This window comes from Chiloscyllium punctatum, chromosome 1 (assembly GCF_047496795.1).
Source record: "Chiloscyllium punctatum isolate Juve2018m chromosome 1, sChiPun1.3, whole genome shotgun sequence".
NCBI classification, from domain to species: domain Eukaryota; kingdom Metazoa; phylum Chordata; class Chondrichthyes; order Orectolobiformes; family Hemiscylliidae; genus Chiloscyllium; species Chiloscyllium punctatum.
In genome coordinates, this window is record NC_092739.1 from 133009731 (window position 1) to 133586446 (window position 576716).

At 41.5% G+C, this 576716-nt stretch overlaps 4 protein-coding genes, 1 non-coding gene and 1 pseudogene across 12 annotated transcripts; 3 read left to right on the forward strand and 3 right to left on the reverse strand.

Moving 5' to 3' along the window:
- Positions 1–50092: 50092 nt before the first annotated feature.
- ska1 (spindle and kinetochore associated complex subunit 1) lies at positions 50093–91722 on the reverse strand. Of its 5 annotated transcripts, XM_072574350.1 has the most exons (9): positions 91586–91722; positions 85175–85271; positions 84457–84545; positions 80320–80409; positions 73526–73650; positions 68583–68677; positions 62555–62689; positions 55460–55629; positions 50093–52624 (listed from the first exon to the last, which is right to left on the reverse strand). In XM_072574350.1, the coding sequence occupies exons 4-9, from the start codon at positions 80405–80407 to the stop codon at positions 52476–52478; spliced, it is 762 nt and encodes a 253-aa protein (XP_072430451.1). In that variant the 5' UTR covers positions 80408–80409; positions 84457–84545; positions 85175–85271; positions 91586–91722; the 3' UTR covers positions 50093–52475. The 5 variants fall into 5 exon arrangements, with proteins under 5 accessions (XP_072430451.1, XP_072430460.1, XP_072430443.1 ...); XM_072574359.1 differs by lacking the exon at positions 85175–85271; XM_072574342.1 differs by lacking the exons at positions 84457–84545; positions 85175–85271.
- Positions 91723–91791: 69 nt separating this feature from the next.
- Positions 91792–137597, forward strand: cfap53 (cilia and flagella associated protein 53). The gene is made up of 8 exons (XM_072574318.1): positions 91792–92103; positions 102007–102233; positions 109601–109774; positions 119907–120210; positions 127224–127442; positions 128504–128720; positions 131308–131410; positions 137230–137597. The coding sequence occupies exons 1-8, from the start codon at positions 92029–92031 to the stop codon at positions 137468–137470; spliced, it is 1560 nt and encodes a 519-aa protein (XP_072430419.1). The 5' UTR covers positions 91792–92028; the 3' UTR covers positions 137471–137597.
- Positions 137598–176273: 38676 nt separating this feature from the next.
- Positions 176274–444644, forward strand: myo5b (myosin VB). 4 transcript variants are annotated; one of them, XM_072574380.1, is made up of 41 exons: positions 176274–176737; positions 256341–256451; positions 259575–259746; positions 262624–262768; positions 281654–281810; positions 285331–285474; positions 289138–289219; positions 302835–302942; positions 305256–305365; positions 320857–321122; positions 322978–323059; positions 323280–323420; positions 325010–325132; positions 331304–331387; positions 348923–349069; positions 350670–350767; positions 363450–363536; positions 365625–365736; positions 367022–367233; positions 370077–370233; positions 373648–373887; positions 376924–377160; positions 385922–386015; positions 386596–386744; positions 388712–388831; positions 391220–391354; positions 391943–392008; positions 393001–393045; positions 398485–398724; positions 399855–399952; positions 405171–405248; positions 406436–406634; positions 411729–411822; positions 413073–413210; positions 414738–414889; positions 415435–415524; positions 421236–421386; positions 431957–432242; positions 433984–434158; positions 435343–435423; positions 442185–444644. In XM_072574380.1, the coding sequence occupies exons 1-41, from the start codon at positions 176711–176713 to the stop codon at positions 442335–442337; spliced, it is 5586 nt and encodes a 1861-aa protein (XP_072430481.1). In that variant the 5' UTR covers positions 176274–176710; the 3' UTR covers positions 442338–444644. The 4 variants fall into 4 exon arrangements, with proteins under 4 accessions (XP_072430481.1, XP_072430500.1, XP_072430491.1 ...); XM_072574399.1 differs by lacking the exon at positions 405171–405248; XM_072574390.1 differs by lacking the exon at positions 393001–393045.
- LOC140483045 (U4 spliceosomal RNA) lies at positions 264494–264625 on the reverse strand (annotated as a pseudogene).
- A 37978-nt stretch (positions 444645–482622) lies between the features above and the next one.
- On the reverse strand, positions 482623–482709 carry LOC140483108 (small Cajal body-specific RNA 18). Its single transcript, XR_011961896.1, has one exon.
- Positions 482710–483513: 804 nt separating this feature from the next.
- On the forward strand, positions 483514–547571 carry acaa2 (acetyl-CoA acyltransferase 2). The gene is made up of 10 exons (XM_072574464.1): positions 483514–483614; positions 508124–508290; positions 510911–511039; positions 521393–521509; positions 524261–524408; positions 527442–527617; positions 532619–532748; positions 534534–534604; positions 535442–535596; positions 542996–547571. Exons 1-10 carry the CDS (start codon positions 483599–483601, stop codon positions 543078–543080), a joined length of 1194 nt encoding a protein of 397 aa, XP_072430565.1. The 5' UTR covers positions 483514–483598; the 3' UTR covers positions 543081–547571.
- The last annotated feature ends 29145 nt before the right edge of the window (positions 547572–576716 follow it).

The window sequence follows — 576716 nt, forward strand, 5'->3', positions numbered from 1 at the left end:
ATCTCACCAAGTATTCTATTAGCTTTCCTATTAATTACTGTACCATCATACCTTCTGTAATTCATACACTCGGACATCGAGATCTCTTTGCAGCCCAGTGCTCCGCAACCTGTCACTATTTAGATAATATGCTTCCTTCCCCCATTACATTATAATTGCCAGATCTTTGCGCAGTCAGTTAATGTATCTATATCCAATTGTATGCTCCTTATGTTCTCCTCACAACTTAATTTCCTCCTTACTTGTGTGTCATCAGAAAATTTAGCTTTTAGCACCTTCTTAAAAATCATTTATATACATTGTAAACAGTTGAAGCTTCAGCATTGATCCCTGGGCACACAGCACATGACATTGTGCCAGCCTGAAAAAGAACCATTTATTCCTGCTCTGCTTCTGTTATCCAGTCAATCTTCTATCCATGCAGATACGTTTCCCCAATATTATGAACTTTCATTTTGTACAATCTTTGACTTCTTATCAAATGCCTCTGGAAATCTAAGTGCAATACACCCACTAGTTTCCCCATTATTTACAGCTGAAGTTACTTCTTCAACGGACTCCAATAAATCAGATAAGTAATGATTTCCTTTGACAAAAACCATGTTGGCTCTGCTTTGATTACCTTGAATTTATTCAAATTCCCTATCATAATATCTTTATTAATAGTTTCTAACATTTTTCCATGACAGATGTTAAGCTAACTGGCCTGTAATTCCCTGTTTTCTGCTTCCCTCCCTTTTTGGGTTGAGTTACTTAGCCACTTTGCAATCTAAGTGAACCTTCCCTGAATCAAATATGTTATAAAATTAAAACCAATGCATTTTCTATCCCACTAAATATCTTTTAAGACTCTAGGATGAAATCCTTCAGGAGCTGGAGACTTGCCAACTGGAAGTACTCAGTATTATTTCCCTGGTAATTGTAATTTTCTTGAGTTCCTCCCTCCCTTTCAATTCCTGACTTTTAACTTTTTCCAGGATGCCTCTTTCTGGTGAAGTGCAAGCAAAATATCTGTTCAATTTATTCCCCATCACAAACCTCCCAGACTTATTCCCTATAGCACTGACATTTACTTGGCTGAATCTTTTCTTTTTTAAATATCTGGAGAAACATTTCTTATCCGTTTTTATATTTTTGGCTTCCTTTCTCTGGTATTTATATGTTATCTCTTTATGCATCCAATAAAACTTATATCATGCAGTGTTCTCTTTAACTGTGTCCAATTGGCGCAGAAATTACTTTTACAAAATATGAATTAATGACGGCAACATTAAATCAGCTCAAAGGTAGGGCTGTGTATAATCTAAAGAACGTCATACTGTTCCTTTTTTTGGAATATGAGGAGAAACTTCCTTACTCAGAGAATTAAAAACCAAAAGAACTGAGTTTGCTGTAAATCAGAGACAAACATAAAAATTGCTAGAAAAGTTCAGCAGGTCTGGCAGCATCTGTGGAAAGAAAAAAAGTTAATATTTCAGGTCGAGTGACCCTTCTTTAGAACTGATAGAAGTGAGGAAAATGTATAAACTGACAGATGCTGCTGGACCTGCTTAGCTTTTCCAGCATTTCTATGTTTGTTATGTACTCAGAGTATTGTTAGGATTTGAAATGAACTGCCTGGGAGAGTGGTGGAAGCAGAATCCTTAAGAGGTTTCAAAAGGGAGCTGGATATATATTTGAAAGGGAGGAAATTAAAGGACAACCGAAATAAGGTTGGAGAATGGGATGAGCTGGATAACTCTTTCAGGACCCACTACAGACACAATGTGTTAAACAACCTCCTACTGTACTCTAAAATTCTATGCTTCTATATAAATTGAATTGGAAATTGGATACTGTTATGTAGGTGAAATGCCAGAAGACTTCTGCAACTTGAAAAATCAAGTTTTTTAAAAAAAAATCATTCATGAGATGTGGATATCACTGACTGGTCCAGCATTAATTGCCTATCCCTGTTTGCCCTTCAGAAGATGGTACTGAGTTGCCTTCTTAAACTGCTGCACTCTACCTGGTGCGGTAGACCCACAATCCAAAGGGAATTGCAGAATTTTAGCCTAGGGACACTGAAGGAACGGTAATACATTTCCAAGCCTGAATGGTGTGTGTCTTTGAGGGAAACTTGCAGTTTATCATGATGCCATGTATCTGCTACCCTTGCCCTTCTAGATGGTAGCGGCTGTGGGTTTGGAAGGTACTGTTTAGGGTGAATATCTTTAGATGGCACTCGCAGCTGGTACTGAGTATCAAAAATGAAGGGAGTGGATGCTTGTGGATCTAGTGCCAATCAAATGAGCTATTTTCTCCAGGGTAGTATAAAGCTTGTAGAGTGTTGTGAGAGTTGCACTCATCCAGGCAAGTGGGGAATATTCTTCCACACCAGTGACTGTGCCTTCCAAATGGTGAACAAGCTTGGAGGAGTTAGGAGTTGAGTTATTCACTGCAAGATTCCTAGCCTCTGACCTGCTCTTGTAGTTACTGTATTTATATAGCTAGTCCAGTTTAGTTTCTGATCAGTGGTGACCCCCCTGAACATTGGTGGTGGAGGATACAGCAATAATATGCCATTGAATGTCAAAGGATGATAGTTAGAATTTATATTGTTGTCTCACTCTTGTGTAGTGTAAATGTTACTTGCCAATTGACAGCCCAAACCAGATATTGTCCAGATTTTGCTGCATTTGGACATGAATGCTTCGATATCTGAGGAGTCACAGATGGTGCAGTCAACAGTGAACATCCTCACTTTTGACCTTATGATGCAAGGAAGGTCATTGATGAAGCAGCTGAAGATGGTTGGATCTAGGACATTTCCCTGAGGAACCCCTGCACAGATGTCCTGGAGCTGAGATGACTGACCTCCAATAACCACAACCATCTGCCTTTGTGCCAGATATGACTCCAAACAGCAGCGAGTTTGCCCACTGACACTAGTTTTTCGAGGGCTGCTTGATGCCACACTTGGTCAAATGTGGCCTAATCTAAAAGGTTGAGCGACCCTTCCTCAGAATTGATGGTAGCTAGGAAAATGCATAAACTGACTGCTGGGGCTGCCCTGCTGGTGGGACAGGTGATGCTGGTGTCTGGGACATTATCTGTAAGGTATGATTTAGTGAATATGACCATGTCAGGCTGATGCTTCAGCAGTTTGTGAGATAGCTCTCCAAACTTTAGCACCTTCCCCACAAATTAGTAAAGAGGACTTTGCAGAGTTGACAAGCCTGTATTTGCCATGGTCAATTCCAATGCCTTAGTTGATGCCAGGTGGTCTGTCCAGATTTGTTCCTTTTTTTGAGATTTTTTAATAGGTTTGATACAATTGAATAGCTTGCTAGATCATTTCAGAGGGCAGTTAGGAGTCATTGCTATTGGTCTGGAGTCACATGTAGATCAGAGTAGGTAAAAGCAGCTTTTGTTCCCAAAGAGCTAGAGGGGTGGAAGAGTTGGGGCACAGTGCCTGTGTAGATGCTGAAGAGGGATTGTTTGACATAGCTGACAAAGAGGCAGGAGTAGCTGGGGCTCATCTAGGTGCCCATGGCTACCCCCTGGATTAGGATGAAATGGGAGGAGTTGAAGGAAACGTTGTGGAGGGTGCAAACTAGTTTGGCGAGGTGTAGGAGGATATTGGTGGAGGGGGACTGTGCCCCAACTCTTCCACCCAGTCATCCTCCACCATACCCTACTCCACCCAGTATCCCATTCCCCCTATTTCTATGCCACATCTGCTTGGATGAGGAGACATTCCACTCCCGAGCATTCCAGGTGTCCACCTAATTTGAACAACATGCTTTTCCTCCCCCATCAGCCAGACAGCCCTCCATCGCACCACCTCCATTTCCCATTCCACTGCCCTCCCCATGCAATAAAAAGAGAGTCCCTCTTGTCCTCAGCTACCACCCCACCAGTCTCAGCATCCAACACATCATCCTTAAACACCTGCCAACTCCAACTAGACCCCACCACCAAGAACATCTTCCCCTCCCCAGCCCTCTCTGCCTTCCGCAAAGACCATTCCCTTCACCAGTCCTCAGTTTGCACTACTCTCCCCACCAACCCCTACCCCCACACCCCATCGAACCCCCCCAGATATCTTCCTCTGCAACCAGAAAAGATGCAAAAGCTGCCAGTACACCACCCCCCTCACCTCCATCCAGGGCCCCAAACAGTCCTTCCAGGTGAGACAGAGGTTCACCTGCCTCTCTTCCAACCTAGTTTACTGCATCAGGTACTCCTGATGAGGTCTTCTCTACTTAGGGAAATATTCACTGACCATCTCAGCCAGGCCCGCAGGGGCCGACCGGACCACCCAGTCACCACCCATTTCAATTCCCCTTCCCACTCCCTTTCCGAGATGACCGTCCTTGGCTTCCTCCATTGCCACAACCATCCAAACTGCAAATTGGAGGAACAACACCTCAGCTTCTGCCTGGGTAGCCGACAGCATGAAGGACTCAATATTGAGTTCTCCAATTTCAAATAACCTCCCTTCTCATCCCCCAATTCCTTTCCCAGCCACTCCCCTTCTCTTCCACTCCTCCCTGCCACCAACCGGATTCATTCCTCCCATTGACCAACCAGGTTGTACCCTCCATTTGTCTTCACCTATCCCCACTTTAGCACCCTGTTCTTGCCTCTCCCTTTATCTGCAGCTCCCCCTACACCCACCACCAATCCTGAAGAAGGGTTACATCCAAAGCATTGACTTCTCTACCTCCTGATGCTGCCTGGCTTGCTGTGTTCTTCCAGCCTCCTGCCTATCTACTTTCTTCCCATTCATTAATGAATGAGATGGGCTTTTCCGAAAATCAACAATAGTTCCACGGCCATCTTTAAACTTTTGTTGAAATCTGGCTGTTCCAGATTTTGTTGAATTAAATTTCTATCATTTGCCCTGGTGGTATTGAACATGCGTCCCCAGGGCTGTATCCCTGGATTACTTGCTCAGCAATAATAACACTACAGTGAATCATTAGGAATGAGCACCACACAGTCCTTTAGGAGACAAAATCCCATCTTCAAACTGCAGATATGTATCATCGTGTTGTGTGGCATTATCACTGTGATAAATGGAATGGACTTCAAACACATCTAGCAACTTGAGATGCTTGATTCTCTGTCGCTGTTGGAGAACTAGAATTGTTACATCATGAGTCAATGCAGAATACAGAGGTTTTTGAATTAAGGAAAATCTGGTTGACAGCAGCCCTTGGATTGGCCAAGCTGCAGTTTGCTACAGACTGGGGAGAGCAGTGAGACCACAACTATCCAAGCACGAAACATCTTTCGTGTGTGTGTGTGTGTGTGTGTGTTTGTGTGTGTGTCAAACCATCTGTCTTTGTCTGCCTGATTCATGAATGATGTGTGTGTGTGTCAAACCATCTTTGTCTGCTTTATTTGTGAATGGTGTGTGCGTGTGTGTGTGCGTGTGTGTATATATATATATATATATATTTGGAGTTTAAAGGGGTATAATTTAAGTCACATAGTAGTATATGCCTAATCTTTTCTTTTCTCTGCCATTTCTTCAGGAATTATTGTGTTGACAATAAATAATGTTATTTTTCTGTACATGTGGGAAATGGTAGAACAGTGGTAATGGCATTTGGCCAATGATTTACACGCTCCAGGCTATTGCTCTGGAGGACATCGGTTCACTTGAGCCCCTGATGGAATGTAAATTCAATTAATAAATCTAGGGTGTGAGAACTAGATTAATTGGAGCTAGTTGAAATTAGTTTTTGCTCTGCTGCAGAGAAAGGAGCTAGCTGTTTGATGAGTCTCTCGTAAATGGCTAATGTATTTTTATTTTTAAATTTTAACATGGCATAAAAATTTGTGATAAAGTTAATTGTATAAGGAAATATAAGTAAGTGAATTTAAATAAGTGAAACTCATTAAGACTTGCTAATTTGTATTCCATTTTAGAAAAACTAGTGGGTGACTTTAACTTAGGGGATTGTAGTCAGGCCCAAGTACATGGCACCATGGGTGACTCCACAGCTGTACAGGATGACTATATAGGGGAACAAAAAGAAGGATGGAACCAAAGTAGTTATAGGGGATTCCATAATCAGGGGTCCGTCAGGTGTTTTGTTGAATTAAGCGTGACTCCAGGTTGGTGTGTTCTTTCTTTGCTCCCAGGGTCAATGATGTCAAAGTCGAAAAGTGTGGTGCTGGAAAAGCACAGCAGGTTAGGCAGCATCTGTGGAGTAGGACTGTCAACATTTTGGGCATAAGCCCTTCATCAGGAATGTCCAAAACGTCGGCTCTCCTGCTCCTTGGATGCTGCCTGACCTGCTGTACTTTTCCAGCGCCACACGTTTTGACTCTGATCTCCAGCATCTGCAGTCCCCACTTTCCCCTCAAAGATGTCAAAGACAGGCTGTTGGACCTCCTTCTGAGGGTGGTCGTCAGCCAGAACTCAGAGTCTACATTAGTATTGATAATATTGATAGGAAGATATGGATATGGATTGGGGCAGATTGCAGGCAGTTAGGAAAGAAACGGAAATGTAGGATCTCAAAAGCGCTAATCTCAGGATTACCCCATTGCCTGGCGATGGTGAGCAAAAGAACAGGAGGATTCATTGAATATGTACCTAGAGAAATGGCATAAGAGGAAAAGCATCAGATATTTGAGAAATTGGGACTGGTTCTGGAGGAGGTGGGATCTGTACAAACTGAATGGGTTACAACATGACGGGATTGGGATTAATATCTGAACAGGGAAATTGACTAATGCTTTTAAGGTGGGTTTCCTCCAGATTCTCCGGTTTCCTCTCACAGATCAAAGACGTGCAGATTAGGTGGATTGGCCATGCTAAATTGCCAATAGAATGCAGGTTAGGCAGGTTAACTATGGGAAATAAAGGGTTACTAGGATAGGAGGGTGGCGTGGAATTCTCTCCAGAGGGTGAGTGCAGACTCGATGGGCTGAATGGCCTCTAGCTGTACTGTTGGGATTCTATGATTCTATGATATTAGAAAACAGGAGAAACAAAGCTGAGAATAGAGGATGCTTCAAAAGCAGAATGATGTCAAAAATAAAAAGTTAAGGGCACTCTGCAGAATTTGCAACAATGTGGATAATCTGAATTATAAAGGTAAATGGGTATGATTTAATTGCCATTACAGACACTTGGCCTCATGGTGGCCAGGTCTGGGAACAGAATATTAATGGATATTTGACATTTCGGAAGGGCAGTCGAGAAGGAAAAGGAGGTGGAGCTGCACTCATGCTAAATGATGGAATCAGCTTATGAAGAAAGCAGGATCTCAGTTTGGAAAACAATGTGTGGAATTTGTTTGTGTGGAGCTAAGGAACTGCAAGGGGCAGCAGACATTTATTGGAGTTACATAGAGGCCACCAGATAGCAGTTAGCAGTGGTGTGTGGCATGATATCAATCAAGAGATGAGAGAATCTTGTAGAATAGGCGAAACTATTATTACATTCGAGGTGCTGGAAATGCACAGCAGGTCAGGCAGCATCTGAGGAGCAAGAGAATTAATGTTTCGGGCATAAGCCCTTCATCAGAAATCTGTTTGGTTTAGGGAGATTGAGAAAATCCATGGGTAGACATGATTATACATAGAAATGTCTGTCAATTGTGGCTAACAAAGGAGGTTCAATATTGTAGAAGATTAAAAGTAAAGGTCTGCAAAGTTGACCTAAAATCTGAGATTTGGAGATTTTTTAAAAAAAACAACAAAGAAGGACTAAGAAACTAATAAGGAAGAGGACAACAGAATATGAATGTAATTAAAAATGGATTGTTAAAGCTTCAATAGGCGCAAAAAAAGGCAATGTTTCACAAAAACGAATGTAAATCCATTTCAGGCAGGGTTAGGAGAATTTATAATGGGGAATAGAGAAATGAGGAAGCTGCAAAAAATCCCCCAGAACTAGATCAAGTTGTGAAGGAGAATGAGGGGTGTTGAAGGAAGTTATTATTAGTAAGAAGATTGCACAGGAGAAATCAATGGAACCAAAAGTTGATAATATCCCAGGACTTGATTGCTTTCATCCCAGAGTGTTGAAGATATCTGGTCGGCATGGATGGGTTGGACTGAAGGGTCTGTTTCCATACTGTCTGTACATCTCTATGACTAAGTACAGAAATGTCATGGGGTTGTGGAGCTGGAGGAGATTACAGAGGTAGGGAGGAGTAAGGCCACAGAGATTTTTGAAAACTAAAATGATCATTTTAAAATCAAGCCATTGCTGGTCTGGGAATCCATGTAGGTCAAAATGTAGCCAAAATCTTTGCAAACTTTCAGATAAACAATATCATGGCTTCCACCATCTGTTGAATCCTCGAGGGGATTTTAACAGGCTGTTATCTAAGTTATTTATATACAGATAAATCTCCAGCATGTCCCTTAGAATAATCTTCTTTTACCATTCACAATGTGAAATGGATTTATATGCATACATAATTCACCAACAGGTTTATTGCTTTGTTCAGAACTTCATTTGCGTCAGGATTTCAACAAATTACTTAAAAAATAACCATTGTTGCACAGACCATTTAATCAAGCAGGTCAAAATCTATTTTTTCACTTAGTTGTTTCTGGGCAAAGGATGGCTGATGGACTTTGACTGTTTATCATAGAATCCCTCCAGTGCAGAAACAGGCCATTTGGCCCAACAAGTCCACATTGACTCTCCAAAGAGTAACCCATCCATTCCCCTACATTTACCCCTTACTAATACACCTAACCGACATATCCCTGAACACTATCAATAATTTAGCATGGCCTGTTCACCTAACCTGCACATCTTTGGACTTTGGGAGGAAAGGGAACACCCGGAAGAAACCCACACAGACACAGGAGAATATGCAAACTCTACACAGACAGTCGCCTGAGACTGAAATCAAACCTGGGTCCTTGGTAATAGTGATAACCACTGAGCCACCATGCCACTCACATGTTTAGTGTGCTGAATAGGGAAAAGAGAATAAAGGGAAATTATTCATGACTGGTGCAGCATTAGTAACTCCTTGGACTCAAAGGCAGAAGGTAAATTGAATAAAGGACCATTTTCCTCAGAAACAGGAAATGACTGCACACAGTGCTTACCAGTTGTCACAGCATCTATTCTTGGAGGTTCATATGGGCAGGGGGAATTACTAATGAACACAATAGACATTCATGTTGTAGCGGAATCTTCAAGGTAGCTTAATATGCTATTCTGTTTTTCACATGATTCACTGCATCCCATGTTACAAAACCTCCAACTTATCCAGTTTCTACCAGCTCAGCTAATTCCTTTTGGACTCTCACAATTGAGTTCACACTCGTCCCTTTCAAACTGAGTTACTGAATTATTACGTTTAATTAACAGTATTTTTTAACAGATAAAGGTACATATAGAACAGCGCATTTCTTTGGAAAAACTCACTACCCTACTGATAGACTTTAGAAAGATGAGCTTTGCTCAAGTAGCAGTAACAGGTATTTTGTAATTTAAATACTAAGTCTATCTTTCAGTCTAATGCAAAGTTTCAATATTTTCTGGGATGCTGCCCATCTTTACATTATTTTTCCAGCTGCCCCTAAGATGATGCTGAAGGTCATATTTCAAATGAATGTTACACAAGTGAGTTACATTGTAAGATAAATTGTGTTTGACTAATTTGCTCGAGTTCTTTGAAGATGTAATAAACAATATGGATACTGGGTGTCCTGTTGACGTAGAGTATCTGGACTTCCAGAAGACATTTGATAAGGTGCCACACCAAAGGTTAATACACAAGGTAAAATCACACAGGGTTAGGTTGAAAAGAGGATTGGCTAAGCAACAGAAAGCAGAGAGATGAAATAAATGGGTCTTTTTCTGGTTCACAAGCTGTTACTAATGGAGTGTCATAGGATTCAGTCCTCAGTCTCCATGTATTTTCAATCTATATTAATGACTTAGAGTCAGAGAGATGTACAGCACGGAAAGAGACCCTTTGGTCCGTCTCGTTCATGCTGACCAGATATCCTAACCTAATCTAGTCCCACTTGCCAGTGCCTGGACCATATCCCTCCAAGCCTTCTTATTCATATACCATCCAGATGCCTTTTAAATGTTGCAATTGTACCAGCCTCCACCACTTCCTCTGGCAGCTCATTCCACACACGTGCCACCCACTGTGTGAAAACGTAGCCCCTTAGGTCTCTTTTATATCTTTTCCCTCTTATCCTAAACCTATGCCCTCTAGTTCTGGACTCCTCCACCAGACTTTGTCTATTTATTCTATCCGTGCCCCTCATAATTTTGCAAACCTCTATAAACCCCTCAGCCTTCTATGCTCCAGGGAAAATAGCCCCAGCCTGTTCAACCTCTCCCTAAAGCTCCAATCCTGCAAACCTGGCAATATCTCTAATTCCAGCCACTGATTTTAATCATTCAATCTTTGCTGGTTATACCTTCAGTTGTTTGAGTCCTAAGTCCCAAAATACACTTTCTTCACCTCTCTTTCCTTCTTTAAGATACTTCTTAAAATCTACCTCTTTGACCAAGTCTTTGATCAACTAAACCAATATTGCCTTATGTGGCTCATGTTAAATTTTGGTTTAGAATGCTCTTGTAAAGAGCTTGAGATGTTTTATTCCAATAAAAATACTCCATAAATAAATGTTGTCATTACAGCTTTAATATAAAGAACTTCTAATCAAACTAAACTCCAGGGCAGGATTTTATGGCTACAAATCAGCTGAGCTATTATCCTGCAAGAACACAAGAGTTCAAAAAACAAAGAACTGCAGATACTGGAAATCTGAAACCAAAGCAGAAATTGCTGGGGAAACCCAGCAGGTCTGGCAGCAACTAAGGAAACAGAAACAGATTTAATGTCTCAGATCCAGTGACGCTTTTTTATGACTTGTGGCCTAGTCTTGAATACAATGCAAGAGGATTTAGTGCTTGAATGACTTAGCTAGGTCTGGAGAGTGAGCAATGTTCCTGATTCACCTACATCCTCTAATACAATGCAAGATGGCGCCAGATACGGTCGACTCCTTGCGAGCTCCTGCGTGCAGATCTAAGTTTCCTATTTCCTACAATCGTTTTACACTCTTTCAACTTAATAGCATACTTTAAAAAATTACCTGTGTTTTGGCTTTTGCCACTGTTTACCTATTATTTACTTATCTATGCTATTTAACAATGTGATCTGCCTGTATTGCTTGCAGGACAAAGCTTTCCTCCCACAGTCCAAAGATTTAGGGCGAGAGGGGAAAGCTGTAAAAGGGACCTGAGGGGCAACTTTTTCATGAAAAGGGTGGTGCGTGTTTAGAATAGGCTGCCAGAGGAAGTGGTGGAGGCTGGTACAATTGCAACATTTAAAAGGCATCTGGATGGGTATATGAATAGGAAGGATTTGGAGATATACGGGCCAGGTGTTGCTAGGTCGGACTAGTTTAGGTTGGGATATTTGATCGGTATGGACAAGTTGGACCAAAGGGTCTGTTTCCGTGCTGTATATCTCTATGATTATTAGAGATAACATTTTCTAAAGATTACAGTAAATGTCAGGTGGAAATTGATACATCAGGAAGGAGTCGAGGTGCATGGAAAATGAAAGATAGGTGCTGCAAAACTTAGGTAGGTGTGCAAAGTGATGTGATGAAATACACTTGGCAACTCAGATTGAGAGAGAGGGTTGAATTGAATTGAATTGACTGGAATTTATTGTCACGTGTACCGAGACACAGTGAAAAGATTACTTTAGATTACTTACAGTGTGGAAACAGGCCCTTCGGCCCAACAAGTCCACTCCAGCCCGCCGAAGCGTAACCCACCCATACCCCTACATCTACCCCTTACCTAACACTACGGGCAATTTAGCATGGCCAATTCACCTGACCTGCACATCTTTGGACTGTGGGAGGAAACCGGATTTTATAAACCTCTATAAGGTCACTCCTCAGCCTCCGACGTTCCAGGGAAAACAGCCCCAGCTTATTCAAGCCCTCCCTGTAGCTCAAATCCTCCAACCCTGGCAACATTCTTGTAAATCTTTTCTGAACCCTTTCAAGTTTCACAACATCTTTCCAATAGGAAGGAGACCAGAACTGCACACAACATTCCAAAAGTGGCCTAACCAATGTCCTGTACAACTGCAACATGACCTCCCAACTCCTGTACTCAATGTTCTGACCAATAAAGGAAAGCATTTCAAACGCCTTCTTCACTATCCTATCTACCTGTGACTCTCCTTTCAAGGAGCTATGAACTTGCACTCCAAGGTCTCTTTGTTCAGCAACCCTCCCTAAGATCTTACCATTAAGTGTATAAGTCCTGCTAAGATTGCTTTCCCAAAATGCAGCACCTCGGATTTATCTAAATTAAACTCCATCTGCCACTCCGCATCTGATCAATATCCCATTGTTATTCGAGGTAACCTTTTTCACTGTCCACTACACCTCCAATTTTGGCTTCATCTGCAAACTTACTAACTATATCTCTTATACTCACATCCAAATCATTTATATAAATGACGAAAAGTAGTGGACCCAGTACCGATCACAGGCCTCCAGTCTGAAAAACAACCCTTCACCACCACCCTCTGTCTTCTACCTTTGAGTCTGTTCTGTATCCAAATGGCTAGTTCTCCCTGTATTCCATGAGATCCATCCTTGCTAACCAGTCTCCTGGGAACCTTGTCGAATGCCTTACTGAAGTCCATATAGATCACATCTACTGCTCTGCCCTCATCAATCTTATTTGTTACTTGTTCAAAAAACTCAATCAAGTTTGTGAGACATGATTTCCCACACACAAAGCCATGTTGACTATCCCTAATCAGTACTTACCTTTCCAAATACATCCTGTCCCTCAGGATTCCCTCCAACAACTTACCCACCACCAATGTCAGGCTCACTAGTCTATAGTTCCCTGATTGTCCTTACCACCTTTCTTAAGTAGTGGCACCACGTTTGCCAACCTCCAGTCTTCCGGCACTTCACCTGCGACTATCGATGATACAAATATCTCAGCAAGAGGCCCAGCAATCACTTCTCTAGCTTCCCACAGAATTCTAGGGTACACCTGATCAGGTCCTGGGGATTTATCCACTTTTATGCATTTCAAGATATCCAGCACTTCCTCCTCTGTAATATGGATACTTTTTAAGATGTCACCATCTATTTTCCACCATTCTATATCTTCCATGTCCTTTTCCACAGTAAACACCAATGCAAAATACTCATCTTGTATCTTCCCCATCACTTGCAGCTCCCACAAAGGCCACCTTGCTGATTTTTGAGGGGCCCTATTCTCTCCCTAGTTCGCCTTTTGTCCTTAATCTATTTGTAAAAACCCTTTGGATACTCCTCAATTCTGTTTACCAAAGCTGCCTTATGTCCCCTTTTTGCCCTCCTGATTTCTCTTAAGTATACTCCTAATTCCTTTATACTCTTCTAAGGATTTACTCATCTATCTTGTCTACATCTGACATATGCTTCCTTCTTTTTCTTGACCAAACCCTTAATTTCTTTAGTTATCCAGCATTCCCTACACCTACCAGCCTTTCCTTTCACCCTGACAGGAATATGCTGTCTCTGGTCTCTCGTTACCTCATTTTTGAAGGTTTCCCATTTTCCATCCGTCCCTTTACCTGTGAACATCTGCCCCCAATCAACTTTTGAAGGTTCTTGCCTAATACCATCAAAATTGGCCTTTCTCCAATTTCAAACTTCAACTTTTAGATGTAGTCTATCCTTTTCATCACTATTTTAAAACGAATAGAATTATGATCACAGGCCCCAAAGTGCTTCAGAATGATATCTCAATCACCTGCCCTGACTTATTTCCCAAGAGTAGGTCAAGTTTTGCACCTTCTCTAGTAGGTACATCCACAAACTCGATCAGAAAAATTTCTTGTACGTTCTTAACAAATTCCTTTCCATCCAAATCCTGAACACTCTAGTCCCAATCTATGTTCAGAAAGTTTAAAGCCCCTACCATTATTCTTACAGATAACTGAGATCTCCTCACAAATTTATTTCTCGATTTCCTGCTGACTATTAGGGGTCTTTACTACAATCCCAATAAGGTGATCATCCCTTTCTTATTTCTCAGTTCCACCCAAATAACTTCCCTGGGTGTATTTCTGGGAATATCCTCCCTCAGTACAGCTATAATGCTATCCCTTATCAAAAACGCCACTCCCCCTCCTCTCTTGCCTCCCTTTCTGTCCTTGCTGTAGCATTTGTACCTTGGAACATTAAGCTGCCAGTCCTGTCCAACCCTGAGCCATGTTTCTGTAATTGCTATGATATCCCAGTCCCATGTTCCTAACCATGCCCTGAATTCATCTGCCTTCCCTGTTAGGCTTCTTGCTTTGAAATAAATGCAGTTTAATTTATTAGTCCTACCTTGTCCCTGCCTGCCCTGACTGTTTGACTCACTTCTGTTCTCAACTGTACCATTCTCAGATAGTTCTCTTTCCTCACTACCCCCCTGGGTCCCACACCCCCACCTTATTAGGTTAGAACCTCCCGAGCAGCTCTAGCAAATCTCCCTGCCAGTATATTAGTCCCCTTCCAACTTAGGTGAAATCCGTCCTTCTTGTACAGGTCACTTCTATCCCAGAAGAGATCCCAATAATCCAAAAATGTGAATCCTTCTCCCATACACCAGCTCCTCAGCCATGCATTCATCTGCTCTATCCTCCTATTCCTACCCTCACTAGCTCATAGCACTGGGAGTAATCCAGATATTACTACTCTCAAGGACCTCCTTTTTAAATTCCTGCCTAACTCTCTGTAATTTCCCTTCAGAATCTTGTCCTTTTCCCTTCCTATGTTGCTGGTTCCAATGTGTACAATGGTCTCCTGCTGGGCCCTCTCCCCCTTCAGAACATTCTGCACCCTCTCTGAGACATCCTTGATCCTGGCACCAGTGAAGGAACACAACATTTTTTGCTGCTGGCAGCAAAAATGTCTGTCTGTACCTCAGGCTAGAGAATCCCCAGCACAATCAATCTCTTGGAACCCTTTGTACCCTTCATTGCACTAGAGTCAGTCTCAATACCAGATACGTGGCTGTTCGTGCTACATTCCCCTGAATCCATCACCCCCTACTTGTTTGAAATGGGGATAGCCACAGAAGACTCCTGCACTGCCTGCTTACCTCTCTTACCTTTCCTAGAGTTAACCCATCTACGTGACTGTATCTGTGATTTTTTTCCCCTTCCAATAACTGCCTTCCATCACACCCCCTCACTCTTGTAAATTCTTCATTGTCTCCAACTATCGCTCCAACTGATCCATTTGATCTGATAGGATTCACAAGATTAGTTTTTCACCAATTTTTAAGTTTCTGATTTTAGTGGTCTGATTAATAAGCTTGCAGATGACTTGAAAATTGTACTGTTGTAGTTAGTGAGGAATGTTATCAAAGGAAAGTTGGGCAGAGAAATGGCATTTATTGCAGGTATAATCCTCAGTCACACGTAAACTCTCCCTGAACTCCCACATCCGACAAGAAGAGCATAACATGCTACTCAAGGCCACTTTTGCTTCTTCCAAACTGCAGACCCAGAAAATAGCACTGTCTCATTCTGCTACAAAACACTGTTCTAGGCTAACTTAATACTTATGGCTTATATTTTTAAGTTTAATCAAGAGACATTTCTTAATAAAACATATAATCAAGAGAGCACCCATTCTACTCACTGCTGCAGAATTACAGCAGGGCCTCACTTAAAAATGTTTAATTACCTGTTTCTGTACTGAGACCTCTCCCAAACAAGTTCCTCCAAGATTAGTTGTGAATTTCACTGTTTGTTAATTTTCCCAGACATACTCCGATGTCCAGCGATGCATGAATTCACCAGCAAAGGCAGTAACTTAGAACATTACAGCGCAGTACAGGCCCTTCGGCCCTCGATGTTGAACCGACCTATAACTGTGCAGGTTCACTGCTGTGTCAGTTAGCAGTGTGGGTTTCTTTCTCTCTCTCTCTCTCTCTTGCACAGACCATGTATTGCCTCTGTCCGTTCCTCTCCCTTTTAAAAGTGCCGTTGTTCTATCTGACAGTCACTCTCCTCACTGCATCCATTGTGAAAGTTCAGTCATTTGCATATGTTCTTTAAACCCTTGTAGAGTGCAAGAGAGAAATTAAAGACTGGAGGTTGTCTGCCACAAACATTGCAGTGGACTAATGCAAAGGATGCTGTGAAAATATGAAGTGCATCTGCCTCCCTCTCAGTCAGGTGTCTAGTGACAAAATTTAAATGTATTTTAGACATTATTTCATTCATGCCTCATTAAACTGCATGACTGAGTATATTGATTAACAATATTGTTAACCTGGCAGGTCTAATTAACATAGCATTCTTTTAACTTCCAGGAAGAAGACTCTGCAAAAATGGATGACAATTCTACAGGAAACCTCATTCCGCCTTTGATTGCACTGTCACAGGACTTACAGAAATGTACCAATGCAAGTATTTATACTTCAGTGAATCCTGTTTCATAATCATTTGGAGTTTTACTTGGTGATTCACAACTTCATTTGTGTCCACCTCTAATCTTCTTTAGCATGATGTCGCCAAAGTTCAGCACTTCATGGGCCATTCCATTCTAACTATATACCCATGTATATAGTTAATTCTGTTTCACCGGGTGGGGAAAGAAATACTCAGAGATGGTGATGGTGGTACCTAGTATAAAGTAATTTTCAGTGCAAATGAATATGTTGTCTATTGTTTGTCTAGTTTGTGGCATAGCGAACCGCTTTTGGAAGTTTTTCACCAATTTTTAAGTTTCTGATTTTAGTGGTCTGATTAATAAGCTTGTAGATGACTTGAAAATTGTACTGTTGTAGATAGTGAGGAATGTTATCAAAGGAAAGTTGGGCAGGGAAATGGCAGATTAAGTTAAATCTGGACAAGTGTGAGGTAATGTATTTTTGGAGGTGAAAGGCAAGAGGAAATTATATAGTAAATGGCAGGACCATTAACAGCATTGACATACAGAGGGAACTTGCAAGTTCATAGCTCCATGAAAGTGGCCACACAAGTAGATAAGGTGATAAAGAAGGCAGTCAGCATGTTTATCTTCATCAGTCAGGGCACTAACTATAAAATTCTATACTTTTATCTATCATCTTGCAGCTGTAGTCTTAGTTGGACCACATTTGAAGTATTGTATGCAGTTCTGGTCACTACATTGTAGGTAGGATGTGGAGACTTTGGAGAGGGTGCAAAAGAGGTTTACCAGGATGTTGCCTGGATTGGAGTGCATTAGTTATAAGGAGAGGTTGGACAAACTTGGATTGTTTCCATTAGAGCATCAAAAGCTGAGGAGCAATCTGATTTAAATATATAAAATTATGGAAAAAGCAGATGGTCGGAGTCTTCTTCACAAGATAGAAATAATAAATACTAAGGAGCATAGGTTTAAGGTGAGAGGGTGAACGTTGAAAGGAGATGTGTGAGGCAGACCAAAGGTAGGTGCCTGGAACACACTGCCAAGGAAGGTGGAAGAGGCAGAGACAATAGCAATGATTAAGAGGCATTTAGACAAACACATGAACAGGTAGGGAATAGAGGAATATGAATGATGTGTAGGCAGATGAGCTGAGTTGAGAATAGCATTGTGGTTGGCGCAGACATGGTGGGTTGAAGGGCCTGTTCTTGTGCTGTACTGTTTGATGTCCTTGATGAGGATCGACTTTACAGAATTGTCTGGGCAGGTGTCTATGTCAGTTTTCGTTGTAAATTGATGTCAGGTAGTTCAGCTGGTTTTATGTTTATTTGCATTTTCTGTATTGATTTGATATACTTGACTGACTAGCTAGAGCATTCTAGAATGTAGTTAAATATCATCCTCCAGGTCTGGAGCTGCATCTGTAGATGCCTTGCTCAAGAAGGCACAACAACGCTTCTTCTTCCTCTGACAGTTCAGGAAATTTTGCATGTCCATAAGGTCCCTCACCAACTTTTACAGTTCCAATGTACTGTCTGGGTGCATAATAGCCTGGTATGGAACTGCTCTGCACAGGACTGTAAGAAAGTACAGAAGGTGTGTACACCATCCATGAACTCCATTTACACCTCTCGTTGACACAGAAGGGCTGCCAACATGTTTAAAGACCCATCCCACACCGATAATGCTCCCTTACAACATCTTCCATCAAGCAGAAGATATAGAAGCTTGAACACACACACACACACACACTCCAACAGGTTCAAGAACAGCTTCTTTTCTGCCATTATTAGTCTGCTAAATGGACTGTGTAACTTCAAATAATGTTGATCTTATTAATGTTGATCTTGCCATGCTCACATCTGGTGCAACCTCTGTACCTTACTTTGTCTAAGTCCTTTTCACCCTATGATCTGTATGTTCTTGCTTAATATGATCTACCTGTACTGCTTGCAAACAAAACTTTTCACTGTACTTAGGTACACGTGGCAATAAATCAATTCAAACCAAATGTAGAACAGACCAGGATTTCCTTCACTTAAAGGAGATTCGGCAACTGAACAGATTTTTACAGTACAGTAGTCCCCCTGTACCTATGGAGGATATGTTCCAAGACCTACCACAGAAGCCTGAAACTGCGGATAGGAGCGAACCCATTCATTTAAATGGTAAATTTACCTTCCCAGAAACCTCCTGGTCCCTGGTTCCGGAAGGTTCCCTGTAATATGTTTGGGCCGCAGTAAACTGTGGGTAACTGAAAATGCGGAAAACAATTCTGCATATACAAGGATCGCCCTGTACTTGGTAACTTCATAAACATAATTGATTAGTTTAATTTAAATTCTTGGTCCCATTACTCTGGGTTTCTGGATTACTAATCCAGTAACATCACTATTACTATACAGTTTCCATCCTCTAAATTCACAAACCTCCAAACTGAAAGCATGAGATTGCAAGACCTGAGGAATTATAGGTGTTTTCTATCACAGAGGAAGTCAGTGTCTAAGCAGAGGCAACCACTTACATTCTCACCTAGAACAGGGCTCGCTGAGGAGCTTACCTGGTAAACGTTTAGTGAGAGTTAGGTTGTGTGAACAGATGGTGAGCCTCTTTGGACAGGTCTTGAAAGGAGCTTTAAAACTACAAAGTCTTGAATGAATGAGAGAATGAGGAACAGGTAGCTTTAAAATTTCTGCACATTTTATTTGAGGTCTTTATTTTATTTCAGTGTGCAGGCGTTTTGAGAACCCAACTTTCAGAATGCACTGCAATGTTTTACAATACTGCATCTTTGCAGCCGAGGAGTGAGATTTATTGAAAGGATTTTCTGGCACGAGGTATACATTGAATTTTTTTGTTACATTATAAATGTAAAATTCTAATATTGACTAAGGATTAAGTGCATCCATTAATATAATTGCCCACTCTGCAAGGAAGGAAAAGGGAACAATGGAATTGAATGTTAAGCTCACATAGCTCTTGCCAAGTGGGATAGTACAATTATGTGCTCTGATTTAATCATCTTGAAAAGTATATCTGATTACGTCATTTTTGTATTTTATTTCTTACCTTGCATTAAAAGAAAATGCCAATATGTTCTTTCTATGAAATAATTATGTAAAAAAAGGACATTGCTTTCATACATTTTATTTTGTGACTTGAAACGAATGTAATTCTAGCAGAATACTGAATAATGTGCATTTATATTTTAAAAATCCTGAGATGCTGCATGAGAGAGATAAAGATCAAAATATAACTCTGAGCCATAAAAGCAGATATTAAAGCAGATGAGCAAAAGATTGGACAAAAGTGCAGACTTTAATGAGTGTCTTAACTGAGAAAGCCAAAGAGGAGAGGCAGAGAGAAGACAGGAGGGTTTTACAGAGCTCAGGTGCAAAGCAGCCTTAGTTAAAACCAGGGATACTTAAGAGGCCAGAATTTGATGAATGCCGATATTTTTGAGGGATGGGATTTGGAGCTGGTTGTAGAGACAGGTAGGAGTGAGGCCATGCAGATATTTGAATACAAGTGTCAGAAGTTTGAAATCATGACATTGCTCCATTGGTCAGGAAGACTTGCAACAAGTTTTGAATGACCTCACTTCTGTGGAATTCTGTTGAATAGCCTCTAATACACAAAAGAAAGAAATTATGACAGGTGAGCACAGTGCAGACTCAGGACATCTCAAAGCACTTTCCAGACGTCTGAAGTACAGTCAAGCTTACAACGTAGTAATTAATTTAAGCACAGCAAGGTCCCAGATTCTTACTTAAAATGGTGTATTCATTTTGAAAAATAAATGAGTACATGGTCCATTTCAACATCCTTTAATTCTGAAGGCTCATATATGACTCATAGAGTCATACTGCACAGATCCTTCAGTTCAACTAGTCCACACTGACAATGTTCCCAAACCAAACTAGTCCTGTATCCCTCCAAAACTTTCCTATTCATGTACCTATCCAAATGTCTCTTAAATGTTGTAACTGTACCAGCATCCATCACTTTTTAAGCAGTTCATTCCACATGTTAACACTGTGTAAAAATGTTGTCCCTTGTTGTCTAGAGGAATTAAGGGCTATGGGGAGAACGTTGGTAAGTGGAGCTGAAATGCGCATCAGCCATGATTGAATGGCGGAGTGGACTCGATGGGCCGAATGGCCTTACTTCCACTCCTATGTCTTATGGTCTTATGGTCTTATGTGCTTTCTAAATATTTCTCCTCTCACGTTAAAAGTATGCCCCTAGTTTTGAACTCCCCTCCCCCCCCAACTAGGGAAAAGATCCTTGCTCTACACCGTATCTATGCCCCTCATGATTTTATAAACGTCAATAAGGTCAGCCCTCAACCTCCTACATTCCAGTGAAAAAAATCCCTGCCTCTCCTTACAACTCAAACCCTCCATTCCCAGGTAACATCTTGGTAAATATTTTCTGAACCCTCTGCAATGTAATAATATCCTTCCTATAGCAGGGTGACCAGAACTATATACAGTACCCCAGAAGAGGCCTCATCAATGTTCTGTACAATCTCAACATTACAACCAAACTCCTATGCTCAAAAATCTGAGCAATGAAGGAAAGTATGCTAAATGTCTTCTTAACCACCTTGTCTACAATTCTGAAAGTATCATGTACCTGAACCCCTAGCTCTCTGTTTTACAACATTACCCAGGGCCGTACTATTAACTGTATAAGTCCTGCCCTTTTTTGCCTTACCAAAATGCAATAGTTCACATTTTCCAAAATTAAACTTCATTTGCCACTCCTCAGCCTGTTGATCTAATGGATCAATATCTCTTTGTAATCTAAGATAACCTTCACTGACCAATGTACCACCAATTTTGGTTTCATCCACTAATTACTATCCATACTATGTTCATAACCAAATTGTTTACACAAATAACAAAAAGTGGACTCAGCACCAAACCCTGTGGAACACCACTGGTCACAGACCTCTAGTCCAAAAAGCAACCTTCCACCACCATCTTCTGTCTCCTACCATCAAGCCTATTTTGTATCCGAGTTGGCAAGTTCTCCCTAAATCTCATGTGATCCAACTTTATTAATTAGTCTACCATGTGGAACCTTGTCAAAAGCTTTATTAAATTCCATGTAGATACGTCTACGACTCTGCCTTCATCAATCTTTTTGGTTACTTCCTCAAAAAAAGGGCAATAGTAATTGTAGGGATTTTAACTTTCCTAACATCATCTGGGACTGCCGTTGTGTTAAGGGCTAGATGGAGAGAAATCTTTTAAGTGTGTTTAGGAAGAATTTCTCATGTAGTACGTTGATAGCCCTATGAGAGAAGAAGCAGAACTTGACCTCCTCTTGGGCAATAAAGCAGAGTAAGTGACTGAAGTGTTAGTGGGGAAGCATTTTGGGACCAGTGACCATAATTCCATTTGTTTTAAAATAGCTGTAGAAAAGGATAGGTCTGGTCCATAATTTAAAAGTTCTGAATTGGGGCAAGACCAATTTTGATGGTAGTAACTGCCAAAAGTTGATTGGGCAAGCAAAGGGACGTCTGGTAATTGGGAAGCTTTCAAAAGTGAATTAATGAGGATTCAGGGGGTTCCTGTGGGATAATGGATAAGGCTGGCAGCAGTAGGGAACACTGGATTACTAGAGTTATTGAGGCTTTGACCAGAAAAAAAGTAGGCATATGTCATGTATAGGCACCTGGGGATCAAGTGAATTTTTTGAGGAGCATAGTGGGTTTATGAGTATACTTAAGAGAGATATCAGAAGGATTAAAGGGATCACGAGATGGCTTTCATAAATAAGGTAAAGGTGAATCCAAAGAGGTTTTATATAAGTACATGAAGGACAAAAGGGTAACCAGGGAGAGAATAGGACCTCTTAAAGATCAACAAGGTAATCTACGTGCAGAGCCTCAAGAGATGGGTGAGATTCTAAATGAATATTTCTCATCAGTATTGACCATCGATAAAGGCAGGGATGCCAGCGAACTTGAGGAAACAAATAGGAATATCTTGAAGCAAGTCTACATTACAGAAGAGGAAGTGGTGGAAGTCTCAAAATGCATTAAAGTAGATAAATCCCTGGGACCTGATGAAGTGTATCCCAGGACTTTGTGGGAGGCTAGGGAGGAAATTGTAGGACCCCTGGCAAGATGATTGTATCATCAACATTGTTAAGTCCCGAAGATTGGAAGGTGGCTAATTTAAGAATTTAAGTTACTTAAGAAAGGCTGCAGGGAAATGCTTAGGAATTACAGACCAGTGAGCCTAATGTCTGTGATGGGTAAGTTTGTTAGAGGCAAGGAGTCATTTGGGTTAGTCAGAATGACTTTGTGTATGGGAAATCGTGTCTCACGAATTTGTTTGAATTTTTTGAAGGGGTGACGAAGAAATTAGATGAGGACAGTCCAGTCAGCGTGTCTACATGGACTTTAGGAAGGCCATTGACAAGGTAAGGTTAAATCTCACAGGATCAAGGGAGGGCTAGCTAATTAGATACAAAATTGTCTTGACCGTAGAAGACAGAGGGCGTGGTAAAGAGTTGTTTTTCAGACTGGAGGTCTTCGACCAGCAGTGTGCCACTGTGATCAGTGCTGGATCCACTGTTATTCATCATTTATCTATGATTTGGATGAAAATTTAGGAAATATGGTTAGTAAGTTTGTGGATGACACAAAGATTGGTGGTAAAGTGGACAGTGAAGAAGGTTATCTAGGAATGCTGTGAGAGCTTGATCAACTGGGCAGTGAGTTGAGCAATGGCAGATGGAGCCTAATTTAGATAAATGCAAAGTGTTGTATTTTGGTATGTCAGCCCAAGGCAGGACTTACACAGTCAACGCGAGGGCCCTGGTTATAGAACAAACAGATTGAGGGGTACAGGTTGATTGCTGCTTGGAAGTGGAGTCACAGGTAGACAGGGTGGTGAAGAAGGTTTTTGGCATGCTTGCTTTCATCAGTTAGAGCATTGAATATAGGAGTTGGGGGATCTTGTTGCAGCTGTACAAGCTGTTGGGTGAGGCCAAATTTGGAGTATTGCATGCAGTTCTGTTGGCCTTAATATACAAATGATGTTATTAAATGAGATGGAGGGTCAAGTGATGCATTGTTTCTGCATGATATGGAAGTTGGTGGACCCCATTGTGGTTCCCAGTGACCATGCCTGTAGTAAATTATAGTTGCTCGAGGAACTTGGCACAGAGTCGATGAGTTGGAGTCTGAGCTTCAAACATTGTGACACATCAGGTTGGGGGAAGAGGTACTTGGAAGCTGTGTTTCAGGAGACAGTCACACCCTTAGACTAACTAACTCAAATTCAGCTTGTGGTCAGGGACAGGAGGGTATAGTTTTGAGTGAGGCAGTAGAGGGATCCAGGAGATGGATTTGCCAAAGCCTCAGCCCCTGTCCTTGTCAAACAGATTCAAGAGTTTTGCTCCCTGTGTGGACAGGAATGGGGACTGCAGGGAGGATGAGCCGACTGACCATCGCACTGTAGTGCAGGGAACCATTCAAATGGGGGGAGAGAAGAGAAATGCCATTGTAATTGTGGATAGTATAGTTAGAGGCACAGACACTGTCCTCTGTGACCAGGATTGAGAATCCCGAGGGTTATGCTGCCTGCCTGGTGCTCAGGTTCGGGATATCTCATCTGGGCTGCAGAGGAACTTGGAGTGGGAGGGTAGGTACCAATGACATAGATAAAACTAGGGCAGAGGTTCTGTTAAGGGAGTATGAACAGCTCAGAGCTAAATTAAAAAGCAGAATCAAATTGGTAATAGTCTCTGGATTACTGCCTGAGCCACAAGCTGATTGGCACAGGGTCAATAAGATTAAGTAGGTAAACACATGGCTCAAAGATTCATGGGTCATTGGCAATCGTTTTGGGGTAGAAGGTAGAAGAGACCTGTTCCAATGGGATGGTCTTCATCTGAATGATGCTGAGACCAGAGTCCTAGCAAATCGCATATCTAGGGCTATAGATGGGGCTTTAAACTAAATGAGTGGTGTGTGTGTGTGTGTGTGTGTGTGTGCGTGTGTCTGTCTGTGTGTGTGTGTGTAGATGGGGAAGTATCAATTACAAGGGAAATTAGAAAACCCAAATTAAAGGAGGTGGTAAGAATACAGGTTCGTGATGTGGAGGATGGTTACTGGACAATAAAGGTGAGGGACAGAATAGGTGAATATCTTTATGCATCAAGGAATTATAAAAAAAGTAGGGAAATTTACCAGTGGAACATATTTAAAAGTGTTGTATCTAAATGCATGAAGCATTAGAAATAAAATGGATGAACTAATTGTGCAGATAGATGTAAATAGGTACAATATAAGTGGGATTACCGAGACATGGCTACAGGGTGACCAGGGATGGGAACTGAATGTCTCAGGGTAATCAGTATGGTGTATTTAGGAAGGACAGACAAAAAGAAAAAGTGATGGAGTGGCATTGCTGGTTAAAAAGGAAATTAGCACGATAGTGAGAAATGATATTAGCTCTGATAATGTAGAGTCTGTATGGGTTGAGTTGAAAAATACCAAGGGGCAAAAAAAAAATTAGTGGGTGTTCTACATAGACCCCCAAATTGCAGTTGTGATGTTGGGAATGGCATTGAACTAGGAATTAGAGATGCATGTGAATATCGATGATCATGGGTGAATTTAATCTGCACATAGATTTGGCAAATCAAATCAGCCACGATATTGTAGAGAAGTTCTTAGAGTGTTAACGGGATGGTTTTCTTGAGCAATGTGTGAGGAACCAGTGTCAGAGCAGGCCATCTTAGACTGGGTACAATATAATGAGGAGGGAATCATTGCCAATCTAGCTGTGCGAGATCCCTTGAGGATGAGTGACCATAACATGATAGATTTTTTTTATCAAGATGGAGAGTCAGGTTGTTGATTCTGAGACTAGGGTGCTGAATCTTAATAATGGAAACTATGAGGATATGAGGCATGAGTTGGCCTTGATAGATTGTGGAGAGTTACTTAACGGGATGACAGTGAATAGGCAATGACAAACATTCAAGGAACACATGGGTGAACTACAACAACTGTTTATTCCAGGCCAGCACAAAAGCAAAATGGGTAAGAGAGCCAATCCATGGATTACAAAGGAAATTAGAGATAGTATCCAATCCAAGGAAGAAGCATACAGATTGGCCAAGAAAAATAATTGGTCTGAGTGTTGGGAGCAGTTTACAATTCATCGAAGGACAAAGGGATTGATTAAGAAGGGGAAATATGGTATGAAAGTAAACTTGCAGGGAATATAAAGACTGACACTAAGACTTCTATATGTATGTGAAGAAAAAAGAGATTAGTGAAGACAAATCCCCTACAGACAGAAATGGGGGAATGTATAATAATGGACAAAGAAATGACTGAGCAACTGAATACATACTTTGGTTCTGTCTTCACAAAACAGGACACAAATTTGATACTAGAAATGTTGAAGAATGCAAGAGTTAGTGCGAGGGAAGAACTGAGGGAGACCAATATTAGTTGAGAAATGGTGCTAGGAAGATTGAGGGGATTGAAGGTGGATAAATCCCCAGGGTCTGATAATCTACATCCCAGAGTACTTAAGGAAGTGGCTCTATAAGTAGTGGATGCATTGGTGGTAATCTTCCAGGATTCTATAGACCCTGGTACAGTCCCTGCATATTGGCGGGTAGTTAGTATTACTCCAATATTCAAAAAGGGAGGTGAAGAGAAAACGTGGAATTATAGACCAGTAGGCCTAACATCAGTAGTGGGGACAATTCTCCGATCCATTACCAAGGACTTTATAGTGGAGCATTTAGAAAGCAGTGGCAGGATCAGACAGAGTCAGCATGGATTTATGAAGGGGAAATCATGCTTGACAAATCTGTTGGAATTCTATGAAGATGACAAGTAGTGAAGTTGACAAGGGGGATCCAGTTGATGTGGTACACTTGGACTTTCAGAAAACGTTTGACAAAGTCCTGCATAAGAGATTATTGTGCAAGATTAAAGTGCATGGAACTGGGGTAAGTGTATTAAGATGGATAGAAAACTGGTTGGCAGAGAGGAAACGAAGAGTGGGAATTAATGGATCCTTTTCAAATTGACAGACAATAACTGGTGGGGTGCCACAGGGCGATGGTGGGAGAATCCAGAACGAGGGATCACAGTCTCAGGATTCAGGGTGGAGCATTTTAGGACAGAGATGAGGAAACGTTGCTTCATCCAAAGAGTGGTGAGCCTGTGGAATTCATTACCGCAGAAAGTATTTGATGCTAAAATATTGAATGCATTCAAGAAGCAGCTAGATGCAGATAATAGTCGGAGGAGGCAGGGGATCAACTCCAGTACTGTCTGGAACTGGGTGATTGGGCCATGTTCAAACAGTCCGCAGGTTCCTTGGACGAGTACGCCACCCCTGTCACAGACTTTATCAGCAAGTGTGTGGAGGACTGCATACCGAGGAAGTCAATCTGGATGTTCCCCAACAGGAAACCCTGGATGAATCAGGACATATAGAACCTACTAAAACCGGAAGCCTTCAGATCAGGAGACCCACTCAGATATAAGGAATCCAAGGCTGACATTCACAGATTCATTAAGACAGCCAAGGGCCAATACCAATCCAAACTAGAGACCTCGACAGACACCCGGCGACTATGGCAAGGACTGAATGACATCACAGGTTCTAAAAAGAGACAGTGCAAGATCGCAGACAATGACACATCCCTCCCAGATCGTCTCAATGTCTTCTATGCTCACTTTGAATGGAGAGATAGCGCCTATTCCGACAAGTCCTGACGAACCTATCTCAACAGTCACTGCATCAGAGGTCAGATCAGTTTTCCTTCATGTGAATCCAAGGAAAGCGATGGGACCAGATGGAGTACCAGGCCGTGCAGTCAGAGCATGCACAGATCAACTGGCAGAGGTCTTCTCGGACATCTTCAACCTCTCCCTGCAGCAGGCCACTGTCCCAGCCTGTTTCAAGAGGACCAACATCATCCCTGTGGCTAAGAAAGCTCATGCAGCATGTCTCAATGACGACCGCCCAGTGGCCCTAACTTCGGTGGTCATGAGTGCTTTGACAGGTTGGTCATGGCATTAATCAACTCCAGCCTCCCCACTACTCTTGATCCACTCCAATTTGCCTATCGGACCAACAGATCCACATCAGATGCCATACACTTGCCCTTTACTCCTCCCTAGAACATCTTGACACCAAGAACAGCTATGTAAGAATCCTACACATTGACTATAGTTCAGCGTTCAACACTATTATCCCCTCCAGACAGATTACTAAACTTAGTGATCTCGAACTAAGCCCCACTCTCTGCAACTGGATCCTCAGTTTCCTGACCCACAGGCCACAATCAGTGAAGACTGGGGACAATATTTCATCCTCACTAACACTCAACACTGGAGCCCTCCCAGGTGTGTATACTCAGCCCCCTATTGTACTTACTGTATACCCATGACTGCATCGCCAAATACCAGACTAATGCCATTTACAAGTTCACTAATGACACCACCACAGACAGTTGAATCTCAGATAGCGACGAAACAGACTAGAGATAGGAGGTGAAAGAGCTGGAAAAATGGTGCACTGAGAACAACCTATCTCTCAATGCCAGTAAAATCAAGGAACGTATTATTGACTTTTGGTGGAATGTGACTCATGCCCTCCCTACACATTAACAGCACAGAGATGGAACAAGTGGAGAGTGTCAAGCTCCTGGGAGTGGTCATCCACAACAAGCTTTCTTGGACTCTTCATGTAGATGCACTGATTACAAAGGCCCAACAACATCTCTTCTTCCTCAGGCAGCTGAGGAAATTTGGCATGTTGGCGAATACCCTTGCCAACGTTTATAGGTGCGCCATCGAGAACATTCTGTCTGGATGTATGACTACCTGGTATGGCAACTGTACCATTCAAGATTGGAGACGGTTACAGAGAGTGGTGAACTCAGCCTGGACAATCACAAAGGCAAACCTCCCAAGTATAGAATCCATCTTCCAGGCCCACTGTCAAGAAAAGGCCACCAGCATTCTCGAAGATTCATTCCACCTTGGCAATGTTTTTCTACAACTCTACCCTCGGAGAGAAGGTACAGAAGCCTGAACACACACACCAGCCGGTTTCGAAACGTTTATATCCTACTGTTGTTAGAATATGGAATGGACTCACAAACCCTTAACATTCACCTGTACCTGTGTTTTTGTTTTTGCCGCTATTTACCTATTACTTACTTATTCTATGCTACTTAACTATGTGATCTGCCTGCATTGCTTGCAAGACAAACCTTTTCACTGTGCCTCGGTACGTGACAATAAATTCAATTCACTTGGAGCAAATGGGATTGTGATGAGTGATGGAGCAGGCTGCAAGGAGAGGTTGGATAGGCTGGGACCTTTTTCCCTGGAGCATAGGAGACTGAAGGGTGTCCTCGTAGCGGTCTATAAAATCATGAAAGGTATAGATAAGGTATAGATAAGCCAACAGCTTATTCCCATGGTAGGGGAGTCTAAAACTAGACAACATAAGTTTAAGTTGAGCGGGGAGAGATAGAAAAGAGTCCAGAGGGATATTTTGTTTGACACAGGCTGCCAGAGATAGTGGTGGAAGCGAGTACAATTTAATTATTTGAGAAACATTTGGATAGGTACATGGATAGGATTGATATGCAGGGACTTAGATCAAACGCAGGCAAATGTTTAACTTTGAGAACTGGGTGACATAAGCAATTTGGGACAAAGGCCTGTTTCCATGCTGTAGACCGCAATGACTCTTTAAAAAAAAATTCAATCAAGTTTGAGAGACATGATTTCCCTCACACAAAGTCATGCTGACTATCCTTAATCAATCCCTGCCTCTCCAAGTGCATGTGAATCCTACCTTTCAGAATCTCCTCCAACAACCTACCCACCAACAATATCAGATTCACAGGTGTGCAGTTCTCAGGCTTCTCCTTACATCCTTTCTTAGATAAAGGCACATTAGCCACTCTCCAGTCCTCCATCCCCTTACTCGTGGTTATAGATGGTACAAATATCTCTGCTAGGGACTCAAAACTCTACTTCTCTTCTTCCACAGATGCTGGCAGACCAGTTGACAATTTCCAGCTATTTCTAACATAAAAACAATCCTGAGAAGATATCGAAACTCAAATTACTGTAGTCCTGTGAGAATCAGTTTGCCTCAAATTAAGCCCTGAATAATTGAATTAATGCACTAATTCATTCTCTTGAAATTCCTTACCCCACAGTTGTCATCTGCATCTTCCCATCTACAAATAATGAGCAGACAAACAATTCACTTCAGAGTGGTGTCTTCATATATCATCTTTTAGCTTTAAGATACTAAATGGAATTGGCAAAGTAGACACAAGGGAGGATATTTCTTTTTATGGGGCTATCTAGAATGAGAGGTCATTGTTTTAGGACGTGGTAATAGATTTAAATCAGAGATGAAGAACATAGAACAATACAGTGCAGAACAGGCCCTTTGGCCCTTGATGTTGAACTGACCTGTGAACTAATCTAAGCCCATCCCCACAATCCCATCATCATCCATATGCTTATCCAAGGATTGTTTAAATGGCCCTAAAGTGGCTGAGTTAGTTACATTGGCAGGTTCACGCCCTTACCACTCTCTGAGTAAAGAACCTGCCGCTGACATCTGTCTTAAATCTATCACCCCTCAATTTGTAGCTATGCCCCTCGTGCAAACTGACATTATTATTCTAGGAAAAAGAAGACTTTCACTGTCTACCCTATCTAATCCTCTGATCATCTTGTATGTCTCTATCAAATCCCCTCTTAGCCTTCTTCTTTCCAAAGAGAACAGACCCAAGTCTCTCAGCCTTTCCTCATAAGACCTTCCCTCCATACCAGGCAACATCCTAGTAAGTCTCCTCTGCACCTTTTCCAATACTTCCACATCCTTCCTGAAATATGGGGACCGGAACTGTACACAATATTCCAAGTGTGGCCGTGGTAACATTTTGCATAGTTGCAGCATGACATTATGGCTCTGGAACTCAATCCCTCTACCAATAAAACCTAACACACAGTGTGCCTTCTAAACAGCACTATCAACCTGGGTGGCAACTTTCAGAGATCTATTAACACGGACTCCAAGATCCCTCTGCACATCCACACTACCAAGAATCTTTCTATTGACCCGGTACTCTGCCTTCCTGTTATTCTTCCCAAAGCAAATCACCTCACATTTAGCTGCATTGAACTCCATTTGCCACCTCTCAGCCCAATTCTGCAATTTATCCAAGTCCCCCTGCAACCTACAACATTCTTCCACACTGTCCACCACTCCACCGACTTTAGTACCATCTGCAAACTTACTAACCCATCCACCTATGTCTGCATCCAATCCATTTATAAAAATGACAAACAGCAGTAGTCCTAAAACTGATCCTTGTGACACACCACTAGTAACTGGACTCCAGGCTGAATATTTTCCATCAAGCACCATTCACTTTCTTACAGAAAGCCAGTTTCTAATCCAAACTGCTAGATCACCCTCAATCCCATGCCTCTGCATTTTCTTAAACAGCCTACCATGTAGACCTTATTAAAGGCTTTACTAAAGTCAATGTACACCACGTCAACTGCCCCACCCTCATCCACATGCTTGGTCACCTTCTCAAAAACCTCAATGAGAATTGAGAGACATGACCTGCCCTTGACGAAACCATGTTGACTATCTGCAATCAAATTGTTGCTTGCTAGATGATTATAAATCCTATCTCTTATAATCCTTTCCAAAACTTTTCCCACAACAGACATAAGGCTCACTGGTCTATAATTACCCGGGTCATCTCTACAACCCTTCTTGAACAAGTGCACAACAATTGCAAACTTCCAGTCCTCTGGTACTAAATCTGTAGACAATGACAACTCAAAGATCAAGGCCAAAGGCTCCAACATCTCTTTAGCTTCCCGGAGAATCCTTTGATAAATCCCGTCTGGCCCAGGGGACTGGTCTACTTTCACTCCTAGAATTAATAACACCACCTTACTCAGCTTGATCCTTTCTAGCCTAATATCCTGTATCTCATTCTACAATATTATCCTTTTCCTGAGTGAAAACTGACATGAAATATTAGTTTAGCATCTCTCTGATCTCCTCAGGGTCCGTACACAACTTCCAACTTCTGTCTTTGAGTGGCCCTAAGAGAAATTATTTCTCTCAAAGGGTTGTGAATGGGTGGAGTTCACTACCCTAGAGTGCATTGAATGCTAGGGCATTGAGAGAGGAGGTACAAATTTTTAAATTAGTATTGGTTGAAAAGTTATGAGAAGGCAGGAAATTGGAATTAATGCTGAGGCACACAATTGAATGTCAGAGCATGCTGAATTGCATCCTCCCACCCCTAGTTTATGTTACCACCCCTTAAACTCAAATACCAATTCACTTTCACTAGTTGTGCCTTCAAGCGCTCAACTGCCTTTTTTAAAATCAGTGTCAGTGTGCTCTTTCCCCCTCAAACTACACTTACAAGTCAATTACATTATAAAGATGGTTGCCCAGGGCACATTCATGAGCTTATTAATTAGTTCTCTCATTGGTCAATATCAGGTCTCGTAAAGCCTACTTTTTCATTAGTGTCCAGTTTACTTTGTTCCAAGAAACTATCCCAAAACCATTTTATGAATTCCTCAACTAAACTATTTTGCCCATCTGAGTTTCTCAACCTACACATAGATTAAAATCTGTGATTATTATCGTACTCTAACAACTTCCCACTATTTGTTAATACTGAGATGTAGGAGCAGAAATAGGCCATTCGACCCATCCTCAAAACATGTTAATGAATTAGGCAGGCATGATTTCCCCTAAAGTTGATTTTTCTGGATTCCATTGTTTGGACTAGGCCAGGCCACTCAAAACATTCCTAAGCAGGCAGCCCAGACCATAACTTTACAAGTTGTTTCATTAGGTGTACAGTGAAAGTTACCTGGAGTGAGGTAGTCAAGTTGACTACCAGGTTTTAAAACAGACAAAAAAAAAACTTATTCACAAGATTATACAATGAAACATGAAGAACACAATAAAGAACTCCTACAGAACTCAGTCTATCCAAACTAGACTTAATTATGCTGTTCCGAATGTACACAACAGTCCCAATAAACAAACCGCCTTTAACACACTGTACAAAAAAGGGTTGGTTGCTTACAGGTTAAAGTTAGAAGAGTGAGAGTGAGTTTCCACACAGCTCATTGTTAAACTCTTAACCAGTACTGTACTGAACTAAACTGCTCAGCCAGAGCTGACCACTCCCCTTTCATTCTACAGGCCATTTTAAAAACATGACCACTTTGGCCTGAAGTCTGTTTACATATAAAAAAAAGGCCTCAAAATCCTTTTCATCTCTGTACCAAATCAGTCTGATCGGAGCCAGGCCTAGTGTATTACATAGAACATAGAACATTACAGCGCAGTACAGGCCCTTCGGCCCTCGATGTTGCGCCGAACAAAGCACCCCTAACCTACACTAAGCCACTATCCTGCATATACCTATCCAATGCCCGCTTAAATACCCATAAAGAGGGAGAGTCCACGACTGCTACTGGCAGGGCATTCCATGAACTTACGACTCGCTGAGTGAAGAACCTACCCCTAACATCAGTCCTATATCTACCCCCCCTTAATTTAAAGCTATGCCCCCTTGTAATAGCTGACTCCATACGTGGAAAAAGGTTCTCACTGTCAACCCGATCTAACCCCCTAATCATCTTGTACACCTCTATCAAGTCACCCCTAAACCTTCTTTTCTCCAATGAAAACAACCCCAAGTGCCTCAGCCTTTCCTCATAGGATCTTCCTACCATACCAGGCAACATCCTGGTAAACTTCCTCTGCACCCGTTCCAGTGCCTCCACATCCTTCCTATAGTATGGCGACCAAAACTGCACACAATATTCCAGATGCGGCCGCACCAGAGTCTTATACAACTGCAGCATGACCTCAGGACTCCGGAACTCAATTCCTCTACCAATAAAAGCCAGTACGCCATATGCCTTCTTCACTGCACTATTTACCTGGGTGGCAACTTTCAGAGATCTGTGTACATGGACACCAAGATCCCTCTGCTCTTCCACACTACCAAGTAGTCTACCATTAGCCCAGTAATCCATCTTTTTATTACTCTTACCAAAGTGAATCACTTCACACTTAGCTACATTGAACTCCATTTGCCACCTTTCTGCCCAGCTCTGCAGCTTCTCTATATCCCGCTGTAACCTGCCATATCCTTCCTCACTGTCTACAACTCCTCTGACTTTCGTATCATCCGCAAACTTGCTCACCCAACCTTCTAACCCTTCCTCCAGGTCATTTATAAAAATGACAAACAGCAATGGTCCCAAAACAGATCCTTGCGGAACACCGCTAGTGACGGCACTCCAAGATGAACCTTTGCCATCAACTACCACCCTCTGTCTTCTTCCAGAGAGCCAATTCCTAATCCAAACCTCCAACTCACCTTCAATGCCATATCTCTGTATTTTCTGCAGTAGCCTACCATGGGGGACCTTATCAAACGCCTTACTAAAATCCATATATACCACATCTACCGCTTTCCCCTCATCTACCTCCTTAGTCACCTTCTCAAAGAATTCAATAAGGTTTGTGAGGCACGACCTGCCCTTCACAAAACCATGCTGACTATCCTTGATCACATCACTCTTATCCAGATGTGCATAAATCCTATCCCTTACAATTCTCTCTAAGACTTTGCCCACAACAGAAGTGAGACTCACTGGCCTATAGTTACTAGGATTATCCCAACTCCCCTTCTTGAACAAGGGAACCACGTTTGCTAGCCTCCAGTCCTCTGGCACTACTCCTGTCGACAAAGAGGACACAAAAATCAAGGCCAATGGCTCTGCAATCTCCTCCCTTGCTTCCCAGAGAATCCTAGGATAAATACCATCAGGCCCAGGGGACTTATCTATTTTCACCCTTGCCAGAATTTCCAACACCTCTTCTCTACCTATCTCAAAGCTATCCATTCTACTTATTCGTGCCTCAGTATTTATATCGACAACAATGTCCTGTTCCTGAGTGAATACTGACGAAAAGTATTCATTCAGCGCCTCCCCAATCTCTTCAGCCTCCACACGCAACTTCCCATTACTATCCTTGATTGGACCTATTCCTTCCCTAGTTATTCTTTTATTCCTAACATACCTATAGAAAGCCTTAGGGTTTTCCCTAATCCTACCAACTAAGGACCTTTCATGTCCCCTCCTTGCTGCTCTTAGCTCTCTCTTCAGGTCCTTCCGGGCTACCTTATAACTCTCAATTGCCCCTATTGAACCTTCACGCCTCATCTTTACAAAGGCCGCCCTCTTCCATTTAACAAGGGATTCCAATTCCTTATTAAACCACGGCTCCCTCACACGACCCTTTCCTCCCTGCCTGATAGGTACGTACTTATCAAGGACACTCAATAGTTGCTCCTTGAACAAGTTCCACATATCAATTACGCCTCTGAAAAAAATAATCAAGGCCTTTACCCTTGAGCCAAGGAACAGCTTTTAGAAAAAAAGGACCAGCTTTGTGACACCATTATGTATTTCTAAATGCTTTACTTTTAGATACTTTATAATAGCATAATATTTTCCTAATAACATATGTTAAGCTAACTGGCATAACGAACTAACCAGTTTTATCGTCTTCTCTTTTTGAGTAAGTGTTATATTGACAGTTTTGCTAATCCTTTAGATCTTTTCCAGAATCCATGGACTCTTGGACTATCACTACCAGTACATCCACTATCTTTGTAATTACCTGTCTTTTGGTAACCCTGAAAGGCTTATGCCCGAAATGTCAATTCTCCTGCTCCTAGGATGCTGCCTGACCTGCTGTGCTTTTCCAGCAACACATTTTTCAGCTTTTGGTAACCCTGCCTACCACCTACTGTTAGTTGGTTTGTCTACCACTTGCATCAGTGACTTCTTGCCTTTATCACTTCACATACTGATTTTCTGAACTTAGGTCAAAAAAGGCATTCCTCAATTTTCTAGCTTATTGTCCTTCCATTATGTCACATACCCTTTAATATTCAAGTCCCAGTCTATATCATTCTGCAGTTATGTCTCTGTCATGGCTCTTAAATTATACAGGTTTACATCAGTTCACACTTTTGTATTGATTGCAGTGTGCTTTCAGATGTTGTCTCTTTTTTTGTAATGTCTGGAATTACAATTAATTGTCATGTATTTTAACAATAAAAATACAATGAAAAGTGTTCTAAGTTGCCCTATCATGGCATCCAAAATGACTGTTATGGAAATTAAATCTACTCGACTCAACTGCTAGCAAGAGCAAAGAAAAAGCTTTATTTTTAAAACTGCAGGCAGTGCCGGTACACTTCGCAAAAATACCTTGTGTAAGGACAATGAGTATAATTCACATACTCTTCTTATACCATTCTTATCTTGCTCTCAAGGGCAAGGACTGGGAAGACTTGAGTTGTTATTTTCTCATTCCCTTGCCGTAGACATAAATGTCCTTATGTTTTCTCTTAGCTTTTCGCTGAATTTGACTGCTCGCAAGGTCAGGTTGAATGTTTACAAAGTTCAACAAAGACAAGCTGTCTCCTCAACTGCAGAACTCAGCAAAGTGTTTGCAAAGTTCAGCAAAGTATTAAATTTTGCAAAGCATTCTCTTTCAGATTTCACAGTAAATATTAAATTTGTTAACTTTCCATTACATTTTCTCCCTATTGGTCATTTTATGACAACCACCAAAAACAAAATACAGAATAGCGATACATCAAAATGCTTAGGGAACACCAGGCCTTTCCTCAGACACCACCCACCTGTAACACAGCTTTGTGGTGGTATCGTCACTTGCTCTGGTGTGCCCTGTACACAGCCCATGTTCACACGTCACACTCGTCAACGTCACAGTAGGGTGGGGTCCACGCAATTGGATCTTCCTGCACTGGGGTCACTGATAGTTTTATCATTTGGTATCCTACTGCACTCATAAGCAAGCAGCGTAGGCAAGTACACAAACAGGGTCCTATACAAAGCACTATGAGTAAGAGCAGTCCTACAACTAGTAGAATGTGTAGGATCCAATACCCCCATCCTCCCCAAAGGGAGGTGAGCCATCAGAACCAGGAGTCATCTGCTGGGGGAGATGGTCGTATCGCTGCCTTCATATGATTTATTACACTAGTGATACTTTGGGACTCATCAGGAATATTAAAACAGCATGAGGTACCTAACATTTTACAGACGCCCCCTCTCTCGGCAGTCAGTATGTCTAGTACTAGTCGATTTTGCATCACAGCTTCCCTAACCTCCGTTAACTCAGTGTTAATGAGTGCTAGGCATTCCTCAGTCTCATTTACTAACAGTAATACATTATATGTTAGGCCATTAATCTTGTTTATTGCCACCGTTGTCCCTGCTCTGAGAATGGACCATCCAATGTTCGCTCCTGGTGTAGTCCAGGGGTCAGCGAGTGCGTATCCATTCCAATGCTGTGGGGTGTCCCTTCGGGTGCGTCCATTACCTTCTCTTGGGACAAACACTGTTGTTCCAGTGGACAGTATTGCAGGGTAGCAGCACCCCTTCCATCCCAGGGGAAGGTGGTGGTACCCTTTCTCTCCACAGACCTATATTACAGTGGAAACTCGATTATCCGAACGAGATAGGTGGGCAGTATTTCGTTTGGAAAACTGATTATTTGGAAAATTGATTAAATGCCTTTTCTCTGGAGCTCAGAGTTTTAAAGTTTGCTCCCTGCTCAGGAGACTGCAGCAGCACACAACGAGCGAGCTCCGCCCCAACACTGCGCCCCCACCCACCTACCCCCGTCCAACAACACCCCCTGCTACACCCCCCATCCAACCCCACCCCCCCCAGCACAAATTGCGTGAGCCCCTGCCCCCAACACAGCACCCCCCCCGCCACCGTCCACCTCCGCCCCCTCTCTGGGGCAGCTGGACTACACATCAACAACACTGCTGCTGCTGCAGCTGCCTTTGTGGGTAAGTCTATAAATAGTGTGCACGCACACAGACACACACACACAACCTTTAACTGCAAATTTTTGACAGGTTCCACATTTGCCCTGCACAGGACAATGTTGGAGAGATTATTCCTTAGAAGCAGTGCTGGTGGTGATGGTTGGGTAAAGGTACACCCCTCTGTAGAACTCCAGGGAAAGTGTAGGGGAGGGGAAAAGAGAGAGGGAGGGATGTTAGTCATTTGGAGACGGTGCCGGTTTAATCACTGTAAACAAAAGACACGATCACTGTTGGAAACACGTCGTTAATGTAATGTTTCTATCGGGACCTAGAGATCTCCTTTGGATAATCTGATTTTCGGAAAATTGGTATTCGGATAATCGAGGTTCTCCTGTATACCCGCCATCATGGTCTGATTATTGATAAGGGAACAAGCAATGTTTATGATTGTACCATTTGCAATAGGTTGCTGAGCAAGAGTCATTGTCCAAGTACAGCGTCGTAGTACACTGGGAGATCCCCAAGTGGAGTCTGCCCCGATTAGTGCAAGTACATGTTTCTCCCCTCCCATTTGCTATGTGGAAGGCTGTGGTCGGGAGTGTGTCAGCCTTGGGACTGCAATTAGTGTGAAGTTGAGGGGGGTGGCGCGAGATTTGCCTTAATTGCTCCCTATCTTCTGTAGGGCTCCTTCATCGCTCTTCTGAGTCTTGGATATTATCACCTGTGCCCTGGCACCTCCTACCTTGATCACAGAATATCTATTTCCCATGTCAGGTGTCCCTCTGACCGTGGTGTCTACTACTAAGCGCCAGTCACCAGCACCGCAAGGATCCCTGCATAAATATTTATTATCCCATTTATAGTTGTCCTGGTTTCTAAACAGCCATGGGTCGCATGTGAAGGTCCCCTTAGCACCCTCAGTTAAGATTACCATATGCGGCTGTATTTCAAATGCCCCTGCCCTTATGAAAAGTCCTACCAGGATGCTTGCTGACAGTGTGAGCTGGGGCAGCCCCATATTCATATGAGGCTGCTAATAACTACTTGCGCCTAATTGGTTCCGGTGCTGTCCGATGTCTCCTCAGGCCCAGCTACACGCTTGCAATAGCGGGCGTGTATCCATGTGGTTCTTTTGGCGATTTTAACAGCTGTCTGTGTTGTGAGGAGCACTTGAAACGGTCCCAGCCAGCTCTTCGCTTTCCAGTTTATCCTCCTGAAGTCTTTCACCACTATCCAGTCTCCAGGTTCTAGATCGTGCAGCTTCCCTTCTGCTAATTGGGGTAGGGCTGCTTTCACTTAATTCTGTATTTGAGACAAAAGTGCAGAGAGTTTTATACAGTAACACATTTGGAAAACATGTCAACTATTACCAGACAATACCTTTTCCCTTTGCTGGGTGTTAGTTCAACAAAATCCATCTGTAAATGTTCAAAAGGTTTTTGGGGTTGGGGGTGTGCTGCCTGACTCATCTGTATTCCCCTCACCACATTATTAGTGGCACAGATAACACAACATTCACAATATTTCTGGGAATAGTGAGTAAATAGTGTACCAGTGTGCCGAAATACTATCATACATCCCTTTTGACATATGATGCTTACCGTGAGTCAGTTTGGCATAGAATGGAAATAATGATCGTGGTAAACAGGGTTTACCATTGGGGCCACACCATACTCCTTCCCTCACAATGCATCCTGTTTTTGTCCACTCACGCTTTTCTTCTGGCGTGGCCTATGACTGTAACTCCCATACGTCTGCTGTTGGGGTACAAATTTTTGTCATACACATGTCAATCTGACCACTTGGCAACTGCTGGGCTGCTGTTCTTGCAGTTGAGTCTGTCCTCGCATTGCCTTGAGAAATAGAATTTTTATTTTTCATGTTTACACACAGCGATTAAGTTGGGCAATAGGACCGCTTCCAGAAAGTTAGAAATCAGGCCATGGTGTGTGATGGGTTTTTCAGTGATGGTTAAGAAGCCCCTGTGTTTTCACAGGGTTCCAAAATTATGTACAACCTCGAATGCATATCTGCTATCGGTGTAAATATTCACTGTCCTTCCCTTAACCAATTTACATGCCTCAGTCAAGGCAATCAGCTCCTCTGCTTGCGCTGACAAATGAGAAGGGAGTGATCCCACTGTGACTATCTCATGGGTAGTCATTATAGCATACCCAAAACAATTCTGGCCTGTCTTCTTGATCCTGAATGCTGACCCATCCACAAAAAAACTCCATATCTGGATTCTGAAGTGGTGAATCCTACAAATCTGGTCTAGGGCTGCAAATTTCATTAGTTTCAGCGACACAATCATATGAATCTCCATCTCCTTCTGTGGGGAGAAGGCTGGCAGGGCTAAGGACATTACATCGCTTTATTGTAATGTTAGGCATCTCCAATGACACAGTATTATATCTGAGCCAACGTGCTGCCGACATGTGTGCAGTCTTTTTCTCGGAAAGCAGTAAGGATACTGCGTGTGGGACCAGTAGGGTTAATTCACCATCACTGACTATATCCCTGGATGCTACAACAGCCTTTTCAGCTGCAGCCACTGCTCGCAGGTACTTATGCAATCCTGCCGCTACGGGGTCTAGTTTAGCCGAAAAATATGCTACTGGCCTCAATTTTCCCCCATGATCCTGTAACAGCACAGATGTCATGTAGCCACGCTTCTCATTTACCGTTTGTACAAAAGGCTTGTTTGGGTTTGCAATCCCCAGTGTAGGTGTAGGTGTAGGTGTAGTTTGGAGCGCATTTTTCAAATCAAAGGCACTGTCGGCCTCTGGGGTCCACTGCAACGGACTCTGGTTCTTGTGGTTCTGTTCGCCGAGCTGGGAATTTGTCTTGCAAACATTTCACCCCCTGTCTTAGGTGACATCCTCAGTGCTTGGGAGCCTCCTGTGAAACGCTTCTGTGCTGTTTCTTCCGGCATTTATAGTGGCCTGTCTCTGCCGCTTCCGGTTGTCAGTTCGAGCTGTCCGCTGCAGTGGCCGGTATATTGGGTCCAAGTCGATGTGTTTGTTGATAGAGTCTATGGATGAGTGCCATGCCTCGAAGAATTCCCTGGCTGTTCTCTGTTTGGCTTGCCCTATAATGGTGGTGTTGTCCCAGTCGAATTCATGTTGCTTGTCGTCTGTGTGTGTGGCTACTAAGGATAGCTGGTCGTGTCGTTTCGTGGCTAGTTGGTGTTCGTGTATACGGATCGTTAACTGTCTTCCTGTTTGTCCGATGTAGTGTTTTGTGCAGTCCTTGCATGGGATTTTGTACACTACATTGGTTTTGCTCATGTTGGGTATCGGGTCCTTTGTTCTGGTGAGTTGTTGTCTGAGAGTGGCTGTTGGTTTGTGTGCTGTTATGAGTCCTAGTGGTCGCAGTAGTCTGGCTGTCAGTTCAGAAATGCTCCTGATGTATGGTAGTGTGGCTAGTCCTTTGGGTTGCGACATGTCCTCGTTCCGTTGTCTCTCCCTTAGGCATCTGTTGATGAAATTGCGAGGGTATCCGTTTTTGGCAAATACTTTGTATAGGTGTTCCTCTTCCTCTTTTTGTAGTTCTGGTGTGCTGCAGTGTGTTGTGGCCCTTTTGAATAGTGTCCTGATGCAACTTCGTTTGTGTGTGTTGGGGTGGTTGCTTTCATAGTTTAGGACTTGGTCTGTGTGTGTGGCTTTCCTGTAAACCTTTGTGGTGAATTCTCCGTTCGGTGTTCTCTGTACCATCACGTCTAGGAATGGGAGTTGGTTGTCCTTTTCTTCCTCTCTTGTGAATTGGATTCCTGTGAGTGTGGCGTTGATGATCTGGTGTGTGTTCTCTTTTTCAGTGTTTTTAATTATTACAAAGGTGTCATCCACGCATCTGACCCAGAGTTTGGGTTGAATTTGTGGCAAGACTGTTTGTTCTAACCTTTGCATTACTGCTTCTGCTATGAGTCCAGAGATGGGTGAGCCCATGGGTGTTCTGTTGATTTGTTCGTATATTTGGTTGTTGAATGTGAAGTGTGTTGTGAGGCACAAGTCCAGTAGTTTAAGTATGCAGTCTTTGTTGATAGGTTCAACGGCCTGTTGTCTGTTATGTCTGTCCAGCAGGTTGGCTATTGTTTCTTTGGCTAGTGTTTTGTCGATGGAGGTGAACAGTTCCATTACATCGAATGAGACCATAGTTTCTTCCTTGTCTATGTGTATATTTCTGATGATGTCCAAGAATTCCTGTGTCGATTGTATAGATTGTCTGGATCCGCTGATCAGGTGTTTCAGTTTCTGCTGTAGTTCTTTGGCCAGTTTGTGTGATGGTGTCCCTGGTAGTGATACTATGGGTCTGAGTGGGATGTCTGGTTTGTGCACTTTGGGTAGTCCATAGAATCTGGTTCTGAACCCTTTGCCATGGGCTGTGTCACTTAGGAGCATCTCAAGGGTTGCGTAATGTGGGATAAACATTCTACGCAGGAGCACATGCCCAAAAAGGATAGCAATTGTTTCTTCGTGTGAGGCTTTGGAATTTGCTAGATTGCTTGAACTCCATCTTGACCAATGACCTTCCCTTGTGCAGATATTAAGTGACCTAAGAACTTCACCTGTTGTTGCACAAATTGTAGCTTTGTGAGACTGGCTTTGTGCCCTTCCCTCACTAGATGGCAGAGCAACACAAGGGTATCCTTCTCACATTGTTCCTCTGTCGGTGCTGCTATCAAGCAGTTGTCTACATACTGCAGAAGCGCTGACCCTGGGGTTCGAACAAGAGTCTCCAGACTCCTGCGTAGAGCCTCGTTATATATGGTGGGGGACTCACAGTAACCATGACAAAGTCGTATGAAGGTATACAATTTCCTTTTGAATGAAAAAGCGAACCAGAATTGACTATCTGGGTGCACCAGTCCACTAAAAAAGGCATTTGCTAAATCCACAACAGAGAACCATTTACTGTCTGGTGGAATTTGAGCCAATATAGTATAGGGGTTGGGAACATTTGGGGCGCGTGGGACAATGGCATCATTGACTGCCTGTAGGTCTTGAACAAACCTCCATTTCTCCGGTTCACCGGGAATGTTTGCCTTTTTGACCAGAAAAATGGGGGTTCTCACCGGTGAGTTTTCACAGGGGATGATCACTACAGCCTTTAGGAGGGATTCAAAGACTGGAGTAATTCCTTCGATGGCCTCTGATTTTAATGGGTATTGTGCTCTGCAAGGACGACACTCAGACTTCGGGGTTATTCCTATGGGTTCACAGCCCCGTATGAGCCCCACATCATGTCTGCCCTTTGCCCACAACTCAGTAGGGACCGTTTTTAACTTTGGGTCAGAGACTTCTATCTTAGGGAAATGCCAGGCTACCCTCCTAGGCTTTTCAGAGCTAGCAGGGTTTACCTGAACAATCCTACCTGCCCGAGTTAGCCAATTTAGTCTCTTCCTATAGGTCTTCATATCTGCAATGAACCAGATACCTACATCGTCCTTGAAGATCCAATTTTTTGTTCTTTGTGCCTTTAGCACCCATGGTCCCAAATCCTGCCACCGGACACCTTCACCAGTGACACGTGTGGAGTGGAGATAAGGTCTACTTGTGGTTACAGGTAAGTTCACACTGACTGCATATCTGTGATCACTCCAATAAAATTCACACAACAACAACAGATCTGGTTTAAATCAATCAATCTCCTGAACCACTCCTTCTCATATGGTTAGTCAGGGCCATCGCAGTGTACGTGTGCTGTGCAGTGCAGCATGTCCCCAGCAAGAAAATCAGTGTTAATAGGATTAACATGGTTGCTTGCTTTCAAGGTGAGTGAATTGCTCACTGAACTTATTGCTCTCTGGCTTAATCAACATTAATAGATATACATCAGGGGTCGTGAATCGTATTTTACAGCCTGCCCTGGTAAATCTTCCCTTTGAATTACCTGCAAGCCTGGAGTACTGAGCAAATCCAATACCAGTCTCCCTATGAGATCCCGACCCATCAGATTTAAAGGACAGAATTCCGATAACAAGAATGGGAATTGGAATGTTTCCCCATTACTAGTTTTGCACATTAGGGGTGCGGAAAATCTCTCTCGCACCATGACTCCTGGTGCACCCACTGTGTTCAGGAACCTTCTACTCATTTCATTGTCTAAACTGGCTTAAAGGACTGAGTATGTTGCCTCTGTATTTACCAAAAAGGTAACTGGTGCACCTTCCAAATATAACATACATCGATTTAGACACATCATTGTTACATTGAACATATTGTCCACACTTCGCAATCTCAGAACTCAGTATAGAGGTGGGACATGTCTCAGTGCCCATAAGGTTAGTAGAAGAGACTAGCATAAGCGAGTCTTCGTTGCCAAGCATAAAGGAAAGAGGCTTACCTGTAACTTGTGGGCTGCCCACTTCCACCTCAGCCTTCCCCTGTCAGTCACCCTACTGTTCAGCCTCCAGGGCCGATTGTGGTTGTCTGTGCGGGCACTGTCTCGCCAAGTGGTCCATTGCTCTGCAAACAAAGCACCAGCCAAATCTACCTCTGCTCGCGCCTCTTCCGCGACCCCCTTCCTCTTCAGTGACCTCCACCTCTGCCTCTCTCTTTTCCTGCAGCACCTCCCTCCAACAGCTGGGTGACCATTTGCATCACGGTAAGCTGAGCTTTCTGTGCTTGCTGTCCCATCTTTAGTTTCCACTTATCCTTCTCTTGGGTAAGCAATTTTTCAGCATGTATCGCATGCGGTGCTATCAAATTCAGCCTTCCCATGTCCCAGGTTGTACATGTGTCTTTTCCTTTTTTGCTATTTCATTCTTTATTCCATCGATGGGGCTGTTCCTCAGCTGTGCTTCATATGCTGGTGATTTCTGCCGCTGTTATGTCGTCAGGTGGTCTCAGTCCACTATGGGCGTTATGGACTTCAATGAGGCGTGTAAGGTTTTTGGGACACTGTCTCTCCTTCTCGTTGTTTACACATTGCAATTTTGGTCATATCCATTCACATTGGGAATGCCTGCCTACAAAAGCATTAAAAGTCTCCGATCCCTTCTGCTTGTGGGTCGGTTGATTTGGCATGGATGTTTATGGCTGGCCAGTTATACTTGATTTTGGCGACATCGGCATCCAGTTTTCATCCCAGGAGAAGTCTCATCCCATGTGGCGTGGGACGGAACTCGGTACAGATCTTTGTCACTTCTTCAGCAAACTTATTACCTCCAACCTCACATGGGTCAGGCAGCTGCCCATAGGCACTTTCCAAATCCTTCATGGTCCATGGTTGGTGGACCTGCACTGGGCACCCTTCTGGACCTGCAATTTCAACCATTGGAGCTTGCAGAACTACCTGGTTAGATGATCGTACACCAATACTCTCACTATCTAACTCATCATCCATCATGGGGAGATCACGAGCAGGCCATGAATGCCTTCCCGTCTTGGAATGGCCGTCGTCATTTTGGGGTTCTTGCTTCAATTGGTTGTGGGTACAACTTGCTGTCGGTGATTCAGCAGACTCCGAGGCAGCAGTCACTGACTTGGAATCTCTACCAGGCAGATCTCGTGTGGAGGGGCTGTAGGTCCCAGAGGGCAGTCATCAAGGTCGGGATCTGGAACAGATTTAAGACACTGTACAGCTTCGTTAGGTTGTTTGCTGCACGCGTCTGCATGTGCGCTAGTGTTTGTACGCATATTTGATCTACCTTTTACTTGAGATTTCCTTTCTCAAATACTGAACCCTCTTCCTGCTGTATTTATTCTCTTATAATGAGTCTCTACATAGGATTTCTTAAGTCATGACACTTACCCTGACCCTATTCAATTCGAACCCCAGTGCTGGGGCGATCCACAGATTCCCAGTCCTCTCACACAAAGGGGTCAATTCAGCGCTCGAGATGAAGTGAAAGACCATCAAGGCGCTGGTGCCTGCGACTCCAGGGAATCTTCAGAATCTCACCCAGTCGCGGGATCCCTGATGAGCCCCCAAGTTTACTGTTGTGGAAATTAAACTGACTCGATTCAACTGCTAGCAAGAGCAAAGAAAAAGCTTGGGTTTAGAATTTGCATGCAGTGCCAGTACACTTCGCAAAAATCTCTTGTGTAAGGGAATGAGCATAATTCACATACTCTTCTTATACCATTCTTATCTTGCTCTCAAGGGCAAGGACTGGGAAGATTCGAGTTGTTATTTTCTCATTCCCTTGCCGTGGACATAAATGTCCTTATGTTTTCTCTTAGCTTTTCGCTGAATTCGACTGCTTGCAAGGTCAGGTTGAACGCTTACAAAATTCAACAAAGACAAGCTTAACATGTGGCTGCTTCATATGGGAGGGCTTCAGCTGTGTAGATAATTGGGATGCCTTCTGGGGAAGGTGGGACCTGTCCATGAAGGATGGGTTGCACCTGAACTGGAAGGGGACCAATGTGCTGGGTGGAAGGTTTGCTCGAGTGGTTCAGGAAGGTTTAAACTAGTATGGCAGAGGGGTGGGAACCTGAGCTATATACCAGTGATGAGAGTTGATGGAGATGAGGCAATAGCAAGTGGTAGCGCAGCCAGTGGGAAGGAATTTCAAGGGATTGGTTAAAGTGTGTTTGCTTTAATGCAAGGAGTATCAGGAATAAAAGTGATGAGCTTAGAGCATGGATCAGTACCTGGTGCTATGATGTTGTGGCCATAACAAAGACATGGGTTTCTCAGGGGCAGGAATGGTTGCTGGATGGTCCAGGGTTTAGAACATTTAAAAGGAATTGGGGGGGGGGGGGGGAGGGAGGGAAAAGAGGAGGGGGTGGGGGGAGGGAGGGAAAAGAGGAGGGGGTGTAGCACTGCTAATCAGAGAGGGTATCACAGCTACAGAAGTTACCATTGTCGGGGAGGGTCTGCCTACTGAGTTAGTATGGGTGGAAATTAGGAACACTAAGGGAGAAGTCACCTCATTAGGGGTTTACTACAGGCCCCCCAATAGCAGCAGGGAGATTGAAGAAAGCATAGGTCGGCAGATTTTGGAAAAAAGTTTGAATGTAATAGGGTTGTTGTAATGGGTAACTTTAACTTTCCCAATATTGATTGGAACATCCTTCAAGGAGATGGTTTGGAAGGAGCTGTTTTTGTATGGTGTGTTCAGGAGGGTTTCCTAACTCAGTACATTGACAGGCCGATGAGGGGAGAGGCCATTTTGGATTTGGTGCTCAACAATGAGCCAGGGCAGGTGTCAGATCTTGCGGTGGGAGAGCATTTTGGTGATAGTAACCACAACTGTCTCACATTCTACATAGCTATGGAGAAGGAGAGAAGCAGGCACAATGGGAGGATATTTAATTGGGGAAAAGGAAACTATGATGCTATCAGATGTTAGTTGGGAAGCATAGACTGGGAGCAATTGTTCCATGGAAAGGACATTATAGACATGTGGAGACTGTTTAAGGAACAGTTGTTGTGAGTGATGCATAAATGTGTTCCTCCAAGACAGGCAAGAAGGGGTAAGATAAAGGAACCTTGGATGACGAGAGCAAAGGAGCTTCTCATCAAAAGAAAGAAGGCAGCTTATGTAAGGTGGAGGAAGCAAGGGTCTTGCTCAGCTCTAGTGGATTACAGGCAGGCAAGGAAAGAGCTCAAAAATAGTCTGAGGAGAGCCAGGAGGGGGCATGAAAAAGGCTTGGCAGGAAGGATTAAGGAGATTCCAAAGGCATTTTACACGTATGGGAGGAATAAGAGAATGATCAAAGAAAGAGTAGGGCCAATCAGGGATAGCATTGGGAACTTGTGTATAGGGTCTGAGGAGGTAGGGGAAGCCCTAAATGAGTTTTTTGCTTCTGCCTTTACTAAAGAAAAGGACCTTGTAGTGAATGAAACCATTGAGGAGCAGGTAAGCATGCTGGAACGATAGAGATTGAGGAAGTGGATGTGCTGAAAATTTTGACAAACATTAAGATTGACAAGTTGCCAGGGCCAGACCAGATTTGTCCTTGGCTGCTTTGGGAAGCGAGAAATGTGATTGCTTCGCCGCTTGCGAAGATCTTTGCATCCTCGCTCCCCACCGAGGTCATACCGGAGGACTGGAGGGAGGCAAATGTAATTCCTCTCTTCAAGAAAAGGAAAACCCCCAGCAATTACAGACCAGTCAGTCTCACATCCGTCATCTGCAAGGTTTTTTAGATTAGATTAGATTACTTACAGTGTGGAAACAGGCCCTTCGGCCCAACAAATCCACACCGACCTGCCGAAGCGCAACCCACCCATACCCCTACATTTACCCCTTACCTAACACTACGGGCAATTGAGCATGGCCAATTCACCTGACCTGCACATCTTTGAACTGTGGGAGGAAACTGGAGGAAACCCACGCAGACACGGGGAGAACGTGCAAACTCCACACAATCGCCTGAGGCGGGAATTGAACCCGGGTCTCTGGCGCTGTGGTGTTAGAATTCTGAGGGATAGGATTTATGACCATCTGGAAGAACATGGCTTGATTAAATGCAGTCAGCATGGCTTTGTGAGGGGCAGGTCATGCCTCACAATCTTATAGAGTTCTTTGAGGATGTTACTAGACAAGTTGATGAGGGTCAAGCGGTGGATATGGTGTAAATGGACTTCAGCAAGGCATTTGATAAGGTTCCCCATGGTAGGCTCGTTCAGAAGGTCAGGAGGAATGGGATACAGGGAAATTTAGCTGTCTGGATACAGAATTGGCTGGTCAACAGAAGACAGCGAGTGGTAGTGGAAGGAAAGTATTCTGTCTGGAAATCAGTGGTGAGTGGTGTTCCACAGGGCTGCGTTCTTGGGCCTCTACTGTTTGTAATTTTTAATTAATGACTTGGATGAAGAGATTGAAGGATGGGTCAGCAAGTTTGCAGATGACACAAAGATTGGAGGTGTCATTGACAGTATAGAGGGCTGTTGTAGGATGCAGTTGACATTGACAGGATGCAGAGATGGACTGAGAGGTGATAGATGGAGTTCAACCTGGATAAATGCGAAGTGATGCATTTTGGAAGATCGAACTTGAAAGTTGAGTACAGGATTAAAGACAGGATTCTTGGCAGTGTGGAGGAACAATGGGATCTTGGTGTGTAGGTACATAGATCCCTTAACAACCCTGTCCACTTGGGTGGCAATTTTAAGAAAGCATATGGTGTTTTGGCTTTCATTAACAGGGGGATTAAGTTGAAGAGTCATGAGATCTTGTTGCAGCTCAACAAAAAAACTTTGGTTAGACCGCACTTGGAATACTGTGTCCAGTTCTGGTCACCCTATTATAGGAAAGATGTGGATGCTTTGGAGAGGATTCAGAGGAGGTTTACCAGGGTGCTGCCTGAAATGGAGAGCTTATTTTACGAAGAGAGGTTGACTAAGCTCGGACTTTTTTCATTTGGAAAAAAGGAGGAAGAAAGGGGACCTAATGGAGATGTACAAGATAATGAGAGGCATAGATAGAGTTGATAACCAGAGACTTTTTCACAGGACAGAAATTGTTAACGAGGGATCATAGCTGTTTGGCGGAAAGTATAGAGGGGATGTCAGAGGCGGGTTCTTTACACAGAGTTGAGAGAACATGGAATGCATTACCAGCAGCAGTTGTGGAAGTGAGGTCATTGTGGATATTTAAGAGACTGCTGGACAGGCATATGGTCACAAATTTGAGGGTTCGTACATTAGGTTTACCTTACGTGAGGATCAATGGTCGGCACAACATAGTGGGCTGAAGGGCCTGTTCTGTGCTGTACTGTTCTATGTTCTAAGCTGTCTCCTCGACTGCAGAGCCCAGCAAAAACAGTTTGTAAAGCTCAGCAAAAGTATTAAATTTAGCAAAGCATTATCTTTCAGATTTCACAATAAATGTTAAATTTGTTAATTTGCCATTACAATGACAGAAGTCATGATAAAAACACAAATTTCAAAATTAAGTAAAAAACTTAAGTTAATATGAGACAAAAGTTCAACAAAGTCCATTTAGAGGCTCCTGGTCTCGAAGAAAGCAGATCCATGATGAGAATGACATGAAGGGACAAAAGCCGAAACACTCGGACACCACATCACTAGATCAAAAACCTCTGAAGAAATACTGCCGCCAAGAACACCAGAAAAAAAAATGCTGGGCCATCGGATCGAGAAGTTGGACAGAGGAAGGAAGTTGCAGTCTGGGGTGAAGCTCAATCTTCATTCAGAGGGAGGAGCAGCAGCAGCTGCTCCAGAAGCTCATGGTCTAGTCTGTACAGTAATTGTAACGAAGTCAGCCAGATGGACGTCATCCCCAGCTGACAATATCACTGATGGACCTGTTGATCTAACACTCAGAGCTGACTGTGAAGAGGCTGTACGAAAGTCAAGAGCAGTTCATGTGTAAATAAAGAAAAAGTGATGAGATAACAACCTCTGGAATTATTTCAGTCTGAAATGCTGATTTACTTAGATCTGTACTTTCTGCTCCTTCTTGTTCTGGTCGGTTTAACATTTTCTATACTGACATTTCCTTTTATTGCCTAATCACTAAACTTCAATTTACCACATCTTGCCAAATTTGATTCCTCGCCCCAACTATTTTGTTTAAAACCCTCTATACTTGGTAGGGCCAAGCATCCGCTTGGGCCCTCATACATAAAAACAGAAGTTAACAGAATAATTACTTCAGAATGGCACATCTATTAAAATAACAGAAAGTAAGATTTCAGAAGAATGAATGTAGCATTGGCACACAGTTACGCCTTGAAGCCATAAACAGAGGATTGAAAACACCAGGTAGTAATGTTAAATAATGCACACTGCAATTTTATTTGCTTTTTTTTTCATAAAGCTTCACAGACCACAGATTATTAATTAACTGAAATAAGGCGTGGAAAATATTTTGACAACCATAGCTTCAGTAATGTAAGTTATCTAGCAAGAAGCAAAGGAAAACGTAAACATTTACTTGACATCTACAGTGTATTAGCCAGAACCTCAATACCTTGTCCATCTTACTACACCATGGTCTACCAGCACAGTGCATTGCAACAATACCATTTTGTCAAATTTTTATAAAATGGAGGTTGATCTCAATGCTCAAAATGAGAAAATAAATAGGTTGATAACAGCAGTAATGAAAAAACAATGACATGAAAATCAGCAAGGGCAATTTATAAAATATATTCATAGAATAGAAATCCTAAAGTGTGGGTTGAATGGCCTGCTTCCACCAAGTCTATACCAACCATCCAAAAGAGCATCCTACCCAGACCCAACCCCTCTACCCTATCTCCGTAACCCCACATTTACCATGGCTAACCCACCCAGCCTGCACATCCCTGGATATTGTAGGCAATTTAGCATGGCCAATCCACCTAACCTACACATCTTTGAACTGAGGGAGGAAACTCACACAGACACACTGAGAATGTGCAAGCTCCACACAGTGACCAGAGTGTGGAATCAAACCCAGATCCCTGGTGCTGAGAGGCAGAAGTGCTAACCACTCAACCACCAATGGATCATCAATTATTGCTACGAATTACTAAAATTTTAATAGCTAAATTAGGTAAGAAACCTAATTGCATTAATATTTGTAGATAGGAAAATTTATTTCAAATAAAGAGCATTATTAAAACTTGAAAGTTTAATTTGCATGAGCTGTCAATTTCAAAATCATAATTTTTACAAGAGCCAAGTTGAAAGCTATTATACTCATCCAGTTGCAGTGATTAAAATAACACATTGGATTACTTGAATGCTTTGCATAAAAGCCAATTGACAGGGAGGACTCGATAGCAGTAATAAAGTTGCTAATTGATTGGAGATGATGATGATGATGTCAGACAAAAAAAAAATCAGCATGTCTATTACAGGCATAAAATTTTCCCTCAACAAATAGGTAATCGGTGCATCCAATGGCAATTATTAGGAAAATCTTCCCATTAATGATGGCAAATCGTTACACATCACTATCCTTTCCTGAAGTAAAGAACCCAGCTGGGAGAGCACTGTTGCTTTGCATCAGCTTCATTTGGTTATACTTGCCTGAAACTTACTTTTTTGCATGACCCTGAGCTGTGAGCTAATCACCATTCATGTCCAAAACTGGCTTTTGGTCACCCACCCAAATCTTTCCTTTGTAGCATTGCATCCACCACTTGATTTTGTTTTTTTTTCCCCATCTAGTCTGAAGCACTTGTGATATGCACTTTATGATATTTTCCATGTTGAAAGTCATATGTAAACAACTGCATTGTCCTGCATTAGGATTTTTAGAAGTTGCTGCTGATGGATTGACAGGGAGTTATTTTCAGAGATCAGCTAGTCGAAATACATCAAGAATTTAGTGAATTAGTAGATTGGGCAGTATAACAGCTGAAAAAACAAGTTACAAAATGTTAAGAGTAAAAAAAATTATATTACTGAACACAAATTTTAAGCACAGTAGACCAAAAGACATTTTAGACAGGACTAATTTAGAAAATCATGTCAAATACTATTGATTTTGCTGAAATCTTCGAATAACATTAAACAGCACAGATCCACCAAAAGTACACACAATAATTCAATAGACTTCCACAATTGAGCTGTGTGCTAGACTTGGGTCAAAATGCAGAGGATCAAACATCTGATTACCCTTAGAGTACGAATTCATTCAAAAGTCGTCATTTTAAACATGGTGATATATATTCAAATATCTGCACAGTGATATCAGGAGACGGTTCATGCGTGATTCAGTCGGACATTTTCTTGTTCCTTCTCTTGCTCCTTCTCACCCAGCCCAAAAGGAGGTTTAGGATTTACATCATTTGCAGATTGTATCAAGTGATTCAGAGTACTTTAAAATGAGCAGAATTAAATTTTAAAAAGTGCTGAGATAACATGATTTCAACAGTTCCTAGACTCTCTCCCAGTACATATCTAACTGCAAAGAATAAAGGTGTGAATTTGTGATGTCACAGGCATGTAGTAGCAGAAAAATATACTTTAAAAAATGTAAATATTATAGTATTAATCTCAAAAGGTTACCAATCCTCAGATGAAGACCATATTATGATAATAGGAGAGAGAGTAAATAAGGCATATATAATTCCCTTTTGTAAAAGTAACTAGCACAGTTATCTTTGAGACATTAGGATTTATGTGGCTTAAGAATACCGAAACAATTTACAATTGCCTTAAAGTAACAAGTAGCGCACATGATGACTCCCACGGACTTCCCGCAATCGGTGGCAATGTCGCAGAATATTTAAGATTACGTGAAATTTCTTGTCAACCTTAAGGTGTGAGAAATCCTTTATATCAGCTTCTACAAAGAAATATTGACCTGCAGAAGATAAACAGAGAGAAATTATATATTTATAGATAATTGCTCTGGCTCCAGAGAGAGTGTACAGAAAGCTATAATTGACATAGATAATTAATCCATCATAAGCAGGCACTTGAAAACGTAGCCTCAACGATAATTATCTTTTCCTAGAACAACTTGGAAATTAGATAGCTTGCTTGCATTTGTACAGCCAGTTTAAAAGTTTAGCTCAGGATAGCCCAAATAGATTTCAAACTTAATTTCAGTTTTTGAAAAAAGACAAACTTTTGCATGTGTCTGCTTAGCTTAACTGTTTGGCTGAGAGGATTAAGTTCAAGCCTCAGTTCAAGACTTCAGCATGATCTGGTGTATTTCATCATGCGTTTCCACACTGAATTCCATTTGCAGCTACTCTGTGCACCTGATCAGCCCTTTGACAGTCACCTGAAGTTTATGGCAGTCATCGACACGGTTTATCATCTTACCAATCTTTGCATCATCCTTCTTTCCATTCATCATAGCTCCTACATTCGAGTCCAAAGCATTAAGTATACGCCTCAAAAGCAGAGACCCAAGCATCAAGCCCTGCAGAACCCCACTGGAAACAGATCTTCAGTAAAAAGAAATATCCCTCTACAATCACCCTCTGCTGGATGCCTCTTAACCAAAATGGGACCTAACATGCCACTCTGCTTTAAATTCCATGGGTTCTTACTTTCTTGAACAGTCTGCCAAGAGGGATCACATCAAAATTCTTCTGTTATCTTCTCAAAGAATTCAAATGAAATTTGACAAACGTGACAGTCACTTAACAAATCTATGCTGACTATGCCAGAATAATCTGTCTCTCCAAGTGGAGATTTATTCTGTCCATCAGAAAGCTTAGACTGACTGCCCTATGGTTTCTTGGTTTGTCCCTTACTCCCTTTATTTTTGAAAATAATGTGGCACCTAGCAACCTTCCAGTTGTTTGGCACCTCACTGGGTGGTCATGGAAAATTTTTTGCTCGGCCCTCTGATAGCTCCTTCCTGCCTCCCTCTACAGCCTGCAATACTTCCTATTTGGACCTGCAGATTTATCTGCTTTTAAAGTTACTAAACACAAAATTATATTTTTTTTCTCCCCCCAATATTTGAGTTTTCCACACTGACATCTATATTTGGAACATCCTTTTCTATTGTAATACTCAAAGTATTAATTCATCCCTGTTTTCATATTTTCTAGGTCCATACATAAATTCTCTCTATAGCTCCTAATGGGTCCTACTGTTTCCCTACTTATTCTCTTGTACTTCTATATTGAAAAAAAAAAGCACTTTGGCTTTTCCTTTATTCTATGTGCAAATACTCTCATGCACACACTCTGCCTTCCTAATTTTCTTGTAAAAACACACCCTGCTCTTTTAAAATACTCATCTCCATATTGAGCTTTTATTGAGCCCTTTGGTACCTACTACTGACGGATCTTTTCTTTATCCTAACCTTTGTGTTCCTTGATCCTAGGCTTCTCTGGTCTTGTCCCAAACTTCATCCATACATTAGTAAACACATTTGCCCTGCATTCTTATTACTTCCTCCTTGAATAACTCCCACTGCTCTGACAGTTGTATCTGCAAATCACTGCTCCCAGTCCACTTGGGCCAAATCGTAACTTATTTTAGTACAATTAGTCTTTCCCCAGTTTATTCTTGGCCCATCCTTCTCTTATTCCATAACTACTCCAAACCTTCAGTGAGTAATTGCTACAGTTAAGAGTTCTTTGAGCAGAGGGGTATCTGGTTCTCACAATATTCAAAGTTACTACACTAAAGAAACAATGGGTGTTGGAAATGAGAAATAATCCAACACATCTGGCAACACCTGTGGAAAGTCTGATATGACTTGTCTTCAGACTTGTCTTTCTATTCTGATTTTTTTTAAAAAAGAAACTTGTGCAATGTCACTGAGCTGGTGACATCTTAAACAGCCCTCATTGCTCGTACAATCAGTTCTTCTATATGGTAATGGTTGCATTCTTGTAATTGCATTACAGCCAACACATGTTTTAAAATTTTGCACTTTACAAATAGCGTCCCCAATTCATCAATCATGTTAGTGAATTTGCATTGAAGAAACATGCGTTATAGGAGAACAACCTGTAGTATAAAGCCATAAAGTGATGAAAAATCAACACAGCAAATGTGACAGCGTTTGTGGAAACAGAGTTTCGAAGACATGTCAGATCAGACTCAAGATTCTATTCTCTTTCCACATATGCTGCCAAACTTGCTATATTATTTCACTAATCTGCCACCTTACTTGATCTAGCCTACATGTGGCTCCAGGTCCTCAACAATGTGGTTGACTTTCAACGGTCCTCTAAAATGGCCTAGCAAGTTACATGGTCTAAGCACAATTAGAGATGGGCAATAAAATCTGGTCTTGGTAGTGATGTTCATATCTTATGAATGAATAAAAAACAAACAAGGCCAGGATGGACGACTAAACATGGATACACTGTGCACTTTCTTTCTACTAGCCAAATAAAGTTACTTAAACACTCCCAACTATTGTTCATTGTGAAGAATTATCATCATAATGGATTAGGAACAAGAATGCAGTGTTAGCTGACACTTCAGTTCAAATGCTCACATTAAGATGGAAATGGTTTATATTTCGATTGCCTGAAATGAATATCTCTGGAAGCTCAGCTGAGACTAACGCTCATTTACATTATAACCTTCATTGAAGAGATGGTTCTCTTTCACATTTTTAAAAAAAAAAGAATGGTAGTGATGTAAGACACGACACAAATTAAAAAGTTTAAAGAACATATTGATTCATCTTGATTTTGTGTCTTATTCTTATTTGTACCTTTGGTTTCCTTGGTTTCTTGTTCTTTAAAAGCATGATATTGGTTACGAGTAGTATTCGACATTGATTTCATTGGCTGGTTTAGGATCTTGTACTTGGCTTTCACAGTAGCATTAATCTCCTTAATCACAGCATTGATCTGATCATAGGTCATTCGCCCTTTCATATATCTAGAATGCCAATAAAGTCACTGTCAAATGGGAACTGAGGTGATAAAATACATGTTCCAAAATGATTAAATGACGAATAAAATAGGAATTTCTAAAGATTACAAGATGTAAACGATAACAAGACATTCTTTAGGAATTGCAAATCAAAAGCAGAAACATACAAAACATACTACTGTGAATGATGTTCCAAACAGATCCAAATTTTTCTCCAAGATCCAAGGGAGAACAAATCAGTACATTGATCTTAGCCTCTAATCAATGCTGCTCAGAATGTGCCTAGAATGATAATATTTTGAGATCTTTTAACGAAAGCTTAAAAATATAGGCTTCCAATGCAACTAAAAACATCATAATTTTAAATCTATATCAGGATTTAGGACCAGCATGTTCCTGCCAGGATGAAAGATTCAAGATAGCAAGATTCAGGAACCCAGGATGACAAGAGATATTGCAAGTTTAAGCAAAAAAAGGGAAAAAAAAAAAAGAGGCAAACTTAAAAGTTTAGGAAATGGAAATCAGACAGTCCTGAACTAGGAGGGCTAAATTGGGGCATGGAATGTCCTTGGCAAGTAAGATTAAGGAGATTCCCAAGGCATTGTGTGTGTATATTGGAGTAAGAGGGTAGCTGGAGAAAGGGTAACTCCATCCAAGGACAAGAGAACAAATTTATGCATGGAGCCAGAGGAACTGCATGAGATCCTTAATGAACACTTCACATTAGTATTCACTAAGGAGGACATGGATGGTCATAAAATTTGGGAAGGCCATGTTGATTTCTAGGGCATGTTGCTATTGAAGAGGAGGTGGTGTTGGGGGTCTTAAAACATTAAGTTAAGTACTCAGGGCATGATGGGATTGGTTCCTGGATACTGAAGGAAGCAAAGGAAGAGAGATTGCTGGGATGTTGGAAGAGATCTTTAGAGAATTGTATAATTTTACATTAGAGAAGGAGGAGGCCACTCAACCCATGTGTCTGTATTTGATCCTGAAAAGAGATCTACCCAGTTAGTCCCACTCTCCAAAATGTGTGGTGCTGGAAAAGCACAGCACATCAGACAGCATCTGAGGAGCAGGAGAGTTAACATTTCCAGCATGAGCTCTTCATCACTTTCCTGATGAAGAGCCCATGCTCAAAACATCGACTCTTCAGCTCCTTGGATGCTGCTTAACCAGCTGTGCTTTTCCAGCACCACACTTTTTGACTCCGATCTCCAGCATTTGCAGTCCTCACTTTCTCCTTGTCCCACTCTCCAGCCCTATTTCCACAGTCCTCTAACTTCATCACTTTCAAATATATATCTATCGAGTTCACTTTTCAAACCTCCTATGAAATCCACCTCCACCACTCACCCAGGCACATTCCAAATCCTAACTATGCAAATCATCTCAATCCTAGCTCTCTCACTGACAATTTTGAATTGGGGACCCCTAGGTACTGACATACTGAAACAAAATATCTTTCTTTACCCTGTCAAAATTGTTCATAATTTTAAAATACCTCAAAAAGTTAGTTATTCTCCTTGGAGCAACGAAAGTTAAGAAGTCTAATACCCCTAATCGTTGCTTGTATTGAAAGGAAGTTCTGTTTAAAAAAAAACATTTATCTGTTTTTGTGATAGAGCAGGTCATAGAAGACTGGAAAATAGCCAAATGTTGTTCCTTCATTTAGGGACAACAGGGATGATCCAGGAAATTATAGGCCAATGAGCCTTACATCAGGTTGGGAAATTAGAGAAGATTCTTGGGGACAAGACTTACTCACATTTGGCAAAGAATTAACTTATTAGGAACAGTCAGCATGGTTTTGTACAGGGATCTTGTTTCACAAATTTGATTTGAGTTTTTTGAGGAAGTGACGAAGATAATGGAGGAGGGTAATGCAATTTATGTGGTCCATATGGACTTAAATTTAAGAGGCATTTGGACTGACACATGAATAGGCAGGGAAATAGAGATCATGTGTGGGTAGATGCAATTATTTTAGAATGCAATCATAGAATAATGGGTTCCAGAAGAAGCCATTCTGCATTCAACAAAGTACCTATTGGTAGACTGACCCAGAAGCTGAGATTTGGATGAAAGTGTAAATGGCCTGATTAGTAAACTTTCAAGTAACTCAATAATTGGTAGAGGTGGTTAGTGAGGAAAGTTGTGAGGAAAGATACAACAGGATATCAATCAGTTGGAAAGGTGGAGAAATGGCAGATCAAGTTTAATCTGGACAAGTGATGCCAAAAGAAAGAAGAAAACATACAGTAAACAGGACCTTTAAAAACATTGATATACGAAGGGATCATGGGGTGAAAGTCCATAGCTTCTTGGACTTGGTAATATAAGTGGATAAGGTGGTAAAGAAGCCGCACATCATGCTTACCTTCATTGGTCAGGACATAGAGTACAAAAGTTGACAAGTCATGCTGCATGTGCATAAAACTTTAGTTGGGCTACAAATGGAATACTGTGTGCAATTCTGGTCGCCACACTATAGGCAGGATCTGGAGGCTTTGGAGTAAAATAAGCTTATCGAGATGCTGTGTGGATTGGACTGTATCAGTTATAAAGGAGAGGTTGGACAAACCTGGACTGTTTTCACTACAGCGTCAAAGGCTGAAGGACATCCTGATAGAAGTATACACGATTATGAAGTGGATAGCCAGAGTCTCTTTCCCAAGGTGAAAATATCAAATACTAGGGAGTATAGGTTTAAGGTGATAAGGGAGACGTTTAAAAGAGGAGGAATTGTGCAAGGCAAATCTTTTTTAAATATTGGTATGCTTTCCTTTATTGGTCAGAGTATTGAGTACAGGAGTTTGGAGGTATTGTTGCGGCTGTACAGGACATTGGTTTGGCCACTATTGGGATATTGCGTGCAATTCTGGTCTCCTTCCTATTGGAAAGATGTTGTGAAACCTTGAAAGGGTTCAGAAAAGATTTACAAGGATGTTGCCAGGTTTGGAGGATCTGAGCTACAGGGAGAGGCTGAACAAGCTGGGGCTGTTTTCCCTGGACTGTCGGAGGCTGAGGGGTGACCTTATAGAGGTTTACAAAATTTGAGGGGCATGGATAGTATAAATAGACAAAGTCTTTTCCCTGGGGTCAGGGAGTCCAGAATTAGATAAGTGGATAAGGGCAAGAGGGGAAAGATATAAAAGAGACCCAAGGGGCAACTTTTTCACGCAGAGGGTGGTAAGTGTATGGAATGAGCTGCCAGAGGATGTGGTGGAGGCTGGTGCAATTGCAACAATTAAGAGGCATTTGGATGAGTATATGAATAGGAAGGGTTTGGAGGGATATGGGCCAGGTGTTGGCAGGTGGGACTAGATTGGGTTAGGATATCTGGTCAGCATGGACAAGTTGGACAGAAAAGTCAGTTTCCATGCTGTACATCTCTATGACTCTATCATGTGCGGGCAAATAGGATTAGTTCAGAATGGCATCATAGAAGAATGGCGCCAAGGGGAAGCCACTCTGCCCACTGATTGTACATCTGTGCTCTGTAGAACAATACTGCAAGTTCCTTTCTCCCAATCTATATCCAATGTCAACAATCACTAAATAAAGCAAAGTTAATCTTGAGTCCAACTTGACTTCTATTCACTAAAATGTGTGCCAAGGTTTAGCAAAGTCAGAGAAATGGATTGTCAAGTGGAGTCTGATTGCTAGAGGCATTGGCATAGAGAATGTACTTACTAATGATGATTGGCAGTGAACAATCATGGCTCATTGTCTTGAAATATGAATTAGTGAATGGCTGTCACCTATTTTGTCAAGTTCTGCAAATTAATATGGAGTAGAGAGGGGTCTCTGAATGCAATTCTATGCAGCTTATAAATTTAAAAACTCCAACATATGAATACTTCCACGCACTTAAGAATAGCTAAGTAATTTTTGCATGCAATGTTCCAACTTACGTACAAATCCATGCAGTGTACTTGGACTTTCCAGACTAACTAACGCGGAAGCTAAAACTCAGGGTAAGGGAAAACATGGTACAGATAGAACATTGGCCAGCTAACAGAAGCAGAAGGTAGATCTCTATCAGGTCGCCCTTCAGCTTCCACCTTTCCAGTGAAAACAAATTTCAGTTTATCCAACCTCTCCTCAAAACTAAAACCCTCCAGATCAGACAACATTCTGGTAAACTTTCTCTGTACCCTCTCCAAAACGTCTGGTATTGTGGAGACCAGAAACGCATGCAAGATTCCAAATGTGGGCTAATTAAAGGTTTGTAAAGCTGTAACAAAACTTGCCACCTTTTAGATTTGATGCCTGGTCGATGAAGAGAAGCATCCTGTATCCACCTGTGTTGTTACATTTAGGGGCTTTCATTATCAAAATGCAATTCAAATTTATGTCTCTACTTATTGTAGTCTGAGAGGATGAGTCATTTCCAAACTGTTAATACAAAAGACTCTAGCAATACATCACTCAATTTGTAGGGGAAAGATTAAAAAAAAAGGGCTGAGGGGTAACTTTTTCATGCAGAGGGTAGTGAGAGTATGGAACAAGTTGCCAGAGGAAGTGCTGGAGGTGGGTACGATTAGAATATTTAAAAGTATCTGGACGGCTGTATCAATAAGGAGGTTTAAAAGGAATATGGATCAAATGCTGGCAAACGGGACTAAGTCAGATTGGGATGCTGGTCAGCTCAGACAAAGTTGGACTGAAGGGCCTGTTTGCGTCCTGGATGACTATGTCCACCTGTGATAGTACATACCAATAAGATTCGCTAGTAAACTAACACTGTCAAACACAGATATAATCCAAGATTAACATGATGTAGCAATCTCTCATTGATCATGAAAATATTTTGAACCTTGATGTTGCAATACACTTGTCAGAGGAACCTGCTACACAAGTTCAGGAAACAATCCAAAAAATTGGAAGCTTTCGTTTCAAGAAAATTTAAGTTCAAGAATAATGAAGTCTTACAATAGTTGCACATAGTTTGGTGACACTACATAGACATGATTCTGTACAATTTTCATCTGCCTTGACACCTCTTGTCAAATACTGCAGTCAGGACAGTAGGAGAACCATCCTTCAGACTAATTTCATACATTTTATTGATAATTTTTTTCATTTTTACTTCACAGCTAAAGTGGAAAAAGTCATTTCTGCACGCATGGAAATATGTAACTGAACACAACAATAAATACAAAAACGAGAGAAATCTTAGGACACTGGTGAAGAAAAATCTGTAAGAGCAAAGGCCAGTAAAGCATTGAAAATGTAAACAAAGCACAGGGACATAGAATTCAAAATTCATGAAGTTATAATAAACCTGTTTAGGATCCTGCTTGGACCATACTCAAGAGCAATGTGCTTTGGTCTAGTTGTCTCCAATTACAAGAAAAAGACAGAAATACAAGAGAAAGTTTTTAAAAAAAAAAAAGATGGAAAGTAAAGAGCAAATAATTTGGACAATTTCTTCCGATAAATGAAGACTTAGAAAGAGCCTCATACGGATCTTTAAAATTATCAGTGTTGAACAGGGTCAACATATGGTGAGAATTTTTCACGTGGTTAGTTTTCACATATTCAAGATAGTTTCAAATAATCCAGTAGGTTAAAAAGTATGACATTTCTTTACTCAATGATTAGAATCTAGAACTCAGTAACATGGAAAATAGTTAAGTTGAGCAGTTTTCTGGAGTGGTATTCACTGGAAAAACAGTAACGCCGAGTTAGGATATTAGAAAATTTTAAACAGACTATGCATAGAATTTAAAATATACATACAAATAATTACAATTTATTTTCTTAAAAAGGTATTAAAATAAAAAGATAGACATCAGTAACAAGTATATTCCTGCTTGTCAATTTTCACTCACTATTTCCTTCTTCTGAACTCTAGATGAGAGAGAGAGAGCTCAGGAGAGGAACAGTGAGCGGGACAAAGCTTCTGGCAGAGTAAGATGTGCTGCAGGTGGAGGGTTCGCAAAGAAAAGGATAATTGGGAGTGGAGGGGCTCAGCAAACAGGCTGCAGTAAAGAGGTCTTTGGCTTAAACATGTTTAACAGCATATGATGTCAGTGCTTACAGGTCAGATTGAACAGCTCCAGAATTGATCAAGAGTAGTATTCATCTGACTTCTGTTTAACAGCTGAGTTCTTAGGGTTCTTGTGATGCCGTGATAGTGTCCCTCTCTCTGAACAAAGTGGCCTAGGTACAAGTTACAACTGCTCCAGAGATGAGTCATAGTACATTTGAACAGGTTGATTATAAATATACAAAAAACAAACAAGAGCTGGGTCAGTTGTGGCTCAGTGGATCGTATTCTTGCCCTGACCATGAATGTTCAGTGCTTGCTTCATCAGAACAGACACTAAAATTGTAAAGATACAGAGAATAACAAGAATATTTTCAAATTCGTAAAGCACCTGGCGTCTTCCCCAGCGAAGAGTTGGCCCGTGGACGAGGAAAGGTCCAGAAACGTAGAAACTGATGTTTGTGCTAATCTATAGATTTACAATAAAACTAGAGTACCTTTGAAAGTCTTTTGCTGCCTAATTCCACATAAGTATATTAAAACAAGAAAAAAAAAGAGAGGGACAAAGATGTGCTAAAAATGGTCAAGGGGAGATGGCTGGAATCGAAGCAGCCTCATTGTATCAACACTAACATGGACCAGACCAATCAGATCTAAAAGCTTGTTCTGTATTGCATATTTTATCCAACTTTCAGTTTAAGGGAAAAGTAATCTTAAGAAAAGATCAACAAAAAATTTATTTCAAACAAAAACAGAAATTGCTGGAGGAGTGGGAACAGTGAGAACTGTTCTAAAGAAGGGTCATTAGATTTGAAATATCAGCTCTGCTTTCTTCCCACAGATGTTTCCAAACCTGCTGAGTTCCTCCAGCAATTTAGATTTGTTCCAGTTCTTTGTTCTATTTTAGAATTAAACTGTTGTTATGAAACTTACCCAGGTACCTGATTAAATTCCTCCATTAACAGGTATTCAATTTCACGAACAAAATGTTTGTTCTTCGCAGAATTCTTTTCAGGTTCAGGATGAGCAGTTACTTCTTGGACTTTCAGATCTTTTGCAGGTACTGTGCTGAAAATTAAACAAAAATTCTCAGTGTTAAGTTATAAATCACATCAGAATAAACATTGGTGCTAAGGTCTATATAAAAGATACAAATTTTCAAGGACCTTTCAAACATAATTTAGGATTAATTGGTGCCTTGGAGAGCTTTAAATAAATTAGGATGTGCAAAGCATCAGATCATAGATAAATTAAGTTACTAAATACAACAATTAATTATTTAGTTGAATTGATTGAACAAGTGCTTCCATGAGCTGGCTTCCTAATGCAGGTACAAAGCGAAAGAGAATGCGAGAGACCATTGTAGCCAAAATAAAAGGATCTGTGACAAAGAGCTTGATGTCATACGCAGATTCCAAGTCCTGTCCTTTTACAGGTGAATGAGGTAAGCAGCATTAGGAAGTTGCAAAAGGCAGTTCATTGCAGGTAGTAAAGATACAGGAAGGTGAATCTATATAATCATTTCTTGAGCACCAAACACAATATTTACAAATGTTACTCATTTTTCCATGCATTTTCCTTGGGCATTCTTTGAATGAACTTTTCTTCATTCCAAGCAAAAAAGTACATGCTGTATGCGTTTATATTCCTCTACAAGAGTTGCATTCAGAAAACCTGTAATTTTTACTGGCCAATGCAAATACTTAATGGAATGATGAGACCACTTTGATGATTAAATAATTTAGGTCATTCTATTGATCTTATTAAAAAGATAACATCGTACTAATTCTTCCCCAGATAACTACAGCATAAATCCAAGAGCCAGAAAGATGGAAAGAAAAGTTTTCAGAAAACAGTATAGAATGAATCCAATGCGAAGGCAACATCTGTAGCTTGTAGGAAAGATTCCATTTATAATTGAGGCTATGACAACTTGAGGACACTGCAAACCCCTTCATATGCAACAAAAGGAGCCCTGAAAATGTAGTTGTCACTGAATGACAGATTAAAGAATCTTAAATATGTCCAGCAAGATAACATGAACAGCAGTGACAAAATAACCTGTTTGACCAATATTGAGGGAGGGATACATGCTATTTGCAGAGTAGAACTCAACAACTCTTCCTCAAATAATGATTGAGGGGTCTGTCAGACAGCAGACCGACTCTACTTAAAAGTTCATCCAGAGGACTACATTTCTAATAAGGCAATACTGAGGTGTCAGGCTGGAATATGCCCTGAGAGATGGGATTTGAATTCCCATCCTTTCTGACTCAAAGGCAAGAGTGCTACATTTGAGCCACCATTACACTAGATGGTGTCACTTGTCCTATCTTTAGCTGCTCAGATGTGTTGTCATTTCTCCTCCGGCCTCTGCAGTCCTGCTTGGTGACAACAGAGGAACATGCTTGCAGTTAGGAAGCTGTCAGTATTCCCACAATATTGTTGCACTGGTTCTTTTTGTTAATAGAGATTATGTGTGGGGTAACCGTTTAAAGTAAGCTTGGTAAGTTATATTGCATCCTCTAGTTCATACTGAGGATAGTCAGATGTATTCATAATGGTAACAAGTCAATTACAGGGACTCAGGAAAGCAAACTATTGTTTGTAGTCTCTTTGGGCTGGTGTGTTGTTACCTCTTCATGTATGTCATTTCAATCAAATGGATTTGAGGAATCAAAGTGATCTCACAATATTCATCCTTTGACCTAGTTCTGCAAATATGTTGATATTACTGTTGTAGTTAGGCCTCTGGTCAGTGATCTTATAAAGGTATAAATGCTAGAAAGCGGAGTTAGTGTTATGACCAAAGCTTCTACTTGCTTATATCATTGCTTACATGACTGGGTTGTGACCTGCAACTTATCAGTCAAAGACTAAATGCTATTCCAGTCTTGCTGATGAGGCTGGCATTGGCTTCCAGCATTGAATAACCTACTTCTCTTCTGTGTTCCTCAATGTGACCATGGCTGATAAAATGTTTCAATGCTTTTTATCCACCTCAACCACCTTATATGCCACAGTAATCAGAAATCTATCAAATCCATCAATCCCTACCTTAAAAATATACCCAAAAATGGAACTGTCATAGCCCTCTGGGGTCGAAAATTCAAAACAATTCATAGCTGTCCCAGTAAACAAAAAATTCTCTTCATCGCAGACCCAACTGAGACCCAAACAGATTTTTAAAATCTGAACGATCTCTGGTTCTAGACTTCCCACTAGAAAAATCTTACTTGCATCTGGCAAGTCTACCCCTTCAAGTGCTTTGCGAGTTTCAGTTAAATCACCTCTTATTCTTGCATTGCTTAATCTCTCTTCAAAAGAGAAGTCCCACCATCCCATGAATAAATTTGTTGAAGCATCATTGCACTCCTCTGCGGCAATAATCTTTTTCCTGAGACAAAAAGAGACCAAAACTGCATACAATACTCCAGTATGATCCAATGAACCTCTGGAACAATTGAAGCAAGACTTCACCATTCCTGTACCCCAACCCTCTTGCAATAAAGGCTACATTCCATTAACCTTCCTAATACTTGCTACACCTACAGGTTAGCCTTCAGTGACTTGTTAACAAGGACAGCCAAAACCCTTCACACATCTATCTCTTACCATTCAAGTATACATCTGTTTCTCCTCCCAAAGTAAAGAACTTGACATTTCCAAATCCTCCTGAAGGAGCTTTAAATCCTCTTCCACACCCTGTGTTTTCAACCACTTCATGTACTCCTGGGAAATTATCAAATTTTAGTCCCATCCTTATTGATGCTAATTCCCTTTAACTCTGCATTCTCCCTAACCGCTTGAATTTCTAATTCTGGGAGATTTCTTGAATCTTCCTCAGTAAAAAAAACACAAAGTAGCCATTTTGCCTATCTGCCATTTCTCTCTTCTCCATTATAAAATCTGACTGCCTGAAATGGACCCACATTTATTTTAGCCAAACATTTCCTTTTATGTATAGAAACTTGTGAATTTTAGGAGTCCGATTTTATGAGTTTTGCTAGATTGCATTCTTATTCTCTTTCCTATTTCTTTATCAGTTTTCTCATCCTCGTTTATATGATCAAATTTGTACAGCATGGAAACAGGCCCTTCAGTCTAACTTGTCCATACCGACCAGATATCCTAAATTAATCTAGTCCGATTTGACAGCAATTGGCCCAAATCCCTCCTGTTCATACAACATTTAAAAGGCATCTGGATGTGTGTAATTGTACCAGTCTCCATCACTTCTTCTGACAGATCATTCCATACACACACACCACCCTGCGTGAAAAAGTTGCACCTTCGGTTCCTTTTAAATCTTTCCCCCTCACCCTAAACCTATGTCCTCTAGTTCTGGACTCCCCCACCCCAGGGAAAATACCTTGTCTATTCACCCTATCCATGCTCTTCATGATGTTATAGACCTCTATAAGGTCACTTCTCAGTCTGATGCTCCAGGGAAAACAGGTCCAGCCTATTCAGACTCTTCCTATAGCTCAAATCCTCCAACCTTGGCAACACCCTTGTAAATCGTTTTGGAACCCTTTCAAGTTTGACAACACCATTCCTATAGGAGGGAGACCAGAATTGCATGCAATATTCCAAAAGTGGCCAACCAATATCCTGTACAGCCACAACATGACTCCCAACTCCTATACTCAATGTGCTGACCAACAAAGACAAGCACACCAAATGCCTTCTTTACTTTTCTGTCTACCTGGGACTCCACTTTCAAGGAACTATGAAGCTGCATTCCAAGGTCTTTGTTCAGCAACACTCTTACCATTAAGTGTACATGTCCTGCCCTGCTCTGCCTTTCCAAAATGCAGCACCTCATTTATCTGAATTAAACTCCTGTGTTATATTCCAATAACTTCCCAATTCTCAAAATTATTGATATTTCTGGCAATTATTTAAGTTGTTTTCTTTTAATCTTATAGAATCCTGGACCACCTTGGTTATTCACAGCTCACTGTTTCAAAAAAAAACTTCCAAAAATCAATGTAAAGTTGCTGTAGCCATGTAAAATATTGTATTTCACCTTCGCACAATCATGCACTTTCACTGATTTTTGGACTGAGAAAATATATCAATTTGTGCCTCATGCCATCATAATTTGCCTTATTTAAATGTAACACCCTCGCTTCAGAAAAGGACTTGCTCACTTTCAACAGAATGTAAGATTGTATACTGTAGTCACTCATCACTTAAAAAAAGAGGTTTTTTCACAATTCATTAGTAATTAGATAATTTTCATGACAGAGTTATATGAAGTACAGCACGGAAACAGACCCTTTGGCTCAACTCATCCATGCCAACCAGACATCCTAAATAATCTAGTCCTATTTGCCAGCACTTGGGCCATATCCCTCAAAACCCTTCCTGTTCATAAACCCATCTAGATGCCTTTTAAACAATATCATTCTATCAGCCTCCACCACTTCTTCTGGCAGCTCATTCCATTAACATAATACCAGATCTAAAATAGCCCGATGTCAAGGTTGTCTACTGCTCTAACGAACCATGCCTGACACTTACTAGAAATTCATCTTCAGTGCTCCATTGGTTTACCCAGCCTGCTTCACTCATGCTACATGTTTTCTCATCTCCTGACTAATACTACACTCTGCACTATCATTACTATTTGAGGTCTACAAATAACTCCAGCCAATGTCAGCTACTCCTTTGCATTTCAGACATTTGCAAATAGATTGGATGCCTGACATGGTTTTCAGCTTCCATCACAAGGTTACAATATGAACTGCCTAGCCTCAGCAGAGCTCCTATTACTGTGGCCTCCTTCACTGTATCACTGACATTTGTGCTGGGGCAAAATTAAAGATTTTATAACTTTCTATAACTTGCTGACTTCAACAAATCTCAAGTAATAAAAACTGGGCCCATGTTTTTTTCCCACCAATTATGATGCTGTCAAAACCATTTACCATTCAAGAAACATTGTTTCACTAAATTGCCCCAATAAGCTCCAGATAGACTTTAAAGGGAATAAACTTACAGGATTAAGGGGACAGAGTGGAGTATAAGACTGAATGAATTGCTTAGAGAGCCACTATAGATTCTTGGGCCAACATGGGACTTTAATATTTCGTTACCTTTAAATCAACAACCATTCGTTAAGTCAGTTTTATCCCCTCTTATCATGATACTACTTCTCCTGGTTTTGTACTTGCTTATGGACTCCTAACACCTCTAAATTTCACCCAGTTCTGACAAATAATTTGACCTGAAGTGCTGGTTTTATTCCTCTCTAACAGATTCTCTGTGATCTAAATATTTCCAGCATGGTCATAAGCTTGCAATAGGGACTTCACAATTTCAACCAGTTCTTAGAACAAATGGACACAACATTTATCTTCAAACTTATGAAAAAAAAATGCTTGACTACCTCCCATGATATTGTACACAGTGAGTCGATAAAGTGTGGCATTGGAGAAAGCACAGCAGGTCAGGCAGCATGAGGAACAGGAGAGTGGATGTTTCAGGCAGGACCCTTCATTAGGATCCTGCCCTAAACACCCACTTTCCTGTCCTCAGATGCTGCCTGACCTGCTGTGCTTTTCCAGCACCACACTTTATTAACTGACTCTCCAGCATCCGCAGTCCTCACTATCGCCTAAATTGTACATGGAGAGTCAAGATCATGTGCAGTCTTCAGCTGCAGAAATTATATTTAAAAAAAAGGCAGATGTGATCAAAATAAAAAATTTGGAAATTTTATTTTTTTCCCCACTTATATTTCCTTTGTCAATAATAACAACAAGCTTTTTTTCTTGTTCACTAATAAAAGTATCAATGGCAAGTTGTGTATCCTCAATTGCTCTCGAGAAGCTAGTTAACAATGTCTTGAACTGCTGTCCAGTCCAGTGAGAGTATTCAATTCTTAGGAGCCATAACATGAAATCAGAAGGGGCAAAAAAAACACCCTTTGGTTAAGGTCAGCTTCACCTACCTAGTTTCAGCAGCTTTCTTGGGTAGATGAGTTGGTATATTTTCTAGCAAATGATGTGCTTTTTCAGAATTTCTTTGGACTGCATTTTTCAGTTCCTATACAAATAATCAAAAGTCAAAGCTAGACTTAAAGCATTTGCCAAAATTGTACTTATTCCTGGCTATTAAGCATGTCCAAAACTTTCAAAAGCAATGCAATAATGAAACATTTAACAAAAAAGTTCAAAGATAAAATCATAACTGACCAGATGAAAATCAATGTTATACTGGTGAGATTTAAAAAAAGCTGGATTTGGTAAATCAAAATTTAATTCACATCAATTGACAGTTTTAAAAGGTGTTACATAACAGTCACGTGTTTTACATAAACAGAAATAGCATCAATAGCTGTTTGGTAATTCTTTTAGGTGAATTCAAACTCTTTCAAATTTGACAAAGATTAAGATCTCAAGTGTGTTCTAGCTACTGTCTCAATAGCATTCAGAGACATTTGCTATTTTTACCTATCATTAATTAGATTAGATTAGATTACTTACAGTGTGGAAACAGGCCCTTCGGCCCAACTAGTCCATACCAACCTGCCAAAGTGCAACCCACCCAGACCCATTCCCCTACATTTACCCCTTCACCTAACACTACAGGCAATTTACCATGGCCAATTTACCTAACCTGCACATTTTTGGACTGTGGGAGGAAACCACAGCACCAGAGGAAACCCACACAGACACGGGGAGAATGTGCAAACTCCACATTGACAGTCGCCTGAAGCGGGAATTGAACCCGGGTCTCTGGTGCCGTGAGGCAGCATAAGACCATAAGACCATAAGACATAGGAGTGGAAGTAAGGCCATTCGGCCCATCGAGTCCACTCCGCCATTCAATCATGGCTGATGCGCATTTCAGCTCCACTTGCCAGCGTTCTCCCCGTAGCCCTTAATTCCTCTAGACAACAAGAACCTATCAATCTCGGCCTTGAAGACATTTAGCGTCCCGGCTTCCACTGCACTCCGTGGCAATGAATTCCACAGGCCCACCACTCTCTGGCTGAAGAAATGTCTCCGCATTTCCGTTCTGAAATGACCCCCTCTAATTCTAAGGCTGTGTCCACGGGTCCTAGTCTCCTCGCCTAACAGAAACAATTTTCTAGCATCCACCTTTTCAAAGCCATGTATTATTTTGTACGTCTCTATTAGATCTCCCCTTAATCTTCTAAACTCCAACGAATACAATCCCAGTATCCTCAGCCGTTCCTCATATGCTAGACCTGTCATTCCAGGGATCATCCGTGTGAATCTCCGCTGGACACGTTCCAGTGCCAGTATGTCCTTCCTGAGGTGTGGGGACCAAAACTGGACACAGTACTCCAAATGGGGCCTAACCAGAGCTTTATAAAGTCTTAGTAGTACATCTCTGCTTTTATATTCCAACCCTCTTGAGATAAGAGACAACATTGCATTCGCTTTCCTAATCACAGACTCAACCTGCATGTTTACCTTTAGAGAATCCTCGACTAGCACTCCCAGATCCCTTTGTGCTTTGGCTTTATTAAGTTTCTCACCATTTAGAAAGTAGTCCATTCCTATATTCTTTTTGCCAAAGTGCAAGACCTCGCACTTGCTCACGTTAAATTCCATCAGCCATTTCCTGGACCACTCTCCCAACCTGTCTAGATCCTTCTGTAGCCTCCCCACTTCCTCAGTACTACCTGCCTGTCTACCTAACTTTGTATCATCGGCAAACTTCGCTAGAATGCCCCCGGTTCCCTCATCCAAATCATTAATATATAATGCGAACAGCTGTGGCCCCAGCACCGAACCCTGCGGGACACCGCTCGTCACCGGCTGCCATTCTGAAAAAGAACCTTTTATCCCAACTCTCTGCCTTCTGTTAGATAGCCAATCCTCAATCCATCCCAGCAGCTCACCTCGAACACCATGGGCCCTCACCTTGCTCAGCAGTCTCCCGTGTGGCACCTTATCAAAGGCCTTTTGAAAGTCCAGATAGACCACATCCACTGGGTTCCCCTGGTCTAACCTACTTGTTACCTCTTCAAAAAATTCCAACAGGTTTGTCAGGCATGACCTCCCTTTACTAAATCCATGTTGACTTGTTCTAATCAGACTCTGCTCTTCCAAGAATTTAGAAACCTCATCCTTAATGATGGATTCTAGAATTTTACCAACAACCGAGGTTAAGCTGATTGGCCTATAATTTTCCATCCACTGTGCCACCGTGCCGCCCATAAATTAATATTAAATTCCTTTACAATGGAATACAGGAATTTTGCTGATCCTTCAGTCTGTCATAGATTGAGCCTTTACATCTACCCCTGATTCGTACAGAGTTGGCTAATTCCTACCTACATGGTAGTAAGAGCAGAAAGCTTTCTTTTAAATCCAGAAGAATTGCAAGCAAAGAAGAAAAAAGGTTAAAATCAAAAGTTCTTCATTGTTAGTCAATTATCTTCTCAAAAACTACAATAAATGGTTTTGTTGATATTTTCTGAAACAAAACACTCACTGCTAACACCAAAACAAATGTTAATCAGTGCAGTTTATCATGAGCAACTGATTATATTCTGTCAGGAGTACAAACTTGAAGAAAAGGAAGAAAGAAAATTTGGCAAAGTCGAATAGGATCTCGTGGAATGTTGTGACAGCCCCAGCAGAATGGAGGAACAATCTAAATGAATAGAGACTTAGATTATTTCCTTTGATGTGTCAAGTAATTAATATTGCTAGTCAACTTAGATAGGTACATTGAATACACGGCTGGAAGCAGGGGAAAGGGAGGTCAAGGAAAAGAATGTGCAAAATGCTCCTTCTCATACACCTAGTGTTCCTGAAAAGCTTGGATTCGGAAACCATGTAAAAATTCCTATCCTTGAAAGGATGCTGCCAACTACCTTCTTTTCTGCTCATCGCATGCTATACCTAGTGTATTGCGCTACTGCAAACAACAAAAAAAAGTGTGATACGTGAACTGACACAATAGAACAGGAAGCTGCCAGAAATCTTCCTCATTTGGCAGGAAAGCTTAAAAGGAACGAGTGTTGTTTTGGCAACAGTCCATAACGAGTCATGGAGCATTTTTCAAGTTAGGTAGCCAGACATCTGGCTACTGAAAGGCATGGAGTGAGGCCTGGTAATGGAAACCAGGCTTGAGCAGTTGCCCTGAATAGCTACACTGTGGGCTTTTCTAGTCACTGTCACTGTCATTCACATCTACTTCGATCACATGAACAAACTGAACCATGGGTGTCTGCTGAGCAGAGACTCTGTAGATGGTGATCTGATTGAACAAGCTGGAGACCAGCAAGAGAGTAACACCCAGCTGTAATGTCATCAGATAGCTGTCACTCTATCTGGCCCAGCTACTACAGGCCAGGATAAATCAGCCTCTCTGCTTCCTGTTCTACAATTTTGGATTAGTGGTGCTGGAAGAGCACAGCAGTTCAGGCTGTTCCTTGGATGCTGCCTGAACTCCTGTGGTCTTCCAGCACCACTAATCCAGAATCTGGTTTCCAGCATCTGCAGTCATTGTCTTTACCTTCCTATTCTACAATCCAAGGCATTTACAATTCTCCAATTCTGGCTTCATGTGCATCCCTAAATTTTAATTATTGTCCTTTCGGTGGCCATGATTTCCTCTACCTCAATCCCAAGCTCTGGAATTCCTTTCCTAAGCTTACATCCACCTGTTTTGCCACCTTATCCAGCTAAGGGCCAATTTTATTTTTTAACACTCCTGTCAATTGCTTTGGGAGTTTATGATCTTAAAATTTTTATACAAGTACAAATCATTTTGTTTAAACAGTGTACTTAAAATGCACAAATTTTTACTTAAAAAGACAATTACTAAGTCGTGAGGGATCATAATGTATGCCATTTCATGTATTGGCTTTCTGCATGGAAACAATCTTTTTGGGAGAATTTTGAATTTGGGTTTGAAGCATACACAGAAGGGATATGCTTTATTATTTAGCAGGTCTAAACTTTGCCATAAAACTGATTTACAAGGAAAACACAAGAATTACATGCCACCACGATACTTCTCTTCTCACCTGTGCAACCTCAAGAGGAGTTCCAATTAGGTCTGTAGATCAGGAACGCAAAACATGCAGTTTTACAGTTGTGAACCCATATTCGTATAACCCATGGAATTTCATTTTAAAAATATTGATTCAGAATTGTTTGCAATGCTTAGTTTCAGGAGATAAATTACTTACTAAAAATCACTCAACTCCTAAGAAATGGTAAATAAAAGTATATATAAATATACAGGTCGACTGCCATATCCACGGAATCTGCTTCTGTGGTTTCAGTTATCCGCGGTCTGAAAATATTACATGGAACATTCCAGAACCAGGAACTGGGGGCTTCCAGGGAGGTAAGTTTCCCACTTAAATGAATGGGTTTGCTGCTATCTGCAGTTTCGGGCATTCACTTTAGTTTTGAAAGGTATCCCGACAGATGGGGGACTACTATATTCCTAATTTGCAATAATGTTAGGTTCTTTTATTCTTGAGATTCTTACACACTTGCTGCAACAGCAACACACCAACTTGTGTGAACAAGCGACCAAATTTATTAAGCACAGTACAAGCTATTTGGAGGAACCTTTAACACAGCTTGCAGAGCTTACGGGGTTGTCTTGAGCAGCATGTAATTATGAGGGGTTGGCCAGAGCATCTGTAGGCATTCCAACTGACTTGTATAAAGGTGATATGTTTTCCTTGTTAAGTGCCTCACTTTGACCAGACTTTGCATGCCTGTGAATAGGGTCAAAGGGAGTCACCTAGCTTGTACTGTACTTAATAAATTTAGTTGTTCGTTCAGACGTTGGTGTTGTTGTGCAGTTGCATCAAGTGTGTAAGAACCTCAAGAGTAGGAGAACCTAACAATAGAACCTAATCCTTTTGCAAATGGAACAAAATGGCTTTACCTGGAGTGATCTCAGTTCAGTTTGCTGTTGCTGTATCTGCATTTGAAAAATATCCAATATACCCCGAATGCTAGACAACTCTAGGCCAATCTTCTGCAGAATGTTTGTAAGTGAAGGGTCATTACCTAATAAAAAAAAATTTCAAACTTGCATTAAAACAGGCCTGAGAAGGAGAAATGGGAGCAATAAACAAAATAGCAAAAAACAGAAAATTTGAAGATCAAACAAATAAAAATCATATCTAGTAAAAAGACAGAGGCAAAAAAATAAAAGTACCATTCTAAACCAATGCCATCTGCTTGCAAATGGTTTATAAACAAGTCATTGCTGCAGTTAATAAGAAACACAGGTATCAAAAAAAAGGCTAAAATCCAGAAGCTATCTGATAAGAGACAAAATCTGATACATAAACATTGTAAATGCTAAAAGGTCATAGCAATGTGCGAGTGATTCAATACCAAAACTTTCCTCAGGTCTTCATTTCTCTGCAGTGTATTGAGAGAATAATGAAAAAAAGAGAGCAGCATGTCTTTTTTAAAAATTCATGCAGGTGATGTGGACGTTACTGACTAGGCCAGCATTTTATTGCCCATCTCTAATTGCCCAGAGATCAGCCACAAGTCAGCCACACTTCAGTAGTTCCAGAGTTAGATGTAGGCCAGACCAGGCAAGAACGATGACAATTCCTTCCTCTAAAAGGATAATCAATCAGCATAAGAGCTGGAGAGCTCCTAAACATACCACAAGCTTGACATCAGCATCCCAAACTGCCAGAAGCTGTTGGTGTAGTAGAGTCTGTCAGCTTCTGGATGCTCAAGACCTAATCCTTTGGGGGTTTAATGGAGAGGCTTTTCCTAAAATAATTACCTAGGCATGAAAACAGTATAGCACAGTAACACAGCATTTGGTCTACCGTGTCTGTGCCAGCCATGAGGCCATTCTAAATGAATTCCATTTCCTGTGCATGGTCCATACCCCTCTATCATCTTATTCACTTTTGTTGCCAGTTTCAAGTAGTTATGGACTTTCACCCAAAGATCCCTCTGTATATCAATGCTTTTAAGGGTCCTGCCATTTACTACATACTTTCCTCTTACATTTGACCTCCCAAAGTCCATCACATCACAGCTGTCTGGATTAAATTTAGTTATATGGCATGAGAAGAGAACCTTTGGTCCAATTAGTGCATGTGACCATGGTCCCAAACTAAACTAGCCCCAATTGCCTACATTTAGTCCAAATCCTGCCAAGCCTTTCCTATTCATGTGCTTATCCAAATGTCTTTTAAATATTGTGACTGTACCTGCATCCACCATTTCCACTGGTAGTTCATTCAACAAAACATACCACTAAAAATATTGCCCCCATGTCTTTTTTTTTTTAAAAGCCTCTCCTTAAAAATATACCCCCTTTGTTTTGAACTCCTCCACCATAGGGAAAAGTCACTTTACTAATGCCTATCATGATTTTAAAAATCTCTATGTTCACCTCTCAATATCCTACACTCCAGTGAAAAAAAGTGCTAACCTATTTTTATAGCTTGTACCTTCCATTCCCGACAACATCCTGGTAAATCTTTTCTGAACCCTCTCCAATTTAATGATATTCTTCCGATAGCAGGATGACCAGAACAGTATCGAGTACTCCAGAATAAGCCTCACCAACGTCCTGTCCAACGTCAACAACACATCCCAACTCCTATACTTAAAAAAGGAGTGACTAACAAAGGCAAGCTTGCTAAACTTCTTCTTAACCACACTGTGATGCAAATTTCAAAAGAACTATGTACCTGGACCCCTAGGACTCTATTTACAATACTGTCCAGGGCCCTACCAGTAATTGCACAAGTCCTGCTCTTGTTTGGTTTTACCAAAATGCAATATTTTCGTCCAAATCTACTATATATTTTTACAATGAATAGGAGGCCCTAGTACTGATCCTTGCAAATATAATTAGTCACAGACCCAAAGTAAGGAAAACATTTCTACAACCTCTGTCTGCTATGACTAAGCCAATTTTGCATCCAACTTATAAATTCACCATAGATCCCATGTGACTTAATCTTTTGGACCAGCTTAACATGAGGGTCTTATGAAATGCTTTAGTAAAGCTTATGCAGACAGTATCCACCCTCAAATCATTTCAGGAGATAGAGATGGTTTTCAGAGGCCACCTCAGTCCTCCCCATGTCCTGATTGCCCCTGATTAGGGCAACTTGAGGGTTCCCTCAATCCTTCAGGCAAGTCACTATTCTTTCCCATAAATAGAGGTATGAGTATGAAAACAGAGCTAACATTTACAGACCTTTGGTTAGGTCACAATTAGTGTTACTTCCAGTCTGAACACCACACTTGGAGGATAGAGAAACCAGAATGATTCCAGGCGGAGAATGCCAACTACAAACTTAGGTCAGAGAAAGAGCACGCGAGAGAAAGAAAGAAAGAGAGAGAGCGGCGAGCGCACGCGAGAGAAAGGGAGAGCGTGAGCGCGCGCGAGAGAAGCTCGCGTGAGAGTTGCAGTTGTTGCGCATATGTTTGCTGAGCTGGGAAGTTAGTTTGCAGATGTTTCACCCCCTTACTAGGTGACATCCCAGTGTTGTGAAGCCTTTTGCACGGTGTTGATTGGAATTTATTTGGTTTCATTCCCAATGCTTTGGTTGCTGTTTCCAGTTATTCTTTGCAATGGTCGGTATATTGGGTCGAGGTCAATGTGTTTATTGATGGAGTCTAGAAATTCGCTGTGTGTCCTCTATTTGGCTTGTCCTATTATTATGGTTGCATTGTCCCAGTAAAATTTATTGTCCTTCTTGTTTATGTGTACAGATACTAAGGATAGCTGGTCATGGTATTTAGTGGCTAGCTGATGGCCATGAGTGCGAATGGCCTGCTGTCCAACCAAGGAGGAGGACGAGGACGAGGACGACTCTACAAAATCTTTGCCAAGACCAGACATCCCCACAACTTCATCCACAGATGCCTGGTAGACAAACAACATGACAAAGACATGCTACGACTTAACATACTAACTATTCTACCTTATACAAGAAAGATTTCAGAACTGACAGCCAGACTCCTCCGACCACTTGGATTTATGACAGCATATAAACAGACAGTCACGCTCAGACCCAATACCCATAATATGCACGACAAACATTGTGTACAAGATTCCATGCAGAGACTGCACAGAACACCATACAGGACAAACAGGCAGACAACTAGCCATCAGCATTAATGAACATCAAGTAGCCACAAAATGCCACAGCTATACAAGGTTTGCGTAAAGATTTGTAGCTTGGGTGCCAGTTGCTGTAGTTGTGGGTATGATCACGGAGTTGTGAAGTTGATTTGCAGACATTTCATCCAGTCTAAGTGACATCTTCAGTGCCTAGGAGCCTCCTATGAAGCGCTGCGTACTGTCTCTTCTAGAAATTATTTGGTTCCGTTCCTGCTGCTTCCAATAGTTGGTTGTAGTGGTCAGTATGTTGGATCTAGGTCAAAGTGTTTGTTGATGAGTCCATGGATGGGTGCCATGCTTCTGGCTGCTCTCTGTTTAGCTTGTCCTATGATTGTTGTCCCAGTCAAACTTGTGGTCCTTGTCATCTGTGTGTATGACTATTAGGGACAGCTGGTTGTGATATTTAGTGGCTAGTTGGTGTTCATGGATGCAGATTGCTAGTTGTCCGCCCCATAGTATTTTGTGCTGTCTTTGCATGGAATCTTGTAAAATATGTTAGTCTTGCACATTATGGGTATTGTTCTAGTGAGATGTCATCAGAGCATGCTGTTGGAAACATCTGCAAACCAAATTCCTAGCTCGGCAATATACCCACAACAGCTGCAAATCTTTACACATAGATTCTATTGTCCATAGGTGCTCAAAGACAATGAAATAAGAATCCTGTGCCAACCACCTAAGCGCTACCTATGAACAACTCCAATGCCTACATGAACGCTGAAGCAATCAAATACTACCACCTTGTGTCAGGTACAGACCACCAAATTAACAACTCACTAGCCAGAGAAACAAAGTTAGCCTCAAAATGATCCAGATTAAGATTATGGTTGCACACAGCCTACACAGGTATGGACAAGAAATCACACCATAAATTTCAAAAGCAACCAGAAGTGGACCATAACAATTGGACAGTACAGAACCATAAACAAGTAAAAAGGGAATGCCACTACAAGACAAAATGACTAAATAACCAAATAAAGCAGAGAAAACAACATGACAGAAACCTGGATAAGAAATCTTTCTAACAGACAGCTCACAGGCATAGAAAAATCAGTACTAGGGACTAAACCACAGCCACTGGGATGCAGAAAAGAAAAACAGACTTCGTAGCTGCATTATAAAGTATGCTCAGAACCAGTGGACTAGCTGAATAAACACAGCAAATGGCCAGACAAACCACTGTACCCCCACTAACAAAGAAAACAAAATGAACAACCTTAAACAAAATAGAAAAAAAAGAGAGAGAAGCCATAAAAACACTCAAAAGGGCAAAAAACCCACACATTCATTAGTAGCAGCAGCAGATAAAGGCAGAAAGACAGTAATCATGAACAAAACAGACTACATACAAAAAGCAGAGGAACTACTTGCAGATACCGACACTTACTTACACAGAGGGAGTGTGACCCCACACCACAGTCAACCAATAACCAACTCTAAAGAAAAATGGACTGATAACCAAGACAGACCTATAAAAGACAAAAAAATAAAGAGAAGGAACCAACACCCCACAATTTTACAGATTATCTAAAAAGGTGCACAAACCAGACATACCTCTTCCAGGAACTGGATCACAAACCGGCAAAAGAACTTCAATAAAAACTCAAACATCTAACCAGCAGATTCAAACACTCCATACAATCATCACAGGAATTCCCAGACAGTATAGAGAACTTAAACATAGACAAGGACCAAGTGACGGTCTCAGTTAATGAAACATCTCTGTTTGGCTAAGACTTTGTCAGTTGAGTAAACAGACAATAGCCAACCTCCTGGACAAACAGATGACATAACAGGGGAACCAAATCAACCAACAAGGACAGCATACTTAAAACTACTGGGTGTGCTTGACAACGCATTTCACTTTTAACACTGGAGTTATGTGAATAAAATCAATGGGGCACCTATGGGCTCCCCCATCTCTGGGTTCATAGCAGAAACAGTAAAGCAAAGACTGGAACAAACGGCCTTCCCACAAATCAGACTCAAAAATTTGCATCAGATTCACTGACACTTTTGTAAAAATTAAAAGAACAGGGATTGAAAGCACACACCATATTATCAACTCCATGCTCACAGGGATCAAATTTACATGAAGAGGAGATTAACAACCAACTCCACTCCTGGAAGGGACCATAGAAAAAACACAATGGGGAAAGCACAACAAAATTATCCAGAAAAACCACACATGGTGGACCAGATCCTGAATTATAACAGCAACCACCGAAATTCACGCAAGAGAAACTGCATTAGGACCCTGTTCAAAAGGGCTACAACACACTGCAACACTTCCACCCTGCTAAGAGAAGAACATCACCTCTATAAATCTTTGCCAAGAATGGATATCCCCTCAACTTCAGATATTCCCACGACTTCATCCACAGATGTCACATTGTTTGTCTGTCAGACAAGGACAAAAACATTAACTACTCTACCTTATATAAAAAAAACCTCGGAATTGAAAGCCAAACTCCTCAAACCACTCAGATTTAATGACAGCATATAAACCAACAGCCACACTCTGACAATTCACGAGAACAAAATGACTAATTCTCATCACGTGTACGACAAACGTGATGTGCAAGATTCCATGCAGAGATTGCACAAAATACTATATACGACAAACAGCTAGACAGCAAGCCATTTGCGTTCATTATCAACTAGCAATTGAACACCACAACCAATTATCCTTAGTACCTGTACATACAGATGACATGGACAACACAATAATAATAGGACAAGCCAAACAGAGGACAGCTAGAGAATTCCTTGAAGTTTGGGACTCACCCATGGACTCCTTCAATCCATACACTGAACTAAACTCAATATACCGACCACTGCAATGAACGACCGGAACCAGCAACTGAAGCAGCGCGAATGAAATGAAATAAATTCCAACCAACAGTACGGCAGTACTTCACAGGAGGTTTCGCAGCACTGAGGATGTAACCTAGTAAAGAGACAAAACATTTGCAAACCAAATTCCCAGCTCGGCAAACATAAACACTTCTATCAAATGCCGTTGTTGTGAGTAAGATTATGACACATTTAGACAGTGGAAATAGTGGAATAACTATTCACGTTTATGGCAAGGATTAGGGAACTTAGTTTTGGGTAGGAGTTGCAGGGAGAACGCAACAAAATACTGTTTTAAAAAAAAAGGTGAATGGCAGTGACCTGAAATTTGCTGCCAGAGGAGTGCTGGAAATAGAGACGATCAATGATTTTAAAAAAGGAACTGAATGGGCATTTCAGGAAAGTGTACTTGTAGGGAAGAGGATTGAATGGAATGGAATTGATTGCTATAGAGAGCCAACATAGACTTGATAAGTACATTGAAGGAAGCCATTTGATCTATCTCTTACCAATGTTTGAGGCTTTATTTCAAAGATACCTGTATTGAATTTCACACCACATATAATCATATGGACAGACAATACTAGTACATTCCCCCAAACAAATTCACATTTGGAGAACTTGTTGAAATTTTACAAAAGGTTCTTTCATTAAAGCTTTGTCAAAAATGAATAGTAGACAACTGAAAGTCATACTCAACATACACATGTTCTTCAGCTGCATAGACCTTTTGATAGACGATATCTTGTTGTTCAGTTGAGTTGATACATCTTGTAAGTCAACAGATGCCATTTCTACAAAGTCAAAATGAAAATTGATGTTATCTAATGAAGCACTAAGAGTGCAGCTTGTCCCAACGTGTAGCTAGACAGAAGGTGCAAACTTGGGAGGCAGGGGGTGGTGGTGGTGGCAGGGAAGGCTTCAAGGATTAAAATCACTAAAATATAGTTTGAACAAGAATAATTTAGTTTCAAGAATGCATGCTAAATTCCATTTAATCATAGTCAGGGATAAACCAGCAACCAGTTAGTGAGGCAAGTACAGTTGGTAAGTAGCTGGCTCCTCTAGCTAATGGTGTTGAATCATGTCTGTAGAACTTCAGTTAGTATATAACCTTGCTCAATGCACAAAATGAGCCAGGGTGGGGGAAAAGAGTGTGAAGAAAGCATGGTAAGTGGAATTGGTGGAGGCTGGAGGGAAGATGTGGAATGGGGGATGGGAAGTATAATTTCAGAGATCAGAAACAGGCAATGAGTTGGTGAATTTTAGGCTGCTTTCTCTTCAACAAAAAAAAGATTTAAATTTAAGCCTGCGTCTTAGCTAGTTAAACTACTTGAGACAACTACAGACTATTATTTAGCATTATTCCTAAACAGTAATTAAAACAAAAGATTGGTGTCTGCAGGTGATATGTTGCAGCTGAAGCATTTGGAAGTTGATGGACACAAATGTAACTTGAGAAACGTGGCATAGAGGCCAAACCATAGGCAATACTATTATGCATCAAGGAAGGGGAAATCTACATGGACATTTTGTTCCATTTGGTAGTCACACACCTTCTGATCTGGTCAATGGTCAGGTACAGGAGAAGAGTTAACTGGAAGTAAAGTAGGAAAGGGAACCAAGAAGGTAGGACAGAGCAAAGCTTATCTGGTTGTGATCTTAATTGCATTTTCTTCTGTTCCCCCATAGCCCATAACCCAAAATGTAGAAGTGGAAGAGACTCAACACTTTGAATTGCCCAACAGGTTAAAGCTTCTTGCGATTTGTATCAGTAAGAGCAGGTAGTGCAATGAGTATGAGCAAACTGACCATAGCATCTTGGTACTGGAAGCTGAAGTAGTAAATCGGAATTCAGTGGTAGCAGGTTACAGTAAATCATGGAGATAGACAGTTCTGTAAGAATGTGTCCAGAGGCTATTGGTGCCATGCTCAGCGCATCTATTCTGGACTGGAGGGGAAACTTGCATTAGGAAGATGACGATTAAATTGTCATGATACACATGTATACCAATAACAAAGATAGGAAACAAGGTCATAGTACAGGGTAACAGTTTGGATAATGTTAACCAAACTGAAATTACCAGAGTATAAGCAGAGCATAAAGACCAGAGAAACAGCAGAAGATCAGATTAGACTACTTACAGTGTGGAAACAGGCCCTTCGGCCCAACAGGTCCACACCGACCTTCCGAACAGCAAACCATCCAGACCCATTCCCCTACATTTACCCCTTCACTTAACACTACAGGCAATTTAGCATGGCCAATTCACCTAACCTACACATTTTTGGACTGTGGGAGGAAACCCACGCCGACACGGGAAGAATGTGCAAACTCCACACAGTTAGTTGCTCGAAGGAATTGAATCCGGGTCTCTGGCACTGAGGCAGCAGTGCTAACCACCGAGCCACCCTGAAAGCAATCACCAACCCTGATACGGCACTACAAACATTGCTGGCTCGCCCAGCTCAGCACTACATTTGGTCAGTGTGGGGACTGAACCTATGACCTTGGCGTTATTAGCACCACGCTCTAACCATCAGAGCTAACCAACCAATGAAATAACCCTTCATCCAATATTGTCCCGTTCCCACCTCAGTCAAAGCAAGACCCTCAGGGACACAGTATGGCTTTACCTCCTTAATTCCAGGCTCTGGAGGGAGAAAGGATGATCACCCACATGCACAGAGACATGAGTTCTCTGCCTTCTCCCAAACACTATTTCTTAATAAATCATCTAGTCATTTTAAAAAGGAAGGAGCATCCAGATAAAGCAACATACATCTTAATTGGGTGACAGTTACAATCAGCAAGTGTCAATAGTAAAGATTAAGCCTTCTGCTGTTACACAATGAATGCTCTTAACCTTGTTAACTGCCTTCACATAATGGGTACTGTTCCTCTTGTTAACTGACCTTATGCTTCCAATATGTTTAAATGGCTCTACACAATGAATGCTTTTCCACCTTGTTAACCCATTACCCTTGCCTCCTGTACCCCATTGTTAAGTGCAAGTTCTTATCAAATAAGAGAGTTATGCTCAGCTGAACCTCTTGTTTCACAAACCTCAGAACTTAACTCTTGCCCTGCCTGGTTATACCCTATACAAATTCTCACATGAAGCACTCATTAAAAAAAAGATGAATTGTTGGTACAGGTAGAAAAAAAATGTATGACCTGATAGCCATAACAGAAGCATGGTTGCAGGGTAACTAACCAGGGTTGGGACCTAAATATTGAAAAGTATTTGAGATGTTAAAAAGACAAGGTGATAGGATCTATTAAATTGAGGATGTCATTAGTGCAAAGTTAAAAATCATATCAGCAGGTTACAGTCCAACAGGTTTATTTGGAAATATTAGCTTTCAAAGCACTGTTCCTTTGTCAGTTTCCAGCAGCACTCTGAGAGCTAGTACTTCCAAATAAACTTGTCAGACCAAAACCTGGTGTTGCAGGATTTTTAACTTTGTCCACCCCAGTCCAACACCAGCACTTCCACACCATTGGTGTAGAGATTATAGATAGGCTTAGTTCAGAAGTGTTAGATGTAGAATCAGTCTGGGTAGATATAAGAAATAAAAAGTCATTTGTCAGAGTAGTGCAACAATATTCATGGCAGGACATTATACAGGAAGAAATAAGTGAAGCACGCAAGATACCACAATAATCATGAACTATTTAGGTGCAATGATAGACAATAGACAATAGATGCAGGAGTAGGCCATTCTGCCCTTCGAGCCTGCACCGCCATACAATATGATCATGGCTGATCATTCCTAATTAGTATCCTGTTCCAGCCTTATCTCCATACCCCTTGACTCCACTATCTTTAAGAGCTCTATCCAATTCTTTCTTAAAAGAATCCAGAGACTGGGCCTCCACTGCCCTCTGGGGCAGAGCATTCCACACAGCCACCACTCTCTGTGTGAAGTAGTTTCTCCTCATCTCTGTCCTAAATGGTCTACCCAGTATTTTTAAGTTGTGTCCTCTGGTTCGGCACTCCCCCATCAACGGAAATATGTTCCCTCCTGCCAGAGTGTCCAGTCCTTTCATAAGCCTATACGTTTCAATCAGATCCCCTCTCAGTCTTCTAAACTCAAGGGTATACAAGCCCAGTCGCTTCAGTCTTTCCGTGTAAGGCAATCCTGCCATTCCAGGAATTGACCTCGTGAACCTACGCTGCACTCCCTCAATAGCCAGAATGTCTTTCCTCAAATTTGGAGACCAGAACTGTACACAGTACTCCAGGTGTGGTCTCACCAGGGCCCTGTACAGCTGCAGAAGCACCTCTTTGCTTCTATACTCAATCCCTCTTGTTATGAAGGCCAGCATGCTATTAGCCTTCTTCACGACCTGCTGTACCTGCATGCTTGCCTTCATTGACTGGTGGACAAGAACACCCAGATCTCTCTGAACAGCCCCTTTACCTAATTTGATACCATTGAGGTAGTAATCTGCCTTCCTGTTCTTGCCACCAAAGTGGATAACCAGACATTTATCCACATTAAACTGCATCTGCCATGCATCTGCCCACTCACCTAACTTGTCCAGGTCACCCTGTAATCCCCTAACATCCTCATCACATTTCACCCTACCACCTAGCTTTGTGTCATCAGCAAATTTGCTAATGTTATTGCTGATACCATCTTCTATATCATTTACATATATTGTAAAAAGCTGCGGTCCCAGCACGGATCCCTGCGGTACCCCACTGGTCACTGCCTGCCATTTCGAAATGGAGCCGTTAATCACTACCCTTTGTTTCCTGTTAGCCAACCAATTCTCTATCCAATCTAGTACTTTGCCCCCAATCCCGTGCGCCCTAATTTTACTCACTAACCTCTTGTGTGGGACTTTATCAAAAGCTTTCTGAAAGTCCAGGTACACTACATCCACTGGATCTCCCTCGTCCATCTTCCGAGTTACATCCTCAAAAAATTCAAGAAGATTAGTCAAGCATGATTTCCCCTTCATAAATCCATGCTGACTCTGTCCTATCCTGTTACTATTGTGCCGTAATTTCATCCTTTATAATAGACTCCAGCATCTTTCCCACCACTGAGGTCAGACTAACTGGTCTATAATTTCCTGCTTTCTCCCGCCCACCCTTCTTAAAAAGTGGCACAACATTAGCCGCCCTCCAATCCTCAGGAACCAACCCCGATTCTATTGAACTCTGGAAAATAATCACCAGCGCATCCACGATTTCCCGAGCCACCTCCTTCAGTACCCTGGGATGCAGGCCATCAGGTCCCGGAGACTTATCAACCTTCAGACCTAACAGTCTCTCCAACACCAAATCCTGGCAAATAGAAATTCCCTTAAGTTCAGGTCCTTCAGCCACTGTTACCTCAGGGAGATTGCTTGTGTCTTCCCCAGTGAACACAGATCTGAAGTACCCATTTAATTCCTCTGCCATTTCTTCGTTCCCAGTAATATATTCCCCTGCTTCTGTCTTCAAGGGCCCAATTTTTGTCCTAACCATTTTTTTGCCTTGGACATACCTAAAAAAGCTTTTACTATCCTCCTTTATATTCTTGGCCAGTTTACCTTCGTACCTCATTTTTTCTCTGCGTATTTCCTTCTTACTAATCCTCTGTTGTTCTTTAAAAGCTTGGATGATTGGATTGGATGAATCAGACTGATGAAGGTAGCCTGGGAATAGAATTCATGGAGTGCATTCAGAACAACTTTTCAGTTGTACATTCTGGAGCAGAAATGGCCCACTAGGTGACAACTAACAAACATGATAGCTCAGTTTGGGAGATGGTGAACTATAGGTCTCAGAGTTATGTTTTGAGCCTGAATGTGGGCAATTGTAACGACATGATAAGGCAGGAGTTAGCTAAAGTTAACTGGGGAAATTAGGTTAAATGGTAGAACAGAAGTTGGAGTGACAAAGATTTTAAAAAGATATTAAATAACGCTCAGAAAAGATGTATCCAGTGAGGAAGAAAGCCTTTGGAAGGATGCATCATCTGAAGCTAAATCAGAATCTTAAAATGATCATAGCAAACCAGAAGAAAGTCTGTACTAGTGAGCACAATCAGTAAATAATTACACAAAAGAGAGAGCATGAAAGAAAGCCAGCAAGAAATGCAGAAAACAGAGCTCTTACTACTATTCAAAGTATTTGAATAGGAAATGAGTAATAAATCAAGCACAGTGCATCCTGGTATAACGTGACAGTTGTGTTCCTCTGCAGCCTTGCACTATAGCAAATTGTGCTATGATAAACCACTACAGAAAATCACATTGTAGAAAACCCCAAAGAAAATTGCAAAACCTATCCAGTATAAAGTTAGTGTTATCCAAACAGAGTCCACAATTCGTTAATTGTGTTATAGCCAATTCATGTTGATGAATAATGCGTTATACCAGAACAACCAGCATTAGTCTCTGGAGTATGATAATGGAAAACAAAGAAACAGATATTATATGTTTTTGTGACAAGGACTTCTGAAAACATGAAAACAAAAAAAGTTAAAATTGTCATAAGGTGCATGACAAGGAAGTAACTTGAAATAATCACCATCACCAGGAGAAAAAAATGGTCCTGCGATAACTAATGGACTTAAAGTCTGACAAGACCCCAGTACCTGATGGACTGTATATTTGCATTCTAGAAGATATGATTGCAGAGATAGTGAATACACTGGTTATAATTTTTCAAAATTTGTTGGATTCTGGAACAACCTTATAAGACTGAAAAATAGCAAATCTAACACTTTCATTCAACAAAGGAGAAAAAGCAAGAGTACGAGAAAGCATGAAAGAGAGCGAGATATGTCATAGAAAAAGCCCTATAATTCATAATTAATAAAAATGCAATTAATAAAAGTCAAGGAAGTAAAGATATTTGTTTTCAGCATGGCAGAAAACAAGCAATGGACAGGCTAACTTGGTTTTTGAATATTACCAAACTGCTACAAAACAGAGGTTTCTAGATTACACAAGCTGGTTACTTATTACATTATTGGACACCCTCATTTGAGCACTTGTCACGAGCAGAGTCTAATACACAATATCTAATGTTGCAAGTTTTTGCAAATAATTGGGAAAGCATTTGACTTTTATAGCTACATCAGCATAATGATAGGGATATTACAAGCGGTTTTCAAGATCCTTCCTTTTCCACACACCAAGTCAATTATGGTCAAATTTAATTGCGCAGCAAGTTGAAATAAATGCATTGCACATTCATTGTGCAAGTATTATACCGAGTGATTAAAAGCAGATACTGGAGATTTCAAACAAAAACTGATAGCCTGGTATGACTCTTCTTATGTTCAGATTTAAAAAGTAAAAACTTTTGTTTCTCTTTCTATATATGCTTGCCAAACCTGCTGAGTTTCACCAGCACTTTGTTTTTAATTATGATACATAAAATTTTGCAATGTGCATAGTACTGTGAAGTGGCCTAAACTTTTATTGCATTTAAAGTTAAAAAAATGGCTTTACACAGGAAGCCCAATACCACTATCTGAATTAGGTGGGCAAAAGCATCTAGCAGGAGTTCTAGTTACATGAATGCATTACTAGTAGGTCACAACAATACATATGCACTATTGAAAATGTAAAAATCTAAATTGTAAGTATGCATATACAAATGTTTTCTAACATTACAAATCCATTACCTTGGACGCAATATCATCATCAACAGTCCAAGTAACAACATTATCATTACCCCACAAGTATTCATCCTTGCCATGATGGAACACTTGATATTCAACATTAAAAAAAATTTTAAACTATTTTGGGATTAGGCTCATTTCACAGAGTCAGATGCACAGCACAGAAACAGACCCTTCGGTCCAACCCGTCCATGCCAACCAGATATCCCAACCCAATCTAGTCCCACCTGCCAGCACCCGGCCCATATCTCTCCAAACTTTTTCCTATTCATATACCCATCCAAATGCCTCTTAATTGTTGCAATTGTACCAGCCTCCACCACATCCTCTGGCAACTCATTCCATACACTTACCACTCTCTGAATGAAAACGTTGCCCCTTACGTCTCTTTTATATCTTTCCCCTCTCACCCTAAACCTATGCCCTCTAATTCTGGACTCCCCGACCCCAGGGAAAAGACTTTGTCTATTTATCCTATCTATGCCCCTCAATTTTGTAAACCTCTACAAGGTCACCCCTCAGCCTCCGACGCTCCAGGGAAAACAGCCCCAGCCTATTCAGCCTCTCCCTATAGCTCAGATCCTCCAACCTTGGCAACATCCTTGTAAATTTTTTTCTGAACCCTTTCAAGTTTCACAACATCTTTCCAATAGGAAGAGACCAGAATTACAGGCAATATTCCAACAGTGGCCTATAACTTCCAAATATATAACAGCTGAAGGTGCTTACACATTCCTACTTTTCAGAAAATGCTATACCACCTTCCACTTGTCCATGATCATTTAGATGTTGCCTTTGGAAGGTTTACTTATACAGTATTCACCTCCAAAGACTACCACCCCAAATGGCAAGTAAGGCTTTGGAATCCTTAATGAGGAAAACAAAGCATGACTGGGAAAAGATTCAAATTAAAACTCAAGTGCACGTTAAGGAGACAATGGTGGATTGTGAAGACAGGTTATATTTGCCTAATTAAAACTGATTTTTTTTTAAAATGAAGTAACAGAACGGATGAAGGCAATTCAGTTGATATGGTGTCTACAGATTTTAAGCAAATTTGTCAAACAAACAGCTGGTTCAATAAGTTTAAGGCCTATTGAATTGGAGGGATAGTGTGCAATTGGAACTTTATTAAAAAAAAGCTTAATAACAGATGACAGCAACTTCTGGTCAAAAAACTATAGATGCCGAAAATCAGAAACAAACAAATTGTGGGGAAAATTCAGCAAATCTGGCAGCATCTGTGAAGACAAAGCAGTTAACTTTTTTGGATTCTGTTTTTTTTTTCATAGTCCTTCAGACACTGATCCAGCTCCCTCAGAGCAAACAGGATGTTTAACTCTCCTGTTCATTTTTCTTTTCTTGGTTTTAAAGAAAAGATTTTCTCCCACACTACCGCCTAACTGCAGTAGTGCTTATTTTTCCCCAGCACTTGTGTCATGTGTGTGCAAGTGTCAGATACCATGAAGAACAACAAGTGTATACATTTTTATTTATATCCCACCACCAGGAAGAAAGGAAATACCCGAGTGGCCAGTGACAAGCAGTGCCCTTCTCAACAAAGGGCAATGCTACGTGATCAAAAAGTGAAGGGAAGGGAAGGGTAGGGATTATCAGGTTCAGTTATTCTTGGGGGTGGATAGGAAGTAAACAATAGGTAGAGATGAAGCTTAGATACAGAAAACAACAGTTTGACGGGTAAAACTCAGGCTGGGGGAAATCAACAGCTGCTAATTGAGACCATTAGTAGCTGACAATGGAATGGTTGTGGTACAGAAGATCAAGTACTGAAAACTGGGTTTAGAAGTGTGATGTTTGATGACTGGCATTGATATAATGGGCCAAAGGGACTGTCTCATTGCTGTTAAAAACTTAGAATGGTTGTGGTAATCTATGTGATGATAAGGTCTGACGTGTGGAGATTCGGTAAGGACATGGGAAGTGGTGTTCAGGCCCTAAAATCAATTACCTCATTATGGAATCCCAAAGGCTGCAGAGTCTAAGCAGAAAATTAGATGCTGTTCTTCCAACTTGTGCTGCGCTTTACTGGAGCACTGGAAAAAGCCAAGGCAGAGATGTTGCTCAGGGAACATGGTGGTGTGTAGAACTGCTGACATCAGGAAATTCAGGGTCATTTTTGCAGAAGAAACATAGTTGCGCTGCACAGTAGTCATCCAGTTTGCATTTCATCTCCCCAGTGTAGACAGCAAATACTGTAAATTAGATTGAGTGAAGTGCAGGTAAATCACTGCTACATCTGGAAAATGTACTTGGGCCTTAGATAGTGAGGAAGGAGGAAGTAAACAAGAAGGTACCATGGGAGGTGGAAGGTATTGGGAGTGGAAGAGGAGTGACCAAGGTGTCATGGAGGGAATGGGGTCTCTGCAGAAGACAGAAGGGAGGGAACGGAACCGTGTCCAGTGGTGGCAATCTGCTGGAGGTGGCAGAAATAGCTGCTAATGATCCTTTGGACATGGATGTTGTAGGGTATTAAGTGAGGACCAGGAGGTCCCTAATGCTGTTGCAGGAGGGAAGAGAAAGTAGGAGGGTGGAATTGCGGGAGATCATAGTTCTTGGACACTGCCAAGAGTCATTTCAACTATGGTACTGGGAAATCCTTGGTTAAGGGAGGTGGTGGACATTTTGGAGGCCTTTGTAGAAACTGCCATTGTGAATACAGATAAAAGGAGATGGAAAACCAAGAACAGAATAGAGTTTTTACCGGAAACTGGGTGAGAGGATATATAGTCAGGTTAACTGTGGGAGCCAGTGCATTTGTAGTGGAAATTAGTGGCCATCCTATTCCCAGAAATGGAAACAGTGATGTCTAGAAAGGGAAGGAAAGAGTTGGCAATGGACCAGGTGAAGGAGAGGGTGGGATAGAAATCAGAAGCAAAACTGAAAAACCTTTCCAATTCCGGGAAGGGGAAAGCAGCATCTAATGGAAGCAAATTCTGGTAGTTGGCTGTTCTTCACACTGGAGGGTAGGAGACACTGTTCCCCAAGGGTCAGTGCTAAATTGCTTTTTTTTTAAATGCATAAAAATCACAATCTTAAAGTACAGAGAAAAATTTCAAAATTTGCCAATGAAACATGCAGCTTCAAAGGTGGCAGCAGCATAGGATGCTCTGGTCGGAGCTCCTCTGTTCACCAGTCCTTTTTCCTTTTTTTCCCCTTTCTACCTCCCCTGGGATCTTAAGATCTTATAGTCACTTGTTATTATTTTGGACTTTTTCACTATTTCATGCTAATTTTTTTTCTCTAACAATACTATATTTTTCTTTAATCTGCAAGATTTGTACCTCGGTCCATTAAAGGTAGCCATTGTAAAAAAATTTCACTGTACTTCTGTACTGGAGTACATATGTCAATAAAAGGATATTCTATACTGTGGACAAGAGAGGCAAACAGTGAGAATGACATGAAGTAACTATCACAGGACATAGAGAAAATAGCAGAATGGCTGATAAGTAGCAGATGAAATGAGGTCTATCATGGCTCACATTACCTCCAGTCTACAAAATTGTCTAGATCCTTTGCAATTGCTCTGACACAAGAGGTCCACGGCAGATGCCAGCTGCCTGACCCCTACACTCATTCCTGAAAAATGTGGGTAACAAGGATACTTACATTAGGTTCCCACTTATTAACTACAGCTCTACATTCAACACCATAATTCTAACAAAATCAAACTCCAAGACCTAGGTCTCAGCTTCCTCTTTCTTACTGGATCCTCGACTTCCTGACCCACAGAGTACAAATCAGTAAGAATAGGAGACAACGCCTCCAGCATAATCCTCAACACCAGTGTTCCCTCCTCCAGAGGAGGAAGGGGGGGGGGGGGAAAGAGAGAGAGAGAGAGAGAGATATCCACCTAATGACTACACCTATACTTCCCACGGTCTCAGGAAAGCAGGCAACATAACACAAGGTGCCGCCCATCCCCAATATTCTCTCTTCCATTCTCTTCACCAAGGCAGAAGGTAAAAGGTCGTTCTGCTATAACGTACATTTCATTAATATGAATTCGCTGTAACAACATTGACCAACTGGGGCTATTTCTAAAGGTTGAACTTTTCGAACATGCGATTACATCACCAACACTTCAAACGTTGTTTCTAGAGCATAATTTTTTTTCCATAATGTAGAGTTGTACAAGAACGCAACCATCATGTAATAGAAGAACCTGTATAAAAGTTTGAACGCACGTTTCTTCTGTGGCTGTAACATTATTACAGTACTCTTCTGTTACCCTGTTGCACTTTGAATGGTACGCTCTGTCTGTACAACATGCAAAACATAAATAATAAACAAGCAAAACAGCATCAACATTACCTGTTCGCGTATTTATAGTTCGCCGGTGATTCTTGCCTTCAAGGAGAAAATAACTACTTCGTAAACAATTGCTTTAAAGGAACATCCGTTAACGGCTCCTCCTGTTTGAAATTCCCGCCCATCCGGGAGATATCTCGCAGCCCTACGCTAATAATATCCGCGTCGATAAAGAAATTGTCTTAAAAGTATGTTTCCGTAGTTCATGCTCGAATTAATCACAAAATATCGGAAAATTGCTGTTTATTAAAAAACTGTAATTTAAATACAATTTATCCGTTGCTATGGCGAAGATACGTCATCTCTTTGGTAATGCACATGGCCCGGACCGGTGTTTGGTGGTCGCTATGGTGACGGTCCCGGCGGAAGTCGATGCTGAAAGGGTCTGAGAATCCTTCACCTTACTCTGTCTGATAGCGCAGAGGAGATTCGAGTGGGAGAAACAGATGATGGCGGCTAAATGTCGAGAAAAGCCTTGCGGCAGGGAGGTGAAAGGCCCAACTCCCTGCTCTGTGGGTTTGGTAAGTTCAATTCTAAAGAAGGACCCCCAAAGTTAACTCTGCTGTCTGTTCACAGATGTTGCCAGACCTGCTGAGTTTTTCCAGTAATTTCTGAACTTGTGGTAAATGGCACTTTCAGGTAACTCATAAGAGAGAAAGAGGGACTATTCCATACTGTCAGAGTTAATTAAATAATAAATAAATATGTGTTTTGGGGTTTGATGCAGGAGGATGGAAGGAGGATTGTGGTGTAAGTTCGTTGAGTATGTTTCTCTGTTGTATGTTCCATGAAAATGGAACCTACTGGTCATTCTCTGGAAGTGTGTTTGATGCCATTTGTATGTTTTCTATTCATTCATGGGATGTGTTTGCCGTCAGCTAAGTGGCCATTTGTTGCTATCTCTACTGCAAACCCAAACCTGTCACTCCTGCAAAATTCAGAAATTGGGAGAGCTTTCCCACAGAATGGTCAAGCAACGACCTGACGCATGGAATCATACTGGGAGAAAGTGAGGACTGCAGATGCTGGAGATCAGAGTCGAAGACTGTGGTGCTGAAAAAGCACAGCTGGTCAGCCGACATCCAAGGAGCAGGAGAATCGATGTTTCAAGCATAAACTCGTCATCAGGAATGAGACTGAGTCAAAGGAGCTGAGAGATAACTGGGAGGGTGTGTGGGTCTGGAGGAAGGTAGCTGGGAATGTGATAGGGAGATGAAGGTGGGGGTGAAGGTGGTAGATCAGAGAGGAGGGCAGAGCGGATAGGTGGGAAGAGTTGGATAGTAGGACAGTTCAAGAGGCCAGTGCCAAGTTAGAAGGTTGGATCTGGGATAAGGGGTGGGGGGGGAGGGGAAATGGAAAAACTGGTGAAATCCACATTGATGCCGTGTGGTTGGAAGGTCCCAAAGCAGAAGATGAGGCATTCTTCTTCCAGGTGTCATGTGGTTGGAGTTTGGCGATGGAGGAAGCCCAGGACTTGCATGTCCTTGGTGGAGTGGGAATGGGAGTTAAAGCTTTTGGCCATAGGGTGTTTTGGTGCATGTGTCCCAGAGATGTTCTCTAAAATGTACTGCAGATTGACATCCTGCCTTTCCAATGTAGAGGAGACCACATTGAGAGCAGTGGACGCAGTGGAGGGCCTAAAGGCCTCCACATTCAACAGAGATTTACCTGTACTTCCATACACATCATCTACTGTGTATATTGCTCTCTATGTAGTCTCTTCTATATTGGGAAGACAGGAAACCAACTTGCAGAACATTTCAGAGAACACTCCTGGGACACACACACACTAAACAACCCTACCGCCCTGTGGCCAATCACTTTAGCTCCCCCTCCTACTCTGCCAAGGATGTGCAAGGTACTGGGCCTCCTCAACCACCAAACTCTAACCACCCAACGCCTGGAGGAAGAACGCTTCCTCTTCCATTTTGGGACCCTACAACCACATGGGGTCAATGTGGATTTCACCAGTTTCCTAATTTCCCCTCCCCCACTCTATCCCAGCACCACCCTGTTGAACTGTCCTACCTGTTAGCGATTTTTGAGAAGATTTGTAGCTCAGGTTGAGGTTTTGGATGTACATTTGCTTGCAGAGCTGGAAAGTTCATTTTCAGACATTTTGTTACCAAACTAGGTAAAGACATCAGTGGTTCTCCCATGAAGCACTGGTGTTATGGTCTGCTTGCGATTTATGTGTTTAGATTTCTTGGGTTGGTGATGTCATTTCCTGTGGTGATGTCATTTCCAGTTATTTTTCCCACAGGGAAGTAGATGGGATCTAAATCAATGTGTTTGTTGATAGAGTTCCAGTTGGAATGCCACGCTTCTAGGAATTCTCAAGCATGTCTCTGTTTGGCTTGTCCTAGGATGGATGTGTTGTCTAGTCACAGTGGTGTCCGACCTGTCCATCTTCCTTCCCACCTATGTTGCCCCACCCTCCTCTCTGACCTACCACCTTCACTCCCACCTTCATCCAACTATCACATTCCCAGCTACCTTCCCCCCTCAGCCCCATTAGACCACATGCCTCATTTCTGATGAAGAGCTGATGCTGGAAATGTTGATTCTCCTGCTCCTCGGATGTTGCCTGACCGGCTGTGCTTTTCTATCACCACACTCTTTGACATGGAATCATACCTCATACACATTGTTGCTCACACCAACATCCTTGGGACAGGCCCACCAGAGGTGGTGGCACAGTAGTATACGGTTGGGAGGGTGTTGCCTTGGAATCCTCAGTGTTGATTCTGGATCCCCTTAAGTCCTGTGGCAACAATATATGCAACAAAACCTCCTATTGATTACTACCTACTACTCCGTGCACCCCACCATACCCAACCTCTGCTGATGAAACAGTACTCCTCCATATTGACCACCAATGATAAGGGTGCAGAATGCATCGAGAGTGGCATGGCGATGTCAGGAGTTTTTTTGACAGTCTGCTGAAATAGATTTTAGCTGTATAGGATACCATGTTACTCATTTCAGGCCTAACATTGAGGGGAGCTGTTGAAACCTTGCATTTATAAAGTGGCCAGAGGATGTCCTGAATAAATCATGATTCGAGCGTTTTTTGTTAATTTTCTGTAAATGAAAACAGATCCTACAGTATTATTTTGTTGATGTTGAAAATGGGGGATTTAATAATGATAATGCTATCTCACTTCCGCCAAGGGAATTGGTTATGGGCATCTGCCTAGGCCCCAGTTATGCCTGCTTGTTTATGGGGTATGTGGAACATTGGCCCCTTTCTACAACTCTTTCTGGTACATCGACGAATGTTTTGGTGTTGCTGCATGCTCCCACCTTGAAAGATTTGTTCATTTATCTCCAATTTCCACCTCTCTTTTCACTTCCACTTGGTCTATCTCTGATATCTCCCTCCTCTTTCTTGACCTCTCTGCCTCCATTTCAGGGAATAAACTGTCCTCTGTAATCCACAACAAAGCCATTGACTCCCATAGCTACTTTCACTACAGCTTGTCACACCCCACACCTTGTAAGGATTCCATCCCATCCTCCCAGTTCTTTTGCCAACATCGTAAAGTTTGGATGATGCCTTCTTCTAAACCAGTGCTGCTGACATGATTTCCTTCTTCCATAATCGTGGTTTCCCATCCACCGTTGTTGACAGGGCCCTCAACCTCATCTGACCTATCAAGCATGCTTCTGCCTTTGGCCTGTCCCATCACTCACAACAGTGTGATCGGTTTCCCCCTTTGCCCTCACATTTCATCCCACCAGCCTTTGTACTCAAAAGATTATTCTCAGACATTTCAGACAACTCCAGCAGAACACCACCACCAATCACATCTTACTCTCACTCTCCTGTCTGCATTTCGCAAGGACCATTCCCTCCAAGATACCCTGGTATGTTCCTTGATGTCCACAACACCAGCCCCCCTTCCATGGCACCTGCCCATGTAACTACAAAAGGTGCAACACCTGCCTCTTCACCATCTCCTTGCTCACCATCCAAGGGCCTTAACTGTCTTTCCAAGTGAAGCAGCATTTCACCTGCTCCAATCTTGTGTATTGCTTTTGCTGGACCCAATGTGGCCCACTCGACAATGGAGAAACCAAACAGATTGATTTACCACATTGCATGTGCAAGCATGACTCTGACCTTCCTGTAGCTCGTCATTTTAATACAGTGTCCTGCTTGCATGCCCATTTATTTGTTCTTGGCATGCTGCAATGCTGTAGTGAATCTCAGTGCAAACCAGAGGAACAACATCGCATTTTCAGACTAGGCACTTCACAACCTTCTGGACTTAATATTGAGTTCAACATCTTTAGATTGTGAACTCATTCGCATTCCTTCTTTGCTTTTATCTTTACTTGTTACTTTCTCTGTCACCATGTCCTCTCTTCCCTCCACTCCAGTGGGACTGTCTGGTCTTTCCAATCTGGCATTTAGACACACCATTGTTCTGCCATTCTCACATTCCCATCACTTATTCTGCACCGTCAACACCCTTTCTCGCCTGTACTACACACCCCCACAGTGCATAAATGTTGCCCCCTCCACACTTCACGTCCGCTCTGATGAAGAGTCATCTAAACTCGGATTATTAGCTTGTTCTCTCTCTCTATGGATGCTGCCTGAGCCGCTGTGATTTCCAGCATTTTTTGTTTTCATCAAGAGGGAATGGTTAGATCCTCTCTTATTTGAGGTGGTCATTGCCAGACACTTATGTGCCTCAATGTTAGTTGTCACGTTTCAGTCCAGACCTGAATGCTGAATGGGTTTTGCAGCATATGGCCGCTGACTGCTTCAATATCTGAGGAGTTTAATATGTATTAATTTGTGAACGTTTTGCCTTTCTAACCTTATGATGGAGAGAAGATCATTAATAAGAACATAGAACATAGAACATAGAAGAATACAGCGCAGTACAGGCCCTTCAGCCCTCGATGTTGCGCCGATCAAAGCCCACCTAACCTACACTAACCCACTATCCTCCATATACCTATCCAATGCCCGCTTAAATACCCATAAAGAGGGAGAGTCCACTACTGCTACTGGCAGGGCATTCCATGAACTTACGACTCGCTGAGTGAAGAACCTACCCCTAACATCAGTCCTATATCTACCCCCCCTTAATTTAAAGCTATGCCCCCTTGTAATAGCTGACTCCATACGTGGGAAAAGGTTCTCACTGTCAACCCTATCTAACCCCCTAATCATCTTGTACACCTCTATCAAATCACCCCTAAACCTTCTTTTCTCCAATGAAAACAACCCCAAGTGCCTCAGCCTTTCCTCATAGGATTTTCCTACCATACCAGGCAACATCCTGGTAAACTTCCTCTGCACCCGTTCCAGTGCCTCCACATCCTTCCTATAGTATGGCGACCAAAACTGCACACAATATTCCAGATGCGGCCGCACCAGAGTCTTATACAACTGCAGCATGACCTCAGGACTCCGGAACTCAATTCCTCTACCAATAAAAGCCAGTACGCCATATGCCTTCTTCACTGCACTATTTACCTGGGTGGCAACTTTCAGAGATCTGTGTACATGGACACCAAGATCCCTCTGCTCTTCCACACTACCAAGTAGTCTACCATTAGCACAGTAATCCATCTTTTTATTACTCTTACCAAAGTGAATCACTTCACACTTAGCTACATTGAACTCCATTTGCCACCTTTCTGCCCAGCTCTGCAGCTTCTCTATATCCCGCTGTAACCTGCCATATCCTTCCTCACTGTCTACAACTCCTCCGACTTTCGTATCATCCGCAAACTTGCTCACCCAACCTTCTAACCCTTCCTCCAGGTCATTTATAAAAATGACAAACAGCAATGGTCCCAAAACAGATCCTTGCGGAACACCGCTAGTGACTGCACTCCAAGATGAACCTTTGCCATCAACTACTACCCTCTGTCTTCTTCCAAAGAGCCAATTCCTAATCCAAACCTCCAACTCACCCTCAATGCCATATCTCTGTAAAGAACTATTTCCTGCAGTGATTGCTGTGGGGCTAAGTCATTTGATCTCCAAGAATCGCAACCATATTCCCTTGTGCTCTGGATTCCCAAAGATCTCAATATGGTTAGAGATCCTTCATGATAAAATGCTGTAACGAGAGCCACTTTCACAATATATTTTGAAATCAGTTTTTTGGACAAATGCTAGAAGGAAGTCTGTTGCTGACTGGCCATGTATAACCTATTTTTGACTTTGGTGAGCAGTTTATTGCTGGATAAGTACCACCTAATTGACTGTCAATGACACCTTGCATTGCTTTGTTGTTGATCAATAGAAAATTGATGGAATGGTAATTGGTTAGCATGGATTTGTCCTGCCTTTTGAAGACCAATCATACCTGGGTAATTTTCCACAACTTGCCATATTTTAAAGGGCATGCACTGTAAATCCACAGTTGCTTGGTAATGTTCCTGATACTTGCCCTGGATTTGGCAGAAATGGAGAAATTGTGCCCAACTTTGAGGGCAGTGACCTGGAGGTCCTGCTTGATCAGATGGTCCTGTTGATGGATGGGGTGTTGTTGACTCAGGGTTCCTTCTTCCCACAGGATCAGCAGTGGAGGTTCAACATCAGACCGTACTGCACCTTATCTGAGATTGCCTCTTGGGTCAGAGCAGTCTCAGGTATTTTGAAGATTGCTCAGTAGTGTAAGAAGAAAGTTAATGTCCTTCTGTACTCCATCAATCTATCTTTTTTATTCATTTGTGGAACGTGGCCGTCACTGGCTGTCAAGCAGTGATAGCCGATCCTTATTTGCCCTTGAGAAGGAGGTGGTGAGCTGTCTTCTTGAATTGCTGCAGTTCACTTGATGTGGATTGACCAACAATGCCAGTAGGGAGGGAATTCCAGGACTTTATATATATTTTGTATATCCCATTATCTTCTCTCTGACATCCTACAATTACACTATCTGCTCCTGTGCCCTTCCCATCAAAGTTCATACTTTGCCACTCTCATTATTGCAACATCTTCCCACTCTTCCTGTGCTGAAAAGCACAAAATGTCTTTGTCCTCTGCACTGCCTACTCACGTCTCTTTCCCAGCTGCACCAACAGTGACAGCTGTGCCACCCACTTTCATCCCCAGCAGTATATGCCTTCTCTGGATGGTGTTTAGCAAGTATATAATCTTCTTTTATACCTTTGTTAGGTTAGCACGTAAGTTTTAGAAACATTTTTTCGTTCTGGTGTACTCTTTCACATTCCACGTTTACCTAAGGGTGATACCCTGTTTGGATATTAATGATAGAGTGAGGGATATCTAGGCTGTGAAATTACAAGTTATGCTTGAGTTTTGATGATGTCCCACTTGGCCTGAAGGATGCCCAGTTTTGAGCTGCAAGGTGTGTACAGTATCAGTTCAATTTAGCATGATGGTGGTGATGTGATGTAATAAAATGGAAGGTGTCTTCATTGTGAAACAATATTTCGTCTCCACATGGAGCACAATTTGTAACTGTTACCAATACAAATGCATCTGGGTTGATGAGGATGATGTCAAGTAGATTTTTTTTCAATTATCATCTACTATAGACCCAGAAAGCAAATCGGTTAATATTGATGATTCTGTTTTCGTGATTGACATTGAGATCCTCCATCCAGGGTTCCTTCTGTTCCTATGTTACCCTCTGTTTCTACAAACATCAATCAATATTGATTTATTGTCAAAAAGAGATGGTAGAAAGTAATCAGAAGGAAGTTTTCTTGCCCATGTTGATCTAATGCCATGAGACTTCATAGGTAATAAAGTAAGTATTAAGGACTCTCAGCACAACTCCTTTCTGACTGTAAACTACATCTACTGTGTCACCAATCTGTCCTGCCAGTGATGGATGAGCATGAAGGTTTAGCTGATTCTTTGCATATAAATATTCTGTGGACCAACTTTCTTAAGTTTTGCATAAGTCCCCAAATGTAAGTTGGGGAAGGAATTTCATCTGGGGATGAGAAATAGAAATCAGGGCCTTTAGTGGTTCACAAACCCACTCCATGGGGACCAATCACTGGTCCTACTTTTTATTGGTTCCTCATTAATTGACCCGAACATAGGATTGCCATCCAATTAAGGAAAGTGAGTATGCTTTTGAAGTTTGTGAACCAATCAGAGGCCTTAGAAATCAGAAACATTGAAACAAAAAAGGTAGGAAGAGGAGTCTGCCTTTTGAGCCTGCTCTGCTATTCAGTATGATCATAGGTGATCACCTTATGCAGTACCCTCCTCCCCAGTCATCCCAAGCCCTTTAATCCCTTTAGTCCTATGAACTCTGTCTACCTCATACCTGAAAGCATAAAATGTTTTGTCCTCAATCATTTTCTGTGGCAGCAAATTCCACAAGCTCATCACTCTCTGAGTGAAAATATTTTTCCTCGTCTCAGTGCTAATGGCCTACTATATATCCTTAGACTGTGACCTGTGGTTCAGGACATTCCAGTCATTGGGAACACCCTTCCTGCATTTACAGGCTAGTCCTGTTAGAATGTTATAGAATGAGATTCTCCTACCACACGTCATTCTTCTGAACTCTCATGAATATAGTCCTAACTGATCCAATCCCTCTTCATTCATCAATCCTGCCATCATCCCAAGAGTTAATCCAGTAAACTTTTGTTGGGCCCTCTCCATAAGTAAAACATCACACAATATTCTGGTATAGTTTCGCTAAGGTCTTGTACAACTTCAGTAAGACATCCCTGTTCCTGTACTCGAATATTCTCGCTATGAAGACCAACATACCATTTGCCTTCTTCACTGCCTGGTTCACCTGCAAAACATATTTTAAAAAAAATAAGTATTCAGCCAGCCTGCCAATTTGCTGTGTGTGGGGTGGACCAGTGGTTCTTCCTGCATTCAGGAAAGATGGGAAGATCACCAGAACTGCTAATAGCTGTGACCCCCCCATATTCTGCCACCTTCAGACATCTAAACTAACCTCGTGGCATGCAGGGTTCCAGTGCTTGTCTGCTAAATCCCAGATGGACTCCCTTAATTGTCATCAATAGATTTTTACCAAGTTGTGACAGCTACTTGTCTAGTGCAGGTGGGTATCCTTGCATCATCTTTAATAGCCTAAGTGAAGGATGGAGCTGGAAACTGACAGGCTGGCTTTCATCTCTACTCTCTTCAGTTCCTTGCTGTTGTGGTTTGTCGAAAAGTGTGGCACTGCAAAGGCACTCTCTTCAGTTCCCTGCTGTTGTGGTTTTCAAACTCCTGTCTAAGAACTTTACATGCTATACCACACCCTATGGTGTTTGTCAAAAAGTGTGGCACTGCAAAAGCACAGCAGGTCAGGCAAATGGAAAGTCAACGCTTCATCAGGATTGTTGAGGGGGGAGAGCGGGGAAGGTAGCTGGGAAGGTGATAGGTGGCTGCAGGTGGGGTGGGGGGGAGGAAACAGGGAGGTATAGTGATAGGTTGGAGATAAGGGTGGAACGGAGAGGTGGGAAAGAAGATGGACAGGTAGGACAGTTCAACCTGTCCATCTTCTTCGAGCCCCGACCTGCATTTACCTATCGCCTTCCGAGCTACCTTCCCCACACCCCCACCCTCTTATTTACCTCTCAGCCCCCTTCTCCCACCACCACCACATTCCTGATGAAGGGCTTTGCCCAAAACGTTAACTCTCCTGCTCCTCGGATGCTTCCTGACCTGCTGTGCTTTTCCAGAGCCACACTTTTTGACTCTGATCTCCAGCATTTACAGTCCTGTCTGTCTCCTGTGTGTCTTTGTCATGTCTGATGCCTGGGTTAATGTCAGGCATGCCTGGCATTGTTCTTACTTTAGCCTTGTCTAGAAGATTGATATAACTGAATGGTTTGCTATTTCAGAGGGCAATGAAGAATCAGCAATACCGTTCAAAGTATTTAATCTCATGTCAGTTGGACATGGCAAAGATGATTGATTTCCTTCTCTAAAGCTAGTGAACCAAATGGGTAGTTTGACAGTTTCATGGGCAGTGTTACTGAGACTAGCTCTTTATTTCAACAAGTAAATTAAAACTCCCCAGTTCCTTCACGGAATTTGGTTTTGACTCGAGATCATCTGTCTAGGCCGTTAGATTGTTGGTGCCAAAATCATTGTGCTGTCATACTAGTTGTCATCCCTGTATTACACGTAGTAAAGGTAGCTTTCATCTGGGATAGCAAACAGTATCTCATTTAAATTGCCGTAGTATGCTCCTTAGATGCTGCCTGAACTGCTGTGCTCTTCCAGCGCCACTAATCCAGAATCTGGTTTCCAGCATCTGCAGTCATTGTTTTTACCTCGTAGTCTGTCTAATATTATACCAGCAATATGCAGAAATAAGCAGACAGAATAAATTCAAAAGCATGCCTCAGTTATAATTTTGTTTTCTTTTGATGGTTTGCAGTAATGAAAAGTAACCCTGTGATATATTTTTAAATGGCCTTATAATTTTTTTTTGCAGCTAGCAAAATCTGCAGGTAACTTCGCAAATGCAGATCTGGTGAAGGAGCTTGAACAGGATTTACGTGCTGAAACTTATGCAAATTTTGTGAGGGTCCACAAAGAGTACGAAACCCAGAATCGTGTTATACTAGAACAAGAACAAATGCAATTGAAGGGCAACATCAGGTATAGGGTTCAAAGGGCCATGGAGTTTTACGAAAATGGCATAGAACAAAGGAGAATAAAGTAAGTAAGTTTATGGCAGTGCTGAATGGTTTTTGAAGTTAAAATTAAACTATGGAGTTACAAGTACAATTTTTATTTGTATATATGAGAGGCAGACATGGATAAATTATGAACTGTCGTGAACCTGAAAAATGGTGTTGCAGAGTGAAAGGTGAGTAAATGTACCCTGACTAACCTTGATTTGGAGATGCAGGTGTTGGACAGGGGTGTACAAAATTAACAATCACACAACACCAGGTTATAGTCCAACAGGTTTAATTGGAAGCACACTAGCTTTCGGAGCGACGCTCCTTCATCAGGTGATAGTGGAGGGTTCAATCCTAACACAGAATTTATAGCAAAGATTTACAGTGTGATGTAACTGAAATTACACATTGAAAAATTGATTGTCTAGCCTTTCATCTGTTCGAATACAGTGATAGTTTCACTTCTTTCATGTGTAAATCACAAAACCTTTTTTTTAAAAAAGTTGCATTCTCGGGTTAGCTGTTAACAATGGCAATAGCTAGACAATATGTTGAAGGTAAATCCAGTATATGTTGAAGGTGTTAGCCCCCTGTGTTCTCTGTCTATGCCCTGATGTTTAGATTGATTCTAATCTAAAAAGTGAGATAACGGAGTTTTACATAAATTCATGCAGTCTTTGATTTCGGTTTTGTATAATTTCAGTTACATCACACTAAATTTTTGCTACAAATTCTGTGTTAGGATTGAGCCCTTCACTATCATCTGATGAAGGAACGTTGCTCCAAAAGCTAGTGTGCTTCCAATTAAACCTGTTGGACTATAACCTGGTGTTGTGTGATTTTTAACTGACTAACCTTGACCAGTTTGCAGTAACGCGTTTTACGCAGTAAGAGAAGCAAAGGGGATAAGAGTCAAGGGATCGTTCAACACAACCTTATTAAATATTTTATCAAGGAAAAATAATGTCTATCAAAATCAATCATTCTCTTCACAGGACTTTTCAGTAAACAATCTTAAATCTCTAATTGAATAGTCTCAAATCTACACTAGCTATCTACTGCAGTTATGAATATTCATTACATCCTATCCACAGGTGCCTATCCTTGTATTTGATCTGTTTGTTTGAAAAGACCGGTAATACCAACTCAGTAGGGATGAGACAGGCTGTTCCTTGGTCTTTGAGGGTTGGCTGATGTTTCGGGATCTCTCGTTTAGGGCTGCTTCTTGTCTTTATGTCATCTCACCCAAGTGGTCTTCTCGGTCTGGTCAGTCTGATGTTCGCCACAAGGTATGAGGAACTAGAAATGCTGTGCCAGTGGAAGGTTCTATCTGGAGATGCCATTGAAGAAGGTGCAAAAGAAAAGCCAGCTGGGAATCAAGGTTGCCCCTTTTTATTCTCCTCTTCACACCGTTCTTGAAGATTCTGTGGCCTGTGTCCAATACTAGCATCAGGTGGGGGCATGAAGATCCAATGAGGTGACTAATTTCCATATTTGGAGTTTTCAGAAAATGGTTTTGAACCTTCAATTGTCAAATATTTCCTTGTTATGCTCTGCCTCTGTCCTCCTACTGAGCTTGGTGGCATCAAATCCATATATTCTTCTAACGAAGCAGGTTCACTGAATGTGTAAATCACATTTTATTCTGAAACAATGCGGCCATTAGCACCAGGCCAGGCAGTTCCAGGCCTGTCAGGTTTTGATGGGAAGTTACATATTCAAGGTTTGGCTGCGTGAATACTGTCTGTTCCAGCTCTACAGTTTGCAAATTGCAAAGCCTGGCTAGGTTTAAACTTGGCTTCCACATTTTGAGCTTTTATCCATGCTCATGGGAGACAATGTCACTGTATGTGTAATAATCCAGGAGGTCATGGATCACCTGACCAAAATGATATCAGAACTGCTGAGTTTAGAATCCCTACAGCGTAGGAGCAGACTATTTGGCCCATCAATCCTCCAGAGGTATCCCATCCAGACCCATCCCTCTACCCTATTACCGTGCATTTCCCGTTGCTAATTCAGCTAGACTGCACATCCTTGAGAAGACACTTCAGGGCAATTTAGCTTGACCAAGACACCTAAGCTACAACATCTTTGCACTAGGGAAGGAAAGCAGAGCATCCTTGGGGAAACCCACGCAGACACAAGGAGAATGTGCAAACTGCACACAGACAGCTGCTGAAGGTTGGAATTGAACCCAGGACCCTGGCACAATGAGGCAGCATTGCAACCGCTGAGCCACCATGTTACCCATGTATTTCTGCAGCCCTGAAGAAGGGTTACACCCGAAACATTGACTTCTCCACCTCCTAATACTGCCTGGCTTGCTATGTTCTTCCAACCTCCTGCCTATCTACCAATGTATTTCTAGCATTTTCTATTTTACTTCAGATTTCCAACATGTACAGTATTTTGGTTCTTTACAGGAATTTACATCATTTTATAAAAATAATCTCCTTAAAATATGAATCTGTAGCCAAAACATTTTAAAGTAGTACTTTATTATATGAGAGTTTGGACCATATTGGAAAAATAGTGATCACTTACAAAATTCTCTTCTCAACCATTTTAATTTAAGTAGAGATATACATACCCATATTTCACAGCATGAAGTGAGCGATAAAGAAATGTACTAGGAGGACATTTCTATCTGGAATGCCCTTCCTAATTGCAGTTCAGGTGCCCCTGAAATCTAAGAACTACAGCAGTTCAACAAAACAGCTCACTACCGTCTTCTCCAGCGAATTTAGGGTTGGCCAACAGATGCTAGTGTAGCCAGACACACGCTTATTAATGAATGAATAAAAATAAAGTTGATCCTTTTCACATAATGATAGAAATTGCAATTAGTTGAAGAATAAGCAGTTTGGTGCCTAATAGCTTCCTATTCTATGAACAATAGATTCTATGAACATAGCTCTTCCGTATTCTAATGCAGTGCATTTGGTTGGTAAATCTAATCCCTTGTATGATATGGACACTTTTAGGCCAGAATTTGTGGGGCAGAGTACTTTGTGATATGTCTTATGAATTGCAATTTTCATCCCCCTTCAGTTTGAAAAATATTTGAGCCACAGATTTCTGGCTATGCAAGCTGATTGCAAGGTCCGTGGGGCAAATGAACCTCGGTGAATGTGGGGACCAACACTTCATAAGACTAAGAAAGAAATAGAACAATGGAGAATGAAATAGGGTGAATTAAATGTCATCTGAATACTGTACTTGGAGAGACATGGATTAAGGAATAGTAAACCAGGATCTGTTAAGGGAAGTTAATTTGACAATTATGATCAAAGTTTTGGTAATCAGGAAGGTTTGTGAGAATATGCATTTGATGTGATCAACATGGACAATATTGATTAGGTCTTTATTGCAGACTGATCAAAAACGTAAGAGCCCATGTGGTCCAAAGCAAAATGTATAATTGGATCCAAAAGTGGTTGAGAGGCAGGAAACAGAGGGTGATGTTAGAGAATGTTTCTGTGACTGGAGGTCTGTTTTACATAGGCATCTGCAGGGCTTGGTGCTGGGGCCCTTGCTGGTTATACCATTTATACATTTATTGATTTGCACTGAAATGTAGGGTGTTTGATCAAGATATTCACAGAAGACACTAAAATTGATAGGTTGGTACATGGTGAGGAGGAGAGTGGTAATCTATAGGAATATATCACTGAAATGGTGTGCTGGGCAGAGCACTGACAAATGGAATTCAACCGGAAAAAATAGGAGGGAATGCACTTTGCAAGGAATAACAGGGAAAGAAATTACTCTGTGAGAGGTAGAGGAAACTTCTGGAAACGGCAAATCAAAGCAAATTTGGTGTTCGTTGCCATAGGTTCCTGCAGTTACCATAGGATACTTGGGTAGCTGAGGCACAGAGTACAAGAGCGAGGAAGTTATGCTAAAATTATATGAAATGCTGGTTGGGCCACAACTGGGTGCAATTCTAGTCACCACACTATAGGAAGCTTATAATTGCATAATGTTTGGTGCAGAGGAGATTTACTAGAATGTTGCCTGGACAATCTGAGCTATGAGGAATGATTGGATAGGCTGGGCTTGTTTTCCATGGAGCAGTTGAGAGGAGACCTGATGGAGATGTGAAGATTATGAAGGGATAGATAGGGTGGATAATGTAATGATTGGAATTATGTCAGCCAGGTGGATCTCTTAGTTCCTTGATTGGAACTGTTAACCTTGTTAATCAGGGAGTCCTGGCTGTCAGATATAAATAAGCATGTTGGGCCATGCTCACTCTTGGAGCTGGCTCTGTGCCAGCTGGGCCAGTCATGTTCTTTGCATGCATAAATAAAGAGTGTCTTGGTGACAGGATACTGGCTTTCATGGATTTATTTCAGATAAGAAGGTACTTCTAATAGTAGGGTGGTCAATAATCTGGAGGCATAGATTTAAGGTAAGAGGTGGAAAGTAAGAGGAGAGTGAGGAGATTGTTCAGTTATGTTGCCATGGCTTCCAGGGCTATGAGCCAAGAACTGGGAAATGGAATCCGTGTGGTCAGTTCTTTGTTGGCCAGAGCAGACATGATCGGCCAAATGGCCCCCTTCTGTGTAACAAAGGTCTATGAACCTATTACCAACATCTACTGTCAAAAAAACAGGAGCTGTTGTTCAACTCAATAGAACAGCCATCACTTGGTTCTACTTATCCATCCATCCCTAACCAAAGCATTCCAATATTGTTTTCCTTTACTATTACCTCTATCACTATTAGCACAAGGGTCTATCTTAGACTCCCTTTTTTAAATTGAATCAGATACAAACATGGGATTAGGTTCCACATGTATGCCAAAAACACCCAGTTCTACCTGTTATTTCTCTTCTCAATTCCACTTCCTCTGTGTTTTCAGATTGCTTGCTTAACAGCCAGTCATAAATGAGCTATACTTTTCTTTAACTGGACACCAAAATTCCCACTGATTCCATCCTTCCACTGTGCCATTGTCTCATATTGAGCTGAATTTATTACAGTCTTGAAATTCTGTTCACTCTGAAGCTAAGCATCCGATCATATCCTCTTCATCTAAAGCTCATCCACTTCACCTCACAGTTAAAAATCACACAACACCAGGTTATAGTCCACAGGTTTATTTAGAAGTATAAGCTTTTGAAGTGCTTCTTCATCTTCAGACTAGCTACCTGATGAAGGAGCAGCACTGTGAAAGCTTGTACTTTGCCTCAGCTCATTTCCCGCAGAAAGACTCACACATGTCTTTGTCAACCCGAGACTCCCATGCTCTCTGGTCAATCACCAATATTTCATTGTCTGTAAACTGTGACCCATCCAAAACTGTACTGCTCATATCCTATTCTCCTCTTCCATACGTATCACCCCTGTCCTTGCTGACTTAATGTGATTCCTCGTTCCAAATGTTTCCAACATAAAATTCACATCCCTGATTTAACCCAGGCCCTGTTCATCTCTAACTTTGTAATATTTCTATGACTGTCCCTACCATCTTCCCTGTCTTTCCATTCCTCCTCTTCCAATCTTAGTGTCATAAAGTCATACATAGAGATGTACAGCATAGAAACAGACCCTTCAGTCCAATCCATCCATGCCATTCATTTAACCATCCAAACGCCTTTTAAATGTTGCAATTATATGAGCCTCCACCACTTCCTCTGGCAGCTCATTCTATACAAGTACCACCCTCTGAATGAAAAAGGTGCCCCAGGTCTCTTTTGTATCTTTCCCCTCTCACCCTAAGCCTATGCCTTCTAGTTCTAGACTCCCCCACCCCAGGGAAAAGACTTTGGCTATTTAGCCTGTCCATGCCCCTCATGATTTTGTAAACTCTATATAAGGTCACCCCTCAGCCTCCAATGCTCCAGGGAAAACAGCCCCAGCCTGTTCAGCCTTTTCAGATAGCTCAAATCCACCAACATTGGCTTTTGAACCCTTTGAAGTTTCACAACGTGATTGAGTTTTTTGAAGAAGTAACAAAGAAGATTGATGAGGGCAGAGCAGTAGATGTGATCTAAATGGACTTCAGTAAGGCATTTGACAAGGTTCCCCATGGGAGACTGATTAACAAGGTTAGACCTCATGGAATACAGGGCGAATTAGCCATTTGGATACAGAACTAGCTCAAAGGTAGAAGACAGAGGGTGGTGGTGGAGGGTTGTTATTCAGACTGGAGGCCTGTGACCAGTGGAGTGCCACAAGGATCGGTGCTGGGCCCTCTACTTTTTGTCATTTACATAAATGATTTGGATGCGAGCATAAGAGGTACAGTTAGTAAGTTTGTAGATGACACCAAAATAGGAGGTGTAGTGGACAGCGAAGAGGGTTACCTCAGGTTACAACAGGATCTGATGGGCCAATGGGCTGAGAAGTGGCAGATGGAGTTTAGTTCAGATAGATGCGAGGTGCTGCATTTTGGGAAAGCAAATCTTAGCAGGACTTATACTCTTAATGGTAAGGTCCTAGGGAGTGTTGCTGAACAAAGAGACCTTGGAGTGCAGGTTCATAGCTCCTTGAAAGTGGAGTCGCAGGTAGATGGCATAGTGAAGAAGGCATTTGGTGTGCTTTCCTTTATTGGTTAGAGCATTGAGTACAGGAGTTGGGAGGTCATGTTGCAGCTGTACAGGACATTGGTTAGGCCACTGTTGGAATATTGCATGCAATTCTGGTCGTCTTCCTATCGGAAAGATGTTGTGAAACTTGAAAGGGTTCAGAAAAGATTTACAAGGATGTTGCCAGGGTTGGACGATCTGAGCTATGGGAAGAGGCTGAACAGGCTGGGGCTGTTTTCCCTGGAGCGTCGGAGGCTGAGGGGTGACCTTGTAGAGGTTTACAAAATTATGAGGGGCATGGATAGGATAAATAGACAAAGTCTTTTCCCTGGGGTCGGGGAGTCCAGAACTAGAGGGCATAGGTTTAGGGTGAGAGGGGAAAGATATAAAAGAGACCTAAGGGGCAATGTTTTCACGCAGAGAGTGGTGAGTGTATGGAATAAGCTGCCAGAGGATGTGGTGGACCTTACCATTAAGTGTATGAGTCCTGCAAAAATTTGCTTTCCCAAAATGCAGCACCTCGTATTTATCTTTTTCTCTTTGAGCTCCAAATGCCTGTAATTCAGGGGCATTAGAATTGTCTTCCTAATCTCCATCAGCTCATCACTTTGAAAATTCTCAGTTTGACCCATGATTTTGATGAGTTTTGAATCATTTTCTTTGATTTAGTCAAAATTATTTAAGTGAAGGTTAAGTTACATAGATCAAACTGCTTCAAATTATCATTGGCATACTGTATGTGGTGTAAAGCTCTTCTACAATGGATACAAATTTCTATTCATGAAACCTGTTTTTAATAACATTTGGAAAGGCCAATAAGCCCTTTAAAGTCCTTTAAATGTTAGTTTTTTGATCATTTCAGGCTACGAGATCTTCTGGAAGCTGAAGAAAAGGATTACATGAATCAACTGTCCCTTTTGGGAGAAACACCTTTGGAGCGACAGGCAAAAATGAGACAGCATGTAAAAGACTTGAAGATAAAACGGGAGCAAGAACGACAAAAGTTGGTTGCAGAAAAACTTGATCAACAGTTCAGGTAACTTTTTATATTGGTCTAAACTCTGGAATTGAGCAATTTATCCATGATTTTTATCAGGAAATCCAGCTTTTGTGCAAACTTGAAAATCCACTTAAAACACAATGAAATGAAGAGAATGGGATAAATGAGGATGCTAAAATTCAGTATAAATCATGGAGTTCATTAGTATTATTAATGCAACTGAGAGTTTCTCATGATGGGACACTGCAGTGACACATCTAATCTCTCCTTTAGAACATAGAAAGTATGATTAGGCAGTCAGCAGATGACACCAAAATTGGAGGTGTCCTGGACAGCGAAGAGGGTGACCTCAGAGTACAACAGAACCTTGATCAGATGGGTGAATGGGCCAAGGAGTGGCAGATGGAGTTTAATTTAAAGAAATGTGAGATGCTCCATTTGGAAAGACAAATTAAGGCAGGATTTATACACTTACTGGCAAGGTCTTTGGGAGGTTTGCTGAACAAAGAGACCTTGGAGTGCAGGTTTCTTGGAGTCAGAGGTAAACAGGATAGTGAAGAAGGCATTTGGTATGCTTTCCTTTGTTGGTCAGTATGTTGAGTATAGGAGTTGGCAGATCATGTTGCAGCTGCACGGGACATTGGTTAGACCATTTAGAGTCACAGCGTCATTAGAGATATATCACATGAAAACAGACCTTTCAGTCCAACTCGTCCATACCGACCAGATATTCTAAACTAATCTAGTCCTATTTGCCAGCACTTGGCCCATATCCCTCTAAACCCTTCCTATTCATATACCCACTCAGATGCCTTTCAAATGCCTCTGGCAGCTCATTCCATACACACACCAATCTCTGTGTGAAAATAATGTCCCTCAGGTCTCTTATAAAAAATTACTCTCTCATCCTAACCTATCCCCTCTAGTTTTGGGCTCCCTCTTCCCAGGGAAAAGGACTTATCTATTTACCCTATCCATGCCCCTCACATTTTTATGAACCTCTGTAAGGTCACCCCTCAGCCTCCGATGATTCAGCCTATTCGGCCTGACCCTATAACTCAAATCCTCCAACCCTTGGCAACATCCTTGTAAATCTTTTATGAACCCTCTCAAGTTTCACAACATCCTTCTGATAGGAGGGAGACCAGAATTACACACAATATTCCAAAAGTGGCCTAACCAATGTTCTGCACAGCTGCAACATGACTTCCCAACCCCTACACTCAGTGCTCTGGCCAATACTCCCCAGGACCATGCCATTAAGTGTATAAGTCCTTCGGAAATACTGCATTCAATTCTGGTCTCCCTGCTACAGGACGAATGTTGTGAAACTTGAAAGGGTTCAGAAAAGATTTAGAAGGATGTTGCCATAGTTGGAGGGTTTGAGCTATAGGGAGAGGCTGAATGGGCTATGGCTATTTTCCAGAGCATAGGAGGCTGAGGGGTAACCCTATAGAGGTTTATAAAATTATGAGGGGCATAAACAGGGTGAATAGCTCAGTTCTTTTCCTGAGGATAGGGGTGTCCAAAACTAGAGGGCATAGGTTTAGGGTGAGAGGTGGAAGGTTTAATAGGGACCTAAGCTGCAACTTTTTCATACAGAGGGTGGTGCAGGTATGGAATGAGTTGCCAGTGGATGTGGTTGGAGGCTGATACAATTACAACACTTAAAAGGCATCTGGGTGGGCATATGAATAGGAAGGGTTTAGAGGGATATGGACCAAGTGCTGAAAAATGGAACCAAATTAATTTAGGATATCCGGTCAGCGTGGAAGAGTTGGACTGAAGGATCTGTTTCCATGTAGGTCTATGATTCTCTGCTTTTAGATTCAATATTTTAAGCTATTTAACTAAAGATTTACATACTTAATTTTAATATGTGGCAGGTTACTTGTGTCTAGAGCACCAACATTCCTGTCAGTAATTGAGTGTATGCTGGATATTTTACTGGCCAAAGGAAGAGCTGCAAAGGCCAGGATTTTCACTTCTCAGTTGCGTAGCAGAAATTGGAAATTTCCCTGCTTGCTGTGTTGCATTGAGAGAAACTCTGCTAACTGGTGTGCGAGCAGATAAGGGTGTTGAATAGAGTTGGGCCTGCTGCCCCAAGACATCAGAAACAAGCATAGGGGCTGCCAAATTCCTTTTTTGGTCTGTTTATAAGGTGCACATCAGTTCTCTGGCACTTCATTCCAGGTATTTTGCTACATTTTTGTTAAATTAGGTCCCATCCCTCACCCTTCATACCATCTCTCACTCGCACCCACTTCTATGCCACAATAAGGTAACCAATACTGTGCACAGTACTCCAGATATTTCACCAATGCCCTGTATAAATCAAGGAAAACCTCCCTACTTTAGTATTCACTTTACCTCACTATAAATGAAAGCATTCCACAGACTTTCCTTATTACATGCTGTATCTATGTACTAATGTTTGTACACCAAGAATCCTCTGCATTTCAGAACTCTGTAATCTCTCACCATTTAGAATAATGTGTTTCTTTTTTATGTAAAAATGGGCATTTTTACACTTTCCCACAATATATTCCTTTTTCCACATTTTTATCACTCACTTAACATATCTGTGTCTTTTTGTCCCTTTGTTATATCCTCTTCACAATTTATCTGTCTTTGTGTCATCAGCAACCATACCTTCTGTTCCTTTAACCAAGGATGCTCCCCCAGACCATGAGCTTGTATTTTCCGCAGTAATCTTTGATATGGCACTTCATTACATTTTTTCTGGAAATGTAAATACATCCATTGGTTCCCCTTTATCAATAATACATTACCTCTTCAAAGAACTCCAATAAATTAGAGTCAGGGAGTCATAAAAATTTACAGCACAGAAACAGACGTTTCAGTCCAACTCATGCATGCTGACCAGATATCCGAACTAATGTAGTCCCTTTTGCCAGCATTTTACCCATATGCCTCTAAACCCTTCCTATTCATGTACCCATCCAGATGCCTTTTAAATGTTGTAATTGTACCAGCCTCCACCACCTCCTCTAGCAGCTTATTCCATACACACACACCACCCTTTGCGTGAAAAAGTTGCACCTGAAGTCTCTTTTAAATCTTCCCCCTCTCACCCTAAACCTATGTCCTCTCATTCCAGACTCCCACAACTCAGGGAAAATACCTTGTCTATCTACCCTATTCATGCCTGTCATGATTTTATAAACCTATAAGGTCACCCCTCAGCTTCTGACACTCCATGGAAAATAGGCCCAGCCTATTCAGCCTCTCCCTATAGCTCAAACCCTCCAACCTTGGCAACATCCTTCCTGTAGGAGGAAGACCAGAATTGTGCACACTATTCTAAAAGTAGCTTAACCAATGTCCTGTATGGCCGCACAGTGACCTCCGAACTCTTATACTAAACGCCTTCTTCGCTATCCTCTCCACCTGCGACTCTACTTTCAAGGAACTATGAACCTGGACTCCAAGGTCTCTTTGTTGAGCAGCACTCCCCAGGATCTTACCATTAAGTGTATAAGTTCTGCCCTGATTTGCCCTACCAAAATGCAGCACCTCACATTTCTGTAAATTAAGGTCCATCTGCCTCTCCTCACCCCATTGGCCAGTCTGATCAAGATCCCATTGTACTCTGAGGTAACCTTCTTCGCTGTCCACTATACCTCCAATTTTGGTGTCATCTGCATACTTACTATCTATGTTCACATCCAAGTCATTTATATAAATGACAAAAACCAGTTGACCCAGCACCGAGCCTTGTGGCACTCTACTGGTCACAGGCCTCCAGTCTGAAAAGCAAACCTCCACCACCACTCTCTGCCTTCTACATTTGAGCCAGTTCTGTATCAAAATGGCTATTTCTCCCTGTATTCCATGTGATCTAGCTTTGCTAACCAGTCGACCATGACATGTGCTTCCTTCTTTTCCTTGACCAAAACCTTAATTTCTCCAGTCATCCAGCATTTCCTATACCTACCAGCCTTGCGTTTTACTCTAACAGTAACATATTATTTCTGAACTCTCGTTATCTTGCTTTTGAAGGCTTCCCATTTTTCATCCGTCCTTTTACCTGCCAAAATCCACCCCCAATCAACTTTTGAAAGTTCTTGCCCAATACTGTCAAAATTGGCCTTCCTCCAATTTAGAACTTTAACTCTTAGATCCTGTCTATCCTTTTCCATCACTAATACAATATGGGCGCTGGCACGAAAGTGCTCTTCCATTGACACCTCAGTCACTTGCCCTGCCTTATTTCCCAAGAGTAGGTCAAGTCTTGCACCCTTTGTATATACTGAATCAGAAATTCTCTTGTACACACCTAACAAATTCCTCTCCATCTAAACCCTTAATACTATGGCAGTCCCAGTCTATGTTTGGAAAGTTGAAATCTCCTACCAATAACCACCCAATTATTCTTAGGATAACTGAGATCTCCCCACAAATTTGTTTCTCAATTTCCTGCTGACTACTGAGGTGTCTAGTATAATCCCAATAAGGTGATCATCCCTTTCTTATTTCTCAGTTCCACCCAAATAATTTCCCTGGATGTATTCTCAGGAAAATCCTCCCTACATATAGCCAAAATGTTATCCCTTTTAAAAAACGCCACTCCCCCTCCTCTTTTCCCCCCCCCCTTTCTTTCTATAGCGTTTGTATCCTGAATCATTTAAGCTACCAGTCCTGTCCATCCCTGAGCCAAGTCTCTGTAATAGCTACGATATCCCAGTCCCATGTTCCTAACCATGCCCTGAATTCATCTGCCTCCCCTGTTAGGCCTCTTGCATTGAAATAAATGCAGTTTAATTTATCAGTCCTACCTTGTTCTTTGCTTTGTTCCTGCCTGTCCTGACTGCTTGTCTTTCACCTTTTCCCCAATTGTACCAGTCTCAGAATGATCTCTTTCCTCACTATCCCCCTAGATCCCAGCGCGCCCATCTTACTAGTTTAAATCCTGCCTAGTAGCTCTCGCAAATCTCCATGGCCGTACATTAGTCCCCTTCCAATTCAGATGCAATCCATACTTCTTATACAAGTCATTTTTACACTAGATTCCAATGATCCAAAAATGTGAACCCTTCTCCCATGCACCAGTTTCTCAGCCATGCATTCATCTGCTCTATCCTCCTATTCCTACCTTCACTAGCTCGTAGCATCGGGAGTAATCCAGATATTACTACCATCAAGGACTTTCTTTTTGAATTCCTGCCTAACTTCCTATATTCTCCCTTCAGAATTTCATCCTTTTCCCTTCCTATGTCATTAGTTCCAATGTGTACAATGACCTCTCCCCTTTTGAGAATATTCTGCACACTCTGAGATATCCTTGATCCTGGCACCAGGGAAGAAACCCATCATTCTGATTTCTCCTGTCAGCCACAGAAAATGTGTCTCTAACAAAAGAATGCTCTTTCCTTTCACAAAACCAGTATCCGTGTCCTACAAACAAAAAGGCACAAAAAAGAAACCTAATGCCTTCCTGAGGTATCCTGTGCAGAATTAAGAGAAACATAAATTGCTGGAAAATCTTAACAGGTTTGGCACCACCTGCAGAGAGAAACAAGAGTTAACATTTTGGGTCCAGTGACCCTTCTTCAGTTCTGTTGAGATTTTTCAGCAATTTTTGTTTTCTTTTTCAGATTTCTAGCAGTTGCAGTTGTTTTGGTTTATTGTCTATGCAGAATTAAATTGCCTTTAAAATGAGGATGATGTGTAGCCAGACCAGTGATCCTTAGAAGAACTACTGGAGGATGCTACCAACAACTTTGCCGAATAGTCTTGACTGTACTGTTTGTAGACCTGAGGGGAGGCTGCTGCTGGTCACCACTGGTGTGGTATTAGAGTAATGTGCAGGTCAGGTCAGGATAATGGTTTCTTTCCATAGTTTGTCAAGAACATTACAGTGCAATACAAGTCCTTCGGCCCTCGATGTTGTGCCGACCTGTGGAACAAATCTGAAACCCATTTAACCAACACTATTCTATTTTCATTCATATGTTTATCTAATTTAAATGCCCTTAAAATTGGGAAGACTACTACTGTTGCAGGCAGTGTGTTCCACGCCCCTACTACTCTTTGAGGAAAGAAACTACCTCTGTCACCTGTCCTATATCTGTCACCCCTCAATTTAAAGCTATGTACCCTCGTGCCAGCTGTCACCATCCGAGGAAAAAGGCTCTCACTGTCCACCTATCTAACTCTCTGATTATCTTCTATGTCTTAATTAAGTCACCTCTCAATCTTCTGTCTAACGAAAACAGCCTCAAGTCCCTCAGCCTTTCCTCATAAGACCAGGACTCCATACCAGGTAACATTGATGCTATTCTTCCTATAATGCGGTGACGAGAACTATACGCAATACTCCAAGCGCATCAGAGTTTTGTACAGCTGCAGCATGACCTCATGGTTCCTATAATGCAGCAACCAGAACTTTACACAATACTCCAAGTGTGGCCTCATGGCTCCTAAACTGAATCCCTCCACTCGTAAAAGCTAACACGCCGTATGCCTCCTTAACAACCCTAACCACCTGGGTGGTAACTTTCAGGAATCAATGTACATGGACACCGAGATCTCTCTGCTCATCTACGCTACCAAGAATCTTACCATCTTACCTCCGCACTCTGCATTCCTATTACTCCTTCCAAAGTGAATCACCTCACACTTTTCTGCATTAAACTCCATTTGCCACCTCTCAGTGTAGCTCTGCACTTATCTATGTCCTTCTGTAACCTACAACATGCTTCGGCACTTTCAACAACTCTACCAACCTTCGTGTCATCCACAAATTTACTAACCCATCCTTCTATGTTCTCATCCAGGTCATTTATAAAAATGACAAACAGCAGTGGCCTCAAAACAGATATACCACTAGTAACTGAACTCCAGGATGAACATTTCCTATCAACTATCACCCTCTCTCTTCTTTCAGCTAGCCAATTTCTGATACAAAACACTAAATCACCCTCAATCCCATGCCTCGGCATTTTGTGCAATAGAGTCAAGATTAGAGTGGTACTGGAAAAGCACAACAGGTCTGGCAGCATCCGAGAAGCAGGAAAATCAACGTTTTGGGCAGGAGCCCTTGTGCAATAGCCTGCTATGGGGAACCTTAACAAATGGCTTACTAAAATCCACATACACCACATCAATCGCTTTACCCTCATCACCTTCTCAAAGAACTCCATAAGGTTTGTGAGGCACTAACTACCCTTCACAAAACCGTGTTGACTATCCCAAATCAACTTATTCCTTTCCAGATTATTATAAATCCTATTTCTTACAATCTTTTCCAACACCTTACCCACAACCATAGTAAGGCTCACTGGTCTATAATTACGAGGGTCTCTACTCCCCTTCATGAACAAGGAAACAACATTTGCTATCCTCCAGTCTTCTGGCACTATTCCTGTTGACAATGATGACATAAAGATCAAAGCCAAAGGCTCTGTAATCTCCTCCCTGGCTTCCCAGAAAATCCTAGGATAAATTCCATAAGGCCCAGGGGATTTATCTATTTTCACACTTTCCAGACTTGCTAACATCTCCTCCTCCTGTGAACCTCAATCCTGTCTAATTTAGTAGTAGTACAAAATGATTGCACTTTTTACTTTGAGTTGAACTATATATCAGGTCAGTTGGATAACAACAAATTTACATTACCACCCAAATAAAAATTCTACTTTGTAAGTTTTTTTATGACAAACCAGCAACTTCATTGTCACTCTTATTGATGCATGTCTAGATTTTTAAAACAAAATTGAATTCTTAGATTGACATAGAGGAACTTGAACTCATATAGCAGATTTTTCAGACATTACCTTGCCCTACCATCACAGATGTTGACGGGGAACACAGTACACTAATATGAACACTTTGTGAAGCATTCATGGCTGGAGACAGGGCTTCTGCATAAGATGGCTGGCAGTCAATCTAATTGGTTGATAGCTGTGTTGTTCCAGCAAACACAACAGGAACAGTGACCACTGCAGGACCAGAGATAGTCCCCAGACAATGAGTGTTACCAAAACCAGGTAACAGCAAGGGTCTTGCAGCAGGGACCTGAGGGATCACCCTTGGACAATACATGGGTGGTAAAAGTAATGGGGTCAGGTTGAAAAGGGCAGGGATGGGGAGAACATCTGAAGGAGGGTGGGAAGATTTGGGAGGGGATCTTAATCAGAAAGTGGGCTCATGAGGACCCTTTCATACCTGATCTTCTCCCAGACCCAATCCATGATGCCTCGGCACTGGCAGTAAAATTATGGCCAGGCAGGAAGATCCCCTTTTTTTTGCCAATTGGAGCAAGAGTGAAGGTGGGCTGGCCTACACACTCCTCCACAGAACAATTAAGACATTCCTGGGGCCAGTAGGTAGGCAGCAGGAAGGGGAGATTACATGTCCCCTGACTTGTATGCCCATACAATTCTGCCCATAGGCCCTGGATTATTAGTCTACACATCTGAATTAGAGAATATGCACTATTTTCCTTTTGTTCAGAATGCAAAAGTACACAAATCAACTAGAATGCTATAGTTTTTTAATTAAATATAAATAATATATATTTATTTGTGATAGATGTACAAAGGTATTAATTAAAAACTAAAATACTAGCTTCCTAGCAAGTGCAGCTCAAGACAAATAAATGATAAGATTGGTTGTTCTTGTGAGAACATGAAAGCTCAGCTGTCTTGTTTTGTGTTTGCTTATGGTTCTCCTGAATGCTCTCATGGAATGTGCTGTTCTTTATATTTTCTTCTGCACAATTCACAGTGTCATCATCACATGAAATAGGGTTGTTTTGGAACTCTGAACACCAAAAACTGATGAGATCTGCAGTCCTTGCTTTTTCTCTGCAGCCATTAACAGTGTTATTTCTTACTTGGGTTGGTTTTGCTGACACATCCCATCTTTTGATTTAGCAAAACTTGTTGTAAACATATGCATGATTCTCTGTAAGAATCAAAGCCTAATGGTATTATCGTTGGACTGTTAATTTGGAGACCCAGGTAATACTCTGATGATCCATATTCAAATCCTGCAACAGCAGATAGTGGCATTTGAATTCAATAAAAATAATCTGGAATTAAGAGTCTAATGCTGACCAGGAATCCACTGTCAGGAAAAATCCTGCCATAGCAGATAATGGAATTTGAATTCAATAAATATAGAGTCATAGAGATGTACAGCACGGAAACAGACTCTTCAGTTCAACTCATCCATGCCAACCAGATATCCCAACCCAATTTAGTCCCACCTGCCAGCACCTGGCCCATATTCCTCCAAACCCTTCCTACTCTTACACCCATCCAGTTGCCTTTTAAATGTTGCAATTGTACCAGACTCCACCACTTCCTCTGGCAACTGATTCCATACACGTACCACCCTCTGAATGAAAACGTTGCCCTTTAGGTCTCTTTTATATTTTTCCCCTCTCACCCTAAACCTATGCCCTCTAGTTCTGGACTCCCCCACCAGGGAAAAGACTTTGCCTATTTACCCTATCCATGCCCTTCATAATTTTGTAAACCTCTATAAGGTCACACCTCAGCCTCCGACGCTCCAGGGAAAACAGCCCCAGCCTGTTCAGCCTCTCCCTATAGCTCAAATCCTCCAAACCTGGCAACATCATTGTAAATCTTTTCTGAACCCTTTCAAGTTTCACAACATCTTTCTGATAGGAAGGATCTGGAGTTAGGAGTCTAATGATGACTGTGAATCCAGTGTTGATTGTCGGAAATACCCATCTGCTTCACTAATGTCCTTTAGGGAAGGAAACAGCTATCCTTACCTAATCTGGCCTACACGTGACTCCAGACCCACAATAATGTGGCTGACTCTTAACTGCCTTCTGGGCAATTAGGGATAGGTAATAAATGATGGCCTAGCCAGAAATGCCCTCATCTTGTGGATAAATACAAAAGAAATCAGCTCATTTTGCAAACTTCTGTTTTTTCTGAAGTTGGCCACACGAAGTAATTGGAGCTTCCGAGTCCATTCCATTCTTATAACAGTCTTTCAAAATATATATATTCATAATCTTTTCATTGGGAAGTCTGAAATCCTTCAATAGATTCAATAAGATAACCACTGCAATATCATATTCAAACCATTTTTCTCAGAAAGTTTAGATTGTGTCATTATAGTACTCTGCTATTTCACCCATGACTGATTTCTGTCTGTATTTTAGGGAACAGTGTGAAGAGCTGCAGACAAAGCTGTCTCATCAGCGAGTGCTAGAGTTGGCCAAGGATAGAAAGGCGCAAATAGAGTTCAACAAGAAACTGCAGGATCAGCAAAAGGAAGAGGAACAGATCTTTGAGGAGTTGTGGGAGAAGGACCGACTTGCCAAAGAGGAGAGGGCAGAGAAAGAAGTGAAAGAGCAACATGAGAAACAGCAAGAAGTCCTGGCTGGAGTATTGGAGCAAATGGCAGAAGCTAATGCTAAACGCATGGATCAGAAGCAGCTGATTAAAGAAGAGGCAAAGTTGATGGTAAGGAAAGAATATAAAATGACAGAGCAGTTTTATCTTCCTTCTTTGTCTTGTTCTTAGCTCCGTTATCTGAGATGCTAATTCTCTAATTTATTTTCTCATTCTCAAATTCTTTTGTTCTTCATGTCAATTTCTTTCTCTTCTTGCCCTGAAGGTGATGGCTTAGAAATTTGGTTTTGGCACATTAGGATTGTGGGTTACAGTCCTTACATTGAATTATAAAGCCCATATCTTGAAGGTCTTTGCTGCCAAATTTCGAGGCCAGTTGCTGTTTGCTGAATAAAATCACCAATACTGGGTGAACTTTGTTACCTCACCTTAGTAATTTTCATTCAAGACAATTTGACAATTTGAAATATCCATTCCACGTGCATGGATTTCTGGCTTGATAACATGCAGAAGTGGGATCCATGGCCGTGCCTTTCCTGACCTAATCCAGATTCAGTGAATATTATTCTACTACGGCCTTGCTCCAGTTAGCTAATTCAATACAGATCAGGAGCTGAACCTTGGATCTTCTGGATCTATCTGACATTTGTATTCAGGGTAGTCTTGTGTATCCTGTAAAAGGCATTTTAAAATATTTTTAATATCTTGAGCCTAAAAGGAAGAATTTTTGTTAGATTTGCTTTATATTTTTCTTTCTGAGCTTTCAACCATTAATAAAGGAAAATGATTCTGCTAAGTATAGGAAATTCACCAATAAGAAACATTTCCACCCTCTGTAAATCTGAAGAATTGTGCACAATTTACAGCACAGAAACAGACCAGTCAACTTTAAAAGTGAGTGTTGCTGTCCATAAACATTCTCATTAGTTGATGCTTGTTAAGCCATTGTAAAGTTCACACAAATATTATGAAAATGAGGTATATTTCAGTACTGAAAAGAGACTTCGTGGGGAGGGGGTTGCGCTTTGGCAGGTCGGTGTGGACTTGTTGGGCCGAAGGGTCTGTTTCCACACTGTAAGTAATCTAATCTAATCTAAAAATGGTTTGTGAAAAATATATAAATGATATAGAAGAAAATTTGTGGGGATGATAAGTAAGTTTGTCAATAATTTGAAGATTGGTCTTGTGAGTGAGGAAGAAAGTCTTACATTATAGGAAGATACAGATGGATTGGTCAAATGGGCAAATCTGTGACAGATGGAGTTTAACCCTGATGAAGGTGATACACTTTGAAAGAAGTAACAAGTCAACAGAGTACTTAATGAATGACTGATGTGGAAGCTCAGAGGAAAATAGGGATGGTGGGATGCTTGTCCACAGATCCTCAAAAGCAGGAGGTCATGTTAATAAGGATAGTGAAGAAAGCATACGGGACACTTGCCTTTACCACTCCTTGAACAGATTATAAGAGCAAGCAGGTTATGTTGGAGATGTACAGGATTTTGGTTAGACCACAGCTGGTGTAATGTGTGCAGTTCTGATCAATGTTTTACAGGAAGGATGTGATTGCATTGGACAGGGTGCAAAGGAGATGCACTAGTATGTTGCCTAGGATGAAGCTGTTTAGCCATGAAGAGAGGCTGGATAAGTTTGAATGGTTTTCTTTGGAACAGAGAAGACTGTGAGGGGACCTGATAGAGGTGTATAAAATTATGAAGGGCATAGACAGGGTGGATGGAAAGCAGCTGGTCCCCTTAGCTGAGGGCCAGTAACAAGGGGGCAGAATTTTAAAGTGAAAGGCTGGACATTGAGAATGGATTTCAGGAAAGAGTTTTTCACTGAAAGGGCAGTGGATTCTGGAATGCACTGCCTGGGATGGTAGTAGAGATGGGAAACTTCACAACCTTTAAAAAAAACTTCAATGAACACTTGAAACATCAAAACATTCATGGCTATGGGCCAAGTGCTGGATGTACTGTAGATTTAAAGACTCAATGGACTGAACACTCACTTCTGGACTGTATAATTCTATCATTCTATATTTTCTTAGAGGGTGCCAGATCCTGGGGTCTACCATGATGACTATATCCTTGACAGCTTTAATGTTCTTGCTGTGTTCAATGGGTCAAATGCCTTATAAGGATGGTTGCTGAGGCTGTGACCATGGCTGATGATTCTGTTACATAACCTAATGACTGAACAAAGTGGAGCATAATGACAATCATGCTCATTCTTCAATCAGGGCTATGGCAGAGCAGATGATAGGCTTATTTCATTCCTAATTCATCATTCCCGATGAAAGGCTTTTGCCCGAAACATCGATTCTCCTGCTCCTCGGATGCTGCCTGACCTGCTGTTCTTTTCCAGCACCACACTCTTGACGCTAATCTCAAACATCTCCAGTCCTCACTTTCGCCTAGAACAGATGATAGGCCTATTGAAGTTGAGATTCCACTGGGTTGTCAGCTCGTAGTAGGGTTTTGGGGAAGGTGGAGAGATGGAGAGGGGGTTAGATTACAGTTCAATTCAGACAAAGTGTGCTATATAATCCTGTGCTCTGCACAATAGAGTAAGCAAACAGAAGATTTGATGGAGGCTGATGAGCTGGGAGAATGGGAGTAGTTATCTGAGAAGGAGGAAGAGGAAAGCACTAAGCAGGAGGAACACCTTCTCCAAGATAGAATGCAGAAATGTCAGGTACTACAAGCCAGACACATGGTTCCAGTAAAGGACTGCTGGTGCAGTGATTATTCAGTAACTGTAAAATTGTTGGTGCTTGAAAGCTTCTATTTAGTTGACTTCTGTTCACTTTTAGGGTTGGTGAAGAAAAGCAAATGGTTTGTAGTATTGAAAGCTCTCCTGTACGTGATGGTTCTACATTCTGGGCTATAGTGAAATTGGGGCAGCAGTACTTTAGAGAGGATTGTAAGATGAGATGAGACAAAGAACTGGTAAGCCTTTGGTGAATGGGAGAATTGGATGAATGTGGTACCATAGGGATGTGGTACCCAGTTAATGCAGCAAAGCTTGCTAGGATCTTGCAAGAATTGATAAAAATGATAGTCAGTCAGTTTTTGTTAAGATTCAGCCGAGGAACTCATTTTCATTTTCAAGTGACACTTGCATTCAGACTTCCCTAGCTGTCAGAATGTAGCTGTCCTGTAGTTTGAAGAAGACAAAAACTTTCTACTAGATATTACTTTACTGAGGTTTATAAAATCATGAGGGCTGCGGATAGAGTGAATAGCCAAGGTCTTTTTCCCTGGGTAGAGGAGTCCAAAACTAGAGGGCATAGGTTCAAGGTGAAAGGAGAAAGATTTAAAAGGGACCTAAGGGGCAACTTTTTCACACAGAATGCAATGAGCTGCCAGAGGAACTGGTGTAAACTGGTACCATTACAACATTTAAAAGACATCTAGATTGGTATGTGAACAGGAAGGGCTTGGAGGGATATTCGCCAAATGATGGCAAATGGGGCTAGATTAATTTAGGGGATCTGTTCAGCATGCATGAGTTGGACCGAAGGATCTGTTTCTTTGCTGTCCAACTTTATGATTCTATGACACTCATTGTAGATTCTCTTTACACAGTTGCTGGTTCAAGCTGTAGTCGGTGGTTTGCAGGAGAGCTGTAGCCAAGGGTGTATATACATGGAGATTTAGCTGGTAACAACAGCTTATTGGCCTGTGGACTAGTGACCAGTTATTGATGACAAAGGCCTTCTGCCTGCAAACGCTTGTGTGGTTGGTTCTCAGGTAGCTGAACAGCTTTAGAGCTGTGAACAAGATAAGGAAATAGCATCAGATCATCACCAGCTCAGGACCTTTCTCTGTCCTCAAAAGCAGTTTAAGCCTAGTTTAGTTTTCCTTCAGTTGCTGTAAGCTATGACCTTGAGTTAATACTTCAGATCATTTTTGAAAATGTGAACAGGTCACTGTGCCTCCTGCAAACAAGTGAAAGCAGCTGCAGAAAGAAGATCAAGAAGCAACATTCTGATCAGCACAAGAGTTATCTTTGCAGAACCTGTGAACAAGGACCATTGGACTACTTTCCCAGTCTTGCCCTTCACCCAGTACGCCCTTGTTTACTCCCTGTCTACCTATGTGTATATGTAAGGGGGGTGGGGGGAGGGAAATTGGTTTAGCTCAGTTGGCTGGATTGTTGCTTTACAGACCAGTGTGATGCCAACAGGGTGGGTTCAATTCCCATTACTGTATATCTTCTTCTAAACATAGGACAACTCCCATTAACGATAGTAATAGTCATAGGTGGGGGAAACTGTGAACAGTTAGGGATAGCAATTGGCATATGGATTTAAAGAACAGTGGAAGAATATAAAAAATAGTTAAAGTGTTTAATAATGCGCCCTTTTCAAAACTTTCTGGATATTTATCAATGCTGAATGTCCAGTTCACAAGGTTGCAATTTATATTTGATATCTTACATGTCAGAGCAGCAAGGAATGGCTACCAAGTGTCTTACTCCCAAATTAATTTGTAAGGGTCACTTATGCATCATAGAACCCCTACTGTGTGGAAGCAGGCCATTCAGCCCTTGGTAGTCCACACTGACCCTCTGAAGAACATCACACCCAGACCCAACCCCTATCCTACCTCCATAAACTGAGGTCATGCTGCAGTTGTATAAGACTCTGGTGCGGCCGCATCTGGAATATTGTGTGCAGTTTTGGTCGCCATACTATAGGAAGGATGTGGAGGCACTGGAACGGGTGCAGAGGAAGTTTACCAGGATGTTGCCTGGTATGGTAGGAAGATCCTATGAGGAAAGGCTGAGGCACTTGGGGTTGTTTTCATTGGAGAAAAGAAGGTTTAGGGGTGATTTGATAGAGGTGTACAAGATGATTAGGGGGTTAGATAGGGTTGACAGTGAGAACCTTTTTCCACGTATGGAGTCAGCTATTACAAGGGGGCATAGCTTTAAATTAAGGGGGTGTAGATATAGGACTGATGTTAGGGGTAGGTTCTTCACTCAGCGAGTCGTAAGTTCATGGAATGCCCTGCCAGTAGCAGTAGTGGACTCTCCCTCTTTATGGGTATTTAAGCGGGCATTGGATAGGTATATGGAGGATAGTGGGTTAGTGTAGGTTAGGTGGGCTTTGATCGGCGCAACATCGAGGGCCGAAGGGCCTGTACTGCGCTGTATTCTTCTATGTTCTATGTTCTATGTTCTAACTCACATTTCCACTTAACCTACATATCCCTGGACATTATGAGCAATTCATCATGTTCAGTCCACCTAATCTGTGGGAGGAAACCAGAACACCTGTAGGAAACCCACGCAGTCACTGGGACAATATGCAAATTCTGCTAGTTTTTCTAATCTACACCACTGGAAATAAGTTACACTGTAAAACAATTAATAGTTTCAGCAAAATAGTCCCCTGCTGATCTTTGCTCTAGACTGCTTGATTTACTCTGGTTGAATAAGCAGCTATGTCAAGGTTCATCGATTTTTGGTAGTCCAATCAGACGATTTTCACAGGGTGAAACTGAGGTTAGTTTATTTGTCTCTCCAGATATTGTGGCATAAAAAACTTTTTTTAACAGAAGAATGAAAATAAAAGGTAATCTTCTCCTGTCACTGATTCTAGGAGGCTATAGTTTCAGCATATATTGTGATTGCTGGTGCATACCAGCTGGTATTTGTAAGGTTATTCCACAAATATACCACTCCAAAGTCCCATGAAGTTATCCCATCACCTCTACAAATGTAAAACATATCTTAAAAGACATTTTTTACCACTTAAAAGGTGCTCCCCTGGTCTGTGATGACCACTTCCACTCTTGGCATAATGACCTCCAAGCTTCTGTTGGGTCACTTATGCACGAGGCAAATGGGAACTCTTAATGTAGTGTTACGAGCTCGAACCTCTCTGGTAATTAAAACCAAACACCCAGAAAAGCTTGCCTCACCTCATAATCTGGTAAAAGTGTGTTTGAGTGAAAGAGAACTCCCAATTTCAACTATTTAAAGAAAAATAACAATGCATTTTTCTAACTCTATTTGTGAACCCTAAGAACTATTAACAAATCCAATCCCCCTTTTCTTAACTAATTACTATCTGACCCAACTCTATAAACATGCTGCTCCAATGACACAACTATTAAACATTACATTAACTTAATTTCTCAAAGGCCATGCAGTTGGTCTTCTCCTCTCCCTTCAGCCTTTTTTCCTCTTCTTCCTGACTCTGCTCCCTGGGTCACCTTTCTTTGTACTGCTTTTACAGGAAAAGGTACCTTTTGAGAGATGGTGCCTTCTGAAATTTCTTTGAGAGAAGATGTTAGGTGGGCAGTTAGCTCTCCGACTCTATGGTAGTTGCTCTGACCAACTCTCAAAATGCCTACGTTTTTTGTACCCCCAACGTTGTTCCCTCTCGTTGCTCCGATGTTGTCAACACAATAAATTTAAATTCAAATGGGTTTTAGTGAAGGGCTTTTGCCCGAAACGTTGATTTTCCTGCTCCTCGGATGCTGCCTGAACTGCTGTGCTTCTCCAGCTCCACTCAAATCTAGAATCTGGTTTCCAGCATCTGCAGTCATTGTTTTTACCTTTTAGTAACCTGGGCATTATTTAAATCAATTGGTTAAATTTGAATGGTTGTTAAAACAGCAGCCAAGACTCAGATAGACAATTGTTACATGTATCTGTTTTGGAACAGCCCGTCTCATAGCTGTTTTATTTTGGCAGCTTTGGCTGTCCTTTAAACTTACTTTAAAATTCAGAAAACGTTTTCTATCTTAAACTGAACATACACTCTTTCAACTTAATAACAGTAGGAAAACCTTGCTGTAACCCCATCCACTTTGATATGGCTGACCTAATAATAGGATGACAGAGGTTCTATTCCTTGCAAGGCTGACAAAATACCATGGTCAGAAAATGTTAAAATATTTTAGCAGTTCAGGCAGCACATGTAGAGGAAAGCAAGTTTGACATTTCAGATCAATATCCACTAATCATTGTGATCAGTTTTTTCTTACTGGATATTCACTGGAGCAGGTGAGGGAGTTTGCATTTAAGGTCTTCCTAAGGTTTTGAGGACCTTAAAAATGTCCATAAGCAAAAAAAAAACTCTTATTGGAGCTTTGTACTTATCATAGAAAGAAAGACAACGTCTTTCAAAGTTGGAAGATGAGCGATTGGCACAGGAGAAGGCTCAAAAGCAGAAAGAATTCCGTGACAGTTTGAACAGATCAATGGCACTGAAGAAAAAACGTTTAGCAAAGGAGAAGGAAGAGGAGCAGGCGCTTGATACAAAGATAAGAGAGCAGGCCCTGAAGGAAAGTGCTGATGATGCCCAGGAGCAATTGCAGAAAAAGGTGAGCTGATCCATCTTGTATCACAATATAGAGAAAGAAAATGTTTTATGTATATCATTTTTATCATGTTTAAAGTTTTCTTGGTAGAATCATAGAATCCCTACAGTGTGGGAGCAGGCCATTCAGTCTACACCAATCCTCCGAACAGCATCCCACCCAGATTCACACCCTATCTGTGTAACCCCACATGTTCCCTGGCTGATTCATCTAACCTGCACATCCCTGGACACTATGGGCGTTTTAACATGGCCAGTCCACCTAACCTACACATGTTTGGACTGTGGGAAGAAATAGGAGGAAACCTATGCAGACACAGGGAGAATGTGCAAACTCCACAAAGGTCCAAGGTTCTTGGCGCTGTGAGGCAGCAGTGCTGACCACTGAGCCACCGTGCCAAACCTTTATTCTTCTTTATTTTATCCTGTTTATTATTTACTTATTAAACAATTCTGAGTACTAGATACCTTGTACTACTTTGATATAATTTTGGTTCCATTCAAAATTAATATCTCCTTCTAGTTTATTTCATTCCTTTACATGTTTAACTTAAATATGAATGTACGAACATTCAGATTAAGAGTAGAAGTAGGCCACTTGACTTCCTGAACCTGTCCACTATTCATAGCTCATTGCTGATCTGATTACTCCACATTCCCTTCTACCACTACTTACCTTTCATCCAACGCTTCCTATGTTTCCTAATCCACCTATTCAGCGATGTCATTATATACCTCTGGAGCAGATGGGATTTGAACCTGTACCTCTTGGATTAGAGGTAGAGACTCTACCACTGTATCATAAAAGCCCTTACTGGTTGACTTGAAATGCTGTCTGTCACTGCAGCTGCAGTGCAACCTGATGTTCTCATCATTTAGGTGCTATCCAATGTCAAGCTTTATATGAGAAAGATATCTCACCATGACTTTAGTAAGATTCATCTACATCTAATGATATTGCACAAGTGCTATTGTCCTCTTGTTTGTGAAGCATCGGTGAACAAGGGGAAAGATTTAAATTTATTCACAATCCTGTTAATTTGAAAGGATCATTTCTTTCCTTAGCTGGATCTCCAGAGAGAAGTGCAAATCTATCGAAAATATTTGGCTCAGAAAGCAGATGATGAAAAACGTCAAGAAGAGGAAACAAACCGGCTAATTGAGAAGGATGTAGAGAAAACTTGGGCCAAACGCAATGAGCAGGTGCGTCTAAAGAAAGAGGCTCTAGATCGCCTCAAGAAGGAAGTAATGGAAACACGCAAGCTTCAGATTCAGGAACATTGTAAGTAATTTGTTTAGTCCTCCCCCAGTGATTTTGTTTTTGAAGTTCAGTTATTAAATTATAGTAATAATTTTCTTTTCTGTCAGGAAAACAAGCTGGGCAATCTAAAAAAAACTAACATCTAACAAATCCCTGTAATTTCTCTTCATCCCTTGATGCCTTCTTCCTAGTCAAATGATTACTGAAATCTTACGTGAAGAATGAATATCTGTGCTTGGTCTGGTGAGCATGTTGATTACCAATTGTGACATGATAAGGACAGGGAGGGCAGGGTAGTTTGCTGTAATCTGCACTGACCTTGTAGGATTGACTCCTCTTACTTTCTCTGCATAACACTGAGAACACATTATAGGCAGTGTTAAATATGAATCAGGAGAAAGCAAGGACTGCAGATGCTGGAGATCAGAGTCAAAAGTGTGGTTCTGGAAAAGCACAGCTGGTCAGGCAGCATCCGAGGAGCAGGAGAGTCAATGTTTCGACATTCCTGAGAAGAGCTTATGCTTGAAACATTGACTCTCTTGCTCTTGGATGCTGCCTGACCGGCTGTGCTTTTCCAGCACCATACTTTCTGCCTTAATTATGAATTAGACTGATATTTCCACTGTGGATGTCCAATTTACCTGTGTGAATGATGTGTTCCATCTTTTCAGATTGGGACACTTATGGTAGTATTGATTAGGGTAGTACTGAACATCTTTTAATTTTTAAGCTGTTCCCAGCCTGCTCTTAACTGTCATGAGGCTTAATATTGTGGCCAATAAACCATTATGTGACATTTTTGGGAAAGAGATCTTTATAAAATGTGGTGAATGGCCCTCTAATGGACATCTAAAATCAGAAACAAAAACTGGAAGAGCTCAGTACGTCTGGCAGCATCTGTGAAGATAAATCAGAGTTAATATTTCAGGTCCATTGACCCTTCCTCAGAATAATGGTAGCTAGGAAAATGTCAGTTTATATTCAGAATATAGGGTCAGGGGAGAGGGTAAGGAGTAAATGATAGGTGGGGATAGAGCCCAAAGAGAGAAAATAACAGTTGGAAAGACAAAGGAGTGGATAAAGAGGGTGCATAGCTGTTAATGGAGACTGTTAGTGACTAACAATAGATAGTGGGTACTGACAGACTATGTAATAACAACTTTCCCATGTCCTAGCCCCCTACCCCATAAACCAGGCCTTGTTATCACACAGTCTGCCATTACACAGTACCTATTGTTAGTCACTAACAGTCTCTGAACAGCTATTCACCCGCCTAGCCAGATTGTTCGTTTGGGAGTGTGGTCAGGATAGACTGGTTGGACTGAAGGGTCTTTTCCATGTATGACTGTACATTTCAGGAGAATGTGAAGATATGCGACAATAGAAAAGCTTCTTGTGAATGGTTCCAGGGATGAGGAAATTAAAGTAACTAGATTATTTTTGGAGAAGTTGGATGATTTCCCTTGGGAGATTTAATAGAACTTTTCAAAATCAAGAAGTATCTGGACAAAATAAATAGGAAGAACATGTTCCCACTGGTGGAAGGATTGAGAAAAAAAAGGCACAGATTCAAGAAATTGCCAAAGAAATAGCAAGAAGACATGCGGAAACAGCGGGTGATTAAGGTCTGGAATGCATTGCCTATGTTTGTGCTTCAAGTGAGATATTCAAGAGAGGATTGGATGTTTGTCTGAAGAGGAAGAATATGCAAAATTACACAGAGAAGTTGGGGAATGACATTAGCCTGTTTTGGAGATCTGGCAGACCACGATGGACTGAATTGTCTCCTTTTGTGCTGTAACAATTCTGTAGTTCTGAGATTCCATTCCTCTCTCTTTTTCAAAGGGTCCTAGCAAAGTATTTGTCTCATTCACCTCTGTCACTGATCATCCTGATAATGTGTTTGCTGGAAAGTACAAGTTCATAAGACCATGAGAAATAGGAACAGGAGTAGGCCATTCGGCCTATCGAGCCTGCTCTGCCATTATATAGGATCATTGCTGATCTGATGTTCCTCATGTCCCCTTTCCTACCCTTTCCCTGTAACCCATAATTCCCTTGTGGATCAAGAACCTATCTATCTCAGCCTTAAATATACACAAGGAATCAGACCCCATAGCTCTCTGTGGCAAGGAGTTCCAAATATTTTCCAACTTCTGAGAGGAGAAATTCCTCCTCATCTCAATCGTACATCGGTGCCTCTAATTCTGAGGTTATACCTTTTGGTCCGAGACTCTCCATGAAGGGAAACATCCTCTCAAAATTACCCTGTCTGGCAATTTAAGAATCCAATATGTTTCATGGGATAACCTGTCATTCTTCTAAATTCCAATAAGAAGAGTCCAAACGAGATAAATGTTCGCTCATTAGATAATCCTTCTATACTGGGGATCATCCTAGTAAACCTCCTCTGAACTGCCTCCATTAAAATAATATCTTTGCTTAACTGCTCACAACACGTCAGAGGGGGTGTCACCAGAACCTTGTATAATTGCAGTATTTCATTTTCCTAACATCTTTCCTATTTGTCTCAGCAAAACCATCACTGCCTCATGATTTCAAAATGATGGAAAATGTACGGTTACAAATGTTTGATTTCTATTTTCAGTGGAGAAAAATACAAAGACCCCGCAACAGATGGCAGAGGAAAGAGCCAAAATTATTCAAACCATTGAAGAGCAGAAAAAGGTGGAAGATGAAAAACTGGCCAGGTACACCGTTGCAGGATATAGATGGTGTGGATTATAAGAGAATATCAAAGTCATCTTGTTGCAATGTGAGTTGCAGTATATAATGCTTGTTAGTGGATAGTGGGCTCAGAAAAAGTCAAAGTTCACAAAGATTCTAATGAAATCTCAATTTAAAGCTCATAAAACATAGCTTCAACTGACTGTTGAAACCTATTATAATGTAGAAAATTGTCTCTTGATAGAAGCCATCTCAATGGTGTATCAATTATACAAAGCTGTTTGGATTCACTCAGCAGTCAGGTTGAATCTAACACAAGTTTGATCCTGAGTTGAGCTTCAAACCTCCCGTCTGCTCTGTTCAGAACTCTGTTCATTCCATCTCAATACATTTCTCACCTACATCTCTACTTCACATAAATCGCTACGGAAATCCCTTCAGCATAATTACACTAGAACTTTTTTCTTATTCATTCATGGAAAATATATGCCACTGGCTAACCCTAATTGCCCAGAAGACAGTTAAGAGTCAACCACATGACCTTGATTCCAGAATCGCATATCTGCCAGACCAGGTAAGGACAGCAGATTTTCTTCCTTTAGTGGGTTTTTACATGGTTAGCATAAAGCCAGTTCTTTAATTTCAGATTTTTATTAAATTCAAATTTTTGCATCACAAAATGAATGTTCCTAGGACCTCCTTTTGCTCTTAACCATCCCCAAGAATCCCTGGTCATGACGTTTTACTGTTGAATTTCCCTCCTGGCAAGTGACTATCAATCTTTGCCAGAAGTGAGCTCCCCTGTTCCCTCCCCACTTCCCTCCAAATACTGAGGCCCTCCATTCTGGTACCTTTATCTAAATTCCACTGATATGTCACATCTCTTCCCACCACTAAATGTTTCCTCATTATGTTTCACCATAACATAAACTCTTGTAAGTTCTCTGCCTTAGGGTTTGGTGCCATCTGATGTCCTGTAAAGAACCTCTGGATATTATTATGTGATGCAGTGCTCCTCCCAACTCCTCCAAAGCTGTCTCAGATGACAGAATTTAATGTAGGCGATAAAGGTCTCCACCATTGGCTGAAGAACAGGCAGGAGTTTACCAGAATTTTCTTTCCTGAATTTTGGATTCAAGGTGATGGAAATCCAACCCATTTAGAGCTACTGTTCAAGGTCAGAAGTTTCCATTTGGCTGCCGATCCACTGGGATTAGTGGCTACTGCCAGTAATACACCCAGTAACGGTTGAGGGATTTGGGCCAGAGATGAGTGAGGGTGGAATGGGGGTCAGAGAGAGATTCACTTACTAGTGAGCAGAGGGACTCAAAAGAAAAGATAAAGGGTTGGCTCCTAAGGACTCTCCAATCACAATGCTGGGTCACTTGATCAGGCATTTTGAATGAGAGATCCTCCCTCGAATCCTGATTGCATTTTGTCCGTGGGTTCCCACCCAGTGATTATGAAAAAACAAAGATGGTGGAAATGATCTTGATCTTGTGCAGCATGAGGATTTGCGAGAAAGCTGGGAAAATACAGTGAAAATAAAATAAAATCATAATGTTAAGGTTGAGAAAAAAATTCAAATTTTCCAGTTAATATTTAAACAATGACTCCCAAATCTCCCTAATGATCAGCTCCTACCTTAGTTCCATACAATTCCATCTCTATAATAGCCCAACTCCCCTAATTTCGATGCAGCTTCCAATTCTTCTATCCTTCCCCAAGAAACTAGATAGCTCCAATTTCCAGCGTGAAAGTCAGAATGGTGACCTGGAAGGAAAAGCTCATTGCTTGCTCCTCCAAGTCTTCATCCAACTCAGTTTTCATCACAATGTCCCTACTTGCCCTATAGACATTGTCCTCCTCCACCCTTCATCCACACAAATCGGTATCGACTAACCACCAGCCTGACTACATCATCATTTCTACTAGTGTGGTCCAACACACACACACCACTTCAGTCGTCCATACCCTCACTTTGGAGCTCATGGACACCTTCAACTCACATGTTTCTGCCAGGTCGCTTTACATGCATCTCATTCATATGCCCATGATGGATCTTAACACTCTATTTTTTTGTAGTATTCATTTTGTACTTACAAGGAGGCAGCTTGCGCCTGGAGATTGCATTTTTCTTAGTGCAGAGGGAGAGACAAGCAGCTTGTCATGGCTTGGAGCATTAAACAATCAAAGGTTTGGGCATGTCACTGTACTGTGCAATGCCAACGTCACATCTACAAAATGTGCCACCAGCCTGTGTGACAAACACACTGCATTTGCTTCAATCAAACAGCCACGGGTCAGGAGGTACTCCACTCAGCCAGGGGCTACCACCACTTTTAACCAAGGTACTTCCAGTCCAGGGGGTGGGCCATGGTCAGTCAGACAATTGTCCTGGAATCCATGCCTTTTCAGTGTACATGAGAAATGTATTGAGATGGAATGAACAGAGTTCTGAACAGAACAGATGGGAGGTTTGAAGCTCACCTCAGGATTAAACATTTGTTAGATTCAATCTGACTGCTGAGTGAATTCAACCAGCTTTGTATAATTGATACACCATTGAGATGGCTTCTATCAAGAAAAAGTTATTTTCTACATTATAATAGGTTTCAACAGCCAGTTGAAGCTATGTTTTATGAGCTTTAAATTGAGATTTCATGAGAATCTTTGTGAACTTTGATTTTTTCTGAGCCCACTATCCACTAACAAGCATTAGATACTGCAACTGACATTGAAACAAGGTCAAACAGATGACCTGTCCTACAGTTCATGCAGTCAGTCCTGGGATGTTGCTATAGGTTGGGGAGTTTAATGAGAATGATGAGAGATAGTTACGGCATGTCACTAGATGTCGTGTATGACTGATTACTCAGAGTGAATTGGAAGCTATGTTGGAGTGTTTGTAGCAGGTCAGGGTTGATTAAATGCATGCATAACTGAGACATAATCCAAACCAATAAAGGTGCACCAAAGGTTAGATAAACTGCTAAATGGAGAGAATGGAAAGTTCAACAAGTTTTTTAACTAGATTAATAATAATTTCCTGTAACAATTAAAAATAAGAGCAATGCATCTGAATGATCAGCAGATGGTGCTAAGTTACTTCTAATAAGGTGAAATCTCACTGACCGAGGAAGTGTTTCACTTATTTGCTTGAGGATCTACTGGACTCCTACAGTACTATGAAAGAACTCACCAGACTGTACAAGAGGGGCGACACGGTGGCTCAGTGGTTAGCATTGCTGCCTCACAGCACCAGGTTCTCTGGTGCAATTCCAGCCTTGGGCGACTATCTGTGTGGAGTTTGCACATTCTCCCCGTGTCTGCGTGGGTTTCCTCCAGGTACTCCGGTTTCCTCACATAGTCCAAAGATATGCAGGTTAGGTGAATTGGCCACGCTAAATTGCCCAAAGTGTGAGGTGCATTAGTCAGAGGGAAATGGGTCTGGGTGGGTTACTCTTTGGAGGGTCAGTGTGGACTTGTTGGGCTGAAGGGCCTGTTTCCACACTGTAGGGAATCTAATCTATCTAAACCCTGTTAATTTTGGTTATTGCAAATGGCATCATAAAGGGTTAGAACTTCTACCTGCTTTAAAAATGATGTTGACAGAGCATTCCACTGTTGAGAGCAATTGCTTGGTTAGAAGTAATAACTTCCCTGGTTCATCTATCTCAATTGACTCACTCAGTTTCCAGATGAGTACAAATGGGCTTCATTGAGGACATACTGAAGATCACTCCCAACCTCGCCATCACTCCCACCATCGCAACCTCACATCTTTAGGGCAAGGAGCACAGATTTTTCTGTAAATGCAAATGAAATGCCTGCTCACTGATCCTGCCAATTCAGGAAGCTATTGGTGATGGTTCGGGTCCCACTGCAGTGGGCCATGAATATGCTCAAGCAATCCTACTGTAACCACTGGATCTTCTGAGCATATTTTCTTAGAGTGTGGTACATGAAGATTGATCATAGAGTCATAAACATGGAAAGAGATCCTTTGTCCATCTCGTCTATGCCGACCATACTTCTCAGTTTATATGAGACCCACTTCCCTGCTTTTGGTCCATATCCCTCTAAAGTTTTCCTATTCATGTACCTTTTCAAATGCCTTTTAAATGTTGTAACTGTATCACTTCCTCTGGCAGTTTATTCCACATACTTACTGATCTTTGTGTGAAAATGTTGCCCCTCAGGTCCCTTTTAAACCTTTCTCCTCTCACCTTAAAAATATGCCTCCTACTTTTGAACCCCCTCCCCATCCTAGGGAAAAGATCTTTGCTATTCAGGATATCTATGCCCATCAAGATTTTATAAATCTCAAAAGGTCATCCCTCAACCTCCTCTGCTCCAGTGAACAAAGTCCCAGCTTATCCAGCCTCTCCTTATAACTCAAACCTTTCAATCATGGCAACTTCCGGGTAAATCTTTTCTGAACCCTCCAATTTAATAATATCCTCCGTATAGCAGGGTGACCAGAACTGTACAAAGTACTCCAAAAGTGGCTTCACCAACTTCCGATATAACTTCAACATGACTACCCAACTCCTATAGTCATTGGTCTGAGCAATGATGGCAAGTATTCTAAACACCTTGTAACCACTCTGTTTACTAACAATGTAACTTTCAAAGAATTATGTACCTGAAATCCTAGGTCTCTCTGTTTGACAACACTACCCAGGGCTCTACCATTAACTGTATAAGTCCTACCTTTGTTTGTTTTACCGAAATACACCACCTCACATTTATCCAAATTAATCTTGATCTGCCACTCCTCAGCCCATTGGCCCAATTGATCATATCAGACTCCAGATGACTTGGACTCACTTTTGTTCTTCACAGAATTGTTACAGTGTAGCCAGTTGTGTCTGCACCACTCTTCAAATGAGCATCATTACTGAGTGCCAATCTCCCGCTGATTCCTTATATCCTTGCATATTCCTTATATCCATGAGTGAATGTCTCAGTTGAGCCTGTTTCCAGCTCAGTTCCAAGCACTGCATTCCATATCCTATCTACTGGCTGTGTGAAAAAGAAAATGCTCATATCACATGTGTCCCTTTTGCAAAACACTTTAAATCTATGCCTTCTTGTTCTTGTTCTGTTTATGAGCAGGAATAATTTCCCTATCCACTCTATCCAGTACACTCACAATTTTGAAAATCGTTATTAGATCTCCTCATAGCTTTCTTCTCTCCAAAGGGAACACAGTATATATTTCTATAATTTTCTTTCATCCCTATTATGAGTTCTCCTGACTTTGCTTCCCTTTTTGCATATAACCTTGCTGGTTTGCTTGCATGCTTTACTTTCTCCCTCCTTTTCAGTGAGACCTAAGAAAGGGCTACCCGTCCAATTATACACCATGGAAACAGACCCAATAGTTCAAACAGTCTCTGCCGACCATAACCCCAAACTAAACTGGTCCCACCGCTTGTGCTTGGCCTTTATCCCTCCAAAACCTTTTGTGTTCATGAACTTATCCAAATGTCTTCAAAAGTTGTAACTGTACCCGTATCCACCACCTTCATAGTTCATTCCACTTGTGAACCATTCTCCCCTAGAAGGATCTATTAAACAGTATTCATAAAAGGACTGATTTAATACATAAATCTCAGATTTTCGTGGCCAGGCCTTCAGTCATCCAGGATACAAATCTGTTTTGAACCTATTCCCAGGTGTACCACATATTTGCTCCTCAGTTGGCTTTACTTCTCATTTCACCAGCTATTTCAAATGGTGCAGATTTTTATTACTCTTTACTATCTATCAGAAACAAACAATTAATGAATGGCTCTCTAATGGTAGCATACATGAATACTTTTCCTGCTCATAGAGATAAGCAAGCAAAGAAGATGCATCAGCAGGACGTACTGGCACAAATAAAGTACCAAAAGCATCAGGCTGAGAAAAAGAAGGCAGAAGAACAGCGTGAGGTGGAAGCAGGAAAGCTGGAAGAGGAAGCTTACCAGAAAAAGCTTCAGGATGCTCTTTCTCAACCTTATACCAGCAGTGATAAGATTCATCCCTGGAGGAGGGAAAATTGTCTAAACCCTAAGCTCAATGAAACATGTTAGGATTATTGTTGCTATCTGTGAACACATACTGTAGTTTTGTTTAATTTGTAATGACAATTTGAATTGTGCTTTGTGACGAAGCACTTAAGTGTATTGTATATTACTCAAGTTATTATTGTAATTTTAGGTAATTAAAATGTTGAACTAGAAAAATTTGCTTTTGTGTTTAGATTGATACCTTCTATACTAAAAAAGTGCACCACAGCATAGTGACACCTTAGCGAAAGTCTGCTCTGCCATTCGTCATTGCTGATAAGTTTCTCAACACCATTCTCCTGTTTTCTCCCTGTAACCCCTGATCCCCTTGATACTCAAGAACCTATCTATCTCAGTCTTGCAGTCTTACACAGTCATAAACCAGAGTACACTTTGAATGGGTGTCGACAATGACTAAGAACATTGAGCCCATGAAATGACCTGCATAGTTGATGTGTAATCGAGTCCAGGGTTTACTTGGAAATTCCCATGAATCTGGGGAAGCTGCTGGCGGTAATTCCTGTCCTTGTTGGCACTCTGGGCATTGCCCCACTAACGTGGCTAAGTCCTCATCCAATCCTGGTCACCACCATCTTCATTTTGGAGATCCCTGGGTAGCCTTGGTGGAGTTCAGCCAGTATCTGGTGGTGACTTTTGCTTGGGACAATCACTCTTGCTCCCTATAATAATATGCCATCCTTCACTGTGGTCTGATCTGTCCAGGTTAAAAAAAGGTTTCATTTTCAGTTAGGATGCCCCTTCAGTTTCCCCCATCACCACCCTTGTTTCTGTTTTGCCAGGACTGGATCTTTCTGTATCCTAGGTCTGATATTGTTAGCTGTGACTGTGACAGCAAGATTTAAAACCGTTAGTCTCTTCCAGTGGCCACAGTACCAGCGGGAGGTGGCTCAGTGCATCTGTGTTTGTTACTTGGCCTAGACAGTGTTCCAACATGTAATTAAACACACTTAGGATTTGAACCCACTGCTAAATTTGGTCTGAAGCTATGGGTGGCACTGCCTTGTCCTTAAGAAGACCTGGCAGGGATTTGTGGTCCGTTATTATTACAAATTTATATCCGTAAAGATAATGGTAGAACTCCCTGACTCAAAATATGACTGCCAAACTTACCTTCTCTATCTCAGGCGACTGTCTGTGTGGAGTTTGCACGTTCTCCCTGTATCTGCGTGGGTTTCCTCCGGGTGCTCCGGTGTCCTCCCACAGTCCAAAGATGTGCAGGTCAGGTGAATTGGCCATTCTAAATTGCCCGTAGTGTTAGGTAAGGGGTAAATGTAGGGGTATGGGTGGGTTGCGCTTCGGCGGGGCGGTATGGACGTGTTGGGCTGAAGGGCCTGTTTCCACACTGTAAGTAATCTAATCTAATCTGGGTGTATTTATGCTCTGCATTAGCCAAAGTCCTGGGTGTATACACTATTGGGTGTTTCTCCCCATTTGGGCCACACATGAGCTAATACGATGTACGAGGAGGCATCACAGGGCAATCACAGATTTCACTTGGGATCATAGTGTGCCAACACTTTACCGCATGATAGATATTGCTTCACTTTCCTGAAAGCTATGGCTTAGCTATATGACCATTTCCAAGGCTGATCCATTTTGAAGAGTTGATGCAAAGCTGCCAGAAACTTTCCATAATAATTCATGAATCCAAGGAAAGGCCTAAGCTCTGGTACAGGCATGGGAGCCTTTGATCGCCCTCACTTTATCTTCCAACAGGTATAACCCGATCTTGTTGACTCCGAGTAGGTCACTTGGGAACATTTGCCCTTCTAAAGCGTCTACCTGACTATGTCCAAGTTTTCAAAGTGCTCCTTATTTGTCTTCCCTGTTATTAGCATGTCATCTAGATAAATGACAACCTGGAGTAGACCTTGTAAAATGTTCTCCATTGTCCACTGAAAAATTACACAGGCTGATGATACCCCAGATGGCAGTCTCATATATTAATTGTAGCATATGAGTATTAATTGTAGCATACTTCTTGGAATCCTTATCTAACTGCAATTGAAAGTACACGTGGCTCGTGAGGGACAGCCCCCTACAAGTTTGTGTATAAATCCTCTATGCTAGAAATAAGATATTGATCCACCGATGAAAAGTGGTTTACCAATTAGTTAAAATCCCCACCAAGGAGAATTGACACATTGGGCTTCACAAGCGGTATAAACGAGATAAAAACAATGACTGCAGATGCTGGAAACCAGATTCTGGATTAGTGGTGCTGGAAGAGCACAGCAGTTCAGGCAGCATCCAAGGAGCAGCGAAATCGACGTTTCGGGCAAAAGCCCTTCATCAGGAATAAAGGCAGTGAGGCAGTGAGAGATAAGCTAGAGGAGGGTGGGGGTGGGAAGAAAGGAGCATAGAGTACAATGGGTGAGTGGGGGAGGGGATGAAAGTGATAGGTCAGGGAGGAGAGGGTGGAGTGGATAGGTGGAAAAGGAGATAGGCAGGTAGAACAAGTCCGGACAAGTCATGGGGACAGTGCTGAGCTGCAAGTTTGGAACTAGGGTGAGGTGGGGGAAGGGGAAATGAAGAAACTGTTGAAGTCCACATTGATGCCCTGGGGTTGAAGTGTTCCGAGGCAGAAGATGAGGCGTTCTTCCTCCAGGAGTCTGGTGGTGAGGGTGCGGCAGTGAAGGAGGCCCAGGACCTCCATGACCTCGGCAGAGTGGGAGGGGGAGTTGAAATGTTGGGCCAAGGGACGGTGTGGTTGATTGGTGTGGGTGTCCCGGAGATGTTCCCTAAAGCGCTCTGCTAGGAGGCGCGCAGTCTCCCCAATGTAGAGAAGACCGCATCGGGAGCAACGGATACAATAAATGATATTAGTGGATGTGCAAGTAAAACTTTGATGGATGTGGAAGGCACCTTTAGGGCCTTGGATAGAGGTGAGGGAGGAGGTGTGGGCGCAGGTTTTACAGTTCCTGCGGTGGCAGGGGAAAGTGCCAGGATTGGAGGGTGGGTTGTAGGGGGGCCTGGACCTGACCAGGTAATCACGGAGGGAACGGTCTTTGCAGAAGGCGGAAAGGGGTGGGGAGGGAAATATATCCCTGGTAGTGGGGTCTGTTTGGAGGTGGCGGAAATGTCGGCAGATGATTTGGTTTATGCAAAGGCTGGTAGGGTGGAAGGTGAGCACCAGGGGGGTTCTGTCCTTGTTGCGGTTGAAGGGGTGGGGTCTGAGGGCAGAGGTGTGGGATGTGGACGAGATGCATTGGAGGGCATCTTTAACCATGTGGGAAGGGAAATTGCGGTCTCTAAAGAAGGAGGCCATCTGGTGTGTTCTGTGGTGGAACTAGTCCTCCTGGGAGCAGATACGGTGGAGGCAGAGGAATTGGGAGTACGGGATGGCATTTTTGCAAGAGGGAGGGTGGGAAGAGGTGTAATCCAGGTAGCTGTGGGAGTCGGTGGGTTTGTAAAAAATATCAGGGTCAGGTTGGTCATTATTAATGGAGATGGAGAGGTCCAGGAAGGGGAGGGAGGTCTCAGAGATGGTCCAGGTAAATTTAAGGTCAGGGTGGAATGTGTTGGTGAAGTCGATGAATTGCTCAACCTCCTCGTGGGATCACGAGGTGGTGCCAATGCAGTCATCAATGTAGCGGAGGAAGAGGTGGGGAGTGGTGCCGGTGTAATTACGGAAGATCAACTGCTCTACATAGCCAACAAAGAGACAGGCATAGCTGGGGCCCATATGTGTGCCCATGGCTACCCCTTTGGTCTGGAGGAAGTGGGAGGATTCAAAGGAGAAATTGTTAAGGGTGAGGACCAGTTTGGCCAAAAGAATGAGAGTGTCGGTGGAAGGGTACTGTTGGGGACGTCGGGAGAGGAAAAAACGGAGGGCTTCGAGGCCCTGGTCATGGCGGATGGAGGTGTAGAGGGATTGGATATCCATGGTGAAGATGAGGCGTTGGGGGCCGGGGAAATGGAAGTCTTGAAGGAGGTGGAGGGCGTGCGTGGTGTCTCGAACATATGTGGGGAATTCCTGGACTGGGGGGGGAGGGCGATAGGACAGTGTCAAGGTAGGTAGAGATGAGTTCAGTGGGGCAGGAGCATGCTGAGACAATGGGTCGGCCAGGGTGGTCAGGCTTGTGGATCTTGGGGAGGAGCTAGAACCGGGCAGTGCAGGGTTTCGGGACTATGAGGTTGGAAGCTGTGGGTGGGAGATCTCCTGAGGTGATGAGGTTCTGTATGGTCTGGGAGATGATGGTTTGGTGATGGGGGGTGGGGTCATGGTTGAGGGGGCAGTAGGAAGAGGTGTCCTCGAGTTGACGTTTGGCTTCAGCGATGTAGAGGTCAGTGCGCCAGACTACCACTGCGCCCCCTTTATCCGCTGGCTTGATGGTGAGGTTGGGATTGGAGCAGAGGGATTGGGGGGCTGCGCGTTGTGAGGGTGAGAGGTTGGAGTGGGGGAGGGGGCTAGACAGGTTGAGGCGGTTAATGTCCCGGCGGCAGTTGGAGATGAAGCGGTCAAGGGCAGGTAATAGGCCAGCGCGGGGTGTCCAGGTGGATGCAGTGTGTTGGAGGTGGGCGAAGGGATCCTCGGAAGGTGAGTGGGAATCCTGATTGTGAAAGTAAGCTCGGAGGCGGAGGCAATGGAAGAATTGTTCGACGTCACGGCATGTATTAAATTCATTGATGCATGGATGGAGGGGGATGAAGGTGAGTCCTTTGCTGAGGACTGATCGTTTTTCCTCAGTGAGGGGGAGGTCTGGGGGGATGGTGAAAACTTGGCAGGGCTGGGAGCTGGGATCTGGTGGGTGTAAGAGCTGGGAGTGGGTGCGGGACCTGTAACTGGAGTGGGTGTGATGGTGGGGGGAATGGGGTGGAGTCATGAGCAAGGATAGTGTTCCCCTCGGGGTTCTGGGGGGTGGGGATAGTGACAGTGGGGTCTGTGGGGGGGCATGTCAGCAGAATGCAGGTGAGTGGCGCTGGTGGGGGCGGAAGTGGTGGTGACCACGGCAGTGGGGGTGGTGGAAGTCACTGAGCACGTGGCATCAGCGATGATGTGAGGGCCGGAAGTGATGTCACGTGTGATGCGTGAGGAATTGTGAGGAGTAGAAGTGGTTGTGGGAGTGGCCATGATGGGGGCGTAAGTGACATCATCATGACCAGTGCTACCCATTTCACAAATTGTTCTGGTTTGATGATTCCTTCACATTCCAGCCTTCTGCTTTCTGTCTCTACTTTTACCCATAAGGCAAATGGCACTGGTCGGGCCTTGCAGCATCATGGAATTGCTTCCTGGTCAACGTGCAAGGTGGCCTTGACTCCTTTGATAGTTCCTAGACCTTCCTGAAAAACATCTGGGCATTTAATTAGGACTTCACTCAGGCAGCTATTTTCTAACTGAAAAATGTTGAGCCTATCAAGGTAAATCTGTCTCAACCAATTTCACTCCATCATACATAGGCCCAAGCTTTTACTGCAATCAGTGGTAACTGAACCAGTTGCTTTTCATTAGAGACTGGAACTGAAGTCATACCTTTAATCTTTAAAGTTTCCCCGAAATTGGTTTTCAGTCTTGCTGAGGTGTTGCGCACATTAATCCTGGGTAGATTTTGGTAAAGACTAGTTCTGCAATCTAGTTCTGCTGGCTGGCTTGCTGTGTTCTTTCAGCCTCTTGCCTGTCTATTTTGGATTCCAGCAGCTGCAGTTTTTCTGTCCTCTGCAATCACTAAAACAGCCGTGACAGCATTGACCTCCAATGAAACCTGGTGACCATTTAACCAGATGTTTATTTTGACTGAGTCTGATTTGGATCTTGGGTTGATAAAGTGTGGCACTAGAAAAAGCACAGCAGGTCAGGCAGCATCTGAGGAGCAAGAAAGCCAACATTTCGGGCAGGAGCATTCTTAGGACTCAGTTTGGATTCTGATTTGGATTTTGCTAAGCAATTAAACAGTTCCACACCAGATGTAGGTGAATTTTCCAGGGTGTGCACTCTCCTGGATATTGGCCTATGAGTTCTTTTACTCAATTTAGGTCTAGTAGTACTCCTTTGCTGTCTTGAGTGTGCATACCAGCTGTAACTACAATGAGTTACTGGACCAGATCCTGAAGTAAACCTTAACCATTTGGCTGAGGCCTGGCTTTGTTGTGGGGTTTTGCTGTAGCCTGACTCGGATCTGTCTTTTCAGAATATGTCCTGAGTGTGGCTATGCAACTGCCTTCACTCAAGTGATGTTTCCCAAGGTCAGTCAGATTGGTGAGGGTGTCCGCTTCCATTGGAATATCCTGCAACTCACACGTTCCACTTGCCACATATCCCAATGATAAAGCCAATTTTAATGTCTGTTTGAAGTCCAGTTCGGTTTCAGCTAGTGGTGCTTTTGCATGGTTACAGCATTAATCCCACATCCCAAATGGTCTCGCAGCATCTCATTAAGGGTTAAACCAAAGTCACATGCTTCTGCCAGTCGTCTCGACTGAGTCAAACATCTCAATACAGGTTCCCCTGATTCTTTAATTGCTGAGTAAAACCAACAACCTCTCAGAATCAGAGGAGGCATGGAGTTGTAATAGTCTTTAACTAATTGTTGAAAAGTTTTAGTATCTGGTACCTCATGGAAAGCTAGACTCCTAATAACCTGGCCCAGAAGCTGCTGTGAGAATTACTCTTTGCTTTTCATCTGCCCCAAATGTCATTTGCCCAGAAAAAATAAAGTTTTATTTCCATATAGTGGGCCCAGTCTTTGACAGCAGGATTCAACGAGTTAAGCTTCCCAAATAACTGCATGCTGTCAGAAAGGCTTCCCCCCAACTCAAAGCTGATTGTTGTGAGCCAGTTTCTTCAAAGACATGCTTAATTCTCATCACCACTGAAATCACTCCACAGAGGCCAAAATCCGAATACCAAGACATCCTTTATTTATACTTGGAAAGTCTTTGACACTGGTCTAGCTCCCTCATACCCAGCTCTCAGAGTCAGAATTTCTGACATTGTTCTTTTTATCTGTCAGCCTGGGCTCTCTGATTGAAACAGACTAACAGCTCCAATCAGGGAACTCATATTCTGTGATGTCTACTAGGCTGACCATGTTACAATCACTACAAAAAGGAATTGGATAATTATTTGAAGAGAAAATACTTAAATTGTTATGAGGAAAAAACAGGGTGTTAAATCTAATTGCATTGCTCTGTGGGGACACAGCACAGACATCACGGGCCAAATGGCATCCTATGTATCTTTGATTCTATGAAATTCAAACATACAATATTGGTTTGTGATATGTGTTATTTTCTACAAATGATATTAGTTTGTAATCCAATTCCTGAAAAGTCCTGTTTTGTTATAATTGCTCTTGATTTGATATCTAGTTTTTAATTAATTTGATTAGCTGTTAAAGCCCAAATCAAGGACCTGAAATTATTTTCTGTCACCTTCCCAATTATGTGATAAAGCCAGTTTCCCTCGGTTTAAGACAGGAATTTGTTTTTCACAGGGGTGATTGGGTCTTTGGAACTGCCAAGATGGTAGAAGCAAAGTCTTTGAATATTTTAAAGGCAGATTTAGGTAGATTCTTGAGAAGCAAAGGACTGAAAGGCTATCAAGGACAGGTGGGCATGTAAAGTATTCAGATCAGCCATGACTTTAATGAATGGCAAAGCAGGCTCAGGAGGCTTATTCCTGCTGCTCAATCCTGTGTTCGTGTATAAGAAAAGGAATGGTAGTCCTGGCAAATAATTATCCCTCAATGAACATCACACATAAAATAAAATCTGGTCACATATATGTTACTGTTTATGGGGGCTTTGTTGGGAATTAGCTACCACATTTCCCACATGTCAAAATGGTCATGGTATTGTGGTAGTGTCACTGAACTTGTAATCAGAATGCTATGCCCATATTCTGGGGATGTAGTTCAAATCTCACCACATCAGAAGGTGAGATTGGTATTCATTGTACAAAGTCAAAGATGAAAAGCTTTAGCAGGCTGTTGCTGGGTATGGAAGGTTTTAATTACAAAGAAAGGCTGGGACATTTTTCACTCGAGCATAGGTTGAGAGGCGATCTTATAGAAGTTTATAAAATAATGAGGGGTATAAATCGAGTTAATGGTAGGTATCTTTTCCCATGATGGGGGATTTCAAGACAAGGGGCCGCATTTTTAACATGAGAGGAAAGAGATTTGAAAAAGACATGGGGGCAAATCTTTTACACAGAGGCTAGTTCACATGTGAAATAAACTTCCTGAGGAAGTGATGGATGTGGGTACAATTACAATGTTTAAAAGACATTTGGATAAGTAAATGAATAGGCAAGGTTTGGAGGGATATTGGCCAGGAGCAGGCAGGTGGACTTGTTTATTTTCCGATTACATTTGGTATGGACTGGTTTGGCCAAAGAGTCTGTTTCCTTGCTCTATGACTCTATGACCGCATTACTTTATGACAAATATATGGGATATCTGGTTGGCATGGACGGGTTGGACCGTAGGGACTGCTACCGTGCTGTACATCTCTATGACTCTATATCATTGGCATTTTAAAAAATTTCATTCACTTATGTCCTTTAGGGAGGGATATCTGCTAACTTAACTTGATCTGGTCAATGTGTGACTCCAGACCAACAACAATGTAGTTGAATCTTATCTGCACTCTGAACAATTAGGGATGGACAATAAATGTTGACCTCGACAATGATGCCCTCATCCACTGAATGAATTTTAAAAAGCACAAGAAGCTTGATGCTATCCTGAATAAAGCAGCCCACTTGGTTAGCACAGCATCCATAAATCCTCAATCATTGAGGCTCAGTAGTAGCAGTGAGTACTATCCACAAGATGCACTGCGGAAATTAACAAAGGTTCCTCAGACAGCACCTTCCAAATAGAGTCATAGAGATATACCGTATGGTCCTACTCATCCGTGCTGACCAGATATCCTAACCTAAACTAGTCCCATTTGCCAGCACTTGGCCCATATCCCTCTAAACCCTTCCTATTCATGCACCCATCCAGATGCCTTTTAAATGTTGTAATTGTACCAGCCTCCATCACTTCCTCTGGCAGCTCATTCCATACATGCACCACCCTCTGCATGAAAAAGCTGCCCCTTAGGTCCTTTTTATAACTTTCACCTTTCACCCTAAATCTATGCCCTCTAGCTCTGGATTCCACCACCCCAAAGAAAAGACTTTGTCGATTTATCCTATCCATGCCCCTCTAGAAGGACAAGGACAACAGATACAAGGGAATACCACCAACCACAAGTTCCCCTCTAATGTGTGTGTGTATGTGTGTAGCAATAGCAAATAGACTGCAGCAGTTCAAGAAAACAGCTCAATGACACTTTCTCAAGGCCAACTAGGGATGGGCAATTAATGCTGGCACACAAAGAAAAACAAAAAAAATACTGTCAGAGACTGTTCCGACACAAACCACGCTGTCAATGTTGTTTGCTACAGAACCATAAAAAAAACATTTTCTGCACATGTACTTGATTGAAACCCTAATTTTAAGGTGCATACAGTTCACCTCTCAATCTTCTCTTTGCTATTAAGAAGAGCCCCGATCTGTTTGATCTTTCCTGACAGTGATAGCGTCATGGCTCTGGTACAATTCTTGATAATCTTTACTGCGTGTTTGACAGTACTGACCTTTTTGCCAATATAAACAGGAAAATCTTTGGGGGCAAGTGGATTGAGATCTTTCAGGAAATTGACATTGTACTGGGTGGCATGGTGGCTCAGTGGTTAGCACTGCTGCCTCACACCACCAGGGTCCCAGGTTCGATTCCAGCCTTGGGCGACTGTCTGTTTGGAGTTTGCACATTCTCCCTGTGTCTGCGTGGGTTTCCCCTGGGTGCTCCGGTTTCCTCCCACAGTCAAAAGATGTGCAGGTCAGGCAGATTGGCCATGCTAAATTGCCCATAATGTTAGGTGCATTAGTCAGAGGGAAATGGGTCTGGGGATGTTACTCTTCGGAGGGTTGGTGTGGGCTTGTTGGGCCGAAGGGCCTGTTTCCACACTGTAGGGAATCTAATCAAGGTGATCTGCTCTGTCTACATGAGCAGATATGCACATTGAATCTCTTGGATATCCAGGAAGTGGAGGTGCCAGTGTTGAACTGGGGTGAATCAAAACCTGCCACCCATTCTAGGTGATTTAAGACTTAACAGCAATCTAGGTCTGCTTAATACATCAGTTGTATAACACTTTGATCTTTTACCTTAAAATCTGTGTTCTATGATCCTGTCCACTAGCTACCTGTCAAAGGGGCAGTGTTCCAAAAGCTTGTTCTTCCAAATAAACCTAATGGACTATAACCTGGTGTTGTGTGACTTTTACTCTCTTGGGTAAGTCATTAAGAAGTGGCTGATTTTGTTAAGAAGACAATCATATTGAATGGAAGAAATTCCATTCCAAAAAATAGAAATATATTTCCTAGCCTCATAATGACTATGCCAAATTCATGGTTCCATTTTTTTATCCTTTCCTCCAGATTTTCTATTATTTTCCTTTTTTATAGCTGTTATAGATTCAGTTTCTATCACCATTCTGGGAAGGCATAATCTATGTTATATATAATATATATATATATATATATATATATACATAACCCCTCGTGTTAAAATTCTCTTCATTCTACTATGTGTTTCTCCTGTGATAGCCCTTGAACCAAGCTTTCTATTTTCTGACATACCGTCCAGCACAGATAGTCTGTATCTCTGTTATCAATCCACAACTAGAGCTGAGATAATTAGATTCATCACAGCTTGGAGATTGAACCTGGGGCATTCCTGCTATGTATGGATTAATTATTCATTGGATAAAACCAGTTATTCATTGGCAGAACTAGTCAATACAATTGTCAAGTGATAACATTTTTGAGATAATGATATTTAGTGAAAACTTTGTGTTTCATTACCAAATGCCATCCACTGCAGGGGTTGGTTCAGGACCTGTCATTGTAAAGGAGCTGCATCAACAGCAAGCTGCATAAAATACATTTCAATCTCACATTAATTCACTTTCCTCCTGACACTCATTCTACCAAGGACACATTCCACATATATTAACATTATAATGAAAGTATATAAGTATATCTTTCCAGATGATTGGCTGCAGTTTAAAAAAAATGGCAGATAAAGAACCAACTTAAAGCAGGATATTATTCATTGTCCTTGAAACCACTAAATCAAGCAATCAAGGTGTTTCTGGAAATCATAAACCAAAGTTGGAAGGAAAAGAGGAAACATTCAGAAAGATTCTGAAGATTGGCAAGATTTAAACACGAGTGATACACAAGTGAAAACAAAGGGACGCAGTTAAAATAGGAGGTTGTGAGTTCAAGGAAAGTTTAGCACATGATTTGTATACACTGTGTAATATTGGAAAAACAATGGGCTGGATTTTCCAAAGAATAGCATTCTTATGCAGCTTGCCATTTGGTCCTTTTTCTCTGAAAGAAGGGAGCTCTGCAATACTGGGGACATTCATTCAGAGCTCCTGCAGAAATACAGAGCCATACTTCCATTCTGGCAGCTCTTCTGCCACACAGACCTGTCAGAACAAAGCAAACTGCACCCTGTCTTCACAGCAGGCAGCTGCCGTATCAGCTGAAATAGCTCCGCTGGGAGAGCATTGAACTGAAGATCTAATGGTCCCTGGTTCAATTGTGGGTCTTGGGGAGAACAAACATGGACTCTTGTGTTTCATTATTTCTCAGGAGTTCCTGCACATTAGTGCAGTGGTTAGCCCTGCTGCCTCACAGCACCAGGGACCTAGGTTTGATTCCAGCCTCTGGCAACTGTGGAGTTTGCGCATTCTTCCTGTGTCTGCATGTGTTTCCTCCAGGTGCTTCAGTTTCTTCCCATAGTCCAAAGATGTGAAGGCAAGGTGGATTAGCATTGGTAAAACATGGGATTTCAGGGATAGAGTGGGGTTGGTTCTGGTTGAGATGCTCTTCAAAGGATTGATACAGATTTGATGGGCCAAATTGCATCTTTCAGCACTGTAGGGATTCTAAATTCTGACATTGATAGGTTCTGACACCATGTTGATAGCTGTCGCCATACGGTATATACATACAGTCAGTATGACGTTAGGGTGCTGGGTAAGTTACCAGATGAGGAGAAGGTAGGATGCTAAGGAATTAGAATGCCAGCTGGGTTGGGAGTGGGGTGGGGCGGTGGGTAGGATGCCCAAAGATTAAAGAGGTAAGTAGGGTGCAGCTGTGAGGGCAAATGTATCAATTGGTTTTGGACTGCATGAGGTAATGGCATTAGGTGCAAAGTGTGTAGAGTGCCAGTGTGCAAGAAGATCAGGTAGGAGATGCAGTAGGTGGTGTTGTGGACGAGGCCACACCCCCTCAAAATATTTTAAGAAGGTACCTCAGGCCCTAATATTTTATTATCTTTTAGCCAGTTTAAAGTGGATATTCCAGGACTGATGCAGCTGGTCAAACCACTCAGCTTTAAGCAAAACAGAATTTATATAAACACTACGGATGAAACACGAACAAAAGAAAACAGAATTTAGAAGACCTTAACTTATTTGGTAACCCAACTGACACGATATTGCAATTTAACAAGCTGTTCCAATCCCTGCAGCATCCCATAAACACATCCCTTGGCAAAAGGTGATTTCAAACACAGGTTCTTACAGGCAGGAGAGGTTTGACAGAGAAAGTTCAGACAAGGCCTCTGTTGAAATATGGAACCCCTTTTCACTGTAGCTGCGTCTCTAGGTCCCCATCTAAAACTAAACCAAACTAGAAAAAAATCTGAACTGGAAGAACTGGCCACTCCCCTGCCATTGTTTCCAAGCAGATATTTCCAGACATATTGGAACCTCTGCCTTTACGATCCAGCTTGAAAAAAAAACCAAGGACAACATAACCTTGTTAAAGGGGCAGCATCGTCGCAGTAGGAATGGGTGCAAGAAATTGGGTCCAGTGGAGGGCGAGCCTGGAATGATCAGGTCTGGCAGTGGCAGTGGTGGAGGACGTTGGGTTGGCACCAGTGGCAGAAATTTAGATGGGTTTGGATGGTCAAATCCAGTCTGGTTCAGTAGCAGGAGCCTGTGGCCTGTTTGTGGTGGTGGAGGAGCGATGGTTCGTGTACAGAGTGGGAGAAGGGGAAAGCTTGTCAGACTGTGGGGGAGGAGGTGTTAAGTCAGATCTGGGGTGGAAAATGGGGAGAGGGAGTTTGGGAGTGGAGTAGGAAAAAGCGGAGTCAGATTCCAGGGTCGGGTCCAGTCAGAATCTGGAGGTTGTAACAGTTTAGGGGAGGTCCGTTTGAAGATGTGTGATGTAAATATGAAGTCTGTTGAAGGAGTTAGACCAGGTATTTAATAGACTAACATTTCCTGTGTAACTATTTACATAATTTCACTGTAAATCTCCAAATTTAAATGGAAATTTAAATTTAAATGCAAATTTTCAGAGGTTCAAGGCATAGAAGAATTACTGAGCAGAATCTTCCATTTGTCAGGCAATTCCCTCAGAGTCTGCGACAATTAGGATTCCATATGGTCTCCAGACACAACTCCTATCTATGTTGGAATAATAACTATCTGGTCATCAGAAAATCTGAATCTTTACAACTTATTAGAGAGAACTGATTGCTGGAACTGGAATAAATGATTCGCGGAGTAAAGTGAGAATATGGACATATGAAATTAAGATCTCTATCAAAAGGTGTGGGCTTGTTGGAAGCAACTGCTCTTTCAGGTTTCTAGAAATGATTCTCTTTGTCTGTGTATTGTCAATTCATCTGCTTTTGGCTGTATGAATCCAAATTTATAATACTAATGTTCCTATTGACTGTACGTCACTTAGATGAAGTGAGTTTAGGAGACATTACCTGTTTCAACTCAAGTTAGAAAGAAGAAGAAAGTTAAAAATTTTAGGAGGAAATTCCAGAGATTAGGCCTGAGGCAGATGAACACAACGGTGTCAGGAGAGGAGTGAGAAAATCAAGGATGCAGAAGAGGTAAGAATTACAGTCGTGTGAAGATCTTGGAGAGTTGCAAGTTTTGATTAGTTTACAGTGATGGGGAAGGAACAAAACCATGGGAAAGGTTTGAAAACAAGGATAGGAATATTAAACTGAAGCATTAAACCTAGAACCAATGTAAATAAGCAGTGACCGGTAACATGTGAATGAATCTTGGTATGAGTCAGGGCATGAGCAGCAGAGTTTTGGATGAACTCAAGTTTGTTGAAGGTACAAGTTGGAACGCCATCCAGGAGTGCTTTTAATAGATACAGCTCGCAGTAACAAAGACATGGCTGATAGTTTCATGAGTTGGGACAGTGACAGAGAATGGTTATGTGGCAGAGCTGGTAATCAAATGGAACAAAGGTTCAAAGCTTATCTCCAGTTAAAATAGAATGCTGCATTTGTATGCATTTGTTAAAAACTCAGATTGTTTAAATCTCAGATAGAGCCCTGCATAGGAAAGGTATTAAGGTCTTGGAGATTTCAAGGTACGGAGGGATTTTAATTATGAAGAGAGACTGAAGAAGCTAGGATTGTTCATCTGAGAGCAAAAATAAGGAGAGATATAATAGACATGTTCAAAATTATGAAGGATTTTGACAGATAAATGAGAGAAAACTTCCACTGTTAAGAGATTTAAAAATCAAAAGACAAAGGTTTAGCAACATTGGCTAAACAAAGCCAGAGAGGCGATGTGGTGATCTTTTACTCAGCATGCTCCGAATATCTGGAATGTATTTTCTGGAAGAGTGGTGGAAGTAAATTTGACAGAAATCCACAAAAGCAATCGCAAAAAAACCACAAACATTGGACTTAGGAGCAGGAGTACAGTAGGCCATTTAGCCCTTCATGCCTACTGCTCTATTTGATCAGATCATTGCTGACCTGACTGTGGTTTCAGCTCTTTACTTTTCGGTGCCCAGTCACTTCCTTGTCAATCAAGGGATCATATCCGTTGTCAACACTTATCATGGCCTTTAAAAATATCCAATGATTCTGCTACTTCTGCGGTCTTGGGTCGAAAATTCTACACACTAATGACTCTCAGAGAAAATAAATTCTCCTCATCTCCATATTAAATGTGTGGACTATGCTGAGTTGGTAGGGCAGTTTCTGCCATTGTCTTTTCTGGCGCCCAGGTCAATGCCAGGTGGTTCGCCTGGTTTTATTTCTTTGTTGAGACTTTGTAGTGATTGATACAACTGAATGGCCTGATCTGTCATTACAGGATAGTTAAAAGTCAACCACATTGCTGTCAGTCTAGTCACGTACATGCCAGACCAGGTGAGGATGGCTGATTTCCTTTTCTGAAGGACAACTGCAAAGTTTTACCAGAGTGAATGGGAAAATTACTGGGTCTGTTTCGTCAAACAGAAATAGAAATTGCAGGCAAAAAAACTGAAAGAACTGTGGATGCTAGAAATCTGAAACAAAAATAGAAAAGGGTCTGTTTCACATTGCCTTTCATTCCAACAGGTAGTGGGAGATGAAGGTTTGCAGCCTTTGTGTCTCACCCAATTAATCAGCTCTGGTCTGTTTCTTTTCTGCGGCTTTTAGAAGCTCTGAACATTCCTGTGTACTTCTGTTAGGAGCTGCACCTTGAAGCAGCTCTTCAACATTCAATCTCAGCTCCACTCAGAAACTGCATTACAAAGTTGACACCCAACATTTTGGCATGTACTGATTCTTAATTGTAAACAGGTGTCACAGTGGGGTTCACATGACTACGGCAAGTCAGGCAGCGCATTAATACATTTCCATTCCAAATAATTGCATTTATAGCTAGTGGTCTTTGAAAGTTATTGAACTACTTCAACCTAAGCAAAACAATAACATAGGAAGTAAAATGTTATTCTGTCTTTACAAAGCTGTGAAGTCCAAAGTTTGATCCCCAGTCTATACTGAGTTGATTGATCTTGGCTGGGAGGAGGCTTGAGTCTATATAATTGTTTCAGTATCTTTGGAGTAGAAAGGAGGAAATCAACCAAAGTTCTAGTGATCACCATACAGGGATTTCTGGTGGAATGTGGAAGCATGTGAATGCTAAATGCTAGTCAATTCTGGGTTTGCCACGTTGTCAAGCTGGGAATGTAAAATTCATGGAACTGATGGGGAGTGCCTTAATTTAAAACAAAATTGAAAAATGGCACCAGCTCATGTAAAAAAAAAATGTTCATATCTAAATTACATGGATGAGTGGAAAGGGAGCAGAGTAATCCAGTCATTTGTTCTTGAGAGGTGAGTCCAAACCAATGGCTAAATCAAAGTGAGAACTTTGAGATTCCAGCACTTAAATGCTCTGCTTTTGGGTCAAGAAGAGCAGAAATACTTCCTCTGAGCCTGTTAATCTAATCTGACACTATCTTCCCCCCTCCCCGGCCTTCACAGCAATCTCTTCTCCACCAGGTCTCTCCTCTATGAGTTCTTTGCCCACAATACGTTTCTACCCCTGGTTTCTCTTATGTGATCTCTCCCAACAGAGTCTTTTTACCCACAGTGATTTTCTGTGTCCTCCGAATAATGAAGATAATGATACTTTATTCTATGTGAACACGTGACTAGCTTAAAGTTATGGTTGGAATTAAAATGAGTAATGTGCCCAAGTGCCTTCCATCAGCCTCATGTAGTTTCTGTAAAATAAAATTCATCTTACTCACTTCATAAATTTAAATGTGAAAAATCAACATATGAATAAGCATCCATTACAATTAAACTTTATTGCCTGAGTCGTGACAATGAACCAAATATCATTGATGCAGAATGGAAAGTTTAAACATGCTGAAATAATAATGAAGCAGAACAACAGCAGCTTCCATCAGCCTGACTAACATGCAGGGCTGACCTGATAAGTGGGAGGTAACATTCACACAACTTGTAGCTAAAGAAGTACTTTTTGAAATGGAGTCACTGTTGTAGCCAATTTCTACATAGCTAAATCTGACAAGCAGCAAATAATGAGGCACACGATGGGTTTTTTCCAGTGGAATTGGTTAAGGATAGAAACTGGTTAAGGGTGCACCCTTACATTTCTTCAGTTAATATATACAACATGCAAACCGGGAACAGGGGAAAGTCATTCAGCCCATTGATCCTGCTCCACCATTTAATAAAATCATGGCTGATCAGATCATACTTTGGGATCTTTTATATCAACCATGGAGGTCAAATGGTTCTTGTCCAAACATGTCATTTAATAGAAAACATCTTTGACAGTGCAAGGATTCTGCACTCCTTTGACCCCACCCACCCCAATGATACTCTCTTCTACTTTCTTCTGTTGAGTAGAAGATATAAAAGTTTGAAAACATGTTCGAACAGATTCAAGAACAGCTTCTTCCACGCTGTTATCGGAATTTCAAGTGGACATCTTAAATGTTAACCTTGCTCTGTTTCTGCATCTTCTCAGCAGCTATAACACTATCCCACACTCTGTTCTGTTACCCTGATGCACTTGTATAGTATGATCTTTCTGAAAAGCACTTAAGACAACACTTTTCGCTATACCTCGGTACACAGTAATAAACCAAATTAATGAAGTGTTAAACTTGGTATATGCTTAAGTCTTTGAAATGGGGCTTCAACCTTTCTGAATGTGTGAGAGTGTTATTACTGAACCAGGGTTGCCATTCTGCAACAAGCAAGCTTGACACCATCCAGGACAAAGCAGCCGCCTGACTGGCACCACACCCAACAAATTCAGCTTTTATTCCTTTCACCACTAATGCACAGTTTGTGCCATCTACGAGTTTCCCTGTAAAAATTCATCGAGGCTCCTCTGGCAGCACCAGCCTAAGCTGTAACCTCTACCATCTAGACAGACCAAAGCAGCAGATGCTTGGGAACATCACTGTGTGTAAGTACCCCTCTATGTCTTGGGAAAGTTGGGCTGGACACACTCCCTCTGTTGAGGTTATGGTAGTCACTGCAATCAATAATCCCCCTCCAACAGCATCCCACATCCTCCCATGCATGACTGTATCTGCCCTCCTTATACAAGACAAGTTGAATTACGTGGTAGGTGAATTGTCAGAAGACTTCCTTAAGCTAGTGACTATACACCTTACCCAAAGTAAGGTGAAGTAGTTGAAGACACACCTGCAGTGAAGTAAAGTAAGGCACACTCCAAAGTGGCAGCATGTTCACACTAGTTCACCAGCTCCTTCCAAGATTTTTTAATGTTGTTGAAGGTCCAGCACAAGCACATTGAGGGCAAGTGGGGAAGATGCATTTCCACAGGTATAGCTCACTGCTGGTCTCTTATTGAAGCAGCAGAACAACCAGAGTAGTACTTTCTTAGACACAGTGGGCCGACTGTATCCTGGGACTTATTGGGTGTCACAGTGGCTCAGTGCTTAGAACTGGGTACTCTGGTTTCCTCACACAGTCCAAAGATGTGCAGCATAGCTGGATTGGCCATGGAAAATGCAGGGTTACAGGGATAGGATAGGGGGATGGGTCTGGGTGGGATGCTCTTCAATGTGGACTCGATGGACTGAATGGCCTGCTTCCATTCTTTGATTCTATTACCCAGGAAGGTGTTGGACAACAGTTAAAGCTAAGAAAAACCAAATGGAAACAGCTAGATTTGCTTCTGGGATCAAACAGGGATCATTTGTCTTTAGCACAACAACAATTTGACAGGTAATGAATGATGACTGCCTCCAACCCATGTCTAATGGAACTGAGTAGTCCTCCCTCACTTACTGTATCTGAATCTGTAATGCTCTCTCATGCTGAAGGTGAAGTTCCTCCTGGACAATGTCTTCAACTTCCTATTTCTTCCTAAGAAATTTTCTGCCACTCTCTCAGCTCTTCACCACCCATCACATCCCTTCTTTGCCTGCTCCAGATATGCAGTACACAGCTACACAAATTGTGCAGCACACTCTATCTGGAGTATACAATAAGGACCCCCCACTCCAAAGACCATGGGCACAGCGCCAACGAAACAGAAACAGAACTAGAGCCTTTTAATATTTTGTGTAGTCAGCATTCACATCACACACAAATGACTAGTTGATTTTGATAAGGAATATTTTCATTTCCACCCAAATTTCCTCACATTACCCCCAACCCCTGGCCTTACAGCTTAGCCATGCCAACCACCATGGAGCACTGTCTTTCAGTCAAAGCCAGGGTGGTCATGATCATCATTGACCCACTACCCCTACAGTGACCATAGAAGTCCTACACTGTGGAAGCAAGCCATTCAGCCCATTGAGTCCACACTGACCCTCTGAAGAACATTCCACCCAGACCTAATCCAGTAGCCTGTTCCTGTAACCCCACATCTGCCATGGCTCACCAATCTACCATGACATGCTTGGACACTAAGTGGAATTCAGCGTAGCCAATCCACCTAACCTGCACATATTTGGACAAGAACAAAGAAAACAAAAAACAAAGAGCAACACATCACAGGAACAGGTCCAGCAGCCCTCCAGGCCTGCACTGACACATTTTGTCCTTCCGTTCTAAAACTGTCTTCACTTACAGGATCGATATCCCTCTATTCCCTTCTTATTTATGTATTCATCCAAGTGCCTCTTGAATGCTGCTATTGTGTCTGTTCCCACCATCTCCTCTGGCAGCGCATTCCAGGCACTCACCATCCACCCTTTGTACTTGCCTCATACATCTTTTTTAAACATCCCCCCTTGCACCTTGAGATTGTGCTACCCAGTAATTCATCCCTCTACCCTGGGAAAAAGCCTCATATTTTCCACTCTGTCTATATTGTTCAGAATTTTATAAATATCTATCAAGTTGCCCTCTACCTCCTGCATTTCAATGAAAACAAACTAGTCCAGCCAACCTTTCATTATAGCTAAAAATTCCCCATACCAGGCAATATCCTGGTAAACCTTTTCTGCAAACTCTCCAAAGCATCCATGTGGTGACCAGAACTGTATGTAATATTCCAAGTGTGGCCTAACTGAAGTTCCATAAAGCTGCAGCATAACTTGTTCTTTCTTTATACTCAATGCCCCTTTCCAATGAAGGCAAGCATGCCATAGTCCTTTTTTAACCACCTTACCTACCTGCACTGACACTTTCAATGATCTGTGGGCTTGCACAACCAAATCCCTCTGCATATCAATATTCCTAAGGGTTTTGCTATTCACTGTAGAATTTCCACCTGTAATTGACCTTCCAAAATGCATCACCTCACATTTGTTCAGATTAAACTCCATGCCATGTTTCTGCCCATGCCTTCGATTGATCTACATCCTGCTGTACAAAGTTAAAAATCACACAACACCAGGTTATTGTCAATTAGGTTTATTTGGAAGCACTAGCTTTCAGAGTGCTGATCCTTTATCAGGAGGATGTGTAGTATAAGATCTTATAACCTGGTGGACTATAGTTGGACTATCACCTGGTGTTGTGTGATTTTTAATCTTTGTACTAATTAGACAGCTACTTTTTCCTCCAAATCATTTATCTCGATCACAAACAGCAGAGGTCCTGGCAGTAATCTCTGTGGCATACCACTAGTAACAACCCTCCATTCCAAAAAGCATCCTTCTGCTTCCTTCTGTTTCCTAAGCCAGTTCTGTATCTATCTTGCCAGCTCACCCCAATACCATGTGACTTCATCTTTTGTACTAGCCTACCATGAGGGACCATGTCAAAGGCTTTACTGAAGTCCATGTGGCATCAACCAGTCTTCCCTCATCAATCATCTTTATCACCACCTCAAAAAACTCAAGCAACTGAGTGAGGCACGACCTTCCCCATACAAAACTATTCTGTCTATTACTAATAAGCCCATTTGCTTTTAAATGTGTATAGATCTTGTCCCTGAGACTATTTTCCAATGATTTCCTAACACTGATGTGAGACTCACAGACCTGTAATTTCCAGGATTATCCCTGCTACCCTTCATAAACAATGGGACAAAATTGGCTATTCTCCAGTCCTCTGAGACCTCACCTGAGGCCAAACAGGATACAAAAATGTCTGTCAATGCTACAGCAATTTGTTCTCTTGCTTCCCCCAATATTCTGGGATAGATCCCATCAGGACCCGGGGACTTACCTACCATAGTATATTTTAAGACACATAACACTTCTTCCTTTTTAATAGCAACTTCGCTTGGAAATGTTTTACTCATTTCACTGAGATCATCCTCCACCAATTCCTTCTCTTTACTGAATACTGACACGAAGTATTTGCTTAGGACCTCAGTTACCTCTTCTGGCTCCAGACATAGATTCCCTCCTTTGCCCTTGAGTGGGCCAACCCTTTCCCTGGCTGCACCTTTGCCTTGGGATTCTCCTTAATTCTGTTTGCTAACAACTTTTCATGACCCATTTTAGGCCTTCTAAGTTTTATCCTACAACCTTTTATACTTCAAAGGCATTGTCAGTTCCATCCTCCTGGACCTTACGTATGCTTCCTTTTTCTTTTTGACCAAGGTCATAATATCCTTGGTCATCCAAAGTTCACACAACTTGCCATACCTATCCTAGATAAAGAAGAGAGTGGTCTAAAGGGAAGAGTACTAAACTGGGCCAAGGCCAATTATATCAAAATTAGGTAAGAGCTCAGAAATGTGGATTGGACACAGCTATTTGAAGGGAAGTCCACATTTGAGATGTGGGAGGCTTTCAAAGATAGGTTAAAGATAGTGCAGGATAGACATGTCCTGTTGAAGGCAAAGGATAGAAAGGGCAAGATTCGTGAACCATGGATGACAAGAGAAATTGTACAACTAGCCAAGAGGAAAAGGGAAGCGTACATAAGGTCTGGGCAGCTAAGAATAGAACACGCCCTGGAGGAATATCAGAAGAGTAGGACAAGTCTTAAACGAGGAATCAAGCGGGCTAAAAGGGGTCATGAAATAGCTTTTGTGAGCAGAATTAAGGAAAATGCCAAAGCAGTTTATTCGTATATAAGAAGCAAGCGGGTAACTAGAGAAAGGATTGGTCCACTAAAACATAACGAAGGAAGGCTGGGTGTCAAACCTAAGAAAATGGGTGAGATTCTCAATGATTACTTTGCATCAGTGTTCACTGAGGAGAGGAACATGATGAATGTTGAGATTAGAGATAAACGTTTGATTAGTCTGGATCATGTTGACATAAGTAGGGAAGATGTATTGGGTAGGCTAGAGGTTATTAAGGTGGACAAATCCCCAGGAACAGATGGGATCCATCCCAGGTTGCTGAGCAAGGCGAGAGAGGAAATAGCTGGGGTCCTGACAGATATATTTGTGGAATCCTTAAATACAGGTGAGGTGCTGGAGGACTGGAGAGTTGCTCATATTGTCCCCCTGTACAAGAAGGGTAGTAGGGATATTTCAGGTAACTACAGACCAGTGAGCCTGACATAAGTGGTGGGAAAGTTGCTGGAGAAGGTACTGAGGGATAGGATCTATTTATATTTAGAAAAGAATGGTCTTATTAGTGATAGGCAACATGGTTTTGTATGGGGGAGATCGTGCCTTACCAATTTAATAGAGTTCTTCGAGGAAGTGACCAAGTTAATAGATGAAGGAAGGGCTGTTGATGTCATATACATGGACTTTAGTAAGGCGTTTGATAAGGTCCCCCATGGTAGACTAATGGAGAAAGTGAAGTCACATGGTGTGCAAGGTGTTCTGGCTCAGTGGATAAAGACCTGGTTGAACAACAGGAGACAGAGAGTAGTAGTTGAAGGGAGTTTCTCAAAATGGAGAAAGATGACCAGTGGTATTCCGCAGAGGTCAGTGTTGGGACCATTGTTGGTTGTAATATACCTAAATGATCTGGAAGAGGGCACTGTTGGTATAATCAGCAAGTTTGTAGATGACACGAAGATTGGTGGAGTAGCAGAAAGCGTAAGGGACTGTCAGGGAATACAGGAGGATATACATAGACTGGAGAGTTGGACGGAAAAGTGGCAGATGGCTTTCAATCCAGACAAATGTGAGGTGATGCATTTAGGCAAGACTAATTCTAGAGCAAATTATACAATGAACGGAAGTGCCTTGGGTAAAGTTAATAGGCAGAGAGATCTGGGAGTAAGGTCCATTGTACCCTGAAGTTTGCTGCACAGGTGGATAGTGTGGTCAAGAAGGTATATAGTATGCTTGCCTCCATTGGACGGGGTATTGAGTATAAGAGCTGGAAAGTCATGTTAAAATTGTACAAGACATTGGTTCGGCCACATTTAGAATACTGTGTACAGTCCTGGTCATCACATTCCCAAAAGGATGTGGACGCTTTGGAGAGGGTGCAGAGAAGGTTTACGAGGATGTTGCCTGGTATGGAAGGTGCTAGTTATGAAGAGAGGTTGAGTAGATTAGGTTTATTTTCATTAGAAGAAAGGAGATTGAGGGGGGGACCTGATTGAAGTTTACAAAATCATGAAGGGTACAGACAGGGTGGATAGAGACAAACTTTTTCCCAGGGTGAAGAATTCAATAATGAGAGGTCACTCTTTCAAGGTGAGAGGTGGAAAGTTTAAGGATGATACATGCGGCAAGTACTTTACACAGAGGGTGGTGGGCATCTGGAATGCGTTGCCAGCTGAGGTGGTAGAGGTAGGCACTGTAGATTCATTTAAGATGTGTCTGGACAGATGCATGAGATGATGGGGAGCAGAGGGATATAGATGCTTAGGAATTGACTGACAGGTTTAGGCAGTTGATTTGGATCAGCTCAGGCTTGGAGGGCTGAAGGGCCTGTTCCTGGGCTGTAAATTTTCTTTGTTCTTTGTTCTTCATTCTCACAGGAATGTGCACTCCTGAACTCATCAACTGCCATTTGAAATACTCCCACATGTCCAAAGTGGATTTGCCTTCAAACTGTTGCCGCCAATCAACATTCTCCAGTTCCTGCCCAGTATTGTTATAGTTCGCCTTCTCCCAATTTAACACCTTCACCTGAGGACTGCTGTTAGCCCTGCCCATGAGTATCTTAAAACTCACATTATTAGAGTCACTGTGGGAGGAAACCCATGCAAACAGAGGGAAAATGTGCAAACTCCACACAGACAGTTGCCCAAAATTGGAATCGAACATGTGTCCCTGGCGCTGAGGCAGCAGTGCTAACCACTGAGCCATCTGGTCACCCTGGAGAACCATGTTCTCCAATACAGTATCATGTGGCATCATCTGCCACCATTGTACATTGAGTTGTTTCTCTTCACAATTATTCTGCCCTCTGCATCTCAGCACACTGCCTCTAATCTTAATAATTGACTTTCCCAACTTCTCTACCATAAGGGTGGCTTGACTTTAAGTAAGCAGACCCTCAGGACTGACTGCATCCCAACCCCCTTTCCCTCACCCCCCCACCTGGACTGCCTTGGAGGATCAGCCCTGACAGATGAGTGACCAGACTCCTGACTTATCTCTGTATGTTCTCTGACTGACTTATTGCTAATTCCTGGACTGGTTGCACTAGACTTGCAAGACTGACCATGGCCGATTTCCTGGACTGTTGTAATATAGAGCTCCTGATATTGAGTACCCCCAAGCAATCAGGCCCCTGGATTGAAATTGGATGTTTCCCCGACTGACTGTGGTGACACCCTTTGACTGATGACAGTCTCCTTCACTGGACTGAGGATCACCCCCTTAGACTTTGTGATGTGGTCATTTGGCTGAAACATATACAGTGTTTTTGACACAGAAGTTGTTATAACACACTGTAGGTGCAACATTGACATAACATCGTGCTATGTAATGATATGCCCAATCTATTGGCTAGCAACCACAACAAGTTGGCTGACTTTGTGTTTGTGCCAAATGGCAAGACAAGAGAGAAGTAATGTGAGCCTTTAAGTTCTGAATGAGGTGACAAAGTTTAAAAATGAAAAACAAGGCTCTGTGTATCCACTCACAAAGTAAGCGAGTGCTAAGCAAGTGAGTGAACAGCAGTGAGGTGTATCTAGGTCTGATAGATGAGGTGATTGTATGTTTATGAAGCTGTATTACATCAATGTTGAATTGAAAAGTGTTGGTTCACTCCGAATTACAGCACTGGAGTGAAGAACTGTATTGCAAGTGGGTTCAAGATGTGCCATGATGATATACTGAGGGTCGTGTGTGTCTGATGCCACCCTTTGGGGATGAGAGGCATAATTGAGGTTGCTAATCATGGAGTGTGCTGTGTGTTCAGGACGGAGGCCTGGCGGAGCAAGCCATGAACTGGAGTCACGAGGTAACTAGTCTGACTTTCACACCAACAACATATGAAGTTATTGCAACAGCTTCTAGTCTGCAAATTCAACCATTTGTTTCTTCAGAATTTTTGGTAGTTTTCGTTGGCTATTCTATCCAGTAGTTTATTTAATGTATTGACCACTCTTTATGTGGAAATGGATTGCTTGATGTATCTTGTCACTGGACTAGCAATCCGAAGGCCAAGGCTAATTGCTATGACTGACTGAGATAACATGATGGAAATAAAGCCTTGCTCTCCTTGAGTTGTCACAAAAGTTACAGATTTTAAAAAGTACACAAAATTCCCCCATCTACCAATCTTACAGATCCAGGTTGACAGAATTCATAGACCAAGTTTCCATACGTAACAAAAATGACTATTTATCGTAAATATACATATTATAATATAGATAAATATACATATCATAAATATACTAGCTATGGGGAAATAGTTATGAACTGTCTGTATATAACTCTGCCGATTAAAAACCTCAACCCTTGTAAATTCACATTTATGAACATACACAGACAGTAAAAAAAGTGGTGATGGATGAAAAATCTATGAAAGCTATTCAGTGATTCTTGTTCACAAGGGTTGTTAAAATGATTCTTATGATTCTTGTGCTGGTCAGAATGCTTTTTCTCAGTCATCCCTTTCTGGATATTTCCACTGATTAGCAAGAGACATGGAATGGTTGGATCACGAATGAAAGATCTCTGACTTATCAATCAAAAGTCATTGCTTGCAGTTATTGATGAACTGGTTTTCATCAGACTTTAAGTGGTTTACTTCAGAGAACACAGAGAGCTCCTGAGTTGGTTATTGTACAAAGGCTTCTCTGTTCTGGATTCTTGGTGCTGGAAGAGCACAGCAGTTCAAGCAGCATTCAAGGAGCAGCGAAATCGACGTTTCAGGCAAAGGCTTCTCTGTGTCTTGTTCACAAACCCAAGCTATTCAGCTACCTGAGAACCAATCACATGATTGTTGGCAGGCCGAAGACTTTTATTTTTTTTCTCCTAACCCCCACACTACCGCCTAACTGTGGTAGTGCTTATTTTTCCCCCAGCACCCATGGTGTGTGTGTGCAGGTGCGAGACACAGTGAAAGACACAAGGTGCACGAATCTTTATTCAATTTCCACCACTAGGAAGATAGGAAAACAGCCAAAGACTTTTATTTATTTTTAAATCTTTTTTTCTTTTTTCTTTTTTTTTCTTTTTATTTATTTTCTTCTTTTTATTTAACCCCCACACTACCGCCTAACTGCAATAGTGCTTATTTTTCCCAAGCACCCATGGTGTGTGTGTGTGTGTGTGTATAGATGTGAGACACAGTGAAGGACACAAAGTGCACAAATCTTTATTCAATTTCCACCACCAGGAAGATAGGAAAACAGCCAAAGACTTTTACCTTGATAACTGGTCATTCGGCCTCAAATTAATCCACGACTCATTGCCAACCAAAGCTAATGGAAGTAAACAGACAGGTGCGGCAAGCAATTAGGAGGGCAAGTGGGATATTGGCCTTCATTGAATGGGAATTTGAGTTCAGAAATAGGGATGTTTTAATGCAGTTATTCAGGACCTTGGTGAGATCACACATGGAGTATTGCATGGTTTTGGTCTCCCTCCTGAAGAAAGGATATACTTTCCATAGAGGGAGTACAGTGAAGGTTCTCTAGGCTGGAATGACAGGACTGACCTATGAGGAGAGATTGGTTCCACTGGGTCTGATTTAAATAGAGTTTAGAAGAACAAGAGGGAATCTAGTCAGAATGTATAAAATTCTAAAAGGCTGGCTAGATTAGGTGAAGGCAAGAGTTTTTTTTCTGTTGTGGAGTCTAGACTGCAGATGCTGGAGAGTCAGTGTCTAAAAGTATGACGAGGGAGATATGAGGGGACAGTGCATTATCCTCTGCCACTTCTGCCACCTACAATCAGATCTCACCACCAGAGACCCACCCCTATCTGCGTTCTGCAGAGACCACTGCCTCTGTGACTCCCTCGTTAGGTCCACATCCTCTGCCAATCCTCCACTCCTGGCATCTTCCCTGGCTGCTGGCGAGAGGTGTAAAACCCATGCCCGGACCTCCCCGCCCACCTCCATTTAAGGCCCTAAAGGATCTTTTCACATTCGGCAGAGATTTTCCTGCATGCACATCCACCTCATCTACTGTGTCCATTGCTCTCAATGTGGTCTCCTCTACACTGAGGAGGCAGGACGCCAACTCACAGAGGGAACATCTCTGGGATACACACACACCAGACAACCCCACCACCCTGTGGCCAACACTCCCTCCCACCCCGCCAAGGCCATGGAAGTTGTGGGCCTCCTCCACTGCCAAATCCAAGCCACCCGACGTCTAGAGGAAGAATGTCTCATCTTCCACCTTGGCAGCCTTAAACCACACAGCCTCAATGTTGACTTCACTAGTTTCAAAATTTCCCCTCCCCCCCACCTCATCCCAGGTCCAACCCTCCAACTCAGCACCGCTCTCTTGACTTGTCCCACCCATCCATCTTCCTTCCCATCTACCCATTCCACCCTCCCTTCTGACCTACCACAATCACCTCCACCTATCGCCTTCCCAGTTACCTTTCCCCCAGCCCCACCCCCACCCTCTTATTTATCTCTCAGCCCCCTTCCCCCCAACATTTCTGATGAATGGCTTATGTGCAAAACGTCAACTCTCCTGCTCCTCGGATGCTGCTTGTCCTGCTGTGCTTTTCCAGCACCATACGTTTTGACTCAGTATATGGGGTTGACCATTTAGGACTGAGATGAAGAAAACTGTTTTTACTCAATGTATAGTGGACCTGTGGAATTCTCTACCACACAAAGTTTTGGAGGCCAAGTCACTGAACATATTCAAGAAAAAAAAGATACATTTCTAGATCTTAAGTACATCAACGAGTACAGGGGGAAAGTGGGAATTTGGTATTGAGGTAGAGAATCAGTTATAGTCATATTGAATGATGAAACAGGCCACCCCCCACTTTCAATGGAGACAACTTTTCTACTCCAGTTTATCTGGAACAACTGCTGTAACCCACAGCTGTGCAGCGTTCACAATGAGTATCTAGTTGCTTGCTTTGAAGCCAAGCAGAAATCCTTGCAATCCCTGGTCTTTTCTGATTTCACACCACTTTTAAAAATACAGTGGTGACCTCAGAATCCGAACGCCCTATTGTTCGAACAACTTGGAATCCGAACAATTATTTTGAGAAAATTTTGCCCTATAATCCGAACACATTTTCAGAATCCGAACACCACGTACCGTTCAGGTCGCGCATTGTTTATTCAGTTTGTCCCGGGAAATAGTCATGAAAGCATCTCTCATGTGTCCATCACTAGTTTACCTCGTGTTTTCACCTTGACTTGTGCTGGGTTTTTTTAATTATCACCCTTGTGCATTCACCATGGCACCCAAGAAGAGCAGTGAAGCAAATAAATGCATTCACCATTAGCACTCCTCACTAAGGTAAATGAAGTTATTTTCATGTTAGTACATTTATTTCCTGCCTTTATTATTATTACTTGATATTTAGGTCATTTACTCATCTTATTTTACTTTAACCATGTGTATTTGCAGTTAAAAGTGTCTTGAAAATGTTTTTTTTGGGGTCCAGAAACGGATTAATTCACTTGCCATTATTTCTTATGGGGAAATAGTTTCAGAATCCGAACTTTTTGCAATCCGAACAGCCTCCTGGAATGAATTAAAGTCAGACTCTGAGGCACCACTGTATAGGAAAAAAGATATGGTTTTTACATTACACTCAGAGGACAAGTTTCGACTCCAACTCGGGCAGCTGATGGAATTTAAATTCCATTAATAAAATCTGGATTGAAAACTATTAGCAATGGTGACCATGGCAACAGAAAGGGTGGTGCTGGAAAAGCACAGCAGGTCAGGCAGCATCCGAGGAGCAGGAGAATCGACATTTCAGGAATAAGCCCTTCATCAAGAATGAGGCTCATCACAACTATCAACAACTGCCTTAAAAACTTAACTGGTTTATGATTGCCCTATAAGGATTGAAATCTGCCTTCTTTGCCTGGTCTAGTCTATATGTGCCTTCAGACTCACAACAATCTTTTCACTATTCTTTAAAATTTACTATAAGCCATTTTATTCCTGTACAATTAGGGATGTGCAATAGATGCTGGGCCTGTCATTGACATCCACTTTCCTTATTTAATTTACTCTTATAAGGTCCAAGATCTGTGTTTTTTTAATTAGTTGGCACTCTGCTGCCTTTCTACTGAAACCTTTTTGTTAATGTAACAAAAATAATTGTCCTATACTCTAAGGATTTCCAATGCTCATTTTTCTTAAACAAGCAAATAATTATATAGAAAATAATTTAACAAAAATGTAGTAACCAATTTACTAAACAAAAAAACACACACAAATAATGCAGAGGGAACTCAAAATTGTGAAATCAAACTAAATAACTGTATTGAAGTGAACCTCTTCTAACACAACACAACAACAACATTCAGGTCTGACTCTTACATTATGTAGGGAGAGCTATTTCTTAATATGGCCTCAGATCTGGTTAATCAATACTGTGCACACACTGCAGTTGATGGTGCAGTGCCAACTATTTCTGAGTATTCAGATAAGACAAGGAGCCATGCTGGCATCACTGTGGATTCATGTGGAGGACAATGTCTTGAAGACATAAAAAAACTCCACAAAATGCTCTTCATTAACCTAAGAGTGCAGTCAGTCAGCCAGATAGACAATCAGCCTTTTTAAATTGATTGAAATCTAAAAAGCAGCTTATGACTGCTAACTTTTGCTAAGTCCCTATGTGAATTAACAGAGTAAAGGGATCACCGTAATATGTGTAACTTTGAGTTTGAGCTTTGAAACTTAACTTTGTTGAAAATTGATTAGATATTAATTATATGAATGATATAATTATGATCAAAATAAATTATTTTAATGTGCCTCCACTGCTCGCCAAAACAATCAAGTTACTTTAGAAATCAGCCTCTGCACAGTGACTTTAATCTATTTGGCAGACTAGGCAATCAAACAGTTCAAATGGCTACGTGACCTCACCCTCCAATTCTGCTGTCATACTGTGGCTTGTAACTTTTGCTATCTCTGTTGGTCAGGCAAATATGATGCTACGCTTCTTCTCAAATATGAAGATCAGACACTTTATCACTTTATAGTAACTATCACTGAAGATTTGTATGAGGAGGTTGACATGGCTCCCTTCTCAAACCAAAATGAGGCCAGAAGAATCCAAGAAAGTAAGTTACGTTTGATTTTTTTTGGGGGGGGGGGGGCAAGTTGAGAAGGCGCGTCCCTTCAGATCACACAGTTAACTTCAGCATAACCTTGCCCCCGATATCTCTCACCCTCCAACTGTGATGGCCTCTTAACTAATGCATTCCCACTCACATAACATATCTGACGTCCAAAATCCATTCCTTTGTTTCTCTGGTAGTGGTGACTTGCTGCCCAAGATCTCATTCTTGCCTACTGGTCAGTTAATGATTTCCACACGTTCAGGCAATTGACTGTTAGGGCCCATGGAGATAAAGCCTAGGAGGTAAAAATTCCTGGTATCACATTGTACAGGATTGGATGGTTTTGTATCTCGACCAGACCTCAGCCCACAAAACTCTCACTAGGACTTCAGATGTTCAATAGACACAAATAAAGCTGTTTGCTCAAAATAAAAATACTGATTCCATCCCTGATGAAGGGCTTTTGCCCAAAACGTCGACTTTGCTGCTCCTCGGAAGCTGCCTGACCTGCAGTGCTTTTCCAGCACCACTCTAATCTAGACTCTGATCTCCAGCATCTGCAGTCCTCACTTTTGCCAAAATAAAACTACTGTTGGTTTCAGAATAAAAGAGGTATTTCACTGAGCCAGAACTTTACATTAAAGTAGGAGACAGTGAGGTCTGCAGATGCTGGAGAACAGAGTTGAGAGTGTGTTGCTGGAAAGGCACAGCAGGTCAGGCAGCATCCGAGGAGCAGGAAAATCGATGTTTCAGGCTGGAGCCCTTCATCATCAGATCCAATACAATCAGTCATTGGTTGCAGTAATCAGTTTTCAATAATCTGGCAGCTGTACAGTAAGAGGTATGTTCAGTTATCTGTTGGACCTGTCAGTCTAAATTGGTCAGGGCGGTAGTCACAGTCAGTCTCAGGTGTCTGTTCCCAGAAGGTGAAGGGTATTTATCAGGAGCCAAATCACTGATGGAGCTATTGGAGAAATCTGTGATAGGGTTTAGAAGCATCATGTTGAGATGCAAAGGGAATATTAATTGTAAAGGGGCAAGTTCAAATATGAGGATGGGAGATGATTGAATATTGGAGGGCACAGATTATTGTGGGTGAAGAAGTCATGAAGATGGTCAGCATGATAGCTGGCATAACTAAGCTGTAGGTCAGAGGCATAGGGGTAAAGTGGGGGATGACAGTAAAATAAATGAGTTTTGTGGGGAAATGTGGAAGTTCAAACCTGATGGGATTGACAGGGAAGGAAGTTTTCAGAGTTGGGGGAAGGAACTTGATTACCAGGCTGAAGCTGTTACTCACTCTGTGAAACACCATATGTATTACCTTCCATATTCATCGAATTGCAAAGCTGCAATGAAAATGAAAGCTGACTGCCATCACACCTGGCGTGGTCGGACCAAGTTATTTTTATCTACCTGAACAACCAGGTATTTGTGAAGGACGTGAGGCCCTAAAGGGACAATTGCATTAATCAGACCTTTAAATAATACAGGTTAAGGACATCTCCAATCACAGAATTCTGCATGTGAATCACATGCAGTGATTAATTACTATATGTCCTGATATAAGTCCTGACTGCAAGCAATCTTAATCATGTTGTTGGTCACCTTTGTGAAGCAAAAGTAATGACAGAAGACATTTAAAGTGTCACTTGTGCTAAACTTTGATGCAGCTGATAGCTTCCACCCATCTATGGGGACCTGTGTGGGACCTCACAGGCCTTGACCCACAGGTGTAGCAAGACTGTCATAGCAACTTGTGCAAGTTGAACCCACTGCATCTCATTTCCCCATGATGATGTCAGTGGTGTAGCAAGGCATTGCAGATATATTTGGCTTTCCCTAGGTGCAGGATGCTATAGATTGTACTCATGTCAAATTCCATTTCAAACCGCAGTTGATTTCATCAATAGAAATGGCCAATGTACAATTCATTTGGGGTCATTAGTCTCACATCTTGGAGATTTGCACCAAGTACTCTGATGCCTATCTCCTTAAGAAGTCTCGGTGTCCCGCTTCAGTTCAAGGGCTGGATGCTTTACAAGGAAGGTTGCTTGGAGATAGGGCTACCCTCTCTCTGCAACCAAGGCTGATGGCACAATTACACAAATCTGTCACTGAGGCTTCGTGTAGGTACAATGTAGCCCATTCTTCCACCAGCATTGGAGGTGCTTCATTCTTGTAGCAGCAACTACAATGACAGGCAGTCAATCAGATGAGAGATGATTTTTGGAGCAGTTACTACGCCTTCTGAAAATGAGATTCTGATGCTTCGATCAGGCTGGGAGGAGGGAAGGAGGTGTGTTTGCAGTACACTCCAGATAAAGTGTGCTGCATAATCTTTGCTGGAGTAGCCATGAGGAGTTTGTGATGGATGTTGGAGGACTGGCTTCAGGGTTCCAAGGAGGAAGATGAGGATAATGAATGGAAGGAACATCTCCTTCACTATTACTAAATAATTCATCATCAGGTTCAATAAGTCAGATAGGAGTTAATTGAAACCAACTTCCTTTCGAGTTGAATTTGGCGAAGTTATCTTTCATTGAGCTTGATCTGTTGTTGCTCAAAAGGCAAGCAGCTAATGTTTGCCCCAGAAGTAAATGTAATATTTTTGTTTGCTCTTTCTTCACTTATTCTGCTGTTTAATAAATGTCAACTTTAACAACTGTGTGAGAGTATTACAACGTATGATGTTTACATTTTCAGTAATGAACAGATAGTAAACTGTGTGAGGGTGAGATCAGTGGAGCTAGGGAGGAATAGCATCCGTAGCTTTATTCTTGTAGCTGCAACTATGATGACAGTCAGTCAGTCAATCAGATAGGTGATGATTTTAAGCCCAGTATATTCATGAATGTGATATTCCATTTACAATGATGTGTTACCTGTGCTACCTATGTGCCAGTTGAAGCTTTTCTTTTTCACTTTCCTCCTTTTATGTCTCCTGTGAAGGACCATTTCTGGCTGGCAGTGTTTGACCTGATGTATAGCTACAGTTTAAATGCCCAGACAATCCCTGCAATAACGAGGCATTTCCACCAGTGGTGGGGGTATGATCATGTACGTGTGGCACCATTGAAGCATGATGCAACATAGAGGTGAGCAGTGGAGCACTGTATGGAATAGGTGAAAGTGAGGACTGCAAATGTTGGAGATCAGTGTCAAGGTTAAAGTGGTGCTGGAAAAGCACAGCAGGTCAGGCAGCATCCGAGGAGCAGGAATGTCGACATTTCGGGCAAAAGCCCACTCGTTCCTGATGAAGGGCTTTTGCCCGAAACGTCTCTTTTTCTGCTCCTCGGATGCTGCCTGAGCTGTTGTGCTTTTCCAGCACCACTCTAATCTTGACATTGTATGGGATAACTAACTCATTAGAGAACACAGAGAGAAATCTTCTTTGAAGGTCTCTGAAATTGACAGTAAGGTGGATTTTCAGAAAACTCAGACCAGTAATTCTGTTTCTGCCTCTACTAATCGTCCTAGGACTGCAGAATTCCTCCAGAATTTTCTGTTCATACTTCTTCAGTGATTATACTGGGAGTAGGATTGCCAACTCTGATTGCCTGTATCCCTGGAGGTCACATCACATAACCTCATGACAACAGCAAACCCATTTGTTGTATACGAGTCTGAAAGGATCTGAATAGGTTCATTTTTGATTGAGTGAAATAAGCACTACTTGCTGTCAGGAGGAGAAAATAAGGATTTCTTGTGAGAGGATAGCAAAGGGCCATATATGAGATATACCTAAACTTAGCTTTTCACCAATTCTTTGTGGAAATGTGCAATCTATTCTTATAACCAGTAAATAATTTCAGAAATGTAATAAGCGATACTTAATTTACTCGACAAGACTTTTCTCATTATATCACAATATTGGAATGATAAGATCATAAGACATATCAGCAGGAATTAGGCCATTCAGCCCATTGAGTCTGCTCTGCCATTCAATCACAGCTAAGTGTCTCAATCCTATTCTCCCGCTTTCTCCCCATAACCTTTGATCTTCTTGACAATCAAGAACCTTTCTATCTCTGTCTTAAATATACTCAATGACCTGGCCTCCACAGCCTTCTGTGGCAATGAATTCCGTAGATTCACCACTGTCTGACTGAAGATATTTCTCTTATCCCAGCTCTAAAGGGTCTTCCCTTTACTCTAAAGCTGTGTCCTTGGGTCCTGGCCTCTCCTGCCAATGGAAACATCTTTCCAACGTCCACTCAGTCCAGGCTATTTCAGTATTCTGTAAATTTCAATTAGATCCCCCCCTCATCCATTGTTCCTTATTTGTTAACCTTTTCATTCCTGGGATCATTCTCGTGAACCTCCTCTGGGCTCCCTCCGGGACTAGTATAACCTGCCTAGAGTATGGTGTCCAAAATTGCTCATAATACTCAAAATGTGGTCTGACCAGAGCCTTAGAAAGCCTCAGAAGTACATCCCTGCTTTTATATTCTAGTTGTCTCAAAATAAATGCCAATACATTATTTGCCTTCCTAACTACCGACTCAACCTACAAGTTTACCTTAAGAGAATCCTGGATTGGGACTCCCAAGTCTCTTTGCACTTCAGATTTCTGAATTTTCTCCCCATTTAGAATACAGTCCATGCCCCTATTCTTCCTACCAAAGTGCATGACCTCACACTTTTCCACATTGTACTCCATCTGCTACTTCTTTGCCCATCTCCTAATCTGTTTAAATCCTTCTGCAGCCTTCTGCCTCAATACTACCTGGCCCGCCACCTATCTTTATATCATCTGCAAACATAGCCAGAATGCCCTCAGTTCCTTTATCTAGATCATTAATGTATAAAAAGGTGTGGTCCCAACATTGAGTCTTGTAGAACACCACTAGTCACTGGCTTCCATCCTGAGAAGGACCCTTTTATCCCCAATCTCTGCTTTCTGCCAGACAGCCAATCTTCAATCCATGCTAGTACCTTGTCTCAAACACCATAGGCCCTTATCTTACTCAGCAGCCTTCTGTGCAGCACCTTGTCAAAGGCCTTCTGGAAGTCCAAGTAGATAATGTCCATCACCTCTCCACCTACTCGTTATCTCCGCATAGAATTCTAACAGATTTGTTAGACATGACCTCCTCTTGATAAAACCATGCTGACTTGGTAATATTTTGCCATGAACTTCCAAGTATTCAGAAATCTCCTCCTTCACAATGGACTCCATAATGTTGCCAAAGACTGAGGGCAGGCTAATCGGCTTGTAATATCCCATCTTTTGCCTTACTCCATGATCATACAGACAAGATTGCATAAGCCATTAAAGAATCCACATGCTGGTAACTCTTCAAGAAAAAGTGATACTGCTTATTGCTGAGGACATGCGAACGCTGATCCCCCGAAAAGATCATCTTGTTGAATTGTACTTCAAAGTTACAGGCTGCATCATAAGGCAGTGGTCTGTGAAAGTGGTTCCTGAGTTTACACTCAGGTAGTTTGTGAACAGGCATTGGAGATTGCATGAGTCAAGACAAAAACAATTCTTAAAAGAGGAAAACTTTAAACAGCACAGTGATTCAAGCTGAAAGGCAAGAACAGAAAAAGTAAGTTGCTGCTCAGTTTGGGCATCACTACCTTTGAATGCGAATAACATGAGAGACAACAAAAAAAAAATAAAGTGGAATTAGCAGAGCCAAGAGAGAAATTTGCACAATCTTGGAGCCACGGAAGTTGTGAACATAATCACTTCAGCATTTGGCAGTTTAAGAAGTGAGCAATTCTGGCCTATCACAATTTTTCCAGAGTTTCCAACTGCAGAATTATCAGTGTAGCCCATCATGCCTGCACCACTTCGATTATCTAATGCCATTCTACTGCCTTTTCCTCACATCGCTGCACATCGTTACTATCTAAAAAGAAACTATCAATGCCATCTTGAATGCATCAAGTGAACCTGCCTGCATCACATTTCCAGGCAGTGCATTCCACACCTTAACCACTCACTATGTGAAAATGTTTTGTTCTCCCATCACCCTTGCTTCATTTGCATATCACTTACATCTATGCTCTCTCATTCTTGTTCCATATACAAATGGAAATAGCTTCACTCTATCTCCTCTCAAGGTTTTGAAAATCTCAATCAGGTTGCCTCTCAGCCTTCTCTTCAGGGAGAATTATCCCAACTTCATTCTATCCTTATAGCTGAAGGTTTCAGAGCTTTCTTATACTTGGAACCATTCTAGTAAATTGCTTCTGCACACTCTCCAGTCCATTTATATCTTTCCTATAATGTGCCACCCACAACTGCATGTAATACTCCAGCTGAGGTCTAAAAAGTGTCTTATGCAACTTCAACATATCCTTCCTGCTCTTGTACTCTATGCCCCTATTAATAAAGTCAAGAACACTGTATTTTAGTTACTGCTCTCTCTGCCTGTCCTTCAATGATCTGCGTTTAGGGTGAGAGGGGAAAGATATAAAAGGCACCTAAGGGGCAATTTCTTCACACAAATGATGGTACGTATATGGAATGAGCTGCCAGATGGAGTGGCTGAGGCTGATACAATTACAACATTTAAAAGGCATCTGGATGGGTACATGAATAGGAAGGTTTGGTAGGGTAAGGGCTGGGTGTTGGCAAGTGAGACTAGGGATTAGGTTGGGATACCTGGTTGGCATGGACAAGTTGGACCGAAGGGTTTGTTTCCGTGCTGTACATCTCTATGACTCTCTATACATTTAGGCCCTTCTGCTCCTGCACTCCCTTTAGAATTGTACCTTTTTTAAAATATTGTTCTTCAAACTGAAGTGCACCACTTCATACTTCCCTGTATTGAACCACATCTCCCACCCAGCCACCCACTCCACCAACTTGTCAATGTCCTTTTGGAGTTCCACACTGTCGTCCTCACAGTTTACAATTCTTCTAAGTTTAATATCATCTGCAAATGGAAATTGTCCATTGTGCACCAAGATCCAGATCATCAAAACATAACAGAAAAGTCAAGGGTCTCAATACAACTTCTAATGAACTCTACGACAAATTTTCTTCCCCCCAAAAAAATATTCATTGACCATTACTCTCTGTTTTCTATCATTTACCCAATTTTGTTCCCAATTTTGCAAGTGGTGCGCTCAAAACCAATAAACAGCTTGTGAGGCCTTGTTTTTTTAAAATGTGGAACAATAGAAGCAACCTGAATGGGTGGGGTCGAGCTCCTACAGAACCAAATCTTAGTTTTAACTTTCAGTTGCAGTTGCTGGGGTCTGGAAGCTGTTTTTTCCTTTCTCTGTTACAGCTAAATGCTGGGGTTCTCTTCCTATTTTTGGAATTGCATTTGAGACAGTCTGTTTTACTGACTTTGCCTTTTCCAGGAGTGTGCTTGAGGGATGGAACAATTAATGAGTAGTTTATTATTTTAAGCATTTCGATCAAGTTACAGTTAAGCCAATTATTTTCTTTCTATTTTGACCGTATGTTAACTGTAGTGTTTGATTAAAGTGTGTTTTGTTTCAAGTCTGGTAGTTTGACCAATCCAATTGCTTTCTGAATGTATTGCCTGGCACTTACCTTTAAAATAAGAAAAAAGTTAGGGTCTAGATGAACTCCTTCACATGTTTTGAGGGAGTTTGGTCTGGCCCATAACACATGACTTACTAGTCTGTTGTGAGCCACTGTATCAAATATCTTCTGAAAATCCATGAATATGTCATGAACCTTGCCCTCATCAGCCCATTCTATTACTTCTTCCAAAAACTCCAGCAAGCCAGTTAAACACAATTTCACCTTTAAAAATCCATGCTGACTGGACACTGGATTTGAAAATGTTAACTCTGGGCAGTCCGATCTGGTGAGAGCCAAACCTAAGGATAAATCCTCTCAACAGCCTTTGTCCTGTAGATCCTCTTGATATCACCTGCAATAGTTGCAGAAAAGCAATAATCTACATCTTGCTTGTTCTACAGATTCAATAAACCAGAAGATGGCTAGACCATGTAAATCTGTAAGAACCCACATGGAAAAGATATGGGCAGCAGCTAGACACTCAAGCCATTTATCACTGAGTCACATCCTTTGGATTGAGCGCCTTTCCCCAGTCCCCCTCTTGTTGGGAAAAAGACTTCACGTTGACAGTGGGAACACAACTTCTCCACTCCCCCCCCCCCCCCCCCCCCCAATCTCTTACTAAATTTTACATCTAACAAATAAAAGTGTGCGAAGTAGAGAAAGAAAAGCGTTGTTTTAAAGCCCTTTAAAAAAGTGGTAAATTACTTGCAGGATCTTTCATTCTGGAAACTGGGGGGGACAAAAATGAGAGTGGAGGCCAGGAGTCCACACTGGGTTTGACAGGGGAAGCAGCGCTCGCAAACAGCAGTCAGTGCCCTGGGGGAGAACGCCAGCACCAGAGACAGGTGTCGCAGTGCTGAAGCCGTCCCTGGCGAGGAGACACAAAACGCGGAAGTCACCAGCAGATGGCTCACCTTCAGCTGGCTCCCACAGCCTGTTGGGGAAAAGGCTGGGTTCAGTGACACCGGAGATTAGAGCACCTTGCGAAGCATTTCACAAACACACACGTATTTATTTTCCTCTCGAAAAGCCCACAGTGTACGTCTCGGGAGCCATTTACGCCGCTGCAACTTTTTGCATAATTGCCCTTTGCTCCGAATTAAAGAGAAAAAAAAACCCATTAGGTCGGGGAGCGGCTTAAAACCTGCGGGGCGGAGATCTTGACACCAATTTTACACCTGAGTGAAAAGTCGCTGGGGAAAGGCAGGAATCTCGCGGAAAATGGCGACTAATGGAGACATTGCTTCGCTAATGTCCAGTTTGGATAATAACTAAAGCAGCTGGGGGACGGCTCCACGTCCATCTGCCCATTGCTTCAGCAGCAGGACGAGGAAGGTGGACAAAGTACAGGGCGACATGTCAGCCTCGGAACTTTACAGCAAGGTGAGTGCTGGGGAGATTGTAACCATTCTAAATGTGTCCGCCTCCTGGATACCACTTTATTAAAAATAACAACCCCCTAGTGTTAAAATCTACAGCTCACTGCAGCACCGAGTCCAGGATAGTAATACTAGGGGGGGAAACAATACAATCCGAATCCTATCCTCATCTTTCACAAAAAATGTTTCATTTTAAAAATCAGTTTCTCCACCTTCCTTCCGTTCGCCCGTGTTTATTTGGAAGCTCCAGTAAACCTTTAAGTTTCCGCTGCCATTGAGATTAAAGTCAAGGCTGCGCGTTGGGTAAAGTTGTGGTAATTTTCATTGTGGCAGATTTTCTTTCTTTTTTGTTTCTTTATTTTGGAAAATAAACGTTTAATATCTCCTCGAAGCTGGTGGTGCGGAACAGGTGTTTAATGGTGCAGGGGAGATTGGGATCGTTTGTAGTTTAGCGATATCGGTAACAGGGCATAAAAATATCTACACCGTTTTGAATAGTTTTTATTTTTAAAAATGCAGTTCTACCTCCTGCACTTTGAGGTTTTGCTGTTGTCTCTTGATCCGGAAAGGCGAAAGGAATTCAATTTAAAAAAACGCATTGCTCTTTAAAAACTCAGATTTAGCAGCATCTGTGGGGAGAACCGATTTAAAGGACAAAGTGTGGGGACCCTCTTTTCGCACGTTTCTCTCCACCGATCCTGTCAGACCTGAGTTTCTCCAGCAATTTCTGTTTTTGTTTGTTTCAGATCTCTGGTATTTACAGTTTTCTGACTTTTAAAAAAAACGATGGATTTATGAAAATGCTGTCGGCCCCTTTTAGTGAAAGTTTGATTTCATTGGAGTGAATGCATCATAAATCTGTACACAGTGAGAATGTCTCTTCCTTGTACTCGATCCGGGGACTGTTTTGATTCCTTAGTCTTTGAATCGGTGATACTAAAGATCAAACTGTGCCTGGATACTTCCAGCAAGCAAAAGGCTTTTCTTTTAGAACACCACTCTGATTTCACAGTTAGTCATAGAGATATACAGCACGGAAACAGAGTCTTCGGTCCAACCCGTCCATGCCGACCAGATATCCCAACCCAATCTAGTCTCACTTGCCAGCACCCGGCCCATATCCCTCCAAACCCTTCCTATTCACATACTCCTCCAAGTGCCTCTTAAATGTTGCAATTGTACCAGCCTCTGGCAGCTCATTCCATACGTGTACTGCCCTCTGTGTGGAAAAAGTTGCCGCTTGGGTCTCTTTTATATCTTTCCCCTCTCACCCTAAACCTATGCCCTCTAGTTCTGGACTCCCTGATCCCTGGTAAAAGCTTTTGTCTATTTATCCGATCCATGCCCCTCATAATTTTGTAAACCTCTAGAAGGTCACCTCTCAGCCTCTGACGCTCCAGGGAAAACAGCCCCAGCCTGTTCAGCCTCTCCCTGTAGCTCAAATCCTCCAACCCTGGCAACATCCTTGTAAATCTTTTCTGAACCCTTTCAAGTCTCACAACATCTTTCCGATTGGAAGGAGACCAGAATTGCATGCAATATTCCAACATTGGCCTAACCAATGTCCTGTACAGCTGCAACACGACCTCCCAACTCCCTGTACTCAATACTATGACCAATAAAGGAAAGCATACCAAACATCACCTTCTCTATCCTATCTACCTGCAACACCACTTTCAAGGAGCTATGAACCTGCACTCCAAGGTCTCTTTGTTCAGCAACACTCTCTAGGACCTGACCATTAAGTGTATAAGTCCTGCTAAGATTTGCATTCCCAAAATGCAGCACCTCGCATTTATCTAAATTAAACTCCATCTGCCACTTCTGAGCCCATTGGCCCATCCTGTCAAGATCCTTTTGTAATCTGAGATAATCCCTTTTGCTGTTCACTACACCTCCAATTTTGGTGTCATCTGTGGGAATTGGTAACGCCGTCCTAAATATTATTGTACATGTAAGATTTTGGAAACGTGATCAAAGTTCACAAAGGCAGCAGGAGGAATTTAGATTAATTTTACTTTTCAAAAAAATTAGACCTGGTAGTGGTGAGTCTGATACAATCACATTTTAGAGAGAAAAAAAATCAGTAATGTCGAAGTGTCAGAAAATCTGGTGACTTTACCAAGTCTGATCAAATGTGATTTACAGCTTTGTGGTTATCTCTGAATTGTCCCCAGAAGTGACCTAGCTAGTGATTTAGATGCATCAAACTGCTGCAGGAAAGTCAAATACAAATAAAATGGGGTAGCTTCCATGCCATCCAGCTAAAACCTTGGATAAAACAAAGGCACAGCCTGCCTAGTCAAGCCTGAAAATACATTCTCAGTAACCATCTGCAGACTTGTGCCAATACAGGGGCTGTGCCACCCAGTCAGTTTCCCAGAAGTCTCCATTCCCATCCCTGGTTAAGTCCTATGCTAATGGCAGAACAGAATGTGCTGTCACCTTTGGTCAGTGGTATAAAATTGCCATAGTCCTTCTGGACCACAGAGCTGTTATGATTTGATTTGTTTTATTGTCACATGCACAGGCAGATCATAGTGAGCAGGGACATACAGGTTATATTGTGAAAGAAAAACTTGGACAGAGTATAACATACAGGCTACATCACACAGGATGTGCACTAGGCAAGATCAATGGGAACAGCATTATTTGAAGTTAGAGAGTCCATTCTTCAGTCTAAACAGTAGGGAGGAAGCTGTTCTTGAGCCTATTGATGTGTGTTTAGATCAGAGTAGTGCTGGAAAAGTACAGCAGGTCAAGCAGCATCCGAGGAGCAGGAAAATCAACGTTTCGGGCAAAAGCCCTACATTAGATGTGTGTTCAAGCTTCTGTACCTTCTGTCTGACAGAAGAGGTTGGAGGAGAGCATTACTGTGGTGCGGTCTTTGTTGATGTTGGCAGCCTTTCTGTGGAAACAAGAGGTATAACTTGAGACATGGATGGTAGGTTGGCTTTTGTGATGGTCTGGGCTGTGCACACAACCTTCTGTTGTTTCTTTATGGTTGTGGGCAGAGCAGTTGCCGTACCAGGCTGTTATGCACCCGGATAGTATGCTTTATATGGTGTATCTGTAGAAGTTGGTGAGGGTTCTTATGGACATACCAAATTTCCTGAGGTATTTGAGGAAGAAGAGGTGTTATTGTGTCACCTTGATCATCACATCCATGTGGGAAGTCCAGAACAGGTTGTTGGTTATCATCACTCCTAGGAACTTGACGCTGTCAAACCCCTCAACGTCTGCTCCATTGATGTAGATGGGGAGGGGGGGGGGGATGTTCTCCTCCTACCTTTCTGAAGGCAATGAGCGGTTCTTTAGTTTTGCTGACATTGAGAGAGAGGTTGTTCTCATTGAACCATGTCACCAAGCCCTTTATTTCCTTTTGTGTTCTGCCTTATTGTTCTCACTAGAGAGACGGGGAGAGAGAGAGAGAGAGAGAGAGAGAGAGAGACAGAGAGACAACTGGTGGTGGTTTAACAGGAGGGTTACTACCAGGTGAGGGGGAAGGTTGAGAAGGAGAGTCTTCATGGTAACCTAAATTGAACCATGCTGCATCGCACACCAGCTGGCTAGCACAATGATATAAAGTAAAAGTAAAGTCATCGTTGTCCCACAGGACCATACAATGATATGAAGTGGCCTTGGGTGACCTCAATATTGACTGTGGAACTCGTGCCTTGTGATTCAAGTCAGCAATGTGAAAGGAAACCTCTGGTTATCATCTAATGAATCAGTTCTCCTCTATATTGAATCCTGCTTTGAAAAGGCACAATGTATTCTTTGTAGAGGTTATCCATATCAACCATGAGGACCACCACAGACTGAGCTAACTGCATCCTGAAGGACATATCTGCCAGACTGGACCTACAGGAGACCAATGTCAAGAGAATCAATAGGTGCAATTTTCCATCAAAGTGTTTGTAGTAGTGACCTTTTCCAGTTCTTCTGGAGCAATGGTTCAATCTTCACACTGAGAATAGCCTGGACTCTACCCATGATATGTAAGCGTGTTAGCAAAATTCCACCAGCAATGCCTCCACTGCTTTTTCTGGATTTAATGGGAAGACTTCATTAATATGGAAGCATTAACTTTAATGATTGGGAAGGTCTTGTCAATCATTTAAAATGACAATAATATGTCTGTCAGGTTGCACCATGCTTAGACTCCACATATTTTATTGATCAGGGAATATAATTGCAGAGAAGGACAGAAAAGGAAACCAATCCTATACTCTGGACCTCACTACCCGATGGGACATCCTGTTCAATGTCCCAAAGATCTGGAGGTGAGAATTGGCCACCTTTGGGTGTCACATGTAGAACCAAGCAGAAACTTGTGACTGAGGAAACATCATCCTTGAATCAATGGACTGAGCTTTTTATTCAATAACACCATATGATATAGGATTAGAATTCGGCCACTTGGCCCATCTAGTCTTCTCCGTTATTCAGTCATTGGTGATATGTTTCCTAACCTCATTCCCCTGCACCTTCACTTACTCCTTGATTCCCATACTAATCAATTATCAAGTTGGCTCCAAGGTGATGTCACCAAAACATTGACAATTTCACTCAATGGCTGTATTTTATTTGAACTAAGGCAAGTTATTGGGATAGTGTGGAAAGAGACTTTTGAGGACCCAGAGTAATGAATGTGCTCTTGTATCCTCAGGTGATACTAGGAGAAAGTGAGGACTGCAGATGCTGGAGATCAGAGCTGAAAAATGTGTTGCTGGAAAAGCGCAGCAGGTCAGGCAGCATCCAAAGGAGCAGGAGAATTGACGTTTTGGGCATAAGCCCTTCTTCAACCCGAAATGTCGATTCTCATGCTCCTTTTGGATGCTGCCTGACCTGCTGCGCTTTTCCAGCAATGCATTTTTCAGCTCCTCAGGTGATACCTAAAGTGACTGGCCTGTTTACTATATACACTGAGAGAACTAACTAAATCAGTGGAGCTGACTCTCCTTTGTAAATATTTAATGAGTTTTCCCCTCCTGTGAGCTGTTAAGGCCAACATTGTAGAACACCACAAAAAGAGAAATTGCTGGAGAAACTCTGTTTATTTGGCAGTGCCTGTGAAGAGAGAAAGTCTTTGAAGCCTGTTCAGAGGAAGGGTCATTGGACTTTAATATTCACACTGCTTTCAGTCCACAGATGTGTCCAGACTTCCCAAGTTTCTCCAGCAATTTCTGTTTTCTGTTTTTGTTTGTTTACAATCTCCAGCACTGGCAGTTCTTTGTTTTGTTTTATTTTAGTGTAGAGCATCAGTAAGTTTGGAAAAAGTTTGGGTGAGCAGGCATGTTAAAGTGAGATACATTTAAATCCTAATTTTGTTCCTGTATGTAGGAAGAAGGAGGTAACAAATTTGACAGTTTTAAGGCCTAGAGAATTGAGAGTCAGTGTGGCAAAGGGCTGATATGCCTTGATTTTAAGTATTGACAATCTGGGTAAAGGTGTGCAGACATAGGATGATATTTTTAAAAAGCTGATTATTAAGACCATGTGATAAGAGTTCAAGTTGGCCATTTAGTTCATTGGGTCTGCTCTGCCATTTAATAATCCTCAACTCCACTTTCCTGCCCTTTTTTACATAACCCTTGATTTGTCCTACAGGTTAAAAAATCTATCTCCGTCTTTAAGATCTGTAAGCCACTTTTCTATGATAAAGAATTGTATAGATTCACTACCTTCTGAGAGAAGACATTTCTCATCATCTCATTTTTAAAGGGTGACCCTTACTCTGAGATTATGCCCTCTGAGAGAGAGTCTGGAATCAAGGAGAGATAACCTTTTGGCACGAGGCCTGTCAAATCGCTGTAGAATCTTTGTATGCTTCAATAAGTCACTTCTCATTCTTAACTCCAATTAGTTTGACTCCACCTCTCTTCAATACAGTAGTTTTAGCAAGATATCCCTTTTTAAATATACTGGATTCCCTTTGAAATAAAGGACAATATTCCATTTGCCTTCCCTCTTTCCTGCTAATGTTTGCATGTTAGCTTTTTGAGATTTATGCACAAGGACACTCAAATTCTTTTGTGCTGTAGCTTTCTGTGATCTTTCTCCATTTAAATAATAGTCAGCTCCTCCATTCTTCCTGCAAAAGTACATAACCTCACATTTTCCCACATGATATTCTGTCTGCCAAGTTTTTGCCCATTCGCTTAACCTTTGTCCACCTGCAGGCTCTGTGAGATAGCCAAATCTACTGGTGGCAAACCACTGAGCCACCATGCCACCCCCCTATAGGGGAGTCGTCAAATTCCAGCTGTAATGTTCTTATTGATTTCTGGATGAAAATGTAAATCCTCACTGGCAAGGAAATGGCTGCATCAACCTCCCACATTCCACCTATAAGACAAAGATCTAGGGCATTCAATTTCTTGCAGGTCAGTAGAGCAAATAACTCTTTAATATCTCAGGGATAGAGCAGAGTTAGCATTTTGAGTCCAGTGATTCTTCATCAGAACTCAATGCTCTTTAAGTAGACCAGCATGTGGCACATTGTCAAGTGCCTGTTGAAAATCCAAATGTATTACCTCCATTGTTCCTTTTTATCTAGCTTGCTTGTTACTCCCTCAAAGAATTCTAATAAATTTGTCAGATATGGTTTCCCCTTAATGAAGCCATTCTGATGCTGCTTGATCATATTATGTATTTTGAATTCTTAGTTGCATCTTTTGGTAGAGGGCATAGGTTTAAGGTGAGAGAGAAAAGATATAAAAGGGACCTAAGGGGCAAATTTTTCAGAGTGGTGCATGTATGGAATGAGCAGCCAGAGGAAGTGGTGGAGGCTGGTACAAAAACGGCATTCAAAAGGCATCTGGATGGGTACATGAAAAGGAAACGTTTAGAGGGATATGGGCCAAGTGCTGGCAAATGGGACTAAATTATGTAGGATAACTTTGGTTGGCATGGATGAGTTGGACTGAAGGGTCTGTTTCTGTGCTATACATCTCTATGACTCTAATAATTGACTAACATTTTCCCAATAACAGACATTATAATGGTATTAAAATAAAATACTGAACATATTATATTCACTAGCATAGCTTTAGACAAAAAGAATGTTGAACTATGATGACAAAGCTGAGTAAATTAGGATATGTATAGAAGTGGGACTCTTTGTCCCAATCATTCTCAGCTACTGAAGTGGTCCGTGCCCATATGGAGCAAGACCTGGACAACATTTTGGCTTGGGCTGATGTGTGATGCATATGTTACTTGCCATGTGTTAAGTGCTAGGCAGTGCTGTCCAACAAGAGAGAACCAGCCAATGCCCCTTGCTATTCAATGACACTATCATCTCTGGACCTCCACTATGAGCATCCTTGGGGGTTCCTGTTGATGGACCCTGAACTAGACACACACACACATTGGTGACAAGATCAGGCCAGGGGCTGAGAATTCTATGGCAGGTAACTTGCCTTCTGAATCTCCAGAGCCTATTCATAAGGTGCAAGATAGGAGCATGACGGAATATTCTCCGTTTGCTGGATGAATGCAATTCCAACAATGTTCAAGAAGCTCAAGGACAAGCAACCGGTTTGATTGGTACCCCATCCACCACTTCCATCATTTGCTCTCTTCACCACCTTCAACAGCATCTTCCAAACTGTTTCACCATGTAGATGGACAAGGACAGCAAGTGCATGGGAATATGATTAGCTGCAGGTTCCCCTCTAAGTGCAACACTACCCTGAACTAGAATTATATCATTTATCTTTCACTGCCCAGGCACAAAGTCCTGGACCTCCTGCTCTTATAGTATTGTGGTTGTACCAATCGCCAAGGACTGTAGCAGTCAAGAAGGCACCTGGCCACCATAACCTTTTTTATTGAGGGTAATTATGGATGAACAGTGGCCTAGCCAGTTGTGCTCATATCCTGTGATATAAATGTTAAAAAATGGCTTTGGCTCCAGTCCTCCCTTTTTTCTCTGTTAGATTGAAAAGTACTATCATGTGGTATGGAATATAGCAATGGAAAACCCATCTGTGTAAATTCAAACAATTTCAGAATTTTTGAAGACTTTTACAATTTCAAGGATAAAATCATATAATTATGCTCACTTCACACTTTTTAAAGCTAAATGTTATTTTCTGTAATTTGTATTTAAATGGCACCTTTTTAAAATGTAATAAAACAAGCACTTCTTCCTGTGAAGCAATAAATGTCATCACCACGTAAACGGGAATGCAAGAGATTTGTAGATGTAATAAATGTATGATATTGTCAATGTAACAAAGTAGAGTACACAACCAGCTTTTCAAAATAAAGCTAACAGAATAATCTTTCTGTGAAAGCAGATGAAGTATGGAAATTTTGTTCTGGTGAGATTCCAAAGTGCCTGCGACATTAAATCACTTTTGTAAAAAAAAACTGGTGAGCTGTAGTTCTGATGTTGGCAGTATCAATAATTAGTATTCAGAAGAATAAAACTAATGTCTGTTGCAGTTTTGGAATATTTGAAAATTAGAACTCCATCTTGTTGATCTTGCTGTGAGGAACATGGGATAATAAACGGTGTTCTTTATCCCCCATTTTACGTTAATTCCCTCTTTCACTTTTAAATGTATCTTGGAGGGAGTGACAAGAAAGAATAGGTTTTTATCGTGATAGAATGATTACAAGGTGAAGATCACATGATAAATTCCAATATCTTGTTTACTGGATTGATTCCTGGTGTGAGACCATTGTCCTCTGAAGAGAGGTTATGTAGAATGGGCCATTATTCCCTCCAGTTTTAGAACAAGAGGTATTTTATTTGGAACATTGGATAAGGAGAAGATTTCTTGGTGCAGATCCTGAGAGCTTGTTTCCCTGGCTGCTGAATGAGGAGACATCATTGGGATTGAGGCAGGGGTTGATCATCTGTGTCTGAAATGAGTAGTAATTTCTTCCCTGAGAACTGTTGAATTTTGCAAGTTCTGTAATGCAGAGAGCTCTGGACATTCAGTAACTCCATCAGTTGCTCAGTATTTCAAGTATGGAAATAACAAGGGAGTTCAGCAAGCAATTAAGATGACAAGTTGAATGTTGTCATTTATTGCAAAGGAAATGGAATATGAAAATTTTTTTTTGTTTTACTAGGCATTGATGGGACCAAACCTGGTGTGTTATGTACAATTTTGGTCTCTTTGTTTCAACACAATCATTTCTTAAATAATTTTGGATAATAATTTGACTGATTTCCGGTATGTGTTTATCTTTTTGAGAGAATCTTGAATGTATCCATTGAGGTTTAGAGATATGAGGCGTCATCTTATTGATGATCCTAAGGGGATTTGATTGGATGACTCACCTTGTGGGAGAGACCATACTCGGGAACACAGTTTAAAAATAGGGATTTTCTAATTTAAGATGTGTGGTGTCCCTGGAATACTCTTCCCCAGAGAGTAGTTGTGGCATTGTCATTGAATATTTTTAAGCAGTGGTAGATTAAATTCTTGACTAACAAGGGACTTGGATCATTGAAGGCAGATCAAATATTGAATTGTGACCACTGTCAAATCAGCGGTGATCTTTGTTGAATGGTGGAGCAGGCTTGAGGGACCAAATGGCCTATTCCTTTCATCTGTTCATGACTGAGATAGATGTTTGGGTTCTTGGGATCAAGGGAAATGGAAATCAGTGAGAAAATGAGATTAAGATCAAACTTGAATGTGACCTTATTGAACGATTGAGCATACTCGCTCTTGATGTGAAGGCGCCGGTGTTGGACTGGGGTGTACAAAGTTTAAAAATCTCGCAACACCGGTTTATAGTCCAACAGATTTATTTGGAAGCACTAGCTTTTGGAGTGCTGCTGCTTCATCAGGTAGTTGTGGAGTTACTCCACAACCATTTGATGAAGGAACAGTGCTCCGAAAGCTAAAGCTCCCAAATAAACCTGTTGGACTATAAACTGGTTTTGTGAGATTTTTAACTTTGTGCTTTTTCTTGTGTTCTAACCAATACTGGTATCCCCGTTGGAAATGTCACTCTGGATTGATAACTTGGAGTTCATTCGACTAATTGGAGAGTGCTATAAAATGGATTTTCCTTGAAATATAGAGGTGCAATAGATATCTTTTATCTTTTATATAGATTCTCATAATGTGTAATAAATCTTAATATCCAATAGCCTAACAGATTTGATTTGGAACTGTTACCCAACTCTATGTATTAACATTAGTTCTTGATGTATTTTGGAACCCACCCAGACCCATTCCCCTACATTTACCCCTTCACCTAACACTATGGGCAATTTAGCCTGGCCAATTCACCTAACCTGCACGTTTTTGGACTGTGGGAGGAAACCGGAGCACCCGGAGGAAACCCACGCAGACACGTGGAGAATGTGCAAACTCCACACAGACAGTCACCTGAGGCGGGAATTGAACCAGGGTCTCTGGCGCTGTGAGGCAGCAGTGCTAACCACCGTGCTGCCTACGATGATTGTATCTATTTTTATATAAGATGACAGGTTTGTCAAGCTTAATACAAGGGAACTGCTTGTATTATGTCCAGTTAACTTTGGTAAGATATGTGTTCCTCTAGAGCTTACGCTGTCTTTAAGCTGTTAATTTGCATTTTGAATGAACAACCCCAGTTTGTTCTTTTTAAAATATTGAAACTCTTAATTACACCTATTGTGACAAGTGAGTGAATGTTACACCTCCTTTACAAGTTGGTGCAAATTGGTTTCTGAGGGACAGACTGGCTGTGAAATGTTTGCTCTTTCTGTAAGAGTGGTGTCTAGTGCCTTTTGGCATCAAATGTAAGATCAGGAATTGAAAGAATTGTAGAGAGGAATGGTTTTAACCTGCATTCCACACTTTGGTGCAGTCTGTTAGAGCTGGGATGCATGGCACCAACCTAGAACTGAAAAGGGGAACTGAAAGTTTGGGAGTCAGGAGTCAAAGTTTCAAACAAATTACAGCTTTGAGGGGAAATTGGATTCTCTTGTAGGAGAAAGTAGGGTTTTTTTTTCTATTTTGTTTTGCATTGACTTTGACTTTGTTTTCATGCAGCTTTGATTTTGTGTGCTGCTGTCTTTTGAAATTTGATATTCAAATATGATTTTGTGTCACTACCTTTTTGTATGAAGTGATTTTCCTGTGTTAGCCTTCAGAACATTTTTCACTCCCATATTATCTCCTCCAAGCTTCTGTCTTACAATGAGGAGTCACCCTGGACTTGAAGCATTTAACTTTGTTTTTCACTCCGCAGATGCAGTCAGACTTGCTGAGTTTTCCCAGCACTTTTTTAAAAATACATATTACTTCAGGTTTCCAGCATCTGCAGGACTTTATCTATTCCCCTTTCTTTGCTATATTGCAAGGGCAAGAGCTATTAGTGAAATCCGGCAGAGAAGAAATGTTTACAAGCCATTCAGTTCAAGTGGTAAATAGGGATGGACAACAAATGCTGACACAGTAAGTTCTCTAACCACCCCACACCCCACCCCCACCCCACCCCACTCCACTTCCTCTGGCCAATCCCATAAACATTGTCTTTTATAAAAAGAGCTGATCTATGGAATATATTGTGCCCTGTAAATTCTAAGAAAGTGAGTGAGGACTGCAGATGCTGGAGATCAGAGCTGAAAATGTGTTGCTGGAAAAGCGCAGCAGGTGATGCTGCCTGACCTGCTGCGCTTTCCCTGTAAATTCTACTTGTGGGTGAATTTTTCTTTTGAGTGCAATGCTTACTGAGTAAAGCAATCCCCTCTTCCTCATACTTTGCCTCATTAGTATCTTGTCTTCAACCGCTCGGGTCATGTGCACTGGAATTCTTCCCCTAACTTAAACACATTTCTCTTCTCCATTTTAACACCACCTCTAAAGACCCACCTCTTCAATTAAACTACTATTATTTAATTTTTGCTTTAGTGCTCATTTCTGTCTGATTACATACTTCATTGAGTATCCTGGATATCTTTCTATGTCATTGTGCCTTTATAAGTGGGTGGAATTGTATAAAGTCTGCACACCACTGGAGAGAGGAATTCAAATGAGGTGGCAATGATGCAATTTCACTTTCTCCTAGTATGATCTCATTTCAAGTTCATTCTGATAGAAACCAATATCAAGCTGGTACCCAGTGTGAAAACATTAGCTAAATTTAAAATGACTAGTTGGCATGTTTGCAAGTACTGTTCAAACCTATTAACCAATGTATTATTATTGTAGTTTATTAATTTGGCTTCTGTCAGTTATGCGTGTGCACTCCTCTCTCCAACCAGCTTCTTCACTGTGCCTTTCATTACGTATGTGTGACTGTTTTGTATTTATTTAGGGATGTGGGCATTGCTGCTAAGGTCAGCATTTCCTTGGTTGTCCTTCAGTAGGTGATATTGAAGCACCTCCTTCACTGTAAAGAAGTGACTTACCTTTTCAGAGTGCTGTTAGAGTTAACCACATTGCTGTGCATGTGGACTTGCATATTGGTGGCAAAATGGAGATTTCCTTCCCTGATCTCAGTGAAATAGATTAGAACATAGAACATTACAACTCGGTACAGGCCCTTCGGTCCTCTGTTACACCGACCTGTCATATAATCTGAAGCCCATCTAACCTACACTATTCCATGTACGTCCATATGCTTGTCCAATAACGACTTAAAGTTGGCGAATCTACTACTGTTGCAGGCAAAACATTCCATACACTTACTACTCTCTGAGTAAAGAAACTACCTCTGACATCTGTCCTATTATCTATCACCCCTCAATTTAAAGCTATGCCTCCTCATGCTCACTGTCACCATATTTGGAAAAAGGCTCTCCCTGTCCACCCTATCTAACCCTCTGATTATCTTATATGTCTCTATTAAGTCACCTCTCAACCTTCTTCTCTCTAACGAAAACAGCCTCAAGTCCCTCAGCCTTTCCTCGTAAGACCTTCCCTCCATACCAGGCAACATCCTAGTAAAACTCCTCTGCAACTTTTCCAAAGCTTCCACATCCTCCTTATACTGCGGTGACCAGAACTGTGCGCAATACTCCAAGTGCGGCCGCACCAGAGTGTTGTACAGCTGTAGCATAACCTCCCGGTTCTGGAACTCTATCCCTCTGTTAATAAAAGCTAATACACTATGTATGCCTTCTTAACAACCCTGTCAACCTGGATGGCAACTTTCCAGGATCTGTGTACCTGGACACCGCGATCTCTCTGCTCATCTACACTACCAAGAATCTTACCATTAGCCCAGTAATTTGCATTCCGGTTACTCCGGCCGAAGTCTATCACTCCACACTTGTCCGCATTAAACTCCATTTGCCAGCTCTGCAGCTTATCTATGTCTCTCTGTAACCTACTACATCCTTCGTCACTATCCACAACTCCACCGACCGTAGTGTTGTCTGCAAATTTACTAACCCACCCTTCTACGCCCTCTTCCAAGTCGTTTAAAAAATGACGAATAGCAGTGGACCCAGCACCAACCCTTGCAGTACACCACTGGTAACTGAACTCCAGGATGAAAATTTCCCATCATCATCTACCACCCTCTGTCGTCTTTCTGCAAGCCAATTACTGATCCAAACAACAATCCAGTAGTTTCATAGTACCCACTTTTATTTCAAGTTTTTAATTAAATCAAACTTAAATTCCCAGTTGCCATGGTGTGATTTGAACTCATAAGTTGACCAACATAATCACCATGCTATTCTAATTGATAGTTAATCCCTATGCAACCTTTTTTTAAAAAAAATGAAAGGACATCATGAGATTTGGATCTTAGGAAAGAGGCAGCATATGCTGACCATCCGATTGAGCAATTCCACATTTCTGTTTGAGTTGCTTTTTCTCCGTCTGTAGGTTAGATTTGCTCTTTAAAATTAACTCCAGTCTAATTCATTACCCATTTCCTTCTGGTAGTGCTCATCCTTGACATTTATGTCATCACTTAATACATTATAAAATCCTGGCAGTGCTGATGTTGTAGCTATGGTTTTTTCCTTTTCTTCTCTTTTGCATGAACAAAAAGAAAAGGAGAATGAGGCTAGAATGGTAGTTGAGGTTCAAAGTGATGGTGATAATTCAGTAGTATGTGCGTCATGAAGGTCTTTGATCTGATTGAAGTCTTCAAGGTATTAACAAGAAAAGACAGGCTAGATGAAGATAAACTAAACTACTTCGCTGGTTGGAGACATTAGAAACAAGAAGCATGTTAGGCAATGCTTGCACATACAAAGGCTGGCTGAGAATCGGGACTCGTCACCACCCACAAACAGTAGTGAATATTGGATCAATTCTTAATTTTAAACCTGAGAAATTTTAGTTAAGCAAAGGTATTAATGGATATGGCCCAAAGGCAGGTATACAAAGTCACAGATGTCATTGAATGGTGGGAAAGGTTTGAGGGGCTGAATGTTCACCTGTCCCCATATAGTTAGCTAATAGAAAATGCAGGTGCAAAAGGATGATCAGGAAGACCAAGAGAATATTATAAACTCATAGTTCCCCAACTCTTAGACTGGGATCTGGGAAGGTAGAGGTTTAGGAGTGTGTCACCTCTGTGTTCTTTTCCTGCTTGTATAGAGGTTCTGGGTTGCTGTGCTACACAGGGTGCAATAAATGGTCTTCATTTCCTAAGCATTGTGGTTTAAACCCAATTATCACTATTCTGGATAATCAGTGCATGCACAAAAGAATGTTTATTCCCCTAGACTATTAGTGGTGGTGTTGCAAAATGAAGTGAGTGACCTTTCCACCTCATGGCAAGAGAAATGAAGTGATTGATGGTGAATAGTTCAAACACTTGACTGTCAAATGAGATGAAGGCATTGTATGTTTGAGACTTCCTTCGTGCAGTATATGGCAGGGATATGATGTTGAATGCTCCTACCATACCTTCCCTGGCCAAATCTTTGTTTCTACCAACACTGATTGCTGTAGGGGGAATGATGGAGTTTGTACTCACTCCCCAATTTGTGAGACGCCACCTGTGCCAGGTGCCATTCTCTTGCATTTGACTTCATGCAGTCCCGCTCTCACTGCTTTCAGATTGATTTGGGCCTTCCTGCAGACACGATCCGCGAGAGATTCTTTTGAGGAAGAAATTCTGTTGTGAATGTGAAACTATGCTGCCATTTCAAGTTCATCCAGGTCTTCAAATCTGGTAGTAAGAGGACTTTTCACACATTCTAACTGAATATTCATCACTGAGGGCTCGCCATCATAATTTATGCATAACTTCCTCCAAAACTGAGGGAAAGCTAGTCTACTTGTTGCAATGCAGAAGCGCTGACGTGTTAATCCAGTGATCCAGATAATGTTTGGGGATCTGGGTTCGAATCATGCCACAGCATTGAGTTCAATTTTTAAAAAAAACTGAAAATATGGATGCAGTGATGACCATAAAACCATTGTCAATTGTTGGAAAAAATCTGTCTAGTTTGCTAATGTCCTTCCGGGAAGGAAACTGTCCCTTATCTGGTCTGGCTTATGTGTGATTCCAGACCCACAGCAATGTGGTTCACTCTTAATGTCCTCTGGGATGGGCAATAACTGTTGGCCTAGCCAGTGAAGCCCTCATCCCATGATCGGTTTTTAAAAAAAATTCAATATTTCTGCTATTTATCTGCTCGGGTTTGTATGCTTGTTTTGATTATTATGTTTCTACAGTGATTGACATGAAAGTCTTTTTATTTTTAAATGGTCGCATCCATCACAATTGGTATCACCGCATACTAAAGACCATTTGGTTGATATTATTTCCATTTCTTTTTGTCCTGCCATCTTTGTTTATGCAATGTTTACCCTGTAGTATCTGTTAAAGGAGCTTAGTTGAGGTTGCATCAACCCTAGCGCAGTCTGCCTATTGATTTTAGTTTAAGATGGTGACTTGAAATGGACAGGAGTGCATTCAGAGGCAGCAACATTTGAAATAATAGGAGAACCTGGAAATCCCAAATAAAAACTGAAAGTTCTGGAATTCCAAAGAAAGTATTTTTAAAAGAAAAGAAGCAAAAATGCTGGGAGAATCTAAGTCAGGCAGCATCTATGGAGGGAGGAACAGAGTTAATGTTTCATTCTGATATGTGTTGCCAGACCTATTGAGTTCTCCTCCAGTGGTTTCTCTTTGAATTTAAAGAAGATTCGTCTGCATTGCATCTTAAATAGCACCTCCAGGTTACTGTTCTGCGTTCTGAAGAGCACGGCATGTGAAATGTTAACTCTGCTTTCTCAATACAGATGCTGCCAGACCTGCTGAGTTTCTCCAGCAATTTCTGCTTGTGTGAATGATGACATTGCAGTTTATTTATAGATTTTTATGTTGCTTTTATATTTTAAAAAAAGTCTCCAGATGCACTGGAAATTACACTGGCAGCAAGAAAGGTACAAGTAATGAAACTATTTAGATCTGAGATTTTATTTTGATCATGATGATAGGCAAATTTGTAGTGACAGGCAAAGAATATGTAAAGCTAAGTGATGAGACATTGTTAGCTTTATAAATCTTTCTTCCATATTTAACACTAGTGTGGTATGCATGTCTTGTGAACATGTTGGAATTACCACTGATTTCTGGTTTTGCCCTGCAATGTAAATTGCATGGATTTAGCACATTAGGAGTAATGCTGCATCACTGAGTGTGCACAGCAGATGATAAATAATTCTGCAGTACCTGACTCCAGCATTTGCGCTCTGTTTCTTTGCAGGACATTTCAATTTGGCAAGCAATTGCCTGATTGAATTCTTTGCTGAGAGATTTGAAGTACTATGTCATAAAGAAAGACATTTTAATTAAGGATTTGCTCAGCATACAGATGTGATCATCTTGCCCTTGTGATACAGTGATCAATTAGAATCATTGCTATAAAGCAGATGAAACAACCTTTCGAGGAGGGGACAAATATTTAGACTTGAACTACAACAGCAACAAATCTGAAAGCAAAACATGTGATATATGGACAATTGCAATAATTTCAATTATCTGAATCTGCTTTATTTGGGGGATTTTTGTTCAAACTGTATTTTGTAGCAGTTTAGGTGGGTGACTCTTTTTACTATAGCCAATATTATGCAATAGCAAAATTTTCATTTGCAATTAGTCATAGTCATAGAGATGTACAGCATGGAAACAGACCCTTCGGTCCAACCCGTCCATGCCGACCAGATGTCCCACCTGCCAGCACCCGGCCCATGTTAAGAACTTTTGCTTTATTATTTAAAAGTTCAAGCATATCATTTGAATGCATAGAAAACAGCATCAGGACCTATTAACATTCTAATATTGCCTTTTTACTGCGTGCAAATGATGTCCCTAGTTTATGAACATCCGACTCAGAAATGTTTGTACTTATGAATGTGATTCCATATAAATGTAATTTCAAAGATCTGAAATTAGTGTGTTTTCTGTACTTATTACAAATGGCTATTTCATTATTGTCCGAAGTTAAAAAATCACACACCAGATGAAGGAGCGTCGGTCCGAAAGCTAGTGTGCTTCCAATTAAACCTGTTGGACTATAACCTGGTGTTGTGTGATTTTTAACTTTGTAACCCCAGTCTAACACCGACATCTCCAAATCATCATTGTCCTGCATTGTGACTTCAGGGCAGAAGTTGTTCACAGCTGGAGGACTGCCTCTATATTTGCGCACAAGTGCCAAGCAGTGACCATCTCCAGAAGGCAAATCTAATTTTCCTTCTGGGATTCAATGGTATCCCATTGCTGAATACTCCCACCATCATTCTGGAACTTACTATTGACCATGCACTGAACTAGAGGAGCCATCCTTCTTGAGGAAGAAAAAGGAGGCATATAATCTGTACCAGAATAATAATAGATATCAAGAAGAGTGCCTCGAATGAAGAGAGAACCTAAAGCTGGAATAAAGAAAGCTGAGAGGGGGCAAGAGGAAAGCATGGCAGGCTGCTCTAAAACAAATAGTTAAATGTTCTTCAAGCGTATTATTAAAGATTACTGAAGCAAAAGGTATGGCAGAAGTGTGAAATGAATACTTTACTTTTTTCTAACCAAACTAGAAGATGGTGACAATAGCCTAGTTGAAATATGGGTGCTGAGCAACGAACAGTATTATGATAAATGAAGAGCCGTTTTCCCACCTGGTCCTCAGCCAGTCTTCCTTCTCAGATAACAACAATCCAATTCTCCCTTAAATGCTTTGATTGAATCTACCTTTGCCATCTGTCAGGCATTCCAGATCCTAACCATTTGGTGCTTTTTAAAAAAAACCTTGCATTTTTGCTGCAGCTTTTGACACTGAATCTGTGTTGGCCCATTTTTAGATCTATCTGCTATTGGGAACAGCTTCTTCCTAGTTACTCTGTCCTTCCAGCCCTCATGAGTTTGATTGCCTCTTAAATCTCCTCTCAATCTCACCTTTCAAACCAAACTTTTCCAATATATTTACTCCCTTTGTCTTCCTTCTGTTCTGATGAAAAGTCACAGAGCTGAAACATTTAGTGCACAGATGCTGCCTGATTCACTGAGAATTTCCATTTCTTTTGCTTTTTATTTCTCATTTGCAGCATCTGCATTATCATGCTTTGCTCTTGTCCAACATAATCAATAATGTATTATATTTTTATATTATACAATATTGTGACAACAGTAATATAAAAATCTTTATAATTGACATATGTTGATGTAACAGCTTAGACATTTGGAATAATAATGGACAAGCGCTCAACATATCTAGGTGACAATTTTTATTTGTGTACTAAGGCCACTGCAAAAGAGTTAGAAAGAAATGAAATTTAATTGTTAAGCATTTACCATTAATATTGGCAGCAGTGATTTTCTGGGTTCAATGTTTTCTGTTCTCATTAGCTGCTAAACAAATCTAGAAGAAAGATTTGTACATCGTGTCCTCCTGTCTGTGGTTTTAATGTATCTCAGCTCCCTGAAATCTGGAAAAAAGAATGACTTTATCAAGATTAGACTGCTTATTGTTGAATACCATTTCCCCCAGGCTACCCTCTCCTTACTCTACTCCTTTGTTCCTTTCCTGAAGGTGCTATCTCATATTAGAGTATCGTTCCTTTTGTAGTACTGTACTCTGGCACGTTGCATGAGTGCCCAGGCTTAATAAGGTTGTCAGGGTAAATTTATATTAATGATAGTTGTCATCTCAACTCAAGCAGACTCTCATGTCTCTCTACAATATGTCCCTGGAACTCAAGCCTGCTATTCTGGAGTTGACACACAAGATAAAGGTTTTATCAATGTTTTGTCAAAGTTTCCCAATGTACTTGTCTGTTTAGACCCAGGCAAGCAGAAAGCATGAAGCAGGTTTTTATACCTGACAAGAATTATTATTTATTACAAATAGGTGATTGTCTATCTATAGCTAGAATCTGAACTATTGACACACAACTTGATTAGTTAAAACTCTAACACCGTTAAGGCCCTCTATGGTGCAGTGGTAATGTTTCTACCCCAAGGCCAGGATGCCCAAGTTCAAGTCTCACCTGTTCCAGAGATGTGTAATAACTTCTCTGAACAGGTTGATTAGGAAAACAAATAGGTAAAATTTTGTTTTCACCCAGACAAACAAGAAACTGGTGTTATGAGTGGAGGGAAAACTGGAAAAACTAGTCTGTGCCTAGAAGGTTTGCTGAGATGATCCTTTTTTTGTTGTTTGGCAGGACTAGTTCTTCAATATCTCTTCTCCACATACAGTCTTCACACCCTTCCAGGAGGCACAGACTGATTCACAAATTATAAGGTCTATTGATTATTGGTTAAAAACCACAACTTCCAGCAACTGATGAGAAGGCAAAAACTGAGGATGATACAAAATGTTTACAGAGAGATGTAGACAGGTAAAGCGAGTGGGCAAAAATGTGGCAGATAGAATATATTGTGGAAAAATGTGAGGTTATGTGTTTTAGCAAGAAGCATAGGATAACTGATTATTATTTAAATAGATGCACAAAGACTGCAGAAACTACAGTCCAGAGGAATTTGAGTGTCCTAATATATAAATCACAAAAAGCTACCATGCAAGTGTCATAGAATAATGGGGAAGGCAAATAAAGTACTGGCCTTTATTTCAAAAGGGATGGATTATAAAATATGAAGGGAACACATCCAAAGAACTGCAAATGCTAGAAAACCAAATCAAAAACAGAAATTGCTGGAAAAATGCAGCAGATTTGGTACTCATTGGAGTTTAGAGGAATGAGAGGTGACTGTTTTGAAACATACAAGATTCTTAGATGAGTTGAAAGGATAGATGTGGAAAGGTTGGTTGTTTCCCTCTGTGAGAGAATCTTGGACCAGAAACCATCAACTCAGAAGAAGGTGCCACATAGACACAGATCAAGCAGATTTATTTTTTTGACAGGTTGTCCATCTGTGGAATTGTTCTTCACAGCAGGCTGTTGAGGTTGGATCATGAAGTATTTGAAGGATGTGTGACACAGCCTTTTAACCAGTGACAAAATTGAGAGCTATTGGGAATGGGTAGGAAATTGGAGTTGATTATCAGATCAGCCTGCTCAGGTTGGAACGGTAGAGCAAAATTGAATAGCCAATTTTTGCTCTTAGGTCTTATGATCTTGAGGGAAAATAAACTGAATAACTTCAGGTATTTTCTACTGTGGAGAGAGACCGACTAACTGACCACCTCCCTTTCTGGAGATCTGAAGGCTTCTGGTGATGTTGTTCATATACACCAGCCACTAAGGAGCCAATCATAAAGTTGGCTGGCAGATAGCTTTTGTCATCCACTGCTGGTCACAACTCTACAAACTGATCAGTTGCTTGTTGCTGGCTGAATATCACATTTTGTACAGACCCTGGTGCCAGTCTGTCTTGAATTTTATTGGTGCTGTACCATCCAGGCAAGTGGGGAGTATTCCAGCACACTCTTGATTTGTGCCTTGTAGATAGTGATCAGGCTTTGGGGTGTCAGAAGATGAGTTATTTGCACAGTATTCCTAGCTTCTAACCTATTTTTGTAACCACTTTTTGCTTATGTGGTAAGTCCTGTTGAGTTTCTTGTCCGTGGCAATGCCAAGGATTTGGTAGTTGAGGATTCAGTGAGGGTAATACCACAAAGTCAAGGCACAGTGTTTAGATTCTCTAACTGGAGATGGTCATTGTCTGTCTGCATTTGTGTGGCATAAATGTCACTTGCCATTTTTCAGCCCAAGCCTGGATATTGTCCAGATATTGTTACATTTGACCATGGATTGCTCTAGTCTCTGAGTTGTGAATGAGCAATCAACAACGAACATCCCCACTTCTGACATTATATGGAGGGAAGGTCTTTGAAGCAGCTCAAGGTCCATTTATTCCTGTTTTGCTCGGGATCTTTTGTACTACACTTGGTTAAATGCAGCATTGATATTAAGGGTGGCCATACTCACCCCTGGAATTCAGCTGTTTTATCCATGTTTGAACTAAGGCTGTAATAAGGTCAGGAGCCTTTGCAGAAAATCCAAACTGGCGTCACTGAGAAGGTTCTATGTGATAGAACCTTTGACGTCTTCCATCACTTTATTCTTGATTGAAAGCAGAATTATGGAGCAGTATTTGACTTATTTGCATTTGTCCTGCTTTTTGTATACAGGACATAGCTGGACAATGTTCCACATGGTGGGGTCGATGCCAGTGTAGTAACTGTACTGGAAGAGCTTGGCTAGAGGTGTGACTATTTCTGGAGCACAAGTCTTCAGTACTATTAGTGGACTGTTGTCAGGATCCATATCATTGAAGCATTTGTTGCCTCAACCATTTCTTGATATCATGTGCAGCGAATCAAACTGACTGAAGACTAGTATCTGTGATGATGAGGACTACTGGAGAAGACAGAGTTGGATCATCCTCTGGACATTTCTGACCAAAGTTTGTTGCAAATGCTTAAGCCTTATCTTTTGCACTGGTGTGCTGAGCTCTTCCATCATTCTGCCAACTAAATTGAAGTGGTTAGTAAAACAATCACTCAATCTACATTTGCTTTCCACAATATCGAGCAGATAGGGCACAGAAACTGGGACATGGTGAGAGGAGATGGATGAATATTATACCTCGACTATTTGCATCAGAAGGAGAGGGGCTTATCAATGTGGTGGAAGCACGATTGTATTAGATTCCCTACAGTGTGGAAACAGGCCCTTCGGCCCAACCAGTCCACACCAATCCTCCGAACAGTAACCCATTCAGACCCATTTTCCTCTAACTAATGCACCTAACACAATGGGCAATTTAGCATGGCCAATTCACCTGGCCTGCACATTTTTGAACTGCGAGGAAACCGCAGCACCTACAGGAAACCCATGCAGTCACTGGGAGAATGTCTGTCTGTGTGGAGTTTGCACAGTCTCCCAAGGCTGGAATCGAACCTGGGACGCTGATGCTGTGAGGCTGCAGTGCTAACCACTGTGCCACCCATCTTGTGAAAGAAGTGCTGACTTGTAAAGGAAGGGGAAAGTAATTTTGGTAGAATTGTACTGGAAATGATCTACGGATGGTAGGTGATCTTTCAAATGCAGAGGCCTGGTTTGGGTTCAGGGTTGTGGCAGAAAGAAATGAAGAGAAATTAGTGTCAACTGGACGGAATCGTGCAAGATTTGAGAGGAACAAGGTCAGAGGCACGAGAAATGGGATGAACTCATTTAAGGGAATTTCTCTAACACAAAGGCAATACAATCTTTCTGTCTCTGACCACGACTGTTGCAGAATAATTTAAAATTAATCATTTAGCAAATTAACAACTGCTCCCAACTATCAGTCCCATTCAACAATAAAAACATCCCTGGATTGTTCACCCACCCCACGACTAGTGCCTCCATATCCATGAGAAGTCATGCACTTTTCAGAAAAGTATGCCTGAATTATAGCTCTTCAAATATGTATGGCATGCTAGGAAAGCTAGTATCGAGAACTAGCATCTTGCCTGCCTTTTAAAAAATGTCACCTTTTTTTTAGAACATGTGAAACAGAAATGGAAAATTATGTCTTCCCCTTGAGATGGAATTTGGCGCTCTCAGGTGATCAATATGAAAAACATAAATGTGTTAGAATACAGTAGATTAATGAGTTGTTAGTCCCAACCAGGTGGAGCTGTTCTACTTTGCTGATTAGCAGATTATTGTAATAAGTTTGTATTTTATGGTTGTCATGTGTTTCCATTCCTATGGGAATGGAAGAAACTATGAAGTAAGACACAGTCGTTTGAAGGAAAGCATGATCTCCATGTGAAGATAATCACCAGGCACACAATGAATTAAGTTTTTAACCTCTTAGAAAATTAAAAAAAAATTAAGGGAAGTTTTCTTGGAAAATTCGTGTTTTTCATAGTCGAAGTATGTTGCGTAAGAGAGCTATGTTCTTGTAACATCAGCCATTTTAACAGCCAGAACTGGTGTTAACTTTTAAATTAATTTTTCCAGAAATTTCTGAAGAAGTTAACAGGTCTCAGTTTCTGTGAAAGCAGGTTGACGTTTTGAGTCCAGTGACCCCTGCCCCCACCCTGGCCACATCTTTTACCATCGCACACCCTCCCCACTGTGCCCCTCCTGAAATCTGCCCACGTGTGACTTAAACCATCGTATAGCACATGTGCCAGTGTCAGCAAATGCAACCAAAAATAAAACTCCAATTGACATCCCAAAGGACCTGTTCATCTGGAATTACTAGTTGTTGCTTATTCTGCACAACAATTTACTCTTTCTTAAAAAAAACTTGCCTACTTGAAAGCTAGTTGGCTTTTGAATAGTTGAAATTAATTTGCAATACCTTGCATTGTCTGAAATTAAAACCTTGATTATATCAGCGTTAAAAAAAGTTTTTGTGCTTACCTTCAAACCTTTCCTCTGTCTGCTATCTCTTCCAGCTCGCTTTCCCTTCCTTGCTATGTGGCCCTCTGATTCAGGCTTTGGATGTACGTTTCCGACAACGTCTCGCACTCGTGCCCTCCTGACTTTTGGTAGAACCCTCCGCTTGAAGTACCCTCCCTAAACCCACTGCCGCCACCACAACCAGTACTCACGGTGGCAGTGGGCGGCACGGTGGCATAGTGGTTAACACTGCTGCCTCACAGCGCTAGAGACCCGCGTTCAATTCCCACCTTAGGCGACTGACTGTGTGGAGTTTGCACATTCTCCCTGTGTCTGCATGGGTTTCCTCTGTGTGTTCCGGTTTCCTCCCACCGTCCAAAGATGTGCAGGTCAGGTGAATTGGCCATGGTTAGGTGAAGGGGTAAATGTAGGGGTATGGGTGGGTTGTGCTTTGGCGGGTCGGTGTGGACTTGTTGGCCCGAAGGGCCTGCTTCCACACTGTAAGTAATCTCCTCTCCCTCCCCCTCAGTTTCCCAGAGGAATTTTTTTGAATAGTCAGCCAAACTTTCAGTCTGTCTTCTTAAATATCTCTCCAGTACATTTTGGAATATATTCCATTTATTTATTATTCCCAAGGCAGTATTCCTTCCCCCCACTGCCACTTGCAGCACCTTGTGATTGTTCTGCATGAATACTGCATGAATATAAAATGTTGCAGCAATGCATATTATAATACTGCCATGAGCAACAGCAATAGAAATGGACATTGTGTGCTTCATGATATTGAAATTTGCTTGATTATTGCTTTGTAGCTTGAAAATCCTAAGTTAAAAAGCTTTTGTGGTCTTTTGAGATTCTAGGAAATTAGTAAATTAGAAATGAGCAATTATGCAATGAATCATAATCTCCACACCCTGAGAATGCATGGAGGCATAATGAGGGAGTAACTTGAGGTGGTAAATGGTCTGGTGTGAATTTGAGGAAGTTGTTTTGGAATGGGGTATGTTGTGGGTGGGGGGAGGGGGAGATAAAGCTACACTGGACAGAAGTGCCGAAAACAGTGATCAAGGAAGTGACCATTGAGTTTGTGAAGGCCTAACTATGACAAAGCAGTGTGCAGTAGGCACGTAAATTGCATTGTTCTCTGAACGGCTATTCGGTTTTTAGTAGCTAAAGTAAAACCTTCTCAAATGATTTGCCAATGTATTTTTTCTTTGCAAATGACGTAACTCCTATTCTAGAAATCCTTGATTATATCGCACTCCAGATGTCAAATTGATACTTGGCTGAATGTGGTTCTTTTTAATATTACTAATTATGGCACAATACCTTCCATGTGACTTCAAGGTGTGCCTGATCACAGCACTTTGTCCTGACTTTTAAGGGACCAGTCCAGCAACATACTCTGATGCAGATACGCAGTGGTATGTGTTTGACACAAATGATAAGGCTTCTGAAAGGAGTGTCAAATTTTAACATCTCCACTAATCTTGGAGGTTATCGAATTGCATAAAAGGAAGCTATTTGAAGTGGAAAAAGTATCTGTGGTGCATCTGGGTTGAAGGAAAGATACATGGGAAAGATGATGATCTGATATTTTTAGGTGGGTGTTCCAGCTGCTGTAAGTGAAATTTTTGTTTTTGGTTCAAGGAAAGTTTAAGTTCTCCTAAGAAAATAATAGGTGCATATTTATAGCTGCAGCATTTACACTGGTTTTCAATAGGCGGTGGACATCTCCAATTGATCTCTCAACTGAAAATGTAAGACCTGCTTAGAAAAGATTTAACATGCCTCTGCATAGTGTTCATTTGCCTAATTTTCTTCATGTGTTCTTCTGTGAACTGTGTCTCAGCTCTGTATTGTTTAGCCAATAATCTGCTCTTGCTGACTCAGAGTTGGTTCAGGCATACACAGGCTTAGCTGACCTGTATAATGTCTCTTTATGAAATTAGAGGACATCTAGTATGAAATTATGCCTCAATATCAAGTCAACACCTTTTTTAGCAGGTGGTCAAGAAGGGAAAAATGTTCCCAGATAAAGCATAGTCATAGAGATGTACGGCACAGAAACAGACTCTTTGGTCCAACTCTCCCATGCCGACCAAATATCCCAAACTAATCTAATCCCATTTGCCAGGACTTGGCCCATATCCCTCCAAACCCTTTTCATATACCCATCCTAATCATATACCCATCCAGATGTCTTTTAAATGTTGCAATTGTACCAGCCTCCTCCACTTCCTCTGGCAGCTCATTTTGTACACTCTCACCACCCTCTGCATTTAAAAAAAAGTTGCCCCTGAGGTCCCTTTTATATCTTTTCCCCTCTTCCCCCTAAACATATGCCCTCTAGTTCTAGACTCCACCCCCCCCCTCAAAAAGTCTCTTTATCCTATCCGTGCCCCTCATGATTTTATAAACCTCCTATAAGGTTATCCCTTGCCCTCTGACACTCCAGGGAAACAAGCCCTAGCCTAACCAACTTCTCCCTATAGCTCAAATCCTCCAACCTTGACAACCTCTTTGTAAATCTTTTCTGAACCTTTTTCAAGTTTCACAATATCCTTCTGATAGGAAGGAGACCTGAATTGCACAGGGAGGACTTAAAGCTTAGGGATGAAGACTTCTGAAACTTGAATATGAAAGAATCCATTAATGTTCCTACATTTCCCACACACTCCCACATGAACCCCACAAAGCTACAACTAAATCAGTGCTCATTTTATGCAAACAAGAAAATGGTTATCTGCTTATTCTCGGGATGAGATGACAAAATTGTGGAAGCTCCATTTTCTAGTCACGTGGCTATATGTGGAGATATTTAGAAACAGTGAGAAAAAGGAAGCCTACCTTCACCACTGTAAAGAGAATTAGTACTTGATCAAGCTGTAACTATTGTAAAGTTAAAGTCAAAATGGTAGAATGAAGATTTGAGTACGGTTTTAGATCTCTACCTAATTGAGCTGGGGGTGTGCAATCAATGAACTTTGTGTCAGAAAATTGGTCGGGGAGATTAATTTTCAGAAAGGGGAACTTATTGAAATAAAAACAAATTGTGGAAACACTCATGTCTGTAGAACAGAACGTTCTGAAGAAGGGTCATGGGACATGAAATGTTAACTCTACTTTGCTTCAACAGATGCTGGCAGATCTGCTGAGTTTGTCCAGCAATTTCTGTTTTTGTTTGATTTCCAGCATTCACAGTTCTTTGGGGAATGTATTGAGTCAGCAATGCATAAAAGGTTTATGTTCGTATTAATCATCTGTACTTTGACCAGAACTAGTTTATGGACTATTGATGAACCTTTTTGATTTATGTATCCTTGCAGTAATAAGTGATTAGTTCACATTGACTATTTTCAACTGAACATAGCACATCCAATTAACTGGTTTGGAACAATAATAGTGATTTTGTAACCCAGCGAAGAATGGATGCAATTTTATTTAAGTCAAAATTAAGAGCCAAGAAATAAGTTACCAGGGAAAGTCTTTGTATTGGACAGTGTTTGGTTTACAAGATTAGGGCTAAAACATTTTAGATTTTATATGGTGTCTTTTCACATGGCATAACTGTTCCTGAACTTCAGAAAGTGTGATGCCAGCTGTCAAAAGACTAAGCTACAGCAATCTTTCTTCAAAGAAGATAAATGCAAGTGTACTTTGTGCTAAGTAGAGACAATATATCCTAGCAATTTTGTAAGTTAAATCATAACTACTGGTAAGCACTGACTAATAAAATTTGACATAGAGTTGGGAACAAGTATTCACACACAATGATTAATGCTTCCAGTAGCTCTTCAGACTTCTGAACAGTGACTCCGAAATCAATTGAAGAGTACTCTTCAAAAACTTCAAGACATTCTGCAAATGTTTTTTTTCATAGTTTTCGCAGGCAAAAGAATCTGTGTTGTTATTGAATCTGAATGCCTGTAAATGTTTGCTTAGTGTTATAAAATGGAGTTCAAAGTGCAGTTCTAGAATTAATATGTATTCCAGAACAGATTTGAACTACCAGTATGAGAACACTCACTGAGGCAGTCCCAGACAACTTTTCTGTCCTCTATTGAGGTATTGAAGAGGGCACTGTTTCTGTTTAAATATTGTCCAATGTGGGAATTATTGGGAAATTTAAGAGACTTGGCATTTATTTCACACCATATTCCACATTTGATGTAGGTAGACCCCTCGTGCTATTAGGGAGGGAGAGCCAGAATTTTGATTCAGTAAAAGTGAAGAAATAATGTACAGATTCCTATACCTTGTCACCCATCTGTGGTCCCCTGAAGTAAATGCAATTGAGATTTGTTGCTTTTTGTGTATAATTTTTGTTGTCATTTTCGGAAGTGAAGTTGGAAAATGGGATAAAAGCAATTGAAATGCTAGAACCTCAGGCACACAGTTGTGCAGCTATGGGTGAGAAGATACTGAAATTTGAATCTGATAAAAGCTTCCCTAAATGTAATCATATAGGTTTAAATGCATGAAGCTGTGTATGATCTCTGTCAGCAATTTTTATTCAGGGCTGTTCTCCAGCTGCATGTTTTTTGATCTATGTCAGAATTTTATTTTGGAAGTTTTTTATTAGTATTTTCAAGTTCATTGACTTTGATATTTATCTTGAACCAAAAAGATCAGAATTTTGTTTTGAAAGAGCAGGGAACATTGAGGAATGTTGACAATACCATTTGGAGAAAGGGAGTTAAAATTGAAAACCCGGAACATATTTTGGTTTTAAAACAGGGTTTATAGGAAAGAATCTGTACAGGTATTTGATAAGGTCCATTTGTAGTTTTGGTGGATCGTGCCAAAGTGGAGTGGTGACTAAATGTTGGTTCAAAGTGTTTGATTTTATAGATGGAACTTTAAAGGTGGAAGGAACTAGAGAGGCCGACAGAAATAATTCTCAGAGTTTGGCACCCATAATTTAAACTGTGATCCGAATAGTAGGTTGAAAAATGTTGAGGAATCATTTTTTTCTTTCATGGGTTGTAGCTTTACTGGCTAGGGCAGCATTCATTGCCTATACAGAGTTACTCTTGAAGGTGGTGGTGTGCTGTCTTGTTGAGCTTCTGAAGTCTCTTTGGTGTCAGTAGATCCCCAGTGCTGATTCAGGATTTTGATTCAGGAGAAAGTGAGGAATTGGTGACATATTTTCAAGGATGGTGAGTAGCTTGGAGACTAACTTGTAGGTGAAAGAGTTCCCATTTATTTGCTTCCCTCCTTTTGATTGTATGTCTGGAAGATGCTGTCTAAGGAGGCTTGGTCAGTTCCTGAGTTTGTTTCCAATGTCTTCACAATTAATTAATCTGTGATATATGATACAACCGAGTAACAGTGATTTCTCTAGTTGTATATTTTGAACTTCAAAAGAACAGTGAATGTGTGACTGCCAGATCAAGATAAGAATTAGGATTAGCTTAATGTCACGTACTCCCATCAGTACAGTGAAAAGTTTACAAATCATCACTGCATTATCTCAGATACAAAGGAATGAAATGTTCAGAATTACAGTATTTCCACCCCAGTATGTGCCAGTCCCTAGCCTCCAGACTACAAAACGAATAAAAGAAGAAATAGTTTTATCTTCTGAACAAGGGTCAACAAACGGGGCTTTTGCAAGGTTCTGCAGCCAGAAGTCCTTGCTCTGGGCACGGCCTCTGCTGCAGCTGAGTCCATGTTTCTGGCATCACCACCACTAGCCTCAGACCAGAATCTGTGTTGCGGGTCAACCCCAGTTACGAATCCCCTTCTGAGCACCGCCATAGCTGACGATCCACTGAGTTCCCAAGTCTAGGCTCTGGGCCTACTGCAGGCCCACTCCAGGCACCAAGTATTGCAACAGCTGATGACTGAGTCCCCGGGTCCAGACTTTGGGCCTACCGCAGTCTGGAATCTTTGCTCTGGACACCTCCACTGCTGACACTGCTCCAGCTTCACCACAACATCAGAAAAGAAAGAAAAAATGTAAAAGCAGACAAGCTTTGGGCTTAGGAGCTTGCATGATGCCACATTTAGAAGCAATGTGTAATGATAACAGATTTATGCATTAGCACTGAGTTGACTTTGACTTCTGAACTTTTACAACCCTTTATCCCAGGAATGAGCAGCAATATTTGCATTCCTTGGTGATCGAATAGATCAGACTTTGGAGCTGATTTTGAATATGGGTGGGTTAATGGCTTTGGAAGCGTAGCTGCTTCTACTGGTTTCATGAATGCAACCCATTGATGTTGCGAAACCAAGTGCTTTGACACGCCGGTTTTTCCAATCTGTCATGCACTGGTTAAAACCAATTTGAGCCAAGCCTTATTATGACTCCTTTGATTTTGCAAACTTGGTGCCATTGGTTTTGTTCAGTATGCTGAATGATTCTAATACCAAGAGCACAAACTCAAAATGAGTAATTTTGTAGAAAGACTAGAAATCATGTGGAAATATCATGAGAAAACACCATACCAACTTGGCTCAATGAAACCACTTTTGGCTTTAAGCCAAAATCCTTTAAGCTGAAAGCTAAGTTTGAAAGCATGAACACACTTTGGATAATACTTCAGTGTAGAACTGTAAGGTGGCCTATCCTTTTGGGATAGATATTTACATCGCAACAGGGTCTTAGTTGCAACATCCCATGGCAATTTTAAGTAGGAGCAGGGAATTTTTCAGGTGTCCTTCAATTGTTCCGTTTATAGCTATTTGTGGCATTTCACTGTTGAATTTGTTTGAAATGTCATCCACCTTGTAACTTTAAAGTAATTGTGTCTAAAATTACATTATAAACTTGAGGATTATGCTCATTCTATGTGACTTTAAATCATTTTCCTTTTACCAGCATGGTAGGTGAAATGGATCATTTAGGTAGATTTAATGTGTTTCTGAAGAAAACTGAGCGATACTGAGGCTGGAAACCTGGAGCATGGACATAAAGGATTTCCCCGTTAACTTTTTAAAATGGTTCTTCTGAATAATGGACTCTGAATGCAGACACTTTCAATTGTACAGTTGTTGGGGAAAATGACATGGACAACACCCAATGATGTAAGAGACTTCAGCTGCAGAACAATTCGTCTTTGTAATTTTCTGTGACAGTGTTATGTAATTGGAGCTTAGGTAAAGATCATTGCCTTGTTCATCATCAATGAATTATTTATTTTTCTTCTACACCAAGTAGTATAATACAGTCATACAACACAGAAACAGACCCTTCGGCCCAGCTCACCCATGCCAGCTCAGCTTTCCTAAACTGAACAAGTTCCATTTTCTGCATCTGACCCGAATCTCTAAACCTTTCCTATCCATGTGCCCATTGAGATGCCTTTTTAAATGTTGTAATTGTACCCTGTTATACCATTTCCTCTGGCAGCTGTATCCATATACATACCACCTTCTGTGTGAAAAAGTTCCTCCTCCAGTCCCTTTTGTAAATCTTTGCCTTCTCACCTTGCATCTCTGCCATCTAGGTTTGGACTCCCCTAATGACCTAGGCCATTCACCTTTTATGCCCCTCGTGATTTTTTAAACCCCTTAAGGTCACCCCTCAGTTTACGATGTTTCAGGGAAATAAAATCTCAGGTTTTCATAGATTCTCACAAAAAGAAATGAAAAGATATTGACTTCATGCAGTTTGCTTACAAAACTAGTTTACTAGCTCTTTCTCCCAGTCCCAGCTCTTGCCAATGTTTTACTTTCTTAAAAAAAAGGATGTGATTTTTAAAAATACACTGCGCTGTTTTTCTTTGACACAACTTTGTAGCAAATGATACTCTAATTACTTCTCGTCTAGAGTCCTGGACATTCCAACTGCACCACAGGACCCCTTTCTTGATAAAGTGACGGTAATCTGAACAGAACTGCATTCTATTGTAGAAAGCTAGGAGATGAAGGATGGAATTGGCACTTGCACTTTACACACTTCGCCTGCCGTCTTCAGGCATGTAGATTATAAATATTATCTCCTGAATCTTGATTCCGGTTATTCTTTCTTGTAACTTTTAAAAATCAACCTGTTTGGGTGTGTTATAACACACTTCCCATACAAGAGCTTGGAACTTGACTCTGGTCCGGGGTATGGACACAACCACTGCCTTAAGACTTATCTCCTTCCCTCTTTTATAAAATTTTTTTCATTGACCCGATTAGAGATGTTACTACACACTTTTGGAGTCGGTACGATATGAAACCAGGCCTCCTCCACTGTGCCACAGAGACCCTTCTGGGGGGAATAAAAAGCCATTTGTCTTCTTTCCTTAGCTGTATAGTTGGTGGTGACATGAGAATTCCCCTGGGTCTCTAGATTAGTATAGTGATATGTTTAAGGGACATGGGTGAAAATCCCCCCATGGTAACTGATGGAATTTGAAATCCGTTAATAGATCTGGAATATAAAACCTCTATTATTAGTAGTGACTATGATAACTGTCATTGTTATAAAAATGCACCTGGTTCACGAACATCCTAAAGCAAAAAAAATCTGCCATCCTTACCTGGTCTGCCTTGCCAGACCCACAATGTGATTGCTACTTAAATGTGAAGATTATATTTCATTAGTTTTATGCTATATTCCATGTCACCATGACCTTTGCATTTTAATGGTGGACAAACTTTTGGGGAATCAGCAAGTAAGTTGCTTGCAGCAGAATTCCCAGCCTTTGACCTCCTGTTCTAACAACAATGTCCATATAGTTGTTCCAGTTCTGTGTCTGATAATTGGTAATTGAGGTCTCCTTTTTAAAGTCTGCTTATCACCTGCAAGGCACAAGCCAACTGTGATGGACTATATCTTGCACAGCTGGACAAGGTGGCTTCAACAATGTTCAACAATGCCATCCAAAGCAGTGCAGCCTGCTGCATTTTTGTATTGCAATTACCACCTTAAACATTTTACTCCATCGCCATGATGTATGTGGTAGACACTGCTGCTACTGTTTAAAAGGCATTGCAGCAATTTACTACGCCTCCTTTGTCAGCACTTTTTTACAAACTAACAATCTCACCCCAACCTTAAAGATGTGGTAATTCTTGATTGTTCTGTGGAAAACCATTCTTTCTGCAGATCCTAAAGTCTTTGCCCTTATACCTCTGGTAATAATAGAGTACACATTTGGATGTGGAAATTAAAGAGGGATGGGAAAAGTTGAGAAACAGCATGATTCAGTTGTATGGAGTAATTTGACCTTTCATTGTAAATACTTGAAAGTATCTTTTGGTTTAGGTACGATGCAAGGGTGTGTGTAGGAATGCAACCAGTGATAACTCTTTACATAGTTTTATGTGCAAGTAGTTTCACTTTGTGGTTATCAAGTACAGGAGCCATGGCGAAAGCTGGAGTTGAGCAGGATTGAATCCAGAAGAATCCAATAAAAAGGTGTGAATAATTTTTTTTATTAGATTGACAGTGTGGAAACAGGCCCTTCGGCTCCACACCAACGCGCCGAAGTGCAACCCACCCAGACCCATTAGCATGGTCAATTCACCTGGACTGTGGGAGGAAACCAGAGCACCTGGAGGAAACCCATGTAGACACTGGGAGAATGTGCAAATTCCCCACAGTCAGTCGCCTAAGGCGGGAATTGAACCCGGGGTCTGGCGCTGTGAGGCAGCAGTGCTAACCACTGTGCCACCATGCCGCTAGTTCCTAAAGTCAATCTTAGGCCTCTGTTTTTCTCTGGCTCCAGGTCCTATTTTAACCATCCCACTCCCTGTACCTGAACACCAACAATCAACACTTCACTATGCAAAGGGTCATTTCCTCTACTCCCACATGCTGCAGTTCCTCACATTGTTAACATTAGACACTTTCCACCTGTGGTTTGTTCCATTTATTGTTTGACAAAAACAATACCAGAACATTGCCAGAGTATCTGGACAGCTAAACACAGGAGGATTTTTTTTTAATTTGAAGGGTGTATAACTGACTGCAAGAATGAAAATCTTCAGAATAAGTGAAGAGAGAATTTCGAAAGCGTCAACTATTTGATTTTTTTTAAGTGAAGAGTCAAAAAAAATTTTCACTGATTAAACCAGGCACCAAAACATAATTTTAAATCTCCAAGTTTAATATTGGAGAAAGAATAGAGAAGAAAACAAATGTTGTGAATGTTCATAAGAGTCACAAAGATGTACAGCACGGAAACAGACCCTTCAGTCCAACTCCTCCATGCTGACCAGACATCCCAATCTGACCAAATCCCATTTGCCAGCAATTGGTCCATATCCCTCAAAACCTTTTCTATTCATACACCTGTCCAGAAGCCATTTTTAAATGTTGTAGTTGTACCAGCTTCCACCACTTCCTCTGGCAGTTCATTCCATAAGAGTACCCTTCCCTCACATGAAAATATTGCCCCTCCAGTCCCTTTTATATCTTTCTCCTCCTTATCGTAAAACTATGGCTTCTAGTTTTGGACTCCCCTACCTTAGGAAAAAGACCTAGGCTTTTCACTCAATCCATGCCCCTCATGATTTTATAAGCCTTTCAGTCTCCGATGTTCCAGAGAAAATAGCCACAGCTAATTCATTCTCTCCCTATAGCTCAAATCTTCCAGTCCCAGCAATATCCTTAAATCTTTTCCGAACCCTTTCAAGTTTCTCATCATCTTTCCCATAGCAGGGAGACCAAAATTGAATGGTGAGATCATTTTTAGAATACTGCAATGTCCTGAACAGCTGCAACATGACTTCCAGTTCCTTCTACTCAATGTTCTGACCAATCAAGACAACTGTGCCAAACGGCTTCTTCACCACCCTCTCTGGCTGTGACTCCACTTTCAAGGAACTATGCACCTGTACCCCTAGGTCTTTTTGTTTGGCAACACTTCCCAGGGTCCTTACCATTACCATTACATGTCTAAGTCTTGCCCAGGTATGCCCCACCAAAATGCAACACCTCACATTTATATAAACTCCCTCTGGCCTATCTGATCCAAGATATAAACCAAATCATCCGCCGACATTTCCACCATCTCCAAACAGACCCCACCACCAGGGATATATTTCCCTCCCCACACCTTTTCTGCCTTCCGCAAAGACTGTTCCCTCTGTGACTACCTGGTCAGGTGCATGCCTCCCTACAACCCACCTTCCCATCCTGGCACCTTCCCCTGCCACCGCAGGAATTGCAAAACTTGTGCCCACACCACCTATCTCACCTCCAAGGCCCTAAAGGAGCCTTCCACACCCATCAAGGTTTTACCTGCACATCCACCAATATCATTTATTGTATCCATTGCTCCCGATGTGGTCTCCTCTACATTGTTAGGAGGCGTCCAGTCTCCCCAAAGCGCTTTAGGGAACATCTCTGGGACACTCGCACCAATCAACCACACTGCCCTCTGGCCCAACATTTCAACTCCCCCTCCCACTCTGCCGAGGACATGGAGGTCCTGGGCCTCCTTCACCGCCGCTCCCTCACCACCAGACGCCTGGAGGAAGAACGCCTCATCTTCCGCCTCGGGACACTTCAACCCCAGGGCATCAGTGTGGACTTCAACAGTTTCTTCATTTCCCCTTCCCCCACCTCACCCCAGTACCAAACTTCCAGCTCAGCACTGTCCCCATGACTTGTCCTACCTGCCTATCTTTTCCACCTTTCCATTCTGCCCTCTCCTCCTCCTTGACCTATCACCTTCATCCCCTCCCCCATTCACCCATTGTACTCTATGCTACTTTCTCCCCACCCCCACCCTCCTCTAGCTTATCTCTCCACCCTTCAGGCTCTCTGCCTCTATTCCTGATGAAGGGCTTTTGCCCGAAACGTCGATTTTACTGCTCCTCGGATGCTGCCTGAACTGCTGTGCTTTTCTAGCACCATTCTAATCTAGACTCTGGTTTCCAGCATCTGCAGTCATTGTTTTTACCTATCTGATCCAAGGACCTGTTGTTCTGAGAGATTTTGATGTCATCTGCAAACTTAGTAACCATACCTCCTCTTCACATTCAAATAATTTATGAAAATGACAAAAAGCAGTGGACCCTGTGCTGATCCTTGTTGTATAATTATTTGAGAACTTGAGTTTTACAGTGGAAGATAATTGGATTTTAGTTTACAGTTCTGTGAAAATTTTGATTTTTTTAAAGAAAGCCAGAAAGGGTTTCTAAGAAGTCATAACTTATTATCATTGACCAAACCACAATGATTAATTATTAGAGGGCTGTTTTTCCCTGGAGTGTCGGAGATGAGGGATGACCTTTATAGAGATTTATAAAATCATGAGGGACATGGATTGGGTAAGTGGACAAGGTCTTTTCCCTGGGGTGAGGGGATAGGTTGAGAGTGAGAGGGGAAAGATATAAAAGGGATCTAAGGGACAATGATTTCATGCAGAGGATGGAATGAGCTGCCAGAGAAAGTGGTGGAAGCTGATAGGTTGACAACATTTACAAGGCATCTGGATGTGTCTGTGAATAGAAAGGGTTTAGAGGGATATGTGCCAAGTGCTGACTAATGTGACTATATTAATTTAGGATATCTGGTCAGCATGATAGGTCAAAGTGTCTGCTTCCTTGCTGTACATCTGTGACTCTATGCTTGCTGACTTGAGTGTTATGACTGGAGAAAGAAAGATGCTAGATACAGGTTCATTGATAGAGTTTGTAACAACCTAGGTTCTGTTATTGACAGTTGCCAAGCAATCAGGGCGGGGAGAACTCCTGAGTGACATGTAACATCTCATACTAGTGTAAATTAAATCTGCAAATGTGATTTTTCTTGATATCTGAATTGACTGGTCTCCATGTCTTTATATAACATAACTTCAGGAAATCAGTTTTATTTGTTCCACTTTGGTTTCCTGAACTTGCTTCGAGCTGTGGTCAAGTGATTGCAACCAGTCCATGCTTTTACCTTTTCAAAAAACTATGAAGCTCTTGGGTAGTCAAATCAAATGAGAGAAATTAAAAATTGTGTCCATAGTTTTGCTGTTCTGGTAAGATGGGAGAAGAACACATTAAAGACTGCCGATGCACCTCTTCCTTTTTGATGTATTTAGACAATAGACAATAGACAATAGATGCAGGAGTAGGCCATTCTGCCCTTCGAGCCTGCACCGCCATTCAATATGATCATGGCTGATCATTCCTAATCAGTATCCTGTTCCAGCCTTATCTCCATACCCCTTGACTCCACTATCTTTAAGAGCTCTATCCAATTCTTTCTTAAATGAATCCAGAGACTGGGCCTCCACTGCCCTCTGGGGCAGAGCATTCCACACAGCCACCACTCTCTGGGTGAAGTAGTTTCTCCTCATCTCTGTCCTAAATGGTCTACCCCGTATTTTTAAGTTGTGTCCTCTGGTTCGGCACTCCCCCATCAACGGAAATATGTTTCCTGCTGCCAGAGTGTCCAATCCTTTCATAATCTTATATGTCTCAATCAGATCCCCTCTCAGTCTTCTAAACTCAAGGGTATACAAGCCCAGTCGCTTCAGTCTTTCCGTGTAAGGCAATCCTGCCATTCCAGGAATAGACCTCGTGAACCTACGCTGCACTCCCTCAATAGCCAGAATGTCTTTCCTCAAATTTGGAGACCAGAACTGTACACAGTACTCCGGGTGTGGTCTCACCAGGGCCCTGTACAGCTGCAGAAGCACCTCTTTGCTTCTATACTCAATCCCTCTTGTTATGAAGGCCAGCATGCTATTAGCCTTCTTCACGACCTGCTGTACCTGCATGCTTGCCTTCATTGACTGGTGGACAAGAACACCCAGATCTCTCTGAACAGCCCCTTTACCTAATTTGATGTCTACACTCAAGTAGACACCCTGGATATATCACTCTTAATTGAAATCTCACATCTAGGATTTGTCCAGCGTTGACTGCTCTTCATTGCACGTGGTGGAGGAACAGGCAAATGTTGCATTATCTGTAATAATCAGTAGTAATTCAAACAGACCAGATGAACTAAACCATCTGATTTTTGCATGCAAACTAGTTTTGTAACATGCATATTTAGCAACTATTTGCACATATACATAATTGTAGGATGTTTGCAATTTACAGGGTCTAGAATGAATATAAAATATGATGAAAATGTACAGTCCTTGTGATATCAATCAGCTTCAGGTATGATGTTACATGCTGGACATTGCCAGGGCTGCAAGAAGTACATTTTTGTATATTGACACAAAATCATACTTGTTAAAATTTGCTTTAGGATTAAAAGGTATTTTTGACTTCTTGCTTAGTGATGTTCTTGTCAGGCACCACCCTTTTCCCTCTGTAGCTTCCACTCATTGGAACAGCTTACAACGAGATACTGACTCCCTTTGACAACTATATTTGCTTGGAAAACATGGTGGAATTTAACCCTGGATACAAATCTCTGTGGAAGTAGGTTAACCGTGAAATATATTGGTTTGATTTTTCTTCACAATGAAGTTGTATATTTGCCACTTCAATGCACAATGGCTCTTATGTTAGAATTCCTGGTTACATAAATCACATTTGATTTTTTTTTCCCTACAGGCATTATTTTGAAATCCAATTTAAAGGGAAGGAATATATGGACTCATGAAAAGTGACTTTGTTTCCCTGCTGCTTCTAGGCCTTTGTTCCCAATGACTTGGAACAAACATCTAATGCTGGTGGAAACCCACCTGTCCCCTTTCATCAAACAAAAAACAGTTCATCATGAAGATGGTGGGGAAGCCCATGTAGTAGCTGAATCAACTGGTTAGCTTTAAATACTGTACATTTTCACCTTAAATCATTACTTTGTATACTGCAAACCTTTTGTGAAAACTAGCTTTCACCAATGTTAGTTAAATCTCCTGTTAGCTTGCAGAATTCATGCATTGTCAAATCGGCACTTTTTCCAGTATATTGAAGTATATTGACTGCAATGGCAGCGACCATTAATGTACTTAAAATATTCTGACTCTCCTGATTTGTCAAATGGTGAAATTCAAAACCTTATCACAACACTACTAAATTTAAAGTACAGCCATCTTCGATCTTTGTTTGAACTTCCTCTCCTATTCTGGAAGCATCAACTCCACCCTTGGATGCAATTGCACAGGTACTGGCCATCTGCAGGTACCTCCTCCAATATTCACGCAACCAATGATATTTGTGCATGACCTCCACAGGTCTGATTTCAGCCCTTTTGCTAACTGCTGTCCAAGATTTAAGGGGTCACATTTCCACTGTTGCTGTGGGAAGTCACATGGAAAAAGATCTTCATGAATAATCTGCTCAAACTATTTTCCAGAAAATGTCATGAGTGAGCAATAATAAAGTCCATCTAATGCTAATTTAAATTAGCCAACTGAAAGTGAGGTTTGAGTTGGAAGCAAGCACCTTTGTATTCTGATGACCCAAATGAATAGTAAGATTAATCATCTAACAACAGGAAGGCAAGGAGCAGTAAACCTGTATTAATGCCAATCAAACTTAATTTTAAGGCATTTTAGAGGTATTTGCATGCTACTGCATGGCTTTGTAAGTGAGTGACGATCACAAATGATCAGATCCTGATCAATAGAGATATTAAAACAAGATGCCCTCTGATTAGGGAAGGTAGCAATTTTGCAGCTGCCTTCCACATGAGGACAGCAGAAGTTGGCATAGTTCTAGGCTGTGGTGCATAGATTGGAGTAGGGGAGGTGCCTCTCTAGAGGACGCTTGAAATTGAGGGACATCAATTACAGACACAGCTGAAATCAAACCCATGGGGATCGCACATCCAAGTATTGTTGGATGTATGAGCATTGAAGGAGTTGGAAAAGGAGCAAAGACAGCACATTACTGGAGAGGCAGGAGCAGCCAAAAGGCCTGCCCCACCATGTGATTAAGCAAAGCCTACTGCATCATTTTCCTTGATCTGCCTGCCCAGTGATTCCTGTACTTATGGTCAACTTGGTTATCTCACATGCCTCTCGCATTTCTAAACTTGCAATATAAAAGGCTGAACTAAACACTTCAAAGTTGCAACATTTATTTTGAGAATGTGCCTTTTTAAAAAATGAGTTAAAATGAGGATGTCATGTGACCTGACCTGAGTGAGTTTAAATTTGAGATTGAAGGAGGCCCAGTTTGCTTTATTGAAAAGAAGGTGTAAGGTTGTTTGTACTTGGAGAGAATGGCAGCATTTACATGTTTACAGTGGGAGGAACTGGGTCTCCAGAGCCCCAGAAACATGTTGAGAATGTATTTGTAAACAGTGCTGCTTTAAACTGACCATTTAGTTCCAAGATCGAGGTAGCTCACGCTCCAGGCCTGTTGCAGCCAGGGGTCCCTGCTCCACCATCGCTGCAGCCAATGCCCCACTGTCATTCCAGGAGTTCATGCATTGAGATTACAAATTCGGGAGTCTCAGTTGACACTGTTCTGGTCTCCCTGTGACATCAGGAAGATGAAGGAAAGAAAAACAAAAAAAAATGATGAAAAGCAGAGAGAAAAAGAATGCGGCCAGCCTGGAGCAGACGGATTCAGCTCGATCATTACCTGCTTCTCGCTCACTGGGAGACCCTAGACTGGGGTGGAGCAGTGTCTGGCTCATCCTGGTGTTGCTGCCACTGCTACCTTCACCCGCCACTCTCCAGACTATAAAGAAAAGAAAACTTAGAAAAAGAAGCAAAAATTAAAAGGAGAACAGGGGGAAAAGAAAAGCAGAAAGACTGTCAGGAGGTCTGCAAGCTTATCCAAAATGCAAGTTGCAGACCTATAACTCCAAGACACAGGATATGAGTGTGAATGGGCCTCATCCTCACCCCAACCATTTGGTGTGTTGTGGTACAACTAAACTAGTTCCAGCAGCTTGGCCCAAGTTATAATAAAGTGTGAGCAGCAACACACATCTATGAGCTATGAGCAAGATTTTATGTAACTGTTACTACATATAACTGCGAGATTGCTTTTCAGCACTTGTGTGGCTGAAAGAAACTAAAAAATGAATTGACTGAATAGCAGGTCCTTGGACTCCTCCACCGCCAGAGCAGGTCCTTGGACCCCTCCATCTCCAGACCATATCAACGCAACGGCTGGAGGAAGAGCGCCTCATCTTCCACCTAGGAACCCTCCAACCATAAGGGATGAACTCCGATTTCTCCACTTTCCTCATTTTCACCCCCCCCCCCCCCCCCCCAACCTTGTCTCAGTCCCAACCCTCGAACTCAGCACCACCTCCCTAACCTGCAATTTTCTTCCTGGCCTCTCCGGCCTATCACCCTCACCTTATCACCCTCACCTTAACCTCCTTCCACCTATCACATTTCCAACGTCCCTCCTCCCTACCTTTTATCTTAGCTTGCTTGGCGCACTCTCCTCATTCCTGAAGAAGTGCTCATGCCCAAAACGTCGATTCTCCTGCTCCTTTGATGCTGCCTGACCTGCTGTGCGTTTCCAGCAACACATTTTCAGCTCTGATCTCCAGCATCTGCAGTCCTCACTTTCTCCCTGACTGAATAGGGAGTCTTATGTGAGGCAGAAACTCTCCAACTTGGTAGTAGACGTTACCTTATTGGTGTCCCGGCATATAACATCAATTCACATTAATCCTGCGAGGTGTTGGTGTGGCAAACAGAAGGCTTCGGGATCCAGCCCATTGCCTTAATTGTGCCCAAGTGGAATATAGACAATCAAGTTTGTTAGCGTCGAAGTTGTACAAGTCATGGGGATGTTCTAATCAAACTTTACAGCATTCTCGTCCGACAGCACCTTGAGTGTTGCATCCATTTCTGTCATTGAAAACCTAAAGTGACATTCAGGCACTGGCAACAGGGTAGAGTAGAGCAATTCTGACATAGAGATGTACAGCACATACACTAACCCTTCAGTCTAACTTGTCCGTGTCGACCAGATTTCCCAACCCAATCTAGTCAGCACTTTAAGGTTTATAAGATTGGAGAGTGTTTTGTTGCTAGCCTTTTGAGATGAGGTCGATGATGCATGGTGTTTAAAAAGTATGTAAAGTAAGTAGTGTATAATATGAGGATAAACTGATGTATTGTTATCAATTAAGCTGTGGGACTAGGAGGATGACTACATGTTCAATGTAATAAAAGATAACTTTAGGACTGAGATCAGGAAGCCATCTCAGGAAGATCAATAATTTGAATGAATATCAAGGCAGATTGGTGAAAGCAGAAACCTTGATCATTTAAGAAATAATTACTCTGGATGGACTAAATGGCCTTACTCATTAGTAAATAACTTCAAAGAGAACACCAGCTAGCAGCCTCAGTTTGAGAACATGTGATTAAAGTTAAGTCATAGCAATTTAATTAATTTTGTACTAAGGTGCTGTAAAGCAAAAATAAAACTAAAATTTGAAGAACACAAATCCTTCAGTGGATTTAAAATCCATTTTGTTTTTGCGTGAACATTTCCCTCTGGAATGAATATTGAACCAGTCCAGCTTTTATTTCACACACTCTCTGAATATTTATTTGAAGTCTGAGAAGGTGAATTTTTAATCATTGACCACCTGGGTGGTTCCAGAGCACCTGCTGCCCTGTAGCATCTCAACTAAATGCTCATTACTTAATGGGAATCATTAAGGTTCATACTAACAGCGCTTTTGTGTGCGAGCATCACAGCCAGTCCTGATGTTTATAAAGGCAGTGTTTCTAGCAGGTATCAGCACAGAGTGAGCAGCTGCCAAAAAACTGTCTCAAGTGCATTGAGACTAATTATATTATCAGCAACTCGCCACCCCGTTCTTCCTGTTAAGAACAGAACTCATAAATCTGGAATCTAATCTGGTGGCCTAAATCTGGAGAAGACTCTCAGATCAATGGAGCCAGGCTGACGAATATCTAAACTTTTCACCAGTTCCCTCATTCTTCCCCCACCCCGCACTTTATTCCCAGATCTAATCTTCCAACTCTGCACCGCACTCACGTGAGTTTAACAGGTATAGTTCGTAAGTTTGCAGATGACACTAAAATTGGCAGTGTAGTGGACAGCAAAGAAGGTGACCTCTGATTACAACGGGATCTTGATCAGATGGGCCAATGGGCTGACAAGTGGCAGATGGAGTTTAATTTAGATAAATGTGAGGTGCTGCATTTTGGGAAAGCAAATCTCAGCAAGACTTACACACTTAATGGAAAGGTCCTTGGGAGTGTTACTGAACAAAGACACCTTGGAGTGCAGGATCATAGCTCCTTGGAAGTGGAGTCACAGGTAGATAGGATAGTGCAGGCGTTTGGTATGCTTTCCTTTTATTGGTCAGAGCATTGAGTATAGGAGTTGGGAGGTCATGTTGCGGCTGTACAGGATATTGGTTAGGCCACTTTTGTGTGCAATTCTGGTCTCTTTCCTGTCGGAAGGATGTTGTGAAACTTGAAAGGGTTCAGAAAAGATTTACAAGGATGTTGCCAAGGTTGGAGGATTTGAGCTATAGGGAGAGGCTGAATTGGCTGGGGCTGTTTTCCCTAGAATAACCTTTTTTGAGGTTTATAAAATCATGAGAAGCATGGACAGGCTAAATAGACAGAGTCTTTTCCCTGGGGCGGGGGAGTCCAGAACTAGAAGGCATAGGTTTAGGTTGAGAGGGGAAAGATACAAAAGAGGTCTAAGGGGCAACTTTTTCACACAGAGGGCGGTACATGTATGGAATGAGCTGCCAAAGGAAGTGTTGGAGGCTGGTACAATTGTAGTTTTTAAAAGGCGTCTGGATGGGTATATGAACAGGAAGGACTTAAAGGGATATGGGCCCAGTGCTGGCAAATGGGACGAGATTACATTAGGATATCTGGTCGGCATGGATGAGTTGGACCGAAGGATCTGTTTCTGTGCTGTACCTCTCTATGACTTAAGCACATAATCTAGTGTCAGCCCAGAGTATGATTTGCAAGACACGCCGACATGTCTTTGGATTTGATATCTCCCTAAGCAGGGAGCTGAAATCAGTTGTGAAATGATTATCACTGACTCTGCTTAAGAACAAATGGTTTGAAGATACAATTCAGAATAATCCTTGTCTGTATGGATCAGCTAGTCATTAAAGCAATTATCAGTTCGGGGCAAGCTTGTTTCAATCTGATTTCTTGGTTGGATAGCTGTCTCTTCTATTTTACAGAAACAAACTGATATGACAGATTTGCCTTTGCTGTGTGATTGTTCAATGAAAACATTGTGTGGAGAAGGAAAGAATATGGCTTCATAAGTTTTTAAATTGTATGCAGTTAGACTATTGAATAACTTAAAAAACTGATGTTACTTGGGGCTATTGGGAATTTGGTTCTGCGAACCAATTCTGGCATTGAAATGACCAATTCATGAAAAACCCAAACTGTGAATCTGCACTTAGGTTAAGGAAGCCAGATATATCCCTGTAAATTCAGGGAGCTGGTTTCCACATCTCCTGGAATCCAACCTGAACTTCCCATTTAGTCGCTTAATCTATTGCATTTCACTTTTCAAGTACTGATGATTTTAAAGGTCATGGGTCATTAATTGCATTTCCTATGTTTAGAATAAAGTTACTTTTAAAACCTCATCTTCATTACTTTTATGTCACAAATACATTTGCCATATTTTCCTCTGGATTGTCTTGACTTATGAGATTCATTGTGAGACTTGATTAATTTTATTGATGCTGTATTTTCAATAAATGACTATCTCCTATTTTGTCTCTTGTCAGCCAATCTTGCTGTTCCTGTACTAGAGTGTATTACTTTCTAACTAAAGGAGTTTTATAAATACATTTAAGGATAAAAAGGTAACTAGGGGGAGAATAAGACCCTTCATACATCAGGAAGGCAGCCAATGTGTGGAACCACAAGAGATACTAAATAAGTATTTTGCATCAGTGTTTACTGTGGAGAAGGACACGGAAGATGTAGAATGTGGGAAATAGTTGGTGACATACTGAAAAATGTCCATGTTACAGAGGAGGTGGTGCTGGATGCCTTAAAATGCAAAAAGGCGGATAAATCTCCAGGACCTGATCAGGTGTACGCAGAATTCTGTGGGAAGCAGGAGAAGTGATTGCTGGGCTCCTTGCTGAGATATTTGTATCATTGGTAGTCACAGGTGAGGTACAGGAAGACTGGCGGTTTAACGTGGTGCCACTATTTAAGAAAGGTGGTAAGGAAAAGCCAGGGAGCTGGAGACTGAGTATGACATCAGTGGTAGGCAAGTTGTTGGAGGGAATCTGAGAGACAGGATTTACATGTATTTGGAAGGGCAAGGACTGATTAGGGATAGTCAACATGGCTTTATGTATGGGCAGTCACATCTCACAAACTTGATAGCATTTTTGAAGAAGTAATGAAGAGGATTGATGAGGGCAGAGTGGTGAACATGATCTATATGGACTTCAGTAAGGTGTTCAACAAGGTTCCCCATGGGAGACTGGTTAGATCACATGGAATACAGGGAGAACTAGCCATTTAGAAAAAGAACTGGCTCGAAGGTAGAAGACAGGTGGTGGTGGTGGTGGTGGAGGGTTGCTTTTCAGACTGGAGGCCTGTGACCAGTTGTGTGTCACAAGGATCAGTGCAGTCATTTTATAAATGGCTAAAATTTATTAAATGTTTTGGATATGAATAGTTAGTAAGGTTGCAGATGACACCAAAATTGGAGGTGTAGTGGACAGCGAAGGTTACCTCTGATTACCATGGGATCTTGATCAGGTGGGCCAATGGGTTGAGGAGTGGCAGATGGAGTTTCATTTAGATTAATGTGAGGTGCTGCATTTTGGAAAGGCAAAACAGGGCAGAACTTATGCACTTAATGATACTGTGCTGGGGGAGGGTTGCTGAACAAAGACTCCTTGGAGTGCAGCTTCTCTATTGAAAATAGTTACAGGTAGATAGGATAGTGAATAAGGCACTTTCCTTTATTTGGTCAGAGCATTGACTATCAGAGTTGGGAGGTCATGTAATGGCTGTAGAGGGCATTGGTTAGGGCACGTTTGGAAATTTGTGTGCAATGCTGCCTCCTATCAGAAGGATGTTGTGAAACTTGAGAGGGTTCAGAAAGGATTTACAAGGATGTTGCCAGAGTTGGAGGATTTGAGCTACAGGGAGAGGCTGAATAGGCTAGGACTGTTTTCCCTGGAGCATTGGTGGCTGAGTAGTAATCTTGTAAGAGGTTTATAAAATCATGAATAGGGTAATTAGACAGATCTTTTTCCTGGGGTAGGGAAGTCCAGAACTAGAGAGCATAGGTTTAAGATGAGAAGAAAAGCTTTAAAAGAGACCTAAGGGGCAACCTTTTCACCCTGATCGTGGTATGTATGTGGAATGAGTTGCTAGAGGAAATGGTGAAAGCTAGTACAATTACAACATTTTAAAAGGTATCTGGATGGGTATATGAATAGGAAGGGTTTTGAGGGATATTGCCAAGTGTTCACAAATGGGACTAGATTAATTTGGGATAACTGGTCAGCATGAATGAGTTGGACCAAAGGGTATGTTTCTGAAGAAGGGTTATACCTGAAATGTTGACTTCTCCATCACCTGATGCTGTCTGGTTTGCTGTGTCCTTCTAGCTTCCTGCTTATCTACCTTATACACTTCTATAATTGTGCTGATTTGATTTTTCCCAGATCCTTTATGACTGCTTTGATCCTCAACTCCTGGAATATCCTGGGTTATCAGCAAATGTTCTTGTTGTATCCTCAAAATATTCTCCTACTTAAGTTCTCAAATCAATTGTGTCAGATCAAGGGGCAGTACAATGGCTCAGTGTTTTAGCACTGGTGCCTCACCGAGACCTGGGGTTTGAGTGGAGATTTGGGCCTGTGTGGAGTTTGCATATTTTCTCTATGTCTGCGTAGATTTCCTCCAGGTGCTCCAGTTTTCTCCCACAGTCCAAAGATTAGGTGGAGGTTATGTGCAGATTAGGTGGATTGCCTGTCAGGCCCAGGGTTGTGCAGATTCAGTAGATTAGCCAATCGAAATACAGGATTATGGGAATAGGGTGGGATGCTCTTTTTTGGAGAATTGGTGTGGACATTATGGGTTGAATGGCCTGCTTCTGCACTCTCATGATTCACTGATTCTATATCAATAAACCCTTTGTTCAAATGTACTTGGCACTAGCTATGTTTGCAAGCTGGCTTCCTTCACCTGCTGCACCCAGCCCACCACTTAATGCTCTGTTCCTTGGCTCTGGATGACTGGTGGATGCAGCTACCAATCTAGATGTTGCTGACCGATGGGATTTCTGCCCTTTAATTGCAGGGAATGCCTGTGCAAGCACTTAATTACCTTATTGATCCTCTTCAATGTTCATCAGAATTGATGAGGCCTGCTGCTACTTCAGCCATTTGGCTAACTACAAATTCCCAGTCTCACATGCTAAATTCCACCTTTTTTAATTTGCCCATCAATTGCTTTCCAACATTCTCAAACCACCATCCCCGGCCCATCTCAATTCCAAGTGGCACTATTTTATCCCCTCCTTTCATTTCAAGCTGGTAAACTTTGTCATCCATTCTATCCTTCCCTACCACAATTTCCCATCGGCAGTCATTATCGTCCTATTGCCTCAGTTAGTTATTCCCTCTTCCTCCCCATTTCTCTCTCTCTCTCTCTCTCTCTCTCTCTCTCTCTCTCTCTCTCTCTCTCTCTCTCTCTCTCTCTCTCTCTCTCTCTACACTGTGTGCTGATGCTGAGAACTCATGTCCTCTCATCACTTGTTGCACATTTTTAAAAAAAACTGCTATTAATGAGTGGGCTGAATTTTGTCATCAAGTGCTGATGTACAGATAATAAGGCCATTAGACATAGGTAGAGGTATAGGCTGTTCGGCCTTTCAAGCCCATTTCTCCATTTGATTGGATCATGGTTGATCTGACGTACCTTTATGTCTACTTTCCTGTGCTGTCCCCATAACACTGAGATTCTTCATCAGTAAGGGCAGCATCTGTCTCAGCCTGAAATATGTAAGGTGGCATGGTAGCTCAGTGGTTAGCATTGCTGCCTCAGCACCAGGGACCCGGGTTCAATTTTAGCCTCCGGCAACTGTCTGTGGAGTTTGCTCATTCTCCCCATGTCTGCGTGAGTTTCCTCCTACAGTGTGTGGGCTAGGTGGATTGGTCATGCTAAATTGCCTGTGGTGTCCAGGAATGTGCAGGCTATGTGGATTAGCCATGGGAAATGTGGAGTGACGGGGACAGAGCAGGGGAATAGGTGGGTCGGGATGGGATACTCTTTGGAGGGGCAGTGTAAACCCGATGGGCCAAATGGTCTGGTTCCACTTTGTAGGCATTCTATGATTCCAAGGCACTGTTCTGTGGAAAAGAGTTCTGTGGAAAAGAGTTCCAAGGACTGTCAACTATCAAAGAAATTCCTCCTCGTGTCAGTCTTAAATTGGCAGCCCTTTTATTCTGCTACTGTGTCTCTGGTCCCAGACTTTCCTGTAAGGGGAAATCTCCTCGGCGTTTACTCTGTAAAGCTGCTTATGAATTCTGTGTGTTTCAGTGAGATCACTTCTCATTTTGCTAAATACCAGTGAGTGGAATCCCAACCCTTTTTTTTTTAACCCTTTTCTCATAATACAGTTCCTCCATAACTGGGATCATCCTGGTGAACCTTCTTTGAACTGCCTCCAATGAAATGTCTTCCCTTAAGGGGACCAAAACTGCTTGCAGTATTCCCAGATGTGGTCTCATCAGCACCTTGTACAGCTTCAGTAAGTCTTCCCTACTCCAACCCTTTTGAAATAATGGCCAACATTCTAGACTTTAGTCTGGCATTTGACTTGTCCTTGGTTACCTGTTGCAGTTTGCAAAAGATTGGCTGATGGAATTTAATGTGGTAATATATGAGGTCATGCATTTTGCTCAGAAGAATTAAATTAAATGGAGAAAGACTCCAAAGAAGTGAAATTCAATGATTGTAATGCTCCGATCAAGGGATGATGGTTAGGTTCTCTCTTACTGTGTACTTTCTGGCATAGATATTACTTGTCACTTATTGCCTCAAGCCTGGATATTTGCTGCGTATCGACACCACCATCTGCATTATGAAGTCACAAATCGTGGCCGAATTATGTGCAGTCATCAAAGAATACTCCACTTTTGACCTTTATGATAGAGGAAAGGTAATTGAAGTAGATCAACGTGGTTACACCTAGGGTACTACCTTGAAGAAAGCCTGCAGTCATGTTCTTAAACTAAGATGAATAAACTCCAATAACTACAACAATCTTTCGGTTAGTTATGAGTCCAGACACTGGAGATTATTCCTCCATGATTCCGTTGTCTTTAGTTTTGTTGGGCCTCTTGATCTCAATAGCAATGTCTCTCATCTCTTCTCTGGAGTTCAATCTCTCTGTCCTTGTTCAGACTAAGGATGTAACAAGGTCAATAGTTGTTTGTCCTTGGCAGAACCCAAACGGAGTATCAGTGAGCAAGTTAATCTGTTTGCAAGTGCTGATGGATAGCATTGTAGGTGACCCTTCTGTCTCTGCCTGTAAGTTGTCTGGAGAAAGGAGATTAAGGGTGTGAGGAGAAAGTGAGTTTTAGCGTCTGGAGAATAGAGACTGCTTTTATCTTATTGTTGTTTTATTGCTAAAATTTCTTAAGGTTCTTGCAACAATAAATAGATTTCTTACCCTATAATCTGAACTGGACTTGAAGCCAACTTTCTCAAAAGTTTACATTTTTCTTTAAATGTCATCTACCCTCCACTGCTTTAAATACTACCTGTTTTTTGGCAGAAAATATAATGTAAGTATTTTGACACATGACTTGTGATTTATTTACATTTTAATATATGCAGCATTGCATTTTTTCCTTTCAATGAAAGACCATCACATTAAAATTTTAAAAAAGACTTTAGTCTGGCATTTGACTTGTCCTGTATTAATGCCGTGTGGGATCATAACAACAGTATCCAATTTTTCAGTAGGAATGGAGTTGATTTGAGGGAAAAGATTTCTGGAAGATTGATTTGATTCACATCTCTCTTGTACACAATCAGTTGAGACTCAAGTTTATAACAAGGCACTTCCGTGGTGGGTCAGGTTTGTGTTGTTTGCTGGTTTCACCTTACTTGTGGTAAAGTAGATACTGGATTTTGGAATGTGTTTTTTTTAATGAAATTGAGGATGGTTGGGTGGAGGCATTGACCTCTGTTTGCCATTGTGAACAGGGCATTCTTCCATGTATGACTAACATAGTGCAAACAGCACAGAACTGTCTCTGTCTCTGATTTGTAGTGCTGTGAATATGGCTATAACAAAAAAAATGGATTAATTAGGAATACCAGCTGGCATCTCACACTGAAATGCTCGCTGGAACAATGTTTGGTAATGAACTGAAGGTAATTATGCCCATGTTCTGAGCTATAACATCCTTGAGTTCAACATCCTAATATGGAGACCCTAGAAGGACACATTTTTAATTGTGCAGATGGTAATACTGCTTATGCTCGCAAAATAACAAATTAGAATTTTTTTGACATGAAGCAGGAAGGGATAAAGGATGGACATGAGCGGACCCTGGTGTGTTGTTTATGTTATAAAAGAGGTTTTTGTTTAATCTGCTTGTCTACTTGTCATCTCTATCACCACAAGTCATTTATGACTTAACCTCTTGTGTACTACAAAGTAAACAATCACTGCCAATAGATAAGTTATTTATTTTCTAATAGTTCCTTCAGTTGTTTATTCTTTCTACTATCTGAAAACTTTTTAAAAAACCCATAATTAACATTCTATATGTTCTGGATCCTTAGTGAACTCGCTTTCTCTCTTACTCATTTCAATCTTCACTATTCTGCTTAAAGGTATTGATCCTTCACCCAGAATGTCAATTTAAAAAGTTCAGGCTGGTTTTTCACTTCAAGATGTGGCCTTGCACCAAATAAAGAAACACTAGTCAGAACTTTGTTAATGAAGAGGCAATGGCCTAGTAGTATTATCGCGAATGTTCTAGGAACCTGGGTTCAAATCCCACCATGGCAGATGGTTGAATTTGAATTCAGTAAGGAACTTGGAATTAGGGGCTTAATGATTACCATGAAACAATTATCAATTGTCAGGAAAAATCCCATCTGCTTCACTAATGTCCTTTTATGGAAGGAAACTGCCATCCTTACCTGGTCTGACCTATATGACTGCGGGCCCACAGAATTGGTTGACTCTTAACTACCCTTTGGTCAGTTCAGAATGAGCATCTAATGCTGGCTTAGCCAGAAATGCACACATCCCATGAGTTAATTTAAAAAAATGTCTGCCCCTCTACACGTTTCTACGTTACTAATTGGAGACAGTCCACAGAAGGTTCACCTAGATTGATTCTGGATATGCAGAGATTTTCTTATGAGAAGAGATTAAGGAAGTCGAACTTGTATTCGTTGGTGTTTAGGAGAATGAGAAGAGATTCTATGAAAACCGACAATTCTTTCTTGGCTTAGGAGCGCAGATGTGGACAGATTATGGGACTGGAGGACATAATTGAGTGAGGAGTAACCCATTTTGAGACTGTGGTGAGGAATTTTGTCTCTCTGAGGGAAGTGAACCTGTGGAATTCTTTATTTTAGAGGGCTGTAGAGGCTATGTCATTAAAAATCTATTTCAGCCTTGAAAGTACTTTAATTGGTATGGAAATTAAAGGTTATTGTGAAAAGGCAGGAAAATGGAGTTGAGGATTAACACATCAGCCATCACCTTATTGAATAGTGGAGCAGACTCAGTGGATTGAATGGCCTACTTCTATTTGTACATCTACTTGGGGTTTCCATTAGTTTATGGGAAGTTGTCATTTCTAGCACATGTTTCTGTTGTCTATTTTAAAATTCTGGTATCTGCTGCGTGCTGGGTAATCTCATCTAGGGTGACAGTTGGCTTTGCCTCCCTCAATCAGGAGGAGAATAATATGTACTTTGGTTTAGTTGGTTTATATGATATTGGGTGGGTCCTTCATATGCAGAAAGAAAGTTCTTTGTCACATTCCTGGACTGTGTGCTAAATTGATTCATCCCATCTATTGTCAATGCTGAAACTGCCATGTTGGGTTTGATGCCTGGATAAGTGAGAATTGACGGTTATTAAATAGAGGTTGTACTATGAGAATTAGGCCATGCTTTGGGCAGGCAGTGGCCTAACAGTATTATTACTAAACTAATAATCCAGGGAACCAGGTAATGTTCTGGGGACCTGGGTTCGAATGTCACCATGTCAGATAGTGGAGCTTGAATTCAGTTTATAAAAATATGGAATTAAGAGTCTAATGATAATAATGAAACCATTGCTAATAGTTGGAAACACCTATCTGATTTACAGCAAGAAACTATTTTCCTTATCTGGTGTGGTCTACATGTGACTCCAGACCTACAGCAATGTGGCTGACTCTTAACAACCCTCTGGGCATTTAGGGATGGGCAATACATGCTGGCGAGCCAGTGATGTTCTTACCTGCCAATGAATTTTAAATAACAACTATTGCAACCATTCTGTGTTGTCATTCACCCTTCAAGGAAGCAAATATTTCCAATCCGGTTTGCAGATCGTGCTCTTGTTAGTTTCGGTCTCTTCTGACTGGGTCAGGCTCTGTATTAATTGCACACACGTTGAAATAAATTACTCATGGGCTGTTGTTCATATGAAGCTGTTGTTCATGTGAATGTGATTAATTGGGGGTGGTACAAGAGGACTGGCATTGTGGGTCACAGCAATGAGGGCCGGGTGATGCCTTGGGTCCAAATCATGGTCCACTAAGAAGAGAATCTATCTTTTAAGAAGCATGAATTTATGAAGTACACTGCAGAATGAGATAATAAAGTGATTTATATAATATTGGATGCAGTTTGGGCCTGTCTTGGTATTCGTGACATTATACAATGGGGACCTGATGGGAGGAGGACTTATTGGTAATTATTGACTAAAAGGGATCATCCTGGTGAAGTCAAAAGACACAACAATTGCAGTGAACGACCTCTTTCCTAATATGCTCTGACATAATGAGGTTGAATAACTAGTTCAATTAGTCTAGCTATTCAAGCACTTCTACCCCACCCTGTGTCACCATAACAACCTAAAGCAAACAATGCTGTTCTCTGCTGGTACCCAAATAAATTCTACCCATATCAAGCTCTTTAGGACACACTGAGATGTGACAGAATTTCCATTTACCTATTTTTGTTTTTTGCATCTCAGCAAAAAAAGAAAAGCAAAGTGAAATAATGTTCACCTCCCACTTTGTGGAAGAATTCCGAGTTCAGTAATCACCGCTGAGATCCCTTTCATTAGCTCTTTACTAACCTATAAAGGGACAGTACTTCCTGTTCGTTTGAATCAATGACTGAGATTTAATGCTGATCTAACGTCAATAAGGTATTTAAATTATTAACTGGTAATTTTTTTGTCCAATCAGCAATGTTGCTACTGTCGTGTCACCCTGCCTTGGTGACTAGCCAATCCATTCATTTCTTTTTTTATTATCGATTTCAGTGGATGTAGGCCAACATTTATTGCCCTCGAGAGCAATAAATGTTGGTGAGCTGCTGTGTTGAACTGCTGAGGTCCATATGCTGTAGATTGATCCCCAGTCCCATTAGAGAGGGAGTTCCAGGATTTGGACCCCACAACACCGAAGAAATGGTGATCTATTTCCAAGTCAGGATGATGAGTGATTTGGAGGGGAACTGGTACTGTTCCCATATATCTGCTGCCCTTGGCCTTCTAGATGGTCTTGGGTTTGGCTGATGCTGTCTAAGGAGCCTGGGTGAATATCTGCCATGTATCTTGTAGATGATGACAAAGAAACTGCAGGTGCTGGAATCTAAAATAGACAGGCAGGAGGCTGGAAGAACACAGCAAGCCAGGCAGCAACAGGAGGTCGAGAAGGTTATACCCAAAATGTTGACTTCACCACCTCCTGATGCTACCTGACTTGCTGTGTTTTGCCAGCCTCCTGCCTGTCTATTACGCATCTTGAAGATAGTATATACTGCTGTTACCAAGTATTGGTGGTGGAATGACTGAATAGTACAGCATCCACAAAGAGGCTGCTTTGTCCTGGATGGTGTAACGTTTGTTGTGGAATTGGAGCTGCAAGCAAGTATGAAGTAATCTATCATACTTCTGACTTATGCCTTGTAGATGTTAGAAAGCTGTAGGGAATCAGGAGATGGGTTGGTCACGGCAGGGTTCCTTGTCCTTCACCTGCTCTGTGAATCCAGTTGAGTTTCTGGTCACTGGTAACCCCAGGATATTGATGGGGTATAGGACATAGATTCTCTCTTACTGAAGATAGTACTTGCTTGATACTTGTGTGGTGCAAATATTAGATTAGATACCCTACAGTGTAGAATCAGGCCCTTTGGCCCAACCAGTCCACACCGACCCTCCGAAGAGTAATCCACCCAGACCCATTTCCCTCTGACTAATGCACCGAACACTCTATGTGGCAATTTAGCATGGCCAATTCACCTAACCTGCACATCTTTGGACTGTGGGAGGAAACTGGAGCACCCCGAGGAAACCCACGCAGACACTGGGAGAATGTGCAAACTCCACACAGACAGTCTCACCTGAGACTGGAATCAAACCTGGGTCCCTGACGCTGTGAGGCAGCAGTGCTAACCACTGAGCCACCATGCCACTTTTCCTCCTTAGCCTGGATATTGTCTTGTCTTGCCTTGCTGCATTTAGGTATGAATGCTTCAGTATCTAAAGAGTCATGAATGGTGCTGAACATTATTTGGGTATCATTGAACTTCTAACCTTGTGATGGAGGCAAGGTCAAGCCAAGTTTAAAGAAAGCAGGAAAACCACTCTGCTGTCCAAACATGAACAACAAAACCAAGGACATCAACCAGTGCAGAGCTTGTAATAAGCCTCAAGCGTAATGAGCTAGAGAATTGTCTATGACACATGGATGAACTGGAGAGTAGACCTCTTTACATGTGCGGGAGATGATTACCTTATCACTGTGTGACTATTCAGACTATTGGGAGGTAGATGAGGTGGAATTATCAGATGCCTAAAACACAACGTAGCCAATATGGTATTCTTGACATTTGTGAGGAACAACAATGGTCCTCAGTCACGATGACTGAGTGAAGACGATTGAGAAATGTAACATCCTACATCTCCACACTTTTTCCAGTCAAACAGGAAAGCTAAAGTAGTAATGAAAATTGTCAAAGGATTCAGAAAGAAATTGAGCAACTCCCACATAGATGTATGCAAGGTACTCTGAGTGGAGAAAAACATCAAAGGGAGGCATGAAGATTAGTCTGGTACAAAGACTAATGTCACACAGTACAATGTGCTACTCTTCCAATTGTAAATACTAAAGTCCGAAGTAGTAATGGGTGTGTGAGGCAAAGTGAAAGTGAAAAGACCTAGCCAAATTGCATTTTTACAAGGCTGCTAATCCATTGCCACTGAGAACATTGGCGAGTCAGAGTACAAACCTTCAATGCTTTCAATAAGAGTCAGCCCAAGTGGCAACTTTGACTTGCATAGAAAAGTTTTCACCTCCATCAGAAGAAGTGCCATCACACCCGGCTCATTCGCATGGCTGGAGAAACCGGTCCTCCAACCGCAGGTAGCTGATCACTAAGATGCAAACTAACAATCAACCCTGTCCACAGATAAATCATCAGGCCCAGATGTCCACAGAAACCTAACAGTGGCAACAAATAACATCGGAGTGACACTCTAAGAAGAAGTAATGTTACTTTGAATGTTTAGCAAACGACAATGTGTGCCTGAAAAGACCAGCAAGATTTGTAGACTCTGTCTATCTGTCTGTCTGTGTGTGCATAATGCAAATGCTGAGACAAATGAATGTACCAAACTGGCTAATGCATTGGAATAGTCATGTATATTGTGTAACTCAATATACATGAAACATGCAAATTTTTATTTTGTATAATGGTGGGATGTGTGGATTGAAAGTAAATATGTAAAAACGCCCTTCCATGACTGGCAAGATCTCATGATATCTACTTGGGGAAGGCAGTGACATCGTGATAATTTCAGGCGGACGTTCTGCTTCACAGTTTAGAATACAATTCCAGTTTAAACTAGAAAATTGCATGAAAGTGTGTCGCTTATCATGTTTATCAAAATCAATATTTTGATTTTCATCTATAGGCTGGGTTTAGGTAAAAGAATGAAACTTTACCTCTGAAAGCAGTGCTACTTTATAAAATAGCAATTATGGTTTTATATAGAGGGTTGTGTATAAGAGGATTTGCATTACATTATTCCATTTTAACAAAGTTAACTACTGTTCCATTCACAGTGACTTCCCTGTGAAACCATCCAATGATATTCTACTTGGTGGTTGATAAACTGAATAATGGCACATCCTCCATTAAATAAAAAAAACTGATAACCACAGCAGAATTGTATTACATCCTAGTGCATTGGAAAATTGGATTAAAGTTACGCTGAGATGAGGAAAATGTTTTTCAGAGAATATTAAATAACTAGTCACAGAGTCGTACTATTGTAGAGATGTACAGCATGGAAACAGACCCCTTAGTCCAACTTGTCCATGCAACCAGATATCCAACCCTAATCTAGTCTCATTTGCCAGCACTTGGTCTATATCCTTCAAAAGCGTTTCTATTCATATACCTATCCAGATGCCTTTTAAATGCTGTAATTCTACCAGCCTCCACCACTTTTCTCTGGCAGCTCATTCCATACATGCACCAACCTGTGCGAAAAAGTTGCCCCTTTTATATCTTTCCCCTCTCGCCCTAAATCTATGCCTTCTAGTTCTAGACTCCGCCACCCCAGGGAAAAGACTTTGTCTATTTACCCTATCCATCCCCCTCATGATTTTCTAAACCTCTGAAGTCACCACTCAGTCTCTGACACTCCAGGGAAAACAGGCCCAGCATATTTGGCCTTTTGCTGTAGCTCAACTCTGGCAACATCCTTTGTAAATCTTTTCTGAACCCTTTCAAGTTTCACAACATCCTTCTGATAGGAAGGAGACCAGAATGGCAGACGCTATTCCACAAGTGGCCCAACCAATGTCCTACAGCTGCAACATGACCTCCCAAATCCTGTACTCAATGCTCTGTCCAATAAAGGAAAGCATACCAAACACCACCTTCACTATCCTCTCTACCTGCGACTCTACTTTCAAGGAGCTATGAACCTGCACTCCAAGGTCTCTTTGTTCAACAACACTCCCTAGGACCTGACCATTAAGTGTATAAGTCCTGCTAAGGTTTGCTTTCCCAAAATGCAGCACCTCACATTTATCTGAATTAAACTCCATCTGCCACTCAGCCCATTGGCCCATCTGGTCAAGATCCTGTTGTAATCTGAGGTAACCTTCTTCGTTGTCCACTATATAAAGTCATAAAGTTATATCACTTTACAAATCACTTGAAGCATATTGACCACTGTCATTTTAAATTTATTTTGCCGCCTTCTTTCTCTTTCCTCCAAACCTGGTCTCATTTCCTATTAATGCTGTACTCAGTTTATCATTCTTTTGAACTAGAAATTGAGTTTTGGCGTGTTTTTGAAATATGGACACTACAACTGGGACCAAGCATTTCTTTCTCCTCTCACCTTGCACCTTTTGGCGGGAGATGCTCCTTAGTGATAAAGATTTAAGCTATTGTCGTTTGAACGTAGTTACTGCCATTACCTTTGGCCAGTGCATCAGAACTACTATGAGACTCTGAGGATGCTGTTAATAAGTAGATCAGTCTGGAGTGCTACAGAGCCTGGCTAATTTTTATTTGTTCATGAATGTAGAGTGGTAAGGCTATTCTAGCAGAAATCCACGTCAGTACCTGACTGAGCAATGCATTTACATTCAAAACCTTCAGGGGCACAAACACGCTGTAATTCAAAGCATTAAAGCTCTTCTGCAGGATAAATTTATCTTGTGTTCAAAAGTGCTTTTTTTTTGTCAAATTTGCTAGAGGCCGAACTTGTTTGAATTCTGAAAAACTGCATCATGTATCTTTAGAAGATTTTGTTCAGATGAAGAACTTTATCACATTGTACAACAGGGAAAAAGTTCATGGGCAATGAATATATCTATTACCTAAAGCTTTGTGTTTTTGTTTTTTTATATAATATTATGACCATTGTATTGAGCAGTAAGTGACGTCATTACCTTAATATAACCTCGGCAGATTTTAGTATGTCCCCATTCTCTTCATGTAATTCTGATGCTGGTCATCTTTCATATCTTTTTTTTACTTTACTCATGAATCTGTTATGTAATCTTGGGCCTGCTTTCTTGGTTTGATCTATCCCTCACATGCTCCAGCAGGCTTTTTTTCTCCCCCACACTCAGATTTGCACACTTTTTTTTTTGCTTGATCTGTTCAGATCATTTGGATATCACAGGCCGGACCAGCATTCTTTGGGCATTCCTTGATGCCCTTGAGACAATGGAGGTGAGCTACCATTTGTTAAACCACAACGATCCACTTGGTATAAGTATACCCATAATGCTATTAGGTAGGGTGTTACAGGTTTTGATCCAGTGTCACTGAAGGGACTGTAATTTGTTTGTCAGGATTGTGTGTGGCTTGGACGAGACTTGTAAGTAGTGTTCCTATGAATTTGCTGTAGTGTTCCTAGCCTCTGACCTGCTTTTGGAGCCATTGTCTTGATACAGATGAGTCTGGTTCAGTTTCTGGTCAGTGGTAATTTATGTAACTCCAGAGGCCTGTGTCCCGTCACCAAGTCACGCTTTAATTACACGTGGAAAGTCCTTGCCACTCATCCAGCTCTGAGTGAACCTCTGACGCTCCTATTTATATCTGTCAGCCAAGGCTCCCTGATTGGGCCAGCCTAGCAGCCTCGATCAGGGAACTTATATTCTTTGAAGTCCACCTGGCTGACCTTGTTACAATCACTAGATCCTGCTCCCTCTGAGTCTGAGGACATAGGGCTGTTCTTTATTTTGTAACTGCTCTTGGGACATTTTAGCTCTGCCTCTGAGACTGACTCCATATAACACACAGTGGCTCGCCTCTTGTGCACTGAGCATCTTGGAAGAAGTTCATTTTCTTCCTCAGATGACAAAGGTGTCAAGACATCGACATCCATCTCCGATTTCGATGTATCTTCTACATGTGATGGAGAGTGAGAGCCCATGGAGATGAGTTCTGGAACAGTTGAAAAGGTAGTTGAGCTGAGCATGTTTTGCTCCTGTACTTTTTTTTTTGAGCTTGCAGCTTTCATATGGACCAGGTGCTTGTTCGGGACCGTCGCACCTATTTTAACTTTTTCTTCATCACTGGGCCTGACCTCACGTCAACCATGTCTTTTACCAAGGCAAGGGTATTCCTGTGGTTCCTACACCAGACCTTGTCCCCTCAAGTAAACTGTCTCTCTCGCTTAGTGGAGTCTTGACATTTCTGATGCCAAGTCACCACTTCCCACCCTCCTGCCCCACCTGGGCAAATCAAATTTAACCTGATACGGCATCTTCTCCCCATTAGCAACTCTGGAGCTAACCCTGTCGCTGCGTCAGGAGTGAGCCTATCATCAAATAGAAACTGGGACAATTTGGTTTGGAGTGAATCTAAAGGCAATTTCTTGAAGCTTACCTTCCAAGTTTGGACTGCTGTTTCTGTCAGACCATTGAATGATGGATGATATGGTGCTGTCCTTTGTTGCATATCATTTGAATTTAGGAAATCCTTTGATTCCCTGCTGGTAAATGATGGCCTGTTATCTGTGACCAATGCTCCCAGATGTCTGTATATTGCAAAAGTTCTGCACAGTTTTGCTGTTATTGTCCCTGCGTTTGATGAATTAACTCTGCTTGTCCAGCCAATTTGAGTGGGCGTCCACGATGACTAAGAAAACTGGTCCATGAAATGACCAACATAGTCAACTTGTGGGGGAACTGCTGGTGGTAATTTTTGACCTTGTTGGCACTCAAGGCACTGCCCCACCAACATGGCTGTGTCTGCACCCAATCCTGGCCGCCAGACATAATTTCTCAACAGCATCTTCATTTTGGAAACCCGTGGTGGAGTTCAGCCAGTATCTGGCAGTGACCTTTGCTCCCCATAATGTCACTTCTAGTGTGATCTGCTCTGTCCGGTTACAAAAATGTTTCAGCTCTGCTTAGGGGAAACCAAAAGGATCATCATATCACCACCAGCTATTTCAGTTTTACCAGGATCAGATCTCTCTACGTCCAAAGTCTGTTGTTATCAGCTGTGATTGGAAGTGTGTCCAGAAAATTTAAACCATTGCAGACTCTTCCAGTGACCGTTCCACCATCCGTTGAAAAATTACACAGGCTGACAAACCCCAAATGGCAGTCTTGTTTATTGGCACAAACCCTTGTGGGTTTTAATTGTGGCATACATTTTAGAATCTTCACCGAACTGAAGTTGCAACTACCTGTGGCTTATGTCCAGCTTTGTGGAGGGCAGCATTTATATATGAATCATCTCTGCAAGAGATTGGGCATTTTTGGAACTGCAAAAATGCAATTTACCATTTGTTCAAAATCTCCACAAAAGTGAACCATCCAGCGGCCTTCATAGTTGGTATGACCGATGCTGCCCATTCTGTGAACTGGACTGGATTCTTTGCTAATTTCTGCCTCTACCTTTTCTGGGTGGGGCGTTGCAGAATCGTGGAATTGCTTCCTGGTCAACATGCAAAGTGGCCTTGGCTTTGATGATAGACCGTCCTGAAAAACTTACAGGTATTTAATTAGGACTTGACTCAGACAGCCATTTTCTAATCCAAAACATGTTTATCCAATCTAGGTCAATCTTTCCCAACCAATTTTGCCCCATCAAGCTTGAGCCCGAGCCTTGTACTACAATCAGTGGTAACTGAACCAGCTTCTTCTCCTAAGAGACCAGATAGGTTCTCTGTCTAGTCAAGGGTTTGGGGTCCAGAGCAAATTTTGTTAAATTCTGGTTCTGCAATCACAAACAGCCACATCTGTATTGGTCGCCATGAGAAATAGATGGTTCCATTCAGGTCTAGTGGGATTTTCTTGCTATCTCAACTCCTGCTTACTGGCAGGAAGTAAAGTGACTTGCCAGCCCAGATGCTGAAGTAAATTTTAACTGTTTGGCAGAGGCTTGACTTTGTTTTGGAGTTTTGCTGTGGGCTGCCTGGAGTCCCCGTGTTCAGGATATGTCCTGACTGAGACTATGCAATTGCCTTCACTCGAGTGGTGTTCTCCAGTTCAGAGACTAGCAATACCCTGAAACTCATAAGCTCCATTTGCCAATGATAAAGCCAGTTGCAGTGTCTGTTTGAAGTCCAGCTGAGCTTCAGTTAGTAGGTGCTTCTGCATAGTTACATCTTTAATCCCAAATACCAAATAGTCTCTCAATATCTCATTAAGGGTTAATGTAAAGGGACTTGCCTTTGCCAGTTGTCTTAGCCTTGTCAAAAATCCCGATATGGATTCCCCGGTTCATGAATTGCTGAGTAAAACCAGTAGCGCCTCAGGATTGGAGGAATCTTGGAGTCATAATATTCCTGAACTAAATCTGTCAATTCTTGAAAGCTTTTAGGATGTGGTGCCTCAGATTAAGTGAGGCTCATAATAAGTGAAAAAGCTGCGGATCCACAAGCTGTCAGGAGAATTGCACATTGCTTTTCATCTGCCCCAATGTCATTTGCCCAGAAGGAAAAAAAACACATTCTTTTCACATATTGGGCCCAGTCTTCAGGATCGAATGGGTCAAACTTCCCAAACAATGACATGGTGCTTACCCCAACTCAAAGACAACTGTTGCAAGTGAATTTCTCAAGGACTGTGCTTTTCTTTGTCATCGCTAAAATAACTTCAGAGGCCGCTATCCTGTCACTAAGTCACTCTTTTTATTTGCATGTGGAAAGTCCTTGAGCCTGATGCAGCTTTCTCAGACCTCAGCTGTCCAACTGAACAGAACCTCTGATGCTCGTGTTTAGATCTGTCAGCCTGGGCTCCCCAATTGGGCTGTAATCCCCTCCAATCAGGGAACTTGTTTTCTGTGAAGTCTACCTGGCTGACCTTGTTACAATCACTACAGTAATCACCAGGACTTTGACAGTGGGGATTTCAGTGACACTCTATCAAACGTCAAAGGGCGATTGTTAGATTTTCTTCTTTTAGAGTTGGTTATTGCCTGGCACTTGTGCAGTGTGAATGTTACTTGCCAGGTCTTGCTGAATTTTTAGACATGTTTCAGTATATGTAGAGTCGTAAATGGTGCTGAAAATTGTACAATCATGAGCAAATATCCACACTTAAGCACCTTATGATGGTCATTGTTGAATCAGTTGAATTTTCCACATTGTTAGGTAGATATCAGTGTTACAGCTGTACTAGAACAACATGACTAGAGTTTGGCATGTTCTGGACCACCATGTCTTCTGTACTACTCCCTTTGCAATAACCAGTGCCTCTAACCATTTCTTGAAACCATGTGAAGTGAATTGAATTGGCTGTGATGCTGCAGACCTTTTTGGAGGAAGCTGGAATGGATCACTCAAAGCATTTCTGACTGAAGCTTGCTGCGAATGCCTTATCTTTTACACTGTTGGGCTTCCACATCATTGAGGATACGGATATTTATGGATCTGCCGCCTCCAGTTTAATTGTCCACCACCTTTCACAACTGAATGTGGCAGGATTACAGAGTTTTGATTTGGTACATTGGTTGTTGAATCATTTAGCTCTGTCTAGCACTTACTGATTATGCAGTTTTGACGTGAAGTCGTCTTTTGTAACTTTAGATGGATGCCTAATTTTTTTTTTAAGGCATTTTTGGTGCTGTCCCCACTCCACTCTTCTTTCAACCAGACATCCCTTGGTTTGATGGTCATACAAAGTTAAAAATCACACAACACCAGGTTATAGTCCAACAGGTTTAATTGGAAGCACACTAGCTTTCGGAGCGACGCTCCTTTATCAGATGATAAAGCTAGTGTGCTTCCAATTAAACATGTTGGACTATAACCTGGTGTTGTGTGATTTTTAACTTTGTACACCCCAGTCCAACACCGGCATCTCCAAATCATTTGATGGTCATAGTTGAGTGGGAGCTATGCTGACTTATGAGGTTACAGATTGTGTTAGAGTACCATTCTGTTACTAATGACCCGCAGCACCTCAGATCTATGCCATTTAGCATGGTGATGGTGCCACTCAATGCAATGGAGGATATTCATGATGTGAAAACAGGACTTTGTCACCATAGGCACAATGCAGTGGTCACCCTTACCGATACTGTCATGGACAGATGCATCTGCAGCAGGCAGACTGGTGAAAATTACATTGTGTATTTTTTTTCCCCTCTTGTTTCCCTTACCACCTGATGCAAACCTAGTCTAGCAGCTACATCGCTAGCTTGATCAATACGGTACCGCTGAGCCACTCTAAGGATAGACATTGAAATCCCTCAGAGTACATTCTGTACCCTTGTGATCCTCAGGGCTTCCACCAAGTGGTATTCATCATGGAGTACTGACGCACCATCATGGGAGCATGGGAGAGAAAGGAGAGGAAGGAATCAAGGCATGTATTAATCAGGGGATTTCCTTGCCTTCATTTGGTCTGAACATTTGAGATTTCATGGAGTTTGGACTCAGTGCTGAAGATTCCTAGGGCATCTCCCTACTAAGTGTTGCACATCACTGTGCTCCCCCCTCTGCTGGTATGCCCTGTTTGGATTTGAACCCATGATCACAGATCATTTGCCCTGGGATTCGGAATTGATATAATAGGAATATTAAAGGATATTAACCCCCTGTATACCAAGTTAACCTCTGCTCCCTCCTGTGATTGAAGCCCAAGTAATGCAGTTGTGACCCTTTTTTGTGATAGTATCTCTGCTCCCAGTGACTCTGCATCCTGTCTTTGCAACTTTGCTAAGACTGGCACATTGCACCAAATGTAAACTAAGGGAACATTTTGCTGAGCATCTCGGCTGGGCCCGCAGGGGCCGACCGGACTTCCCAGTCACTGCCCATTTTAATTCCCCTTCCCACTCCCTTGCCACAGCAAATCAGATGGCAAATTGGAGGAACAGCACCTCTTCTTCTGCAAGGGCACCTTACAGCCTGGAGGACTCCACATTGAGTTCTCCAATTTCAAATAACCCCCCTTCCCATTCCTCGACTCCATTCCAGCCCCCTCCCTCCTTATCACCTGCCTCCCTCAACCCTTTCTTGTAGCCACCAAACAGATTCATTCCTCCCATTGACCAACCAGGTCATACCCTCTACCTGTCTTCACCTATCCCCACTTCATCACCCTGCCCCCTAACTCCCTTTATCTGCAGCTCCCCCTACACCCACCCCAATCCTGAAGAAGGGTTACACTCAAAACATTGACTTCTCCACTTCCTGACGCTGCCTGGCTTGCTGAGTTCTTCCAGCGTCCTGCTTGTCTGCATTGCTCTACTCCACACAGTTTTGTCTTCAGAAAGAATTGAAGAAAAACAGAAAAAATTGTCTCTGTTCTTGTAACTTATATTTCTGTGGGATACCACTAAAGACCACAAGTTTCTAGAAACAATTGATGGTTTTCATTGAAGCAGTTGACTTTCTGTTGGAGAGCTTAAGCTGACAGGAAACTAATCACACTGCATCATTAATATTGCTTCATACTTGATTAGTAATCTGTTGATACTGTAGTCCATGAACAACTCCTTCAGGCTTTGTATCTGTGTATTAGGCCCTGACTTAATTAGTGTTGGCTGATGTCAATAATTGAGTAATGCTAAGGGTGTGCTATAGTACTAATGATTTTGCAAAGTAACTGGCAGATAATTGGAACCCACAAGAGATACCAAGTATAAAATCCATGCCGTTCTACATTCTTGTTTATGCAGATGGATGAGGTGTCCATTTATTGGGCTTACTGTTGGAATATGATTTTGATGAAAGTAGGAGTCAGTTGTGGATTGAAGAGAAACTGTAGGTCAGCATTGAGCAATTTGCAGTTCGGAGGGGGGAGGCGGCATCAGCAGCAGGGGTATAGTGTGGAGGGGGTAAAGTGGAAGAAGGGTGAGAATGCCTGGTTTGTCTTGGAATATGTGCCTAGGCAGATGAAATCATAGTCCATCCTACTGACAGTATAATAAAATGAGCTGCACAGGTAAAGGACGTATAACACAACCTTCCATAGTCTAGGAATAAACTGCTAATGTGAGAGGCTGTTAAATTACTTAATTTGAGAATGGAAAAATATCAGTCCTGTCATGAATATATGTTGAAGATTTGTGGAAAACTTCATTGTTAGAGCAGAATCTGGATCTGTCATTAGGTTTTCCCCAATGTACGCTGTTCTAGGATCACTGCAAATTATTGCAATTCCTAAAATCTGTAAAATTTCCCCTAATGTAAAAATTGTCAGAATTGGAAGAGTGATCATGTAGATTTCACACATACAAACACAATACACCCATTTACTTAATTCAAACAATCCTACTTCCAACTTCCTCTGTTTTTAAATAAGATATCAGCTGTTGAGTTTTATTTTCAAACTTTTTGCTGTGATCAGCAAAGAAAGATGTTGGGGTTTCCATGGACAGAGATTTAGATCTATTGTGACAATACTTCCATTGCTTCCATTGGGTTGAGGTTTCACAGAGATTTAGTCAGATCCACATTTAATGTCCTGATTTATGTACATTGATTTCTAGGTTTGTTGCAAATAATTTTAACAGGCCACATTCAAAAGTATTGGTGAAAAGGACAAATTGTCAAAGTTTTTCCTCTTGTACTCATCAGGACATTTCACAAGAATACCAATTCAAGGGGAAAACCAACACTTGGATTGAAAGCAAAGTTGAAAAATGTGTTGCTGGAAAAGCGCAGCAGGTAGGCAGCATCCAAGGAGCAGGAGAATCGACGTTTTGGGCATAAGCCCTTCTTCAGGCACCGAAACGTCGATTCTCCTGCTCCTTGGATGCTGCCTGACCTGCTGCGCTTTTCCAGCAACACATTTTTCAGCTCTGATCTCCAGCATCTGCAGTCATCACTTTCTCTCCTAATTGAAAGCAGAGGGCTGACTATTGGAGTTGCCATGGAAATTGCACTCATTGATTCTAATTGACTGTTTTCAGTCAGGCTTTGTTTAACTTTAAATCAGGCAGGTTAGCACTGGTCAATGAAAGGGACCAGTGAAGGGCCGTCATTTATTGTGCTAAGTTAAAACAGGTGCAATATGTGTACATTTTCTTTCTGTCCTAGGAAGGACAGAACCCAACATACATGCAGTTCATGCAAATGCACTACACTGCAAACCTGGCTGACAATCCTAAATTAGTTCTCTGGGTAATTCCTTACATAACCAGGGCTATATCTGTCGAATTTTGTCCAAATGCAAAGTTACGTCTAATGTTAGACACTCTTGTGACAGCTGTCTGTCACTTAAATGAGTAATGTGATGTCTGAATTTCAGTATTGGTGTGGTTCCAGGTGTGCAGGCCAAACTGGGAGATTATATCCTACAACATATCCTTTCAGCTGTTTACAACAAGGTATTGACCTTACCCAATCAGCTGGCACTTGTAAAACAATGTCTATAATTAGATGTAATTCTACAGTCACTAATTTGCTGGTAACAAATTTAGGGTTATGGGTGCATTCTCATTTGCAGCATATCTACCAATTAGAGTTCACTTGCCAATTGATCAGCATTATCCTGTCATGAAGTATAAATGATAGATTCCCCCTTAAATTTACATTCTTGCAAAATGTCCTGTTTCTCAGGTGTAGATCTTGAGAAATGGTGGTTTGGGGCAGAATGCGCAGGTTCTGCCTTCACATTGATCGATCTATTTTTTGCAAGCAGGGGAAAGGAATGGGTATGATTTGGGAAACTGCAGGAAGCCTGAACTTAGAAGGCCCATTTGAACATTGTATTGAATTCAGACCAATGCCTTGTTTGAAGGAAGTTTGGCAACGTTGATTATCCAAAAATTAACCCGTTTCACAACATAAATTACTATTGGGCCTGTTCCACCATTTAAGATAACTATGATCAAACACTTTTTTAAAATTTTTCTCCATGCTGCACCCATGTCCCTCTCACTGGTAATCAGATCAATCTTAACTTTGAATACATTTAAAGACTGAGCTTTGGCATCAGTTTGTTGACTTTATGCAAATGGTTGTTTATTTAAGCTGGAGTTTTAAAAGGTAATTATCTCAGGAGCTTCTGAATACAGAGTTTGAGACCCTAAAAAGGCTACTAAATGGTTATCTATCTGTGACTGACTGACTGACTCCCAAATGAACAAATATTTTGTATCTAAGAAATGTAATACTTTGAAGCCAGATTGAAGTTATTTTTAAATGTGGGCATCCCTAGTTGGGCCAACACTTATTGCCTATCCCTTGAGAAGGTGGTGGTGAGTTGCCTTGTTGAACTGTTGCAGCCCATTTGGTGTAGGTACAGGATTTTGATCCAGTGAGATTGAAGGAGCAGTGATATATTTTCAGGTCGTGACGGAGAGTGGTTTGGAAGGGAATTTGCATGTTGGTAGTGTTTCCAGGTACACACTGCTCTATAATTACTACCTTCTAGATGATAGTAATTATAGAGTCATAGAGCATGGAAATGGACCCTTCAGTCTGACCAGTGCATGCTGATCATAATCCCAAACCAAACTAGTTTCACCTGCCTGTGCTTGACCCATATCCCTCCAAACATGTCTTAATGTACTTATCCAAACATCTTAAACTTTGTAACTGTACCCACATCCATCATTTCCTCTGGCAGTTCATTCCACACACAAACCTTTGGAAGATGCTACATTGGTGAATTTCTACACCATTCTGCTCGTTCAAAATCTTCCTTTAAACTTAGTTCTTTGAGCAATCATTTTGTCTGTCCTCCTTGTTTATCTTTTGACTTGGTGTCTTTTTCTTTTACTATGCTTTAAATGACAGAAATATATTTTTACAAGGTTTCATGTACTGGAAGAATGCTAGTTCTTTTTGTAACTGCTAATATTGCAACTGTGTGTGTGTGTGTGATATTTTCCATATTTTTTCATAGCCTAGTTAGTTACTCAATACCAGGTTTGCATCAACAAATACTCCCAAAATTTAGTTGACATTCTGTTCTATTTCACTGAGTGTTGGCCAACCTTTCTTGATTTGATTGAATTGTGCAAGGGTCATATCTTGTTATTCCTGATGAAGGGCTAATGCCCGAAATATCGATTCTTCTGCTCTTTGGATGCTGCCTTGACCACCTGTGCTTTTCCAGCACCAAACTTTTCGACTCCTATCTTGTTAGTCAACCTAGTGATTTCAGTTTGTTTGTTACTTTTTATTATTCTTCAGAATTTCAATCAGTAGTAATTTTCACCCATATTTCTGAATGTATTGTCAGTCAGTCTTTAGCTGCCTCAATTGTATTGGAGTTGCCTGAATTGGTCGAGTCAGCACCACTGCTTAAGACATTGGTACTTGTTATCATTTTCCTCAAAATAGCTGAGAGTTATGCACTGACAATTGCATATTACTTAAAATATCAGTGCATTTGACATTGTTGAAGTTTATATCATTCTGTAGCTGGAGTCTGCAGAAATATTTCACTTTTTGTGGGGGTGTTGCAATTTTCAACTTTTATTTGTATCTTATAATTTTCTAAGCTGTAAAGTAAGAAGCATAATTTTGAATGACTTTATTCACTTGTTAAATGTGTTCCTGTTTAGTACGCCTTCCAAATATTGGTTTGACAGCTTTTGCTCCCCACCTAACTGCAAACCTCTTTGCTGCAATAATAAAAAAATTCACAGGCAGCTTTGGAAATTAATAGAGTATTTGAGATTTTGTGGAGATGTGCACTGAGCAGTGGCCCATTAAGTGCCATGGTACACATTAATTGATATTTGCATGGGGGACTTTAAGTGAACTTTATGTTGTGAAACGGGTTAATTTTTGGATAATCAAAGTTGCCAAACTTCCTTCAAACAAGGCATTGGTCTCCAGAAATGGAAAAAATAGTCTCCTTATGCCCTTTCTCTTTTTAAGGGATGTCTGCACAAAAAGGAAGTCATCTAACTTCCGGTCCAAATCGTACAAAATGCCTCACAGGCTCATTGAAAATACCTGATCAGAAGCTGCAAAGTATTATTTGAATTTTCGGAAGCCCTTTATAATTTTATGGAATTGCGCTTACATCTTGCCACAGTTGCAGCAGTTTGGAAATGTCAATACCCTTCATGTTACAGCTTGTTTTTTCTTGCATAGGTATCCCTAATGTCTGAGTTGGTTGAGAGCATAAAGCCAGGTATTTGTTAATCATAACTAATTACTAAACTGAGTGACTTTCTCTCTGGTTACTTCCACACCCATAAAATTCCCCAGACTTAATTATCTTTTGTCATTCACCTTTTTAATATTGGATGGCATCAGTGAGCTAACTCCCAACATATAAACTATCAAACCCAGCTGCATCAACTAACAACAGATTTAGACGTATATTGTTGTTTCATGTGGCATGAAAAGAAAGAGCTATTCCTTCCTGTCCCACTAAACTAGCCAAACTGGATGAAAACAGACATGGAAATAAAAGTAAACTCTAGTAACATTTGCATAAATGTCAGAATCATTCCCCAGAAGTGACACAGATTGGAGTGTTTTGGATTTGGGCAGTGAGCACCCACCCATTTACCCAGAATTGTGTTGTGATGATCTGAACAATTATTGGCTGAATGCTGCAGGCTGATGATTGAATTGGGGCAGCACCTAGATCAGGTGATAGAAGTTGCCTACAGTATAATGACGTTATAAATTAGGCATTGGAAAAAGCAGACAGCTGACTCATTGTTCCTATGTAGGAGGCAACAAAGCTGCATGAGACTACTTCAGGTTACTCACAGCTTAGACACACCTTCAGTTTTTAAATACAAGACTTTCACTTTCTGCGTAGTGTTTTTTTTTAAGCACCGGATTGAGCAATTTAGAGTCAAGCAATGAAATAAAAATGTTTCTTATGGGACAGCAGTGGTGGTGTGCAGTTGGCTTAAAGGCTAAAGAGTAGATGGATATATTTTGAACTGGAGGATGGTGGACTGTTGTGTCCCAAGGTTAGTTTTAAAACCATTGCATTTTCTGCTGTATAAATGACTTGGATCTTGAAATATGGGGTAATATTCCAAACTTTGTCTGACCAAACTTGGAGAGGCAATTAGTACGTGAATTGTCTGCAACAGGATGAAAATAGATAAACAGAATAAGCAAGTAAATGATGGGTAGAATTTAATAAAGAAATGTCTGCACTTTGGCTGAAGGCATTGAGAAAAGCAATGTAGACTTATTGGAATAATTCGAAAGAGATTTACAGGAAGAAAAGGACCTTGGGGTGCTCATGCATTAATCTGTTGATTGTAGATAAGTCCCCAGGACCCCAACTGATCGATCCCAAGATTCTGAGGGAAGCAAGGGAGGAGATCAGTGGGGTCTTGACACAGATTTTTGAGTTGTCTTTAGCCACAAGCAAGGTCCCAGAAGCATGGAAAATAACCAATGTTGTTTCTTCTTGTAGAAAAGACAACAGGGACAATCGAGGAGGAGAAAGTGAGGACTGCAGGTGCTGGAGATCAGAGTTGAGAGTGTGGTGCTGGAAAAGCACAGCAGGTCAGGCAGCATTTGAAGAGCAGGAGAATCACCATTTCGGGCATCAACCCTTCATCTGTTCCTCAGATGCTGCCTGACCTGTGCTTTTCCAGCACCACACTCTCAACAGGGACAATATAGTATTTCATAGGCTGGTGACCCTGAGGTCAGTAGTAGGGAAATTTATTGAAACACGCACACAGGGATAGGACTTACTCATTTGGAAAAGAATGGACTTATTATGGATGGTCAAAATGGCTTTGTGCGGAGATGTTTTGTCTCTCAAATTTGATTGAGTTTTTCAAGGAAGTGACTAAGATGGTTGAGGATATGATATAAATGACTTGGATGAAAATGTAGGTGGGCTGATTAGTAAGTTTACAGATGACACAAAAATTAGATTTGTGGATAGTGAAGAAAGTTGTCAAAAGATACAGCAGGATGTATATCAGTTGGAAAGTTGAGTGGAGAAGTAGCAGATGGAGTTTAATCTGGACAAGAGTGAGGTGATGCATTTTGGGAGGTCAAGTGCAAGAGGAAAGTGTGCAGTAAATGGCAGGACCTATAGGAGCAGATAGATATGCAGAGGAATCTTGGGGTACAGGTCCATAATTCGCTGAAAGTGTAACACAAGTGGATAAAGTGGTAAAGAAGGCATGTGGCATGCTTACCTTCATTGGTCAGGGCATTGAGGACAAAAGTTGGCAAGTCACGTGCAGCTGTATAAGCTTTAGTTTGGAGTATTGTGTGCGGTTCCAATTGCCACACTATCGCAAGGATGTGGAGGCTTTGGCAAGGATGCAGAAGAGTCTAATAGCTGTAAGGAGAGGCTGGACAAACTTGGATTGTTTTCACTAGAGCTTTGGAAGCTAAGCAGCAATGAACTAAGTTGCCTTCCCACTTCCAGGATTGCCAACTATAGGCTGAAGTATTACGTCCCATGACTCTAATTTGGGAGTGTCTTGTGAATTTGAGAAGGGCACTCCTAAGTGCAGTAGTCATGCTTAACCAGCAATCTCAGAATGATCCATGTGTTGAGTCTGATCTTGATTGGGACTGTTGGTGAAGAAGGGGAAATACTCCAATGTTCTGACAAAGATGGCTGACTAACAGAAAGCAGAAAGTTGGGATGAATGGATTTTTTTTATGGTTGGCGAACGTAGCTAATGAGACGCAGTAGGGTTTGGTCCTCTGACTCTAACTATTTACAATTTGTATCAATGACTTTGAAGCAGGGATTAGAAATTACTGTAGCCAAATTCATAAGTGATGCTAAAATAAGTAAGTTGCAATAAAGAAATAAGAAATTTTCAAGTGGATATGGATAGTTTGGGCAAGAATTTGGCAGATGGTGTTTAATGTGGATAGGTTAGAGGTGTTCATGTTGCTTGGATGAACAGAAAGGCAACTTATTGTTGAAATGGAGAGAAACTTCAGTGCAGAATGACCTGAGTGTTTTTGTGCATAAATCACAGAAAACTAGTATATGGGTAAAAATGAAGGTAAATGGAATTTTGACATTACTTTTTATATTTATTCCTTTAGAAATTAGTGTTGTTTCAACTGCACAAAGCACTAGTAAAACTGTACCTGGAATACTACGTGTAGTTTTGGTCCCCTTGCTTGAGGAGGGATGTAGTTATATTGAAGTCCGTTCAGAGAAGGTTCAGTAGATTGATTCCAGAGATGAGGGGTTTGTCTTATCGAGAGAGTAAACAGTTTAGACCTATCCTGTCTCAAGTTTAGAAGAATTAGAGGAGATCTAATTGTTATATATTGTAAGATGCTAAATGGGATAGACAAAGTAGATGTAGAATGAATGTTTCTTCAAGGGATAGTCTACTATGAGATGACATAGTTTGTGGAACATGGGTATTGGATTTAAAACAGACAAGAAATTATTTCACTTAGAGTGAAGAGTCTGTGGAATTCACTACTCCTAAGTGTGGTGAATGCTGGGATATAGTAAACTTAAGGAGGAGATTGGCTTTTAATGGATATGAAGGGTTACGGAGAGCTGGCAGAGAAATGAAGTTGAGGCCGAAATACGATCAGCAATGATCATATTAAATGGCAGAGCAAGCTTGAGGGGCTGAATTGCCTTCTCCTACTCCTAGTTCTTCTGTTTGACCAGCAAGCAATGATTTGTCTGATAAAGGCTTTGTATTTACTTTGAGAGCTTGAGTTCTGAAGAATTGCAGAAAAATGGATTTATTTTAACTTCTGTATCTGGCTTTACTTTTTAAAGATTGATGGAAGGACACATTTAAACACTTTCTCTTAACAAGGCATTTCTTGGAAACTACAATATTTCAGTTTAATTTTACTTGTTTGGCTGTTTCTGTTGTATATTATAGTTGGTCTAAAAGTGTAGTGTTGGAAAAGCATGGCAGGTCAGGCAGCATCAGAGGAGCAGTAGAATCAACGTTTCGGATGTAAGCCCTTCATCAGGAATATCCCTCAAGACCTGTGCTTTTCCAACACCACACTTTTAGCCTTTGATGTCCAGCATTTGCAGTCTGCTCTTTCTCCTATTAGAGTTGGTGTATGTTATGTTGTGACAGTCCCCTTTTTAAGGGGCAAGTCACATGACTGTGCAGCCAGTGCTTATGGGCTTGTTCAGATTAAAAACTTCCCTGTTGGGCCAACTGGTTTGGATGTCCTTAATGCTGACTGGAGCCTGGTGTTTCCTGTCTGCAAAGGAGCTAGTGGTTTGTTTGAGTAATACTGTGCTGAAGGTGGAGGTTGTTTTGATTCAGGTGGGGGAGAAAGCTATTGAGGGACAGGCTGTTCATCTGTCTGCCTACCTCTCTCTGAATAACCATTATTCTGAATCTAATCAGAAACCTGACTGTGTTCCTGAAGAGTGTCAGGAACACTTCCTGAAGACATTGCAACTATGTATGTACCGATCAGGCAGGAAAGAAATGGTCGTGTGAGGGAGCCTTGGTTGACGAGGGAGGTTGAATGTCTAGTAAAGAGGAAGAAGGAGGCTTACATAAGGTTGAGGAAACAAGGTTCAGACAGAGCAGTGGAGGGATACAGGATAGCCAGAAGGGACCTGAAGAAAGGGATTAGGAGAGCTAAGAGAGGGCATGAAAAATCCCTGGCGGATAGGATCAAGGATAACCCCAAGGCATTCTATGCGTATGTGAGAAACCTGAGAATGACGAGAACGAGGGTAGGTCCGATCAAGGACAGTGGTGGGAGACTGTGTATTGAGTCGGAAGAGATAGGAGAGGTCTTGAACAAGTACTTCTCTTCAGTATTTACGAACGAGAGGGACTGTATTGTTGAAGAGGAGAGTGTGAAACGGACTGATAAGCTAGAAGAGATATCTGTTAGGAAGGAAGATGTGTTGGACATTTTGAACAACTTGAGGATAGACAAGTCCCCCGGGCCTGACGGGATATATCCTAGGATTATGTGGGAAGCAAGAGAGGAAATTGCAGTACCGTTGGCAATGATCTTCTCGTCTTCACTGGCAACGGGGGTGGTACCAGGGGACTGGAGAGTAGCGAATGTTGTGCCCCTGTTCAAAAAAGGGAATAGGGATAACCCCGGGAATTACAGGCCAGTTAGTCTTACTTCTGTGGTAGGCAAAGTAATGGAAAGGGTACTGAGGGATAGGATTTACGAGTATCTGGAACGGCACTGCTTGATTAGGGACAGCCAGCACGGATTTGTGAAGGGTAGGTCTTGCCTTACAAGTCTTATTGAATTCTTCGAGGAGGTGACCAAGCATGTGGATGAGGGTAGAGCAGTGGATGTAGTGTACATGGATTTTAGTAAGGCATTTGATAAGGTTCCCCATGGTAGGCTTATGCGGAAAGTCAGGAGGCATGGGATAGAGGGAAATTTGGCCAATTGGATAGAAAACTGGCTAACCGGTCGAAGTCAGAGAGTGGTAGTAGATGGTAAATATTCAGCATGGAGTCCAGTTACAAGTGGAGTTCCGCAGGGATCAGTTCTGGGTCCTCTGCTGTTTGTAATTTTTATTAATGACTTAGATGAGGGAGTCGAAGGGTGGGTCAGTAAATTTGCAGATGATACAAAGATAGGTGGAGTTGTGGACAGTGAGGAGGGCTGTTGTCGGCTGCAGAGGGACTTAGATATGATGCAGAGCTGGGCTGAGGAGTGGCAGATGGAGTTCAACCCTGCCAAGTGTGAAGTTGTCCATTTTGGAAGAACAAATAAGAATGCGGAATACAGGGTTAATGGTAGGGTTCTTGGTCAGGTGGAGGAACAGAGGGATCTTGGGGTCTATGTACATAGATCTTTGAAGGTTGCCACTCAGGTGGATAGAGTTTGTAAGAAGGCCTATGGAGTATTATCGTTCATTAGCAGAGGGATTGAATTCAAGAGTCGTGAGGTGATGTTGCAGCTGTACAGGACTTTGGTTAGGCCACATTTGGAGTACTGTGTGCAGTTCTGGTCGCCTCACTTTAGGAAAGATGTGGAAGCTTTGGAGAGGGTGCAGAGAAGATTTACCAGGATGTTGCCTGGAATGGAGAGTAGGTCGTACGAGGATAGGTTGAGAGTTCTCGGCCTTTTCTCGTTGGAACGGCGAAGGATGAGGGGTGACTTGATAGAGGTTTATAAGATGATCAGAGGAATAGATAGAGTAGACAGTCAGAAACTTTTTCCCCGGGTACAACAGAGTGTTACAAGGGGACATAAATTTAAGGTGAAGGGTGGAAGGTATAGGGGAGATGTCAGGGGTGGGTTCTTCACCCAGAGAGTGGTGGGGGCATGGAATGCGCTGCCCGTGGGAGTGGTAGAGTCAGATTCATTGGCGACCTTTAAGCGGCATTTGGATAGGTACATGGATGGGTGCTTAATCTAGGATAGAAGTTCGGCACAACATCGTGGGCCGAAGGGCCTGTTCTGTGCTGTATTGTTCTATGTTCTATGTTCTATGTCAAGACCCTGGAGATGACTGTGGGTGTCAGACTCTCAGATCAAAGGCAAACTGAACATTGCACACTTTGTCTTTTTTACCTTTTGAGAACTAACAATCTTAGCTAAAATTGTTTCCCCAAAGTAAAGCTCTGCTGGGAGAAATCTGGTTTTATTTCTCCCATTTTTTTTGTGTGTGTGTGTGTGTGTGCGCGCACGCGCGCAAGGCTAAACATTTAATACTTTTGTATTACAAGCTGTGTGTAAACTTATTCAATGAAGATGCAGAATTAGTTTTGTGCAATAAAAAATGAATTATTTTGAGGTTATTTCAAAGAAAAATCTGGTTATTTGATTCATTCTAACTGTAATATAGAGAAAGCTGTCCATATCATCAATAGATATTCAATTCGATACGATACAATAGATATTGAATACGATACAATATCTGTTCTGATTTGTGTAGTAGCGAGACTAGAGAGAACACACCCTCCTTCTTTCTTGGTTGTAAGACATGAATAGCGAATAGCAGTTTCTGTGCTTATTAACTTTGGTTCTTGTTAACCAAATGGCCATTTGCTGAAATTAGCAATAGTCTTTTATTGTGGTGACTTTGTGAGAAAACTGCTTGTCAGCATTCTATTTCATCTCTGCTGTAAATATTGGTCTTTGTTGGATGACTGAAGAATCATGGCATTGGCCTTCAATTCATCAATTCCAGGAACAAGTGGAAGAAATTGCAGCAATAATATGCAAATTTGAGTATGGAAATTATTAACTGTGTGTCTACGCACCATGTAATCTGTGACCCATACATTGGTCATTTGTTAAGATGCTCTGAGGTCCAATGATCTGTCTTTCAGTTTACCAAGTTTGGTTTTTGCACACCTAAATAAGCTTATAACGGTTGATCTCAAGTGAATTACTAAATAAATTGAGATACAGATTATCCGTGATCTAATTAAATGGTTGGATGGGCTGAGTGACTTTCCTCTTGGTCCTAACTACACTGTTTTCTACACAAGAGAAACTATGTACTAGGTATGCACAAAATATAGATTATGCAAGTTACTTGCTTTACAATCCAGTATTTGAGAGCCAAATCAATTATTGTTGTAGTTTGTATCAATAATACAAAGAATCTGCATAATTGGGTGGGGCAGAAGACAAGTATTTACTCCATTGTAGTCACTAAAGCATGAACAGAAGATTTATATTTCCAAGCAATAAAAAGTTTCGTGCCATGGTATGATTTTGCTGCTACTCTTTCCTTTTTATGGATTTTTGTTTTTGTCCAGTTCATAGCAGTGATGACTTTTATGTCCCCAGAATGGAATTTTTACTGACCTTTGCCTTTATGAAACATGTCAGGTACCAACTCCAAAGTTCAAAGTTGTAACATCTTCCAGTGTAATGTCACATAACACAGACGGTGTACTGCAGTTCTCTTTCCCCCCAGTGTAAAAATAATCATCTTTTCTGACTATGGAAGGGGTGAATTATATTCTATCTTAGGTGAACATTTGAGAAAGACCTTGTTTACAGTTTAGTTTTGGAATGCCAGCTTGATTTAATTAGGGTATTGTATTTGAAATTGATCACACGTTATTTTCATTCTCTGCTGATTTGACTGGTAATAGCAGGTGACTTGGGACCAATGCACCTTCTGGCTTGGGTGAAAATCCTCCTCAGAACAGACACTTCAGATTTTTACACATTCTGCTGCAGCAGAATTTGTAATAAAGTTGAGGCAAAATCATGCTGGATTGTGATAGTTGGTGTTAGGTCATGGGACATGAGGCACACCACCACCCATAATTGGGGCAGGGGTGTGGGTGGGAGTGTTCTGTTCTGCTCTTTGGGTGGGGCCTGGCTGTGCATTCAGTTCATGTCCCTGTCTGGTGTGAATAACTTGCTGTCCAATACTCATTGTCTGGAGGTTTACGTGGTCTCTTGGCAAGGTATTGGAATGTTACGAATGCATGTAATCTGCTAAATTGGACTAGCTTTAAGTAAAAGGTGTGATTTTTTTTTTCTTTTCCAAGCATACTCCTGCACTTCCCCCCCCCCCCCACCTCCCCGCCACACCCTCCATCCCACATTATGTCTAGAACATGGAAAAGTACAGTACAGTACAGGCCCTTGATGTTGTGCAGACCTTTTTATCCTACTATTATGGTCAAACTAATATCTGTACTAATAAGTTACATAGATATTGACTAATTTTTAAAATATCAGTTCTATGATGAGGCCAAGTAGGTTACATTCCATGTACTGTAAATGAAATGCTTAATAGGCAACTGGATCTCTGTGTAATTCATTTAGCATTGAAATTTGTAACATGGCCTTGCAGAGAGAACTTTCACCCACTCATCTGAAATCCTTAAGGATATGTTCAGTAAATATTTTAGCAGATAATTGTATCAATTCTGACACAATACAAATGCCAACCCATACGGGGAAAGGAATTTCTGCGTATTATATTCCTGCAATATTGGTTGACCCATAGAACTCAGCAAGCATTTGTAAATCCTAAAAATGATCTATTGCCTACTTTTATCAAGTTTGGTAGTGACCTTTGTATGACTTTAGTATTTGAAGATTTGTGCTCGCTCCAGTATGCCAGCAGGATTGAGTTCCATTCAATTTTGCATGTCACTTGTCGTCCAATATTGCTTTAGTGTATAACTGAAAGTTGTGTTATGTGACATCATAATACATTTCTCCTCCATCTAAGAGAGGGGGTGTCTAACAGGCTCACAGGATGTTTGATTGGATCGTGAAGGCAACTTTTTCTGTCTTAAACTCAGCTACTTTACAGATCACCACCATTTCATTGGAAAACCATCCTTAAGAATTTCAGGACAATTTCTTAATATATTGCTTTTGAGGTTTGTGATATCATCAGTACAGTTCAAGTACATTAGTAACATTAGTGAAAAAAAAATTTTTTTACCCCTGGAGGATAGTGGACTAGGCATTTTGGAAAAAGTAATTGATTAAATTAATCAACATTTTCTTTGGCCTTTTATCGAATTTCTTTTATTACTGTGGTGATTAGGCTTAGCAGTGATAATGACAGTTTAATTTATTTTCATGTTATTTATGAGGAGAAACTGGATATATCTTGGGAATTGACGGGCAGTATTCGTAGGTTGTATCTGCAGTTATTTTATTATACAGAACTAATCGTACACGAGCTCTGGGCAGAGCCAGCTTGATGAGCCAAGTGCTCATCTTGCTTTACAATATTTTCTCTTAACTGTAGAATAAATTTTTATTCTACAGTTACAGTAGCTAAGAAAGCAATTAAATGTGTGCTTCAGATAATGCACAAAGCTTTAATATTCCACAGATCATCTGAACTAGACTCCAGAATCCAAAATAATCCTTTTTCAGTGACTCTACCAATGTCATTTGAGGAGTAGAAAGTGACCTGAATTAGCTTCATACTCCTAAAAGGAGTGATTAAAGGATCAAGGATTTATGAACTGCAAAAACAAAATTTGCGAGAGAAACTTAGCAGGTCTGGCAGCAGCTGTGGAGAGGAAGTTGACTTAACGCTTCGAGTCCAGGGACCCTTCTGAAGGAATTATTTAAGTGTGTCTGTATATATCTTAACATCAGTTCGAAAAAAGTGTGACATTTTCAGTATTCATCGTAACAGCTTTTTGAAACTTTTTTTTAAGGAATTAAATAAATGATTGTGGAATATCGAATAGATTTAGCACATTTTGACTTTAAAAACTAAAATAAATTATTGACAAAGCATCTAGATTAAAAATGGAAAAGAATCTGTTTGGGTCAATGAGTTATGAAGTTCTCATTCTCTATTCTAACTCAGCATTTTCTTACTGATGACTGCTGCTGTACAATTCCTCAGTCGCACCACAGACTGGTTTTAGTTCCCACATTCCATACGTACTACCAATAAATCAAAGCTAACAATAACCACCTGGACTTGGCAAAGTCAGCTTGTTGCTTCCCTTTCACCTCTAATAAATATATTATTTAGTTATGTTGCCCTCAAACTTTTCAAATCATTTGAATTCCCAAGAACAGAAATGACCAAATTACCACATTCTGGACCATCAGGGACATGGCCTGCACATTCTACCTGCCCTCTTGTCCATGGAGACGCCCTTGCCTAAAACTCGTTAACCTGATGAATCCTTTGGTGAGAGGAAAATGGTTTTAGCCAATGGTGCACTGATCCCACAAACAGCCCATGGTATAAAGGTACTGGCTTAATGTGAACTGTTGTCAACAGTATGTCCTTCTAAGAATAAATTTTAAAGATCTATTGATAAGCATAAAATCAAATGGCTGGCTGACTGCTGTCCTAAGGGATGTTTTTCTCTGGTTGCTCTGAGGGTGGGTCGTCTTAAACAATGCAGCAGTTACCATGATTCTTGTATGTTAAAGTAAGATCAGACTGCTTCCTGCAGTGTGGTCCTAAAAACACGCCCTGTACCTTAATGCTTTCTATCCACTAATCATCTTGTATTTTCTTTGCAGTATACAAAGGTTTGGATCCCTGATCCAGAGGATGTTTGGAAATCAGCAGAAATCACCAAGGATTACAAAGATGGTGATGAGATCTTACATCTTAAACTGGAAGATGAAATGGTCAGTTTGTGTTTGGCTTTGGTGGAAAGTGACATGTGGAGAAGGCCTTCACGTGAATAGTCCTTTTTGGGGTTTGAAACTGTATTACACTTAGGGTGGCTCTTCTTTGAGTTAGCTTCTATCTTTCAAGATGAGCAATTTCTTCAGTGGATCAATGCCATCTGTAAGTGACAGGAGTCATGGACTGAGGCACAGCACAGTATACAAGACATTCCATATTTACATGATGAGGAATGGAGAGCAGTTTGTAGTATTTGGTTTGATAGTATATCCCATTGTGCAGATGTACCTTGTCCACTCTAGCCTTAGCAAAATGTGACTGATGATTTGAAAAGTGGTGTGGGATGAACATAGTCTTTTGCTTTACTATCAACTCAGAATTTGGCTGGTATAAGGTAGCGAGACTTCTAGTGAAGTGGTCTTTGTTGGTGAAGGCAGGGTACGGGAGGAGCGACATCTGAAACGATGTACACTGATTTCTGATAAATACAAATCCCAGAACTCTGACATTGCTCATCACAACGTGCTGGTTTGGACAACTGCTACCTTGCTTTCAGCTTTTTGGCTCATTTGGTAGTGTTATCTTGAATTCCTAAGTGTTCATGTCCTGTTCCACTTCTGCATTGCAAGAAGTTTCTTGTTTCATGTGACGTTTAAGTCAAAAGTCCATCTGTCTGCTCTGGCAGGTGTAATTGATGTCATTCTCAAAACTGAGTTAGGAAGATAGACTTCCCAGTATTCTGCATCTCCCCCTTTCAATTCTGCCAAAAATACAATACTCTGGTAATTCACTCTACTGAAGATTGCAGGGCCTTGCATGCAAATTACTAGCCCAATTTTCACTCCTTGTGTCTGAATTATTGTTCAAGATGAATTTTGAGATGATGAGGGGCACCACGTGAATGCAAATGATATATATTTTTACTCGAACAGTAATAGTGTGAAATGCAAAGGCGGACAAAAAGATGGACAAAAGAAAATGCTTTAAGAGCATTTATGTCTTGTGAAATCCTTGTTTCTCCCTAAGCTGTGTATGCTGAGTATTGGCTCTCTGAATTCACTTTGAAAGTGCAGCTTCTTCTCCATCTTTCTCCACTGTTTCAATGATGATCCTGGCTGCTGATGTTTAATCTGGGTGGTGTTTGGTACCCTCAAAAGCCTCTGTAACATTGAATTTACTGACAGAAAATATGGGTGAGACTTTTGACAGTGGTGATGGTGAAGCAAAGATGGAGGAGTGTAATATTGTCGTGTTAGGAATAGGTAATTTTGGTAAAGTATAAAATTTGGGATTTGAAGATCTGTGAATCAAGTGGGTGCAGCGATAGTGCATCTTTTAAGTGAACAGCCAAGGAAGGGAATAGACAGAATCTAGGAGTTGAAGATTTTGTCAGAAGCTGAAAAGGATGACTTTCATCTTGCCTAAACTACACGAGCTTCCAGTTTGTATCTCCAACTTGATTTTGGAGAAACCGTCATTCAGCATTATGTTGTGTGAGGTGTTAAGCATGGTAGTGGAGGAGTAGAATTAGAAGTCGAGAGACCAGAATATCGATTTCACTTAATAGATTTCCGCAATGCGCAATATACCAAGACTGTTAGTTACACTATTTTTTTTCTTTCCTGGAAAGCAACATGTATTAGAAAATGTGTTTTTCTGGGGAGAAAATAGTTGTCAAATGAGGCATCAAAAATCAACATTTTCAGGGAGAGGATACCTCAAGAACGCCTGGAAAATGCCCACATGTCACATGCATTGTATCTACTTTTAAACCACTACAACACAAATGATCACCTATACTGTTGTCATTCCCTGACAGTGGGTTTCCCGGAGGTCTAGGCCAACTGAAATGTTGTGGTACAAAAAATCTACTTGTGGAATCTGGGAGTCCCTGGCTGTCCAGCATTTATTGCCCATCCTGGTGAGGCTGATGGATTTCTTCTGACTATTGGCGATGGAATTAAGAATCTAAAACCAGTTTTTTTTAAACATTGTATTCAATTCCAGTTTCCTAGAACATTAACTGAGTCCCTGGGTTGATAGTCTAGTAATGACCTCACTAAGCCAATGCCTCCCTTCTCCTGCCATTGCATTCACTGTGTACTATTCTGCTGGCTGTGAAGTCTTTTTTTATTGAATGTGCATTTTATTCCTTTTTAATAATATTAATGATCTGGATGAAGGGATTGGGGGCATTCTAGTGAAGTTTGCCGATGATACGAAGTTAGGTGGACAGGCAGGTAGTACTGAGGAAGTGGGGAGGCTGCAGAAGGATATAGACAATTTGGGACAGTGGTCCAGGAAATGGCTGATGGAATTCCATGTGAGCAAATGCAAGGTCTTGCACTCTGGAAAAAAGAATGCAAGCATGGACTACTTTCTAAACGGTGAGAAAATTCGTAAAGCCAAAGTACAGAGGGATCTGGGAGTGCTAGTCGAGGATTCTCTAAAGGTAAACATGCAGGTTGAGTCCATGATTAAGAAAGCGAATGCAATGTTGTCAATTATCTCAAGTGGGCTGGAATATAAAAGCACCGTTGTGCTACTGAGACTTTATAAAGCTCTGGTTAGGCCCCATTTGGAGGACTGTGTCCAGTTTTGGTCCCCACACCTCAGGAAGGACATACTGGCACTGGAATGGTAGGTCTCACATACGAGGAGCGGCTGAGGATTCTGGGATTGTATTCATTTGGAGTTTAGAAGATTAAGGGGAGATCTAGTAGAAACTTACAAGATAATACATGGCTTGGAAAGGGTGGACGCTAGGAAATTGTTTCCGTTAGGTGAGGAGACTAGGACCCGTGGACACAGCCTTAGAATTAGAGGGGGTAAATTCAGAACAGAAATGCGGAGACATTTCTTCAGCCAGAGATTGGTGGGCCTGTAGAATTCATTGCCGCAGAGTGCAGTGGAGGCCGGGACACTAAATGTCTTCAAGGCAGAGATTGATAAGTTCTTGATGTCACAAGGAATTAAGGGCTTCGGGGAGAATGCGGGTAAGTGGAGTTGAAATGCTCATCAACCATGATTGAATGGCGGAGTGGACTCGACGGGCTGAATGGCCTTACTTCCACTCCTATGTCTTATGGTCTTTTTGATTTTCTGTTTTACTTCTTCTGCAGCCACTCGAGTATTCCATCAATTCCAATGCAGAGCAGTTACCTTTCCTGCGCAATCCGGATATACTGGTAGGTGAGAATGACCTGACTGCTCTCAGTTACCTTCATGAACCTGCAGTACTCCATAACCTAAAGGTCCGATTCCTGGAGTCCAATGCCATATACACGTATTGTGGTAAGTAGAAGAGCAGTGTTAGAATAAGAAGCAGGTTGACTCTCCTATTTGGACATGCATGTTTGGTGAGGGAGGGAGGGGCCATGGGCCGCTGCTTTGGGAAAGAGAAGTGAAATGTTTGTTCAAGATGTCACGTTGATGGGTGAATTTATTTGTTACTGTCTGAGGACAGGCAGAGGAGTTGTGTACAAGTCAGTTGTTTTTCACCACCCACAATGACTCCATAATGGCTTCATAATTAGTGGATTAATTAATCCACTAATTATGAACCATTGCTTACCAAAGTCTCAAATTTTTATCTGCTATCTGCTGAATCAGCTTACCTCCAAATGTGGTATCAGAACTTTGCTCTTGATCATTGATCTGAAATGGGAAACATGAATTGTATTTCGACTTGAATCAAATGATTTTAAGTAGGCTGGTATTGATTTGTAGGTTAGAGCACACCAGCTTTGTCCCTTCCACTACCTCGTTTCTATTCACTGTCGCTATTCATTATGGTTATTTTCCTGGGCTAGTAATCCATGCACTTGAATTGATAACATCTTTTTCCAGATTATTAAATTCCACAATGACAGTTTTAAGAACACAAATTCAGTTTTTGCGAATAAGTCGAGAATTTTTTTTTAAAAAGGCTATCAACCGTAAAACTGATCATGAAACTTCGATTTGTTGTGGAAGCCCAAATGTTTCCCTAATGTTCTTTTATAGGAACAAAGCATGCCATCCTTGCTGCTGAATCTTAGGAAGATAGAATACAGCACAGAACAGGCCCTTCAATCCTCAATGTTGCGCCGACCTGTCAGCTCATCTCCCTACACTATCACCGTCATCATCCATGTGCTTATCCAAGGATTGTTTAACTCTCCCTAATGTGGCTGAGTTAACTACATTGGCAGGTAGGGCATTCTACGCCCTTACCACTCTCTGTGTAAAGAACCTGCCTCTGACATCTGTCTTAACTTCAAATTGAGGGTGATAGATTTATGTCCCCTCCTACAAGCTGACGTCATCATCCTAGGTAAAAGACTTTCACTGTCTACCCTATCTAATCCTCTGATCATCTTGTATGTCCCTATGAAATCCCCTCTTAGCCGCCGCCTTTCCAATGAGAACAGACTCAGGTGTCTCAGCCTTTCCTCCTAAGACCACCTATCCATACCAGGCAACATCCTGGTAAATCTCCTCTGCACCTTTTTCAATGCTTCCACATCCTTCCCGAAATATGGTGACCAGAACTGTATGCAGTATTCCAAGTGCGGCTGCACTAGTGTTATTATAGTTGCAGCATGATATTGCGGCTCTGGAACTCAATCCCTCTACCACTGAAACCTATCACACCATAAGTCGTCTTAACAGCACTATCAACCTGGGTGGCAACTTTCGGGGATCTATGCACATGGACGCCAAGATCCCTCTGCACATCCACACCACCAAGAGTCTTTCCATTGACCCAGTACTCTGCCTTCCTGTTATTCTTCCTAATGTGCATCATCTCACGCTTAGCTGTGTTGAACTCCATTTGCCACCTCTCAGCCCAATTCTGCAGTTTATCCAAGTCCCCCACCATGTGTAACATTCTTCCACACTGTCCACTACTCTACTGACTTTAGTGTCCTCTGCAAATTTACTAATCCATCCACCTATGCCTCAATGTTTAAGTCATTTATAAAAATTAAAAACAACAGTGGTACCTAAACAGATCCTTGTGGCACACCACTAGTAACCGGATTCCAGGCTGAATATTTTCCATCAACCGTCTTTCAGAAAGCCAGTTTCTAATCCAAACTGCTAAATCACCCTCAATCCCACGCCTCTGTATTTTCTTCAATAGCCTACCATGTGGAAACTTATCAAAGGCTTTACTGAAGTCCAGGTCAACTGCCCTACCCTTATCTACATGCTTGGTCACCTTCTCAAAAAACTCAATGAGGTTTGTGAGACATGACCTGCCCTTGACGAAACCATGTTGACTATCTGCAATAAAATTGTTGCTTGCTAGATGATTACAAATCTCATCTCTTATAATCCTTTCCAAAACCTTTCCTACAACAGAAGTAAGGCTCATTTGTCTATAATTACCTGGGTCATCTCTACTGGCCATCTTAAACAAGGGCAAGTTTGCAATCCTCCAGTCCTCTGTTTTCGAATGTTGTTTTGATACCAGGAAAGTCAGTTGTGAGAAGCCAAATTCGTGCCTCTCTTGGTGTTGCATCTGAGCAAAAGGAATATGAAACCTTGTTTTCTGAGTGTTGGAGAACTCCTGCTCAGAAAGCGCTGTGGATGCAAACAAAACAGCTCAATGTAACAAGAGACACTATCTTTTCTCACATTCGTCATCATTAATCAATGACTAACCAGAATATACTTGGCAGCTCTTGGTGTTCAGTCAGAGATTTACTTTTTTTCTCTCATTTTGTGTAGAAGTCAGTTGACTGCTCATTTTAAAACAGATGTCCTCACTTGGGTGAACTAGCTTGATGTCATTGTGCCTTTTGATTCAGATGTGTGAACAAAATTAAAATGTATCTGAGCCAATGACATTAGATGGAGATTGCCATTGCTGTGCAATAATATTTAACAACAAACCTGGGAGTCTGTGCTTTAGAAGTAATTTATGAAATTTATAATCAATGCTATTTTTCTATTAGGAGAGAGAGAGATTAATTTAAATCATTTAGGAAATGGATGCCATCACTGGAAGTAAAACAATTATGTCTACTGCCTCCAACCTTTGTCGTCTTAAAACCTTCTAGCCACAGCCAGAGATGTTTGAGTTTGCACATTGGTCAAATTGAGGTTTGAATGCAGACTATAGAGTTGGAAATACAATACACTTGATATTTGGGTGTGTTATAGTGACCTTTGTATTTCCAGGTATTGTCCTGGTTGCTATTAATCCTTATGAACAGTTGCCAATTTATGGAGAAGATGTCATTCATGCATATAGTGGACAGAACATGGGGGACATGGATCCTCATATCTTCGCAGTTGCTGAAGAAGCATACAAACAGATGGCAAGGTGAGTGTATTTGTGCAAGTTGACCTTTCTTACAGCGTATTATAAGAAAGAGAATTTAGCTTGATTCCATTTTTTTTAATACGCATGTAAATGGCACGTAACATGAGCTGCTGTTTTGGATACGTGAGTTATGTTATCAAACTGCTCTTCTGCACATGTGATGCTGGTGATATGCAATCCAAAAAGTGAGTGCATTGTTGGAAATGAAGAGAACAAAATGGAAAGAAAATGAGACTTATCTTTCTGTCTGAAATGTTTGAATACTGGGGCAGTTTCCATTCCATTGAAAACACAAAGGGACTCATTTAAAATTATCACCCAGCTATGTTTTAGGTAGTCCCTTGGGATAAAGGATGACGATAAATCTGAAGGATGATCTATGGCCTCAGCAACATGGCAGCGTTTGAAAGGTCAAGTACATAAGTTGTTTGGAGGTCTGTCACTTTTTCTGATGCCTCAACTTTGCCTGTGCATTTTTCCAAGAAATGCTGTCAGTTTTTCCTGTCAAATGATTGAAGCCCTGATCTCCCATGAGTTAGGGGACATATGTGACATCTTCAGGATTGCTTTAAAGACGTCCATTGAGTATTTCTGCTGTCTTTCTGACTCACTCCCCTTGCTGCAGCTGAGTTTGATGTAAAGCTGTTAATTAAGCAAGCATAAGAACAACCTATCTTGGCCTTTGGAGCTTAGCAGCTGACTTAGCAGCTCAGTGCTAGGCATGATGGCTTGAGAGAGGACACTGTTGTTGGACTACCTTTCTTGCCTTTAACTTTGGAAGATCTTGAGAATACACTGCTGATTAGTACTTTACCAGTGCTTTTGAGGTGTCTGTTGCCATTGCCCAAGTCTCTGAAGTATATTTGAGAATGGTGTTCACAGCTGCCTAGTAATCCATGTCATGGGTTTGACACCCTGGTCCTCAAATACACTTTTACTCAGTTGGCCAAATTTAGTTGACTATGCATTTGTTGAGAGAAGGCTCCTCAAAATATAGATGATGGTCCACATTTTCCCAGGTATTATTATTTGTTGTAATAGATGAAAAAAATATTAAACTAGTTGTCACTCAGTTGTGCGCAGTAACAACCCTTTACTCTGGTAACAAGTGGAGTTTCATTGTGATGGTGGTTGGATAAAGCAGGAATAAGTGTGCTTCCTATTGTAGTTTTTATTATTTTTATTATATCTGCCATCCTGTGTGAGAAGATAAAAGCCAGCAGTAGAGAGGCCAGCATGTGGAGAGTGAACCCACGTGAGAAGGACAGTGGGTGGGAAATACAAGTGGCAGAGGGCCCCTTCAACCTGTTTCTACCTGTACCTGGGTGGCACAGTGGCTCAGTGGTTAGCACTGCTGCCTCACAGCACCAGGGTCCCAGGTTCAATTCCAACCTTGGGTGACTGACTGTGTGGAGTTTGTATGTTCTCCCTGTGTCTGCGTGGGTTTCCTCCGGGTGCTCCCGTTTCCTCCCACAGTCCAAAGCTGTGCAGATCAGGTGAATTGGCCATGCTAAATTGCCCATCATGTTAGGTGCATTAGTTAGAGGGAAATGAGTCTGGGTGGGTTACTCTTCGGAGGGTCGGTGTGGATTAGTTGGGCCAAAGGGCCTGTTTTCATACTGTAGGGAATCTAATTGAATAAGTACCACTTAACAGGAAAAAAGGTGATTTGAGTATTTCTTCGTCTCTCTCAATGTGTTAAATGATTTTAATCAGGAGACTTTATTACTACTGACGAGTAAAATTTAGCAATTCATTTTAAAAATATTTAACATCCAAGTTTTTTGGGGAAAATTTTTCAGTAAGCAATAATCGCACCTCGGTTAAACCTCATTGGCTACGATATCTCACTGGGGCCTCTTTGCAAGTGGGCGGCACGGTGACACAGTGGTTAGCACTGCTACCTCACAGCACCAGAGACCTGGGTTCAATTCCTGCCTCAGGCAACTAACTGTGTGGAGTTTGCACATGCTCCCCGTGTCTGCGTGGGTTTGCTCCGGTTTCCTCCCACAGTCCAAAAATGTGCAGATTAAGTGAATTGGCTATGCTAAATTGCCCATAGTGTTAGATGAAGGGGTAAATGTAGGGGAATGGGTCTAGGTGGATTGCACTTTGGTGGGTCAGTGTGGACTTATTGGGCTGAAGGGCCTGTTTCCACACTGTAAGTAATCTAATCTAAAAAAAAAGTTAATTAAATGGAATTCAGATGGTTGAATAGGTGATGTTTTGCAGCTTTAGTATGTAAAAGAGTTCATGAGCTGGAGTGTGAACTGCAGACAATGTGATGCATTAGAGAGGTAAAGAGTTCAGGCACACACCTTTTTCAGGAGACAGTCACCCTCCTTTGATGTAACTAATCTCAGTGGCCAGGATAGAAGGATGGACTGAGGGAGGCAAGTAAAGGAGTCCCGAATGTAGCTTTGGGGAGTGTCAGACAAACCTTTATCTGATAGGCACATGATTGTTGCTCCACATGGAGGCGGGGGCACGGACTGCAAGGGTACAAGCAAACTGACCACAGCATTATGGTCCAGATGTCATTCAAGTGCTGAGGGAGAAAAGTGACATGTACTGGAAATAGGGGAATAGTATAGTTAGGATAATAAACATTTATCTGTTTAACCAAGACGGGTATTCCTGAAGGTTTTAAGTTGTCTACCTCAAGCCTAGGCTAAATACCTCTTGTTTGGGCTGAAGAGCAACTTGGAATGGGAGGAGAAGGATCTAGTGTGTGGCTCACATAGGTTGTAATGACATAGGTAAGATGAGGAAAGAGTTTCTGCTGAGGGATTATGAGCAGCTTAAGACTGAATTAAAAAGCCAAATCACCTTCAAGGGATTTAAAGGAATTAGCTATTGAGTTAGTGGAGGTAATGGTTGCAATATTCCAGAACTCTTTGGATTATAGGAGGATTCTAGAGGATTGGAAAACCACTAATGTGACACCCCTATTTAAAAAGGAGTAAAGCAGAAAACCAGAAACCATCGACCAGTTAGTCTACTGGCAGTTGGGGAAAATGCTAGAGTTTGTTTTTAAGGAAGAAGTAGAACACTCAGAAATGCTTAGCACCAATCAGAGTCAGCATGGTTTTGTGAAATGGAATTCATATTTACCAAAAATACTGGAGTTCTTTGAGGATGTACCAGCGCAGTTGATAAAAGGACACCAGTAGATGTCATGTGTATGGATTTATGGATGGCATTCACTAGGGTGTTACATAAACCATTATTACACAAAATAGGAGCTTCGGTCATTGGCTATAATGATCAGAATGCATTGACGATTGACTCCTGTGTGTTAATCAATCAGAATTAATGGATCTTTTTCAGGTCGGAGAGATGTAACTGTGTGCCAAAGGGATCAGTCCTAGGGCCTCAATTAGTCACTATCTATTTTAATGGCTTGGAGGAGGGAGCAGTTGTAATGCATCCAAATATGCTGATACAAAAATAAGTGGGAGGTATATTGTGATGAGGATAAAAGAATATGCAAGGGGATATAAATTGAGTCGGTGGTAAAGTCTTGGCAGATGGTGTTTTACATGATGTTAGTGATGTGTGAGGTCATATCCTTTGTTAGGAAGCATCAAAAAGCAGACAATTATTCAAATTGAGAGAGAGAGAGAGAGAGACACCAAAAAAAAAATAGTGTCGAGCTATCAGAGTGCGTGAATTGCAAATGATTAGCACATCAATGCAGCAATGGGAGCAAATGGAATTTTGGCCTTTATTGCAGGAAATCTTTGGGAGAGTTGACTCTGGAGATTGGCCAGCATACTTGGATATTGCAGAACCTTGTTGGCAAAGCCTCTGGATCTGAAATTTGCTTGATCTAGTGAGCTCTTTTGCTCTTAGGGCAGGCAATTAATTGCCCCTGACATTGCCTGTCTCAGAACAAAGCACGCAGACAGTCATTCCCTTTACCACAGATACTCAGTAGCAGCAGTGCGTACCATCTACAAATTACACTGTAAAAATGCATCAAGGTGACTTAGTTAGCATTAATTCAAACGTATGATCCCTACTGGCTAGAAGGATGATCAGATAAGTGGGAATGCCACCACTCCCAAGTTTCTCACCAAATTATTCACCAACCTGACGGGAATATATCACTATTCCTTCACTATTGCTGGGTCAAAATCCTGCAGCTTCCTCCTTGACAGCATTGTGAGAGACCAAAATCAAAAAGACTGCATTGGTTCAAGAAGGCACTTCATTACCACCACCACCACCACCTCAAGGGCACCTTGGGATAGGTACTAACTGCTGGCACAGCCAATGATGCCCACATCCAAAAGAACAAAGAATGGCACTGGACAGGAACAGACTCTTGAGCATCAAGTTTGTGCTGATATGTGACACCTTTCTAAACAAAAAACCTCCCTTAAGCGATTCACATTTCTACCCTGGGAAAAGGACTCTAGCTATCCATTGTATCCATGTCCCTCATAATTTTGCAAATTTCTATGAAGTCACCCCTCAGCTGTTTCCATTGAAGTGAAAATCTGGTTTTTTAAAAAATTCTATCCTTGCCATTCTGTTTTGTCAATTTTCTGCCTCAATTATAAACTAATTTAAAAGTTGTCCTTGGTTATTAAAGTTCGAAGTTATTTTCCCCCTTTTTGCTGCAACTCATCAAATATAGATGTCACAAAGTAATAGTTCACTTCTGTTCTTTTTATATTAGAATTATTAGATTTCAAGGGAGAGCTCAGAAGGCTTGGCTCTTCAGTATAGCCTGTTTAATAGAGCTATATAATGAATTCATTTGAAGTTACTAGCTTTAAACAGATCAACTATAATGAGCTGCCACATCAATTTATTTCAGAACCTTCATTTTGTGGTAATTTTTACAGAGATCTCCAATTTCATTGCGGGCAGGATAGGAATGCCCAGATTGACTTGGAAAATGCACATGCATTTTGGGAAGAATACAAACTAAGAAAATAATATCAGATTCAATTAAGTTCTAGATGCTATAATTGGCCCTGACTTGGTATTTTTTTACTGCACCAATGAACATATGATTTATGCCTGGGAACATCAATTGTCGGAAAGCTGGAGGAGACTTTAAATGATTTAGCACAGCAGAATTTTTTTAATCCTCCTCTTTGTTTCTTCAGCTGAAAGCATTGCCATTGCTGTGATGTGGGTACGTGGCTAATTGCTCGTCTCCCTCTTGCTCTACAAGAGTGTTTATTCCAGCAAGGAGCAAGAAAGGTCACTGCTTGTAAACAAGAACTGGCTGTTACTTCTCTCCTTTTCTCCTTCTGTCTTTTTTGTTTCAGGATGCATTATTAAGGGTTAACTGTCAATGGTTAACCCTTTAAAAGTGAAAGTAGCTAGCTGACTGGCTGGCTGACTAGACATCTGATTTGTGGTGCAGGGTGAAGCCAGCAACATGGGCTCAAATCTCATTCCAGTGATGTCATTGTGAAGATTTTGCTTTCTCAATCTTGCCCCTCAACTGAAGAATGGTGACCCTCTGGTTATACTCACTACCAGTCATATCTCTCAAATGACAGAACAGTCCTTTTGGACCTGTGGCAACTTTCACTTTCATTTCTAACACTTTTGATGTCGAGGCATACCTCCGAATTCTGCGGATGCTATACCCATTTAAACATCCCACTGAGTCCTCGTTATGTTGTTAAGAACTTGCATGACTCATTCTTCAAATCACAGCAGTTGGTTACCACTGCATTGTGAACAAACAGCAGCATAAGAAAAATGTATGAGAAAGCTCCAACAGAATTCTGAAGAGGGGTCAAAACTTGGTTAACTCTGCTTTCAGATGTGAGTTTTTTCCAGCAACTTCTGTTTTTGTTTCTGATCTCTAGCATCCATAATTATAAAGTCATGTCCCATGGAAACAGATCATTCTGTCCAATCAGTCTGTGGCAATCATGTTTCCAAACTAAACTAATCTCACCTGCCTGCACTTGGCCCATATACCTCCAAACGTTTCCTAACTATGAACATATCCAAGTGTCTTTGAAATGTTGTAACTACCTGCATCCATAACTTTGTCTAGCAGTTTGTTCCATTTTTGAACCACTCTGTTTTTAATAAAAAGTTTCCCTTTTATGTCCCTTTTAAATCTTTGTCCTCTCATCTTAAAAATATAGCTGGAGTTTTCAACTCCCCATTTCCTGATGAAGAGCTTTTGCCCAAAACGTCAATTTTCTTACTCCTCGGATGCTGCCTGACTTGTTGTGCTTTTCCAGCACCACTCTAAACTTGACTTTTGAACTCCCACCTGAGGGAAAAGACCCATTTAGTCTGTGCCCCTCGTGATTTTATAAACCTCAGTAAGGTTACCCCTCAACCTCCCTCCTGTGCTCCATTGAAAAAAAACTCCCAGTCTTTCCAGTCTATATTTTCATATCCCAAACCTTCCATTCCCAGTAACGTTCTGGTAAATCGTTTCTGAACCCTCTTCAATTTAATAATATTCTTCCTATAACAGAGTGACTAGAACTTCACACAGTATTCCAAGAAAGGCCTCACCAATGTCCTATACAACCTCAATATGATGCCACAACTCCTATACTCAAAGGCTGAGCAATGAAGGCAAGTGTACTAAATGCCCTCTTAACCACCTGTGATACAAATTTCAATGAATTATGTACCTGACCACCTGGTTCCTCTATTCTACAACACTGCCCAGGGCCCTACCATTAATTGTATAAGCCCTGTCGTTTGTTTTACCAAAATGCAATACCTCGCATTTATCCAAATTTAACTCCATCTGCCACTTTTCAGCCCATTGACACCATTAATCAGGATCTTTGTGATCTCTGATAAACTTCTTCATTGTCCACTATGTCACCAATTTTGGTGTCCTCTGCAAATTTACTAACCATGCCTCCTGTATTCTCCTCCAAATCATTTATATACATGACAAACAAGTGGACCCAGTGTTGATCCCTGTGGAATGCAGCTGGTCACAGGTCTTCAGTTTGTAAAACAACCCTCCACAACTACGCTCTGTTTCCTAACATAAAACCAATTTTATATTCAATTGGCAAGTTCTCCCTTAATCCCATGTGATCTAACTTTTACTAAGCATTCTGCCATGTGGAACCTTGTCAAACGTTTTACTAAAGTCCAAGTAAGGAATGTCTAATGTTCCGCCCTCATCACTTTTTTTTTGACGACTTCATTTTTTTAGATTAGATTAGATTCTCTACAGTGTGGAAACAGGACCTTTGGCCCAACAAGTCCACACCGCCCCTCTGAAGAGAAACCCACCCAAACCCATTTCCCTACCCTATGTTTACCCCTGACAAACTCATCTAACACTGTGGCAATTTAGCACAGCCAATTCACCTGACCTGCACATCTTTGGATTGTGGGAGGAAACCCACGCAGACATGGGGAGAATGTGCAAACTCCACACAGACCGGTGGGAATTGAACCTAGGACCCTGGTGCTGTGAGGCTGCAGTGCTAACCACTGAGCCACCTTGCCACCATAAAAAAAAACTCCAATTTTATGAGACATGATTTTCCTTTTTTTTTTGTTTTCATGTCTGGCACACTGTTCAGAACTGTGGTCAATAAATATGCTTGTTCACTGTTGTGCACACACCCTGAGAATTTTCTCAAAGAATCATGACAAGCCCTGTAACTTCTAACTGACACTGGGTGTAGTCACTCCCATCAGATACCCTGTTCTTTAAAGCACACCTTAGGTGCCTCACCTTAGCCACAGAGTGAATAACTATGTGCTTACAAAGCAACTTACACAACATTGGAAACATCGACTAACCGTTTCTAAAACATTGCTGTCCAAAGAAAACCAGGAGCTGTCAAACCATTATGCAACTTAAAGATGGGCCTTAATAAAGGCTTTAAACCGTGATCATCGCTACAAGATAGCGAAATAAGATTGTTAACTTTTTTTTTAATTATTTGGGATTTTTGTCAGTATTTTCTGATCACATTTCACAATTCAGTTTGGTTTTCTGTGAAAATTGAAACCCCTAGTTGATAGCTTATTTAGTTTCAGGAGCTTTAAACTTCCTGAAGACAGAACAAAAGGCTTTTTATTCTAATGTGTCGCCATTGAGCTGTAAGAACTTTGCTCAGAAGCCAGTTCAAAGTTCCCCATCAGAAGTAGGCCACTTAGGAAGCAAGAGTAAACTGAACAAACTGTGTTGTCAGTACTCAGCATAATTCCTATTTTGTTGAAGGGGCCAATACTCTAATTGGATAAAACTTGGACAGTTTCACCTTCCCTTCTGCATTGATTATTTTATCTGTGTGTTTAACTCTTTCCACAAGCATTATCACTGCTGTTACATTACACAGGATTATGTAATAAGGACTTCTAAGGGAAAATATGAGTCATGTGCTCCCCCAAAACATATTGACAACTTGTAAAATAAGTAAAATGGAAGTTACTTTGGTTGGAAATGACTGGCTTCTGACAGCCAAAACCATCATCCATTGCATCATAAAAACATAGAACATTGGAGCAGGAGTAGGCCATTTGATCTCTCGAGCCACTAACAATAGAAGAAGCTACCTTCTTGTAAACACACAATATTTACACATTGCTCTTTGTGGTAGTGGATTCTGCACTCACCATACTCTGGGTGAAAACATTTCTCCTCATTTCAGTCTTATGAGGTTTACCCCTCTTCCTTAAATTATGAGCCCTGGTTCTGGACTCTCCCACCACCAGGAACATTCTTCCTGCATCTAACCTGTCTAGTCCTGTTAGAATTTTATAGGTTACTGAGATTCCCCCCACACCCCCCACCTCCAATTCTTTTACATTCCAAAGAATACAATCCCAACCAACTCAATCTCTCTAGTACATCAATCCCACCATCCTGGGAATTGATTTGGTAAACTTTTGCTGCATTCCCTTTACAGCAAGAAGATCCTTTCTTAGATAAGGAGACAAAACCACCCACAACATTCCAGGTGCTGTCTTCCCAAAGCACTGTATAATTGTAGCAAGACATCCTTGTTCCTGTACTTAAATACTCTCTCCGTATGAAGGCCAACAAACAGCCTGCCTTCTTTACTGCCTGCTGCATACAAATGCTTAATTTCAGCATCTACTGGAGGATTGCCTTGGTTTCTCCACAAGTTCAAGTTTAATCCCTGGGGAACGGTTGCTGACATTTCTGGAGAAAAAATATCTTGGGCTTTAAAGATCTCTGAATAGTTGTGGGGCCAGTGGAATTCATTGAGCATACTGTACTTTGGCTGAAGAAATTCCTCCTCAGTGACAGCCTGAGGGTGGCTCATCTGTGGAACTCATCGTGGTGGAAGGCAGTGAGAGGGACCAAGTCATTGAGTGCATTTGAGACAGTGAGAGGTTCTTGATTTGTGAGGGGATCCAGGATTATGGGAGAACAGGGTTGAGATGTGATAGGCTGAATGGCCTAATTCTGCTCCTAAGTGTTATAGCTGTATGGCCCTCCAACATTTTGGACTTTGTGTAAATCTCCTGCCTTTTCTCTATAGCCCTGCACATTGTTTCTATCCAAATAATCATTCAACACCCTCTTGAACGTCTCAATTGAACCTGCCTCCACCACACTTCTAGGTGATGCATTCTATACCCTGACTCCTTGTTATGTGTAAAAGTTATTTTATCTCACCTTGCTTTTGCCAAATGCTTCAAATCTATGCCCTCTGGTTCTCAATCCATTTGAGTGGGAATAGTTTCTCCCTGACTAGTATCTACTCTGACTAGACCCCTCGTAATTTCATCAAATCCTATCACTTAGCCTTCTCCTCCAATTAAAATATTTCCAATTTGTCTAATCTGTCGTCTTAGCTGAAGTTTCTCATTTTCATAAACTTATGTACTCTCTCCAATATATCACATCCTTCAAGTGTCAGAACTTCAGGACTGTACACAATACTGCAGGTGTAACTAGTGCCTTAAGTCCTTCATAACCTCCCTGCTCTTGTATTCTTTGCCCCTATTCATGAATCCTAGAATACTGTTTGCTTTATGAGCAGCTCTCTCTACATGTTCTGCCTTTAATGACTTGTGCATAGAAACATTGCTCCTGCACATGTTTTAGAATAGTATCCTTCACTTTGTATGGTCCCCTCATTTCCTTAGTACAAATGTATCACCACCTTACACTCCTCTGCAATGAACGTCATCTGATATCTATCTATCCATCCATTCCCCCAATATGTCCTTTTGAAGATTGACACTGTCCTCCTCATAGTTTACAATGCTCTCAAGTTTTAAATCATGTGCAAACTTTGCAGTTCCTTGATTATTTTTTTAAAAAGTTCATGGGATGTCAATGTTGCTCACCAAGCCAGCATTTATTGCCATTCCTAAAGAAATGGTCGTGTGAGGGAGCCTTGGTTGACGAGGGAGGTTGAATGTCTAGTAAAGAGGAAGAAGGATGCTTACATAAGGTTGAGGAAACAGGGTTCAGACAGAGCAATGGAGGGATACAGGATAGCCAGAAGGGACCTGAAGAAAGGGATTAGGAGAGCTAAGAGGGGGCATAAAAAATCCTTGACGGATAGGATCAAGGATAACCCCAAGGCATTTTATGCGTATGTGAGAAACCTGAGAATGACGAGAACGAGGGTAGGTCCGATCAAGGACAGTAGTGGGAGACTGTGTATTGAGTTGGAAGAGATAGGAGAGGTCTTGAACAAGTACTTCTCTTCAGTATTTACGAACGAGAGGGACCGTATTGTTGAAGAGGAGAGTGTGAAACGGACTGATAAGCTAGAAGAGATACTTGTTAGGAAGGAAGATGTGTTGGACATTTTGAACAACTTGAGGATAGACAAGTCCCCCGGGCCTGACTGGATATATCCTAGGATTATGTGGGAAGCAAGAGAGGAAATTGCAGTACCGTTGGCAATGATCTTCTCGTCTTCACTGGCAACAGGGTTGGTACCAGGGGACTGGAGAGTAGCGAATGTTGTGCCCCTGTTCAAAAAAGGGAATAGGGATAACCCTGGGAATTACAGGCCAGTTAGTCTAACTTCTGTGGCAGGCAAAGTAATGGAAAGGGTACTGAGGGATAGGATTTACGAGTATCTGGAAAGACACTGCTTGATTAGGGACAGCCAGCACGGATTTGTGAAGGGTCGGTCTTGCCTTACAAGTCTTATTGAATTCTTCGAGGAGGTGACCAAGCATGTGGATGAGGGTAGAGCAGTGGATGTAGTGTACATGGATTTTAGTAAGGCATTTGATAAGGTTCCCCATGGTAGGCTTATGCGGAAAGTAAGGAGGCATGGGATGGAGGGAAATTTGGCCAATTGGATAGAAAACTGGCTAACCGGTCGAAGTCAGAGAGTGGTGGTAGATGGTAAATATTCAGCCTGGAGCCCGGTTACAAATGGAGTTCCGCAGGGATCAGTTCTGGATCCTCTGCTGTTTGTAATTTTTATTAATGACTTAGATGAGGGAGTCGAAGGGTGGGTCAGTGAATTTGCAGATGATACGAAGATAGGTGGAGTTGTGGACAGTGAGGAGGGCATTTGTCGTTTGCAAAGGGACTTCGATATGTTGCAGAGCTGGGCTGAGGAGTGGCAGATGGAGTTCAACCCTGCCAAGTGTGAGGTTGTCCATTTTGGAAGAACAAATAAGAATGCGGAATACAGGGTTAATGGTAGGGTTCTTGGTCAGGTGGAGGAACAGAGGGATCTTGGGGTCTATGTACATAGATCTTTGAAGGTTGCCACTCAGGTGGATAGAGTTTGTAAGAAGGCCTATGGAGTATTATCGTTCATTAGCAGAGGGATTGAATTGAAGAGTCGTGAAGTGATGTTGCAGCTGTACAGGACTTTGGTTAGGCCACAGTTGGAGTACTGTGTGCAGTTCTGGTCGCCTCACTTTAGGAAAGATGTGGAAGCTTTGGAGAGGGTGCAGAGGAGATTTACCAGGATGTTGCCTGGAATGGAGAATAGGTCGTACGAGAATAGGTTGAGAGTTCTCGGCCTTTTCTCGTTGGAACGGCGAAGGATGAGGGGTGACTTGATAGAGGTTTATAAGATGATCAGAGGAATAGATAGAGTAGACAGTCAGAAACTTTTTCCCCGGGTACAACAGAATGTTACAAGGGGACATAAATTTAAGGTGAAGGGTGGAAGGTATAGGGGAGATGTCAGGGGTGGGTTCTTTACCCAGAGAGTGGTGGGGGCATGGAATGCGCTGCCCGTGGGAGTGGTAGAGTCAGAATCATTGGCGACCTTTAAGCGGCATTTGGATGGGTACATGGATGGGTGCTTAATCTAGGATAGAAGTTCGGCACAACATCGTGGGCCGAAGGGCCTGTTCTGTGCTGTATTGTTCTATGTTCTATGTTCCCTAGTGGACAATTAACAGTCAACCACATTGCTGTGGGTCTGGACTTCTACGCAGATCAGACAAGGATGCTAACATTTCCTTCCTTAAGGGTATTAGTGAGCCAGATGAGTTTTTATAACAATTTGATAGATGTAGACTTTTTTTTAATTAATCAAATCAATTTTCAGTCTGCATGGTGTGATTTGCATCTTGCATGTCCCCTTGAACATTAGCCTGGGGTTTTGGATTACTAACCCACTGTCTCCCCTGAGTCCCAATGTTGCACCATGGAGAACTTCGCTATGTTGCTTGCTCTAGTCTGAAGAATGTTCATTAACCATTGCTGTCTTTCCTATCACTAAGAACTTTGCATTCATGTTACTGTAGTCACTGAGTCTGTTAATTAAAAAATATTTGTCTTAATTGTTTGAAACACTTTTTTGTTAACTTATAAAATTCTAGGGAGAGGGGAAGAAGGTTGTATGAATCGTGATAGTCAGTCAATTATTCATTTTCTTCAGTTGGCATGAGGGGTTCTGTGGTGCTGGAAGAGCACAGCAGTTCAGGCAGCATCCAACGAGCAGCGAAATCAACGTTTCGGGCAAAAACATTGATTTCGCTGCTCATTGGATGCTGCCTGAACTGCTGTGCTCTTCCAGCACCACTAATCCAGTATTTGATTTTCAGCATCTGCAGTCATTGTTTTTGCCATGAGGGGTTCTGTGACAATATATCTGTGCTGCATTTGATGACAACGATGTGGCTGTATTTGGAGACAGTAGGACCATGTGAAAATATCTGTGGGATTTTATCCAACCAAAGTTTCTTTTTAATTGGTAATTTTTATTTTTCTTTTGGTTCTAGTTGGTTTGGGAACAGCACTGCAAGTGGTTTCAATTTAATGAATTGTAATAATGGCGTTTTGCTATTGAATTCATTAAATTGCTGTTATTACCTTTGAAACTGAATGAACCTTTGAGCCTTAATTTGTTTTATAATCTCTGGCTGACAATGCCTCTAGTTTCTGTGCTCCTTGGTTTATTAAAAATCTGCATTGTGCAAGCGTACCAAGGTAGCAGCTTTTGCTTAGTTGCAGTACTTTTGCCTCTAGGTCAGAAGCTCAAGCGTGCGTTATTACTTTTTCTCTATATCGCTTTATTACTAGAGAGGGTAATTGATAAGGATCAGGAGTAGCTAATCTGTTTGATTACTTTGTCATCCCATTGCTCTTGCACCCACAATGTCCTGGTGCTATTGAAGTTAATCCATGTCACTGTTCATGGGTGTCCTGTCAGGCCATTGGCTCAGTGTCTGCTGATGCTACATCCTGAAGTGTATTTGTCAGCAGTGTCTTGCCATTTCCTTCCAATCTCAAGGATAAGGTAAGGAGGCAGGTTCCAAATCTATTTTAACTCAAATGGGAAATAAACTTGCACTTGTTATTCTGAACCTAGAAGATACAAGAGCTATTTCACCCTTTGATCATAGCTGATACAGTTTGATTCTCTTGCCACCTTCTATAGCCCATGATTCCATTACCAATCAAGAGCCTATCCTATCTATCTCTGTCTTAAATACACCCAATGATTTAATCTCTACAGCCTTCTGAGACAGAGTTTCACAGATTAACTACCCTCTGGCTGAAGAAATTCCTCCTTGTCTCAGTTCAGAGACTTGGAACATTGGGACCTTTCTGAGGCAGGGGTGACTTGTACAAAAGTGTTGTATTGAAACTGCAGGGGAACCAATATCCTGTCAGGGAGGTTTGCTACTCCAGGAGGGTTTAAAATAGAGTGGCAGGAGGTGGGAACTAGACAGCAGGTCAGCAAATGGAGGGGTTGAGGGGAAGGTAGATGTTAGGACCAGTAAGTCAGAAAGGAAGGACAGGCAGAGACAGGTAAATGAACATCATGGTTCCATGGGTTAAAGTGTGTTTATTTCAATGCAAAGAGTATAATAGGCAAGGCAGATGAGCTTAGAGCCTGGATCAGTACATGGAACTATGATGATACAGCTATTTCAGAGACTTGGTTGAGAGAGAGGGATAGGACGAGGGAGCATAAGTTTAGGATGAGAGGGGAAAGATATAAAAGAGACTTAAGGGGCAACTTTTTCATGTAGAGGGTGCTGTGTGTATGGAATGAGCTAACAGAGGAAGTGGTGGAGGCTGGTACAATTTCAGCATTTAAAAGGCATCTGGATGGGTATATGAATAGGAAGGGTTTGGAGGGATATGGGCCAGGTGCTGGCAGGTGGGACTAGATTAGGTTGGGATATCTGGTTGGCATGGACGGGTTGGACCAAAGGGTCTGTTTCTGTGCTGTATTTCTCTGATTGTATGAATTTAAATATGAGGTGCTGCACTTTGGGAGATCAAATGTTAAAGGAAAGTATACAGTTAGTGGCAGGACCCTGAAAAGCATTAATGTACAAATGAATCTTGGGGTTTAAGTCCATAGCTCCCTTAAAGTGGCCTTACATGTAGATAGGATGGTAAAGAAGGCATATGGCATGCTTACCTTTATTGGTTGTGGAATTGAATACAAGAGTTGGGATGTCATGCTGCAGCTTTGAGACTTTGGTTAGACCATATTTGTAATGTAGTGACCAGATTTGAACACCGTATTCTAGGGAGGATGTGGAGGCTTTGGAGGGAGTGCAGAAGAGGATTACCAGGGTGCTGCCCGGATTAGAGCATATGAGTGATAAGGAGAGGCTTGAAAAACTTGGGTTGTTTTCTTTGAAGCTGAGGGGAGACTTGAAATTATGAGAAGCACAGATAGAGTTGATGGTCAGAATCTTTTTCCCAGAGTTGAAATGTGTAATTCAAAGATTGTGAGAAGATTTGTAGCTCTGGTGCTTGTTGTTGTGGTTCTGTTCGCCGAGCTGGGAATTTGTGTTGCAGACGTTTCGTCCCCTGTCTAGGTGACATCCTCAGTGCTTGGGAGCCTCCTGTGAAGCGCTTCTGTGATGTTTTCTCTGGCACTTATAGTGATTTGTATCTGCCGCTTCCGGTTGTCAGTTCCAGCTGTCTGCTGCAGGGTCGGTATATTGGGTCCAGGTCGATGTGCTTGTTGATTGAATCTGTGGATGAGTGCCATGCCTCTAGGAATTCCCTGGCTGTTCTCTGTTTGGCTTGGGGATATGCAAACATTGAAGTTGGTAGGGCGAGCTGAGAGGTCAGTTAAGAAAGCATTATGGATCCTGGATAAGTGGAAAGCCAAGAAGTTATGATTAACCTTTTTATAAAGTTCTTGTTTGGCCTAAACTGGATCCAGTTCTGACAGCACACTTTGGGGAGACATTATAGATGATGCAGAAAAGATCCACAGAATAGATCCGGGCACTGGGCATATTCACCTTGGATATGAGAAATTGAGAGGAAATTTGATCAAGGTGCTCAAAATCATGAGGCATTTAGGTGGCGATGATGGAAAGATTGATAACAAGTATATTTGGCAAAGAATGGTGATATGGCTAATGTATTTCAGTGATAAGTGGTCAAGATCTGAAATGCACTGTGAGTGCGGTGGAGGCAGATTTCGAATGTGGCTTTGAAAAGAGATCATTATGTGAAGCAATATAATTTGCAGGCCTGCAGGGAGAAGGTGGGGATGTGGGACTAAGCGTGTTGCTCTGGAGTGATTTTTGCAGACTCAGGAGTAAATGACCTCCTGCAGCGCTGTAAGCGCCTTGTGATTCTGAATCTTTTTAACCTTGCTGTTTTAGCACATGGTTGGGTAGGGGCAAGTGTATTTCTGCAGATCAGATTGTGCCAATATCTGCTTCCCTTTGAAAATGTATTGAGTAGGTTTGAGTTGTAATAAAGGAATGAATATTCAGCACATTGATAAGCTCTTTTGGAAAACTCTTACATATTGAACACTTTGAAAATATGAAATACAAGAAAATGCTAGAAATATGCAGCAGGTCTGTTACAAACAGAATGGGAAACATTTATACTCTTTATCCAAATGAATATCATAAATGTTGTGAAAAATCCCTACAATTGACCCTGTCTTTTGTAATCGCCTAAATGAACTTGAGAAATATTACTGTAAACGATAGCTCCTGTAGTGCAGTAATTTTAAATTCAGCTATCCAATCCTGTTAAAAGAGGTAATGATGAATTTTCTGGGTTCTGCGCAATTTACTGTGATTTTTCTAAACTTGTGTAAATGTAGAAGTTAAGTGATTATCATGCCAGTTCCTTTTGCTTTTCCGACATAACCTCTTGGTGATGTACAGCACAGCAACAGACCCTTCGGTTCAACTCATCCATTTCCTCTATAAATCTGGTCCTATTTTCTAGGATTTGGCCCATATCCCTCTTAAACCCTTCCTATTCATACACCCATTCAGATGCCTTGTCAATGTTGTAATTGTACCAGCCTCCACCACTTTCTCTGGCAGCTTATTCCATACACGCTACTTTCTTTTGTGACTGAGCCAATTAGTTAAGTGACTGTGACAGTAAAGCAACACAAAACAAGTCAGACAGAAGCATATGACTGAGTGCAATAAACAGGAAGCATGAAATATTTTAGTTATACAGGAAATCGAATAATGCAGATTGCACTTACCAATATACGATAAATAGCAATAGAAGAAGTGACCAATAAAACTGTTCTGGGGGTGCTGACAGAAAAAGAAGTACAACCCAGGATGTCTGTGAGAACACCCTTGCTCTCTTCAACCACAATATGACTTAGCCTTCACTATGGCAGATTCAGACCCCAGTTGTGACAAATGGATGTACAATATTTGCCAATTGCAGTGAGTAATGTTGGTCTTTGCATAGAATCTGAAATGTTTACCAGTTGTTTTGGGACCAACATTAGAGATTTACTTTAATGCATGTACCAGCCACAAGGAACACTAACTATTACCAAAGGATCACCCAGTTTAGGATTGTTTGTCACTTCGTCTGATACTAACATATCAGAATTCAGCTCTAAACAAGTTGCCTTGGGCTGCATTGTTCTGAGAGTAAACGGTCTGATGTGTTGTGACATATTCCTCCCACAGGGAGTGTTCAGTCAGCATGTACCCCTAAGAAAAGGGTACATAGCCTTTTACCATAACCCAAAGCACTCGGCATCCAGTGAATTACTTGAGGTGTACTCCCTGTTGTTGTTAGTTCCTCCAGGTAATAACAACAAAGGCCAGTTTGTTCACAGCAATGATGTAAATGACCAATTAGTGTCTTTTTTTGTTAGTGTTGTTGCTGAAGAGATGAATGTTTGTCTGAGATTGAGAGAAAAGAGAGAACTGTTCTACCCATTTGATAGTGCTGTGGGGTCTTGTGCACACAATTTTATAAATAAATGTTACCCTGGGTTAAGCCTACAATCTTTTAACTCAAAAGTACAATCGCTGAGCTAAATGACATTTGTGTATATGTATATAATTTAGTTAAACAGTTATGAGAAAACTCTGATGCAAATAAACCCTTTTTATATTTAAAAAATAAAGTGAGAATGGGGAAAATTTGTACTGCATGTTTTCAGATTATGTAGCAATTTAGTAAGAAGTTAATTTTACTTTTAGTTCAAAAACCAATGCCTTGGAGTGCCAAATGGTGAAATGTGGGAAGGACAACTTGGTAAATCCGATAGTAGTGACTGGGTGATATTAATTAACTCCAATTATCTATTTTACAGGAAATATTTGTGTTGAGTTCTCATATCTTCAAGATTTTGTTTGCCTACATATATAGTCCAGAGGGATTGAACTTTGTGCTTGTAAACAGGCATAAATTATGAAGTATTTCACCACAAAGGTTAAATCTGTGCATTTGTTTTGAAACAAAATGTTTTGCTACCTTTTGTAGTTCCTGAGGATCTTGTCTGAATGATGCCTCTGTATTGATAACCAGCTCATCAAAGTGAGAATGAGTATTTGGTTAATCCTTGGATGCAATTATTGGTTGATTTGGTTTTCAGCTGAAATTTCACTGGGCTGCTTCTAACCTCTGACTGTAACTTTGAAGTTCAGTAGACATCCCAGACCACCATTTCTACTGTGTTCTTGCTGATTCTCTGAAATTACAACTGGAGATCAGGAGAGACATCTCTTAATTGTGATGTTAAGTGAAGAGACCCAACTGACCTGTATATCACTGCCCTATTTGTCCAACTTGGTTCAAACTCTGCATAGAGTTCAACCTTGCTAATGCTCAAAGCATTGTGTCAGATGTAGGATTGGGGTGTACCCACGCCAGAATGTGATCTATGGCATTCACCATTAACAGACTCCAACATGAGCTTGTTGTTCTATTACACCAAACAAGGTCTACAAAAATTTAAGGTCTCTTCAGACAGAATCATAAACATTCATATTTCTGAATTATATTGACAATGTGTGTACAAATCAATGGTAGATAAGTAACATGAATATTTCTGGTTCTCTACATACAACCATGGGAAAGAGTATATTGTGTGGTGGAGCAGGAGCTTAAGGGGAATAAAAGTGAAATTTGAAAATGATAAAGAACTGAAATTGTGATAAAATAGAAATAAAGAAGATTGTGATGGGGAGAGAGACAAACCTAAGCGCTCTGTGATGTTTGTTTCTACTCTCCAGAGATGAGAAAAATCAATCTATTATTGTAAGTGGGGAGTCTGGAGCTGGGAAAACCGTCTCTGCAAAGTATGCCATGCGCTATTTTGCCACCGTTGGTGGATCAGCCAGTGAAGCAAATGTTGAAGAAAAGGTACTGGCCTCAAGTCCAATAATGGAGGTAAATGAACTATTTTCTGTGTTGATATTAGGAAAACAAAATCCTCCTTAAGCCAGTTACTGTGAGATATTTAATGACAGGTGATTAATTTCCTTCCTTCCCTTCCATTCAAGCCACCTTGAAACATCCAAAGTCTCAAAAATAGGTGGGCAACTTTCTCTTGGGCCTCTCCAAGTTCCTCTCAAAAATAGAAATGAGGGACTAGGAGGTGAGATTGGAACAAGAGTAGACCATTCAGCCCATTGAAACCACCTCTCCATTCTGGATATTTTTTGAATATGCTTCATGCCATTTTCCTGCATGATCATCTTAACCATTAGTATCAGTAGTCTCCAGAAACTATCAGTTTCTGTCTTGAACCTGCTCAATTTTCCACATAAAAGATTTAGTGGATAAATGCCACCCTATTGAAGTCTTAACTGTCATGCCCTTTTCCTGAAGTTGTCTTCTGATTGTCGGAGAAAGTGAAGACTGCAGATGCTGGGGATCAGAGCTTAAAAATGTGTTGTTGGAAAAGCGCAGCAGGAAGGGCTTATGCCCGAAATGTCGATTTTCCTGCTCATTTGATGCTGCCTGACCTATCTTCTGATTGTAGAGCCACCAGACAGGGGATATCCCCTATCAATACCCACTCTTCCAACTCCAGTAAGAAGTTTGTAACTTTCGATATTCAGACTTCTCGAAAATGCAGACCCAGGTTTCCCCCTCAGACAATCCTACCATCTCAATAATTATTGTGATGGGCCATTGCTGTGCTTCATGTATAGCAAATGTGATTAAAATTGAGATTCATATACTTTGAGCTATTTTTAGAGCTTGGATTTCAAAATAGTGACATATAAATGTTGATTACTTCTGTGAAGGCATTTTTAAAAAAGAAAACTTCAGAATATTCTTCTGGAACAGTGAACTAACCAAATGGTGTCAGAGGGAAGGTTATTGTGAACTCTTGGAGTGTTACTGGAATAAACTCTTTATACTGTAGAGTTTATAATAGGTCGCGTAGATATGGAAGGCCATTGGCTTGTTTTAAGATTGGATAATTGAGGATTGATTTTTAGTTTAAAAAATTGGGAGATTAAGTTTTTAAGGCTTGGAAGTGACTCTCTTGAATTGGCCTGTCAAAATTTTAACTGTATTTAAACTAGAATAAATTACCAGTTACTCACCAATTGCTTTTTCTACAGCTCCAAGGTGGCTGCCAAATATTAATCTGTTTTAAAAAAAAAAGGGGTAAAAAAGCACCACCACCTCCATCACCAAACACTCTGCTTGAATTTTGCACTCCACTTACATTTCAAATCTTTAGAGCTACCGTGCAAGAACTGCACTGAACTAATTCACCTAATTCAGCTGATCAGATGTTCTCTGGGGCAGCTTAACTTGTTTTACTTTGTTACCTTACTTTAATTTTTAGCCGAGATAATCAGTCAAATGCTAGTTACAGACTGTACTTTCAAAAAGACTTCAACACTGCATTTACCAAAAGAAACCATGGTTATTTGGCAGCTTGATTGGTTATGTTTATTTTTGATGAGCTGCCTCATTCTGTTAGTGACTTCGCTTAGGAGTTATGTGTTTGTAATCTGTTAATCATACATTCCCACTTAGATGGCAGCAATTCCATTTTGAAAGATACCATTCGCTATTCTGTTTCAAAGTTGTTCCCCTTTACAGAAGATGATTGAATAATGCTAAGCCAGACTGAATAATAAATTGGTGCAATAAAAATCTACACATCTTAATTCTGCTTTTCTAATTGCTAGTTTAACAAATGACATGAGTTATTTGTAAAAGGTGGAAATTACACCCAAGGATGCTATCAAAAACCAGTTATATTAATTTAAAGCTTTTGACCTTTACATTGATTTTTATTTCAGTGATTTAAAACAAAAAATGTACATAAGAGAAGTATAGTTGGATAAAAAAGATGCTAAAACTATGATGAGCATGCCTAGAGGGATGACCATAAGTGAGGGAGGTGAAGAAGAACAGTATAGTTTGAGAAAATGGCTGGTGGTAGGATGGTCAAATGCACAAAATGCCAGTTACACTTAAATGGAGAATTCAGGAGTAAGTAGTGGTGAATGCACAGGAGTTGGAGGCTAGGGACAGGGAAGACTAAATAATAAAAGAATTGAAACACAACACAAGTGAAAATTTTAAATTGGAGGCTTTTGTGGTCCCAACCTTCATGCAGTCCAGGAAGACATGTGGGAATAGGTGAGTGTGCCTTGGTACAGGAAAGAAAATGAGGTTGGCATGCAAGTGAGAAGAACATTGGATTAGCTGAGTCCAGATACAATTAGAGAATTCAGTATTTCAGTGGCTGAAGGCAGGAATTGGTTAAGAGTTGGGAATGGGTTGTTTCTGACTGGCTTAAGAGAAAAGTTGATGTTATGGTGGTGGAGCTAGATGCTGCTTGTATTGGGGAGTTTGTGGGCTTAGAAACTTGGCTAGTGTGTATCAGAGATAGGAAACTCCCAGTGTCAGCCTGCAATCGGTGGAGGGTTAGTTGGGTTCATTGTGAGTACTCAAGATGATAGCTTCAGTGTTTTTTAGTGTTTAGTTGGATAAAAGTACAGCTAAACTAACAGCTCATATTGGACACAGTTCATATTGGGTAACCAGTCTTATGACATTTTGGCGGTGCAAGGTTGGGAGAGATGGTGGAGAAGTAGGGCTCAGTGTATATCTGAAAATTGACTCTCTGTGGATGCTAGAAATCCTAAATAAAACAAGTGCTGAACGAACTCTGCAGATCTGGCCACAACTGTGCGGAGAGAAGCAGTTAAACCTTTTGAGTCCAAAATGACACTTCTTCAGAACTTTGGTTCCAAAGATAAGTCCTTTTGGACTCTAAATGCCAACTCTGTTTCTCTCTCCCCAGATTTTGTCAGACCTGCATGTTTCTCCAGCAATTTCTGTTTTTTATATTGGTGATGTCTTCAAGTTATCTAAGCAACAGTCATATTAAAGGATTTTCATGGATTCATAAAATTCTTATCCTTATTTTGAATTCTGTCTTGCCTCTGCCTATCCCTGTAATCTCCTCTCATCCTTGGAGACATCAGCACTTTTCTAATTCAGGTCTCTTGCATTCCTAATCATTATTCACCACTGGTGCCCATGCCTTCAGTTGCTACAGCCCAAGCTCTGGAATTCCCTCCCTATACCTCACTTTTCTCCATTAAAATACAACTTAAAACCTACTTCATTTCAAGATTTTAGTCATTTGACCTATTACCCCGATGTGGTTTTATAACTTTTATAGCACTACGCTGAAGAATCTTTTTAATGCTCTCTTACTTTTAAAGGCATTATATAAATGGTGATCATGATATGTTCCCCTGATTGTGATTTGGATAATCAAGTGGATTTGCCTGTTGAAAAATTAACTTACAGCTCCACTGCACATGTAGGAACACTATTGATTCTCTAAAATGCTGAGCTTCTTCTATCCAGATTCATATGTCATTATCAGGTTTTAATAATTTCAAAGTTTCTTCTTCTCAAATAGGCCATTGGTAATGCGAAAACGACAAGGAATGACAACAGCAGCCGCTTTGGGAAATACATCCAAATTGGTTTTGACCGACAATATTATATAATTGGTGCCAATATGCGAACCTATCTGCTGGAAAAGTCCAGAGTGGTTTTCCAGGTTTGTATCTATGACGTCTGCAGTAAAATATATTAGGTCATGCACATAATAAATCAACTTTGTTATTCTCTGTAAAATTAAATGGAGTGGAACATCTGTTAAATGTAACTTTTTCCACCAAAGATTCTAAGCAGACAGGAAGATACAAAAATAAATGCTGACTTTCACCTAACCTTGTGCGGTCAGTAATTGATCAGCTGTACGCCAATTGGCTGCCCCCTTTTGGTGTTGGGTTTTGCTTGCATGGTTGAAAATATTCTAACTTATTACTTTGCTCTTACAATCATCACAAGTATCAGTCTGATGACGTCAATTTGATTTGCATGTTTTTACATATCAAATGTTGAATTGTAATCCATATTTCCAAAAAGAGCATTTATCCTAAATTAATGAATAAATTATCTGCATTTACTCATTTGTTATCCTAAGCATTGAGTTTTACCAGTTACACTCTCCAATTAGTTCCCGCACTACTTTTGTCTTTTTTTTATTATTAGATTAGATTAGATTAGATTACTTACAGTGTGGAAACAGGCCCTTCGGCCCAACAAGTCCACACCGCCCCGCCGAAGCGTAACCCACCCATTCCCCTACATCTACCCCTTACCTAACACTAGGGGCAATTTAGTATGGCCAATTCACCTGACCTGCACATCTTTGGACTGTGGGAGGAAACCGGAGCACCCGGAGGAAACCCACGCAGACACTGGGAGAATGTGCAAACACCACACAGTCAGTCGCCTGAGGCGGGAATTGAACCTGGGTCTCTGGCGCTGTGAGGCAGCAGTGCTAACCACTGTGCCACCGTGCCGCCCACTATTATTCAGCATATTTGTCTGCTTTCTGTTCCATCAATGTCTTGAGGAAGAAGGTAACATTAGAGCCGCACTGCTCAGTGTGTGTGCACGGCCCAACAAAATAGAGATAATAAGATTTCCCTCTTGCTGAAAACTGGAAATGATTACCATAATTATGAAACTGACTTTTCCACCTTATGCAAAAGAAGAATATTACACTTCCAATCATGTGTTAGGTCATTTGAAATGATTTTTACTCGTATAGCAACAGTTTTGGTAAAGTATCCATCATCTGCCTGATGTATTTAAATTTAACGAGCCTAATTATTCATCTGAAATGACTGTGGTACTATTTATAAGGTTACTGACTAATGGGTGATTTTGTGATTGAGAATTGTTGGGAATAATTAACTTTCTATTGATATTAGAAAATTATCTTTTCTTTTCAAGTTGTCTAACTATGGTGGGATGATGTGGCGCCACAAAGTGGTAAAGCATTGGTGCATGTCCAAAATCTGTATTGGGGAATTTTCAAGTGCAGCCGTATCATTTGTTGGAATTTGGAGGCCACACCTTTGGCCTCCATATTGGAGGAAGGATATGCTTGCTTTGGAAGCAGTACAGTGAAGTTTCACTAGATTGTTTTCTAGGTTCAAAGAGTTATCCTATGAGCAGAATAAATTAGACCTTGCTCTCTGAAATTACGTAGAACATAAAAACATAATGAGCAGGAGTAGGCCATTCTGCCCTTTGAACCTGCACTGCCTTTTTGTTGTGATCATGGTTGATCATCCAACTCAAAAGCCTATAACTGTAAGATGTGAATTCCTTGAAACATACAAGGGTCTGAAGAGTTTTTGCATAATAGACACTGAGAAGTTGTTTTCCTCTGACTAGGGAATTGAGAAACATGCAGATAAAATCTTGGCAGAGGGAGACGGCACTATCATTTGAGATTGAGATGAGGAATTAATTCACTTAAAATATTGTGATTCTTTGGAATTCTGTACATCAGTGAGCAATTGATGGTCCATCACTGACTATATTTATTGCTGTGGTAGATGGAATTTTGGTATCATGGGCAATCGACATATGAAGAGCAGGCAGAAAAGTAGAGTTGAGATAAAATATTAGCCCTAATTGTATTGAATGATAGAATAGGCTGGTAAGGCTGTATGGTCTTACTCTCAGTTGTTATGTAGACAAAAGTAGAAAGACCCAATACCAGAAAAAGAAGTAGATGCTGAGTTACCCAGACCTCAAATTGGCTTTCTATGGCTGCTCTTGCCTAGCAAAACTAGATTCCGTTGTATTCGGGGGAAAATTCTCTTCTGGTTGGAGTCGTACCTGACACAGGAAGCTGGTTGCAGTTGTTGATGACCGGTTCTGGGACATCACTGCTAGAGTTGCTAAATGGGATAGACTCTGATCATATTGGTCATCCATAAGGCCTCATGGGCCATCAGCAGCAGCAGAATTGTACTCCAACACAGTCAGTCTCAAAGACACAAATCGGGAATGTGATGGCGTACTGCCAACCCGCCTAAATAAGTGCACCTCCAACAACACTTGAGGAGAGTGACATCAAACAAACTAAAATGACCTGCTTGATTGGCACCACAACCACAAATATTTTCCACCACTGACGTACAATAGTACCAGCAATAGGTACTGTAGGAATTCACAAAAGCTTCTTAGGCAGCATTTTTAAACCCATGATCACAACCATCGAGACACAGCAGATACATGAAATTTGGAAATATATTGCCAATCCTTCAGTTTCTCTGGGTAAAAATATCACAATTCCCTCCCTCAGGGCATTGTTGGTCTACCTACAGCACATGGACTGCAGAGGTTCAAGAAAGCAGATCACTACGACCTTCTCCAGGGCAACTAGGACCGGTAATAAATGTTAGCCACCCAGTGTTGCCCATGTTGAATGAATGGGCACCTGCAGTTCTGCTCCAGTGATCTTCCTCATTTTGGAAATATATCACCTTTGCTGTAGCTGGAGTACAATCCTGGAACTCACTCGCAACATTAACTCCACTACAAGGCAACTAGGAGTGGGCAGTGGAGCTGGCTGAACCAGTGAAGCCCAGATCCCTTGAGTGGTTTTAAAAAAGTCTCATCATTAGTTAGCTGGTGGGCAATTTGTACTTAACTATTATTCCCTGTTTTAAATCCATCAACTGTGTATCCTTGATTAATATAATTAAATAGCATTTCTAGTTTAAATTCTGAACACTCAGAACACTTGATATTTAGTTACTTTCAACCTCTGCAGTTTTATTTACATTTGGCATCCCAAAAAATTGATAGAATCTACTGCAACCATATTCTATTTTGTTTTTTTAAAATTGCTTTCAAGAGGATAGTAATCTGGCAAATGCTGTAAAATGATTAAAGTTCAAACAAACCTCCAATTCAACCAGGCTACTTGTAAAAAAAACTCATAAATTAATGAAGGGCAAGGTGAACATACTGCAAGCTACTTAAAGTGCACCGGTGCTTCAATACCTTGGAGTGATGTAAAAAGCCTCTTTTTTACCTAAGAACAAACAAACTTTGGACAACTTACCTTGAGCATCAACTGGATATTTCTAAACTAGTTTGTGTGTTACATGTTGACATCCTGGAAACAAGTCACAATGTCCTCTATAAAGAGGCCATGGTGCAGTGGTGGTATCCCTACCCTGGACTGAGAGGCCCAATGCCATCTGCTTCAGAGATGTGTAACAATGTCTCTTAACAGGTTGATTAGAAAAGTAAGTAAAGCAGGAATCGAGCATAGGAAGGAGAGAAGGTGTTAAAGTAAATCTCACCAAGAGAAAAACATTTTTGCCTTTTGTCTTTGTTTGTTTAGGCAGAAGATGAACGTAACTACCATATCTTCTACCAGTTGTGTGCCTCGGCCAATCGACCCGATTTCAAAGAACTGAAACTAAGTAAGTTAGTTCATCCAATTGTTCCAATACTGAAATAAAAAGATGTACTCTCACCTTTCACCTTGTGTATGAATTCACTGCCAGAAAAGCACAGTTTTGGATATGTTTCCACAGTCATATTGGTGTTAGAAAAGTCAAAATGTTAACATAGGCGATATACATTGCTTGCTGATGATTCATATGCATTACCAGCTTAATTTTACTTCTTGTGTTTATTCTGAATAAAATACAAGAGTTTTAAATAGAATGTCAGCATGCCCTAGGAATTACCCAAGTGCTTTGTAGCTACTTTAATTCCATTTGAAGAGCTGTCATTGTTGTTATGCAGCAAGGTCCCAACAGAAGCAGTTTGGACTTTTTGGTGTTTTTAGCTGAGGGGGTAACATCAACAGTGCATCCACAAGTTTCTCTGCATTTTTTCAGGTAAAGCAGCAAAATCTTTTGTATGTTAACTTTACAGACACTGGACCAGCTTTGTTTAAAACAGAGACCCAGACATAGTTAAGTATAAACTTTAAAGATGGCAAAGTAGGTCAAGAAGGAAATTAATAAAATGTGGAATCCAGGACTGCTAATAAAGATTATAGTGGATAAAAGTCAAAAAATTATGAAAATCCTGGATTAACTATCTTGACCATAATTATCATCATAATGTATCAAAGATTATTTTGTTACATTTATTTGATAAACTTCACACATACAATGAGCTCCTGAATTTGACCATGAATGGTGAGGACAAGAGTTTCTTAAATGAATGAATACATTTTAGTATTCATAATGTGTTAAATAATGTGTTATTTTTTTAAAAATCTGAGTTAATTCTTAATTCTGTGCTTCACAGTTTTAAAAATAATATGGGGTTAATGTTTGAATTATCCTCCTGGTGAAATGTTAAATAATGGGAGAAAGTTATAGTCTCTGTAGTTTTTGGAGGGAAATAAATTTAGGGAGCATATAGGGAGCAAACTGTACTTTCTGTTTTGAACTTGGAAGCCAGTCAGCTAGACTGAAATATTCTTTTCTAGCCCTGTGTATTCTTGTGGCTGATAATAATGCAGTCTGCATCATTCTTCAGTATATAAATAACACTGGTGACATTCAAGCTGTTAAAACAGTTGGACAAGCAGATTATAAACTTGAACTCAACATGTTACTACTTAAGTAGTGCGTATCAATTTGCAAACTGGAGTGGGAGTGAAAAATGTTTGGAATCAATTTCTACAATGATTGGTTAATATAATTTATGCACTTGGTGTCTGATAAATGCAAAAAAATACTTGGAGGGGCTTTCATGAAGTAGTGAAACATTTGCAAATTAAAGGTTTGCCAACAAGATGAAGGAAACTTTATTTCAAGGATTTGATCTCCACAACACAATTAGGAGCTGTCACTATAATGAATATGGTATAATCACATCACAAATTAACACTTTTTCTTTAGCTTTGTGCCCTTTTAGTGCTTTGTAATGTAGGTTACTTTGTAGAAGATTGCAGGATAGTTACAGGGATAGTCTAATACTTGTTCTATATTGGAGTGTAACATTTTTCAGGATTTTGATATGGATTAAACTCCTTGAAGGGTAACTGGCTGCTGATACAATGTGACATTCATTAGGAAATGGTGGCATCATAGTCAAGTTACTGGACTAATAATCCAGTGGCCTGATGGAAGTTAAGATCAGTTTAACCTATCTGGAATAAAAGTCTAGTTTTAACAATGACCGTAAACCTGTCATCGATTTGTTGTTTTAAACAACTGATTCGATAATGCCCTTTTTTTTTAAGGGAAGAAAGTCTGCCATATTTTTTTCATTTTCTAATCAACTTGTTCAGAGACTCTATTACACATCTTTGGAGCAAATGGGACATTAACATGGACCCCTTGGTCCAGTGGTAGGGACAGTGCCACTGTGCCACAGGAGTCTTAATCTACTATGCTTATTTTGTCCAACCTACATGACTCCAGATCTACTGCAATTAACTGCCTTTTGAAATGAAAGAGCAAGCCATTCATGTCAAGGGCAATTATGTGGGCAACACGTTGGCCTTGCTGGTGACACTCAGATGGACGAATGGATATCTTAACAAAAAATCCCTAAAAATGAGATACCAACCTAAAACTACAACACAGGAGTACACGCTAAGCTACAGATACTACATCGATGAACAGGGCTAAGTGATTAAGTAACCCTTAGATCTGATCATGTGCTGCTATTCTGCCAGTACCAGTTGTGAAAGGTGGTGAGCGCCTACAAAACTCACCATTATTAGTGATAGGGAAAACTCCGATAAGCAATTTACTGACTTCTTGAGTAATGAGAATGAGCCATAAATACTGGCTAAGCCAAAGAAACCCTATACCATGAAGGCGTACAAAAAAGAAGCAAATAAAGGGATATTGTAAAAAAAAAACTGATGGATGCAATAAATTAGCATGGGTGCAAGATTGGCTCATTAGCACAAACCAAAAATGAATCCATAAATAGATCGTTGTCTGGTAGGGTGTGACAAACAAAGACCCAGAGGGGTCTCTGTGGAACTTAAACCTTTTACAATTTGTATCAATGATGTAGCTGAGGATGTGAAGGCATGTTAGCTAAATTTACAGCAAGCACCAAGGCAGTTATGAAAGTATGCTGCGAAGAATGCAAGAGTTTGAAGACAGATATAGTTAGGCTAACTGAGGAGGCAAAAATCAGGACGATGAGTATGATGTAGGAAAATACGAAGGAGTTTCCCATGTACTCTAATTTTATTTACTTACTTCCCCGAGACCTTATTCAGAAACCTTCTGGAAAATCAAAATATACCATATCCTCTTGTTCTTCATTTGTTTATGCTGCAAGTAGCATCTCCAAAAATCTCCTGAGTTTGTCAAACATGATTTCCCTTTCATAAGTCCATACTGACTCTGCCTGATTTTGCACATCTTTTTCTAATAGTTTATTTCTTCCTTCTTTATAACTGATTCCAATATTTTCCTTTCTACTGCTGTCAGACATCAAGCCTGAAGTTTTCCACACATCCTCATAGGATCAGCCCATCAAGTTCGCAGTGATGCTCTGAAGAGCATCCCACCCAATCCCCATAATCCTGCATTTCCCATTGATAATTCATCGAACACGCACATCCCTGGACACTATAGGACAACTTGGCATGGCTAATCCACCTAACTTGCACATCTTTGGACTGTGCAAAGTAACCAGAGCACCTGGAGGAAACCCACATAGACACAGGGACAATGTGCAAACTCTACACAGACTGTTGCCAGAGGGTGGAATTGAACCCAGATCCCTGATGCTTTGAGACAGCAGTGCTAACCATTGAGCCAACATGCTGCACCAACCTCCTTTTAAATAGTGGAGTAACATTTGGCAACTTTGAGTCGGAAGCCTTCCAGTAGGAACCTTTCCAGAATTTATAGAACGATACAAGATAAAAATGAAGTGTTGGAGAAACTTCATAGGTCTGGCAGCATCTTTGTGAGAGAAACAGTTAACAATTTGAAGAAGAATGAAAGAATCATATAGCATGAAATCAGACAGTTTGGACCAACTCATCTATACTGACTAGACATTCCAATCTGACCTTGTTCTATTCTCCAGCATTTGGCCCATATCCCTGCAAACCCCTCCTATTCATATACCCATCCGGATGGCTTTTAAGTAATGTTATTTTATCCACCTCTGCCACTTCCTCTCACAGCTCATTCCCTGCGCGCACCATTTTCTGCATAAAAATGTGACCCCTCAGGTCCTTTCTAAAAAAGACTTACCCCTGTTGCACTAAACCTATGGCCTGTAGTTTTGGACTCCCCCACCTCATTAAAAAAGCCTGAGGCCATTTACCCTATCTATGTTCCTCGTGATTTTATAGCCCTCTGGTCACTCTTCAGTCTCTGACACTCCAGGGAGAAAAGTTCCACATTATTCAGCCTCTACACTTAGCTCATAACCCACTAATCCCAGCAACATCCTTGTAAATCTTTTCTGCACCCTCAAAAAAAAACTGTTTCTCTCTCCATAAATGTTGTTAGACCTGCTGAGTTTCTCCAACATCTTTTTTTGTTTTTATTTTATATTCACATTGTCCACAATTCTTTGCTTTCGTTTTAGAATTATGATAAATACCTGCCATTATTTCTGTTACTACTTCTTTTAACACTCTCTGGGATGAAGCTTATTTGGTCCAAGAGATTTATCAAACCTCAGCAAATGTTATTATAGAGTCATAGAGATGTACAGCACGGAAACAGACCCTTCGGTCCGACTTGTCCATGCCGACCAGATATCCCAACCCAATCTAGTCCCACCTGCCAGCACCCGGCCCATAACCCTCCAAACCCCTCCTATTCATATACCCATCCAAATGCCTCTTAAATGTTGCAATTGTACCAGCCTCCATCATTTCCTCTGGCAGTTCATTCCATACATGTACCACCCTCTGCGTGAAAAAGTTGCCTCTTAGGTCCCTTTTTATATCTTTCCCCTCTCACCCTAAACCTATGCCCTCTAGTTCTGGACTCCCCCACCCCAGGGAAAAGACTTTTGTCTGTTTATTCTATCCGTGCCCCTCATAATTTTGTAAACCTGAATAAGGCCACCCCTCAGCCTCCGACGCTCCAGGGAAAACAGCCCCAGCCTATTCAGCCTCTCCCCATAGCTCAAATCCTCCAAACCTGGCAACATCCTTGTAAATCTTTTCTGAACCTTTTCAAGTTTCACAACATCTTTCCGATAGGAAGGAGACCCAGAATGGCACACAATTCCAACAGTGGCCTTATTTCACCAGTTCAGTTTTAGAAGTCCCTTGGTTGCCTCTTTTTCTGAGATTTTTTGAATCATCGCCATGAAGATATATGAAAAGGAATTTCTCCACCATTTTTCTTTGCTCCATTAAAAATTCTCCTTCCCCATCTGTAATGGGGGTACATTTATCCTTGTGAATCTTTATCCTTTTGCATGCCAATAGAAGTTTTTTTTCGTCACCCTCAATGCTTCTCCGCCTGAATTTATATTCTCTTTTTCTTTCCTCATCAATTTCTTGTTCTTCCTTTCAGTCAGAACTTGCTCCCATATCTCTGGCATTGGAAACCACTATTGCTAACACAGGTTTAATGTTTTGGGGAAGATATGCGGGGATATGAGGAAGATTTTTCTACTTACTCTGGATGATAATATTTGTAAGCTTGTCCTATGAGAGTGATGGAAGGGGAATGATTTATGATTTCAAAAGGAAATTGGATGACCATTTAAGTGAAATAAGCATTTGGAATGGAAGGGGGTAATGGGACTGATTTGAATTGTCTAACATGGACTGGATGGACCAAGTGGGCTGCTGTAAATATGATTCTAGAAAAATCTAGAAATTTGCAACGCATGCTAGAACAGAAATGCTAGACAAGAATCAAAAATATTGTCATAAGCTAGTTGAGTATTTTTACCAAGCCAAGTCAATAGAAATTGATACCATTTCTCTGCAAGTCAGTAAATTACCTCAAGTGTCAGTATAATTGTAGCATGCTGTACATAGGGATTGAATGTACAAATTTATTTCCAATTGGTATAATGCTGTACTTTAACCAACTGCAAGCCATGATGTCTAGTGATTGCCTGCTTCAACACTGATGCAATGAGAATGCCACCTCGAATTTGATTACAAATCATTTTAATTATTTCATTTATATGAATCATGCGGTTCCTATGCATTTTAAAAACTACTTTTCATTATCTCTAATTGAAATTTGTCCCAGTAGAAAATCATTTCTTTGGAAAATCTTTGTCAAATATCTTGTAATGTAGAAAAATCAATTTTTATCAATTTTCTTTTTTCTTTCAAAGGAATTCAAGACCCATTCCTCTGATATTAAATTGCTAATTGCCTTTGAATGTTTCATCTTTGACCTTAAGATGTGCAGAAGTGATCAACAATGTTTGGGTGAATGTCTGTCTGTTTATTTTTCTTTCCAAATTGTGTGGAAGAAATGGATGCTTTGAAATGAGGAGTGAAAACTTTTAAAGGGCTGCTCAAAAAGAGAAGTGGAAGAAAGTCCATGTGATATCACATTATGAATCTCTCTCAAAAAAAAAATTGATGTGGAATGGTGATGAATTACTTTAAACTTGGTGGTCAGTGTTGGATGCAAAAAAACATTTTGAAAAGAGGTAGCAAAGGTTGTTTGTAGATATTTGATAACTGAATGACAAGGCCAAACTAAAGGAGGATAATTTATTCTCATTGGAAAATGGTCTTAAGAAAATGTTGTCCAGATTTGTTTTGTAAAATGCAAAAATGGGGTAACTAATGGGAATGGGATGGGGCAGGGTTAGGGCTGGTGGAGGTGGAGGTTGGAGTCAGTTAAGAGTCAATCATGCTGCTGTTCCTGTTGATTTCCCATTCCATGTACCAATTTTCGGTCAGCAATACAAACTAGTGGATAATTTTATTGGAGTCCGTTGATTATATGGAAATGGGCCACAGTGGTTTTCCCTTTAATTTTCCCTGAGTCTTTCTGTCCATCTTCTACTGGGACACTTTCTGTACTTCTCTCAACAGTGTGACTGTGGTTTGCAGCTTGGCCAAAATTAGTCAGTCAATCAATCATTCTTTCTTCAGCCCAAATTGGTTGCAACCAATATCGTAAGTCACCCTGTCTCTCTAATTTGTGCTAATTTATGACAGTTATGGATTTCAGCCAAATGATCTGTGGCTCAAGAGACTGTCATCTGAGACATTTTCCAAATAAATACTGTGGACAGATGTCTGTATTCTGATTGTAAATGAAAACTACATTGAAGATATTCTAATTATCACAGCATGTTTAATAATTAATTTAATCATATTCGGTTTTAATCCTTTTTGCTGAGCATTGTAAGCCTCAAAAACCCTCAGTACACTTCGTGGTTCATTTACTCACTCGGAATGTTAATTTCCAGCCTCTCACTTCAAATGATTTGCTGATTTCTCACAGCATTTTCAAGAAAGTTCAAGAGTCTTGTTGAATAAATGTAATTGACTAAAATCTGAATCAAAAGGATAAGAAAACTTGGGTAAGGAGACCCCAATCAGGTCATCGAGGCAGCCATTTCAATTCACTTATAGTGGATAGAAATGAATGTTCCTCAGTTTAGCAAGTTGGAAGCCTGGTTTTTGACTGGGTTGAGTGGGGGCAGGAGTAGGGTGGGGGGGGGGGAGGGGGTGGTGGAGATTGGAGTCAATTAGAGTCAATCATGCTGCTGTGGGCCTGGAGACACATACTGGCCACCTGTTCTTATTTCCAGTAAACACAGCTAATTCAAAATGATCAATAGATTTTTATTATTTTTAAATTTTAATGAAATTCTTTGTCACTGTGTTTCCAGTCCATTACAGAAACTTAATAACTTAATACTTTATAACATCCATTCTACTAAATTACTAGCATAAATTGTGGTGTAATTGCAGATTAGGACATGATGGTTTTTTTTACGTACACTTCTGGGTTGTGGATATTGCTGGCTGGCCAGTATTTATCACAGTCCTAGTTGCCCTTGAGAAGGTTGACCAAGAGTCTCATTGTAAATACTTGGCATGAAGGAGGGAGCTTTCCAATTTATATTATATTATTTGTTCTGTTGGAACAGAAAGTTTAAGCTGATGCTCCAGAACACTACTGAGGGAAATGTGCAATGCTAGAAATACCATCTTTTGAGCGAAAGTTTGAGCTGAGACCCGAACTACTATTTCATGACGTTCCTTTAGTGAAGAGCAGGGGAGTCAACCTGGTGCCATCACCAATGTCTTTTCCTCAACCAATATCGCTGACAGCAATAATATGGTTGTTATGGCATTATTTGTTGGAACTTGCTGTGTGTAAATCAGCTGCCACCTCTCCTATATTGTAACAGTGAGGGCACTGTAAAGTATTTGCATTCGTAAAATAATGCCCTTATTAGGTATTGTCAGCAGGGCTCTAATGGGGAGGGGTGGGGTGATGTCTCTCAAATTTGATTGAGTTTTTTGAGGAAGTAAAAATGGTGATTGAGTGTAGGGCAAAGGATGTTGTCTACAAGGACTTTAGGAGTTGGGAGGTCATGTTGCGGCTGTACAAGACGTTGATCTGGCCATTTTTGAATATTGCATGCAATTCTGGTCTCCTTCTTATCAGAAGGATGCTGTGAAACTTGAAAGGGTTCAGAAAACATTTACAAGGATGTTGCCAGGGTTGAGGGTTTGAGCTATGGGAAGAGGTTGAATAGACTGGGGCTGCTTTCCCTGGAGTGTCAGAGGCTTAGTGGTGACCTTTACAGAGGTTTATAAAAACAATTGGGGCATTCAATAGGATAAGTAGACAAGGTCTTTTCCCTGGGGTGGGGGAGTCCAGAACTAGATGGCATAGGTTTAGGGTGACAGGGGAAAGATATAAATGAGACCTCAGGGGGCACTATTATCATGCAAAGGGTGGTGCCAGAGGAAGTGGTAGAGGCTGGTACAATTGCAATATTTGAAAGGCATCTGGGTGGGTATATGAATAGGAAGGGTTTAGAGGGATATGGACCAAGTGCTGGCAAATGGGACTAGCTTATGTTGCAATATCTGGTCAGCATGAACAAGTTGAATCAAAGGGTCTGTTTCCTTTGGTGATCTCTGACTCTCTTTGACAAGGCTCCTCGTGATAAGTTGATCCAGAAGATTAAGGCAGCGGCACAGTGGCTCAATGGTTAGCACTGCTGCCTCAGCGCCAGGGCCCCAGGTTCGATTCCAGCCTTGGACGACTGTCTGTGTGGAGTTTGCACATTCTCCCCGTGTCTGTGTGGGTTTTGTTTGGGTGTTCTGGTTTCCTCCCACAGTCCAAAGATGTGCAGGTCGGGTGAAATGGCCATGCTAAATTGTCCATAGTGTTAGATGCATTAGTCAGAAGGAGAATGGGTTTGGGTGGATTACTCTTCAGAGGGTTGGTGTGGACTTGTTGGGCCAAATGGCCTGTTTCCACACTGTAGGTAATCTAATCTAATCAAGTCACTTGCTCCACAATGAGTTGGTAAGTTTGATACAAAATTAGCTTGGCCATGGAAGGCAATTGTGGAGAGGTGTTTTTCTGAGTGAATATCTGTTAGCAGTGGTGTTCTACAAGGATCAGTGTTTGGACCTTTGTCATTTGCTTTTTGGATGAAGATATAGGGGGTCTGATAAGTAAGTTTGCAGATGAAATGAAAGTTGCTTGAATAATGAGGAAGTTTATCAAAGGTGAGTGTACAGTAAATAGCAGGAAAATTAGGAGTATTAATGTACATAAAGATCTTGGAGTGCAAGTCCTATAGCTCCCTGAAAGTGGATACAGTGGTGATGAAGTCATATGGCATGCTTGTCTTCATTGGTCAGGGCACTGACTATAAAAGTTGGCAAGTTGTGTTACAGCTGTATAAAACTTTGTCGGCCACTTATAGAGTATTGCATATAATTCTGGTCACCATACGCTATAGGAAGGATGTGGATGCTTTGGAGTGGGTGCAAAAGAGGTTTACCAGGATGTTGCCTGGATTGATTGTATCACCTATAAAGAGAGTTTAGACAAACTTGGATAATTTTTGCTAGAGCATCAGAGGTTGAGGGGCAACCTGAAACAAGTATATAGAATTATGAGAGACATGGAAAGGGTGGATAGTCAAATTCTTTTTTTCTCCGGGTGGGAATGTCAAAAACTAGGGCCATGGGTTTAAAGTGAGGGGGGGAAAGTTTCAAGGAGGTGTGTGAGGCATGTTTTTTTACACACCAGTTGGTAGATGCCTAGAATATGCCATCATGGGAGGTGGTAGAAGCAACCAAGTTAGCAACTTGTTAGAGGCATTTAGACATAGGGAGTAGAGGGATATGGATCATGTGCAGGCAGGTGGGATTAGTTTAGAATGGCATCTTGGTTAACATTGACATGTTAGGCCTATGTTCTACTGTTCTGTGTTCTATTAACTTTGTGACCTGTAAAGCCAAAATATCTGGGACATCTTATGGTTATAAATTTTAACTTAGAACTGCAAGTCTTCCTTTGAGTTACAAAGAGACAAGAAATAAAGGATTTTTTAAAATGTCTGTAACTGGAAATTTGAATGGTTTTGATTCCTAAAAGTTGACAGATGAAATGTAATCTTTGTCACTGCCAATTTAACTGCCTGATACAGACTGTTGTTTATTCCACAGTGTTAGCAATTATCGAATCCAAAGTAAAGTATTGGGCTTCCCCACTTTTGGCATGGGGTCAGATACAATATTCAACTCGCACGCACCTCCAGTTTAAGATTCTCCCTCTCATGTTTAGATTCATGATTAGATTTGTCCCTCTCTGTCTCGTCTAACACATCCAACTCAACGACTTTCTAAAAGTTCTGGCTGGATCTTTGGAAGAGGGCAGTTGTTGTCGGGTTGCCACTCTATTAGGAAATTCTGCTGACTTGATGCTGTTCCACAGTTCTTCTGGAGCCTTTTAGGTCTGGCTGTTCCAGAAATGCAGAGTGCTTTGCCTATCGGGGAACTCTGAGGGGGAGCTGAGTCAGGGGAAACGCATAAACCCTCTCCATAGCCACCACCAAAATGATCTATTCCCACCCACCCACTCTTCCCCTCCCCACCCGCCCTCCATGTGGCACTAGCTGCATGTGGTAAGTATAAATGTCTAGTCTTTGAATGTTAATGAATAGTAAGTGGATGAATGAATGAGGTAAGTAGATAGGTTGGCTGTGGGGCAGCCTGCTTTATTTGAATGGGCTATCAGGTGGTGGTGTGGTTCCTTGGATCGGGTGGGGACTGTAGTTAAGCCAGCGAAATGAGGTCATCGTTAGGTAAGGTAATTTGCTGTGGTTGGGAGTTGCTGTCTGGTTACATCAGTGGAGAATAGTAAGGTCTTCGAGGAGGGTGGAAAAGTATATGCTCGAGTCTCGAGGGGTGCATTTGGTCCAAGGAGTAAGTCAGATGCTCAGGGAATAGTTGGATTTGGTCAGTAAAGTAGGCAGTGGCGACGGTTAGTCCAGTTGGGTCAGGTTTGGGAGAGTTGCAGGTGATGGGGAGGCAGTCAGGTGGTTGGAGAAGAGAGGTCAGGTTGAAAACTTATCACAGGTAATTGTGTGGTCGAGGGTTGGGGTTGGCTGTCAGTTCAGGGAGCATTAGTCCTATCCAGGTTGTTGGGTCCAAGAGTAGTTTGCTTTCTCATGTCAGATTTGTTAATCCTCTAGTTAGGAGTTAGTTTAGTACAAGTGCAATTACTAATTGTTCTTTCTTTAGTTGATTAATCAAAGAAAATTAATATTTGACATGTATTTCAAGTCATGGTTGAATTTCACAAGATCCGTTTATAATCTTGGGTTCTGTTGTAGTCCTCAATTCCTATTTGCGGCACTATTTTATAGGCTGTAAGGGAAATGTACTATGGTGTTCTCCAAATTAGCATCACAGACAGTTAATGACATGAATATGAGTAAACAGAGTATATTTTCAAAAATAACACCAACATTTTAAAATGCAGTAAACGCTGAGGCATGTAACAGCAGGAGTAGCACAGGCTGATTAAACAGACACTTGACAGATGCAACCTAAGGCAGTGAAGTGTGAAGTGATACAATTTGATGAGAAGCAGTAATATTTTTTAAAAATTCTATAATTTTGAAGAGGATTGAGTGACAGACCTCTGGGTATACACAGGGTAGGTGAAAACGCATACAAGCCTTGGTAGGCAGTGAGGGCAAAGTGGTGACTTTCCTTCATTTTTTTGAAAAAACAAGTAGAATCTGTGACTTTATAAATAGGAGCCTTGGGTGGAGTCTCCACTCCCAAAGGTCTGTGCTTTGTGGTTTAATATGTTTATTTTCTAAAGCATCAACATTACACCCCTTCCCACCATTGAACCCTCAATCCTTCCCAATTTTCCAGGTCCCACTGCCCCTAAAGTAAGCCTCATGAGCTGAATATAAATATCTGCTGTTGGGCTCACCATCATCTTCTCAAGGACAATCGAGGATCAGGCAATAAATTCTAGTCTTGCCATTGACCCTCTCATCCCAATGACAAATATAATCAAATGCTTTGGTTCTGAGGCCAAGTTTCCTGCTTGCAAGGCTCTAGCCAGCAGATTAGATTGTCTTTGTGTAGAGACTGCAGAGGGATTAGAAATTCTGCAGCTCCATAATTAAATTCTGCAGAACATTTGGGGAACCCATTTCCTGCCTGCACAACAGCTCTGTCCCATCCCCTTCAGTCCACATATAAATAATTTACTGCCAGGAAGAAATTCTACGATGGAGTGGAAGCCTTTGGTTGGGTTTGTTCTCTCTGGAGCAGGGAAGGTTATATTCAAAACCATGAAGGGGTTTGATAGAATAAATAATGGGACATGTTCCATTGGGAAACCAGGAGGCAGTGAAGTAGTATTGGCTCTGGTGTCACATGTAAGCCAGACCAGGTAATGATGACCGGGCAGATTTCTTCCCTGATGGAAATTTGCAACATGACAATGGTTACCATTAGACTTGCTTTTGATCACAGATTTTTATTACATTTGAAGTTTTGCAATCTGTCGGGGTGGGATTTGTACACATCCCCAGAACATTAGACTGGGGCTGTGGATGACCAGTCCAGCAACGTTATTGCTGCATCACCATTTCTCCATTTTAGCAAACATGTTATGTCCAACTTGATTGTTATGATCTGCAAAGCACTGTCACAAGAGCATCGTGAATAAATACAGTAGTACATTTCAAAAAGAAATGGGAGTGAATACTTGAAAGGAAACAATTTGCAGGGCTTTGGGTAGGACTAGAATAGAATTAATTGAGCTAATTGAACTAAAATAGCTCTTTGAAGGCTGGCAGAATACTTTGTACCATTCTATTTTGTGTTTTAGTGTTCTGTGATTGCAGGGAGGAGATGGATATGGTTGGCACTAAACTGGTTTAGTAACAAATGATTTATGTTGATTTAAGATTAATGGTTTTAATTGGGCAGTGTGGATCCATGTCAGCGAAGAATCTATGTTTCTGTACAAAAATGAACAGTACTGTGATCTAGCAATGAGTATAATACAGAGAAGGGTGGGAGGGGAGCAGTGTGATTGATTTTGTACAGAAAGTCAAAGGGTTAATGTTGGCGCTTCTGTTGGCTGTAGGATGATTCACTGCCCGTTCCCAGATCTTTCTATTTTTATTTAGATTTTCAACATGCATGATTAGTGTTTTAATTACAAATTCTAATCTTTGGTGATTAATCAAAATTCATCAAGGAAAGAGAATCCAACTAAGAATGGAATGTATAATCTTAATTGCAATAAAACCATATATTCTATGGGTAGATTGTAATTATCTTGAACAAATTAACTGAGATGGGTGACACTAACTTTTATATAGCCGGAATGCTAATTTTCACATAATACCATTTTACAAATGATTCTAAAAAATTCCATCCCTCAAGACTTTTAATTCCATTTCAAACATGTAGACTAATTAATATGACTTTATTATCTAGCTGTAAATTCTTACCTTGATGAAGTTATAATGACGGCAGCACAACAACTTTACGTTCCAGAATGGAACAACAACGTATACTGCTAACCCATTCATCTGTAATTATAAATAACTGGAATTTTGCTAATTTTTCAGGTAGTGCGGAAGACTATTTTTATGCCACACAGGGTGGTAACACAGAAATAGATGGAGTTAATGATGCTGAGGATTTTGAGAGGACGTGGAATGCTTTCACACTACTTGGTAAGGTCAAAGGTCTCTAATTTCAAAAGATAAATTCAAATCCATTTTGTATTTGAGTCTTGCATTCGCTGTAATGTTAAACTAGTGTCATTTTCATGCAAGTATGTTTGTTGAAGGTTGTTACATAACAACTGATCCTGGAATTTTTAGGTTGACCAGAAAGTATCTGGTAGAATTTCCACACTCAGTTGCTGTCATGGAGTCCTATTCATATCAGACAGGGCTTGCATTGACTTGAGGAATGGCTCGTTAAGTGAGGATTTCTGGTATCCAGGAGTCAAACCAACAAGGACCATCTCCCCTTAACATTTAATTATTCTCTCTTGGGAAATGTCCCACTTTGAACATGCTGGTACTACCATTGACCAAAAACTGAACCAAATCAGTCATGTAAATACAATGGTTACAAGAGCTAGTCAGAGTCTGAGAATTCTGTGGTAAGGAATGCCTCTCTGATACCAAAGCCTGTTCACAATCTTCTAGCCACATGTTGGGATTGAAGGGCTGAATGGCCTACTCCTGCTCCTTAGTCAGGTGTACTGAAGTAAGACAGGAGTGTGATTGAATATTCTTCAGTTCCCTGGTTTGGTGCAGCTCCAACAACACTAGAAGCTTGAACCATCCAGGATCAAGCACTCTGCTTGATTGGCACACCATCCACCAGCTTCAGAACTGCTCCACAGTGGCCCCATTTACAAGATGCAGCTCCCTATGATAACTGACCGCACCTTCCAAACCCATGGCAAAGACAGCAGATGCATGGGGGCACCACTATCTGCAACTTCTCTTCCAAGCCATACATTATCTTGACTTTGAACTGAATCACTGTTTATTGTTGCTTCAAAATCTTGAAACTCCCTTCCTAACAGCACTGTAGGTATGCCTGCTTCAGGACTCTGGCAGCTCACCACTGCCAACTCCAATTCGGGGCAAAAGTAGAAATTGCTGGTAAAGCTCAGCAGGTCTGGCAGCATCTGTGGGGAGAAGTCAATTAACGTTCCAGTCGAGTGACCCTTCTTCAGAATTGATGGTGGCTAGGAAAATGTCAGTTTATATGCAGAAGGTGGGGGAAGGGGCTAAGGAGGAAACAAAGGTGGAGATAAAGCTTAAAGAGGGAGAAGAACAGTTGAACAGACAAAGAACAATCTCGCTAGGAGGGCGAATAGCTGTTAATGACTATCAATGGGTTGTGTGTAATAGCAGACTACCGTATATGATAACAATGCCTGGTCGGAGTAAGGACACAGAAGAGCACAGGCCCTAAGGTTTTTTTTTAAGATTACCTAGCGTGGAAACAGGCCCTTCAGCCCAACAAGTCCACACCGACCTGCCGAAGCACAACCCACCCAGACCCATTCCCCTACGTTTTACCCCTTCACATAACACTACAGGCAATTCAGCATGGCCAATTCACCTAATCTGCACGTTTTTGAACTGTGGGAGGAAACCGGAGCACCCGGAGGAAACCCACGCAGACACGGGGAGAATGTGCAAACTCCACACAATCAGTCGCCTGAGGCGGGAATTGACCTGGGTCTCTGGCCTCAGGCGACTGACTGTGGAGTTTGTACATTCTCCCTGTGTCTGTGTGGGTTTCCTCCGGGTGCTCTGGTTTCCTCCCACAGTCCAAAAAGAAAATGTGCAGGCTAGGTGAATTGGCCGTGCTAAATTGCCTGTAGTGTTAGGTGTAGGGGAATGGGTCTGGGTGGGTTGCACTTCGGTGGGTCGGTGTGGACTTGCTGGGCCGCAGGGCCTGTTTCCACACTGTAAGTAATCTAAATCTAAAGTTATTGAACTTTTGGATTTGAATCCAGAAGGCTGCAGTGACCCCAAGGTGGAAAATGAGATGGTGGTATTCCAGCTTGTGCTGAACTTTGCTGGAGCACTGCAGCAAGCCTGAGACAGATGTTGGGCTGGGAACAAGGTAGTGTGTTCAAATTCAGGGTCTTTCTTTTCTGTGAACTAGTTTTGGTTTTTATAGTGAAATTAGAGATGGGCAATAAAAATGCTGGTTCAGCCAATGGTACCTGCATCCCATTAAAACACAAGGTTAATTTTAAAAATTAGTAACTTAATTTATTCCCTTTTGCCTTTTATTAATTTTTTTTACAAGTTATAAACTTGTCTCTCAAGTAGTTGGGTTTAAACATCTGTGTTTGCAGTTTAATGCGGAAATATCAGTTATGGGCTAAGTGGCTACCACTTTTGAATATTGTTTTGACTTTAGTTGCAGCAATGGAACTAAAATAACACTGTTGCTAATCTCTATACTCTTGGGACTGGAGTTGGTAATGATGCATTTATTTTCTTCAGGTGTAAAGGATGCACACCAGATGAACATTTACAGAGTAATCGCTTCAATTCTCCACCTGGGAAATGTGGAAATAGTGTCTGAAAGAGATGTAGACACTTGTGGTGTTGCTGTAAGTCTCATGCAGAGCATTTACTCCAAATGAAACCTCCTCCATCGACATGCTGCTGACATTAATATTTCTTATGTGTATTTAAGATGTTGAGCAGTAAGGCTTTCTGGCACAGTTGTGATCTACTTTCATGAGTAATTACTGTGCTAAGAGACCAAACTTCACTCATTTATTTCCAACTTTAACTGAACTTTAACATTTAGTTCAGTGCTTGTAAAACTTTTTTCCCATTGTCACTTTGTCTTTTTTCCCATTGTCACTTTGTCTTTTTTCCCATTGTCACTTTGTCTTTTTTCCCATTGTCACTTTGTCTTTTTTCCCATTGTCACTTTGTCTTTTTTCCCATTGTCACTTTGTCTTTTTTCCCATTGTCACTTTGTCACTTTGTTTTGAAGATGGGTGCAAAGGGGAAGAAGGAGAGAATGTGTGGAGTACAACAATAGGTTCTGTTTACTTTTCTATGTTTTAAAGTAATGAGTACCTTCCTTCACACTTCGCATGTGGAATGACCCTCGTGAGGAGGTGGTAAATGCTGATAGTTACAACATTTAAAAAATATTTAAGCAGGTACATAAATAGGGAATGTTGAGAGGAAATGGGCCAAACGCAGACAAGTGGGACTAATTTATTTCGGGAAGCCTGGTTGGCATGGACTGAAGGGTCTCTTCCATGCTGTATGACTCTATGCTGTATCCTCATGGCAGACTCGTACAAAAGGTAACATATGATATCAAGGGTGAGCTGGCAGGATGAATACAGAACTGGCTTAGTCATAGGAGACAGCGGGTAGCAGTGGAAGGATGCTTTTGAGAATGAAGGGTGTGACTGGTGGTGTTCCGCAGGAATCCGTGCTCAGACCTTCACTGTTCATGATCAACGTAAGTGATTTGGAGCAAAACGTGGCTGGTCTAATTAGTAAGCTTGTGGACGATACAAAGATTAGTGGAGTGCGGATAGTGAGGAGGATTGTCAGAGGATGCAGCAGGATATAGATCAGTTGGAGGCATGGGCAGAAAAATGGCAGATGGAGTTTAATCCTGACAAATGTGAGATGATTCAATTTGGAAGGTCAAGTACAGGTGGAAATTATACAGTGAATGATAGGAGTGTTGATATGCAGAGGGATTTGGGTGTGCAGGTCAACTGATTATTGCAGTGCAGGTGGATAAGGTAGTAAAAAAAGGTCTATGACATGTTTGCCTCTATGAGAAGGTGCATTGAGTATAAGGACAGGCAAGTTGTGCTGAAATTTTATAGAAGTTTCAGTGAGGCCACACTTGGAATATTGCATGCAGTTCTGGTCACCACTTTACCAGAAGGATGTGGTTGCTTTGGAGAGGGTACAGAAAGCATTTACCAGGATGTTGCCTGCTATGGGAGATTTTAGCTTTGAAGAAAGGTTAGATAGACTGGGTTTGTTTTCACTGGAATGCAGGAGGTTGAGGGGCGAACTCGTAGAAGTCTAAAAGATTGTGAATGGTATAGATAGCATGGAAAGTGCGAGGCTTTTTCTTGGGGTGGAGAGGTCGATTACTAGGGGGCACAGGTTCAAGGTGCGAGGGGGGTCAATTTAAAAGCAATGTGCAAGACACATTTTTCACACAAAGGGTGGTGAGTGGCTGGAATATGCTGCCAGAGGAGGTGGTGGAAGCAGACACACGAGCAGCATTCAAGAGGCATCTGGACGAATGTGTGTACTTGAAGGGAATGGAGGGATATGGATCCTGTAAGTTAAGACAGTTTTAATACGGAAGAGCAAAATGTGGTGACCCAGGCTTAGAGGGCCAAAGAGCTTGTTACTGTGCTGTTTTGTTCTTTGTGTAACAGGAATCAAGCCCCAAAGATTGTAATCATGACCAAAAATATGCAAGGAGAGAAAGGGGTTGTGTGGGTTTTAATACTCATTCTAAACTCCACAGCAGCCTTGGTGTATGCATCTCAAAATCTTGACTTAAAACACACGCCTTGGGAAACCCTTCATTAAGTTATAGCTTTAAAGTGTCTCCTTGCTGTGTGCCTTTTTCTTCTACAATGAAGATATGCAATGGTTGCCTTGGCTTATTTAAATGCATAATGTGGAGGTGCTGGGGTGGACAAAGTCTAAAAATCACACAACGTCAGGCTGTAGACCAACAGGTTTATTTAGAAGTACAAACTTTTGAACGCTGCTCCTTTGTCAGGTAGCAAGTGTATTCGGATCATGGGACATAGAAGTTATAGCGAAAGATCATTGTCATACAATTGATGGTTACGGTAGGGGATTTTTAACTTAGACTGACACCACCATAATGTTAAGGGTTTAGATGGAGAGGAATTTAAGTGTGTAGAAGAAAATTTTCTGATTCGGTATGTGGATGTGCCTACTAGACTAGGTGAAAACTTGACCTACTCTTGGGAAGTAAGGCAGGGCAGGTGACTGAGGTGACAGTGAGGGCCAGCGACCATAATTCTAGTAGTTTTAAAATAGCAATGGAAAAAGGTACACCAGATGTAAAAGTTGAAGTTTTAAATTGGAGGAATGCTAATATTGGTGGCATTAGGCAAGAACTTTCAAAAGCTAATTAGGGGCAGATGTTCGCAGGTAAAGGGATGGCTGGAAAATAGGAAGCCTTCAGAAATGAGATAACAAGGGTCCAGAGACAGTATATTCCTGTTAGGGTGAAAGGAAAGGCTGGTAGGTGTAGGGAATGTTGGATGACTAAAGGAATTGAGGGTTTGGTTAAGAAAAAGAAGGAAGCATATGTAAGGTATAGACAGGATAGATAGAGTGAATCCTTAGAGTGTAAAGAAAGTAGGAGTATACTTGAGGGAAATCAGGAGAGCAAAAAGGGGACATGAGATAGCTTTGGCAAATAGGGTTAAGGAAAATCCAAAGTGATTTTACAAATCCATTAAGGGCAACACAGTAACTAGGATAATTGAGCATAGGACCCCTCAAAGATATATGTGAAGCCACAGGAGATGACGGAGTGTTTACTGTGAAGAAGAACATTGAAGATATAGAATGTGGGGAAATAGATGGAGACATCTTGAAAAATGTCCATATTACAGAAGAGGAAGTGCTGGATAACAAGGTATGCATAAAGGTGGATAAATCCTCAGGACCTGCTCAGGTGTACCCAAAACTGTGGGAAGCTAGGGAAGTGATTGCTGGGCCTCTTGCTGAGACATGTCAATAGTTACAGGTGAGGTGCTGAAAGACTGGAGGTTGGCTAATGTGGTACCACTGTTTAAGAAAGGTGGTAAGAAAAGCCAGGGAAGTGTGGACTGGTGGGCAAGTTGTTGGAGAGAATCCTGAGGGACAGAATTTACATGTATTTGGAAAGTCAAGGACTGATTAGGGATCATCAGCATGGCTTTGTGCATGGGAAACCATGTGTCTCAAACTTGATCGAGATTTGGAGAAGTATCAAAGAGAATTGATGAGGGCAGAGCGGGAGATGTGATCTATATGGATTTCAGTAAGGCATTCGACAAGGTTTCCCATGGGAGATTGATTAGCAAGGTTAGATCTCACGGAATACAGGGAGAACTAGCCGTTTGGATACAGAACTGGTTCAAAGGTAGAAGACAGAGGAGGGTGGTGGTTGCGGGTTGTTTTTCAGACTGGAGGCCCGTGACCAGTGGAGTGCCACAAGGATCATTGCTGGGTCCGTTGCTATTCATCAGTTTATATAAATGATTTGGATGGGAACATAGGTATAGTTAGTAAGTTTGCAGATGACACAATTGGAAGCATAGTGGACAATGAGAAAAGTTACCTCAGATTGCAACAGGATCTTGATCAGCTGGGCCAATAAGCTAAGGAGTGGCAAATGGAGTTTAATTTAGATAAATGCGTGGTGCTGGATTTTGAAAAAGCAGCTCTTAGCAGGACTTGTACACTTAATGGTAAGGTCCTAGGGAGTGTTGCTGAACAAAGAGACCTTGGAGTGCAGGTTCATAACTCCTTGAAAGTGGAGTCAGAGATAGACAGGATAGTGAAGAAGGTGTTTGGTATGCTTTCCTTTATTGTTCAGTGTATTGAGTATAGGATTTGGGAGGTCATGTTGCAACTGTTCAGTTCATTGGTTAGGCCACTTCTGGAATACTGAGTGCAATTCTGATCTCCTTCCTACTGGAATGATGTTGTGAAACTTGAAAGTGTTGAGAAAAGATTTACAGGGATTTGCCAGGGTTGGAGGATTTGAGCTACAGGGAGAAGCTGAATAGCCTGGGGCTTTTTTCCCTGGAGTGTCAGAGGCTGAGGGGTGACCTTTTATGGAGGTTTATAAAATCAGGAGGGGCATGGATAGGATAAATAGACAAGGTATTTTCTCTGGAGTGAGGGAGTCCAGAACTAGAGGGGAAAGTTTGAAAAGGGACCCAAGGGGCAACCTTTTCACACCGGGTGGTGCGTGTACAGAATGAGCTGCCAGAGGAAGTAGTGGAGGCCGGTACAATTACAGCATTTAAAAGGCATCTGGATGGGTATATGAATAGGAAGTTTAGACTGATAGGGGCCAAGTGCTGGCAAATGGGACTAGATTAGGTTAGGATATCTGGTCAGCACAGATGAGTTGGACCAGAGGGCCTGTCCCCATGTTGAACTCTATGACTCAAAACTGATGTAATTTATTGACCAAACCTGGATTGCTATTAAGCCGTTCTTCTTTTAGAATGGCCTCTAGGTTTCGATTCATTAACGTGTAAATTGCAGACATTTTGCGATAAATTCAGTGTTCTATGATCCGATTTCCCCTAGCTAGCTGGCAAAGGAGCAGCACTGCGAAAGTTTGTACTTCGAATGAACCAGTTGAACTATAACCTGTTGTTCTGTGATATTTAAATGCAGCCAGTGATTGAGAAATATCCAACAATGTGGCTAATTAGTTCTCTTAACCTGAAACCCCTCACCAAATGTGATCATGTTTGATGTTCGAATAGTTTGATGTGTGAAGTCCTTTGCAAGTTGCAAATGTAACGCATTGTTAAATTGTAAGTTGACTCTTAACTGCATGGGTATGTATGAGACACTCTGAAAGATTCTGAAGTTTGTCTGAGGGCTTGGAATGTAATGAAATACTCGTCACTTGGCTTCCCTGTCAAGCTGGTGGTTGTTACTCCGTCTTGGATTCGATGCAAGTTACCACAGACCAAGTTAACTTTCCAAATAGCCAGCAGCATCTCTTAGAAATATCGTGTCGTTGGTCACAGCATGAAGAAAAGTAAAGTTGATTTGAAATTAATTGATCTTCCCAGCTTCCCCATGGATTCCTGTCAAGTGTCTACCCTTGAATGAACCTTGTTTTGAACGTTTTATCTCTCAAAGTACATCACCTAGGGAGGGAAAATGAGCTTTTGAAATGTCAATGATTTAGTGATTTGCATATTTGCAGTTGAGACAGCAATTCTGCTAAGCACCTTTACTACATAAATGGTGACCTCCACACCGTGGTGACCTCCACACCGTGGTGCTTGTCCTTGCACCTTTGCTTGGACTGAGCAACAAGATGCAATTCAGCTTAGGTGAATACTTTTTTTTGATTTAACCCCTCAAATAGGCTTTATTTGTGCAGCACTGTTGATGTGGATTTTTTTGCGATTGATGGAAGTCATTCAATCAACAGTGTTTTTTCAAAGTCTTTTTGTCCTTACAGTCCATTCATTTGTAGTTTAAAATTGCACTTTGAGGTGAGGTTGGAGTGTCAAACAGGCTGTGTCTTTTTGAATAAGAATAAATTAACATGTACATCTCTGAACTGTATAACTGGCTTGAAGGCAAATGATGCTGAAGTTCCATTTGATTTTTAGTTGAAAATCACTTGAAAATTTGTGATCAAAAATTTAATCTAGGAATAATGTCACATCTTAATTTTTAAAATCTTTACATTTGATTAAAAACTGTTTACCTTTGCTCCAACATGTCACACTGCATTGCTATTTATAGTGAATATTTCTGGAAAATTGTCGAATCATTGTTGTAAAATAAATATAGAAAAGAATATTTGTCGTAAACTTAGCAATGTGTTTGTAAAGCGTGAAACAAAATTGAAGATGTTTGATATGTAAGATAATTTTGTAATTAAATATATTTGGGAGTGATGGGAAGAATCACAGAATTGTTCCTGTACAGAAGGTGCCCATTCAGCCCATCCAATCTGAACTGGCTTTTCACCTGAGTATCTAACTCAGTGCCATCTTCCTGATTTCTTTCTTGAATCTTGCACATTCTTGCTTTTTCAAAAGGAAGTTAGTACCCAATAGAAAAATGCTAGACAGGATGCATGAGCAGAGTGAATTATGGATTCAGATAATTCCTCGAATGTATGAGTGAGCCATGCAATATAAAAATTTACAAAACAGGCCTTTTATATATAATGCTCTTCTCTGAACTGGAGGCATTCAAAAGTAAACTCATTGCTCTACTTTGTCCTTATATAGTTCAGTATCTGGTTCTATTTCAAATATCAGTGCAGTTTCCCTCTACAGTTGCCTTGGTCTTAATTGTATTCTGTACTCTGGATTGTGGTTTAGCTCCTCTTGCCAGGGGAAGACAATGTCAATGGACAATAGGTGCAAGAGTAGGCCATTCTGCCCGTCGGGCCAGCACCACCATTCATTATGATCATGGATGATCATCCTCAATCAGTATCCTGTCCTTGCCTTATCCCCATAACCCTTGATTCCACTATCCTTAAGAGCTCTATCCAACTCTTGAAAGTATCCAGAGACTTGGCTTCCACAGACTTCTTGGGCAGAGCATTCAATACACCCACCACTCTCTGGGTGAAGAAGTTTCTCCTTAACTCTGTTCTAAGTGCTGGATTAGTGGTGCTGGAAGAGCATAGCAGTTCAGGCAGCATCCAAGTAGCTTTGAAATCGACGTTTCGGGCAAAAGTCCTTCATCAGGAATAAAGAGAGTGAGCCTGAAGCATGGAGAGATAAGCTAGAGGAGGGTGGGGGTGGGGAGAGAGTAGCACAGAGTACAATGGGTGAGTGGGGGAGGGGATGAAGGTGATAAGTCAAGGAGGAGAGGGTGGAGTGGATAGGTGGAAAAGAAGATAGGCAGGTAGGACAAGTCCGGACAGGTTATGGGGACAGTTACTGAGCTGGAAGTTTAGAACTAGGGTGAGATGGGGGAAGGGGAAATGAGGAAACTGTTGAAGTCCACATTGATGCCCTGGGGTTGAAGTGTTCCGAGGCGGAAGATGAGGCGTTCTTCCTCCAGGCGTCTGGTGGTGAGGGAGCGGCGGTGAAGGAGGCCCAGGACCTCCATGTCCTCTGGCAGAGTGGGAGGGGGAGTTGAAATGTTGGGCCATGGGGCGGTGTGGTTGATTGGTGCGGGTGTCCTGGAGATGTTCCCTAAAGTGCTCTGCTAAGAGGCGCTCAGTCTCCCCCATGTAGAGGAAACCGCATTGGGAGCAACGGATACAATAAATGATATTAGTGAATGTGCAAGTAAAACTTTGGATGTGGAAGGCTCCTTTAGGGCCTTGGATAGAGGTGAGGGAGGAGGTGTGGGTGCAGGTTTTACAGTTCCTGCGGTGGCAGGGGAAAGTGCCAGGATTGGAGGGTGGGTTGTTTGGGGGCGTGGACCTGACCAGGTAGTCGCGGAGGGAACGGTCTTTGCGGAAGGCGGAAAGGGTAGTGGGGTCTGTTTGGAGGTGGTGGAAATGTCGGCGGATGATTTGGTTTATGCAAAGGTTGGTAGGGTGGGAGGTGAGCACCAGGGGCGTTCCGTCCTTGTTACGGTTGGAGGGGTGGGGTCTGAGGGCGGAGGTGCGTTGGAGGGCATCTTTAACCACGTGGGAAGGGAAATTGCAGTCTCTAAAGAAGGAGGCCATCTGGTGTGTTCTGTGGTGGAATTGGTCCTCCTGGGAACAGATCTGGCAGAGGCGGAGGAATTGGGAATACAGAATGGCATTTTTGTAAGAGGTAGGGTGGGAAGAGGTGTAATCCAGGTAGCTGTGGGAGTTGGTGGGTTTGTAGAAAATGTCAGTGTCAAGTCGGTCATCATTAATGGAGATGGAGAGGTCCAGGAAGGGGAGGGAGGTGTCAGAGATGGTCCAGGTAAATTTAAGGTCAGGGTGGAATGTGTTGGTGAAGTTGATGAATTGCTCAACTTCCTCGCGTGAGCATGAGGTGGCGCCAATTCAGTCATCAATGTAGCGGACGAAGAGGTGGGGAGTAGTGCTGGTGTAATTACGGAAGATCAACTGCTCTACGTAGCCAACAAAGAGACAGGCATAGCTGGGTCCCATACGTGTGCCTATGGCTACCCCTTTGGTCTGGAGGAAGTGGGTGGATTCAAAGGAGAAATTGTTAAGGGTGAGGACCAGTTCGGCCAAACGAATGAGTGTCGGTGGAAGGGTACTGTTGGGGACTGATCGTTCGTCCTCAGTGAGGGGGAGGTCTGGGGGGGATGGTGAAAACTCGGCAGGGCTGGGAGCTGGGATCAGTCCTCAGCAAAGGACTCCCCTTCATCCCCCTCCATCCACGCATCAATGAATTTAATACACGCCATGATGTTGAACAATTCTTCCGTCGCCTCCGCCTCCGAGCTTACTTTCACAATCGGGACTCCCGCCCACCTTCCGAGGACCCCTTCGCCCACCTCCAACATACTGCATCCACCTGGACACCCCCGCTGGTTTATTACCTGCCCTCGACCTCTTCATTTCCAACTGCCGCCGGGACATTAACCGCCTCAACCTGTCGACCCCCCCCTCCCCCACTCCAACCTCTCACCCTCACAACGCGCAGCCCTCCAATCCCTCTGCTCCAATCCCAACCTCACCATCAAGCCAGCGGATAAAGGGGGTGCAGTGGTAGTCTGGCACACTGACCTCTACACCGCTGAAGCCAAACGTCAACTCAAGGACACCTCTTCCTACTGCCCCCTCGATCATGATCCCACCCCCCCATCACCAAACTATCATCTCCCAGACTATACAGAACCTCATCACCTCAGGAGATCTCCCACCCACAGCTTCCAACCTCATAGTCCGGGAACCCCGCACTGCCCGGTTCTACCTCCTTCCCAAGATCCACAAGCCTGACCACCATGGCCGACCCATTGTCTCAGCATGCTCCTGCCCCACTGAACTCATCTCTACCTATCTCGACACTGTCCTATCCCCCCCTAGTCCAGGAACTCCCCACATACGTTCGTGACACCACCCACGCCCTCTACCTCCTCCAAGACTTCCGTTTCCCCGGCCCCCAATGCCTCATCTTCACCATGGATATCCAATCCCTCTACACCTCCATCCACCATAACTAGGGCCTCCAAGCCCTCCGTTTTTTCCTCTCCAGACGTCCTCAACAGTACCCTTCCACCGACACTCTAATTCGTTTGACCGAACTGGTCCTCACCCGTAACAATTTCTCCTTTGAATCCTCCCACTTCCTCCAGACCAAAGGGGTAGCCATGGGCACACGTATGGGCCCCAGCTATGCCTGTCTCTTTGTTGGCTATGTAGAGCAGTTGATCTTCCGTGATTACACCGGCACCACTCCCCACCTCTTCCTCCGCTACATTGATGACTGAATTGGCGCCACCTCGTGCTCCCACGAGGAAGTTGAGCAATTCATCAACTTCACCAACACATTCCACCCTGACCTTAAATTTACCTGGACCATCTCTGACACCTCCCTCCCCTTCCTGGACCTCTCCATCTCCATTAATGTCGACTGACTTGACACTAACATTTTCTACAAACCCACCAACTCCCTCAGCTGCCTGGATTACACCTCTTCCCACCCTATCACTTGCAAAAATGCCATCCCATATTCCCAATTCCTCCGGATCTGCTCCCAGGAGGACCAGTTCCACCACAGAACACACCAGATGGCCTCCTTCTTTAGAGACTGCAATTTCCCTTCCCACGTGGTTAAAGATGCCCTCCAACACATCTCGTCTACATCCCGCACCTCCGCCCTCAGACCCCACCCCTCCAACCGTAACAAGGACAGAACGCCCCTGGTGCTCACCTTCCACCCTACCAACCTTCGCATAAACCAAATCATCCGCCGACATTTCCGTCACCTCCAAACAGCCCCCACTACCAGGGATATATTTCCCTCCCCACCTCTTTCCGCCTTCCGCAAAGACTGTTCCCTCCGCGACTACCTGGTCAGGTCCACGCCCCCAAACAACCCACCCTCCAATCCTGGCACTTTCCCCTGCCACCACAGGAACTGTAAAACCTGCACCCACACCTCCTCCCTCACCTCTATCCAAGGCCCTAAAGGAGCCTTCCACATCCATCAAACTTTCACTTGCACATCCACTAATATCATTTATTGTATCTGTTGCTCCCGAGGCGGTCTCCTCTACATTGGGGAGACTGGGCGCCTCCTAGCAGAGCGCTTTAGGGAACATCTCCAGGACACCCGCACCAATCAACCAAACTGCCCCGTGGGCCAACATTTCAACTCCCCCTCCCACTCTGCCGAGGACATGGAGGTCCTGGGCCTCCTTCACCGTCACTCCCTCGCCACCAGACGCCTGGAGGAAGAACGCCTCATCTTCCGCCTCTGAACACTTCAACCCCAGGGCATCAAGGTGGACTTCAACAGTTTCCTCATTTTCCCCTTCCACCACCTCACCCTAGTTCTAAACTTCCAGCTCAGTAACTGTCCCCATAACTTGTCCAGACTTGTCCTCCCTGCCTATCTTCTTTTCCACCTATCCACTCCACCCTCTCCTCCTTGACCTATTACCTTCATCCCCTCCCCCACTCACCCATTGTACTCTATGCTACTTTCTCTCCACCCCCACCCTCCTCTAGCTTATCTCTCTACGCTTCAGGCTCACTGCCTTTATTCCTGATGAAGGGCGTTTGCCCGAAACGTCGATTTCGAAGCTACTTGGATGCTGCCTGAACTGCTGTGCTCTTCCAGCACCACTAATCCAGAATCTGGTTTCCAGCATCTGCAGTCATTGTTTTTACCTGTTCGAAGTGGCCTACTCCATATTTTTAAACTGTGTCCTCTGGTTCGGGACTCACCCATCAGCAGAAACATGCTTCCTGCCTCCAGAGTGTCCAATCCTTTAATAATCTTATACATCTCAATCAGATCCCCTCTCAAACTTCTAAACTCAAACGTATATAAGCTCAGTCGCTCCAATCTTTCAGCGTAAGATAGTCCTGTCATTCCGGGAATTGACCTCGTGAACCTACGCTGCACTCCCTCAATAGTCAGAATGTCTTTCCTCAAATTTGGAGACCTAAACTGCGCACAATATTCCAGGTGCAGTCTCACCAGGGCCCTGTATGGCTACAGAAGGACCTCTTTGCTTCTATACTCAATGGCATTGTGACAATATCACTCGACTATTTATCCAGAGCTCAGCTAATGTTCTGGGGGAGCTGGATTCGAATGCTGCCACGGCAGATGGTGGAATTAGAATTCAGTAAAAGAAAATCTGGAATTAAAAATCTACTGATGACCATGAAATCATTGCCAAATGTCAGAAAAACACATCTGGCTCACTGATGTCTTTCAGGCAAAGACATTTGCCATTCTCACCTGGTTGGGTCCTGCATGTGCCTCTCAACTGCTCGCTGAAATGTTGGTCAGTCCAGAGGGCAGCTAGGGATGGGCAATAAATGCCAGCAATGCCCTTGTCCAGGAGTGAATTAAAGGAAGGAAAAACTTGTATGTACAGGCAATGGATAAGTATACTTAGCTTTGATATCCCCATGCTAAAATAGTTCAGTATCCTCAATCTGCGTGATCAAATGGGAAAGCTTTTGAAAAGTACTGCAAGGTAGATCATAAGAATCATAGACCCTTTAAGAACTGGGGAGAGAAAATAACAATTTGCAGAAAATTGGTGTGCTTTTGTGTAGTACAAAAACACCTTGTGGTTTTCCATTGATTTGCTGGAGACTATTGGTGCTTACTGCGACTGATTCAATAATTTACAGTTGCTAATAGAATCAGTAGACAGTGTTTTAAAGGCACAGTTGATGCACAAATACAGCAGAAATAACCTCTGTCAACCAGTTCATTTCTGGTGTGTGTCTAGAGGGGGCAAATAATAGATGTAGGGTGCTGGCAGCAATATGTCACTTTGTGCAGTGATCTAGTGACTGTTAAGTACTATGTCAAATATTTCTCAGAATCTGAAATTCAGTGAATATTCCCTCCAAAAAAATACTGTTTTTCTTTTCTTTGCTTTCTTTCTTATTTATTCGTAGGATATGGGCATTGATTTGTAAGGTCAACATTTCTTGATTTATTTCTTCTAATTCCCTTGAAAGAGGTGAGAAGCAGTTATCCTGAACACAACCAAATAGCTTCCTAGACCTTTCTCAGAAGGCAGTTATGAATCAGCTACTTTTTCAGTCAACTACTGTTTTCTTTACTCTTTCATGGAATGCAGGCATCACTGGCAAGGACAGTATTTGTTACCCTTCCCTTGTTGACCTTGAACTGAGTGACTTTGACATCCATTTCAGAGGGCAGTTAAGACTCAGCTACATTGCAGTGGGTCTGGATTCCTGTGCAGCCAGTTGTAGGATGGTAGATTGCCTTCCCAGAAAGCAATAATGATAAAGGAAAGTGACACCATTTAATGATTGGCAGGATGACAAAACTATGAAACTACCTTTCAATTTCAGATTTTATTAGTTTGATTCAAATTCCATAAGCTATTGCAGTGGGATTTAAACCCATGTTCTCTGAGCAATAGCCTGGGCCTTTGGATTACTATTCCAGCAACATTACCACTCCACAATCCTCTCTCAATATATTCCTCACACAAAGGTGAGACAGGATAAGGATAGCACATTTCCTTTCCTAAAAGAAATAATGAACCTATAGGTTTGTGATCACCATTACTGCTAGGGGCGTTTTATTTTAGACCTTATTTAATTAGCTAAACTTTAAATTTCTTGTTTGCCGTGGTGGGATTTGTATGTTAGTAGATCAAATATGTAGATTTAGTCTAAACCAATTTCAGACCAGTCCAGTAATCTAAAAGCTATGCTCCTGATACCCAGTAGCTCACTGAGCCCTTGTACTGGATTGCAGTAATGCTGCTGTTGGTTTCTTATAAATGAACCTTGTACATTGTGAGTCCAATTTTCAATAATTATATTAGCCAGATAAATTTTGAATTTGTTTTAACATCTAAAATCACTAATTTAAGCTAAACATCAGCAAATTATGAACCCCTAATTGTCAGATAGTCAGCTTCATGCATTAACCAAGCTTGCATGAGAATGATGAAGACTTGCTGTGGGATGGCAGAGACCTACCAACGGTCATGGGACCATACTTTAACTCATGACTAATGTGGTATTACCTTCAGTGAGGGCAAGGATTTTTTAAAATCATCCATTGGATGAGCAGACTGCTGACTGGGCCAGCATTAATTACTCATCCCTCGTTGCCCTTCTACAGTGATGTGAGCTGCCTTCTTGAAAGACTGAAGTCTGTTTGGTTTATTGAGGAGAAAAGGAACAAAAATAATTAAGCATTTTTCCTGCAACAGCTGTCCACCCACACCCCCAACCTACTGAAGCCACAACCTCCAGAGATGAAGCCTTTATAGATGTTAACAAAATCTGTGCTGAAATCTTACCCTGACCTATTCAATACTGCTAACACAGATTGTACCAAGTTCTTTTCAGTACAGTTATGTTCTATTCAGTAATTTTATTTGAAAATATTCTACATGTATTAGGATTTTAATCAATTCCACAGAAAATCTAACTTATTGGTGAATCTGTGCTTAGCCTCTTTATTCACAGAGCAATCCAATTTGTATAAGCAACATCGAGCATTTGATTAAAGTTGCATAGAATTTAGCTGTAGCTGTGTTATATCCGGCTGTGGATTGTCGCATTGTACAGGGAAAACTTAATTGCCAAGTACTTTACAAGAGAATTTAATAACAACTATTTTCTTGCTCTCATTGTGATCAGAAATGAATTGCTGCTGTATTGATATTCTGTATTCAGCATTTATCTAGAGTTTTCACATAATTATCTTCAAATGGCTGCGACTTTTCTATTTATAAAGAGTCGAGAGAATTTTTCATTTTAAAAATGATTTTGTCGTCACAGATTTGCTGTGGTACTTCAGTTAAATTCAAAATAAAATTCTTCCTGCTATACTCTCTTTATGTACCAGTATGACATTTCTCCATTTGACACCCCAAGAACTCTAGCTTCCCTGCACCATTGTACTATTTTTACTATTGTGGCTCTTCATCTTAATGTGGTGAATGCTGGTCCAATATGTTGACCATTTGATTGGGCTTGCAATCTCCTGGAAGATTACAATGGTGGGTGCACTACCAACATCTGAAATTGACAACAGACAACAACCAGAGTCCTGACAAAATTCAATTGAGTTTAACTTGTAAATCTAGTTTAAATTGAGGCACCAGGAGTTTGGTTGAAGCTGCTATAGCTTGTTTCCTGCAAATGGAAGTCATACCTTTTCAAGTTATTTTTGTTGTATAAAATAAGTCATGATTTCTGCTCTTGATCACCCGTTCTGTGACCCTGCTTGGTGTGCACAAGTATATAAAGAGGAAACCTGGATAAGATTCAGTTTATGTTATACTCCACTATGTTTGAAGACCTCGCTGTCAGGACCTTTTTACATTAATGTTAACTACTTGGACAAAATAAAAGCTAGTTCCAGAGGTGTACAATTACTGTTTACTCAGTTCCACTTTCTAATCTATAATTGCAAACTTTATTTCCTTTTTAATTTTCCTCACAGCTGCTTATGAAGCTTTTGTGCTTTTTTTTTTAAAGATAGGAATCTCTTGGGGTTGGGATACTTTGTCCAAATAAAATGATAGCATTGATAGTGAGTAATTTGGGGGATACCTGTGCTAGGGTGGACAAAGTTGAAGTCACATGACACCAGGTTACAGTCCAACAGGTTGATTTGAAATTGCAAGCTTTGGAGCACTGTTCGTTCGGGTGAAGTCTGACACTCCACCTGACGAAGGAGTAGTGCTCCAAAAGCTTATGATTTCAAATGTGTCATGTGACTCTTGACTGTATGTAAGTAAAGCAGTGGGTTTCATGTCAGTTCTGTGCCCCACACAGCAAGAAGGAAATCAGGCAGGATGCAAAATATCCAAGCAATCCACTACAATCCATTCTATGCATTGGTCGAAACATTGAACTTTGAATTATCGTTCCGTTTTATTTTATATAAAATTATCTAAAGGTCACACAAGATCACAGGCATCTCTGTCCATTAGAGAGACAATTGTTTGCATAGTAATTGGCTCGAGGAGCACCATTCCTCATGGGGCAAGGTGAGGCAGGCCTCCTTAAAGTACCAGAGCCAGTTCAGTGAATGAACCCATGCCAGTGATATCATTCAGTATCACACTCTCTAGCCAAATAAAGAACTAGCTTTACTTAGTATTCTCCAGTCATGAGTAGAGGGGTTTGAAGAAATTGGATGTATGGAAAGCAATTGTGTTGTGTTTCCAATGCATTACTTGTTCATTTATCTGCTTTCAGAGAAACGATGAGCACTTGAACTATTTCTGTGATTTACTGGGAGTAGAGCACGATCAGATGGAGCACTGGCTGTGCCACCGCAAGCTTGTCACAACGTCTGAGACTTACGTCAAAACTATGTCCAAGCAGCATGCCATCAATGCCAGAAATGCCCTGGCCAAGCACATCTACGCCCAACTCTTCAACTGGATTGTGGATCACATCAATAAAGCACTATACACGACCAGTAAACAGCACTCATTCATTGGAGTGCTGGATATTTACGGGTACAAAATAGAGTGTGGTTAACACAACATTGAACAAAGTATAGCTGTAGCTACCTTTTTCAAACTGTGACTTTAGTACTGTTTGAATGATTGATCTAGTAAGCGATCAGTGAGACAGGACACTTGATTTTCAGTAAAAAGGAACTGTTGATTGAGTAAATTATCGATACATAACTAAGTGAGGGACACTAGACTAGGAATGGAATACATCCCCATTTAGGGTATTCATTCAAACACCCCAAGTTAAGGGTACAGAATGGTTAGTTGTGGAAGTTTCTTTGCTCCAACAGTGTGCTGAGAGTCAGCTTCAGAGAAAACACCTGCTGCACCTGGCCACAATTATCAGTTCTCACAACAGACGCATGGTGTAACACTTTCAATTTGATGTCAGTTTTCTGCTTCGAGCCTTTTGACCAGTAAAATCAGATTGAGACTGTTTTAAAAACCCTCTTCATGTAGATTATTTAAACAGAGAAACTTCCATCCCACCAGTTGTTACCATTAACAGGGACTCGAAGGACTACCTAACTATGACTTTGTGGCACTATAGTTTTCTTCCTCCTTATTGAGTATTTAAGTGACTCTGGTGTTGATATACTTGACAAAGTGCTCATTTATAGCAAACAGCATCGAGGACTTTCATAAATTTGTTTTCTTCCATGTTTATTGCGATATGCCGAGGCACCTAGAGCAGACTGACAGACACTGAGCCGTATTTAGAGATCTGACTGGTGTGAGTGTATGTGATGTGTGAACCCGTGGGCATTCCCACTGTACAGGCTTAATGATAGTGAATTGGAGCATTGTCTGCCCAAAACACATTTAATGTTTGTTATAGCTGAAGCATGCTTGATGGCAGAAGGGCAAGACCTGGTATGTCTCAGTATCTTCCTGTGATAACACCTCCTGAGATTTTGGTATTGACCTTCTGGGCAATTAAAGCCTCAACACTAGTTTCAGTGGGTTTGTTTTTAGCACACCATGTTTGAACTCCAAATTGCAATTTTGGATGAAGACTGTTTATCAAGGTGCCTGCTTTCAACATGCTAGAGGCTATTATGTGCTAAAATGTGCTTTAAAAATGAAATGCAAATGACATAGGTCATTACTAATGTTTACATTGCTTAGCAACTTAGTGCATAAAAGAGATCACCTGTGTATTATGGATTACCTCAAATTATGGACCTTTTTTACATCATTCTATCATGTAAAAATGGCTTCTCTCACCATTAAACCTGCTTAACGTACATCTGAAGTTAGTGCAATTGCAGACTTAATACAATTGAATTTGCAACATAAAGTTAAATCTATTAATAAATAGCACAAGAATGCTTTTAATGAGGTTATAGTTGGTAATGAATACCAATAAAGCTCTCTGGGACAGAAAGTGAGCAAGTCTTAATAACAATTCATCAAATATTAGGAATTTCAAAATCTTTTAATTAGAAAAGCATGCTTTTTCATTTTTGTTTTTCTCTTTTCCCCAATCAGATCTTTCTTTCCTTCTCCTTACTTATGGTAACTTGTTGTTGATGAATTCGCCCATTTTATTCATCTTCCTTCTCAGTCCTTCTGTTTTTTTTCTCATTGGTTCCAGGGATAATATAGTGTTCTCATTTTTCAAAAGTCTAAGGTGCCCTCTTGCCTTTGTACTACTACTTACTGTCCCTTCTGGAAACTTTGTGAGCAAATATTTTAAAGTTGGGGAATGCAGGAACAAATCCAATTTGCTGAATGCCTTTCTCCAGCAAATGTTGTTCTATTTACTGTCTGGTTCTATTTATGTTCCCTCTAAATCTTGTTTGATTATTTATGTAAGAAAATAATGTATTTTCTTCCTCCCCATGTATTACAGGTTTGAAACATTTGAAATTAATAGTTTTGAACAGTTTTGCATCAATTATGCCAATGAAAAATTACAGCAGCAATTTAACCTGGTGAGATTGCTGAACTACATTTTACTTGCATATGCTCAATCCCTTTCTATCAGTAGTGATATTCAATTCTAACTGCATCAAGTTTATTTTGTATTTGCCTTGACTCTAACGTTTCTCTTTAAACTGTTACTGAACAAACATTCTCTTTAAATGTAAATTGCCAGTAATAGATAACTGTTAATGTAACCACTTTCTGTTGGTTGTTTTCAATGTTTTTCAGCATGTCTTCAAACTGGAACAGGAGGAATACATGAAGGAGCAGATACCATGGACTCTAATTGACTTCTCTGACAACCAACCATGCATTGATCTTATTGAGGCAAAATTGGGCATTTTAGATCTGTTGGATGAGGAATGTAAGGTAAAGGAAAAACAATAAGGTGAATTCATTGTACACGAACTCAGCGACTCACTCTGTTGAGGTCAGTTTTAACAACACTGCATATGCCCAAATTGCTGGTGTTACCATGCGACCCCGGTTTGGCCCAGCACTTTCAAACATCTTTGAATTCCACGAGAAATGTATCTTAGAAATGGCACTTAACCTCCTACCTCTTGCACATTTCCAATATGTTGCTGATGTGTTTGCTATGTTTGAATCTTCAGCTGCGTATAAATGTTTCCTTTTGCATTTTAATGGCTCAAATTCACAGTCAAATGAAGTCCCATTTCTTTCCTAGTTGTAAACAATGGCCAATGGGTTCTCTAGTTGCTTATGCAAACCTGTCTCTACTAGTCAGTATACACATTTATTCCTACAGTTCCAGGTATGGTAATATTGGCCTTATTGGCAACTTCACTAATGCAACCCAGGCTATTTGTTCACTTTGCAAATCCATTGCTGATAGAGGGTGTATCAAAGCCATCCTGCTGGATAATGACTATCCCGAGCGCTGCATTTCATACAAACTTAAGGATATCCCTAGGGTGGTTATTCTTTGTCTGAAAAGTACCCAAACTACATGACAGAGTAAAGCATCTTAAAAGCTTGACTGACAGGTGAAGATGTTTCATTCTACTAATATGCAATAGCCACACAATTGGTGTTCACTGCTGACAGGATTTTGCTGTCATGCCAAAAAGACATCTGTCCAAATTGTTTTTAACCATTTCTTCGCACAGTCTCCTTTTTGTTTAAAGCAGTAATTTCCTCTTTCCAGTCCAAACATAAGGAGATAAAAAGATGTTGTCTTCACATGAACCAAGGAAGGGCAAAAGACAGGATCTGGTGTTCCTGTGGAAAAATAATTGATTAAATTATATGGGGTGCTATAGTTCCTGCAAAACCTGCTCCCCAACTAAGAGCATTAGTGGAGGTGCTGATGGAGGGAATGTTTTCTTTGGGAAGAATGGCTGATTTGCAAATATTTAATGCCCAGTTGCTGCTTATCAGGCTGGAGGCAGGATTCCCTGCCCCTTTTGTACAGAAGTCAACATCTCTCCTCCATTTCAGGCCAGGCGAAAGTGCAGTAATGGATCGAAAGTAATTGAATGTTTGGAGGAGGGACTTGGGTCAATGATTTGCACCCCTTCACCATCCCTTCCCCTTCCCAGCCCACCACCAGTTTGACATGGTTGCTTGACATGGGTCCTGTCTTCCTCCAGTTAAATGGCTGCAGCAGTGGGCTGATGCAGTTAACTTCCATCTAGAGCTTCCATTGGCACAGTGCTGCTATTGGTTTCAGGAGCTGATTGTCTGCCCACTGGAATTAATGTGCCCTTCCACCTTCAAATCCCTGTTAGCAGTGTTAGATCTAGAGTGTTAATTCTAGGCTCATTTAGGAAAGGAGTGGACTAGCACATTATCATTGTTATAATTATCAGTCCTACAAGTATACTAAGAATGTTTTGTGTGTCTGTTGTTTCACAAATAGTGCTGCTACCAAGCACTCTGTTTCCTGTGAAATCTAATTAGCTTCTAAGTCAAATTGATTTTGTGCCTCCGTTCAGATGCCGAAAGGGACAGACCAGAGCTGGGCCCAGAAGCTCTATGACCGCCATTCAAGCAGTCTGCACTTTCAGAAGCCCCGGATGTCCAACATGGCCTTTGTTGTTATACATTTTGCTGATAAGGTAATAGCTACATGGTGATTATTTCATACATTGGAGTTCATATCCACACACAGCCAACAAACATTTTCACTGTTTACACAGTCATTTTAAAGGTTCAAATGAGAAACCTAAAATGAAACGGAGGAACTGAAATCTACATTCAATTACAATTGGAAAGTACAATGGGATTAGATTTTAGTAAACTTTTCTTCACTTCCAAAGTCAATTATTCAAATGTACACCTTTTACGCTTTCTTCTCTGCTATAGATTTCAGATCATATTAAACCCTGCTGTCAACATCTTAACTTGGCCAGAGCTCAGTTCATCTATCACATGCTTGTTGATGTACATTGGCAAACTGGAAACCAATGTCTCAATTTTAAAATGGTAATCGTCTCTTCAAACCCTTCCTCAACCTCCCCCCTCTATCTCTGGAATTCATCCACCCCAACAGCTAGACCTCTTATGCAACTTTTTCCGTCTTCTCACCATTGGCAACTACCCTGTGAGGGTCTGAGTTCTGGAATTCTGAGTCAACCTGCTTGGTCACATTTTATCTCTTCCCAAGGCACCTCCTTAGAAATTGTCACTCTCGTAAGTTTTTAGTCACCCATCTTAATATTATCTTTGGTTCAGAGTCAGTGTTTACTTTGAAAGCAGGATCTTCAGAAGATACATGAAAGTTGGAACCTCAGTATAAAATTAGTTTTGGTGCTTAAACTGTTTATGGAAGAATGGAGTTAATTTACTTTGTAAGGGACTTTATCCAGTTCATTTAAGATCTGAGAATTGAACAATTCCAGATAAAGCCTCCTAAATATTAAAGTTCTGAACACTTTCACTCCTAAATCCCAAAGAGAATTCTCAGAATATTAATCAATATTTACAATTGACCATTTAAATATCACATAGCCATATATGAGCAATTCTGTTAAATAGATTATAGGTTGTTCTTTTACAAATTTTTGCTCAGCAAAGTTTTTTTTTCCCAAAATGGATTAATCAATGTAGTATTGATTTTGAAAGGAATGGTAGATTGGTGGAGAGGGAGTTTATTTTCTTAAGTTTCATTAAATTTGAGTTCATAGCTTTTGCTTCTGATGCCACATTCCAGATTGAAAAGCAGCAAAATATTGGAGATTTTGCAAATCTAATATATAGACTAATAATATTTCAGCAAAAGATGGAATGGTTCTAGCACTGACCCTTGGGAAACATCGCAAGCTACAATCCTCCAGTCTGGGAAACAACCATGTACAAATCTGCTGTTTTCTATCTCTCCATTAATTTTTAAAATTCAAATTTAACAATGACTCTCCTCCTCCTTAAATCTCTTTTTTTAGAATCTGCCATTAATGCGGTATATGGTCAAACATTTTCTTAAAGTCCAAATAGATCTAATGGCAATGACTGCATTCCCTTCAACCAACTTTCTCTGCAACTGCATCAGGTTCTCACCAAGTTCTTTTCATTCCCTGCCCCCACTCTCCATACTCCCCTGTTTTCCAATGTTCAAACACACATTTACTACCTTGCATCGCTTCCTTGACTTACCCACTTTGTCAAACTGAATATCATTTCTTTGTTATTTCTAAGCTAATTCAAGCTAGCTATCCTGTGCTTTCAAGTGGGCAGAAATCTTCCCCTTCCACACCCCAAGTGGCATTTTTTCACCCAGTTTGTGGACTTCGTTTTCCAGCTTTGCTAACTCTTGGTTGTACTGTTTGGGGGCAGGAGCGGTGGGAAACTTTCTTGCTGCTGTCAACGTGCCTTTCTCCAATATCAAGATACTGTGTCCAACCATCTAGACTGTTTTCATTTCTTAATTTTCATCCTTGTTTCATCTCTCTGCTTTTCCCTCACCACTTCATTTCTTGCAACCTCCTCTCATTCATTGTGATACAGTCCCCTATTTTTCTCTCCTGCAGTGCAGTCTATTCTTTTGCTGCAATGATGGTCTAGCATGAGTTCTTGAAGTAAGTTTTTATGATGGCTGCAAACTATAGACAAGAATTGCTGAAGAAACTTGGCAGGTCTGGCAGCATCAATGGAGAGAAATCAGAGTCAACATTTGAAGTCCAGTTGCCCTACTTCAGAACTGACAGTAGCTAGGAACAACTGGTGCATGTGCTGAGGATGTGAAGGAGTGATTGGACGGTGGAGATGGGGCCCAGAGGCAGAGAATAACAGGCAGCCAAAGAATGATATTATGTCAGGGATACAAAAAAAGGCAGACAATGGAGGACCATAAATAGATGAAGTAGCAGCTTTTCTTTCTCAATGACATGCTACATCCATTCCTTTGTACGCCCTCTCTCTCTCTTGCATGCTTTTTCTCTCTCTTGCGTGCGCTCTCTCTTGTGCTCTCTCGCTTGCTGTCTCCTTCACCCCCTCGACTTCAGTATATGTGCACCTTTCCCTAGCTAATTTCAGTTCTGAACTCAAAATGTTCATTCTGCTTTCTCTCTACAGGTGCTGTCAGACCTGCTGAGATTCTCCAGCAATTTCTGTTTTTGTTTTATATTTCTGGCATCTCCACACCTGTACTTTTGTATTATCAGAGACAAGCATTACTGCCTTAGCAAGCACATTTGTCTATTGTGTGAAACTACTGGGATAATTGCCAAGAATGATGAGTCTAGGATATGCATGAGTAAACAAAGACTGGCCTGGCCCAAGTTGAATTTTGTCAGAAAATGCTGATGGGGACTGTGGCTCCAAAATGCTGACAGTTAGCACATATAAGACTGACAATTCACAGCTTTCAAGCTGTTAGTGCCTAAAGGCTTGCCTATAGTTGTCAAGCTGCAAAATTGATTGAACACTGCAACACAGTTTGCTTTGTCATGAGATTGTCACCTTGCAATTGCTGATGGAAACACTTTGGACACATGATTATGGAGGAGGAGTTAAAAAAAAAACAGAAGTCTAATTCTGAAGTTCGTGTTAGAAAGTCGAGTTTATAATGCTCTGCACCAGAAGGCAGTGGAGGCCAAGTTTCTGGATACTTTCAAGAAAGAGATGGATAGAGCTTTTAAAGATAGTGGAATCAAGGGTTATGGGGATAAGGCAGGAACAGGATTGTGAATGATCAGCCATGATCATAATGGAGCAGGCTCGAAGGGCCGAATGGCCTACTCCTGCACCTATTGTCTATTTTAAATTACAAATTTGTTTATGATGTGTATGTTCATTATGTATGTAACTATGCCTATAAATGTATACTTTTATACACCCCTCATGTCTACAGATACTGGATGCTAAGAAGGCCACATAAAGTTAGTTGGAGAACTTAATTTTTGTCACTGTAGGTCCAGCCATTTAAGACTCTATCTATCCCTGTGGTCAAAGTTAAAAATCGCACAACACCAGGTTATAGTCCAACAGGTTTATTTTGGAAGCACTGGCTTTAGGAGTGCTGTTCCTTCATCAGGTGGTTGTGGAGCAGGATCATAAAATGCAGAATTTAAAGCAAAAGATTAGTGTCATGCATGCAACTGATAGGATATATTGAACAAACTTCTATTGCTGTTAAGTCTTTCCTCTTTTAGAATGGGTTGCTGGTTTTCATTAATATGTAAATCCCAAAACTACTTTCAAATCATACTCTCAAGATAACTTCAAGTTTTATTTAAAAAAAGGTAAAATTTCAGCTCAGACAATGCATTAAAGGTGAGGTTAGAGTGTGTCTGTATCCCAATCTTGAGTCAGACTGATTCTGTTTCCAAAGTAGGAATTTCTAAAATGTCACATGGATTGACTGTCTACAGGTTGTATGTGTTTTTGAGAAAAATAGAATGTATTGGCAACTACAATTCTGTAAATCAGAATCATCCCATAGACTTGTGTGTGTGCATGCATGTGAGGGGGGAATGTGAGTATGAACGCATGTGTTTCTTGGGGGGTGTACGTATGTGTGTCTGAGAGAGAGCACGTGTATGAGAGATGGTCTGCATGAGTGTGCATGTATGTGTGAGTGTGTGTAATAGGGTCACCTGTCGTGTGACATGAACCCAAGGTCCCTGTTGGGGCCATTGTCATGGGTACCAAACTTGGCTATCAGCTCTGCTCTGCCACTCTGTGTTGTTGCCTATCCCGAAATCCGCTTTGGAGGACTGTCAACCCAAGGTCTAAGGCCGAATGATTCTGACCGCTGAAGTGTGACCCCACCCTGACTGGGAGGGAACTGTGAATATCCTTGTGATGAGGAATATTTTTCCTTTTCCCAAAATGTTTTCTTCAAAAGAAATGGATACCTTCAATTTCAGACCTTCCACCAATTAAACCGGTTCACGTTAGTTAAAGGTTTCTGAATTTCAACATTTTCCTGTGGAGAAGTTAACACATGATTTTGATTTTCCACAAGTTTCTAACTATAGCCTCAAAGTCTAAGTGAGGGTTGATGAGTCAATATTGAGATCACAGAATAACTATTGCTTTGAAAAGTACTTGCTGTTACTTCCCGAGGGACTTAGATGATAAATGCACTGCTGCTTCTATAGAACTGAGCTTTATTGATGAAGAAGGCATTGAGTCCCCAGATCACTTCCTCTTATGTTACACATGATGAAGATCATGTATAGATGTCTACACGAAAGTGTCTAGGTTCAGTCTCCGCTACCTTTATTAGGATTTATGCGAATGTGTTTCATTAGCTGCCTTACTTCTTAGGAAAAACAGCATCATTGGATGTGAAGTGATTGTGGAAACATATTCTCGTATGGCTCTGTGGTTTTGGTAGGTGATGGGGAATAATCGAGCAATGTCCAGCAGGTAATGGGAAAGGTAAATGCAAAAGTCTTATTAAAACTATATAAGGCACTAGTTAGATCACACCTGTAGTATTGTGAACAGTTTGGGTCCCCTTATCTATGTGAAGATATACTGGCACTTAAGGTAATTCAGGGAACATTCCAATGGCCATGAAGGCACTGTCTTATGAGGAGAGATTGAGTGGATTGGGCCTGTACTCATTGGAATTTAGAAGAATGAGAGGTGACTGAAGCATACAAGATTCTTGGCAGGGCCTGACAGGATAGATGCTGAGAGGATGTTTCTCATTGTGACAGAGTCTGGGATTATTTAAGATGGAGCTGTGGAGAAACTTCTTAAGTGCAACAAATCTGTGGAATTCTTTACCGCAGAAGCCTGTAGAATATGTTTCATTCAATATGTTCAAGACTGAGACAGTTTTTTAATCAGTAAGAGGACAGAGGGTTATGGGAAAAGGCAGGAAAGTGGAGTTGAAGATTGAGATCAGCCACGGTCTCATTCAATAGTGGAACAATCTTGATGAGCTGAATGGCCTACATATGCACCTGTCTCAAGTGTGGTAAGAAATTCAGCTTTTTATTCTGCAAAGCCTCTGTTTACATGTGCCTACAACAGCTGATTAGTGACTTACTTCCAATATTCAATGAGAGAATTAATTTATTCTCTTAAGGAATATGGACACCGCTGGGAAGGCCAGCATTTGTTACCCATTCCTACTACCCGCCATCTGAATGGGGTAACTTGGTGGATTAGGAGTCGCATGTAGGCCAGCCCAGGTACAGATGGCATTAGTGAACCAGATGAATTTTTACAACAATTGATAATAGTTTTAGTGAGGCTAACTTTTTTTAAAATTCTAGATTGGTGAATTAGATTTTTAAATTCCACTAGCTATTGTGGAATTTGTACCCATATTCCCAAAGGTTCGGCTGGACCTCTGGATTACTGCTTCAGTGACATTACCTCTATGTCGTCATCTTCATTCATGCCTGTGTGTATGTTACATGTACGAACACACATCAGTACCTTTTCCCAGAGAGTCTTTGTTGCTTTTGTTTCGCAGACGACAACAGTTCATTCTGGGTGCTATTACTGGGCTTTGATAGATGTCTTTGTGTGAACCTTTACAGTGAAAGTGATGGACTATGAAAAGCATTATGCCTGACTTCAGTTCTTGCATTTCCAGTAGGAATCAGGAATGTGGAACTTTTGACAGTGTATGATACAATTAACAGAGCATTTACTAATCGCCCCATTATACCTTCCTTAAAAGTTCTGTTCATTGATACCTTCCACATTTTGAAACATATTAACTTTTAGTTACACTTGTAAAAGTAGCTTTATGTAATTGTACCTCTGTAAGTTGGTATCTATTGAGTATGGCCTCCTACTAATGCAGTGGTTGTTCTCTTCCACAGGTGGAGTATCAGTGTGATGGGTTCCTGGAGAAAAACCGTGACACAGTACACGAAGAACAGATCAACATACTGAAGGCCAGCAAGGTATGATGGCCCAGGTCAAAATCCATTTCCACTTCTATTACATCTACACTGCAACCCACGGCTGGTGTAGGCTTCTACAGGTTAGCCGTGTTCCCAACCAGTTCCATTGTAGTATTCGATCACATGAATGCCATTTGGAAATTTGCAACCCAAGAAAACCAGTAGTCTGAATAAAACATTTATTTTGTAAATGCTTCATCTTTTAAGAGCTCAGTAAGGTAAACTAACTACCCATACTTACTTCAAGGCAAAGTGAAGATTTGTTTTCTTAAAATTATTACTTCATTTAAAAAAAAAAGTCGTCTTCTTTCCTGACCTGTAAATATTAAATCATTCCTTGGATGCCATTCCTAAATCTCTCTCAATTGATATTGTGTTGGTGTCATCCTGGGCATTTGTTTCCTCTCAGTTTCTTACCTTTCCAACATGATAGAAGAGCTGGATTCTGTTCTTGTTTGTTTGTTACATGTGTGAGCTCTCCACTGGGAGCAGTTAGTTATATTGGTGGGATGATGGTAGAGTTTGCATCTGGCAATTTAGATTGGGTAAGCACCTTAACGTTTTGCTAATGACTCCTGTTATCATGATATTTTGAGCACCTTTTATAGTTGGGTGAAAGGGGAGCCTGGGATCCCAGTTGCATTGAATCACTGAGAATTATATAGAGCAGTTTACATGGTGCTTTTTCCTCTCATGATTGCTGTACTATGTATTGAACTTGGCAAGTGTGTAAAGTCTGTTGGTAAACACAACATTTTAGTACATAGAAAGAAATGTAGATTTTCAGCATAGAAACTGTTCAGTTCATGTCTGTGCTAACTGAAAATCTGGTCTAATGCTGCTCTTCTGCTCTCAGTTCATAGCCCTGTTTGTTGCAGCATTTCAAATGCATATCCAAATGTTGTTTAAATGTGATGAGGTTCTCTACCTCTAGCACCCTTTCAGGCAGTCAGTTCCAAGCCCTTCCATCCTCTGGGTGAAAAAGTACTCCTTACCTTGCCACTAATCAACTATCAAAGCGCTGAATGACAAAGCGGACTTGCAGGGATCAGTGGTCTCATCCTGCTCCTGAAAAAGGAATTGAGACAACAGCCAGTTCAGCCATGATGTTGTTAATTGTTGGGACAGGCTCAATGGGCTAAATTGCCTACTCCAGTCCTGTGTCCTTAAATAAGAAGTGTTGGACAAATTCAGTATGTATGGCAGCATCTGCGTTGAGAAAAACAATCAAAGTTTGGAGTCCAACATAACTTTGGAACTAGAAGGAGATGGAATTCTGATGGATTTTGTACTTTTTGAACAATGGGGGATGGTCACCTGGAACAAAGAAAAAAGTGTGTTGTTTAAGGCAGTGGGTTACTGTGACATGGTGCGAAGAGTGCCATGAAAATTCCAGGAAGCAGCACTGCGAGGCTGTCTCCATCATTCCGATCTCGTCTGGTGCCTTGGTGTCTAATATTGAAGGCAGTATCTGCTGACAGTGGGCAACCCTGTTAACCGGAGTATGTGCAAGCTTCCAGAGCTTCAATCCTGCATATGAAAAAATGTGACGTGTTATGGAATCGTTTGTTTCCTTGATACTGAGAAGGTTAGGAGCTACTTGTATAAAGTAATTGTAGTGATTGGAGCAATGTCAGTGAGGTGGATCTCATGGAATATTAGTTCCCTGATTGGATCAGGTTAAAAGTCCCCAACCAGGGAGTCCTGGCTGACATATAAGCAGGAGTGTTAGGGGTTCTGCTCACTCTAGGAGCCATCTCTGAGCTAGCTGGGTCAGTGTCTTGGACCGTACACGTGTAAGTAAAGGGTGAATTAGAGTCATAGAGATGTCATGGAAACCGACCCTTCAGTCCAACCTGTCCATGCCGACCAGATATCCCAACCCAATCTAGTCCCACCTGCCAGCACCCGGCCCATATCCCTCCAAACCCTTCCTATTCATGTACCAATCCAAATGCCTTTTAAATGTTGCAATTGTACCAGCCTCCAACACTTCTTCTGGCAGCTTATTCCATACAAGTACCACCCTCTGTGTGAAAATGTGGCCCCTTAGGTGTCTCATATCTTTCCCCTCTCACCCTAAACCTATGCCCTCTAGTTCTGGATTCCCATACCCCAGGGAAAAGACTTTGTCTATTTACCTTATCCATGCTCCTCATAATTTTGTAAACCTCAAAAGTCACCCCTCAGCCTCTGATGCTCCAGAGGAAACAGCCCCAGCCTGTTCAGCCTCTCCCTATAGCTAAAATCCTCCAACCCTGGCAACATCCTTGTAAATCTTTTCTGAACTCTTTCAAGTTTCACAACATCTTTCCAATAGGAAGAAGACCAGAATTTCACGCAATATTCCAACAGTGGCCTAACCAATGTCCTGTACAGCCGCAACATGACCTCCCAATTCCTGTACTCAATACTGTAACCAATAAAGGAAAGCACACCAAACGCCGCCTTCACTATCCTATCTATCTGTGACTCCACTTTCAAGGAGCTATGAACCTTCACTCCAAGTTCTCTTTGTTCAGAAACACTCCCTAGGACCTTACCATTAAGTGTACAAATCCTGCTAAGATTTGCTTTCCCAAAATGCAGCACCTTGCATTTATCTGAATTAAATTCCATCTGCCACTTCTCAGCCATTGGCCCATCTGGTCAAGATCCTGTTGTAATCTGAAGTATTCCTCTTTGCTGTCCACTACACCTCCAATTTTGGTGTCATCTGCAAACTTACTAACTGTACCTCTTATGCTCGCATCCAAATCATTTATGTAAATGACCAAAAGTAGAGGACCCAGCACCGATCTTTGTGACACTCCACTGGTCACAGGCCTCCAGTCTGAAAAACAACCCTCCTCCACCACCCTCTGTCTTCTACCTTTGAGCCAGTTCAGTATCCAAATGGCTAGTCCTACCTGTATTCCATGAGATCTAACCTTGCTAATCTGTCTCCCATGGGGAACCTTGTTGAACGCCTTACTGAAATCCATATAGATCACATCTACTGCTCTGCCCTCATCAATCCTCTTTGTTACTACTTCAAAAAACTCAATCAAGTTTGTGAGACATGATTTCCCACGCACAAAACCATGTTGACTATCCTTAATCTGTCCTTGCCTTTCCAAATACATGTACATACTGTCGCTGAGGATTCTCTCCAACAACTTGCCCACCACCGAGGTCAGGCTCACTGGTCTGTAGTTCCCTGGCTTGTCCTTACCACCCTTCTTAAACAGTGGCACCATGTTATCTAACCTTCAGTCTTCCGGCACCTCACCTGTGACTATCGATGATAAAAATATCATTGGCAAGAGGCCCAGCAATCACTTCCCTAGCTTCCCACAGAGTCCTCAGGTACACCTGATCAGGGCCTGGGGATTTATCCACCTTTACCCGTTTCAAGACATCCAACACTTCCTCCTCTGTAATCTGGACATTTTGCAAGGTGTCACCATCTATTTCCCTACAGTCTATATCTTCCATATCCTTTTCTACAGTAAATACTGATGCAAAACACTCATTTAGTATCTCCCCCATTTTCTGCGGCTCCACACAAAGGCCGCCTTGCTGATCTTTTGAGGGGCCCTATTCTCTCCCTAGTTACCCTTTTGTCCTTAATGTATTTCTAAAAACTCTTTGGATTCTCCTTAATTCTATTTACCAAAGCTGCCTCATGTCCCCTTTTTGCCCTCCTGATTTCCCTCTTAAGTATACTCCTACTTCCTTTATACTCTTCTAAGGATTCACTCGATTTATCCTGTCTATACCTGACATATGCTTCCTTCTTTTTCTTCACCAAACGCTCAATTTCTTTCGTCATCCAGCATTCTCTATACCTACCAGCCTTCCCTTTCACCCTGACAGGAATATACTTTCTCTGGACTCTCGATCTCATTTCTGAAGGTTTCCCATTTTCCAGCTGTCCCTTTTACCTGCGAACAATTGCCCCAATCAGCTTTTGAAAGTTCTTGTCTTATACTGTCAAAATTTGCCTTTCTCCAATTTAGAACTTCAACTTTTTGATCTGTTCTATCCTTTTTCATTGCTATTTGAAATCTAATAGAATTATGGTCGCTGGTCCCACAATGCTCCCCCACTGACACCTTAGTCACATTGGTGACGGGCTATCGGCCTTCACTGAGTTATTTCAGTAATGGTTTTGATGGGCTCAATATTTGCAAAAGATGGTGGTGGTTGGCAATTGTTCCACATACTGTCAGGGAAAGGGCAAGAAAGATTAGAAATCAGAAGTGTTATGGAACAGAAGGCTAAAGATGCAGTAATGGTGATTTAAAAAGTAAAAATTCATTTATGTTCATAACAGAATCAACATCAAGTATAACAAAGTGAAAGAGAGAACCAAGACATAGTTACTTATGAAGAGATATCAGAAGGGCAGACAGATTCTGTGATTGTGGTTGATGAACTCAATGTTGAGTCCAGAAGGCTGGAAAGTGCCTGATCAGAAAATGTGTAATACAATTTATGCAAAAATTGTCTGGAATGGTTTGTTCAGAAGTAATGAAAAGTTAATAACTTTAACACTTTATTTTATTTTGTTAGACATTTTTAGTGCCTATTGAAGGATTGTTATCTATATCTTGAAGACAATGACTTCATAACGATGTTTTTGAGGCCAGTTTTTATTTGTGGTGTAGAGAATGATGTTTTTGTACGATCAAAAATGAAATAGTCTGTTAAAAAGGGATAACTCCTAGATCATGGTTCTTTGTATAAAATTTCACAGAACAGCATTGTTACAACACAGGAGATGACCATTTGGCCCAACTGGTGTGTAACTTTCCAAATGAGCAACTCCCCTAATATCATGCCCTCACCTTCTCCTTGTATCTCTGCATAATGTTTCTTTTTGTTCATATGGCTGCCTAGGTTCCTTCTGAAAAGTTCAATTGAACCTGCCTCCACCAGACTGTGGAGCATTCCGGAAGTTAACCATTTGCAGTGTGAAGCAAAGGTTTTCCTTTCTCTCTGGAAGACAGCCCTGATGACCTCTATCTTTTGTTGTGGTTCTGTTCGCCGAGCTGGGAATTTGTGTTGCAGACATTTCGTCCCCTGTCTAGGGAGTGCTTGGGAGCCTCCCGCGAAGCGCTTCTGTGTTGTTTCCTCTGGCATTTATAGCGGTTTGTCTCTGCTGCTTCTGGTTGTCAGTTCCAGCTGTCCGCTGCAGTGGCCGGTATATTGGGTCCAGGTCGGTGCATTTGTTGAGAGAATCTGTGGATGATTGCCATGCATGAGTGCCATGCCTCTAGGAATTCCCTGGATTCTATCTTTTAAAACATTTATCCATAGGATGTTGACATTACTGGAGGGCTAGCAGCTCGAGTTGCCCTTGAGAAGATGGTGGTGAGCTGCCACTTTGTGAGTTGCAAGAAGGAAGATTTAAGGAAGCTTCAAGGTGACATGGACAAGTTGAGAGCAAACGTAATGTAGATGCTGTACAGTGTAGCTAAATATAAAGTTATAAACCGGTGTGCAAAATGGAAAAGAATATTATCTAAATTGTGATATATTGGAGTGGGTGTACGAAGTGATCTGGGTATCCTTATACATCAGTCAATGAAAGTCGAGAGTCAAGAGGTGCAGCAGGCAGTTAAGAAGGCAAGTGGCACATTGACCTTCATTGCAAGAGGATTTGAGTTCACATGTCAGGATGTCTTGCTACAGGTGTACAGAGACTTGCTGAGACCATACTGGAGTACTGTGTGCAGTTTGGTCTCCTTCCCTCTGTAAAGGATATACTTGCCCTAGTGGGAGTGTAGCAGAGGTTCAGTAGGCTGATACTGAGGATGGCACGGCTGGCCTATTAGGAGACATTAGTTTAACAAGGCTGGTACTCACTCAAGTTTAGAATACTGAGAGGGGATCTGATGAAGCCTATAAAATTTTATAATGGGGCTGGATAGATTAGATGCAGGGAGGATGTTTTTCTGTTTGAGAGTGTAGAGCCAGAGCGCACTGTCTCAGGATACAGCATAGACTGATGAGGAAAGATTTCTTGACTTGTGGAATTCTGTACCGTAGAAGGCTGTGGAAGCCAAATCACTGACTATAATCAAGAAAGAGATAGTTAACTTCCTAGATTTTTCAAGGAATCAAGGGATATAAGGAGAAAGCAGGGCTATGGCATTGAGATAGAGGATCAGCCATGAGCATTTTTAAGGGTCAAATGGCCTACACCTGCTCAATTTCTATGTTTCATGAAGTGCTGTTGTTTCCTAAATTGCTGGTTGAGGTGGATTTTCAATGATAAAAGGGAGGGCATTCCAGGATGTTGATGTGATTTCTCTTTCCTGACCATGCAAAGCTTACTGGTTGTGTGCTTTCAAAAGGCCCTATTTTCAGTAGAGCTGAAGTGAGCTGAAATGATTCAGTGGTCAAGCTTCAACAATAGTCAACAGTATTTTTGTCATGTTGAACATTCCAATAATTCTTCAGGTTGGTGCTGGAAACATCCGAGGAGCAGCAGAATCGACATTTCGGGCATAAGCTTTTCATCCGGAATGGGGCTTATGGGCTGAGATGAATGGGAGGAGGGTGAGGCTGGGGGAAGATAGCTGAGAATGTGATAGGTAGATGAAGGTGGGAGAGAAGGTGATAGGTCGGAGAGGAGGGTGGAGCAGATAGATTGACAGGTCAAGAGGGCGGTGCCGAGTTGGAAAGCTGAGACTCTGGGAGGGGGGGGGGGGGGGGGGGTGGTGAAATTGAATTAATGCTGTATGGTTACAGTGTACCAAGGCAGAAGATGAGGTGTCCTTCCTCCAGACGTTGGGTGGTTGGTGTTTGGCGATGGAGGAGGTCCAGGACCTGCATGTCCTTGGTGGGGCGGGAGGGGGATTTGAAGTGTTCAGCCATGGGGTGGTGGGGTTAGTTGGTGCAGGTGTCCCAGAGATGATCTGCAAGTTGGCATCCTGTCTCCTTGGTGTAGAGGAGACCACATTGGGTGCAATAGATACAGTAGATGATTTGTGGAAGTACAGGTAAATGTCTGTCTGATGTGGAAGGATCCTTTGGGGCCTTGGATGGAGGTGAGGGGGGAGATGTGGGCATAGATTCTGCACTTCTTGCGGTGGCAGGGGAATGTGCCAGGAATGGAGTGTGGGCTGGTGAATGGGTGTGTATCTGACAAGGGAGTCGCGGAGGGAATGGTCTCTCCGGAATGCTGGGGAGGCAAATATATCCCTAGTGGTAGGGTCTGTTTGTAGCTGGCAGAAGTGGCAGAGGATGATGCGATGTCTCCGGAGGTTGGTGAGGTGAAAGGTAAGGACCGGTGGGGTTCTGTCCTTGTTGCAGTTGGGAGTGGTGGCATTCAAGGACAGAGGTGCAGGAAGTGGAGGAGATGTGCTGGAGGGCATTATCAACCACTTGGGTGGGGAAATTACAGTCTTTGAAGAAGTAGGCCATCTGGGAGGTTCTGTGGTGGAGTTGGTCAACCTGGGAACAGGTGCGGCAGAGATGAAAGAATTGGGAATGAGGGAAGGTGGTTTTACAGGAGGTAGACTGGGAGGAGGTGTAGGCTAGGTAGCTGTGGGAGTCGGTGGGTTTGTAGTAGATGTGCGTGGTTAGTTGGTCGCCGGAGGGAACATCTCTGGGACACCCGCTCCAACCAACCCCATCGCCCCATGGCTGAACACTTTGAACTCTCCCTCTCACTCCACCAAGGGCATGCAGGTCCATCAATTGCTAACCATGCCGGGAGGAAGAATGCCTCATCTTCTGCCTTACGACACTGCAACCACGTGGGATTAATGTGGATTTCACCAGTTTCCCCATTTCCCCTCTCCCCAGTCTCAAGCCTTCAGCTCGGTGCAGCCCTCTTGACCTGTCCATCATCCTTTCCATCTATCTGTTTCACTCTCCTCTATCATCTTCACCAGCACCTTCACCTACCTATCTCATTCTCAACTGCCTTCCCTCCTGCCCCACCGCCTGCCATTTATCTCTCAGCCCCGGCCCACAAGCCTCATTCCTGATGAAGAGCATATGCCCAAAATGTTGATTCTCCTCCTCGGATGCTCCTTGACTGACTGTGCTTTTCCAGCACCAAACTCTCGACTCTGATCTCCAGCATCTGCAGTGCTCACTTTCTTCTAATAATTCTTCAGTTTGATGTACTTCTGGGGTTTGCTTTGATGCAGTATGATCTTTTACTGTGAATCTAAAATGCATTCCGTAAACTGTGTAGATTGATAAATTTATTTATCAATTGTTTCCCTATATGCAGGGGGAAGGCATTTCACTTGAGTGCATGTTAAAATACACTTACTGAAATGATGGTGTGGTGTTTAGGACATGTATTTGGGTGATGTCTTAATGTTTTTAGAAGACTATAAAACTGAGTAATGATTGGATCCGGTATGATAATTTACTAGCTGCCTTTCAGATTAAAATAAACACGTTGTATCCAAATTGGGGAGAATATTCATAATACTGGATGGATAAAATATGTCCACCTGATTCTCTCTTCTCCCTCTCCCTCTCTCTTCTCCCTCTCCCTCTCTCTTCTTCCCCCTCTCTGGTGCATCTTTGCTTATTGTTAACTATTCTTTGCTACTTTCTTTCATAATTAATGAACAATTAGTATGGATCAATTTTGTATGTTTCAATAATAATCTTGAGAAGTTTTATTGAAGGAATTTGAAGTACATTTTTTAAGAGGACAGATCCAAATACTTTTGTTGTCCTTGTAATTTAAATTATTTATTTGCTGTATCTTCAAATGTGGATGCACGTTGTCCATAGTCAATGATCTATCCAAATGGTGAATTGTTGAATTGCTTGAAGCAAGTGAAAGCCGTCGATAAAGGTGAATAATGAAAGTAGAAAATAATTAATTAAAAAAGGTAGGTGTTGGTTCCATAATTATTCACTAAGGACAAATTAAGGATCAACTCTTATCAGTATGTGGCTGGAGCAAAGTAAGCCTTGCTGAAAAACTATGTTGATCATTTTCATAATTCTGGGGTCCTATGGGAGTTACTTATTGCCATCATTGGTTGAGAGAGATGTTTTCTAACTGGTTTGACTGTACAAACCATTATTTGCTAGGAGAAAGTGAGGACTGCAGATGCTGGAGATCAGAGTCAAAAGGTGTGGTGCTCGAAAAGCAGAGCAAGTCCGGCAGCATCCGAGGAGCAGGAGAGATGACGTTTCAAGCATAAGCTCCACATCAGGAATGTGGGTGGGGGCCCCAAGGGGGGGGTGGTGCAGATAGATAAATAGGTGGGGGTACGGGGAAGGTAGCTAGGAATACTATGGGTAGATGAAGGTGGGGAGTGATGGTGATAGGTCGGAGAGGAGGGTGAAGCGGATAGGTGGAAAGGAAGATGGACAGGTCAAGAGGGCGGTGCTAAGTTGGAGTGTTGAATGTGACATGAGATTGGAAGAGAAGAGATGAGGAAACTGGTGAAAGCAACATTGATTCTGATGTCAGTTTTTCACCAGTTACCTCACCCCCCCCCCCCCCGCAATGTTCCTGATGAAGAGCTTATGCTTGAAAAGTCGACTCTCCTCTTCAGATGCTGCCTGACCGGCTGTGCTTTTCCAGTGCCACACTTTTTGAAGCCATTGCTTGCACTCATTTTAATAGACTTCAATTGAAAGTTACTGTGGAATACTCCATGCAAACAACATAGCTTCGAATAAAGGCAAAATGCAGTAATTGATAGAAAGCTGTAGCAAACAGAATACTGGAGAAACTCAGTAGATCTAGAAGCATCTTTGTAGAGAGAGAAACAATTAACAGTTTTTGGGTCTGATCTGACTCCTTTTCAGAGTTTCTCTAATGCTGAATGAAGTTATACACAAATGTAGATGAAATTGTACTGATATGTATAAAAGGGTGTTTTATGAATGAGAAAACTCCCAATATTTTGCAACACCAGGGCTTAATTCCCCATTCTGAAGTTTCCAAATTCATCATTACGAATGACAAACTTTTGGATTTTTTTTGTTAGCTGTAAATCAACACTGACTAAACAATCGTGTATTTATTGCCTATTAAGTAGACTAAAGAAAATGTATCCCCATTAACCTCTTATTGCAACGAATGTTTCACTCCATATTTGTACGTTACACAGCACTATGAGAGATACATAGTCTGGTATGTAAAGTTTCACGCCCCTCCCTGACATTAACAAGACTTCTTTGATTTACTGCACCTTCCCACCTTGTCACCTGTTTATTTTAAAATCCTCTCTACTTCCCTAGTTGGTGGCATGCAAGAGCACTGTCTCCAGCACGGGACAAGGAGGGAATACCCCTTTGGTACAGATTCCAGTTTCACTTGGTGTCCTTGTCCCATGAACTGGAACGCACTTTGCACTCACCAGTCTGAGCCATAACATTGTGTCTCTAACCTGATTTGACTCTATGCCAGTTTTGTTGTGACTTTGCTAATAATGCAAAGTTAATTACTTTTGAGGTTCAGCTCCTTAATTCTAATGCTAGCTCCTCATGTTGATGATGCAGGACCATGTCCTTTGTTCTACCAATGCCTTGGTACAGGTGTAGACTGACATGACTGGAGCATCCCCCTCTTGCTGCAAGTTCTTTTCCAGCTCCTTAGCAGATGTCCCAAACCCTGGTCAGGCAACATGGTCATCTGGACCCACAATCATTACTGCAGAGACTAGTGTCAATCTCCCTCACTATGTTGTCCTGTACTATCACTGCATTCTTCTTACTGTCGCCTTTTGATGGCTTCCTGTACTACAGTGCCATGTTCCTCTTTAGTTCATCCCCCCCCCGTCGCGGTCCTCGTTCTCACCCAGACAGGCTGAATGAACCTCAAACCTTTGTTAGGTAATTGCGAGGGCTGAGGCTTCTGCCCTCTGGGTCCTGTTACCTTCCTCGAGTTTCATGCTCTTGTCCCAGACGCTGAGCAAATCTGATGACTTAGCCTTAAGAAGGGAGATGGCTCTTCCTGCCATAAATAATCCAGAAAAGGTTCCCCCTCCCTGATATGTCACAGTCTCTGTAGTTCAACGTCCTGCTCATAATATCTACACCAAAGCTGCTCAAACTTGAATGCTCCACCATGTTTGATATACACCAAACTGGCATGCAGGAGCTCCATGTGCTGTAACTGAGACACATCGATTGTCTTGCCATTGTTACAGATTCCAAAGAATAATTTACTGCTTAGTTGTTTCTTTGGGATAGAATTAGATTAGATTAGATTAGATTAGATTACAGTGTGAAAACAGGCCCTTCGGCCCAACAAGTCCACACTGACACACCGAAGCGTGGCTCACCCATACCCCTAACCTAACACTACAGGCAATTTAGCATGGCCAATTCACCTGACCTGCACATTTTTGGACTGTGGGAGGAAACCGGAGCACCCGGAGGAAACCCATGCAGACATGGGGAGAACGTGCAAACTCCACACAGTCAGTCGCCTGAGGCGGGAATTGAATCCAGGTCTCAGGCGCTGTGAGGCAGCAGTGCTAACCACTGTGCCACCGTGCTGCCCACGGCAAGAATAGACTTGGTCAGGTAGCTGCTTCTCCTGTGGCAACATAATATCAATTCCTGAGTGCTGACAAAGTTAGAGTCAAAGCCAATAACAAAAAAGAGAAACTTGTTCCCTTCCTGTCACTTCCTTAATCACTTAACTTTGGAACACTACTGTGAGTCATACTCAAATGCTTAGTTACACTAAGTTGGCTATTTTTATATGCTCCGAAAACAAAGGCTCTGCTGACTCAGAGGTTTCAGTTTCAGCTTTTTTTTAATTAAGTTCTTTCGTTGGAAGCATGTTAAAACCCTGTTTAAGGTTCACAGTCATGGAATTTAAACAGTAGCTTATAGTTTAATGCTAGCTATAAAGTTAAGAGTTATACAGAATAAAATGTAGAGTTTCTTATGTAGCAACTACATGGAATCAATCCTAGGGCATACTATTCCTTCATTTCCAAGAAACCCTCTTGCATTGGAGACAGCATATAAGCGATTTACACAAATGGTTCCAGGAATGAGAAACTTCATTTATGAAGACAGATTGAAGAAATTGGGTCTGATGTCCCTGGAGAGAAGAGGTTGAGTGAAGATCTGATGGAGGTTTCAAAATCATGAGTGAGCTGGATAGAGTAAATAAGATGTTCCTGCATTCAGGGAAGGATTACAATGAGAGGACATGGATTTTAAATGATGTATAAAAGAAGCAAAGTTGAAGTGAGAAAAATCTTTTTCGCATAGCAAGTAGTCAGAGTATGAAATGCATTGCCTTGAAGTGCAGTGGAAAATTGTACCTTCAATTTTTAATTGAAGCAATCAAGGGTATTGAATGATTATTTGGATAGAAATAATGCGCACGGGTCTAAAGTGAAAAAGCAAGAGGTTAATACGAGGTAATGATGCTCGTTTGAAAAGCTGGTGCAAGCATGATGGGCTGAGCGGCCTCCTACGCACCCTAGTATTTCTGTGATCCTGTAGTGATGCTGTGTAGTGATAATGGACTTTGTCATTCAAAAGGGTGGAAGATGAATTGAGCAGAGGAATTTAACTGTCATTTATATAAATGGTTTGGATGAGAATATATGAGGCATGGTTGGTAAGTTTGCAGATGACACCAAACTTGATGGTATAGTGGACAGTGAAGAAGATTATCTAAGATTACAAAGAGATCTTGATCACTTGAGTCAATGGACAGAGGTGTGTCAGATGGAGTTTAATTTGGATAAGTGTGAGGTATTGCATTTTGGTAAAACAAACAAGTGCAGGGCTTTTACAGTTAATGGTGGGGCCCTGGGTAGCATTGTAGAACAGAGACACCTAGGGGTTCATGCTAATAATTCTTTGAAATTTGCACCACAGTTCGACAGGGTGATTTAAGACTGTGTTTAGCGTGCTTGCCTTCATTGCTCAGATCATTGAGCACAGGAGTTAGGACATCATGTTGAAGTTGTGAGACTTCTTCTGGAGGTGTGCAATTCTCATTGTCCTGTTAAACGAGGGATAGTATTAAATTGGAGCGGGTTCAGTAAAGTTTTACCAGGATGCTGGAAATAGAGGGTTGGTGTTATAAGAATCTGCTGGAAAGGCTGGGATTTTTGTTTCACTGGAGCGTAGGAGGTTGGGGGTGACCTCCCTGAGGTGTATAAAATCATGATGGGCATAGATAGAATGACTAGCAAAGGCCTTTTCCCTAGGTTGGGGATTTCAAAACTAGGGGGCATATTTTAAGGTGAGAGGGGAAATATTTAAAAAGGACATGAGGTGCAACTTTTTTATACAGTGGTTTGTGTGTGCAATGAACTGCCAGAGGAAGTAGTGGAGACAAACACAGTTACAATGTTTAAAAGACATTGGATAAGTGCATGAATAGGGAAAGTTTGGAGGGATATGGGCCAAATGCAGGCATGTTGAACTAGTTTAGTGTGGGAACATAGTTGTGTGGACTATTGGTCTAGAGACTTTTTTCATGCTGTTATAGACTCTGACTCTATAACCGGTTTGAAGTTCAATCATCCAATTTATTGCAAAATAGCAATATTTGCCCTCTCACTCCATGACTTTGTAAATAAAATGCAAATTTGTTCTTGTCTTGTGCATTCAGGTTTGGCTGTTCCTATATTGGTAGCTATATGGTACAAGTTAAGTCTCTTTGTGTGCTGAGATTTCTTCATCAATGACTCTCTGTGAGCAATGAATCATTTGTGTAGAATTTGGTCAGCACAATCATATCACCACCATCACACCAGCCCTCCCCATTTCCCAACTCCTGTGCTCATACCCCATGTACGTGCCCCCAACCCTTGCAGGTGTGCAGCCCCCCATGCACAAGCTTGCAACGCCACTCAGCCCCACACTGATGCACAAACATGCATACACACACCTTTCCTGACTGAATTTGGCATGTCTGTCGAGCAAGTGCTGGTAGGCTATTTGATCACGGGTCACGTTATGAAGAGGGTAGAAGGAGGAATGACAATACCTCGAGTAAGGCCATTTAGGTAATAGTTAGGAGTGAGGGACCTGAGTGATTTTTGTGCCACTGTCTCCCTCCCACCTTTTTCCTAATTGTTGACTCATCTGTTACTAATCTTGATACAGACTCTGAATTGAATTTTGAATGTTCCAAATCCATAAGACTTATGACCTCGCCAACTACATTTAACTCCTGGCTTCTAGACTTTCTCTTTAACTTGTGGACTTTTTGTCTTATTTTGAGTCAAATTGCGAGTGTAAATTGCTTCAGGTCGTGGTGGACCAGCCTTAAATAACTTCAGATAACTGTGAAAAAACGAAAACTGGTAATCAATGCATGATACTTTCATATAACTGTTAACGTTCTCCCTTTTGCAAAGAAAATTGTTTTTTCGATGCATTGCTTTTTGACTCTGTTGGAAAACCATTTTGCTACTTATCGGAAGAAAAAAATCTCCTGAAGTTTGATTAGTTTGTCAATCAAGTTAAACTCCTCTATCATATTTTACCTGAAGGTTTCTTATCAGCAGCTGGTTTAATAACCCTTTCTGTCAATGACCACTCTACATCAGTGAGTTGATTTCCCATGAGCCATTTGTCAAGTTTTCCCTTCTGCATCAGTAGACAGCGGTCACAAATAATGGCTCCTTTTAAAAGAAATCAAAATTGAAGAATTGGCATTTAGATGGAAAGCATGTTTATACCTTGAGGCCTCAATGGAAAGGTAGCATAACGTTTTCACCCTTTCACTTCAGAAGAGAGAGATCATTGTTCTTTCAGCACATTGTTCATGGACAGACTGCTGCATATAAATGCCAACAGATGAAGGAAACAGAAGATTTTTCAAACTCCTGTTGTAGAAATACAGAACCTAGAAAAGTACAGCGCAGAACAAGCCCTTTGGCCCATGATGTTGTGCCGAGGATTATTCCTAATCTAAAATAAAATAACCTAACCTATGCATCCCTCAATTCACTGCTGTCCATGTGCATGTCCAGTAATCACTTAAATGTCCCTAATGACTCTGCTTCCACCACCACTGCTGCCAACGTATTCCATACACTTACAACTCTGCTGAAAGAACGTACCTCTGCCATCTCCGCTATATCTTCCTCCCTCCTAATATCTTAAAATGATGACCCCATCATGCCGGTCAGTCCTGGACTGGGGAAAAGTGTCTGGCTATTGACTCTATTTATTCCTCTCATTATCTTGTGTACCTTGATCAGGTCACCTCTCTTCCTCCTCCTCTCCAGAGAGAAAAGTCCGAGCTTAGTCAACCTCTCTTTGTAAGACAAGCCCTCCAGTCCAGGCAGCATCCCGGTAAACCTTCTTTGCACCATTTCCAAAGCCTCTATCTTCCCTATAATAGGGTGACCAGAACTAGACACCATATTCCAAGTGTGGTCTCAGAGTTTTATAGAGCTGCAGCAAAACCTAATGGCTCTTAAACTCAATTCCCCTTGTTAATGAAGACCAAAAAAATGCCATATGCTTTCTTAACAACCCTATCCACTTGGGTGGCAACTTTAAGAGATCTATGCACTTGAACACCAAGATCCCTATGTTCCTCCACACTGCCAAGAATCCTGTCTTTTATCCTATACTTAGCATTCCATATTCGACCTTCCAAAATGCATCACTTCACATTTATCCAGGTTGAACTCCAACTGCCATTTCTCAGCCCAGCTCTTCTTTCTGTCTATGTCACACTGCAGCTGGCAATAGCCCTCGATACTATTGACGGCACCTCCAACCTTTGTGTCATCTGCAAATTTACTAACCCACCCCTCAACCACCTCATCCAAGTCATTTATGAAAACTACAAAGAGCAGAGGCCCAAGAACAGAGTTCTGCAGGACCCCACTCAACACTGTCCTCCAGGCAGAATACTTTCCATCTACAACCACTCTCTGCCTTCTGTCGGCCAACCAATTCTGAATCCAGATAGCTACATCCCCCTGTATCCCATACTTCCTGACTTTATGAATGAGCCTACCATGGGGACCCTTATCAAATGCCTTGCTGAAGTTCATATACACCACGTCCATTGCTTGATCTTCGGTGACCTGTCTCGTCACCTCAAAGAACTCAATAAGATTTATGAGGCATGACCTGCCCCTCACAAAGCCATGCTGACTGCCTTTAATCACTCTGTTTTTCCAAATAGTCATAAATCCTATCCCTCAGAATTCTTTCCAAAACTTTGCTGACCACACATGTAAGACTGACTGGTCTGTAATTACCAGGGATTTCCCTAATGCCCTTCTTGAAAAGAGGAACAACATTCGCCTCCTTCCAATCTTCCGGTACAACTCCCGTGGTGAGTGAGGAGGCAAAGATCTTTGCCAGCGGCTCAACAACCTCCTTTCTCGCTTCCTGGAGCAACCTAGGATAAATCTGGTCTGGCCATGGGGACTTATCAATCTTAAAGTTTGCCAAAATTTTCAGAACATCAACTTCTTCAATCTTGATCTGGTCAAGCCTGCATCCCAGCTCCTCAAAGTTCTCATTCACAACAAGGTTCCTTTCCTTAGTGAAAACCGAAGCAAAAAAACTCATTTAGGGCTTCCCCTATCTGCTCAGACTCCACGCACAAGATCCCTACGCTATCCCTGATCGGCCCTGATCATTCTCTTATTCCTCATGTATGAGTTAAATGCCTTTGGGTTCTCCCTAATCTTTCCTGCTAAGTCTTTTTCATGCCCCCTCCTGGCTCTCCTCAGTCCATTTCTGAGCTGCTTTCTAGTAAGCCTGTAATCCTCTAAAGCTGTGCAAGATCCATGCTTCCTCTAATATAGCTCTATAAATGCAACAACTGTGCTCTATTATTTGGATTTCAGCGAAGTGAGGAAGAAACATTCTTCAGAATGCCAGAGAAACTTAGATCTGGCAATGACTGTGGAGAAAGAAAGAGTTGCTGTTTCAAGCCCAGTATGATTCTTCAGGGCTTTGAAGAGCAGTCAGACTGAACTCAAAATGTTAACTTTATTTCTGTTCCTAGAGGGGCTGCCAGATCTGTTTACCCCAGCACTCAGTGCTTGTTTCAGATTTCCAGTATCTGCAGTGTTTCACTCTTATTCTTTCTTGAAAGGCTCAGGGAGTAAATTCACTGCATGTTGTGGAGCTTATTAAAATTCTGCTCAGCTTCATCTCGTGACCTGTTTCGAATGGGGGTGAAATTACATTTGGTAACCCTTAAGGTGGGGAAACGCAATGCATCAAGGCTTCAGTGCATAGAATAATGGAATACTATACACAGAAGGAGAACATTTGAGTGCATCAGCTCTTTTGAAGAGAAATCCGATTAAACCCCTCTCCTATTCTCCAACAATATTTTTCTCCAATTCTTCTATCCCAATACCTTCATCAGCCATCTAGAGTCAATGTTAGCTTGCTCTCTTTCCATGGTTGCCAGCTGAGCCACTGATCTCCAGCATTGGTTGTTTTCAGTACAAATTCCAGCATCTGCAATAATTTGATTGTACATTTTGCCGCTTGTTCTTGCTGGGGGCAAGAGGGGGAGATAGGACGAATCTCTTAGTTCTGTATAAAGTGATTTGTTTTCAATTGCACCTCTTTTGGTTTCAGTATCAGCTGGTAGCTGACCTCTTCCAGGAAGAGAAGGAACCTGCGACTTCCAACATAAAGACGAAAACTTCTAAAATAAGCATTCGACCACTCAAACCTGCCATGAAAGCACCCAATAAAGAGCACAAGAAAACAGTTGGACTTCAGGTACATACATTATTTTGGCTAATTTCCCCTCCCAACAAATCTACTGATTCAACAATGTATTGTAAAATTGAGGGAATCGTAACTTGTTCTGACACACTTTCTTGCCAATGTTTGCTATTCTAAAGAGTTGATTTTCTTTCTTCTGATACAATTCTCTCTTGGCTTTCCCCACTGCAACTTTTACCTGTAGCATGTAAAACCTATAGCTTTTGTCTATCTTAGAGTTTTGAACACTGTGGAAGGGCTTTCTCTGCAAACCAGGACTCTCATTGTTAATTATACTTGTTGTATCTTAAGGAAAGTAGTTAAAGGGAGGGCGCACCCAACTCTGCCTCTGATACTTTGACGTGGAGGTTAGGCAAGTCCTTCACATGAAGATTTGGATTAAACAGTTGGTAATAAGTAAGGATTAAATTCTGAGTCGAGAGTAGTAAGTGACTACAAAGCAAGTTCTAAAGTCTAGGTCATCACAGTATTGTGATGATTGATGTGTATTATATAGCTAATGAGAGGTGCTTGAACCTGAAGTTAACTGTTGGAAAATATTACATGTAAACTCAAAATGAAAAGTCACAGCAGCAGGCACAGATGCATAATGCACATACACATGCAAGAGAATGCCATGTAAACTGTTCAAATAGAAAACAGGAAATGGTTTGAGCTTGAAGTGATGTAATCAGAGATTAGAAGTCATTGCTTTCATGACATTGGCCTAGATTTTGCAGGAAACCAATGGGTGGGAATTTGGGTAGATCGATTGGTAAATCAGGACGCATGCTATCAGCAGGTAAATTATCTCATTTAAGCCAGAGTGGAAGCCCAGTTTCAATGTAAAATCCAAATCGTTGTCTAAATAGCTAAAACCTGGGAGATTATTAAAATTGGTGGACTTGCACAGCCACTTGGATATGCTTCCATTCTTTACTTCCAGGGTCTCCATCTTCATCAAAAATCTTGTACATCAGTGGTGCTAAGTTCCTTACCAGATGGTTTCTACTTTATTGAGACACCGAATACATTCCAGTGTAGTGGGGAAAATTCTTACTCGCGCCCATTATGTTGTTTATGCTTCTGTGCTCACCTCTTAGAACTCTCACGACCTTCATAGAATCTTCCCCGGCCCCATCTTTTCTTACTACTCTGACTTCATTCATTACAATCCTTGTATCATAACTACTGCTTGTTTTTCAGATGATTGTTGACAGGTGGCAAGCTTTAGGAGCTCTGCAGTGCTCTGGACTTCTCATCAACTTGAATAACTTCAGATCTTAACTATAGAGTCCGCTTTCTGTATCAAATAGGAAGCCCTACTCTTTTCAAAGAGACTGCCATTGAGACCCTCCATTTGAACTGTGTGCATTCACTGGGCTTAGGGTTCACTTGTTTTCTTTTCTCCAATGAAAATGAAAAGTGTGATGATTTCATAGCAGGTCGGACTTGTGCTCAACCAGTTTACCATTTAAATGATAAAGCTGAAAAAGATCCCTCTACTTCTCATTGTCATAGCAAATAACAGCTAATATTATGTTGAGGAGCCTTCAGTCTCTCGCGTGTATGTGTGTGTTTATACTTAAGTAAAAAAATCTGTTTGTCTGTTTAGTTTCGGAACTCTTTGCAACTACTCATGGAAACCCTGAATGCTACAACACCACACTATGTCCGCTGCATCAAGCCAAATGATGAGAAATCTGCATTCTCGTAAGTAATATATACGTTGACCAAGGTGATACTATTTCTCTTGTGGTTTGATGCCACACTATGATTTTGGGTTCAAGATGGAATGGTCAAGGAGGAGGCGAAGACTCAAGTTGTCATCAGGCTTGGTTTTCAAAGTAACTCTATTTATTGTGCTTTCATTCTGAATACAGTTATACATAATCCTAGGTATGGCAGGCTTTGATTTAGGGATTGGCCCTGACCGATTATAGGTGAAAGTGAGTACTGCAGACACTGGAGACTAGAGTCATGAGTGTGGTGCTGGAAAAGCACAATAGGTTAGGCAGCATCCGAGGAGCAGGAAAATCGAAAATTCCTGATGGCTTTTGCCCGAAACGTCGATTTTCCTGTTACTCGGATGCTGCCTGACCTGCTGTGCTTTTTCAGCACCACACTCTTGACCCTGACCAAATATAACTGTCTTGTTCATATGCACACTCCTTTTGCCCACAAGTCTTCCAGGGAGTTTTAATACAGCCCACATTGTGCTATTTATGCAAAGTGACGTGAGCTCTGTGACCTGAAGCCCCTGCACAACAACATTCTACAAATCGTAACTTTGGCAGGAGGTTCTTAGGCCTTTAGAAGTTAATTTTACGTCGAGGGAGTGTAAAGGTACAGTTCAGGCTGATTTGCCGATGTGATTCCACCCTTGGCTCTCTGTTCCTGTGGCCGGAGTTGGGGGCTGCTGAGTGCCAGAGTCAAAGTATGATGTGGAAAAGCACAGCTGGTGAGTCAGTATCCGAGGAGCAGGACTGGCTGTGCTTTTCCAGCACCACACCGCTCGACTCTGATCTTCAGGATCTGCAATCCTCTCTTTCTTTCTCCCAGCTGTTGAGTGCCATTTTGGAAATGTGCAGTGGCAGGAACCCAATTGATTGTTGGTATCCTGGTAATCCTCAAAAACTGATGTCAATCAGTTCCTAAACAATCATCTCTGAAGAGTTGAGAATGCAGCAGGAAGTCTGTAAGGCCTAAACCCACCAGAATTCCAGGGCTGTAAAGGCTGAAACTGGCACGGCTGAGGTCAGAGAAGTGAAGCAGCTCAGTGAAACTGGTGCAACTAAAACTATTAAAGATGGATAATTACTGGAACCCTTTTATAGAACAGGGGCTGAGGGCATGTGTGCATTAAAGGCTTGTGGTGACACATGACCCACCTACAGATGAGCTCACAGAAGGAGAGCGTGTGTGTGTGAGAGAGAGAGAGAGAGCCACAACAGCTTCCTTCTGGGGAGGAGCAACAGATTACATATGTACATGACAGATTGATGCTTAGGGGCTTAGGGGTTTGCAAAACATTTGGTTATTCACACAGGATATACAGGCCAAGCTTGAACCTATTGGAGGAGCAACGCCTTGGAATATCATGGCTATCACTCCATGTGACCGTAAGGAGTGAGTGACTATCTATTGCCTGTAGTTGTGCCAGGGTGGATTGCTGCCACCCTGCAATGGCTCTCCTCCATTACTGTTTGATTCGCCACTAAGGGCAATCCACCTCCAGTGTGACTCCTCTCTCTGGTACTGTGCACACTCTCCTCATTAAAGATCAAAACTGTGACAAATAGCTTAACAGGCACAGGTATTTTTGATTGTCCTTCTGGTGGAAAGTAACTGTTAATCAGTTTAGCTATGAATCCAAGTAATGTGAATGCTTCTGATGATTGAGAAGGGGACCTGGACACACAACTGCTTCCATTATAGTCATCTTACTCAAGGAATGAAGAGGTTGAGCAGGTTGCACTTGTGTGCGTTTGAGTTTAAAGGAATGATAAATATGGCAATTTCTTGTTGAAACATACAAGGTCAAAATTCTGAAGAGGCTTGACAGAGTAGAGAGGCTGAGGGGATGCTTTCCCTCCTGGGGGATACAGGTATAGAGGGCAAAATAATTTTTTAAAAATTCATTCAAGGGATGACTGTATTTCTGGCTAAGCCAACATTTCCTGCCCATCCCAGAAGGCAGTTAAGAGTCCCCCACATTGCTGTGGGTCTGGACTCACGCAGGCCAGTCAAGGTAAAGATGACACTTTCACTAATGTCCTTTAGGGAAGGAACCAGATGTTGTTTTTCTGATAATTGACAATGGCTTCATGGTGATCACCAGACTCTTAATTCCAAAATTAGTTTATATTTATTGAATTCAAATTCCACCATCTGCCGAGACAGGATTTGAACCCGGGTCCCCAGAACATGACATTAACAGTCCAGCAATAATACCACCAAGCCATTGCTGCCACCCACCTCTCCCTGATATAGGAGGCTCCTTATTAATGAAGAAGGATGTCTTTTCTGACAGCCATTAATCTTTGCAATTTCATACCTCTGAGATCAATGGAGGCTGTGTCATTTGAAATATTTTCATGGCTAAGTTAGATAGATTTTTGATTATCTAGGTTTATTGCGTGCAAGTGGGAAAGTGGAATTGTGGTTATGATCAGATCAGTTATGAGCTTAATGAGCAGCAGAATAGGATTGGGGTGTCAAAAGGTCTGCTTTTCCTATTTTATATGTTCTTATTTCTCTGTTCACTCTAAGGATCTGATTAATTCAGTCCTGTCATTTGAGTATGGCCAGGCATTCATGTTACCAGATTCCAAAAGGACATTGCAGCAGATTCTTTTGACCAGACCCTGGCAGCATGATTTCTAGCCAAGGCCTGCTTGACTGTGTTGCTGGCCTCCTCTTTCCACCCTCCAGAAGCAGGGCATGCCTCCATGACCTCGCCAATTCTTCAAACCGTGGCCTGTCTAGAGTTAATGTGTACCTTCAATGCCTGTAACCCATGGCACTTGCCTGTATGAATGTACTTAAAAGAGCCTAAATGAGGCTTCAGGCTGCTGGCTTACTGTACAGAAAGGTAAAAACAGAGGCTGCAGATGATGGAAACCAGATTCTAGATTAGGGTGGTGCTGGAAAAGCACAGCAGGTCAGGCAGCATCCGAGGAGCAGGAAAACTACTGTACAGAAAAAAGTGCCAAAAGTGTTTAAAATATTTTTCAAAATTGGCATCTAATTTACACGAAATGCTACAGTTAACATTGTTATTGCAGTTTTTACTTGGATATAGAATTCTTCAGCTCTGAGGCAGCATCATTAAGTAGGCATATAGACAGTTGCGTTAGTGTTGTTTCTGTTATTTTCCTTATGAGGGTGGATATTTTTTAAGAGAATACTGATCCCTACTCAACAATAGGACAATACATGAACACCAAACCTAACATTTTTTTATCCAATAGAACCTTTTTTTTAAGTGTGATATTCTACTGATTGGAAAAAATGAGACTCATTGCATTACTGCGCAGTTCTAATTGATATTAGCATGTGTAAGATCTTGTTAAATGATGAGTTTATCTTTTGTACATTATAATAGACAAGCTCTGTCACATGCTGTTGTGATTAATGAGTCCATTAAAGCATGTAGTTATGATTGATGAGGCTGTTTAAATGCATGCTCATGTAACTGAGAAAATCTTGAACAATGTGCATTTCTAATTGTTGGACCCTACTGACCTATCCACTGTAATTGAAGGGAACAGTTAGTATCTGCACTTGTAATTGAGAAGACATATTGCAATATGTCATGTGTAGCATTTACTAGCTGAAGGAACTGAATCCAAATTTCGCTATACTATATAGAGGCTATGATCAACTGTGCTGCAACAAGCTGATTAGTAATAGTGTAGTTACTTTTGTTCTTTGCGGGGCCACGCTGAATGCAAATTGGCTACAGTAGTTTCCTGTCAAAAGCTATTGAAACACTTCAAGAACTTCATTGGTTATGAAGCACTTTTAGACAGTACTTGTTACATTGTGAATTCCTACTTTCATTGCACCAATCAACTTGAATGATTGACTTCTGAAATCTTTATTTCTGCCTTTTATGTTCTGAAACTTTGCGATGGCAAAGTAACCATTCTGAAATAATGTTACAATAAAACCTACATTGATTCACTCCATGCTATAACTTGGAGAGTCCAGGCATTGACTGCAATAATGTGCGTTTGTATAGCAAAGAAACATGTCCTGAGGTACTTGACAGAAGTTAGACAACATGGAGGATGGTGAGCAAAAGGCTTATGAAGAATGATATTTTTGGCAAACTTAAAGGCAGTGTAGCTAAGGGACCTACTGAGGAAATTCTAGGGAGATAATAGAGCATTGCTTCATATATATCCAAATGTTGCTCCATGTTGGTATAAAGTTAATGTGAAAAATATAGCATTTAACATCTAAAAATTTGAATTTGAATTTGAATTGTAAGGCAAAGTCTAGTTTGTTGCAATTTTCCATACTTTTTCCTGGAATTTTTGGAGAATACTAACTATCTCCTTAAAGAACCAAGGAGGGGTTAAACATAATCCTGAACGATCCCTAGTGTATGCAGAGATAGGATTGCCAACAAAATCTCATCACCTGCAAAATCAATGAAACACTGCTTCATATGAAATACTATAGCAATTATTTTTATATAAAAAGGTCCGATAAATTATTAATAATAATACAAAGCTTCAGGAGCAGTGATCTATGCAATTTACCTTTCTTATTGTTTAACTTTTGGAAGTTGATTTCATTTTAAGAATGTAGAACAGTGCAGCACAACAACAGGCCCTCCGGATGAATATAATGGCGTTATAAACTAATCCCATCTGTCTGTATTTCTCTTTCCTGTCTGTTCATGTATCAGTCTAAATGCCTCCAACCTTTGTTATCATATCGCCTACTACCTCCCATGGTAGCATGTTCCAGGCATCTACCACCCTCAGTTTTAAAAAACACATACCTTGTACATTTCATTTAAACCTTCCACCTTCTCCCTTTAAACCTATGCTCCCTAATATTTGATGTCTGCATTGAGAAAACAACTCTGATCCATCTTATCCATGCCTTTCATAATTTTATATATTTCTATCAGGTGATACCCTCAGCCTCTGATGCTCCAATGAATAAAAAGTCTACATTTCCCCAACCTTCTTATAGCTAATATACTCCAGTCGAGGCAACGTCCTAATAAACCTCTTTGTTTTTTAACATCCTCTCCAAGGTCTCCACATCCATCCTATTGTGTGGTGGCCAGATGCAGCAGTGAAATGAAGAGAGTCAATATTTCTTCTGCACTGCAGACTTATACAAGTTTTATTTTACTTGAAGCAGATAGCCAATCTATAACTGTCAGTGTGATTATGAGCAATAAAAATGTAATTGGTTCTAGTTGATTTGATCTTGGTTGGGACTCTTGACTGTACTTTTTGCTGCATTATATTGAGTAAATGGATGCAGTTGAGGTTCTCAAAGCGAGACTTCCCTCTTCAAATTTCTTGAGTTATTCTTTCTGTGAGTTTGACTTTTCTATGCACATTAATAGACATATACAGCTTGCCTTATTGCTTTTCCATAGATCATGGCTGCTGTGTATACCATCTAAAAGATGCGTCTGAGCAACATACCAAGGCTTCTTCAACAGCATCTCCCAAATCCACAAATTCTTTATTTTAGAAGGGCAAGGGCAGTAGAAACATAAGTAAACCATCACTTACAAGTTCTCCTCTGTGCACACTGACCTAACTTGGATCTATGCTACTGATTCTATTATCTTTTCTAGCTAAAAGTCCTGGAACACACTCACTAACAGCACTAAGCTTATCCTTATAACAGACTGCAGGAATCGAGGAAGGTGGCTCACCACTGTCTCGTGAGGACATTTTGAGGATGGGCAGTACATGATACTCCCATCCTGTTAGTGAATAAAACAAATGTTCTGTGCAATGATTCTCTCACTGGTATTATACTTGAAGTGATTAACAACGCCACCAAAGTAGGAGTCAGAGGAGTTTCTGACAAATGACATTGTACACAAGTACAATTTACGTTAATGTTCCTGAAAGAGATATAAAATAGATGTTGATGATAGGTGTGAACAGTAGGGGAAGTGGGTGTCATCAAAATGAAGGGTGGTGTATTTGCTCTGAAGTTGTTGAAATCAATGTTGAGAGGTGGCACAGTGGCTCAGGGCTGAGAATTGCTGCCTCACAGCACCAGGGAACTCTGTGATTTCAGTGTTGGACGACTCTCTGTGAGGAGTTTGTATATTCGCCCCGTGTCTGTGTGCAGATTAGCTGGATTGGCCATGCTAAATTGTCTGTAGTGTCGAGGGATCTGCAGGCTAGGTGAATTAGCTATTGTACATACGGGAATACAGGATAGATAGGGTGGGGGTTGGTTTGGATGCGATGCTCTTTGGAGGGTCAGTATATACTCGATGGGCTGAATGACCTCTTTCCGTAATGTTGGAATTCTGTGTTTCTATAAAGGCAGGAAAAAGGTTCCTCCTTCTAGCTTGCATTGGGATTTGCAGTACATTGCATCAAGCAGAGGACAGAAATATTAGCAAAATCATAGAATAGGAAAAAACTGGCTGGATTCCATGTTAGTTTATTGACATTTGCTTGCACACCAACATTTGGCCTGAATCAGTACATTGGTATACTTCCCAGGTGCAGCTGATTCACCTAAATTCAAGTTTAATTGCTCAAGTAACACAACTCGAGCAGATATTTCAGCAATCATTACAGTCAAAGCCCAAAATCATTTCCAATTCCTAAGCCAATTCAAAACATTTATTTCATGCTGAGAAGTGACTGCTTGAGTAAGAATGGATAAGAAAAATTTCAATGATTGAATTGCAGAAAATTTGCAGAAATCAGTCACAACAAAAGGTGAAGTTGCGACCTGCTGCTTATCTGCAATTGAGCTTGTGGTCGTGATTCTTCTCTGTCCTTTCAGATCAGTCCACTTTCAGCAGTTAGTGATAGCGTTACGCATCCAATTTATTTTATCTCGAAGCGCACACTGTAAGGTGTTATATCTCCATAAAATATATTTTTATTGATCTATCAGCATCCAGGATCTCTGTAAAGTGCACAACTTGGATCAATGTGCATAATTAATTTGAAAATATTGAGAGACAAGAAATAATCTGCAAGGTATACTCTTCTCTGACAATGGTGCCAGCAGCCCCTCCAATAAAAATGATTCCAGAAAACAGCAGAGTGTAAATGATTCTCAATGTATTGAATTTCATCTTATCTCTTAATACGTTGGTAAACTTAAATGAAAAATACTAACATGATGTGATATATTCAATTTCTCCCAGTTCTTTTAAACACATCTCTCTGTAAATGCACTCAACTACTTTCCTTACTGTCCTTTTCCAACATGTTCAAAACTCAATTACATTATTTACTACATTTTGTGTCATGCTAATTCATACTCAACCATTATCCTTTATACTTGCTGGTTTCCCAAGATGTTAAAGAGTCTCCAATGAAAACTTTGTTCACTAATTTACAGTGATTACAAGTTGAAATTTGGATCAAGTAGTTTATGCAAGTGTCAGCTTCCCATTTGAGCAGTTTTATGATGACGACAACAACCAGTCTCATTCAAAGGCTGGAAGGTTTTGATTCTGTTTTAGTGGGCTGGGTTTTACATGTCCCACCAGACCTTTCTAAGCCAGAGGAGACATTAAAAATATCAGTTGGCTAGCCCACCACCTTCACACCTATTCCCATACTAACCCCATAATAGGGTGGACGGGTGCCATAATGGCCAGCCTGCCTGCCATAATTGAATAAATAACTTGAGTCACTTTAGATTTTAAATGTGATACTCATCAAGTCATTCTACTGTTGGCATAGGTAGGCATGTGAGAATGGGCAGTCCTTTTTCATTTTAAATTTTAAACTTGAAATCATGGCAGTGGCCTCTTGTGAAATCGAGTTTGTTTGATCTACAAGAACAGCCAGGTGTCTGGCGTCAAGGGAGTGGAAGTCCCAATATGCTGTTAACATCCCCATAATATTATGACCCCACCAGCCTGGTAAAATACAACCCCATGTTTTGCTTCAGCCTGGACCTTGACAGAAAACTTGTATGCACACAGTCACAGAAATGTTGTGGTACAAAGGAAGCCATTTGACCCATTGTGTCATTTTCCAAATGGGCAATATGTTTCAGGGCCATTCTCATGCCTTTCAATGCAATTCTGCACGTAATTTCCATTTAAATAATCATCCAATTCCTCGGATGCTGCTTGACCAGCTGTGCTTTTCCAGCACCACACTTTTCGACTCTGATCTCCAGCATCTGCAGTCCTCACTTTCTCCTATGCTTGTTGGAGTTAGTTTTCACAGTTGTGGGACATCTCTGCAGGAGTTCCTCATTGTAATGTCCTAGGTCCCAACCATCTTCAGCCGCTTCTTCAGTGACCTTCCCTCCATTATAATATCTGAAGTATGTATGTTTGCTGACGATCACACAGCATTCAGCACCACTCGTGATTCCTCAGATACTGAAGAAGTCCATAAACATGGAGAATTGCCAGGTTTGAGCTGACCAGGAGAAAGTAACGTTGACATCACATAAGTGCCAGGAAATAACCTCCAACAAATGAGAATCTAGCCATTGTCCCTTCACATTCAATGGTTTTACCATCACTGAATCCCCCACTGTCAGCATCCTGGGGAGTTAACACTGACTAGAAATTGAACTGAACTAGCTGTATAAAATTCAGTGGCTACAAGAGCAGGTTAGAGGCTAGGAATCCTGTAGTGAGTAACCTTTCCTTTCTGATGCCTAAAGACTATGCACTAGTTACAAGGGCAACTAGGGACAAGCGATAAATATTGGCCAGCCGGTGACACCCATGCCCAATGAATGAATTTTTTATGAAATGGAGATGAAATTGCAGATTTGTAAAATTGTTTTACTGCAGCAGTACAGGGCCTTGAATCTCGTGTACATTTGGCTATCCTTACTTGAAAAATGATATAATTGTTTTAGAAGCAGTTCAGAGACTGAGGGAAACTTAGGAAGAAAGGTTCGTCCCTTTTGCACTTAAAAGAATTAAAGATGTTCTTGATTGGAACATATGAGATCCTGAGAGGACTTGATTGAGTAGATATTCGAAGGTATTCAAACTTGGGGCAGAAAATATAACAGGTTAACACAGTTTAAGAACAAAACATCTCCCTTCTTAGACTGAGATGAGGAGAAATGTTATCACTGAGGTTTAGTCTGACATTCTTTCCTGCGAAAAGCAGTGGAGACTGGGAATTTACTCAAGGCAGAGTTGGGTAGATTTTTTGCTAAACAGGAGAGTTGAAGGTTATGGGAAGCTGATAGGAAATTGGACCTGAAATCCACAACCAGTTCCGCCATGATCTTATTGAATAGCAGGCCAGGCTTGAAGGGCCAATGACTTTGGCCTGCACTGAAGTCATATGGCCAATGCTCCGTGAAAGCCATATAGCAATAGCTATATGGCTTCGCACCATCTGATGCCATAATACCAGCCTTAAGAATATTGACAACACTAATTGTTTATAGTGCAACTCCTTTTATGAATGTAAGGAAGCTGAAGCCATTTGTAGTTTCTAAATTGCTTGTTCTACACTACTGTGCAATGATATTTTAGCCCAGATATTGATCTTGGCATAATCATATTTGGTATGGGAAGGCAATGCCACAGTGACAAGTCTCCGGTCTAGTAATCCAGAGTACTAGAAAATTAGTCCAGAAATGTGGATTCAAAATCCAATGTGGCAGCTGGAGAAATTTAAATTCAATTAATAAATTAGTTGTTGATTGCAGTATAACCTCATCTGGTTCACTAATGTTCTTTAGGGAAAGAAATATGCAAGTTTCACCCAGTTTCAGACCCAACTTGAAGATCAACTCTTAACTGCTTTCTACAATGGTAGTGGCTCAATTTAAGGACAGTAATGATTGGTCAACATCCAGGTAAACTGATGTTGGTTGAAGAAAAGTGATTAAAAAGGTCCCATGTCTCTCAGTGCCATTATTTCTGAAATATCAGGAATGTAAAAATTCTACTTTTTAGCAATAATATTCAAAGTTCAACAGTTAGGGAAACCAACTATCCCCCCATTTGCAATTTTTAAAGGATTGCTGATGATTCCTGCAGGTATTTAGTTTTCATATGATTTGGTGCAATGAAGCGGAAGAGTAGAGAACATCTTAAGGTTGAGAAATTAGCATTAGGTTCTGTGAACATTATAACACAATGACAATCCATCTAAGCTCAATTTTTTTAAGAAAAATTAGATGATATCCTAGATCTTGTGCTGAAAGTCACTTGTTATTTTAATAATTCCCTGAATAAATGTTCCTTGCAGCACAGATCTGAAATTCAAGGAACAAAGTACATATGGATAAATTTCTTTTGAATATCATGATCTCTTACTTTCTTGATGGTTTGCAATTTGTAACACTCATTATTGCCACATCAACAGCAAAGGAAGTTGCTTCTGAGCCAAAGGTGAAACACTGTCCCCTCCTGTACAATTCTGGAGGAACATACAAACAAGGAGGAGTCCATTCAGCTCCTCAAGCCTCCACTGGTATTTAATAGAATTGTGGCCGATCTGATTGTAACCTCAAATCTACATTCCACCAACCAACAAGTGACTTCTTAACTTTATCACTTCTTGTCTCTATCTAAATCTTGTCTACATCCTTAGTTCATGAGGGCAATGACCTAACCGAGCCAATGCTACACTTTTTTTCCTAACTCTTTTTTTTAATAGTCCAGTCTTAATGTATGTCAGCCTGGAGCTTTGTCTCTGTAATAGCTATCAGATCATTCATTCTTTACTGTGGGCTCTCTGTTCATCTCAGAAAGGTGGACGTTTTGCACCTAATCATATCCATTCCCCACTAAAGTTAGTATCTCATCTTAATGAGTGCAGGAATAGTGGCACATGTTGCCATTCACTTACAGTTCAAGGTCCCTATCACAATCTGCAACACCTGAAAGTAACATGATGGGCATCAATAAATCTATTGGAAATTTTAGGAGAAATTTCTTTACCCGGAGATCTTAGAATTTGAAACCAACCATCTCAAAGGTGGATCGTATTGATGTATTTCAGGGAATGCCAAACAGGGATATAAACGAGAAAGGACTAAAAACATAGACTAAAAGCATTGATGTCAAGTGCTGTCACTGTGATCTCTCTGGAATTCAGCTCATCTGTCCATGTTTTGGCCAAGGTTGTAATGAGATCAGGAGCTCAGTGGTCATGGTGGAACCCAAACTGTGAGCACTGATGATCAAGAGTAGAGTTCTGAAATACAAATCTTCAGCATGAATACTGGATCTGTTGGTTCAATAGGCCTTTTTCTGGGTTATAAACACTAGTAGGAAGTGCTTTGAAGATTGAAGATTATGATTGGTAATTCTGTCCCATCCGGAGCTCTCCGAAAGTATCCATTAAAGCTGGTGAATTGAGATAGTGCTGCCTCAGTTAAGATAATTGTTAACTGGGCAAAGTTAGACAATAAATCCATCCAACTCATTAAGCTCAACTTCCCCACCCCAACTTAGCATTCCACATCCCAACATCTATATCTCCCCCAACTCCTGATGACCACAACATCACCCTCTGGCCCAACGTGATTTTGTCACCCACAACAACCCCTGCTCCAAACCCACTTCTGTAGCCTGAGCATCCAGCTAACTCCACACCCAACTTGTCAGTCAGCCTGAACACTGCCAGTTTGCCTCAGATTCTAACACCATTGCTCTGGAACTCTGCTGCCCTGGCCCCTGATGTCCCTTCCACTACCACTGGCCCTGGTGCACCAACAACACTTTCCCCCACCCTGGCCAGTTTAGAAATGTGATTTTAGGCCTATCCTCATCCTTTTACAAAACAATCTTGAATCTATGTGCAAAATTCTCCCCCACTGATACTTTAACAACTTGCCTGGCTCTGATGCATAATATTAAGTCCAAGACAACCCCTCTTTTGTAAGTCTTTCTATGTTCTGGCTTCAAGTGTTCTCTTGGATACATTTTAACAATTTTGCTCCCTCAAAATGCAGGGATACTGGGATGGAGGATGCCCTTCGGAGGGTAGAAAGGCTGAATTGCCTCTTTCTGTATTGTAAGAGTTCTATGGTTCTAAACCTTTAATATTATAGGACCCTAGTTAATGTTTGAGAACCTGAAATCTCCTACTGCCATGACCACATTGTCTGACACTACCACCTGCCGCGGCCACATTGTCTGACATCTGCTTACACATCTGCTCCTCTATTTCTCTCAAACTGTTAGGGGGTCTATCGTACACTCCCAGAAGTGTGGTTGCTTTTTTTTGGACTTAATTGACACATTTGAGGAGCCTTCTAAGATGTCATATCTCCTTCCTGCTGTTATTGACTCTTTGATCAATATTTGACACCTTCTTTTACACCTTATGACCTAGGCTAACTTCCATTTTCTGATTTCTCTTATTTAATCTAAATTCCACCAGCTGCTGTGTTGGGATATGAACCCACGATTCCAGAGCTTTGGTCCGGCCCTTTTGATTACAAGTCCAAAGACATCACCACTACATCACCTTCTCGACTTCTAATCTGTTTACAATGGCAAATCTGATTCAGTACTGGAATGAGGTGGACAGGTTTGGTCTTATCTCAGTTCCCACTGTGCCCGAATCTGTAATGCAATCTGGTTGACAAATTAGCTCCAGATTGGTACTGTCCTACATTGTATTTTTAAAAAAATAGATTTAAAAGATTGGATAACAAAATTTGAATTGGATCTGTTCTAAATACTCATTTTTCTCTCTTCCAGGTTTGACGCCGAGCGTGCTGTACAGCAGCTCCGGGCCTGTGGGGTTTTGGAGACTATTCGTATCAGTGCTGCAGGTTACCCATCAAGGTAGGTGTATGGTTCATATGCTTTTACAGGGTTCATCCAAAACCCTCTTGGCATTGAATTGAAGGTTTATCATTGCTATAGAGTACACATATTGGATATAAACAGAAGTATTTCACAAACAAGTTACTATGGCCTGAACGTTCCAAGGAATCACAATCAGAATCACCTATAGAAGGTGACAGTTTGGTTCCATTCTGTCTGCACCAGCTCTTCAAAGGGGCATCAATGCCAAGTGCCAATCTCATATTTCCCCCATATCCTTGCACATTATTTCTATTCAGATAATCATCTAATTCAAGACAGAGATGGATAGGTTTAACTGAATGGCAGTGCAGACTCAATGAACTGAATGGCCTAAATCTCCCCCGGTGGCTTGTGGTCTAATGGTTCATGCTGTCTTGAATGCCTCAGTTGAAGCTATTTGTACCACATTTCCAGGCAGTGCATTCAATACCCTTAATTACATGCTGAATAGTAAAGACTTTTCTTACATCATCTTTGCTTCTTTTCTACCATCTTTGCTTCTTTTCCACATCACTTTAATTCTGCGCCACCTTGATAATTTTATTTTTTGAGTGAGAATGCTTCTCACTATTTACTCTGTCCAGCTGCTTATGGTTTTGAAAACATCTATCAAATCTCCTTTCAGCCTTCTCTCTAAGGAGAACAGTCCCAGCTTCTTTAGTCTATCATTGTAGCTAAACAGATCCTTCTAACTAAATTTTGCTCCGATTATTTTATTGTTTGTCCTCAGTGACAATTTTCAATCTTGGAGTTCCATTCCTGGCTCCTTCAGGTATGCAGACCATATATGAAATTAACACAACTCTCATTGTGCAGGATAGTTTGGGAACGTCAAGTTTTTTTGACCTTTTTGCAGCAACCAGTGTATGTGTTCTGACATTTGTGTCTGGCAGCATAGCCAGATATTTTGACAGCTGCTGTGAAAAGGTAACTGAGATTACATTGTGGGGTTAAGAATGTGATCGAGTGCTTAGGGTAGGTCATGGGCTGAGAATGTTGTGGCTGGTGTTTAGAATTTGGAGGGGGCATAGGGGAATGTTCAGTAAGACTGGTAAGGTGAGATGGGGGAGGGATTGCCAGAGGTTGAGGAGTGGTACGATGGAGGGGTCAGCTTAGTAGTTACCCAGGAGTTGGACTTCATTTCTAATTTAGCATATTCCAGAGAAACTATGAATTCAAAGGAAGTGAACCTTGTCAAGATGTTAGTAAAGCTAACCACGAATGAGTTTTCTGAAAAAGTACAAGCTAGAGTAGATACAATGTCTGCAGCAGTAATGCTACACGCCTATAAAACGGATTGAGCTCAGAAACTAAGTTGAATGCCAACGTAAAAAAGCCAGTGATGTTACATAAATTTGTTCTTTCCTTCTCATCTTCTGCTTTTCATGCCTAGTGAGAGATAAGGCATACAAAGCCATGATTATGGCTGTTTCCATTGCTAGATTTGCCTGGATCAGGCCACCAATCTGTCACTGGGAGGACAAGGGATATATCATGCATTGTTGGCATGGGGTCTCTCTCACACTCCTGCCATAGGCAGGAGGGTTTTACAATGCATTTGGCTACATTATGGCCATCATGTCCTGGAGTAGAACTTGAATGTGAAGCTTCTGACTCTGAGGCCACTGCGACCTCTACCTTCCTTGTAATTATTTATTTCCAGAATTGAATCCACTGAATTCTCCATTAAAAATTAAACAATATAATGTTTTAAATCTGTTTATATTGACTGCTTTGTTGAAACTTGACTCATAAATTCTATTACTCTTGAGTGAAAAGGTCTCAACTGACTTGTCTTTTTTATTCTAATTTAGTTTTTCTCTTTACGCTGTTAATTGAATGTATCCCTGTAATCCATAATTTGCTTGGATCAATATCACTGTCTATAAATATGGCTCATATAAAATAAAATTGATTTTGTTTCCTAAAAATATCTACTTGGTGTTCTTCTGACTGTGTGCATCTAATGCAGTTCCTCTGTAATTTGCTGGAAGTCACCTTAAGAGCCACTTAAAATTAGGCAGCTGAATTGTCACAATACCAAACATATATTTTTTTTGACAGGTGGACGTACCATGAGTTCTTCAACCGATACAGAGTCCTAATGACCAAGAAGAACATAATATTAAATGATAAGAAAGAGACTTGTAAGAGACTTCTTGAAATTGTTATCAAGGTAAGGATTTTGTGGAGGCCGAGGCATAGTTGTGATGTCACTGAACTATTAAACTGGAGGCCCAAGCTAATAGCATATGTTCATGTCCAGGGTCGTGTGTTCAATATTGTGAAATTTGAATTCAATAAAAAAGGAGTTAAGAGCTAGTTAAATGGTTCTTAAAAACCCATCTGGTTCATTAATGTCCTTTTTAGGGAAGGAAATTTTGCCATCCTTACCTGGTCTGGCCTACATGTGACTCCAGAGCCACAGCAATGTGGTTGATTCTCAACTGCCCTCTGGGCAATTAGGGATGGGCAATAAATACTGAGTTAACCAGTGACACCCACACGCTTAAGATTTAACAAAAACCTTTGGTGCCAGTCCAGAATTACCTCCTTATTAGTGGAGATCGTCTCTGTCAAAAAAAAGGTCTTGCCAATTTTGCCATGGTGGTAAAGCTTGCAAAAACATCACAGACGTGTTCCAATATATGTGTGTGCTGCTCTTGGACTGATAGTAAATATTGATGCACTTTGGGAGAAGTAACCTGATAAAGGAGTACTAAATGATTGGCAGGGCAAAAGGAGGCTCTGAGGAGTGGAGGGATCTTGGCGTGCGTGTTCACAGATCCCTCAAGGTGGCAGGATAGTTTAATAGGGTAATTAAGAAGGCATACGGAATACTTGCCTTTATTAGTTGTGGCATAGATTACAAGAACATGGAGGTTATGTTGAAGCTGTACATGATTTTGGTTAGGCTGCAGCTGTACTGTGCAATTCTGGTCTCCACATTACAGGAAGAATGTGATTGCATTGAAGGGGATGCCGAGGAGATTCACCAAGATGTTGCCTGGGGTGGAATAGTTTAGTTATGAAGAAAGGCTGGATAAACTCAGGTCATTTCTTTAGAGAGAGAAGGCAGAACAGGGACATGATTGAGATTTATAAGATTATCAGGAGTATGAACAGGCTAGATGGGAAGCAGCTGTTCCCTTAAGTTGAAGTGACAATAACAAGGGGACATAATCTTAAGGTGAAAGACAGAAGCTTTAGAGGGGATTTGAGGGAAAAACATTCTTCTATCTGTCTGTGTCAATAGTTGAGACCCAAAACCTTGCAACCTTTAAAAAATACATAGATAAACACTTGAATGTCATAACATTCAAGTGCTGGAAAGTGGGATTCATGTGCACTTAAATTAGTTCTTTGACACTGTCTCAATGGATGAACAGCTGTCTGATTCTGCAAATTGTACAATTCAGTCACTCAGTAAACAATTTTTTTGCGATTTTTATTTTCTTCAGGATCCTGATAAATTCCAGTTTGGCCGATCCAAAATCTTCTTCCGTGCTGGTCAGGTGGCATATCTGGAGAAACTGCGAGCAGATAAGTTCCGAGCTGCATGTATGATGATACAAAAGACTGTTCGTGGTTGGTTACAGAGAACTAAGTACAGGCGGATGAGGAAGGCTGCCATCACTATTCAGAAACATATTCGGGGCTACCAAGCTCGCAGGTAGGCTTTATTGCCAAAACTTTCATACGTTATGAGGGACTGAAGGGACACACCTCCTTTGTCATTCTACTATTGAACTTACTATAAAGTGGGTGAGATTTAACGTCTCTGCAATCTGCTTACACAACATACAGAAACAACATTGGTCTGAGGAAGGAACTTCCCAATTATTTGAGTGTTTCATGCATTTTGTATTTTCTGGATCAACACAGGAAATTTCAATTAACATCAACAAGAATAGTTATGCTTGCCTAAGGTGGGCATGCAGGCTTGATTAATGACATGTGTAGGCTGTCAGATAGGATGTGTTGGGTAGAACAGGGCTCTGTTTTAGAAGGATTAGGTCTTATTGAAAGATATAAAATTGAGAGGACTTGATCGGGCTGCTTGCCTTTGCCAGAGAATTAAGTACTACGGGTCATTTGGGGCTGAGCTGAGAAGAAATGTCTTCACTTGCAAAGTTATGAATCTTTGAAATTATCTATCTTAGAGGGTTGTGAATATTCAAAATATGTTCAAGACAAAGATTGACAGATTGCTTCAAATTAGGGGAAGAGGTCAGGATTTAATTCCGCCACAATCTTTATGAATGACAGAGCAGGTTCAATGGGCTTTTGGTTCCTCTGATTCTGATTTCTTATGTTCTGGAAATCTCACCAACACCCCCCATCAGAGAAAGGTTCCTCATTGAACAGCTATGACTTAAAAGCAATTCATCAGCATAAGATTTTGTAGCTTAAGTTGTAGTTACGTCCAAAATTCTTTTGCTTATATTGGCTGAAGGAGGATGTCCTCCGAAACAAAATTGGTGCATTTCTGGGGTCTGGTTAGAATCATATAATCATAGAATTTTATAGTACAGAAGGAGGCCATTCAACCCATCGTGACACTACCAGCTTCCAAAAGAGCTACCCAGTTTGAACCGTTCTCTAGCCTTCTCTCCATAGCCCTCTAACTTCATCACCTTTCAAATGTATGTCCAGCATTCTCCTGAAAGTTCCTATGGAATTTGCCTCCAGTACTCTCCCAGGCAGCGCATTCTAAATCCTAACAGCTGAGTAAAGAATTTTCTCCTCATTTCACTCCTAGCTGTCTTGCTGATGATCTTCAAATTGTGACCCCTAGTTACTTACATGCCAATTACTGGAAATAGAATATCCTCTTTATCCTGTCAAAATTATTCATAATTTTGAACACCCCATTAAGGTCGCCTTTTAGACTTCTCTACTCCAAGGAGAATAAACCAGATTTCTCTAATCTTTCCTTATATCTAAGATCCCTCTTTCTTGGTAGCATTCTGGTAAATCTCTTTTGTGCACACTCCCAGTGTTTTTTTTTTAAAATTCACTCACAGGATGTGACATCTCTGGATAGGCCAGCTTTTAACATCTTCCTTTAATGAAGAGCCCAAAACTGAGCACAATATTCCAAATGTTGTCTGAACAATGATTTAGAGATGTAGCATCACTTACTTGGTTTTACACTCGATATCTCTTAATAAACACTGATTCCATAAGCTTTCTGCACAACTGTTTCAACTTGCATGGGCACATTCAGGGAATTGTGTATATGAACCCTGAGGTCCTGCTGCTCCTGTAGTCCTAGCAATGGCCACTGCTTGAATTTGCCGCTCCTGGAACTGTAGAGCTGTTGGCTATTGGGTGGCAGCTGTTAAAAACAACACCTTCCCCAGGCAAGGACAAACATCTCATCCTGAGCCAAACGCAATGGCCGGCTGTTTCATTTGGTGGGCTTTAGACTGACTTGGTATTGCTATCCTTAAGCATAAGATTTACTTTCCCAAAGCTCAATAAATGGAAGCATGTTTTCCTGCAGTATTCTCCTCCTCACCAAAAGAGGCTGTAGATCGACAAATGTTAGCCTAGGTTGCCTCCGATCCAGGCCTGGCTACTTCTGTACTGGGTGTGCTGCCAGCCTTTTCAGCCGTTCTGAAGAAGGCTCACTGGACCCAAAACATTAACTCTGCTTTCTCTCCACAGATGCTGCCAGACTTGCTGAGCTTTTCCAGAAATATCTGCTTTTCTTTCTGATTTCCAGCATTTGCAGTTCTTTGGATATTTTGTTTTGCCTTTTAAGCACCTCTTCTTTATCTATCGCTATGCTCCTCAGCGGCCCCCTGTCGCTGCTTTACATGGTTATTTGCTGTCCTTGGGTCTAGGCAGTAATGGTTTGTATGTTGTTTGATTGTTGTAACATCACAGCTAAATCCAGTTTTACTAAACCACTTGCATCCTAATCACTTTGAAAGGGGTTGTGGTGAGTGATAATGTCCCTATTTTAGGGCCAGAAGATCCAGGTTCAAGTCCCAACTACCGTGGGCATGTGTCATACATGTTCAAGCAGATTTTACCTTTTTTAAAAGAACATTCTCTCACTGCTGTCCTGAAGATATGCCCTATGTTAGAAGTAGAATTCCAGGCCTTTTAGAACCTTCTAGAATGTTTCTCGCTTTGTCTTCCTAAATAGCAAATATTACTGCCTACTTTATCACATGAAGCCTGACAATTGCAGATGCCAGCCTCCTGCACCAGCTCCCTTCCTACACCACCAAGGACCAACCATCTGGCCCAGTGGTCTCTTTCCTTCATATCCCTTTTTCCATTATCCACTATATCCTAGCATTAATATCTCCTTGCTTTTTTTCTTATCAAAACGTTTGAGCCGATCGTGATTTCAGTGTGCTCTTGATTTCAGATTTTGACAGTTTTTTTATTTTAAAGTTGCATTTTAGATGTATTGGATCACTTGCATCCATTTTTAATCAGCCAACCTGCCTTCATTCATTCTTGTTAATACTCTCGGTTCATTTTGGTTATTCTAAGGTGGATGGATTTGCTGCGAAAAACAAGAGCTGCGGTCATTTTTCAGAAGCAGTATAGGATGCATGTTGTGCGACGAAAGTACCTGCATATTCGCAATGCGACCGTCACGATTCAGGCTTACACTCGTGGAAGGTTTGTTAGGCGGGTGTACCATGAGGTATGTGTTTCACGTTCCTGGGTTTAAATTTACATATAAAGTTAGCTTCTAATCATCATTCTTGAAAATGAGAGAAAGGGTGACCCCTGAGCTTGTCATTTTATTTAAGCCCCTTATTTCACACACTGAGGCAGATTTTGTCTGAGGTTATCACTGGGCCCAGTGATAATGTTCACCAGGATCCCTGGTCCCACCTTGGAGGCATAAGACAAGTCCAAGCTTGGGACCTTGAGCCTTATTTATTAAGTAAGGTATCACAGCCTCTGCATGCAACTTAGCGTTGCAAAAGCTGAATTTCTTGACCAGAATTGACACACAATGGGGAGTGGAAGAATGTTGATTGTAGCCTGTAGCAACTACCAGTAATGCTGTGGAGTTGGGACAAACACTCCTTGTTCGACCTTCTATTGAATTTTGCAAACATTCAAATTTAGCTTTTTGGTGGCAGCTGTTGCTGGGCAGCTTTCACACCTATAAACCTGAACAGGGCAGCCCAGCTTCATGGAGGAGGGAATTCATGCAGACAGTTAATCCCCTCGTTAGCATGTCTGAAACCCCCAGTGTTGGTTCAGGCACAATAAACAAGAATTAAATAAGTATTATGTAGTGTTTTCATATTTTCCAGCATCCTTGGAACAGAGGTCATAGCCCTGTGAAAGTGGTCATTTATGATCATGATGTCTGTGGAGAAAAAGATATATTTTTGCCAGAAGTAACATCATCATTACCAATTAACAATGATAATTACTTGCTGAAGGATTACATTGTATTATAGCAGAAGTTTTCTAATGATTCCCAATTACAGTTAGTAATTCCTTTAAAAATATTGATTTTGGTTAACATTTTTTCCATTCTAATAATGCAAATGCTTTATGGAATATGTATCCTTTCAATATTGTGATGCTCACTTTTAGGTCATTTACTTCACATTTGTACTGAATGTTTGAATTCTCTAAGTTTTATTACAGTGAAGTAAATATGTCTCAGTTTTGGTGGGAAAACATTTGGTTATTGTCAAATGACTGGCTAAAATATTACTACTTTGGAAATTGGTGCAAAGGACATGTTAGTGCTGCTGGTGCTACTCTAAGCTTTGAATCAGGATAGGTAGTGCGGAGGGTAGTAGATGCTGAACCACCACAATGGTCTCCAGTCCTGTGCGCGCACGCCTCACTAGTTCCATTTTCTGGGAATGTGGAATAAACAGATCAGCCAAGAGTGGACCTTTTCTTGCTGCACTTGCCAAGTGTCACTCCTCGATCAGATTCTCCAAGAGTAAAAGATAAACCATTTAGTTTTTGACACAATGTCACACATTTCAAATATATAATAATGTCTTGAGGTATCCTGGTTGAATTTTGTTGATATGGAAGTTCAAAAGGGCTGTATTTAGGGCTGTTACCCTATTTGTGGATGCATCCTTGTCAAAGTCCAGGGTTAGTTTGTATCGGCAGTGTGAGATATTAACAAATTCTGGATGTAAATTTGCTTGCTGAGCTGGAAGGTTCATTTTGAAGCTGAAAAATTAACCTTCCAGCTCAGCGAGCAAACTTACATCCAGAACCTCAATCTAAGCTACAAATCTTCTCAAAACTGGCTAATATTTACAAATTATATGCAATGTGGATTTCAACTTTATCTCTGATTTTTGTCAAAAAAAAAGACCATCAAACACATAGATTTTACATTCTTTAACAAATAATAGAAAATGTGTTCTTGTAACATTTATATTTAACTGTTCTGTCTATTTTTATGGAAAACTCAATTTGGCTTTACTGCCTCAGGCCTATTTTTTTGAAATTCCATTTTTGATTAAAACATTTTTTAAGTCACTTGGAAGATTTGTATTCATGGTTTTTTTGAGCAACAGCTAGCATGTATTGAATAATATTTCTTGGCGCATATAGTCAGAGGAGGTGAATCATTGTTAGTGAATATGCCAAAATGATGCATCCTATTGCAGTGCAAAATGTTAGTGGGGTGGTTAAATTTTAATTGGAAGCAAGTTGCAACAATACATGTGATCTCTGGTATCGCAAACTCATTCCATAATTGATCCCGTGAGAATGGGATCGTGAGGAATATCACCGAGATTGTTTTTATCGTCATTTGGACTGACTGTTCTAAACCTTCTGTTGGAACTGCATTATCTCTAATGGTTTCATTTTAATGGTACTCCTTTGCTTTTGCTGTAAGTGAATACTACACATTAAGCTTGTGTGATGCCATCTCTAAGGAGTTTTTTTTTGCAATTATGCAGGATTGATTCCATTTTATTTTCTATTTTTACTTATGACAATTTTAAATGTGCTGAATAAGGTTGGTCGCCTGCTTAAGCTGGCTTTTTTTCTTGGAAGCCAAAACATTTTCCTCATTGCTCTTCTCTCCGTTTGTGGTCTTGACTCCTTTTCATTGAAAGTGGTAAAGTTGCTAAGAGTCAGCCCCTTGGAAAGTGATGAACCAAATCCACGAACAGAAGTGTGATCCCAAACAGTGATTGTTTTTGTTTCCAACAATGTCCAGTGTTTATCAAGGCCACTGGACAACAATTAGGAGGATATGCTGTCTCTCGTAGAATAGAACTAAGAGTGGCTAAATTAGATATAGCACAGATCAGCAAGAACCAGGAATCAAAACATGGGTGACCTTGAATTGTATCACTCAAATCATTACTGCCATATTATTCTGTGACTTTGACCAGTGAAGCTAAATTTTCACTGCCGTGTTGAATTATTGGTAGCCATGATGTGGAGGTGCTGGAGTTGGACTGGGGTGGACAAAGTTAAAGATCACAAACACCAGGTTATAGTCCAACAGGTTTGTTTGGAAGTACATGCTTTTGGAGTATTGCTCCTTCATCAGGTTGGCATGCTGCTGAATGATGACATTGTTTCCCTCGCAATCTTTTAAAATTGATTTTGCATGTTTCGCTTGATTCTCTAAATTAAAAACAATTATTTGTTTTTCTGCAGCAGAGTCTCAAGTACTAGCTTGTCAGCAATAAATAAAATATACTCATTCATTATGAATTCTGTTGGGAATATCCAACTAATTTCATGTGGACATGTTTTTCCTGTAATATTTGAAAAGCAGTTCATTGAATGTGAAGGGCTGTGGTGCATCTTGAAATGTAAGAAGCCTTCAGAAGGGATATGTAATCAATGAGAAAAAGCTAACATGCTAAATGTAGGTAGGATTTGAACCCTGATTAAGAGCTAATAAGATATTGTCACATCTTTTGTACCCTGTGTTTTTATTGGGAATTATAGAAACCTTGCAGCTTTGAGAAGTGTCGGCATGAATCTAAAGCTGTCTTTTTATGGCGTTGGAACTGTACCTTGCTGCACTCTACTGTGTGGTCTACCAAGTTGTTCCATGTTTTCTGACTTTACTGTTATTTTCTGATCTCCACAGTTGCTACGGCAACACAAAGCCAGTATTATTCAGAAATATGTAAGGGGTTGGATAGCCCGGAAGAGGTTCTCCAGGATACGCAATGCGGTCATCTACCTCCAGTGCTGCTATAGGCGCATGAAGGCACGCCGTGAGTTAAAGACACTGAAGATTGAAGCCAGGTCAGTAGAACACTACAAGAAACTCACCAGTGGGATGGAAAATAAAGTGGTCCAGCTTCAAAGAAAGGTCGACGTTCAGGTAAGAAAGACCTCCATCTAATTTCAAGTTTGTTTTAAACTTAACTTTTGCAAGACAGCACATTTTAGGACAAATGAATGCTGTTATATATGCAAGTGAATAATAGTTAGCATTATTGCTTTAAAGAAACTTGAAGTCAAATTCTGCATATGAAATTGGATTGTCTTCTGCAGTCAGTGGAAACTCCAAATCATTCATTTGAATAATGAAAGTAAATTTTTCACACTTCTTTCTCCCTTTCTTAGCTTTTCTTTAAGGCACCAATCTCTGTACACCTTGACCTAGTGACTATGTGGTCTGAAGAGTTAGTGTCCAACATATGTGATAACTTCAGACTTCACCTCTGCACAAGTTATGTTAATCAACAAGTGGCCACAATGTAGTTCTTAGTATTTTTCCCATCTTCCAATGCCCTACTCAAATGGAAAGATTTAGAGTAGAACATTTATTACTCTGTCCTGATGGTGCCTATACTTGATTGCCACTTGTTATCTACTTTAAGGCATGACTTAGGATGCGTGGATTGGAAAAATAGGCTTCAAGGGAAGAACACAAATGATATGTGGAGATTGTTCAAGGAACAGCTAATGGGTGTCCTTGATAAGTATGTACCAGTCAGGCAGGGAGTAAAGGGTCTTGTGAGGGAGCTGTGGTTTAATAAGGAATTGGAATCCCTTGTGAAAGGGAAGAGGGCGGCCTATGTAAAGATGAGGCGTGAAGGTTCAGTTGGGACGATTGAGAGTTATAAGGTAGCCAGGAAGGATCTAAAGAGAGAGCTAAGAGCAGCGAGAAGGGGACATGAAAAGTCCTTAGTTGGGAGGATTAGGGAAAACCCAAAGGCTTTCTCTCGGTATGTCAGGAATAAAAGGATGACTAGGGTAGGTATCGGTCCAGTCAAGGATAGTAGTGGGAAGTTGTGTGTGGAGGCGGAGGAGATTGGTGAGACACTAAATCAATACTTTTCGTCAGTATTCACTCAGGAACAGGACACTGTTGCTGATGTGAATATTGAGTCACAAGTGATTAGAATGGATGGCCTTGAGGTACGTAGGGAAGAGGTATGGGGAATACTGGAAAGGATGAAAATAGATAAGTCCCCTGGGCCTGATGGCATTTATCCGAGGATCCTCTGGGAAGCTAGGGAGGAGATAGCGGAGCCATTGGCCTTGATTTTTATGTCGTCGTTGTCTATGGGAATAGTGCCAGAAGACTGGAGGATAGCGAATGTGGTCCCCTTGTTCAAGAAGGGGAGCAGGGATAGCCCGAGTAACTATAGGCCAGTGAGTCTCACTTCTGTTGTGGGCAAAGTCTTAGAGAGAATTGTAAGGGATAGGATTTATGAACATCTGGATAGGAATAATGTTTTGTGGAGGGCAGGTCGTGCCTCACAAACCTTATTAAATTCTTTGAGAAGGTGACCAAGGAAGTGGACGAGGGTAAAGCAGTAGATGTGGTGTATATGAATTTTAGCAAGGCGTTCGATAAGGTACCCCATGGCAGGCTAATGCAAAAACTACGGAGGTATGGCGTTGAGGGTGCATTAGAGGTTTGGATTAGGAATTGGCTGGCTGGAAGGAGACAGAGGGTAGTAGTTGATGGTATAGGTTCATCTTGGAGCACAGTTACTTGCGGTGCTCCACAAGGATCTGTTTTGGGACCATTGCTGTTTGTCATTTTTATAAATGACCTGGAGGAGGGGCTTGAAGGCTGGGTGAGCAAGTTTGCGGATGACACGAAAGTCGGTGGAGTGGTGGACAGCGAAGAAGGATGTGGCAGGTTACAGCGCGATATAGATAAGTTGCAGAGCTGGGCAGTAAGGTGGCAAATGGAATTTAATGTAGCTAAGTGTGAAGTCATTCACTTTGGTAGGAGTAACAAGAAGATGGATTACTGGGCTAATGGTAGACTACTTGGTAGTGTGGATGAGCAGAGGGATCTTGGTGTCCATGTACACAGATCTTTGAAAGTTGCCACCCAGGTAAATAGTGCTGTGAAGAAGGCATATGGTGTACTGGGCTTTATTGGTAGAGGAATTGAGTTCCGGAGTCCTGAGGTCATGTTGCAGTTGTATAAGACTCTGGTGCGGCCTCATCTGGAGTATTGTGTGCAGTTTTGGTCACCATACTATAGGAAGGATGTGGAGGCATTGGAACGAGTGCAGAGGAGGTTTACCAGGATGTTGCCTGGCATGGTAGGAAGATCGTATGAGGAAAGGCTGAGGCATTTGAGACTTTTCTCATTGGAGAAAAGAAGGTTTAGGGGAGATTTGATAGAGGTGTACAAGAGGATTAGGGGTTTAGATAGGGTTGACAGTGAGAACCTTTTTCCGCGTATGGAGTCAGCTGTTACTAGGGGACACAGCTTTAAATTAAGGGGTGGTAGGTATAGGACAGATGTTAGGGGTACATTTTTTACTCAGCGGGTTGTGAGTTCATGGAATGCCCTGCCAGTATCAGTGGTGGACTCTCCTTCTTTATGGTTATTTAAGCGGGCATTGGACAAGCATATGGAGGTTATTGGGCTAGTGTAGGTTAGGTAGGCTTCGGTCGGCGCAACATCAAGGGCTGAAGGGCCTGTACTGCGCTGTATTTTTCTATGTTCTATGTTTCGCTTTCCTCGTGAGTGTTTCAGTTCTCTGCTTATGGACCTTGCTGGCAAATCCAGTATTCGTCGCTCATCCTTGATGAGCCATGATAATAAAACACTCTGGTGAGTGAACCAGAGTTGTAGAAAGAGCTGAAGAGACCCAAGAGCGCCATATTAGAGAGTGCCTGAAAATGGCCCATAGCAGAATGCCATTTACTACAGTAGCCTTCAGTCTGAACTTAAACGAAAACCTTGTTCTAGATTAAGTAATGATAGAAAACTCAAGAGTGTTGTAATAATATTTTGAAATGTTTTCAAACCTACTTGGGAACCACTTTTATATTAAATAACCTAGAGCAATCAAGCAGAATGTCTTTTGTTTGTGAAATACAGTGCTATGAATATTGCGTTTCCTATTGGATTGATTCCACCTGATGATTGTTTCCATAGAACAAGGAACACAAGGCAATGACTGAGCAGTTGATGGCAGTGAATACAGCACAAGCTACTGAAATCGATAAACTTAACAAGGAGTTGGACCGATGGCGTGAACAACAGGGTGACAAGAACCGAGAAACAAGCTTACAGGAGGAAATTGAGAAACTCCGCAAGGAGCTTGGGAAATCCCAGACTGAATGCAAAATCCTGGAAGACACTTACACTAGGGAAAAAGCAGAACTTCAGCAGGTAACCAAAACTGGAAGTATTTTAAACCAGTTGATAACTGAAAATTAATTTTATTGGTCATTTTGAAAAATATTTGCATAGATTTTTGCATGTGCACCCATTAGGAGAATTTATTAAATTAATAATCAGAATTACAACACCGGGAAGAGGTTATGCAGCTAGCCACATTTCTCCTCCAGAGCTGTCTACATTTCACTTTGCTGCTTTTTTTCTATATTGCTATTTATATTTTTCATTAAAAGTGTTCAGAGAATTCCTTCAAACATGTATTTCTAACTTTTGCCTCCATAACCACTTGACATATTCTGTTTTGTAATCTCTTCAGAACTTACTAGAGCTTTTCTAATCTTTTCAGTTTATTTCTGTAATGATATATTTTTCAATTTATGTTCCCTTTTCTATTAATTCTAGAACTGTTAGAATTGGTCTTTGCTAATTTACTTTCTCTAATCTTTTCATTGCACCTTGAAACTTTCCTTCTCTTCTCCGGTATATTTGGAGGGGAAAAAAAGTCTAACCTTTTGCCATGACTACATCATCGTGTTTTTGTAATGAGCCTCCACTGTGTGACTCTAATTCCCCTCCGAAAAGGGATGCTGTTAACTACGCTAACATTGAGATATAAACCAATTTTCTTTCATTGCATAAAATATCTCCTGTATAAAAATCATCACCACTGTGTTTGTCATTTAACAGTCTTTCCATATTTCAGGGTCAACAAAGTTGAAATTCCTAATGAAAATCCTAGCTGTTATAAAGTTGTATTGGAATATCATAACTAATTTTATGTTCCTATTTAAAATATCTCTTACTCTACCAGAAAAAAATATTTCTCACTTGGAAGCTAAAATTATTGTAGGCTGTGAAATGTGTCAAATGACATACAAAGTAATTTTCCCTCTGGAAAATAAATCTCAAGACTTTAGCATTTAATTTCACTTCAGTAACTTCTAAATCGACCAGTACAACAGGCTGCAGTTCTGTGCACTACGTTTCTTTCATTATCGTAAAAGTGATAAGCATAGAACTGTGTCAGCATTTGTCATGTTTTTTTTTGCTAGTTTCTGCATGAGGATGCATTTTTAAAATTAAGACCATAGTTAAAATTGACAGATGGTGAGGGAAATGTAGAGGATAAACTGAAAGCTCTATCTAATTAGCACAGTTCTTGACCTGGAAGTGGTTGATGCTGGTATGTTGTCAAAAGGAGAAACATTTCCCTTTTCTAGCCTCTGCACATGAGTGAAGAGTAACGATGTCAGAGGTGAGAGGTGTCGGGGCAGTAAACTTTCCCACAAGTTTTCAGTATAATCTGTACACAGCTATGGTGCTCCTTTCTTTATTAGATTAGATTACTTACAGTGTGGAAACAGGCCCTTTGGCCCAACAAGTCCACACCGCCCTGCCGAAGCACAACCCACCCATACCCCTACATCTACATCTACCCCTTGCCTAACACTATGGGCAATTTAGCATGGCCAATTCACCTGACCTGCACATATTTTGGACTGTGGGAGGAAACCGGAGCACCCGGAGGAAACCCACGCAGACACAGGGAGAATGTGCAAACTCCACACAGTCAGTCGCCTGAGGTGGGAATTGAACCCGGGTCTCTGGTGCTGTGAGGCAGCAGTGCTAACCACTGTGCTGCCATCAGTCATTAATTCAGAACATCTCAATTAATGAGGTGTGTGTAACCAGGACCAAAAGGGCATGTGTTTGCTTTGCATACATATTATCTCGGGGAAAGAAATCAATCATAGAGTTAAATACGATATTTCTATGAACTAAAGAGAAGTTCCAGGCAATTCAAGTAAGTGCTGAGTTTAACGTATCTGTAAAGTATGTCAACTGAGTCAGATGACTAGGTTTTTTTGCCCTCCTTGTTGGTGGTTTGAGTGTTGGGAATTTGTGGCAGGGGAGAAATGTAAAATTGAGCAGATGGTCACATTTATCAGTTGCACTCGGAAAATGGTAATGATCGTTCCTGTTGAGTAGCAATTGAACAGCTGACTGGCTTACAGCGCCACTTCAAACGGTATTATGATTCAATCACATAGAATAAATTACAGTCGGTTCTGAATTAATACGAGAGTTCTGATCCTGTGCTACCCTATGCTATAAGAAAATTGCATAATAACAGCACCATTTAAAATAATTGGGCCAGAATCACGTTATAACCAATACAAGTTCACATTCTACGAATAATGGTCTAAATTATTCAATCGTGTTATAGTCAATTCCCATTGAAGAAACACACATTATAGCAAAAAGGACTGTAGAGTCACATGTAGACTAAGCGCATAAGAATGGGTAGAGCTAGAGGATTCCTTTGGCAGAACATGGTAAACCAACTGAGTTTTAATGGCAATCAGTCTACTTTTACATTTCACACTTTTTACATTTTTCTGTGCAAATTTCATTAGATTCAGTTTTACAAACTTTGCTCATAACCATTACAATATCAATTGGGACCTTTCACGTTTGTCGGGGACTTGATACCATAAAACAGCATTTTATGAAAAGCATTAGATAAATGTAGGAAAGGATTGGAGAAAGGGGAATCAAGGATGAGCAAGAGCCAGAGCCAGAAAGGAGAATAAGAAAACTGATCGGTAAAGAAATCAAGGGCCAGGCTCAAATAGAGCCAGAGTGAAAAATAATGGCTGCAGGACAAGTAATGTTAACAAGATGAGCCTTAAGGCTTTGTCCTTCAGCGCATGGAGCATTTGCAATAGACTGAATAAATTAATCCCGTAACTAGATGAGAACAGTTATGTCATAGTTAGAATTGCAGAGACATGGCTGCAGAATAACCAGGTTGGAAACTGAACATCCAGATGTATTCCGTATTTAGCAAGGTCAGGCAAAAAGGAAAAGGCACTGGAATTGCATTACTGGTTAAAGAGGAAGTTAACATAATAGTGAGGAAGTATGTTAGCTCAAGTGTTGTTGAATCTGGATGGGTAGGGCTTAAAAACATTAGTGAGTTCTATATAGACCCATCCAAACTATGGGGGGTGGGGAAAAAGAGGGAAGAGGGTGTTGGGAATGGCATTGAATGGAAATTTAGAGATGCATGCAATAAAGAATCTGGGTATTATGTACTGAGAAAGGAATAATTGGCAATCTAGTTGTGTGAGGCTTCTTGGGGAGAAATGACCATGATAGAATTTTTAATCAAGATGGAGAGTGACATATTCTGAATTAGTGGTGCTGGAAGAGCACAGCAGTTCAGGCAGCATCCAAGTAGCTTCGAAATCAACGTTTCGGGCAAAAGCCCTTCAGGAATAAAGGCAGTGAGCCTGAAGCATGGAGAGATAAGCTAGAGGAGGGTGGGGGTGGGGAGAAAGTAGCATAGAGTACAATGGGTGAGTGGGGGAGGAGATGAAGGTGATAGGTCAAGGAGGAGAGGGTGGAGTGGATAGGTGGAAAAGAAGATAGGCAGGTAGGACAAGTCCGGACAAGTTATGGGGACAGTTACTGAGCTGGAAGTTTAGAACTAGGGTGAGGTGGGGGAAGGGGAAATGAGGAAACTGTTGAAGTCTACATTGATGCCCTGGGGTTGAAGTGTTCCGAGGCGGAAGATGAGGCGTTCTTCCTCCAGGCGTCTGGTGGTGAGGGAGCAGCGGTGAAGGAGGCCCAGGACCTCCATGTCCTCGGCAGAGTGGGAGGGGGAGTTGAAATGTTGGGCCATGGGGCGGTTTGGTTGATTGGTGCGGGTGTCCCGGAGATGTTCCCTGAAGCGCTCTGCTAGGAGGCGCCCAGTCTCCCCAATGTAGAGGAGACCACATCGGGAGCAACGGATACAATAAATGATATTAATGGATGTGCAAGTAAAACTTTGATGGATGTGGAAAGCTTCTTTAGGGCCTTGGGGTGAGGGAGGAGGTGTGGGCGCAGGTTTTACAGTTCCTGCAGTGGCAGGGGAAAGTGCCACTTCCAGCTCAGTAACTGTCCCCTTGACTTGCCCGGACTTGTCCTACCTGCCTATCTTTTTTTCCACCTATCCACTCCACCCTCTCCTCCTTGACCTATCACCTTCATCCCCTCCCCCACTCACCCATTGTACTCTATGCTACTTTCTCCCCACCCCCACCCTCCTCTAGCTTATCTCTACACGCTTCAGGCTCACTGCCTTTATTCCTGATGAAGGGCTTTTGCCCGAAACGTCGATTTCGAAGCTACTTGGATGCTGTCTGAACTGCTGTGCTCTTCCAGCACCACTAATCCAGAATCTGGTTTCCAGCATCTGCAGTCATTGTTTTTACCTTGGAGAGTGACATAGTTGATTCTTAGACCAGGGTCTTGAATCTAAGTAATGAAAGCTACAATAGTATTTGGTTTGAGCTGTATAATGATACATTATAGGATGTTACTTAGAGATGCAGAAGAAAGACAACGACAAGCATTCAAAGATCACATAGGTGAACTGCAGCAATTGTTCTTTTCGTGCCTGGTGCAAAATTAAACAGAAAAGATGGCCAAACCATGGCTGACCAGGGAAACTAGGGATAGTATTAAATCAGGGAAGAGACATGAAAATTGTCTGGATAAAACAACAAAAGTGGTAGCAGTTTAGAATTCACCAAAGGAAGACAAAGGGATTGATATAAGAAAATGAAATTAGAGCATAAGAGTAAGATGTGGGGAACATAAAAACTAATTATAAATGTTTTTATAGGTACAAAAAGATTGGTGAAGACAAATGTAGCCAGAAACAGGGGAATTTATAATGAGGAGCAAAAAGAAAGGCTGACCTTCTAAATGCATACTGGTTCTGTGTTCACAAAGGAGAATGCAAATAACATAGCAAAAATGCTGGGGAAAAGAGGGTTTAATAATCGTAAGGAACTAAAGAAAATCTGTATTCATGGAGAAATGGAGCTTGGGAAATTGTTGGGATTGAAGACTGAAGTCCACAGGGCCTGACAATCTGTATTCCAGAGTACTTGGGGCAGCATGGTGGCTCAGTGGTTAACACTGCTACCTCACAGCACCAGAGACACAGGTTTGATTCCAGCCTCGGGTGACTGTCTGTGGAGTTTGCATATTCTCCCTGTGTCTGCATGGGTTTCCTCTGGGGACTCCAGTTGCCCCCCTCAATCTAAAGATGTGTAAGTTATGTGAATTGGCCATGCGAAATTGCTCATTGTGTTGGGTGCATTAGTCAGAGGGAAATGGGTCTGGTTAAGTTATTCTTTGGAGGGTCAGTGTGAATTTATTGGGCTAAATACCCTGTTTCCACACTGTAGAGAATCTAATCTAATCTAATCTAATCTGATCAAATGGCCTTTGGATGCATTTGAAATTGTGGATGCATTATGGTCATCTTCCAAGATTCTACAGAACCAGGAACAGACTGGAGGGTCGCTAATCTTAAAGTTTACAGTTGGTGATAGGGAAAATGCTGAAGTCTATTATAAAAGATTTAAGAGCAGAGCGCTTGGAAAATTGTAGCAGGATTGGATAGTCAGCATGGATTTAGGGAAAGGGAAATTATGCTTGACAGATCTACAGGAATTCTTTAAGGATATAACTCAGTTGATGAAGGGGAACCAGCGAATGTGGTTTATTTGGATTTTGAGAAGTTTTTCAACAAAGTCCCACATAAAGCAGTAGCATGTAAAACTAAAGTACATAGGACCGGGGATGGTATATTGAGATGAATTGAGAACTGGTTGGCAGGCAAAAAACAGAGTAACAGTAAACGTGTCTTTTTTCCAAATGATCAGTGGGATACTACAAGGATCAGTGCCAGGACCCCCAGCTATTCGCAATTTGTATTAATGATTTAGATAAGGGAACTAAATGTAGTATCTCCAAATTTGCAGATGACACAAAGTTGGATGGGAAGGTATGCTGTCAGGAGGATGCAGAGATACTTCAGTGTGGTTTGGACAAGCTATGTGGGTGAGCAAATGCATGGCAGATAAATGTGAAGTTATCCACTTTGACAGCAAAAGTGGGGAGGTAGATTATTATCTGATTTATAAATTGAGTGAGAGGAATGTGCACGGAAATATGGGTATCCTTGTACACCAGTCGCTGAAGGTAAGCTTTGGTGCAGCAAGTGGGAAAGATGGCAAATTGCACTTTGGGCTTCAAAGCAAGATGATTTGAGTATAGGAGCAGGGATGTTTTGCAGCAAATGATTGGTGAAACCACTCCTAGAATAATGTGTACTGTCCTGGTCTCCTTAACTGAGAAGGGATGTTCCCATAAAGGGAGTGCATTTCCTGGTATGGTTGGGTTGAGATATGAGGAGTGATTATATTTGCTGCAGTTCAGAAGAATGAGAATCTCATAGAAATCTATTCTGACAAGAAATTCCACCAAGGGTAGACATGATAGATATAGGGAGGGTGTTCTCAATAGTGGGGAGTGACCCAGAGGCCACTGTCTAAGTAAAAATATTTAGGACTGAGATGAGGAGAAATATCTTCAAGAGAATGGTGAATTGGTGGAATTCACTATCCGAGAGTGGTCTAGCCAGAACATGGCGTAATTTCGAGAAGCAATTGGTTATAGCACTTTGGGCTAAAGAGATCAAAGGATATGAAGAAAAAGCAGGAACAGCCTATATTGTTAGCTGATCAGCCTTGGTCATATTGAGTAGTGGAGCAGACTCAAAGGGCTGAATGGCATACTCCTGCTCCTATTTTCTATGTAATTTAAACAAGGTAATAAATATAATTTATTCCAAGTTATTTCCAGCCATATCTTGAGGCTACTGAGCTACTGACCTGAAATTATGTACTTCATCTCACTTATAGGGGGCAGTCTCCTTGACGCAGAAAAGAAACTGACACCAAACTTGGTTAATGCCATTCAGTTAGTTATGCCATGTTCCATAACTTCACGTAAAATTTCATGCATTAACTTTGCACACTCAGAAGAATGAACTCTGTGACTCCTCAGTCTGCAGTCAATTATGTTGATGCTGATGTTGCAATAGTTTGCGAACAGGTTTGCACCAGTGCTCATCATCAAGCCAAAGGCAATTACTTCAGTTGCTTCAGCGACTACTGCTGAGTACGTAATAAAACGAAGAAAGGCAATTTTCTCAAATATTTGCAGCTTTTTTTCTAAATTTATGTCCAAGTGAAAACATCTACATTAAAAGTAAGTGTATTTAGAAGGTGGGACTCTGAATCCTTTTTGATATACTGGGGAAAAAAAGACATTTTCTGTAGCAATTGAAAATAAACTGTCACCTTTTGCTTACAAAGTTGACAATCTTTAAAAACACAAAAATACTATTGGTAAATATCTGTTCTGATAAATCTCAACTTCAACTAATGATCTTCCCTCACCCCTTTTTAATTCCAAAATCATCTTTTGTGTGAGCTTGCTTAAACTGCCTGTTTCAGTAGTTTTCAGAGAAAATGTCAACAATGCACCCATTAATATTAACTTTTTTTTCTCACTAATATTATGATCTATACAGGCATTTCTGTTAGTGGTAAAGTTAAAAACAAAAATTTATAGTCAGCAAAAAAAAACTAACAATGAATTCAGGGCAATGAATTCTTGAGTTGAGAATATGGAGCTTGTTGCCACATGGAGTTGCTGAAGCAAAGGCTACAGCTGTCTTCAGAGACTAATGTACTGTTTTACTGCTGAATACTTGATGAAGTAAAGGTGGCAATTTTCTCCAGCTTTTATTTCAGAATGAAAAACTCTGTACAATAAAATGGGAAAGCGCCCAAGTGAGACAGGAGTAGACGGATACATTCATAGAGTACAATCAGTTTGTAGGAAGGGGACTTAGATGGAGCAAAAATAGACGAGTTACACAAATGACCATTCTCTGCTTCAAATTCTTTGTAAGCATAGCTTGGCATTCTGAACATTTCTGGAGTGTTAATGTTGAATTACAGTGCTGTTCAGAGTTTAATAATTTACTGATACTGATTGCCAAGAATGATGTTTGAATCACAAGAGGAAGGCAATCCACTGTGGATATATATCGCAGCACTTTCAAATGATTTGCGAAAACAATGGGCCAGAAGAGAGATCTGTGACCCACTTTGGAAGATATAATATTTAATGCCCCTTTAGAGGGGAGAAACAAGTAGCTTTTAAATCAATAACTATGTATTGCTGAGAAAAGGCATGTTTTCCTCCAAGCTTTTTGTCTTGCACTCATCAGGACATCCACACGAATACCACTATAACAAGGAGCAACATTTTATAAGAGAATGCATTGATTGGCAAATAGACCTGATTTGTAGAGGCATTACTATGGAGAATACAAGAGCTGGATGATGACTGACAGTTAACAGCCACACTTTACGTTTAAATCAGGCATGTGGACTGGCCACACCTTTGCCCTGAGAAATGAACCAGGGAATGACGACTACTATTTTGTTAAGTTAAAATTTGCACAATTTGAGTTCATATTCTTTTGGACATTGGAAGGTAGTGGGTATTAATAGATTAGTGTATTTTTATTGTTAATTTACACAAGTGTACCATTCTGCAAGCCCAACTGTCAAGTTTAAATTGGTCTGTGTAATTCTCAGTACACTTGGGATTGTTTATCAAGTGTTGTTCAATCACTGAATCACAATTGTTTGTCAGAATGCTCTTACACATCCTAATGGTCTCCTTAAATTATCTTCTTGTGCAGAATTGCATGTCATTCCCTATTACCTTGGTATCCTTGTGGAATGGTTTGAAGAATGCAAGACTAACTTCTATGATGATTTTTCTTTTAACATACCCAAGTTCTGTACTATTCTTTATCTCTTGCTAGCGTGTACTAGATTTGGAGAAGGAGAACACATTGCTGAAGGATGAGAAAGACAAACTGAACCAGAGCATCAAGAATGAGTCGAAGGATGTGGCAGGTAAGAACTTATAGTAATGACAGCAAGTTCCTATGGTTTTGCTTGGCTCCTTTGAAGTACTGGTGGTTTAAAGACTTAGGATGAGATATGATGATGATTATGTAATAGATAGGTCTGGTTTCACGAATATGCTAAAACTATCAATTCAAATGTTTTGGATATCTCTACCTTATGAAACACGTGAATTTCTGTATAATTTGCTGTTAAACGTAGCCAGATTACTGCTTGCATTCACACCTTGATGTGCATTAAATAAACCTGCCTGAGTCTTCAGGCAGTGATAAGCTCCTTGTTTCATCAAATTGTAGGATTTTTGTTCCCCATTTACTTAGTGTCTAGGTAATGCATAACTGACCCACAACACATACATGCTGAAACTCCCACTGAATGGCAGCTTCTCAAATCTGTTCCAAATGGCCTACTGCTGTTCCAGCGGTCCAAATAATGCCCATTGGAGTTTTCCTGTTGAGTGTGAATAAGCACAGCAAACCCAGTATACAAGGAGCGTGTGAATCTGATTAGCAACATTTTCTTTCTGCCTCAACCCATTGCCTATAACAGGATTGCACTGTATCTACAGAAAAACTCTCTCAGAAGACAGCAAAGGAAAGTGAACTGGCAAAGAAGGAGTTGGAGGAAGAACGCTCTCGTTATCAAAACCTCCTGAAAGAGTATTCCCGTCTGGAGCAGCGCTATGACAATCTGCAGGAGGAGATAAATTTAATTAAGGTGATTTAAAGAGCTAAAGATTCTTTTACAACTATAACACATATTATGTAAATGTGCAATATAGAACACTGAGCATGGCTTACATATATTTCTGATATTACTGCAGTTCAGACCAGAAAATGCCCAGAAATTAGCGTAATTGCTATCTCTGTTGCACTTTAAAAGTGGTCATCGGTGTCTTTGGTGAATAGTAGAAGCTCTCAGAAGTCATTCACATCATTTCCCATCTAGAAAGGCAATGGAAATACTGTCAGCAAAACAAGAAAACTTCTATTTCTGGCTCAGGACATTTAGTAACGTCATGCAGATCCAGCATGCACACGGTGAAAGAGAGAGGCTACTAACTTTGATAAGGTATTCTTGTCAATTGCTCATAGGGAAAGTAAAATTGCTACATGGCAGCTTCTGGAAATCCAAAGGCTTGTGAATCCATGATGATTTTAGCTGCCATCCTTAATTGATTTGGTCTACGTGTGACTCTTGGCCCACAGCAATGTGGTTGACTCTTAACTGCTGTCTGGGCAGTTAGGGATGGGCAATAAATGCTGGTCCAGCCAGTAATGCCCACATCCTATGAATGAATAAAAATAACCTTGCAATCACCCCATGTCTCTGGAAGAAAGAGGTAGTTCTTTGCTTCTGGCAGGATGTCATGCTCATGTGGTGTACAAGTCCGAGATAGAACTACAACAATAAGTCAAAATAATTGTGTGCTTATGACTTCCCACTGGGAGCCCAGGACATTGAATTGCCTCATGGTGAGTAGAGACATTATGAGAGCAAATTGTGACCAACTGTAGTCCTGTAAAAGTGTTTTAAAACTTTTCGTCATTCCAGGAATATCTTCGAAGTAGAACAGGATGGGTCTATACCCATTGGAGTTTAGAAAAGTGAGCTCTAATCTTCTTGAAACATATAAGATCTTGTAGGGCCAGGATAGGGTGGATACTAGGCAGATGCCTCCACTTATGTGAAAGACAGAACATACAATTTAGGAATTAGAGGTGGCCCTTGTAAGGTCAAAATATGGAGATTCATTTCCTTTGAGGGTCAGTTTAGAGTGGAATTTTCTTCCTCTGGACAGAGGGGAAAAAGTGGAGCTGAAATTACAACCACACTTGCCAAAATCTTATTGAATGATGAAGCAAGGTCAAAAAGCCAAATGACCTTTTACTGCTCCTATGTTCCTGGATTCTAATATGGTTCTGTGATCTAACATCTGGAATGGATACAAGATATGGACCACTGTGGAATACAAAGTGAATCTTGCTAATCCAGTGCTAATATCTAGATTTCATGCTTCTAGAAGCATTGCTTACAATGCTCATCACCACTTCAGTTGTTGTTTCAACAACAGAGCACTGTTAGAGGTGTTTCCAAAACTCTCAAATTCAGCAAGTCATACCTTCCAGGTTGGAGATAAAATAAGAGTTGAGCCTATGTGAATAGGAAGAAAAAAATGGCAGGTAAATACCCTCCACTCAGTTTCTCACCTGAACTGCTAATGAACTGAGTATTAATATATTGGGCACCAGTCATTCTTTCCAATGATCGTTTTTCTGCTGTGATGCTAACAGTAAGTGTGGGAATGCTATTAGTAGAAGATATCGCAGCCAGCTATATTTCTGGCCTCATTTTATATTCTTTTGGCTCTGGGAGGGGGAAAATTGTTATAATCAATATCTTCCTCCCTTGACCAAAGACACTCAGACCAGTTCTATTTGAAATTAACTAAGTATGCAGGCTAAGGTTTAATATACAATCCTCTGGTTTATATGGCTCAGTTTCAAATTGAGAGGTGACTTTATATCTGTTGTCATTTCAAGAACTCATCCATACAATACACATCCTTAAGACATGATCAATTCAGGCTGTAATGACAGAATTGTATGATATGTGGTACTATAAGATTGTGAAATTCAAACACACTTTCTACCAATTTCTACTTAATTTCAAAATTATTGCAGCATACTCCGGGCCACAGGAGAAATCCCTCCAATCAAAGTAGTCTTGGATCAGATTCTAATTACCCTTCTGTCTCTACGTCTGAGGTTGGGGATACAGAGGATGCAGTGCAGCTGGTGGAGGTGAGAGAACATGTGACAGATTTACAATTCTATGATTTCATAACTTCACAGCCAAATAGTTGTAATCTAGCAGGAAACAATGAGAAAGCATTAACGTTCTATTTAAATATCATCAGACATGTAACAATGTTCTAATTGTAAATTCATACAGGAAAAGAAGAGGCTGTTTAGTCCACCATTCCTGCAGCAGTTCTTTGAAAAACATGCCTAACTAGTGATATTCCCTGCTCTTTTCCCGTAGTTTTGCAAATCCTTCCTTTTTAAATACATAATCAACTTCTTTATGGAAGTTACTCCACTTCCACCACCCTTTCCAACATTTCATTCCAGACCATAGCATGCCATCTAGCTGCTGAGATTCTAGTGAGCATGATAATATAAAAACACCAGAAGTCTGCAGTTGACTGTCTTCAGCCTTCCCTTTGTTTCTCAACACGTGTGGAGCTTGTATTGCATACGTCTGGATCTGATCATTCATCAAATTATTTGTGAATTGTGATTGGGACAATTGTTTCTGGAATGTCACTTGATTCAGAATTCAATTTATGGAAAGTATTTCCTATTGCTTCAGAGGACTGTTTAATGAAAGAAATTGATAAACAAGATGCCGCTCAAACTGACTCCGGCTAATAACAATGAACAGTGTTATGCTTCATTGGGGTAGAATGCTGGAAATGAAACCCTACCTTTCCCAGGTTCTTCACAACAGTTAAAGAAATTTTTAAAATTTAGACAGAATTCCATAATCTGCAAGTCTTGCAGACATAAAGTCATGGAGATATACAGCATGGAAACAGACCCATTGGTCCAACTTGTCCATGCTAACCAGCTATCCTAAACTGATCTAGTCCCATTTGCCAGCATTTGGCCCATATCCTTCTAAATTCTTCCTATTCATATCTCCATCCGGATGCCTTTTAAATGTTGTAATTGTACCAGCCTCCACCGCTTCCTCTGGCAGCTCATTCCAGACGTGCGCCAACCTTTGCATGAAAAAAATGATCCTTTTAAGTCCCTTTTTTAAAATCATTCCCCTCTCACCCTAAACCTAGATCTGGACTCCCCCACCCCCGGGAAAAGATCCTGCCTACCTAAGCTATCCATGCACCTTATGAATTTATAAATCTCTATAAAGTCACCCCTCACCGTCCGATGCTCCAGGGAAAACAGCCCCAACCTATTCAGTCTCTCCCTATAGCTCAAACCCTCCAGTTCTGGCAACGTCCTTGTAAAAGTTTTCTGAACCCTTTCAAGTTTCGCAACATCCTTTCAATAGGATGGAGACCAGAACTGCACACATGGTAGACAAAAAACCTGAACCAGGTTTCTGTACTTAATAGGAATTACTCATTATTTTAAACAAATAAACTCAAACTTTTGATAAACAATTCTGAACCATGGACATATAACTCTACTAGTTAAAACTGTAGCCCCCTTATAATCATGACCTTCCCAAACCCCCAACTTGCCCAACAACACATACAGACACAGACAGAGTGGGACGGTAGTTGCCCAGTTTGGGGTTGAGAGTTTTTTCTCTGGAGCAATTAGATCTCTGTAAAATTCTGATCAGCACAACAATCATGTCAGCAAACCCAGAGGACAGGAACCACCGAACTACCATCCCACTCTGTCTGTCTGTATGTGTTGTTGGGCAAGTTGGGGGTTTGGGACTGTTTTCAATAAGTGGTCACTAGTTCACAAACCAATCACTTACTTGTTGTCAGCCAACATTTCATTCGTACACCTCTTGGCTCCAAGCCATCTGCAAATTGGGCTTCCGCTACTAATTGAATGAATGAATGAGCAGCTGTGTAAACAGTGCTTACAATGAGTGTCAGGTTGCTTGATTTTAAAAAGTGCAGCAATCCTTCATAAATCCTTGGTTCTTAAAACAGTTATTTTCTCATGTCAGTCCACAATCAAAAATATGGGAAAGTAAAGCGATCTGGTCTTTACAACAGTTGTACGTGTGAATGTGACACCATGGGCTCAAATGTATAATTGCTTATTGCATAATTACCTTAATGTAATGTGTGCTATTCCTCTAATATATTGATATTAATAACAAGTCATCGAGTTATGCAGCACGGAAACAGACCCTTAGGTCCAACTCGTCTGCGCTGACCAGATATCCAAAACTGATCTGTTCCCACTATGTGCCTACATTTGACCCATATCCCTCTAAACCCTTCCTATTCATATCGACATTCAGGTGCTTTTTAAATGTTGTAATTGTATCAGCCTCCTCCACTTCCTCTGGCAGCTTGTTCCAAAAATGCACCACGCTTTGCATGAAGAGGTTGCCCCTTGGTCCTCATGAGCCTCATGGTATTTCATGAAAAGTTGTCTGAATTGCTGGCATTTTAGATGTTTCTTTATTTACAGGAAGCTGGCTTGGAGAATGCTGCCATGGACATGACTATATTCTTGAAACTACAGAAACGAGTGCGGGAACTGGAGCAGGAAAGAAAGTTACTGCGTGCAGAGATTGAACGAAAAGAAGCAGCAGAAACTAAAAAGGTGGTGCGATAATAAATGAATTCTGAAAAACAGTTTGTGCATGATCTCACTTGAACATGCAATTTTTAAAAAATTATACACTTATTAATTTTTAAATAATTGTTTGGTATTTCTCCCGTGAAGTGGTTACAATATTTATTTGGCTGTCCAGGTAATTACAATGTTATTGTGGAAGAAAATCTTATATTTAATCCCTAGTCTATTTAAGTACCTAATGTCAGTTGGACAGCAGTAAAAACACTAACTTTGATTTCCTTGAGCTATGTGGAGTACTCAGTGTCAGTCATTGTTCATTAATGTGGGTGGATAACTGATGTTGCCAAGATCATGTTAATTATGTTGTGTCCTCGTCATCAAATAACTTGCCAATGCTCTGGCCTAAGGTCATATGATTTTAAAAAAAAATGCCACCTGGATGTAGTGAGGTACTGAAAAGTGCTTCTGTCTATTATGAAATAGATCCTAAAATAAGTCAATATTTTCAGGAGAAAATTTAGGAAAAAAATGCTAAGTATCAAGATGTTTTTTTCAGATTTTACTTTCCATCCTGTTGGTGTATGACAGTAACACTATGCTGTTTGTGTGCAGGCAAATGAATACAATAGCATCCCGGAGAATGAACAAGCAGCAGATTTGGCTTATGACAGTTTAAAGGTACGAGATGAACCAATTAAGGTATTGATTACAGAGTAAGCTGTTGAAAAAATGTTTCCCACTAAATGTGAAAACCAACAAAATCCACAAATGATAGATCCAGCGACCTTTCTTTGGGTTGACCTAACCCAATGATTCATTTTCTTTATAAAACAAAAGGTAGATTGTCTTTTAATGCAATAAAATTAATGGAAAAGGTAATTTTCCAGTTCAAGACTGATTTAATATGCACATGATCTTTCTCACTTTGTGGAAAGTTGAAAATTTCAGTACTCCATTTTGCCCATTTAATTGATATTCTTCATCTGCAGATATGAACAACACTTCTTTATCTGTATCCAAATTATTGGTACACAGTAGCTAGAACTAAAACCTTTTGAGAACTAACTTCAACCTCTCCTAACAACTTCACTGTTATTCTACAGTGGGATGTGGGCATTGCTGGAAGGTCAGCTTGTATTTCCCATCCCTGATTGATCTTGGAATGTATTGGTGAGCAACTGCCTTGAATCACTGCATTTCTGGGCACAGTTAATACTCTGTGGGTCTAGAGTCGTGTGCAGGAATGACAGATTTCCTTCACTAATAGACATTAGTGACCAAATATCTCCTTTCATGAAAGATGATGCTAATTTCAAAGTCACTGAGATGAACTTTGATTTCCATGTTTATTAATTCATTGAATTTAAGTTCCACCAGTTACCCTTTTTGTTTTACATTCAATCGCAGGATATGGGTATCATTGACACTATGGGAAGGGTGTGTCAGTGGAAGGCAGTTATTTGTTATCCATCTCTAATTGCTTTCAAGAATGTGGTGACGAGCTGTTAAGTTGAACAGCTGCAGTCTGTGGCAGTGGGGACATCCCACAATGCTGTTAGGTTGCATGATCCTGGATTTTATCCCAGTGACAGGGATGCAGATCCAAGTCCGGACAGTGTGGATTTGTAGATGGTGGTGTTCTTATGCATCCGCTGCCCTTATCCTTCTAGGTCTTAGAGTTTGCGGGTGTGGAAGATGCTGTCGATCGAGTCTTGGTGAGTTACTGCAATGCATCTTGCAGATGGTACAAACTGTTGCCATTCAGCATTGGTGGTGGAGGGAGTTTGAGGGTGCATGGGGTGTTAATCAAGTCTCTGGGATGGTGTTGGGTTTCTTGAATGTTGTTGGAGCTGCATCCATGCAGGCAAGTGCAGAATATTCCTCCACATTCCTAACTTGTGCCTTGCAAATGGTGGACAGGCTTTGGAGAGTCTCGCAGTGAGTTAGCACTGACTTCCCAGCCTCAAGGCCTGCTCTTGTGGCCAAAGTCATTTTAAAAGAAAAAGCAAAAAACCACAGATGCTGGAAATCAGAAATAAAAATAGATATTGCTGAAAAAACTTTGCAGATCTAGTAGCATCTGTGGAGAGAAAAAGACCCATCTAATCTATCCTCCCCATCCTGGTAGAGCTCATCTTCACTTTGAACAATTTCTCCTTTAAGTCCTCCCACTTTCTTCAGGTGAAAAGGGTGTCTATGGGCCCAGTTCTGCCTGTCTCTTTGTGGGGTATGTAGAATATTCCTTGCTTCAGTCATGGTCTGGTCCCAACTTGCCCATGACTCCTCCTCCGGTACATCGATTACATCATAGATGCTGCTTCCATCTGTCATCCAGAATTGGAAAAGGTTGTTAATTGTGACTGTTCTGATGATGCCAGTGTCGACAAGGGGCCCTCCGAAAAGTCCACCTTCTTCCTCAAACAAGGATTCTCCATTGACTGCACTTTGGCTCTCAACCCATCTCTTCCCTCCCACAACAGCGATAGGGCCCCTTCATCCTCACCTATATCCCACCAGCATCCACATTCAAAAGATCATTGGCTGCCATTTCTGCCACCTGTAGCAGGGTGCCATCACATATTTCCAGTTGCCCTAATATAGGAAAGATGTTATTAAAGTTAAGAGGGTACAGAAAAGAATGACAAGGGTGTTGCCGGGTCTGCAGGGTTTGAGTTATAGGAGGAGGCTGATTAGGTTGGGATTTTTCTCCCTGCAGCATCAGAAGCTGAATGGTGACCTTAATGAGGTTTATAAAGTCATGAGAGGCAAGGATAGAGTGAATAGTCTAGGTCATTTTCCTAGAGTGGGAAGCCCAAAATTAGAGGGCGCATAGGTTAAAGGTAAGAGGGGAAAGATTTAGAAAGGACTTCAGTGTAATGTTTTCTGCATAGGGAGTGGTGCAAGTATGGAGCGAGCTGCCAGAGGAAGTGGTGAAGGCGGGTATAGTTACAATACTCAAAAGGCATCTGGATGGGACCATTCCCTCTGGGACACCTTGGTCCACTCCTCTTCCTCCTTTAATCTCAACACCACCTAACATCCCACAGCACCTTCCCATGCAATTGCAGAGATTTAACACCTGACCATTTATTTCCTCCCTCCTCACTACCCAAGGCCCAGACACACTTTCCAGGTGAAGCAGCAATTTACTGGCACTTTACTCCATCTAGTCTACTGTGTTTGAGCACAATGTGGTCTCCACATACTCTGGAAGAGTAACACCCCAATTTTCACTTTGGTAACCGTGCAGCCTTTGGGACTCAATGTTGAGTTCAACAATTTTAGTCAGCAGTCACACGACACCAGGTTATAGTCCAACAGGTTTATTTGAAATGACAAGCTTTCAGAATGCTGCACCTTTGTTAGGTCACTTCACCTGATGATCTGGCATCATGTGACTTCTGACTTTGTTTCTCCAGTCCAACACTGGTACCTCCACGTCACGAGAATTTTAAGGCCTGACCACTTTCTCCATGTCCCCAATCCAACCCCCAAATGCCATGCCTTGTTATCACATGGACTGCCCTCACAAATAACCTGTTGTCAGCTACTAACAGTCTTCATTAGCAGCTATTCGTTTCCAGGCTGACCTTTACCCATCTCTTTGTTTGCCTGTTTATCTTTTCTCTGGGCTCCAGCTCCACCTATTATTTGCTTTTTTCCCCCTCTCCTTCTTCAGCATATATACCAATCTTTTCTTCGCTAAATCAATTCTGAAGGGCCACTGGACCCAAAACCCCAACTTTGCTTTCTCTCTGCATATGCTGCCAGACTGTTGAGTTTTTCCAGAAATTTCTGTTTTTGTTGCAGTAATTCTCTTCTCACCTCACCTCTGGAGTTCAGCTCACTTATTCATTTTGGATAGAGGCTGTAATGAGATCAGGAGTTGCATGGCTTTGGTGAAAACCAAACTCTATTAGTCAGCAGATAATCACTGAACAAGTACTTGCCACTGTTGATTATGCTTTCCATCACTTTGCTGATGCTTAAGAATCGGTTGATAGGATAATAATTGGTCTCATTCTGTTTGTCCTTTTTGCGCACAAAACATATCTGTGCAATTTTCCACATTCTGTTTGCCAGAATTGTCCATTCTGGACCAGCTTGGTTTGAGAGGTAGCTAATTCTGTGTAGTTCAAATCTTCACTAATATGACAAGGATTTTGTCTGGGTCCATAACCATAGCATTATTGAGTACCTTAAGCAACACAAATTCCCAGCTGGGCGAACAGAACCACAACAGTACCTTAAGCAATTTTGTGATACCATATGGAGTGAATCAAAATGGCTGAAGATAAATATCTATGGTGCTGGAGACCACAGGAGGTTGCCAAAAACGATCATCTACTTGGCACTTCTGGTTGAAGATCTCTGCAAATGCTCAGCTTTGTCTTTTGTCTTGATGTAATGGATTTCCTTCACATGGAGGGTGGAGGTATTCATGGAGCTAGGAGAAAGTGAGGACTGCAGATGCTGGAGATCAGAGCTGAAAAATGTGTCGCTAGAAAAGCGCAGCAGGTCACGCAGCATCCAAGGAGCAGGAGAATCGACATTTCGGGCATAAGCCCTTCTTCGGGAATGTCCAAAACATCGATTCTCCTGCTCCTTGGATGCTGCCTGACCTGTGCTTTTGTAGCAACACATTTTTCAGTATTCATGGAGCTTTTTATCTATATTTGTTCAAGGGATGTGGGTGTTACTGGCTGGGCCAGTATTTATTGCCCATCCAAAATTGCTCAGAGGGCAGTTAAGAGTCAGTTCCCTGCTGTCTTCATGGGATTTAAGCCAGTATCCTCGGGCCATTAGCCTGAGCTGCTGGATTATTGGTCCACTTACTAAAATTATGCACCATCACACACACTCTTATTCCTATTGCCCGTTTCCTAATTCTAAATGATTGGTAATATAGTTTGCTATGCTTCCACTAGTTCCTTAACCCTCAACTTTATTTTGTAATCTTACATGAGATGTGTTGTTAAACATCTTCCTATGGTCCATAAACACTGCAACCACTACACTTTACCTACCTAATCTCTGATATTTCCTGAAGGATAGCAGCAAATTGTCATTTGATGACCATGACTGGCATTCCTGCGATGGTGCAAACCTGCATGGGCAACGTGAGCAAGAACCTACCACGTAGGGACGATGGTTATAAAGGGTTTGGATTCAGGGCTACAATTACAGGCAGTTGACCATTTGTACGACATTATTGAGATTGCTTCTTAATAAACAAACAGCAGTTAAAATGCGAAAACAGCTAAATAGATCGGGAACTGCAAGTGTGACAGTTGAAGGTGCTTTGCATACACCGGACTGAATGTTTGGCACAGAGTATTGTTGATCTCAACAGCTTGTGAAGTCAGAGTCTGGCTGTCTAGCCAGAATGCAGAGACTTGTTAATGTACTTCAGTTCTATAGTGTGATATTTTGCAATCATCTGTTTGAACATTTCTAATCAATGAATGCAGAGAAGATCCAAAGATGTCAGAATGGTCACCTCCCTCTCTGTCCATCTTCCAGTGGAGATCATTGATTCATCCTAAACATTTTTATATACAGAAGGGATACATGTGATATTCCTATCAATTTGGGAATGTCAATGTGAACATGCTAGTGTGGGACAATCCAGGACTATGTGAAATATCTTCTACATTTAAACAATTGATGTGGTTGACACACATCCTAGATGATTTCTTTGTTATGGTTACTCGCACCATGTTTTATGTTTTATGATTAGGTGCCCAGCTCTCCTTTCACCTATTGGAACAGTTACTGTAACTGTGCTTTTGTATAGAATGCTGGTCTGGTTGACTTCAAAACTGGCATCAGTGCTGGCACCCTATGCCACTTTGTTAGATGCATGACCATGTTTGGCTGCCACACTCTTGACCAAGTGCCAGATGTCACATGAAAATTTCACCCATAATTCCAGGGATCACCGCAATTTACTCATGTTCACCATAGAATCCCAGGATTTTAATTGTTTCAGCTTCCTCTTAGCTTTTCTTATTCTGCCATTAACATAATTTTCTCCTTTGGGAGAAGGTTTGTTATTATTCTCAAGTTTTTAATTGATTTACAGCAAGTTTTCCATGGCATCCTGAAAGCATTGAGCTTTTTTTTTGATGGAATAGCCTCATTCTCAAGTTTGGCAGTATCAAAACTATCAATGTTGATCTACAGTTGATAACTTGAATAGTACAGCTTGTTTAACGCAGCAGGAAATTCTGAAATGTGCTACAGTCATTGCTCTGCCAGAAGTTGTCACAGACAAATGAGATAGCCACTGCATTAACCAAAACAAAATAAAATTCAGATGCTGGAGATCAGAAACAAAGTCAGAAATCACTGGTGAACTTCAGGTCTGGCAGTATCTGTGAAGAGAAAACAGATTTATTGTTTCAAGCCCGCTGACCCTTCTTCAGACATGAAAACTTGTTCAAAGGACTGATTTGCACAAAGGATATAAATGGAGAGTGAATTCCCAAGCACATTAGAGACATTAATGACAACTATAGAGAGTAGGAGATGGACAAATGGCCAGAACTGAAGGAATCTACAGTCTCTTGAAGATAAATGGGGGAAGTATATTAGAATCTTTGTAGGAGTTTATAGATTTTGAGTCTATATAGTGTCTGTAAGTTGGACAAAATCCTTGCAAGCACTTTTTTTTTCAGATGGTATAGTCTTTGTTAACATTCCCTCCACTAGGGAGAGTGTTATTTTTGGGTATGGCTCATGAGTACTGACAGACTTCGGTTTCTTGCTCAAGAGTCAAAGCTTCACGAAAGAGCCCAGTCATTGAGGGCTGACTTTGTATCGTGGAAGGTATCATTGGTAATCTAAACCATCAACAAGCCATTTCTAGCAGGAGTAAGAATGATTGATTGTGATTTTCACCCCCTTCAAGTCTAAAAAACAGTGCAAGGAAACTATGGATGAAAGATTGTGAGAAATAACTGGAGTAAACCATTCAAAAAAGTCCAAATCTTTTAACTTTATCTGTCTACCTTGCTTCCAAACCCCTTAATAACCTAAATGAAGCCTATCATTCTCAGTTGTGAAGTCTTCAATTTCCGTAGTTTCTACACAGAACATTCTCTAGTTGAATTAATTTATTGTTTTGTGACATTTTCCAATTCCTTACACAGCGACAAGAGCTAGAATCTGAAAACAAGAAGCTGAAGAATGAACTCAATGAGCTAAGAAAAGCCATAGCAGAGAAGGCAATCGGGGAGAATCCAACTAATGATGAGGAAAATGCATACAGTGTACTGCTAAATCAGCTGAGGGCTGCCAGTGAAGAGCTAGAGGTGCGCAAGGAGGAGGTTCTCTTGTTGAGAACTCAAATTGTTGATGCTGCTCATCAGAAGGAAGTGGTGGGAAACATGGTAATGTACTTGCTATTAATACAACTTGTCTTTTCTTCGTTCATTTGATTTGTCTTCCCCATTTATGAATTTCACACATTTACAAAATCACAGCATATTACAGCACCACAAGTTGTGTGCATTCTAGACTGCAACAATTCACTACATAACAAAATAAAGTCCTTCTGCCACATCTAATTTTTAACAAATCACTTCAAATCTGTTTCTTCTAGTTATCTAAACTTCTGCAATTATGAATAGTTTTCCATTATAAAACTTCTGTAAAATTTCTTTTTAACTTGTCTAAAAACCTGCTTCTCAAGTTTCTCCACATTACTGAAGTCCCTTGTACCAATTCAGTAAATCAGTAGTCAACCAAGGAGGAGTTCTGTTTTGTTGTGATCCTATTTGTGATCCTGTCAAATTTATATTACAGTCTGACTGGGGAGAAGAAACTTATCTTCAAGTGGACAAAATGTGAAATTCATACACTTAAGTGAAACCATTCGATTCCATCATTTGAGCAAACAACAGTAAGCTTGACTGCGCAAAGTTAAACAATAATGCAGTCGCCAATATATATGAAAGCTACATTTTAACAACTAGAATTAGCTTCAGGTAAATCTGGGTAACAGACAAGCTGTGGTTGAACACTTGACAGAGCACACCAAATAGGAAATACAGAGAAGGTAGATCCTGTGAATTTCTGAGTAATGCTGCCTTCACCCCCGCTCCACCACCACCACCAACTGTATGTCATCACATCTCATTCTTAGTGCCATGACACCACTGTCTCTCCAGAATTTGCTGCTTTAAGCTAGAGGGAATCCTGTTGCCCTTGCAACTTTTGAATGGAAGAATGTCATTTTTAATTAGATGGCACTATTCTGCTGTGGCGGCTAATTGGCTGCTTCGGAGAAAATCGCGTGAGTAATTGCACCAGGTGGGAAAACAACTTTCTAATCCTCATTTCAGCCTAACTGGTGGTTTTAATGCAGGCAGGAAAGTCCTGCCCACAGTGTTTTGGCAATTGTAGCCTTCGTGGATCTGGTCATCTTTGTCGATCCTTTCCAAATGAAGTGCACATTTCAGTGAGAATATTCCAGCAAACTTGGTCATGTCAAACATGTGATTTCATTTTCGGATTGCAGGATAATGTGACTGAGAAATATGAATGGAAACGAAGTGATGAAAACACAGAGAAAGATGATGTCATTGAGGCTTACAATGGTATTTGTGAGACTAACAGGTAGGTTGGTGTTGGTTCAATCTATATTGTCTCTTCCTGTCTCCACTCTGGTTTTTCTTTAAGGTCCAGAGGTTTACTTATTTTATACCAACTCTCCAGAAGTATTCTCTTATCCCAGCAGGGACAAACTAGAATAATTTGTTATGGGTTTGCTCTCCACAGAAGTGTGACTGCCATAACATATTGGTATCCCTACAGTGTTACTTTTTACTCCATTGTGAATAGAACAGAGGCCCATGGAATTATGTTAGTTCTCTTTGATGTACAAATTCTTAAGTGAATTGGATTTCAGAACTTGGAAGCAATTCCTAGCCTGCAGTGCAAAGCTCCTGATAACATGTACTGTACTAAAAATATGGAGTCACTCCGAATTACAGATAACAATCTGGGCTATAAATCCTTGTTGGTTTTGTCTTTCCCATCTATTAGGCCCCAAAGATGCAATGACAAACTGTAGTACTCTCATAGCTCTTACTGCTACTTTAATGGAGATAACTAACCCTATAAATTGAGTCAAACCTTGTTGGTGTGACAGTTTATATTACACTGCTGCATGGATGGAAGAGGTGATTTTCAAACGGTGATCAAAAAGCCCTTGATTTTTCAGAGAGGGGCCCTATCCGGAGATGCTGCCATTCAAATTGTTTATTCAACTAATAGTTTTCCTGACTGGGGAATGTGTTGTTATCTGGGACTAGATTTTCATTTTGGGTTGGGTGAAAGTGGCTGCAAAAGTGGCATTTTTATGAGCAGGGTGCTGGCTGCAGTGGAGCCAGCCAACAACTGAATGGTTGCAGCTTTAAAGACAGCTTATGTAAATTGTTGTTAAAACAAAGGCCTGCTTGAGTGCCTAGTTATTATTAAAGCAGTATGGACCTCTTGCCATTTCCCATCACACGCCAAATCATGGGGGAAGAAGCCATGAGGAATGGGTGGAAGGCCACAATGGGAATGGATAGGATCTTTTGATCATACTTTTCAAAACGGTTCTCTCATCTATCTGTGGCTTGTGATCCCTCTGAAGGGCTGTTTGGAGCCCCCAGCCAGGTTGAGATTGCATGCCAGCTGTCCCAATCAACACACAGGCTGAAAAGACACTGCAGGAAATTGGAAGCCTAGGAAGAGGGTTTGAGAATGTCCTTTTCACCCCTCCAAGCAATCTCCCAACTTCATGGAAATTCATCCCAGATTGCCAAAGCTTTTCACTTTTTACACATCAGGCCAAAAGCAAAGGTGTCAAATTTCAAATGATCAAAGCAATTTTTTTTGAACTGTTTTGTTTTCATTCATAGAATATAGATGTTGCTGACCAGGTCCATCCCTAATTGCCCATGATGGAATTTTAAAAAAGATTGAATGTTACTGGAAAGGGTGGTCAGGGACCAGGTCTTCATCTTGGTTTGGGTGAAAGTGGCTGCTTTTTAATAAGGTGGTCAGGAGCCACTGCCTTGAACTGCTACAGTATGTGGTGGGTAGGTACACCAACAGTGCTGACTTTGGGTGATAAGAGTTTGGCTCAACGACAACAAAGGAACATTTAATGTAGTTCTAAATCAGCATAATATGTGACTTTGTGGGATACTTGCAGGTGGTGTAGTTTGTATCTATCTGTCTTTTCAGGTTATAGTAGTCCCAGCTTTAGAAGGTGCTACTGAAATTACGTTGACTTGCTGCAGTGAATTGGCATTAGAGGGAGTAAATTTTAACGATGATGAATGTTGTGCCAAAAAAAACAGGCTGCTTTGTCCCAGATGGTGCCAAGCTTCTTGATTGTTGTTTGAACTGCAGTTTTCCAGGCAAGTGGGAGTATTCCAACAACTCTCCTTGTGGACTGGCTTTGGGAAGTTAGGGGCTCAGTTAGTTGCCACAGAATTCCCATAACCCAGCTGTTCTAGTAGCCTTTTTATATGGCTAGTTCAGTCCACATTCTAGTCAGTGTAAACCCAAAGATGATGATAGTGTAGGATTTAGCATTGGTAATACCATTTGAATGTCAAGGTGTGACAGAAGATTCTCTCTCTTGAGGGGATAGTACATACTTAGCACTCAGTTGGCAACTAACATGCATTTATACATCGGCTCAAATCTGAAAATTGTCCAGGTCTCTCATATGCACAGGGCCCGAGGAGTTAGAAACTATGCCAAACATTATTCAGCACACCCATTTTTAACCTCATGGAAGGTCATCAACAAATAACCTGGGATGATTGGGCTTAGGACACTGACCTGAATTTTTGCAGTGATGTGCTGTGACTGAGATGATTGATTTCCAGCTACCAAAACCATCCTCCTTCATTTTAGGTATGATCTCAAACTAGATCATTCCCTCCTGATATGCATTGTCTCCCATACTTGGTTAAATGCTGCCTTGATGACTTGGGCAGTCACTCTTCCGCTTACCTTTAGAGTTCAGCTCTTTTGTTTGTGTTTTGGATGAATGCTATAATGAGGTCAAGAGCTGAATGGCTCTCGCAGAAATCAAACTGGGCATCCCCATGTTGTTACCTCTCTCTCTCTTTGAATGCAGCATTTAAATAAGATTTGTCAAATCTACTAATATAAGCATAAATTGCTTGCATTTGGAACTAAATCTCTCTAGTACACATGTATAGAACATAGAGCATTACTGCACAGTACACTCCCTCCGGCCCTCTATGTTGCGCTGACCTGTGGAACCAACCTGAAGTTCATCTATCCTACACTGTTCCATTTTCATCCACATGTCTATCCAATGACCATTTATATGCACTTAAAATTGGTGAGTTTACTACTGTTGCAAATAGTGTTTTCACACCCCTACTACTCTGAGTAAAGAAACTACCTTTGACATCTGTCCTAAATCTATTACCCCTTAATTTAAAGCTATGTCCCCTTGTGCTAGCCATCACCATCCAAGGAAAAAGGCTCTCACTGTCCACCCTATCTAACCCTCTGATTATCTTGTATGTATCAATTAAAGTCACCTCTCACCACCTTCTCTCTAATGAAGGAAACCTCAAGTCCCTGAGCCTTTCTTCATAAGGCCTTCCCTCCATACCAGGCAACATCCAGTAAATCTCCTGTGAACCCTCTCCAAAGCTTCCACGTTGTTCCTATAATGCAGTGACAAGAACAGTACGCAATACTCCAAGTGTGACCACACCAGAGTTTTGTACGGCCACAGCATGACTTCATGGCTCCGAAACTCAATCTCTCTACCAATAAAAGCTAACACGCCGTATGCCTTCTTAACCTGGGTGGCAACTTTCAGGGATCTATGTACATGGATACCGAGATCTCTTTGCTCATCTACACTACCAAGAATTAGCCCAGTACTCTGTATTCCTGTTGCTCCTTCCAAAGTGAATCACCTCGCACTTTTTCACATTAAACTCCATTTAAACTGTGACCCCTGAGCCCATGTCTGCAGCTTATCTATGTTTCTCTGTAAACTGCAAACGTTCTTCAGCACTATTCGCAAATCTACTGACCTTAGTATTATCTGCAAATTTACTAACCCATCCTTCTATGCCCTCATCTAGGTCATTTATAAAAATGACAAACAGCAGTGGCCCCAAAACAGATCCTTGTGGTACACCACGTAACTGTACTCCAGGATAAATATTTCCCATCAACCGCCACCCTCTAACCTCTTTCAACTAGCCAACTTCTGATCCAAACCATTAAATCACCCTCAATCCCATGCCTCCATATTTTGTGCAATAGCCTACCTGTGGAACTTTATCAAGTGCTTTACTGAAATCTATATACACCATATCAACCAGTTTACCCTCCTCTACCTGTTTGGTCATGAACTCAAAGAACTCTAAGGTTTGTGAGGCATGACCTTGCCTTCACAAAACTGTTGACTATCCCTCATCAACTTATTCCTCTCCAGGTGATTATACATCCTTTCTCTTATAACCTTTTCCAACACTTTACCCACAATCAAAGTAAGACTCACTGGTCTATAATTACCGTGGTTGTCTGTATTCCCTCCCTTGAACAAGGGGACAACATTTATTCCTGTAGACAATGATGACTTAAAGATCAAAGCCAAAGGCTCTGAAATCTCCTCACTGGCTGCCCAGAGAATTCTAAGATAAATTGCATCCAGCCCAGGGGACTTATCTATTTTCACACTTTCCAGAATTGCTAACATCTCCTCCTTGTGAACCTCAATCCCTGGTCTAGTAGCCTGTATCTCCATATTCTCCTCGACAACATTGTCTTTTTCCTGTGTGAATACTGACGAAAAATATTCATTTAGCATTTCGCCTATCTCCTCGGACTCCATGCACAACTTCCCACTACTGTCCTTGATTGGCCATAATCTTAGCTGAAAATGTGTTGCTGGAAAAGCGCAGCAGGTCAGGCAGCATCCAAGCAGCAGGAGAATCGACGTTTCGGGCATGACCGAAACATCGATTCTCCTGCTCATTGGATGCTGCCTGACCTGCTGTGCTTTTCCAGCAACACATTTTCAGCTCTGATCTCCAGCATCTGCAGTCCTCACTTTCTCCTGGCCATAATCTTACCCTAGTTGTTTTTTTATTCCTGACATATCTATAGAAAATTTAGTGTTTTCCTTGATCCTACCTGCTGATGACTTCGCATGTCCCCTCTTCACTCTTCTTAGCTCCCTCTTTAGGTCTTTCCTGGCTAACTTGTAACTCAGGTACCTTAACTGAGCCTTCAAGTCTCATACTAACATAAGGCTTCTCCTTCCTCTTGACAAGAAATTCAACTTCTTTAGTAAACATTACAGTTGTTTCTCAGTTTTTGATGGAATCAAACTCTCAACTGTTGTCCTTTGTGCTGTGGTATTTTGGCATAGCAATGCAGAATATTAAGGCTGATATATTGATACTTTAATCTTATTATATTGTCAAGCAAGGTTTTTGTTAATTCACACACAGGGCAGCAATGCGGAAATCGCCATGCAGGGCATCAATAAAATGGACATTTGAGAAAATCTGCGCGCACAATGGGAATTAAAGGGAATTTTGTTGGCAAGCATTTTTGACAGAAAGGAAAGGGGATGGGACGGGTAGACACCTTAATAGAGTAGTACTTTGATAACAATCAAGTAATTGAAGGAGAGGGAGAGAGGAAAGATCTAGCATGCTGATACATACCCTTACTTTCTATGTTCACTCTGTCTTTGTTCTTTCTGAATGACTGACTTCTTTCTCTCCCTTTTTGCTCCTGCTTCCTTTCTTCTGTCATTCACTTCCAGCCAGGCTGAGGACTGGCGATACCTCAATGAAGATGGCGAACTAGGCCTAGCATATCAAGGCCTAAAAGAAGTTGCCAGGTCAAATGTTTATTTGTTTTTTTGTTTTAAATGAGTACAAGATTTAAGTGTGTTGGAAAGAGTTTGATTTTCACCTGGTGCTATGAAGATAAATATATGGCATTTTTGAATGAATTTGGGATGTTTTGAAGGCTTTACACCTCAATCTTATTATTCTGCTGTTAAAGGCCATTCAACAAACACGAGGGTTAAGGTTCATATTGTTAACAGTTCATTCTTTTTGGATGGTCCTAATCCCCACAGGATTTGAAAATATATTGAAATATTTTTAAAGATTAGATTACTTAGCGTTGGCATTTATTACTGTGGAACTGAGCTATCTGGTCTATTCAATAATGAGTACATGATTATCCTAAGAAGAACGTTCCTGAATATTGTGCATTGGCAGTATAGGCTAAGAGGAGAATTGACTTCATTTGTAGTGCCTTTTCTTTTATACATTCATGGGATGAGGGCATCATTGGCTTGGCAGTATTTATTGCCTGTCCCTAATTGCCCAGAGGACTGTTAAGAGTCAACCACATTGTTGTGGGTCTGGAGTCACATGTAGGCCAGACCACAGTTTTCTTCCTTAAAGGATATTAGACTCTTAACTCCTGATTTTTATTGAATTTATATTCCACTATCAGCAGTAGCTGTATTCGTACCTAGGTCCCCAGATGTTACTAGGGTCTCTGGATTAACAGTCCAGTGATACCACCAGGCTGTCACCTTCTCCCGAAAACTCTTCATTTAAACTTTCCAAGGTCATGCATGAAAACTATTTAGTTCGGCAAAGTGCCATAACGTTGATAAGACAGCAATGTCAAATTTTCAGGTTCAGAACAGTCCCAAAGTGTAGTTGCATTGAACTCAATGTCTGTTTCTCTCTCCATAGGAACTGTCAGATATACTGAGTTTCTCTAATATTTTCTGTTTATAATTTATATCACCAACATCCACAATACTTTTCCTATATACTGTTTATATATGATAACACATATTAGTATTGTAATGGTAAATTATTACTTTACTTTTACATGTAAAATAAGAATGGGTGGTCCTCCAAGCTAGAGAACACAAACACATTACAGTATAGTGAAACAAAAATCTTTTCCTTTTTGATGGTGAAGTAGCATTTTAAGAAACGAACTTCTTAACCAGCATTTCCAGCTGCTGTTATCTAATTTTGTGCTGTTGCATTACAGGCTGCTGGAGGCACAGTTGCAGTCTCAGATCAGACAACATGAGGAAGAAGTGGGAAGAATGCGGAATCAGATTGAGGTTCTGAAGGAGGATTTGGAAAAGCAACAGCAGGTCCTCACACAGACACTACAGATGTCTCCAGAAGCACGCATTGAGTATAATGTGCAACAGGAGATCACACGCCTCACCAATGAGAATCTGGTAAGATGGTCAGTGCTGACAATTAAGACAGGATGAGCTTCAGGTGTATGCTTACATTTGATTTGACCATAGTGTACATTGTTATATTATTACACCAAATAGCTTCTATTTCAATTCTGCTACAGTGGGCAATACCCTTAGCATTCCCTAAGCTGAAGGTCGACAGAGTGATTTTTTTCTTTAATGAGAAATCATTTTTATATAATAAAAAGTAACTTTTTCAGAGCCCTTTATTATTGATGAATTAAAACTGTTAGCTCCTCCTCCTCCTCTGCTTTCAATTGCTGGAAATAAGTAAAAGAGAGAGAATCTCGATTTTTGTCAATACCTCACTGTGAAACGGGCCATAATAGAGTTTGTCACAATGGAGTGGATCAGCGAATTCTACAATAAGTTTTATAATAAAATCCAAACAAACCAATAACTTAACATTTCTGTCTTCTCAGATATGTCTGTAGTTAGCTTTGGAAATAATTAAAGATTACGCTCTGCACCTGTAATAGCTTGAGTCAGTGACAGCTTTATCAATATCAGGACTGGTAGTTTAGGAATTACAGAATGGCTTGTGTAGACATAGAAACATAGAAGATAGCAGCAGGAGTAGGCCATTTGATCCCTTGAGCCTGCTCATGGCTGATCATCAAGCCCAACATCCCAATCTTGCTCTCCCACCATATCCCTTGATCCTGTTTAGCCAAAAGAGCTTTCTCTACCTCTTTCATTAAAACACACTGTTTAGGCCTCCACCACTTTCTGTGGTAGTGAATACCACAGGCTCATCATTCTCTGGGTGAAGAAATTTCTCAATCCTACAAGATTTACCTCTTATGCTTAAACTATGATCCCTGGATCTGGACTCGCCCACCATTCAAAGCATCCTTCCTGCATCTAACCTGCCTATTCGTGTTGTTATTTCATAGAAGCCTATAAAATTCTACTCATTCTCAACTCCAGTGAATACAATCTTAACTGACTCACACCAGTAGGCATCACAGATGTGGTTGCAGGGGGTTCAGCACTGGCAGTTAAACATCCCAAGGAATTACAACTTATTGAAAAGACAGGGAGGTGGGCAGAGGGGGCAGGGTTGCCTTGTTAGTTAAGAATGAAATTAAATCTATGGCACTGAATGACAGAGGGTCAGATGATGTGGAGTCCTTGTGGGAGGAGTTGAGGAACCACAAAGGCAAAATAAAATGGAATTATGTACATACCTCCTAACAGTGGGGATGACCAGGGGTTCAAGATGTACTAGGAAGTAGATAGGGCATGTCAGAAAGGCAAGGTCACAGTGATCATGGGCGACTTCAATATGCAGGTGGACTAGGTGAATAATGTTGCCGGTGGATCCAAAGAAAGGGAATTCATGGAATGCTTACAGGATGGCTTTTTGGAACAGCTTGTGATGGAGCCCACAAGAGAGCAGGCTATTCTGGTCTTAGTGCTATGTAATGAGCCAGACTTTATAAAAGATCTTAAAGTAAGGAACACTTAGGAGGCAGCAATCATAATGTGGCAGAGTTTAGTCTGCAGTTTGAAAGAGAAAAGGCAAAATCAGATGTAATGGTGTTTCAGTGAGCTACTGGCATGGATTGAGGGTTGGCTGTCTGACAGAAGGCAGAGAGTTGGAATAAAAGGTTCTTTTTCAGAATGGCAGATGGTGACAAATGGTGTCATAGAGTCATAGAGACATACAGCATGGAAACAGACCCTTCAGTCCAACTAGTCCATGCCGACCAGATATCCCAACCCAGTCTAGTCCCACCTGCCAGCACCCGGGTCCATATCCCTCCACCTTCCTATTCATATACCAATCCATATGGCTTTAAAATGTTGCAACTGTACCAGCCTCCACCGCTTCCTCTGGCAGCTCATCCCACACACGTACCACCCTCTGTGTGAGAAGATTGTCCCTTAGGTCTCTTCTATATCTTTCCCCACTCACCCTAAACCTATGCCCTCTAGTTCTGGACTTTCTCCCCTCTCTCTTCCTCCCCCCCCCCACTCCCAGGGAAAAGGTTTTGTCTATTTATCCCATTCAAGCCCCTCATAATTTTGTAAACCTCTAAGGTCACCCCTCAACCTCTGACGCTCCAGGGAAAACAGCCCTAGCCTATTCAACCCCTCTCAACAGCTCAAGTCCTCCAACCCTGGCAACATTTTTGTTGATCTTTTCTGAATCCTTTCACGTTTAACAACATTTTTCCGATAGGACGGAGACCAGAATTGCATGCAATATTCCACCTATGCCTAAACAATGTCCTGTTCAGCGTTGGGGTTGCAGCTGTTCACTTTATATGTTAATGATTTGGATGAAGAGACTGCAGGCATTCTGGCAAAGTTTGCTGATGATACGAAATTAGGTGGACAGGCAGGTAGTACTGAGGAGGTGGGGAGGCTGCAGAAAGATTTAGACAGTTTAGGGGGGTGGCCCAGGAAATGGCTGAAATTCAACGTTAGCAAATGTGAGGTCTTGCACTTTAGAAAAAAGAATACAGGCATGGACTATTTTATAAATGGTGTGAAAATTCATAAAGCTGAATTGCAAAGGGATCTGGGAGTGCTAGGCCAAGATTCTGTAAAGGTTAACTTGCAGGTTGAGTCCGTGATTAAGAAAGTGAATGTAATGTTGTCACTTATCTCGAGGGTTGGAATATAAAACCAGTGGTGTGCTTCTGAGACTTCTTTCAAGCTCTAGTTAGGCCCCATTTAGAATACTGTGTCTAATTTTGGGCCCTAGACCTCAGGAAGGGCATACTGGCTCTGGAGCATGTCCAGCAGAGATTCACACTGATGATCCCTGGAATGGTAGGCCTAACATCCGATGAATGGTTGAGGATTTTGGGATTGTATTCATTAGCGTTTAGAAGGTTGAGGGGAAATCTAATAGAAACTTACAAGATAATGCGTGGCTTAGAAAGGGTGGACCCTAGGAAGTAGTACTCAAATCCTCTCCCCATTAAGGCCAACTTACAGTTTGCTGCCTTTACTGCCTGCTGCTTGTTTACTTTCAATGAGGAAACCCAGGTGTCTCAATGTTTTTTTTTCTCTCAATTTACAGCCATTTAAACAATGATTTACCTTCCAATTTTTGCTGTCAAGGTGGATAACGTTTATGTATGCATGCACGTGTCACCTATCTGTCCTGACGTCCCATCAACAACCAGTGACTGCTCCCCCTTGCAGGGCATCGTTAACATCTATCCTCCTCAACTTGCACTCCTCTCCCCTTCCCCCTGCACCTCCCCCAATCTCCCTCCATGCCTCCCACCATCATCAGCAAAACCACTACCACTTCCTGTCTGTTTTACAGTGATTGTTGTTTGTCATTTATGTAAATGATCTGCATGAAAATTTCGGAAGCCTTATTAGTAGGTTTGTAGATAACACCAAAACTGGTTAGAGTGGACAGTAAAGAAGGTTATCTATCTAAGATTACCGATGGATCTCGATTAATTGGGCCAATGGGACAAGGCATGGCAGATGGAGTTTAATTTGGATAAATATGAGGTGTTGCATGTTGTTGAGATGAAGACAGTTCAAGGGAGGGCCCTGGTCGTGTGTCAAACAGCGAGCCATAAGGGTTCAAACTACACAGTTCTTTGAAATTTGTATCACATATAGATTAAAAAGGCACTTGCCTTCATTACTTAGACAATTGAGCATAGGAGCTCTGCTGTCATGTTGTAGTTCTACAGGACTTTGGTGAGGTACAGTTCTGGTCACTCTGCTAAAGAGAGAATGTTATTAAATTGGAGAGGTTGCAGAAAAAATTTACAATGATGTTACCAGCACTGGAGAGTTTGGGTTATAAGGAGAAGCTTTTTTCACTGGAGCACAGAAGTCTGAGTGGTGACGTTGGGCTTTATGAAATCATGAAGGCATTGATAAGGTGAATAGCAAAGGTTGTTTCCCCATGGTAGAGAGTTCAAAACTAGGGGGCATATTTTTAAGATGAGAGGAGAGAGATTTAAAAGGGAACTAAGGGGCAACTTTTTCCACAGAGGGTGGTACCCATGTAGAATGACCCTTCGGAGGATATGGTAGATGCAGGTATAGTTACAACATTTTAAAGGATATTTAGACCGATGCATGAATAGGAACGATTCAGGGATATGGGCCAAATACAGACAAATAGGAATTGTTTAGTGTGGGAAACATAACTGGGATGAACAAAATGGACCAGAGGATCTGTTTCTGTGCTATATACACCAACCATAACTTCTGTTTCCCTCTCTATTGATGCTGCTAGACCTACTGAGTTTCTCCAGCAATTTGTTTTTGCTTGTTTCAGATCTCCAACATCCTCAGTTCTTTGTTTTATATTAGTCAATAAATGTGTCTACATTCTTCTAACTTGCCCAATCAATGCAGAATGGTATTCATTAAAGCTGAAACTGTAGAATGAGAGTTACAGGAGATAGGTTTACAATGCACAATGCAGTTTGCATCTATTGTATAGTTTTAGTTGTCAGATGATGTGAGAGACTGGCGCACTGCAGCCAATGCAGAGAAGATTGATCCAGAGGACTGAGTTCTGAGAAAAGTCTAAAAGAAATCGTTTCAGTATGAAAAGCTGTGTGAGAAATGTTCTTTCAGAAATACATGACTGTCCAGGGAGTATGAAAAAGTATTAGCTCAGATTGAATTGTAGATAAGTTGGGTTCAAATTATGAAAATTACATTTTATGACTATCAGAAAAATTTCCTCTTGGAAAATCGTTAAGCAATATGATAAATAGCTTCCAAATAGTGTTGAATGTTACCTTAAACAAATGCTAGAATCCCTCTCTGCTGGTGTGGCCCAGAATGGCACTCTGGCAGTGGCATAGCATGGGCTGGTGTGGCCCGGAGTGGGACTCTGGCAGCAGTACACTCTTTGCACTGTATTTCACATTGAATACACATGACAATAAAGTGATTTGATTCCATTCAGTTCTCTAACCTTTTAGTCTTGTAACATAAGACATAACGACCTGATGGGTTCTGTAGTGATAGTTCCATCATTTGAGGAACCATTATTTTGGACACAATTTTTAGTTATTCACCAACATATCGAATCTATTGACATTAATCCATTATCATGTGTTCTAGGATCTTAAAGAACTGGTAGAGAAACAGGAAAAGAATGAGAAGAAACTGAAGAAGCAACTCAAGATCCACATGAAGAAAGTTCAAGAGCTTGAAGGTATAACTAAGTTTAGAACCTCTGAGAGATCAGATCTTGGGGGTTGGAGGGGTGGGGGGCAGGGTTTCTGTTCCGTGTGGTTCTATTCTGTTACATTAGATAGGATTTAATGCTCCACCCCTGGCAAGTTTGAAGGTGAGGAAGCATGTTATATCCAGCAGGCAGTCTCTCTGCCCAGCCCTGATCTCCACTACAATTTTATCATTTGTGGAGGTGGCATCAAGTGGTATGCCCACCAGAGGGTCATTTGAAGTCTTTGATTGTGCAGTTAATTTTCATGTGACACACTGACACCAGGATTAGGTGTTAAATGCTGCAGGAATAGCTGGATTGTTTCCCTTTCCCTAATATAATTCAGCCTGTGGATACCAGCTCAATCACTGGGGAGATCATTTGCTGTAACTGAAATCCCAGAATTGAACATTTTACATTACTATTTCCAAGCCCTGGCCAGTAAACGGTGAATACCAGAAGCAAAGAAAAATGTAAGATTGTGTGTATGTAAAACAATAAAGATGTATCTATGGATATTGTATTCTGATACATTAAATGCTTTATTGAGAATAAACAAAATATCTACATCTTTTGAAAATGATCCAGTCTAGGCAATGTGCATCTTTCTCCGAATTCAATAGCCATGAGCTACTAGTTCTGGGAAAATATAACTTGCATTTTTCAATAAGAAGATTTCAAAAAGAATTGCTGAGGAGACCTAAGCATTTCCTGAACTGTCAGTGGGGGAAAAACAAGCATCTGTTTTGAGCCATGAAATCATGAAGATTCCAGATTTTATCCCTTATTTGTTCTCTTCAACTGAACCAACAGTGAGGATGAGAGCCTTAATGTTTTCAGCCCAACCAGAAAAACCCAGCCAAGTGTTTGTTGACAAAGTCCTGGCAAGATGACGACTTTGGGCAAGTTCAGGGTTGAACTTGACATCTAAGCGCGCCCATGAAGTGAGGCCAGTACAAGAATTCACAGGTTGACTCTTCGTGAAATTGGATACAATGTGAATATGGAAGAGGTTAGGAGAAATAGGGGAGGAAAGATTAGTAGGAGGACAAATGTAAAATTGCAATATAAACCATATGAATGCTCTTTATCATTGGTGGGAAGTAGAACTCATGCTACAAAATTGAAAGAAAGTTTTATTTTGATATTTTAAAACTCATTTCAGCATTATTCATTTTGAGTTATGGCATATTACAACTTTACATATTAAGTTAATGGGATGTTTGCTATGTTTCCAGCAAGGAACTTCGTGCAGAAGGAGTCAAGGCCTGAGCTAACCAGACAGGTCACTGTGCAACGGAAAGAGAAGGAATTCCAGGGGATGCTGGAATACTACAAGGATGATGAATCCCTGCTTATTCGCAACCTCATCGCAGGTGCTCACCATTTCACAGTGAAAGGGATGCTGCTATGTAGAATCTTAGTCTTGGTCACTTACTCATTTGTAGCTGTACCTTCTTAGTGATAGCCACTACACTCACCTCTGCCACCTGACTCTTTTGAAGTTCTGGTATGCTACTGGTATCTTCCACCATGAAGACTGATACAAAATACCTGTTCAGTCGCTCAACCATTTCTTTGCTCCTTCTTATTACTTCTGCAGCCTCTCCAGGCAATACCTGCCTCCCTCTTATTCCAAGAGGAAAGCAGGCCATTGTAGGGCAGCAAGTGTTAAAATGGATGGTGGACTGCCCAGTATTCTGCTCCTTAATGTGGAATAAGCTTTACCCTGACCACCCCAACTGGCTGACTAACTACGTCCGAGCCCCTGGACTGATATGAGAGGTTTGAATTATTGTACTGGGAGCTCCCTGAGCAAAGGCTATCAGCCTTGACCTGACTAAGGCCAGCTAACAACCAAGTGTCCTGGATTTGAATGCAATAAACACCACAGATCAACAGTACGGTCAACCAATTGTCTTTGGCAAAATGCAAAAAGGCAAGGCAACACAAGGCAGACATCCAGATAGACACAGAATGAGTTAGAGCTGTGTCAACAAGTGGACAGGCTAAAGATGCAGCCTGGTCCAGTCCATATCCCTGGGTCCTTGCAGCAGCATTACAATGAGAGTTGCAGGTGCAGCATTGAAGTTCCAAAGACTTCTATGAATGGATTGGATTGTGCCATGAGGATTGGCACATGTCAAATCCCAATGTCTATTGATGTAAAGTATATGTGTAGCCAGTGTCCATAGTGTGCCTTCAAGTGTTAGTGCCAAGAGTCTAACCTGAATGCTCTGACTTCCATGTTGAGAATTCTTGACGTCTAACTTGCTTGGCTCCTTTGGTAAGATGGGAAACTGAACATTAATGAGGTCAGTTGCAGTATTAATAATGTGTTTATCAAGCTATATGCCCCTTAACTGACAACTCACTGATCCCTTGTGAGTAACTCGGCATGCCACTCGTCAAAAGCATAAAAGATGCAGTGAGATGCTCCTGATGTCACGAGAGGTCTTGCCAAACCCCTCATCTTGACGCAAATCTTGTCATAGTGCACCTCACTCGGAGCACTATAAGAGTCCACCCATTGTTTCTATCTGTATTTTTACCCTTGAAGATCTGTGCATCTGTCACCGTTAATGTTCCCAACATTTTATTGCTTCACATTTCTCTGTATTTGACTTACACCTTTCCACTTCACTAAACTATCAGCTTTATGGTGACATCAACATAATGCAATGCACATAATTTTATAAACAAATTGCATTATATTATGAAATTAATACCAAGAATTTACCAAAGGTAAAGGCAACAACATTTTTAATAGAGAAGAGGTGTCATCAGAAGCTGGACTAACTGATTAATTTCCATGTCAACTTACATATAGGTCACGTGTGAACATTGTCAGTATAATTGGTGATTAAACAGTATGGTGTTTTCACTTTCCCATCCATTTCTAGACCTGAAACCTCAAGCAGTGTCTGCTACAGTACCAGGTCTGCCTGCATACATCCTCTTTATGTGCCTTAGACATGCAGATTACATCAATGATGATCAGAAGGTCCACTCACTCCTCTCTAGTACCATCAATGGCATCAAGAAAGTGTTAAAGGTAAGTAATTTATTTGTTCAATTCAGCTAGTAAACCTTTCCAGAGTGTGGTCAGAACTAAGTTAAATTTATGGTAATTTAACTGTTTGTTGAAATTTAATGCCCCTTGCACATTCTCATAAAATAATAACATTCAGCCTTAAGCTCCATGATGCACTGACACATGCTGAATTACAGTCTAGTGGAAGCTGGCTGCTCCTCCATCTAGCTTCCTTTTTGTACACTGAGTATCGGCAAGATATGAGACAGTTGAGGAATATTATAATTGATGTTGGACTATGTTCCCAGATCATTTATTTATAGTAGGAATCTTTTAAGAGATATCATGGTAAGGACCTTGTTTAGTTTTTTTAAAAATTTCATACCCGAATCATAAACTGCTCATCCAGTGCGCACAGTTATAATGTTGCCTTCCTGACTCAGTAATTTAGTTTCACAATTGGCCATGTAGGGGACCACAGTATTTCATTAGTAAATCTAGTATGCTGAAGTTTATTCTTATATTACAGCTGTGCTCATGTTAAAAGTACTTATTGTGTTTTTCAGAAACATAACGATGACTTTGAAATAACGTCATTTTGGTTGTCCAACAGTTGTCGCCTCCTACACTGTTTAAAACAATACAGTGGAGATGAAGTAAGTCTGGTTTATCATTTCTGTTTCACAATAATCAGTGCTTTGTGTGTTTTCCTGAAGAATTAAGTAGAATGGTATCACCAAAGTGTAGGAAACCCATTGCTGGAAAAAGTGAGATTTTTTGTTGCCCATCAAGCACTTTCAGATTAAAGCCAACTTTAGCAAAGGTCCCCTCTGATCATAAGTAAATGCAAGAAATGCTGGAGAAACTCAAAAGGTCTGGTAGCATCTGAGAGAGACATAAACAGTTGACATTCCGAATCCACTGTGACTTTTCTTTGGAACTGAAGAGTGAAGTGGAAAAATAATAGATTTTATACTGTAGAGAAAGGTGAGGAGGTGGAAGTGGAACAGAAGAGAAAGGTAAGGGAGATTAGAGGTCAAACGTGTCACAGGCAAATGGATTGATTAATGGTTATAGTGAAGCATAGACCCCTTCTGATCATTGCTAATGATGCGCCTGAGCCCAGTCTTCGAATAGCACCTTCTATTTCACAATGTAATTGCTTTCTTTCAATTTCCATATCAGCAACCTCTGACTGAGATTGCCAATTATGGGATGTCATTAAGGCAATTTTGTGTTCTGAAAGTATATCCACAAGGGTTTGGAATGTATTTTATAGGCAAAGATTGAACCCATAGTGCAATATTATGAGCACTAATTGGAACCATTCGTGGGTTGAACTGATGGAAATTACCAAAGCTTCTGAAAAGGTGAGAGATTTTTCCACATTGTTGGTGACTTGTTAAAATCTTGCTTCACAGAACGCTAGAAGAGATTATTTGGCCAGCTTTTAAGCCTATCTAAATAGTTATTAGGTGCAATGTATTTCTAGACATGAGATGTCTGATACTTTCTTAGCTTAATTTCACTTCAGTCATTTAAAAAAAAATTGTCATGTGTTTGTTTCACTTCTACACTTTTGAAACCTTAGTTTAGCTAAAAGCACCCTCTCTATAGCTGTAACACTACATTCTACATTCTGTTCTATTACCCTGATGACATATTTATGTAAGGTATGATATGTCTGGTTGGCATGCAAACTAATACTTTTCACTATACCTCAGTATATATAGAGTCATAGAGGTGTACAACACGGAAACAGACCCTTCAGTCCAACCCGGCCATGCCGACCAGATATTCCAACCCAATCTAGTCCCACCTGCCAGCACCTAGCCCATATTCCTCCAAACCCTTCCTATTCCTATGCCCATCCAAATGCCTTTTAAATGTTGCAATTGTACCAGCCTCCACCACGTCTTCTGGCAGCTCATTCCATACACATCAGATCAGAAAAAGGTGATCTCACTACAGAAATATATAAAATCCTTGGAGGGGTTGAAAGAATAGATACAGAAGTGTTTTCCCTTGACTCTAGAGTCTGTAATTAGGTAACATAATCTCAGCCAGTTCAGTTTAGATGGGGAGAAATTCTTTCCTTCCGAGGCCGTAAATCCTTGCAATTCTCCACAAACATCTCTGAATGTTTAGTCATCAAGCATATTCAAACTGAGACTGATAAATATTTGGATACAGATGGAGTCAAGAGATATTGCAATATTTAAGGAAAACACAGATCAGTCACAGCAAGTAGGTGAATCTCCAGAAATATTATGGTACAGATGGAGGCTATTTGGCCATCATATTTACACTAGTCTTCAAATAGACATCATTATCTAATACCAAGCTCTGCTCATTTCCCAAACCCTTGTGTCTTATTTCTATCCAAATAACATCCAGTACCCCCCTTGAATGTCTACTCCTGCTCCTACTTCTTATGTTCTCCTAAATTGGGCATGCTCTCCCAAGAGGATAGAGGGTGGAGTGTGGTTTTGATAGAGTAAAGGTCAATATGTACAGATTTGGGGTACGAGGCAAAAAGAACTGGAGGTAACATGAGAATTTATGCACTAACATTTTATCATTTGGAAACGTTACTGAAACAGTTCTGGTAGCAAATTTATTGGTAAACTTTAAATACAATAGAACTTCCAACTGAAAGGGGAAAAATGCAAGGTATAGGGATCGGGCTTGGATTGGGAACACCTGGATAGCTCATTCAAAGAGCCAGCATGGCTATGATGGGCTGATTAACCTCCTCTGTGCTGTTATTCTACCAAAAACTCCAGTTGATGCAAATTGAGATTGGAAGTATTTGACACATAGGAGTTCTACACAGTGGATGAAAATAAATCTTTGTGACATTGGGCTTACCTGCCAACTAGAGAACCAGCAAGAGCCCCTCGTTGTCGGGACTGGGCAAGGTCTACCATTCTACTAGGCTCCATTTAACTGGATGTCAGGCTTTCCCCAGTATTAAGGAGCTCAGGCACAGAACTCCTCACACCTCGAGTTTTCAGTCCATTCGAGACAATCTAATTATGTTTTAATTAATCCATGGGATTCGGGCTTCACTGGCCATGCCAACATTTATTGCAAATCCATGATTTCCCAAAGGGCATTAAAGAGTTAACCATATTGACAATACAACAATGACATCACCTCCCCACCATCATCATAGGAGTGGTGGCAAGTGCTATCAATATACTTAATGGAGACCTACAATTATCAAATGAGAGGAGGGGTGGGATAGGGACTGCAGGGATTAGGAGAAGGGTGTTGGAATTGGGGCTGTTGGATTTGCTTTACTCACCACAGGCCCCTTCCTCATGGACATAGAAAGCAGGACATTTCCAACCTGCCACTTCCAGCCCTTTGGGTTTATTGTTTTGATCATCAGTAAAGTGATGAAAGGTGCCATTAACATTGCTATTAAACGGCACCTGCTCAGCAATAACCTGTTCAGTGACACCCAGTTTGGGTTCTGTGAGAGCCACTCAGCTCCTGACCTTATTACAGCCTTGGTTCATATGTAGACAAAAGAGCTGAATTCCAGAGGCAGGTTGAGAGTGACAGCCTTGACATCGAGTGGCATCAAGGGGCCCCAACAAAACTGGAATCAACGCATTATCAGGAGCAAACTGTCCACTTGGATGGAGTCATACCTACACGTAGGACTACATTGTTGTTAGAGGTCAGTCATCTCAACTCCAGGATATTTCTGCAGGAGTTCCTCAGGGTAGTGTCCTAGGTTCAACTATCTTCAGCTGCTTCAATCAATGACCCCATCAAGGACAATGTGACCACAAATAAATCAGACCTTCCCTTCACCATAAGGTCAGAGGTGAGGATGTTTGCTGATGATTGCACAACAGTCAACACCATTTGTGACTCCTCAGACAGTGAAGCAGTCCATGTTCAAATGCAACAAGATCTGGACAATGCTTAGGCTGATAGGTGGCACGATAGGTGCACCACAGTAATGCTGGACAATGACCACCTTCAATAACAGACTAGCTAATCACTGCCCCTTGATATTCAATGGTGTTACCCTTTCTGAATCCTCCACTGTGAACATCTAGGGGATTACCATCGACCAGGAACTCAACTGGACTCACCATATAAACACAGTGACTACAACAGCAGGTTAGATGTCAACTGTCCTCGTGATTCCCCACAGTCTGTCCACCATCTACAAGATATAAATCCGAAGGGTGATGGAATATTCCTCACTTGCTTAGCTGGGTGCAGCTCCAACAAAATTAAAGTTTGGCAACATCCAAAGTAAAGCAGCCTCTTGAGCAACACCATGTCCACAATGCCCTTCACCACTGATGCTCAGCAGGAGTGTATACTATCCACAAGACACACTGCAGAAATTCACCGAAGATTCCCAGAGAGCACCTTCAAATCTCGTGACCACTTCCATCTGGAAGGACAAAGCAGCAGATAGAGTCATAGAGATGTACAGCACAGAAACAGACCTTTCGGTCCAACTTCTCTATGCTGACCAGATATGCTAAACTGAAGTAGATCCATTTGCCAGCATTTGGTCCATATCCCTCTAAACCCTTCCTATTCATGTACCCATTCATATGCCTTTTTAATTTTGTAATTGTACCCATGTCCACCACATTCTCTGGCAGCTCCTTCCATGCATTCACCACCATCTGTGTGCAAAGGTTACTCCTTAGGTCCCTTTTAAACCTTTCCCCTCTTTCCTTAAATCTATGCTGCTTAGTTTAGGACTCCTATCCTGGGAAAAAGACCTTGACTATTTACACTATCATGATTTTATAAACCACTCAATGGTCACCCCTCGGGCTCCAACACTTCATGGAAAACAGTTCTAGTCTGTTCAGACTCTCCCTATAGCTCAAACTCTGCAATCCTGGCAACATCCTTGTAAATCTTGCCTGAACCCTTTCAAGTTTAAAACATCTTTGCTATAGCAGGGACACAAGAATTGAATGCCATATTCTAAAAATGGCCTTACCAATGTCCTGTACAGCTGCAACATGACATCCCAACTCCTATACTCCATGCACTGACCAATGAAGATAAGCACGCCAAATGCCACCTTCACTACCTTGTCTACTTGCAACTCCACTTTCAAGGAACTGTTTACCTGCACCCATAGGTCTCTTTGTTTGGAAACACTCCCCAGGGCCCTACCATTGAGTGTATAAGTTCTGACCTGGTTTGTTTTACCAAAATGCAACACTTCACATTTATCTAAGTTAAACTTTATCTGCCACTCCTCAGCCTACATGGGAACACCACCCACTGGCAAATCCTCTCCAAGTCACTCACCATCTTGTCTTGGAAATATGTCACCTTTTTTTACTGTTGCTGGATCAAATTCCCAGAATTCCGTCCCTAATGGCATTGTGGGTGTCTGAACAGCATGTGGCCTGCAGAGGTCAAGAATGCAACTGACTGCCACATTCTCAACGGCAGCTAGGAATGAGCAATGAACTAGCCAGTGATACCCATGTCTCACAAATGAATAAAAATAAAAGCCTATAAAGCTTGTTTAAAATCTCAGCAATTAATTTATATTAGCTGTCCTCGTCCTTCCTACCAAAATGTACTGCTTTATTCTTTAATACATTAATCAGCAGTAATATTTTTGCCCATTCAATGCTCCATGTGCTCCTGAAAGCTATATTATCCTCATAATGTATGCAGCATTTCTGAATTTTGTATCATCTGCATGCTTTGAAATTCTCACCTGTATAATCAAGTTCAGGTCATCCAAATATATTGAAAAGAGCAAAAACTCGCCTGGGGAGCTCTGCTGTACATTTCTGTACAATCTGCAAAAATAAAACTTCTGTGCTATCTGCTTTCTGTCCTTTGCCCAATTTTCTCCAATTAATCTCGTGCTTTAATATTGTTTAAAAATATATTATGTGGCATTTCATGAAATGGATCTTTGAAATCGCATTGCACTCATTAATAATCTCCACAACTGCATCAAAAATTCAATCCAGTTGGTCAGACTCCATCTTTTTTTCCATTATCATATACATTATAGTTATTTTTTCTATGACACTGCTCTGTAATATCTGTCATGTTGAATTTGTTTATTTGGGAAATTAGAATGATGCCACAGCAGCATCCTTGCCAATACCCGATGAAATTGAGAATGACGGTTCCCATTTTGGGAAACACTGAAGGCATTTAAAGCAAGTTATATGCTTCTTTCTTGTGGTTAATGGATGAGGATGTGCATAGTTTTTTTCTTAAGGAATGTGTGTGTTTATTCATTATTGAGTTGGTCACTTCTGAAAGAGAGAATATGTGAAAGTAAAGCAAATGACAGGATAAAACCTCGTTTTCTCATGTTATTTCTCAATTCTTTCAGGATTTTATGAAGCAGAATAATGCACGTCAGAATGAGCACAGTCTCAAGAACTTTGACCTCACGGAGTATCGTCAGCTTCTGAGTGATCTTTCTATTCAGATCTATCAACAGCTGATTAAGGTTGCAGAAAATCTTCTTCAAAGCATGATAGGTAAGGTGTTTAGACAAGTATGCATTTTTTTTTGTGGTAAAAAACCCTCGACACTCAAAATGAGTCATTATTTTCAAGTACACTTTCACAAGCATTGCACTTCTGATACCTAAACAACTACTGTTGAGTGTTGATGTGTTATTTGGAGTGTTGAACACTTAATAGTGTTAAGGCTGAGCTTGCCAGGGATCTTTGAATGGTAATCAACTATGCTCTCATTGATTTCCCTATCCCTTCATCCACCCCACCTCTTGCCTAGGCAGACAATTCACAACATTTCAACTGACAACCCACATGAGATCAGCTACCTCCAAATAAACGTGATCTGGATTTTTAAGTCAAGAGCAGGAAGCATGAGACAGACATGTTTCTAATTTCTGAAGCTTCCCTTATGGAACAGTGTTACTCAGAGTTATAAGAGCTGTATAGCATAGAAACGGACCCTTCAGTCCAACTTGTTCATGCCAACCACGTATCCTAAATTAATTTGGTCCCATTTGCCAGCATCTGGCCAATATCCCTCTAAACTCTTTCTATTCATATACCCATGTTGTAATGTTATAATTGTACCAGTGTCCACCACTTCCTCGGGCAACTCATTCCAAACATGTACTACGCTCTCCGTGAAAACGTTGCCCCTTAGCTCCCTTTTAAATCTTTCATCTCTCACCTTAAACGTATGCCCTCTAGTTTTGGACTCCCCCACCCTGTGGAAAAGTCCTTGTCTCGTCACCCTATCTATGCCCCTCATGATTTAATAAGCCTTTATAAGGTCACCCCTCAGCCTCCAATGCTCCAGGGAAAATAACCCCAGCCTATTCAGCTTCTCCCTATGTTGACTCTTAACTCTGGACGACACAAGTTTCAGTTCAAAGGTAGACACCTTTAGTGAACAGCCAGCGAGAGATTCTGGGTGATACCAAAAGGATTCTTGTAGCCATCTTGTGGTGGCACTCCTCAATGATTCTCGTAACATTACATACAAACAGTACATTTTATACTTTGTTTGGGACTGATGATTACCAGGCACCCACTGTGATTTCCAGTCTCAGCCTGCCAAAGGAGAGGTATACAATCAAACATATAGTGAGTCACTAATAGGGGATCTTTAACCTTTTGAGTTCCCAATACTCCCAAACACTATGATAAGCCAGTAAACTAGAATTTTTTTTACTTTTGGGGTTCTCAAACTTCTTCACCTATAGCTCAAATCCTACAACCCTGGCAACGTCCTTGTAAATCTTTTCTGAACCTTTTAAAGTTTCACAAAATCCTTTCTATAGCAGGGAGACCAGAATTGAAGACACTATTCCAAAAGTGGTCTAAATAATGTTGTGTACACCTGCAACATGACCTCCCAACTCCTATACTTGATGCTCTGACCAATAAAGGAAAGCATGCCAAATGCTCCCTTCACTACCTGGGACTCCACTTTCAAGGAAATATGAACCTGCACTCCAAGGTCTCTTTGTTCAGCAACACTCCCAGGACCTTACCATTAAGTGTAGAAGTCCTGTTAAGATTTGCTTTTCCAAAATGCAGCACCTCACATTTATCTAAATTAAACTCCATCTGCCACTCCTCAGCCCATTGGCCTATCTGATCAAGATCCCATTGTAATCTGAGGGAACCTTCTTTGCTGCCTACTGCACCTCCAATTTTGGTGTCATCTGCAATCTTGCTAATTGGCTCAGTGGTTAACGCTGCAGCTTCACAGCATCAGATACCCGGGTTCATTTCCAACTTCAGACGTGTCGGGGGGGGGTGGGAGAGGGACATTTTGGAGGGATGGTGTGGACTCGATGGGCTGAATGGTCTGCTTCCACACTGTAAGGATTCCATGGTAAATGATGGAAAACATGGACTCAGCAACGATCCTTGTGACATACCACTGGTCACAGGCCTCCAGTCTGAAAAGCCACCCTCCAACACCACCTTCTGTCTTCTACCTTTGAGCTAGTTCTGTATCCAAATGGCTAGTTCTTCCTGTGTTCCGTGTGATCTAACCTTGCTAAACAGTCTACCATGAGGAACCTTGTCAAACGTCTTACTGAAGTCCATGTAGATCCCATCTACTGCTCTGGCCTCATCAATCCTCTTTGTTACTTCTTCAAAAATCTCATTGAGATTTTAATGGTTGGATCCATATAATTGGTATGGAGACAGGTTTTCTGTCCAATTAAAAACATTGGGCAGGCTTTCAAAGCTGGCGGGTGAATTGGGGCCTTTCAGTTTAACAGGATCAGCAGCCTGCACCGGATAGTAATTAATGCGAAGCACCAGCAATATAATGGATAAGGTCAAATGTGACACAGTAACCTTTGAGATCTAGAGTGGGGTCAAACAAGATTGTGTTCTGGCATCTTGTTACGCTGTCATATACCTTCAGGTCAACTACAATCAGTTTTGCTATAACACAGTAATTATGTTGTTGTGCAATCCCTTGTTATAAGAGTATTGTCTAATAGCAGCACTGTATAAGCTAGTGGAGCCAGAATAGCATTGTAATCCATACACTTCACGCTTTAAGACTGTGTGCTTTAGAAACAGTGTCCCCAATTCATCAATCGGGTTAGAGCGAATTCGCATTAACAAAACGTGCATTATAGCAGAATGACCTGTACAGTGTGTGTCTATTTACAAACCAGAACTGATGGAAAGCTGTTAAGTTTGGGTTTGCCAGAAATCCAAGACAGGTACAGTAATTTCTGAGTTGCTGTACTAATAATCCAAACAAGGAACACTTTAGTAGCAGATGAACAAACAGTGTCATGTCTGTAAAGAGAGAGGTTTGACAATCATGTCAGGGAGATAAGTGCCATGGTTGCCACAACACTATGTATTAGCATTGGCAATATGACACTGAAGTTTGTTGATAGATTCAAATAATTAGGCTGCACAATTACCACCATCTCATGTTTTGCTGAAAGCTTGCAAAAGCTATTATACTCAAACTGTGGAATAATAAAAATCTTAAGAACATCAAACTAGAAGTCTCCTAAGCATGCGATCTCCATATGCTGCTGTATGGTCAAGTGACCTGGACAATATAAGCTTGACACGAATCCCACCAGCATACATTCATTGCCATGCCAACAATATCCTTCTGTACAGGGAAATTCAGTTACACCTCCTTGTCATCTATACCTTGCTTGTAACTGACCCTGCAATAAGGATGTGAAAATAGTAGGCATTAATACTGATTAAAATGGTAGGAGATGGTCACTGATGCCCATGACTTCTGGAAACTGACTTTGTTTGGAAGGGCAATCGAAGAAGCAAAAATCTTAACTGGCTGAGAAGAAGGCCCAGTGAATTGAGCACCTTTTCAATCCACTGTCTTCCTCTGCAGCAAGTGGGGCAGAGCTGCCATGCTCGATTGGGGCTTCTAAGTAATGACAGGTGGTAGATCCTTAACTCCAAGTTGACCGTCATGTCCTAAACCATCATCTTATGAGCTGGAAAGCACCATTTGGGAGCTGAGAAGGCACCTCAATATGGAAATATTTGCTCACCAATCATTTTAAAGTTTTGAATTAAAAATAGGTACAGCAGCCAGGCCACTACTGGATGCAGAGAAGCTCTTCTCCTGCAGCAGCACCCAAATAGGTATGAAAGGCCTCTCAGAAACATTCCCTCCTGGATATAGAAGAGAATGGGATTGAGAAAACGACATGCCGGTAATTACAGAATCCATCCGCTTTCATTCCCACCCTCAGCAAGGCTTGTGTCACACAGGAATGCAGAAGGTTAATCCCCTCAGAACCATGAAAAGTGTTGTATGAATACTTATATGAAAGGCATTTTATATTCCAGTGTTCTTCAGTGAACAATGTAGCTGAAAAAATTCAGACCATTATGATTTGATATTCCTGTACTGTTTTTCTAGCTTTGATTTTTATTGACAAAAATGATGAGCAAGTACAAATGACACCCTTGGGAATTTTTTAAAAATATAAATTGCTAAAGGCAAAGGGAACTGAATTTGTTTTCCTTTAGATCTTTGAGAATCATGGAATAATGATTTTTTTTTTCAGCTTTTCAATCCCTTTGAACTGTTGACTTCAGCATTTCTCTTAAAGCTTCCTCAACTTCTAATGGATGGGAGTCAGTTTCTGTAATTGATCTGCATTTTGTTCTTGCTGATGTTTTGATGTGAATGAAGCTCAAATGTTGATGAAAGGCAAGGTCTTGGCCAGGCAGTTTCACTCTGCTACTAACAAGTGCAGATTCACAGCACAAAACTCTTCCATTTGTGCAAAAATGCACAAAGATTGACAATTCCACAGGTGATGCTTATGTTATACATTTATTGACCCCTCCAGTAAATGTGGCTGGATCAAGTCATTTAGCTGCACTTAGCTAATGCTAGTTTGCTGATAGACCTATCTGAGTGGAGATTTTGTAGTGGATTTAGAACAATAGAACAATACAGCACAGAACAGGCCCTTCGGCCCACAATGTTGTGCTGAACATTTGTCCTAGCTTAAGCACATATCCATGTACCTATCCAATTGCCGCTTAAAGGTCACCAATGATTCTGACTCTGCCAATCCCACAGGCAGTGTATTCCATGCCCCCATCACTCTTTGGGTAAAGAACCTACCACTGACATCCCCCCCCCTATACCTTCCACCCTTCACCTTAAATTTATGTCCCCTTGTAACACACTGTTGTACCCAGGGAAAAAGTCTCTGACTGTCTATCTATTCCCCTGATCATCTTATAAACCTCTATCACGTCACCCCTCATCCTTCGCTGTTCCAATGAGAAAAGGCCTTGCACTCTCGACCTATTCTCCATTCCAGGCAACGTCTGAGTAAATTTCTTCTGCACCCTCTCCAAAGCTTCCACATCTCTCCTAAAATGAGGCGACCAGAACTGCACACATGAACGCTAATACACCATAGGCCTTCTTACAAGCTCTAGCCACCTGAGTGGCAACTTTCAAAGATCTATGAACATAGACCCCAAGATCCCTCTGCTCCTCTACCTTACTAAGAACCCTACTGTTAACCCTGTATTCCACATTCTTATTTGTCCTTCCAAAATGGACAACCTCGCACTTGACAGGGTTGAACTCCATCTGCCACTCCTCAGCCCAGCTCTGCATCATATCTAAGTCCCTTTGCAGCTGACAACAGCCCTCCTCACTATCCACAACTCCACCAATCTTCGTATCGTCTGCAAATTTACTGACCCACCCTTCGACTCCCTCTTCCAAGTCATTAATAAAAATTACAAACAGCAGAGGACCCAGAACTGATCCCTACAGAACTCCACTTGTAACTGGGCTCCAGGCTGAATATTTACCATCTACCACCATTCTCTGACTTCGACCAGTTAGCCAGTTCTCTATCCAACTGGCTAAACTTCCCACGATCCCATGCCTCCTGACTTTCCACATAAAACAATGACTGCAGATGCTGGAAACAAGATTCTGGATTAGTGGTGCTGGAAGAGCACAGCAGTTCAGGCAGCATCCAATGAGCAGCGAAATTGACATTTCGGGCAAAAGCCCTTCATCAGGAATAAAGGCAGTGAGCCTGAAGCGTGGAGAGATAAGCTAGAGGAGGGTGGGGGTGGGGAGAAAATAGCATTGAGTACAATAGGTGAGTGGGGGAGGGGATGAAGGTGATAGGTCAGGGAGGAGAGGGTGGAGTGGATAGGTGGAAAAGAAGATAGACAGGTAGGACAAGACCGACAAGTCATGGGGACAGTTACTGAGCTGGAAGTTTGGAACTAGGGTGAGGTGGGGGAAGGGGAAATGAGGAAACTGGTGAAGTCCACATTGATGGCCTGGGATTGGAATGTTCCGAGGCGGAAGATGAGGCGTTCTTCCTCCAGGCGTCTGGTAGTGAGGGAGCAGCGGTGAAGGAGGCCCAGGACCTCCATGTCCTCGGCAGAGTGGGAGGGGGAGTTGAAATGTTGGGCCACGGGACAGTGTGGTTGATTAGTGATGGTATCCCGGAGATGTTCCCTAAAGCGCTCTGCTAGGAGGTGTCCAGTCTCCCCAATATGGAGGAGACCGCATCAGGAGCAACGGATACAATAAATGATATTAGTGGATGTGCAGGTAAAACTTTGGATGTGGAAGGCTCCTTTCGGGCCTTGGATAGAGGTGAGGGAGGAGCTGTGGGCGCAGATTTTACAGTTCCTGCGGTGGCAGGGGAAAGTGCCAGGATGGGAGGGTGGGTTGTAGGGGGGCGTGGACCTGACCAGGTAGTCACTGAGGGAACAGTCTTTGCGGAAGGCGGAAAGGGGTAGGGAGGGAAATATATCCCTGGTGGTGGGGTCTTTTTGGAGGTGGCGGAAATGTCGGCGGATGATTTGGTTTATGCAAAGGTTGGTAGGGTGGAAGGTGAGCACCAGGGGCGTTCTTTCCTTTTGTTACGGTTGGAGGCGCATAAGCCTACCATGGGGAACCTTATCAAATGCCTTACTAAAATCCATGTACACTACATCCACTGCTCTACCCTCATCCATTTGCTTGGTCACCTCCTCAAAGAATTCAGTAAGACTTGTAAGGCAAGACCTACTCCTAACAAATCCATGCTGGCTGTCCCTAATCAAGCAATGTCTTCTCAGATACTCATAAATCCTATCCCTCAGTACCCTTTCCATTACTTTGCCTACCACCAAAGTGAGACTAATTGGCCTGTAATTCCCGGGGTTATCCCTACTCCCTTTTTTGAACAGGGGCACAACATTCGCCACTCTCCAGTCCCCTGGCACCACCCCCATTGACAGTGAAGATGAAAAGATCATTGCCAACGGTTCTGCAATTTCCTCTCTTGCTTCCCACATAATCCTAGGATATATCCCATCAGGCCCGGGGAAGCTGTCTATCCTCAAGTTTTTCAAAATGCCCAACACATCTTCCATCCTAACCAGTATCTCCTCTAGCTTACCAGTCCGTTTCATACTCTCCTCTTCAACAATACGGTCCCTCTCATTTGTAAATACTGAAGAAAAGTTCTCATTCAAGACCTCTCCTATCTCTTCCGACTCAATACACAGTCTCCCACTACTGTCCTTGATCGAACCTACCCTCGTTCTTGTCATTCTCATGTTTCTCACATACGCATAAAAGGCCTTGAGGTTATCCTTGATCTTACCCGCCAAAGATTTTTCATGCCCCTTCTTAGCTCTCCTAATCCCTTTCTTCAGCTCCCTCCTGACTATCCTGTATCCCTCCAACGCTCTGTCTGAACCTTGTTTCCTCAACCTTATGTAAACCTACTTCCTCCTCCTCCCAAGACATTCAACCTCCCTTGTCAACCAAGGTTCCCTCACACGACCATCTCTTTCCTGCCTGACAGGTACATACATATCAAGGACATGTCGTATCTGTTCTTTGAAAAAGTTCCACATTTCAACGACATCCTTCCCTGACAGCCTGTGCTCCCAATTTATGCTCCTCAGATCCTGTCTTGCAGCATCGTATTCACCCTTCCCCCAATTGTAAAACCTGCCTTGTTGCGCGCACCTATCTTTCTCCATAACCAAGGTGAAAGTCACAGAATTGTGGTCGCCATCACCAAAATGTTCACCCACTAACAAGCCCATCACTTGTCCCGGTTTGTTACCAAGTACCAAATCCAATATGGCCTCCCCTCTGATCAGACAATCTACATACTGCGTTAGAAAAGCTTCCTGGACACACTGCACGAACACCACCCCGTCCAATCTACTTGATCTAAAGAGATTCCAATCAATATTTGGGAAGTTGAAATCGCCCATGACCACTACTCTATGGTTTCTGCACCTTTCCAAAATCTGTCTCCCAATCTGTTTCTCCAAATCTCTACTGCTATTGGGGGGCCGATAGTAAATACCCAACAAGTGAATGCTCCTTTCCTATTTCTGACTTCAGCCCATACTACCTCCAAAGGCAGATCCCCCTCAAACTGCCTTTCTGCAGCTGTTATACCATTTCTAATTAGCAACACTACCCCCCCCCCCTCCTTTTTTACCAATCTTACTAAAACATCTGTAACCAGGAACCTCCAACAACCATTCCTGTCCCTCTTCTATCTGTGTTTCCGTGATGACCACAACATCGTAGTCCAAAGTACCGATCCACGCCTTAAGTTCACCCACCTTATTTCTGATACTCCTTGCATTGAAGTATACACACTTGAGCCCATCTGTGTCCGCAAGTATTCCCTGTCAGTGCTACCTTCTCCACAGCCTCCCTACATTCTTGGACATCCTGAAAAACAGCTAACCTACTTGCTGGACTACAAGTCCGGATCCCATCCCCCTGCCAAATTAGTTTAAACACCCCCCCCCCCCCCCCCCCCCGAAGAGTGCTAGCAAACCTACCTCCCAGGATATTAGTGCCCTTCTGATTCAGGTGCAACCCGTCCTGCTTGTACAGGTCCCACCTTCCCCAGAATGCAGTCCAATTGTCCAAATACCTGAAGCCCTCCCTCCTACACCATCCTTGCAGCCACGTGTTCAACTGCACACTCTCCCTATTCCTTGCCTCACTGTCACGTGGCACCGGCAACAACCCAGAGATGACAACTCTGTCCGTCCTAGCTTTTCGCTTCCAGCCTAACTCCCTGAGCTCCTGAATGACCTCCCCACCCCTCTTCCTACCTATGTCGTTGGTGCCAATGTGCACCCTCCCCCTTAAGGATTCTGAAGACACGGTCCGAGACGTTTCAGACCGTGACACCCAGGAGGCAACAAACCATCCAAGAGTCTCGTCCATGTCCACAGAACCGCCTGTCTGTCCCTCTAACTATAGAGTCTCCTATAACTAGCGCTCTCCACCCCTCCCCCTTTCCCTCTGGGCCTCAGAGCCGGACCTCGTGCCAGAGACCCGGTCACTGCAGCTTACCCCCTGCTAGGCCATCCCACCCCCCTCAACAGTATCCAAAGCGGTATACTTATTGTTGAGGGGAACGACCACAGGGGATCCCTGCACTGCCTGATTCCTCCCCTTCTCACCTCTAACTGTTACCCAGCTACGTCTGTTCTCTGGCATAACTATGTCCCTGTAGCTTCTATCTATCACCCTCTCAGCGTCGCGAATAATCCTCAGTTCATCCAACTCCAGCTCCAGTTCCCTAATGCAGTCTGTGAGGAGCTGGAGCTGGCTGCACTTCCTACAGGTGAAGTCGGCAGGAGCACTAGTGGTCACCCCTACCTCAAACATCCTGCAGGAAGAACATTCCACTGCCTGCGCTGTCATAACTCTACACTTAGTCTCCAAAACAAGAACACAATAGCTTACCTGTTCAGCCGATTGAGACCTTTTTTGTTAGGTTAGAGGAGGAGGGAGGGTGGGAGACACTACACGTGTAGTGTCTCAGGTTCCTTCTCCACTCAAACTTCTTACCTTCCCAGAAGCCTCTGTTGACGACTTCCGGATTTATTTCAATATTTCTGTTAAACTTTTAAATATGAAACTTTTGTACAACATTGATTATATTCTGTTTATAGTTAAAATAAAAAGTACCGATAGATTCACCAAAGCTGCCCTCAGCGTGCAGGTCATGTGACACTGACACAATTTGTCCATGCTGTTCTCTTCCTCTTCTGGGAGTAATCAGTATTCATCGTGCAATAGAAATGAAATAGAAAAATGCTCCATTGTTCATTCTAGTGACATCCTTCCCCTAAATGAGCATAAGACTTCATCCAGAAAAAAATTCCCAAAAGTGGTGAAGTTCAATCAGACTTCTGACTAAAGCTACTCTAATTTGTTTTTGTTGCTCTTCAAATGTGACAAAGTTGCATTTACTGTCATTTCCAACTTCCACTGAGAATGTTGTGCTGCACTCATTGTTGAACATTGAGGAAAATACATTGAGAATTTTTAAAATCATTATTTATTTGTTATCATTTCTTAATTATATAAAGTTCATGTAGCTATATCAAACCCTTGTTGCAATTTGGACTATTGTGTGCAGTTCTGATCACCAAACGACCAGCAGGATGTGGGAGCTTTGGAGAGAGTGCAGAGAAGGTTCAACAGGATGTGCCTGGCCTCGAGGACATTTAAAAAGTTTAAAAAGACCCTATTTAATTGTTTTCACTGGAAAGACATTGATTGAGAAGAGACCTGATAGAGGTCTACAAAATTGAGAGGCATAGGCTTTTTCCTCTGGTTGAAGTTTCTGTTTCAAGGAGGTGCAGGTTCAAGATGAGATGAGGAAAGTTTGAGGGAGGAGTGTGAGGGAAGATTTTCACAGTGTTAGGATCCTGGAACACACTGCCAGAAGAGGTGGTGGAAGCAGGCACGTTGGCAACATTTAAGAGGCATCTGGATGGTTACATGAATAGGGAGGGAATAGAGGGCTATGGACTGAATAAGGGCAGAAGGTTTGTTTTTTGTTTAGTTAGGGCATGATGATCGGCACAGGCTTGGAGAGCTGAGGGCCTGTTCCTGTGCTGTACTTACACTTGTACAAAAAGAATAAAAGTGATCACTTAAATTTAAGTACAATTTATTTGTATTTGCTTATGGAATTCAGTCCAGTAATTTTTGTATTCTTCATGATACTTATCTGAGTTTGGTTTTAATTTGCATTAATTCTGCTTTTGTTTTAACAAGTATCGGCAATGTTGGAAAATGAGAGCATTCAGGGTCTGTCCAGTGTGAAACCGATGGGCTACAGGAAACGTTCTTCCAGCCGGGTGGATGGAGATAGCAGCTACACTCTAGAGGCTATGGTACGCCAGCTTAACCTGTTGAACAACACCATGTGTGAGCATGGATTAGATCCCGAGATTATCCAGCAGGTCTTTCGGCAACTTTTCTACATCATCAATGCTGTTACACTTAACAATCTGCTCCTGCGGAAGGATGTGTGCTCGTGGAGTACTGGAATGCAGCTCAGGTATGAGTGCTGGAGAATGACAGTCTCCTCCCCAAGAGGTTATTTTATCTTTGATTTCATAAACCAAACTGCAATGGCCAAATATCAGAATTAATTGAGCGATTGTGAAAGAAGTGTTTTGTTCTTGGTTCCCAAAGATTTAGGATTTCTCTGACAAGATGCATATTGCTTGAATTTTGGTCAAAATTAGAAATTCTCTGACAATCGCAACAAAACATACAAAGGACTCCACAAAAGCAGAATTGATATTTTCAGATGTTTCGTCACCATACTAGGTAACATCTTAGATGAGCCTCCGGACAAAGACTGCTGATGTTTCCTGCTTTTATTTATATGTTTTGGTTTCCTTGAGTTGGTGATGTCATTTCATGTGGTGACATCATTTCCTATGGTGATATCATTTCTTGCTCTTTTTCTCAGGGGATGGAAGATGGAGTCTAACTCAATGTGTTTGTTGATGGCATTCCAACTGGAACTTATGCTTCTAGGAATTCTCGCCTGTCTCTCTGTTTGGCTTGTCCTAGGATGGATGTGTTGTCCCAGTCGAAGTGGTGTTCTTCCTTATCTGTATGTGAGGATACTAGTGAGAGAGGGTCATGTTGTTTTGTGACTAATTGATGTTCATGTATCCTGGTGGCTAGGTTTCTGCCTGTTTGTCTATGTAGTGTTTGTTACAGTTCTTGCACGGTGTTTTGTAAGTGACATTAGTTTTGTTTGTTGTGTGTATAGGGTCTTTCAAGTTCATTAGCTGCTGTTTTAGTGTGTTGGTGGGTTTGTGGGCTACATTCAGATAAAGAAGGACACCACTTTGACTGGGACAACACATCCATCCTAGGACAAGCCAAACAGAGACATGCACGAGAGTTCCTAGAAGCATGGCATTCCAACTGAAACTCTTATCAACAAGCATACTGACGTGGACCCCATTTACCACCCCTTGAGAAAAAGAACAGGAAATGACATCACCAACCAAAGGAAACCCAAATATATAAATAGAAAGCAGGCAACACTAGCAGTGCTTCATCCAAAGACTCCACTGAAGATGTTACCTAGTATGGTGATGAAACATCTGAAAACGAACCTTCTTGCTCAGCGAGCAAACCTACATCCAGAACCTGAACCTGTACTACAAATGTTCTCAAAACTTGCTAGCAGAGTTGACACTTACAACAATGACCAGAGATGGTGAGGAGACCTGGTATAGCCTTGTTTTTGACAGTAGTTCAGATGGCTCATACACTTAGCCTTGTTTAATTTTCTTTTGGTCTTACACATGCATTCAAATTTCAAAGGGACTTAGTCCATGTAAACAAAATGATTTTTAGATAGACTCTTCAGAGTTCTGCGAAAATACTAAAGATCTTTTTCATCTATCACGTTGTCCATTAGCAAGCAAAATGTAAGTTGACCTGTCACCGTTGACAAGACTGTGAAGGATATATTGCTAGGTCAAATAGTCTGCTGCATCACAGTTAATGTTAGGTTGAAATAGCTCAGTAATCTCTACAAAATAATCTATTTGGATCTCTTTCCACTTATACCTTATCAGGATATCATTTAAGAACTCCTGAATTCCCACGTTTGCTGCTAAGCAGCTATGGTTCTGTTGAGCAGAAAATCATCATCAAATATTCCAATGTATTTCTTTAGTGCACAAGTCCATTAATGTTTGTTTCCTTAAGGATGGCCTTTGGTGTAGAAGTTGTCTACTCTCTAATATTGTGTTTTGATGTTTGTGTAGGTACAACATTAGTCAGTTAGAAGAGTGGCTCAGAGGAAAAAATTTACATCAGAGTGGGACCATGAAGACAATGGAGCCTCTAATCCAGGCAGCTCAGCTACTTCAAGTGAAGAAGAAAACAAGTGATGATGCTGCAGCTATCTGTTCAATGTGTACAGATCTCAGCCCACAGCAGGTAAGTGACCTTTAGCTATTTTATAGTGATGGCAGAGAAATCAACCTTTGAGCAAATTCTACTTAAGATTTTTCAGTAGTTAGTAGTGTCTTAGAGCCATAGCCTTATTCCGATTATGCAAAGTTGCTGATATCTGCTATCAATCATGTCAGAATGTCGGATGGCAGTAAGATGTTATAAAGTAATAAATACATTCAAGTTAATTTTCAATGTAAGATTAATCAAAATTCAACCTGTATCCAAATGACACATACACAAAAGCAAAATACTGCAGATGCTATAAATCTGAAATAAAAATGGAATGGAAAGTGCTGTAAATATTCAGCAGGTCTGGAGCATCAGTGGAGAAACTGAGTTAATCAGCTTCAAAATAGAAAGGTCAGAAGATTTCTCTCAACAGCCAGAATCTTGCTCTCTCAAAAGATATTGCCAAACCTGTTGAGAGTTTCCACCATTTTGTTTCAATATTCTCATGCCTCCAATTAAGACCTGAGAAAAATCAACCTGCCAGATACATCCAATGATTCCTTCCTTTTGTAGCCAATTGGTTTAGAGAAAAAGAAAGTACCTGAATGCATCACATTCAATTCAATATTTTAATTAAGTTTTTATGCTCTAATTGTGACAAATTGTAATTTCTTCGTGCAATCTGTTTTAATTTATATATTGCATCATGTTTAAAGCAATCTGACAGATATGTCACACTGCAGTTATGTCATGCATTTGCAGTTGTGCTAACTTTGGTATTTTTCTCAGCAACACATTTCCCTACTGGGGTTTGGAATAGTTTATAATCTGGAGTGAAACTGCCCTTTGCACCTTATACAAACAAGTTTGTGTCCAAGGTTTTGCTGCTAAACAACATTTGTAATCATCCTATCTTCTCCTGAGATCTGCTGGACACTGGAGTACAGATAACCTCCAGTGCCTCGACAGAGTCTCAACATGCTATTCAACTGTGGTGCCTTCATATAAGTGTATTTTCTAAAAGGAATGATTTGGATTGCAATCAGAATCAGGAACTCTGCCTGATGGTTTGTCTTGGCCCTTTGAGGGTCCGTTTGCAGCATCTCTGACCATTGCTAGATAACATAGTAAATGTCTTGTCTGAACACTGTGACCTTTGTCAGGTTTTTCTCAATTGCATATCAAATTCTGCACCAATTCTATTTTTTCAACAATAGATTGTCAAGATTTTAAACCTCTACACACCAGTAAATGAATTTGAAGAACGTGTAACAGTAGCATTCATTAGAAACATTCAGGTAAGTTCCTCAGCCCATAAAAATGAGTGTTACTTTGTTTAAATGAAACCAGTCACATTTATGCACATTTTGTTCATTTTCCATATTCCATTTCTAAGAAGTGCACTAAGTTTACTTCCACACCTGTTGATCCTACAGTTCAATAGGTAAAAGAATAAGACCATAAGAAATGAGAACAAGAGTAGGCAATTCTGCCCTTTTCAATAGGATCATGGCTGATCCAACATACCTCATCAACTTTCCTTCATATTCTAAATAACCCTTGATTTCCCTGATTGATCAAGAATCTATCTATCTCGGACTTAAAGATTCTGTGCCTCAGCTCTCTGCGGAAAGGAGTCCCAAAGAGAGAGAACCCTCTGAGAGAAGAAATTCCTCCTAATTTCAGCCTTAAATTGGTGCCCCTTTAGTCTGAAACTATACCCTCTGGTCCTAGACTCTCCTATGAGGGGAAACACCCTTTTCAGCAATTAACCTGTCAAGCCCCTTAAGAATCCAGTCTGTTTAGATGAGATCACCTTTCTAAACTCCAGTGAGTTGAACCCCAACCTATTTGTTCATTAGACTCTGATCATCCTTGTGAACTTTCTTTGGACAGCTTTCAATGAAATGATAATCTTGCCTTAAATAAGGGGACCAAAACTGCTCGCAATGTCATATATTGGTCTTAAGCATCTTTTACAGTTGTAGGAAAACTTCTCTACTCTTGTACTCCAATCCCCTTGAAATAAATCCTTTAACCTTTCTGATTCCCTGCTGCACTTCTGTGCCAACTTTGTGTTTCATGCACAAATACCTCCAAGACCCTGTGTGTTGCAGCTTTCTGTAGTTTTTTGAATTTAAATAACATACCATTCTTTTGTTCTCCTTTCCAAAATGAACAAATTCACGTTTTCCTGCATGATACTGCCAGCTTTTGCCAGCATTTTGTCCACTTACTTAACCTATCAATATCTCTTTGCAAACTGTTTGTGTTCCTCTTGCACCTGGCTTCCACCTATTTTTGTCATCTGAAAATGTGGCTACAGTACATTCACTTCCTTTCTTCAATTCATTAAGATATATATTGGAAACAATTGCAGACCCAGCACTGATCCCTGTGAAAACCCACTGGTCTTAGGTTGCCAACCTGAAAAAGAGCTGCTTATCCCCACTGACCTTTTTCTTAACAATTAGCTGATTCTCTATCCATGTCAATATACTATCCCACACCATTATGGAATCTTATGTTATGACTGAACTTTTGTGAGGAACCTTGTTGAATGCCTTCTGGAAGTCCAAATCCAATATATCTCCCTCTGTTCACTCTAGCTAAGACTCAAATAAAGTCAGATATGATTTCCATTTCACAAGCCAATAATCTGTTTCATTAGACTATGATTTTTCCAAATGTTCTGCTATTACTTCCTTAATAATATGCTTCAGGGAAACTTGCTTTCAGTGTCTTCTAATAAGAAGAGTACTTAAGTACACAGAGTCCAGTCAAAGAAATCCAGTCTGCACCTATATCTCAAAATTCTACCCATATCTTTGCCTTGTAAATTCCTCAGTTAGTCTTCATAAACTTAATAACTTAACTGTGCAGTCAGCATGGGTGTGAAGTGTATTGTGGGAGAAGATCCACGGTGATAAGTAGGAGGAAGAGTGTGCAATCATGTCATGCAAAGACACCGCTCATTTACATTCTGAGAGTGGACTTTGCAGTCAGCATTGACGAGAAGGGTGTGGTGGAAGACCATCCACAGTGATGAGCAGGAGGAAGACCATCTAACCAGAGAATGCTAGCACATCGTTTAAAACAAAAGAGGGATCAAGGATTATGGGGAGAAAGTGGTAGAATGGGGTTGACAAACTTATCAGCAATGACGACTGAATCGCAGAGCAGACTTGATGGGGTGAATGGCCTAACTCCTGTTACTATGTCTTATGTATTGGCTATTAGAAATTTTAAGAGCTGAAAAAGTGTTGCTGGAAAAGCGCAGCAGGTCAGGCAGCATACAAGGAGCAGGAGAATCGATGTTTCGGGCATGAGACCTTCTTCAGGAATGGTTCCTGCTGCGCTTTTCCAGCAACACTTTTTCAGCTCTGATCTCCAGCATCTGCAGTCCTCATTTTCTCCTAGAAATTTTAAGAGTAATATATCAGTATGGACTAGAATTATATGAGACTGAACAATAAAGGATGCCTTCTTTAAAAGACACGTTGAAATTTTACAACAATCCATCAGTTTCATGCGACTAGATTTTTATAGCTCTCTGGGGAGGATTGGTTGACAGGAATTCCTATAAAGTTCCACGAGTGCTATGTCTGTCATTTACCTACCTGCCCTGCCACAATTATATTATCGACAAGGGAGGGACTGGAAAGGCCACTTGCTATAGGCCACTTACAGCCTCATCTTGCTGCTGCTAGATTTAATCATGAGCCAAAGGTACTCAAACTGAAGATCCAGCCCAGCATGTGGCACTGTACATTTTGGTGAGTGACAGCAGGGCAGAGGTGCTGCAGGAATGGCCTACTTAATAGACTTATTGTCCAGATGGGAGCAAGTATTTTGCTTCGTAACAAATAATAGTCTGCTGACCATTAAATGGGTCCACTTTTGTTTGTCTTTTATATGAATGATTTGGATGGAAATTTAGGAAGCATGGTTAATAAGGTTGTGGATGACACCAAAGTTGGTTGTATAATAGACAATGAAGAAGGTTATCTAAGATGACAAAGAGATCTTGATCAATTGCATCAATGGCCTGAGGTATGGCAAATGGAGTTCAGTTTGGATAAATAAGAGGTATTGCATTTTGGTAAAACAAACCGGGCAAGTCTTATACTATTAAGACCTTGGGTAGTGTTGTAGAGTGTTCTAGGGGTTCAGGTATATAATTCTTTGTAATTTGTGTCACATGTAGACAGGCTGGTTAAGAAGGCATTTAGCACGCTTGCCTACATTGCTTAAACCTATGAATTTAAGAATTCGGACATCATGTTGAGGTTGTACGGGATGTTGGTGAAACCTCTTCTGGAGTACTACATACAATACTATGAAAACAAACGAGCAGGAGGAATCTGTTCGGCACCTCAAGCCTGCTCCGCCATTCATCACAATCATGGCTGACCATCCAACTCAATAGCCTAATCCTGTTTTATGCTCATAACCTTGAACCCATTCGCCCCAAGTGCTAGATGTAGCCGCCTTTTGGCATCAACCACTTCATGTGGTAATGAATTTCACAGGCTCACTTCTCTGGGTGAAGAAATGCCTCCTCGTCTCCATCCTAAACAGTCTAGCCCAAATCCTCAGACTATGACCCTGGTTCTAGATGCACCCAGCATTGGGAGCATCTACCCTGTCTCGTCCTGTTAGAATTTTATAAGTCTATCTGAGACTCCCCCCTCATTCGTTTGAACTCCACCAAAAATTGACTAGGTTAGGATAATCTCTCCTTTATACATCAGTACTGCCATCCCCAGAATCAACCTGGTAAACCTTTTGAGGAGCTTCCTCAAGAGCAAGAGCTTCCTCGTTCAGAAAAGGAGACCAAAACTGCACACAGAATTCTCAGTGTGGCCTCACCAAGGCCCTGTATAACTGCAACAATGCATCCCTGCTTCTGTATTCAGCCTCTCACAATAAAAGCCAACATACCATTTGCCTTCTTTACCAGCTGCTGCACCAGCATATCTGCCTTCAGCGAATGGTGCACTAGGACACCCAGGTCCTGCTGCAAGCTCCCCCTCCCAATTTACAGCCATATGGGTAGTAATCTGCCGCCTTGTTTTTGCTTCCATATGAATAACTTCACATTTATCCAAATTATACTGCATATGCCCTTGGTTTGCCCACTCACTGAACCTGTCGAGATCATGCTGAAGGATCTCTGCATCCTCGTTACAGTTCATCCTCCTACCTAACTTGGTATTATCTGCAAACTTTGAGATTTTATATTTTGTTCCCTCATCTAAATCATTAGTATATATTGTGAGTAGCTGGGGTCCTAGCACCAATCCCTGTGGCACCACACTAGTTACTGTCTGCCAATTTGAAAAGGACCCATTAATCCCTACTCTGTTTCCTCTGTGGCAACCAGTTTTCTATCCATCTCAATACACTTACCCCAGTTCCATGTGCTTTATCTTGCACAATAACCTCTTATACGGGACTTTCAAATGCTTTCTGAAAGTCCAAATATAACACATTGACTGGCTCCCCTTTGTCAACTTCACTACTTGTCAACTTCATAGAATTCCAACAGATTTGTTAAGCATGATTTCCCCTTCATAAATCCATGCTGACTCTGTCTGATCCTGGCCAATGCTTTCTAAATGCTCCACTATAATGTCCTTGATAATGGATTGGAAAATTTTCACCACTACCAATATTAGGCCTACTGGTCTATAATTCCCTGGTTTCTCTCTACCTCCCTTTTTGAATATTGAAGTAATACTAGCTACCCGCCAATCTTCAGAGACTGTACCAGAGTCTCTAGAATCCTGGATGATGACCACCAATACATCCACCATTTCTAGAGCTACTTTCTTAAGTAATTTGGGACATAGATTATCAGGCCCTGAGGATGTATCCGCCTTCAATCCCTCAATTTTCCCAGCACCATTTCTCTACTAATATTGGTCTTCCTCAATTCTTCCCTCTCACTAAATCTTGCATTCTTCAGCATTTCTGATGTCCTTTTTTGTGAAGACAGAACCAAAGTATATATTCAGTTGCTCAGATATTTCTTTGTTCCCTATTGTGCATTCTCCCATTTCAGTCTGTAGGGGACCTACAGTCTTCAATCTCTTTCACATGCTTATAGCAACTCTAAATGTCAATCTTTGTTCCTTGCAAGATTACTTTTAGACTGTATTTTTCCCCTTCTTAATCAATCCCTTATCCTTCTTTGCTGAATTCTAAACTGCTCCCAGTCCTCAGACCTAATATTTTCCTTGGCCAATCTGTATCCTTCTTCCTTGGATCTAATTTTCTTTGTAAGCCATGGATTGGCCCTCTTATCCATTTTACTTTTATGCCAGACAAGGATATACAGTTGTTGTAGTTCACCCATGCGTTCCTTGAACGTTTGTCATTGCCTATCCACTGTCATCCCTTTAAGTAACTCTCCACAATCTATCAAGGCCAACTCATGCCTCATATCTTACTAAAGGAAACTATGGAGATTCAGCACCCTAGTCTCAGAATCAACTACCTCACTCTCGAATTTGATTTTTAAAAAATTCTATCATATTATGGTCGCTCATCCCCAAGAGGTCTTGCACAGCTAGATTGGAAATGATTCCTTTCTCATTACACCGTACTCAGTCTAAGATGGCCTGCTCTCTAGTTGGTTCCTCCACATATTGGTCATATATATTCCACTAGGAGTTATTAAATTGGAGAGGTTCAGAAAAGATTTCTCAGCATGTTGCCAGGGATGGAGGGTTTGAGTTATAAAGATTGGCATGGACTTTTCTCACTGGAACATAAGAAATTGAGGGGTGATCTTATTGAGTTAGATAAAATCATGAGGGCCATAGATAAGGTGAATAGCCAAGGGTCTGTTCCCTAGGGGAGGGGAGTTCAAAACTAGGGGGCATATTTTTAAGGAGAGGCAGAAAGGTTTTGAAAAAGATATAAGGGACAACTTTTTTTTAGTGGTTCATATGTGGAATAAACTGCCAAAGGAAGTGGTGGATATGTTACGATGTGGTGATGAATCCTTGTTAATTAAACCAAACACCCAGAAAATCTCACGTCTCCTCATAATCTGTTAAAATGAGTGACCAAGAACTTCAAAATTCCACTATTTAAAGAAAATGTATTCTTCAACTCTAAAAGTGAACATTAAACAACAACTATTCACAACTCTCAGGCCCCTTTCTCTTAAGTGCTTATTACCTGCCTCCAATTCTATAACAACATGCTGTTCCAGTAAGACACTTATTAAAATGACATCAACATAATTTCAAAGCCACATAGTGGCTGTCATCTTTGGTGCCTTTCTTCTTCCAGCTGAAGATCTCTGAGTTGTCTCCTTTCTTTTTACTGCGAATATGTTTCATCTGAAAAGATACCTTTGATAGTGATTCCTAATTTCTTGGCTTTCTCTCTCCCTCTCTCTCTGCATTTTTATATCCCAAGGTTCAATGTTGGCAAAACAATAAATTCAAACTCGATTAGGTTTTAGGATCCTGGGGCATAATTTTAAACCAGTTGCATTGGAATTGTTGACAAAACGCCAACCAACTTGGGTATAAATTTCACAATCAAATGTTACATATTTTCAATTTTTCCAGTCCATATCACAGGTGCTTGTCAGCTTTCAGTTCAGAACAGTATTCACACTCTCTTAAGGATACAGTACAAGCCTTCAACTTCATAATAGATACAGGCACAGTTTCAACATTTAAAAGACATTTGGATAAGTGAATGGTTTGGAGGGATATGGGCCAAATGCAGGCAAGTGGGATTAGATTGGTTTGGGAATATGGTTGGTGTGGACTAGTTGGATTGAAGGGTCTGCTGTACTGACTCGATAAATAACCTCAGAATAAGCCACAAACGGAGAAGGCAGGGACACTGACACAGTGTAAATTCTTGGTTACTTTTTACTGATGTCAGCTTTTCAAAAAATGATTTCAAAGTCCCAAATTGCCACAGAGAAATTTGGTAACTAGGTCAGCATAATTTATCTATTTCATATATTTATGTATTATATATATAAATGCATTTTAACTTTTGTATTTGTCTTTTTTCCTTCATATAGTCCTGTTTACAAGACCGCAATGAACCGCCTCAACTTTTAATGGACTTCAAACACATGTTTCCTGTAATCTTTCCGTACAACCCTTCTGCACTCAACCTGGATACCATTCACATCCCAGCAAATTTGAACTTAACTTTCCTCAATAGAGTATAGAACAAAGTTGTATATATGAAAGGAGGAATGGAGAGAGAAGATTGCAGGATCTTGGATAATTGATGTCTTTCAATCAATAGTTATTACAGAGAGAAATAATTGCACAAGACCTGTTCAAAAAGAAACAAAAATGATCTAGCACCACTACAAAAAAATATGTCTCCAAGAGGCCATTTGAGATGCAGTCAGCAGGAACAGCTAACCGATGACTATTTATTGTGTCAGATGTTTAAAGAAAAAAAAACAAAGGTGATGTTTTCATGAATATTGTATTTGTAACAAAAAGAAAGTACTGGGATTCACGTGCTTTCTGAATATTTAACAAATCTGTTTTCATTATGCTTCTTTGCAAAGTTGAAGCATGAAGTGGAATCTTTCTTTTGCATTTATAGTCAGAGTGGGAACATTCTATAGGTAAATAATGAACAGTACAGATAAAAGAAAATGACTGGAAAATACAAACAAGAAGGGGCTTTGATTCTGTTCAATGTGTGCACCTAGTTTGGAGCTGGTATCACCTTTCTGCTAGACGCATATATAATTCCTTATCCTTGCTGCAACCATAGCTGTGGGCTTGTTTTAAGAGTTGTGTAATTTATTATTTCAGTTGTTAATTACACTGCTCCTATCCCTGCTTCTTTGATTTTTGGACCAAGAGAGATTTTGAGCCGGTTGGTGCGCATTTACATTGTGGACTTGACTCCTAAATGAAGAACAGCTTAGCTTTGTATTGTATTTGACTCCTTAGGAGTTGGTCAGCTCGGTGATGCCAACACCATGGGTTCAATTCCTATAATAGCTGAGGTCACCACTAAGGTCCAAACTTCTCGACCTTACACCTCACCTGAGGCATGGTAACTCTCAGATTAAACTCACCCACCAGTAATTTCTCTCTCTCGTGATAAACAAGCCCTGTGGATCTCTGGGACTTTGGCAGCTTTACCTTTATCTATTTGCCTCTCAAAGTATAGATGTGGCAATGCTGTGCATAACCCCTTGAAACAATGACATTTAACCATAACCAAAATTGTACTGTTTCCAATTGATATCTAAATGGTTTAATCATTAAGATGGGCAGCACAGTGGCCCGGTGGTTAGCACCATTGCCTCAGAGCATCAGGAACCCAGGATCAATTCCAGCTTCAGGTGACTGTGTGGAGTTTGCACATTACCCCCATGTCTGCATGGGTTTTCTCCCACAATCCAAAGATGTGCAGGTTAGGTGAATTGGCCATGCTAGACTGCCCATACTGTTCAGGGATGTGTAGTTTAGGTGCATTAGTCAGAGGTAAATGTAGAATAACAGGGTAGGGGAATGGGTCTGGGTTGGATACCCTTCAGATGGTTGGTGTGGACTTGTTGGACCGAAGGGCCTGTTTCCATACTGTAGGGATTCTATTCTATAAGATTTTAACAGCACAATATTCCTGGTGTTCTTACTACTTGTGGATAAAAAATAAACTAGTTTTACACTTATTGGGGGATTATATTTTGCAGGAATTTGAACTCATTGAAAATAATGTTCATTAATTATAAAATGTGAACATTCTGATGCATCACAGAAGTACACAATTAGTCTTCCAATGCTGATACAACAGAACCTCACTGAATATCTAAATCCAGCAAACATTTTTGATTTAGGTTACTTGTTGTTAATGGTAAATTACCTTTTGGATTTATACCTCCCTCTCTGTCTCCCTTGAATATGTAGACTGCATGTGCCTGTAACCTCTGTTGGCCGAAATTTGAATTTCAAGGCTTCAAAAGTGAATGTTGGAATTAATCTATCATTGATTTGTTGTATAGATACTTTCAATCACAAACTTCTATTTAGCAGTCAGAGTAATAACTTATAAGAATAACAAATAGTCTTGATATTATGACAAATACAATTGCCATATGTTAATTTTATTTTACACATCAGTATGAGCAACATTGTTAATTTGGTTCTAAATGATGAAAATTAACTTACTTTCTCCCTTTTCACTGATCTGCATCGTGTGAATCTAAGTTTGCTGTTCCAATAGAAATTCCAGTGTGTCCATGCAATACATACATACAAGCAAGACATCAGATCCTCAAATGCATCATCTTCTCTTCCTGTTTTTTCTCACATGATTTTCTTATCTTCATCCTAGAGAAATGAAATGGAAACAGTGAAGTGGGAAAGTTTTAAACCACCCTGTTAGCAAGCACTGTATTTAAAACAACTATGATTATGACAGACAATGTACGTTAATAGAATGTTACATATCTCTGATAGATTGGTGTAATTTTTCTTTAATAAATTTTTAATCCAGATGGTCAGATGGTTGAAAAAAGTCATTCATTTTTGATTTGGATTCCTGGAGTTAAAATAGGATTGAGGCATATAACCTATATATCTATAACAAATACTTGATTAAGATGCATGAGAAACTGATGCAGTTTCAACATTATGCTCTGATATGGTCAAAAGAGAAGAATTAAGTACAAAAGTAGCAATTAAAGACAGTTCTGCCAAAGACAGTAATTATATTGTTCAAAATCTGACTGCTGCGCCATGGCTTGCCAGCAACATGACTCACTTATTACAATGGGATTATTGTAGAATAAATTGGAGTTCTCATGATGACTAGTTGGGTAACTGCACCATCTGCCACACTGATCGAGATCGTGTTCAATCTCTGAGTTACTGAGTTAGACAGACTCAACCAAAGACAATGGAGGTACTAGAAGAGTGAACACTCAGCTTGATTTTGTCTTGGTAATAGTCAGTGAGCTCAGTCATAAAGTGAGTGGAAGAGATACTCTTCACTGTCAATTAATTTTGTCCTTTCACGATCTGGGCTAACACATGGTGAAAGGCCATGTAGTGAAGCAGTGGCATTGATCCTTTCTGAGAATAATTCAATGAATTATGATCTGAACTGGGCTACCAAAAAAGGTGGTGAGAGAAGATTCAATAGCAGCTCTCAAAAAGGAATTGGAATTATACTTAAAAAGAAAAAAAGTATGGCCAATTGTTAGAGGAAGAAAGTAGGATTATTTGGGTTAGTTGTTTCTGAAAAACAAGCAGAGCTAGGCTAAATGGCTTAATTATTAGAAGGTATCAGATTATATAGACATTTCTTTGGACAAAAAGACAAAGCAGCTTAGCTATTCCATTGCTTTTGATATACTTCACTCTCATTTAATCATCTCCCCTTAAATTTAAGTCCTTCTATTTCTAGGAAAGTATTTCAAGTTATAATACCAATTGAGGCATGCTATAAATACAATGGTATTAAAGCCCTGCATATTTAATTGTAATCATAAAATGTGATAGTCATAAGCACACAGGCCACCCTCTTTCCCCCTGCCACATGTCAGGCTGATCTTGATGATGTATCACTGGCTATTAAAGACCTCAAGGAGCTTTCAGTGCCCTTTCACAGGATGATCCAACATGGAAATTGAGTACTTTCATTGTAAAGTCTTCCCTCCAAGTACAACCATTGATTTATATAATGTGCTTCAGTATTACTTCTGAATGATTTTTGAAGCTGTTTGAATGTTGGATATAATGAGACACATGACCAGGACATTCTATTGAAGTAATACTTGGAGATATGATGATGTGGAAATTGTGAGATAATCATTTCAAGTTTATTTAATTTGTATTTGTTTCCTTAACAACTTGAAGCTGGAAGAGATCTAAACAAATACAGGGGCAGAAATTTACATCTCCACACACACACAACCAAACACACCCCTCACCATCCTTAACCCCTTTCTGCTGACCCCACCCTGAGCATTATTTCTGCTATCTACCCCAAAACCTTACACTTATTTGGTGCTGAATTCTTGGGACTTAAAATCCGGAGACTGCTTGTAGTCCCATTCCTGTCCGCTGCAGCTTTTGCTGCTGCTGACACTTTCTCCTGGATGAGGGGTGGAAGTCCAATCTTCGACCAATTACTATTCCTTGGAGCAGTGTTGGCAACACTGATTCTTCAAGTGGTGGGAAGGGAAACCTCACCATCCTAAAAATCCTGGCCAATAAATAAACCACAAGGACCCATCTAGCTCAATACTTCAAAATGAATATGATGAAATGAATTAACTATTATATTTGTTCTCATGCACTTGGAATGTTTTAACAGTGGTGGATCAGATTTTTACAACTTTAGGCTGCTGACACTTCCCAGAAGATATTCTTTTAAAGGCTCAATATCTTTGTTAAAATGTCACACTTTTGTACTTGAAGAGGAAGAACCAGGTGGCATCATAGTTATGATGACCTATTTAATCAGTATTTATATCATTACACTCTATCTGCAACAAGAAATTCCTAAAGAGAGAGTCTCTAAAATACACTTTTCAAAGTTTTGATGTAATTCACAATGTGCACAAAGATTGGCATCAGTAACTAAGTCTGAGGTTTAGGCATTAGACTCTGGAGTTTTTGGATTCATCAGATGTAGTGGAATTTCAGAATTAAGTGAATATTTTCAGATTGCTCCATTTATCTTAATGTAAAATTGAGAATTTACATATTGCATTAATAGATTTAAAATTTGCAATTGGTGATGCACTGTAAACAACACAAGGCATATTCATTTTTTAACCTTGCATATATAAAACTGGTAGAGGACTTAATATAACTGTACAGTAATTTATCAGCTTTTTATATTGATCAGTTTTCAAGTATATTAAGTTTACTGGTCAATATGCATTTAGTCTTGGGTTGTTGGATGATTAGGATGTTTATATAATAAGGATTGAAGAGGAAGAATCACTTCTCCCTTCCTTGATGACTCCAAATGCATAGGAAAAAAAATGTATCCATGGGAACATTTATAGGGTCAACTTTATTGCCGTTCATGATATTTTTGTCATTTTTTGCACAACTTTGATTTTTTATAAAAATTGTTAATCAAAAAACATAGTCATCCCTCCTTCCAAGATTTCTATCACCAGTATTGGTAACATTTGGTACAAAGTTGGCTGATTATTGGTCAATAATAATGTACTGCTGTTAAGTGAATTATTAAATGCTTATCATGGTTAAGACTGTAATAAAGTAATGTGCAACCAATAAATAGTAAAATGTAAAAGATCAATGATGAATATTCTGATCAAAGTAATTTTTACATTTTGAAAAACTGTAAACTACATGCTTTATTATAACAGATACTTTTAAATGGAGAAACAGTAATGTCAAATAAAGAATTTTGAATATAATTTTAAAAATCTATTTTATTTATGTTGACCTCCAATCTTGGATACATTTCTACTTGCATGTTCCTTTCAAAAATGGTATGGAAGAACATTGCTAGCATCGTTCCACAGATGAGGAATGAATGAAAAGAGCAGAGAAGATGGTATTGTTCTGCTTAAAGCAGCCAAAGATAAAAAGATTTAAGAGAAAGGTCTAAATCATTCAAAGTTTTATTTTTTTCTCTTTTTTTTTCTTTTTTCACCCAAGTGGCCAGTGACAAGCAGTGCCCTACACAAAAGGCAATGCTGTGTGATCAAACAGTGAAGGGTAGGGATCTCCTGTTTATTTTTTGTTTTAACCCCCACATTACTGCCTAACTGCAGTGGTGCTTATTTTTCATTCAAAGTTTTAAATAAAGCATTTCCAGTAGCTGATTGGTTGATAATCTGAGGACACAAATTTAAGGTGATTGGCAAAGGAGTTTTTTTTAATTGAATGAGTGGTTGCATTTAGAATGCTTTATAGTTCGGGGTGGAAAATGGAGGCAGACGATGGGGCTAATTGTATTTCCCTGAAAAGAGTAAGCCAATAGACACCACCTGTGCTATACCAATCTATAATTCTGTAATCATCTTAGATAAAAATAGTACAAATTGGGAAATAAATTTTGCTGTCAGGGTGGTTAAAACTTAAAAGTGGTTGAAATCTAATCAAATGGTGATTTCTTTAGATGTGCTATCTGTGCTTGTTTCACTAAGTTGGAAATCCAGCCACTGTAACGCTCAATATAAGTTCAGAGTAACTATTCAAATAAAGGCATATTCAAAGTGCACATAACATTATATTTTTAACAGTTTTTTTACTCAAAGATTGATGATTACAGTTTTAGATTAACACATTTCAGTGTCAATGTAATGTAAGAATTCACAACAACGACAGTACATGAGTCACAGGATATGTTGTCCTATCAATAGTAGTGTCATAATACTCTGACAGCAAGTTAACTCCTCTACTATTGTATGAAGATTGCCACCCACTCACCCCCACAAGTTTTCACCGATTGATCATCTCCCGAGGATGTATTATCATGACATGGATACAGTTGTTGCAGTATTTGAACAGTTGATACCATGTTGCAAGAATTTCTTAGTAAACAACTGATAAAATTGGCAACCCATTTATAATTTGGAACTCCTCAAAGTGAGTTCAAATCCACAAATAAGAATGGCTAATGAGGTTCTAAAATTATTCCGCTTACTTTGCGGCCATAATGTACAAGCCAGCAGCTACAGCAACATAGCAACCTGTATTGAAATCTTTTGTTTTACATCTAGCTGTCTCAATTTACTGTTTTATCCAAAAATTGGCATCTCTGATGCAGCATTTCCTCAGTTACGTGGAAGTATTAACCTTGATTATGAACAGAACTTGAAATTATAACTTTCTAACTGAGATGCACAAAAGCAGCAAGCTTAACTGCAAGATTGGATAGGACTGGCAAGAATGCAGTCATCCAACTTTTGTTCTGTAGGATTTCTGGTTCGCAATCAGTAATTTGCTAATTTTTAGATGGTTTGAATCACTGCCCCTACCCCCCAGCCCAGCCGCCCCAATCCCTGGTTCTGACACTGGACATATATAGGGAATGTGAAATGAAGAAGGCAGTAAACAGGTGTTTCAGGGTAAAAGAATCTCTGCATTTATTAAGACAGAAAATTGAATATATCACCAGAAAACAAAAGAAAAAGGCAAATTACAAGCAATGGAATTGACACTTTCAAGTACAGAGGCTAGGACTAAACTATACTATTATATAGAACATAAAATATTACAGCACAGTACAGGCCCTTCAGCCCTTTATGTTCTGCCGACCTTTTATCCTAATCTAAGATCAAACTAACTTATGTACCGTTCATTGTACTCTCATCCATGTGCATATCCAAAAGTCACTTAAATGGCCCCAATGTATCTGACTCTACTACCACTGCTGGCAGTGAATTCTATGCACCCAACACTCTCCTGTGTGAGAACCAACCTCTGACATCTCCTGTAAATCTTCCTCCAATCACAGCTTAAATGTCTCTTGTGATAGACATTTCCACCCTGGGAAAAGATCACTATCTACTCTTCTCTATGCCTCTCATCATCATCATATACACCTCTATCAAGTCATCTCTCATCCTTTGCTGCAATGAGAAAAGCCCTAGCTCCCTCAAATTTACTCCATAAGACATCCCCGTCAGTCCAGGCAGCATCCTGGTAAATCTCTCTAAAACTTACACTTCCTTCCTATAATGAGATGACCAGAACTAAACAGTGTTCTAAATGTGGTCTAATCAGGTGTCCATGGAGCTGCAGCATAACCTTGCAGCTCTTAACCTCAATCCCCCTGCTAATGAAAGTCCACACACCACAGACCTTCTTAACCCTTTCAACTTGGGTGACAACTTTGAGGGATCTGTGGACATGGACCCCAAGATCCTTCTGTTCCTCCACACTGCCAAGAATTCTGCCTTTAACCCTGTATTCTGATTTCAAATTGGACCTTCCAAAATGAATGACTTCACACTTTTCCAGGTTGAACTCCATCTGCCACTTCTCAGCCCAACTCTGCATCCTGTCAGTGTCCCGTTACAACAGCCCTCCACACTATCCACCACTCCACCAACCATTGTATCATTGGCAAACTTACTAACCTACCCTTCCACTTCCTTGTCCAAGTCATTTAGAAAAATCACAAAAAACAGAGATCCCAGAACAGATCGCCAAGGAACACCACTGGTCACCAAGCTCCATGCTGAATACTTTCCATCTACTACTATCCTCTGTCTTCTATGGACTAGCCAATTCTGTATCCAGACAGCCAGATTCCAACTATCCCATGCCTCCTTACATTTTGAATGTTAATTTCTGAATCTATTAGTTAAACAAGGTATTTACTGCTATACACAGAACAGTAATATAATCTCAAGTACAATAGATCTTTCTGTACCATTGCCAGGGAGAAAGTTTGCACCGTAGATGCTGGAGATCAGAGTCGAAGAGTGTGGTGCTAGAAAAACACAGCCGGTCAGGGAGCATCTGAGGAGAAGGAGAGTCTATGTTTCAAGCATAAGCTCTTCATCAGGAATGTCATTGCCACCCCATCTACACGCCCACACCCACCTTCCTGCTAACTAGTTGGAGTTTAGGGTCTCCATGAAATTGAGTTCACCACTGGACCAACATGATTTTGAAATGTGGGTTGCTGTTCTCGCTCGCTGTAGCTGGTGCTCTGTTGAGGACTTTGGACACTGTAGGTTTCAGTCTGGGCTGTAATGCTGATGTAGTAAGACATGTTTGGATCTGTCAGGTGAGTACTTTAATTTTCCTTATTTCTGGTGGTTCTTGCAAATGGGTCTTTGTCTTTACAAGGTGCCTGAGGTTGGGGGTGTTGATCGGGTTGGTGTTGGTGTTCTCGGGTGTCTTCAATTGTTGGGTCTGTTGTTGGTGGCTGGTTGATGGAGGTTAGAGATAGCTGTGAGGATCGTTCTTGATGCAGTGATCCTTCTCTTGGCAGTAGTTGCAGAGGATCCTTCCCTCTTCTGTTTCAACCCCTTCTGACATTTTTTGCCTGGGATCGGGGCCTCCAATTATTCAAAATTGTAGGCCTCTTATCTTCCTGCCAAATCTGGTTTCATACAATAGACTCTGTTGTTTCTTTCGAGATGAATTGGTCTTCCTGATTATTAGAGTAAGTGCAAATGTCCTGTGTTTTTGTGATTGAATATCCTCTAAAGTTGGAGGTCTTGGAAATTGTGCAGGCTCTCCATGTTGTCTGAATTCAATTTATTCATTGTTCTTGTGGGGCTGAGGTGTGAATAGATTTCCCCAGCTTCTAGTCAACCTGTCCCTGGGTCTGCATATTCCAGCATAGCTCATCTGCTGGGGTTTTCTTTGTTATGTACAGTTACAATGTTTAAAAGACATGTGGATAAGTACATAAATAAGAAATATTTGGAGGGATATGGCCAAGTGCAGGCAGACGCGACTAGTTTAGTTTGGGATTATGGTTGGCATGGACTAAGTTGGACCGAAGGGTCTGTTTCCACGCTGTATGACTCTATAATAAAAAGATTTTGATGGAAGTCCAGTAATTCTAGATGGTAGGGAACCTTCTCAAAATGAGTGAGATTTTGCTCAGTTCTAACACCAGAAGAAAAAACTGTACGAGCTACAAAGATTATGTTGATAAATGTGGGCAAAGATGATCAAATCCGAATTAAAAACTGAGGTTTCCATGGTACCCCGAGAATACCAAATGCAGAATGGGGAAGCCCAGCAGTATTATTGCTAGACTATTAAATCCAGAAACTCTGCTAACGTTCTGGGAACCCGAGTTCAAATCCTGCCACAGCAGATGGTGGAATTTGAATTCAATAATAAATTTCTGGAATAAAGAATCTACCAATGATCATGAAACCATTGTTGATTGTTTGAAAATCCATTTGGCTCAATAATCTCTTTCAGAGAAGGAAATCCGCCATTGTAACCTGGTCTGGCCTACATGTGACTTCAGACCCAGAACAATGTGGTTGTCTCTCAACTGTCCTCTGAAATGGCCTAGAAAGCCACTCAGTTGCAACAATCACTACAAAGTCTTAGAAGAGAAAAAAAAACAAGGCAGACCACATGGCATCGACCTAGGCAACCCTATAAAGTCCTCCATACTATCATGTGGGGGCTAGTGCCAAAACTGCGAGAGTTGTCTCTGAGACTCACTAAGCAACAACCTTTTATTCTTTTGTTTTATTCACTTGTGAGACATGGGTGTCGTTGGCTGGCAAGCATCCCTAAGTTGCCCTTGAGAAGATGGTGGTGAGCTATCTTCTTGAACCACTGCAGTCCATGTGCTGTAGGTAGATCCACAATGCCATTAGAAAATGAATTCCAAGAAATTTGACCAAGTGACAGTGAAGGAACAGAGATATATTTCCAAGTCAGGATGGTGAGTGGCTGGGAGGGAACTTGTAGGAGGTGTTGTTCCCATGTATCTGCTGTCCTCTGCTTTCTAAATGGAAGTACATCTAGATAGAACACACTGCTGCTATTAAGTGTTGATAGTGAAGGGAGTGGATTCTTGTGAATGTGGTACCAATCAAATGGGTTACTTTGTCCTGGATAATGTCAAGCTTCTCAAGTGTTGTTGGAACTGGCCCCACCCAGGCAAGTGACTCCAACCAGTAGAGAGTTTGCCTCCTGATCCTCATTGATTCCAGTTTTGCTGGAGCTCCCTAATTTCACACTTGGTCAAATGAAGCTTTGTTGTCAAGCAGTCACTCCTACATCACCTTCACAATTCAGCTCTTGTGTCCATGTTTGAACCAAGGCTGTAATGAGATCAGGAGTTAAGTGGCCCTGGGTGTCACTGAGTCAGTTATTGCTGAGCAGGTGCTGCTTGATAGTACTGTTGATAACACCTTCCATCATTTCACTGATGATCGAGAGTAGACTGATTGGCTAGTTTAGATTTGTCTTGCTTTTTTTTAAATTGTACAGGCCATACCTGGGCAGTTTTCCACCTTGTCACGTGGATTCCAGTGTTGTAACTGTATTGGAAGAGCTTGGCTAGGGGAGCAGCAAGTTGTGGAACACAAGTTTTCTGTACTATTGCCAGAATGTTGTCAAGGCTTATTGCTTTTGCAGTATCCAATTTCTTGATATCATGTAGAGTGAATCCAATTGTCTGAAGATTGGTTTATGAAATACTGGGGACCACTGGAAAAAGGCTGAGATAGCTCATCTAACCACACTTCCGGCTGAAGATTGCTGCCTGGGCTTCAGCCTTATGTTTTGCATTTATTTGTTGTGGACTTCCATCATTGACAGTGCGTATATTTGTAGAGTCGCCTCCTTCAATGAGTTGTTAATTGTCTTTTTACCTGTCCGGGACCAGCGTAAGACAGAGCAGAGGTGATGTTGGAGACAAGGAGCTTGCCGGGAAGGTAAGAGAACAGTATAAATTTTTACCCTCGAAGCCCACGGCCTTTGTCCTGTCCAGAAGCAGCGGGAGACAGAGCAGAGGTGACGTTGGAGGCAAGGAGGTTGCCAGGGAGGTAAGGGCTTAGTATAAATTTGGGCAGCGGCTAAATCCGAGACACTACACGTGTAATATCTCCCTTCTGTCCAACCTCCTCTAACCAGAAGAAAAAGGACTCTAAGGTAAGCTTTTTTTCCCCCTTCTTTTCTTTCATATATTTAAGTGCATTGTTTGGTTTTAGTTAGTTGGTCTAAAGTTAAGGTTTACAACTGCAGGGGAACTCAGACCCGTGACATGTGCCTCTTGCCTGACGTGGGAGCTCAGGGAAGTGCCTGATGTCCCTGACTCTTACACTTGCAAGAAGTGTGTCCAGCTGTAGCTCTTGTTTGATCGCGTGACGGCTCTGGAGCTGTGGATGGACTCACTGTTGAGCATCTGCAATGCTGAGGAGGTCATGAATAACACGTTTAGTGAATTGGTCACACCACAGATTAAAATTGCTGAGGTAGACAGTGAATGGATGACCAAAAGGCAGAGAAAGAGGAGGCAGGCAGTGCAGGTGACCCTGTAGTCATCTCCCTCCAAAACAGGTATACCGTTTTGGATGCTATTGAGGGTAGCAGTTGTCAAGATCATGGCACTGCTGTTCAAAAGAAAAAGACTCATAGTGCCATAGTCATAGGGGATTCTATTGTAAGGGGAGTAGATAAGTGGTTCTGTGGCTGAAAACGAGACTCCCAGATGGTATGTTGCCTCCCAGGTGCTTGGGTCAGAGATGTCACTGATCGGCTGCAGAGCAATCTGAATGGGGAGGATGAACAGCCAGTTGTCTTGGTGCATATAGGCACCAACAATATAAGTAAAAAAATGAGATGAAGTCCTGAAAGCAGAATTCAGGGAGCTACGAGAGAAGTTAAAGAGGAGGACCTCAAAGGAAGTGATCTCAGGATTGCTACCAGTGCCACGTGCTAGCCAGGGTAGAAATGAAAGAATAGGCAGGATGAACATGTGGCTTGAGAAATGGTGTAGGAGGGAGGGGTTCAGATTTGTGGGACATTGGGACCGGTCTGGGGAAGGTGGAACTATTACAAATTGGATGGTCTACACCTGAAGCAGACTGGAACTCCCTTGGCGAAGTTTTTGCAACTGCTGTTGGGGAGGTTTTAAACTAATGTGGCAGGAGGCTGGGAACCAGAAGAGAAGACTACTGGACAGTGAGGTGGAAACTGGAGACTGCAAGGATCACAAAGTTAGCATTACTAAGGGGAAGAGTAGGCAGAGAGCAGATGAATGCAAAAGAACTGGAGCCTGAAGTGCATATACTTTAATGCAAGGAGCATAGTGGTAAAGGCAGATGAGCTTAGAGCTTGGATTGGTGCCTGGCGGTATGACGTTATTGCGATCACAGAGACCTGTTTGAAGGAAGGGCATGATTGGCAACTAAATGTTCCAGGATATAGACGCTTCCGACAGGACAGGGAAGTAAGTAAAAGGAGTTGCATTGCTGGTCAGGGATGATGTCATGACTGTGCTAAAGGAGGACACTATGGAGGGCTTGAGCAGTGAGGCATTATGGGTGGAGCTGAGAAATAAGAAGCGTGCAGTTACATTGTTGGGGCTGTATTACAGGCCTCCCAACAGTGAGCGTGAGGTAGAAGAACAAATAGGTAAACAGATTATGGAAAGATGTAGAGGCAGCAGGGTGGTGGTAATGGGAGATTTTAATTTTCCCAACATTGTAAGGAGCGTCCAGGAAAGGTTTCTAGAGTAGTATGTCAATAGTACGACAAGGGGGAAAGGGACATATTGGACCAGGTGTTGGGGAATGAGCCAGGCCAGGTGGTAGAAGTTGCAGTGGGGGATTTCTTTGAGAATAGTGACAACAATTCTGTAAGTTTTAGAATACTCATAGACAAAGATGAGAATGGTCCTAAGGGAAGAGTATTAAACTGGGGCAAGGCCAATTATATCAAAATTAGGCTGGAGCTGGGAAATGTGGATTGGACACAGCTATTTGAAGGAAAGTCCACATTTGAAATGTGGAAGGCTTTTGAAGATGGGTTGAAGATAGTGCAGGATAGGCATGTCCCTTTGAAAACAAGGGATAGCAAAGGCAAGATTCGTGAACCATGGACGACAGGAAAGCTAAGGACAGAACGGGCATTGGAGGAATATTAGAAGAGTAGGACCAATCTTAAACGAAGAATCAAGCAGGCTAAAAGCAGTCATGAAATAGCTTTAATGAGCAGCATTAAGAAGAATCTCAAAGACTTTTATTTTTATATAAGAGGGTAACCAGAGAAAGGATTGGTCCACTAAAGGGTAAGGAAGGAAGGTTGTGTGCTGAAGCTGAGAAAATGGGTAAGATTCTCAATGATTACTTTGCATCAGTGTTCACTGAGGAACGGGAGGTGATGAATGCTGAGATTAGAGATAGAAGTTTGTTTACTCTGGATTATGTTGACATAAGGAGGGAAGATGTGTTGGGTAGGCTAAAGGATATTAAGGTGGACCAATCCCCAGGACTGGTTGGGATCTATCCCAGGTTGCTGAGGGAGGCAAGAGAGGAAATAGCTGGGGCCCTGACATATCTTTGTAGTATCCTTAAACACAGGTGAGGTGCCAGAAGACTGGAGGGTTGCTCATGTTGTCCCCCTGTACAAGAAGGGATAATCCAGGAAACTACAGACCAATGAGCCTGACATCAGTGGTAGGAAAGTTGCTGGAGAAGGTACTGAGAGATAAAATCTATTTATATTTGGAAAAGAATGGGCTTATCAGTGATAGGCAACATGGTTTTGTGCAGGGTAGATCATCCCTTACCAACTTAATAGAATTCTTTGAGGAAGTGACCAAGTTGATAGATGAGGAAGGGCTGTAGATGTCATATACATGGACTTTAGTAAGGCATTTGATAAGGTTCCCCAAGGTGAACTAATGGACAATGAAGTCACATGGTGTGCAGGGTGTTCTCGCTACGTGGATAAAAAACTGGTTGAACAACAGGAGACAGAAAATAGTAGTTGAAGGGATTTTTTTCGAAATGGAGAAAGGTGACTAGTGGTGTTCCTCAGGGATCAGTGCTGGGGCCACTGTTGTTTGTAATATACATAAATGATCTAAAAGAGGGCACTGTTGGTCTGATCAGTAAGTTTGCAGATGACCTGAAGATTGGTGGAGTAGCAGAAAGCATAAGGGATTGCCAAAGAATACAGGACAATATAGATAGACTGGAGGGTTGGGTGGAGAAGTGACAGTTGGAGTTCAATCCTGGCAAATGTGGGGTGATGCATTTTGGGAAGTCTAATTCTATAGTAAACTGTACTTAAACGAAAGAGCCTTGGGAAAAGTTGATGAGCAAAGAGGTCCATTGTACCCTGAAAGTGGCTGCACAGGTGAATAGCATGGTCAAGAACACATATGGTATGCTTGCCTTCATGAGATGGGGTACGAAGTATAAGAGCTGGCAGGGCATGTTAAAATTGTACAAGACTTTGGTTCGGCTGCATTTAGAATACTGTGTACAGTTCTGGTCGCCACATTACCAATAGGATGTGGACACTTTGGAGAGAGTGCAGAGAAGTTTTACAAGGATATTGCCTGGTATGGAAGGTGCTCACTATAAAGAGGGGTTAGGATTGTTTTAATTAGAAAAAAGGAGATTGAGGGGGACCTGATTGAGGTCTACAAAATCATGAAGGGTATAGACAGGGTAGATAGAGATGAGTTTTTTCCCCAGGTGAGGGATTTAATAATGAGAGGTCACTCGGTCAAGGTGAGAGGTGAAAAGTTTAATGCGGATATACGTGGCAAGTACTTTACACAAAGGGTGGTAGGTGCCTGGAATGCGCTGCCAGCAGAGGTAATAGAGGCAGACACGGTAGATTGATTTAAGGGGAGTCTGGACAGATGTATGAGTAGGTGGGGAACAGAGGGATACAGATGCTTAGGAATTGGGCAATAGGTTGAGACAATGGATTCAGATTGGCTCAGATTTGGAGAGCCAAAGGGCCTGTTCCTGGGCTGTAAATTTTCTTTGCTCTTGTCAGTAATGATGGGATTTGGCTCCAAATCATAGACTGGTGGGTCTGTTGTTGGTGAGGGAAGAAGCAGGCTTACTGTAGGAATGCTGGGAAGGGAGAGTGTTTCTGGACATTGGGCAGTGATGGAAAAATCTTACTTTCTCTGTGCAGTAAACCCTAGCTCCTTTTTCATGCCAGGTGAAATATAAAATGGAGATAAATGTAGGTATGCAGTCTCACTAAAACATTCAACTGACAATCTGCTATCTGGGAGTAGTTTGGTTGCCCAGCTTTTGTACTGCATCAATTAAACTGGGAAGTAGGCAGATTCAATACAGGTTAGATTTGTGTTTGCAATTTCTAAAATGTTTACATCTGACCCAAACCCACCTATTTCTGGGCTAAGTGGGGGAATTCTTTCTGTTGGGCAGAATCTTATAGGGGCCTGAACAGTGTGGGCTATGGTGTCAAATGTGCAGAATTTCATAAAAATTCCAGCAAGATCTATTTTGGGAACAACTGAAATGAGCTGCCAGAGGAAGTGGTGGAGGCTAGTACAAATACAACATTTAAAAGGCATCTGGATGGATATATGAATAGCAAGTGTTTAGAGGGATAGGAACCAAGTGTTGGAAAATGGGACTAGATTAATTTAGGATATCTGGTCAGCATAGATGAGTTGGACCAAAGGGTCTGTTTCATGCTGTCCATCTCTATGACTCTACAACTTGCTGCACTTTTTCACTAAGTACCAGGCAACAAGTTGAGATTCTTGGTAGGTAGCAACGAGTTACCTATTAAGGGGATATTGCTCTTTAACAACCTAATTAACTCTAGATCTTGCCTCATTCACTTGCAACTTTGTCTTGTACTGCCTGTCTTCAGCAAACTGCATGCTGTGAATTCTCAACATGGAAGTCAGAACAGATACCTGGTAACTTCAACTCCTGTTTTCTCCAAAGGACATCCACGTTAGACACCAAGCCCCATATCTCAAGGCATCTGCACCCTACATCCATGGGCATTGGCATCTGACATGCAGCCTCCAAGAACCCTCATGACATATCTCTGGACCACTTGCAGTATGCGTCTGTACTTCATACTACATCTCAAGGTGCAATGTTAACTATTATTGTAATGCTGCAGTGTAAAGACACAGTTTTATGCATTTCATGGGTGGAACTAAGTTGCAACTCTGGTGTGTTTTCTTGTTGTCTTAGTACTCACTGAATTTGAGCTTACCGCGATGTTCGCAAAATCCTTGCTTTGCTTTGTTTTCTTGCGCCTTGCTTCTCAGCCAGACTTACTAGGCTCTCAGTACTGCAGTATTGACAGGCTATTTGCACAGATACACAGCTAAGAAGTTTGTCACATTGTCAGCTGTCCTCAGGCAGATCATTGGGCGAGCCTTCAATCAGAGTGTCCTGGCACTGTAAGTCAAGGGCAGCCTCTAATACCAATCAGTCAACCACTTGGGATGGTCAGAGTCAGGATCCTCTTCTCATCAGAGGATCCAAATGCTAGGCAGCACACCAGCCATCTTGACTCTTTCAGAGCAGACGGAATGGGGACTGTCTAAGGTTGGAGTGGGAATGAAGTAGTAGAGCATGAACAAAAACAGAAGTTGCTGGAAAAACTCAGCAGGTCTTACAACATCTGTGAAGAGAAATCAGAGTTAAAATTTCAGGTGTGGTGATCCTCAGAACTGTTGAATCTGTGAAAGGGTAACCAGACCCAAAATGTTAACTCTGATTTCTCTTCACAGATGCTGCCAGACCTGCTGAGCTTTTCCATCAAGTTCTGTTTTTGTTTACAACATCCACAGTGCTTTCTATTTTGATTTAGTAGTGCACAAACCTTGGTGGGAGATGGATGCAATAGCAGAAACAGATTGCATGTGAGGTATCAGCAGGAAGGTGATGGCACTTACAATGGCAGAGTGTAGAAGGTCATTTCATTCAGTCTCACAAACTGGTAAGAGAAAACTCAACTTGGCCTCGCAGAGAGAAACCCTCTGTGAAATGCGACAAAATTGACACAGCCAAAAAAAAAAATGAGATTCAGCCCATTGTTTTTACAATATCAAAAAAGAAGAAAATAATTTATTAGGGTAGAATCATGCCTGTCTGGGTCTTGGAACACCTTTTCAATTAATAATTTCAAAATTCTTAAAGGGATTTGTTTCCACCAGCACAGAAAATAAAACAAAATGATTTATTAACTGCAATTGGCTACACAATATGTGGTACAACTGACGAGTCACATGTCATTCAATTTAATTTCTAAATGCTCAACAACACAGTCACTTGAGAGTATATAGTTAATCTGGTCGAGCTCTGCAGGTCAAAAACTGTCAATATATCCAGGAGACTAACCATTTAAATTAGTAACAATCCAAAGAAGTCCATTTGAAAATTCAAAGAGAGAAGATTGAATGCTAGTTTACAAAAGAAAGCTTTGGAAGTTAACCTGTTATTTATGGAGCACTCTAATTATATAGTAGGTGAAGCAAATTGAACTGCCAAGTTGCTTTCAGGAAAATTAAAGTTAATTGCATGCTTCTCGAGCTTTACAAAAGAAGTAAGCTCTGCTGAAGGTGAAAATGATGGAGAAGGGTATTGGAGGAACCCTCCCATACATACAATCACTCATAAATAAATTATTACAGCAGGAGTCTGGTTTTATGTAATGGTTTACAATCAAGTTACATGGATCAGCATCGACTCGCAATTACTCTCGCCTTGAAAGTGAAACAAACATCGTTGGTTGAATCTTCCCACACTTTAGCAAAGTGTCATTTTCATCAAGTTTCATGGAGGTTTTCTTTCCATGAGGCTGAGTGAGTTTTCTGGTGTGATTGCCACAAACTCACCTGATTAAATACTTTCTGCATCCTTATTCATGGCCATCTTGTCTGATGCTAGCCCGAGTTTCCCACTCACCATAGCTGGAAGTACTCACCCCTGCCTAGATATCCTGGGACATATCAGCAGCCCTGTTGCCAGTGGCATCTTTGAAAGCAGCCTGGAGCTGTCCTATATGGATGCAGTCATTCCCAGCAGGCCTGGTGGAAAGGCAGAAATTGGCATCCTCCTTTGCAGCCAGAGTACTGAATGTCCAGATAGATTGGGTGGGAAAAGAAGAGACAGCAGGCTGTTTGTCAGGGCACTGGGTAAGCTGCAGGATTACAGTAAGGCAGTTGGGACCCTGCTGCTTTGGGTTGGCTGTCTCCATCTCCACCCTGCCTGCCTGCCAGCCTCAACCTTCTGGGAGGTCTGAAGAGAGTACATCTGGCACTGGGGAGGACATTCTCTAGATAAAAACACCCTTAGGGCTAACCAATCAAACTTCCAAAGTCAATGGTTCCACTATAGGATAGGTGCCCTCCAGCCCCCTTACAGAGCCCGAGTCCACACTGATACGTAGAGGGAGAGAAAGATTTAAGATCTTAGCAATACACAATATTCCATTGTTGAAGTGATCATCTCCTGTACCATGCACATGCAATGGGTAAGTCTCAGGTTACTGCTAGGCTCCATCTTTGCAAACATTGCTACTGCATCACAGGCATTAGTAGGATTCATTTATCATTTTTATATGGTCAGGGTGGCTTGGAAAGAATTTGGGCTGCATATATCAAGTAACGCCTAACGTTCACAAGCCATGATGCTCATAGCTATGTCTCAGCTTCAGTGTTCAAGTACCTATGAAGGGACTCACATCACTAGAACCTGAAGCCTACTTCCTCACGGAATGAAGAACTTACCCTGCTCAGTCTGGGCATAGTTATTAGCCAATTTCATTTCCATTGTGTATTCCATTATCATTTACAGCATAATGGAAGGCAACAGCAGTCAGTCCTTGAACAGAGTCTGAGCCTTTCTGTCTTGGTGACTCCCCATTCAGAGCCTGAAATAATCTGTTCAGTGTGTTCCTAATCCTGATCAGCAGTAAAAAAAAATCTAGAGCAGAGCAGAGCATTCTCTGTGAATATTAGATCAAGACTGGATATGGCTGCAGTGGCCATCTTGTGTGAACAGCCCAGTGACACTTTGCCCTGAAAGGCCCATTGCAAATGTTCTAGACATTGTGGTAACAATGTCACTTAAAGAATTTTACAAGGGTACCTCATTTGCAGGAGGTTGGTGGCTTGAGAGTAATTTTTGATCTGAGCCTACCTTGCCACTGTCCATGATGGGTGGTTGGGACTTGCATCCTCGGAATTTACCATCACTCCTTTCAGCTTATGAGCGAGGACGCAAATGGAAACATCTGAAAACAAAACAATGATTTTATTTCAGATTTAGACTGCTTGTCAGATGAGGACCAACATTATACTGAACATCTATGTAATATTTGATAAGTGCCATATGCAATAAAACAGTCTGCACACAAACAATAAAATCCTTTAAGGTATGCATATGATTGGGTATGAGTCAATCTTAACGGAACCATACACTGAAACAAGCTGATGATTCACTATAAACATTGACCAGGATCCCAGTGGGCAATCACATGTGCTTTAATGTAGCATAGTAAACTGCATATTACTTCTGGCACTTTATCTGTTGTTGTTCACACTCTTGACATCTGAACTCCTTAATACTGAACTCCTTGGTTACTGTAAAGATTTTGTTACTTACTTTCAACAATTGCTACTTACAGTGACACTCCTGATTAGTCAAGGAACAGCAGCAAAACAAAACTAGTAGCATTCTCCCATTGTCCCTCCAAAAAACAGAAAGATGATCATTGAAGCACTGGGAAAACCATTTAAACTGGGTACAAACAATACCTGCAGATACTGGAAACCAAATACTGAATTAGTGGTGCTGGAAGACCACAGCAGTTCAGGCAGCATCCAACGAGCAGCAAAATCAACGTTTCAGACAAAAAGCCCTTCATCAGGAATAAAGGCAGTGAGCCTGAAGCGTGGAGAGAAAAGCTAGAGGAGGGTGGGGGTGGGGAGAGAGTAGCATAGAGTACAATGGGTGAGTGGGGCAGGAGATGAAGGTGATAGGTCAGGGAGGAGAGGGTGGAGTGGATAGGTGGAAAATGAGATAGGCAGGTCGGACAACTCCGGACAAGTCAAGGAGACAGTGCTGAGCTGGAAGTTTGAAACTAGGATGAGGTGGGGGAAGGGGAAATGAGGAAGCTGTTGAAGTCCACATTGATGCCCTGAGGTTGAAGTGTTCCGAGGCGGAAGATGAGGTGTTCTTCCTCCAGGCGTCTGGTGGTGAGGGAGCAGCGGTGAAGGAGGCCCAGGACATCCATGTCCTCGGCAGAGTGGGAGGGGGAGTTGAAATGTTGGGCCACGGGGCGGTTTGGTTGATTGGTGTGGGTGTCTCGGAGATGTTCCCTAAAGCGCTCTGCTAGGAGGCGCCCAGTCTCCCCAATATAGAGGAGACCACATCGGGAGCAACGGATACAATAAATGATATTAGTGGATGTGCAGGTAAAACTTTGATGGATGTGGAAGGCTCCTTTAGGGCCTTGGATAGAGGTGAGGGAGGAGGTGTGGGCACAGGTTTTACAGTTCCTGCGGTGGCAGGGGAAAGTGCCAGAATGGGAGGGTGGGTCGTAGGGGGTGTGGACCTGACCAGGTAGTCACGGAGGGAACGGTCTTTGCGGAAGGCGGAAAGGGGTGGGGAAAGAAATATATCCCTGGTGGTGGGGTCTTTTTGGAGGTGGCGGAAATGTCAGTGGATGATTTGGTTTATGCGAAGGTTTGTAGGGTGGAAGGTGAGCACCAGGGGCGTTCTGTCCTTGTTACGGTTGGTGGGGTGGGGTCTACACTTCAACCCCAGGGCATCAATGTGGACTTCAACAGCTTCCTCATTTCCCCTTCCCCCACCTCATCCTAGTTTCAAACTTTCAGCTCAGCACTGTCTCCTTGACTTGTCTGGACTTGTCCGACCTGCCTATCTCCGTTTCCACCTATCCACTCCACCCTCTCCTCCTTGACCTATCACCTTCATCTCCTCCCCCACTCACCCGCTGTACTCTATGCTACTCTCTCCCCACCCCCGCCCTCCTCTAGCTTATCTCTCCACGCTTCAGGCTCACTGCCTTTATTCCTGATGAAGGGCTTTTGCCCGAAACGTCGATTTCGCTGCTCGTTGGATGCTGCCTGAACTGCTGTGCTCTTCCAGCACCACTAATCCAGTATTTGGTTTCCAGCATCTGCAATTATTGTTTTTACCTCGTTGATTTTAACCCTACTGTGAATCCTCTTGCAAGGATGCCTGCCTTGAAGAAGTTTTCCTCCTCTCTCTACAAGAATCTCAGGGAGTCCCTCTCCCACTGCAACTCCCAGGTCATTTCCTCTGCTCTGAAGCTCTTCAACCATGTCGTGAAACAAACTGGGTACCTCAGCCACATTTGCTTCCTCAGTGCCTGCCTCCGTAACCAACTCATCCCACACGGACTCCGGACAACCTTTAAACCAGCTGAGTTCAGACCCGAACAGGACAAACAGTACAGACTACAGATTCAAAAACACCAGCAACAGTTCTCCTTCAAGATCCTCCGCTCCACGCTTGCAGCAATGTGCCGGCACATAACCTCTCTACAGTCAGCCCTGCCCCAGCTGAGGGCCACACTCTGTCAGAATTGCAAAGGACCCACTCTGTACTACATCCTCAGGAGAATTCATACTCTCAACAAACAGTATTTCAATTCCATCTCAAACATCAAAAACTGTAAGTACAACAAACTTTTATCCACCCACCTCCATAACCAGCGCTCCTCAAACATTCCAGAAGATTCCCTTGGCCTCGATAAATGCCATTAGCCATGCGGCTGACGCAGCTACCACCCCCATGCTGAGTGATGATGTCACTTCCGCCTCTATCACGCCTCTATCATGGCCACCCCCACAGCCACTTCTGGCCCTTCACATCATCGCTGATGCCACATGCTCAGTGACTTCCGCCACCCCTACTGCCATGATGACCACCACTTCCGCCCCCACCAGCGCCACTCACCTGCATTCTGCTGACACGCCCCCCACAGACCCCACTGTCACTATCCCCACCCCCCAGAACCCCGAGGGGAACATTACCCCTGCTCATACCTCCACCCCCATTCCCCCCACCATCACACCCACTCCAGGTACCGGCTCCGACCCCACTCCCAGCTCCACACCCACACCAGATCCCAGCTCCCGGCCCTGCCGAGTTTTCACCATCCCTCCAGACCTCCCACTCACTGAGGACGAACAATCAGTCCTCAGCAAAGGACTCACCTTCATCCCCCTCCGTCCACGCATCAATGAATTTAATACACGCCGTGACGTCGAACAATTCTTCCGTCGCCTCCGCCTCCGAGCTTACTTTCACAATCAGGACTCCCGCCCACCTTCCGAGGACCCCTTCGCCCACCTCCAACACACTGCATCCACCTGGACACCCCGCGCTGGCCTATTACCTGCCCTCGACCTCTTCATTTCCAACTGCCGCTGGGACATTAACCGCCTCAACCTGTCGACACCCCCTCCCCCACTCCAACCTCTCACCCTCACAACGCGCAGCCCTCCAATCCCTCTTCTCTAATCCCAACCTCACCATCAAACCAGCGGATAAAGAGGGCGCAGTGGTAGTCTGGCGCAATGACCTCGACACCGCTGAAGCCAAACGCCAACTCAAGGACACCTCTTCCTACTGCCCCCTCGACCATGACCCCACCCCCCATCACCAAACCATCATCTCCCAGACCATACAGAACCTCAGCACCTCAGGAGATCTCCCACCCACAGCTTCCAACCTCATAGTTCGGGAACCCCGCACTGCCCGGTTCTACCTCCTTCCCAAGATCCACAAGCCTGACCACCCTGGCCGACCCATTGTCTCAGCATGCTCCTGCTCCACTGAACTCATCTCTACCTACCTTGACACTGTCCTATCCTCACTAGTCCAGAAACTCCCCACATCCGTTCGAGACACCACCCACGCCCTCCACCTCCTCCAAGACTTCCGTTTCCCCGATCCCCAATGCCTCATCTTCACCCATGGATATCCAATCCCTCTACACCTCCATCCGCCATGACCAGGGCCTCCAAGCCCTCCGTTTTTTCCTCTCCAGACGTCCCCAACAGTACCCTTCCACTGACACTCTCATTCGTTTGGCCGAACTGGTCCTCACCCGTAACAATTTCTCCTATGAATCCTCCCACTTCCTCCAGACCAAAGGCGTAGCCATGGGCACACATATGGGCCCCAGCTATGCCTGTCTCTTTGTTGGCTATGTAGAACAGTTGATCTTCCGTAATTACACCGGCACCTCTTCCTCCGCTACATTGATGACTGCATTGGCGCCACCTCGTGCTCCCGCGAGGAGGTTGAGCAATTCATCAACTTCACCAACACATTCCACCCTGACCTTAAATTTACCTAGACCATCTCTGACACCTCGCTCCCCTTCCTGGACCTCTCCATCTCCATTAGTGATGACCGACTTGACACTGACATTTTTTACAAACCCACAGACTCCCACAGCTACCTGGATTACACCTCTTCCCACCCTATCTCTTGCAAAAATGCCATCCCGAATTCCCAATTTCTCCGCCTCCGCCGTATCTGCTCCCAGGAGGACCAGTTCCACCACAGAACACACCAGATGGCCTCCTTCTTTAGAGACCGCAATTTCCCTTCCCACGTGGTTAAAGATGCCCTCCAACGCATCTCGTCCACATCCCGCACCTCCGCCCTCAGACCCCACCCCTCCAACCGTAACAAGGACAGAACGCCCCTGGTGCTCACCTTCCACCCTACAAACCTTCGCATAAACCAAATCATCCGCCGACATTTCCACCACCTCCAAAAAGACCCCACCACCAGGGATATATTTCCCTCCCCACCCCTTTCCGCCTTCCACAAAGACCATTCTCTCCGTGACTACCTGGTCAGGTCCACACCCCCCTACGACCCACCCTCCCATTCTGGCACTTTCCCCTGCCACCGCAGGAACTGTAAAACCTGTGCCCACACCTCCTCCCTCACCTCTATCCAAGGCCCTAAAGGAGCCTTCCACATCCATCAAAGTTTTTCCTGCACATCCACTAATATCATTTATTGTATCCGTTGCTCCCGATGTGGTCTCCTCTATATTGGGGAGACTGGACACCTCCTAGCAGAGCACTTTAGGGAACATCTCCGAGACACCCGCACCAATCAACCAAACCGCCCCGTGGCCCAACATTTCAACTCCCCCTCCCACTCTGCCGAGGACATGGATGTCCTGGACCTCCTTCACCACCGCTCCCTCACCACCAGACGCCTGGAGGAAGAACACCTCATCTTCCGCCTCAGAACACTTCAACCTCAGGGCATCAATGTGGACTTCAACAGCTTCCTCATTTCCCCTTCCCCCACCTCATCCTAGTTTCAAACTTTCAGCTCAGCACTGTCTCCTGGACTTGTCCGACCTGCCTATCTCCTTTTCCACCTATCCACTCCACCCTCTCCTCCTTGACCTATCACCTTCATCCCCTCCCCCACTCACCCACTGTACTCTATGCTACTCTCTCCCCACCCCCACCCTCCTCTAGCTTATCTCTCCACGCTCCAGGCTCACTGCCTTTATTCCTGATGAAGGGCTTTTGCCCGAAACGTCGATTTCACTGCTCGTTGGATGCTGCCTGAACTGCTGTGCTCTTCTAGCACCACTAATCCAGTATAAACCATTTAAACTGGCTATTTCTCCTAGGATCCATCCAAGTTACATCAAGAAATTGGGAAAACAATTCTGCATCTCAAACCACATGAATTTTGTTGTTGTTCTGAGATTCAGGAGCAGGAGCTGCTGAAAAGATGCAAACCACTGAGCATCTAAATATTAAAAATCATCTGAGTGTCAAAGTAATGTTTTCTTTAACACTTCCCAATCTCTTCAGTCAGATTTTTGTTCTTTCACACTGTACTTTCACACTGAGCAACCACGCTTTGCTCCCATATCTTTCTCTCAAGTTTCCTGTAGTCCTAAGTTAATTCTCAAAAGCTTTCAATGTAAGAGTCAATCTGCTGCTCCCAAATACAGTACTAACAATGGTCTCCCACTGCTTCCAGATCCTTGACAACCTGTTTGCAAACCCAGAAATCCTCGTTACAATTATTCCTGCCTCATTACCATTACTCCAACTCCAAACCATTCCAATTTTAATACCGCAATCTTTGCAGCTATGTCCCACTCCATAAGTTACACAACTGCAAACTAGGAATGTAGGAACAGGCATTCAGCCCCTTGAACCTGTTCTACCATTCTATAACATCATGGCTGATCTGTGGCCTAATTCCTTTTGCCTGCCTTGGGCCCATACCTATTGATACCTTTGCTTAATAAAAAAATGTCCATCTCAGATTTAAATTTAACAAGTGAACCAATACTGACTGCCGTTTGAGGAAGCGTTCCAGATCTCCAATCTTCATTGTTCTTTGCATTTAGAAATGCTTTCTAATATCTCTCCTGAATGATCTTAGAACATACTGAATTAAAACTATTTTGATAGCTCTTATTACTTAGACTATTAAAGAATATCACTACTTAGCTTATAACGATAATTACAGCAAATAAACTAACCTGCCCATCTATATATTCCATATAGTGATGATTCTTTATCCATTAAAACAAATATTCTCCATCCAAATAAGACCATCTATCTCCTGGGAGAAATGAAGAAACAGAATTCCAGTCAGAAACATGTCCGTTCTCATGAGGAAACCATGATGTGGAGTTGCCGGTGTTGGACTGGGGTGGACAAAGTCAGCAGTCACATGACACCAGGTTTTGGTCCAACAGGTTCATTTGAAATCACAGGCCTTCAGAGTGTCGCCCCTTCATCACCTGACAAATGAACAGCAGCAGCAGTCTGAAAGTCTGTGATTTCAAAAACCTTTGAACTATAACTTGGTATCGTCTGACTTCTGAGGATTTCTTGTCCACTGCATAAACAGCCAATATGTTTGATGTGTCCAACATTCTCTCAAAAAGGGTCCAATGCCTAACAGCTCGCCTAATTCTGCTTTTCCGTAACTGGTTTATCCAGTTGATATAATTGGTGTTCAAAGTTTGGGAGAAGATTTGTAGCTCGGGTGCTCGGTGTTGTGGTTCTGTTTGCCGAGCTGGGAATTTGTGTTGCAGACGTTTCGTCCCCTGTCTAGGTGACATCCTCAGTGCTTGGAAGCCTCCTGTGAAGCCACCTAGACAGGGGACGAAACGTCTGAAACACAAATTCCCAGTTCGGCGAACAGAACCACAACATATAATTGGCCCACATAAATGAAAAACAATCACTTCACAGAATTCTTACGGTATGGAAATAGGCCATTTGGCCCAACAAGCCAAAGCTGACACTCTGTGGAGTATCCCACCCAGACCCATTTTCATATTATTCCATATTTCCTCTGACTAATGCACCTAGCCTACACATCCCTGAACAATATGGGCAATTCAGCATGGACAATTTACCTAATCTGCGTATCTTTGGTCTGTGGGAGGAAACCGGTGCACTTGGAGGAAGCCCACACAGACACAGGGAGAACATGCAAAGTCCCACACAAACAGTCACACGAGGTTGAAATCGAACCCAGGTCTCAGCCCAACAAGTCCACACCGCCCCGCCAAAGCGACACCCACCCATACCCCTACATCTACCCCTTACCTAACACTACGGGCAATTTAGCATGGCCAATTCACCTGATCTGCACATCTTTGGACTGTGGGAGGAAACCGGAGCACCCGGAGGAAACCCACGCAGACACGGGGAGAATGTGAAAACTCCACACAGTCAGTCGCCTGAGGCAGGAATTGAACCCGCTGTGAGGCAGTAGTGCTAACCACTGTGCCACCGTGCCGCCCCGAAGGAGGTGTGGGCACAGGTTTTACAGTTCCTGCGGTGGCAGAGGAAAGTGCCAGGATTGGAGGGTGGGTTGTTTGGGGGCGTGGACCTGACCAGGTAGTCGCGGAGGGAACGGTCTTTGCGGAAGGCAGAAAGGGGTGGGGAGGGAAATATATCCCTGGTAGTGGGGTCTGTTTGGAGGTGGCGGAAATTTCGGCGGATGATTTGCTTTATGCGAAGTTTGGTAGGGTGGAAGGTGAGCACCAGGGCGTTCTGTCTTTGTTACGGTTGGAGGGGTGGGGTCTGAGGGCGGAGGTGCGAGATGTAGACGAGATGCGTTGGAGGGCATCTTTAACCACGTGGGAAGGGAAATTGTGGTCTCTAAAGAAGGAGGCCATCTGGTGTGTTCTGTGGTGGAACTGGTCCTCCTGGGAGCAGATCCAGCGGAGGCAGAGGAATTGGGAATACGGAATGGCATTTTTGCAAGAGATAGGGTGGGAAGAGGTGTAATCCAGGTTGCTGTGGGAGTCGGTGGGTTTGTAAAAAATGTCAGTGTCAAGTCAGTCATCATTAATGGAGATGGAGAGGTCCAGGAAGGGGAGGGAGGTGTCAGAGATGGTCCAGGTAAATTTAAGGTCAGGGTGGAATGTGTTGGTGAAGTTGATGAATTGCTCAACCTCCTCGCGGGAGCACGAGATGGCGCCAATGCAGTCATCAATGTAGCGGAGGAAGAGGTGGGGAGTGGTGCCGGTGTAATTACGGAAGATCAACTGCTCTACGTAGCCAACAAAGAGACAGGCATAGCTGGGGCCCATATGTGTGCACATGGCTACCCCTTTGGTCTGGAGGAAGTGGGAGGATTCAAAGGAGAAATTGTTCAGGGCGAGTACCAGTTCAGCCAAACGAATGAGAGTGTCGGTGGAAGGGTACTGTTGGGGACGTCTGTTGAGAGGCATAGATAGAATGGATAGTCAGAGACTTTTCCCAGGGCGGAAATGGCTATCATGAGGGGGCATAATTTTAAGGCGATTGGAGGAATGTTTCGGGGAGATGTCAGAATTAGGTTCTGTACACAGAGTGGTGGGTGTGTGGAATACATTGTCAGCAGTGATAGTAGAGGCAGATAAATTAGGGCTACTTAAGTGATTGTTGAATAGGCATATGAAAGAGAGTACAATGAAGGGTACGTAGGTTAGTATGATCTTGAGTAGGATAGAAGCTCGACACAACATCAAGAGCCGAAGGGCCTGTACTGTGCTGTCTATAATATAAATTTGGGGCGGCACTGTGGTACAGTGGTTAGCACTGCTGCCTCACAGCGCCGGAAACCCGGGTTCAATTCCCGCTTCAGGTGACTGACTGTGTGGAGTTTGTATGTTCTCCCTGTGTCTGCGTGGGTTTCCTCCGGGTGCTCCGGTTTCCTCCCACAGTCCAAAGATGTGCAGGTCAGGTGAATTGGCCATGCTAAATTGCCCATGCTAAATTGCCCGTAGTGTTAGGTAAGGGGTAAATGTAGGGGTATGGGTGGGTTGCGCTTCGGCGGGTCGTTGTGGACTTGTTGGGCCGAAGTGCCTGTTTCCACACTGTAATGTAATCTAATCTAAAAAATTGCGTAAAGAAACACGTTTTAGCTTTCTGTCAAGCTGAATTTAGTGTATGCAAGTAAGAAGTCCTCCACTTTTGATCAAAGAAAGATAGACCAAAGTATTGTTTCCTTGAAAGGGAGGGAACTCAGAAATGGGGTTGGTATATAAATCACCAAAGGTCAGGTGCAAATAGCCACTTTAAAGACTAATGGACTGTTAGCCTTTAGTTCAAGAGAGCTGGAATATGAAGAATTGGAAGTTATGTTACAGTTATATTTAGACCTAGTTAGACTGACTGGAGTACTATCTACAAATATGGGCATCACAACTCATGAACAGCATCCGAGAAAAGTTCCAAGGAAGTCATTATTAGACTCAAAGTACTAACTCTGTTCCTATCTTTACTGATATTGTCACATCTGCTGAGTTTCTCCAGCACTTTGTTTTATTTCAGACCGCTTGCATTTGCTTTTATTTTATGAAGAACATATTAGGCTTGGAGGGAGTGCTGTACAGATTCAACAGGATGATACTGGAACTAAACTATGAAATTATGATGTTGGGGTCCATAGAATTGATTTGTATTTCATTGAATGTATAAGACTAAGGGATGACTGGAATCTTACATTTCTATTCTGGTTGTTTGAAAGGGATACCCCAATTTAGTCCTATGCTTCTCTTTTTTCTCAAATAACCCTACAAATTAATCCTCTTCAAGTCAAGTACTTTCAAGACTTTTTGAAAGTATGTATGGAATTTGCTTCCTACATCTTTAATTACAGCACTTAGATCTTACCAATTGTACATATGAATATAATTCTCCTAATTTCTTCTCCATACATATTAAATCTATAGATTGTCACTTTACATCTTGTTACATATTATCAAGTTATTTCAATTTTTCGTATTTCTATTATATTCTTAACTTACTTTAAGTAGGAGAAAGTGAGGACTGCAGATGCTGGAGATCAGAATGAAAAAGTGTGGCACTGGAAAAGGACAAGGATGTAAGTACTAGGCCTCCTCCACCACCAAATCCTAGCCACCAACGCCTGGAGGATGAACACCTCATCTTCCGCCTTGGGACCTTCCAACCACATGGCATCAATGTTGATTTCACCAGTTTCCTCATCTCCCCTTCCCTCACCTTATCCCAGAAACAACCTTCCAACTCAGCACCACTCTCTTGAACTGTCCAACCTGTCCATCTTCCTTCCCACCTATCCACTCCGACCTATCACCATCACCCCACACCTTCATCTACCTATCGCCTTCCAAGCTACCTACCCGCCAGCCCAACCCCCTCCTATTTATCTCTCAGCCTCCTTGTTCTCCCACCCACATTCCTGATGAAGGGCTTATGCCCGAAACGTCGACTCTCCTGCTCCTCAGATGCTGCCTGACCTGCCGTGCGTTTCCAGCACATTTTGTCTCTAAGTAGAATAATGCCAGGTTTTCTAATCTTTCCAAATAACTGAAGACCTTCTCCCCTACTACCATCCCTGTAGATTGCCTAAAATTTGACATCCTTTGTAAAGTGTGATGCCCAGATGGCACACCTCAGCTGAGAACTAACCAGTGATGGTTTAGCTTGACTTCCTTGGTTTTATATGTCTTTGTAAATAAGAGTAGTAAAAGGGCAAAGTCAATTAATTCGTTAATTTTTTTTGGCCACACTATTGTCCTACCTCTATTGTCATTCCTCAGGGTAACACCTCAATCAACCTACTTCACTTTAAATTTCTGTTGTACTTTTCCAGTGCCCCACTTTTTGACTCTAATCTCCAGCATCTGCATTCCTCACTTTCTCCTAGTTAAATTTAAACAGGACAGTTAACAGTCAGTCATCTTAACTGGTGTATTATCTGTGGCAACGTGTCTACCAATCAGCACTGTCATCACATGCATACAGATGTTGTTATTTTTCTTTCACTTGGGTACTTCTTGCAAATTGTTCTGAGGAGTGCAAGCTGAAAAGCTTCAACAAAATGTGACTTTTCTCAGCAAATATCTTATGAACAGCTGCACCCAAGAGCACTGATATAATAAACTGAACTGAAATTTCCTTATTATCGGGTCGGTGTTGACTTGTTGGGCTGAAGGGCCTGTTTTCACACTGTAAGTAATCTAATCTAACCTAACCTAACCTAATTACAGAAAGATTGAGAGATGACACAATTTAGAGCTTTAAAATATTGTGAAACTTCCTGATAATGTAGATAATTTCAGTATCAAAAAACTGCAATCACAGAATTTAAATATATCATCAACATCTATGCTCACAAAGTCTTTGTTGATGTATCAGTTGACCTCTTTAATATACAATATGGACAGAGATTGCCAAATATAGGCACAAATTATCAAATACTATACGCAATAAGTAGCTGGGTAGATGGTCATTGTTGATGCATTGAGTTAACTTGTTTGATTCACACTTGATTACCTGGAAAGCTGGAAAGAAATGTCAGAAGAAAAATCAAAATTACTGTCTTGTTTTATTGCTTTATTTTATGTGTTTTAACAGCAGGACAAATTGGCAATTGAAATGTCCTGAAAGCACCAAAAAAACACACAGATGAATTGTGATAAGGTTGAAGAGAGCATGGTTTTGATGTAGTCCTGTCATTTGCAGAGATGATTCAAGATTACTAAATGACAATTTTTGTAGGAAACTGGATTACAAACAAATCAGGATGGATAGAAAAAGAGAGATATGGGCAAATCAGATGATACCGTACTGTCAACAACTAGCAATATTTCACAGCTGATAGTAAGAGCTGGTTAACATTCAAAGTGACACATTCTGAGAATTATGCTACTGATCTGAAGCGACAAAAATCAAATAGTAAGTATTGTCCAATGTGCAGGACAGTTTGGTTCTCATAGAAATCTTATTATTTGGTACAAATTTTAGAACAGAAAACACCAAAATTATACATAAGGTCAAAAGAAACTAGTAGATCTTATGTTCCAGGTGTATGATCATTCCTCACAACCAAAGCATTAATGGTATTCAACCGTCTGAAAAGATTTGGAAATATAAAATTATTTTATCATTGAATGCCTGAATTGCAAACAACAATTGTCAAACTACTAGCTGCATGAATACAACAAATAAGTTATGGAGCTTTTTCAGCTCCTACACACCATCCTCAAGACTCACTCTATTTGAAGTTGTTTATCAGAATCTTTTTTTGGAAACTCAACCATTTCCAATTAATCAGTGGCTACTTTGTGGATACCAGAACTAAATCCAGAAATTCAATCCTCCCATTGTTGGTACTTCTGCAAAGTCTTTTCATTAATCTTTTGCTACCTTCGAAAAATCATCTTACAGAAATATCCAACCTTTGTTCCAGCAAAAAGATGAAAGATCAACCAAGAACCCAGTGAGCTGGGTCCAGCCTAATGCCTTTGTTGTTTGTCCAATAATAGGTTCAGTCTCAGGAGGAGGAGCAGAGTTAGTGGAAACTTGTGATTGGAAGAGGGGGACACCATGTGTGGAAGAAACAGAATCTTAGATTGGAGGAGCTGAAAGTGGCAGCTTTGTTGCTGTGGTGTTCGCTGCTCCTCCAATCACAACTCTGCTGCCTGTTCCCCATTGATAATCAGCTAGATTGTAGTTCTTTTTCATTTTGTGTGAAAACGTTGAAACATACAGGTTGAAACATACATCAAACTAGCAGATTTCTGAGATGTCGAGGTTGGAAATCTTCCCAACATCAAAGATTTGTCTCATACCTAATACTTCAATCTAGTCAGAAAAACAGATCTGCTACTACTCTGTGTCTCCTATTTGTCAGGCAATACATACCATTAACATATAATGGCAAAATTGTTATGAGGTAATGCACAATTGATGCTAGCACGAGACAAGTCAGTTCCCTGACAGGACCTTGGATGGATGAATTATAATTTTTAAATAAAGTTATGGAGTTATAAAGCACGAAACAGACCCTTTGGTCTGACTCATCCACGTCATAAACATCTCAATTTAACCTTGTCCCATTTGCCACCATTTGGCCCATATCCCTCTAAACCATTCCTATTCATATACCCATCCAGATGCCTTTTAAATGTTGTAATTGTATCAGCCTCCACCACTTGCTCTGGCAGTTCGTTCCAACACACACTACTATCTGTATGAAAAAATTACCCCTCAGGTCCCTTTTATATCCATCCCCTCACAAATCTACACGCTCTAGTTTTGGACTCCCCCACTCTAAGAAAAACACCTTGGCTATTCACCCTATCTATGCCTCTCATCATTTTATAAAATTCTATAAGGTCACCCCCTCAGCCTCCAATACTCCAGGGAGAAAAGTCCCAGCCTATTCAGTCACTCAGCTCAAACCCTCCAGTCCTAGCAACATCGTTGTATATCTTTTGTGTGCCCTCTCACGTTTAACAACATCCTTCCCAGAGAAGGGAAACCAGAACTGAACACAGTATTCTAAAAGTGGCCTCACCGATGTCCTCTACAGCTGCAACATAACATTCCAGATCCTGTACTCAATGTTCTGACCAATGAAGGCAAACATACCAAATCCCTTCTTCACCACCCTGTCTGTCTATCTGTGACCCCACCTTCCAGAAACTATGCACGTGCACCTCCAAGTCCCTTTGTTCGGCAACACTCCCCAGGGTCCTGCCATTAACTTACCTTTGTGGCAAGATGGCTGCAGAGTAGGACACTCCACCCAGAGCTCCTCTGCTCCACTGGTTCTTTTTGGTTTTTTTCCCCTCACTTTTTAGCAGTTCTGGAGGCAACCATTGCAAAACTTTTCCCTGTAATCCTGTATTAGAATACATGTGACAATAAAGGATATTCTATTAACTGTACAAGTCCTGCCCTGGTTTGCCTTACCAAAATGCAACACCTCATGTTTACTTAATCTCCATCTGCCACTCCTCGGCCCATCTGATTACAGTACTATTGTACTCTGAGATAACCTTCTTCACTATCTACTACCACCAACAATTTTGGTGTCATCTACAAACTTACTAAACATACCTCCTATATTTACATCCAAGCCATTTATACAAATGATGAAAAGTTTATGGACCCAGCACCAATCCTTGTGGTACACCACTGGTCACAGTCCTCCAGTCTAAAAAGCAACCCTCTATCGCCACCCTCTGTCTTCCATCTTCAAGTCAATTTTGTATCCAATTGGCTAGCTCCCCCAGATCCCATATGATCTAACTTTACTAGCCAATTTACCTGTTACTAAAATATAAAAAGCAATGTTGTAGTCTTTGTTTTTGCAACATAAAACAAAATGTTTGATGACTAAAATGAAGATAAACAAAGAAAAAAAACCTCTGTTCTCTTATAAGAGATTCAAGCCTTGTATTGGAATCAGTGCAACCTGGTACAGCTTACAAGCATTTTTTGTAATTCTAAAAACATCTAGTGCTGTATCTCTAAAAGACTTGGTCCAACTCAATTCCCAGGGCAAGAGAGAGTATTTTTTAATATTTTGATGGGCTTGAAGTAATTAACTTTGAACTCATTGGCTGAAACTGTAGATAACCTTTTCTTAATTACTAGGCTGTGACTTTTTCCTGACACAGGTTCTTTTTCCTTTTTGTTAAAGAAAAACTTTCAAAATCTTCACTTCTTTTGTACTGGCTATATTGCACACACAAAACTGGGATTAATAATAACTTCTTATTCAGTTTGACACTGTCCTTAACTTCTGGGAGAAAGTGAGGACTGCAGATACTGAAAAGCGTGATTCTGGAAAAGCACAGCAGATCCGGCAACATCAGAGGAGCAGGAGAGTCAATGTTTCAGGCATAAGCACTTCCTTTTGGACTTGCTGCAGGTAGTGGTTGTCCTGATCAGGTCCAAATTGTGATGGTCTGAACGTAAGCTTGAGTCCATGCAGGATGTCAGTTGTGTAGGCAGGTGCTGAGGAAGGAGAAGTGGCTGTAGTAGCGGGTCTAATTCAGGACATGGCTGAAGAGCTTCAGAGCAGAGGAGATGACCTGGGGGGTGCAGTGAAAGACAGACTCACTGAGATCCTTGTGAGGGAGGAGGGGAACATCTTCAAGGTGGGCATCCTTGGAACAGTCTTTGCAGTAAAGTTATAATGACTAGGAGAAAGTGAGAACTGTAGATACTGGAGATCAGAGTCGAGAAGTATGGCACTGGAAAAGCACAGCAGGTCAGGCAGCATCCCAGGAGCAGGACAGCTCCTCACATACTGCCTGACCTGCTGTGCTTTTTCAGTGCCACACTTTTCAACACTGTCCTTAACTTTCAAAGCTTACTATGGTCGGTTTATTCCCTTCCTAGACTGCTTCTTCCTTACTGCAAAATTTCATTGTTGTGAGTCACGTACTTTTTTTTAAAACCTTCATCAACTGTCTTTTTTGCTAAATGCCTTTCTCAGTCCATTCCAGCTCACTCCATGCTCATTCCCATGTAATTGCCCTCATTTAAGCTTGGCATAGTTATTTTTGACCCACATTCCTTCCTTCTAGACTGATTACAAAGATACAAATCAGGAGCAGTAGTAGTCTATTCAGCCCTTTGATCTGGCTCATTGTGCTTTAAAATTTTTAAAGGTTATGTGCAATCAGATTCTTTTTAAAAAATATATTTTTGGTCTCTGCAGAAATAACAGTTTTTTGCCAGGAAATTCCATATCTTGACAATCTTCGCCATAATCAATTTTTTTTTTGCAACCTGCATGTTAATCCTTTTTCTATTTGCTTTTTGTCTTCTCTTGACTAATTAATCTTGGGTAGATTTTCATTGTCTCTACAGAAATCAGCAGTGTCAGGTATTATGCAAAACTAAAAGGGGCAGACATGTTGTAGTATCACATTTCACTTCATTACCCTGTCTTGTGATTTCCTGAATAGACAGGCAGGAGGCTGGAAGAACACAGCAAGCCAGGTAGCATCAGGAGGTGGAGAGAAGGGTTACACCTGAAATGTTGACTTCTCCACCTCCTGATGCTGCCTGGCTTGCTGTGTTCTTCCAGCCTCCTACCTATCTATTTGGATTCCAGCATCTGCAGTGTTTTTGTCTCAGAGTTTGTCCAGCAATTTCCTGTTTTATGACAACTGCAGTATCCAGGCAGATTGAGTGACAATCATTGACACTTTTTGTTTTCTCTCTCTCTTTCGCTCTTGCAGGACAAGGTGGTGCACAACTGAAGGCAGAAGGATGAGATGCATCCAATTTTACTGAGGAGTGAGTTGAGGAAGCAGTGGCATTGGCCATAATTTTTTAATCTTCCTTCCAGTTAGTTGGTGCTGGAGAATTGCAAATGTTGCATCATTGTTCAAAAAGGTATAAAGATAAGCTGAGAAACTGCATGCCAGTCAGCTTAACCTTGTTGTTGGAGAATTAAAGAAACAATAACTCAGGGTAAAATTAATAATCACTTAGGGAAATACAATTTAGTTTCAAAAAGCCACAGATTTGATAAGTGCAATTCACATTTAACTAACTAATTTGACATTTTGTTGAAGTATCAGAGGATGGTTAAGGATGGTACTGTTGTTGTAGTGTACATGGACTTCAAAAAGGCATTTGATAAAATGCCACACAACAGATCTATAAGCAAAGTTAATACTTGTAGAACAAAAACATGAGCAGCATGGCTATGAAATTTATTGGGACAATAAACAAAGTTGTAATGTGCAGTTGTTGTTCAGCTTAGAAGAACGTTTGTAGTCGAGTTCTGAGGGTTGGCTTTAAGATATTTATTCTTCATGATATGCATCAATGATTTAGAAGTTAATATATAGTGCAGAGATTAAAATTTCACAGATAATATGACACTTGTACAAATTGGTATTGACCATTACAGGTAAGAAAAGAAGTAGGCTATTCAATGAGATCATGGATGATTGGATAATTCTGAACTGGTTTCCATAACTCCAGATTCCCTTAATTATATCCTGTCATTCTATTGGAAGCATGTTGTGAAATTTGGAAGTGTTCAGAAAAGATTTACAAGTATTTTGCCAGGGTTGAAGGGTTTGAGCTATAGCGAGAGGCTGAATAGGCTGGGGCTGTTTTCTCTGGAGTGTCGGAGGCTGAAGGGTGACCACATTGAGATTTTTAAAATCATGAGGGGTATGAATAGGGTAAATAAACAAGGTCATTTCCCTGTGATGGGGGAGTCCAGAACTAGAGGGCATATGTTTAGGGTGAGAGGGGAAAGATTTAAAAGGGACTTAAAAGGCAACCTTTTCATACAGTGGTGCATATTTGGAATGAGTTGTCAGAGGAAGTGGTGGAGGCTGGTACAATTACAACATTTAAAAGGCATCTGGATGGGAATGTAAATAGGAAGGGTTTACAGGGATATTGCCAAGTGCTGGCAAATTGGACTAGATTAACCTGAACTGCTGTGCTCTTCCAGCACCACTAATCCATAATTTAAAAATCTGGTCGGCATGGACAAGTTGGACTGAAAAGTCTATTTCCGTGCTGTACGCCTCTATGGCTCTCCCACAAAGGGAAGCAATCCTTCCATTTCTACCTTGTCAAGACCCCCAAGAATCTTGCATGTTTCAATAAAGACACCTCTCATTCTTCTCTAATCTATAAAGTTCAGGCCAACTCAATCTCTCCTAAAAAGGCAGTCACTCCATAACTATTAGCCTAGTGAACCTTCGGTGGACTGCCTCCAATGCTGGTACATCCTTCCTTAGATAAGGGGCTTAAAACTGTTCACAGCATTCCAGCTATAGTCTGACTAGTGCCTTGTATTGTTTTAGCAAAACCTCCCCACTTTTATACAACATCCTCTGTGAAATAAAGACCAACATTCCAGTTACCTTACCTATAACTCACTGAACTCTGACTTCATGATATGTGAAGCACTGATTCAGATAGGGAAGTATGTGCTACAGAACAATTCTTACATTAACGTCAACTCCAAGTAGTTGGTAATTTAATAGCATGTAAGCATTTTAAAAATAAATATAAACATCTGAATCATCAAATGATCATGATTACTTCAATATGCATTCAATTCCAAGGAAATTACACACTTATCATTTGTAAAATTAATGAGTTCCATTAATAACTCAGTTGGAAAATACATCAAGCATAGTACTCAGCCAAAGCCTAGGTTTGATCTGCATTAGACAATCAGTTATCCACAGTTATCATATGACAGTGCTACAACTGTCCTTTGCATCCCGTACCGGAGATGGCAAAAAGATTCAGTGCTGATTCTTGACAACCTGTATCATTTGCTGTAAAGTGCAGTGGATAGATATTCAATTAAGATGGCCCTTACAGTCAAGCAGATTGCAAGCTATGACTGCCTAGATTCAGACATAACTGGTTGAGGGTAAAAGAAAGACAACACAGGGGGAAGATGAATCGCCAGCTCCAAAAGAAGTCTCTTCCATGCAAAAGACATCGACTTAAGGGGTTTACAAAATCCTTATAGAGGTTTACAAAATTATGAAGGGCATGGATAGGGTAAATAGGCAGTGTCTTTTCCCTGGGGTCAGGGAGTCCAGACCTAGAGGGCATATAAGACCATAAGACATAGGAGCGGAAGGCCATTCGGCCCATCGAGTTCACTCCGCCATTCAATCATGGCTGATGAGCATTTCAACTCCACTTACCCGCATTCTCCCTGTAGCCTTTAATTCCTTGTGACATCAAGAATTTATCAATTTCTGCCTTGAAGACAATTAGCGTCCCAGCCTCCACTGCACTCTGCGGCAATGAATTTCACAGGCCCACCACTCTCTGGCTGAAGAAATGTCTCCGCATTTCTGTTCTGAATTTACCCCCTCTAATTCTAAGGCTGTGTCCACGGGTCCTAGTCTCCTCACCTAACAGAAACAATTTCCTAGCGTCCATCCTCTCCAAGCCATGTATTATCTTGTAAGTTTCTACTAGATCTCCCCTTAATCTTCTAAACTCCAATGAATACAATCCCAGGATCCTCAGCCGTTCCTCATATGTTAGACCTACCATTCCAGGAATCAACTGTGTGAATCTCCGCTGGACATGCCAGTATGTCCTTCCCGAGGTGTGGGGACCAAAACTGGACACAGTACTCCAAATGGGGCCTAACCAGAGCTTTATAAAGTCTCAGTAGCACAACGGTGCTTTTATACTCCAACCCTCTTGAGATAAATGACAACATTGCATCCGCTTTCTTAATCACGGACTCAACCTGCATGTTTACCTTCAGAGAATCCTCAACTAGCACTCCTAGATCCCTCTGTACTTTGGCTTTACGAATTTTCTCACCGTTTAGAAAGTAGTCCATGCTTGTATTCTTTTTTCCAAAGTGCAAGACCTCGCATTTGCTCACATTGAATTCCATCAGCCATTTCCTGGACCACTCTTCCAAACTGTCTAGATCCTTCTGCAGCCTCCCCACTTCCTCAGTACTATCTGCCTGTCCACCTAACTTTGTATCATCGGCAAACTTCGCTAGAATGCTGCCAGTCCCTTCATCCAGATCATTAATATATAATGTGAACAGCTGTGGCCCCAACACTGAACCGTACGGACACTGCTTGTCACCGGCTGCCATTCCGAAAAAGAACCTTTTATCCCAACTCTCTGCCTTCTGTCAGACAGCCAATCCTCAATCCATACCAGTAGCTCACCTCTAACACCATGGGCCCTCACCCTGCTCAGCAGCCTCCCGTGTGGCACCTCATCAAAGGCCTTTTGGAAGTCTAGGTAGACCACATCCACTGGGTTTCCCTGGTCTAACCTACTTGTCACCTCTTCAAAGAACTCCATCAGGTTTGTCAGGCATGACCTCCCCTTACTAAATCCATGTTGACTTGTTCTAATCCGACCCTGCTCTTCCAAGAATTTAGAAACCTCATCCTTAACGATGGATTCTATATGTTTAGGGTGAGAGGGGAAAGATATAAAAGAGAACTAAGGGGCAACTTTTTCACGCAGAGGGTGGTGTGTGTATGGAATGAGCTGCCAGAGGATGGGTGGAGGCTGGTACAATTGCAACATTTAAGAGGCATTTGGATGGGTATATGAATAGGAAGGGTTTGGAGGGATATGGGCCGGGTGCCGGCAGGTGGGACTAAATTGGGTTGGGATATCTGATCGGCATGGATGGGTTGGAATCGAAGGGTCTGTTTCTATGCTGTACACCTCTATGACTCTATTACACTGGGTTCAGTTCCAAATGTCTGTGAACTTTACACAGTGCGTTGGCAATTCCAATTTTCCCATTTTCTACCACTGTCACTGGGCAATTTAACTTAAGGGGTATCAGAACCAAATACAACATCAGTCATCACCCAAAATATAGAGGAAAAATGTGAACATATTTAACACGTACGCATAACATATGCAGCACTGAGACAAAAATAGAAATTGCTGGGAAAACTCAGCCGGTCCAGTAGCATCTATGGAGAGAAATCAGAATTAAGGTTTTGGGTCAAGTGGAATCTTTGTTCTGAGGAAGGGTCACTCAACCCAAACCCAGGCAGATGGAACTAGTGCTTAGTTTGGGAACATGGTCAGCATGGTCTAGTTGGACTGAGGGGTCACGCTAAATGACTCTGAAATACTTGCTAACTGAATTGCAGTTTTCCTTCATGAATATACCCCAATGGCCTCTCTAAGCAAATCCTTCATTCAGCTCAATATGATTGTGCATATTCGGGTCTCAGACATGTTCCAGCTCTAATTCCATCATTAAAGTTCATTCTGGAACTCAGATTGCGCAGTGGGCTAGTCATCATCGACCGCTTTTTACACACACACACATATGTTAAAGTCCCTTCCCAAAAAATGACCTCTAAATAAATCAGCCAAAAGGAAAACGAATTAAAGATTATTCACCCCACCCCCACAAACCCCCTGAACCTACTGTAAACTCTACAACCAAGATTAAATCAAAAATGATGCACACAGCCACTCACACGGTCCCATTACAAAAGTTTTGTTTAATCATCTCCGGCTCCTCAAACAAGGGCCCGATCATATAAGGAAAATAGACAGGTTCATCTGGGGAAGGATTTCACACACAGTCAATCAAACAGGCCAAGACTTAAACCGCCTCCGTTTATAGCTCTCTTCGCTCAGAAAGGACTTTCTCGGAATCAAACTTCTATCTGTTCTATTTTTAAAACAAACTTCTAAACTGCCTTTCTCCTCCCGCGCGCCTCAAACGAACCCGCTGCACCCATCTCTGCGCATGCGCAAGGCCAGCTGCCACCGGGCCGCATATTTTAGTTCATAATCCCGCCCACTAAGCGGGGTCTCCTATTACTATCGGTCCACTTAAATGTCAATCATCAGCCTGGCGTGTTTTGAATGGACGGGCGTCCTGTAGACCATGAAGGTGGCAGAGTATGTGTTTTACCATTCTGTTCTGAGGTTTCGTCACTGGCTTTTCATCTCGTCGCTGAAATTTAATTAACTTATTCAATTAAATCATGCAACAGGAATTTATGTTTTGAAAGGTCTATATTTTATTTTGTGTTGCGATTAGGAGTTTGATAAGTGTGAAAGGGTCAAGTGGAATCTTTGTTCTGTGTGTTGAATGTTGTCCCGCGGATGGAGAGCTGGCTGTAGAGTGAAAGCTCCTCTCAGTGTTTGACAGTGAAGGGAATTGAGTGGAGGAGGTCCTACGCCATGGCTCTTCTCAGAGGTAAGTCAGTCTGAGTATAACAACGTTTATATCTATCTGCTTGGATCGTAGAGTGACAAACAAAGAAAATCATTCTTATAAGCATCATAAAATGCTGGCACTTTGCAGCAATTGTGTTGACTTTGAATATGGAATAAAATTCGCCCCCGGTGTAATCCAATTGCATCCTTGAACTTTGTTCCATTTGAACAACTTCCATTCATACATTTGTGGAGAGCGCATGTCAACTTCAGCGGAGCTGCGATCCAAACTGCTAACGTTTGAAGAGATGATAGGAGTCGCTTTTAAAGCTTTTTGAAGTTTTAAGATGGGACTGTGTGGACTGGCATTGAAGCAAAGGCGAGAATGGGAATTCTGAAACCTCATTCCTGATGAAGGGCTTTTGCCCAAAACGTCGATTTTCCTGCTGCCTGACCTGCTGTGCTTTTCCAACACCACACTCTCGACTCTCCAGCATCTGCAGTCCTCACTTTCGCTTAGTTCTGAAGAGTCCATGGACCCCTCATGTTAACACTGCTTTCTCTCCATAGATGCTGCCAGACGTTTTGCGTTTTCACAACTTTTTTTTATTTTTGTTTCTGATTTCCAGCTTTCGCAGTTCTTTGGTTTTTTTTGTGAGTGTGCAGTATTGAAAAAATATATTGCAGGTCCATTTAATCAGGAAATTGTGTTCATTTTTAAAGAGTGGCTTTCTTTTTAAAGAGAAGCTATTCACTAAGCAACTAACATGAATAAATATGTACAGGACATGACTGACGATTGTAACTTTTTGATGTTTTTCTACTGGCCACTGAATTAGTTTAGTTATATCCTGAAATGTAATTTTGTATTTCAGAATGGACATTGATGTCACAAGACTTCTTTTAGTGTCAGCCTGCCATAAACGATTAGGGAATTAGATTTGTGATTGTTTTAACAAACAATTGATTTCAAGAGGCAAAAAGGTTACTGATGGTGGTAATCAAAAAGTTTGGTTTTGGTGGAATGTTAGCTGTTAGCTGTGGAGAGAATGCATTGGCTAAAGGTACAACAGATCCACCAAAAGAAGATTTATTGTTTTTGCTGGAAATCTTGCACTTACAAATACTTTGTCTTGTTCTAAAATAAACGTAGTTTTATATGTTTTCCAAATTGCAACCATGTTTCTTTTTTTTTTATTCATTTGTGGGATGTGGGTGTCACTGGCTGGCGAGCATTTATTGCCCATCCGTAGTTGTCCTTGAGAAGAGGTGGTGGGCTCTTGAACCACTGCAGTCCACCTGCTGTGGGTTGACTCACAATATTATTAGAAAGGGAATTGCAGGATTTTGACCCAGTGACCGTGAAGGAATGGTGATATATTTCCAAATCAGGATGATAAGTGGCTTGGAAGGGAATTTGAGGGTGGTGGTGATCCCATATCTGTTGCCCATAGATATCCCATATATCTATATCCCATATATCTGATGGAAGGTGGTCAAGAATGTGGAAGGTGCTGCCTGAGAATCTTTGCTCAATTTGTGCAATGCGTCTTGTAGATCGTACACACTGCCGCTACTGAGCATTGATGTTGGAGGGAGTGGATATTTGTGGATGTAGTGCCAATGAAGCAGACTACCTTGTCCTGGATGGTGTTAAGCTTTCTACGTGTTGTTGGGGCTGCATTCATCCAAGCAAATGGGGAGTATTCCATCACACTCCTGATTGCGACTTGTAGATGGTGGACAGACTTTGAGGAGTCAGGAGGTGAGCTACTCACAGTATTTCTAGCTTCTGACCTGCTCTTGTAGCCACTGCATTTATGTGAGTCGTCCAACTGAGTTTTTTGTGAAAGATGATTGACACTTGTGATCCAATCGTACAAGACTATTTGTCTGAAATAATAATTAGATTATACAATATCAGTTGTTTTTCAATCAATTTCTTTTTTTAAATTCATTTTAGCTGGGTTTCCCCTTTATAGTAGAGATCTTCCAGAAGCAATGAACTGGGCATTATTAGTGATTTATATGCTGTTAATATTTCCCAAATTGTTGGCAGACTTGAAGAGTGTAGATTTGTAATTCTGAGGAGTGAGAAAGACAGAACTTTAAATCTAATAATTGTAGCTATGATTTGTTTTAAAAAGAGATTATCAAAATATGTTCCAATTTTAAAAGTGGAACTCTGAGATTGATATATCCATTAGTAACAGAAAATGTTCATATTTTGATTTTTTTTTTGCACCAGTATGTTCAACCTTCCAGTTGTTGTTTCCTCCAATTTGGAATTCTGTATACAGCGACATATTATATATGCAGTGGTTCAAGAAGGTGGCTCACTACAGCCTTCTCAAGAGCAACTGCCTATATTTATTGCAGGCTTGTGGGAGCATTTAACAGGAATTTTACCCCATTTGAAATTTGAGTTGCTCAGTTCTGGATTTTAAAGAAGACATTTGGAAGAAAATAAATTTGTATTTCTAAAGCATCTTGTATGACCTCATCATAAAGTCCTTCACAGCCAGCAATTTGCTGTGGAAATTTCTCAGCACAGGGAAATGTGGCAGACAAATTGGTCTCCCAAATACCAATGAGATATGACAAGATATTGCTACAGGACTACATACTGCACAGAAATTAACTATTCAACCCATCCAGTCCATGCTGGCATTTGTGCCCTATTGAGCTTTATCCCATCCTTCCTTATCTGACTCTTTTCAGCATGCCCTTCTATTCTCTTTTCTAACTTTCTCTTAAAAGCATGTTTTCAACCCAACTACTCTGTAATTCTCACTGCCCACTGATTAAACAAGTTTCTTGAGAATTGTCTATTTTCTTTGGTAACTATCTTGTATTGATGACCTCTAATTTTGTTTGTTATTTTACTTCATAAATGCAAATGAGATAACATTAAAAACACTATATAAATGTATAAAAGATACACCAGGTACCTAAGCACCATTAAATAAAATTCAACACCGATTCACAAAATGAGACATTAGGGCAGACTGCCAAAGGTTTTAAACAGCATCTTGAAGAAGAAACAAGAAGGTAGAGACAAGAAATTTGCAGAGAAAATTGGGGATCATGGCTTCAACAACCAACGGCATGGTTGACATTAGTTGAGCAATTAAAATCAGTGAGCAAAAAGGGGACGTGCAGATGTCTGGGAGTGTTGTCGAAGTAGAGGAAACTGCACAGGTAAGGAAGGGCCACTAGGGTCCTAAAAATGAGGAATAAAAATTTTAAATTACAGCTTTGCTCAGCTTGGACATCAGTGAAGTTCAGGAGCAATAGATAATGGGACATGGTAACATGGTAGACTTTAGTTTTTGGATGGTAGATAATGGAAAGCTGGTCAGGTGTGTGATGGAAAAGTCAAGTCTAGAAGTAAAGAACGGATGAAGGTATTAGCAGTAGATGAACTGAGGCGAGGTAATGTTATAAGGTGGAAATACACAGTCTTGGCATGGGCTATATGCTTGGAAACTCATTGTGGGATCAGATATAATAGGAAAGTTATGAATGATCTGATTCAGCAGCAAATAGCTGTTAAGGAGCAGGATCAAGTTAGTGACAAAAGGTGTTTTTTGCAATGGTTTCAGTCTTTCTTAATATTTAAAACTAAAATACTGCAGATATTGGGAATCTAAAATAAAAACAGTGCTAGAGAAATTCAGCAAGTCTGGCAACATTTTTAGAGAGGGAAATAGAGTTGACGTGCTGAGTCCAATGAACTTTATTTGGAACATCAATATTTAGAGGTGTACAAAGTTAAAAATCACACAACACCAGGTTATAGTCCAACAGGTTTAATTGGAAGCACACTAGCTTTCGGAGCGACGCTCCTTCATCAGATGATTGTGGAGGGCTCGATCGTATCACAGAATTTATAGCAAAAATTTGCAGTGTGATGTAACTGAAATTATACATTGAAGAATTGATTGTCTGTTAAGCCTTTCATCTGTTAGACTACAATGATAGTTTCACTTCTTTCATATATAAATCACAAAATCCTTTTTTTTAAAGTTGCGTTCTCGGGTTAGCTGTTAACAATGGTGATAGCTAGACAATATGTTGAAGGTGTTAGCCCCTTGTGTTCTCTATCTATGACCTGATGTTTAGATTGATTCCAATCTAAAAAGTGATATAACAGAGTTTTACATAAATTCATGCAGTTTTTGAGCTCAGACTTCTACATGAATGTATGTAGTTTTTGAGCAAAGTGCAATGTAACTCTGCAAGTACAAAAAAATTCACCACACAAAATATATGTGTGCATGTGGGTCTTTGTCTGTGTGTGTCTGTCTGGGGTGGGGGTTGTGAGTGTGAGAAAGTGTATGTGTGTGTGTGTAGTGAGTACAGAGTGTCTTAAATCTGTGAGGGGGTTGGGGCACACTTCAGTGGTCGAGGACATTCAGCCTCGGACCTTCGGGTGACCATCCTCCAAGGTGGACTTCGGGACAGGCAGCAGAGGAAAGTGGCCGATCGGTGGCTGATAGCTTAGTTCGGTACCGATAAGGAGGGCCTCAACCGGGACCTTCGGTTCATGTCACATTACAGGTGATCACCATTGCACTACACACACACACACACACACACAGATATTCCTACACACACACACACTCTCACATACACACGGACACAGGTACACACAGACGCGCACACAGACACCCACACACACCCTTATAGAGACACACACTCCCACACATGCACCCCCTCACAGACTTAAGACACTCTGCACTCACTACACACGCACACACACACTTTCTCACACTCACAACCCCCACCCCAGACAGACAGACAAAGACCCACATGCACACATATATTTTGTGTGGTGAATTTTTTTGTACTTGCAGAGTTACATTGCACTTTGCTCAAAAACGACATACATTCATGTAGAACTGAGCTCAAAAACTGCATGAATTTATGTAAAACTCTGTTATCTCACTTTTTAGATTGGAATCAATCTAAACATCAGGTCATAGACCGAGAACACAAGGGGCTAACACCTTCAACATATTGTCTAGCTATCACCATTGTTAACAGCTAACTCGAGAATGCAGCTTTAAAAAAAAGGGTTTTGTGATTTACACATGAAAGAAATGAAACTATCACTGTATTCTAACAGATGAAAGGCTTAACAGATAATCAATTTTTCAGTGTATAATTTCAGTTACATCACACTGCAAATTTTTGCTATAAATTCTGTGTTACGATCGAGCCCTCCACAATCATCTGATGAAGGAGCGTCGCTCCGAAAGCCAGTGTGCTTCCAATTAAACCTGTTGGACTATAACCTGGTGTTGTGTGATTTTTAACTTTGTACACCCCAGTTCAACACCGGCATCCCTGAATCATAGTTAGAGGTGATTATCTTATGTTGACTACTGGATGAGTAAAAAACAGTCGAACAATTTAGAAATAATAGCCAGAGTTGGGGGAGGGTGGTCAATGTCATAAAATCATAGAGCTCTACAGCGCAAAAAAAACTGGCCCTTTGGCCTATCAAGTCTGCGCCCATTAGAAATGAGTGCCTGGATATTCTAATCCCATTTTCCAGCATTTGCTTCATACCCACAACAACTGCATGCAAGGTTATGTTGGTCGAGTTGGGAAATTGGTTTGCAAATGTTTCGTCCCCTTTCTAGGTGACATCCTCAGTGCTTGGCCTCCGGTGAAGCGCTGCTGTACCATGTCAGTTGGAATTTATTTGATTTTGACCACTGCAACTGGAAACTGCAAACTGCACCTGGAAGCAGCAGGAACAAAACCAACTAAATTCCAACTCAGTATAGCAGCTCTTCACAGGAGGCTACACTGCACTGAGGATGTTACCTAGAAAGGCATGAAATGTCTGCAAACCAACTTCCCAGCTCAGCAAACATACCCACACCAACTGCAACCAGCACATGAGCTACAAATCTTTACACAAACCTCGATAACCTTGCATGCCTCAGCATTGCAAGAACACTTGTGAATACTTCCTAAATATTGACGGTTTCTGTCTCTATCACTCATGCAGGCAGTGATTTCCAGGTCCCACCACTGCCTGTGTGAAAACTAATAAATGTCTCTCTAAACCACTTGCCTCTTACCTTAAATCTGTGTCCCCTCATCATTAATCCCTCCAAAAGATGAAAAGGTTTTTCCTATTTATCCTGTCTATGCTGCCTATATCTTTACTTATCTCAAACATATCCCCCTTCAGCCTTTCCATCTCCCAGTGTGGAAATCATTATCTTTCATGTGTTTTAATCAGAAACAGAAAAAATTACCATGTACAGAAAAGAATTGGTTAATCATTTGGGAAAGATCAGCAAGTTCCAGGTTTACTTCAATCTCCAGCTAGTGTAGAAACATTTATATTGGGCAAATGTTTCTCCAAAGCCTTGTAAAATAGCTGAGACAACAATAGCATTTTCAGCAACAAAAATAGAATTTGCTGAAAAGCTCAGCAAGTCTGGCAGCATTTGTGAAGAGAAGTCCAGTGACTCTTCCTCAGAACTGGTATTTTCAGTGTTGTGATTTATGACCTGGCTTCTGTTCACAAATTAGCATAGTTTGCAACATTGGTGATTATCATTTTTCACATGCTTATCAGAAGGGATAATCTCTTTCACAGGTTATTTTAAATACTGAATGTATGAATAATTTTTTTGCAATGGCTTCTCTGAAGTAAAATTTAGCCTTTTTTGAAATATCAAATGGATTCAGTCATTTTTAAGCCTTCTTTCATAAACCAAAGTTCACTGGTTTATTTGTTTTACTTCCTCACCCACCCCACTGATAAAAAGTGAGCCAGTCAACAACTTTAGATCCATTATTGTTGTCAAATGTAGGTCCACAGTCCTGAGGTCAGATATTTGTCTACGTTTGCAATTTTTTTCAAGAGTATTGGGGGATTTCACAAGTTGCCAACATGTTCAGTGTGAGAAGGGGAGGAGCTGCTGACTGTTGTTCCCGTGGGTAAGGAATGGTCGAGACTGCTGCTATTGCAAAGGTCTTTTTAATAACAACAGTTGCTATCGAATGTACAATGTTGGAAGAGGCCATCAGGTGTGAAACAGGGTAAAAAAAATTCATTTGAGTTAGCCCTACACTTTGAGGGAGAATCAGCTATTGAATGTACACTGGAAAGAAAAAGTATATGGTGTTGTAAGTAGCATTGCAAATACTGGAGACAGTTCACCCTTTAACTTAGTTCTTGTCTTTAACACATGATCCCTTTACTTGAACTCTTGATTTTACAAACATTCACTGGAGCTTTAGGGCACTGGAGGAAATGACTGATGCCAGAAATGGGAAGTTCTTATTACTGTGCTAAAAGTTTAAATACGTCATCCAAAACAGTTAATATTAGCTGAAATAGTAAGATTCCAAGAAGAAAATAGCAAGTGAAATGTCACAAAAAATATATAGGTATGCTAACCCACTTTAGGTCAGTCATCCAGAAGACAAGGTGGTGACATAGTGGTAATGTCACTGAACTAATAATGCTGAGGTCCAGGCTAATGCTCTGGAGACACAGAACAAAGAGCACTACAGCACAGGAACAGGCCTTTCGGTCCTCCAAACCAGTGCACCACATTTTGCTCTTCTATACTAAAACTGTTTTCACTTACAAGATCCATATACCACTATTCCCTTCCTATTCATATATTTGTTTAAGTGATTCTTGAATGTTGCTATTGTGTCTGCTTTCACTGCCTTCTTTGACAACATATTCCAGGCACTCACCATGCTTTGTGTGAAAAACGTGTCTCGCACATCTTTTAAATTTCCCCCCCCCTCACACCTTGAACCTGTGTCCGCTAGTAATTCACCCCTCCACCCTGAGAAAAACCCTCATACTTTCTGTGCTATTCACAATCTTATACACTTCTACTAGGTTGCCCCTCAACCTCCTGCATTCCAGTGAAAACAAACCCAGTCTATCCAAACTTTCCTCAGAACTAAAATCCTCCATACCAGGCAACATCCTGGTAAACCTTTTGTGTACCCTCTCCAAAGCATCCACGTTCTTCTAATAGTGTGGTGTCTAGAACTGTATACGATATACCAAGTGTCGCCGAACAATATTCTGTAAGACTGCAGCGCAAATTGTCTATTGTTATACTTAATGCCTCTTCCAATGAAGATAAGCATACCATAAGCCTTTTTTACTACCTTATGTACCTGTGCTGCCAACTTCAGTAATCTGTGGACCTGCACACCCAAATCCCTTTGTATATCAATACCCATCGGGGTTCTGCCATTCATAGAGTCATAGAAATGTACAGCACAGAAACAGACCCTTTGGTCCAACTTGTGCATGCCACCCAGATATCCTAACCTAATCAAACCCTGTTTGCCAGCACTTGGCCCATATCCCTCTAAACCCTTCTTATTCATATACCCATCCAGGTGCCTCTTAAATGTTGTAATTGTACTAGCCTCCACCACTTCCTCTGGCAGCTCCTTCCATACATGCGCCACTCTCTGCGTGAAAAAGTTGCCCCTTAGGTCCCTTTTTAATTAGTCCCCTCTCGCCATAAACCTATGCTGTTTAATTCGAGACTCCTCCACTCCAGAGAAAAATAGCTTGTCTATTTATCCTATCCATGCCCTTCAAGATTTTATAAACCTCTATAAGGTCACCCCTCAGCCTCCTCCAGGGAAAACAGCCCCAGTCTATTCAGCCTCTCCCTGTAGCTCAAATCCTCCAACCCTGGCAACATCCTTGTAAATCTTTCCTGAACCCTTTCAAGTTTTAAAACATCTTTCCTATAGGAGGGAGACCAGAACTGCACACAATATTCCAACAGTGGCCTAACTAATGTCCTGTATAGCCGCAGCATGATCTCCCAATTCCTATACTCAATGCTCTGTCCAATAAAGCAAAGCATACCAAATTCTGCCTTCACTATCCTATCTACCTGTGACTCCACTTTAAAGGAACTATGAACCTGCACTTCAAGGTCTGTTTGTTCAGCAGCATCCCCAGGACCTTACCATTAAATGTATAAGTCCTGCTCTGATTTGCCTTTCCAAAATGCAGCACCTCATGTTTATCTAAGTTAAATTCCATTTGCCACTGCTCAGCCCATTGGCCCATCTGATCAAGTTCCCGTTGTACTTTGAGGTACTTCATTGTGCACTACGCCTCCAATTTCACCTGTACTTGACCTTCCAAAATGCATCACCTCATATTTATCCGCATTAAACTCTATCTGCCATTTTGCTTCCCATGCCCCCAACTGATCGACATCTTGCTGTATCCTCTGACACTCCTCCTCACTAACCATAACTCCTCCAATCTATCATCCACAAACTTTCTAATTAAACCAGCTACGTTTTCCTCCAAATCATTTATGTAGATCACGAACAGCGAAGATCCAAGCACCAATCTTCAAGCACTGTTGGTTCTTTTTCCTTCAAGATTGTAAGAAGAATTTTCTAGTTAGGGCTATCAGTGGTCCATATGTGATAGATTTCATATATTTTTAAAAGATCTTTTTTAGCACAGAGCACAAATGCTTGTTCTCATCATTCGCTTGTTTTAATATTTACATTTGCTGTCTCTAATTTGTGCAAATAAGGAAATATCAAAAGATCATGTAAAATGCAATGTGGAATAGCTTGTATACAATAAATATTTGAAACTAGTAAAGAATATGTTCAATGGAGATGATGAAACTGGAATCAGGAAAACTGTGATGGACAGGTGCGACTGCAGCCAACAGATGGAAAGGATGCAACAATGAGAGGGAGAAACATATCTGACCTCTTCCTAACCAATCTGCTCACTGCAGATGCAACTGTCTGTGATATTATCAGCAAAAGTGATCACCACACAGTCCTGCCTTCAAATTAAGAATAGCATCTTGTGTGACTAAATGGGGCAGACTTTGAACAGATCTAGCAACTCAAGACTGGGTATCCATGAGCTGCTGTGGGCTATCAACAGCAGCAGAATTTACTCCAGCACAATCTGTAACCTCATGGCTCAGCATATCCCCAACTCATCCATTACCATCAAGCCATGGGATCAACCCTGGTTCAATAGAAAGTGCAGGAGGACATGCCAGGAGCAGCATTAGGCATACCTAAAAATGAGGTGTCAGACTGGTGATGCTGCCAAACAGGACATGCCTATCTGCCAAACAGCATAAACAATAAGTGATACACAGAAGTAAGCGATTCTACAACCAAAGGATCAAATTGGGTTAGATTCCCAATAGATTGGAAACAGGCCCTTCGGCCCACAAGTCCACACCAACCCTCCGAAGAGTAACCCACCCAGACCCATTTCCCTCTGACTAATGCACCTAACACTACGGGCAATTTAGCATGCCCAATCCACCTGACCTGCACATCTTTGGACTGTGGGAGAAAACCAGAGCACCCGGAGGAAACCCACGCAGACACGGGGAGAATGTGCAAACTCCACAATGACAGTCGTCCAAGGCTGGAATTGAACCTGGAACCCCTGACGTTGTGAGGCTGCAGTGCTAACCACTGTGCCACCCTTAAATCTAAATCCTGTAGTTTTGCCACATCCAATCGTGAATGGTGGTGGATAGTTAAACAACTCACTGGTGAAGGTGGCTCCACAATTATCCCCATCCTCAATGATGGAAGAACCCAACACATCAATGCAAAAGAAAAGGCTGAAGAATTCACTGCAATCTTCAGCCAGAAGTAACAAGTGTATGATCCATCTCCGCCACCTCCAGTGGTCCCCAGTATTGTAGATACCAGTCTTTGGCCAATTCAGTTCAATTCACATGATATCAAGAAACAATTGGAGTCTCTGGACACTGCTTTGAGCCCTGATAACATTCAAGCAATAGTACTGAAGACTTGTGCTCCCCTAGCCAAGCTCTTGCAGTATTGTTGCAACGCTGGTATCTACTCAACAATGTGTAAGTGACTCCCATGAGTGATTTTTATTTTAAGAAAGCTTTCTTCCAATGAATGTACATTAAAGATGGAGATTATCATAGTTGTAGATATGGAAATAGAGGGTTTTGGGATTTTTACTCATGGTCATATCAGACAATTGAAGTTGCAAGCCATTGGTTTGGTTTGGCTTGAGTGAACAGTCCGGCTGGGGTAGGAATGAAAAACAAAAATGTTTCCATTGCCAATGAGCAATTGAAACAGTTAATTGAATACATTATAATGTTTTAAAAAGAAGTTAAGAATTGAAATAGTAAATGTCAACAAAGTGTCAAAGTGTCCTGAAGTTTTTCACCTGCTGTCCATCCCTTAACTGATGAATCAGAACTCCATCTTGAACACCAGTCTGAAGAAATGCTGAAGATGACAAAGACACAATCTACTCTGGGTAGGAGCTCCAATGTCCATCATTACTGTCTAAAGACCTAAAGGACAAAGCTGGTAGAATTGGTCTGTGACAAGTGGTCAGGGGGAAAAGAAAATCTACTTAACTTTGTCCTCACCAATCTACTTGATGCATATGCACAGTTTCAATAGGAGTGACCACCACACAATTCTTGTGGAGAGAGGATCTAGAGACCAGAAATCCATGAAGCAATGTGGGCCATCAGCAATAGCAAAATTGTATTCATTCACCATTTAAAACAACATGGCATATCCTCCATTTTACCATTATAATCAATCCAGCGGATCAACAATGGCTCAATGAAGTGTGCAGAATCGCCTGCGAAAGTAGTATGAGGCATACGTAAAAATAAGGTGTCAACCTGGTGAAGCTGCAACATCGGATTACCTGTATGCTAAACAGTAGAAGCAGTGTACAATAAACGGGGAAAAGCAGTTTCACAACCAATTGATCAACAACCAGCTCTGTAGTTCTGCCATTTCCAATTATAAAAGGTAGTGGACAGTTAAATGACTCACTATAGGTGGAGGCTCCACAAATTTTGCCATCATCAATGATATAGGAGCACTGCACATCTAGTGCAAAAACATAGAGCAGTAATTGACCAATACTTCAACCTCTCGTGTCATCAGCACAGTGATGGAAAGAGTTCTTGATAATTCGATGGGGAAAGGGGTAGCCTGCTCACTGACACTAGGGCCACTCTGCTCCTAACCTTACTAAAGCATTGGTTCAAACATGGACTAAAGAACTGAACTCCAGTGACAAGGAGAGAATGACTGTACTTAATATGAAGGCACCACTTGACTGAGTGCGGCATCAAGGAACCCAAGGAAAACTAGATTCAGTAGAAATCTGCTGGGGTTGGGGCAGGTATAGTGATGGTTGGAAGCTCCCCACATGTTTGGAGTCCTACCTGATACAAAGAAAGGTAATTAAGGTCGTTTGAGGTCAATTATCTTACCCCCCCCCCCCCTCCCCATATGACTGCAGGATTTCTTCAGGGTAGTGTCCTAGGCCTACTCATTATACAGCTGCAAGAGTTCAACGCTGTTTGCAACTCCCATATTGAAGCAGTCAGTATCCATATGCAGCAAGATGTGGACATTCTTGAGCTTATGTGAGTAACAGTTGTGCTACACCAGTGGCAGGCAGTGACATTCTGTCTCACTGGAGACTATAACGATCATTCCATGATGTTCAACACTGTTACCAATGCTGAATCTCCCAATATCAAAATCCTGGCTTTGCCATTGACCAGAATCTGAATCAACCAGCTGTAAAATGCTGTGCTACAAGAGCAAATTAGTATCTAGGAATTTTGCAGCAAATAGCTTGCTCACTGTGACCACACAACACCTATATGGCACAAGCAAAGAGCGTGATGAAATACTGTCCACTTGCCTGGATGGGGACAGCTCCAACAACGCTCAATGGTTGACACTGTTCAGGGTAATGCAGCACAGTGGCAAGCAACAGTGTGTACTGCCTTCATGATAGACTGCTGTAACTACTTAGGCTTCTTTGACAACACCTTTACAAATCTGGGGCCTCTACCACCTAAAAGCACAAGGACAGCAAACCTACCAGAGCATTATCACCTGTAATCTCGCCTCCAAATCATGCAACATCCTTGGAACCGTGTCACTGCTCCTTTTATTGTCATTGGGTCAAAATCGTGAACTTATTTCATAACCCACTGAGTACACCTACATTACCTAGGGCTGCAGCAATTCAAAATTAGGGTGGCATCGCAGCTTAGTGGTTAGCACTGCTGCCTCTCAACACCAGGGACCCGAGTTCGATTCACACCTTGAGTGACTGCCTGTGTGGAGTTTGCGCATTCTCCCCGTGCTTGCGTGGGTTTCCTCTGGGTGCTTCGGTTTCCTCCCACAATCCAAAGATGTGCAGGTCGGGTGGATTGACCATGCTAAATTGCCCATAGTGTTAGGTGCATTAGTCAGGGGTAAATGTAGGGAAATGTGTCTGGATGTGTTACATTTTGGAGGGTCGGTGTAGACTTGTTGGGCCAAAGGGCCTATTTCCATACTGTAGGCAATCTAATCTAAAAAATGGCAGTTTGTCAATTTTCTCGAGGTCAGTTAGGAATGGGCATTAAATGACCAGCCATTGATGACCACTTCTCATAAACAAATACAAAACATATTGAGACTGGACATTACTTTTGCTGTGCTATCAAATTAAAATTATTTGAAATTCTAACTCCTGTTCCAATGCATGTTCAAGCAGTTGTCTGTCTGTGTAACTGATACATGTGTATCACCTGTTGCTGAGCGTTCACATAACCTACGTTATTTAAAACAACTGTCAGCAGAGTTTAGTTTGGAATGGAATAAAGACATGGGCACACCTTAGGGAAACTGATCCAGCTAGACCACGTTTATTTACAATTAAAGTATCTTTACACAGCTAACTGGAGGCCAATATTTTCTCCAAGCGACATGTTTGCAACAATGTATATTTAATATGTGCTTCTAATATAATAAAATGTACCAAGGTGTTAAGTTCTTTGACCTGAGATTCTTTACACACTTGATGCAACTGCAATATGCCAACTTCTGTGAATAACAGCCAAAATATGATTAAGCACATACAGTACAAGCTGTGGCGAAACTCTTAACACTCTTCATCATGCTTGTGAAGCGTGTTGAGAGGTCTCCCTGAACAAAGGAAACAATTCTTCCTTTATACAAATTTTTTACATTGCAGGCAGTAATGCCCACAAGACAATCCCCAGCCACTCCCTAACAGTCACATGCCACTCAAGACGCAATGCAGTGACCTAATCATCTCCAGAAACAATATAATGTAAGTCATCCCTTAATGGCCAAATCTGTTGCAAATCATTTTTTTAATTACGGGACATACAAATTCCAACTGTAATGTTCTTATTGATTTTGAATAGGATGATGATGTAAATGTAAATAATCTCTGAATAATAGCAGATGGCCATGTAAGTGGCCCCGACTGGCAAGGGATGGGAATGTAAATTCACTTACATTCTACCTGTAAAACAGAGACATCCCACTCTGCCCCCCAGGGGATTCAATTTCTTGCAAGTCAACAGTGCAAATTAACTCTTTAATATCTCAAAGTTATCTCACCTGAAGGGGAAAGGACTAGAATATTTAAGGTATATTGAACATTTGCCTATAAATGTTTTGGCACAGATAATAAGAGCAGGGAAGTTGTGTTGGAGCTGTATAGGAGTTTGATTAGGCTACAGTTGGAGTACTTTGTGCAGTTCTCGTCACTGCACTATAGGAAAAAAATGATTTGTACTGGAAGGGGTGCAAATGACATTCACCAGGATGTTGCCTGAGATGGGGACTTAAGTATGCTGTCGAGAGTGTGCTCTGGAAAAGCACAGCTGGTCAGGCCTCACTTCCTGATGAAGGGCTTTTGCCCAAAACGTCAAATCTCCTCCTCAGGTGCAACCTCACTTGCTGTGCTTTTCCAGCACCACACTCTCGACTCTGCTCTCCAGCATCTGCAGTCCTCACTCTCTCATTTTTAAATTTGCTGGTGGACTGAGAAAGTTAGTTTGGTAAAGGGTCTCAAGAAAAGGAATTTGAGGAATGTTTGTGAGATTTTGTTTTGGAGCAAGTTGTGGTAGAGCCACTAGGAAACAGGCAAGACTGGACTTGATAATGTGTAATGAAGCAGGCTTGATTACAGAAATAAAAGTGAAAGACCTGTAATGGTAGTGACCATAATATAATCGAATTCAGCCTGCAGGTTGAGAGGGAAGAGTTTGAATCAGATGTAATGGTATTACAGTTGAGGAAAGGTAACTACAAAGACATGAGGAAAGAGCAGGTCAGAGTTGGTTGGAAGGAGAGCCTAGCAGGGAAGATGGTGGAGCAACAATGGCAGGAGTTTCTGGGTATAACTCAGGAGGCACAGCAGAAGTTCATCCTGAGGAAGGAGAAACAAGCTAAGGGGAGGATGAGGCAACCATGGTTGACAAGGCAAATCAGGGACAGCATAAAAGCAAAAGAAAAAACAGACAATGTGATGAAGATTAACCTTCAAAAATCCAGCAGAGGGTAATGAAAAAGCAATAAGAGGGGAAAAGATGGAATGTAAGCCAGCTCGTAAGATAAAACAAGATTGCAAGAGGTTTTTTTGGACATATAAAAGGTTAGAGAGAGGCAAGAGTGAACATTGGACTACTGGAAAATAAAGCTGGAGAGGTAGTCATAGGGAGCAAAGAAATGGTGATGGAACTGCATAGGTACTTTGCATCAGTTTTCTCAGTGGAAAACGGTTGCAGCATACCAGAGCTTGAAGTGAGTCAGGGCAGGGGTGAGTGTAGTGGCCATAACCTAAGCAGAAGGTGCTGGGAAGCATGAACGGTCTGAAGGTGGATAAGTCATGGAGTACACTCAGAGTTCTGAAGAAGATGGGTGAGCGAGATTGTAAAAGTATTGGTGATGATCTTTCAGGAAACACTGGAGTCCGGGAGAGTCCCAGGGAACTACAAAATGGCTAATGCACCACCCCTGTTTAAGAAGGGAGGAAGGTAGAAGACAGGAAATATAGGCCAGTTAGCCTGATCTTGGTCATGGATAAAATTTTAGTGTCCTTTCATTAAGAATGAGATTGCCTGTTTACTTGGAAGTGCATGGTAAAATAGGGCTGAGTTAGCACAAACTTCGTCAAGGTGAGGTCATGCCCCACAAGACTGTTAGAATTCTTTGAGGAGGTAACAAGCAATGCAGACAAGGAGACTACAGGTACCCCCACGTTTCAAATGTTCTTTTTACACCACTTCACTTTTACGAAAGACCTACATTAGTATCTGTTTTCACGAATCTGAAGAGGATTTTCGCTTTAACGAAAAATGGTGAAATTTTACCCATAAATCATGCACCTTCAGTTCACATCATTTGTAGCTAATGAAAAGTTTTCTGGGAATGTTGTACTTTCTGATAACGGGGAATACCTGTAAATGGATGAGATCTATTTGGATTTCTGGAAGGATTTTGACAAGGTACCGCACAGGAGTCTGCTAAATAAGATAAGAGTCCATGGTGTTAGGAGCAAGGTACTGACATGAAGAGAGTATTGGCTAACTGGAAGAAGATAGAGAGTTGAGGATAAAGGCGTCTTTTTCAGGACAGCAGCTGGTGACTAGTGGAGTTACGCAGCAATCAGTGTTGGGCCCACAACTATTCACATTATGCATTAACAATTCGGATGTAGGAATTAAGTGCATTGTTGATAAGTTTGCAGATACAAAAAGTTAGGTAGCGGGGCAGGTAGTGTTGAGGAAGTGGAGGCTGCAGAAGGACTTGGATAGGCTAGGCGAGTCTGCAAAGAAGGGCAGATGGAGGATATGGAGGGGAAGGTGTGGGGTTATGCACTGTTGGAGGCAGAATAGAGGCATAGATAATTTTCTAAACTAGGAAAGGCTTTGGAAATCTGAAGCACACAAAGACTTGGGGGTGCTAGTTCAGGATTCTGTTAAGCTTAGCACATAAGTGCAGTTGGCAATTAGGAAGACAAATGCAATGTTAGCATTCATTTCAAGAGGTCTAGAATACAAAAGCAACGATATACAGCCTCAGCTGTATAAGGCTGTAGTCAGACCACTCGGAATATTAAGAGCAATTTTGGTCCCTGTATCTAAGGAATGATGTGCTGGCATTGGAGGGAGTCCCATGGATGAAGAGCTTGTGATCTGAGGAGTGGTTGAGGACTGTAGTTCTGTATTCAATGGTGTTTAAAAGGATGAGAGGGGCTCTGACTAAAACTGGATAGAGTGGATGTGGTTAAGATGCTACCACTAGTAGGAGAGAGTAGGAACCGGGGCATTGAAAGGATGACCCTTTAGACTGAGATGAGAATTGAGATGAAAAGTGAAACTCCTGTTTGGATTCTCGAAAACTGATGTAGGATGCACTTCTTCAGCCAGAGGGTGGTGAATTTGTGAAACTCATTGCTGCAGAAGGCTGTGGAGGCCAGGACATTGGGTGTATTCAAGATAAACACTAGATTCTTGATTCATGAGGGAATCAAAGGTTATGGGGAAAAGAACGGGGTTGAGTTTTTGATTGAATGGTGGAGCAGACTGAATGTTCCAAATTGACTAATTCTGCTCCTGTATCTTGTGATTTTAAGGAACATTTTAGCTATGAAGCAAGTCGAGCAGAGACGGCTGAGAGAGAACCTGATTGAAATGTATAAGATTAAGGGGCATGGACAAGATGGCTAGAAAGCACCTGTTTTCACCCGAGTTGAAGGGTCAGTAACAAGGAGTCATGATTATTAGGTGAATGGCAAAAAATTTAGAAGGAGTTTTTCAACCAGGGAATTGTCCAGGGTATAGTTATGATGTGGAGGAGCCGGTGCTGGACTGAGGTGGATAACGTTAAAAATCACACAACACCAGGTTATAGTCCAACAAGTTTATTTGGAAGCACTAGCTTTTGGAACGCTGCTCCTTCATCAGCAAGCTGTGGAACAAGATCATAAGTCAGAGTTTATACCAAACGATTGGTGTCATGCAACTGAAATGATATATTGAACAAACGTAGATTGCTGTTAAGTCTTTCATCTCTTAGAATGGGTTGCAGGTTTTGGTTCATTCATGTGTAAATCCCAAAACTTCTTTTAAGTCACATTCTCAAGATAAATTAAAGGTGGCATCTCAGTTCAGACAGTGCATTAAAGGTGTGAGGTTAGAGTCTGTATGTATCCCAATCTTGAGTCAGACTGGTTCTATTTCCAAAGTAGGCATTTATAAAATACTACATGGATTGACTGCCTGCAGATTGTGTGCTTTTTGAGCAAAATGGAATGTATCTACAAATATAATTTTGCAAATGTAAATTCACCCCGTAGACTTATATGTGCATGTGCATGCATGAAAGAGTGTGTGTGTGTGTGTGTGTACGTGTGAGACTGTGTGTGTTTGCGTGTGTGCATGCTTGGTAAAGTGTGTGTGTGAGAGAGAGAGAGAGTGTGTGATGAGTATCAGCCTGTGAGAGGGCATGTGCATGGGTGCGCATGTGTATGAGAGAGGGTCTGTGTGAGTGTGAATATGTAAGAGTGTGTGCGTTTGTGTGAGAGTGTATAGTGTAGTGGGGTCACCTGTAATGTGACATGAACCCAAGATCCCTGTTGAGACCATCCTCATGGGTTGTGAACTTGGCTATCAGCCTCTGCTCGGCCACCCTGTTTTGATGCACATTCTGAAGTCGGGATATGCCGCTTACATGGTGGGTGATGTTCCCGTGTGTAGTGGTGGTATCCATGTCAACACTCCGACACATCTTGCAGTGGTTGCTGTCACAGAGTTGTACGGTGTTGTGGTCCATATTGTCCTGAAGGCTGGGCAGTTTTCTGTGAACAATGGACTGTTTAAGGCAATTGTTTAAAGCCGAGAAGTGAAGGCGGAGGCTAGGTCTTGGCGAGGTGCTCATCTCCATCGATAATATGTTGCAGGCTGAGAAGAACATGGCGTAGTTTTTCCGTTCCTGCTAAGTACTGGATAATGAAGGGTACCCTATCATTTGCATCCCTTATCTGTCTCCTGAAGAAGTCATTACTGTTTCTCACTGTGGCACTAGTGATCGATGAGTTGAGCATCATACCTTGCTCTTATGAGGGCATCCTTGAGCACTTTCAGGTGTCCATCACATTCCTCCTCACCTGTGTGTGTGTAGGGCTTGTCTGTAGGGGATGACTGTTTTAATATGTTTAGGGTGGAAGCTAGAAAGTGCAGTATCGTAAGGTTATCCATGGGTTTGCAGTAGAGTAAGGTACTGATATGCCCATCATTGATGGAGCTGTATGTGTCCAAGAATGAGACAGATACTAAAGAGTAGTCCATGGTAAATCTGATGGTGGGATGAAACTTGTTGATATCACTGTGTAGTTGTTTCAATGACTCCTCACTATGGGTCCAAAGGAATAAAATGATGTCGGTGTATCTGGTGCGTATTGCTGGTTGGAGGTCCTGTGCAGAAAAGAAGTCTTGTTTGAACCTGTGCATGAAAGTGTTGGCATATTGGGGTGCAGATTTGGTCCCCATGGCTGTTCTGTGTCTGGATGAAGAACTGGCTGTCAAAGATGAAAACATTATGATCGAGGATGAAGCGGATGAGTTGCCAGGTGGTGCTTGGTGATTGTCAGTTGTTGGTATTGAGTACTGAGGCTGTTGCAGCGATGCCATCATCATGGGGGATGTTAGAGTGGAGTGCTGAAACGACTATTGTGATGAGGACTGTTCCCGGTTTGGCTAGTCCATGGGTGCTGAGTTTCTGTAAGAAATCTGTAGTGCTGCGACAGAAGCTCGGGGTCCCCTGCACAATGGGTGTCAAGATACCCTCGACATAACCAGAGTTCTCTCACAGGGTCCCATTACCTGATGTGATGGCATGTCTAGGTGTGTTGGCTTTGTACAGGGCGAGCCTTGTATCCATGGAATTGTTTTCTGTGGTTTCAGTTACCTGCAGTTTACCGCAACCCGAACATATTATAGAGAAGTTTCCAGAACCAGGGACCAGGGAGCTGCTGAAAAGATAGGTTTCCTATTTAAATGAATGGGTTCGCTTCAATCCGTGGCTTCAGGTTTCTGTGATAGGTCTTCGAAGGTATCCCAGCGCGTATGGGGGCACTACTGTATATCTTCGGAAGGCACTACGAGTCGTCTATTCAAGAAGTACATGGGATGAGAGTACGTATATTTGAGGTGGGTTTGTCATCCCATTCCCGCCTCAGTCAAAGCAAAACACTCAGAGACACAGTATGGCTTTACCTCCTTCATCTTTATTCTAGGCTCTGGAGGGAGAGAGAACAATCGCCCATGTGCACAGAGACATGAGTTCTTGGTCTTCTCTCGAACAACAGTTTTTTAATGAATTTTGTAGTCATTTTACAGGGAGAAGCATCCAGATAAGGCAACATGCATATTGATTGGGTGACCGTTACAATTAGTGAGTGTCAGTAGTAAAGATTAAGCCATCTGGCATTATACAATGAATAATGGCTTCAAATAATGAAGGCTTTTCACCCTGTTAATTGACTTTACATACTGAATGCTTCTTCATCTTGTAAAATGGCTTTACATAATGAATGCTTTTCCACCTTGTTAAACCACTACCCTTGCCTCCAGCACCTCATTGTTTATTGCAAATTCTTATCTGATCTGAGTCATGCTTAGCTGAACCTTTGTTTCACAACAATCAAAACTTAACTCTTTCCTTACCTGCTCATACCCTATATACATTCTCATTCCCTTCTTTTATCATTTCATATTAAGCAATGGCATTTCCAGCTTTCATAAGAGCCTGACCGCCAGTATTTAAGCAAGTTATTGATACAATGATTATAACAACAAAGATTACTAGTCTGTTACAGTAAATAGAATTTGAAGAATCCTCACATGTGGAAAAAAATCAGCAGTAAAGTTCTTAAATCCTTATTCCTTAGTGACCACTCCGTCCCCTCCAAGTCAAGTGGAAAAGAGTCAATTCTCCAAAATCTCCTTCAGTAAAGTCCAACCTGAAAACAATGTTCAGTCTGTCCTTGCACACCACTCCATGGAGAAATCTGAATTCTGGGATAAGGGCGATTAGATACTTAACAAAACTGACGAGACTTCCATCCTTCCAAAGATGCTTCAGATGGAGGATTCCAGCACATCTGAGTGTGCAGCAGCAGGCTGGGTGAGTGCAGCATTCTTTGCTGCTTCTGCTCCTGTTCTGCTGTTAAATGTAACAAAGCCAATTGGCTGCTGTGATGTTAGCTTGATCAGTGAGCCTTCATATCCCTTAAATGATCGAAAGGCAAGGTAAAGCTCACATGGTTTAATATCTGTAGGAAGGCAACTGACAAAAAGCACACCGACCTCCTCTTCACTGTTGTTAGTTTCTTCATTTTTCATGCTCATTACTGGGGAGCTGATTTAATCCGTTGGATCAGGCTGGGGAGAGGCTGGCAATGGTCCGAAGGCATGCTTTATCTGTGAACAGAGAAACTCTAGAGACGATGTTAACTGCAGAAAGTATCTGCATTTCCTCTCTCATTCCTTCCTTACCAAGGTGGTTATCAGTATGACGACAGTCACACATTTAACTACACTAAATTGTGTCTGCTTATTTCAACATTCTTTGAATTCTTGAAGTCTGTTACTCTGTTCACAATTTGTGACATTATCAAGTTTTATCCAATCCATAAACTTCTAAATTGTGCTGCCTAAACAATTCCATCCATTATAAACCACAATCAATGGTACTAAAATCAAATCCTCTGGGGACCCCATTCAGGTTATTCAAATCATTTTTCTTTAACAAATTAATACTTGGCTAATGTGAAAGCTGTCAGGAAAAGTATTTCAAAAATCTGGAACAGCAAGAAAATAACAAAATGTTTCCTGTGCTTTAGCAATTGAAGAGTCAGTTTCAGTTCAGGTTTAAGTTGCAAATATTCATGGGAAACAAATGCTGAATATTTTAAAATATGTTCTCCAAATGAAACTTCCCACATGAAACAGTTGGAGTTACAATGGCAGCTTTGGTAGAGATTAGCATGCTTTGAATTTGCAATATGAAGGGGGGGGCAATCGAGTCTTAACAATAATTGAAAGAATTTGAACAGCTCAGCCTCAAGGTCTAATATGCTCAAGAAAATCTTAACAAAACATCAAACTCAAAATGCACTCTTCTTTTTGTGAACACGCTACACAACAGCAGCAAAGATATTATAATACAGTACTTGAATCTGGTAAAGCATGACCACTGACCCAACTTTTTTTTAAACGGGCATTGTAGAATTTCAAGCAAATCAAGGGTTCAAGGCACTCAATCAATTTGTTTTAAGGTCACAAGTTTGATAATTTTAAAAAGGACCTGATGTTGTACATTTTCAATCTATAAGCAAAATCTGCCCTATTACATTGAATTGATATCCTGATTCAAATAAGGTAAAACAGGTACTTAAAAGATTTTCGGAACCAGTATTTTAACAAATCAACATATTTAAATATTAAACACTCTCAGCATGGCACAATTTACATTGAAACTGCCTTTTCTGACCCAAGTATTAGTACAACCACAATTTCAGCATTTCTCTTTTTTTCTCACATCCTCTCGATGAAACTACACTTATGAAAAGAGAAAGCCTTTGCAGCGGACCACATGGCACCACAGTCTAAACCACTCTCTTCCCCCAGAGCAAAGATTCACAGACCCTCAAATTTCACCTCCTTTTCTTGTAAACTCGTGCAACCTGACAACATTCCCACATCTCACCCTCAATTCTTTAACCCCTTTCTTGTTTTACTGCTGACAGGGGCTCAAATCTCAATCAAACATAGAGAACTCGAACCGCAATCAAACATAGAGAACTTGAATCCCACTTAAACACAGAACTCAAGCCCCTGTTTGTCAGCAGGTCAGGAGCTCAAACCTCAATTTAACCCAGGGGACTTGAACCTCAAAATAGCGTGGAGGACTTGAACCTCAATTAAACCCACCCAGGGGACATGAACCCCAAAACAGCACAGAGGACTCGAATCTTGCTTAAACCCAGGGTACTTGAATCACAGTTAATCTCCCCTCCTGCCCACCAATATAGCACAGAGGACTCAAACCTCTGTTCGTCAGTGTGCTTATGAAACTGTGTCTCTCAACTGAACTAATTACCATTTGAGGCGTCCGTAGAATACAGAGCGATTGAACAAGGGGACCATTTCTAACAAACAGGAATATCGAAAGGGACCATGGTTTAAAACCTTACCTTGTGGGCGCGTCTGTTTCGCGATATCAATGTTGCAGGCAATTGCTGACACTGCCCGATCATAACTATTCGTTTGGATCCTGCTAGATCCTGCCAATTCCCCTGTATTGTCATCCTGTTCCCGCCTCAGTCAAAGCAAAACACTCAGAGACACAGTATGGCTTTACCTCCTTCATCCTTATTCCAGGCTCTGGAGGGAGAAAGAACGATCGCCCATGTGCACAGAGACATGATTTCTTGGTCTTCTCTCGAACAGCAGTTTCTTGATGAATTTTGTAGTCATTTTACAGGGAGGAGCATCCAGATAAGGCAACATATATATTGATTGGGTGACCATTACAATTAGTGTCAGTAGTAAAGATTAAGCCATCTGGCGTTGTACAATGAATAACTGGCTTCACATAATGAAGGCTTTTCACCTGTTAAATGACTTTACATACTGAATGCTCCTTCATCTTGTTAAATGGCTTTATATAATGAATGCTTTTCCACCTTGTTAAACCACTACCCTTGCCTCCAGCACCTCATTGTTTATTGCAAATTCTTACCTGATCTGAGTCTTGCTTAGCTGAATCTTTGTTTCATAAAACTCAAAACTTAAGTCTTTCACTTTGCTCATACTCCAAACACATTCTCAGGTTGGATTAGTATACCTTTTTGGGCACTATAGACTGCATGGGCCAAGGGCTTCTTTTGGCCAGTATCATTCTATAATTCTTGGAGTGATTAATATTAAATGTAAAGGAAAGAAAACACATAAGGTGACCAAGAGCTTTGTCAAAGTAGTGGGTTACAGTAGCATTTTAAGGGAGGAATGGGGAGGAGCGGCGACATTAAGAATTAGAATTTAAAGCTTAAGTCCTTGGCTTCTGAAGCCATGTCCTCCAGTATTAGAATGAAGGAATCTAGTTGTAAGGCTGCAATTGAGGGTAATCTGTGGGAGTGTTGTCAGGTTGCACGCGTTTACAAAAAGAGTTATGTAATGAAAAATGAGGATTTTAAGATTGAGGTGCTGCTGCAATGGCAGTTATAATGGGACAATGAACAGTTGTTGTAATTGATAGTGGTGAGAAATTAGCACGAATGAACTCACAATCAGTCATCTCTGAGTTTATAGATTTAAATTTCAGGGCAGGGATCCACACTGCAATCCAAAACGACTATTCAGTCCAATATCAAGGAACTGTTTCAAGGAAGATATTATGTTGGAGCTGAAAAACTGGCCTGTCTACCTGCAAAGTCATTGCATTCCATTGTGAGACATTTATCAGGGAAGCGCTTAAAAATCATGGTTTACTGAAGTGTTAATATAAATATTTATGAATGTTCTTTTCACATTGCTATAATGCTATTTCCGCAAGATTGTAAAATATATTGTTCAGTATGTATCAAAATGCTTTAACTTGCTTTGTTTTTGCTTTTATTTAAAGGTGTATTCATTGTTGCTGCCAAACGTACTCCTTTTGGTACATATGGTGGTGTACTGAAGGATCACAGTGCCACAGATTTAGCCACACATGCTGCAAGGGCCGCACTTTCTGCTGGAAAGGTTGACCATGACTTGGTGGACAGCATCATTGTTGGAAACGTAATGCAGGTCAGTATCAGACGGATCACAGTTTTAGAGGTGGAATACTGCAGCTGCTTTGGGTTCTGAGCCTTTTTTTTCAAACATTTCTATCTCTGGACAGGACCTATGGTGATGTTGATGCATGTGCAGAAAACCACTTTGTAATTAAGCTCTTTTCACTCCCTTAATGTATCTACATAACAGATGCATAATTGCTCAAGCATCATTTCAATTATTAATTGAATCCTTTTATCTTTATTCTAGGAACATTGAGGCAATAGTAATGCGTCTATTTAAATTCAACTAACTCAACATGAATTTTTAAAAATATAGACTTGATATTACAGTAGGTTAGAGAATTGATGGCAGATTGCCATCATAGACTGTAGAGGGTCTCTGGTCAAAAACTTTTACACCACAGAAAGATGTCCTTTGGCCCATCATGTTCATACTGGTCATAAAGCACTTATCTACGGTAATCCTGTTTTCTAGCACTTAGCCATTACCTTGTACGCTATAGCGTTTCAAGTATTCACCTACCTAACACATCATATATTCTCTTGCCTTGATAATTCTCCAAAAATGCACAACTTCAAACTTTTCAGGGTTGATTCTTCATTTTTGAGGTCTCCTCCTCTTCTCTGTCTGAGGAAGAGTCATGCCACTACAGATGCTACCAGACCTCCTGAATTTCTCCAATATTCTCCAATAGTTTGTTTTAAAAACTTTTCTTAAGAATTCTCAGATTCAATAATATTGCTGAGCCTTATATTTTGTAAAGTGTTCTCACACTAACCTCAACTGCTTTCACACTTGCAGTATCACTGAAAAGTATTTTATAAATGTACACTTTTGTAATATTTTGTGAGTAATTGGGCGTCTTGCACTCAGGTGGTGTTTACAAAACTTGACTGGGTAAAGTTACTATGAATAATTTAAGGCATTTTATTTAACAGTTATGATTAGATTTCATTGGTTCAATCAATACTGCTTTTAAAATAATATGAATCTAACGTCCTTACCTCAAAGGGTATTTTTATTTAGGCAACCGAGGTTATATACAATCTCTAACTCTGGTGAGAGGCTACCACTGAGTCAAGCTGGAAATATATATTTTTTGAGAGGAGAAATTTTGAATAAACATCTGCAGTGAGAATTTGGGGAAGGCCCTGCCTGTGATGGGGTGAAAATATATTGGATGTTCAGAAGGACTGGAGGAGGTTGCAGAGGTAGCATTGGCCATTGGCGAAGAAGACCCTGTTCAGCAAGATGCGGGTGATGGGGGAGTTGTCTCTGAATTTGGAGCAGGATGTGTGGAGAACATGGACTTTATAGGAGGTGAAGGACAGGAAACTTGAGTGTTGGAAGATTTGAATCTAGAGGTGACTATGGTGGTGAGGACTTCACTAATAAGGAGCAAGAAGAAGGAATGGAGGTTCACTAGTCTTATCAGAATTTCTGAGTATGGTGAAATACAGGCATGTGTACCCTCACCCTATTTGTCCAGCTGATTTCACTCAAGGTCAGCATTGATAAGAGTCTATCATTGATCTTATAATTATATTTTAAGAAACTCTTGTGTGTTTGCTTTATTCCAAAGCCCCCTTCTGATCATACTAGTATTCTTTAGCAAACATATTACTCATTTTGCTGGATCCTCACAGTAAAGACTAAAATGTGCAGTGGTCAATCTAAGAGGTTTTACCTCTTGCTTTTCTAGTGATTCTAAATTTAAAAATTGATGATTAGACTGTTGGGTGGTTATATAAATGCCACTGTCCTTTAATGGCTCAAAACATCATTGGTGAGTCCACACCTGGAGTATTCTGTACAATTTGGTCCTGTTACCTGAGGAGGTAACATTGCAAGGCAATCAGGAACAAGGAGTCATGGTTTTAGGATAAGGGGTAGAAGACTTACAACAGACATGAGGAGAAATGACTTCTCTCAAAGGGTCGTGAATCTGTGGAATTCACTAGTGCTGTATACAAGACAGTCAGTAAATTTAAGGAGGTAAGTTTGAATTAAAAAATTTTTCAATGGGTTGAAGGGTTTTGTAGAGTGGGCAAGCAAGCGAAGTTGAGGCTGAGATGAGGAGAGAGTGAGGACTGCAGATGCTGGAGATCAGAGTTGAGAGTGTGGTGCTGAAAAAGCACAGTAGATCAGGCAGCATCCAAGGAGCAGGAGAATTGGTGTTTTGGGCATAAGCCCTTCAGGAATTTCAGCGCCACATTCTTGAGGCTGAGATGAGGTCAGCAATGATTGCATTAAAATGGCAGAGCAAGCTTTAGGGGCCTAATTGCTTACTCCTAATTCTCACATTCAACTTGTAAAGGAGAATACTGAGAGACAATTAACCTAAGTGAACTAAAAGGATGTTTCTCAATATTGACTATTCTTATCTGTCCTCATTATAAATTTCCCTCTGGTCATGTTGGAAGCAGACATTTTAAAAACTACTTTAACTTCTACTTGCTGCTAATGGTATTATAGAATTATAAGTCAGCAGTGGTGGGTAGAAATGATCTTCCATCCTTTTAAAGTAACCTCCTTCAATGAAACATGCATAACCTCTATTAGACTTTACACTAATTTATTAAAAATAGTGGATTTGATACAAGGTGAAATAAATATTGTTTTTATTAAGAGCTCTCCAGATGCTGCTTATATTGCCAGACATGTTGGACTACAAGTTGGAATTCCAATCCCAGTACCTGCCTTAACTGTAAACAGACTCTGTGGATCTGGTTTCCAGTCAATCGTCTCTGGAGCACAGGTACTGAACAACAGCACTGCATTCTAGATTAGAAGATTAAGCCCAGTTTTTCTCTCTCAACTTATATTATTGTATATGTTATTTTTAATGAAAAGTATTTGTAAGACCTTTGTACTACATGGCTGTTTGTATGTATGTGAGGAATTTAAAAAAAAATTATTCCTTGGCTTTTACTAATGCTATATAATGTGACCAGTAGATCTCGAGGAAGGCTGAGCATCCTCTAGTTTCTCTCTTACAAGGTTTCTTGTAATGAAGTACCCTATTGCTAGTTACAGAACTGGCTCGAAGGTAGAAGACAGTGGGTGGTAGTGGAGTTTTTCAGACTGGAGGCCTGTGACCAGTGGAGTGCCACAAAGATCGGTGCTGGGTCCACTACTTTTTGTCACTTATATAAATGATTTGGATGTGAGCATAAGAGATAGAGTTAGTAAATTTGCAGATGACACCCAAATTGGAGGTGTCGTGGACACCAAAGAAGATTACTTCAGATTACAACGGGATCTTGATCAGATGTGCCAATGGGCTGAGGAGTGGCAGATGGAGTTTAATTTTGATAAATGCAAGGTGCTACATTTTTAGAAAGCAAATCTTAGCAGGACTTGCGCACTTAATGGTAAGGTCCTAGGGAGTATAACTGAACAAAAAGACCTGAGACTGTAGGTTCATGGCTCCTTGAAAGTGGAGTCGCAGGTGGATAGGATAGTGAAGAAGGTGTATGGTATGCTTTCCTTTATTGGTCAGAATGTCAAGTACAGGAGTTGGGAGGTCATGTTGCGGCTGTACAGGACATTGGTTAGGTCAGTTTTGGAATATTGTGTGCAATTCTGACCTCCTTCCTTTGGAAGGATGTTGTGAAACTTGAAAGGGTTCAGAAAAGATTTACAAGGATGTTGCCAGGGTTAGAGGATTTGAGCTTTGGGAGAGGTTGAATAGGCTGGAACATTGGAGGCTGAGGGATGATCGTATAGGGGTTTATAAATTCCTGAGGGGCATGGATAGGATAAATAGATAAAGTCTTTTCCCTGGAGTGGGGGAATCGAGAACTAGAGGGCATAGGTTTAGGATGAGAGGGAAAAGATATAAAAGAGACCTAAGGGGCAACTTTTTCATGCAGAGGGTGGTATATGTATGGAATGAGCTGCCAGAGGAAGTGGTGGAGGCTGGTACAATTGCAATATTTAAAAGGCATCTGGATGGGTATAAGGATAGGAAGGGTTTGGAGGGATATAGGCCGGGTGCTGGCAGGTGGGACTAGATTGGGTTCAGATATTTGGTCAGCATTGATGAGTCGGACTGAAAGATTTGTTTCCATGTTGTACATCTCTGTGACTCTATGAACTCAGAGATTGAAGGGAAGTGGATAGTTCCTCCCTTTTTTTCAGTTACTAAAAGGGATGTGCTGATAAATCTTGCAGAATTTTGAGATACATTTGATAATTGAGCTAAAATCTGTACTTGAATCATCTTGTGATTCATTGGAGGGGTGATGGTGGCTTTTAAATTTTACCTGTCACCCTAAGCCTATGCCCTCTAGTCCTGGACTTTCCCATCCCAGGTAAAAGACCCTGTCTATTTTCCCTGTCCATGCCCCTCATGATTTTATAAACCTCTATAAGGTCACCCCTCAGCCTCCTATGCTCCAAGGAAAACAATCCCGGCCTATTCAGCCTCTCTCTATAGCTCAAACTCTCCAACCCTGTCAATGTCCTTGTAAATCTTTTCTGAATCTTTTCTAGTTTCACAACATCCTTCCTATAGGAGGGAGATCAGAATTGCACACAATATTCCAAAAGTGGCCTAACCATTGTCCTGTACAGCTGCAACATGACCTCCCCACTCCTATACTCAATGCATTGACCAATAAAGGAAAGCATACCAAACGCCGCTTTCATTATCCTATCTACCTGTGACTCCACTTTCAAGGAGCTATGAACCTGCACTCCAAGGTTTCTTTGTTCAGCATCGTTCCCCAGGACCTTACAAGGACCCTCAGTGTATAAGTCCTTTCCTAAAGTGCAGCACCTCACATTTATCTAAATTAAACTGCATTTGCCGGTCCTCTGCTCATTGGCCCATCTGATCAAGATCTCGATGTGTTCTGAGGTAACCTCCTTTGCTGTCCACTACACTTTAAATTTTGGTGTCATCTGCAAACTTACTAACTATACTTCTATGTTCACATCCAAATCATTTATATAAATGGTTAAAAGCAGTGGGCCCAGCACTGATCCTTTTGGCACACCACTGGTCACAGGCCTCCAGCCTGAAAAACAACCCTCCACGACCAGTTCTGTATTCAAACGAGTAGTTCCCCCTGTATTCCATGTGATCTAACCTTGCTAACCAGTATACCATGAGGAACTTTGTCGAACGCCTTACTAAAATCCAAATTGATCACATCCACCACTCTGCCATCATCAATTCTCTTCGTTACTACTTTAGTAAACTCAATCAAATTCCCACGCAGAAAGCCATGTTGACTATCCCTGATCAGTCCTTGCCTTTCTAAGTACTTTTAAATATTAGAGTAATACTGGAAAAGCACAGCAGGTCAGGCAGCATCCGAAGAGCAGGCAAATCAACGTTTCGGGCAAAAGCCCTTCATCAGGAATTATTTTCCTGCTCCTCGGATGCTGTCTGTCCTGATATGCTTTTCCAGGACCACTCTAATCTCCAGCATCCAGCATCTTTTGCCGAAATACATGTAAATGCTAACCCTCCGGATTCCCTCCAACAACTTGCCCACCACCTATGATAGGCTCACCCAGTCTATAGTTACCTGTCTTTTCCTTACACCTTTCTTAAATAGTGGCACAAATCGAATAATGAATGGAAATTAGTCCCATCATAAAGGCATGATTTACTTACCTGTCACTTGCTTACAAAAGCTTTAGGTTATCTCAGGGAATTTATAAATCGCACTACTGAAAAATCAAAATAGTCACACTGTTTATCTCAGCTGAAGTGCACAAACTATCCTTACATGTAGGCAATCTACTACCAAAGTTCAAATACCTCACTATAGTCATTTTTGTGTTTACAAGAAGTAATTAAGAAGGAAAATAGAATTTTAGCTTTTATTGCCAGGGGTTTGGAATTGAAAACTGGGGAAGTCTTGTTACAACTGTACAGAGTGAGGCTGTACCTGGAATACTGTATAGTTTTGGCCCCTGTATTGAAGAAAAAATGTACTGGATTGGCAGGAGTTTCTGGGAGTAATTCAGGAGAGACAGCAAAAATTCATCCCTCGGGGAAAAAGAAGCTTACTAAAATGGAGGACGAGGCAACCATGGCTGACAAGGGAACTCAGGACCAGCATAAAAGCAAAAGAGAAGGCATCTAATGTGGCAAAGGGCAGTGGGAAGCCAGAGGATTGGGAAGTCTAATGAGTCCAAAGAGGTCAACTAAAAAAGAAATAAGGAGAGAGAATATTAAATAGAAGGGTAAGCTAGCCAGTAATATAAAAGAAGATTGCAAGAGTTTCTTTAGATAAATATATATTTAGGGCAAAAGAGAGCCAAAAGTGGACATTGGGCTCCTGGAACATAATGCTGGAGAAGTAGTAATGGGGAACAAAGAAATGGGGGAGGAACTGAACAAGTATTTTGCATCAGTTTTCACAATGGAAGACGTTGCCGGGGGGGTGTGTGCAGGGCAGTGGTGAGTATAGTGGCCATCACCAAGGAGGAGGTGCTGGAAAAACTGAAAAGTCTGAAGGTGGATAAAACACCTGAACCAGATGTTGTCTATCCAAGACTATTGAAGGAGATCGCGGAAGAGATAGTGATGATCTTTCAGGAATCACTGGAGTCAGGAAGGGTCCCAGATGACTGGATAATTGCTAATGTAACCCCCCCCAGTTTAAGATAGGAAATTACAGGCTAATTAACCTGACCTTGGATGCTGTTAAGATTTTGGAATCCGATGTAAAGGATGAGATTTTGAATACTTGGAAGTGCATGGTAAAATAGGGCAATGTCAGCATGAGTTCATCAAGGTCATGCCTGACAAATCTGATGGAATTCTTTGAGAAGGCAACGAGCAGGTTAGACCAAGGAGAGCTAATGGATGTTATCTACTTGGGCTTCCATAAGGCCTTTGACAAGGTGCTATATAGGAGGGTGCAGTGTAAAATTAGAGCTTATGGTGTTAAAGGCAAGTTACTAGCATGGATAGAAGATTGGCTGTTTGCCAGTCAGCCAGAGTGTGGGGGATAAAAGGGTTCTTCTCAGGATGGCAGCCAGAAAATGTGGTGTTCCACAAGGATCAGTATTACATCCAGTTCTGCAAAGTACTGGGCTCATGGTAAGATTCTTGGGAGTGCAGATGAGTAGAGAGATCTCGGTGTCCATGTACACAGATCCCTGAAAGTTGTCATCCAGATTGACGGGGTTGTTAAGAAGGCATACAGTGTTTTGGCCTTTATTAATAGAGGGATTGAGTTCCGGAACCAGGAGGTTATGCTGCAGCTGTACAAAGCTCTGGTACGGCCACACTTGGAGTATTGTGTACAGTTCTGGTCACCACATTATAAGAAGGATGTGGAAGCTTTGGAAAGGGTGCAGAGGAGATTTACTAGGATGTTGCCTGGTATGGAAGGAATGTCTTACGAGGAAAAGCTGAGAAGAAGGTTGAGAGGTGGCCTAATAGAGACATACAAGATAATCAGAGGGTTAGATAGGGTGGGCAGGGAGAGCCTTTTTCCAAGTATGGGGATGGCAAACATGAGGGGACACAACTTTAAAGTGAGGGGAGATAGGTATAAGACAGATGTCAGAGGTAGTTTCTTTACTCAGAGAGTAGTAATGGTATGGAATACTTTGCTTGCATCGGTAATAGATTCGCCAAGTTTAAGTGCATTTAAGTTGTCATTGGGCAGGCAAATGGACGTATGTGGAATAGTGTAGGTGGGATGGGCTTCAGATTAGTATGACAGGGCAGCGCAACATCGTGGGCCGAAGGGCCTGTACTGCGCTATAATGTTCTATGTTCTATATGTTAAGGAACTAAGGGTATTCTGGCTAAGTTTGCAGATGATACAAATATAGGTGATGGGACAGGTAGTGTTGGGGAGGCTGCAGAAGGATTTAGACAGGTTAGGAGAGTAGTTTTACGACTCAGAGGTCGAACCCCTCTTTCAATTAAAACCAAACACCTAGAAAAGCTTGCCTCGCTTCGTAATCTGTTAAAAGTATGAGTGGGTGAAAGAGTACTCCTATTTAAAGAAAAAAAAGTTGTTTTTCTAACTCTAATAGCAAACACTAAACAAAATTATTAACAAACTGAACACTTTAAACTAGTTGCTATGTGACTTTAACTCTATGAAAATGCTGTTCCAATAATACCATTATTAAACATTACATTAACTAAATCTCAAGTCCGCACAGTCTCTGTCTTCTCCACTGTCTTCAATCTTCTGTCTGCTGATCTCCCTGGGTTGTCGTCTTTCTTTTTACTGTGAGTATTTTTTACAGGAAAAGCTCCCTTTTGATAAAAGAGTGCCTTTTTATTTCTTGGAGAGTAAGATATTAGGTGAGCAGTCAGTTCTATGGCAGTTGCTTTGCCATTCAGTGGCAGTTGCTTTGACCAAACTTTTAAAAAGCCCTAGTTTTATACACCAACATTGTTCCCACTCATTAGACTGATGATGTCAATACAGTAAATTCAAACTCAATTGGGTTTTAGCATCCGGGGCATAATTTAAATAAATTTGGTTAAATGTGAATTATTGTCAAAACAGCAACCAAAACTCATGTACCTATTTTGGATCAGCCAGTCTCTTAGCTGTTCTGTTTGGACAGTTATGGCTGTACTTTAAATTTACTTTAAAATTCTGAAAGCACTTTCTATCTTAAAGTGAAAATACACTCTTTCACCTTTGTAAAAGTGGGCAGGGTGGAAAATGGAATACAATGTGGGAAAGTGTGAGGTTATGCACTTTGGTAGGAAGAAGAGAGACAATAACTATTTTCTAAATGGGGATGAAATGCAGAAATCTGAAGTGCAAAGGGACTTGGGATTCCTGATTTAGGATTCTCTTAAGGTAAACTTGTAGGTTGAGTCTGTAGTTAGGAAGGCACATACAATGTTGGCATTTAATTTGAGAGGACTAGAATATAAAAGCAGGGATGTACTTCTGAGGCTCTATAAAGCTCTGATCAGACCACATTTAGAGTATTGTGAGAAATGTTTGGCCCCATACCTCAGGAAGGATGTACTGGCCCTGGAACGGCTCCGGAGGAGGTTACAAGAACGATCCCAGGAATGAAAGACTTAACACATGAGGAACATTTTGAAGACTCTGGCACTATAGTCAATGGACTTTAGAAGGATGAGGGGAGATCTACTTGAAAGCTACAGTATACTGAATGGCCTGGATAGAATGGACCTTGGGAAGATGTTTCCATTTGTAGGACTAGGATGAGACTAGGACTCGAGGCCTAGGTGTAAATGGAAGACCCTTTAGAATGGAGATAAGGGGAAACACCTTCAGTGATGAATCTATGGAATTCATTGCCACAGAAGGCTGTGGAGGATAGGTCATTGAGTATATTTAAGGCAGGGATAAAAGTTCTTGATTGTCAAGGGGGATCAAATGTTATGGGAAGAAAGAAGCAGAATGGCGTTGAGAAACTTATCAGCCATGACCAAAATCGATGGGCTGAATGGCCTAATGTCTGCTCCTATGTCTTATGGTCTTCTGGTCCTTAGAGTATGTTGTCAGTTTTCTAACTTTTCCTGGGAAGCTGTTAAACTTTTACTGAGTCAAATTCCTCTGTAAGGCATAGCAGATGTAGGCCATTCAGCTCACTGAGTCTGCTCTGCCATTTGATGACACCATGGCTGGTAATCCTCAACTGCAATTTTCTGCCTTTTCCTTCATCCTTACTGATCAAAATTCTGTCCACCTCAGCCTTAACTATATTCGATGACCCAGCCTCTGCAGCTGTCCAAGGTAAAGGCAAAGTCACAACCCCCAGAGAAACAAAATTCCTTCTCATCTGTTTTACATGGGCAATCCCTTACTCTGGTCCTAGGCTCTCCCACAATGGGAAATAACCTTTTCTGCATCAACCCTGTCAAGTTCCCTCAATCTTGTATTTTTCAGTAAAGTCATCTTTCATTCTTCTAAACTCCAGTAAATACAAGTTCAACTGCATCTCATACAAAGATCCTTTATACCCAGGATCATCCTAGTGAACCCTCTGAACACTCCAACTTCAATGAAGCATTCTTGATGGTTTTCAGTTTCCTGACCAATTCCCGTAAGAATAGGCTGCTCCAATGACTATCTGGAAATTAGAATCTCTAGACCATAATTGTACCACCGAAATGAATAGTAGGAAACCATTCAATTGCTGGTGTAAACATTGCAAGTCATGAAAAATGATTTAGACCCAGATATATTAAGCCAGAGACGTGGGAACTGAAGTAGGCCATTCAGCATGTCGAATCTGTTCTGTCATTGAATGAGGCTGATCTGATAAATATCAATGCCACTTTCCTGCCTTTCCCCATATCCCTTGATTTCCTTACTAATTAGAAATCTGTCTATCTCAGCTTTGAATATACTTAATAACAGCCCTCTACAGTAAAGATTTCCATGGATTCATTATTCCGAAGATGCACGGTGGCACAGTGGTTAGCACTGCTGCCTCACAGCGCCAGACACCCGGGTTCAATTCCCGCCTCAGGCGGCTGACTGTGTGGAGTTTGCACATTCTCCCCGTGTCTGTGTGGCTTTCCTCCGGGTGCTCTGGTTTCCTCCCACAGTCCAAAGATGTGCAGGTCAGGTGAATTGGCCATGCTAAATTGCCCGTAGTGTTAGGTAAGGAGTAAATGTAGGGGTATAGGTGGATTGCACTTTGGCGGGGCGGTGTGGACTTGTTGGGCCGAAGGGCCTGTTTCCACACTGTAAGTAATCTAATCTAATCTCAATTTCAAATGTCCAACTAGTTTTTGAGATCCTTCCCTCTTGTCCTCGACTCACACATAAGGGGGAATCTATCCTTTCGCCTCTACCCTTTCAAGTCCATTAAGAATATTGTAAGTTTCAATAAGGTCTCATTCTTCTAAATTCCAGTGAGTATAGTGACTTAGGAAATTTTGCACATCCATAAGGACCCTAACCCAACTTCTAACAATGCACTATTGAGAACATATTGTCCGGGTGCATAATGGCCTGGAATGGCAACTGCTCTGCCCAGGACAATAAGAAGCTACAGAAGATGGTGTGCATAGTCCAGACCACCACAGAAGCCAGCTTTGCAGTGGAAACATCCTGACTGACAGTGCTTGCCCAAAGCCTGCAGAATCATAACCTTCCTGAAGTGGCCACAGGCAAAGCAATTGTCAGCAGATTACAGGAAAGCAAAGTGCAGAAATCTTTCAACAAGGTGAATTATTACTTTGCTGCCACATCAGATCAATTGCAATAGACATTCCCAGTGTTTTTTTTTAAACAATATCTTCAAGATGCTCTCTTCAGCTTCGCAAATGTATATTGCCACACCAGGAGGCGATCCACAATATTTTGTTCTTGGACTTTTGCCATACCTTTCACTATGCCCAAATCAAATACTGATATCTTCCCCATGAACTAAAGTGTGATTTTGTACACCACATGATATGCCCAGAATGAATAATAAACTTTTGCAGGATGTGGGTATTGCAGGATTTATTGTCTATCCCTAACCGCCCTGGACAAGGTGATTGTGAGGTGCCTTGTTGAACCACTACAGTCCATGTGGTGTAGGTACATTCATTATGCTCCTAGAAGGGAGTTCCAGAAAGGGATAACAATATAGTCCCAGGCTGGTGTGTGGAGTGGAGGTGAACTTGCACATGGTGGTATTTTCACACATCTGCTGCCCTTGTCATGGGTTTTGAAGGTGGGAAGAAGCCATGGTAAGTTGTTGAAGTGTATTCTGTAGATGGTATAACGTACTGTCACTGTGCATCAGTGATGGAGGGAGTGACTGCAGGAGGTGTTTGTTCCTCCCCACCAACATCTTGCAAGCAAGCAGCGAGTATTCTGTCATACATCTAATCTGCACCTTTCAGAAATCAAATAGTTTATTACTTGTCATAGAATTCATAGCCTCGGACCTGCTCTTATCGTCATTTTATTTATACAGATGGTGCAATTCAGTTTCTGGCCAACAGTAACCCCCAAAATGTTGAAAGTGGGACATTCAGCTTTGATAATATCATTGAATGTCACATCGAGTTTTTCTTCTTGGAAATGACCTTTGTCTGGTACATGTGTGACACAAATATTACTTATTACTCATCATCCCAAGCCTGAATTTTGCCTAAGCCTTGCTGCAAATGGACACGGACTGCTTTAATATCCGAGGAGTCATGAATAGTGCAAAATATTACACATAAAGATAAGTGAACACCCTTACTTCTGACCTGATTGGGGAGAAGGTGCTGCTCCTAGTCCTGCCCCAGCCCTCAACCACAGTAAAGTGGCTCCTCCTCTGATCACAGACTTCCCTTTTACATCCCTCTACTTCCCCTAAGTCTGTAGGTATTGCTCTTTGCTCATGATGTTTTGATTTGGAGGGCATCAGCCTGAAATGCTAATTTTGTTTTTCTCTCTACAGACGCTGCCAGACTTGCTGAGGATTTTTAGCATTTTACATTTTAGTTCAAACTGTTATTAACTGCCCGTCCATAAAATTTGTCTGTGTCTGTGTAACATCAGATATTACTCAATTGTATTGAGGCTATTCAGCCCAATGGATCCAAATGCTTCACATGTTTTATCTAATTTCATCAGTACATTCTTCTGCTCCTTTCTTCAGGATCCCCATGGTCTAACCAAGATTATGCATTTAAAATATCCTTTTGCTTTTCATTTCTATCCCTTAAAATGAAACTCTGTTTTGTTTTTGTTTTGATTGCTTTATCCTCTCTACTCAGTGATTTATATATCTTTTCCTGTACTTCTCTGACATTTTGTCATAACACTACAATTAACGTTTTACAACATTTACAAATTAATGAACTGAAATAATTACATTTGAGCTGCTGTAAGTATCTTAAAGTTTTTTAATATTTGCATTATGAATATTTTAGAGGTTTCTAATTAACATTCTAACAGACCTAATTTGTCACAATTTTGTATGAGTTTATTCAAGTAAAATATATTATTTTAAATAAATACATTTTTTAAAAGAATATACAGATTTAATATTTAGCATTTAATATTTAGTATGTTTCAGGCTTATAAACACTAGGTTCTTGGGAATGTGCCAGTATTGGTGTATAATTGAATTAATTCATTCAGATTTTAAATGGCATGTCTGTCTTTAATAAAATAATACATTCACTTTGTTGCAGGAGATCTGCCTTCGAGAATCTGAGGTTGTATTGTGCGCAGGATCAGAAAGCATGAGCCAGGCTCCTTATGCTGTTCGAAATGTACGATTTGGCACAAAACTTGGGGTTGATATCAAGGTAAAATATACTTTTTTAAATCAGTTAATTAGTGGGCATTACTAGCTAGAACTTCATTTATTGCCTATCTCTAAATGACCTTAAAAATGTGGTGTTAAGCTGCTTGCTTGAACTATTGCAGTTTATGTAATGCACATACACTTATGGTGCAGTTATGAAGGGAGCTCCAAGATTTTGATCCAGTGTTAGTTCAGGAACATCAACTTTTAGTTCTAAGTGTGTATGTGAGATTTTGTGCAGGATATAGAAGAGGTGGCATTTCTATGCATCTGCTGCATTTGTCCTTCTAGGTGGTGATAGTGCTTTCGATGGAGCCTTAATAAGTTGCTAGGATAAATCTTGAAGATGGTATGCCAAGCTACCACTGTGAACGTTCTTTCTATTCATCACAGGCACAAAGTGGGCAGCTTTGCCTTGAATTGTCTTGAGCTTTTTTAAGTGTTGTTGTTATCTAATTAGTGAAGTGTATTTTATTATACTCCTGACTTATGCTAGGTTTGTGAAGGTTTGTAGCTCAGGTTGAGGTTTAGGGTGTAGGTTTGCTCGCTGAGCAGTAGGTTTGATATCCAGACATTTCATGACCTGGCTAGGTAACATCATCAGTGGCGACCTCCAAGTGAAGCGAAGCTATTGTCTCCTGCTTTCTATTTATATGTTTGTCCTGGATGGTGTTCCTGGGGTTGTGGTGATGTCATTTCCTGTTTGTTTTCTGAGGGGTTGATAGATGACATCTAGATCCATGTGTTTGTTTATGACGTTGTCATTGGAGTGCCAGGCCTCTCGGAATTCTCTGGCATGTCTTTGCTTAGCCTGTTCCAGGATAGATGTGTCTAGATCTAGATACCATCTATCAACCCCTCAGAAAACGAACAGGAAATTACATCACCACAAACCCCATCCAGGACATACATATAAATAGAAAGCAGGAGACAACAGCTTTGCTTCACTTGGAGGTCGCCACTGATGATGTTACCTAGCCAGGTAATGAAACGTCTGGATAGCAAACCTACAGCTCAGTGAGCAAACCTACACCCTAAACTCCTGACTTGTGATTTATAAATAGGGTGAACAGTCTTTGTGGTGCCAGGGAGTGAGTTTCTTGCTGCACAATTCCCAGCCTCTGACCTATTCTTGTAACCACTGCATTATACAGCTGGTCCTGTTAAGTTTCTGACCAAAAGTTATCATTAGGCCAATGATGACTGGGGAAATCCATGCATCCCTGGTATTTCTGTTGTGAATGTTACTTGCCACTTAGTCCAAATTTTGTCCAGGTTTCAGGGACTGCTATATGTAGGAACAAACTCTTCAGAATGTGAGGAGTAATGTACAGTAATGAGCACAGCTTTACTTCTAACCTTGTGATGATGTGGATGAGAATATAGTCCTGAGGAACTCATGCAGTAGTGTTCTGGGGCTAAGATGTTGACCTCCAACAACCATCTTCCTTTATGCTAGGTGTGACTCTAACCAGTGGAGAGCTTTCCCCCTCATTTCCACCTTTATCACCATCGGTGTTTCCTCTGGTTGGTGCTCGACATGGAAAAGTACTGATTCGTCAGCTGAGTGTGGGTGGTACATTGTAATCAGCAGGTTGTTCACTTGACCATGTTTGACGTGATGCTATAAGATTTCATGGGTTTGGCGTCAATATTGAGGACTTCCAGGACAGCTCCCTCCCAACCCTCCCAACCACAGCGCAAGTTCCTTAGTGTGGGTAGCAGGACAGAATATACCCAGTGGAATGAGGGACCTTGTCTGAAATATATGATTTGATGTTTGTGACCATTTCAGGCTGTTGCTTGATGAGTCTGTGAGATAGTTCTCCTGATTCTTTGAGACTTTGTATCAGTTTTGCTGAAACTGAGTGGCTTACTAGTTCATTTCAGAGGACAATTATGAGTCAACGACAATACTGTGGTCACCTATACACCAGACCAGGTATGATCAGGCAGATTTCCTTCCCTCAAGGGCATTAGATGGGTTTTTATGACAGTAAATAATAATTTAACTCCATCGTTATACATTTCAATTAAAATCAGAAACCCATAGAATTCCAACAGGCCAATTCTCTGCCACAGAAAGCAGTTGAGATCAAAGCATTGTGTATTTTCAGGATATAGGGATTAAAGGAATGAAAAAGTCTGGAGAGAAAGTGGGAATAGGGTACCGAGTTGGATGAACGATTATGACCATATTGAATGGAGAGAAGGCTCAAAGATCTGAATAGCCTCCCCTGCTTCTTCTTTCAATATATTATTTTAATTATTATTTAAGTACATTTCAAATTCCATCTTCTGCTGTGGTGGTTTCGAACCTGGGTCCCTACCAAAGTACTGTCTGTGTTTCTGGATTACTAGTGCAGTGACAATACCAGTACGCATTGCTTTTGCTATATTGCAGTGAATGGCTAAGTCTTTATGCTATGGTGTATATTAAGATGGTGTTGTTAAGCTTCTTGACAAGCTAAACCCATGGAAGTGTTCAAAGTGTATTTATTCATACTCCTGGCTGAAAACTTGTAAATGATTGAAAAGGATTTTAAAGTACTGCCATTAAGTATAATATAGCTTATTATGTGCAGAACTAGTAAATGTTGTGAATGAGAATCTTACTGTGGATACTGACAACTTGCCTCATAAGATTAAGAGCGATGTCAGCATTTACTTACTGTACCTCAAAAATACAGAAAATTGTGTGAATTAGAAAACTAAATTGTTATTAATATTTTTCAAATAAATTGTTCTACAGATGGAAGACACTTTATGGGCAGGACTGACTGACCTCCATATTAAAACTCCTATGGGTCTTACAGCAGAAAATCTTGCTGAGCAATATGAAATAAGCAGGGAGGAATGTGATGCATATGCACTGAAGACTCAGGAGAGGTGGAAAACTGGTGAGTACTCCAGTGCTGCTATGTCATGTGTAAAGCCTGAATGTGAAGATTTTTTTTTAAGTGAATTTGAGTGATTCATTAGTTTATAAAATCATGAGGAGCATGGATAAGATGAATAGCCACAGTCTTTTCCCTGTGGAAGTCCTAAACTAGAAGACATAGGTTTAAGGTGAGAGTGGAAAGATTTAAAAAGGACCTGAGGGATAAGTTCTTCACTCAGAGGGTGGTGCATGTATGGACCGAGCTGCCAGAGGAAGTGGTGGAGGTGGGTACAATTAGTACATTTAAAGGGCACCTGAATGGCTGTATGAATAGCAAGGGTTTATAGGGATATGGGCCAAATGCTGGCAAATGGGACAAGGTCAGATTGGGATGTCTGGTTGGCATGAATGAGTTGGACTAAATGATCTGTTTCCATGCTGTATGACTCTAAGAATGAAAGTAACCACAAATAATTAAATTGCAAAACTAAAACAGAAAATGCAGGAATGTTTGCAAATACAATTCGCTTAAGATCATAAGTCTAGGAACAGAAGTAAGCTGTTTGGCCCCTCACGCCTTCTCTGCCGTGCAGTAGGATCATGACTCATCCTAACATTCATCTTCCTGGCCTTTCCCCATAACCCTTGATTTTCCTACTGGTCAAGAATCTATCTATCTCACCCTTAAATATACACAAAGACTCTGCCTCCACAGATCTCTGTGTCAAGGGGTTCACAAGACTCTCAACCCTCAGAGAAGAAATTCTTCATCTCAGTCTTAAATTTGGCACCCCTTAATTCTGAGACAATGCTCTTTTAATAAAGTACCTTAAAATCTTCAAGTTAGTGGTAAGAAGATCTTTTAGCAGCTTTGTCGTTGGTATCATGAGATGAAATCATTCATGAAATTGTTTATTCATGAATTTCTTGCCTACATGTGTTATAGTCTATAACCAAATGTAAATAACAGCACCAAAAAACAGGTACTTTAAGGCCAGTTGCCTTTGTATCTGGCATTAGGAAACTTTTATTGTCTATGATAAAAGGGTATAATTGCAGAAAAATTGGAAGTGTATAACATGCAGAATCAGCATTGCTTTACAATGAGGAAATCATGCCTGACAAATTTATTAGAAATACTTGAGGTAGTAACAAGCAGGATAGATAAAGGAGAATTTTTGATTTAATATATCTGGATTTATGAAAAATGTTCAATAAAGTATCATGCATTGGGTTACTTAACAAAATAGCATGAGTCAAAATATTTAAAGGGATGAACAGGGTACATGCAAGAAATATGTTTCCCCTGGTTGGGGAATCCTGAACTAGTAGGCAGAATTCAACAGTGCCATTTAGGCCCATAAAATCATAAAATCTCCACAGTATCGAAGCAGGCCATTCAACCCATCGAGTCCATGTCAACTCCCCGAAGTGCATCCTTTCCAGACCCACCTTCCTACTCTAGCCCTGTAGCCCTGCATTACCCATGGCTAATTCACCTAGCCTGCACATCCCAGACACTATGGGCAATTTAGCATTGCCAAACCACCTAAATTGCACATCTTTGGACTGTGGGAGGACACTAGAGCACCCAGAGACACTAGAGAACTCCACACATAACGGTCACCCGACGTGGACTCAAATCTGGATCCCTGGTGCTGTGAGGAAGCAGAGAAACCACTGGGCTACCATGCTGCCAAGGTAAGGAGATTTTTGGAATTCTTTGCCTGAAAGGCTGTGGATGTCTTTATGTATGTTTAACGTGGAAGTTGCTAAGTCTTTGATAGTTAATGGCCTAATGGATTCTGGGAATAATGAGGGTAAAAGCCATGAACGTATTAAATGCAGAAGAGGCTTGATTAGCTGACTAGTCTACTCCAATTCTCCAATGAGTGGTGAGAATGACCAAGGCTACAGAGCAATGCAGACAAGTTAAGTGAGTGGGCAAAACTTGGCAAATGGAATATAATATAGGAAAATGTAAGGTTTTGCACTTTGGCAAGAGGATTAGAGGAGCTGAACATTACTTAAGTAGAGAAAGGTGTGAATGACTCACAAAAAAAACCATCCACGTTTAGCAGGTAATAGAGAAGGCAAATGACATGTTAATTTTTATTTCAAAGGGAATGGTGTATAAAAAGATGGAACTTTTGCTAAACCAATGTAAGAAGCTAGAACTAGCACAACTAGACTACTGTGAGCAGTTTTTGTCACCTTTTCTAAGAAAAGACTAATTGGCTTTGGAGGCAGTCGAGGGCAGGTTCATCAGGTTGATTCCGGCTATGGAGGAATTTCAATTATGAAGGGATTTATGAAGGGAGTGTGAGTAGGTTGAGACTCTACTTTGTTTAGAAGGATGAGAGGTGTCCTTATTGAAACACAAGGTTCTGAGGGGCCTCGACAGGATGAATATGGAGAGGTTGTTTTCCCTTGTGGGGAGAGTTTAGGATCAGAGGGCATAATCTGTGTAAGGGGTCACCTACTTAGAACAGAAATGAGGAGGAATTAGATTACTTACAGTGTGGAAACAGGCCCTTCGGCCCAACAAGTCCACACCGCCCCGCCGAAGCGCAACCCACCCATACCCCTACATCTACCCCTTACCTACACTACGGGCAATTGAGGATGGCCAATTCACCTGACCTGCACATCTTTGGACTGTGGGAGGAAACCGGAGCACCCGGAGGAAACCCACGCAGACACAGGGAGAACATGCAAACTCCATACAGTCAGTCAGTCAGTCAGACTTTTATGAGATAAAAGTCTGTGAAATTCTTTACTGCAGTACAGCAACCAAGAGTTATGAGGAAAAGGCAGGAAATTGGAGTTGACGATTACCGCATCAAATTAGATCTCATTGAATGGCAGAGACTTGATGGGCTGGATGGCCTACTTCTGCTGCTATGTCTTATGGTCTTATGTTTGGTGATTATAGGTTAGTATTTTGGCCTGTCTTTGAGGAAAAAAATGGTAATTTCTTTCTCCTAAGATTGAGACGGAGTAATAATATGCATGTGTGCATCATTGATACATAATCCATAATTCCTTTCAGCCCATGAAGCTGGTTACTTCAAAGAGGAGTTGGCTCCAATTGAGGTGAAAATCAAGAAAGGAGTACAGTCTATTACACATGATGAGCACCCTAGACCAAATACCACTGCAGAGCAGATGGCCAAGTTACCAACTGTGTTCAAGAAAAATGGCACCGTCACTGCAGGAAATGCCTCGGTATGTTCTGTCCCTGTCCTTGTGGAATGTTGTCAAGTCTAATTAATGTCTAGTTTTGCTATTAAATAGTTTTGTTTCTCCAGTTTATCTTTAGTCTTCCTATTCTGCTAGGAGAAAGTGAGGACTGCAGATGCTGGAGATCAGAGCTGAAAAATGTGTTGCTGGAAAAGCGCAGCAGGTCAGGCAGCATCAAAGGAGCAGGAGAATCCACATTTCAGGCATAAGCTTACGCCCGAAACGTTGATTCCCCTGCTCCTTGGATGCTGTCTGACCTACTGCGCTTTTCCAGCAACACATTTTTCAGCTCTTCCTATTCTGCAACATGTTTGGTTTATGATTCAGTGCTGGTCAAACTTCTTTTTCTAGCTACTGGTGCTATTCTAGGTAAGTACTTGAGGAACAGACTCTGTATTAACGTGACAACGTATTCAACTGAAGGTGAGGTTCTGACATGACAGATTGAGTTTAAATAAATGTGAGGTGTTGCATTTTGGTAAGGCAAACATGAACAGGACTTGTCCAGTTAGTTGTAGGCCCTGGGGAATTTTGCCGAACAAAGAGGCATAAGGGTGCAGGTGCATTGTTCCTTGAAAATGGAGTCGCAGGTAGACAGGGTTGTAAAGAAGGCATTTGGCACAGTTGCCTTCATTGGTTAGAATATTGAGTATAGGAACTGGGATATCATGTTGCGGCTGTGCAAAACATTGGTTAGGCCACTTTTAGAATACTGTGTACAATTCTCTTGCCCTTCCATAGGAACGTTGTTGTTAAATTTAAGAGGGTACAGAAAGATTTACAAGGATGTGGCCAGGACTAGAGGATTTGATGCATAGGAAGAGGCTAAATAGGCTGGAGCTTTCTTCCCTGGAGTGCCAGAGGCTGTGGGGTGACCTTATAGAGGTTTATAAAATCATGAGGGGCATGATTCAACAAGGTGCCACACGCAGGGCTATTGCATAAGGTAAAGGTGCACAGCATTATGGGCAATGTATTAGTATGGATGAAGAATTGGTTAACTAACAGTGGGGGGGGGGGCGGTTTCTGGTTGGCGATCAGTGACTAGTGGTGTACCTTAGGGATCGGTGTTGGGACTGCAATTGTTTACAATTTACATGGATGATTATGAGTTGGGGACCATGTGTACTGTGTCAAAATTTCAGGATGACATTAAGATGAGTGGTAGAGCAAAGTGTGCAAAGGACTCTGAAAGTTTACAGAGGGATATAGATAGTTTGAGTAGGAAAAGGTCTGGCAGATGGAGTACCATGTTGATAAATGTGAAGTCATCCACTTTGGTCGGAATAACAATAAAAAGGACTATTATTTGAATGGTAAAAAAATGCAGCATGCTGCTGTGCAGAGCGACCTTTTGTGTGAATCACAGTTTGGTTTGCAGGTGCAATAGCTAATTAAGAAGGCAAAAGGAATTTTGTCCTTTATTGTTTGAGGGATTGAGCTTAAAAGCAAGGAGGTTATGTTACACCTATGTAGGGTGCTGATGAGGCCACACCTGGAGTACTGCCTGCAGTTTTGGAGTCCTTACTTGATTGAGAAAGGATGTACTGGCACTGGAGGTGATGTGGAGGAGGTTCTTTGGGTTGATTCCAGAGTTGAGGGGGTTGACTTATGATGAGAGACTGAGTAGACTGGGATTGTATTCTTTGGAAGTCATGGAATAGAAGCAGGGAGGATGTTTCATTGGCAGGTGATGGCATAGTTTCAAAATTAGGGGAAGCAGATTTAGGACTGAATTGAGGAGGTACTTCTTCAACCAGAGGGTTGTGAATCTATGGAATTCCCTGCCCAGTGAAGTAGATGAGGCTTCCTCATTGAATGTTTTTTAAGGCTAAGAAAGAGTCATAGAGATGTACAGCATGGACATCTTTCGGTCCAACCCGTCCACGCCAAACAGATATCCCAACCCAATCTAGTCTCACCTGCCAGCACCCGGCCCATATCCCTCCAAACCCCTCCTATTCATATACCCATCCAAATGCCTCTTAAATGTTGCAATTGTACCAGCCTCCACCACATCCTCTGGCAGCTCATTCCATACCTGTACCACCCTCTATGTGAAAAGGTTGCCCTTAGGTCTCTTTTATATCTTTTCCCTCTTACCCTAAACCTATGCCCTCTAGTTCTGGACTCCCTGGCCCCAGGGAAAAGACTTAGTCTATTTACACTATCCATGCCCCTCATAATTTTGTAAGCCTCTATAAGGTCACCCCTCAGCCTACGACGCTCCAGGGAAAACAGTCCCAGCCTGTTCAGCCTCCCTGTAGCTCAAATCCTCCAACCCTGGCAACATCCTTGTAAATCTTTTTCTGAACCCTTTCAAGTTTCACAACATCTTTCCAATAGGAAGGAGACCAGAATTGCACACAATATTCCAACAGTGGCCTAACCAATGTCCTGTACAGCCGCAACATGACCTCCCAACTCCTGTACTCAATAATGGTAAATTTAGATATTTGACTTAATATACTAATTATCCAATTAGTGAATGAATAACCCCAACACAGATCCGTACAGGATCCTTACTAGTCATGTCCTGCTAATGGGAGTGCTTACCCATTATTCCAACTCGCTTTTTCCTGCTATTTGGCCAATTTCCTACCCGTGCCAGTAATTTGCCTTCAATTCTATGAGCTTCCACCTTAGCTAACAGTCTCTTGTGTGGAACTTTGTCAAAAGCCTTCTGGAAGTCCATTTTTAAAAATCCAATTGCCTTAGCTATATCCACTACCTTTGTTACCGTTTCAAAAACTGAGATTTGCCAGGCATGGTCTACTCTTCAGGAATCAATGCTGGCTCTCTCTGATTAGCTGAGTTTTTTAAAGCAATTGACCGACCACTGCAACCTAAATATTTTCAAATAACTTTTAAAAGAAGATTGCATATCTACTCAGTATGTGATATTTTCTAATCAACCTGTGCAGAGATTAGATTAGATTAGATTACTTAGAGTGGAAACAGGCCTTCAGCCCAACAAGTCCACACCGACCCGCTGAAGCGCAATCCACCCAGACCCATTCCCCTACATTTACCCCTTACCTAACACTATGGGCAATTTAGCATGGCCATTTCACCTGACCTGCACATTTTTGGACTGTGGGAGGAAACCGGAGCACCCGGAGGAAACCCATGCAGACACTGGCAGAATGTGCAAACTCCACACAGACAGTCGCCTGAGACGGGAATAGAACCCGGGTCTCTGGCGCTGTGAGGCAGCAGTGCTAACCACCGTGTCCTTTAACACCTCTGGAGCAGGCAAGACTCAAACCTGATTTCCCTGGCTCAATGGCAGGGACACTGTCAGCTTGTCACAAGAACCCCTAAGATTTGTTTTTGAACAGTAAAGGAATTAAGAGTTATGGTGAGAGGGTGGGTAAGTGGAGCTGCGGCCACAAAAAGATCAGCCATGATCTTATTGAATGGTAGAGTGGGCTCAAAGGGCCAGATGACCTACTCCTAGTTCTTAAGTTCCTATGTTCTTATGAATAAGATGAATAGCCAAGGTCTTTTCCCCAGGGTGAAGGAGACGCAGACTACACGTGTGAGTTTATGGTGAGAGGAGAAAGATTTCAAAATGACCTGAGGGTTAACTTATTCTCACAGAGGGTGATGCACATATGGAATGAGCTGCCAGAGCAAGTGGTGGAGGCTGGTACAATTACAATATTTAAAAGGCATCCGGATGGATATATAAATAGAAAAGGTTTAGAGGAATATGGGCCAAATGCAGGGAAATGGGATTCTGTCAGATTGACATGTCTGATCGGCAGAGAAGAGTTGAACCAAAGGGTCTGGTTCCATGCTAGATGACTCTATGATTTTATAGATGTCCATCATCATGATTAATTACTTTCACCTCATAACCTGTTTTATGTCTTTATCTCAGATCACCTACTGCTGACAGCAAGGTCATTGAAGGTTTTACTTCAAGATTTGACCCCCCCAATATTCTCATGGTCAATGTTCCATTTTCCAATATCCACAACTGAAGATCATCAAGAAACCTGCTGCCTGTATCCTAACTTGCACTAAATTATATTCCCCTATTACCCAGTGCTCACTAATTTACACTTGCACCCAGTTCAGCATATTTCAACTTTGAAATTCTTATCCTTCTTTTCAAATTCTCTATGATCTCATCCTGTGACTGTTACCTATTGGAGATACATCCTATCTTCTCCTCTAGTCCTTTAGAATCTCGATGGCTGAACTCTTCCAGTTTTGGCCTCTTTTTATTTTAGCCTCAACGCAAATTTGAATTGCTTTACCATTGGCAGTCATGCCTTCATTTCTGGTATTCTCTGCCTATACTTATTTTTCCTCCTTCAAAACGCTCCTTCAAATAGAGTTAGCTCTTTTGATCAAGCTTTTGGTAATCTGTATTGAAATCTCCTTTTAGTGGCTTTTTTTTATTTTCCTGAGTCCCTTTTGAAGTATCCTGGGACTTTTTTTTAAAATCACATTAAAAGTATAATATAAATACAAGGTGTTGGAGTTAATGCTTGCTGAAGTGATTATTATTCTTGTGTGGACCTGGATATTGTGGTCAGAGATTATTTGACCACGGGGCCACCACAACCAGGCTTGACCTTATTTTTTTCCTGGTGTCCATACATGGGTACTTTGCAGCAAGAATTGCAAGATAGAAATCAGAGCCAAAAATGTTAATTACTTTTTCCTACCTTCTAAATCAGGATCACTGGCAGTTGGGTACCCCAAAAATTGTCTAGCCAGGTGATTGGTATCTAAAGTGGGACTATCCTGGCTCCCATAGCTTAGTTAATTTAATGAATCGTCAAATATTACTAGCCTGTTCCTTTTGAATTCATTAGTCAGATAACATAATGAAAATACAGAAGTGTAAACAGATAGTTACTGCCCCAGAGTCTAGATTGCATAAGATTATTGAACAAGTATAACTAGATTTGTTTTGAGAACAAAGGATAGTTTACAGATGGAATGATGGCTAAAATTTACTTTTCTTAGGGAGTGTGTGATGGAGCTGCTGCAGTGATTATAGCCAGTGAAGACGCTGTCCAGAAACATAAACTGACTCCACTGGCCAGAATAGTGGCCCATCATGTGTGCGGATGTGATCCAAGCATTATGGGAATTGGTGAGTAATACTGTATATTCATTCAAGGTGAAGGGCAGATAGTAACAATGTGGTAATGTCACTGAATTAGTAGTACAGAGGCCTGGGCTAATGGCCTGGAGACCTGCGTTGAAATTCTCACCAAGACACCAGTTGCCCAGTATCAATCAATGCTTTGATGAGACTAAACACTGGTAGAAAGTGAGGGCTGCAGATGCTGGAGATCAGAGTCAAGAGTGTAGTGCTGGAAAAGTACAGCGGGTCAGGCAGGAGCTTATGCCTGAAACGTTGATTCTCCTGCTCCTTGGATCCTGCCTTACCAGCTGTGCTTTTCCAGCACCACTTTCTCAACTGAGACAAAATACTGAGGCAAACTAATCATAAAGTTTGCCGGGAACTAACCAGCCACTAAATTTCTTTTTAGATGACGATGGTTAACACATTCTAAATTGTCCAGTATCAGGCTATAAGACTGTGTTCAAATCAATTGGGTCAGCTAAGTTTGCTATTGTTAGTCAAAATATTAATTCTTCTATGTGAAAAGCCTATCTATTGTTATTTTAATTGAGATAACACTTTTAATAAAATAGTGATGTGGAATACCAGAGGAATTGTTAAACTGGATTGTACAACATAATTCTAACATCATAACTTCTGTTTAATTCCATTTTTGGGATGGGGGAAATAAACTAAGTTTGTTCTGAGATACAATTTAAATTTGAAGTGAGATCCATTGCTGTAGTGTGGAATGTGAGGTTATTGAAGATGTTATACTAGCTAACCAGATACTGGCAGTCTTTCAAAACTTATTTTTATCCACAGGCACATAAAAAGTGTAAATATCTCCGTTGCCAGTGGAGCTTCATTTTCGTCCCCCTCCATTACCTGTAAATGTATGTAACATTTGGCAGGAGTTGTCACATGGCAATCAGGGACATGAATCCTGACCTGACCCAACCCCTCCCCCAGTTTCTACCACTTTATTATGGTTCTGATGCCCAGTGTGAAATTTACTTAGTGCCACCCCACAAAAGTTAGAGATTGAACTGAGAAATAGCCTGGCTTGTATGGCTCAGTGCTAATTTAGCACCATTTTCAGGGGTCTGTTCATCACCTGACTCAGGAAGTCTCAGCGTTTTTATAGTGGACACCAACCTTTTGTCAAAACATGGAAACAGCTTTAAAGGAATTTTGCTGCTTAGCAAGATCAATTTCAGATAAAGCTCGCATCCAAACTATTAAATTGTTCTTTTCCTTCAGATACTGATCAACATATTTTATGGAGTAAATTGGCAGAAGCCCAAGTGCCACCAGTCCTTGATTAGATATTTAGGAATAAAGGTGGGAGCTAAAATCAAGTTGCTGGATAGGAAAGCAGCAGTTAGTTAGTTCAATGATACCTGTGCTTTTTAATAAAAAAGTTTGCTTCTCTGACCAAACACAAAACTCATTTTCAGTCTCCTTAAAAGTTTCCCTCAATTGTTAGCAAATAAACAGAAGTGATTTATTTAGGAAGACGAATTTTACTAATGAAGTAAGCATTAATACTTTCAAAGTGGATGTCTTTGCATACCACTCCTGCAAAAAGTCATCTGGCCTTTGTTCATCGCTTTCTATGGTCCAAATGGCTAAAATTAAGAACTGTGATGCCGGGTGACTGCTGATGGTACAGCATGTTGATGCCTTACTATTCTAACCTGCTGCCTGCTTATTTTTGTGTTTTAAAATCTGGCAAATGCAGCGGCAAATTTTAAGAACTCGAAGCATGTTTTCTTACTAATTAGCTCTTACTTTTGTCTCTGGCAGGCCCAGTGCCAGCAATCAGTGGAGTCCTAAAGAAAGCAGGATTATCATTGAAGGACATGGATTTGGTAGAGGTCTGTGAAAACCAATGAATTGGTTTATGGTAGCCATCATTAGAAGTATAATACAATTAAACTGCAAGATATCTCACCCTGTTGGCTCTATCTTTTATTTCTTTCTCCCACATATGCTTATTTATTTCCCCCTTGTTTAATACGCTTGAGCTGTGTCTAAATCAGCCAACATTTGATTGAATGGCAGAGCAGGTTCAAGGGCCTAATAAGCCTGCTCTTGATTCTAATTTTACTTTTACTGCTAATTACCCTTCCTTCCACTTTTTTCCTTTCACATGATGTCTCGACAATGTTGCCTCTTTCATGGAGTTAACTTTCTGTACTTTGCACAAGAAAAAGTGAGGACTGCAGATGCTGGAGATCAGAGTTGAAGAGTGTGGTGCTGGAAAAGCACAGCCAGTCAGGCAGCATCCAAGGAGCAAGAGAGTCAACGTTTTGAGTGTAAGTTCTTTATCAGCACCCACACCTGATTAAGACCGTATGCTTGAGATGTCAACTCTGCTGCTCCTTGGATGCTGCCTGACTGGTTGTGCTTTTCCAGCGCTACACTCTTCAACTCTGTACTTTGCACAGATTTGTTCTTTGAGTATGGAGCGTTGCACCATTCTCCCTCAGCGGCCTTACAGTTCACTGTCTAGGAGGAATTGTTGGGTTGGGAATATGATAATTGGCCGAACTTCACCTCCCTAAACCAGGGACACTGAGGCAACGTATATCTGCTGCTGTGTAGACTGAGATAAGTAATACACATATATATTATGTATATGTGGTGGAAATTATTGTTTTTCAAACTATGTTTACAATGTTATTGATTATGATGTATTCTTTCTTCAAAAGGTAAATGAAGCTTTTGCTCCTCAGTATTTAGCTGTACAGAAGGCTCTGAAGTTGGATCCCAAAAACACTAACGTAAATGGTGGGGCTATAGCCTTAGGACACCCACTGGGAGCATCTGGAGCCAGGATAACAGCTCATCTAGTTTATGAGCTGAGGTACAATAACTATTTATCTGTCTGTTTCTTGGCTAAATGGTGTGGATTTGGGGGAAGGGGGGTGTAGTCAAGGTAGCTCTGGGAGTCTGTGCCCATGTTGAGTCGGACTCTGGAGACGGAAAGGTCCAGGAAGGGTAGGGAGGTGTTGGAGATGGGCCATGTGAACTTGAGGTCAGGGTGGAAGATGTTGATGAACTGTTCAGCCTCCTGGTGAGAGCATGAGGTGGTACCAATACAGTCATCAATGTGGCTTTGGAAAAGGTGAATGTGCCAGTATAGCTATGGAAGAGGGACTGTTCCACATATCCTACTAAGAGGCAGGCATAGCTGGGACCCATGCGGGTGCCTATAGCTACCCCTCTTGTCTGTCGGAAGTTGGAGGTTTCGAAGGTGTAGTTATTGAGGGTGATCAACAATACCCTCCATCGCATCTCCTCCACTTCTGACACCTCTACCCACGAACCCCTGCCCCCAACCGCAACAATGTTAGAACTCCTGTGGTCCTCATATTCCACCCCACGAATCTCCTGATACAACACATTGCCCTCCACTATTTTCACCGTCTACAATCAGACCCTACCACCAAAACTATATTTCCCTCCTCATCCCTATCTGTGTTCCTCAGAGACTATTCCCTCCACAACTCCCTTGTTAGATCCATGCTCTCCACTAACCCACCCTCTACACCCAGAATCTCCCCTGCTGCTGCATGGGATGCAAAACTTGCATCCACACCTCCCACTTCACCTCTGTCAAAGACCCTAAAAGATCATTTCAAATCCGGCAGAAATTTTCCTGCACACCCACCCATCTTATTTACTGCATCTGTTGCTCTTGAGGTGGTCTCTTGTACATCGAAGAAACTGAGTACCAACTCACAGAGTGGTTCAGGGAACATCTCTGGTCTGCAGACACCAAACAACCCCACTGTCCTATGACCAACCACTTCAACTCCCCCTCCCGTTCCCCCAAGGACATGCCTCCACCGAAAATCAAAGACACCTGTCAACTGGAGGAAGAACACCTGATCTTCTACCTTGGAGCCCTGCAACCCACACAGCATCAACATTGACTTCGTCAGTTTTCCAATCTCCTGACCCCACCCCACCTCATCCCAGATCCAACTCGGCACCACCCTCTTGACCTTACCTACCTATCCATCATCCTTTACATCTATCTCCTCCATCTTCCCCATTGATATATCATAATCATCTCCTACCTGCACCCACCTATTGTCATTCCACATATCACCCCCCCCCCCATCCCTATCCCTCCCCCCCATTTATCTCTCAGCCCCCTTCCGCCCCATATTTCTGATGAAAGGCTTATGCCCGAAATGTCGACTCTTCTGCTCCTCGGATACTGCCTGACTTGCTGTGCTTTTTCCTGCGCCACACTTTTCAATTTTTACCCAAAGGAGACAATGCCTGCATTAAAACTACCGAATAACTAATTTGAAATAAGATGCCTACAAAAAAAAACTGATGTCGCCCCTTAAGTTGACTTTAATTTGCAGTTTTTATTGTATATAAAAATGTGTCTGACAACCCAAGATTAATGAAAATTTTGTTTTGTATTTCTTTTGAAACAGAAGTCATTTGTGTATTGATTCTAATACTTAGTAAAAGCAGGAAGTGTTGAACTTGTGCAGTAATCTAATAGAGAGAAATTGTACAATGTTGGGAATTTTGATGGAAAAAAAAATCTTTCTAAAAAGTTAATACGTTCTCAAGTACTGTTCGTGCTGTATCCTCTATATTCTGATTGGGTTATATGTAGATGTGTGTGTCAGCAGTAGATGGTGCTCTCATACTCTTTATATATGAACTGAAGAACCCATTTTATTATTATTGATTTAGTTTCCTGCTTCGTAATGTTCTGCACTCACGTATTTTGTGTTTATATTATTACAACATAATATAAAACTTGAGAGTTTTTTTTCTACTTTAATAGCACAGTATAGACTCCAAAGCATGTCAAAGAGGGATAAAGATGTGTGGTCACAGGAGATGTGCAGAGGAGGTGATGATCAGTAGCTTTATCAGAGAAACTGGTTGACAGGAGGGGCTTACAAAGGAGAAGTTATAATGGTAGTATGGAGTTGTTACAGCACAGATTTTCTCGAATACTGCCTGATGTAAGGAACTACAGTCTGAAAAGGCCTTAAAATAATTTGTTCCATTGGTACAATATAGATAATGAACTGAAATTTCAATTGTCTGAGCATCCATAATTTGTAAGGAAGATTTGGATTACAATTTCCTTTTGTGGAATGACTTTACACCTAGCTCTACTTTTAAGGTTATGTCATGTTGTCTTACTCTGGGTTTTTCTACTTTGAATAATATGGCAAAGTAATTATCTTATCTGATACCTTTATTATTTTATTTAACAGCCTCAATTAGATCACTTATTTCCCCGAACTAAATAGACTCTTTTCTTGATTTGACAAGAAGGAACCAATCCTGAATGCATTCTGTAAAATATCCTCTACTTTGAACACATGGCTTATCTTCATTATAGTGATTAGGATAGCTGATATTTCCCAATATTATTACCCTGATGATCTTCTAAATCTTTATCAACTTTCAAAAGGCTGCACAACCTTTTATCTCACACCTGATAAGCAATGAGTAACCTATTTAAAAATGAAACCTTTTCTTATTTCTTGACACTCTATATAATATGTAAATAAAGATGCATTATTAACACAACTGTATTGTATATTGCATTGCTGTTAACTCCTGTTTTGTTATAATGTTTTGTGCAGTCACATAAAACCCACACAATAATGACATTCTGACGTGCTTAGTAATCTCATTTTACTTTTTGATATTGTTTGAACTACTCCATTAGACTTTTAATCTCTCATACTTAAGCAGTTTTTCCAATTTTTTTTGTTTGATAGTTGAAACTATTAGAAAATACTTCTGCTTCTAGCCCGAGAGCTTTATCAATTACACTCTTTTCTGAAATCTAGCCGTACCATACCACTTGAATTTAAATCATCCCATCATCCTTTTGGTATGGTCCTTTTCTTTTATTGCCCATTCCTAATTGTCCAGAGGGCAGTTAAGAGTCAACCACATTGCTGTGGAGTCACTATGAAGGCTACACAGTTAAGGACAATCCTAAAGGCTATTAGTGAACCAGGTAGTTTTTCAGTCTCTTAATTCCATTTTTGAACTAACTCAAATTCCACCATCTGTCATGGCGGAATTTGAACCTGGGTCCCAGAAGATTACCTGGTACTCTGGATGAAGCCACGGGCATCCACATGGGCCCAAGCTATGCATGCCTCTTCAGGGACGTGGAACAGTCCATCTTCCGCAGCTACCCCAGCACCATTCCCCACCTTTTCCTCCGCTACATTGATGACTGTATCGGCTCCACCTCATGCCCCTAGAGTTCATCAACTTCCAAACACCTTCCACCCTGACCTAGACCATCTTGGGCACCTCCCGCCCCTTCCTGGACCTGTCCATCTTCATTTCCAGCGACCGACTAAATACGGACATCTACTTCAAACCCACTGACTCCCACTGCTACCTGGACTACATCCCACTGCCCTCCCCCCGCCCCATACAAATGCTATCCCTTACTCCCAATTTCTCTGCCTCTACCATATCTGCTCCCAGGAGGACCAATTCCACTCCAGAACATCCAAGGTGGCCTCCTATTTCAAGGACTGTGATTTCCCCTCCAACGTGGTCAACAATGCCCACCAGCGCATCTCCTCCATTTACCACGCCTCTGCCCTTCAATCCCACCCTTCCAGTCGCAGCAAGGACAGAACCCCACCTCACCTTCGCCCCCCCCCCCCAACCAACCTGTGGATGCAACGCATCATCCTTCACCATTTCCGCCATCTTCAGTCAGACTCCACCACCAGAGATATATTTCCCTCCACACCCCTATATGCATTCTGCAGAGACCATTCCCTCTGCAACTCCCTTGTTTGGTCACGCCTTCACTCCCAGCACTTTCCCTTGCCACTGCAAGAGCTGTAAAACCTGTGCCCATACCTCCCCTCACATTCATTCAAGGCTCCAAAGGATCCTTCCACATCTAGCAGAGATTTTCCTGCACCTCCAACACCTCATTACTGTGTTTGTTGCTCACGATGTGGTCTCCTCTATGCTGGGGAGACAGGACACCAACTTGTGTAATGTTTCAGACACATTCACTAAACAACCCCATCACCCTGTGGCCAAACACTTCAACTCCCCCTCCCAGTCTGCCAAGGACATGCAAGTCTTGGGCTTCATCCACTGTCAGTTCTAGCCACCTGATACCTGATGGACGAACTTGGAGGGACCCTCCAACCACACAGGATCAATGTCATGTTTCCTCATCTCCCCTTCTGCCACCATATCCCAGATTGAACCCTCCTACTTGGCACCGCCCTCTTGAACTGTCCATCTTGCTTCCCACCTATTCGCTCCACTCTCCACTTCAACCTATTACCATCACCTTAACCCCCACCTTCATCTACCTATTCACATTCCCAGCTACCACCACCGGCCGCGCCCCCCAGCCCCCCCCAGCCCCATACCCTCTCCATTTATCTCTCAGCCTCCTTGGACTTCCCACATTCCTGATGAAGAACTTATGCTCGAAACCTCGACTCTTCTGCTCCTCGGATGCTGCCTGACTGGCTCTGCTTTTCCAGCATCATATTTTTTTACTCTGATCTCCAGCATCTGCAGTCCTCACTTTCTCAAAGAGGCATTATTGCTAGACTATCCCTTCCCCATGTCTTATATGACAAATCACTGTAACACTCAGAAATGTGAACTCTTCCCTCCTTCCCTCACTGTTGCAGCCATACGTTCTCATTAGTCTTGGTTTTCAATCTAGTGCCTGCACCATAATCACTGGGTTCAAATTCTATAACTCCCTCCCTTATGGTCATATGAATTACAGAGGTCCAAGAAGATTCATCACCAACTTCTCAGCAGGAAGTATATTCTAGCCCTGCCCATATCCCAAAAATGAATTTTTAAAGAAATGTTGACTTCCTCTGAGCAAATGTTTCAACATGACCTCTGTCTACACTATTGGATCTAACAATCCTCTGTCTCTCTCTTTCCTTCGGTTTTGTATGCTCAACCAGTGATACATTTCAGGCAGATATCAAGGTGACTGCACACTGCAAAAAAAAAAGCAACCAAGAGCCCCCACAATAGAATGTGTTTGGGCTACACCTAGCTATCGCATTCTATTCTTTAATCTAATGACCTGTCATCCTTTTGAGGTAATCCTTGGCACATCCATCTTCTGAGTCGCTGTCACGGTCTCTTATATTTCTCTAATGCTAAGTAGCTTTTGAATAATTGCAGTAATTTGAGGATGTCCTGCCTTTATCAGCTGCCTCATATGAATTGTCATGCACTTACTGCATTATCCCTGTGATCCTGCCATTTGTGTGATTTCAGGCACACCTTATCCTTTCTGATGCAGTAAATTATGATCAGTTGCTTCTTGAGCACAAGATTCCCCTGCTTCAGGAACTCTGATTTCCTTTTTTTAAATTCATTTATAGTATCTTTGTTTAATCAACAATTTACCTCTGTCTATCTACCCTTGAACTGAGCGGCTTGCTCATGCCAATTCACAGGGCAGTTGCATTGATGCGGGTCTGGACAGAACAGGTAAGGGAGACAGATTTCCCCCTCCAGTGAACAATAGTGAACCACCTCAGTCTTTACAGCAATTGACAATGGATTCATTGACATCATTCACTGAGATTAGCTTTTAATTCCAGGTTTATTCCACCAGTTGCTGTGATGGAATTAGGCCAATGTACTCAGAGCATTAGTTTGGGGCCCTTGGATTACTAATCCATGATATCACCAAAACACAAATACACATGTGTATTTTAATATACTTCATGCACATTTCACATGTGTTCTCTGCACTGCTGTCTTTGAAAAATTTTCAACATGCAGATAGTATTATCCTGACCTCACTGCTGGCACAAAACTCTCCTAAAGAAGAATCTCATTCCTTTTACTCACCTCATAACTATTCATTTGAAACTCTAATAAAAATCTTGACTCATGATACCCAAAGGCTAAACTCCTGCTGAGGTGAGATGTCACATTCTGCTGTCCTCTGAGAACTCAGGAATTTTTAAATGTCAGTAACAAAACTATCCAGGAGATGTGCTATTGTTAAATAAGAACGAAAAATGAGAACAGGCCATTCTGATAATCAATTTTCGTCCATCATGTGCCTGTTATGGAATTTCTTACCACACAGCTTGAACTTATTTTCTTTCTCAGATTAATGTCCCCTTTCTCCTTTACACAGACAAGACATTCATATTCCTATGTCTCCAACCTTGATTGCCTCTATACTTTCTTTTCAAATTAAGACAAGATGAGGGGCAAGTGCTGGAAAATGGGATTAGAATTGTTAGATACATGTATTCAGCCAATGCAGATTCAATGGGCCAAAGGACCTTTCTCTGTGCTGTGGATCTTTGTAGCTGTATTATCCCCCTGGTTCCTTCATTATCTCAGAGGATAATGTTTCATGTTCCTTGGTAAAAAGCTGTTAGAGATTATGAAGGTACCAATTATAACTTGAGTGTATCTCCATCCGATTATGTTACCATGAGTTATTACAATTTCTTGAACAGTGCAAGGGGGGGAAATAAAAACAATAGCTTCATTGTCTAGCAGAGTAACCAGTAAAAATCACAAAGTGTTTCCACTATAGAGAAAATTATTGCTGAGCCCACTTCTGCCTAGCTCAATGTCCTGTCATATAAATGCCTTCCTACAGGAATTAATGAAAGCAACACACTGGAATTGAGGTAAAACAGAGAAATCAGGTTGCTGGAAACCTGAAACAAAAGCAGAAATTGCCGGAGGCACTCATCAGGTCTGGCAACATCTCATAGAGAGAAAGCAGAGTTACTGTTTCAAATACAGTGACCCTTCTTCAGAAATTGAAATCCTGGTTGACCTTTCAGGCCAATGACTTTTCATCCGAATTCTGTCATGCATCTTCTTTCTAAAACCCATAGTTAATATTCTGGTACCTTTGGAGCTTGGGCCAGCAAATATATCATTGTGGCTTTCAAGAATTGTATATGTTGCCTTTCCTTTATTGAGGAAGCATCCCTTTATGTAAAGGGTACTAAAGGTTTAGAGATTGCTTATTAAAAATGCTCTTGAGTCCAGGTCAATAAAAAATTTCAAAACTGTGATTGATTTTTTTTTTGGTTGGGCATGTGTTTTCAAGATTTTGCAACCTAGTTGTGTAAGTATCGATCGGTTGTGGCCTAATTGAAACTGTTACTTGCTCTGGGAACTGAGTGCCCTACTTCTGTTCCTATGTCGATGAACTGTTCATTTAAAGTGATATTGATTGTGTTCATACTTTTCAGGCGCCGTGCTGGTAAATATGCGGTGGGTTCAGCCTGTATTGGAGGTGGGCAAGGAATTGCCATCATCATTGAGAACATGAAGTAAAGAAAAGGGAAGAACAAAGAATCTTGTGCTACAAGAACAAAACGATAGTATTTGATGCTTGTTGCTGGCTTTGTTTTGTGGTAGTTGCTGCAGTATCTTACACTAAAGTCCTACCCAACTCCTTCCAAAAGCATTACCTTAACAAATTGTTAAGCATTCTCATTTAGGGGAAACAATTGGCAGTAATGTTAATGGAAAGAGGTGGTAATGATGCCAGAGCTATGAGCCAGCCAGTATTTACTTGTGAATATGCAACAAAAATCAGTGGAAATTCTGCAGAGTATCACTGTTCAGGAATACCAAAGAAATTAACCTCACAAAAAATTTGTTAGCTAAAATTTGTATTTTTTTTCTAGTTTCCCTAAGGCCTTTAATTTTCAGAAAATCTTCTTCAGCTGATTTATACAGGTTTAGAGCACAGATGGTTAGACAATAGAAGACATGTTTGTGGGAATCAATTGAAATCATTCACTTTACATAGCCAAGAAATTAATAGCATAAGCAATAAAAGCAAGAGTAGACTGTACATCTCCCAGGTCTGTTCTCCTTTTCAATAAAATTACAATTTATCTTGGCCTTAGTGCCACTTTCCTGCCTGTTCCTTGTAATTCTTGGCTCCTGCGATAGTTCAAAAATCTGTCCATTTCAGTTGTGAATAAATTCAATGAATTAAATCATTCTTACATAAATAATCTCTTATTCTGAAACTTTGTCCCTAGTTCTGATTTCTTCAATGCGGGGAGCAATCTCCCAGGATCTACTTGATCAAACCACAACTTTATATGCTTCAATAAGATCACCTCTCATTCTTCTGAACTCCAATGCTCTACCTTCCCTCATACCTCATGAGCCAACCTTTTCATCCCAAGAATCAGCCCATGGAATATTGTCTGAATTGCTTCCAATGCCAGAACATCTCTCCTTAAATAAAAAAGACGAAAACTGTATGCAATGCTCTTCATGAGGTCTCAACTATATAGTTTCATCAAGATGTCCCTGCATTTGTATTCCATTCTCCTCAAAGTAAAGGCTAACATTCCATTTAACTTGCTAATTATTTGATGTATCTGCCTTCTAACCTTTATAATTCATGTACTTGCACCTAGATGCCTCTGTACTGCAGCATTCTGCAGTCTGTCTCCATTTCAATAATACTTTCCTTTTCTATTTTCCTACAAAGGTTGATAACTTCTCAGTTTTCTATATTATACATTTTCAGCCAAATTTTCTGTCATTCACTTAACCAATCTGTGCTTTACCGACTGTGTATCCTCTTCAGGCTCTTAACTATTAGTTAGCCATTCCTTTGTCCATTGCTTACATTTTTGCCCTCAAAATCACGAGTTCCTACTTTATGTATCCACCTTTCATATTGCACCTTAAAGTATCTTTTGAATATTCAAATATACAGCATGCATCAGTCCCCTATTTTACTTGTTGCACCCCTAAAGAATTCCGTTTTCATAAAGCCACGTTGACTCTGCTTAATTGTCCAATTTTTTTTTAAATACGAAGCTGCTCCCTCTTTAACAAGACATTAGGCTAACTGATCTAGAATTTCTTAACTAACCAAGGATGCAAGGTTAAAACGAGGAAGTTAGGAGTAAGAGGGGAACTCATAGCGACATTTTGGCTTTTTGATCAAAGGATTGTGGAATAGGCTTCCTGGAAAAAGCCTTAGTTGATGAAAAAGAATAAGTTCTTTTCGATAAATAATTGATTGATTATATACACTTATCTTCCAAGTACAGCACAGTTGTGATTGCCTAATGCTAAAAATATGGCATGATCAATGTTTCATTTCCTGTTTCTTTCCCAACCAAAAGCTTCTTCATTGAGCCAAAAATAACTAAATTAATTACACTGTGGTAGGCAAATCTGAGACTTGAGTACATGATTAACTGCTGGGGATTGCCAATACTGTGGTCACGAAACCACTGGGAGTTTACTTCAAGCATCAGTAGATTTATTGAAATTGCTAATGTAAAACAGTATTTTTTAAATCTCTCACTTCTAATCCCTAGAATATTTGTTTGCTGTTGGGAATTTAATTTTGTTTCCCTTAATCTTTGTAAAAGTTGCAAAACCAATCTAGGCTACTTATCTTTTTTAAATTGATTTTCCCTATTTTTTGTTTTCTTAAAGTAGCAGGTCATGATGGGACTCTAGTCACACAAATGCTAAATACCCTCCCTCGATGTGTTCTTTGGATACAAATCCAAACAGTGAATGTCAGTTATTTCGCCACATAAGGAAGCACAGTTGAGGCCAATCTTATATTCATCTGGGGCCATTTTTTTCTAATTGTACAATATTTGAAAAAAGAATTGCCCATTTTTAAAAAAATCTTGTTAATTTAGAGAAGGTTTTACATTAATGCCTGATATCTGCCGTCAAACATTTTTCAACAGATAACTTGATCATCATTTGGTTTCTCTCTCGCTCTCTCTGCAGCACTGGCTGATCAACTATTTAGGCACAAACTTGGACTGGAGCCTGAGACTGATCACTCATCACCACTCAAGGCATTTTAATGAGCAAGCACTTAGGAGAGTTGCTGCTTTTTATATCGAGTCTATGAATTTTCTGGTCCCATTCTGTTACATAAATGCAGTGCAATGGAGTAGGGTATTTGTCTGCCTGAAACCCCACGTCAGAGACTGAATAACTGGACACTGGGTCCTGTACATACCCAGAATGGGTGAAAATGGGAGTAGAGCTGCCATGGGCCAATGTGGTTTTGCTAGGCCAAATACAAAAAGGCTGCTGTTCTTCACGATATGTTATTGGTTTGTGGAAGCTCTTATAAGAAATGAGAGCATAAGGAGTTGAATTCCTAGGGCCACTCTTTGTTTTAGGATGGATGGAGAGCAAACCCCTTATCCTTTCAACTCCCACCCCATTTTTACCTATCCTAACCTTTACTCATTTACTGGAATTTATGGTGCTCCCCAAATTGCAGGTGGAATTTTTTTTTGGAATGCCTTGACTTTTTGCCCTGCTATGTCTTTGAAATTGTTAAAGTGTTAAAGAGGAGGCTTACTAAATGTCTGCTTTCCAGATTTAAATTATGCAACATTCATCACCAATATCACTTCTCTCTACAGTATGGACCACAATGTGAAAACACTGAAGTATTAAATTCTGATCTCTATGCAGAATGGTAAATTGGCCATGAAAATTAAGTGCAAACAGCTTTTTTTTAATGCTGTGTTCATGTTTCTATTTCATTATCTTTTCTGGGTGTTGATAGCTAGAGTAACATCATTTAATTTTGCAATTCCATGATATGATATCTGCTGATATTGAAGAATATCAGAAAATCTGCAGGTTCCATGTTCTAATATAAATCTTGCTGCTGCACTCACAGCCTTGGGTTATATTGTAAATAGTGTTGTAATAACTGCAACACAAGAGACTATTGTCCTTATTATTGTTTTGGATTTCCATCATTCTTTGTAAGATCCTGGAAAAGGGAAACTGTGACATTTGAAAAAGAATGATAATTAACTATGGTGTAGTGATGATATTGCAAAACATCCCAGCATTTTTTCTGACAATCAAATTTCTAACAATAAAGCAATGACTCATCACTTAATAGCATTTCATTTCATGCAGCAGTCCATGATTTAACAAATTTTGTCCACATATCCCTCTAATTAGAACACCTATATCTCATTAACTTGTAGCTTACAAAACTTATTCCTGAACGGAAAGAACTTTTCTTACCATTTTGTGGAATGTGGATGCCCTTGGCATTTGTTGCCCATCCTGAATTTTCATTGATCAGAGTTTGCTTATGGATCTGACATCACATACAGGCCAGGACATTTGTTAATTGGTATTTTTACGACAATCCGTGATTGTTTCTTGGTCACCTTTACTGAGACCAGCTTCTAATTCCAGATTTTATCATAGTCAATTTAAATTGCAGCACCTGCAGTAGTGGGATTTTGATCTTTTGTTACTAAAAGCACTAGCCTAGCCCTCTAGATTACTAACCTGGTGGCATTTCCACTATGCTATCACCTCCCCAGTTTGACCTGGACTTTCTGTTTGTGTGCAGGAAAAGTACCCTTTTTGTTGCTATAGCCTGTACAGATTGAGGACACAGTTGGACTTCTGAATGTAATACTGACACTGACTAATGCATTGTGAAATTCCTTTTTTAGTTTCAAAGTTTATAACAATCACTTTTTTCCCCCTTTTACTTGCCAAAGTGTGTTAGAAAACATTAGCTGTAACTGAGATTTGTTTTTTTAAAAAAACTGTCGCATCTATTCTAGATCTGTTATCCATATCATCTCTAATGTTCACAATTGGTAAGCAAACTTAAAACTGTGCCTTACATAACATGATGTATTATTACTATATGAACCAGTGATAGAAAATAAATTACCAATGATTTTGTTTTATTGGTGCAATAATTCTATTGTGCTGCATTGTAATGTACACAATTGAAATAAAATATAAATGTTATTTTATTATATATTTTCCTTCTCCTACCCATTTTTGGGCTGTCTTGCTCTTTACATTATCCTTCTGAGAAGGGGGTGGATTATAGACTCTGATACCTGTCATTACTGCCCAGCATCTTCTAGTAAATGCATATGAACATCCAGAGGGTGAATGTTATTTCCTTTCTCTTTCCCATATTCCAAATGTTGCCAACAGTAGAGCCAATATCAGCTGAAACTTACGTGCAAACTGTTTGTCATAAAATCCAAATAATAAACTGGAAATCCACACTGGGATTTCTGTTAGAATGTATTGACCACATTTGATTAGTAGAAACAGAAATAGATCATATGAACAGGAATAGGCCATTCAGTTTCTTGAGTCTGCTCTGACATTTATTATGATCTTGGCTGATCAAGCATTTCAAAGCCATATGTCTACACTATCCGATAGTGGGTGGCACGGTGGCACAGTGGTTAGCACTGCTGCCTCACAGCGCCAGAGACCCGGGTTCAATTCCAGCCTCAGGCGACTGACTGTGTGGAGTTTGCACGTTCTCCCCGTGTCTTCGCCGGTTTCCTCCGGGTGCTCCGGTTTCCTCCAGGTGCTCCAGTTTCCTCCCACACTCTAAAAGATGTGCAGGTCAGGTGAATTGGCCATGCTAAATTGCCCATAGTGTTAGGTAAGGAGTAGATGTAGGGGTATGGGTGGGTTGCGCTTCGGCGGGGCGGTGTGGACTTGTTGGGCCGAAGGGCCTGTTTCCACACTGTAAGTAATCTAATCTAATCCAAAAAACCCTTTATGGTAATAAGAAATCTATCAATCTCTATTCCAAATATATTCAAAGACAGCTTCCACAGCATTTGGGGCAGAGAATTCCAAACATTCACCAATCTGAGGAAACTAAGTTCTTATCATCTCCCTCTCTTAAGACACCAGAGCACAGTATCAACCAAGTACTGGTAAACGGGATCCATGTGGTTTCATTTTAATATAAACATGGTGGGCCGATGAGTCTGTTTCTATACCATATGACTCTAAATGTCATCCCTCTTTATTTTTAACTTGTACCCGTGGTCCTAAACTCCTCAACCACGGAAAAAGTTGATTTTGCATCTCCCCTTTCTATCCTGTTGTGTTTTGAAGGTTTCAGTGAAGTTACCTCTCGTTCTTAACCTCTAGAGAATATAAGCCCAGTTTGCTTAATCTCTCTTCATAGGAGAGTCTTACCATCCTAAGAACAAATCTGATGAACTTTAGTTACTATCCGTCTAAGCAATAATATTTTTTCTGGGTCAAGGAGCCAAAAAGTACTGAAACTCCAGATGTAGTCTGACCAAATGCCTACACAAATGAGTTGAGACTTCACTGTCCAATACTGCAGTTCTCTTGTGACAAGGGTTACCATTCTGTTTGGAGAAAGTGAGGACTGGAGATCAGAGTCGAGAGGGTGGTGCTGGAAAAATACAGCAGGTCAGGTAGCATCCGAGGAGCAGGAGAATTGATGTTTCGGACATAAGCCCTTCATCAGAGTCTCATTTCTGCTCCTCGGATGCTGCCTGACCTGCTGTGCTTTTCCAGCACCACACTCTCTATTTCCATGTAATGGAAAACCTTTCAAAGTCCATTCTGTCTCCTGTTTGCTAAATTAACATTCACATTCTATTCCTTATCGGTTTCTTAATCCTCCTTTGCTGTATTCTAAACAACCGGTTAATCCTCTCAATTTTAAGTTCCTCCCTTCATTTTATGTAATTGAGGGAAGTTTGCTCACTTTAGCTAGTGGTTAGCAATGTGTAGAAATATGACACAGCACGTTGCATCTGATTTTCACCTTTGTAGTTATGCCAATGTCTAACAGAGCTCAGTAATCCAGACAGTATGGTTTAACTTACTTGCTCATCTGTTGGAAGATCTCTAATGCAAATTCCATATAAAACAGTGAATCTTAAGAATTCTATAAAACTAGCCTCAAAAAGGCCAAATTTGGATGAGTTGAAGAACAGCAAACAAATAAGAAAGTGTTTTACTTAGAGAACTCCCCATCATGTAACTGTCAGATGGCTTGAGTGTGACTTTGTCATATTTTTCATTGTTGTTTACTGGAAAATCTGGAGTCATGAGCCAAAAAAAAGGTCAAACTCAATGCGAGAAGGAAGAAAAAAGTATCTCCATGTCAATGTGTGGATCTCGTAGAATTTGACCAGAGAAGGGTTACTAAAATTTTTTGGAAGGAAACCTTAAACAATGTCAAACAAAAACAAAGTTAAAAATCACACAACACCAGGTGGTAATCCAACAAGTTTATTTGAAAACACGAGCTTTTGGGACACTGCTGCGCTCTGAAATCTAGTGCTTCTGAGTAAACCTGTTGAACTTAACCTGGTGTTATGTGATTTTTAACTTTGAACACCCCAGTCCAATACCAGCATCTCCAAATCAAAACAAAATGGCTGGAAAATCTCAGCAGGTCTGGCAGCATCTGTGCAGAGAAAGGTGGTAAGGACAAGGCCGGGAACTATAGCCCAGTGAGCCTGATGTCGGTGGTGGGCAAGTTAAAGGGAATCATGAGGGACAGGATGTACATGTATTTGGATTAGTGGTGCTGAAAGAGCACAGCAGTTCAGGCAGTCTCCGAGGAGCAGTAAAATCGACGTTTCGGGCAAAAGCCCTTCATCAGGAATAAAGGCAGAGAGCCTGAAGGGTGGAGAGATAAGCTAGAGGAGGGTGGGGGTGGGGAGAAAGAAGCATAGAGTACAATAGGTGAGTGGGGGAGGGGATGAAGGTGATAGGTCAAGGAGGAGAGGGTGGAGTGGATAGGTGGAAAAGAAGATAGGCAGGTAGGACAAGTCATGGGGACAGTGCTGAGCTGAAAGTTTGGAACTAGGGTGAGGTGGGGGAAGGGGAAATGAGGAAACTGTTGAAGTCCACATTGATGCCCTGGGGTTGAAGTGTTCCGAGGTGGAAGATGAGGCGTTCTTCCTCCAGGCGTCTGGTGGTGAGGGAGTGGCGGTGAAGGAGGCCCAGGACCTCCATGTCCTCAGCAGAGTGGGAGGGGGAGTTGAAATGTTGGGCCACAGGGCGGTGTAGTTGATTGGTGCAGGTGACCCGGAGATGTTCCCTAAAGCGCTCTGCTAGGAGGCATCCAGTCTCCCCAATGTAGAGGAGACCGCATCGGGAGCAACAGATACAATAAATGATATTGGTGGATGTGGAAGGCTCCTTTAGGGCCTTGGATGGAGGTGAGGGTGGAGGTGTGGGCGCAGGTTTAGCAATTCCTGCGGTGGCAGGGGAAGGTGCCAGGATGGGAGGATCGGTTGTAGGAGGGTGAGGGGGGGGGGGGGGGGTGGACCTGTCCAGGTAGTCATGGAGGGAACGATCTTTGTGGAAGGCGGAAAGGGGTGGGGATGGAAATATATCCCTGGTGGTGGGGTCTTTTTGAAGGTGGTGGAAATGTCGGCAGATGATTTGGTTTATGCAAAGGTTGGTCGGGTGGAAGGTGAGCACCTTCCTGCGTTCTGTCCTTGTTACGGTTGGAGGGGTGGGGTCTGAGGGCGGAGGTGCGGGATGTGGACGAGATGCGTTGGAGAGCATCTTTAACCACGTGGGAAGGGAAATTGCAGTCTCTAAAGAAGGAGGCCATTTGGTGTGTTCTGTGGTGGAACTGGTCCTCCTGGGAGCAGATACAGTGGAGGCGGAGGAATTGGGAATACGGGGTGGAATTTTTGCAATAGGTAGGGTGGGAAGAGGTGTAATCCAGGTAGATGTGGGAGTCTGTGGGTTTGTAAAAAATGTCAGTGTCAAGTCGGTCGTCATTAATGGAGATGGAGAGGTCCAGGAAGGGGAGGCAGGTGTCAGAGATGGTCCAGGTAAATTTAAGGTCAGGGTGGAATGTGTTGGTGAAGTTGATGAATTGCTCAACCTCCTCGCGGGAGCACGAGGTGGCGCCAATGCAGTCATCAATGTAGCGGAGGAAGAGGTGGGGAGTGGTGCCGGTGTAATTACGAAAGATTGACTGTTCTACGTAGCCGACAAAGAGACAGGCATAGCTGGGACCCATACGTGTGCCCATGGCTACGCCTTTGGTCTGGAGGAATTGGGAGGATTCGAAGGAGAAATTGTTAAGGGTGAGGACCAGTACGGCCAAATGAATGAGAGTGTTGGTGGAAGGGTACTGTTGGGGACGTCGGGAGAGGAAAAAAACGGAGGGCTTGGAGGCCCTAGTCATGGTGGGTGGAGGTGTAGAGGGATTGGATATCCATAGTGAAGATGAGGCGTTGGGGGCCGGGGAAACGGAAGTCTTGGAGGAGGTGGAGGGTGTGGGTGGTGTCTCGAACGTATGTGGGGAGTTCCTGGACTAGGGGGGGATAGGACAGTGTCGAGGTAGGTAGAAATGAGTTCAGTGGGGCAGGAGCATGCTGAGACAATGGGTCGGCCAGGGTGGTCAGGCTTGTGGATCTTGGGAAGGAGGTAGAACCGGGCAGTGCGGGGTTCCTGGACTATGAGGTTGGAAGCTGTGGGTGGGAGATTTCCTGAGGTGATGAGGTTCTGTATGGTCTGGGAGATGATGGTTTGGTGATGGGGGGGGGGGGGGGGGGGTGGGTCATGGTCGAGGGGGTAGTAGGAAGAGGTGTCCTCGAGTTGGCTTTTGGCTTCAGCGGTGTAGAGGTCAGTGCGCCAGGCTACCACTGTGCCCCCTTTGTCTGCTGGCTTGATGGTGAGGTCAGGATTGGAGCAGAGGGATTGGAGGGCTGCGCATTGTGAGGGTGAGAGGTTGGAGTGGGAAGGAGGGTAGACAGGTTGAGGTGGTTAATGTCCCAGTGGCAGTTGGAAATGAAGAGTCGAGGGCAGGTAATAGGCCAGCGCAGGGTGTCCAGGTAGATGCAGTTTGTTGGAGGTGGGCGAAGGGGTCCTCGGAAGGTGGGCGGGAGTCCTGATTGTGAAAGTAAGCTCGAAGGCGGAGGCAGTGGAAGAAGTGTTCGATGTCACGGCATGTATTAAATTCATTGATGCGTGGACGGAGGGGGATGAAGGTGAGGGGGAGGTCTGGAGGGATGGTGTAGACTCAGCAGGGCTGGGAGCTGGGACCTGGTGTGGGTGTGGAGCTGGGAGTGTGGGCGGAGCCGGTAACTACATATATTTGGAAAGGCAAGGACAGATTGGGGATAGTCAACATGGCATCATCCATGGGAAATCATCTCACAAACACAATTAAATTTTTTGAAGAAGTAACAAAGAGGATTGATGATGGCAGCGTGGTAGACTTGATATATATAGACTTCAGTAAGGCATTCAACAAGGATCCCCATGGGAGACTGATTAGCAAGGTTAGATCTCATGGAATATAGGGAGAACTAGCCATTTGGATACAGAACTGGCTCAAAGGTAGAAGACAGTGTGTGGGGTGGAGGGTTGTTTTTCAGATTGGAGGCCTGTGACCAGTGGAGTGACATAAGGATTGGTGGTGGGTCCACTACTTTTCAACATTTACATAAATGATTTGGATGTGAGCTTAAGGAGTATAGTTAGTAAGTTTGCAGATGACACCAAAATTGGAGGTGTAGTGAACAGCGAAGAAGGTTACTTTGGATTACAACAGGAACTTGATCAGATGAGGCAATGGGCTGAGGATTGGCAAATGGAGTTTAATTAAGATAAATGTGAGGTGCTGCATTTTGGGAAAACAAATCTTAGCAGGGCTTATACACTTAATGGTAAGGTCCTAGGGAGTGTTGTTGAACAAAGAGACCTTGGAGTGCAGGTTCATAGCTCCTTGAAAGTAGAGTCACAGGTAGATAGGATAGTGAAGAAGGCGTTTGAAATGTTTTCCTTTATTGGTCAAGTACTGAGTACAGGGGTTGGAGGTCGTGTTGCGGCTGTACAGGACATTGGTTAGGCCACTTTTGGAAGATTGCATGCAATTCTGGTCTCCTTCCTATCGGAAGGATATTGTGAAACTTGAGAGGGTTCAGAAAAGATTTGCAAGGATGTTGCCAGGATTGGAGAATTTAAGCTATAGGGAGAGGCTGAATAGGCTGGGGATGTTTTTCCTGGAACGTTGGAGGCAGAGGAGTGACCTTATAAAGGTTTATAAAATCATGAGGGGCATGGATAGGGTGAATAGACAAAATCTTTTTCCTGGGGTGAGTGAGTCCAGAAATGGAGGGCGTAGGTTTAGGTTGAGAGGGGAAAGATGTAAAAGAGACCTAAGAGACAACTTTTTCAAGCAGAGGATGGTGTGTGCGTAGAATGGGCTGCCAGAGGAAGTGGTGGAGGCTAGTACGATTGCAACATTTAAAAGGCATCTGGATGGGTATACGAATAGGAAGGGTTTGGAGGGATATGGTCTGGGTGCTGGCAGGTGGGACTGGATTGGGTTGGGATATCTGGTTGGCATGGACAAATTGGATCAAAGGGTCTGTTTCTGTGTTGTACATCTCTATGACTCTAAATCAGAGTTAATGTTTTGGGTCCAGTGAGCCTTCTTCAGAACTCAAAGAAATCTCATGCCACTCCCAACCTTCAATCCCAGCACTGTAAGTGTATGGTAAATTCAATAAGCTGATCAGGACAGAGATGGTAACACATTAATCATTTTCTCTCTTTTTTTGTTGGATATCAGTATGCTTATCAACCTCAGGAATCACAATGAAAACAATTAACTACACATTATGCAAGGATATGACAGACCCAAAATTCTGCAGATTCCTTATATCGCAAATTAAGTCAGAAATGCTAGAATTGCTTAGCAGATCAAATGGCTCTTGTGGAGAGAGGAACTAAGTTAATGGGGACCATGACCCCCCCCCCCCCCCCCCCCCCCCCCCCACCGGTCCCATTCTTCTCCCGGTTCCCCTTGGGAAGGGAAGTCTGCCCAGTAGGAGAGTGGCTACTACACAGAAAAAGGAAGTTGCCCCATGAAGAAGATGCTGGTGAGAGGAACCTGGTGGGTAACACTTTGAGAGGCCCTCTGATTGGGCCAGGAGGCCCATTAAGGAAAGATTGACCCATCTGCAACTGGATAGGTACTCTTTTTAATTTTAGTTGCACATCTCACTTGATTATGCTGAATAAAATCTGATTTATGAAATCAGCGATCTAGACTTGTTTAATGATATGGCTCCTTAGCACATTCTAAACCCATGACTAGTACCATCTAGAAGCACAAGGGCAGCAGATACGTGGGAACCCTACCATCTGTAAGTTCCCCTCCAAGCTACTCACCATCCAGACTTGGAAATGCATCACTGTTCCTTCAGTGTCATTGGGTCAAAATCCTAAACTCCCTAATTTTGTTGTGAATCTGCTCACAGCACATGGACTGCAGCCGTTGAAGAAGATGGGTCATTACTGCTTTCTCATGGGCAATGAGAGTTAGGTAATGAACCCTAACCGGCTTTGCTTTCTGAGCACCACAGACTTCCAACTCTGATCTCCAGCATCTGCAGTCCTCACTTCTTCCTAGTTGATGTAAACTTACTGTGCAGCCTCTTTCAAAGATGCCTATCTTGAAGAAATTTTCCTCCTCCATCTACAAGGATCTCAGTGAGTGTCTCTCTGTTAGAACTCAGAATTGTAGTCAAAGCTAATTTAGATCATTTTAGATGCCAGAAACTGTCCAAAATGAGTTAAACTAGTAAAATAAGCTTGTTCACAGACACAGCAACATACTAATGATTTTAATTAAATCAAATTCTTCACTAAATGTTAAGAATTTTACAAATATTAACACATACATATAATATAGATATAGATAATAATAGATTATTCAAATAATTAAGCCCAAATTCCAAAAAGCACTTAAACCAGATGGTTTGAACATTGAAAATCAAAAGGCATTCTTGCTGTTTTAAATAGTAATTGTGTGGGAAACTGAGTGATTCATATGTATATAGAAATATAATACCAAAGCTTCTTCATGTTTCTCTTGAGATGTAGTTGTTGTTCCCTTCTCCTCTTATGGCCTTGGAAGTTATGCTTTCATTGCATAGGGTCAGAATGATCTATGTCAAAGTCAGAATAGTATGTATCATTAAGAGATAAGTAAGGGTGATGATGATTCCAAAACATTTCCACTGTCATTCTTCTTGATGGTAGTCGCAGAAAAGGGATCTACTTTTTAAAAACCATTTTATTGGTAACTCCACGTGAAGAATAATATTAGAAGGAGTCTGTCAATAGCCTCATCTCACTTGCACTTCAGCAACTTCTGATTTTTTCAAAACTTGGTGCAAGTGATCTCCTTGCTTCAGACAGGAAATAGCAGAAGCAGAGGAGAAAAGTGAAGAAATTAGGGTGAGAAACTAAATGTCAGCACACCCTAAAAAAAAACTAAGCTACTCTCATTCCTGATTCTATTAATACACTTGTTAAGAATTACTTTTGAGTTAGTAAGGGAAGAATCATGGGCAATAGTCATATTTCCCACAGTCTTCTGACAGGGTTTTTAACTCTCAAGCATCTTGAACTCTCAATCATCTCCCACACTCTGACAATAGCAACTTAAGGGAGTTAACAGTGTGTGAGCTCCTGCTGCTATAACTGGAAGTGTATGCCACTTTCACACCGATTTTCCATTTTCCAGGAGATTGTAATTAAAATTTAAAGTGCTATAATATGCAAAGAAGATAATGTGAATCTGCAGTTACAAAAGCTTATACAATGGTTATAAGTACCATCGGCTGACTATACTGTGGATATAAGAGGGCTACAGAAGAGTTTTGTGGTCAAAAAGGGAAGTCTGTACCTTGGTCAAATTACTCCGTCCCCATTGTTATTAACTCAGGACTTGACAGCACAAAGGTGGTATGCAGTGGTTTTCAAAATTAAATTTAATTTATGAATATTTCAGGGTTCATTGGTTTCATTTTCTTTATATATGCATCATCATTGTTTGTTGTGACCAGCTCAGAGTGCTAAATGTACTGGCACATCTTACTGTTGGCACACACCAATGGTTATGTCGGAGTTAAATACAGTTTTGTGCTTTTATTTTATTCACTCTTTATTGAATGTTCACGCAGTCCAGTATTGTTTTCATTACTCAATTGGAAATTGCTGTACTTGTAGCCTCAGCAACGCTCCTTTCTATGCAGTCTCAAGCACATTGGCCAAGATCACACTGAGTGCAGATTATTGAAATGTTGTACATACACTCAGAACTCTGTGACCAATCTGCCAGCCAATGCCCAGAGATATTACAGTTTTGGTAAAGTTCTGTTTGGCAGCTGAATGTCAGGACCAATTATTTACCTATTTATCTAAGTGAAATTTGACAACGCTTCATAACCCTGGGTAATCGGCCTGGATTTGACCTCAATTTGGTTGGAAAAGGGGCAGTTAATCTTAGATGTTTTGGCCTTGAGGGGTTGCTGGGGCTCAGTGGGTCTGGCAGCATCTGTGATTCAAAGTCAGAGTTAACATTTCGGGTCCAGTGGCCCTTCCTCTGGTTTTTCTTCACAGATGCTGCCAGCCCTGTTGGGTTTTTCCAGCGGCTTCTGTTTTTGTTCCATATTATTCCAGTCATTTGACTTGTCTCCAGCAGCACCTGATTTTTGATTTTTTGTAATTATCTCTCTGCCTCATTTATTCAGATTCCGGGACATCCCTTCGGGTTGTTATTCAGGTATTGACACTTGACTCACACTGGGAGAAAGTGAGGACTGCAGATACTGGAGGTCAGAGTCAAAAAGTGTGGTGCTGGGAAAGTACAGCAGGTCAGGCAGATCCAAGGAGCAGGAGAGTCGATGTTTTGAGCATGAGCTCTTCATCGGGAATGCGAACTTATGCTCAAAACATTGATTCTCCTGCTCCTCGGATACTGCCTGACCAGCTGTGCTTTTCCAGCGCCACACCTTTTGACACTTTACTCACACTGTCTAACACACTTAGTCACCCGCAGAAACTTATTATTCGACTTCAACTCACACCTTTTGTATGATCTTTTGACCTCTCTGCCCTTGATCTCTCTGCCCAGAAACTCTATATTCTGTATGCTTCCCTTTCACTTCACCTGACAGAGGGGCTACGCGCTGAAAGTTTTTGATTTCAAATAAACCTGTTGGACGATAACCTGATGTCGTGTGATTTCTGACTTTGTCCATCCCAGTCTAACACCAGCACCTCCACATCATAGAAACCTTTGCTGATCATTGGAAAATCAACAAGCGCTGGAGCCACTGCTTCTGAATATCTGTTGTATTCTCTGTTGTAGAATCAGAAGATAGATACACACTATTATATGGGAGTTTAAGAATGGTGCAGTGGGATAATGAGCATTCACTGCCACTAAATGCCCCAAGAGCAAACCATTCACTTGACGAGTATTTAACAAAGATTGGGTTATCAATGGCTAAAAATAAATCATTCTGTGTACTGGCATTCTCATGTATAGTCTGATTCCGCTAGTTGTACACCAGCTACCTGATGACAAAGGCAAAGTCCTTCCTGTTTGCAAATTTAACATTTCTCTGCAGTGAAGCATGATTTCCTACAGGTTTCCATGGAATTTTGAAAAGGGGCCACTTGGAAGAAACCTAATATCTGTGGTTCCTTCTCACTGCAGCTACAGAAGAGGTGAGGAATTTCACAGCTTTGCCAACATATTGTATGATTTTAATGAACTGCAGACTGGCTTTTCCTGCAGATGTCATGTACTGTCTCCAGGAACCATCTCACTCTCCAGCCATTCCCACAACTCCCCCTCAAGGCAATTAATCCAAGGCCTTGACAGACGATGGCAACCCTGCCTGCACTATGGGTCCGATTCAGTCTGCAGCATATCATGTAGCTGCAGCTGCAGCTCTAAAAATCCCAGACTTCCAAACACATTTCCCTCACTGAAAATCTGACAATGTGCACTCCTTCACCTGTGGTGTTGACACTACTTGTCATCAGGTTTTCAGCAAAACATTCTCTTCTTCCTGACAAAGCAAATACTGTAGTGATCACAATTCAGTAACATTTAGAATAGCTACAAAAATAGATAAAGATAGACCAAGAGTAAGCGTTTTAAATTGGAGAGAGTCCAGTTTTAATAAGTCAAGATGTGATTTGGCCAAAGTGAATTTGGTACAGCTACTTCGATGCAAGCAAGTGTCAGACTAATGGGAAACATTAAAAGAAGCTAAGGAGGGTTCAGAACAAATATGTTATCATAAAGGTAAATGGTGGGACTCACAAACCCTGATGTTTTTGGATGTCAAATATCATACAGAGTGGAATAAAGTGAACGAAGAAAACTATGATGTACTGCAGAAATTCACCCAAGCTCCTCTGACAGCACCTTCCAAAACCCACAATCACTTCTATCTAGAAGGACAAATGCAGCAGATACATGGGAACAACACCACCTTCAAGTTCCCCTCCAAGCCACTCATCATCCTGACTTGGAAATATGTCGCCGTTCCTTCACTGTCACTAGGTCATAATCCTGGAATTCTCTCCCTAAAGGCATTGTGGGTCAATCACTGGATTGCAGTGATTCAAAAAGGCAGCTCAGCACCACCTTCTCAAGGGCAAATATGGCTGGCAATAAATGTGGCCCAGCCAGTGATGCCCACATCCCACAAATGAATAAAAAAATGTTGTCCATCAACAACTCAATACTGCAGTAAGCATAGAGCAATAAAGAAAGTTAATGTAAAAGGAAATTTATAAAATAATGATTCTGAAAGGGTTAATGTTGAGACTGCATCGTGCTCCTCCCAATCTGATGATGTCATATGAGTCTTAGGTGAAGAATCAGAAAGTCTTTGAGATCCTGATGGATTAGATATACCATTGTTTGCTCCTGATATTCTTTGTAACTATGTCTAACTAGACAATGTTACTTGTAGTTATTACTATCATGCCATAAATTACATAGAGTCATAGAGTCATAGGGATGTACAGCATGGAAACAGACCCTTCGCTCCAACCTGTCCATGCCGACCAGCTATCCCATCCCAACCTACCAGCAACCGGCCCATATCCCTCCAAACCCTTCCTATTCATATACCCATCCAAATGTCTCTTAAATGTTGCAATTGTACCAGCCTCTACTACATCCTCTGGGAACTCATTCCATACATGTACCACCCTCTGCATGAAAAAGTTGCCCCTTAGGTCTCTTTTATATCTTTCCACTCTCACCCTAAACCTATGCCCTCTAGTTCTGGACTCCCCGATCCCAGGGAAAAGACTTGCCTATTTACCCTATCCATGTCCCTCATAATTTTATAAACCTCCATAAGGTCAACCCTCAGCCTCCGACACCCCAGGGAAAACAGCCCCAGCCTGTTCAGCCTCTCCCTGTAGCTCAGATCCTCCAACCCTGGCAACATCCTTGTAAATACATCTTGCTGTTAAGACAAGTGCATCTTCTTTTTAGGATTTATCCTCTATCTCTATTTACCAAGCAGACTCTTAGATCTAGTAGAGATCGGAGGACTTGGGGGGTGGGGGGGGGGGGGGGGGGGAGGGGAGGTGGGCTAGTGATGCACAGTGGCAGTGTCTCATCTAAGCCAAGAGACCTGGGTCCAAGTCCTGCCTGCTCCAGAAGTGTGTAATGACCTTTATGAACAGGTTAATTAGAATATATCTAAGATTAAGGCCTTTGGGGACCCATGGACACCCCAAGGATTGGGGTGCATCATTACCTCTGGTAATACCATGCTAATTTGAGTTTTCTGAATTTCCTTTGTACATTTCAGTTGACCTTTTGATTTCTTTTTTCTTTACCGTGCCCCACCAAGGTCTGTATAATCTGTTTAATGTTGTTTGAAAAAGGCTAGAAAAGAGGTTGTTGGCAGAGTTAACAGTGGCTCACTCATTAGCACTGCTGCCTCACACAATCAGTGACCTGGGTTTGATTCTAGCCTCGGTTGACTGCGTGGAGTTTACACATTCTCGCTGTGTAAGTGTGGGTTTCTATTGGGTACTCTGGTTTCCACCCACAGTCCAAAGATGAGCAATTTAGGTAGATTTGACAAGCTAAATTGCCCATAGTGTTATGGAATGTGGTGTTTAAGTGTGTTAGCCATTGGGAATTGTAGAATTACGGTGTGGGTGGGATGCTGTTCAGAGGGTGGATGTAGACTTAGAGTCATAGAGTCACAGAAATGTACAGCACGGAAACAGACCCTTCGGTCCAACCTGTCCATGCCGACCAGATATCCCAACCCAATCTAGTCCCACCTGCAGCACCTGCCTCATATCCCTCCAAACCCTCCCTATTCATCATATACCCATCCAGATGTCTTTAAAATGTTGCAGTTATACTAGACTCCACCACTTCCTCTGGCAGCTCATTCCATATACATACCACCCTCTGCGTGAAAAAGCTGCCCCTTAGGTTTGTTTTATATCTTTCCTCTCCCTATGTCCTCTAGTTCTGGACTCCCCGACTCCAGGGAAAAGACTGTGTTATTTATCCTATCCATGCCCCTCATGATTTTATAAACTTCTCTAAGATCACATTTCAGCTTCTGACGCTCCAGGGAAAACATCCCTAGCCGATTCAACCTCTCCCTATAGCTCAAATCCTCTGACCCTGGCAACATCCTTGTAAATCTTTTCTGAACCCTTTCAAGTTTCACAATATCCTTCTGATAGGAAAGAGATCGGACCCGACTATTGTCCTGTACAGCCACAACATAACCTCCTGACGAGCTGAGAATAGTTCACAGGTCGGTGCAACATCGAGGGCTGAAGGGCCTGTTCTGCGCTGTATAGTTCTATGTTCTATATTCTACCTAAGTGCCAATTCTGTATTCAAATGGCTAGTTCTCCCCATATTCCATGAGATCTAACCTTGCTAACCAGTCTCCCATGGGGAACCTTGTTGAATGCCTTACTGAAGTCCATATAGATCACATCTACCACTCTGCCCTCATCAATCCTCTTTGTTTCTTCTTCCAAAAACTCAATTAAGCTTATGAGACATGATTTCCTACGCATAAAGTCCTGTTGACTATCCCTAATCAGTCCTTGCCTTTCCAAATACATGTACATCCTGTCCCTCAGGATTCCCTCCAACAACCTGCCCACCACCGACGTCAGGCTCACTGTCTATAGTTCCCTGGCTTCTCCTTACTGACTTGTTGGGCTGAATGGCCTGTTTCAACACTGTAGGGATATATATATAATAGTTAGATGGACTTCTCTTTAAACTAGTTCTTTTTATTTTTCTGTTTTTCTTAAACTATCAAAATGCCACTGTATTTTAGTAAAATATGAAAGCTTTTCGCTGTATTTTACTGTAATTCTCACAGTAAAATACACATGATAATAACATCATTCAGCATCAGAATTCAGAGTTCCTGGGCACAGAACAGTTCAGTGACACTGAAGGCACAACAACATATTTCCAAGTCAGGATACAGAATGACTTGGAGAGGAACATCTTTACTCTGCCAACATTTGTATGGATAGAGACAAAAAAAAACTGCAAATGCTGGAATACAATGTCGACAAGCAGGAGGCTAGAAGAACACAGCAAGCCAGGCAGCATCAGGAGGTGGAGAAGTCGACGTTTCTGGTGTAACCCTTCTTCAGATATGGGGCTGGGTGTAGGGGGAGCTGCTGATAAAGGGAGTAGGGGGTCAGGGTAGTAAGGTGGGGATAGGTGAAGGCAGGTAGAGGGTACAACCTGGTTGGTTAATGGGAGGGATGAATCTGGTTGGTGGCTGAGAGAAATGGAAGGGAAGGGCTGCAAAGGGAGTCGGGTGATGAGAAGGGAGGTTATTTGAAATTGGAGAACTCAATTTTGAGTCTTCCGGGCTGTAAGCTGACCAGGCGGAAGATGGGGCAGCACCGTGGCTCAATGGTTAGCACTGCTGCTTTAAAGTGCCAGAGACCCGGGTTCAATTCCAACCCTGGGCAACTACCTGTGTCGTGTTTGCACATTCTCCCCATGTCTGTGCAGGTTTCCGCCGGGTGCTCCAGTTTCCTCTCATATCCAATGATGTGCAGGTTAGGTGAATTGGCCATTCTTAATTGCCTTGGTGTTCAGGGATTTGTAGATTAGGTGCATTAGTCAAGGGAAATGTAGAGTAGTAGGGGAAGGGAATGAGTTTGGGTGGGTTACTCTTTGGAGGGGCAGTATGGATTTGTGGGCCAAATGGCCTGTTTCCACACTGGAGGGAATCCATCTTCTATGAGGTGTTGTCCCTCCAATTTGTGGTTTGAATCGTTGTGACAATGGAGGAGGCCAAGGATGCTCATGTCGGAGAGAGAGTGGAAAGGGAAATAAAAATGGGCGGTGACTGGGTGGTCCAGTCAGCCCCTGTCAGCCCGGCTGAGATGCTCAGTGAAATGTTCCCATCGTTTATGTTTGGTCTCCCCTATGTAGAGACCACATCGAAAGCACCTGATGCAGTAAACTAGGTTAGAACAGAGGCAGGTGAACATCTGTCTCACCTGGAAGGACTGTTTGGGGCCCCAGATGGAGGTGAATGGTGGGGAGGGGGGGGGGGGGTTTGCATCTCTTCCAATTGCAGGAGAAGGTACCTGGGGGTTTGAGGGGGTTAGTGGGGAGAATGGTGTAAACCAAGGACTGTCGAAGGGAATGATCCTTGTGGAAGGCATAGAGGGGTGGGGAGGGGAAGATGTCCTTGGTGGTGGGGTCTAGTTGGAATTAGCAGAAGTGTTTAAGGACAGAATACAATCCCTAAACTATGGAAACAGGCCATTCGGCCCAAGACGTTCACACCAACTTTCTGAAGAACATTCCATCCAAACTCTCCCCCCTACCCTGTCCCTGTAACCTTGCATTTCCCATGGCTAATCCAGCAAATTTACACATCCCTGGACACCATGGGCAATTTAGCATGGCCAATCCACCTAATCTGCACATCTTTGGACTGTGGAAGGAAACCAGAGCACCCAGAGCACGACACAGACAGGGGAAGAATGTGCAAACTCCACACAGATAGTCGTCCGAGAGAGGAACTGTTTTGACATTTCCTGATTAAGTTCATGACTTTTATTGCTTATCCAATAGCTTTGAGCATAGCTATTATTATGTAAATAGAATTTGTTAACTGGAAAGTTATGAAAAGATTAAACTCAGAATTTTTTGGCAACATCAAGACAAAAGAGTGATGAGTGATTTAACAAAACATTTCACGCAGATTTTACTAACTGGATTTGCAAAAGAGTATTGTGTTATTCTGTAATGAGGCATTGGTCCTGCTGTGGGAAAAGAAACTTGTCTGTAGAATTGGAGGGCAGGCTTTATTTATGGGATTTAAATGTCTGCAGTATGATGGCTATAGACGCAGGAATTGTTTGAAGCAGCAACTGATGCAGGAAGAAGCCTGAATTGAAGATGTTTATGAAAAAAAGATTGTAATATTTGTCTGGAAAAATGAAAGTGATTGCAGTATGTAGTTGCTATTTGTGCGTTTTTGATGCAACTAGAATTCACTGTTTCATTTCCAAAGCTTTCCTTTAAGAGAGATATGTCCATCTCAGGAACGATATGCTCAGGATTATTACAGGGACAGGTGGCTCCTGATCTGAGCTGAAACTGTTAGAGGAAATTAGTGCGCAGAGATAATCATTTCTCATAATGTTAAAATCCCTTTCAAATACTGTCACTTCTGAAAAGTCACAGAAGAAATTTGGGTCCAGAGTTATTTGGCCATAGAACTGGGTAAATTCAATTGGGTACATTTGTCCAATTTTTAAACTGTTATATTTGGCTGCTATTTTGGAGCAGGGCAAAGGAAATTTGCCCATTTAGAAGTTTTTGCAGCCAAATATGAGATAAATATGAGCTCTCATTTCTGTTCTTAATGGAAGGAAAAAGAAACAGCATTTGACTAAGTGAATGAAGGATGAGATTGCTGCATGAGCCTAATGTTCCAAATGACTTCATTGCATTGGGCTGCTCAGTGTGGTTAACCTTGTTCTTGTGGTTTCAACTGTAAAATCTTCACTGGGATTATAGATTGTTCTCATGCTTGAGTTCAATTCTAGTTTTATGACTACTGTCGCAGTTGAAAGTCCCCAGTTGTTCCCTTTCTATTCTTCAGAAATGATGGAAGCTAAAAGCAACCAGCAGATGTGCTAGAAGTAGAAAGCCACAGCTGATAGCTACATTTTTTAGAAAAAGAATCACTTATGAAACATAGATATTGCTGGCTGGGCAGCATTTATTGCCTGTCTCTAGTTGGTCTTGTGAAGGTGGTGGTGAGCTGCCTTCTTGAACCTCTGTAGTCTATGTCCTGTAGGGTAGATCCACAAGTTACCTTAAAGATTTGGAGCATTTGGAACTTGAACCTGGGTGTCCTGACTCAAAAAAGGCATTCTCAGCTACCTTCTCCCGAGCCCCACTCACCGTCCTTTTATGTCTCCACCCCCGAGGTTCCCAGCCTCATTCCTGATGAAGGGCTTTTGCCTGAAAGGTCGATTTTCCTGCTCCTCGTATGCTGATTGACCTGCTGTGTTTTTCCAGCACCACACTCTTGACTCAAAAGAGGGACACTACCACCACGCCACAAGAGCACCCGTAAAGTGTCTACTGTTCTGATGTGCTACTGCTGTTAATGATATTGTTAAAGCAGTTGAAGATGGTTGGGCTGTGGACACTACCCTGAGAAACTCCTTGGAGCTGAGCTAACAGACTTCCAATAACTGTAACCATTTTCCTTTGTGCTGGGTATGACTCTAACTAGCAGAGAGATTTTGCCCTGATTTCCATTGACTCTAGTTTGCAAGAGCTCCTCAATGTCACACTCAGTCGAATGTGGCCTTGATGTCAAGGTCAGTTACTATCACCTCACCTCCAAAATTCAGCTGTTTTGCTCATGTTTGCACAAAGGCTGTAAAGAGGTCAGGAACTGAATGGCCTTTGTGGATCCCAAAATACGCACCAGTGGGCAGGTTATTGCTAACCTTGATAACACTGTTGCTAACACCTCTCATTAGTAACTGTGTGGGTCAAGAGTACACTGATGGGGAGGTGATTGCTTGGGTTGGATTTTTTCTGCTTGTTTTTTAACGCAACATACCTGTGGGCAATATTCCAATTTCGATGTCAGTGTTGTAGCTGCAACTGAATTGCAGAAATTGAAAACATTTCTGTTGATAAAAACTAATTCCTTTAAATGCTTTGCGAGTTAAACAGTATTCATTGTATTAGTGAATGCCCAAATCACATAGGTGCAATGAGGAACAGATGTACCACATCACTGTCTAAATATATTTTGTTCACTTCAGCATCAAACACTCCTAAATTGTTTCACAGATACCTATTATAGAGATGTACCGCATGGAAACAGACCCCTCGGTCCAAATTGTCCATACTGACCAGATATCCTAAATTAATCTAGTCCCATTTGCCAGCACTTGGGCCATATCCCTCTAAACTCTTCCTATTCATATACCCTTCCAGATGCCTTTTAAATGTTGCAATTGTAGCAGCCTCCACCACTTCCTCTGGCAGCTCCTTCCATATACACAGAGCCCTCTGCGTGGAAATGTCACCCCTTCGGTCCCTTTTATATCTTTCCCCTCTCACCCTAAATCTATGCTGTTGAGTTCTGAACTCTCCCACTCCAGGGAAAAGACCTTGTCTATTTATTCTGTTCATGCCCATCATGATTTTAAAAAACCTCAAAAGGCCACCCCTCAGTTTCTGATGCTCCAGGGAAAACAGCCCCAGCCTATTCAGCCTCTCCCTATAGCTCAAACCATTGAACACTGGCAACATCCTTGTAAATCTTTTCTGAATCCTTTCAAATTTCATAATATCCTTCCAATAGGAGGGAGACCAGAATTACACACAGTATTCCAAAAGTGACCTAAACAATGTCCTGTACAGCCACAACATGACCTCCCAACTCTTATGCTCAATGCTCTGACCAATAAAGGAAAGCATACCAAATGCCTTTTTCACTGTCCTATCTACATGAGACTCCACTTTCAAGGAACTATGAACCTGCACTCCAAGGTCTCTTTGTTCAGCATAATTCCCCAGGACGTTATCATTAAGTGTATAAGTCCTGCCCTGATCACATCATACATTTAACTAAATTAAACTCCATCTGCCACCCCTTGGCCCATTGACCCATTTAATCAAGATCTCGTTGTATTCTCACGCAACCTTCTTTGCTGTCCAGTACATCTCAATTTTGATGTCATCTGCAAACTTACTAAACCTCCTATGTTTACATCTAAATCACTTATATAAATGATGAAAAGCAGTGAGCCCAGCACCAATCTTGGGTGGCACACTATGGTCACAGGCCTCCACCACCACTCTCTGTCTTCTACTTTTGAGCCAGTTCTTGTATCCAAATGGCTATTCTCCCTGCACTGCATGTGATTTAACCTTGCTAACCAGTCTAACATGAGGAACCTTGTTGAATGCCTTATTAAAGTCCATGTAGGCAACTGGAAGTTTAATTTGCCTGCCATTTCAACACACCACCCTGTACCCTGGCTAAAATCACTGTCTCAGGCTTTCTCTAGTGTTCCAGCGAAGCTCAGCTCAAGCTGGAAGAACAAGATCACGTTTTCTACTTGAGGACCCTGCAGATCTCCAGACTCAATATCCAGTTCAATAATTTTAGGGCCTGAAATCTCCCATGTCCTAACACCCTACCCCACACATCAGACCTTGTTATCACATAATCTGCCATTACAGATTAACTGTTGTTAAGGGCTTTTCCTGATGAAGGTCTTATGTCCAAAATTAGCCTTTCCTGCTCCTCGGATGCTGCTTGACCTGCTGTGCTTTTCCAGCACCACACATTTTTACACTGCCTATCATTAGTCACTAACAGTCTCCACTAATAGCTATTCACCCTCCTAAACAAAACATTATCCACTCCCTTGACCTTCCAACTCTGTTTCTCTCTGGGTTCTATCCCTACCTATTGCTTACTCTTTAAACACCCACCCATCTTCTGCATATAGACTTATTTTTTCCTAGCTACCATCAATTCAGAGGAAGGGTCACTTGTCCCAAAACGTTAACTCTGATTTCTCTTCACATGCTGCCAGGCCTGCTGACCTTTTCCAGCAACGTCTGTTTTGCATCTGATTCAGAGCGTCCGCAGTTCTTTCAGTTTCCAAAATAACATAACAGTTTATAAAATAGTAATTACTACTTCTAGAATTTGAGGAAATTAGCTCAAACACTGAAAATACCTCAAAAAAGGAGCAGCTCTTACAGTTACACTTTCTTCCCATCCTCCATCTTCTTCCAGGTGAAGCAGCAATTTGCATATATTCTCCTTAATTTGATCTATTGTATTTGCCGCTCACAATGTGTGCCCCTCGACAATGTTAAGACCAAACACAGAAAAAAAATCATTAAAGAACTGCAGATGTTGGAAATCATAAACAAAATTAGAAACTGCTGGAAAATCTCAGCTGGTCAGGTTGCATCTGTGGTTCTGAAGCCAGTTCTGAAGAAGGGTCACTGGACCCGAAATGTTAACTCTGCTTTCTGTCCACAGATACTGCTAGGCTTGCTGAGGTTTTCCAGCAACTTCTGATTTTGAGACCAAACACAGATTTGGTGACCAATTTGTGGAAGTGCCTCTACCCAGTCTGCAGCACAAAGGCTCCGAGCTTATAGTGATGTGCTACTTGAATTCCCCACCTTGCTGTCATGTTGACAGACCTATACTTGGCCGGCTAACCTTGCTTGGTCTGAGCTGCGTACGAATAATGGGCAATGTGACACTGAACACTAGCAAATTTTAGATTTAAATTTTGACTTTATTCTCAGGTACAAAAGTACAGGAGCACTGTGAAAAGTGTACAATGTCGCCACACACAATGGCATCTTAGGTACAAGTACCTAGGTGCATAATCTTAAGAAGAAAGTGGAAAGAAATAAAGAACAAAGTTAAATTTTAAACATTACTGTCATTCTTAGTATAGCATTAAAAAATGTTGAAATAAAGTTAAAAGTTAAACATAACACACCTTCTTAGTATTAAGTAGAGAAATATAGAAATAAAGCTAAACGTTCAAACATTGTATTCTTTCTATGTGCTTAACCATGATGGGACCACACTTCCTACAAAGGCTTGATCTCCTCTGCTTTCCCCTCACTGTCCATTCCAGGCGTCCCCTTTCAGGGCCACCACCACCACCGCATCACCAGGAGCAACACACCAAGCCCACCATGCCACTGCCAAAGTAACAAATACTAGGTGAAGGAAGGTACATGCCCCAAGGAAGAGGACTCCCAAGTTGGGCACTTTTTTAAGAAAGACTAAGAGGAGCCTAACTATGATAAAGAAAATTAAGCAGATGGGTATAATATAATTCAAGGATAAAGAGGTGATGTTGCATATGTATAAGGTACTTAAACATAGAATATAAAACAGTACAGCACTGTACAGGCCCTTCAATCCTTGATGTTGTGTTGACCTCTTATCCTATTCTAAGATCAAACTAACCGACATACCCTTCATTTTACCTTCATCTGTGTGCCTATCCAAGAGTCGCTTAGATATCCCTAATGTATCCCTAATGTACTATTAACACTGGCAGTGCATTCCACACACCCACCACTCTGTGGAAAGAACCTACCTCTGACATCTCTCCTAAACCTTATTCCAATCACCTTAAAATTATGCCCCCTCATGATAGCCATTTCTGCCCTGGGAAAAGGTCTCCAACTTTCCACTCTATCTATGCCTCTCATCATCTTGTACGCCTCTACCTAGTCACCTCTCGTTCTTGTTAGGTCCAGTGAGAAAAACCTAGCTCCCTCAACCTTTCTTCATTGGAAAATGCTCTCCAGACCAGGCAGCACCCTGGTAAATCTCCTCTCTAAAGCTTTCACATCCTTCCTATAATGAGGCAACCAGAACTGAACACTGAATATTCTAAATGAGGACTAATCAGGCCTTTATAGAGCTGCAGCATAATCTCCCTGCTAATGAAAGCCAATACACCATATGCCTTCTTAACAGCCATTTCAACTTAGGTGACAACTTTGAGGGATCTATATACGTGGACCCCAAGACAGCTCTGTTCCATCACACTGCCAAGAATCCTGCCTTTAACCCTGTAATCTGCATTCAAAGTCAACCTTCCAAAGTGAATCACTTCACACTTTTCCAGTTTGAACTCCATCTGCCACTTCTCAGCCCTGCTGTGTATCCTGTCAATGTCCCATTGCAGCCTACAACAGCCCTCTACAATATCCAAACTCCACCAACCTTTGTGTCATTGGCAAACTCACTAACCCACCCTTCCACTTCCTCATCTAAGTCACTTATAAAAATCACAAAGAGCAGAGGTCCCAGTACAGCTCCCTGTGGAACACCACTGGTCACCAAGTTCCAGACTAACTACTTTCCATGTATTACCATGCTCTATCATATATGGGCAGCCAATTCTGTATCCACACAGCCAAATTTCCCCGTATCTTATGCCTCCTTACTTTCTGAATGAGCCTACCATGGGGAACCTTATCAAATGCTTTGCTAAAATCCATGTACACCACATTCACCAATGTGTTTTATCACATCCTCGAAGAATTCAATAAGGCTTGTGAGGCATGATCTACCCCTCCCAAAGCCATATTAACAATCTCTAATCAAGCTACGCTTTTCTAAATAATCATAAGTCCTATCTATCAGAATCCGCTCCAATAATTTGCCCACCATTGATGTAAGACTAACTGCTTTGTACTTCCCAGCTTATTCCTATTCCATTTCATTAACAAGGGAATAACATTTGCCACCTCCAATCATCTGGTACTACTCCAGTGGACAGTGAGGACACAAAGATTATCGCCAAAGACGCAGCAACCTCTTCCCTCACTCCTCGTAGTAACTTTGGTTATATCCCGTCTGGCCCAGGGGACTTAGCTATCCTCATGTTTTTCAAAATTTCCAGTACATCTTCCTTCTTGACATCAACATGTTTGACCGTATCAGCCAATTTCACACTGTCCTCACAAACAACAATGTCCTTATCATTAGTGAATATCAAAGCAAAGTATTCATTAACAACCTGCCCTACCTCCTCTGACTCTAAGCACAAGTTCGCTCCACTATCCCTGATCAGCCCTACCCTCACTCTGGCCATCCTCTCATTCCTCATATAAGTTAGAAAGCCTTGGGGTTTTCCTTAATCCTATCCATCAAGGCTTTTTCATGCCGCCTTCTAGCTCTTCCATATTCCTTCTTCGGTTCTTTTCTGGCTACCTTGTAACCCTCTCGAGCCCTGTCTGATCCTTGCTTCCTCAACTTTAAGTAAACTTCCTTCTTCTTCTTGATGAGATGTTCCACATCTCTTGTCATCCAAGGTTCTTTCACCCTACCATCCCTTCCTTGCCTCAAGTGGGACAAACCTATCCAGCACTCACAGCAAGTACTCCCTAAACAATTTCCACATTTCTGTCATGCATTTCCCTGAGAATATCTGTTCCCAATTTATAGAACATAGAACATAGAAGAATACAGCGCAGTACAGGCCCTTCGGCCCTCGATGTTGCGCCGATCAAAGCCCACCTAACCTACACTAACCCACTATCCTCCATATACCTATCCAATGCCCGCTTAAATACCCATAAAGAGGGAGAGTCCACCACTGCTACTGGCAGGGCATTCCATGAACTTACGACTTGCTGAGTGAAGAACCTACCCCTAACATCAGTCCTATATCTACCCCCCCTTAATTTAAAGCTATGCCCCCTTGTAATAGCTGACTCCATACGTGGAAAAAGGTTCTCACTGTCAACACTATCTAACCCCCTAATCATCTTGTACACCTCTATCAAGTCACCCCTAAACCTTCTTTTCTCCAATGAAAACAACCCCAAGTGCCTCAGCCTTTCCTCATAGGATCTTCCTACCATACCAGGCAACATCCTGGTAAACTTCCTCTGCACCCGTTCCAGTGCCTCCACATCCTTCCTATAGTATGGCGACCAAAACTGCACACAATATTCCAGATGCGGCCGCACCAGAGTCTTATACAACTGCAGCATGACCTCAGGACTCCGGAACTCAATTCCTCTACCAATAAAAGCCAGTACGCCATATGCCTTCTTCACTGCACTATTTACCTGGGTGGCAACTTTCAGAGATCTGTGTACATGGACACCAAGATCCCTCTGCTCTTCCACACTACCAAGTATCCGACCATTAGTCCAGTACCCCATCTTTTTGTTACTCTTACCAAAGTGAATCACCTCACACTTAGCTACATTGAACTCCATTTGCCACCTTTCTGCCCAGCTCTGCAGCTTCTCTATATCCCGCTGTAACCTGCCACATCCTTCCTCACTGTCTACAACTCCTCCGACTTTCGTATCATCCGCAAACTTGCTCACCCAACCTTCTAACCCTTCCTCCAGGTCATTTATAAAAATGACAAACAGCAATGGTCCCAAAACAGATCCTTGCGGAACACCGCTAGTGACGGCACTCCAAGATGAACCTTTGCCATCAACTACTACCCTCTGTCTTCTTCCAGCCAGCCAATTCCTAATCCAAACCTCCAACTCACCCGCAATGCCATATCTCTGTATTTTCTGCAGTAGCCTACCATGGGGGACCTTATCAAACGCCTTACTAAAATCCATATATACCACATCTACCGCTTTCCCCTCATCTACCTCCTTAGTCACCTTCTCAAAGAATTCAATAAGGTTTGTGAGGCACGACCTGCCCTTCACAAAACCATGCTGACTATCCTTGATCACATTATTCTTATCCAGATGTGCATAAATCCTATCCCTTACAATTCTCTCTAAGACTTTGCCCACAACAGAAGTGAGACTCACTGGCCTATAGTTACTAGGATTATCCCTACTCCCCTTCTTGAACAAGGGAACCACGTTTGCTAGCCTCCAGTCCTCTGGCACTACTCCTGTAGACAAAGAGGACACAAAAATCAAGGCCAATGGCTCTGCAATCTCCTCCCTTGCTTCCCAGAGAATCCTAGGATAAATGCCATCAGGCCCAGGGGACTTATCTATTTTCACCCTTGCCAGAATTTCCAACACCTCTTCTCTACATATCTCAAAGCCATCCATTCTACTTATTCGTGCCTCAGTATTCATATCGACAACAATGTCCTGTTCCTGAGTGAATACTGATGAAAAGTATTCATTCAGTGCCTCCCCAATCTCTTCAGCCTCCACACGCAACTTCCCATTACTATCCTTGATTGGACCTATTCCTACCCTAGTCATTCTTTTATTCCTAACATACCTATAGAAAGCCTTAGGGTTTTCCCTAATCCTACCAACTAAGGACCTTTCATGTCCCCTCCTTGCTGCTCTTAGCTCTCTCTTCAGGTCCTTCTGGGCTACCTTATAACTCTCAATCGCCCCTATTGAACCTTCACGCCTCATCTTTACAAAGGCCGCCCTCTTCCATTTAACAAGGGATTCCAATTCCTTATTAAACCACGGCTCCCTCACACGACCCTTTCCTCCCTGCCTGATAGGTACGTACTTATCAAGGACACTCAATAGTTGCTCCTTGAACAAGTTCCACATATCAATTATGTTCCACAGTTCCTGCTAAAAAGCATTCTAATTCCCCCTCCCCCAATTAAATACTTTCCCACATCGTCTGCTCTTATCCCTCTCTATGACTATAGTAAAGGTCAGGGAATTGTGATCACTATCACCGAAATGCTCTCCCATTGAGATATCTGACACCTGACCTGGTTCGTTACCAAACGCCAAATCCAATATGGCCTCTCCTCTAGTCAGCCTATCTACATAGTTAGATTCCTTACTTAGGTTCTGCACTTGTTAGGCCTTAGTTTGAATATTGTAAACAGTCGGTACCATATCATGGGAAGGAGAAAATGCAAGAATGGTTCTAGGAATGAGAAATTTCAGTTATGAGGTTAATTGTAGATTGTTCTCCTGGGAGAGAAGTAGGTTAAGATGAGATCTGAGGGAGGTTTTCAAAATCATGAGCAGACGTTTATGGAACAGTTGGTGGAAGCTGGTCTAACCTGCAAAAATCAAGAATTAGAGGTCGCAAATTTAAACTGATTTGCAAATGAAGCAATTGTTATGTGAGAAAGACCTTTTCATACAAGTAGTTGGGTATGGAATGTGCTGCCTGGAAATGTAGTGGAGGCAGGTTCAATTGATGCACTCAAAGAGGGGGATGGAAGATTATTTAGATAGACATATTGTAAACGGGTATGGGAGAAAAGCAAGAAATTGGCAATAGGTAATGACGCTCATTTGACTATAAGATATACTAGCTCTCTGATGAAGGACAAGAGCTCTGAAAGCTTGTACTTCCAAATAAACCTGTTAGGCTATAACCTGGTGTCGTGTGATTTTTAACTTTGAGTAAAAGCTGCAGATGTGATGGGCTGAATGACCTCCTGTGATTCTGGGTAGTCATTGCAGTGATGCAAGGAATTTAGTCTCCAATTAGCATTGAAGATTATGCTTTCACCACCTTAACAACTATATTATCAACAGTAACCCATCTATTTTCCCTGTCACCTAACCACCAATGTAGACACATAATGGTTCATTCAATTGCTAACAACAGGGCTGTGTGGCAACTACAGTCATTGCTGCTCCCAAAGTTATTAATCCAGGAACACTTTGCATACAATCCTCGCTTTTTGTGCTTATATTAGAAATGACATGAATTGCCAAGGCAAATGCCAGGCTTTTGTTTCTCAAGGAGGTCTGTTTTGAAGGAAATTTATTTAATTAATACACAAGTTATTTGGTGCAACTCCTGACAATGTGATACACAGAGAGATGGGTCAGGGTGAATTGGCTCGAGACGTTAAAAAAATACTGGTACTCTAGGAAAGTCATTGAGTTCATTAAAGCCTAGCTTGGCAGCAATATTCTGAGAAATACTTTATTGAACAGTTTGAATTTATTGCTGATTTAGTTAAGTAAACATTTACACAGCTTTTTCCCAGACTTCTTATGCGTTTGCATTTTTTAGCCATAAAGATATCGAGTTACAACAACTGTGCTGCACAATCACAAAACACTTTTTTTTCTCAGCTTTCCAGAATTTGGGAATTCTGGTAAGGAGGAATGAACAGAATCCCTCTCTTTATTCACCCTGTCCCCTCAATCGATTGCAGCAAGATTACATTAAAAGGAGGTCCCTTACCCTGTGGACTCTATTCTCCTAGACCTAAATTAACCTACATTTTAAAACAAGCTAACCAGACTTTCGTAACTTAACAAAGAATGAGTTTATTAATGAGTAAAGCTGAAATGTGTTGCTGGAAAAGCGCAGCAGGTCAGGCAGCATCCAAAGAGCAGGAGAATCCATGTTTTGGGCATGAGCCCCTCTTCAGGAAGGCTCATGCCCGAAACATCGATTCTCCGGCTCCTTGGATGCTGCCTGACCTGCTGCGCTTTTCCAGCAACACATTTTTCAGCTCTGATCTCCAGCATCTGCAGTCCTCACTTTCTCCTATTCATGAGTAAATGCAAGAAAGATTACTTACAAAACACATATACACCAAGTTTGGAAATAAGAGCGAAGTCCAAAAGGCTAGCCATTTTTAAAAAAATAGATCTACAGATCCGTCTCTAAGTTGTACAGAACGTTCTGACTGTTTCAGTGTAGGCTGCTGGCAACATTGGCCTTGGTAGCTGAAGAGTCGATTTCAAGATTCTCAGTTTTGTAGGTTGGTTAAGATTCTGTTGTTCTGATTCATTTCGACAGCATCTGAAATTCAGGATTCAGGCTGAGAGAAAATCTTTTTATTGTCCTGTTTCCTTTCGTCTCGCTTGCTGTCCAGCTGGCTGCTAGCACCCAGAGTCGTAGCTTTTTGGAGGGATTATTGTGCAAGGACCAATGAGATTTCTCACCATATCGTTTTAAACATGTCTCATTAAATACTTAATCCCCTCCCATGATATCCCTCACACCCGATTCTATTCCCTGTTACGAGAACAGCTTGTCCCTCATATTTGCTGAAAGGCAGGCATCCCTTGTGATTTTTTAAATTCATTCACGGAATATAAATGTTGCTGGCATTGCCCATCACTGGGAAGGTAGTGGTGAACTGCATTGTTGAATGCACTGTTGGATCTACAGTGCTATTGTATATAAAGATATATTATACAAATAACTTAATATTCTATTTGTACGATATAAGAATGTGAAGAGAAAAAAGACCAGTGAAGTCAAATGTAGGTCCCTTACAACCAGAAATGGGGGAACTTATAACGGGGAACAAAACAAAATGGATGAAGAATCGAAGGTCATTTGAGTGGGAGCAGAGGCCGAGGAAAAACGAACCCGGGAGACTACAGCTAAGGTAAGACAGTTTGTTTCAAAATTACTTACCTGTAGCGGGCAGCGGAAGTGAGGTTGGAGCGCATAGCTGGGCGGGAAGGTAAGTGATTAGTATTTGAGTGGGTGTGTTCTAGACCCCAGGTCCTACTTCCGTAGGGCCTCCCTCCCACCCTCCTCCTCTAACCTAACTTTAAAGTCCACAGGTTATTGACTCAGTGTTCTTGTTTTTGGAGACAGTGTACAGTCATGGCAGCGCAGGCGGTGGAATGTTCCTCCTGCAGGATGTTTGAGGTAGGGGTGACCACCGATACTCCTGCCGGCTTCGTGTGCAGGAAATGCAGTCAGATCCTGATCCTCACCGAACGAGTTAGGGAACTGGAACTGGAGCTGGATGAGCTGAGGATTATTCGAGAGGCTGAGAGGGTGATCGATAGAAGCTACAGGGACATAGTTACGCCAGAGAACAGAGGTAGCTGGGTAACAGTTAGAGGTGGGAAGGGGAAGAAACAGGCAGTGCAGGGTTTCCCTGTGGTCGTTCCCCTAAAAAATAAGTATGCAGCTTTGGAAACTGTTGGGGGGGACAGCCTTGCAGGTGTAAGCTGCAGTGAAGGGGTCTGTGGCTCTGAGATTCAGAAGGGAAAGGGGGAGAAGAGGAGAGCGCTAGTTATAGGGGACTCTCTAGTTAGAGGGACGGACAGGCGGTTCTGTGGACATGGGCGAGACTCTCGGATGGTTTGTTGCCTCCCGGGTGCTAGGGTCCGAGACGTCTCGGACCGTGTCTTCAGAATCCTTAAGGGGGAGGGTGTGCAGCCAGAAGTCGTGGTACACATTGGCACCAACGACATAGGTAGGAAGAGGGGTGGGGAGGTCATTCAAGAGCTCAAGGAGTTAGGCTGGAAGCTAAAAGCTAGGACAGACAGAGTCGTCATCTCTGGGTTGTTGCCGGTGCCACGTG

What these genes read in the sequence shown, in the direction of transcription:
- ska1 (XM_072574332.1), bottom strand. Translation starts at nt 81,545, where the DNA reads ATGGCACCAATAGCCTCTGGACACATTCTTACAGAACTGTCTATCTCC. An exon ending in GAATTTAATCAGGTACCTGG is followed by an intron (nt 55,630 to 62,554) that starts GTAAGTTTCATA and finishes TTGGCATTCTAG; the next exon opens with ATATATGAAAGGGCGAATGA. An exon ending in AGAAACCAAGGAAACCAAAG is followed by an intron (nt 52,625 to 55,459) that starts GTACAAATAAGA and finishes TATCTTCTGCAG; the next exon opens with GTCAATATTTCTTTGTAGAA.
- cfap53 (XM_072574318.1), top strand. Translation starts at nt 92,029, where the DNA reads ATGATGGCGGCTAAATGTCGAGAAAAGCCTTGCGGCAGGGAGGTGAAA. An exon ending in AAGAAGAGGCAAAGTTGATG is followed by an intron (nt 120,211 to 127,223) that starts GTAAGGAAAGAA and finishes TACTTATCATAG; the next exon opens with AAAGAAAGACAACGTCTTTC. An exon ending in GAAGATGAAAAACTGGCCAG is followed by an intron (nt 131,411 to 137,229) that starts GTACACCGTTGC and finishes TCCTGCTCATAG; the next exon opens with AGATAAGCAAGCAAAGAAGA.
- myo5b (XM_072574380.1), top strand. Translation starts at nt 176,711, where the DNA reads ATGTCAGCCTCGGAACTTTACAGCAAG. An exon ending in TACAGCAGCAATTTAACCTG is followed by an intron (nt 323,060 to 323,279) that starts GTGAGATTGCTG and finishes AATGTTTTTCAG; the next exon opens with CATGTCTTCAAACTGGAACA. An exon ending in TTATACATTTTGCTGATAAG is followed by an intron (nt 325,133 to 331,303) that starts GTAATAGCTACA and finishes TCTCTTCCACAG; the next exon opens with GTGGAGTATCAGTGTGATGG.
- acaa2 (XM_072574464.1), top strand. An exon ending in TTGTTGGAAACGTAATGCAG is followed by an intron (nt 508,291 to 510,910) that starts GTCAGTATCAGA and finishes GTTTTTATTAAG; the next exon opens with AGCTCTCCAGATGCTGCTTA. An exon ending in CATCTAGTTTATGAGCTGAG is followed by an intron (nt 535,597 to 542,995) that starts GTACAATAACTA and finishes CATACTTTTCAG; the next exon opens with GCGCCGTGCTGGTAAATATG.